Here is a 576,716-nt window from a genome sequence, read left to right on the forward strand (position 1 = left end):
CTTGGGCTGCAGTCCATTCAAGAAGGAAAAGCACTTTTCTTTTGAGTCTCTCCATATACTCACAAATATAAGCACGCGAATTTTAATCTATGATTTGTACCACTTTTGCAAGACGTTGACTGAGTTAAGTCAATACGTCTGGATTTGATTTGCCATGTAGGTTGTATTCCATGTAAGATGCAGGGCGGAAAACGCAAGATGGGTAGGTTTCAGACTTTGAGCCTCCTGGGGCTGGTACCCTTGTTGTCTCCACAGATGGAGAAAAGCTTACAAATAATGCTTGGTATTATCAGGACTCCTGCCTACCATGTGTGTGGGGGCTTCCCCCACCCTCTCTCTAATCGAGGAATTACTGTCTCATGGAATTACTCAGTAAAATAATTATTTAGAAATTGTTTAGGTTTATTACATTGGTGCCAACCAATAAATGCCAAAACACTGTTCTTATGTAGTCACCAAGTTCTTAAAGATGATGCCAAATGCAGTCTGTCAATTTAGTTAGAGCTGGGCTGCCAAATGTAATTTCTCATAAGTGTAAAGTAGTGTTAATATATACAGCTACCTGAAAAACAAACAAACAAGCAAACAAAGAATATGATAAAAGAACAAGGAGCATTAGATTTAAAACAGAACCCAAGAAATAAAAATACTAAGATAAAGAGGTCCATAGCTTCGTTCTTTGATCTGGTCTATCTCACCAAGTCTATTAACTGTATACAACTAGGAAAATTCCAAAATAGTTGACTATATCTAAGCTGTATCCAACATGTATATTCACATGTATTAAATCTGCTTTTCTGTATTATACACAGAAAATAAAAAAGAACAGGGAACAAATTTCCAAGGATGAAATCTCCACATTTATTTTTCTTCCATGTGCATAGAAAATGGCAGTGAAGTGTCCTATGAAAGAGGCAGGGAATGGCCATGGCGCTGCTATACCAGACTGGACTTTGTGCTTCAAAGGTACACGATTCATTTTGAAAACAAAAGATGTTGTAGTTTGTTTTTAATTGCTAACAATTCCTTGGGGTTCCCACTTGTTTTTTAAGCTGTCAGTTTCTTCAAATCTCCTTTCAAATGACACACTGCATTACAAATGATGGCACTTAACCAATGTGGCATTTCCATATTTACACCAACAAAAGAAATTTACAAGACATAATAGCATACGACCTTGACATTTAGTAATAGCAATAAAACATGAAGGGCATCCATTTTTTTTCTGTACAAACTATCAGAACATAACTTTATTCACATTAAAAAAATCATCTTTAATTTGATTTGACCTACACATTCCCCATCTCATTTCACCCATTTCTCAACTCTCTCATCACATCGCCCACACCTTCACCAGACTACGGAATCTACAAGTAATTAGACCTAACACCTAAATAGAGCTTTGAAAGTCCTCTCTCCTCAAGGTTTCCTCACGTCCCTGATAATTCCTCAAAAAAGAAAAAAATATGCTCTTCACTCGTTCCTTCCATTTCACTTTCACATTTCATCAGCATATCAGCACGGCAGACTTTTCATTTCAATCCAAACAAGGTTAGAAAGAAAGAGTTCCTTTACGGAGCATCTTGATGCTACACCCACGAGTCCGGGGACCCTGGGTACTGTTCTGCTCTATAAGAAGGTCGTTTAGTGGAATAAAAGTCTACATAATTTGTGGTCGATTTCAGTCCATACTGTGTTGAATAATCAGTAGAAGCTGGAAAGTGAACTCGATCATCAAAATAAGGATCTTCATAGCTATGAGGAGACTGCAAATACAATCTGTATGCATCAAAGTTCTTTCTGTTGGAGTCATCTTGACTATAATACAGCTGTTGATGCTGTTGATGAAAATGAAAAAGCAAATAAATCAAAGCAATTTTGGGAAATACATGTTTTAAGGAAAATTAAGGTGGGCTTCCTGTTTTATATTTTTAAAGCAGTACTCAGTATTTGTGAACTGATGGTTCAAAGTTGTTTCTGGTACACACTGTCTGTTTACTAGTGGACTTAAAAGATTTTTAAACTACATTTACAGGTGGGCTTGCAGAGTTTGCTCAAGTCCTCTCCTAAGGGCCTCTAGAAGTTAATGCCTCAGGAGAGCCCAAGAGAGCATCTGGCTACCTCCTCCCTCCTTACAAGAGGCCCAGTCTTGCGCTCTGCTGTGGGGGGGTCTCTTACCTGTGCAACGGAAGGATGAACTTGAATTTTGCTTTGGCACAAGGGAACCACTAGCACATGCTGAATTTAGTTGGAGGTTGGATTTTTGGGCTTTGGATAGTTATACAATTGTACAACCATCTTTTAAAACGTGTACCTCAGAGATGAAAACTGAGTCCATCCCTCAATTTTTAAAGTAAATATGTAGTGGGGTGAACAGGTACACTTTGGAAGCCCTGCGGTACTATTAAAAGAACAAGCAATCTCCAGGCAGAAGAGTAGTAAAATTAGAAGAGACACGCAAGCAAATACAATTCTAAAGGAAGAGACTTCCCCAAGCCAGGGCTAGTACATCCATCCTTAAGGAAGCAAGGTGAAACACAGGTGGGGATCCGCACACAGGTGGGCACCCTGCCCCCATTCCCTTTTGTGTTGTCCTATCTCTGATCTCACATGAATTTCTTCAAACATGTTTGTAGAAAAGCTGTCATGTCTGTCTTTCCTCTTGATCATGCCCAAATCGCCCCCACTTCGTAAGACGTAACAAATTTACCATAGATGTCAACATCGTATTCTGGAACTACATGCATTTTAACATTATAAGGATTTCAGAGCTAAATTCTCTTTTTAATTTAAGGAGTTATGATTCTGCGGCTATTTGTCCTGACCAAAAGAACTATAGCATAAATTATAAGTGATTTGGGAAGTTCCTTTTCTTTCATCTACTGCGAAAAGATGAAAAAACGGAGAGAGGTCTTAGAGAAAGAATCCTTATCTGAAAGACAGGATGTAGGCTTGTTTGGGAAACCCCAGTTGCTCATGTGGGTACTGGAAGGTAAGAGGTGAGATCAGATGACCCAGGTGGACATGGCATCAAAGGATCGAAATGAATTTTAGGCCACCCATGAAAACAGAGACTGAATGTTACAACCACAAGACCCCACCCTGATGGAGAGCGGGGTTCACTAAGCAGGGCTGAGTCCACTTTCACCTCTGAAGCAGACAGACACCTGCTGTGGAGGCTTGAATGGGAGGAAGTCATGAAGATGGAGATGAGGTGCACAGAAGAGAGAACAATGAGATGGGACAATGAGATGGGACAGTGCTTACCAACCTTTCCTCACCCCACCCAGAGGATGGAAGAGATTTGAGAGATTAACAGGAAAAACTAAAAAGTGGGGAAAAGGAAATTGTTGGGTAAAGAATATGAGTCAGACTTCTCAGCAGGTTCCCATGAGAGGCATGGTGGTCTCAGCAGCACCGACTCGGACGTTCAAGGACATGAGGCTACTGTGAAGTGATTTGCTTAAACCACGGATGAGCTTCTGAGGAGTGGAGATCCCCAGAGAAAGCCCCTCGGCCCCTGCCACACTGGCCCAGCTCTGGTAAGTCAACCGGCGCGGACGCCTTACTGTGTTGTTCCCTGCTAATCGGCCTTCTGTAAAAATGATATTGCACATTCACCTGTAGCCGTCTATTTTGTTCTCTTGCTGGTGAGGAATAGGAACTGATGTAAATTGGTGAAGGTTTGCTGGAGCCTGTAAGAAAATATTTTATGAAATTAAAACTAGTGCTCATTATCCTGGTCCATTAGGCTGTGTGGTCTCCCTGCAAGGGGCTGGTGCTGTCCCTCACATGGCCTGCCTTCCCCAGGGCAAGCACAGACAGGGACAGCCTGGGCTCCCTGGATCTAGCCGGGCTGCTGCTTACCCCAGGGCTGTCAGGAGCTAATGAATATGGCAAAATAGGCTGTGTGTGTGTCACCAAAAAGCAACGCCAATGCATAGCTCATCCAAAAAAGGTTCCTTCTCACCCCCTGGTCACTGCAGGGCACTGTTCACACCTGTGAAGATTTTCCTGGTTGGCTCTGAATAGCAGCCTTGCTCCCCGGGCCAAGAAACACCACTTTTTCAGGGTTCTGAGCTACAGCACTGGGTCAGGTAGAGGAAGTATCAGAACAAGCTCCACGCCTTCAGAACCGTTTTGACTCAAAAACCCAGGTCCTGAAGAGCAGGCACAGGCATGTTCTAAGCAGTTTGGGCACACGGAGGCATATGCTTGTGCCTGCCATATTTAAGTACGTTTTAAAACAATAAGAGCCTGGTAATCAGACAGCCGTCTTCAAGAGTCCACTAGACTCCCGATGATGCCAACCATGGCAGAGGTTACCCTTCTATTATTGTTAAGGCTAGCACAGGTTTGCATTTTTTAATGAGGAAAATGAAACATACTTGAGGCAAATTAGTTTATTGAAGCAAGCACAGAGATACAGTAGGAGGCATGCTAAGGACGCAATCTTTAAAATAAAGCAGGCTGCTGCAAATCTGAAGTAACAATGCATGCACTTCAGTTTGTATGTGCATTTCCTTCTCAAAGAGCTTGATGTTGGAAATGTAGCATCTGCAATTTTCTGAGCTATTAATTGCCATAGTAACAACAGTCGATTAGTAAACAGTCCTGTGAAATCACAATTTCAAAGACAACAGCACAACTGAGACTGCTCCCCCAGCAGTTAAGTTGCCACCAGCTTTTATTTCTTTTTAATAAATAGGTCTTTTGAGAAAAGAGTGCTTTTTTTTTTTTGATAGCTCACACTATTTGAAACCTCAAGAGTAGTTATGATATGCAAGATAGTTGAGAATGGAGAGAATAGGAAATCTTGACAACCCTTTGGGTTGCCATCCTTTCAATATATTATATGCACAGCTTTCAGAATAGGACATAAAATATCAATACTATATAACATTATATTTGTTATTCTTAAAAAATAATCACTCTGAGGGGAATCACACTGTACATTTTGTTTTTCATTCAAACTCTTTTCCACGGAAGTGTGAATGAAATTGACCTCCATTCTCAGGCCAGTCTGGGAGATGTGACCCTGCTAGGCAGCAGAGCTCAGGGCTCTGACACACTGGGACACTCGGGAAGACTGCTGGAGCAGGGAGGGAGCGGGCCAGAGGAAATGCGCTGCAGGGAGGCCAGAAATCACTTGTCATCGGGATGCAGTGCTCTTTTTACTTGAAGTCACCAGACCACTACCTCAGCTTACTGAACTTAAACCAAGCAGAAAAGGCAGCAGCCCCCGAAGCAGGAAATGGAGAGACTGGAACATGGTTTGCTGCTGGGGGACAGTCTCAATGCAGGCATGGGGTACTCCCCAGGCCACCGGCCGCGTGCCTGGAAACACGCGGCTTTTCGAGGTACTCTATCACACACCCAACTGGCATCTTACCAGGGTACAGGCCTTTATGTGTGGCATCCCCTTGGCTATTGTAATACTGCATAGGTGGCTGGGTCCTATCGTATTCAGAGCGAGGGTCTCTGATTCCTAACAGTGCTGGTGAGGAAGAGGTGCTGCCGACTGAAGGAAGAGGCAAAAGGAGGAGAGAGAGAGAGAGAGAGAAAGAGGAGAAGAGAAAATCAGATTGTCAGTGTCTCTGGAAAAACACAGGTCAGTAATTAGAAGCGCTGCGCAGCTGGGGCTGAGAATCAGCTTGTAGCGGTGCCGTGAGTTGCAGAGCAGCCAGCCCCCAGGACCTGGCAGGCGACCTGCAGGCCCACCACCGTGACGTGCTGTCCACCCCTGAGCTTACTGAAGAGCTGTAGTGCCGGCTGCCTAGTTAGAGGTGCAGCGCAGAGATCATGCAGGTTCCCCAGCAGCGGGCCTCAGTGACTTGATCGGGCCTTTGAAACTGAGAAGAACTGACGAGCCATGCAAGAGTTACGTTTGCTCCTTTGTAAGTTCAGTTCAGCTGCTTGTAAAGCACCCATCTATTACCCTTTACATGCAGCTCTTCAGTAAATAAATAGATGTTTTACAAGATATTTTGATTTCTAATTATTTCAAAAATGTCTGCATTTCTAAATGTGTTTGAATAAAAGTGCCCAGACCATAACACTTACAATTCTTTTTAAGGTGATCAGCTGTCAGGGAAATTACGTAAACTCAGTAAGCTTGGCTCTTCAAGAAGCTCATGGTGCAGAGAAGCCTGACTTACAAAGGCCCAGGTTTTTTAATCTCAGCTTGAACCAAACATTTGACAATAACATATCTATCCATGGCTCTCCTTTTGGACATTTTTGCACAGGAGGAAAACACTGCATACCTTTTTTCTTCTTCTCATTAAAAACTATCTTGCTTGCACTAAAGTTAATTATAAATGAGTGATCACTTATTCACTCGATCCACTTGAAAACATCAGTGCCCAGACCGTGCCACCAGTGGTTTCACACGCACTGATGCTTTCAGAGAAAAACCGGCACTGAAATATTTTCCTTAAAAAGTCACCTCTCTGATATAGGATTGCTTGGTGTTAAACAAAGGTGAGTGTTCACGGGCAGTGTCCATGTGCCACTCATGTTGCTTACTTTCTAGAGATGCTAGGATAGAACATACCCACCTGCCTCCCACAATTATATTAGGAAGGCATCAGATGTGCCCATAAGGCCACACTAGTGATGACGGATGGATGACCAGCCTTTAGAATAAATGGAACCAAGCATGAATTATATCCTACCTCTGAATGGAGTCCAAAAGGTTATGTCGGCGTTCGGAGGGGGCTCACCAACATTGCCCAGGGTGTGTATTTAAGAGGTCCTCAAAACAAGGCCATTGCTTAGTAACTATGTCTTCATCTGTCTGAAATTATTCTTTTGCCTGTACATATGACTTTGGTTATGCAGCGAAATCTCTTGCTTTCCCTGGCACCCCTATTTCTGAACCCCTAAAGAATTCTCAACATTCTTTTAAAAGAAGATAGCCTCAGGCTACCTTGGGAGCTCAGTAAGGATGTCAAAAAACAAGCATAGCTCTCTTTGAAGAAGACACCTCATAACTTAAAAACTAAGATAAATACACACTGTATGCAAATTCCTAGGGCAAGTAGAGACATCCAATTATGTGGCAAGAACCATTGGTCATATATTAGTCTTCTTGGACACGTATGTCCACATGAGAAATAAGACTGCCAGCAGTAGCACAGCTGAATACAACTGATAATATTTATATGTCAGAATGGGAGATATACAGCCAAATTAAAAAAAAAGATACTACTTTTCCTGTTTCATTTAGTTAAGAATTAATTTTACAGGACTGACTTAGCTTGGTAGTAATAGTCTGTCCTTACGTGTAAAAAAAAAAAAATTAGTCAAAACATTCCTTCTACCAAACTAAACACCACCAATAAGTAGGTAACATGGTTGCCAAGAGCCCCAATTTCCAAATCAAAGGGAATTTTTGTAAAGCCAGCTGCAGGGCCAGTTCCCATTATCCGTGAACTCTGGGGGGCTAGAATGCAGCGAGGGCATGGAGGTCTAAGTGGTGAGGAGGGTGTAGGAGCAGAGCACAGCTCTCCCAGGCTATGGGTGCCAAGAGACTCTCTAAAGGACACCGTTAGTGAGTTTTCATCAAGAAACTCAAAATCACTTCAGAAGAGATTCCAAACTTGTGGCCAGCAGGCAGGCAGGGCAGCCATTTTCAGCTACAACCTAGGGGTCCTCAAACTATGCCCCTCTACTCTCCTACCCGCATCCCTGGGCCAGCCTGTCAAACGCACGTTCCTGGGCCCCTTCACAAACCCAGTGAAGCAGAATCTTAGGGGAGGGGATGGGATGGACGGCCCTGGGATACTTGTATGCATTGTAGTTGGTGTAAACTTGTATAAAACTTTTAAAATGAACAGAGAAAAATGGGTTTGTTGTTTACAGTCGCATGTAATTCCCAAAGAAGGCTTTTGGTTGGAAGAGCAGAGTATTTGAATATGACAAGTTCAATAGCTTATGTTCAATCTTTTCTGGTTGGGAAACAATGTTCTGTCACACAAATGTCCTCACCAAGGAGTGGAGTTTACCCACTAACCTGACTGAATGATGGGTGACATCTGTTGGTTGGTGGTAGACAAGGAAGGATGTGACTTGAATCGGTCTCGCTCTAACGTTGACACAGGTGTAATAAAATGGTTCTGATTCCACCCATCCTGCGGAGTTAAAGGAGAAAAAGAAACCTCTCAAAATGAATAATGACATTTCATTACAATAAATGATTACGAATGTGTGTTCTGATGAATGCTAATTATCCCAGAGCTATTCTTGTAAGTTACCTTTTTGTAAATGCTCCGGAGGTCCCGATATTGCCATAATGTATTCAAGACCTGGGCTGCTGCCTTCACCACTTTCAGAGATGATCTAGGGAGAGAGCGAGGATGTTAATAAATAGAGGCGGCACAGCCCCAGGCTACACTGGAGATATTCAGGCTGCGAATCAGTGTCCAAGAGGCCATCTTTCCAAGGACCAGAGGGCATGGAAGCCGCTGCTAGAAAACACTACCAAGGAATCAGGCGCACCTGGGAGTCAGTCAAGTTCAAGGCTGGCCAGGCGCTGCAAAGACCAAAGCACAGCTCCCAGGCAGTCAGCTCTGCAGGGAGAAGCTGTGGTCGGGATGAGCCTATGACCTTCAAGGTGAGGGCCTCTTTCAGCCTCCCCATGTCCCCCAGGGAGCTGACCTTGCTGGAGCTGTGGGGTCAATGTGACCATGACCACACATCCTGGGAGCGAGGACCCTCCCAAGTGAATTTAAATGTTCCCTCCCACCCCATTAGGCTTTGATGAAAACACTTCCATTGCCTTATCGTTTATATCTCTATGTAAACAAATGTACATACGTGCTCTCATGCTCGATTTGGAAAATGTGGTTAGTTATTAATTCCCTGTCTGAACACATTCTGCTGAAATGGGCACTCTGTAAGCACTGCTGACCCTGAGTCACTGCATGTCACCTTGGGAGCTGCTCCTCTCACCAGTAAGTGAAGAGGGACGTGCAGCTTCCTGCTGAGGCAGAATCAGATGCCCATGTCCGGGTGGAGCTGGGCTCCGGGAGTCAGCCCTGAGGATGACAGAATACCTCTCTCTTCAGAATTCATTTTTACATTGAAAATTGACTTTAAGTGTGTATCATGGATCTAAAATCTGATTTCTTCTTTTACTCCTTATCTTTCCTATGAAACTTGCATGAAGTGGAAGAAGAAGAGAGGTGAGCAGGCTGTAAGCACTGTCTCCACGCCTGGTAACAGACTATGGGCTGCTAATGACACTGAGGGATTCAGGGTGGGCAGAGTATAGGCAAATTCAGGGGCTTCAACCTCTCTGTTCCTGGGAGTAGGAGATTTCTTCATCCTAGCTCCCACCCAAGACTCACTCCTCTTAGTGTTCCTGATGAGTCAAGGACAGAACCAGGCAAACCAACCCACTCAAAACCTTTCTAAATTTTATATTTTCAAAATGGACAACAGAACAAGGAGATACCTCAAAGAAATGACCAGAGATGAAATTTCAGGCACCCACAATGACCGTGAAGGTCATGGCCGTCCCGTTCTTAGCGGGTTTTGACAGTCCTACTGTTGTCCATCTCCCTGTCTTTAAGCGCTAGGCAGCTGGGACTGATGCAGAAAGGCAGACCCCATGTCTGACTCCAAGGACTACCTGCAACACTCGACAAAGCAGGAGTGTGCCAGGTACACACCTTGATACAAACAGCTAGGCTAGGTAGGTGTTTTTAGAGACAAATTCTATGAGCAGAAACCTACTTGACTCCTGAGAAATGTAAAGGAAGTTTCTCTGCTCCTTTGCAGCATACCTCCTCGAAAAGTTATGTATTCTCATCTCTAATTTCTCTCAGCCCATCTTTTCTTAAACCTATGACATCAAAAATACCGTTCAATTGGACAAGTCCCGGTCCTCACCCTACCTGATCAAGCAGGAGCATGTGACACATGCTCCCCTTTAAAACACTTCCTTCACTTGGCTTCTGGGCCACCATGTGTGCCTGGTTTTCTTCTGAGCGCTCTGGCTCCTCATTCTCTTTGACCTCTGACTATGAGGGACATCAGGCCTCACGCCTCTTTTCTTCTACATTTACTTCTTTATTGATCTCAGCCCACCTCACTTCTCTTGAAGTGCCATTTATACACGGATGACTCTGAAGTTTGTATTTCTAGCCTGGACCTCTGCCCTGAACTCAAGCATATTCTCCTGTTGACCAGACACTCAAGTGGATGTCTCATCTACATCTCAAATGTGACATGTTCAAAACAAACTCCCGCTTCTCCCTAAAACCTGCTCCTCCGGGGGCGTCCCCATGTTGGTAAATGGAACTCCGTGCTGTGGCCTTGAAGGCACCCTTGACCTTTACTTCCTCTCATCCTGCTCATCTGATCCTCCAGCAAATTCTGTTGACTCTACCTTTTAACCATGTCAGAACCGACCACTTCTTTACCACCGACTGCTGCCACCAGGGCTCGGGGGTCGGGTTTGTCTAGTCATTATGATCCCTTCAAGGGATGTCGATCACATCCCTCCTCTGCTGAACACTCTCCCATGGCTTCTGGTTTTACTCAGAGTAAAAGTCAGTTCTCATGCTGACCCACAGGGTCCTATACTGCTAGTTACTTTCCCTCCTCCTCCTTTCCCCTTGACTGGTTCTGTTTCAGTCCCACTGGCTTCCTGCTATTGCATCAAACACACGAGGCACTCTTCTGTCTCAGGGACCTCTCTTGTTGTTCCGTCTGTCCGAGATGCTCTCCCTCAGAGAGTTCACTCCTTGCTCTCTCCCTCCCCACCTCCAGGTCTGTTCTCAAAAGGCACTATCTTTGTGAGGCCTTCCCTGACCACCCTGTCTAAAAATATAATTCCCTCCCCTTACTGTGGCATGCCCTACCATCTTCCCTGATTTTATTTATTTGCCCCCATTCAGCACCATCTGATAGGCTAAGCATGTTTCTTAGTTAGGACCTCATCTAGCTTGCCCATGGAATGTAAGCTACCTGAGGGCAGAGGTGGTTGTGTGATCTGGTCACTGCTGTAGCACAGAGCAGGTAGGCGATACATACTTGGTGAATCAAAAGGAAAGGTAAATATATGTTCAGAAGACAACTTGATTTGATATAGGACTTTCTCAAACTCTTATTTTGAAAACCAGATTAGACCGGGTGATAACTTTTTTTAATATACAAAGTTTTGACACTGGTTTTCTCCACCTTCTTTGTACGCTTTTCACAAATGAAGACTAACAAAACTTTAAGAGCACAAAAAGCGATTACATTACCTCAGGGGAGAGGGTAGGGGACCAGGCGGGGGAGTTAGTAGGACGGATCTTAGCTTTATCTGTAACGTTTTAATTTCCTTTGAAATAAAAACGAGTGTGTGCATTTTTATGAATGAAATAAAAAAAGATACATAAGAAGTGAGAGATTGAAAGGAAATACAGTTAATGTTGATAGCTATAGTTTCTGTGAAATGAGAATATGCTTTGTTACGTTATTGTTATATTTTGGAAATTCCTTCAAAAGTATAAAGACATAATGAGTTCTAGCAGTGTCACTCAGCCAATTAATAAGTATTTCCTGAGCACCTATTATGGGTCAGGTTTCGTTCTAGATGTACAGGATACAGCAATGAACAAAAAGACAAAGTCCCTGCTACTGGGGGAGTTCAGATGCCACAGAAAGCAATAAATATCAGGGGGACATCAGTGCTGTGAAGAACAATCGGACAAGGGAACGAGGTGGGAAGTGGGGAGAGGGGCCATTTCACCATGGATGGGTGGCTGCTGTCCTGTTGTGTTGTGAAAGCACCAAGCAGTCCTACTTCTCACTTCCTTGAAGGAGTCTGTGATCCAATACTAAATCAAATTCAGACATACTATAGCTCCATGACAAAACCTACTTTGCCACCGATTCTCTAATCCCCACTTTTTCTACTTCGTTAATTAGCTGTTACCCAGGAGCAAAGGGAAATGTAGGATGCAAACCCAGGGCACATCCTGAAGCCACACAGCAGGCCTTGCTGTAGAGTGTTGATTTTAATACTTTCTGGGCACCTGCAGAGAAATCAATCCCCTAGCTGAGGATTCAAGAAGATGTTCCTGCAGAATAAGCCCCAGAGCCTGGAGCAGAGCCCAAGGTGCAAGGGAAATGGCGCCCCCAGATTTTCCTCATCATGGCATTTCTGATTTTTCCAGGGTCGGCGTGACCAAATGCGGCTTTAGAGACAGAAAGGAATGCAGGGACATTACAATAAAAACCAGAAAAGGGGCCACGTGACCTAAATGCCTGTCTCAGCAAAACAGGTTGTACCTGCTGGAAACTGCTTAGCTTATTGGCATGTAAGAAATGCAACAATAAATCCTTTCCAATAGGAAGCATATCCTTACAAAGGCCCTTATCAATCCCAGGATGATACCAGGAACAAAGCCTCATGAGCGCATCTCCGTGCAGCAGACTTGCCTGTCTCCTCGGCCCTTGGTTATGTTCACCAGCTTTTCTATCCCCCCAGAGTCAGCTAGGGCTTTGGCGTTCTCCATGTTTTTGCTGGTGACCTCGTGCAGAGCACAGCAGATGGCTGCCATAGTCTCATCAGACAGCACGCTGGGGCCAGTGCCGCCGGGAAGCCGGTTGACCAGGTCTCTCATGGCGTATTTACCTGCCAAATGAAAAAGACTTCATTCGACTTTCAGACAGTGCAAGGTTTTTTGTGATTGTTTTTAAGACTGTGACTATGCCGTCTTAACAACAAAACCTCAAAAGAGACGATAATAGGGCAAAAAAAAAACCCACAACAAAGAATAAAATGACAAATATGATAATTGTAAGGGGGAAAGTTAACATTTATTGCAACGTCACTTAAATAAATGATTGGTTTATAAAACATTACTATAAACTGGTGAAAGAAAATGTGAAGAAGTGTATAAAATTGGGTATTTATACCAATCAAGTTGTTTTAGTTTAACTATTTTCATTAACAGCAAGAAATACAGGAATCATGATAGTAAATTTTATTCTCGATTCAATTCATATGCATCAAAAAGACCTCAGCTTCCTCTTAAAGCTTTAAAAAAACTTATCTTTAAATTTTAAAACGAGACAAAGTAAGACTGCCAAACAATGCTTTTCATTAAATCTATCTGGATCTTAAAATTTGAACTGGATACAGTCACACATTTGTACCACGTTGAGGGTGTCTATCAGATGGTCTGACATCAGTAGTGATAATGACATGTTAGTTTCTTTTAAAGAAGACACAAGTGAAATTTTGGTATTAGAATTATGGGTATATTATCTCCCAGGAGTAATTTAATAATAAAGTTCTTGATAGGACAGGCTGGGGAGTCCCCTAGATTTTGAAGTATTTCTTTACAGATCCCCAATTTTTCTTACCTCCCTCCAAAAGGAGATTATCTCTAGCTTTTTCAATTTCAATTACCAACGGACAAACTGGAGTAACTGTACTACACACAAAAGAAATTAACTACAGCTCAAGCAACTATTTTCTTATTTTTTTTCCTATGCTAATAATGGAGTGTATATTAAATGGGTTTTTATTAAAGACCTGTTTACATACACTGGTAAGCAGACAGGCCCTGACTACATGCTGCATAATTTACAGCATGTCAAAGGGAAGACTCTGGCTAACTCACAACCAAGAGCGGGAGAACAGTGATGACACTGTAAGCCAGAAGATAAATGTGGTTTTTGAGAACAGATGATACGTTAGCACTGGTGATTTTAAATACTCACGAATGACCAAAAGGTCCATGATGTGTAATTTGTCATTCTGCTAAGACACAACTCTAAATTGTACTCCTGAGGCTTGGGGTAAGGCAGCTCACTCTGCCTGTGAGTGAGCCTGGTGGTTCCCTCAGAGCCTGCAGCTGGGCCGACTCAGGTGAGCATGCAGGAACTTGGACAAAGTGATGAAACTTGGGTTTCCTTGTGAAAAATGGCTCTGAAGAGAAAGTCCATTGCTAGGGCTGGTGATGGACGTAAGGAGAGAGGGAAGGAGTGAGAGAAGGGGATGGTTCTTAGGGGCAGAAGTGCTGGGGAAATTAGAGTGAAATACTGAATACGGAGGGCTTCAGAATTCATAGGAGGAAAAGGGATCTTTACAGGGCAAAAAGAAAAAGTGACTCAGGAAATAGTTCAAGAGTGCTCCAGGTGGGTAAAAAAACTGCTCATCAGTGGAGCGAGAAAATGCTTGTGGAGCTTTAAAAGGGCGTTGGGACATTCACAGGAAACAGGGTGCAGGGAGAGAAGGCCAGGATTCTGAACACACACTGCTCCTCCCAAAGGGCTGTGCTCAGTGGTGCTGGCCCTGCACCTGCCCTCCCGCGTCTCCTCCCAGTTGGGGAATGACAGGCCAGAAGACTTCTGTTGTCAGCCCTTTATGTTTTAGCATTAAGAACTCCTACACTATATGTGCATTTTATAAGAAATTCAAACAACACAGATGTAACAAAAAGAAGTTTAAAAGTGTCTCCTGAGGGACCTAGAGGATTTGTCTCAGGGCCGTGTGGGAACTAGGAGTTATAATGCCTCTACTGGGATCGGACATGAATTGGACTGTATGAACAAGAAAAGCAGCTCCTTTCCTCTTTGTGGGGGATGACTTGGCTCAAAACAGCGGTATGTCACAGAGCACGGTAATCTAGGCAGTAATTTCAAATAGCAATTCTGCCCCCACTCTGTGATGGGCTTTGGTGCAACTTACCAGAGTGAAACCTCACAGCAACTCTTAAGGTAAACGTGGTTGCCCCTGTTCTTTCTCTAGCTCCCTTTCTCCAGCTTTGTCTCCCCCTCCCTCTTTCTTATGGTAGGTGTATTTTAGTGAGTTCAATATATATTCACTAATCCACATAAGATCTTGTCGAATTTCCCCTCCCTCTCCCCTGACCTATCATTAGCTGGGGGACTGGTGTGCAACTTGGTGATTTCTAAGTAGCTGCCTCACCCTCTTCTTTCATTTCCACAGCAGACTTGTGGTGAAGACAGCAGGCACCGTCCACGCCCTTTCAGAGGGAGATGAGGAAGTTTTCAGTTGAGATGCATGAACTGAGCCCAGGTCAGCTCAACATGGGACGACCGCCCCCCCACCCCCCACGGCAGGTCCATAGCCAGTGAACAGCAGATCCAGGGTTTATCCTGAGGTCTTCTGGAGGGTCTCTGAGCTTCTGCTTACCCCACACCCTGCTTGAGATGGGGCAATGCCCTGGAGGCAGGCAAGCAGAGATACCTAGGGTGCAAATCTCCAAGAGATGCCCATTCTCAGGTTCATACAGGTGCCGATCCTACATCTGGATGGAGCCGAGGGTGACTGCCTCCTAAAAATGTGTGCCTCACTTGCCTCACCCTAGTCCAGACCCGCCCTGGGTGGAAACGGCCTTGGGAGTGTGGCTCTGCCTAGGGGTGGGCGTTTACACAGATCTGAGGGGGAAAAGCCACAAACCTTTACAGAGGTTTCATTATTTTTTAAATTTTTTTATTTATAACTTGGTAGTGTTGATGAACTAACTAGCAGATATCAGCCTTAAAAATCAGAAAGGGAGAATTGAACTTTTTTTGTTGCTCAAGAAATGAACCTCTCTTAGGGAATATAGACACCAAATCTATCAAGCAGTGTTGTAAAGTGTAACTCAAATTGCTATCTTTCCTGAAAATGTACATTTCCTGATCAAGGTTTAATTAATGAAGATATCTCTTGCTGAAAAGAAATGGTCACAAAGGATGGACAGCAGAGATGCTCAAATATGGCAAGAAACCAAGGATTAGGACTCAGTTGCTAATCACTTTAAACGTCATGTTTTTATAAATCAAAAGAGTTTTATACATGCTATAGTGGCTCTCTCTTTGTAGCTCACCTGGTCACCAGAACATACCTATAAGCTCCTTGTTGCGAACATCTAGTGCCATATTCCTCAAGGCAGTTGCCACAGAAGACACCACTCTATCATTATCCATTCTCAGAAGTTCTACAAGGATGGGGAGCCCCTTTTCTTTGCGGACGGCCGCCCGGATGTACGCTGCAAACTAGTGAGCAAAACAAGGCATTAAGTAATACGGAACAGAGTTCAACTCTCAGATGTTACTGTTGCCTAAAAAAGATGTTTCCAAAAGATGAACTAATAGATTAAATGTTTTCTTTCCAATTGGAGATTAAATCTGTGGTGTCAGTAAAGAGAAAACCATAGTTTGGGATAAAGATAGGCTAGGATGACTGATTTGAAAAGAAATCCCAAAGCCTGAAAATCTCAAACTGCCATCTGCCAGATATTTTTGTGCAGAAAAGAGAAGGCAGTGATTACTTTCTACCTCAGATACATAAACATGATTAAGGAAGGATCTTGCATCTTCTTTGCAGCTGGCCCCATGCCAGGTCCAGAGGCTGTAAATAGGATGGCAGGGCCCAGAACCCATCGGCCCGTGTCCATCAGGTCATTTTTTCCTATCTTTTCTGCAACAATATTTAGAGTTTAGAGTTTAAAACCTTTTAAAGAGGTTCCTTGGAAAATTTCCTTGCCTCAGAAGAAAGGAATTCTCCAGAAACATTGAGCAACATAATTCGTACACACTGGTGAAAAAGTAAGTATATTTATATGTAAAATGCTTTCTCATTCAAGGTTAGATGCTGCTTCTTTTTTAAATGTGCAGTCAAGACATTCTTTTGTGATTATGAGGCAAGTCTGTACCGTGAGTCAGTCTGTGCACCCTACGAATTGTAATGCTAAGTCAGCTAAGTCATCAGGGAAACACCACAAAAAGAAAAAAGGTAACATTTTGAAAATGGGTCTTTAATCTTACTTTTAACTTTCATTAACATTTTTACCAAGGCAAACTGTCTTTTGAAATTTAGAATAATTGAAAAACATTGCTCATAAAACATCTAATACTTTCCTGTGGTGGTCAAGACATGAGGACAAAGGTCTGCCAGCCCTTTGTATTATTTTGAACATTAAAATATGTGACTGGCCACTCAGTTTCTTGAGTACCAACAGAAGAGATTATTTTAATAATACACCTAAGAGGAAAAGATGCATTTCAAAGATCCTATTAACATTCTTCATATGAAACAAATACAGGGTAAAGCACTCAGGCAGCTGTATCCACTTCTCACGCTGACGCCTGCAGCAGAACCAACGCCCGTCTCACGTGGAGAGCGGCGGCTTGGCCCAGTCCTGAGCGGGTCCTTTCCGGAGCCCTGCAATCATCCCTGCTGCCCCCCCCAAGGAGCTTGTGGTAACATCTGTGGTCACGATTTTCTTGTTTTCTTAACGAGGGCCCAGCATTTTGATTTACTATTTTAGATACTGTTCATATTTTAAATGAGGTTACCATCTAGCTTCCATTCACTAAATGATCCCAGAAATGAAATACTACACAACTCAAATCACATCTCTTTTCTAATTACTGTCTTTTTTATTATCATCAAATGATCCTATGTCACAAGAAGCTGGAGACGAACGATGGGTCACCAACAAAAGTATTATGCATACTTATGTGCTGGGTACGGTCCTAGGCCCTTCACATTCACTGTTTCCACTACTCCTCACAACTACCTCGTGCTGTAGGGAGTATCTCTATTTTCCAGATGAAGAAACTGAGAACAGACAGATCCGAAGCACCAGCTAGTAAGTGGAAGGGCCAGGGTTCAAAGCCAAGGGTTCTGATTCCAGAGCCAGCACTTGGATTCCAAGCTATTAGCACTTTAATTAAGAACAACAATAAGACAACAACCCCATTGGCTTAGCACGAGGCCATAGTTACGTGTATAGATTCATTGTAGCAGCTGGCTGCATGGAATAAAGCATACCTAGGCCTAGCAATGCTTTTCACTGTCACGGATAATCCAGTGGCCAAAAGATTCTATTTTGGGAGGTAGTGGTGGAGGAAGTAGCCAAAAACAATCATTATAACAACTCCACGAAGATATACCTGTCAGGAAATTTCTAGAGGCTGAAAACATCTCACACAAGGATTGTCTGGGAAGTTGCTAGATGACGTATAGAAGTTTTGAGAACATGCTTATAGTGGTAAGAGTAGGAAACCACCTTCCATTTTCTTAAAGAAGTCACACACCTGCGAGGAATGCAGAAACTTTTGCCATACACATTTTCTGTAAGCATCTGAGAGAGGAATAGCGGGCCCCTCTCCTTGCCTGCATCACTGCCCAACCTCAGCTCTAATTCAGGCCCTGGGCATCTCTCACCTGGCTCCCCAGTGAAATCTCAGCCTCTACCTTCCTCTTCTTAGAATTCACCTTCTGCACTGCCACATTCAACAATATCCACATCGGCCTGTGTTGCTTGTCTGCTGCAACCCTTTCAGTGGTGCCTCTGGTCTGGAGGTGAGGTCCCAGTTCCTGAAGCTTGGCCATCAGGCCTGTTCACAACGCCTGGCTCCAATGTCGGCCACTCCTTGCTTGCCTTCAATGCCCCAGCAACCAGCCTGTAGTGTCCACCCACACCATCTTCATCTTAAGGCCTTTCTTCTCTTGTCCCTTTATCTGGGTCACTTCCTCTATACCCCCAACAATTAAGACTTTGCCGGCTTAATTCTGCTCATTCTTCCAGATTCTATTTGGGTAGCACCACCCCAGGAAACCTTGCCTACCTCTTGGTTCTCTCCTTTCCCTCCCCTGCCAGGCTGGGTGAGATGTCCTCTGTCAAGACGTCCACAGCAGTATACCCATCCCTTGGAGTCTACACTGTACTGAATGGATGTGTCCGTTTTTCTCACTAGCCTCCAGTTTCTCTCAGGAAGGGCATGTCATATCCATCTTTGGCTCCCCTCAGACAGCTGTTATCTACCCCCACCCTTTTTCCTCCCACCCTTTCCAAACTCTAACCAACCATGTCCTTTCACCATTATTGCTTTTGTGGCTGCACAGATGGAAAGAAGTGTGGACATGCAGAAGACCTCCTACCTTCCAGTTTCCAGCAGAGAGGTTTTGGAGAGATCCAGCAGAGCCTTCCAAGGTGGCGGGGTTGGAACTTTCCGCCAGAAGAGTGAGATATGGTTTTACCACTGACGGATGCCACAGCATCTCAACCCCTTTGGGGGACTTCGACAGTCCTGGGATAGGACCAACTCCATCCCACTGAAAGACAAAGAGCACACGTTGAGTGAAAGCAAAAGGAACACAGTCTCTAACACTTGAAAACATCCCTCTCTGCTGGACTCAGCTACAGCTATGCAGAAAAACTGTATCAGGAGAAAAGCTTTTCTTGCCAAATATGTGATTTCTTACTCCCGGAAAAATGAAATGTTAGAGTTTCATGTCAAATAAAATACTAACTTGATCCTCCTGTGGTGTTTTCTTTTTCTTTTTCTTTTTCTTCCCCCAGCAGCTTGGCTCTGAGTCTTTGCTGGGAGACTCTTTTCCTAGTAAGTCATCCAATTCGTTCAGCCCCAGCAGCCGGGCCTGAGGGACCTCCAGTTCCAGCCGATAGGACAGGTTCCTGAGGGTGCACACGCAGTTCTCTACGGTCTGCAATCCAACACACCGTGTAATTAAAACCATCGTAGCACATTAGTGCAAAATGCTTCTGTACCAAATGCCAGTAATATTAAATAAGTGTAGAATACGAAACAAGTGCTTTTTCTTATGGGAACCCGAAACAATCTAAAGAAAGAATTGTGATTCTTTTTTGTGGCATAGTCAAATGACAGAGTGCAGAGCCATCTCAGTACATCTGAGGATCTGATTTCATGCTAAGATGTGCAAGGCTCCGGAACAGAAAATGCCCATTGTTTCTGCTTCAGGGCTGCTGCACTGGCAGAAATGCTGCCAACCTGCCAGAACCTCACTCCTTCTCACCACTAGAAATCCTCACCAGGACAACAGGTGGGACCAGCCCCCTCTCTGGGGACTGCCCGTCCCATCTGTCTTCTCCTTCCATCTCCCGACTCTCCCTTCTCTCTGTGGAAAATTCCGTAATTTCTTTTTCTGTTGACATTTTGCCTTCTCTATGTGGTCTTTTGCTCCTTCCATCCAGTCTTTATCACACCCCTAATTGGGAGGCCAACTGTCACTTCATTGAGCACGTCTGAAACCAGGTTCAGAGTTTGCCCAGAAAGCTCTCCTTGCAACTTGTGTACTCTTCTCAACTTCATCTGCAGAGCTTTTGGTTCAAAACGGCTCAAATAAAAATGGGGCCATCACCCTGAATTCCTCCCTATCTTCTTATCATTCTTTTCTCTCTCAGACCTGTATTGATGACCTGTGGACTTCTTACAGCATGTCTTCGTCCATTCCATGCTGAACACAAAGTACCCAGACCGTCTTGGACTCTTGACACTTTCAGTTAGTGCCCCCTTCCTGCTTCTCCCCACCTTCCTCAGCCCCTGCTCCTGGGGCAGAGCCTGGTGAGCAGAATAATGAGTAGAATGCCCTGTGCTAGGGCAGGGATGGAGAGACCGGGAGGGGAGCATAAGGAGTGACCAGCACAACAACAGGAGAAGGGGAAAGGCCAAGACTGGGAGAGAGGCACCCAAAGTCGGTGCTGGGGTTGGGGCTGTGGACTGCACTGGGGGGCGGGTGGGTCTTACAGTGCCTGGACCAGGAACTTTTATCCAGCAGATACTCAAAAACACATGCTCTGCTTCTAGAAGTGAGGGATACAGAACTGGAAGGAACAGCAGCACGGCCAGTCACCTTGACCATAGGCCCAGCGGAGCCACCAAGAAAGTCAGGACGCTGCCACCCGCTAGGTCGTTTACCACATGGAGTCACTCAGTTTGCACTGGTTCTAAGGCTATTTCCTTAGGTGGTCATGTCCCTGGTAACTTGCAGTTTTTAGAGAGACTCTCCCTTTAATCTGGAGTGTAGCCTACAGAGGAGGAGAGGCTCAAGAATTCCAGAAACAATCAATGGCATGCAAATAGCGGCATTAGGCAGCTGCTGCCATCCGTCCCCGTGCCCCTCCCACGGCCAGGCAGGCACTGACCTTGCTGTCGTAATCGGATGTGTTCACACACGTGTGGATCACATACAGCAGCGAGTCCACCAGCCCCTCGCAGGATCGCATCTGCTTCCGGGCTTCCTCCCCTGCGGAGCTGAGGTTCCTAAATGGGCGGAAACATGGGAGCCACTGAGGTCAACGCCTTACCGTTAGTCACAGAGCCTCACCTTAATGATCCGAGAGACTGACAGACAGTAGCCAGCACATCTGGTTCGAGGAGGCAGTTTGGGGCTTACATTTTAACATCCCGAGAGCTCACAGTAACAGTAGGAGCTCACAATAACTTATCCACAAATAGACGGGAGCAGGAGCATTGGAGCTTTGTATCTCTCTCTTGACATGCCACTTTCTAATCTCCTAAAATAGTGATTTTGGGGGCCTATCTCAGTGTCCTCATATCTAAAAGGGGGAGAAAAAGTTATTTCCTCACAGTTGTGAGGAAGAGATGAATTGCTACATATGAAGCAATTAGAAAAGTGCCTGCCAGTTTATGTGCCATGTTTGTTAGCCATGATTGTTATTGTTAGACACAGTTTACCTCCCTTGTTAGTCCTTTCAGTCCCGTGAGCCTATTATAATGTTTTGCATGTAGGAGGTGCTCATAAATGCTTCTTAAACGAACACAGAACACATCATTTCTTGTATAAACATTCAAGTTAAATATGGACACCTGCTTATGCTATAGTTTTTTTTTTTTTATCATCTTTTAAATTAAAAAAAAAAGAACACCCTGAAAATTCTTTTAGGTCTCTCGATACTGAAATCTTTGGTATCAGTTTGACTTCATGAATTGATACCAAATTATAAGGATCTATTTTATGTCCCATTAACGAGATTCTAGCCTAACTCTGAGATTTTACAAATCTTAAGATTTTTCTTTTCATCTTCCTTTTTCTGGGGCCAGAGAGACACTGTTACCTCCTCTGTTCTTATCTTATGTCGCCTCTTAGTAGCACTCAACAGCCACCTTCTTCCATTCCTCTAGGAGCTCCTGGGACCCCTCACTCCTCAGGTTTTCCTCCCACCTTGCCACCTTTGCTTCTTAGCCTCTTCTGCCTGTGGGTCCTTGTGGAGTGCCAGGGGCTACTTTGGTCCCTTCTTGTCTTTATCTTTGCACTTTCCTAGGTGGCCCTTCCTTCTGATCGTTGGCTTTATTATAAATTATGGACCAATGAATCCCAATCGTCTATCTTCAGCCTGACTCCTCTCTGGAACTCCTTATCCAACTGCTTCCCTGACATTACCATGTGGATAGCCAACTAGACATCTCAGAATGGACATAGGCAAACTCAACTGCTCACCTCTCCACCCTTTCTTCTCCCTGAATCCATCTATAGCACTTCCGTGCTCCCAGTTGCTCCAGCCAAAGATCTAGGTGCTCTCTCTCTTTATTCCCTTTCCCTCACCCCTTATATTCAATCCATCAGCAAATGCTGTCAGCTCCCCCTCCACGAAATACCCCCATCTGCCCATCTCTCTCCAGCACCTGGTCCAGGCCACGGGCATCTTACCTGGATCACTGAGCAGCTTCATCTTCCTATCCCTATTGTTGCCCACACACAGCCTTCTACATTGCAGCCAGAAACCAGTCCCATCACTCCCATGGCACTTGGAATCAAGTGACAACTCCCTCCTTGATTTAAAAAATCCTACCAAATCTAGTTCCTGTACCCTGAGCATTAAGCTCCAGCTGTGAGCTAATTCCTGCCCCAGAGCCTTGACACGACCTGGTCCCATTGCCTAGAACTCATGTCCTCCTGATCCCTCACCCTCAAATGATAGCTCCTTATGGTATTGCAGATCTATGGTTTAAATATCACCTCCTATGAGAGACCATCTGATCATCAAAGTAATCACCTAATAACTCTTATGTCACCCTATTTTATTTTTATGGCACCTCTTGTTATTTTCTTGTTTGTGTGTCTGTCTGTCTTCCCCAAAAGAACATGGTTCTACCAGAGCAGGGACCTAGTCTGTCTTGTTCATCACTGATTTCACACAGAAGGCTTTTACCAAATGTTTACAGCCCTGACCACCGGGGGGCTGAGCATGTGTGTCCTGCCTCTGGGCTTTCCTGGAAGCCCGGCAGGCTGGCTGAGAAGCGATCCCAGCTTCCTTCAATCCAGGTGTGGGGTGAGGATGAGACGCTGCTGCCACAAATCATCGGTAGGCGATACAGGCTGCCTTTGATGCCGACATCTGAGGTAGGGGGCTGGCTGGTTTTCCAGCGTCCTGATTCTTGTCACCCTGCCACCCCCAACCAAGGGGGCCGACAGTCACTTGTTAACAATAGTGAAAGGCTTCAGAGCAGCGGGAGATGTTACATAGCATTAACGGTGTGTCAGACACGACACTAAGCATCTTACACTAGTGGGGGTATTATTAACCCTATCTAAAGGTGAGGAAACTGAGGCTCAGAGTGGGAAGGGAGGCAGGGCTGTCTGAGGCCAGAGCCCACGAGCGTCACCACCATGCCACTCTGCCCAGGCTTCTGCTTCCAGCTCCCAGGACACTGTGCGCCTGGAAAACTGGGTAGAAATTGAACTGAGGAGCATTAATGGCAAGTAAGGAGTGATACTGTGTACACTTAGGAGAGGCTTTATGGACTCTACACACTGAAGAGAATGACTGAAAATACTACTTGGGCTGATTTTCATTTACTTATAAAACTCCAACCCAATGGTTGTTTAAACCACACACCTCTTTTCGTTCTTTAAAAAATATCAAAAATGTTTCAATCATCACATTTTGAACTTAAACAAAAACCAGACTGCAAACACATGAGCTATCAGAAGGTGATTACCCGGAATAATGTTGTTAAAGTGGAAAAGACTGGAATTTTGGCCGAGTTTCAGACTGAAAGGCCCTTTTGACTAAATCACAGAAGAGTCATTTGTAAGATAATATCTTTCAGGCCACTAGTCTCTGCCCATGATGTCTTCCCCACAGGATAACTAAGTCCAGTGGCCTAAATTTGAAACAAACTTGGAAATTTAGGTAGGTATTAGTAAAATGAAGTAAATCCTCCTAAAATCAATTTACCTATGACCTAGCATTTAATCACAGAATTAACTGGAAAGAATAAACTGACCTCAGGCAGCCTGTTGTATTACGCAGAACGAGTGAAGTCTGAAATTTAATTTTATGATCATCATCAAAAGAAGAGTTATTCCATCCAGAATGTGGAACGATCACAGTGTTTGTTAAGGTTGAGAGAGCATCTCGAATGATTGTCATCTTTACGGCATCACATGATGATAAATTCCAAAGAACTCCTAAAAAATGAGATTTTTAAACATCAAAAATCATAAATTAGAGATCCTGCAGTTTCAGTAATGAAATAAACATATTAGCCCTAACTGATGTGAACTCAATCTGTTGCAAACTTAATCTATGGCCTGAATTTGCAAGAAGGCTGGGGCTGGACCTCTAATAAATGTTGAATGAACATATGTGAGCTTCTGGCAGTATTACAAAGTTGTACTAGTCTTTTCTGTTAAGTTATAAAGTCTATGTATCTATCAGGCATGATGACTGTGCTTTTGCAAAGTAAATTTGTTACTCTGTGAGGGTGAGTGGAGCAATCCAGTCATAGGTCATAAATATATGCATCTGTGATTGCTGTGAAACAGGCATTCATTGCATTATCCCTCATAATCAATGTTTTGTGTAACAAACCATTTTTAAAATTTAGAAATTGGAAAAAGTTTCTCTTTTGCAAAACACTGACATGTCTGTCTTCATCATGCTTTCCCTTCTTACTTTTGCTACTGGGAAGCTCAAGCTTAAACGTAATGTTTGCAACAACTTAACTGGCACAGAGGGTGGTGACATTTGCTTCATCTTCTTTATTTAGGTAAAGTTTAGACATTTCTATTTCTACTTGAAGAGTTTTATTACTATGTGCTTATTTTAGCAGTGCAACTTCCTGCTACTCCTTTTGGATATAGGCAAGACACAATAAATTAAGTCACCCATACTATAATTCATATCAAGATTGTTAGGACAAAGGAGTGGAAATGTAGCTTATGAGGGTGTTATTTAAATTGTAAACATATTATTTCTGTGTCAACTATGAGGTGGGTTTCCTTATTGTCATAGCACATATTTTCGAATAGTTACTCTTTTAGAAATTAGAGCAAATTCAAGGTTATACCCACTCTAATGTCATTTTATCATCAATGCATTTTCCTAAGTGAGAGGGAAGGAGGTGAAGAAGGGATGTGGCAGTTTCTGTGCAGCTAAGGTCCCTCAGAGCCCTGCAAGCCCCATGTATCCTTGGCAAGCTGCTCAAAAGTCTGTACGGTACTGTTAGAACTATCAACACACACAAACACTTGTGGCTCGTGGAGGAGGAGGAGTTAGCAAAACCTGCCCACATCCATCGGAGCAAGTCAGGCTTGTGAACATGACTGAACCAGAGTGCTGAGCCAGAGACAAGGCAAACAACTGCTGCTGGAGGGGACGGTGACCAAGGAGCCTGCCTGGAAACGGACTGCTCAGCCTTCTGGGGCGGGGCCTGGAGAAAGCACACGCCCCTTTATAAAGGAGAGTGGTAAGAGAGGTGGCAGCATTTTTTTTTTTTCTTTTTGGAGGAAGGAGAGGTAAAAGCAAAGGGCTGGAACGGAAGGGAGTGAAACAATACTCTGACTACACACAGAGAGAGGACCATCCTTTCCCTGCAGTCTGCCTGACCAGTCCACATGCTGTGGAGGGAATGGTCGAGGATGGTGGCTGATGCTTTGGCTCCGTCCTGGGAAAACGTCTGGCTCCTGTGTTCTGCGCTGCACTGTGCTGCTCTCCTCTGTCACTTGGTTTTGACTTCTGCACCATGATGATTGGGTTTCCCTTGCTCCCCAAGGACTTTCACTTTTCTCTGCTCCTAGTCTTTGGGGTCAATAACCCACCGTACCTACAGCCGCTCAGGACCTCTGTCTCAGCAGCAGCCCATCTAGTCAGGCCTGGACTGGGAGGGGACTTGAGACAATTCAGAATCAGGAAAGGGAGAGACCTTGCCTCGGCTCTGAAAGCTTGTTCCGTCCACCAGGACAGACCCCGGCTTACACCATTCCCTTGTGGCACACACGAGCACACACTGTAAGTGCTTATCAAATGAACTTTAATTCCATAGGCAGCACTATTTCTCCATGGATTCTGATAAAAATGGCTATGTTTCTACATAAAATAGTTTTAGACTGTGCTCCCTGGATTCCGGGGGTTTTGCTGGACTTTTAGGGGCAGCCATGGGAGGGGTGTGTGTGTGTGAAACTGGCAGCAGGACTCCAAATCTCCACCCAATTCACCCAGAGCAGCTCCATACTTATCTGTCCTCAGTACTGGGTCTCATTCTGTGTTTGTCTGAAAAAGGGTTTCATGTCCCCGACACTTCTGAAAAGCACTGTCTTCATGGAACAGTACTAGAGGACTGATGGCGATGTAGGAACGTAGGAGCTAAGGATGAGAAATGAGTCTCTGGAGGTCTGTCCTGACTCAAGTAACAAGAGATAGGAGGGAAGAGAGAAGAAAGAAAGGATTGAGGCCTACAAGGTCGCCACAAAGAGCTTCACCATCTCCAGCTAACGAGGCCAAGCCTACTCAACCCAGGGCCCCAGGAGCCCATCGGCAGGGAGGGTCATTTCCTAACCTCCACTGCCGACGATTTTATAATACGTGAGTCCTGATGCCACCAGAGCGAAGGATCTTTCTGTCAAAGTCTTTCAAATTTCTCACTTCGTAAATTTCAACGCATGGGGGAGAGCTGCGTTTTCCAATACTTCACAAGAATGCATTCCAGCGAAGTTAACAGTAAGGCAAGGTTTATGGAAAGTCAAGCCTATTATGATATAGGCTACAGGTGTAAAATTAGATATCTGTCTATAAAAAAATTAAACAGTGTGAGTCACAAACGTTAGGTGAAAACATGACTAAGAAGGGGGTGGTTCTTTAATATGTTGGAGCTTGGAGTTGACGCTGGGAAGCTCTCTTTGATCACTGGCAGAAAAGCTTGTTTTTCATGATTCCTGTCTCCACTCCTGGCTACTTCTAACTAAGACCTACTTCGGGTAAGAGGCTATGTTGTAGATTTGCAGGTTCCCCTGATTTTCTGTGCAGGTACCAGAATGTTGTCCTGCTCTTTTTCTCACCAGACAGTTAGAATGACCAGTGGAGTTGTACATCACCTTGCAGTTTACTATTAGCCTTTACATCTCCATGGGACTGAACAGCCTAAATGTTCATCAGTCAATATAAACAACAGTAACATGACCGTTTACTGTGGTTTGAATCTATGCCAGGAATTGTGTTTTACATATAATACCTTAAAGAGTCAAAATGCACAAAATGAATTAACTTCACATTTAATTATTTTGTAGGCTTGAAGTTCTACATGTTGATTCGATGAGCACTAGTATTTCTAAATTTAATTTAAAATTTTATTAGACAAGTATATTGAGGAACAAATACTCTACCATCATCCACACTTTTATATAGCTCGTTATACATACGCAGGACGAGTTAATATGGGCTCAAAAACATCTGTTGATGGATCCAACTTAATAGTCTGTTTTCGCCTGACAGACTTAGCTCAAAGTATTACCCCCTTCCATGCCTTTTCTTAAAACTCAGTATTCAGGGGTATCTGTAAGGTCTATAACTAAGGGGAGAAATTGGAATAATATTCTGGATGTCTAAGGGGATTTGCCAGCATAGCTCTGTCGGTCTTTCACCTGAAGACCAGAGCAGATGGCTGGTGACACCACTCTCCTAGCGATGGGGATAGGAAAGTCCCATTGCTGCTCCATCGCCCAGAACCAACACGCCAGAATCCCCATTCCTCAAACTGCAAAACACAAAGGACCAGTGTTGCCCAATCATAAAATGTTAAATTGTTAAAACTACATAACCCTTCAGTAGATAATCTGACTATGCGAACTTTTGGTCCACTGAGACGACTTATTGATCATAAAACCAGTCTTACAGTATACACATTCAGGCTTTCATTTCTGCAACTTCAAAAAATGTTCAAAGTTATTCTTGACCAGAAAAAAAAAGGAGAGATTCTATTCTTGCTAAGGCTGTGGCATTCAAGGGACCCACACAAAAGCAGCTTTATCATCTGCACTACAAGTTGTATTATCCCACTAATCCCGCACTTTACCATCTAACACAAAGAGCGACAGCATTTGGTGTGGATTTAACTGGTCGTTTCAAACATCAAAGCAAGTTAAGATACTGGCTTTTCTCTCCCACTTTCTATTTCAAAAATAACACTGAAAGCCAAAACAACCTGTTCTGATCAACCAACATTGAATGAAGAAGGTTCAATTATACTTAAAAGCCTTAGCTATGGAATGATTAATTTGGCTTTTCTACCCTAAGTAAAAAGCATCACTCTTAAGACCAACTAATAATACCCGTGTGCACTCTTCCTCACTAAGGTAGTAATAAAACAATGTTCTCTGTACTCAGTCTGTCCAAGGCTTCATTTAATAGGTCAGGAAGAACGTTGCTAGAGCAGTAAGTAATGAATAGAAAAGACACCAACTCCCAGATGTAGCAAGACTGATGAGAAAATACAGAGCTGTAGGATTAGCATTTTCCATCAACATGATAAACCCCCAGCTCCAACACCCTAATGCAAAATTTGCTTCAAAAATATTTAGCAGTATACTCTATTATCTCCTGGTTTCCAAAGAGAAAGATAAAAATAAACTGTAACTTGGTTTAGGAAGCTTGAGGGTTTTATTTAATTTAAAGCAATTAGCTATTTGTTGTGAGGACTAAGAATATACATATACAAACTAATTTAGAAAATACTAGGGAATTTCATGCATATTATCGTAGAAAATAATATTCACTGTGATTATTGGTTACTCATAATTATGTGTACTTTTTCCTGTGGTAGAGAATATGAAATACTACTACAAGAGACGAAAGTTCATTTTCCCTACAAAGAATGAATAAAGTAATTAAAATACCATTTCACATAAATCCTTGCTGCAGAATTTTCAAAGAGCTCACGTTTAAACCTAGCTTTATAGCTTATTCAATGGCTAAGTGATAATTTTATAGTCCAATTCAAAACTGATTTTACTGATTAATTAAAATAATAGCACCATTTGAAAAGTGTATTTCTTAAAGGACATTAAAAACCAAACAAGGAACATTAGAAAAACACCGGTTCTCTGGGAGCATGCATATCTAACAGCCTATACAATTGTTTTTTTCCTGGTATGAAAGAAATCTAAAACCACTCATTTTTATATAGCATTCAATTTATTCCTTGTTTCCTGATCAAAAAACCCACCAGTGTTCATGGGCATTGCAAAAAAAAAAAGCCAAATGTATTGGTGTACTTCAGATACTGCCAACGGACATGGCTCTCCATTTTCTTCTACAAGTTAGACTCATTTTCAGTGTCTGTTCTTGACATTCTCGTTTCAGTCATGCTCTTTCACGTGATGTCCACGAGGTAAGTAAAACTACCCATGCCTTAGGGGGTGTGGAGACTATTACTTCAGAGGACAATGGGCCTCTGGCACAGAGCGAGCGTCATGACAAGTCGCTATCATGAGTGCGCTGCCGCTTTCTGGGGTTAGAAATTGCGTGGTAGATGCACTTAGCCCCTCCTGGCAATTGTGCATCTATGGACGCTTTGGAACAGACCAGTGTCGTGTATACCCACGCTGCAAGCATTTCTGGTAAGTAGGGGTACAAACAGTAGACTAATAGTAAAAATATAAAACATTAAGGCTGCAGAGTGCATCCAAGGGCCAGAGTGTGTGCATCTCGCAAACTCAGTCTGTGGGTAACAAAGCAGGAATGCTGCCTCCTGATCTAGAGCCCCGCCTCTCCTAGCACATACATGCCTCCCGTGTTATTCCCTATTGGTCTCTGGCTGAAACACTCAGGAGCTAGTCAAAACTTCTCCATTTCTTCTCTCTGAAGTTTTCCTGTAACTCAGGTAGAGTTTTTATAAACTTCGGTGACATTTTTTGGGGGAAGAGAGTAATTAATGTCAAGATGCTATGGTGACTACATCCTGTCACAATACAGCCACCTGCATCCCTGTCCATGAAAGCTGTGCACCTCGTGTCTTTTAGTTACATGTTACTTACACTGCAATATAGTACAGACCTGCACTGTCCAATAAAGTAGCTGTCGGCCACGTGCGGCCACTGAATACTTGAAATGTGACTAGTCCAAATTGAGATGTGCCGTGAGTATAAAAAACACACAGTGGACTATGAAGACCTGGTATGAAAAAAAATGACTGTAGAACATCTCATTAATAATTTGATTGCTTATAAGTTGAATTATTGGAACTATTGGGTTAAAGAAACTATATTATTAAAATCAATACCACCTTTTTAATGTGGCTACTAGGAAGTTCAAAGTTATGTGTCCTGCATTATAATTGTACTGTGAAGTGCTGGTAGAGACACTGTTCATTTTATACCAGACTCTGAGACACGTAGGCGGGTCCTCTGCCCTCGGGAGACCGTGTCACAGTTACAGCACAAGGCAGCTGGGACAAAACACCCAAGCGTAGGAAGAGCAAGAAGCACAGCTCATACGTCATTCTAGCCAGGCACTCCACATCCATCCTCACAACAACACCAAGCAGCGGAACTGTGTTTCTCACTGGGAGGCTGGTACTGGGCGAGGTGATGTGCCTGGGGCCACAGAGATGGAAGGAAATGAGGAGACCTGACTGCACAACGCACTCACTCCCTGACACCATGCTGCTTCTCCCAGGATGTGTTGAGAAGCTGGGGAAGCTGTGTGGTGGGACTGGACACCACTGCATCTGAACTGGAGTGTGAAGGGCAGAGGCCAGGGAGAAGCAGACTGGGGCTGGGGAGCCCTTTCAGGTGGACCAGTGCTGGGACAGAAGCAGGAGTGGGGGAGCCTCAAGGTGGGGCTTGGCCTAGAAGATGAGGGCAGGGAATGCAGATTTGACTGGCGGGTGGGAAAGTGTGGAATACAGGGACAGGCCTCATCCCAGGGGCAACAGTGAGGCTGATGGAGCAGGAGGGGCAGCACTGATATCCCACAACAGCAGTTTAGGGGATGCGACGAGGACCTGAAGGAGTGAGGAAGGGACGGGAAGGCAAAAAGGAAGGGGGAGCACTTGGGACGAGAACTGGAGCCTGATGTAAATGGAGGGTGGCGTCAAAGATGAACCAAGAGTCCGGCATATGTGTGAGAATCTGGTGCTGTACAGAAATGAGGAAACCAAGGGGGGAGTGGGAAGACAGTAGTGCAATAAAAAAAAAAAAAAAAAAAATGTCTGTCATTTGTGGCCTCGGGCAAATCACTCAAGCTTTCCACCAGAGCTTGGAATGCTGTGAACACATTATGAAACAAATGGAATTGAAATAATGGGAAAGTAATTATCCTCAGAGTGGGACAAAAGTATTGTCTTCAGTGATAGAAAAGCCTTGCTTTGGATAAATTCCGAGGACAGCATGTATGGTATGTAATCATTCCCCGAGTTTCTAAGATGCCACCATCTCAGCAGAGGTTCCTGAGACTTGTGTAGTGCCCCCCAGAGAAGTTGACCATGTGGTCGTGGTCCTGGCTTACAGGCATGGCTCATGGCTTTCTTCTTCCTGCCCATCAGGCTTGCTGCAGTCTCTCCTGACCGGAACGGCTGGCCCTCTGAGTGGTGGGCAGTCTAGCCGCCCCAAGGGCTGGGTCCCACAGAGGCCGGTGGGCCTTGCCCTGTTCCCCTGCTGCCCCCTGAGATTTCCTGCACACAGCTAATGCACACTCCATGTGAGACATGGGAAAGCTAACGCAGGCCCAGCTGCGTCCCAGTGATCCCCGTCTCCGGTGTCAGCAGGAGCGCTGAGTGACTGCCTACGTGACCTGTGAGAAAGAAGCTTCCCAGGAGGGGCCGTGTGGAACTGAAGACCTGCGCTAGCTACAGACGCTGTACTTGGTGAGGCCCCTGCCTACGTATCCAATTTGAAGGGGATTACTCCTATTTAAATTATTCTCCAGCTAGAGGGCATGAATGATAGATCTTTAGTCTTTAAAGAACATATGGATTAGTCGGCATTTCTGTGATTTTTCAAGTACAAAGGTGAATCACAGCATCTTTAAAAAGATCAATTTCTAGAGATCCTTTTAAAGACTCACATTTGCATTTCAACATATTCTTTTTTATTCTAGGTAATTTTCCAACTTCATGAGTAGGTCAAGAGGATTAATAAAGTAGTGTAGTCCTGCATACCCTGGAAAGGCATTTCCACTGAAAATAAATCAGCTTACAACTCAGAAATGCTGACCAAGATTGCCCGTAAGGGAGTAAGAGATGTAAAGGACAGTTCTGTTAGGGGGTGTTTGTAAAAGCTAATGGGTCATAAGATGGGAAATCCTCCTGAGAGCATTGTTCTGATGCAGAGGTGGCAGCGAGGGCAGTGACCAGGCCACCAGGTTGTTCTTCAGGCTACTTCAGTCTCTGACACAGAAGTAGGTCATTTACACTATTATAGACATTTCCCAAGACAAAGTCACTGAAGTTATATGTTCCACAGCGGAGTTCCATGAATGTGCTTATTCATTTGTAACTGCACTAAATCTTCAGCCTACTTGTCTGATACCAGCAGAAGCAGTTTAGAGACCATACTGCCTCCAGCCCTAAGCTGTGGGAAATCAGACAGATTTTGCAAATCACTTGAGGGACCTCAACTGGGGTCCTTGGGGCGTCTACTTTTTTAGATTTCCGTCCTACACCCTCATATTTCTCGCATATACTGGCTGGCTGTTCTGTTGAGGGAGGGTGTCCTTATGGAACTGCTCTTATGCTGAGAAATTCTCCTCTGATGGATGGCTGACCACCTGAGTTCTATAGGGAAGCTCTGGGTCTTGCCACCTGCCTGCCTCCTTTTGCTCAGTATTCAGAAGCCATCACACAAAACACAAGGTCATCTTCCACTTGACAAAGCTGCATCTTTTCATACTCAGACTATAAATCTTGAAATAGTCACAAGACTCTAAAATTGTATTGCACGTGTTTTCTAAGCAACCTGAAGCTTTGTGATTATAACTGATCACTGGTTTGATGTGACTACACTAGTGGCCAAGCTGAAAAATACTTCTCTGTATTCCTGGATAAAATTCAGAGAGTAAAGAAGATGTTGTGGGATTTTTTTTTTTTTCTTTCACCTTTCTGGTGGGAATTTCAAAAATAAGAAAGAGATGTCACCTCATATCTATCAGAATGGCTATCATCAATATATCAACAAGTATTGGTGGAGAGAAGGGAACCCTCGTGCACTATTGGTGGGATTGCAGATCGGTGCAGCCACTATGGAAAACGATCCTCAAAAAATTAAAAATAGAACTACCTTATGACCCAGCAATTACATTTCTGGGTATTTATCTGAATAAATACAAAATACTAATTAGAAAAGATACATGTACCCCTATGTTCACTGCAGAACTATTTACAATAGCCAAGGTGTGGATGCAACCTAAGTGCGTATCAATAGACAACTGGATAAAGAAGAAGTGGTACATATATACACTGGAATATTACTCAGCTATACAAAGAATGAAATCTTACCATTTGCAACAACATGGATGGACCTAGAAGGTATTATGCTAAGTGAAATAAGTCAGACTGAGAAAGACAAATACCATATGATCTCACTTATATGTGGACTATAAAGAACAAAATAAACGAACAAACAAAACAGAAATAGACTCATAGATACAGAGAACAAACCGATGGTTGCAGAGGGGAAGAGGATTGAGGAGCTGGGTGAAAAAGATGAAGGGATTAAAAAGTACAAATTGTAGGTACAAAATAGTCATGGAGATATAAAGTACAGTACAGGGAATATAGTCAATAATATCATAATAGCTATGTATAGTGCCAGGTTGGCACTAGACTTTATCAGGGAGCTCAGTTAAATTATATAAATATCTAACCACTACGCTGTACACCTGAAACTAATATAAAATAATACTGAATGTCTAACTGTAACTACAAAAAAAAAATTTAGAAAAATAAAGAACAAGGGAAATGACACTTGAAAATGGGCAGTTGCACCCCCAGATTTTGTGCCTGCTCAGCACTTTTTGGTGGCCTGGGGATGGGCCTGGGCAGGCAGAGAGGGGTAAGGAAGAGCGCCAGGAACCCAATCTCAGGACTCCATCTCTGTGGACCCGTTTCTCATCTCTAGTATGGGTGTGTGTGCAGAACAGAGGATTTCTTTAGGGCCCTTTCCAGTTCAAAATTAAGTGACTGTGAATTAAGAGTTGTCCCATTTATAATAAACTGGTTTTGTCTTGTTACCAATTAAACATTTTTTGGTCATTAGATTTATTACCAATTTTTATGCTTTGAAATGTTCAGTAAGAGAGCGCATATTTCTGTTGCTGTTATTTTAAAAAGAGGGCCAAGTGGTAAGGATCTTGCTGAGTTGGGCTGGGAATTGGGAGGGGATGTTGCTAGATTTCTGAAAACCACCCATGCAGCTCCTGACAGCTCTAGTGACCCACAAAAGGTGGGGTAGAAAGGAACAGGCCAGCTCCTCTTTGGATCAGAGAATACACGGCTGTTTTGAAGACATATTAATTAAGCCAAGGGGACATGTTGGGTCAATTATTTCATCCTATAATGGCATGTAACAGTTCCAAAGGCTAAATGCATGTCCACTAAGCTCTGGCTCTTTCCAGAACATCCTGCTGTCTGATGATCTTTGGTCTGGCCCGTCTACATTTCTTTAGACCATGACTATCATTTCCTTATTGATTTACTGTCTAATTAGAAATATGGAGTTAATGATCAAAAAGGGAGTATGCCCAATTTCATGTTCTACACAGTATCTGGAATCCACTGCTAGCACCTAAAAATGTTTAAATAAACGTGTGAAATATTTTACTTAGCCATATGGATGAATAAACACTTGCTAAATTGGAAGAAATGTGAATAGAACTGTCATTTAAACAAAGTCTATTATTATTCAAAAACAAAGGCTACTCTTTGGTATGTGACACCAGTATTAACGGAGGAAACAAAAGGGTGACAGTTTGGGGACATTTGGGGCATAAAATGGCAGGTGGACTTCCACGTTCTGGGCAGTATCTCCCATTTCTATAGTTCTAAAAAATGATGCTTGTAGGATGCTCAAAAACTTGAAAATCATATTTCCTAGCTTAGAAACACTAATTATCTTGGACAAATGAGTTCAATAAGAACAAATAAGTTCTTTTCTAGTGATAAGATGTTCCTACTTTCCATCCAGTTTGTGGCCTAGCTGACATTCATTTTATAACCCAACTGGGGAAAACAATACTTCACCCAGCTTTCAAGCTGAAGCACAGTAAAGGTACAAAGTACCTTTGTAATGATAATGAAAAACAAAACAAAACAAAACAAAAAACCCTAAGCACCCATATATATCAGCGATTAAAAAAAAAAATCATTAGGTTTCAACCTGAAAAATGCTCAACACAATGAAGAAAACACAAGAATCGTGTTACATATTAGAGAACTTTTAATTAACAATGACAGCCAACCTGTCTTGGGAAAATACACTTCATGGAAAACATTTTGCCTTGAATAAAGATGTGACCAAAAATTGCAGGCTCAGGGTAGTTATTAAATTTAAAGCCAAGGTAGAGGCATCTTTTTAGTAGGTAAAATTTCTTCATTTAAGTATGTTAAAAATGCCAAACTGAAACAAAGGGGACTGGAAAAAACAAAGCTTTGGATTAATAACTAGGTAGAATTACTTAATCTTAAGACTAATAAAACACCTAGTTTCAATGGGATACTATTTTCTTTAAATCATACAATAGTTTGAAGACATCAATTCATTGTGCTTTATCCCTTCATGATCCCAAGTTGCTTATAATTTCCACTGCAGAACTCTCAGGCCATACCTACAAAGGACGAGCATTGTGCAAGGTTGGCCAGCGCCGCAGTAAGCTGGGGATGACACTGACAAAACACTGACATTTGGAAGGCTAATGTTCTGTTTTCAAAGGGGATTATACAGAGATGGGCAGCTGATAGGGAATGCTGGGTGACGTGTCACATGGCACCCTGCTGCCCATGTTTGGAGCAGACTTACTTTAATGAGAATGGTTCAAACAGGGACAGGCTTTCCTGTTCAGGAGAGGGCCGGGAGGCTGGGGTTAGGGCTCATAGTTCTCTTACAGAACTATTCCTCAGCAAATCGAGTTCCTGAGGGCTCGTCCTCCTCGCCTTCTCAAGTCATTCTTATGTCTTTTTGTTGCTTTCGGAATAACCCTGCTGCTCAGCCTTAGTTCCATGAAGTTATCAGTTCCCTGTACCTGTGGGTTCAAGCACACGATGGGTGGTGACTTTGTGTGGAAGCTGTATGGGGGATCCATGCATTGGATGGCTGACTGGGCAAAATGAGTTTTGAGGTCTTCTCCAACACTGTAATTCTGTGATTTAAAGACAGGTTCTGATGATTTGACTTGAAGAGTTAATGGAAGAGCTCAAGGATCTTCTGATGTCATGAGTTAAAGTATATCAGGGGTTAATCACACTCAAAATATCACTGAATGTCAGTTAAGGTTGGTACCACTAAATTTGAAACTGAGAAATGTAATTTTTCTTATCGCCATGAATCTTGGCAATTATGTGTATACATATGATACATACAGGTACAACTTGGCTAGGTTTATATTATGACTTTGTAGTTTCATATTAGCTAAACAATATTCATATACAAGTCAAATTTGGCTGACATTTAGCCTTTTGGAACTGGAAACTCACTTCTAAAGTCCTTGGTCCATGTCCTTTACACGTGGCACCTGAGCGAAGTGTTTATACACTGACCATGCCCATTTCAAAGACTACTTTGAAAGAACATTTCCTAAGTAATCAGTCCACTTATCAGAATAAATTATTAGGAGTAAAAGTATACAGTTACAAAGCAACTCTTAATTTCTGCTACCCTGCAAGTAACTATGGCCAAAAAATACTTCTTAAAGCCTAAAAGCTCCTGGCAGCTGTTTTCCAATAAATAAATAAATAAATAGAGTAATTAATTAATTAATTTTTAAAAATGAGGCTGATTCTAGTTTTACATTGGAAATGATACGATGTATTGGGGAGATATCTCTTTTGGAATTAGGAAACGCTAACATCCTCCTTTTTTTTTTTCAGTTTTAGTTGTACAAAACAATGTAATAGACATTTATCACTTATACCCCTCACAAAGTGATAACTCCCTAACCCCCATCTATTACCCCTCTGACATCACATACAGCCATTACATTTCCACTGTCTCTATTCCTAATGCTGCACTCCATTTCTTGTGACTATCTATCTACCTACCTATTAAATTATAATTGATATTCATTATTGGTCAGCTTCAGGTGTACAGTGCAGTGATCAGGCATCTACACCATCCCTGAGGTGGTCTCCCTAATGAGACAAGTGTCCATCGGATACCCTACAAAATCTTTACAACATTATTGATTACATTCCCCTAACTGACTTTCGTATCCCTGTGGCAATCTTGTGGTTACTGATTGTGCTTTCTAATCCCCTCACCTTCTTCCTCATCCCCACCCCCCTCCCATCTATCAACCCTGTTTTTCCTCTATGTCTCTGAGACTGTTTCTGATTAGTTCATTCGTTTATTCTTTTCTTTAGATTCCACACATAAGTGAGATCATATGGTATTTGTCTTTCTGTGTCTATTTCACTTAGCATAATGTTCTCTAGATTAATCCATATCATTGCAAATGGTAAAATTTCATTCTTCTTTATAGCTGCATAATACTCCATTGTATAAATGTACCACAGTTTCTTAATCCAGTTGTCTACTGATGGGTATTTCTGTTGTTTCCATGTCTTGGCTATTGTGTATAGTGCTAACGTCCTCCTTTCAAGGCCAGGGTCCATGTCTTAAAACATCTTGTATTGGCAGAGAGGGGAGTTGACTCCAGCCAAAGAGGAGGATGCAGAATGAGTGCCCTCTGAGTCTCCCAGGCACTGATTCACTCCTTCAGCTCAACTGCGCAGAACCGCTTTGAGAACCGAGTGGCTCAGAAACAGAAACTCTTCCCGGCAGACAATGACCTCCCAGTGCAGTTGAAGGGCGGGGGAAACGACAACATCCTATGTCGTGGTCTGACCATGATGCTGTGTCTTGGGGGCACTGTGCACAGCCTGTATTGCCTTGGCTGGGCTTCATTCCCCTACAAAAAATGAGACCAAGAAGCCTGCAGGACCTAAGGGACTTGAACAAACATCAAAAAATGTGCTGGCTTCTTGGGGAATCCCCCCAGAACAAACAACCCCTCCCCCAAAGACATCTTGTGTTCTCAGCAACTAGTACTGCAGCCACAGAGAAATGATAAAATATGGAGGAAAGCATCTACACTAGCACTCATCTATCCAGAGCACATACCAGGTAAATTAGTACATGAAACCCCTTAACAGTGAAGCCTGGCTCTACTTCAAATAAATTTGATTTAGTCTCAAATAAAAAAGACCTCACCAGAGTTTCATGTACTTTTCTTCCTGCTTATCACTAAATCTTACAGATTTCTTGAGCTCAGCTCAGAAAAGGCACTACAACAGTTTCTCTCAAGGAAAAAACCTCAGAAACAAAACTCTAGCAAAGGCTATTCCTCCTGTGAGAAATTATGACAGAAGAAGAGAAAAAAAGCTGAACATCAAGAATGGAAGAACCAAGGTCAGGACTAACCTGTTTAGTAACTCCAAAGAGAACCAATCTGAGTATGAAGTTACGCTTCTAGTATCACATGGTCCCTGGATCACCTAATCTCTCAGGGAGCTTACATGCATCAGTCTGCAGCCTTGTTGGCTGCACAGCTGTGTGACTGGGAGAAGATGCTGGGACATTACACAGTAAGTTCAAAGTGATGAGAAAGAAACATCAAACAAGAAAGAAAGCACTTACTGACTGCAATGAAACTGCCTCCTCTATGCCTCCCTAACAGGGAGTGTAGGGTAACTTTTTGGGCATCGTCATAATGATTCTGTTGATTTCTAGGATGGCTACGTCTACATTCTTAATTCGGTTTAGCTTGTTCTAATTTTCATTTTACACACGCATACATCCATATGTATGCGTGTGTAAATAATTTGTATTTTGGTATGAGAGGGTTAGATGCCTCAAAAGTATTTTAGAGAGAGAGGGTATATATACTAATAAATCAATATGAAATTTAGGTGTGTCAAAGCATTCACATTCAAACTACATTAAAGTAGGCAGCCCAGTTCAGAGTTTAAAATTATAGATAAAGTATACTCTACTTTGAGTATATGAGTTTCATACCATATTTGGAATGCAAGGTACTGTATTTTGAACATTAATATTTTATGAGAAAGTTGATTCCCCTTAAATATTAGATGCATGATGGTTTGCTACATTCCTAAGTGTGACTGAATTATATCTGACAGAACCTACAGCTCTGATTTCACAGGGGAAGCCAGTGGGGAATGGGATTAATTTTGAAAAAAAAAAAGTTGTTAAAAGTTTTTAAATGAAATATTTCAAGCATGAAAAGCATAGCAATTATAAAACAAACACCCATGTAGCCACTATCCAGCTTTGTTAAATATTAATATTTTGTCTTATTTGGTTCAGATTAATTTCTTTCTAAAGAAACAGAGTTGGGTTATACCCCCCACCCAATGCCATTTTCTGTACCTCAGCCCCCAGGCCTGGGGTAACCACTATCCTGAATCTATAACATTCTAATAAAAAATTTAACTGTATGCCATGTGCACATATCAAAACCATAATTTATAGCCGCAACCTGCATACTTAAAAATCTTTATATAATAGCATCGTGCTGCACTTGCTCTGCAAATGTTTCTAGAGATTGACCTGTGTTGCTGTAGATAGTCTAATGCACTTATTTTAACCCGTACATATGCTTTCATTGTGTGAAGGTACTGTCACTTATTTAATTATTGTCTCATCAATGAACATTCAGTATTTCCCCCCAATTCTCTGTTATAAACAATGCTGTCATTTGTTTGCCCTTTGGCAGAATCATTCTTTCATGTTGACCTCAAGCACTCTTGAACCCACCCTATGGTGTTGCAATATCCAGTCTCCGAAGACAAAGCATCGCTCTGTTCTTACTGGTCTCTCATTCTCCACACGGGACCATCATGCCTTGACCATGAAATATTCCTCTAATTGTTCCCTCTTCTCTACCGCCCACCCCTTCTTTCTATTATTGGTACAGTTTGAGCTGTTATCTTTAGACTACTGATGTCCTCATAGGCCTCTCATATGCCAGGCTTGTCTCCCTTCAATCAATCCTCCACCCTGCTGCCTGTTGGGAGAATGCATTTAAAAGCCCAAACTGGACGTGCCAGGCTCCCACTGCGTGTGGGACACAAGTTTCTCATAAAAGGCCGCCAAACGAGGCCTGCATTTCTATCTGGCCTGATCTCCCTTCCTCCTCCTCCTGGTCCCTCTGACCCTATATCCATCTGATGCTGGCTCTGAGCTTCGCCCTATGACTGGAATTATTTCCCCTGTTTACCCAGTCTATGCCTCCTCACCCTTTAGGACAACTTTGGTTTCACATCAACCAGGGAGCTTCCCTATCTATTGTCTATGCTTCCAGTGCAACTTGAATGAGTCCTGCCACTTGCCACGTTTCACTGTCATTTGCAGAACCACTTGTGTTCCTCCCGAGTCTGAGTGCTAACTGAGGGCTGGGACTGAGTTTCATTCACCTTTACAACCCCGGGACCTAGGAAAGCGTCTGAGATACTGAAAGGCGTTCAGACACCGGCTGAGCTGAAGTGGAAGGTAACCAATCCATGAAGCACATTTTATTTTCTCAATAAAGGAGAGCCAGTCTGTTTAAAACAAGTAGATTCACTATGGAATACGCAATAAAAAACAACATATTCAGCCCTCTATGAATAAGACGTCTGTTAGCTGACGCTTATGCATCAATAAGTATAGTAACTGCTACTAGTAGCACTCCAAGTGCCTTCTGAATCATTAGATTAAATTATACTCAGGCTTCGTCACAGCTGTGCATGAGCACTGTATCATTGTTGCCTACCTAGAACGTCCGACTCCTTCACCCTGCACCAATACAAGGGCACCGTCAAAACGGTTTTCAACATTTCCTCCAGGTCAAGATCACATTCTTTACCCACCTGTAACAAGCTCCCTTACTTCTGCATCAACAGATTTCCTCAACAGTCGCAACAATGCAGGAATCCCACCAATATTCTTCATTGCTATTTTATTTTCATCTGTAGACTTGCCAAAAACAAGGTTTCGGAGGGCACCACAAGCATTCTTCTGAACTTCCAAAACTCTGTGGTCCAAAAGGTCAACCAGATGCTTGATTCCCCCTAACCTACATACCTAGAATGAAAAATATTAGGTACCAGGCCTAAGTGACATGTGATTCACCAGTGATCAAACAAACGTCTGTTACGGAAAGACCACGGATAACAGAAAACTCCAGATTATTGCAAAAGGTTACTTTTTGCTCTAAATAACGCATCTTTTATAATAAGGACACTCTCCAAGATCAAACTCTTTGTCTGGGTTCATGGCTTAGAAAAGGGAAGGGGGGCCGAGGTGGATTAATGACACGTAGCCCAGTCCTATGCGAACCCTCTGAACACACAGGGACGTGTGTTCACTCCCACATGTAATGAACAAGTACACCAACACGATGAAGCTACATGCAGGGTCAGAGACAACACAGGAAAGGACTTTTGACTGAAGTAATCTGGTTTCTAGAACTGTCTCCCTAGGCTACTCCCCCTAAATTTTCTTCCATTTATCGATTCCTTAGTACATCACATGAATGTTTCTGGACTTTATCTATTGCGTCCACCTTTAGATATGTAACTGCTGTGCTGTTTTACACAGCAAACTGATGAGAGCCACGTAAGTTCTGTATGACATCGCAGGGGTAAAAAAAGGCCTAAACACGTTAAAAGAATCTGTAAGTCATAGGGCACTAAGGCAAAGAGCCAAGGACTTACTGGGTTTCTATAAATGTCAAAAAACTTTAAAACGTGAAATAAAACATTCATACCTGTTCAGTATTATTAACGGTTATAAATCCTCTGCAACTTGACTTAATTGTATGTTGACACCAATCTTGACCAGAATCTCACAGAATACATGAGCTTACTAGTTTCATATATATACTCTAATTTTCATCTAATAGATTTTTGTAAAATACTTCAAGAAGGCAGGTTGAATTGATTTTTGTTTCATGTTTTATAAACAACCTAATGATTGGACATGTGATTTGAAAATGCAAAAAGTACTCCAAGAAATATATTCATTCTAGGTTTTCCTGAGAAATACTGAAATGCATAGTTAAGAAGCAAAAGAGTATCTGGTATCCAAATGTCCCCCCAAAAGGGCATCTGGTAGATTCTTAAGCACACAAGCATGCAACGGCTGAACAGAAAGCGCGTCCCAGGCACTGAGTCCCGTACCTCCATCTTCACTTTGTTGTCGCCGAAGCACAGGTGCTGCAGGTAGGCCGCAGCGTTCGCCTGAACTGAGGGGAATTGGTGCTGCAGCATGTGAATGACTTCAGGCAACTCGGGATCACGCCAGGCAAACTCCCTACATGAGAAAAACACAGTTTCAAAAAGAAAGGCCCATGTTTTAACGATACACTGAAGCAAACATTTGGCATAAGAAAAAAGCTCAGCTGAGACCAAAATTGGAAGTCATAAAAATCCTAAAATACATATATATGTAAATAAACTTTTTCTCCCTGATGAATATAATGCAGAGGCGCAGATGCTTATGATCTTAAAGAAATCATGATGCACAGAAAGAGATTCAGTGGAACAAAGGAAGTTCTTAGTATGAGTAACTTTTTCATTCTTGTTTTCCTCCTCTTGATTCTAATTTTATGCCTTCTTACCTACGTAAGAAATGTGTAGGCGCAAGGCTCAGGTAAACAAGTGCACTTTAGCTAGGTGAGATGCCATACTTAGGAGAAGAGAGGAAGAAGGGCTAGTGGGAATAAACAAATCTGGTGTCAGTCTAGAAATCGCAAATATTGTGGGCCCAATGATTTTTAAGAAACTTAATATTTATGGTTGCTCTTGATTATAAGACAGAAACATAGAAATTTATAAAAAGGAAAAAATGTTTGATCAGTAATCCTATATGCAGAAAAAAATCCATTGCTGACATTTCTTGCTGGTCTTTTTTGTCTACATGTATGCAAATATTCATGCGTGCGCACAGAATTTTTTTTTTCAAAGAAGTGGATATTTATTATTAAATAGCACTGACTAGTTCATGAGGACCTATACTGTGGCAAGCACGATCCAAGGCATTTTGTGTATGGTAATTCACTTATCTTACATCAACCTTATAGATTTGCAGGGGGAGACAGAAAGGCTAAGTCCTTTGCCTAAAGTCACACAGCTAGCCCACAGCAGAGCAAGATTTCAACTCGGCGGTCTGCTTTCAGAATCTGGCCCCCTGTGCTATCTCATTACTTGTACAATGAGTATACGTAAGCATGTATGCTTTTTATAGTTTGCTTTTTCAGGTAACATCACATTATCAGGATTTTCTAATGTCAACTGATTGGTCCACTGTTTGGAATCCTTGTTAAATGTGAATTTATGCTTCTATTATATGAAGACCAGCTTCTTACAAATGATTCAGAAAGCAACAAAGTTGCAGACTTTGGTTACTGGATGAAGTGCACTGCTATTCCAAACATGAATAAATACTGAATAAACATTTTTTAAAAAATCCTTTAAATTAACGACCTAGTGATGATGTTTTCTATGGCCCAGGTTTTAAAGATCCAGAGTCTTTCTTGGTCTGGGAAGGCTCCATGCATTAACTTGCTCATCCACTACAAAGCGGCAGGTCATTCCATCCCTGCACACATACAGACACACCATCAATTCAAACAAATATTTAGTGAATCCTTACTATGCTGCAGGTACCCACCGTAGCAGGTGCTGGAGATACAAACATCGAATAAGACATGGTTTTATGTACAGGGTCTTTATGCCAAATTAAAAAGTTAAGTCTAATACTAACAACAAGAGTTATTATTTATTGAGTTTACCTGCATCAGGTATAGTGTCAAGAGCTTTACATGCATCATACCATTTACCTTGTTGCACAGCGAGGTAGGAACTATTAAATAACATTAGATATGGACAAGGAACCTGGAATTAATAATTAACTGGTGAAAGTTAGTGAAACCCAGGGGGTCTATATGTTGCCCCCCACATAAGGAACAGAAAATTAATGCAGGTTTTGAAGCAGAAGAGTGAGAGAATGAGACACAGTCACATTTATAAGAAAGATAACTCTGGTAGTCAAGCAAAGAATGTACTAGAATCATAAAAACTGATGGCAAGAAGACTATCCACTATCCACACATTTGCTCAAGGCAAAATGGAGCCATCCTTGATTTTTCTCTTTCCCTTATCTTTCTGATCCAATCCATCAGCAAGCTCTGTTGACTATCTTGAAAATATTTAATACAAACCAAACCCATCCATCCATTCTATCTTGACAGGACTACTCTAAGAGCCTTCTACATGCTCTCTCTGCTTCAAATACGACCCCCTCCCCTGATCCACTCTTGGCACAGCAGTGAGATGATCTTCCAAAAACTGAAGTTAATGGAGATTTCTGGCTTGGGGGGACAAGATTGGATGATCATGTCATTAACAGACATTAAGAATACCTCAACTGCTGAGAGGCAGGATGACACAGCAGAAAAGCACAGAATTTAGAGTTAGATTTCCTATGCTGAAGTCCCAGGTCCTTCATTTACTATGTGATTTTGAAAACCAGTTAATTATTTGAAGCTTCAGTTTCCCCATCTGTACAACAGGAACAATAAACCTATCATTCTACCTTCTTCTTAGGTTTGGCTGTGATGATTAAATTGTGATGATGCATATTAAATATTTTATATACTTCAAATTATCATACAGATGTTTTATTAATGTTCATCATCCATGAAAAATGAACTATTATAAATAGGGTCATCCTCTGCAATAATAGATATCCTTTTATGCACTGAAACTATGTTAACTCTTTCTGATGAAAATCTTCTAAAGCCCATTATGTAAATCTATGCTGTAATTAACAGATTGCAACGAGTGTGATTTAATCATTCATTGATGACTCACAATCATTACAAATACAAATTTTTGTCCTCTTTAAATGGCACAGGGGTGGTCAAGATTTTCTGGCATACTTAGGTGCCAGGAGGGCCAGACAACACAAAAGGTAAGCTCCAGATGGAGATGGGCACTTAGGCTTGGTTGGCATCAACCCCAACCTTGATTTTCTGCAGAAATTTACCTTAGAAAGACTGCTATAAATCCACGGGTTGGCTGGATGGCATCAATACCTGCCAGGATTTGCTTCATTAAAACCTATGCCCAGATGCTGTTTCCAGCCACGATGGAGTAACCGGTACTGGATTTTGCCCTTTCACCATAAACAACTATAAGACCAGACTAAATATGTGAAGAAACTGTTTTCAGGCCCTGAACAATAAGTAACACAAGAATGTAATCCTTGAGAGAAGGGAATTACTTTAGGAGCTCCATATTCACCTGGCTTTCTCTTGGACGGCATTTTTTGGATGATGGCAAAGGAAGTGAGCCCATGAAGTAGATCAATAATGGGCTTAGTGGGCTGATGGGGAGAGACTGGAATATGGAGATGTCAAAGTGCTTAGAATTTTTGGGGCAGGATACAGGAGATGCAAGAGCTCTGCAGAGGAGATTCTAAGAGTCTGTGGGAGGATTATTCACAAGTTTTTTGCTGAATGCTGGGCTGTGCATCATGTATAGGGCACATGTACAGGTCTGGTGGGGAGTGGCTGCTGCAGGACTGAAAGCTGAGCACGTGATTGCTTTGGTAGCACATATACTACAGTTGAGAACTGAGCACATGCCAGGTAATGTTGGATTTCCATCCCAGTCGGAGTATAGCCCTTACTGAAAACCTCAGCATTTAGCTTACCAAAAAGCCATGTTTAAGAGTAATAACCTCACCACAGAGTAAGGGCCACATGCTAGGAGTAAAACAAATCTGAAATAGACAAGTCCTAACAAAGAACAAAGCCAATCTCCAAAGAATCAAATATCTATTGGTAATTTAGTTAGCTGTCACAACAAAACTCAGAACCCTAAAAAGGAGACAACAAATCCGGAGTCCCTACAATGTGTCATCCACAATGGTTCGTGTATAATTTAAAATTGCTAGGAATAAAATGTAACAGAAAAATATGACTTACAAAGATGTAAAACACACACACACACACACACACACACACACACACACGAAGACCTAGACAAAACCCAGATGTTTGAATTATCATAGGAGGACTTTAAAATGGTTGTTATAAATGTGCTCAAAGACTTAAAGGAAAAGATGTATATAAGGAGTGAATAGATGGGGAATATTATTAGACATGGAAACTGTATTTAAAAAAAGAACCAAATTCAAGTATCTAAAACAGAAAAAAAATTAACTGGATGAGCTTAACAACAGATTGGAGAATACAGAGGAAAGAACAGTAAATTTAAAGATAGATCAATAAAAAATATCCAATCTGAAGAACACAGGGAAAGAAGATTAATAAACATGAACAGTGCTTCAGTAATCTGTGAGAAAATGTCAAGTTTTCCTAGAAGGAGAGGAGAGTGAATTTGGGGCAGAAAAGAATTTAAAGAAATAACCACTGAAAATGTCCCAATTTTGGTAGAAATCATCAACCAAAATCTAAAGAATCTCAGTGAACCCCCACCCAGATTAAATGTAAAGAAAACTATATCTAGGTCAGAGTAAAAGTACCTTCATCTAAAAGGTAGCCAGAGAGAAGATAGATTACATAATGAGAAGAATGATACATAATGAAAAGAATGATACAAATGATGTCTGATTTCTCATCAGAAACTATGGAGGTCTAAAGACAATAAGTGGTATCTTTTAGAGTACTGAAAGAAAAAAATCCGTACCTTTCCATTCTGAATTTATATCTAGCAAAATTATCCTTTAAAAATGAGTGAAGTCAAAACATTTTTCAGATAAATTAAAGCTGAGAGAAACTGTTGCCAGCAGATAGGCAACATAAAAAGGCTAAAGGAAGTTTTTAGATTGAAGGGAAATGAGTTTAGATGAAAACTTGAATTTATAGGAAGACAGTAAGAGAACTATGAATAGTAAATATATAGCTGAATATAAAGACCATTTTTTAAACCTCTCTTTCTTTAAAAGACTACTGAGTGCAGTAAAAATAGTAACACTATAGTATGGGCTTTATAACATATGTGGAAGTAAAATATTTGACAATAATATAAAGGTGAAGGAGATGGTAAATTGAATTACTCTACAGGACATCACAGATTAAGCCCTGCTCAAAGGGAACACCATGAATGCTGTCATTCTTTAAGTCGCTATCTCTTTCCATAGGACGTACTTTTGTTTCTTCTTTTAGATGCATCATTTGTACTATTAATACATTTTGCTTCCAGACTAGACAACTATAAAAAAAAAAAAAAAAACCTCCTACTTTTCCTTGTATATAGAAAACATGAATAATTTCTCCATTGTTACAGGGAATTTTTCAGGCTAATTATAATGCAGCATATAATGGAAAGTAATAATAAGCATTAACAAAGAAAGTAGGTTTGAAATGAATGAAAATATTAAAGTTGCTACTTTCAAAACTAAAAATTAAATAGTCATCATGAGCTCTCTATTTTGGTTCAAATATTCAAACTTCATATTCACCTGGATTCCAGTTTGAGCTAGAATAAACACACGTACTATTGTAAGATAGGCATTTATTTAGCTTACAAAATGCATTATAAGTTTCACATAATCAAAGTTAGGCATAAGTTTTATGCATTAGACTATGAATAGCTAAAGTATATTATCATATATGAAATCTTTGTTTATAGCGAATCGACTCATATCAGAGGTCAAAACTGAAGTCTGCAGGAGCACATATTAAACTCAAAGTTCTAATCACACTTCACTACCTTCTTGGCTAGCTTTCCTTTTCTCTGCAGGTTCAGCCGAGGTATGGTCTAAATTACCTACAATTCAAAACCCTTTTGGGAATTTCTGTACGCATTTTGATGCCCTAAGCTTTTGTCATTTTGAGGATTTAAAAACAAAATCATGTAAAAGTATTTCTGACTTAATTATCTTGGAAGTGCTATTAGACAAATTATTTTACAAAATCTTTAAAATGACAAAAAAGGTGGCAAGCAGGAATAGAACCGAATGTATGTATAAACCATAAAGAAATTTAGGCAAAAGAATGAATATGTGGAATAGTTTTAGTGAAGCAGTGGGCTTCCCATTCAACTCAAAAGTACCTTTAGTTATTTTGTTTTAATGAAGAAAACCTCACTCATACTTTTAATTCACATTCATTAGAATAAGTTGGTAGGCTGCTAAAAGTGAATTGAAAATTATAATAATTCTCCAGTGAAACAGCTATTTGTGGGCAAAGACTGAATGAAATCTCGCTAATATATGCCTTAAAATAAAACTCAAGCTGCTTAAAATTTAGAAATAGTTTCACTCTCTAAAGTTTCACAAACTAAAATTCTCTTTTAGTTTTTAAATATCTTTATTTCCTGAATATTTTAAGGGGCTTTCATTAAAGATGAGGCTAGTTTTTCAAAATCAATCAAGTATTAAATGACTCATCTTAACAAAACATGTTTTATACATGGCCAGATAAAATTAAAAGGAGGAAACATCTATTATTTGCCAATATTTTCTGCTTATGAGATATGAGAATTTCTTGTGAACGATTTTCTCCTAAATAGCAGAAAGCTTTTTGAAGAACCTAGGTAATAAAAGCATGAGATAGGATTGACCAATATGATTCAAAATGTACACAACACTGGTCTTTCCCAGTTTAAAGCAACCACAAGTATTTTTTGAAGTTTTCATTTAAGAAATCAGTGAGGATAAAGGAAAAGGGGTAAAATGATCCTGTAAGACCTTTTCTGTACTTCAGACTAAGAGCCTATCCCCAGGTAGTCACCTTGGTGAAGCAGTTCAATGATGAATACTGCAGATATTCACACAGACCTGTGCACCCTCTCCCTCTAATTTATTATTAAAGCACTGAAAGAAGGAATCTATCTTCCTTCTTCAAATTAATTCTTTAAAATGAAATTAAACTCAATGACCTACAGTTCTGGAATGCAAATGAAAAATATTAGAGATAAGGAGCTATTGATATCATAATAGATCTGGCAACTTGAAAAAAAGTTGGAAGGAAGGAACTGGTTGACTTCTGTGATGCTGTAGCATTCTGGATACCCATCACCAGTACTTGCCTGGGGTCTTTCTGAATGCTGTCTATTGACGGCGATCTCGTGGTGCCATCATCAGCTGGTGCTGCATGCTGAAGCCTGTTATAATTGCACTCTTGCACTCGATATTGTATTGGCCTATAGGGCTCCGCGTAGGTAGCTGTTGTGTTCAGAGCATAATTATTTCTTTGGTATGTAAGGGTACTTCGTTGGCTGGATGTCCGTTGCAGATTTCCAACACCTACTGGAAAGTCACATTTCAAAAAGGTTAGTATGTTCTCCATGAGGTGATACTTCCCAAAGTCAAAGTATTTTATATAACTTGCTTACATTTAGATTTTACCAATCTAGCTCATTAGTGCTACAAAAAATACTTAAGTTTTTAATATACACTAACAATATTTGTATCATTTTGTGAGACAAAAGAGCAAAAATCAAACTATAAATCTGCTGACACAATAGGTCTTAATATGTTTATTAAGATTCAGTAACAAAACTGCAAGAGAAACACAAGAAAAGAATTAAACTAATCTTAGAAATAAATGACAAAACTTCATAATTTAATTTTAGCAATAAAAGCAAGATATTTAGTCACATTTGCAGAAAATTGAAACTATCAAACTTTGAAAACTTAATGCATACAGGTGACTTATTTTGACATTTTATTTATAAACCTGTGGATTTTGTAACATTAGAAAATTTACTTCACAAGAAAGAAGACTGATACATCAAATTCTTTCATAGCTACTCCCTTAAATTATTGCATGATGCTATGTATAAAGATACTGTACACTATAAGATTTCATTCCTAATTATTGCAGTGGGGCATCTCTCCAATGATTGTATACATATTCTTCTTGCAATTAGAATGCTCGAACAGCATTATTTCTTAATCCTATTAACAAAATTCCTCAATACACCGAACATAACAAATGAAATACTTCTGCACTAACAGCTATTAAAAATTAGGGCATTCTACTAGAAGAAAAATCCCACAGTGGACCAATTTGTGAGTTTTAGCAAAGAACTAATTCAAGTACAGTCTTCTCCTTCCTGGTGTTCTGGGAGGTAGGAGGTCTGACAATTAAGTTTGCACACGTGGTGCAATGATGTTACTAACCTTTTTTGATATCAGAGGGATTATTCATTAGGAATTTGTACCAAATGGACAAACAGTTAACCAAGTTTATTATTTGGAAGTGCTGAACAGGCTGCGTGAAAAAGTTAGACGACCTGAACTTTTTGCCAACAATTCACGGCTCTTGCATCACAACAATGCACCAGCTCACACGGCACTGTCTGTGAGGGAGTTTTTAGCCAGTAAACCAACAACTGTATTGAAACACCCTTCCTACTCACCTGATCTGGCCCCCAGTGACTTCTTTCTTTACACAAAGATAAAGGAAATATTGAAAGGAAGACATTTTGATGACATTCAGGACATTAAGGGTAATACGACAGCTCTGATGGCCATTCCAGAAAAGAGTTCCAAAATTACTTTGAAGAGTGGACTTAGGTGCTGGCATCGGTGCATAGTTTCCCAAGGAAAGTACTTCGAAGGTGACCGTAGTGATATTCAGCAATGAGGTATGTAGCACTTTTCTAGGATAAGTTCGCGAACGTAATTGTCTGACCTCGTATGTCCCCAGAGCCATACCTTTAGGGGGCTATCATTGCTACCTGGAGTTTATTTGTGGGATGTTAATAAAACTGTACTACTTTTTTTTTTAAAGTCTCTTTGAGCCAAAGTTTTTTTTGAGTCTCTATGAGCCAGACTTGCAGCACAATCTGGCAGCTTACATGGACCTGGGCAGCTTCCGTAGTGGCTGTTCTATCAGCCACTACAATGTGGCATGGATGTGAGGGTGGGGGTATAAGGGTATGATACACTAGTTCCCAATTTTTATAAGTGCCTATTGCATTCTGTCCCAGACTGAGTCCATCATAAAGAATATTTATTTCAAATTCTACACTTAAGAATTCAGGGGAAATCCAGTATCTAAAAAAGAGTCACACCAAATACACTTGGGCTACTTACATACTAAGTCAAAAACTGCCAAGTAACTCATATGTGAATTTTCTCTAAACACATGTTCCAGGCAACAAAAACGACAAAGAAATATTGCAACACAGGCTTTCCTTTCTATGTCTGATATCCCTCTACCCCAAGGGCAGTCAGATTTATAGCTCTATAAACTTATTTGTGAGTTTACAGTATAATCACGATATTCATTGATTAGATTGAACGGAGGTAAAAATATATCACCTATAAATAGGTCCAAAATGAACTTCTGTTTTACTGTTTATCGATCTGTTGTCATAGCTGCTTTACTGACAACCAAAGGGACAACGTGATTTCATTCTAACCAGAATCCAAATCCAATGACATCCTCTTGGGCCCATGAAATCGGGAATCCAGCCAAGCATTGCTGGTACTCACCTGAGCCTGTGCGATATAATGCTGTCTGTGACCCTTGGAGCTCCACAGTCCCGTGGTTTGGGCTGCGGTACACAGGGCTGTAATAGGTCCTCCCCTCATATATAGGAGTGATGTGCAAGTCGGGTGACACAGCTGAACGAAGGTCTTGCCCGAGCTGGCTGTGTTGACTAGCATAGGAACTCCGTAAGCCTAGAGGCAGAAAAATTACGAATCATTAAGAAATCAAGAAAATTGTAGTGAGGGTAAAAGCCCTAATGAAACTCCTAACCAATAGAACCAAGTGTGACATCGAAACACCAAACCTAGTGAGTTGTACAAAGGAAAAATGTCAGAGATGAAAAGGACGCCATATACATTTTTAGTACAAAACTTTCTCTTGGCCAAGATAAAAGTAAATTTTCTAAGAAAAAAGATAATAAGACATTTTTAAATGGTTTGAAATTCATTCTCCCAACTCTCAGCTATTTTATCATGGTGACCCCAAAGAGAATGTCCACTTTTACTTTACTATTTTCCTTCTTAAAAATACATACAAACAATGGTTCATGCCAGTCTCTCTTCCTGCCCTGCAGAACTGCCCCGTCCTACCAAGTGGATGGCCAGCTCTTTGGGACCAGGACTCACCATGTCCCACAACTCTTTAAATCCCCACGTCTAAGGCAATACCTACATAATCGTGCTTAGTAAAGGCTCATGTTCAAGAACTGCTTTGAAATATCTCTCTCAATTCATCCATGATTTTTACAGGAAAACATGAAATTGTATGTTACAAAATTTGAAATGTTATGAGTCAAGTAATAACATTTATTAAGTATTATGAACTATTATGCATATTTTACTATTATCACTGTATTTTTCCTTTTTTCTTAAAAAACAAACAACAAGGCAGTTGTGTTTATACTGTGTTTCCCGAAAATATGACTGGATCTTATATTAATTTTTTGCTCCAAAAGACACATTAGGGCTTATGTTCAGGGGATGTCATCCTGAAAACTCATGCTAGGGCTTATTTTCTAGTTAGGTCTTATTTTGGGGGAAACACTGTAGGAACACAGCAGATTCTAGTTTACTTGCTTTTTGATGTGAAGGAAAAGTACAAAGTTAGTAGATGAATATTAAATCATTTGAAATATTCTTCCATTCAAATTGCTAATAACTAATGTTTACGCTTGGGACTTGTGATGGAAAAGTAGATTTCAAACCCAAACATTTTATTTTCTTAATAAAAGTTAATTAGTATATTTTATATTATGACACACAGAAGTTAGTGATTTGTCATCATTAGTAAGTAAATTCTGTCGCTTGGTATGAAGACCAACTACGGTTACATTCCAAATATGAGTAAGAGAAAGCACATATATTTGCTGCAAAAGACTGCAAATAATTAACACAGTAACTAATTACAAAAAGATAGCATCATTCACATCCTATTAGCTCAGTTAATCAAATCACAACTGAAAGCAAATGGGCCTGAAGGTGAGTGATAACATGTTGCTTAGTGAGGTATAGCAAGAAAGTTAATACATAAAGCTTTGAAAACGAATGAGTATTATCTATCTGGATAGCAATGTGACATGGAAAGAAACTAAATGCACCAATGTGGGTTTTAGCTACTGGCTCCCCACTTGCTAAAATGAAGATCACACACAGGTTTAAACAATCTTATAATTGGGAGATTATCGAGCCAAGCCTTCTCATCTGAAAACCAAGGAAACAAAGAGCCCAAAAGGAAATGTGATTCATCCCCATCAGAGGTACTTTCTGGTAGGACTGAGAGGCAACCCCAGGTCAGTGTTCTGTCACTGCACACTCAGCACTGAACATCCGGAGTCCTCAAGGGTCAATGATAAGTGGTGTGGTGTGAGAACCTTGAATCCACAGCTCCCTCCTCAATAGAAAATTAAAGAGCAAGGTTAGTCCACCAGGGGATCACGGAAGCCATGTAATTCTAAAGATCATATTATCATTGATTGTCAAGTTCTCGTTTGAGGATTTCAGCTTTTTATTCACTGGCAGATTTCTCATTCTTCCTAGCAGAGTATAAGCTCCATTTCTTTATGGAGCCCGTGAGTATACTAAACAAAAGTGGAGGCGTTGTTTTTATAAGGGTGACATAAAGCAGGCAGGTAAACGTAGCTAGTCCTTGGTAATCCTATCAATACAAGGTGCTTTGTTACCACTCAGTAGAGCCACAAACACTCTTGATTCACTCTGAGACTCTGATTATCACTCACACTTAGGCAGAGGCGAGCGGAGCACTGGTGGTGGCCCCACCACCGATGGTGTTGTGAAATGGGAACAAAGCATTGTGCACCATTATCAGAATGCTATATTCTCACGGTGCAAGGGCCTGCTGGTTTCTTCACTGGAATCCATGCGCTATGACAGCTTTCGTAAACATTTACTGTAATTGCATGGCAAAGGTAACAAAATGAGCTTACTTAGACCTATTAAACGTATCCAGTAAATATTCACTTGTTATAGGACTACTAGTGACATGAATTACCGTATGTGACAGGCTATCCTGGGAAATAAAAGACAGAATCATGGTGTGTGTAACACTTTCTTGATATTAGAAATCTTGTAAATAACATAAGTGACTGTCACTATTTTGTTTACCTGCTTATGCATGAAAAAAAAAGTCCTATAGATTAACATTTAAAAAAATTACAAAAGTATTTAGCCTCTAGAGACTAAGTTAAATGACTGTCTGTAGAGAGCCCTGCTATATCTTACTATCTTTTAGACTGGAAGACAGACAAGTAATTATGTTCTGTAATTGATATTAGAAATAATTTTTCCAGAAGTATTACCACAGATTAATATTTAATTACTTTATCTTCGCCTCCAAATAAAACACTGATCATCCACAATAATATTTATCTAACCAATAGTTTCTATTTACAATTCCACAAATACTTATTGTTTTACCTATTACAATCATATACTCCCTGTGATTTAAAACATATATATTTAAGACATTGAAAATAAACATAAATTTATCTTCCAAATATGGATTCTTTGTATTCTCCAAACTTTACTGACATGCTATGATTATACTGAAGTGAATGTTTTAGGACAGATATATTTTTTGTTGTAGGAAGTAATTTATACACATATTTTATCATTATTTAAACTGGGATTACCAAATATCCGAGTGTCTGAGTCTATTACCAAATATTGCTTCAGACTTATTAATTAGCAGGTTATTAATCTTTTGAAATCAAGAACCATAGCAAATATGACATCGCTTTCTTACGAAAAAAAGGGAATTCACAAAACAGAATCCATATTCAGAACAAGGAGGCAGGTAGGTGATGGGAAACATTTTTATGGAAACTCTTCTTCTTCTGAAGATTATAGCACTCTAGGAAGAAAAAAATCTGCGAAAGACTAGGTATAATTATTTTCTCCCTGAGACATAAAGTCTAATTTCATTTGCATTGTCGGAGAAGCAGGCTTTTTAAACCAAAGGAACTCATCCCTCTTGGGGTTAACATGGGGACAGTGTTTATGTGCTCACTTCCCTTTCTGGGTTTCTCCTTCAGATTACTGCATAGCTATACATACACAGGGAAGAATACAGAAATCCTCAGAACTCTTTATCTTTTAAGGCTCCTTGGGAGATGGTATTTCATAAATGATTCCTACTGCACTTTGCTGCATACTTCTCAGAGGCATGCCAGAAAATATCTAAGCCAAGTACATTCCTCTAAGGGTTGAATGAAAAAGAGGTGGTTTCTCCAGTAGGAATTTCTTTGAGCTCAAAACTCTAGTTCAATAATAATTTTTCAGGCAAAATTATTAAATTAGAAAATCTCAAAAAGGCTTTACCTTTCCCAGAGGCCACAAAGAACAGATATTAATTTCACTACACAAAAATATTAAAAACCTCTGTAAATAAGAAATACCAAAAATAACGTCAAAAGACAATTTACAAAATGGGGAAAGTACTTGAGAAGTATATTACAAGGGGCTAATTTATTTCAAGTATAAAAAGCTTTTACAAATTATAAAAATACACAAAAGACCTGAACTTGTTTGCAGAAAAAAAAAAAGGCTGATAAACATATGAAATCTTCAACTTCCCTCGTAGCTCAGTAAAGGCCATTTAAAACAACGAGGTACAGCTTTTTACCTACCGCTCTGGCAAAGATGAAACACTTTGACAATATGCAGTGCTAGTGAAGGTATAGTGGTAACAGGTACACTCAAACTATCGCTAAAAATAAAAATCTGTGCCACTTTCCAGGAAGGCAACTTGACAATATTTCTTTAAGAAACAAATACACACATATTTTGATCCAGCAATTCTACTTCAAGACGTGGATCCCACAATTATCTTAGTATCTATGCGCAAATATGCAGAACAATATATATGACATCGTTGTCTCTAACAGCTAAAAATGGAAAACAACCTAAATGTCCATTAAAAGGGAAGTGATTAAATAAATGATCATACATCTATAAAAATGGGGTCCTAGGGTTGTATTGAGAATGAAGCGAAATTCTCAGGCTTATTGAAAAAACCAAGGTATGTATTATAGGATCCCATCCATATAAAAGACAACACAATGTGTGCACATATGTATATAATGTATATACTTATATATGTAAACAAACATTCTGCATGATACAGAAACCAGTGAGTGGAAATGGGTAAGGGTAAAGAGAAGCCTGAGACTCACTTCTCATTTCAAATTGTCTTATCGAGTTTTAACTTGTTTACCATTGGGTATGTTATTTAAAATTACGATTTAAAACACTGGTTAAACATCAATTTAATTGTAATGAAAAGAACAATGTTTACACATTATGTGGAAAAGTCTCCATGAAAATAGTCTGAAGGAAATGGCTGTAATATCAGGGACCTGGCTGTTGAGTTTCCGATTTAATCTGAGTGGCATTTGAAGGTAATTCATTAGAGCTTTGTGCATTTCCCACTGGGATGTTAAAATAAGGCAGCTGGTGAGAAAAATCTATATTCTAGCCTATACTATTAGAGCATTTAAAAAAAATAAACATTCAAACAGGTACTCTGATACCACTATAACATAACTTGTAGGTTTGAGTAGGCCTCGCTGGTAAACAATCTTTCATTAAGAAAAACCACCACCAACAAACAGCTTAGAATTCCAACCACTTCTTCTAAAATGCTTCCTAATTTACTTCCTAATATTGTGAAAGGAAAAAATGTTTTCATTACAAGAGTTCTGGTAATATAAATGTATATAATTTCACGCACTAAGAATTATAAAGCATGAAAGACAAGTCAGCCTTAACTCTGCAGTGTAAGCTTTGAGATGAACACATGAGCTTCTCCCATCTCATCATGCTGTTTGAGCGATGGTTGCATAGCTTTCCTCACTGGGCTTTACGGAGTGCTGTCACCCTGTACTCACCTGTCAGGCTGTCTGGCCGAGGTGGTACCATCCTCTCATAAATGTCATACGGCTGCTGTCCGAATGGTTCCATGTCATGAACAGTTCTTTGCAGTGAAGGACCCAGATGCTGTGGTACGGCGGTCATCCCTGAGCGTTTGGGGGACGACGACCCCACCTGGCCTTGGGATGGGGAAGCTACTCGAGTCTGTACATCCGTCAGGGTCAGCGGGGACCCCACTCTGGCGGTGGTTTGGTACTGAGGGGTTGGTCCGTTGGGATTGGAGGTCTGCCGGGAAGGGACTGACCCAATCCGACGTACAGCTGCTGGGGAGGCGGGTCTCTGTGCAGAGTATGGCGATGCTGCCCGCTGAGCAGGTAATGTGGTGGAGGAATATGCACTGGGGTTCAGTGGTCGGGAGTCGGTCACTGATGGAGAGCCAAATCCACTACCCAGAGAAGTTCTCAGTGGCCCCCTGGAAGGAGACACGCCTGTGCTGATAACATAAGAAGGAGACTGTGCTCTAGATGGAACTGAACTAACTCTTCTCATGGCCCGATTGGCTACTGATGGCTGATGAAAGGGGGAAAAAAAAGAATGGGTTTATCCAGGGTTTTGTGTCCATTGTCATTACAGAAAAAAATGCACATAGCTCACTACAATGTGATTATTTTAGGCATCTAAGTTTCTTTTTCTTGTTATGCTTTAGAGTTGGATCTTAATATTTCCTTATTGTCTTTTACTTGTTCTACTTTTTTTTTGGTGGCTTAATCTCCACCTTTCCCCCTTCAAATACTAAGATCAACCAGTAAAGAGAACTCTAAAGACATTTAATATTCCTTTTCTTTTATCTTTACATATTTTTTATCCTCTTGCCTATGCATTTTTCACAACATATAAAATTTTGTATTGCAAGTGTGAAGTGTCACTGGAGCAATGTACTTATTTTGTTCCCTGTGAGTCAAAGTTTGGTCAAAGTAATGCATTTCTGTAAAACAAAAACAACTTTTTTTAAATATATCAAATCCAATGTAGCTACAGGAGTATCTATAATTGTTTAGTCTTTGTGGATTGGCCCCCTTAACGAAAGGAATGTGTTCTTTCAATGTGGAATAAATGACTATTTGGATAGAGCTTGGGGTCCAACGCTCTCCTCTGTGAATTTACTCTTAAGGGACAGCTTGTTTGCACAGGTGCTATTAGCCAAATTTGTCTCTTCTTTTAGCTCAAGTGTGGCTTCTAGTGAGTTCAGCTATTTCTTTCTACCTTCTTTGATCTATGAGCTCTTATCTTTAGCTGGTGGATTTAAAGAGATTCAAATAAAGGTACCCCCAAATCTGTTAACAAAAGGAGGGATGAGGAATACCAAAGTCCCTGCTGGGTTCATGGCCTAGTCAGCTGGAAAAGATGAGAATGGGGAATGAAGAATATTTCTGCCATGGCTGGTCCTTCTATGAAATCTCTCCTTCTATGACTCCTGCAAACACTGGGTCTCAGATCCCTTTCCTGATGAAGTATAACAATGAAGTACAATAGTGGCTGGACTGGGGTACTGGCCTGCGGGGAACAGGCATGGACAACAGACGCTGGGCAGCCCAGGACCAGGCTGCTCTGTATCTCCTTAGTGATTGCTGGAATACAGGTGCCATCAACCCCCTTTTATTTTTACTTGGGGCAGTAAGAAAAGAAACAGGGAAAAGATGAGTGCTTTGTAGATATACTATTACATGTCATAAGAGGAAGCGTGCTTAGTCTCCAGGTGTCATGAGCTACTGGGTGGGCTGAAACACCTGCTCTGAGACCTCATGTGTGCTCCATCTCAACAAGTTAGGAAAGTCAATAGCGGTGAAGAGGAGAAGATATGAGGAGGAAAGGGAATTGTAAATAAACAAAAAGGCAAAAAAGGGGGTTGTAAAATTAGTAGACAGTTGGAAAATTAAAGTCTGGCTTGGGGTTTACTAATAGTGCTAAAAATATGGAAATCCCACAATGAGCTGTTACCAAAATGGGATGATACTTGGCCCAAATAGCTAGAAAACGTGTTTCCCAAAATACATGCAAATTAAGTTTTAGAGATGACCATTCCCCTCCCCAACTTAATTCTTCAGCTCTAGAAACAAAAATCAACTTACCGTAAAAAACAACAACCAAAAAAAGAGGTAACATGACCACTTTCAGGGGGAATAACAGAAACAATTTCTGTTGCTGAGATAATTATTATTCAAAAGTGTGACTTCAGACCTGCTGACACAGAAATTCACCTAAGCTGATGAATTCCTGTAAGCATTTAGTCCAAAGCTTCTCAAAATGTTCCATCAAAGCATTCCTAGTAACAGCAAACAGGTAACTGTACAATATGAGGACTGGGGGTGCAGCTCAAAGTAGCTCTGCTACAGCACAAGATTTCCTGTTTTAGCTTAAAAACCGATGCACTATATTTGTGTGTGCTTGCATACAGAAGTATTTCTCATTACTTAACAATTTGCCCTAAATAGGTGAGCCAAAGTGCCGAAGGCATATTGTGTTTCTCCTTTGGCAATGGGAACCCTGGCCCGCTGCTGTGGTAGCTCTGGACTTCCTGTATTGCATTAAGGGAAGGTTAGTGTTCGCCTAAGTTCTTTGATCATCTTGCCATTTTTAAGGTACGGAGAAATCACTGGGGTACTTGGACAGATAGTTATCCTCACTTGTTATTGCCACTTAGGACTCCTACTGTTTCTATGAATTCTGGAATATGCTGAATGGACTAATATGAATAAAGATGCAATGAGTTAGGAGCTCAGTTTTATAAATTGATAATGCAAGTATTATTATTTTGTGACTATCAAATTAGAAAATGCTAACTTAACAGAACTGTTATGCTTCTATACAATGTCTTTCTATAGGCAGGAATATCTATATTCTAGCAAAAGAAAGAAATGTGTTTTCAGGGAATAAGTCCAAAGATGAAAGCAAAAACTTTGGTTAGAATAGACCAGTCCCATTTTTTGCAGGTGTTGGAATGGTGCTCTGCCCTCTAGGACTCTTTACAGCATATTTCAGCTCTAGTATTTTTAGGAACTCATAACCCCTCGGGGAGTACAACATTCCACCCAGTTCTCCCACACTCCCTCTGGACTCCTCCTCACATGCCAAATTTGCTCCTTTCAAACAAATTAATCTCCTGCGTCTGGAATTTATCAGAACTCATTAATAGGAGCTAATTAACAGAAATTAATGTATTTTTCAGTTTCCTGCCTAAACATTCCTTAACATCATAGACTCGCATAGTGTAACATGATTTCACTACTTTACTCATTCCATAAATTCAAAATCCTACGTGTTGGTTTTATTTTTTTAAAAGTACTTGTAAGAGATATTCAATTAGGACAGCATTTTTTTTTTTCTTTTACAAGGATCTTGATGTGTTTGGTTTACCTGAACCAATGTTTGTCCTTCAGCTCTGGAATTCCTCACCAAATGGTTATTAGTTGATCCTATGAATGAATGCTGTGGTCTATTATCTGCCTTACTCAAGTTTAGGCTGTTGTGGAAACTTCCTGCTTCCTGGTATCCACTGTCGGAGTAAGAATTCATTTGTGTTGAACTTCTTGAGTTACCCAATGATCCTGTAGGAATAAAACCAGCAGGAAATATCTTTATTTTACAGTTCTGATGCTCATTTCAAAAAGAAATATTAAAGGCAAATCTAATACTTAAAAGATAATACAACGGACCCTCACTTTCATGGAGAGATGTTTGCTCTGGTGAGTAGAGGGCCCCTTGCTCTGGTTCTGTCCTGATGAGATAGTTGTTGGGATGGACAGCGTCAGAAACTCTAGGTTTGTTTACACTGGAATTTGGCACATCTGTAAGAAGAGAAGCTTAATTAGCTGAATATAAGGGCAATATCGCAAAACAAAACTGCTTTAAAAGCTTCAGATATTCATCAGTAACATTATAATCTGTCCCCATGCAGCAACCTAACCGTCTGTTTCTTGTACTTGCCCCCAAAGAAAGGAGAGTCTGCCAGACGGATCCTTTCAGGGACTTTGCTTAACCTTTGTGTTTGCATCTTAAGCCTCCCTGTTTGGTCCCAAAAAGATGGCTTGGTCAGCCAATGACGGGTACGACTTTCCACGTGGAAAGCACCTAAGACAGGCGCAGTCGAGTGGGGACCAACAGGAGAACCATGGGGTTCATAGAGGTGGGCACATCCCCTACCTTCCCCAGGCTAGGGAAAGCTCTGCCTCTGTGGCTGCAGTCCTTCCCAAAACCTGCTAGGGAAGAGATTCAGTGATGTGCTCCCCATCTATTCATATGCATAAAGGTTTTGTCTCTTGGGGAAGTACATACATCTTGAGACTTATGGTTCAGCTCAAGGGTGATTGGCTTGAATCAGTTTCCTATTATGTGTATGGAATTCACAGATCTTGAGATTGACAAGCTTATCTCCTTTACTTCCCCACCTAACTAATAAAAGCTGATGCTAGGCCCGATTCTGGGCATCCAGTCCTGAGACTGGGGTCCCTTGGTCTGCTTAAACTCTATTTATGGCTACTGTCTTTCTTAACCCTGCGCTGCCCTCCTCACTCCCCACAACCCTTGTCGCGTGGGACACGACAATAATCTATACGGTAAGACTGTTTTCACCTTAAACTGCACTACCATTTGACTCTTTTTCTATAAGAAGGTGCTCCATGTACTCAGCTTATTAATATATTTTGCTAGATTTCATGATTTTGTTCATCCTGATTACCAGCCCCAAATTAACATATATTAAATTAAAATCTGAAAACTGACCTTGTTCCTCCTTGGAAAACTCACCCCTTAGGTGACTTTTTCAAAGAGGATTAACAGACTCTGGGTGAGAATGGTGGCCAAATATTTAAAAAAAAATATATGCCATACTTCAAACTTTTGAAATGAGAACTTGCATATTATTGAGCTTGGTGATGAAACCTCTGAAGGTAAGGTTAGCTTTTTTTGTCATATTTCATTTTGTCTAAAATCAGTGAAACTCTGTACAGAGCTTTCAGAGTTGAATGGAAACTTTAATTTCTTATCCATTTGTTAATTCTTTTAGTCTTTTCTCCAAATGAATACAGCCAATCTAACCTGTCCATTGTTTCCTTCAGCCAAATCTTCTACCCCATTATCTTGTTTCACTGTCAACTACTCATGTATCATTTTGCCATCTTGAACTCAAAAACAAAACAATTTATCTCTTCTTCCCTATTCCACTTCTGTATTTTAAGCTGCCAATTTAGGTGATAGATTATACTGCCTTTCCCCAATTTCATTCAAATATGTGAATGAATAGAGGATTATACTGTCCTCTTTTCTCTAGTATTTTCAAAATATATTTGCCCGTGTTCTGATTTTTTCAAAAGGCTTTCTTTTCTCAGATATAACTGTTACTAACAAACATTTTTAAAGAAATGCTGCTTCTCTTTCAGTTCAAATATTTAAACTATCTGTATAATATTTAAACATTCTGAGTTCAACACACAAGCCTAAGGATTTCAATGTCTTCATTTGTCTTTCCTTTCTGACTTTCTTAACTATTCATTAAGGCCCTAGGAATACAGCTATGATACAGCTAAAATACAGGGTGTGTGTGTGTGTGAGAGAGAGAAGGAGAGAGAGGGAGAGAGAGGGAGAATGAATGAGTGACAATATCTGAGGGAAAGAAGCTTAAGAACATTTCCTAAAGGCAGTCAGATTTCAGCAGCACGCTCTTACCATCGAAGGGCGGCTTGTTCCTTCTCTATAGCACTTATAACTCTCCCTTCACTAGACTATAAGCTCAGTGCAGGCAGGACTGTGGGGTTTGTTCACTGTTGCTTCCTCAGTGCCCAGAATAGGTGTATAGCACTCAGTAGGTGCCCAGTAAATCTTTGTTAAATAAACAAATTCCCAGTGAAAAGAGCAGCTTCTCTTTATTGAGTGCTGATTCATGCCTGGCATTGTGCTTGGCTTTCGTTTATTGTACTCAATAAAGTTTTTCTACATGAAGTGAAGTAAAACTTTTAGGCGGTGCTGCTCAAACTCCTTTGGAAAGTGAACGCAGGTTTACGAGAGAGCTGGGAAACCCCCCTACATTCTAAGCCTTTAACTTGATGCCAAATTCAGTCTAAGGATTTGTTTTGGAGCCTCCAGAAGGACTCACCCACGTTCGTAATATAGGTTTTAACGACCTTTCTCTTGACTTATCATTTGACAACATATTTCTAGATGGTCGAGTTCTGTGACAGTTCTGAATTCCTAAGTTTGAAATTTCAATAAAAATCATACATTGTATATGGGTTTCCTGGTACATGCTGAAACATGATCTAAGTCTCCATCCAGCTGATAATACTGAGGGATGTGCTTCATTTGTAAATCTTTTGTCATGAATTTCCAGAGTTCTAAACATTCTTATACAGCAATTCTTGAAGGAGTTTTAGTAAAGATTAAACACATAGTTTGCTATGCTGGAAGACTTTCACAGGGAATTGGAGTGCCGGGGAGTAGCTATACGAGAGATGGCCTATAACCGGAGCCGTGTAGTTCATCTTTGTTTCATCCAGAAATGGAATACTGGAAAATCAAATAGAAAACGGCAACCAACTATAGGTGAAGGAAGTACCACTGTGGTAGCTTTAAGACTTGTCATACATGGAAAAATGTACTTTTTTAATTTTTTTTTTTAAAGAAAAAAGATGTTTAATTAGCTCTTAGCTTTGGCTTTTGTACAAGATAAAACCTGAGACACCAATACATCAAAGCGTTTGGCTTGGAAACACTAGGTGGCATGCAGTGTCAAGATCTGAAAAATTATCACCATGGAAACCAAAAACCATTAGAGTTGTGCGTATGCCTCCATATTTTTCTTCTTTTAAACTATTAGGAGCTATTAATTGAATAGAAAAAAGAGAAAGAGACACCCTAACAATCTGTACCTCATCAACTGTGTCTCTTCATCTAATGGAACATTTCTCACAAATCATGTGATAAGCAATTGTGCTCAGTTAAACTCTTCTTTAAGAGAAGCTATCTAAAATAACTGTAAACAGAGTAAGCACAAATTGTGACATGATTCTATCTACACTGGTCACCCTGGTAATAAAACTTAACAGAATTAGTATCACAAAAAATACAAAATTACCCCCAAAGTAATATAACCAAGTACCCTCTAAATGTTAGTACCTCCTTCTTATAATTTTAAATGCAATACCTCAGAAAGCAGAATATAGAAAAAGACACTGAGATAGTTAATGAGGACACAAAAATATTTATTTCCTATGTACCCCAAATCCCATTTGAAGATCTAAATAGCTGGGTTTAGAGAACAGGCTGTAGATTTTGTGCTTCATCTATGAGTAAATATAAAAGTTACAGTTTTAAAAAGATATAAGAGATTTATTTAATATGAACTATAAAACAACCAAAGTCTGTACTATGAATAAGGTCTTCAGTCATTTTACTACTTTGATAGTGGAACCCAATGATAACGCATACCAGTAAAGACAAAAAGATACTGAAGTCTCTTCTGCATCATTAAAAAGTTAAACTGTTTTCAAAACAGGTTTACTATTATTTGTTTTTTTAAAACTTGTAATTCAGAAATTCTATACACACACATAAATGTATGTACACAGTCACGATACTTCAGATAAACAGAAGATCCATTTCCTAATTACTGAATAGTGTTTCTTGTTGTAGTATGGTAAGATTCACAATTATTAATGATGCGTTATTTATGCACTCTTACTTTAAATTGAATGTCTTTTAAAAAACATCTGCTATATGGAATGGAAGATAACACTAGTCAAATTTACCAGCGAGACCACAGAGAGGAAGGGGTTAATCACTTCACCATCAATGCTGTACACTATACTTAAATAGTTTGCATCTTATAGCGCAACCAGAACATTAAATCAAGACACATTTTTGAGTAAAAATGACAAACAGAATATGAATGCTACTTCTTTAATCTGTGTACTGAAGAACATGTGTTACTTTTTTTAAAAAATCACAAACATGTTTTCTGGGACACCAGAATTATACTATGGGGCATTTTCAAACATCAAATTAGCATCTTCCAAGAAAATGCATGTCTAAAAATATAGAACTTGAACAAACTTCAAGGTAGAATGAAATAGTCTCCATCTGTGTTTAAGACTGGGAGATTATTGGAAGCATGGTCCTTCTTGCCTGCTACATTTCATCTGAGTGCCCCATATTATTAAAAAAAAAAAAAAAGGCAATTAATTAGAAAAAGTAGAAGTTTGCAGCTAAAAAAATATTAATGGGTGAGGGACAATAATAATGCTGTGGGGCTATAAAAGTTTGGTATATTATCTGCCCCATTATGCTCATAGCAAGATGAAATACAAAGTAAATTATTTTATCTTTTCTGTGATGTGCCTCCCAAATACATGTCAAGTGTGCATAAAAATATGTTCAGTAAAAAGTCTAAAGACCCTCTCTAAAGAACTTGAAATTATTAAAATGCCTCTGCTTTGTTAATCTATGTGTCTTACTGTTTATATGATATAAAATGATGGAGGTCTGTACTGAGGTTAGAATCACTGGAAACAGGAATCCAGGGATCACTAAGGAGATTTTTAGTATATACAACCCTGGAAATATTCTTTCAGTCTGGCACACTGTGAGACTCTCCTTGTTTCTGCCTATCCTGAGCTGCTATGGTGTTTCGGGGTTTGCCTTTACATAAGATAGTGTAGTGTGAGTTTTGGAAGGACTTTTGGGGTGGAAATAGCATGTAATTATTGAGGCAGACGATACTCTTCTTGATAGTTAAGGGAATTAAATATGTCATTTCTTCCAACTCTGGCCTATGAGTTCAATTTAGGCTATCATACTCAGAGGGAGAACACACTTTGGGAAAAATGTGAGCAAAAATTTTTGCCTTATGGGGACTCAACTAACTTCCTGTTTGGCCATGGAACTCTCACTTCCTATATGACCATAGGCTCAGGAAGAAGTGTGGTTTCCACAGAGCTGCAGACACATTTCAATGTCTTCTATGGTGAAGAAGTAAAGCTCTCGGCCAAATTCTAGAAGGGGACCTAGAAGATGGTCCTGAAAAAACTTCTGTTCATTAACTTCTCTGATGCACAAAACTCATTCCTACTGCAGGTAATCTTATTATTGCAGGGAATGAGATCAGTGGGAAATACTGTTTCAGAGTGAAAATGGAATTAGGATGATGGAAACAAAGCATAAGAACATTCTTTGGTTCATAAAAGATACAGATGGACATTGACTGATATTTTAAGAATATTATAAATACATGGAGTTTGTTGATTCAAATATAAACTACTATATACATAAGATATCCTTTAATAGCTGGGTTTTGATGGAAGTAAAGACTTACGAGACAGGCAGAAGACCATGTTTCCTGAAAGTATTCCTAGTCTGGTTCTCTTGAGTTTTCTAGGTTCCTAGGTTTTACACATGCATATACTATCTTTTAAATATTAAGACATTGGCTCTAAAAATTTTACTCATTGAGAAAATGTTGTGTGAAAAGTCTTGGAAAACAGAAATCCTTAATGAAATACCTTCTAGTTCACTTTAAACCTTGCTCTAAACATCAGCTAATCTGCCTTGAAATCCACTGTAAAAGCTCATCTATCTGGATTCATTTCATATTATAGTTTAAGCAAACTTTGTATCTGTAAAAACTGACATAAAGTGTTTTATAGATTCCTAACAATGAAAATCTGAAAAGTATTTTAGTTTTGCACGTCACCAGAAAGACTTCATGGTCACAAATATTTTTAAATTCCCGAATTCTGTTAAGAAATATAAAAAGATTAAAAATAAGTTTTAGAAAAAACAGGAACTTTCATCAATTGTTAAATTAAGATGAGTTTTTATTAAGTATTTTTAGTCTCGGTACTAATTAAAATACAGGTATCACACCTACGATAAAAAATTTATACTCTATCTCTGTGAGAGGAAAACTGAAAAAAATAAGGAGTTTAAAAATATAAAAATGAAAAGGAATGGATCACACATGTAAAGTGTCCAACACGGAGTATTAATAGGTAGGTATTCATAAAAGGCCATGGAGTTCTCGCTTCCGACAGAGACAGCTGAAAAAATAATGAGGGATTCACTGTGATGTAAAAAGTCGGTGGTCTATGGAAAGTAAGTGCTCAAAAATCACTCTAAAATTTTTTTCAAAGGCACCTTTTATTCCTTTTAGGAAAAATATGCTACCAAATATAGAAATGGGAATATCTGATAGTGGGAGATACAAGACAGAGTCCTTGTATTAAAGAGAAAAAAAAACTTAAAAAAAACCTCATACATATTCAGTGTCAAAAGAAATGAATGGGTCTTCTGAAACTAGGTTTCTCTATACTTTTCTACTGGATTATCTTCTTTGGTAAAGATTATCAAGATAAAGCTAAATGCAGACTCACTTTAGTATAAGAATGAAATGTCCAATTATAGATGGTAGCCTTTCTGATGTATCCCAAAGCAATACCTGTAAACTGAGGAAGTGTGGCTCTGTGTGTTGAGAAGGTGGTAATGGAAAAAGAGGAGATTCTTGACAATATCTATTTTAGTTTAGATAGTTAATTAGTTAATAGAATATTTCTTCACATATCACTAAAAGCATGAAAAATGTAAATATATAGATATTTATTTGACATGTTTGTATTCAACATAAAATGTTAACGGCTTAGACTGGATATTTGATTTTTATACAAAGTACTAACTTATTTAAGTGTTTTGGGGATTTGCTGGTATATATGTGTGTGTGTGTGTGTGTGTGTGTGTGTATGTATATATATATATATCATACGAGGTTGGACAATTATGTTCACAAACTCATCCTAGAAAAAGTGCTACATACCTCATTGCTGAATATCACTACGGTCACCTTTGAAGTACTCCCCTTGGGAAGCTATGCACTGACGCCAGTTCCTAGCCCACCCTTGAAAGCAATTTTGGAAATCTTTTTCTGGAATGGCCATCAGAGCTGTTGTCGTATTACCCATGATGTACTGAATGTCATCAAAATGTCTTCTTTTCAATATTTCCTTTAATCTTTAGGTAAAGAAAGAAGTCATTGGGGGGCCAGATCAGGTGAGTAGGGAGGGTGTTCCAATACAGTTATTTGTTTACTGGCTAAAAACTCCCTCACAGACAGTGCTATGTTAGCTGGTGCATTGCTGTGATGCAAGAGACATGAATTGTGGGCGAAAAGTTCAGGTCGTTTTCATTTTTTCATGCAGCCTTTTCAGCATTTCCAAATAGTAAACTTCATTAACTGTTTGTTCAGTTGGTACAAATTCATAATGAATAATCCCTTTGATATCAAAAAAAGGTTAGCAACGTTGAACGTTGTTGCAACAAGTTCACAAACTTAATTGTCAGACCTTGTATACATATTTGCTAAAGCAAAATGCTAATATTCTTATTTGATGGCTGCCTCCCATGCACATAGTGATAAATGTAGAGTTCTAAACTACCAGAAAGGCTGATGCCCCGCACATTATAGCTAATTTTGCCTTTTAAGGATTCATTCAACAAAATCCCAACTACGTGGAAACACAAATTAAATAACATCCACTAGCTGGGAAACTCATGTTATCCATCTCAGCATTGGTCTTATTTTATGTTAGAGTACAGCTAGCTGGCTTTAACACATGTCACTCTGATATACTATTTTAACCCCAATATTTTGAACCCTTTGTTTAAAGAATTTGTATTTAAACTTTTTAAAATTCAAGTTTTCAAACAAAAGTAGAGAGAAAAAGTTAACCCCCCGATTTAATTATTACAACATTATGCAACAATTTTTATTTTTAAAACAGATCCATTGCATCAAACCATTTCAAGTCTAAATACTTCCACATGTAGTTCTATAAAATAAGGACTTCACAAAACTACAGTTATTCCATAATGCTATATAATGAATTCATATTCAAATTTTCCTGATGTCTCAGAAATGTCTTCCTTCAGTTAGCTTGTAGAGTCAGGCTGAAATGAGGTTCAGCGATTGTGTTTGAATGTGATTATTACTTAAGTCCCTTAAATCTAAAAAGAAGCTCCCACTTCCTCATTTTCATTTTCTTGGCTCACAGAGGGAACCATAATAATAAACTCACAGGAAGTTCCACATTCTGAATTTTTGTGATGGGTTTCTCATGGTAGATTTATACATCCTCTAAACTTAATATGTCTTGTAAGCAGAAAGTTAGAGCTGAAAGCTTTCAGGCCACACTTTCGTGGTTAGAATACTTTATGGACGGTGCTGTGTACTTGACGTCACGTCATATCATAACTTTTACAGGTGCTAAAATCAAATAGCCAATTCAAGTGGTGGCAGTCTTATCTTTCTGTTTTTAAGTTCACCATCAACTTTTTCCCTAAAGCAATGGTTCTCAAACTTTGTTGCACATTGCAGTCACCTCCGGTGGGGGTTCAGTCCCGTGCCCAGAGATTCCAATTCAATCAACCTAAGTTGTAATCTGAATATTAGAATTTTAAAAACTCCCAAGATGATGCTAATGTGCAACTTGGAGTGAGAACACAGAAGTTTTTGCACACATTGACAATCTTTGACTGAATCAATTATTTCATTAGGGGATGCAAATTGGTGATTTTTCTTTTGGCATATTTTAGAAATCTTTAGATAACCAGTAATGGCTAGGGTTATTTGGTTATCCAGAAATATAATCTGTATTTTGGGCAGGATAAACATTTATTCTTCTCTTTAATTACCAGTAATTCAATTAATTTAATTATGAGTAAAGCAGTGGTGCTCAAAATGCAGAGTGGAATCACCTGGGGATCTTTAAAGACTATTGATGGCTGGTTCGGGTCCCAGACTTTGGGATTTAATTGTGTAGCGGGAGGACTGGGCATCAAGATTTTAATAGCTCCACACGCTATTCTAAATTGCAGCAAAGTTTGGGAACCTCTGGAGGGAGACATTTGTATCTGAATTACTTCCAATGGTGATATAAAGTTTATTTTTTCAGTTTTTGGAAGTGGTTGGTGCATATTTGTTGACAGAAAAATGTATCTGATCATTTTGAGCCAGATAAAAGGAGAAAAAGGCAAAACCGACAAGAAACATGACAATTTATTAAATTCCAAGATCAAGTTGATTTCCAACTTCTATAAGAACTAATCAAATAATAGATTGATTATTGGTAGTGCTGACATCTACATGCAATGTTCTGATTTAATGAATACCTAACAATTATTTTTTAAAATAACTTTACGTTTAACCTGTCTGTAAAGCTTATTAAAACTTAAAATATTCACGAAGATTTACACATCTATATTCTGGTAACGTATTAAGCATAGATAGGTATAGACAGGAATATATACTTGTGGGGACCCATTTCGACCCCGAGAGAGAGTTGTCATGAAGGTTATTTTCAACTAAAAACATCTGAGATTCAACAGATGCAGAAAGAAGCCTTACTGGCACTTCCCTTATTTCACTAAAAGTGAAACTTCTGGGATTGAGGCTGTCATGGATACCCTCAGGAGCAGTTTTATGGCATGAAAAAAATTACAACAAACTTTCTTGTCTCCTGTTTGTTCCCTAGGAACTCATTTGTTCCCCTCCCAGTCCCTTATAACATTAGCCCTTAACTTCAGCCATTTAGGGAGTTATTTCTTTTGTGAGCACCATATGCATATGAGTATCTTAGACCTGTTTTCTTCTATTAATCTGTCTATTGTCAGTTAAATTCACAGGCCCCTAGTCACCTAACCTAAGAGGGTGGAGGAAAAGTGCCCCACACTGTTAAGCATTTTTGGTGAGTAATTTGATACAATTTGACAAATGAAAATGTACACATTTCTTCCTTATCCAGGCAGTTCCACTTTATACTGACATATAAACTACATGCACAGTTTTACTATGTTAAGGAAAAAAAACTAAGTCATAAAACAATGCATAATATATCCTCATTGCATTAAAAAAACAAAAAACAAATCCATTCGTGTGTAGATATTTATACACCCACCCCCACACACCAGGTTGTTGTATTTTATTCCAGATTTTCATCTATACTGTGTGTGTGTGTGTGTGTGTGTGTGTGTGTGTAGGTGTGTGGGGCAATGGCCATGGTATGGGGAGATGTGGGAATGAAGGAAAATTTCACCTTTTACTCCAAATTCTTCTCAACTTATGTTTTTTTTAAATAAGAAGTATGCCTGACTTTGTAATGAAATGTTAAAAAGTTAAGAGCACTTTGTAGTGGTGAGTTATAGCCTGGAATTGCAGTGAGAAGACTCATGACCATGTGGCTAAAAAAGGCCTACCATGTAAGGGAGGGAAATGTGGCCCCTAAGGCTGGCTTTAACAGAAATCTATATTCCTCCTGGTATTTAGAAGAGAAACAGGAAGGAATATATGATAAAATTTTGTCATGTGTACAATTTGTAGCCATAATAAATCATAACATTCAAAACCCTCAATAAAAATAATAGTTCTTTATACATGATTGATAATTTAATAGTCTATTTACAAACATGTATAACTTCCTACTGTATCTCCTTTATAAATTCAGTACATTTCTACCGAGGCATAAATGTTCCCATTTAAGTTGGAGTCCTATGATATGCTGACGATTTTTTTGTATTGTAAATTTCTTGTTCCAGATGGAGGAAAAAAGAAAAATAAATTGATTTAGGGCTAGTCTCTCATTTATCATTTATCTTCGGTATTTATGTTTTTTTGTAAACCCATCCCAGTGGAAGAACCTTGTATCCACACATTTTAGAAACAAAATTTGAACATGTAAACAAAATGCAGAACCTAACCCTTTGAAGTCTTAAATATAGTACTAGTACATATTTACTACAGTATACACCACACAAACATGATTTAAATGGACAGTATATTAAAATTATGGCTCTTCAACACATATTCCACAATAAATGAATGTGACACTGTGAAGTTAAATAATCTTATCAGGTTAAAATTTCTATTTTACAATAATCTTTTTCCTTCCCTTCCATATTTATTGTCAAACATCAAATATCCTAACAGCATGGAATTTTTAATACTTTCTTTCCTACTCATGACTTATTGTAAAAGACCCAACCAAGTCTATGAATCCTTTAATACCTTCTGGGTCATCCAGAAATTTCCCCATTTATACGCACCTGTGTCCTTTGCTAACCTGCTGCTTTACTAGAGACTCCCATCTTTTGGTCTCCTTAATTTCTCATCCATCAGTAGTAATTCCCAATCACTTGCTTAGATACATTAATTTCTGCTCCTGCAACTATGTCTTGAACAATTTCTTCAAGTGAAAGTGAATCCGACTCTGGCCTGTTGGGAACAGACAGCGCTCCCACTCTGCAGGCCACTCCTCCTCTTGGTCTACCAGGAAGGGGAGGGGAGGAGAGGGATTTCCTTGGCTGGTGCTGCTCCCCTCCCCTCATTTTACACATAAGTACTAAAGCTGGCAACTGCCTAGACTTTAGTACTTCTTCCCCCACCCCCCACCCCCCCGGAACAGAAAAACTGTGAAGTTGTGATTTGTGGCAAAATTCACTTTGCAGGATGTGACTGGAGGATTTAAGCAATAACCAATGATGATTTTGACAAAAGGTCTCAATTTGTGGCTTCAAAAGCTTCTTTCTGGTTGGTAGCATACACAGTGTATGGTTATTTTTATGACTGAATTGGTGTGCTTTTTCTTAAAAGAGAGGTTTTAAAGATGTTTCTTTAAAAGATATTAAAAGAATATTAAAAGATATTCTGCATACTCTTTCCCATCATCAAGAAGTATAATTACATGTGCATATATTTGCATTCTCATTTTTCCTCAGAACCTATTATTCTAATATATATTTTCTTTGATCATGGTGTTTATTTTTCTATCATAAGTGTTCTTAAAAGCTACCTCAAACTTTGGTGGAACAAAAGAGATTTTACAAATACATAAATTGTTAAGAGAAATGAAGACATGAACATGGAAAAATGGCACACTAATAAAAGCAGAAAAAGAAAGGAACACTAAGACAACATTCCTTCTTCATCCCTATTTAGCAGAATATATATAAAAAAACACAAAAATGAAAGATTACATAAAAAATGCAAAGCTAAGGAAAAGACAAAGCCAAAATAGAAAAAAAAAGTCTCTCCTCTTCATAAAAGAAAAACAAATGTGCATTTATGTGTTTAGAGAGTACAGTATATGTAATGCTGATAAGCTAGAAAATACAGAAGAATAAAGAGAGGACCACAGCACAGAGCATACATGCATCATAAAACTTTATTACTTCCAGGGAAACTTCTCCTTAAGACTCTTTCCCAATGAATCTGGCAAAATAAAAATGTTTTGTAAAATGGATGGTTCTTCCCCATGCTTTGAAAAGTTATCTCTTTGAGCATCCAAACTTAGAAAGGTTTGGCTTTTTACTTTCAAACAGGTTACTATCCCTAGTACAGGTTAAAAACCAACCAACCAACCAGCCAACCAGCCAGCCAGCCAGCCAGCCAGCCAGCCAACCAACCAACCAACCAACCAACCAACCAACCAACCAGAAAAAAACAAGTAAGCTGATCCCTCCTGAACTGAATCAGAAAGAAATGAAAATCTTTTCTGCCTAGGGCATCTGATCTCTTCTACAGAAAATGACTCTGCAGGAAGTTAGCTATTTAAAAACAAAATTTAGCAGCTGGTCTCAGTTTCTGGCATTTCAACAGAATACAACACCCTGAAAACACCTGAGTAGGCAGGGAGCTTTCCTAGGCAGTGATCAAACCACCACCCTGCTAACAATTATTGCTGGAAACCTTTTAAAGTGCTACACTTTTAAAGTCAAATTTGTAATAAAAAAGGTAGAGAAATTGTTTGCAAGTAAATGTACAAAATATTAAAGAAAAAGAAGGAACAATAATAGACCTTCAATTCTAAATTCTTTTGTGTAATTCTTTCTTATCTAGGAAAACAAGAAAATTGAATAAAGATGTTTCTTTTGTCAAGACCCAGCCAAAGACAAAGTAGACTGAAGACCTTTTAAAAATAGATTTGTTGTGTTTTTTTTTTTTTTACATTTAAGTCACCCCGCCTCATTCTGGGTAGGACTGCCAAATTCTAAAAATGAGATGATTTTCATATTACATTCAGTACCTCTGCATGCAAAGTGGTAATGAGAAGACAACAGTTAAACTTTACAATAAAAGTGGCAGCAAAACTGTCACTTTATCCCATTATTTACTTACAAGCGAGCTTCTAAAGAACATCTATAACTACTTAGAAAAAGCAATATGAAACAAATCAGATTTCACTGTTTTATTCACACAAATTTCAATTTTCTACCCTTATCATTATAGCTTATTGACAGGGTTAAAACTTAAATGTCCTAAGTATGACTGAAAAGTAGTCCAATCTATAAAAACACACAAATAACAATAATAACAAGTAATAACAATAGTAACAAGTAACGAGTAATAGTTAAAAAATAGAAAGTGGAATAAGCATCAGTTATGATTGCAGTGTTTGAAGGTTAATACACTTCCCCCTCCCACAAAAGGAAATAGGGTAAGTAAATGTAATACCTCCTCTGTTTCAATACAAGTTTGGGCGAGAGTATACTCCGACAACAGGAAGGAGTGAAGCAGTTATTAGGTGTGAATTATGAATGTAGCTGCGGTGAGGACACATGAATTACTGGAGCTGTATTTTCCTACCACTAAAGTATTTGCAGAGCTATTTTTCATATGTTATATACATATATGTATATACACACATATTTTATTTATATACATATATATTTTATTTATATACATATATATTTTTTATTTATATACATATATATATATATATTTAATGCATTAGTAATTCATGAAGGTGGTGGTCAAATGAAGCTGGGTAAATGTATTAGAGAGGGGGAGACAGAAAGGATGCCAAGTGCCCAGATTATTTCATTCCCTATCATGTGTCTTTATAATCTAAGGCCATTCTCTCTATATGTAAATCAACACAATTATACACTCTGTCTCACTAGCTTTTGGTAGTTAAAAAATCTACAATTGCCTATTCCCGCTCAATTCAGCCAGGACACGATGGTGTCAGTTAGGAGAACTACACAGAGAAGCCAGGACGTTTCTCCAGCTCTACCTTAGGTGGCATTTCTGAAATGGCTGTATTGCCTTGGTGGTTCCAGCTAATGCTGGACAACTGCCCCTGCTCCACCTCTCACCACAGGCCCAGTTTGGTGACAAAAACACCTAGCCTTTTGTCCCTGCAATCCTAGAAATGGTAGTAGCTGCCCGTAGGATTAATCTCTTGGTGCTTCATCATGCTATTTCTCTTAAACCCCTCAAATCACACTTTCTTAACTCGAACTTCTTGTATCAAATCCCTATATTGAACTACCTGGCATGGGTTCAGTTTTCCCAACAAGATCCTTAAGGATACAGCTATTATCCTTGGGCTACAAAGAACCCTCACCTATCATACACTAACCCTTCAATAGAAAGGGGTGATATAGAAGATATTTTTATATTTTGTAGATAGTTAGAAATATAAATGATGACTCTAATGATGGAATAGGAGAGGATCAACCTCATATACTTTAAAGGAGGAGGGAAACTAACTCAATCTTTTCAGGAAAGCAAGCTGGTTGCACATTTCATGAGCTTTAAAAATGTTAATATATTTTAAATAATTTTCTTCTTAAAAATCTAGCTGGCTTATGGTAAATGAAAGGTGCACATACAATTTTAAACAGGGATATTTACCACAATGTTATGAGAATGAAAAATTAGAAATAACCTGAATGTCCAAAAATGGAGATATGGGTAAAATACGGTATACACTTAAAAGTTTTCCTTTACAGGATTTCCCTCCAAATGTTAAGTGTATTAGAATTATATACCTCTACTAGATGTGAAGCACTTAAGAGGGCAAGGAATTTGTTTTAAACACCGACAATCGTGTGCTGGACAACTGTTAAAGGCTCTCAAGAAATGTTTCTGGAATAAATTAAGATGCAGTATTAAAGATGAACTTATAGAGGAATATTATATTAAATGGTAAATTTTTGTCATAGCCAAGTACCAAACGCACTACTATGCGCTTAGTATTTTTCTTTAAAGTAAAAATTTCAAATCACTTTCTAACAGTTCATAGCCCTGTTATTTCCTCTGAGGAATGTTGAAATCAGGTGACTTTTTGCTCAAAAGATTTTCAGTGGCTCCCTAACGCGTGAAGGAAGAGTTCAAAGTCCCTGCTATTTGCAGATCTCTGTAATTTGACCCAATGTGGCTGTCTAGCCTTTGCACATCTCCTCATCTCCCCAAACCAGTTTTAAATGTTCCCCTGTGACATGTCAGTTGTCTGTTCTGCAGCCCAGTGACAACATTCTCTCCACAGCCTTGCTACCTGTCAAGCCCTAGGCTCCAGGTCTACCTTCCCTGCAAAGCTTTCTCAGAAGCAGGTTGTATATTTATAACAATTTCCCACCTAAGACTTATTTGGCAGTTAACCACATATTATTTAATGTCATGCCTTTCCTTGTATTAAACTGCAGTTTATACGAGTCACTGGTAAGGAGCTTTCCACAGGTCTCAGACTAATCTATGATTCAAGTAAACACCACAGTGCTTGGGAATAGCTTCTTTAGACAACAGCAGAGTGCCTTGTATGCACTATAAATAACACAAGACTCTGGTACCACATTCAGGTAAACTCAGATACTAGGCATTTGGTGATCTGAGTTTTACTCAATTCAAACCCCATGTAAAAACTGCCAACATATTTAGATATCAAGGCGTATTCTCGCATTTACACGTTGTTGGCATCGTCCTTTGCATTAAAAGCTCCATGGGAAGTGAGGAGGGCGTGTGTGTGTTTGACCAGCACCATTTACAGTACTGGACCCATGATGCGGCTGCTCCATAAACATTTGATGAGTGAAGTCTGAGTATGAAGACATCAGATACCTGGGAAAGTGGCAGATACTCTCCTTAATGCATTTTACCCTTTATATGAGGTGAATTTAGGATAGGAAGAAAAGATAAAGAAGTTTCCAGATTATATTAGAAGCTACCAGATATTCTATGTCTGGATACATAAAAACAGAGAACCTTTCAGGGAACTCTTCTGAGTATAGAAAACTGTGTGAAAGGAAAGACTTTGATTTACATAAATGATTATACAATAACCTCTGTGAGGGCATCCCCTGGGTTTCCTTATGAAAGAAAAGAAAGTTTTTAGATATTGAGTTGATATTAAAAATGTTGATGTCCAATGCTTTAATTTTCTTTACAGTTGATATATACAAATCTATTATACTATCTTAAAAAATTAAGCATATCAAGAACTACTACTTCAAAGCAAAATAGCTCAATATTGTCACGATTAAAGGCTTTGCTTGGCTCATTTCCCCAAGAGGTAGTAAATTCAGAAAGCAGGCTACGAAACCTGCTTTGTGTGTGTGTAAAACATAAGAAAGATTTCTTTATATAATAAAAACTCATACCTGTTGATCTCCAAGGAAATGACTTTTCAGTTGAGCTAGAGAAAAAGAAGGAAAAAAAATGGAATATTTACTTCCTTGTCATAAAATTTAACTGTGGACCTGTTTTGCATATATACATTTAATTTTCACATTTAATTATATAAAGTATAAAAACCTCAAAAAAATTTACAATTACTCTTCTAAGTTAATTATTTAACCTTCCACATTAATTTGGGACGAAACTATATTTCTACTTGGAAATTAAGACAAATTATAAAGTGACATAAGATTCTCCTAGAATAAGACAAATAAAACAGTACAACTATTTATGATATTCATGGTACTTATACGATGTACTATGCTGCTTTTAGTGATAATACGCAAATTGCATATACATTGAAACAACATATACATTAAAAAGAACTGAAGTCTGTTAAGAATTTCATTCATTTTACTAATTTTCAAAGGAGCCCTACCTACAATAGACACTAGTTAATGGGGGCAGTTTGATTGAGTGTTACCTTATACAATTTAAATCGTATCATAGAACTTTGTATCAAAACCATAAGGTTTTACAAGCCAGAAGAAAATTTTAGCTATACGTTTTTTTTTGGTTTATAGACACTACCAATTTAAAAACACATCTGTGTACATAAAAACATATCTGTGCCTTCCTGAAACCTCCCCCCCCCAAAAAAAAATCAACAGAAAAATATGGTGCAAAGGGGATAATGTGGTAGGAACAAGAGGCTGGATTATTAAGTATTTCCAAATGCTTGATTAAGTACTCCACATATGTTTTCTCCTTTACATTATGCTGCACAACCTTATAAATAGGTACAGTATTGTACAGAGAAAGGAATTGGCCAAAGTCTCATGTCAGTAACTAGAAGAGTTGGGATTCAAACCCAGGATGGTCTGATTCCAGTCAGGGCTTCTCATCACCGTGCTATATGGTAGAACAGGTTGTGATTCCATTTTTGCATTAAACACATACACACATACAATATGTCTACAAAGAAGTCTAGAAAAATAAAAACCAAAGTGCTAAGCAGTTATTTCTGTGGGGGTACAGTTAAAAAGATTTTTTTTTTTTAAACATTTGTGTGTTTGTGTTTTTTTTTGAAATCAGAACAAAACGTATATTGAAGTAATTTTGGAATGTTTATTAAATTTAAGGAAAAGTTGTGCGACATTAGGTTTAAGGAAACATTGCAAAATAAAGGACTTGGAACAGAACAAAGGGACAATCCTTTTGGTGCTATTGTTCTAAGATTTCAAGCTTTTGTTAACCCCTTGATGTTTCCCATCATTTAGTGGTTAATGAAACGCTTGCTGGTTAAAAACTCTAGATTCACTAAGAACTCCCTGAATTTCAATTTTGCGTGTGATTTGCCTTTTTCTTCATCAGAGACACAGCGGTTCACTTTGCAGGACCTTGAATTAGCTGCAGGCAGGAGGGCATACTTCCAAGAATGGAGTCAATCAGTTAATGCTAATCTTTAGCACTTCACTGAGGGCCCTTTATCTAATGCACTCCTGATTGATTTCACAAGGGGCTGATGGGATGGAAAAGTGATGGAAATTTGGTCAAATATCAGCAAGGGCACATTTGTCTTGCTCCTGAGGGTAGGTTATCACAGTCTGATGACTCTAAAAGTGGTTCCCCACACTGAATTTCAACTTCTCTTGCATCTGTTTTTTTTAATTCACTTCTATCATCTAAATTAGTTTCTGAAGCACTGAGGTTGATATTATTTATCCAACTGTGTTCCTATCAAAATATTTTTGTCAATATTAAAATAAATGATAAACCAAATTGCCATCCAGAAATGTTTAATACATCAAGTTTCTTGGGAATATCATGAAAGTTTACTATCTTCTTAGTTTGAAACTTACATAAACTTTAATGAAATACCTTTACACGATTCTTTATTCTTGAAATCATAGACCATGGACTGTAATTTATGTTAATTGCTCAAACGGGGCAAGGGTTGTGTGTGTTTTGCTCATCTCTTTATGTCAAGTGCCTAGCATTTTGCCTGACACATAGCAGGTGCTTAAAATATATTGTTATTGCAACACAAATTGTAAAAGGTAGTAACGAGTTCTTCATTGTCCTGAAAGATCAAGTATATATAAATTATCAGTTATTACTTTTCTCAAGTAGGTTAACTTATTCTCCTCCACTCCAGCTAGGAAATTCCAGTAGCCTCATCATGTAACAAACAGGCAAACTATTTCTCTGCTGAAAAGGCATCTTTAGTCATCAAAATACAATAAGGCATTCATTCCTAGGTGAAGGCAATGGAATGCTTCAGTTCATATTATTTTTCCTTACTCTATTTTAGGTAAAAGATACAAATCATTAGGAAAATAAGTTAATATTAGGATTAAAACTAAGCAAAAAGTTCCACGGTATATTTTGATGACTATGTATTCAGCCCAATTACCTTTACACTAACCCTAACAATTTTGCTGTAACTGGTTATTATGTTATTCAGAACAATCTATTTCCTTTTGAATCATTCACTTTAAGTGATTCTCAATTATTCACTACTCTGGAATTCAGGGATTGGACAATAAACCCGTGCTATTTTGAAATGTTAGGTCACTGAATGTAACCTGCTTTTATTGTAACAATTAGAGGCTGCTCCGTGTTAGAAACAGGCTCATTCCCTCCCTCCCTCTCTCCTAACCATCTATTCCTAGAAACGCTTTCCCAACTTTTACTGAATGTCTACAATGTGTCTACAGGCACTCTGCCCACAAATGACTCCATCCATTCCTTTCACTTCACAATTGAAGATGCCAAGTAGTTTGTGTTCTCAGAGCTTCCACTGGAATGTGAAACACATTTTAAAATACAAGAACTGAATCATCCATAACAACTTTGTTTCAGTGGGGAGATGCATTCACATTTTCCAATAACTTAATTATCAACAACCTTCTCGAATGAAATCCATTCATAAGTTTGGGACTCTCCGGTGAGTGAACAACAATTAAAAGCAAGTTTATTAGCAAATTAGTAGATCAAGGCAATTCATTTTAATGTGAACAATATTAATTTTGTTTTAAGAAACCATGCCTTCATCACCTTACATGCAAATATGTATTAATAGGAAAGCACAATAAAATTCTACACACTTATGAGATTAATGTTGTTTTTATTCAGACATAAATTGAAGGTAAAAACATTTTTGTTGGATATTGATGGCTGTGCAATGTCTTTGAAAGCCTCCTTATTTTGGTGTTTTCCCAGGAGTCAGAAAACTCACCTGCTCAGACTCCTCTGCAGCCAGAGGGCAGGCCAACAACCCCCAGGGGAATACGAGCAGACTCGTGAGGGGGTGGCGTCTGAGATGGACCCTGTAGTGGTGGTGGGCACTGTTCCTGGATATACCTATTCAGAACCTGGCTCTCTGGCCTTCCTAGAGATTCCATAAGTTGACACCCAAAAACTTTCAATAAGTTTCTTTTCTGCTTACACAAGCCAGAGAATTCTACTTGCAACTAAAATTCCTGAGCGATGTTATAAAACTAAGTATTATGACTGACAACAAATATAAACGGGCCCTCTGAAAAAAGCCAACACCTCACTACCTAACTCCAGACCTGTATTTCCAAGTGTATACTAGATATAACACAGTTCATATTCAACACACTGAAATTCTTTACCCCCCAAACTAACTCTTGTGTAATCATTACTGCCTCACCACTCAAATTGAGGAACATGGAGTCATTTTATTGTCCCCACCCCGACTAGTGTATAAGCTTCACGAGGGCAGGGAAGTCTGAATGGTTTGCAGATATACCTCGAGAACCTAAGACAGAATCTGGCACATGGCCATCACTCAAAATATTTATCTTTTGAAATCATCCCTACTACCACCGAGTTCAGGCCTTCATCCTCTCATCGTCTTTAGCTGGATACTCCTTTCAGTCTCTCTCCTAACTTGTCTTCCTGGCTTTGATTTCTCATCTTTTCAGGCTCTCTTCCATGCTGCTGCTACGGTGATGTTTTTCAAGCCCTCCAATATGACACGGTTCTCCTGATGCTAATGCACAACAGACACAGAGGATAAATTTCTAACATCTCAGTGCGGCACAGGAGGCTCTCCACCACCTGGTTCCTTCCAGCTTGTCCTTTCCCACACAAACCTGCATTCTAGGCACTTCTAATTACTTGCAGTTCTCTTACATACCATTCTGCTTCACGCTTCCCAGGCTATTTTTGGGACAGAATGTGCAGAAACAGAGTCTGGAAACTCTTTCAGAATTACCCAAATTCCAGAATGGCATATGCAGGTTACCACATAACAATGTATGTTATGTGGTAACAACATAACAACATACCTAACAATATATGTGTTAGATACCGTGATATTGAACACTCTTCCTTCACTTTGTATCACTTAATAACAGGAATATTTTTAAAAAATGGTCTACTTAATTAAGTCTGTACCCAATTTCTTCCTGATTCTACCTAGTGTGTTTGATATAAGTCAGCCTGCGTTAGTGGACACCAACAGGTAAACCACAGGGAAGCGGGCAGTGGAGAATTTGATGAAGAAGCCACAGGGTGACTTTACCATGTCATATTTCTTGCCTTCTCCTAGGTCTAGATGGGGCTCTTTCTATCACAACTCTGTGCAAGCTATGTAAATACTCTCCTACAAGACACACTAAATTGAGACAGAATTCAAGAATTCCCCTGCTGAAAAGAGAACCAGGTCTTACCCTGAGATTAGAACATGGTCCAACTGTAAAATTTACTGCTTTGTTTTATTTTTTAAAAATCAATGTTTTAAGAAATTTTATATACACACATACATATATAGGGCCTTCATTAATAGGTTAAACAAATTAAGCATAGCAAATAACAAATTAAATTTTACCTAGTATTAGTGGAGAGGAATCACTGGGATGAATTATTCTAGAAATTTTTATTCATGAATAGAGGACCGGCATGTCCCACTATCCAGACTACATTACCTCTACACATTCTCCCTGGTGACCGCCAGTCACCTTTCAAGAATTAGCTCAATGAAAGTTGATCACTTCCTCCTTTAGGTCAAGAATGTGCCTAATAACCCACCTCGATTTTTGGACTTTTCCTATGGTTCTAATCGCAGTATGTGTTTACATGTCTGTTTCCATTACCTAACTATGGCCTTCGCCCAAGATTGGGTCTTAATTCTATCTGCATCCACCCAGCACTGAACAGGATTATAAATAAATGACAGCTAATCTTAACTCCTTGGATTGTTCTTTTTTTAAGGCTAATCCTATGTAATTTTACAAATTGTTTTAATCATTCTACAAAGGAGTCATATTCTCACCCCTTTTTGGCTCTTTCTATATCTTAGAAGAGATGTTCGTTGTACATATTATATGTATTCATTCAACAAATATTTGTTGACCATGTACTGAGTGCCAGATATTATTAATGGCTAGGTAGAATAGTGAAAAGAGGCAAAGTCCTTGCCTTCTGGGAGTTTACAATTGTCTTGTAATTACTTATTACAGGACGGGTGTGACTTCTCCACTGGTTCACATGCCCCTCAAAGGCAAGAATGTGTCAAGAGACTTTTGAAAAGCTGACCTTAAAGCTGGAATCTTCTAAGAGAAGACTGATGGAACCAGCCATGTACTGACTGAATAAGCATTCATATGTCTATAACAACGAAAAATGTGAAATATTTTTAACACGAGAGCTAGCTCTCTTTTTACTCACCTATTAATAGAAGGCAAATTGGTAATGGTACTACCCAGGTAGGAATTTGAACGTGAAGACTCTAGCAAGAAAGATGTGTAGCTCAACTCCCACAGCTCAAAAATTGTAAAGGGCTGGGAAATCAGCCTGTTTGGGAAATTACCAACATAATATTCTACATGTGCAAGTAAACCTGACATTTCCCTCCTTTGTATTATGACAGACAATTGTGTCAAATGGTTGTTTAAACTACCCCAATTCTGTAGCATTATACGATCTACTTATTTCACTATTACATATTCTTTCACAATATTTTAAAAATGATTCTTAGGTGTTCTTCTCTTACTGAACACAGGTAGTTAATAAATGAATACTAACTGATCACATACTAGTTAATCTTACTATAAAATTTTTAGAAATGCATTTGTACACTGCTGGCCTGACCTTTTCCTTGAGTTTCTTATTAGTTTTACTATTTTGAGCTGACTATAAATTCTGAGTTCCACACAAAAGTTCTGTATTTCTTCTGCATGTGTTAACTCTCGAATTCAAGAACTATCATATGTTTATAGATGAAATCTTAGCAGCTCAAATAAATTTCAAGCTGCATTTCTCTCTCTCTCTACAAATTCATTTCTGTCTTATTTTCAACTTGTGGTTTGCTCATTTCAAAAATTACCTTTCAACCCTTTTGGCTCAATGAGCAGCACCATAGTGGTCAGTAAGAACAAGCGACTTACAAAAGGTGGCAAAAAGAGAGCCAAGAAGAAAGTTGTTGACCCATTTTCTAAGCAAGATTGGTATGATGTGCAAGCACCAGCTATGTGCAATATAAAAAATACTGGGAAAACACTAGTCATAAGAAATCAAGGAACCAAAATTGCAAATGATGGTCTCAAGGGTGGTGTTTGAAAGTGAGTCTAGCTGATTTCAGAATGATGAAGCTGCATTTAGAAAATTCAAGCTAGCTACTGAGGATGTGCAGAGCAAAAACTTCCTGGCTAATTTCCATGGCATGGACCTTACCCATGACAAAATGTGCTCCATGGTCAAAAAATGGCAGACCGTGATTGAAGCTCATGTTGATGTCAAAATTACTGCTGGTTATTTGCTTCGTCTAGTCTCTCTTGATTTTAGTGAAAACCTTAACAACCAGATTCGGAAGACCTCTTTCTTATACTCAGCATCAAGAGGTCCACTAAATCTGGAAGAAGAAGATGAAAATCATGACTAAAGAGCTGCAGACAAACAATGTGAAAGAAATGAATTCTTTCAATAAATTCCAGATAACATTGGAAAATATATAGAAAAGGCTTGCTAATCTATTTCTCTGCTCCATGATGTCTTTGTTAGAAAAGTCAAAATGCTGAAGAAGGCCACGTTTGAACTGGAAAAACTCATGGAGCTTCACAGTAAAGGTAGAAGTTCTGGAAAAGCTACTGGGGTTGAGACAGGTACTAAGGCTGAGCAAGTTGATGGATAGGAGCCCCCAGTCCAAGAATTTGTTAAAAATTCAGACTTTTCATGGTAACAAACCCTATTCGTTTTATATATATATATTTATATTTTAAATTACCTTTCAATTTTTTCATTTGTTACTGGGAGGCTTTAATTATTCTACAAATTGAAATTATTTCATTAGCAAATGTGTAGGTTTTCTGGATTCTAAATCCATTGTGAAAACTTCTGGCAATTCTCTATTGGTTTATTATAATTACCTTTGTAATCCATTGCTCTAATATCTATAACTCTGCTTTTTAATTGATTCCAAGGTCCATTTCTCAGTTTAAAAAGAAAAAGGGAAGGTTTGTTTGGTTTTCATTTTTCGGAAATGAATTCACACTGTAATTATTTAACACCTTGCTATTCTCTAGAAATTACAAAGTGCTTTGTGATGAACTACTTTAGGAAACTTTGATGTGGGTTGCAAAATTCCCAGGTCACTCCATATATCTTATTTTACACCTAGGATTTTCTCTCCCAGGAACCTGGCAAAAGAACTAATGATTCTCAAGTTTTAGTTTTTACTTGGGGTGTTACAGGATAAAATTTTAAACAGAACTCCCTCATGTGAGTAACCCATTCTACTGAACACTTACATTTCTATATCTTCATTAATTATAATTAAATCAAATCTTCAATCTCATGTGGAGATAACATAACATACTTTAAGTCTTATTTCTATTCTGTATTGTTTCATCTTCCCTTTTAATCAGAACATTTAGAACATCGCTCAGTTTCTCTTAATGCATTTATAAAATATTTCATTAGTTTCTTGTGATTCTTAGCTACGTAAAGCTCATTCTGTGCTCTTTCTTGGGTGTTCTTGAGTTTATGCTTGAGAATGCTACTTTTAAAAAATAATGCCCATGGAAGTCTGGTCTTAAAAAGCATTCATCATGTAAGCAGGTTAATTATCTCCGCACCTTGATCCTCAACAAGAACGTCCTTCAGCTTACTTTATACTCATAATCAGCACAGTGAGAAGTGGGGTCTAGAAGACTGAGATGGAATTCAGGGCTCTCTAATGCTTTAAACCATCTTCTGATGTTGCAAGAATCTATACCACCAACCAATAGGTAACTGTTAGGTTACAATCAGTTTTGTTTTCCCTATGTTTGGGAAAAAGGGACTTCATTTCTCACTTTTAATTAGATAAGGATTGACTAGAAATTAAGTCCTTTACATTAAAAAGAGACAATCTCTGAGCATCAGAACAACTAGAGAAGTTAGACAAAATTAAACAATATATCACGATTATTCTTTCCAAGACAGATGTGGATAGTTCTTCATTCTTCAACTAGCCTATTCAGGTAAGTCAAAGACAGGAAGGTCAATATGAGGAACAGATAATGAGGTTGAACGGTTTTGTCTGGCTGAAGCAGAGAAGGGGAGCTGGAAGGCAAACATCTGTCTCTTCCCGTATTATCATCCCTAAGGGGCTCTGATGACACTACTTTTAAAAATCACTACTCTACAGACAATAAGGATATTTTAGCAATACTCAGAAAGAAATCCATTTCGGTATTTAACTGCATTTTTGAGAGCGTCTTCCAAATTTACATATTTTCCATTCACAATCAATCTCAACAAAAACAAAAGCTCTTCCTTCTAATTCATGATTTTTCAGGACTGAGGATCCTCTCTGTATTCTCTTTATTATGGAATTAGATCCTGGACAATTCTCTATTGGATGGAAATTGATTTCCTTACTTCTAAGAGAGAACCACTTGATCTCAGCAGTCAGGAAAAGTGAAACCATGACAACATGCTCATAATGGGAGTTTATTATTTTTATGTGTTACGGTTTTAAATTGCTCTTGAAATTTGAACTCAGTAAAGCACAACAAAGGGACAGCGTAAAGGATTTCTTTTCATAACTGCTTATATGATCTGAGGGTGATAGTGAGCCTAGAGGAAAGAAAAGATACTTGAATTAAAAAAGATGTCCTTCATGTAGGATGCCGCTGCTCCTGACCTACCAGAAACAAAACATGAGGCTTCAGTTCCCTTCTACTAGTGGTAATGGATTTGTGCCACACTCTAAACCCAACCACTTGTGTGACCAAGAGGAGGAGGAAACAAGATGGCTGCAGGAAGGCAGGCCTAATACTGCATGGACACAGGAAACGTCAAAGGCTTACAGTTGGACCCATATATTCCCTCTCAATGACACTTAACTGAAAAAACTGGCCATGCCCTCAAAATGCGCTTTTATAATTTTAGTCTTTAAAAGATCATAAGCAAGAGGTACACCAAAGTGTGGTACAAAAGTGCAGTCTTGATTTCCATCAGCTGCAAGTGTAGAGTTCAATATATATCCAGCCACTGTGGTGAACATTTGTGGACTCGTAACCTGCTCTTTGTTCTCACCCTTGTTTTCTCTACTCATCACTTTTCCTTCATGCTACTCTACCATATTTTGGGACCCTTATAACAGCTGTCTAAAATGAATTCCAGGAAAAGGTAAGATACAAATAAATAACATCACAAGCAGTCTCCTAAAGAGAAAATTATATATTTGATGCACAGCAAAAACATTAAAGGAACAGGAAATACCACAACAACCCTTTCAAATAACTTTCATAGGTACTGGAGGTGAACACATTTTAGAAGATGTTCAATATTCTTTGACAAAAGCATTTTGTGTTAGTGCTTTGAATCTATGAATAAAAGATCCAGAAGACCATATGGGAAGGGGAAGATCAAAAAGGATGTAGTACTAGACAAAAATGAGACAAACAGTTCCCTCTGGAATCCCCATAAATTATACAGGAAGCACGCCTTCTGTTTAGAGAAGCCCATCCCACAACAGGTTTTCCAACCAGTAAAAGTAGAAATCAGAATAGAAGAGTTTTCTAACATCTCAGCTGACATTTGAAAGAGTGAAAGCAACTGAGATGAAAATAGTAAAATGGCAAAACACAACATCAGACTCTCTTTCCTAAATATTCTGCCATAACTCAGGATGCTATTTAGGCAAAAGGCCAGCCCGGAATAGATGGCCTACTGCGAACATTATTTGTGTCCATGGTCTAAAAAATGCTATTGTTTCCCTCATTTCTGTTCTTCCAAACCCTCCAAAGGTTATGAAACAGTAAGAACATATTCATTCAACTTAAAAAAGAAAGAGCAACACAAATATACTTTTAAAAATATCCGAAACAATTTAAATCTTGTATTTTAAAATAAAGCTGGCACTGGAACGGAGGAAGGCAAGGGTCCTGTTTTTCTACTTACTCTACAAGAGACTGAGCACAGAACTAAGCTGTAGAGATTTGTAGTAAGAGATGTACTGGCTGGCATCCAAAACCCTAAAAATTTGTCATTATAAATAGCTTTATGATGCACACAATTTCATTTTGTACATTACTTAGAATTTAAAATGTTTTGGAAAGCCTATGTAAGAATTTACTTAAAAGAAGTTTTAAGATATCATAAGTCTAAATTTTTAATTAAACATGAACTGATTTTTTATCCTATTTAGATATTCAAAAGCCAATGATTTATTCACATACAATTCTTTGATACTCAGGTAAAGGCACCGTCAAATCTGGTGTGTGTCTAAAAATGATATTCGCTTTCTGGCCAACGACTATTCTTAAAAATAAGAATTGATTTTTAATTTTTATAGTTTCTTTCATTTCTGAGAAGAAGTTTATTCTCATTATGAGTGTAAACAGAAAACATAATACATTTCTTTACTTTTTGAAGAAAATTATCTTTCTCACAGTGTAACAGCATTTTCAGCTCTTGATTCATGGACAAGCACCATAAGTGGCTGTTTTAGTGCTGAAGGAGGAGTGAATTCACATGTGGGAGAGCGTACAGACCTAGGGTCATCAGTAACTGTCCTGGAAAGAGCGGACACATAATTGGCATGGCATGTGCTGCTACACATCTATGTAGTAAGACGGAGGGAACCTAGGAAAGTGGTTCTAGAATGCTTCCAATCTCTCCTGAATCCTTAATATGCCCCACATCTCCTGACCTCCTTTGTTTCCTTCTTTTCTCCATTTAGTCCCAATGCATAAATGTGCAAGTTTTCCAAACTACTGAATAGGGGAATGAAACAGAAAAAAGCCTGTTACAATAAATGAGAAAGAATGACAATAATGATAGTGGAGGAACAGGGTAAAATGTCTTAAAACCGCATTCGTGACATACAGTGGGTGATCCACAAACACTGCTCAGTGGTTGAACCCTCCATGGCAAACAGACAAGGCAAGTGGTTGGACAGCAATGTCTTAAATTTCTAAATTTAATGGCCAGCAGTCTTCTTTTGAGAAATATGAATGAAAAGAGGAACAATGGTTTGCAGCATGACAAAAGAAGTGACTGACGAGCGTTTATCTTCCTTTCCTCCGTTTTCTCTCTCTCCCATTCGTTGCCATAATGAGCCAAAATTATCGATGTAGAAGGTATTATGGGAAATATGGAACATAATCTATTCAATTTAAATAAAGTTTTATTTAAACTATTGGAAACTACACACATCACTTAGACTTTAAGAAATATAACCGTCCAAATTTTATAAAAATGAAACAAATTTTAACCATAACTTCAGACAGAAAAGTAAGAGCCAAATCAGTTAACATTTAAAATACATTTTGTTATGCAACATTTAAAGGTGCAGACAGACACACGTGTGTCTGTGTGTGTGTGTGTATATATATATATATATATATATATATATAGATATAGATATATAGATATATAGACATGAAAATAGTATAACCAAATCCCTTTGTAGTCATTACCAGCTTCAACAAAAATAGTGAAAGCGTGGTCAAATATATCTCATCTATACCTCCACCCACTATTTTCTCTACATTACTAGATTATGATGAAGCAAATCTCAGACATCATATCACTTAATAATAATAATAATAATTTTAGATGTATATCTAAATAGATACTTTGAAAAGACCATTAGCACAATAACTTATCATACCTAAAAAACTTAACAGTAAAATTCTTAATATCAAAAATATCTAGTCAGTATTCAAATTCCCTAGTTCAGTTTTTAAAAACAGTTGGTTTCTTTGAATCAAGACCAAACAACATTCCACATATACTTGTTGCAATATCTCTAAAACTCTCTTTTAATATATAGTTTCATCTCCCTCTTTCTCACACTCTTTTTCCTGTTGGAAATTACTTCATTTGCCCTGCAGAATTCCGGACAGATGGATATAAGTAATGTATCAGCACAGTGTCATTTAACAGGTTCTTCCGTCTCCTATGAATTGTTATTTACACCTAGATGGTTAAGCACTTTGGGGGTGAGAGTGCATCGTAGAGAATGTTATGTACTTCCCATTGCATCACATCGGGAGGCCATCATTTCTAGCTATCTCCTGTTCTGTGATATTAACACAAGGCGGACCAGTGGGTTCAGGTGCTGTCAGCCTGATCTATTCACTGTAAAGTTTCCCAGCATCTATACAACGAATGATGTTAGCAGCTGTTGGTGAACATTGATCTACATACATTATTTTGTTAGTGGTTGTAAAATTCATCCAAGATTTTAACTTCTAGACTTACTACTCTAGTCAATAATATCATTTCAACCTTTGTATTTATGTTTATAAGGAATACAATAAAAAACTGTCCCACTTACTATTTACAAATAAGTCTTTACTGAAAAGTATTTTGCTAATGCTGCTCATAAAATAATATAGATCTGTATTTTGAACTTCCTAAGCACCAGTTCTTGTATTATGCTTGGTAATATTTGAATTTGCTCGGTGGCTCAAATAGCCCCATTATTGATAATGTAACTAAAGGGCGGGGGAGGTAGATCAGCCTTTAATTGGTTTGTTCTGATGCAGAGACTACACATCACAGGCTCCTCGAATAATTGGCTGTTAATTGTTCCTTTCCAATAAACAAAAGGCTCGGAAAAATAAACACACACATATTCTCTAAAGACATTTCTTCTTGGATTATAAGCAGTCCATTAATGCAAACCAAATGCTGTTATCTAAACTGCTTGACAGTGGTTAAAATGTGTAATTGTTTAATATAAGATTTTTTTTAGCTGTGAAAATCTGTAGCCTACAGGCTTTTCCCCCTCTTCAGTTTTAGAGCATTTTTTCCCACTACTTAATTGTGGAGTAACAAAACAGCAGAGTAGAAAAATCTATGCAAGAAACAGATTAGATTGATTTGTTATTAAATAGATTGTGAAGCCTCAGGGAGGATAGCTATAATAACAATTCAGTCACTACAAAGTCTGGCAAACTTGTCAGTTGTTTTTTTTCCCCCTTGGCAGACATGCCATGTTCATTTTTACAGCAAGCTGACTACTGAAAATGCACTAATAGATGGCTCTCATTTTTAGGAAGACAATCGCATTTCCAATTTCCTTTTCTATACATCACTGGCTTAGAACTGTACAAGGTAATAGTTCTCTGAAGGGTTAAGGAAACAGCTCATCACAATATATCAGTCTTTCCACTTTGTCCTTAACCTGCCAAATGGTGATGAGAATGTAAACTCAGCATCAACATTTCTTTATTTCACATGGTGATCACAGTGATTAGACGAAGGAATGGTAAACTTTGCCTCCTAAAATAATGAACTGGAGAAACTACATTAGTGAAAATATATTTTTCAAGATTGTTTTCCAGAATCTTTGAATTAATATCTAATGACTTATTGTAACATGTTTGTGATCACCTAGAACAGAAATGGTCGTCACTCCAGAGTTTCCATAAAGGAAAGACAAATAGTGGTAATGGATATGGGGCAAAGGGCTAGTGGTTTTACAATTTTCTTTGTATAGTGAGCACGGTTTTATACCAACTGTGTCTATTTGGGGTGGTGGAATGGAGTGAAGTGAGGTGCGGTGCTGAAGTTTTCTAAAACCATTTATTGATACTCCAGTGGAAAACCAATAGAATAACACTATCTTTAGGGAAAAATATCATCCTAATACTAAATTCAGGTCTGTAGCGATTAAAACCAAAGCAAACTTAAGACACAAAAACACCACCAAAACGAACACCTTTTTAAACAGAAGGGTACAAAACATCTACTAGCACAAGTGCTATTACGCAATAGGTGTTCAGTGGCTATGGTTCTCCCTACGATATACTTACAAAGAAGTATTTCACCAAAAGATATGAGAAACGAAGATATCAAGATAAGGCCTCCTGGGATTAGTCTGGACAGGCAATATAATCTGACCAACACAGCACTTTTGACAAATTAAAAATAATAAAATGTAGACATCTATTTAAGCAGCTACTAAGGTGCTTTGTCATTTTGCTAGTTATGCATAATGATACCTCCTGCAACACTAAAAATTTCAGGCTTTTGTATCATTGTATTACAACAATAAAGCAAAGTATAAATATTTATTGAGTGAATTTAGAGAAGACATTATAAACATTTGCAAGGGAAAAAAAGGGGGGGCACTAAAGGAAATGTGAAAATAGAAAGTAATGTTACTATCATCTGTTTGGGTTTTCACTTACCCTATGATGCAGATTTGGATAATTTAGTTTCTATTATGATAATATATAAAAGGCTGTTTCTTCTACATACTTGTCATAATACTAAAAGATTTGTATCCTAAAAATAGATTAATATGATGCACTTTGTGGTGTGATGTACTAAGATGTGCTGTACTATTTTAAGATATACATCTCAATGTTATTTCAGCTCAAAAAAACTAATGATAGAACCAAAAAGAATAAGCCATATTATTCACTAGAAAAATGGGCAAACAATACGAATAGAAGAGGAAACTCAAAGGGATCATAAGGATATGAAAAGCTACTAAACCCTGCTAGTTACCAAAAATGCGAAGTAAAATGAGATAACATCAGATTGGTAATATTTAAAGATCCTGTATAATATTAAATGTTGGCCAAAAAGAAAAAACCCAAAAACTGAGACACCTGGAAGTTTTTCACATACTGTTTGAGAGGGTACAATTATTGAGCTACTTCAGAAAGCACTTAAGCAAGTTCTAGAAAAAGTGGAAGTGTGCATTCATTATGACCCAAATATTCCACATCGAATGATATATTTTCCAGAATATTACATACGTAAACCAGAAGGTATGTTGAAAAATGTTCATTGTTGTATTATTTATAATATTAAAAAGTGAAGCCTAAATGTTTTTCAACAGAAATGGCAAAACAGTTTAATATTCTATGAAATATATAGCAGCAGTTAAAAAAATAAGCCAGATATACACATATCAATAAGGAAAGATCTCAAATGCTGAGTAGAAAAATCAAGGCACACAATCATACATAGACTATAACATTTGTGTAGGTTAAAAAAGCAACACAAAATATTGGCCAAGGATGTAAATGATGGATGTATCATACAAAACTCACAAAGTAAACTGGAAGACTATACACTAGTGGTTAGCTATTGGGAAGGGAGAATGGGACAAAGGGGGCTTGACTTTTATTTTAATATACATTTTTTTATAAAGAAGTCAGTGAGGAATTATCAATAACTTTCAATTCTGTGAATACTTAATTTTTGTTACATTATTCTCTGTACTTAATATTTTAACTATTTCTCAAAAGAAAGATTAAAAAATACAGATAAAACCCAAGACGACAGTAATAAGAAAATATATGATTAAAGTAATTATTAATTCCTACAAAGTAGTAAAAGTAAATTTTTTCAGGAAGCAACTTGAAATATACTATATGGCCTATTTAAATTACTTTATAATTTGTCTATATATATATATGATTAAAAAATCTAATGACTGAGTGGGGGCTAATATAATTCTTGTATTGATTCAATAATTCATCACTGTTACATATTTGAACAACAGTAATTATAGAACGTGAACTATGAAAAATTACAGAAAATGAAATAATGTTATTTTAATTAAAATGGCTCTTTAAAAGATAATTAAATAATGTCATGGTACATATATTTTAGATGCATGGGCCTCTGATTTTAACAAGTATTTTCCTCTTCATTAATTAGGAAAATTAATACAGCTGGGCTGCCTCCATATTTAAGCAATGTATTAAAATAGTCTTAAAATAATCTGAAAACTTTGATATTAACTATAAACTTGATCTCTTTTTGTGGTTCCTTCTAACCATATCACCCACTTTAACATTTTAAAATGCTCAGTCTAAGAAATAGGTAATTCATTTTTAAATATTTATTACGATTAAAAACATTTTGTTGTATAATGTTCTAGGTTCGTAAAAGATTCTGTTACTTATGAAAACTACTTGGCTTAAAATCCAAATTCTACATGGTCATATTCGTAGGTTAAAATAGGTTAGTTTTATAGAATACTAGTTGATTTACCTTGGGTTCACATGCCTTAAAGAAGATTTAGTTTACACAAGTTTAATTCAGATGGGTAGAGAGAGTTGCCACTTGGAATTGTGTGTCCCAGATGAAACTGGCTTGTGACAGGAATGGCAATGAGAAGTAATAATTAAAATGCCTTCTGGAAGAACTGTGCTGGAGCAAAGCGCTACAGAAAAATGACTTCTGTAGAACTGCAGGTCAGCCGCAGACTCATTTGGATCTTTCAGGTGTGGTACTCTTTACTGTATGATACAAAACTTTACAAACTTTACTGTATGATACAAAAATTTCCTGTTTACAACAGGAATTGCATCCTAAAAATTCGGTGTTACTAAGTTTGCTCACAAGAGCAACCATTTAATAAGTATTCACTGCAGAGAACCCCAAGAGGGTTTCCGATAATTACATTCAAATATCCAATAGTTTATTCTGCATTTAGTCTGAATTAGAAATGAAATCAGAGAGATTTTATTTGTTTGACCATTAAGAGAGTCACTAGTGACCAAATACAGCACTAAGAAAGGAAATTTGGTAAATCATATTCTGATGAATATTACAGGACTCCCAAATAATTAACTGAACGAGGACAACTAGCTCAGCAACATGCAAGGATTTACTGTCACAGAAAGCAAAGGAGAAAGAAGGCAAGCCCTTGTGAGTGAGTAGGAAGATGGCTGGTAAGCTAAGGGGATTCTCTCCCACTCCCTGACCCCAAACTAAGAATTCTCAGAACAAAACCCTTGGGATTTTCCCCGCTTAAAACCTGAGACATAGCAGCATTATTCACAATAGTCAAAAAGTGGAAACAACCCATATATCTATTATCTGATGAATAAATAAATAAAAAGTGATATATACATATAATGGAATATTATTGGAAATAAAAAGCGATGAAGTACTGATACATGCTGCAACATGCATGAACCTTGAAAACATCATACATGCTAAGGGAAAGAAGCCAGTCAGAAAAGGCCATACTACTGTATGACATCGTCTATAAGAAACGTCCAGAACAGGCAAATCCATAGATGCAGAAAGTAGAATAGTGGTTCCCAGGGGCTGTGGGTGGGAAGAATGGGGAAGGAGTACTAATGGGTAGATTTTCCTTTTTGGGGCGATGAAAATGTTCTAAAATTAAATAATGGTGATGGATGTACAACTCTGTGAATATACTAAAAATACTGAATTGTACACTTTCAAAGTCTGAATTTTATGGTATGTGACATCTATCTCAATAAAACCATTATTTAAAAACCTCAGGTTGGGGCTGGTGACAGCACTAACGGTCATAGCGACAGAACTTCATCAAGCATCTTCCTGAAGTACATTAAATGAGTAATAAACTGTCAAGGCACAAACAGTCAATCTTTTTAAAGACTCTTCATTTTTAAAGCATGTATTACTGAGAAGTTTTATTTCACAATGACTTAAAAATACTTGAAGAAAAGAGGTGAACCATGAAAAAGCCTTTTCTGCCACTGTCAGAGTTTAAGCATTTTTAGAATTTTTATTAGAATCAATGGAAAACTGATGGGCACCAGGAGATGACCCCATAAAAAATATCTGAATGGCAGTGGAAAATAAAACCTTTTTATTAAAAAATAAGAGTTTTTTTCTTAAGTGGCAATAAGAAGACTATTTGTCAAGATTGTATGACCTTTTCGAAATCATAAAGAATTTTATTTCAGCAGGGCTTTAACTACCTGAAAGCCAAGAGAGATAATCTTAGGAAGAGTGTGAAGTTATTTAATTTCAATATTGCCAACCATGTTCCCCCTCATTCAGTTGATATAAACAGCATTTTTCTCAGGGTCTACAGTAACTTTCTAATACCAGCAGCAGCCGGTTAAAGGCAGGACCATATGTAGGGAACACATGCTTCCAAATGGGGTAACATAATTTTAAATAATGTACCAAAAATGAAAAATAAAAACTTAAAACTGTGCTTTAATTCTAACAGCTACCATTAACATTTAATAATTTTTGTAATTATTAAAGGTCCACTTTTTAAGTATCTTTTTTTGACTTCAGATAAAAAGTTAGTGCTTCATTTTAATGAGCAGTCAAGCTATGATTTACAAGATAACATATGTGGAACCAATTTATGTGCCCCAAAGAAATAAACTTTCTTCTCACCACCCACAACTTATCTAGAAGTAATAGAAAGCAAAGTTTCTCAGTTGCTGGTCAATAGTAAGATTCCAAGTCTGCAATCACAAATAGTTTTGAAATTCTGTACAATAAAATCTGAGAGATAGTTCCTTGAATTTGAAGATGTCATATTTTCATTACTGACTCTTCAATTGGAATTAAATTTTATTCTCCTTTCGTAGTTTTGTTATCCAACAAGCTGAACCACTAATGCAATTTCTCTGCTTGCATGTAACATGCAACACACGCCATACTTTGTACACTTGAAGGTTAAATTCAACTTGTAGTCGTACTTCCCCTGGCCAAGTCTTCCACCCACAGAGTGAAGCATGCCACTGGATGGCTGTAGTGATCTCTAACCATTGCTAAATTAGCATCCATAGGCTGCTGGTCTAGCCCCACACTTTGTGTCCCCTTGGGAATTTGTCAGGCAGATGGGAGCCATTAAAAGTCAGGCCTGGGGTGGCCAGATGGCTCAGCTGGTTAGAGCACGAGCTCTGAACAACAGGGTTGCCGGTTCGATTCCCACATGGGCCAGTGAGCTGCGCCCTCCACAACTAGACTGAAGACAACCAGCTGCCGCTGATCTTCTGGAGGGTTGGCTGGATGGCTCAGTGGGTTAGAGTGAGAGCTCTCAACAACAAGGTTGCCAGTTCAATTCCTGCATGGGATGGTGGGCTGCACCCCCTGCAACTAAAGATTGAAAACGGCGACTGGACTTGGAGCTGAGCTGCGCCCTCCACAACTAGATTGAAGGACAATGACTTAGAGCTGATGGGCCCTGGAGAAACACACTGTTCCCCAATATTCCCCAATAAAATTAAAAAAAGAAAACAAAAAAAAATTAGGCCTGGCATAGCAAAGTGGGACTTCAGGAATAAGACAAAAAATTAGCCAGAAGTAATTCCCTCAACTTACATTTTTTTAGAAATGAAGAGAATGAAATGTAGCAAACTTTTTCAAGTGGTTGTGTCTTTTTTCAGGTTAATACAAATATTCTGTATGTTGACTGTGGCAGTAGTCATATAACTATAGGCCAAAGTTGTCAAAAATCACAAAACTGTACACTACAAAGAGTGAATTTTACAGTAAGTGACTTACACTTCAATAAACCTGATTTAAAAACAAAACAGTTCTATCTGAATGATAGAATTATGGATTTCTCTCTTTATATTCCCTTCAACTTTATAAATTTGTGTCTAAGATGAGCATTATTTAACTCCAAGTCAGTAAAAAACAGAGTAAGAACCCTGCTTTGGCCACCTCTGCCCCTTCCATGCCCTTGGGAGTGAAGGAGGGCAGGGGAAGTCCCCAGGGTGAGAAGGTGGGCCCTAACTGTGGGGTAATGGGCCCATTTACTGTCCCCCCATGCAGTGAAATGTGAGAACAATACCCTATTGATGGTAATGCAAGGTGAAAAAGAATAAATCCCATATTCATCAAAATTTGGATGTGAGGGTTGTTGCTTCGCCGATGGAGGAGGTTTAAAGTGTATTATTTCCTTCCGAGGTACCTGTGCTACGAGAGTCTCCTGAGATGAGCAGTACATACCCTGAAGGCCAGTTCCGTTGCTAAGGCCTGCACAGCACGCACTTGGACAGCGACCTGCACCACGGCATCTCACCTCTCGGCGCCCACTGCCACCCAGGACTCTGACAGGCTAGGAATAAATGTCATCAGGGCACACTGCCTGCTTGGAGTACCTGAAATTGAGCTATTCATCTACATACGCTAAATATCATCCTTTCGTCACACCGGAGTGTCAGAATTGGCCTCCTGGAGAATTACGTTTAGCTAAGGTGCTATTCCATCCATTTACATTCCATTCAGCAATGAAAGAAAGAGCGCTATGAGTCTGATTTTGTAATTTAGAGACAGAGTACTGCGGACACAGTCTGCCTCATCATACGAATAGAGTGGTCTCTCAATGATGACGCATGAGAGAAACCACTCAAGTCTCAGACCCTGGAATGGTAAATCCTCCTGAATAACCCAGTTTGTTTTTATTTTCTAGATACTTTGAATCATGTAATGCATTAGTGCTTCTCTCTTTAGCATGGCTACTGGGACACTCAGAACCGAAGTGGCTCCCTACTTTTAGCAAATGCATGAAATGCTAACAACTTACGTTTTGTACACTATTCTAACCTTGGCTTCAACTTCTTTTTCTAATCTTTATCTTCCCTTTGTCCTAATTTCTTCACTACATTTTTGGTGTTTGTGTTTTTTTAAAGATGTTTCAAGTACTTTTAGAATGAGGTGGAATATTAAATACATAAATAACTATAGTGTACCAGTACACATACAGAAAAGCTGTAACTCTTCAATAAACTGATTCTACAGTCTACCTTCAATGAAGTATTAAATACACAGATAACTATAGTGCACTCAAAACAAATGCAGAAAACTAGTATCCTCTCTATTAACTGATCCCATAACCCTCTTTAATTGAGGTGAAATATTAATACATCGATAATTATTAAATGTACAGGTAACTACAGTGGACTTGGTATCAAGGTAGAAAGTGTAACTTCTCTATTAACTAATGGCTCGACTTCAGGGCTTTTCAGTGTTGCAGTGGAAATTTTTGATATATCATCTTTGGATACAGGCTCCATCAATTCCAGATAAAGGATAATTACATACTGATATTGCTTGTATTATTAATGTTTTGCAGTAAATAAAACAAATGAAAACTCCTATCAGAAATGGGGTTTTTATAAGCTTATTTAGAAGATTATACTTCTAAAGAGTCATCAATAAAAAACCAAGCAATCATTTTAATCATTAAGATTTTTTTTTTAAAGTTCTCAACAACACATATTACAAGTGAACTGCCAGTGGTAACTGTGTGGTTCATTTTTCAGGACATTTCCTAAGTAACAACATGCAGAACTCAGTTTCTCTACCTAAAAAATGGGCACATCTCACGGCATGGGTTAAAAACTCATCTTTGGTACTGTAAATGTGAGGGAACTGAATTGCTCGGTTTTAGAGCCATTCATCTGAGAGAAGGATTCATAGTACATCATCTAGCACAACATGCGAGTTATGAGTCATTTATTAAATAGGACCTCATGCCACTGCCCGCCTTCTTATTCACAGGGTGAGGCCAATAATGGCAAGCTTTGCACAACTGAAAAAGTCAGTGAAAATGTAATTGTATTTCCCTTTGAGTTATTAATGTCATCTTTGGATTAGAAAAAGTAAGGAAATCTTACAGATCACCTTACCAACAGAATCTAAACCAAACAAAATGAAAGATAATTAGTTATTAAATGTCCACTTTGCTGGCTGAACTCACTTCATGTAAGAATGAACTAGGAAGCCACATGACTGTAAGCCATCAATGCGCCTTTTAATTTCCTCTGAGCAAATCAGAAATAGCTAACAAGAAAGAGGTCTTGAGTCTGAGAACTAATTTCTGTTTTTCTGTACCTTTAGATTCTGGTTCCGAGACTAATAATAGGTGGGGACTAGAAGGTATAAGGGAGATGTCTCAAGTGACACAATAAAAACCTAAGCTCTCTTTACTAACACTGCTTTCTAATGGGTTTCTTGCCAGTGTGTAAACCTGGTGGTCACAGAGCAGAGTAACTATGTCATAGTTTTCCTGAGGTCCACTGAAAAGCACACATAGGTTTGAAGAGAGCAGATGACAAAGGGTAGACAGAATCCCAAAGATGCCAGTAGATAGGTTACGCATGCCTACTTGGTAAGCTCCAAACACACTGGGCTTCATTAAGGTTCACTGTTCATTCAATGAACATTTGGCTGGATGCCTGCCTGCTGAGCACCAGGCACTGTGCCAGGGCTGTGAGGTGGGCTGGGCCTTATCACCTCATAAGAGAGCTAATACAGGTACAGAGGAACAGTTACAAGATGAAGAGAGATGATTTTCCTGAAGAAACTTGGGAAGAGCTGTAAGGAAGTGTTAGCATTTAATTGGGAGCATCGAGAACATATGAGAATCCAACATGAGATGCGAGTAGGGCAATGAAAGATAACTGATTCTAACCAGAGCTCACTGACTAAAGAAACCCACCTGACGCATAACCCTTAAGATTTCCTAATAGATTCCTTTCTTGCTGCCTGGCCTCTCTTCATTCTCATCTACACAGTGCACTATTAGGATAAATGCTACCAACCGCCACAACTTCCAATAGGTCTCCTTTACAGACATAAGTACAGTGAAGCTTATCATCACCCTGGTTCCCAGTGCCCCACAATCAAACGCCAACTTTACCTTTCCAACATCATAAGCCACTGGGTCCTTTCAGAACACATCCTAGACACCTGTGAGTCACTTGGTGCTCCAACACAACGGCAGTGTGGAAGCACCTTTGTGCATGCTTTTCCCCTTTCTCTGGGCAGCCCAGCTCCTATTTCTGCAGGACCCACTCATTCAGCCCACATGCACTGACTGAGCCCCAGAGACATGCCAAGCACATCTAGACACAAAGCACCAAACTCACTAAGTATCACTCACAATACGTGTTTTACTAACAGATTTTTCACAAACCTGTGGAATTAGCTAATTCAATCATATAACCTTAAAATTATTATACTTAGTATTTTAAAACTTAAAGTGCAGAAAATAATCTAGTAGCCACGCACATATCAATCACCGGTCATTAAACAGATGTTACTATTTTGTCATGTTTGCTCCAAATGGCAATCTTAATAAAGCCTAATTCCTGATAGTTTCCTCCTCCCTTTCTCCGTAGAGGCACCAGTGTCTTAAATTGGTGTCATTCCAAAATATTCTTACTTTTACTATACATGCATACATCCGTAAACGATAGCAAACGTTGTTTAAATATTATACAGTATTGTTATGTATATTTTAAAATGTTCATAATGATATCCTCCTATACCCATTCTTTTGTAACCTGTGGTTTTCACTCAGAATTCTATTTTGCACAGATGTCCATATTGATACATGTATATCTAGTTAGTTCATTTTAATTGCTCTCAAGTTTACTTATCCACAGTTTATTTCCCAGTTCCATCCCGATGGAAAATTACGTCCTTTCTAATATTTTATTAAGTTGGTGCAAAAGTAATTACGGTTTTGGCAATTATTTTTAATCTTTTCGACTGCACTTACTTTTGCACCAACCTAACACTTTTGCAAATAATGCTATAGTGAGCATCCTCATGCCTGTCTTCCCGTGCACACCTGTCAGACTTTCTCCAATGATACCAAATCTTGAAGTTTTAAATCTTACGCTTCTGCCTGATTCTCACTCACTGTTGAGGTTTTCTGACTTTAATTTTATAATAACTGATTGTGAACTCATCTTTAGTGATGTTAGTTTCTCATCTGGGGATTCCCGAACAATGTGGAGTTACATCTGGTTATAGACTCACAGGTGGTACACACCTGGGGTTTGCCAGGGGTGCAGCCCTATGAGAGTCATGGCTTCATGAGGCGACCTTAAGTTCAAACATACCAGCCTGAGCACACATGCGTACAAGGCCTCATTCTTTGGTCCCTGCATAGGGATTAAACCCAAGACTCTAGTGCTTTTTTTGGGGGGTTAACTGTCCCAGGCCTCCTGCAGAGGCAGCTCTGCCTTCTAGTTCTAGCACCTGAGGATTTTCCTTTCTCTTTTGCCATTTCCTCTATGTACTGACTTATATTATTGATATAGCAAGTATTTCTAAATTATCAAGAGAATTTCTATAGTTAGTTAAATTGCCAGAATAAAAGTCCTAACTGAATTCTTTAAATATTAATTTTTCTATTAGTGTAAAATTATATATTTTAAAATCTTTGTTGGCCTTTACTTTTTGGAAATATATAATACGATGGTATTGAACTTATAAATTGCTCTTTTTCATGCTAAAGATCCAGATAACTAAAAAAAAATAGTGAATAAATTAAAATCAGTTTTTGACAATTTTAACTTCCTTGACAAAGTATTTCACTGAGTATTACAGAGTTAGAAATTTTTGATTTACAATTTTACACCTTGTTTCTAATGTATCTTCCTATGAAAAACTGGCTGGACATTTTAAAAATGATCACATAATTTGATATTTGTATTTTAAAAATTTATTTATCTTATTTGTATCCTTCATGCCTTACTAAACAAACTAAATGCATAATGGTTAACGATCTGAGATGAAAAATTTCATGAGTACACAACTTACCAACCTAATATTTTTGAATTCATAGCAACAATTAGGTAGAAAATATAAGCTACATACTGCATTCTCTTCATTAAGAATTTTTTGAGAAGTAGAACAATGACAATGTTAGAAATAACTGAGAGACAAGTTACTATGGGCACATACCTACTTAGGAGGAAGCAAACCAAGCGTAAAAATGCAAGCAACCAAAGTATTTTACGGTAGGCTTTTGTGGAATATGTAATTATGAAGAAAGCAAGCCACAGAAAGGATAAGCAGGGATATCATCGTTTGGAGCTTAGGGAAGTCATTTTTATAGTAATGATGTTTTTAAATAATCTAAGAGGCTATTTAAATATAAAATAGTAATTATGATTAAAGATTTTTTTCAGTAATATATTGGTTTTGAATTTACTATATTTGAATACACTGAATTAGTTCACATAGTAATTACTTCACATAGTGGTTTTACAGAGTTCTAGAAGAACTCAAGGCAAATTGAAGGTATTTTCAAAAGCTAACTAAATGATTACATTCCTAGTAACTATTTCCTAGTAAAAAACAATCAATACCAGGTTTTCAAAACTAATTAGCTTTACCAAATAATTAACAATTAACTTTGGAAAAACATCCATTATCTGTGTCTACATATGATGAAACAAATTTCTAAAGACAGCATAGTAGCTGTTGGTACAGAAGCTTACCAATGCCACATAAAACACATCAAGCACAAGATTGAAGGATAATCAATACTGCAAGAGGCTTCTCAAAATTAGAAGAAATTGACATTTTTGGTGTCAAATTCAGGAAGTCAAGTTAACAGTGACAACACTAACAGAATCACTTGCTGCATCCGGGACAACTTAATAAGGCATGTAACTGGAAGGTGTGTAAAAAGCTAGAGCCGTCGGCCTGTACCTGGTGCTGGCGATGCTTGGTGACTCTGCTCCAAGCCTACATCTTTCTAGCTGACTGGCAACAATCTGCCTTTCCACTTCCAGTTCTCGGGTGAGTCGTTGAAACTGAAGCTCCTGTGATTCAAGGAAATAAAAGGCATATAAGGCGGCAAGGTTTGCTGCTCAGAAAGATATATGAATTACTGTATGTCACAGGAAACATAGGAACATACCCATAACATAACACTAGTGTGGCTTTGTGAAATCAGCGTTTTGGAAAGAACTGTGGGCCTAAACACCCTCCTGATTTGTAGACTTTTCAACCTTAAAGGTACTAGAATACTTGCTTTTGTTTGCAATTAGAAACATCTAGAGATTTATTTGCTTTTCTTTTTTCTTTTTCTGGTGCTAATTGAGGTCTTCAAATGGTACTTCTGCTACAGTGCTGTACAGAGCCTGTACTTGATGTGTCTACAATAGAGGCCCACAAAGCAATAAAAGGTCTTCGTCCTCATTAGCTAATTTTTATATCCCTCACACTGTTTGTAAGCACAGCATTAAAAAAATGTAAGTTCCCATGATGAGAATCATTTTACCATTTTTAACAGAAGCCTTTTAATTGTTAAGGAAAACAAAATCATTCTAGTCCCACAGAGAAAGTCTTGTTATATTTACCAACAATATAAACAGCAAAATTTTTCTATTGTCACAAATGTATTCATGTGCCACGGTCTGAAGGAGGGGGGGATTTAAAAAGTCTGAGCAATAATATAGAAGTTAAAATTGTATTAAAAACCTGGAAAGACTGAAGAAATTATATTTCCCATTCTATGTTGTATCATAAAGGCAAGGAAGTTGTATTGTAAGAGAAGATGCTTTTAACTTTTATACTTATCTCACTGTTATCTTGACAGGATTTTAATAAATAGGAAGCATGCTATGCTATAAAACACCTATAGATCAAATCAAGTGTACTCCAAAGGCTTTGAAGCCACAAATAACATCTTCAATAACACCTCAAGCTCCCCTGTGCCATATTATCTCCTTACAAGTCTACTCAAAGCAAATGCTGAACTTGTACGGTGTTTCATTGGACACTTGTATGGTGTTTCATTGGCTAGTTCAAAATACCAGGCACATGAACCCAAAACCTACAAACTAATCAGAAATAAAACTACCTGAGCTATCTGTGAGTAAGTACTTGTTTGCCATGAAAAAATAAAAATTAACTGAAAAAGTATTAACTCCCTGTGCAACCAGGCAAATGGGCAATTACTTGACAGCACTGATTTTGCCAATTCTACAAACTATTCTTAGAATAATTTTTAAGAAACAGTCCCTGAACTACTTACTGTTTTCTGATAATGAGAATCCTTTTCTAATGAGCCCAGTTGGTGTGGGCGTATAGAGCAGGGCCTGAATGAATGGCTGGCTACATGATGCTGTACAACACGACCATAATGGGTCAGTGGGACACTGCCAGTCTCTCTGCAGACAATTCCTAGACCACTGGTTCTTAATAAATGTTCAGCAACAAAAGACCACATAGATAATAACTGCACAACATTCAGCATCAGGTAGCTGATTTTAAGGACAAATTGTATTGTTTACCTCACACTTAGTCTTTCTTTGCCCTTAAACAGTATCATATTTTTTGTGATACACTTCCAGTCCTTCAATTATTTTAATCGGTTATTTATAATACGCCTCTTTTCCCAGAAGACTGGCTGCTTGTATCAATCTGGGACAGGAAAGGTCCATCGGTGAATCCCAAAATATTCTTGAGCTTTCACATTACCTTTGTTTTCTGATTTCGGTGGCTATACGGATCGAGGGCTGGAGTGTTTTCTAGAATTTGGGATGGCCAAAAGTTACCAAGGTAGGATTAAGATACATTTTGTCAAATGAGGACATAAAAAAAAAAAAACTCCATTCATAGAAAAAAATTCCATTTTAGTGGATTTTTATCAGGTTTGTGACTATGCTCTTTTGAGCATCCTTTGAAGAAAATGGTTGGGAAATTTCCTCCTTGAAGGCAGAAGTTGGAAGCCACTGTCCCGTAATTCCTTCCTTCAGAAGCAGAGACAAGTGGCTTTGGCTCTGCCAAGAATATGCCAGACTGACTCAGGTGCTGAAGCCAAGACTTTGACGTTAGGAAACACAAAGCTCATTTTCTTCCCTCCACTTCCTCACCGCACTTCCTGCTGTAGGTCTCAAGGTCATATTCTTAACATGGAAATGACCTCCATGTAAACTGCTACGTTTATGCTTCGTTGGCAGTGTTAGTGGTTTCTCTATCTGACCACGTTTGTGGCACAGATTTTGACACTTCCTGGAAGCTTAGTCTCAAGCAAGGCTTGTTCTCCATTCCTTACAACAAATGTGGGAATTCACTTAATACTCACTTAATAAATGCCTTTTTCTGCACAATTAGCCATGTCAGTCACTGTATCTTGCAACTAGAAACCTTGATTGACACACCTACAGAAACCATTTGCAGTTGTTGAGCTACTAGGAGAGCCCATGCACCCATGATGTCGCTACATTTTTTTCTTTAAAAGTTGGGTAATTCTGTTAACATCCGTATGAAATGAGTAAAGTCCACATTTTATTCCTGCTGGCCATGGAGTCCATAATACTGAACATCACTTGGTACTTGTATCAAAACCATTCTACCCATTATTTGCTCACACTTCTCACAAGCAGGATGTTATTAAAGCCCTGAAAGCACAGTATCGAGAAGCATGGGGTTTGTTAACATTACCCAATACCTGTGAATATTTATTTACAAGTAAAATATATGTATATTTTGTTACAAATTAATATTATCCTTACATAATGTAAATTGAATGCCGAGATGGATGAGTAGGGTGTAAATATTTGACAATTCTGTCTCTACTGGCTTCTTTGACTGATGACGAAAACAGTATTACAGTCATATAAAAACACATCTAATGATTTCTAAAATAACACTCATTAAGATGATTATGTAGAGATACCATCTACAAATATAAAATGTTTATATTTTATCCTCTAAACTTAGATTATAAAGGCTGATCCTTAAATCAGTATCCAAAACTGGGCATTTGGATTATAAGGGGATCTTATATTTGTTCTCCTTTGAGAGGAGCAAAGAAAAGAATGTTAAAAGCACGTGCCAATGATTTAGTATATCACAATTTCCTCTTAAATTCTGGCAAAAAAGACCATAAGCAAACTTTGAAAGTCAAGTCTACTAATATGCTATAAAAATGGAGTCAGTTCACATTTGTTTGAAAGCTTTATTTTTACCTTATGTCTCTCATGTAAAGATATTGACAAATATTCTGAGAGAATCATGGAACAAAAGAAACAAAGCTTCACTTTCATGACCTTGTATGGCTCTCGTATGGCGGACACAGCTGCACTGTCCAAGGAAGGACATGGTGCTCCAGCTGTCAGCTACTGCAAAGGTGCCCAGCTGCAAAGAACCACCTTGACCAAAGGTATACCCTTCTGGGTAGGCTGCATCTAGCCCCTGACTGAAGTGCGATAAAGGCCTGGCTCCGATTTGTTAGAGATCTCCCCGGGGGCTTGGCCATCCTGTGTAGTCTCTGGACTTCTCCCCTGCCCAATCCTGATTTTCCTTCCCCTCTCTCCTCCAGTGTTGATTTGTAATAAATACTCTGCATGCTAAACTCCATCTCAGGGAGACCCCAACCTGAGACACTGCCGTTTTTTGGCTTCTTTTTATAGAAAATTTCTTGACAGAAACTTTCTCTCCTAATTTTAATACTGTGATTTAAGTCAAATGTACAGAAAAGGCACAGACAATAACACAATGAGCTTTGGAGAACCTGACCCAGCTATAGCAAATCTTAATATTTTGCTACATTTGCTTCAGGGTTTTCTGAGAAATAAAACATTACAGATACAATGAAATTCCTTGTTTTCTCTCTTTCCAATACTATTCCTTTCTCTTCCTTCCTCCCCAGAAGGAACCATTATCCTGAATTTGGTGTTTAATAATCACATGAATATTTTATATTATTGCTACTCCGTATTTACAGATCCATAAGTGACATATGAGGTCTGACAAGTTCGTGAACTTGTTGCAATGATATTACTGACCTGTTTTTCTATATCAGAGGGATTATTCATTATGAATTTGTACCAACTGGACAAACAGTCAACCAAGTTTACTATTTGGAAGTGCTGAAAAGGCTGCGTGAAAAAAGTTAGATGACCTGAACTTTTCACCAACAATTCATTGTTCTTGCATCACTACAATGCACAAGCTCACAAGGCACTGTCTGTGAGGGAGTTTTTAACCAGTAAACAAATAAATGTATTGGAACACCCTTCCTACTCACCTGATCTGGCCCCCAATGACTTCTTTACCCAAAGACAAAGGAAATATTGAAAGAATTTTGATGACATGCAGGACATCAAGGGTAATATGACGACAGCCCTGATGGCCATTCCAGAAAGACAGTTCCAAAATTGCTTTGAAGGGTGGATTGGGTGCATAGCTTCCCAAGGGGAGTACTTCAAAGGTGACTGTAGTGATATTCAGCAACGAGGTATGTAGCACTTTTTCTAGGATGAGTTCGCGAATGTAATTGTCCGTCCTCGTACAGTATTGCTTTGCATGTTCATACAATTTATATCAATGGTATGCAGTTTTATGCAGACTGCTTTTATTATAATATGTTTTTGAGATTTATCAATATCAGTACACATAGATCTAGTTCATTTATTTTCATTACTCAATAGTATTCCATTGTACGACTATAGCACAATGTATTTATATGTTCTCATCATGATGACTCCTTGGGTTGTTTCCAATTTTGTGCAATAATAAGCATGCTGCAAAATAGCATCCTTGTATAAACCATTTTTGTGTACATGTGCCAGGCTTCTCCAGAGTAGAGACCTAGAAGCGGAATAGCTGGGTTCTTCCATTTCACTTGATAATGACTGCCAAATTACTTTCCAAAGTAGTTGTTCCCATTTATATTCCAGTCAGCAGTGTATGACAATTCCAGTTTCTCCACATTATCACTGAAATTGATTTGCATTTTGGGGTTTAAATTCCCCCCCTTTTGTTTTGGTAATCTGATAGGTATGGGATGCTATCTTGCATTTGTTTTGTTTTGTATTTTCTTGATAACCAACATCTTTTCATATGTTTACTGGCCATTTAGGTTTTTGAATCTCATGGGTGTAAACTCTCAGGGGAGCCTTTTCCCTACTACCAGCATCCAGGCTTGTCCTCTTCTGTGGGTCAGGTTTCTGATCACCCTGAAGCTTTCTAAAGTTTTGGCTTTGGGTAAGGGATCTTCCATGAGAATCCCCTCCTGGAGCAGCCTTCAGATGGCCTGTAGCATGTCACCATCAAATGGCATGCTCAGATCACCTAGGGTTGGCAGATACTTTCAGGGTAAAAGCCAGGTGTACGGCTTACTTAACTTTAGGAGTCTCACTTCCATGCTAGTTTTTTTTTTTTTTTTTTTTTTTTAATTGGGGAAGGGGTACAGGACTTTATTGAGGACTAGTGTGTACTTCCAGGCCTTTTTAAGTTGTTGTCCTTTCAATCTTAGTTGTGGAGGGTGCTGTTCAGCTTCAAGTTGTTGTCCTTTCAGTCTTAGTTGTGGAGGGCGCAGCTCAGCTCCAGGTCCAGTTGCCGTTGCTAGTTGCAGGGGGCACAGCCCACCATCCCTTGTGGGAGTCGAACCAGCAACCTTGTGGTTGAGAGGACACGCTCCAACCAACTGAGCCATCCAGGAGCTCAGCGGCAGCTCAGCTCAAGGTGCCGTGTTCAATTTTAGTTGCTGGGGGCAGAGCCCACCATCCCTTGCGGGACTCGAGGAATTGAACTGGCACCTTGTGGTTGAGAGCACACTGGCCCATGTGGGAATCGAACCGGCAGCCTTCGGAGTTAGGAGCATGGGGCTCAAACCGCCTGAGCCACCGGGCTGGCCCTCCATGTTAGTTTTGGTTTCTGTGAATTCCTTACTTTATTTCCAGCTTTGCCTTTACTTTTAAGAGGACAATTTAAATAGTTTTATTCAGCATATTTCATTTCTTTCAGGGAAAAGACTAATTAGAGTAATGGATAGACTCCCATTTCTGGCAGATGGCATCCAGCTACAGTTGCCCAGTCGCCATCACTTCCACCTATTCATTTCGTTACTCTAACTGATTCACTAACTCAGCAGTAGCTACAATAATTACTGCTGCTATGATGGTGACAAGAAAGAGCGGTAGGCACTCATACCAGGCCATTAGTAACGACACCCTCACTTCCTGTTCCCACATTCATACTAACCCTCAGTTTCTGTCCAGGCTTGGGGGAGGGAAGTGTCTTCTCCTTGTCTAAGGCTGGCCTCACCATGACCCCTGCCTTTTCCAGGGTCTGATTTCTCTTTTCTCAATCATGTGTGTAATCATTCCAGTTTAATGATCCTCAAGTTCTTCTCATCACATAACACATCTTTTTGATCCCGGGACTCCTCAATATCTGTTTCCTTCCCCTTTGACCTATACTACCTTTTAATAAATATTTTTCTTTAAATTGACTCCTTTTTAAGACAGTTTATCATCCCATGTATTAAAATCATTAAAATAATGGTTTCTAATGCTTTTATAACTTCCTAATATGAATTAAAATACATAATATTTTAAAATGTTCATCAATGTACTAAAAATCATCTCATATCAATCAGCATGCCTTCCCATGCCTATAAATCTCAGCAAGAAAGTACTGAGTTCTGGTTATATTGCAAGAAGAAAACTGACATAGTTATTATATGATGGATGCAATCAGTAGTTAAGAAACATTTTTATTTCAATAATTGTTGCTTAAAAATCTCCCCCCCAATGGGATTTATAGATGATGTAATACAGAATTGTACACCTGAAATCTATGTGATTTTACTAACAATTGTCACCCCAATAAATTAAAAAAAAAAATCTTCCCCCGAAATTTTACTTTTGTGTCTTAGTGTCACTGAGAGATCAATTATCATTGAATAATATATTAGATTTTTAAGGTATATAGCATCATTCAGGATATGTCCAGTTCTCAGGACATGCTAGAGCAATTTTTCCCCTTTCCCATGTTCAGAAGATGAAGAGATTATGATCATAATTATATCTGTGAGGCTCTTGAGCAAGGTCTACAGAACTACTTTAAATAGGAAAATTTAAGAGCTAATATATTCTCAAAAACATCCAAAATACCATTCTTTAATCTAGGCTGGTACTAAAATCAAAGCATCGATATTTTCCAGGCTCCTTGATCTCAGCCTTAAGATAACCAGCCAGTAATGTAGAGGTAGGTGATCAAACGCCCTATCAGTTTTTTTTTTTCAGTAATTGACAAATCTTTATTAGGTTTACTTGGTAGTCTCTAAGTCATACATAATTAATTATTAAAATGCTAGGCGTATGCTAGCTATACTTTGTACTGGTTAGTTTCCTTTGTTAAAAGGAAATTCAAATAAAAAAGACCTGAACAACTAACACTGCCTTTCTCAAACAAACTGTTTTCCAAGGACACCAGTGTCCCTCTGACCAACCCTCCACCCCCCAGCTATGCCCTTAAAGAATGAAGTTCCAGTTAGGTAGGTTTGGAAAATACTGCCCAGAAGATTCCAAATCTTGAACTTTCACTAGCATATAAAAAGCTCTGAAAAGTCTACCAGTAGAAAATTAGCTTAAGTTTAACTTAGCAATTCTTTTATTTGTTTAAACTAAGCACACATTTTGTTTTTCCAGAAACAACTATGAACATCTTAAGAAACAATATTGTCTTGCAGAACACAACTTAGGCAACACTGGAAAAATCTCATTTAATATATTTAGGTATCCATAGAGAACTAGAGGTGTTATACTGCATTCTACATTTAAAATGTTTTTGATATGTTGAAAAACAGAACTTTAAGCCCTTTTGTCCACACTGAATATTTACAAAGAGCACGGCACCCTAAAGGGCTAACCTGCAAATGGAAACTGCTGACCTCACACCACTCGATGTACATGAAGGATGCACATGAAACACCTGTGCTGCATTAGTTGCCCTGTGCTAGGTCTACTGCTTCTTACATTTAGATCTTGTCTAAGATGAAAGAAAAGTACAAGACACAACCATCAATCTGATTTTTTGTTACACTAGCTAACATTCTAATAGGAGATGAACAATTTTAAGATCTTTATTGTTGTATCCTACTGCCAAACCATACAGGATTATACCAGGTTCTAGCTTTGATTGTCTATCCTTCAGTTTTAATGAAGCAGAGAAAAAAGAGCAAAGCTTACCAGATGCTCTAAATTTGTATTCTAAAGCTCAGGCTCTTATCTGTAATGCTGTCACCAAAGCTCCTTAATTAGGAAATCAAAAATAAATTAAGAGGCTTACATTAAAACACAAGGAACGCTTTCTGCTAGAGCCATGTGTAGGTGAAAACGTCAAGATAAACAGGTAAAAGCCTAAGCTTTTCCTACAGCACTACAGATGGTTTTTTAAAATACTGTCTACTCAACAGTAACTCAATGCCATTGGCTCTTCAGTGTCTCACCTGGCAATCTGACTATCACGTGGGTTCATATGCACTAGCGATGTTCAAATTCACTCTCTCTATTATCAGATTCAAACCCTGTGTTTTCAATGATCCGTCAGCTGAAGCAGTCATGGGCTCCCCTGAACCACACTCTCTTGTGTTTTCTGTTTCTCCACTGCAGTGGTTCTCAAGGTGTGGGCCCTGAACCAATAGTATCAGCATCGGCTGGAAACTTCTTTGAATCACAAGGGATGGGGTCCAGCCACCTGTGTATGTACAAGTCCCCCAAGAGATTCTCAGGCACACAGAAGTTCCTAAACCACTATTTTATATGAAACCAGCATGCCTTTTTGACTCAGGCTCCTACTGCAAATGTTTTCATCTTTTCATCATTTCCTTCCTTTCCCTTATCCCCCACTCCTCACACATTAAACAGTTTCCCAGATTTTGTCACTCCACCTCGCTATTACTGGTCGAATCCATTCCCTTCCTCGCTATTCCCTGCCATTACTACTCTCATTCAGGCTCACGTTAGCTTCCGACTACTGCAATAAACCCTCCCTAAGTCTTCTCCTCATGATGGTGGGGAGGGGTCTTGCCTCTGCTTTTCACATTTCTTCCAGATATATCGAAGGGGCAACACTACTCATCAATAAGTAATCTCTATCCGTTAATTGAGGTTTACTGGGCTCCAGGGTCTCTGCTAAGTACTTTATGTGCATTACTTCATTAGCTCTGTGGTCACTCTGCGAGGTGGTCAGGGACACCCTCATTCCATAAAGGGCTGACTAGTGTGAAGTCATTCAAAACCAGGATTTGAAATCACATCAGTCTGACTCCTCACTCTACGGTGTTAAACACTGTGCACCAGGCTCTTCTCACTCTATAAAAGAACTTATAAAAACCTAACTCAGCCGTATTTTAAGACCCATGGCAGTCTAGCCCCTGCCCCCCCACCAAATACCTTTCTTTGGTCTCCTGTCATTCCTCTTCACATACCTGGACTGCATTACTCGTGGTTTCCTATATACAGTACTCAAAACTTTTTCTTACGTTGTTTTGTCCCCCTGAAATATTACCCTCCCGTGAGTGCCCACAGTCCCCTATCCAAGCCCTGGGTGAAGTGCTCCGCCCGTTACACGCGCTCCATTTACTAAACTGGAGTCTCATCACAGAAGAGTGAAATCTGTATTTCATTCATCTCAGTATCTTTCTAACTCCCTGTAAAACCAGAACAAGAAAACCCTGCTAATCCATTCACGGTAAATTTATTCAATACGTTTTATTTAGTATGTTACAGTTGATTGTATTGATTTTTAAATTTACTGATTTATTGAGTATTTTTATACAAAAACGGGCATAATATTTTACCGTTGATCCTTTCTGAGGCCCTTAAAGCCTTTCAAATGTAATAATAATGATGTCCTTACAATGTTAGTAAGGAAAATTAGAAAAATAAATGGTCCAAAAGAATGTTCCACTTTTAGTTAAAGTCACAGAGAGATGTGGAGGCAAAGAAAGGACTAGACCCCAGGGTTCCCAAAATTTTGACGACTGCTCTTTTAACAATTTAGCTCTATCAGGAATTTCATATTATTCACGGTGACATGGGCAAAAAAGATTTTTAAAAACAATAAATAACATTTGCACAATTTCAGCAGCATATTGCTTATTGCTGTTAATAGGACTTACCCCACGAAACTGTTCCGTGTAACAGGCTAGTGTTACAGGCATACACCTGTCCCCATCTGCCACACTCCTTGATCTCTCAGGCATCATATCCTGCCTATCAGAAGATTACAAGTTTCCCAGCCTTGGTGTGGCATTTTTGAAAACCTGTCCACCACTCCACTAACATTTTACATTGCTGAACTATCAATGCCTTCTTTTATTTTCATCTACCTTCTCTCCTAAAAAGTAGGATGTATGTGTGTATTCATATAGGCTGCATATATGTACGAATGCATGTATGTAAATATAAATAATTCTAGTTATGTTTTCTATTTGTTGAAGTTTTGCTTACTTATGTTTAAAATTCCTCGTATTTAAAGAAGTCCTAATAGTCAATTAAATATTGAGGAAAAGACCTACAACATGAAAAATGGACGCTTGGAGACAGTGTCAGTTGCAATTCGCAATGACAACTATTGCTGTCATTTTCCAAAAAGGTGGTTACTTGATAGAATTAAAAACACAAGAAGACTTTCTTTAAAATGTAGTGTCTTGATTATCTTCTTAGCCATTATTTTAAACTTTATTGAGAAACTATAAAAAATATGATGACTTAACATTAACAATTTATCTAGTTTTCTAGTACATAAATATTTCAAAATTAGTAAGGCCAATGATGCATATCATTGAATGTTAGATGCTTATTTGGGAGTTAATTGACTGCACAGTAGATGATAATAACGCATATAAATCATTATTCCCTTAAATGGAAAACTGAGAAGGATAAATGACCAATCACCCACTTTCTTTTATTGCAAACAATATAAAAATTTTTAAAAGAAACAAAAAATATAAATATAAAAATGATAAGAAAATATAAAAATAAGAGAAACGAAAACAAAGGCTAAATTTAATCTTTTATTCAATAGATAAATAGCACTAGGTAATAAGAGAATAATTTTAAAAATGATTAATTTAAGGTTTGGTTTGTAACTTAATGAAACGTAAAGGGGAAAGAAAACAAATACCACCTGGCACAGGTAGATATTTTTTATGAGCATAATTTTTAAATTACTATGATTACTTCTGTAGTTGTTCTTTCTGCTTTGCAGATATTTTATGGCTAGAGTGCATGTGGGGTAGAGAGGGTGCTAATACCGGAATTAGAATGTACATCTATAAGTTGTGCCTTGTCCACTTAAAAATGGCTCCTTGTGGCTTGTTACCTGGCTGAAGAGGTATAAGAGGTTTTCAACTGTTTTATCTTCTTAACTTTTTACTTTTACATTTGATCTGCATGCCTTCATTAATATTATCATTCCTTTCTAAACCTCCAGAAACTGTCCTGGGATTCTTGAGAAATAAGGGTAAGAAATATCAATGTATTATTGATAACCATAGGACGTATCTAACCTACAAGGAACATTAAAGCCGTTGGACAGAACTGGGGCATATCTAGCCACAGGCTGAGTCCAACCTCCGTGGGTCTGCACCCAGACCTGCACCCATCCTGTTCTCAGGTCCACAAGTGTTTCTATGTTTAATGACTCTGTTTTTCTTAGACTCTCCTGCTTTCTCCTCTAACCTCCACCTTCTCCTTCCACTGGTTAACCACATATAAAAGAATTTAAATTTATTCTGGTACCATTATTTAATAGCTGTATTTTCCCTATTTACCTAAAATAAAGCAGACAAGTTAAATAATGTTGCTTTTACTTGTGTTAGGCCTATGTAGCTCTCAGTAGAAAAAAAGAAAAAGTAAAAAAAAAGAGTTCTTAGAAAAAAGAGATGACAGATTTGAATATATGTTATTTTTATAGTTCAGACTAATTTATTTGAAATACTTTTTAAATTACCACATTTGGAATTCTCTTCCTCTTGCATACAATACACGTATATAGTCATGAAGAAATCTACCTGCTTATGTTTGAAACAGGTATAATTTGGTATCTAATGTCTCAGTTCATATTTTTTGTTAAGTTATAACACTACTACTACTACTAGGTACGACTGAGTGAATGCCATCTGTGGGTCAGGTACTCTACATATTTTTTCTCTAATTCTTACAAAAGCACAGGTCACTATTGAGTTGAGCTATCACAGGGTGGAAGGGGCAAAATAAATGACCTCCTCAAGGTCACATAATTAGGAACTGAAGAGCAGGGAATGGAATTCTAAATTCTTGCTCCTTCCATTATAGGAAGCTGATAAAATTAAGGTGGTCTTATTTTCTATTTCTGAAGGTTATATTTAGAATTGTTGTGGACTTTAACTGCTTCCAAATTCTCTTCCCAAATCAAATAAGGCCCTGGAATGTAATAAGAATTAAAGAGCCAGATGCTAGTATACATGGAAACTTACTAATTATGACAAAGGTAGAATTTCATTTAGTGGGAAAAGAACTGATGACATAGAGAAAACAAAGCTAGATTACTACCTCAAACAACACACACACACACACACACATTTCTAATAAATGTAGAGGAAATCCCCAAATACATTAAAAGATGACCTAGGATAATATTTTTTAAACTTAGGATGATAAGATTCCTTCTGAAATAAAACAAGAAACCCCAAATCATAAGGGATAAGATAGGCATACCTAACCACATAAAAATAAAATTTCATATGCCAAAGATCATGCAAACAAAGTTAAATGACAAAAAAAAGAGAGAAAATTACATATTTATAACACATAACAGACATTTTAAATCCCATATAAACATATTTTATAAAAACATAGTAAAAATAGACCAAGGATATAACTAGCCAACTCATCTAAGATGAAGTGTAAATGTTAATCAAAATATCAAGAAAAAACTGCTCAATTTTATTTGTATGGAAAAATAAAATCAAATAACAACGAGTTGCCACTTTTTATCATATCACAAACATTTTAAAAACAGTAACATCCATTCAGTATTACTGAAAATCAACTGCAATTGAAAATTTTTAAAAAGGGGAGGGGAAGGTGATGGGGAATAAGAGGTCCAAATTTCCAGGTATAAAATAAATAAGTCACGGGGATGTAATGTACAGCATGGGGAATATACTTAATAATTGTGATAGCGTGGCACGGTGTCACATGGTTGCTGGACTTACCATGGCGATCTCTTCTGTAGGTACATAAATGTTGAATAACTATGGTATATACCTGAAACTAGTATCATATTGCAAGTTACCTATATTTTCATGAAAAATTTTTAAAAGAAAAAAAGTGGTAACATCCAGGTCTGGGGAAGAAGCAGGTAAAAGGCCACGTGTTGTTTATCTGAGTATAATTTGCCATAACCATTTGGGAAAACAATCTGGTAACATCTACTAAATGAAACATACATATTCCTCATGACTTTGTAATTCTACTTCTGGATATCTACTCTACAGAAATGAAAGCAATCATATATATAACATATTAAAAGCATTACAAACAATTTGAATGTTTACCTACATGGCAATATTTTAACAAACTGGAATCTCCATACTACATGGGATAACTACTACATATTTATTAAAAAGAATGAACTGGACTTTGCCTCAGAAGAATCATTATATACAATTAAATGAGAAAGTCAGTTTAAGAACTCAGTAAAACACAACAAATAATAAAATTTAAAAAAACCAAACACCTCTATATGGGTTTGAGCATGGAGAAACTGATAGGAATACAGCAGATCAGTGAGATTGGTTACCTCAGGAGGCTGGGATCAAGAAAGGGATCAAGATAGTATGTAAATTTTTGTATTATCTCTATATTGTTTCACTTACTACAAGTATATGATTTTAAATTAAAATCTAATTCAGAAAATTAAAACGGAAAGAATAAAAGGGCTAAAGAAATAAAATACTGTTTAAATACTACCAGGCTACATCTTGTTTAGGAAATAGTCCCATTCATGGAAAATGGTATTCTGATTGAGAGAATTGGCATTTTTGCTTTTTTTTGAAGCTATTCAAGTACTCTAGGGTGCGTCCTCCTATTTGCTAGATGGGGAGCTGCGCGATTCATGAATCACCTAATAAAGCCAATTAGATCTTCCATGAAGTAAATAAATAAATTACTCTGAAGGGATTCAATAACATTCTAATGACCTGTAAAGGCCCATTCTAATAATACTTAATCAGATTTAGAAGTACACAGCATTCGTAAGGGTGTGGAGAAAGGTACTGTGGGGATATAACTTGGTGTAAATTATTGGGAGAGCAATTTAACAATATCTAAAAAAATTAAATATGTACCTATACATGAGCCCATGAGTTCTAATGCTGAGACTTGATTATACTTGGAAAAGTACACAAAATCAACTAATCAAATACAATTGGGAATAACCTGATATCCATCTATGGGGAACTGGTTAAATATACTACATATGAGGTCTGAAAATTAAGTTCGAGAACGCATCCTAGAAAAAGTGCTACATACCTCATTGCTGAATATCACTACGGTCACCCTCGAAGGACTCTCCTTGGGAAGCTATGCACTGATGCCAGTACCTAGTCCACCCTTCAAAGGAATTTTGGAACTCTTTTTCTGGAATGGCCATCAGAGCTATCATTGTATTACTGTTGATGTCCTGAATGTCATCAAAATGTCTTTCAATATTTCCTTTATCTTTAGGTAAAGAATGAAGTCATTGGGGGCCAGATCAGGTGAGTAGGGAGGGTGTTTCAATACAGTTATTTGTTTACTGGCTAAAAGCTCCCTCACTGACAGTGACGTGTAAGCTGATGCATTGTCGTGATGGAAGAGGTCAAAAAGTTCAGGTCGTCTAACTTTTTCATGCAGGCTTTTCAGCACTTCCAAATAGTAAACTTGGTTAACTGTTTGTCCAGTTGGTACAAATTCATAATGAAAAATCTCTCTGATATCAAAAAAGGTTAGCAACATCGTTGCAGCAAGTTTGTGAACTTAATTGTCCAACCTCAGTACATCTATATAGTAGGAGTCCATGCAATTGCTAAAGGATTGAAAGTAAATCCATACGTGCTAATGTGGAATAATCTCCAAGAAAGATTTTTCAGGAAAATAAAACTAGGTAGCTGTTTTTCAAAAGACATATATGCTGGAATATGCAGAAAACTGCCGTCTTGATATATACTCAAGAGACATAATTTCAGAGAAAGTTTTAACAGTTGGGAAAAGGGACTAGGCGTTTGTAGGGTGGATTACTTTTTATACTTTTTAAGGTAAACATTTAATTTCTTTTACCTTGAGTATTTATTTGCTATTAATTTTTGTAAATAAAATAGAACAGTTGTTTATTCATGCAAAACCACACTAAGACCCCAATTTTTACTGTTAGCTAAATGCTCCAATTCTGACCTATTAAAGAAGAGAATGTTTCAATAATTCGTTTTCGTGAAGGGAGTAAAATATATGATAACAGTAATAAATATTGTATTTGAAAATATATGCTGTATAATGAACTGACTGATTTAACGGATTTCACTACATTTCAATATTTCTTGAAACTTTGCAGGACTTTTAATAAAAAATTGGTATCTTTAGAATGATGCTTCTCAGCTTGCTCTATGGTTTTAATTAATTTTCTTCTATCAACTAATCGAGGAAGGAAGGAAAGAGCAACTTATGCTCAATGTAGCCATAAAATCAAATATACATAATCTTTCTTACAAATCCTACATACCAACATACTTTTTGGAAATAAAGCATGGAAGAGGACCCTACACTTAACTTTAAATTTTAAATCATGTCAGGGCCAAATCACTTAGATACTATCAAATGGTAAAATTTCATTTGATAAAATAATAATAGTAGTAGTTTGAAAGGGTAGTCACTTATTGTATTTGATTGGGTATTCAAAGTAGAAATGATTTTTATGTTGCAAAATATATAAAATTTACCATTTTAACAATTTTTAAGTGTGCAGTTCAGTGGCATTAAGTACACTCACACTGTTGTGCAACCACCATCCATTTCTGGAGCCTTTTCATCTTCCTAAATCGAAATACTAAGCACATTAAACAAAAATTCCCAATATCTCCCTCCACTCAGGTCCTGGCAACCACTACTTAATTTTCTGTCTCTATGAATTTTCCTCTTCTAGGTATCTCATATAAATGGAATTATATAATATTTGTCTTTTTGTGACTGGCTTTTTTTCACTTAGTATAATGCCTTCAAGGTTCAACTATGTTATAGCATGTGTCAGAATTTCCTTCCTTTTTAAGGCTGAATAATATTCCATTACACACACACACACACACACACACACACACACACACTCACACACACGTATATATACCACATTTTGTGTATACACCCATCCATCAATGGATACTTGGGTCGCTTCTATATATTTTTTAAAAATCCAAAATTATTTATCAAATTTAAGCCAAATTCTCTAACAAAACATATCGTGACATACACATTTCTAGTTCCTTCTCTACTAGCTTCTTCTCCTGTCAAAATACAACTAACTTTCACAAAATTCAGTAGTTAAAGGTCTTATCTACAAGGATGAAACTAGTTTTACGGCTTTCTGTAATTTACAAGACAGACTTGATTATACATTCATTTGTTTAAACACTGAGTGTCTACTACGTCCCAGGCACTGTGATAGGCAGAGATGGAGAGAGAGGGAGAGAGAGGGAGGGAGAGAGGGAAAGAGAGAGACAGAGACAGAAACAGAGAGAGCACGAATGCATACGCTCCACAATCAGACCCAGAAAGTCTGTGTGAGAGCCAGGAGAGGTGAGTGGGCTAAATCTTACATGAAGTTTTTCCTCAAGACAGTGAAGAATTGAATTAAAACATTCATGCCGAAATATCAAAATAAATTAATATAGCAAATAAAATTAGGTACCTAGAAAGTTGATGAACACGAAAAGCTGACTAGTGCTGATGAGACCATGTCATTTGGCATCCATTTCCTGGCTGCCTGGTACAACCAGGCAAACACCATCTGGCACACTAGCTCTTGGGTCTCTAAGGTGTGTGAGAGCTTTAATAAACTTTCAAGATCGATAAAAACTTCTAATCACAGATTTTTGTTCTAATATCCCAGAGCAGGTGTTGGCAAACTTTTTCTATAAAGGGATGGATAGTAAATACTTTAGGCTTTGTGGATGGTAAGATAGGTCCGTCACAACCATCCACCATTACCTTGGTAAGAAAGCAGCCACAGACATAAATGAAAGTGCGTGGCTGCGTTCCAATCAATTTTATTTATGAACACTGACATCTGAATTTCACCTTTCAGGGACCATGAAATAGTCTTCTGATTATTTGTAAACTATTAAAAATGTAAAGAATATTCTTAGCTTGCAGGCTGTAAAAAGACAGGTAGAGAGTAAGATTTGGCCTGTGTGCTCTTAATGGCATGTGATTTGAGATAGAACAGAACAAACATGGAAGGTTTACAGGATTGGGGTCCAACCTGGATTTGAATCCAGGCTCTGTATAATACTGGATGAGTCACTTCAATATCTATAAACCCCAGTTTAATCTGTAAAATGGGGATAACACCCACAGCATAGAGGAGTTGGTGGGAATATATGAACAAGAGGCTAAATGTTGTGTAAACTGTCAAGCTATTCTTAAAGATTTAGGCATTATAAATTAAAAGACACACACACACACACATTAAAAAATGCACCATGTTCTCCCCTATGAGGTTCACTCACCAAAAATTTGGGGATATATTTTCAATTCCTAAGTACGGGGGGGGGAGAAAGTAATTTGCACTATAGGTACTAGATGTCTTGGATTCCATTTTTACTAAGCTCTTATCATTGTACAATATTATACCATTCAGTTAATAATTTACTTCTTTCACCTTCTGATTATATTCTGTTCTCAATAGCTCATTTTCCTGTTGTCTCCTCTGAATTCTCACATAAAGAGGAAACAATTTTATATATAAAATCACAAGAAGAGTCGTGGCTGCCACACAGCTCAGGACAAATGACAGAAAAGAGTGTTTCCGTCTTACTACCACTATATGCCCATTTTCTATTTATTAAATTTCAAAACAAGTAATCTCAGCAAATTTAGGGACCCTCACAAAATTAAAGGCATGATTTCCTTATATAGCGAGCTTGAAGATATCAAAATGTCAGTGCTGATGGACAGTACAGGGATTGCGGGTAAATACGTCAAGGGGTTCTTTAGGATTCAGATACTGAGTTAAGGCAACTTAACTCAGAAATTCAGTATTTCTCATCATGGATTCTATCAAGAAATCCCTTAACTGGACCCATTATGGCCATTTCACAATATATGCATATATTGAATCATTATGTTGTACATCTGAAACTAAAAAACGTTGTACGTCAAGCATATCTCAATTTTTTTTTTTAAAAAAAGGAAATTTCTTCCCCGTGTCTATTTTACAAAAAACTGAAAAACAACTTTTTCCTCTGGTGTTTTGATATTCCAGCCAGTAATTTTCATGCCAATGACTCATGCTTCCAGTTGACAGACATGAAAAGATCAAGCTGAATTCTGGCACTGTCTTCTCTCCTTCTAAAAGCAGCAAGTCGATATAACTAGAGGATGCCACCACTGAGTTGAACGCTTGGTGCAAATTGTCAGCAGAATACCAAGTTCAGTTAGCGTTCCTGGCTAGGCCTGAGGCTGGGATGCCGGACTGTCCCCACCTCAGAGCTGCCACTAGCCTTGGGTCTGGGGTCATGTATGCCTGCCTGCATGTATGTGTGGACAAGGGGGAAAAGACTGGGTCCTCTTGGAAAGAAAGGATGACGGAGTTTGCCACAGGAGATCCTCTGAATCCATCAGCAGAGTGAATGAAATGCTACAGATCACCACGTGACAGGCTACGGTGACCAACCTCACTGTCCTTGAAACTAAACCAACATTATCACTTTAAATATATATCTGTGACACTTAGCTTTTAAACAAATTAACGTGTTTATAATGAAAACAAAGCATTTTAATAGTGCCGTGTAATGAATGTCAAGAATATCAAATGGTAGGTAAAAATACATGATTTGTCAAATCATTTTCTCAGCAGCACACACTAAGTTGGTTGGAACAACACTGTGGTTTAGAAAGGCACATGCTTAGTGGGATGTAAGAACAATGACATTTTCACTGCAAAGGTTGGGCTGACGACCAGTCCTAGCAGCCTTGCGTTCTAGGGCAGTCCATAGAACGGGTCGGATGTTTTTGGGCTCACTGCCCCATATCATTCATGGGACTAAATTTTGTTTTATGGTAGAATATATCAATTTGTAACCATTCCCTTATGTTTCCTCCTCTGTTTTCAATACGATTGTATTTAGCATAGATTCATTTAAGGAATTACGCTACTAGTATTAATAGCTATTATTTATTAGGTGTTTACTATAAGCCAGACACTGTATTAACACTTTCCACGCATATCATCAAAGAGGAGCACGACCAATACCAAATGAATGACTTCTATGTGCTCAGCACCTCCTATTTGATTTCTACCACCACCCCATGGGGGACATACTATTCTTCTAAGTTTTGAGACATTGATCTTGAGTGTCTATGGTCCCGCAGGGGTATGAAGTTAAGAGGCACCAGTCCAGAGTTGGTGCTCTTTGTCAGTGTCTTTCAGCCTCACATATGACCCATAGACGGTGGAAATGCAATTGATTTCGAGGTGGCAAGAGGAAGATAATAATCTCTGAAAAACAATATAAGCCTAAGTAATCCATCAAAGGTCACACACGCTGCCTGGCTTGTTATTTTACTCCGATGGGAGCATCTCCTTCAATTTAATAACTGTGATTCAAAAGCCCTTTTTTTTTATCAGCATTATCTAAATAAGATGGCACTACTAAATCGTACCCTGATGGTCTCAAACAACTAACACAGTTTCTGAAGTTCCAGGGAAGCAGCTGTAAATGGAGAGAATCTAGTTTGCAGTTCTTTGCAGAGTATCTTCTCCAAGGCGTCCCATCTGATACATGGTGCCCTCTATGACGTCCAGCTCACTTTACAGTTGAGACAGTAATGCATTCAGTGGATCGTAACACTCTTGGGATCACAAGTAAGAGCCCATAAGTGAAAGAAGAAAAAGAAGGAAGAGCTGCATTGCTTCACTTCTCTATCTGAATTCCTCCATTCTGAATTTTCTATGAGGATTCCTGTTTTTAAACTCCTTATTGTCAATATATCTGATTGAGAAAGCAGCTAAACAACTCCCAGGTGAGGTGGCACCATAGCAACAGGCTTGCCATCAATTCTTTGGGGAGCAGAATTTCACAGGCGTATTTGATTGCCTATTCACACTCTTGATTACAACATAGCGAGCTGTTTAAATAGTATGCCATTAGTGTGCTGAAGGAACTTTAAAAAATAAACTACCCTGTGTGCAGAAATTTTTCACACACATGTTCACATTGAGATGTGTTTAACTGTACGTAACCCATTTCCCTTTTATTTAGAAAACAAGAGAGACATCTTTAAACTATTTCAGAGCTCGCCAATGTGATAAATAAGGCATTACGCTTTATCACAAATAAATACTGAATCTTTATTCTGGTTCATAAATATTTGTTCAATCCTCCATTGTGATTATGACAAGATAAATGTACAGTCCTTAGAATCTGATCAGGGGCATTCAAGTACCTTGAGTTAGATAAAGAGTGGCCAAAATAAGTATAGAAAAAAACAACCTGAGGTTGAAACCACCTCAGTCTCATAGTAGATTATACTTGAACGTGACCTACTGCTCAGTTGGGATAACATATTGATAACAAAAAACAGTACACAGAGAAAAAAAGTAGTTTATGTCTGTAGATTATGACAAAAAGTCAGCTACCCTACAAATTATGTCATAACCAAATGTAAGACTAGGTAAGGATGCCAATTTTATGGGCAAAATCTCCCACAACCATCGGAACATGAACTCAAAGCAAATCCAGATAAGTATGAATGACTGCCACCCATCTTTATGTCCAAATAGACCACATTTAATCAGTTTTCCCCATATTTGGCTGTAAATGGTGCTGGAGACAAGAGTAAAATATTTCACAAATATTCAAATAAAAGGTTAGAGGAGCATTCGTGAGGAGTTATTTTTATACAATCAATTCTGATATTTATGCTATTAGAGACACCCAATGGTGTATATCTAATCCAAATTATTTACTTTTGGTTTTGTAATGCATGATATGATGTGTGCAGTAGATTTGTCTTTCTAATTACGTTTTGCTCTATTATTAAATCAGCTTACATATTCTTAATGTACACCTGTTACATTAGAAAAAGTGGTGTCCCAGAAGCCTGCTGGGTAGGAGGACAGCTGGCTCAATTACAAATATACCAGACAGGCTCCAGTGAAGAAAGAACTCACTGAACAATCTCAAGCCTTAATTACTTTATAAGCACTTAAAGTTTACATAAGATTGGTGTAAGTCACTTGTTTCCTTTCTTCCCTTTTGCTGATGTTGTATTTGGCCTTCTTAGAAGACTGGGAAGCTCCTTGAACTACCTAGAGCACAATTAGAAACGATCATTTCACTAAATAAGCATGTGCTTGTATTTCATTGATTAGACAAGGTTTTTAAGAGATAATTTCCTTAGAATGTATTCATACAATTAATATTCAGGACTATTTATTTCAAGTAAGCAAATAGAAAATAATCATAATACAATGGAAACATGCAATGTTGCAAATATTATGCAGTGGACACTGGTTGCTTTTGCCTCCTAGCATCTTCTCACCTTTCTTCTAGATAGGACATTCAGAATTCACTGTGGGGAGACCCACCTTCCCTATTCTTGAATCGTGTGAGTTTGGTGTATCAAGAATAGGGTTGGTCAAGGTATAGAGAAAGTGACAAGGCCAATGGAGAGGCATTTTAAATAAAGATGAAGAATTATTTCTGTATCAGTACCAAGGGAATGAGCTAAAGGACAAGGAGTTTGGGTCTAAGAATACAAGGTCTAAAGCACGAGGTCACTCGAGATGAGGATACCAAGGCTGCTGTGTCAGAGATTGGATGGGCTGTGGGGTGGACACTGAGGTCAGTCAGACGCTCATGGAAGAAGTGATCTGGAGAATTGGCCATGAATGGGAGTTGAGTCTTCAGTGAGTAAGACGAAGTGACCAGAGGCTGATGAATAACAGCAGTGAGCAGAAGGAGAGGGTGCTGCAGCCTCTTCTGTGGGGCATGGAAGTCCCACAGAAGCAGGGACATGTGCAGGGTGCACAGGTATGAATGGCTGGGGAGCAAGGAGAATAATAACCTTATTTCCTAAGATCGAGAAACCAAGAAGTTAAGAGAATAGCCACATGCCCCTAGAGTGAGCCTCAGGGGATGTGAGTCCCCCAGGGGACAGCCAGGCTGCTATTAAGAAGTGGAAAGGAAAGAGACGAGGAGGGTAAGAATGTGGGGTTGGTGGTTGACCACAGGGCAAGAATTCCAGAGGACATGGGGGAAGGGTTTGGGAGGGAGCGTGAGGAGGATGGGGATGGGAGATTGGCAGCCAACAGGATAACGAGACAAACGTAAGCACGGGCTTCTGGTGATGAATTAAGGACAATGTGAGGCACGAGAGACTGAATCCTTAGTGTCTCTAAAAGTAGAGCAAAAACTTGTGGATTGTCAGTGGGAGGGGATGAAGACAGCTGAGCATAGCCATTCTGTTAGGCTTCAGGTACAGGCATGGGAGGTACTCCAGGTTTTGGAGGGTCATAGGCCTCCGGGGGTGAGTTGGTGGTCATGTGTCCCTTGGTGCGGCAGATCGTACACCCAGCAGGTGAGTAGTCAGCTTGGCACAGTTAGGGGAGCCCTGGGCCACAGTGTGATCGGGTAATATCTGCAGATTACTGGACTTTGGGGCCAAAAGAAAGCCTTACTCTTAATAGTCCTACACGACACCTCCAGTCAGCAACTCCTTTCTGTGTCCCAATTTCACTTACTAAACCCAGATAATATCCTGCAGAGATTACCAAATGCATCACAACTAGAAGTGAGGGAGAAATCAAGGCAGGCAGACCGGAAGGAAGAGTTCCAGGCAGAGGGAAGGGCAAGTGCAAAGGCCATGAAATGCACCTCGCTGAGGTGACCCGTGTAGTGGAAGGAGTGAGTGAAGAAGGGAGGGGACAGACGAGGACAGACAGAAATCAGGGTCCAATCGTGGAGGTCTTGGGAAGCCCTCAGCAAGGACACTGCTTCTACCCTGAGAATGAGAAACAATTAGAAGGTGTGGGCAGAAGGGTGCCTAAATTTGATTCCCTGTTAACAGCGTCCCTCTTGAGACTAGAATATAGACAGGAAAGGGCAGAAACGGGAAGAAGTTCGGAGGCTTCTGTGAGTCCAGGCTGCATACAGGTGGATGAGGGCTGTGTATGGACCATGGAGTGTTTGGCCAGCAGATAGCAGTCAGATTCTGGACATATTTTGATAGAAGCCCACAGACCTCCTTTTAGTTCAAAGAACTTTCCTACCTCAGTATTAAGGCCGTAATGGGAAAAATGAGGAAAAGAATATTCTTTCTTCATCTTTTACCTTCAATGTCACCTCTTTAAAAAGGCCTTACCTGAACATCTATTTAAAATACCCCCCTTATAGTCTCCTATAATATCCACACTTTGCCTTTAACAGAATTCTCAGAATCAATTCATATATAGTATAATACACTTTTTTTTTCAGTTTACTTGTTTAACGTGTGCCTTCCCCCATCAGATTATAAGTTCAATATGGTCAAAAACTATGAAAAAAGAGGGAGAAAGGGAACCATCATTAAATCAGATAATAAGCTGCATTCTAATGATTAGAATGGCTGAACATGAGTTGCAAGTACTTGTAAGCTCCATGCATTTAAATTTTTTCTTCATCACTGCGTTCTTTCTAGTATTTTACTAAGCATATGTTTGAAAGAATGAATAGAATTACTTATCAATGTTTTTAAACTTAAAACCACTGCCTAATACTGCTATTTACAATCATTTTAAATCTTAATAATTGAAGTCTACATCTGATTACAACAGCCAAGATAATTCCAATGTCTTTTAAAGTTCTTTTCAAATATGTACATATATATTTGAAGAAAAAAAATATATATACATACACACACACACCCACATATATATAAAATATCTGAAGTCCTCATATGGTAAATATAACTCAAAATAATATTGTTGAAAATTATTTCTACCCAAAAGAGGAAGAATAGGCAGTGAATTCCTTGAAAAATGAATAAAGATCATCAGGCAACATATGTATCAAAAGCAGGCATCACATTTTTTAAATCAATACATCAGAGAAATTACTAAATTCTCTTGACAAAAGGGAAAAATTTTCTAAAAGTAGAATCAAGTATTTTCTCAAAATGTTTGATGATTCCTAGTGATAACCTGAGATAAATCAAACTGAAAAAGAAAATAAAGCAAACATTTAATTAGGGCTACATGTAAAGGGGTCACTGTATTAGTTTATGTCTGCTGTAACAAATTATCATAACCTTGATAGCTTGAAATAAAGAAACTTCATTACCTCACAGTTAAAGATCAGAATTGCAAAATACATTTCACTGGGCCACACTCCCTCTGGAGTCTCTAAGGAGAACCCATTCCTTGCCTCTTACAGCTTCTGGCTGCTGCTAGCACTCATTGGTCTGTGGCCTCATCAGTCCAATCGCTGCTTCCCGCTTCATTTTGCCTTCTCTCTGTGCATGTCAAATCTCCCTCTGCCTCTCTCTCATAAGGACAATTGTGATGGCATTTAGACTTCACCTGGATGGTCCAGGATAATTTCCCCATCACAAGATCCTTAATCACATCTGCAAAGACCCTTTTTCCAAATAAAGTAACATTTAGTTGCCAGAGAGAAGAACCTGATGGCGAACAGCCACCACTATGCCTACCCTATGCAGTCCATCCCGTGGCTTCCCAAGATTCACATCTGTCCCAGGTGCAAAACAGATGCACCCCATCCCAACATCCCCGATAGTCTCAACCCATTCCAGCATCAACCAGAAAACCAAATCTCACCATCTAAACATCTAAATCAGGTATGGATGTGACTCTGGGTATGATCCATCCTGGGGCAAAATTCCTCTCCATCTGTTGATCTGTGAACCTAGAAGGCGCATTGTCTGCTTCCAAAATAAAGATAGTGAGACAGGCATAGGCTACCTGTTATGACATTCCCATTCCAAAAGAGAAAACGAAAGGCCAATCAGTCACCCAGCCCAAGTCATTTCAAACTCCAGTAGGGCAAGGTTTCAAGCCCAGGGGATAATAGTCTGTGGCTTGAGGCTGTACCCTTGGAGTCACTTTTCCTTTTTCTTGAAGGGTAGCACATATTTGCACGTGAGTAGTATAATAAGCCTGTTTTCTGCCCATAGAATTTTGGAAGTCCAACAGATTTCTGACATTTCATCCTGCCTCTGTCCCTTTCAGTCAAGCTGGCATTGTTTCTGCTGACATAGTATTTTGAGAAACCTTGTGGGTCTCCTGTGTATTCATGCTATTAAACAAGAAGTCCCTCCATAGATTTCAAAGATAATCCCATCTTCATTCGTTTTCTGCTGAGATGGTTAAGGGGATCCATGAGTCACACACCTAATCAATCCCTCCAGCACTAAAGCTTGTCCAGTTACACCTTTGGGCTTCCATCCAGAGCACACTTGCCTAACCACGAATTTCCTAATTTTACTGTCTATGCCAATCTGGATAGGCTGAAGATTTTCCAAATCATCAAGTTATGGTTCAATTTAACTTCAAGAGTTCGTTCCTCAATTTATGTGTTTCCTCTTGCATTTTAATACAAGCATCAAGAAACCAGGTGACACTTTCAGCACTTTGTTTGGAAATCTCTTCAGCTAAATATCCAAGTTCATTACTTGACATGCTTTCCACACACCTGTAGGAGACAATTTGGCTAAGTTTTCTTCCACTACATAACAAGGATCACTTTTCCTCTAGTATCTAATTACACATTCATTTCTTTCTAAGCTCTCATGAGAGAGCAGCGTTAACGTCCCTATTTCTACCATCAGTCTGTTTAAGTTAATCCAGGCCTTTTTCTATCATGTGCCTCAAAATTCTTCTAGCCTCTACCCATTGTCCATTTCCAAAGCCACGTCCACATTTTCAGGTATGTATTATATCAGCATTCCCACTTCCTAGTATCAACCTGTATTAGTGTCTTACGCCTGCTGTAACAAATCACCACAAACCTGGAAGATTAGACCAACAGAAATTCATACTATCACAGTTCGGGAGGGCAGAAATTTGAAGTCAGTTTCACTTGGCTGAGATCAAGGTTGTAATCTGGGATATACTCATTCTAGAGGTTGAAGGCAAGAATCTATTTTTTGCCTCTTACTGCTTACCAGTGATTGCTGGCATACCTTGGCTTGTGGCTACATCTCTGCAATTTCTGTCTCCATCTTCACGTTGCCTCTTCTTTTGTACATGTGGCAAATCCCCTTCTGCCTGTCTCTTACATGGACATCTGTGAAGGCCATTTAGAGCTGACCTGGAAAATCCAGGCCAATCTCCCCCCTCTCTTTTTCAAATAAAGTTAATATTTGCAGCCTCCAGGTATTAGGACCTCATATTCTTGGAGACGGGGGCATTATTTTGGCTACCACAGTCATAGTATAGAGGTGCGGCTTATTAATTTACTACAAGTCTATCATGTCTATAAAAGTGTTAAAATAGAATTTTACTCTTTCAAAGTGACCATTTGTTACCTAATATTGCAATAAAAAGCTGCAAAATAATTTTTCTAAAGTTATTATGTTAATGGGAAACATTCTGGTTTTTCCATTTACAGATAAGTGTAATTAGCTTTGAAAACATAATTTTAAAATAAGGTTTACAATAAGGTATCGCTAAGTAGAGTAAGCACTGGCAAATTAGCAAATAATTGCAAAGAATTTTTTAAAAAAAAATTCTGCAGAAAGTCAAAAGATTTTAGGAACAAATATGCCTATTTTAGAAAACTACTCTTTGGGAAAATACTTGTTTCCCTTAGGAACTAGGGTGAATAAGTGGCTGACCTCTCTTTTAAAACTTACTTATATTCAGTTTACACTTTCACTTTTTCGGATACAGAAGGGCCAAGGGCGATCAAATACCAAATGGGAGAATACTGGCTGAGATGGTTTCAGTAGAGCAGTAGGCAGCTAAGTCCCCGCCAGCTTGATCAATTACCCTGGGAGTGGCTTGACAGCCAAGAAATTGGCTCCCCCACTTTCATTTGCTGCTACAAAGCAGGGAACATTTAGAGAAGCACTGGTTAGTGCTAAACAAAACAAGGCCTTTTCTCTAACCCTAGGAGCAAAGAGTATGGAGTACTCTGTCTAGAGCTGTAATGGCCAAATAAAAACTGTCCTTGTTAATAGGTTTAATTGCTTTGGTCAAGTTAACCCAAAGACCACAAGCCTGGTGGGAATTTTAACACTAAGAAAGGAAATTGTCCTTTTCCATTTAGGCCTACCAGGCAAACCAGAGTTACATTAGAGAATGATCATTAATACTTAATAGTGAAAAGAATAATGGCAACTGAGTCATTGTATTTGTAAAATGGTATTCTAAGAAACAATGATTCATGCAAGTCACTTTGAATATATAGCTGTACTTTTGATAAACAAGCAGCAAAGCAACCTAATCTTTTTTTCTCTTTTAACATTTAAAAATGTTATTCACATTTTTAAAAGGCCAGGTGGCCTAGACTGAATTCCCTACAAGGGCGTCCATTTGTTTTCCAGAAGTTTACAGGCTTTCTCTTAAAAGTACTGATTTTGCAAACCCAAACTAAAAAGTAACAATAAATGTTGAATACTTAAAACATAAATGCCCAGTCCTGCATAAACTTTAAAATCCCCAGCTAGAGAACTTCAGTGATTAGAGCAGTTTCGAACACTATTTTTCACTGGAACCGAGTGCCAGAAATTCTCCGCTGGGTCTGAGAAGCAGACATACTTCATGAGCCTGTGAAATTAGAAAGGCCTCATTATGGAAAAGATCCCAAGCTGCCACCTTGGGCAACAGTGCAGCCAAAGAGGAGGACTGGGGATCATCACCCCACCAGCGAGTCACAGCCACAGTGGGAAAATGCTTGTCGTGCCACACTGCGTTTGTCCAAAGACTCACAACCCCCTTTTGAAAAATCTTTTACAGAAAATTGCCTGGGGTGATGGAAATGTTCTGTATCTTGGTGGTGGTTACATAACTGTATGCATTTGTCAAAACTCATAGAACTCACAGAAAGCGTACATTTTATTGTATGTAAATTATAGGGCAATAAATCTGCCTTAAAAACATTAACACACATCTCCATATTTTCTTTCTATTAAGTTGTGACATTTTAACCTACAGGTGCTTTTCTTATAATTCTGGCAATACTGCTACATAGTCACTCACTAATCTACCTGGATGCACATTATAGACTTCTATGTTGCAGGCAACATTTCTCCACATTAATATATAGTCCAATTTAACTTCTCCTTGGCAGTAGAATTTTTTTTTTTCCCTGAGAGATCTATATATGTAACTTTGGAGCAGAGCCACAGAAGGGGCCTCAGAAGAGTAAGGTTTTGATCTTTCACGCGTGCCAGGTCCTTCTTGTATTTCCTCCTCTAAGATGTGAGGACAGTACAATGACCGTTAGCTACACAGCTCAGAGGTAAAATGCCATTTATGTTAGGTTGAATCACTGTAGAACCCTTTTAAAAACCACAACCATATACATTAGGCATAATCGTAAATATTTTTCATAACTTAGATGTTTGTTTCTATAAATTCATACAATTTTTAAAGCAATGATGGAAAGCAGTTTTATCAAAGTAAGCTACTATATCGTCAATAAAAAAAATGACCAGTATACTCCAGGAGAGGTGGAGGGCTTACAGCAATACCCGTGTGGTTGCCAATTAGCCCTAACAAATCCTATGTAGGTCTGTGTGGATGTCTTAGAAGTGTCTGGCCTCCTTCTAAGAGCTCCATCTGGGAACCAAGACAAGTCATACTGTCCAAAACTTTAAAACAGGTATTTGTACAGAGAGGTTAAAAGCTAAGCAGATGAGCTAGCTAGATAAGATTAAAGTCATCTGTATGTTGTCAAGGTACAGAAATATACCAGTCCAAAAATGTTCACATATTATGGCATACAGCACAGTCTGAAACGCAACCAAAGTTATGTTCCATCTTGGAAATTGTGGTCCAGAGATACTAGTTTAGACATTTTATGCACATAAAGGAGGGAAGGAAATTATATTTAAATTTGAGCTTATTCAAATTAATTTATGTATGTGACACTGAGTGGGAGAAGAAGACACATAATACTGCTTTGTCCCACTACTGCTAGTTTTAGCTCAGATCACTAGATTTATTTTAAGTAGTAAGTGCCAGGTTTTTCTACTAAAAGCTACTCTTTTTTCCCTTTGTAATTAGTAATATCTTGTGAGGAGATATTTTGATACTATGTAAATAGATTATGAAAATATCCTGTTTCTCATACTCTCCTTTTAGTTTTTGCAGCCATTGGTGATTGTTGCCTGAAACAATTATGACTGTGGCAATTATCACGAGTGGGATTTTTTCCCTCCTAATTCCATCATTTTAGGATTAATTTTTCACAAGCAGACACACTGGGTAATCCTGAGGAAGGCAGTCTACCAATCACACCCCAAGAAATCTTTACCTGGTTTTTAATCCCCACGAGGAAGGCGGCACCAACACCACTAAGAAGGAAGCAAGTCCTATCTGCCAAAATATCAGTTTGATTGCCAACATTCCAAGGGAAAACTGCTGGTAAATGAAAGGGGTGGGGTGGGGTCCATTTTCTTCTCTCTTCATGGACACATCTCTGTCCAGTTACAAGAGGTGTTAAGAGTAAGAACACAGTGATGCATACGCTGGTTTAACCACACCTGCTGATCTAAAAAGGCCCACATAATCAAATGTATGAAATCTTTACAATAAGGCAGAGTTGAGCCAATGAGTTATTAGGATTATAATTAAAAAAAAAAGAATCACGGGTGACTTTAGAGGGGCGACTGCACCTAAATACTTGTAGGCCCAGCAGTCCCCCAGTGCCAAACAGCAAAGGGTGGGGGAAGAGTCTCAATCCTGATTGGGGTGTAGGGGGCGGTTTGTGTGTGTGTGTATGGGGGGAAGGGAAATTCAACTAATGCGTTCATCCCTTACAGGGATGTGGGTACAGGCCACTGAGAATTTCCCCCCATACTCTGAAGAACAGTGCAATGAAATTTTAAAGGATTAAAAAGCAGAATACAAGGACTCAAGTTTCTTTTTCTGACATGAAATAAAACATGATCCTCCCCTATAAAAGTACCCTTTCTGGTATTACTGGAAACTTAACATTTATGGAATTGTGTAACCTAAGGCAATTTCTTCAGCATTAACATAGAGAAGCCAAATACAAATATTAAGTTTTTCCACAGGGTTAAAGTTTTACTTATCCACCAATTCTGTTTCTTCATAAGTAAATATGAATATAACTGTTTCGATCTTAAAATACTCCTGAAGCATAAGATGTTATGTCCATAATCCTGGTCCTCAAATAGATGAGTAAGGCTTGATTTTATTAAAACTACCAACACAGGCTTCCTTAGGTTATTTCAAAAAAATCGTTTTCTATATAAAGTACTCTACAGTTAATCGTCTGAATCCCTGTCTGCCATCCAAAAGACTTTATCTGTAATTCCAGCCATGGCGGATCACATTGCACACATTCCTCAACAGAAAAATAAATGTTAGGATGAACTAGAAATCTAAAACAAAAGTTTTATATCCAACATTTTTGTCCAGCCTCAGCTACACACTGGCCCTTGAGCCTCCCTGGCTAAACTCCAGGAAGCTTCCTTCTTGTACTCAGAGTCTATTATGTTACCTTGTTGCTATTGTTCACTCAGACATTTGCTCAAAACTATTTCTTGGGTGCCTATTACTGAGCTGTATGATGAAAGTATATATAAAAAAAATCTACTAAGGAATCTGTGCTTTGCTTGCAACTCACAGTTTAGTTTAAGCCAAGTAATACTGGGATTTTCAAAAGTCAACGTGGTTGAGATATAACTTACATGCAATAAACGATACTCATTTTAAAGGTGTGGAGTTTCATGGGTTTCACCAAACATACACCATAATGAACCACAACTCCAATCAGATTTAGATTGTTACCCTCCAAAAATGGCTTTAACTCCTCTGCTGTACTGCCCCTTCCTCTACTCCTTGGCAACCATGGATTTGCTTTCTGTTGTTATCGATGAATTATTCCTGTTATAGTCTCATGTAAATGGAATAATGCAGTATGCACTTTATATGTCTAACTTATCAAACTCAGCAAACCTTTGAGATTCATCCATGTTGTGTGTTTCAGTGATTTCTTTTTTGTTGAGCAGTACGGACATAATATGTTTGTTTATTCATTCACCTACTAACAGAAAAAACTAAATTGTTTTTAATTTGGGGGTATTGTAAATAATGGTGCTATAAACATTCATATACAAGTGTTTGTGTGGTAACTCATTCCTGGGTTATCCCTCGGAGAACTGCTGGGTCACACAGTGAGCATACGGGTAACTTTATAAGAAACTGCCAAGCTGTTTTCCAGCATGGTTGTATTCTACTTACATTTGCACCAGCAAAAAAAAAAAAAAAAAAAAAACAAACAAACAAAAAAAAAAACTACAAAAACCACCTTGGCACAGGTTACACAAACATAGTGATGGACTAAATTTGGCTATAGTTTGCTGACTCCTACTCTCCAGTTTCCTACATGTAAAATCATGTCTCCTGTGAAAAGGGCAGTTTTGCTATTCATTTCCCATCTGTGTACCCTTTATTTCTTTTTCTTGCCTTACTGCACTGGCTAAAATCTGAGAGGGAAAGTATTCAGTCTTTCATCATTAATTTAATTAATATTTATAATAATTTAACTTAATCTTTTATCATTGTATTAGCTTTAGGTTTTCCATAGATACCCTTTATCTTTGTTGAGAGACTTCATCATGAATAGGTGTTGAATTTGTCTAATGCTTTTTATCTACTAGGATAACATGGGTTTCCTCAGTTATTCTATTTATATGGTGAATTACGTCGCTTAATTTTCGAATCCTAAACCAAGCTTGCCTTCTTTGGATAAATCACACTTGGTTACAATGAATTAAATTTTTACATACTGTTGGATGGGTCTTGGTGATATTTTGTAAAAAATTTTCTGCATTTATATTTATGAGACATATTGGTTGGTAGTTTTCTTGTAATATCTCTGCTGGTCTTGGTATAAGAGTAATGTCACATGTACTATTTAAAGTTAAGGTTTCTTTTAGGTTCTTTTCTGCATTAGTCTGTTTTTTCTCTTTAAAATATGCAAAGAAATATAAACTTGCATTTCACAACTAGTTCTCTTGATAAAATTTTTGAAACATACTTGCTATATATTCCTGTGAGTTACTACCCTGATTTAATATCTACCATTTAAAAATGAGTTCAAAATCCAAGCCAATTCAAAGTTCAAGGTCCAAAGGCCATTCTCTGAATGACATTCCGCAACTGCCCGTGGCTACCCTGTCAGTAGGGAAGTTGGAAAGCTAAGTGCCTTTTCTAAAAATCACTCAGTGACCAGTGATAGAATTAACATTAAAAAACAAAAACAAAAACCCGTTGACTTACTCTAGCCTTGTGCTTTGTGATTCCAACTCATCTTTTACCTTTTACACCTGAACTTTGACATTTCAGCCATTTCTGCATATGTTCCAGACCTATGTTTATGCTCTCTCTTTATCTGTAAATCGTACCCCACTGTGTTTATTCATAATCTATGCCAACCTCAGTGCTCAACATGCTGTTTCTCTATGCCTATCTCCTATCCATCCACCTGCACCTCCTGAGAGGGAATCGTTTCCTCCAAAGTGAAATGAGGTTGAATTGGACACCTTACGTCGGCTGCCTACTGATACATTTTTGGTTTATGCTCTATGCTGCTATTTGTCCCAACAAAATTTTCACTTTTCTTTCCTGTATACTGACATCAAACAAACTCCCAAGTATCTTGTTGAGTACTTTCAAAAGGAAGATTCCAAAAGCGTCAGGTTTAAACATGCAGTGCCTATAGTTTTTGCCATTTAACCATTTTTTCTTAAGCATTTCCTGTTTGCAGGTTCTCTCAATGAAGTAATAAAAGATAGTTTTCATAACCTCTCAAGAGTAAGGCAAAAATTTGATGGAAAATGCTGTTTGAATAAAAGAAAACAAGACTATGAAAGATAAATTAGGAAAATAACTTTATATGGCAATCTAAAAAGATTGATATTTGATTGATTTTTGTTATGCATTTTATTTAATACCATTTAGAGATACCACATAGAATTCTCTATTTAAACAAAATTCATTTCAAATAAATCCCAGAATAGTGACACAAATTCAGTATACATTTTAAAAATAATCTGACAGTCAAATGCAGAGAGTTTGACAGGTAGTATCCAAATGTGAAAGATAATCCAGGTATAAATGATTGAAGAGATATCAATTTAATCTGAATTTACAGTTCATTTTTTTAAAGATTAAAACCAGCAAGAATAATTCAGCATCTGCTTCAAACAAAAATATGCTTCTAAGTTTGAAATACTTTCAAAGATATTGCATATAAACCTTTCTTGATTGATCATGAAAGAAACTATATGCAGGAGAAACTGAATCCTGGGTATTACATGAAGACAGCAATCACAATTCTTGGAAATATGTAGAGAATTTACCTTCAAAAAATTTCTATAAACATTAAACTAATGATATCATGCAATGCACTTGTGAAAATTTATCAACAGTTTACAAATAGAAAAAAACTATAGTACGAGTTTTGAATCAAGCATGACCCTAGGTGGTAAATATGCAGATATATGTATTAATGAATAGCTGTCATTGTTCAGGAATATGATGAAAAACTATTGGAAGCAGGTTTAAATGAGCGTAGTATGAACTGAATACACGTATTATTAGGAAAATCCTAACTTCTGCATCTGCTTAGATGCCATAATAGCTCTGCTCTTACTGTAAGTGGCATTAAGCTCACAAGAATGTATTAATGCTCTGCAATAGCTAACAAGGGCACTTGCCCTCCAGCAGTTTATAACTTAAAAGAACAGACTTATCCATACCTCGAAATTTTAACACTTCTCTCCACCTCCCTTTCTTTGAACAAGTAAAAGACACTGATGCTGGTGGGCTGTAGGAAGAGCAAAAAGAACAAAGCTGAGGAAGCAGGAAAAGGAAACAGCTGTTAAAGGGAATAGAGAGGGAGAGAGGGAGGAGGCTCACTCAGGCTCAGGGTGAGGAAGCCACGCCCCCAAAGGCAGAAGCTACTAATGGCTTCCTCCTGAGAGAACAAAGCTGATCAGAAGAAATTCTCAACTGGCTTGTGCTCAGTGGCTCCCAACTGAAAAAGGAGTTTCCTGTTCTCTTTTATGCTTTGGACTCCAGACTGCAAGTGCTGGATCTCTGGGTGCCCCATGGCATTGTGCACTCAGGTACAGAGGACAGATGAGAGGTCTCAGAGGGGAGAAGGCTCTTTGGGGGACAGTGGCGTTCCATCCTTTAAGCTTCGGCTGCCTGAAGCCTTCACTTTACCACTCCCTATTTCCACCTGCAGGTAAAGGGGGCTCTCTCTTGACAGTTTCTGCTCTCCTGGTGTCCCAACAGATGATGAAAGTGAACCTGTCCAAAAGTTAGTTATACATGAATAACAGCTGTGTACGAGGTCTGACAATTATGTTCAGGAACTTGTTGCAATGATGTTGCTAAACTCTTGATATCAGAGAGACTATTCATTATGACTTTGTACCAACTGGACAAACAGTTAACCAAGTTTACTGTTTGGAAGTGCTGAAAAGGCTGAGTGAAAAACTTAGACTACTTGAACTTTTTCGCCAACAATTCATGGCTCTTGCATCACGACAATGCAGGACAATGCAGCTCAGACCGCACTGTGTGTGAGGGAGTTTTTAGCCAGTAAACAAATAACTGTATTGGAACCCTCTCCCTACTCACCTGACCTGGCCCCCAATAACTTCTGTCTTTACCCAAAGATAAAGGAAATAATGAAAGTGTGGGGACAGAGCCAGGAGTGCAGTTTCCAGGCTCTCGGCCTCACGTGGAAAGGTGCTGGTTCAGGTAGTAAATGGCCATCAACTGTGACTGGATGGCCATCAGCTGTGGCTAGTTGACCGTCAGCTGTAACCAGTGAGCCATTGGCCACTAATATAATTGCTGTGGCTACGCTAGCAGAAATATGGAGGCTGGCAAGCGCAGATTGCAGTTAGGACGGCGGGTTGCGGACAGTGTGGCTCCTGCTTCCTGTGTCTCCAACCCATCTGCCAGCGAGACTATAGTGGTATGACTCCCCTATCTATGGCTCTGTGTTCCTTTTTGGCCTCACCATATCCTGCATTCTTACAAGGCGAGCGGGACTAGAAACCCCGCCTGACACCCTGCGTGACACATGGCGCAGTGAGCAGGGCACGGTGCTGGCCAGAACTTTCCGAAGGGCGGTGAAGCTGTTTGTGCGTATGAACACCCAGTCTCAGGAAGACCAGGATGCGCAGCTGCCGGAGATCTCAACACCTGCGGAGGACTGGGAAGAAATGACTGGTTCTCCAACCAGCACAGGCCAGAGAAAGCGAAGGTTGTTGCGGCCCTGTGGGCTGGGAAGTGCTTGCTGAGGCCCTCATCCCCAGGTTGGGGAGGACTTAGAGCCCTCGCCCTGCGGAGAGGGCACACATTGTGAGGCTAGTACACAGCCCCGGTGAATGACTGTGGACTATGGGGAATTGCCTTCCGTCCCTAATTTAATGGACCTGTGACTATTTGCTTGGGAACGTACCACCATGTAGTGGAACCAGTGGATGTTTGCTTCCTGTGTCTTAACTGGCTGCCATCGAGAATGTGTGTCCTGTGGGGCGGCCTGCGGGGTCTCAGCTCCCGCTCCCCACATAAGAACGCAGGGTATGGTGAGGCCACAAAGGAACACCCACGGAGCCATAGATACTGGAGTAATACAACTATAGTCTCGCTGGTGGCTGGGTTGGAGACACAGGAAGCAGGACCCACACGATCTGCAACCTGCTGCCCGCTTCTCTGCCAACCAACCTCACTTGCTAACTGCAGTCCACCATGCAAACTGCAATCCGCTCTTGCTAGCTCAGCCACCATCTTCTTGCTAGCCCCCCATTTGTAGCCACAGCAGTTATATTAGTGGCCAATGGCTCACTGGTTACAGCTGACGGCCAACTAGCCACAGCTGATGGCCGTCCAATCACAATTGATGGCCATTTACTACCTGAGCTAGCACCCTTCAGCGTCACGCCGAGAGCCTGGAAACTGCACTCCTGGCTCTGTCCCTACAATATGTAAGCACCTTGACTGTGAGCCGCTGTTCTAGCACGGTACCGAGAGGCCCAGACAGAGTGGCAGTGCCGAGAACCCTGGCTGAGTCCAGGAAGTCGGGCTGTACCCAGAGAGAGTGGCAGTGCCCTGAGAAGCCCTGGCTGTGCCCGGGGAGACTGGTGGTACCCTAAGAAGCCCAGGAAGTCTAGATGTGCCCAGAAGGGCTGGTGGTGCCCTGAGAAACCCTGGCTGTGTCCAGGATATTGCATTCACCTCCAGGCTCCTAGCACAGGGCCCCTCACAGCAGACGCTTGTTGCGTAGACTGTGAGGCGAGACCCTGTAGTGGTGGAGTGTGGGGACAGAGCCAGGAGTGCAGTTTCCAGGCTCTCGGCCTCACGTGGAAAGGTGCTGGCTCAGGTAATAAATGGCCATCAACTGTGATTACATAGTCATCAGCTGTCACCAGTGAGCCATTGGTCCCTAATATAACTGCTGTGGCTACACTAGCAGAAAAGGGGGGCTAGCAAGAAGATGGTGGTTGAGCTAGCAAGAGTGGATTGCAGTTAGCATGGCAGATTGCAGCTAGCAAGTGAGGTTGGTTGGCAGAGAGAAGTGGATAGCAGGTTGCGGATCATGTGGCTCCTGCTTCCTGTGTCTAAAACCCAGCCGCCAGTGAGAATATAGTGGTATGATTCCCCTATCTATGGCTCCATGGGTGTTCCTTTGTGGCCTCACCATATCCTGCGTTCTTATGTAGGGAATGGGATCAGAAACCCCGCATGACACCCTGCATGACAGAAAGGAAGACATTTTGATGACATTCAGGACATCAAGGGTAATACGACGACAGCTCTGAAGGTCGTTCCGAAATTGCTCTGAAGGGTGGACTAGGCACTGGCATTGGTGCATAGCTTCCCAAAGCGAGTAATTTGAAGGTGACCATAGTGATATTCAGCAATGAGGTGTGCAGCAATGATGTGTGTGAGTTTTTCTAGGATGAGTTCACGAACTTAATTGTCTGACCTCATATATACCAAATATGATGGATGTGGATGAGAATACCGGACCTTCTAGCTTCTGGTGACATGTTCAACTCAAAACACTCATTAATCAGTGCAAAAGAAACCACCAAAATAAATTCCTCATTGTTGCCATTATTTCCTTTATGCAGCTTACATATGAATGGAATGAAAAGAACACAATTCAACCAGGACTTTTCCTGTTAAACTAGGGGTGGGGCAGTAGGAATGGGGGTGGAATAAGAGAATATTTATGGCAGGGGGAAACAAATTTAGATTTCTAACTTGAAATATTTGAGGCCTAAATTACTCTACTCCTTATTTCTTAGAGTACAATGCTACATAATACTTCCTGATTAGAAATAATTTTATCCTCATTTAGCTGACTATAAGGATATCAACAACGCTTTATAAAAATAATCTGTACACTTAGTGAGTGTCTGAGCACTTTCAATCTCATGAATCGCACAGTGCCCTTACACAACAGGTAGTCAGCATCTCCTCGTATCCCCATCTGTCCGACAGACGGACTGAGGCTTGGAAACGCCATGTGGCTGGCCTAGAGTCACACCACTAGGAAGTGGTTTTGCTTCAACTCATGTGGCTCTCCTGAACCCTGGGCAAGAACACAAGCTCTGCAACTGGTGGCAGAACAAGGAAGAGGGGAAAATTCCTGCTAATTGCCTATGAATTGTGTGACCATGAGTTCCTTGTGTGACTTCAGTTCCTTCATATTTGAGATAATCCCCGTAATTCCTAAATTACAGGACAGTGAGGAATTAAATGAGGTACACACATGCCATTGCTTGCATGGTGCCCGGCCCACTGTAAGTAAGTAAACATAAACACTTTTATTCTATCAACAAAATTCTTTCCCTGGTAAGGATAACTAGATGGGTAGAAGCAGTCCAATTCCTCAGGGATGTTCTCCCTAGTTATGGCCTTTCAATGTATTCCTTTTTAAAACTGACGACATGGTCCTTTGTACTATCTAATCATTTACCATTTCTCTATCATCTTTGAGTAAAGAACTGTTCCACAGGATTAAAATTTCTGGACATCCAAAGCCATCCTTCAAATGCCAATTTATTTTCTAATTTTAAATACTCCTAAGGTATACTTTTTCCTGACTTGTTAAACAGAATATACAGAACATACACTCTTTTCTTGAGAATTTAAAGCATCACTATGAACATTCACAACCACATGGAGACATCCTTCATCCCTGGGCCTGTCTTGCAGTTGTTCTGTGTCCTTCCCTGACTGAGGAATGTCAGCTGGTGCTCTCCCAGTTTCCCTTCGAACTGTGATCTCCCTTCTTTCTCTTTCCTACCCTCTAGTCTCTCTCAACTCGTCCACCACCCTACACATTAGCTAAATTTGCACATCTAAAACATATTCTACAGAAATACAAAGATAACAAAATTATATATTTTAAACAAGAATGAATAAAGTTGAGGGTGAGTGCCTGGAGAGCAAAATATAGGATCTTTCTAGTTACTCACATGCATTTTCATTGTAATTGTTAGTGTGTTTCAAAGGGCTGAAGTTCCAAGTAGCTTGACCTCCAAACAAATGTACACCTACCTGTGCATGTCTGCAGGCACAAGTGGGTGTATGTGTGCTGTATGTGAACGTATTGTGTATTTGAGGGGTAACTTCTATCGTTGAAGTATTTTATTTTACAGTTTTGAGCATACATATTAAAAATGGTAAATTTTTTAAATATAGAAAGTTGAATATAACTTAGTTAACAAATATTTGAGTACTTACGACCTGCCAGACACTATTTCAGATACTGGGAATAAAAAGCTGAACAAGACAGATAACTTTCCTACTCTTATGGATCAAAATGTTTGAATTAGTAAACTACTTTTGTTTTCCTCAAAGAAAGATGTTTTAGTTGAGATTATACTCTGAAATTTATTCATTTCCAATTATAGATTGAAAAGGAAAAAGTTTTCAGGTAGTGGTGGAAAATCTGTGTTCAACATGCTTACAAATGTAACTTGAGATTCTGAGTTCTCTGGAGAGAAACCTGATGATATTATAAAAAATACATTTAAACTTAAGAGCCTGCGGTAGTACAATTTTTCCGAACGCAAGAACTAAGAAGTAAAGAAATAGAAACGAAACATTTAGGATCTCATAGCAACATCAATTACTCACACTGGGCATATTCAGTAATTTCCATTACTATTTTTCAAGATGGCAATAGCATGAAAAGTTCAATATGAGGATTTTTTTAAAAAACTGATGTCCATTACTCTATTTTATGAGATAGCAATAACATAAAAAGTTGACTATGAGGATTTAAAAAAAAGTTAACCTATATTTGTAGGATTTCAAAAAATGGCAAATTAAGCCTTAAAGGGGAGACAAATGTAAAGCATTTTAAAATAGAAACTTACTGCTAAGCCAAGGACATCAAATTCTATTCTATTTTTCCATAGCACTTATTACAAACGTTAAATAGAGAAGCAAAACCATTTCCCAAGAAATGTAAATGTCAGTGTAATAATTCTGATTCTGCTTCTTTCTGGATCACCAAGGAGCATCGAGTACATCTCAGCTCAGCTTCACACTCATCAAAAGGACGGCAGGCAGGTAGAGAAGAGAGCAACAGGGCCCAGGTACCAGGTACTCCCACTCTTCCCAAGTAGATGGTGGCAGAAACTGCTGGTTGTTAGTCGGTTAGCTGATTTCATGGTTGCTCAGCTAGAGGCCTTAATCCCAGCTTCTGGCGCAGCCAGCTGTGGCCATGTGTACCAAGTTCTGTGCCTGTGAGAAGTCTCTTCTAGACCACTCTCTCCAAAAGGATGCATATGATTCCCTGGTTCTTTATCCCAACCTGCTGGCTGGGACCTAATGAGAAGTTGGCAGCTGCATGAGACCCTGAGATGGCAACCACACAACAAAGCTGCCTTGATTAGCTAGCTCTGGACTACTACTCTCTGGAATGTTGAGAGATAAATACATTCCCTTTTTATGTAAGCTACAATATTTTAAATGTATTATTTTACAGCAGCTAAACCTGAAGCCCAATTAACACATATTTATGACATAACTGCTTTAGAGTCTAGCTGCCTCTGCTCCTATTATGAAGTTTAGCAAGTATATTCTGAACACCTTTATTGGGTTGAAAGCATCTTTGTTGAATTCTGCAAGTGAAGGGTCAAGATTATGTCCTCTATTTCCCTGAAACTAATACGGGGCTGACTGAGGAAGGGGAGATGAAGGAAAATGAAGTTCAAGTTGTAGGCATTAGGGTCAGACAGCCCTAGAATTGAATCCTTTGTCAATCCCTGGATTCTAACTAGATGTGCGAGCTTGAGCAAATTCAGTCTCCATACAGTAGCCTAAATGGGGGGCCTGCTGCATTACCCTATCCTAGGTTTCTGTATGGATGGCACTGTTTACATGCTGTAGACTTTAGTTTCACAAACTCTCTAAGCCTCAGCTTTGTCATCTATAAAATGGGGAAAACAATAGTGATAGACTTAAAGGACTGTTGTGAGGATTACATCAGTGTCATTCACATTGGATTCAATAATTAACCATGTCAGTAATTTGTGCTTAGTGCATAGACTCACTAAATGCCACAGTATCACAGCACTATTCCTCAGCATCCAGTAAGAAAAGCAAGTCAGGAATTGCTATATCCCATCAGCTTGGTATTCGTTTATTTGTAATGTCTTATCTTTTCTCATGTCTGCCATATGTTTGACAGGAACTCTAGACATGTCTTACAAACAACTAAGGGTTTATTGTAGCACACCATGTATTACAGAGCACTTGGGGCCTAATATTAACATAGCATACACTTTCAAGAAATAATTCTTCACTGAAAACCGATTTAAGTAAATGAATGGGTTCTTTTCAATATGATGGTTTGGGAATTTACTTTAAGGTCCAAAACAGAACATCACCGCTCTCTCTGACGGTACGGTACCTGGAGCATACCAGATTGCTTTAGCATATCCCCTTGCACTGTGAATCAGAACCTACCACTTCTACCCAGACAGACACTGCTCATATTCTCAAAACAATGGTTGGCTTCTCAGGTCCAGCAGAGAGTTCTTTCAGAATCATCATAGTACGTTATTTTGGACTGCAGAATGTTCAAATGCATTTCAGGAAACGAAGAGTCCAAAGGCAGGTTCTAACAGGAAAAGGGTAGTGGGGGGGTGGGAGGGGGCAGGATTTTCTCAACTAAACTCACCAAACAAAATTAAAAGACTGGGAATTAAAGATTTCAGGTAGACGAAGATGAAAAATAACTTTAATGCTCTGCAGGAAATAACGAGCAACAGAGTCAATAATACTCCACACTGGGTGGGTGGCTTCATTTTGCTGTAACAATTTCAGGGACAATTAGATTTAAATGTCAGCTTTATCTCTAAAAATCCCAAAGAAAGAGAAAACTTCAATATTCATAAAACTGAGATAGCTCTGCTTATATACAGGAAGTTGGCCATCTATCAAGTACCAAGCGATTAATTAGCATTATAAATATGACCTACAACTTACAAATTGGGCGTTATTACTGTAATTTCACAGAGGAAACAAGCTATGAGAAGGGGCTTGCCCAATATCATGAAGTTATTTGTGGGAGTCTGGTTATGAACCCAGGTCAGCTTGACACTAATGCCTCTATTCTTACAACCACAGCAAGATGAATTTAAAAACTACTGACTTCTTTAGAAGAGTACAGTACAACTCTAAGAATTCACTGATGAGTCAGGATTATCAGATTATTACTATAAATAATGATGGGGCTAACATTTAAGTCTTCACTATGGTGCAGTGATGTTCTCAGGACAAACTGAAGCCCCCAAGGCTCCAGGTGCCTCTTCTAGAGGGTCCCAAGGGCCTGGCCGGCTGCTCGCAGATGGCCACCTGACATTTTTCTCAGTTGTCAAGGTGCTTGCCATTCCAACTTGCCAATGCTAATCTCCTATGGAAATTAAAACTTGTATTGGCCAAGAGGGTTACCTCAAGGGGCTTAAAATCCTATTTAGAGCAGGCCAAGTGATAGCTAAACAGCCACAGAATAGCAAACCGGATTTTGTGCTTTGCAATATTTTGGGGCTAATCTATTCTATTGTGCATTTCTAGTCTGCCTGCGATAAAGGAACTTGAAGCTGGGACATTATTTTTCAGATCCAAGAATTGTATTGGAAATGGCTCCATATTTTTTGCATAGTTCTAGTCATAAAATAAGACAGTCCTAATTACTACATTTACCTTCTTCTGTGTAGAAATATATTATAAGGGACCATTTAGAAAGCATACTGATGTGAGCTCTGCCAGTTCAGATAAATCCGTCAGCATGAATTACACTTGGCTTTGGATTGTATCCAGGTTATGAAGGCAAGAACAGATTAGGGGTATATGCCACCATAGCAGTGACAGATTCTAAACTTCTTTGTAAAAGCACCAGTATTTCTTCAGGATTAGACATGAGTCACTAAGGCTACATTTTTAATGAAATACTGCTGGCATCATTTAAAAGCTAGAACGTGTAAGCATGTCAGCACAGACTCCCTCCCTCCCCCTCCTCCAAAAAAATTAAAAAAAGACGTGCGATACCATTTCAGAATGTAGTCAAGTCTACTGTCACTAGGCTGTTGGTTTTGAGGAGCTGATGTCTGCACAAGTGGAAGAAGCCAAAGTGTGGTGTGGTCCTGGTCAAGATGCAAGGGCCATCATTTTCTTTAGAAACAAATACTCGTTTTCAAACAAATCTCTTTTGATTACTAATTTTGTGCAGAATTGATTTTTCTAATACAAGGAAAAAAATATCAGGTATAAGCTATCATATACATGCCATGAGAAAACTTTAAATTTTTATCTTGGATATCCCCCTCCTACTTTGTTTTGCAGGGAGAGGGCTTCCTCTCTCTCTCCTATATAATACCCTCTCCTCTCCTATATAATTCATGTGAGTTGGATGTACACTAGAATACTTGTGTTTTGTTTCCTGCTTATTTTCCACACATGCAAACATTTTCAACAAATATGTACGTATTCAACAAGTACTGAGAGCTGATTAGTACCAGACATTATTCTAAGCTCTGGAATATAGTGGAAAGCATCCCTGGAGTTTATATCCTGGAGTCTACAAAATGAGTATCTTATACACTTCTCTGCATCTTCCTTCTCTTAATGATATATTGTAGAATTCCTGGTAAGATATATTTGAGGAATCTCTTAGATTTCTGAATATACTCTGTAAAGACATCCGCAAAGAGGTGGATTTGCAGAATTTAAGATGACACAACCCATGTTTTTATGGGTCCAGACAGACATTGACCCCTCTCATAAGCTTCATCTGCTTCATCAGCATGATGGCATGTAACCTCTGCCTGGTCCTTCAGCTGCAACCCCATTCCATGGGCCTCTGCTTTTCAGTATTCCTCAATTTTGATCCAGGTTCCTCCTAAGTGGGTTAGAACATGATGCTTCCACAACCTTTCTACATAATGTCTCAAGGATAACAACTGTAGTGAATGTATACTCAGTAATTAACTATTTTAGTAAGATTGGAACAATTCATTTTACACGTGAAGACACCCAAAGTTACTGGCTCAAGGTCACATAGCATATTAGGGGTGTAAGTGGAAGCTTCTGCTCTTAACTACTGTGCTCTGATACCTTTCTGGATCTGAAGATTGCTATCATACTGATTCTAAATTTTCCATTTCAACCATGATTCATCTAACAAGTTTTCCACATCTTGCAACCTATATAAACTTCTTTTTTCTCTTCCTCTGTTAACCTTTGTTTATGGTTACTATTTTTGTGGCTTTAGAATTTTTATTAAGCATTGACATGCTTTTTGTAACAAATTTGGAAAATACAAGGGGAAAAGCATCTGAGCATACCTACTCATCATTCAGAAGTGTCTCCTGTTTCATTAATGAGTATGTGTACACAGACATAAATATGTATTTCTATAGCAAAATTCTATACATATGGGTTAGATGCCTTATCATTTGTATTGTGAAGTTTTCCCTATGGCAGTGTAAAGCCTATCACTTACATGTACTATTTTATAATCATTCTACTTTTGTTAAATAATCAGATTGTTGCCAATTTTTAGGTACTATAAACATCACTATAATTGATATCTTTGTGCTAACATTTAGTATTTCCTTAAGACTGGATACCTACAATTAGAATTACTGGACCAAAGATTTAATCATTTTAAGGCATTTACTACAGATCACTGAAGTGCTTTCAAAATGATTGTGCCAATATACTCTCACCAATACTGCATGAAATTGCCAACATTGCTACATTCACACTGTCTTTTCTTTGATTTAACCGTTGCCAATTTGATAGAGAGATATTCCCATCATTTTAATCTATATTTCTGTGATTATTAGTGAGGTAAGAGCAGTATTTCATACACATACTTGCCATTTATATTCTTTTTTTTGGTCAACTGTTAATGTCAAATACCCCCCTTTAACTAGGAAGCTACTGTTTTTCCTTATTTGTAATTACTATCCATAGACTGCACTCATTTTATTCACTCATTAGATAGGTACGTACCTGCTAAAGTTTTGTTGCTTACCTTGTCCTGTGCTAAGACAATTCTTAACCTTCGTAGTCCAGAACACCTTTGGGAATTTCCTAACAAGAATTTTTCTAAATGAGTATATCTTAACAAAACTAAGATCATATTACCAATACTGATATTTTAAGTGCAATTAAAATAATAATCATAGGTCCAAGAAAGATAACATGTAGACGAATAACATATATAACATGTTATTAATTAAATCTCAAACTGCACATTTCTTTTTCTTTCTTTTGTCTTTGCAAATTCATTAAGCCATGATTTATGTCATTCAAAATACGTTTACAAGTTGCAAGACATCTTAAGTGCTGGGACAATGAAAAATGCCACTAAATTCCTATATGAAATTCTGCATTGACTGGGCATTCTCGGTGTAAAATGTCCAAAATATCTAAGCAGTTTAGCTACTATTATCAAAAGTGAATCAGAATATTACCAATGGCCAATACTGACAGTCACCAAATAAAGTAACATTCATGTGAACTACTTGAAGGAGTATGTAGCTTGCAGACCAAAAGAAACAGGAGAGCACAGGAGAAGAACTGCAAAATCTAATAGATAACACGGAATATCTGTTGATTCCTGATTTAGAATACTAATAGAGTAAGAAAAGATGCACTAGTTATTTTATATCATGAATTTCTCATTCTTGAGTCTTAAATTTCATTTTTTGTTTTAAAGGAAACAAATCTTTAATTATCAAAAAGGATACTACAGTACAAAGGGGACATATTTCATGAGCTCCTGAATATTTGAGAGTATCTTTTTAATCCTTTGCACATTAAAGACAATTTACATGGGTATAAAACTCTTGGATTATAAGCCTTTTTCCTTCTACATTCTAAATACATTGCTCTATGCTCTTCTGGTATTTACTGTTTCACTAAAGCTAGATGTCAGTCTGATTTTATCTTATGCAGATTACCATTACTTTTATTTAAATTCTTGTAATTTTTTTTCCCCTTTAGCCTTGTAAATTTAAAATTTTGTCAAGGTTATTTCTAGACAGAATTATTTTTGTCTTTTCCTTAGGTGATGCCTGGAATGTGATAACCCCTTTAAATCTGTACAATCAGGGCTTTATTTTCCACTTTTGAATTATATGTAAGTATTGCTGCTCTTCCAGCTACTCTAAACTCTTTCTCAAGACCATCTACAATGTTTGTTAGATTTATTTTCTATAGCCTTTATATCTGCTAACATTCATCATATCCCTTCTGTTCTTTTCCTCCATATTCCAAGATAATTTCTCAAATAATCTTCTCACCACCAATGATTCAATTTTCCTCTGTATCCTTTCTCTTTATTGAGATTCAATTTTCCTCTGTATCCTTTCTCTTTATTGAGATTCAATTTTCCTCTGTATCCTTTCTCTTTATTGACTCCATTGAAGATTTTAATTGTTTAGTAAGCATGTCTTATAACTGCTTATATGTGACTCCCAGATTTCCTAATATTAACTATGTAAGCTTAGGCAAGTTATTCAACTTTCCTGAGCTTTAGTTTCCCCATCTGTAAACATGGGTAATAATAACTATCTCTATAATTCAAGATTTTTTGTTACAAGCAACAGAAAACACATGGATAATTTAAGGATTAACAATTTACTTGTATAATTGCAGACTATAGTCTTCCAACCTATTCAGGTGGGAAAAAGCATGGGAACAAAGAAATTTAGATTAGATGTTCAGTGACCAAAAAACTGACACATTTTCACAGCATTAACCTATAAAGTTATGCTAAGAAATATAGGAAATGCTCTATGTAAAACACTGCAGCACGATACCTAGCACACAGTAAAGAATAATAAACATTAGGTATTAGTTTCATTCCATAGAGTTCATTGATTCTTATATGTTACTGGCAGCAAAATATTTCTAAATGTTTCATCTGCTTCCTGTTGTGGTGGTACTGGTGGTGGCTGGGTAGGTAGGCAGGTAGTAGTGAGGAAAGAGATAACAATCTGGTTGTATCAAAAAGCGTCAGGCCAGTGAAGCTATATAATACAGGGTCTTTGTCTTCACAACAGCAGACAGGGCATAGATGGTCCACTGACCATTCTTCTCAATCCTGTTCTCCTGGCCTTATAGTAGGAGAAATCTACACTTCTGACAATAGGGTGAGTTCTCTTCATGGTTTTTAATGGGAAATCAAAACAAGTTTTATTAAAGGATAAGAAATTTTTAAAAATCAACCAAATAAATTAGTTTCACATCAATAAAACACATTTTGCCTATCGCATAGTGCGGATCACATAACCTAAATGTTAACAGCATTCTGCTTAGTACCCATAGCTATACAAATATAAGTTTCATATTCTTACCTACAGACCATCAAATCTTCTAATCAATCAGTTTAAAATAATGCCAACAGCAACAATTACTAAGGCATATTTTTCTAGAAAATAATTTAACAAAAATTCACTTTTCCACTATATATATACTTTGCTAAATGAAATAAAAGAAATATCAAGATCTTTTTATTACCAGCTTATAGAAAAAAACAATATTCATCTTAAGAAATAAGGAGAAAATGGTGCAATGGGAAAACTCCAGCAAACTCTCCCTATTACAACAGTTACAGGTTTAAAGCAAAAAATTTATGAGATAGCTAAGGTCATCAATAAAAATGCAGGTACCAATTTACTCCACACTTGGGCAAAAGAGGCTTACTTTTTTTTTTTCTTTTACTTTTATTTGTTTTAAGTGTATTTTTCCAGGACCCATCAACTCCAAGTCAAGTACCGCATTTCCCCAAAAATAAGACCTAACTGGAAAATAAGCCCTAGCATGATTTTTCAGGATGACATCCCCTGAACATAAGCCTTAACGTGACTTTTGGAGAAATCTTAATATAAGACCGGTCTTATTTTCGGAGAAACACACTAGTTCTTTCAATCTAGTTGTGGAGGGTGCAGCTCACAGAGGCCCATGTGGGGATCGAACCAGCAACCTTGTTGCTAAGAGGACCCCGCTCTAACCAACTGAGCTAACCGGCTGCCCCAGCTTACTTTTTTTTTTTAATAAAACAATTTATGCAAGTATTTTGCAAAGGGAAGGAGTAATAGTTTCCATGAACTGTACGATGGAAACAAATTTCTAAAGGAAAAAGAGAATACAGAAAAGGCTAATATTGAGGAAATAGTAAGAATTCCCATAGAATACTTTATAAGAAGGCTACACATAGCTAAAGAACTCTATCTTGATTTAAGCGTTAGGAATGATTTTATGAAAACTTGTAAATCAGATATTAGGGTAGATGATACCATATGATGATACCATATGATGAATACCCTTTGGATGTCATGCTGCTTTATAGGAACTTTCATATGTAAAACTCTACAAATAGTTTATATACTGAAATATGTCAAATTCCAATTTTTTAAAGGAAAATTAAAGAGCCAAAAGTTTTCAATTCTAAAAAAAACTTCCTTCCAATTTATGATAGCCATTTTCATTTGTGAAATATGATTAATATAGAATATAGCTGTGGAATATGCATTTGTCTTCAAGTTTCAATAAGGTGCTCTTTCAACTTGCTTGCAGACTGTTCCTATTATTTGCAATGTCTATATTATTAAGGATTGAGTGCACAGAAACTTACGATTTTAGAAGCTAAGATCTAGATCTGTCTTTGAACTACCTGAAAAAGACTATACATGTTAAATGATTTTTCTTAGGAATGCCTAAAACAAAATAATTGTAACCTAAATTACTTTGCAGCTCTGATCACTTTGGAAACAATACATTCATAAAATATAAACAGATGCAGTAAGACCATATGGACCCATTTCTGCAAAAGAAACAAAAACGGCAATTTAGAAATTGAGAACACTTAAACATGAACACAGACTTTTGTGATAGCTATAGAGTAACTTTAGGGTTATACCCAAGAGGAAAATATGTTTCTGAAGTATTTTTTTCTCCAGAAGTGATTCTAAAAAGAAAAACGATCATGCAGTGCAAAGAATTCAATGCTGAATGATCCTGTCATGCATTTAATCTCACCAACTCAGCAGTCACTCATTTCAAATTTAATAGCATAAAGTTTGCATGTACAGGGGGAAATTATTCTATATATTCATAATTTAACCTTGAATAGGAATTGTGAACTGAGTTATTCAACTGAAAGTGAAATTATCATTTTAAACATGCAAAGTCAGGGTTGGCTTTAAGTATTAATAAAAAAAATTCTATTACTTTCAAATGTAAATGAAAGGTAATGCTAATTCAATGGTAAAAATTAAAGTTAAAAGTGCCTAAGTTAACATATTTACATAAAACTGACATAATACAATATATATAGACTGCTTAAATAAAAAAAAGGGGGTAAAAGTACACATTTTTTGGATTTTGTGGTTCCAATTAATGAATATGCCAATTACTGCACAGAAAAGCATACAATACAGTTTGTGCCTCTGCATTGTCTGAGGGTAGAAACTATGAAACAGATCATCTTTATGTCTCCTTACCGCCCTCCCCTCCCTTTCCTGGACAGAGTGCTTAGCTCACAGTAGGTTTTCAATCAATATTTTTTATTTAGTTAAAAGCAAGCATGCGCTAACTATAGGGGGATAGTTAGTATTTTTACATTTATAGTTCATTAACCCAATAAATAGTTTACGGCACCTACCATGTTATTCCTCTTCTGCCTATGTAACCTAGCTATGTGTGAAAAGCCACATGGAGCTTGTTCAAATTCCTGGAATTTGTCAATATACCTAAAAAGATGTTTCCAATTTAATCAAATAGAACAAATACTCAGTTATTCCGAATGTACTCCTGGGATATATAAGATTGGGGAACTTTGCTAACAAGTCCAGCTGATCATGCATCAGTCTCTCAGAAACATAAGCAGATGTCAAAATATTCTAGCTATAATTGTTCACTAACTTGGCAATTTAGCTTTTTATGTTGCTGAGGGGTTTCTGTGTGTGTGTGTTTGCACACTCAAATACTGAATAAACCTCTTGACCATACTCCATTGTATTCTTTAATCACAGATACCTAAAGTGGGGGATATTCTACATCATTAACACGTGCAAGAAAAATGTTACACTGTGACCACTGCATATGCAATTAAGAGAATGATCTCCTGAGAACCAAGTATCAGGGTTCAGAATTCTTGAATCCAGGCCAAACAGTGTCACAAGATCTCTACTTCTTGACCTCACTTTGAACCTCATTTCCATAATATCAAGGAGGTAAAACTGTAAAATTTGATGCTCCCACAGAAATTACTAAGAAAAGATACAATCTTACCTCGTGTTTGACCATGCAGTTCAGAAGACTTCACTATACATTACACAATAGTAACAATTGCCAGGATAATTCAGTTAGCAATAAGAAAAATTACTAAGTTACTAATAGGAAAAATATCAAGTTTTAGGCATTGAACTTACAGTACAGGGATTTTAGCTAAACTACAAACTATGCTTGTTTATAGCTGAAATAAAAATTCTGTCTTCTGCATGTGGTTGAGGTGTGTCACAGAGAAGTATTTCATTGTAAATAAACTTAGGAGCGAAATAAAAGGAAGTTGCAAAGACAGGTGCACAACAGTTAAGCTGTTTTCAGTTTCAGAGAAATAAAGTAAATAATTGTTCTGGAATTTGTTCAGTTCTGGGCATTCTGCCATACAGGAAGGGTGTGTAATTACTGAGGCTAACATATTCATGTAAAAATGAAGTAATAGCAATAGGGCACAGTTGGGCTCCAAATTTCCTTGTTTTACCTTCAAAAATTAAGGATCTCTAATGACACTCATTTCTCTCTCTGAAATCTAAAGATCACTTAAGGTAAATATGACTGAAGGTAGAAATGTGATTTTCACTAAAGTCAGAAAATATTATCTTGAAAGGTGGTGGTGTTCTTTGAGAGCCTCCCGAGTGAAGAACATTGTAATTTTCAGTCATCAAAGATAACAAAAATACACACAGTATCTAATTTAGGACTTCATCAGAGTAAGAGGAGAGAGTACACATAAAATGAGCATGTTTCACCAATTCTATTCTTTGCTTACCACCTCACACTGTCTGGATTGGCCTCAACCTGAAATCTGGATTCCAAAGTTCTTAAACCATAAACCAAAAATAAGAGAGTGTGGTTTGTGGAAACAATGGAAGTTAGAACGCCTGAGTATGGCCAAGTTCAAACAAAAATCTCTTTATGACGGAAGATGAGTGTTAAGAAATAGTGCATGTGTGATTTTACAGAACGTAAATCAACTTATATCCCATACAGAATCTGAAATATACTTGTTAACCCTACCCATGATGGGCCATATGGTCTTTTAAAGAGGGTTTCTACAGGATCATATCCTATCAATTACAAAACTAAAGTTTACTTTCCCAAGTGCAAATAGCCTGCACGTGGCCTGTGGCTCACTGCTTGCTTTGTGCCTGTGAGGTCAGCACAGTGACACATCTAAGCTGGAGGGGTAACAGCACAGTTCTGTAGGAGCAGCCAGTGTCTTACCAAATTCCAATTCCTCTTCATCCAAAGCCATGCTGTCCATTTCAAGAATGAATCAATCATTTTAGTCGAAAGTTTCCATCTGAGGAGGCAGGACCCTTTGAAGGCACCACATTTGGCCACGTTTTCTATATCTTACTGTGTATGATATTAAACTAGGCACAAGGCCATTCTGAAATTTGCCAGATATTTGAAACCTATCAGGATACAAAGAAAAAAAAAAAAGCCTCCTTGTTTCCAACATCTGTATTCATGTTGGACACTTGGATTCTCATTAGGAGTCGAGCTAAACAGCAGAGCCTGCCAAATGATGATCCTGATTATAGCCAACTGGTAGCTTCAAGTTCAACGGACACTTCCTGTAATTTCAGATTCAAGTCCAAAGACCACATTACTTTGTGTTCCCATGGATTGACTTTTTATTTCTCTTAAAGTATGATCCTTAGCCGAGAGACATTTCTTTAGCAGTTATCTATATCACCTGGTATAGATGATGCAGATATTTTGTGACATCACCAAGATAACCACGTCCTATTATCCCTACACTTAATTTTCATCTATGTTAGACAGATGGGAAATGAAATTTATATCACCTGTCATTATTTGATCGTCAATATGAAATAAAATTTTAGTTTGCTCCTTGCAGAGATTGGGTTTAATTCTAATCAGTATTTAATTTAATCAGTGTGGATACATGCAATTCAAATTGTCTTGAGGACAAGAATATACAGCTGGGGAACCAGTTTTCTAGGCACTATGAGATTCTCCTGCTTAGTAATGTTTCTATTAATGTGACTACAGATCCTATTATCACAAAACGCGCAGTTGGAGACAAAGTAATCTGATAGCTATTATTCATCCACTACCTTCTGAACAATCATTTACTGCAGGTCTAATATATTTAAGGGGGTGGAGGAGAGCAGCCTATACCATGTGTGTAAAACAATGTATAAAAAACACAGCTCTGTCCTTAGGTAGCTGATTCTATAATCCAAAGAAGCATGCTAAGAGTTAGCATAGTGGTATAAAGTGCTAAAAGCAGCTTGGGAGAGAGATTTGACTCAGGACAGGTGAGCATGGCTTCAGGCAAGAGGTGGCACTTGAACAGAAGTGGGCTCTTTCTATTAAAGAACAAGGAATTTTTTTTTTAAATAACTGCACAGGTGCATACCTATGTGACTAACATAAACATGAAAGGCTATCACTTTACAAAGGAAAGGGAATGTGATTATCAGCATTTTATCAAAGAGCAAGGAAAACCTGGCTTCTAGATCCTAGGAAAGTATGACCCTGTAGAAGAAGATTCAGCTGTTTTTATGACACCCTAAATCCAATTTCAGACAGTAACACACTAATGATTTGTTAACAAGACTCCTCTGGTCGCTTGCCATTTCCTTGCCTACTACTTTCCATAAATTGCCCAGGGGAGTATGTATGAGCTATTTTAGTGGCTTAAATGTGTTTTATTCAAGAAGAACCCAGACTTTTCCTCTCAAAATTCAGGTGTGTGTTAAAAGATATTACTTTCCAATTCTTTAACCAAGTGTCTTGACATTATGTTAGATGTTGCACTAAGTCAGCGTGTTAATAAAATTTATTTTCACGTGCACTATGTTTTATAATATATACCTAAAGCTGTTCTAATCTATGAGACCAATATGGTGAAGCTTTGAAAGTTGAATGCCCTTGCAGAAGGGAAATACTGTCACAGCATAAACATGGCTCAATCTTCATTCAGAATGCTTTTTTGTCTTCCTACCAATGTCAAAGTTCAATGAATCCCTATATATATTTAAAAATAGAACTGTCAGCTCCTCCTAAGAAAAGCTTTTATCTTCTTATGTAAAAGTGACAATGACAACAGTAGTATTAGTCCTTGCTATGAGCACTAAGTGCTGGACACTGCTATAAGCATTTTTCATAGGTTAATTTAATGTCCTCAATAACTATTATTATCCTTGTTTTACAGATGAGAAACTGGGACACAGAGAGTTAAGAAATCTTCCCAAGATCATACAGTAGTCAGCAGAGGAGCCAAGATGGGAACCAAGGGCAACTGCCCAGTAGCACTGAAGGGGTCTCTTCCTTCTATACCTTAATAAAACATCCTTCCTGAGATACAGCTGCCACTGAACAAGGTATATTTTTTGAGACAAGTGGAGCCGCTTTCATCAGACCATGGCTATGAACTTGCATAATAATGCGGCACTTTTTCAATGTAATTATGAATCCCATCCAAGGATATGGCTGTTTGATATCAAACATGATCAAGGACATAAACTAATATTAACTATTGCATTTGAGTCTAACACGACTATGAATGTCACGTTCTGACTAGTATTTTAAAATCAAATATATAACATGAATTGTAATTGGCTTTCTTATTCCTATCTAAGTTTTCTGTGCTCTGTCTCATTGGGCAGATGATTCCTAAGAAATGTTTACTCTGACTATAGAGATATTAGAGTATCTCGCCTGGTGCCACAAACAGCCTATGGGCAATGGAGTTAGCTATTTAGTCAGGTGAGTATCTTGGAAAAAGAGATAGGTATGATGTCTGGGATTGAATGATTGAAATGCTGACTACTGAGCACTGACAAGCAATTTTAAGAGAAATTAACAATGAAAACTGCAAATGTATATAAATAATGGACTCAAATTCTTAGAACAGTAATAGAAGCAAACAGTAGACTGGATCTTCCCACTAACTAAATAATCTGGGAGATAAAAGATAATTCTTCTAATAAATAACAAATATTTGTGTTATTTTTTTTTGGCTTCCTTAAGAAACTGGAATCCTTCTTGTTATCACCTAGAAAGTAACCACTCAGAACACTATTTTTTGCCAAAAGATGAAATTTTGAAATCATCTAAAGCCATCAAGGAATTCCAGTGCAAAAATACAATGACAGGTTTCCATTTTCCCCCCCCCCAACATGCAGGGTATCTGGTCTCAGGGTACAAACACAAAATTCCTGTTGCTATGTTTACTGAACATATTATCTAGTTTTCAGTCAGTTCTGGGCCTTTTGATAAATTTACTGTCATGTTTCACAAAACACAGTATACAATAAAAGCCCTAAATAAATCAGACCCTTTTCATTTTACAACTCCTTGGGTCAAATCTTGACAACCATGAAGTGCTATCAAAAAAAAAAAAAAAAAAAGTCTGTTTTTTTCCTCCCTGAAAGTGAGAGTATCTTAGATAATCTATAGTTTTGTGGAAAATAAAAACATACTGACTATAATTTTCTTAGGGTCTTCTCAAATTTCTACTTTGCGGAATGTTTAAAAATTAATTTCAGTGAGAAATGGAAATATTTTGACATCTTAATATTAGAATAAGTGGTAAAATCATTTTTCTTCAAAACACAGTTCTAATGTCAGATATATGTCATAGTTCTGGAGTATTCTTTCATACCGCACACTTAGTTTTAAGTTAAAGCAAACAGTGAAATAATGAGGTATTAAGTGTTTGTCATCATTAGTCATTTGAACTGCAGATATTGATCTCTAAAAGACTATTCCAGCAAATACATATCTAAGTTTATATCTCTTGAGGAAAAAAGACCCAGTGGTTGAACCATATGATAATCCAATTTTTTAATTAGATTCTCTCCCACAGAATAAACCTCACAGAGGACATATATTTTTTGTTTGTTTTTGAGGGAAGGGCAGAGAAGCATCCCTGGAGCTTTAAAATTACATTCACCTTATTAAAATTTTAAGTCTTAAGAAATTTAGGAATTCCAATTCTCTAAGACAACAAATAAGATTTAATTGAGAAGGCTACTTGCATCTGAAGGATAAATAGTATTAAGGGCCTTAAGAAAATCAACATAAACATAACATTGAAGCAAACTGGCACACTTTGACACAAGTATTAGAACACTAGCTCACAAAATGAATATACTTCGATTCACACAAATACAACGAATATAGTCTTTATCCAAAAATCACAGAGACAGCTCTATATAATACCTATGTTAAAATGTTCAACACGTCTAAGGGTATTACAGGCCTCGAGTTGCCAGAGTCCTGACAGAAGTCAGCAATGTGAACTACGCTTTACAAAACTCTGCGTGCATGCACACACTCTGCAATGGGGGCGAGACAGAGACACCGATCACCATCGATATTGTCCTTACTTGCAGACGCACAAGTATCCTGCATGTTCCGATTCTGACTGGCACCTGGAGCGGCTCTACCTGCCAGTCATCCCAATGTACTCAGGGATGTAAACACCTTATAATTAGAAAACGTGAAGGCGTCAAGGACGTTAGACATATTCAAAACACATCCAAAGATTAATTTTTAAATGTACTGAAGAAATAATTAACTGCAAATTCCAATAAGAAGATGTACCTGCTCCTTCACAGAAGCTAGAATAGTGGTGGCCGTGGTCTCGGGTTCCATGCCTGGGCCAGTGGAGGCAGCTTCCTGGCAGATCTGTGGTTGCCCTTCCTCCACCAATGAGGCCTGCTCAGGAGCTGGCATTCCTCCTGCAATCAAGCAGGCAAAGGGTTAACACTTTCTCAAGGGCACCTCTGTGGGAACAGGCAGGGGCTGAGGATTTGCAGATAGCTCCTAAGAAGTACTACAGATTTCTGCACACAACTCCTTACAGCCATTTGATTTTTAGAAGGCAACATCTAGAGGCAAAAGTATAGCTAGTACTACCAAATACGAATGAATGAATGAATGAATGAATGAATGAATATTAAAGAAAAATACTAAGAAAATATTTTAAAAAACATCTCTGTCAAAAAATGACATGGAAGGGTTAGGGGAGGAGGGCTCTTAAAGTAAAAAACATGTGAAGCACAATAAAGTTTTTAGAAGCTTGTTAAATTGCTGAATTTTATAATCAGATAACCACTAAGTAAATATTATCCATCTTATCATGAAACAAATAGTAACAAACATTCTGTATTGTTGTAAGGGCCAGTTTTCGAAAGAGTATACATGTGAGAAGACATCTATAAATGTGCAAATGCTTTACCGATTACAGAAGAGGATTACGCAGTTTTAAAAAAGGTTATAAAACTTAAAGAAGGCTTGAAAATAAACAAAAGTCTGCTGTATTTAAAAGAAATGCAGGGCATTAATAACTAGTAACACTGTCTTAGGTGGAGTCTTTATAGCTAGTGTGGTTTCCTTAGAGGGATCTGATTATCCAACGATGACAATGGTTATGGAGACGGTGTTGAAAAGAGAATCTATTTTTCAGGCCCGTAGTTTGTGACAGAAGAACGGGTTCTTGGCAGGAGATGGAACACCTCTCCACATCCTGAGAGTGGTGTGCTTGTCAGAAGACTTACTGATCTGATATGAACTTTTTACAAGTTTAAAAAAGATTAAGATGCCCAGCTAAAATGTTGTAAATATTTTAATAAACTGTTTACATGTCATTCTGTCTACTAGAGACCACAGTCTATCTTCATATCATGAAACTAGACTGGCATATATAATAGGTGCTCAATTAATGTTTGCTGAATAAATGTATACATGAATGAAGGATGACCATCTTTTCCTTGTCTCATTCCAGTCATTAGGCAAATCTAACCACGTGCTGTGATGCTCATGAGACCTTATTTGTTCAGTGTGTTCTTCTGTGTCCTCATATACAGATATCTGAGACCATAAATACTGTTGTTGACAGTCTTCATAGTTTCCTCCGAAAAAATTACTCTACTGTTGTATTTCAGTTTCTTATCAACTTCTGCAATGTTCAATTCTGTAGTATGATCTGGTGATTCTTCCCCCATTCCCTCAAATTTCAATATCAGCCTGTTTATTTCCAAAATCACAATCTATAAGAAAAGGGAAAATGTGTACACCACCAGAGCCTCCATCTTATTTCTCTCTCTCCTGACTTCCACATCAGTGGAGATGGTTCCAGGTTTCTGCCAGTACTTGCTTTATTCTTGCCATATTAATAGGCAGAAACAGACAATGGGTCTGATGAGTTCCTGCATTTTCCCCTTCATGAAAATGCCTCATGCCTGCTCTGGTAGGTGAATTCCACACCTCCCATTTCCATGGTGCTCAGCCTGGGGTGGACACTCAGTTGCAACGATGAGTTTCCTCAAGTATGAGTAGGAAGAGGAAGGTTTCACTTGAAGTAAGTGGGACTAGGATCAAAACTTAAGTGACCTTGGACAAGTGACCACCTCAGTGAGCCCCACTTTCCTCACTTATAAAACTGAGCTGACTAATTCTTTATATAGCACAACGGAATGATTTTATGGCAATCTTTAGTGTATCTGGTGTGCTTACTGAGATTTAAAATAACATCAACTGGATAAAATAACCCATTTCTGTATTTGCCAGGTGCTCATTAAAGACCAGGTATGAGGTCTACGAAGAAAAAAATATGTTACATGTAAAGATCCCAGATTAACATTTAAGGCATTTAAAGATATCAAAGTATTCCATGCCACTGAAAAAAATCACACACCTTAAAATAAGCAGATGGTTGCAAAGAACAAAAAATGTTACTATGCAACAGTGAAACAAATAATGCCAAGAATCAAAATTTTAAATGTCAAGAGTATAATATCATGAAATGTGTATAATAACCAATGTGCTAGAAAAAGAGAAGCAAAAATTCAGTGAACAAAGAGAATTTGAAAAAGGAGAAATAGAAATGTCACTGGGGAAGTAATTATTTACTAATTCTTTACTATAAGTAGGAGGAGCTTTACTGTTTAAAGAAAGATATAGAATTATATGACTGTAATTCAGTTCCATCACTGTAAGTGTACCACATTTAATTTCATAATATTTACTTTGATGACTTTGTCCAGAATAAATGAAACTAGGAGAGCATTTTCTGAGTACCGCTCTCACCATATGCTGGGCGGGGTGATAAGGGGATACAGACACAAGGCAGGGTCACTGACCATTAGTGGCTCATCTTCTAGCTGAGGTGGCAAAATATGAATCAGATCAAGGCCAAGTATAGCAAGATGCAAGTGATGGAATAACAACACTAAAATTTATAGAAAGAGTTTGCGAAGAACTTACACATTGGTAAAAGAAAATACTATTTAACAGGAGAAATTTACATAGGCAAGGACGATGTTTTCATTCTCTGATTCCTCAAAGACTGGGAAACATTGTAAGCTATCACTAACTCCCATGTGATGAAGACTGGTGACCATATCTGAGGGTGAGTCACTTCCCTATCCCTCATCTCCTGTACAATCCCAAAATACCACAACCAACATAGGGCAGAGCAGGGATGCCACAATACTGACAAGTTATAAACCAATTAAGGTTTTCTGTCATTTTCTTGTAGTTCTTGTAACAATTTAAGGCAGGGGTGTCCAAACTTTTTTCAACGGTTTTCACCAAGGGCCATATGCGGTAAACTACACAAACAGCCGGGCCACTCACTCGAGGTGAAGTACGTATTGCCTCACCTGGTTTATTTAAGTGAACTAAATATATTTTTGGAATTTGCTGCGGGCCAATTAACAATGGATCGCGGGCCGCAGTTTGGACACGCCTGATTTAAGGAGTTGTAGGACTCAGGCTCCAACTAGAACCACAGGATGATATTATAACTTCTTCCCATTAGCAAAGAAAAAAAGCAACGGATACTTAGGTAGCAAAGAGACTGTGAGAAATTAGACCTCGTGCTTCCCTCAATGGCCTCAATGTGCCTAATTTGCATGATCACATTCCAGGAACCTAAGAAAACTTACAGATAGGTTGCTGGACCATTTGGGGGGCTCTTTGGAGAATACCAGAGGATGGAAGCGTTGCCAGGGAATGAAGCAGGAAAATGTCATTTCTGTTTTTGGAAAGAAGAAAGTAGACTCTGTTCGTGTTATAAACTAGAGAGCTAGACATAGATCTTAGGTGAGATTCTTCAAAGGATTTTATCCAAGAGATGATTTGTGAGAACTAAGCAGGGGTACACCAAGGAAAAGTCATGTTACGCTGGTCTAATTTCTGTCTTTGGCAGCATAACCACGGAAATGCAGAATGTCTAGACTCTGGTGAGACATGTATGATGTTAGAAGTCCTCATGATATTATAAGCAGCCCAGAAATGGGGCCGGCACAAGGGCAACTGCTGACTCTAACAATGTGTAACAAGCTGAACCAAACATATCCTATAGAGATTTGTAATGTAATGCCAAGGAGCTCGGATACTGACACAATCCTAACCAAAATTTTAGCCATAATGTACATAATAACACATAAGGCATGCTCAGATTCTTCAATGATTAACAATACTGACGTTACCAGATGATTAAATTATGAATAACATTGCTAAACTGCAATAATGAGCTGCCTCTATGAGATAAAGCAATAGGAATAAATGTAGGGTCTTGTATTTAGGTTAGCTCAGCAAGACATTGGGGAGGGAAAAGATTTAGATACTGTAGGTTCAAGAGAGAATGAAGGGACCATGAATAAGGCAAGGCTGCCCAAAAGGCAAGGTGATCTTATGCTATGTTGTTATCAGTATTTAAGGTGATAAGAGGGCAGCATGGTGGCTCAGTTGGTTAGAGCATGATCTCTTAATGACAGGGTTGCCGGTTCGATTCCCACATAGGCCAGTGAGCTGCACCTTCCACAACTAGATTGAAGACAACGAGCTGCCGCTGAGCTTCCGGAGGGGCGGCCAGATGGCTCAGCTGGTTAGAGCGCGAGCTCTTAACAACAAGGTTATCGGTTCAAGATGGTGGGCTGCACCCCCTGCAACTAAAGATTAAAAACGGCGACTGGACTTGGAGCTGAGCGGTGCCCTCCACAACTAGATTGAAGGACAACTTGACTTGGAGCTGATGGGCCCTGGAGAAACACACTGTTCCCCAATAAAATTAAAATGCCTTTATTTAAAAAAAAAATGATAGGGAGAGGGGGATAAATGAGCGTACACCTTTCCTTCAGGTTCCTTGGGTCACACCCACTTCCAGTTATAGGTGACACATTAACAGGAATGGACACAAATACACCCATTTAAGAGAAGACAAGTAGGATGGTGAAAGATTCGGTCATTATTTCCAGGCACAGGAATGGAGATGAAATGAATGACAGCTCCTGTTCCTTATGAGCTCAAACCTTGGCAGACGACACAGAAAGAACAGTTAACAGACCAGAAAGAGAAAGTCTGACCTAAAGAAAGGACTATGCAGACAGGCAAACAGCTGTAAACCTTTGAAGGACTGCCATGAACAAGCAAAGTTAGACTTCTTAGGTTACAAGACTCAGAACTAGACCAAAAAAAACAAAAAAAACTAATGGTTCTGTAACAAACTTGTATGAGCCTACATTATTATTGCCTTTACACACTGAATCAAATTTGGCTTACGTTTATATTACTTTTAATCAATATGAAAGGCTAAAGCCATGAGGGCAAGCTCAGGAAGGTCTTTCCTTTAGGAGCCAACACTCAAACGTCCAACATTTCAAGAACTGATTGCCTGTAAAGGTGACACGTTCCCCATCAAGGCAGGTTTTTAATCACAACTCAGATGATCAAGTAGCAGGAATGATACAGCAGGGATCCTGCCCTGGGAATGCATTAGGAAAGGGAACCTAAAAGTCCCCTGCATCTTGAGGCTGACACCAAGGTAAGACAACTTCTACCTTTTGAATTGATGTTGGATGTTATAAAAAGGCCACTGAAGGTTAGGAAGCTGTGCTTTTCTGGGGGCATGATGAATACTGGGAATCTTAGTGCTTGCTGACTGTTTCTCTCTCTCTGACTGCACAAAGCTCAGAGAGAATTTTGTGACCAACTCTAAAAAGTGTGTTTTCATTTTATCCCAGCAATTACTTATAAAATTGCCCCTCTGCCCATGTTTACCAGTAGAACTGCATTCTTTGGAGCCTTGTAAAAACACTTTTTAAAAGGCTGACTGTGTGTTTTCACATAAATAATTTTTACTGAAGACAAAGAAGCTTTTATGTGAAACTGTTAGTATAATTGTGTGTGTGTGTATTTCAGTCTGAAGTATAATTGAAAATTTTTCTGCTAACAGCTGCAGGCCACATACACTCTAGTCGAATCCTGAATCTGAAAGCTGTGGATGTAATATATGCAGGCTATGGATTAAATATATGGCTATGGATATAATAAATGGGGAAAAAAACTATAATCTCTTTAACCGCAAATGATACTAATCCACAAAATTATCTCTGGGTTAAATATCTCTTGAAGAGAAGGCCAACTAGATACTGGATTTTCTTCTATTTACTCATTTCTACTCTCCTTATGTTAATTTTTGGTCATAGTATACTAAGTATAATATATTTCATCTTATTCAGTGAAACAAATTGGACTCCACATATTTCTTCTCTCCTCTTTTGCATTAGTAATCTGGAGTATAACACACATCTCATCATTTTATTTTGAACACTCAGAAAATATGATTGATGACTATTTCAAAACTGATAAAATAATGATGCCTAAGTACAAATTAAGAAAAGTAATAAAGGACAGAAAATAAGCATGAATATTTTAATTTGATTCAAAGGTATGTGTAATACAGAATAATAAAACTTTGTTAAGGGTGAGGAATAAAAATGTAGTGCTTTTAGAATGCATTCAAATTTAAGCGACCATCAACTTACAATAGACTGCTATATACACAGGTTATTATATATGAATCTCAACATAACCACAAACCAAAAGTCTATGATAAATACACAAAGAATAAAGAAAAAGGAATCCAAACATAACACTAAACAAAGTCATCAAATTACAAAAAAGAGAGGGAAGAACAGAGAAGCACTATAAAAACAGTCAGAAAACAACAAAATGGCAATAAGTACATGCCTATCAATGATTACTTTAAATATAAATGGACTAAATGCTCCAATCAAAAGACACAGGGATGCTGAATGGATTTTAAAAACATGATCTATACATACACTGCATATAAGAGACTCACTTCAGATCTAAAGATACAGACTGAAAGTGAAGAAATGGAAAAATATATTTTATGCAAATGGAATGGAAAAAAAATGCTGGGTTAGCAATACCTGTATCAGACAAAATAGGCTTTAAAACAAAGGCTGTAACAAGAGACAAAGAAAGGCATTTCATAAAGATAAAGGGATAAATAGAACAAAAAGATGTAACACTTGTATACACTCAACATATGAGCATTTATATACATAAAGCAAATATTAACAGACACAAAAGGAGAGACTGACAGTATCACAGTAATAGCAGGGAACTTTAATACCCCACTAAGAACAATGGATATTTCATCCAGACAGAAAAATCAACAAGGAAACTCTGGACGTAAATGACACATTAGACCAGATAGATTTAATAGATATATAAAGAACATTCCATCCATAAACAGCAGAATACATTTGTTTCATGTACAGATGAAACATTTTCCAAGACAGATCACATGTTAGGCCACAAAACAAGTCTCAAGAAATTTAAGACTGAAATAATGTCAAGCATCTTTTCCAACCACAATACGAAAACTGAAATCAATCACAAGCAGAAAACAGAAAAAAGCATGGATATGTTGAGGCTAAACAACCAATGGGTCAAAGAGGAAATTAAAAAATACTTTGGGACAAATGAAAATGAAAACACAATGTTCCGAGATCTATAGGACACAGCAAAAGCAGTTTTAAGAGGTAAATTTATATTGATACAGGCCTACCTCAAGAATCAAGAAAAATCTCAAAAAAACCATTTAACCTGATACCTAAAGGAACAAGAAAAATAAACAAAGCCCAAAGTTAATAAAAGGAAAGAATAAAGATCAGAGTGAAAATGAAAGAAATAGAGAATAAAAACAAACAACAGACGAGGTCAATGAAACTAAGAGCATGTTCTTTGAAAAGATAAATAAAATTGATAAACCTTTAGACTGACTTATCAAGAAAAAAAGAGAGGACCCAAATAAAATCAGAAATGAGAGAGAAATTAAACACTACACCACAGAATACAAAAGATCAGAAGAGAATAGTACAAGCAATCATACACCAACACACAGGACAACCTAGAAGAATGGACAAATTCCTAGAAAAATACAATCTTCCAAGACTGACTCAGGAAGAAACAAATTCTGAACAGACTGATTACCAATAACAAAACTGAATTATTCATCAAAAACCTCCCACCAAACAAAGTCCAGGAGGAAGGAATGCTTCCAAATTGATTCTGAAGCTAGAAATATCTCAATACCAAAACCAGACAAAAATACTACAGAAAAAAGAAAATTATAGGCTAATTTCCATGATAAACATATGTAAAAATTCTCAACAAAATATTAGTAAACCAAGTTCAACAATATATTACAAGGATCACACATCATAATCAAGTGGGATTTATACCAGGGATGCAAGGATACTTCAATTATCTGCAAATCAATCAACATACTACTCCACATTGACAAAATGAAGGATAAAATTCATGTAATTATTTCAATAGATGTAGAAAAACCATTAGACAAAATTCAACATCCATGTATGATAAACAAAAAACTCAAGAAAGTGGTGATAGAGGGAACATACCATAACATAATAAAGACCATATATGACAAACCCACAGCAAACACCATTCTCAGTAGTGAAAAGCTGAAAACTTTCCTCTAAGATCAGGAAAAAGACAAGGATGCCCACTCTCACCACTTTTATTCAACATAGTATTGGAAGTCCTAGCAACAGCAGTAAGACAAGAAAAAAAATGCATCTAGATTAGAAAAAATAAAATAAAACTGCACTGCTGGCAGATGACATGACTACGTATAGAAAACCTTAAAGATTCCACCAAAAAAACTATTAGAACTAATAAATTAAGTTGCAGAATACAAAATTAATATACAGAAAATCTGTTGTGTTTCTATACTCTAATTAACAAACTATCAGAAAGAGAAATTAAAAAAACCAGCCCATTTACAACTGCATCAAAAAGACTAAAATACCTAGGAATAAATTTAACCAAGGTGGTAAACGACCTGTACTCGAAAAACTCTGAAGACAGCACAAATAAATGGAAGGATATACCATGTTCATGGATGGGAAGACTTAATATTGCTAAAATGTCTATACTACTCAAAGATATCAACAGATTCAATGCAATTCCTATGAAAATTCCAAGGGCATTTTTCACAGAAGTAGAACAAATACTCTTAAACTTTGTATGGAACTACAAAAGACCTGGAACAGCCAAAGCAATCTTAAGAATGAAGAACAAAATTGGAGGTATCATGATCTCTGATTTCAAACTATACTACAAAGCTATAGTCATCAAAAAAAGTATGATACTGGAACAAAAACAGACATAGCTGGAACAGAATAGAGAGCTCAGAAATAAACCGATGCTTATATAGTCAATCTCCAATAAAAGAGGCAAGAATATATAATGGGGATAAGACAGCCTCTTCAATAAATATTGGGGAAACTGGACAGCTACATGAAAAAAAATGAAAGAAAATGGACCACTTGCTTACATCATATACAAAAATAAACTCAAAATGGATTAAAGACTTAAATGTAAGGACAGAAACCATAAAATTCCCAGAAGAAAACACAGGCAGCAAACTCTTTGACACTGGTCTTAGCAATGTTTTTAAATATGTCTCCTCAGGCAAGGGAAACATAAACAAAAATAAACACATGGGACTACATCAAACTAAAAACTTTTGTAGAGCAAAGAAAACTGTCAACAAAATAAAACGGCAACCTCTGAATAGGAGAAAATATTTGTCTATGCTGTATATCAGATAATGGATTAATATTCTATATATATATGTGTGTGTATATATATATATATATACATATGTACATATATACACACATATATGTATGTATGTGTGTGTGTGTATATATGTATCATAGAGCTCAACTATCAAAAAACAAAACAAAAAGCAATCCAATTAAAAATTGGGTAGAGGACCGGAATAGACATTTCTCTCTAGATGAATACAAATGGTCAACAGACATGATAAGACGCTCAACATCACTAAACATCGGGGAAATGCAAATGAAAACTACAAGGAGATATCACGTCGTATCTGTCAGAATGGCTATCATAAAAAAAACAAAAAGAAGTGCTGGGGAGGATGAAAAGAAAAAGGAACCCTCTTGCACTTGGTGGGATTATAAATTGGTGTAGCTAGTATGGAAAACAGCATAGAGGTTCCTCAAAAAATTAAAAATAGAACTACCATACAGCCCACCAATTCTACTTCTGGGTATTTATCCAAAGAAAACAGAGACACTAAATTTGAAAGGATATATGCACCCCGATGTTAACTGCACCATTATTTACTATAGCCAAGATCTGGAAACAACCTAAGTGTCTAGCAATAAATAAACAGATAAAGAAGAATGGAATATTACTCAGCCATAAAGAATAATGAAATCTTGCCATTTACAACAATGGATAGACTTAGAGGGTATTATGTGAAGTGAATAGAAAGACAAAGAAAGACAATGCCATATGATTTTACATATATGTGTAATCTAAAAAATAAAACAAAACAGAAACAGTCACAGACACAGAGAAATTGATGGGGGGAAAAGTGAAAAGGTGAAGGGGATTAAGCAGTAGGAACTTCCAGTTATAAAATAAATAAGTCGGTACAGCACAGGGAATATAGTCGATAATATCGTTCTAAGTTTGAATGGTGACAGATGGTTACCGGAATTATTACGGTGATCACTTGGTAAGGTATATAAACGTTGAATTACTACGATGTTGTACACCTGAACCTAATATTATACTGTATTTCAACTATACTTTTAACAAAAGTTTGTTAAATAAGCATTAGATGTACAAAATATTACAACAGTAAAAGTAGAAAAAATTAGAGTATCCTATGTAGCAAAGATAAGTTTGTTTGCTTTACCTAAAATGAAACTGGAAGAAGAAAAAGAGGAGGCGGAGGCGGAGGCGGAGAATAATAATAATAATAATAATAATAATGATAATGATAATAATGATAATAAAGTACTGGGAAATGAGGAGTATGCCTCAACAGGTGAACACCTTCAGGACCATACGGAATCTATTCTAAACTCTAAAAGGAACTCATACGGAACTCTAAAAGGAGTACTAGATAAAACTGTCCACAGTTAGTTTTCAAATATCCTGGCAATAAGAAGCATTATCCAAATCTGCAACTGTTTAGGAAGCCTAGAGATAGTTGGTTACATATCAATCTTCTAATTACAGAATTCATGCAAAAAATTAAAATTTCTTGGCAAGAGTTTTTTCAGAAGGGAGCTATATGCCAAACAGCATATTGATTCTACAGAATAAACTATGCACAGCATTTTGACTTATGGATTTATTTTTACAATCGAAAGACCAATGTAAGATACCTGATATAAAAATAAGCAAAAAGTGTGAATAAGCCTCTCAGAAAAGAGGAAATCTAGATGGCCAATAATGAGGTGTCCAACCTCATTAGTAATTAGAAAATTCCAAATTCATACTCCATGAGATATCAGTACAAAAACAGTGAAATGGCAAAACACTTATCAATTGAACTACTTCTGGTTATAAAACTACACTAGATATTATGACTCATAAATGTTTTGATGGAATTCGCCCTCAACCCCATATACCATTCAATAAAAATTTCTGAAAATGAAACTCATGGTTAACATATAACATCAGGGTCGGCACTGCTCATTGTATTCTATGTGAATGGTGCTCCCTGGAGTTATATATGGTCTCTGTAACAACAGGCAAACACTGAAAAACTGTTAGTAAAAAGTAAAAATTCTATGTTGGATAAATACAGATTCCACTTTGATATATTCAACCTTTCCAAAAAGTATCTTCTTTCTTATGGACAGCAAAGAAGGGAAAATGAAAGTCTCTTTTTGGAAAGTACCACAGGTTCACTTTTTTTGGGGGGGAGGCGGAGGGGTTGGGGACTCTTTAGAGCATATAAATGAGGGAAAAGGAGAAATCTGAAATGTTGAAGGGTGCAGAAAAGACAGGGTGGAGATAATCAATATGGTAAGTATGTAGTTACAACTCTGAGGAGGGATGCTGCATCAAGAGGCAAGATGAACATACATTTCTACTCTTTTCCAACTCACAACGCCATGAAATACAGAAAAGGAATTTTGTCTCTTTTAAAGTAATAAAATTAGTCTAGAAAATTTTTAAATACCTTCTGTGTGCCATAAAGTCAGAAAAACAATAGCTGTAGACCTATGGCAACATAACCAGAGGAAACCATAACACAAAAGAGAGAAGAGCCTGCTTTAGAGGCTGCAGCAGTTGGGAGGAGGGCTGCTTGGAGTTGGTGGATACAGGCTCCAAGATTTTAGGCTCTCAGGTCTCGGTCAAGATCAGATGATCAAGAGTAGACTAGAAACAGTGCAGCAGGGTGGTCTGCCCCTCCTACACATGCTCTAGCAGTTGTCATAGGCAAAGAAGGGCTGATCCAGACATAACAGGGCCACAGCCAGCTACTGATGCCCAGAAGGGACCAAATTCCCTCAACAGAAAAAATAAAGTGGAATAGATAGAACTAATATCCTTTGTGTTTAAATTGAAAACTGTGTACATGAAAGAGAAACAGCCAAAGACCTTGAAAAAAATTAAAAAGTTACAAGATAAAAACAAAAATCTCATCAATGAAATGCATGAATAATGTTTTCAAAAGAGTATTTCATAGCAGTGATCTAAGTAATTCTCTCAGAGACCGAAAAAGAGAAAAAGGGATGAAAAAGATAAAAGAACCATTTGAAGACTACAGACTAGATACAGGAGTTATGCTTATTTACTAAGAGTCTTAGGAAGAGAGAAAAAAGGGAGAATAAATATTAAAAGAAATAATAAAAATTTCTGAGAGCTGAAAGCTAATCATTTAAAATGAGCCAATAAGTGAAGAAAATGAACAAAACAGATAAACTACACGTAGACCCAATCCACTGAAATTTCTTGGTTCCAAAGATAAAGATTGTAAATGTTACCATGGAGGAAAAATAAACTGCCTACAAAGGAATGGAAATCAGTTTGGCATCAGACCTTTTATCAACTACAGTGGATATAGCAATAGCTTCTGGTACTGACCAAAAATTATAATCTAAAAAGAAAGCAAAATAAAGGCATTTTAGGACATACCACGACTCAAAAAGTGTGGCTACAACAATCTTTAATGGAAATTCTGCAAACAAACGGCAAATGATAGAGGAAGCATGAGGACACAAGAAAACAATGCTGAGCAAATAATTCAGGAAACTGAAGATGAAGTCTAAACATGTACACTCCCCATGATAGCAACATGAGAGGGGTGAGAAGCTGAAGAAAGTAAGATTGCACTAAAGTTCTCACTTAATTTAGTGGGAAGAAATACAGATAACACCAGGTCACCTTGCGTCTGCTGCTCCTCTCAGGAAGAGGCAGAACCCACCACCCACCACTCGAATGCGGGGCTGGCCTCTTGAGACACAGAATGTGGCAATGATCTGAGGCTAAATCTTAAAAGGCCTTGCCGTTCTGTCTTCTGGAACCTTGAGATCACTATGCTGTGAAAAAGCTCTAACTTAAAAGATGCCATGGAGGCAGAGGCCCAGTGATTTCAGCCACTCCAGCCAAGACCTCACAACCTGTAAGAAAGGCCATCTTAGAAAGTCCTCCCTGACCAAATCACCAGCTGGCTGCAGCCATCTGAGCGAGGCCAGCAGAAGAACCTCCCCGCTCACCTAGAATTGTGAGAAATTAAAAACCACGGTTTGAGCCCCTGAGATTTAGGATAACTTGTTACACAATGAATAAGTAATACTAACTGATGCAAAAGTCAAGAGAGGAAATGAGAATAAAGAAAAAAAATGAACTTACATTATTTTTAAGTACCATAAGATTAAAAAATTACATTTTACATGCTGAATAATCTTATGAAGATATCATTTATTTCATGCATTATTTATCTTCCACTTATGTACCACACTATAAACTAGGTATTATTGAAAGTACAAAGATGAATAAGAATCTGACCTGTAATCCAATTTACAATCTAAAAGGGAAGACAAGACTTAAATGAACAGACTACAATAAAATGCAGCTTGAAGGAAACAAGATATGAGAGCTCAAATGCAGAAGGCAGGTGCTCAAGGAAGGGTTTCCACAGGCATGTATAAATGGGGATACTATTCCAGGTGCAGCAGAAGGACCCAGGTGGGGGAAAGCCCACCTATAATGCATTAATTTTATTAAGCTGTATATTTAAAAATTTGCTTTAGCTCAATAGATTTCTCTAAAACCTCCCTAGATTGTTGTTTTATTTCATTTGCAATTAAGGATGTGATAAGCCACATCAAATCTCAAGCTGTTTAAAGATTTGTTTTTATCATTAGTCTTTCATATCAAATGCTAGTATAAACAAAAATTAAAGACTAATGAAATCACTAGCTCAGCACACATGGGGATTTAGGAATATGGTCATTTATAAGTGAATTACTAGAGGCAATAGAAATATTTTGTTTAATTAAAGACCTGGGCATTTAAAAATATTAATAAGGTCTATTAAAAATAAAAAGTATACAATCTAGTAATAACCTGCTATCTTATGCAGTGGTCGTCTTTTTAGTTCATGATACTGATTTTTCTTTTTACATGAACTAGCTAAATGATTTTCCACTGTCTTCGGATTTATACTAGGCTGTCCAGCTTATATTAACCTAGACGTTCCGTGTGAAACTTTTTAGAAGTTCTGCATTAGACTTCTACTGAAATTAAAAATTCGTTTGTCATTTGAAAACTTCAATTTAAAATTTAAAGTTCTCACAGTATGCTCCATGAACTATCTGTAATATGTCAAAAATAAGGTTCCTATGGTAAATAAGTCTGCGAAATACTGCAGAGCATGCTTCCTCTTCAAGATTCCTAAAAACCTTGTTATTTATAGTGTGATCTGTAAACTGGCAGCACTTCAGAGCTTGTAAGAAATGCAGAATTTCAGGCACCACTCCAGACCTACCGTGTTACCCTGAAAAATAAGACCTAACCGGAAAATAAACCCTAGCATGATTTTTCAGGATGACATCCCCTGAACATAAGCCCTAATATGCCTTTTGGATCAAAAAAGACCCGGTCTTATTTTCAGGGAAACGCGGTCCCGAATCAGAATCTTCCTGGGAATCAGACCCGCAGTGTCTCGTATACACCTTCCAGTTTGAGAAGCAGTGGTTTGGAGCATTTGAAAGACTCTGAGAAATCTTAAAAGAGCCGGCTTAATCTCGTCTATCTCAGTAGCTTACAATTATCTGACCCCCACTCTTTTTGAGGGCCGGCCACCTATTAACGTTCTGAAGAACATCCTTTGGGAAATCCCACAATACAATAATCATTATCATTAATGAGTAAAAGCTAGAAAGAGGTATTGTTCCATCTTTCAAAATTAAAACCTGGCTTTCCCCAGCTTTTCCAATGATGTCAGTCTATTAAAAGAAAAACATTAATTAAGTACTTTTAAGAAAATGGTACAGAATAATTTAAGCTTTTTTTCAATAATGACTCCTGGCCAAGAAAATTAAGCATGAAATTGTGTTTTGGCTGTAAGCTGGGTACCAATTTCTTGGAAAACTTAGTTCTAAATGAGAGAATAAATGATTTTCCAGAAAAAGAGCCCAGCCTGCTCCAGGCCAGGTGCAAGTTTTAATTATATTTTTCATGCTTGTCTCATGAACATTTATTGGAAATAAGCTAGGTGTATGGTACATACTGGTATTTTGGTTGGGGAAATCAACTCCTCATCTGGGATGTATAAGAATTTGCCTAAAACATGTCCAGATGTTAGGACAGATGTTAATCTTTAAGATGCTTTAATGAAAGCACAGGTAAAAAAGTCACTTTTAACAACACTGATTTATGCAATGATGCATCTACTGATTTCCAATTTTGTACATAGCTCTTTAGAGTAAAATAGAAAATTCTAGACTTAAAAAGGCATAAAAAAATTAAGTAGGTAGATTAATGAATGTAGTAACAATCCTTTCTGTCCCTGTGTTCTGCAACTTAAAGTTAGACAAATGATGGTTCTCTTTCAGTGTCTTTTATTCAGTTTAGATTCTGTATGCTTAATATGACATTTTGTTTTCAAGAAGACAGACACATTTTCACACTTAACATCTCCAAACAGTTCTTTGAGGAAAGCACAAGAAAAAATATCAGCCATTACTAAGCTTTGTGATCACAGATGGAGCATGCAGTGGACTGTATTTTCGTTTGCTATTCACTGTTCTGTATCCCCCCAACCATACGGTCTCGGTTCAGTGAGAGCAGGGACGATTCCCCCCTGGGTCACCACTATTTTCAGCACCAATAAAAGTGTCTGAAACATAGTAGGTGTTCAACAGAATTTGTTCAGTGAACAAATGAAACAAACTGAGGGAAGAATGACAACAAATCTGTGTTGCCATTGAAATAACATTTATATGCCAGGTAGTCTGAGGTTTCAGAACCATCGAGATGCTGAAAGAACAGTCTAGTAAGCAAGGAATAAAAAAAGCATGATAAATGCAACAGTAAAAATGCATAAAACATACCAGAGTCGGAGGCATTGGAGAAGAAGGGAGTTACTACAAGGACAGAGAAGTACGAAACATCACAACGTGCTGTGTTCAGAGAATGCCAACAGTATAAATAAACTGGGGGTGGTGGGGTAGGAGTAGGAGGAGAAAAAGAGAAAGACCTCTCTGGAGATGAGAAGATGAAGGAACCATGAGGGCAGGGAAAGAGATGGATCGCCCAACGTGATGGTGCAAGTTGAGGTGCAGGATTCAAACGAGTGAGGTACCCCTGCCCCAGTGAAGGTGGCAGTGATGAGAGCTAGATAATATCGGCTAGGAGGAGGAGAGAGAGTAAAAGCCGAAGGTGTCAGTCCACTTAGAATAGCGGTAAAACACACGAAAGGCCTAGAAAGCCACTGTGGGGAAAAGAGCAACTTCATTTCAGAAGACTTCAAAAAGAACACATCAGGCAAGACCTGTAAGAGAAAGCAATTATTCTTCTATTCTTCACGTGCCACGTCCCTGGGGTTACAACGATGACTACAGTCCTAGGAAACCTTGCCGTTCTCTGTCCAGGTGGTCTGTTTAAGGAAACTCCAAAGAAGTCCTGGAGTATCACAACCCATTTCGCTTCAGTATCCTCACGGGGCTCCAGATACAACAGGGAGCTGCTCCTCCAAACCCTGAGAGAGAGGAAAAAACCGGTCTGCCCCCAGGAGAAAAAATTCAGAAAAATCAGTAAAATAAGGGTAACATTGGATACAGGTGGAAATAAACTAAGAATCAGTAAATCTATTTTATAAAATAATCAAGAAAAAGACTATAACATCCAGAGGAGAATCAGAATGTGCTTATGATCCATTATGTGTAATTCCCATCACAATTGTATGGAGCACAGCAAAGGAAAACCTAGATGCTGGCCCTGTCTGAGAAAGTCAAAACAGTGAGATCTTCTCTGTTAGATCTTTTGTTATAAGGGACAGAAATGGTCCTGAAATGAAATCACTCTTGAAATGATCTCTTTACCTTTGACAGGATTCTAGGTTCAACAGTTACCCCGATGCCGGAAGAGAGAAGCCAGTTTGGAAAACACGGACATTTTGGGAATTATGAATGAATAAATTAGAGCTCTCATATATACGAGGCCTAGTTCTTAGAACTGTAAAGCAGAGGACAAGGTCAGGACGGCGGTGACTCCAAAGCTCTGGGATATGAGTTTGGAGAGGCCTTGTCTGTACCACGAGTTGTTCTCCCCAGGCAACAATCTAGCTGAGGGTCATTCATTCCAATTCAGAAATTTAACAGGTTAACACAAAACTCACACAAATGCAAAGCTTAATCACCACGAGTAACAGACATCTATTAATCAATCTAGAACAGGATGAAAATAACTACATACTTACAGAGGTGCCCAGGAAGATTTTACATGCCAACCGGTCCACAAACCACTATCACTGCTGTGGTCGGACATGGCTCTGCCATCACACGCATGTTAATTAAGTTCAATTTTTTTTCAATATTCACTAGTTTAAATCAACTTTTACGGAACCATGCCTTAATTCATAATTCATAATGTCTAATAATGTTTAAAATTTTTGCTTTCAAAAAATAGTGCATTTAAATACCTAAAGTGCAATTTCAAAACCTCTTCAGGATAACATGGTCCAGCGGTCCACACAACATCCAGAAGGCATCTAGACAATCGTCTCTATTTTGTACATTTGAAGATGAAGTCGGTCCTCATTAAAATTCAGTGCTCTGTGTGTTTCTAGTCTGATCACCCCAAGGTACAGATACTTACAAATGCATATATGATGATACAGAATTGTCTTCAAGTTTGCAGTAAGCAACCAGAAAAACTTCTCTTCAGAAAGGTATTATTATAACATTTTTAAAAATTAAGATATAATTCATACCGTACAATTTCTATTGGCTTTAATACTAGCCATTTTTATGACTAAATATGCTTTAACTCAGGATTTTTAAATACCCAATGGGTCTGAGTCAGAATGGGTATGTATTATGACGAGCCTGCGTTTACATATGCTCCTACTTCACTGGTAAAATTGAAGTGACATATCATAGTCAGAGGAAAGGTAAATAAATGTTTTCTGTATGAACGCTTGAACAAAATTAAATCGCAGAACAGAAGTGTTTCACTTTGAAAACGTCTCCCTAACTGGTCTCAGGGTGCTTCTGTCTCTCTCTCTCTCTCTTTCATAAATACAGTTAGTCATTGCTTTCCAGAAGAAAATTCAGGTGACACAGTTAACTGAGCAAATGTTATTCATCAGATAAATAGTACATTAAATTTTTCAAAGTTAGAGCAAATTCTCCAATTTATTCATTTCTTCCAAAGGGTAAATAAAACATTTGTTTTGAAGTACTGGTTAAGTTTTAGCATTCAAATAAAATTGTGTATCTCAAAGAGCCAAAAAGCACACTTTTGGTCAACATAATATAATATGTATGGAAAATAAAGACAGCCAACTTACAGGATTTGAGGAAAGATTCTGTGACAACTGAGAGCTCAGTAGAAGACTAACATAGGTTTTACAGACCAGACTTCAGCTTACTCCCTCCCCCCTATCTTTCTCTCAGGGCTCCTCTCCCAACTCACTCTGGTCTTCCCTGACCAACATATGGCCTTTTGGAACAAGAGGAATCAATCCCTGGACTTGGAAGGATGGAGAAAGGTAGGGGAACAATGGAGTTAGATACAGTAGTCTAGATCATTCAAGAAATCAGATGCAAAAGTTAGCTGGAAATTCGGCAGGTGCCCCCTGCATCGGCCTGTCCCCAAACTGTGGCGCTCCTTGCTAGCAGTCATTCCCTCTCAACATATCCCCCCTGTACGGTGCTATTTCCATGCCTTGAATCAGACGTTTGAAGCTGGGGAAGTGGAATAGCCCCTTCACCTGCTCCCTCCCAAGGCTCCAGCCCCCCACTTTCTGCTGCTTCCAGAGCACAGCCACCTACCTCCTGTCATTTCAAACTCCACAAGCAAAGCAAGTGTAAAACAAAGCTCACTGTCTCAGGCTTCACCAAATTATTTCTTCCTTCTACACACACATACTTTACAGGTGCCTCATTCTTAAGAAGGTACTCTTTCCTCAAAGTGTTCTGAAATTGCCTTTTTTTTTGATGACTCACTCCTCCAGTCCTAACTCATCTAGTTAGTCTTAACAACACACAGTGCTCATTTTCACCCACTTGTACCTGCTCTTTAAAATGTTGCCTCACCTATTTAGATTTCAGTTTATTGAAACCAGAATTCCTGTCTTATACGCCTGTATTTTCATTGGTGTCCAACACATATGCTAGGGCATTTCATACAATGCCTGCTAACAGAACTGGTTCTACCATGTGAGGAGTGGAAAGCAGAAACTGGCACTATACTGATGCACTTACTGAAAAAATGTTTAATATATTAGATGGCTTATATTCAAAGAACCACTGAACAAACTGCTCCCCTAAAGGAGGCTTTTGTTCAGTAGTTGGCACTAAAAATGTCAGAAAGAATCAGATTTCATTTTCAATCTTCCTAGTTAGGTAACTTGTTTCTTTTCAGGTGAGGGTTTTGACTTTCTTAAAAAGAACTCAAAAAAATAACCGCGAGTCAAGGAAGCCACATTCCATTAGCAGGAGACACCACCACTTACGATGTGGTCGCACTGGACTTTCTAAATTCGCAGCTGCAGATCTAGTGTACTGATAAAGTGTATTTTTAATGAGACCCAACAAATCAGAGCTATGATTCCCACAATAGAAAGCTGTCATTAAAGTCTTGATTATGTCTCAATATATTGCAAAAATGGTCAGATTAAATGGGCAGGAAAATAAAAGGACTGGATTATTCTACATTTTAACAACATGTTTTTAATTTTTGCTAATAAAAATATAGATAGTTGTGTCTTAATTTAATGAATAGATCAAAAGCAGCATTTAGTGATTCTAAAACAGTGTGATAAAATATCTCAAAGATTAACTGAATTTACATCTCTTAAAATTTTGTTACTTTTTTTGCTTAATACTTCCTTTATTTAGAGCACAAAAATAACTTCAGTCTGTCAAAGTGAATTGATTACAAATTGAAAATCTACCAGAATCTAGATTAATGTGATATAACCAAATCTCAAAAAATAAGTATTTTGAGTTTAAAATATTGTGCCCTAGGTGCATTTTTGTGTCATTTTAATTTTTATTTTTTGGGGGTGGCATGAAGGGGAGACTTGCCTTTATTAATCTGAAGATCATAAACTGTGATTTGAAGTTCACTGATAGGTTGATAGGGACATGCTCATATTTCTCTTAGATACTGCAGAGAAGCTGCCTCATGCCCTCAGAAGGGTGGAACATTCACCAATAAAGTATGGCATTACAGAGTATAAATAAGTAATGGCTGATAAATATTTAGAACCCTGGCAGCGCAAAGAAAGAGAACACATGTTGGACGACTTTCCACTGCCACTCCAGAATCTCTTTACAATTAAGGTAATAGCGCAAATATAAAATCTTGATGCCCAATCAGCCTACTAGGATTATGAAGGCTGTGTCAAAAATACCATATGTTCACCTGAAGTGTGTACCCCCACAACTCATAAGAATTATAACAACATATACAATTTTGATCATCAGAGGTACCGTGATAAATAAGACATTTAATTTAACGTTTGGTGAAGATGGAGCAAGGTGGCACTTTGATGGGGTAGAAAAAGACCCTGAAAAGGCAATCCACTTGTTTTACAGCCAGCCCAACAATTCTCTGGTCTTTCTGAGAGACTACTCTTAGAGCTGCTGGATCTCTTAGTATCTACCTATATGTCAATTATAAACTATCACAAAACACATGCAAGAACTGTCAGTGGGAATTAGGAACTGCCTGGGATATGCAGTGGTTTCTAACATTCTCTCACTGGCACCTTCATTTCTATTTTCGATGTCTCGTATGGAATGTCTACGAAATAAAATGCTCTTTGGGTGGGGAAAATCGGATGTGCCTAACCAAAGAAAAGAAGGTGCGGCAAGCCTGTGGCAAAGCACCCTAAGCAGAGGTGGAGGACGTCTATGGATCCAGGAAGTTTCCAATAGAGGACGAAGCTCACCAAGGAGAGCACTGGATTCACACTACCCTGCAGCTTTCAACTGGCAACAAAGATGTGCAAAGCTTTTCCTAGTAGTCCACATTCGAGAAAGTCTGTGGGCCCCAAAGCCCCAAACATCCTTTCTTAGGGATCGCTTAATACAATGTATGTCCTGTTTTTTTTGATAAACGTGAGAGAAACCGAAACAGCTTGAGGAAGACGTCAATGTTAACTTCAAAAATCTGATGGTCACGAAAGAACTGAAAAATACTAAACTAACCAAGAAGCCAAAAGTCTGCTCCTCAGTCAGGACATACAATTCATTCCCCCAAGAAAGGGGAGTTTTTCAAATGAAGCAATTTAAGCAAGGGATCGAGCTGGGAAAGTGTCAGATGAAACACACCTTCGTCGGGATGGTCTCACGTTGCCATGACTGGGCCCCAGTGTCACAGTGCTCTGCTGATCTTCACCACTGTGACATCTAAACCAGCTGGCTTTCAATATACTTTCGACTCACAGCTGCCATGAGCAGCTACTGAAATTACATCACAACACAGCCAGTCCGTGAACAGCATAAAGTCATCTTCATACCTTCACAATTGTCAGTAACATACAAAGAAACACTGAGAAGCACACAGGTCTCTCTCTGAACTTGAACCCATGTATTCTGACTCATATGTGATACCAATCATTTATGGTATCCACTGGCATTTATGAGACCAGTCGACATACCTACAGCACTGCAAAACATATGGATCATGATAATGTAGAGAATATGAAAACACCCAATTGCTGGACATGTCACCTCAACCTTCAAAGAAAAAAAGAATACAGTCTATGGCTGGATGGAACAGGTTTTACGTTGCCCAGGGTAATCGTCTGGCAGTTTCCCACCCCTGACTTACTATGATTCCAGACTGTTACCGATCAGAGACAAAACAGTGAAAGCACTTCACAAGACTATCCTCAAAGGTGAGTGCAACCATGAAGAATGGTCATAAATTAAATCTGGTACTTGTAGAAAACTCTTAGCTGTGTTTCATTAACCACTTTTGATTTATCGTCCCTAGTTAAAAACATTTTAACCATCAGTTGGCTGGCCCATCCATCCTAAAAGGATCCAACGTGAAATTTGTTTCACCCCCTGCTGCCCATCTCCAATGTGAGCTACATGAGTTCCATGGTAAGACCTTGGTCACTAGTTTATCAAGAGCAGCAGCTGTCGGCAGGCAGCAGAGCGCAGGAGAAAACTGACTACGTTCAATTTTCTGACTCCTGACACCTCCGACGCTCCCGGAGTTCCTAAGCTTTTGTCTTTGGTTTTCCAGGTAGATCTACTTTTGGGGGTGGAATCTTAAGGCTCTGATGACCACTTCTAGGCTAACCACTAGAAATCTGATTCTGGAGCCTAGGGCTCAGTTCCAATTTTCATGCTTCCTGGCCATCAACAGGGATCTTTCCAGCTGCTCAAACTCAGTATGCCCACAACTGAATTCTTAAATCTGTGTGGCTTATGGAGTACCTTTCTTTTCAGTATATTAAGCCATTCAAAATAGTTATCTAATCCACTCGTACAATATCCTCAGGAAGTAAACGCGAGTAGTATAGAAATGTTTTGTAAGCCAGAGTCCATTAAATCATGGCATCAGAGTAGGACAGGTATGGACCTTTCTCTGAATTTCCACCCGAAAACACTATTAAGCTGTCTGTCCATTTTCTCATGTAGAAAAAGCCTCTGTGTGAACATCGATACGAAGAGGTGGGCAATCTACAATGTCATTAACCTGTTATAATAAACAGAACAGCCATCCAAAATGAAGCTAAAACATCACCGAAATTGCACTGAAATAAATGGAAAATGTAACATTACATAAAAATTCAATGTATTCATTATTTTGGAGACTATCATAATAAACTTGGTTAGAATCCAATAAAAAAGAATTGGCAATTCCTGTGAATTTGTAAAAAGTATATCTAACTTGCTATATACACTTATATTCCAGATTAGCTAATAATTTTTTTTTAATATATTTGAGAAGATGGTAATACCAGCTTGAATAATGAACCCAAATCATCCCCAAAAGAACTTTAAAAAGTTAATGCTTCTTATTCCCGTAAATAAGTATTACTAACAAGTAAAAGTGAAGGCTTAATTTTGTTTAACTTGTCTCCCACTCTTGCTAATAGGAGGGCTAAATTATCAGTGAGATAACCATCCCTCAGGAAGACAAGCACGAGAAGCAAAGAAATGGTAAAAATCATTAACCAGGTAACTCTCAGATATTCAAAGTTAGAGCAGCCTAGTTGTGCAGGGTGGCCTGCAGGGTCTCAGCTCCCGCTCCACACATAAGAACGCAGGATATGGTGAGGCCAAAAAGGAACACCCACGGAGCCATAGGTAGGGAGTCATATCACTATAGTCTCACTGGCGGCTGGGTTGAAGACACAGGAGGCAGGAGCCACAGAATCTGCAATCCGCCATCCACTTGTCCCTGCCAAACAATCTCACTTGCTAGCAATCCGCTTCTCTGCAATCCGCCGTGCTAACTGCAATCCCCTCTTGCAGCTCAGCCACCATCTTCTTGCTAGCCCCCATTTGCTGCTAGCGTAGCCACAGCAGTTATATTAGTGGTCCATGGCTCACTGGTTACAGCTGACGGCCAACTAGCCACAGCTGATGTCCATCTAATCACAGTTAATGGCCATTTACTACCTGAGCCAGCACCTTTCCACGTGAGGCCGAGAGCCTGGAAACTGCACCCCTGGCTCTGTCCCCACACTAGTTTTCAAGGAGTAACTCCATTACGTTGGGGGAAAACAGGCTACTGTACATTCATTTGCTCATTCTGACATTTACTGAGTGTCCACTATGCATCAGACACTGGGCCATGTGCTTAATAGAAACGTATTTATATTGAGTTTCTAATAATGGATGCAAAACTAATAGCACAAAGGTCATTGCAATGCTCCATTCACCACCTCTCAAACTATTAAAGAAAACGAGTAAACGCACATTGGGTCATTTACCAAGTAATCCCTGTCACACTGTCAGCACAATATACATTTAAATCAATATAAGTAAAATGCAGTATCCTGAGAATAGCAAGAAAGGGAATATGGCTAAAAAGCATTTAAATATAACTTTGTGAACCACAAAAACTATGGTAAACCTTTCTTACCTTTTCTATGTTCTCTTGTATCTCAAACTCATTATATTTGAAAATCATAAAAGGTCACCATTTACTAGAATCCTAACCAGGAATCCTGAAAGTTTAATCCAGCAGGATCAACAGCACCACAGACCCAGGGACTCAGAGATGCCGGGAGCATGCGCAGTGATCTGTTTTCTGTATTTCACAATCCCCCCAGGTGATCTCCATACACACTAATGGTTGAGAACCACGGTCCCAAAGTAACAAATCAGAGGTAACATTAAAACAAAGCGCTTCGTGATTGTATACATAAAGATGAGAATACAGTTTGGGGTTATATTTATAGAAAAGTTAGTAATAAAAACGTTAAAGATTATAATTTCCTAACTATAGAAATAATGAAATGCTGTACTTTTAGAGTACTGATAATTCACTAAAAATATTTCATTTATTGAGCTTGGGATTAAATAGTTCTGACGCAATGACTGGTATTAACTTTGCCCAGCTGCTAAAACTTCCAATTAAAAAATAGGGAGTGTTTAAAATACTTGGAATGTTCAAAATTTTAAGAAAATGAGAAATGTAAGATCTGAATTTGCAAAAGTACAATTTATAAAATTACAAGTATATCCCCACTAAGAAAATATGATTTGATAAAAATATTACTTTATGAGAATATAATGTCATTTTACAAAAATTGACTTTATAAAATTACTCGTGCGATTTACTTTCAGTAGCAAGCTCCCTTTGTCAGCCATTGAAATATTTGTTTATAAGTTATCACAACATTTTTGAATCCTAGGAGGAGGAAATTAGAGGTAAAAGGAGAACCAAAGGAATCTGCAGCTGAAGTTCTAGAGTCAACTATCCATTAAATTAAATATGAAACAAATCAAAGATAAGACATCACTGAAATTCCTCTGGACATATTTTCTACATGAGTTGACATGTGTCTATGAAATATCAGAAGCATAGCAAGTACAGTTAACAACTTGGATATTGCTTATATCATCTGACAAATGTTACTTTCAGGAGCTTTTCCAATTCCTCCACATGTGTTATAGCTCAAAGTTTTAATTAGGCTGAAGAATTCCTATGAGGAGAGCTTCAAACTGAATTTATGCAAAACAAATGTGGAGAGCAAAACTACAAGAGGTATAAGAGAGGCCTCGAGTCTTTAACACTTCCTCCCAAGAATTCCCACAGCATTCTTAAATACATAAATAGAAGACCACAGAGCAGAATGTCTCAAGGATTCGTGCCAAAAGTTCATTTTAAAACAAGGCGAGCTTACTACCCTTTGCTTTTACTAATGTGTACTTTCATTCTTACAAAGACCACCTCTAATATACTGCAGAGGCTGTACCAAATGTGAACAAGCCTTCTGTATCACCAACAGCACCTATTAGCACGTGAGGTAACACAACGTTGAGACTCACCTTTTGTGTCCAACTGTATGTACCAAGTGCATTTGGGCATTTCTCTCAAGGGTAGCAGTGCTTTGAAAACGTTTTATGTTTGACATGAGACTGCTGCGTTAAGGGTCTCGAGAGAAGTCCAGTGGTGGCAGTTCCGATAGAAAGACCTGCAGTGATCCATCTGGAAGGTGAGTGGGGAGAATGGAGAGTGCTGCAAGCGACGGGTCCTGAGAAGATACTTCAACTGCAGACCGGAGGGGACTTGGGGACAGGAAAGATGTCAGGGAAAGAGCAGAGGCAGGAACTAAACGTGAGGCATTCTGTCATGGAACTTGAAAGCTCAGAGGGATTTGAAACTGAAAACTGAGGCTTTGAGCACAGGGGACTAGCTTGAGAACGAGGGCTCTAGCTTCCTTGAAAGCTTACTGGGGAGCCCCCACACCAGGAACAGGAAGGTATCAATTTCAGCAGAGACTAGAGCCAAAGTTCTTACGGACCCTAAGCTACAAAGGCAGCAATCTGGGTTTTACTGGACCTGGAGGTCGCTAATATGTCCAGTCCAGTACCTTATTTCCAGAAACCACCATGGAGATATCTGCTAAGTTTACGTCATCAGCCAACCTGGATTATCCCAGTTCCTAAAATATGATTGCTCTTATGTACTCCCGAAGATCCTGAGGTTTCATTGTCATGGTCTTTTAAATCCACGTGGATAGTGAACTCTTCAGCATGAATGCAGTTAAGCAAAGTCAAATAAATGGCTTCCATTTTGCTCTAGTTAGCTTCACTTGTTGCTCTCAGGCCTCTGAAAACCTCAATGTGACTGTAAGCATGATCCAACGTTTTACAATATTGTCCAGAACCTGCTCAATGCCAGAACCATGCTCCCGAAATACGTATCTGGGAAAGCCCCAGTGATTCCAATTGTCCTGTAGTCACAAAGACATTGAGGACTGTACAGTCAGTGGGAAGATCAAGGTCTCAACATGCTTCAGGCAAGAAAACCTCACCTCGCCGAACATCTGCATGGTGATGCTGTCCATGTGCTAAGGAGACAGTATGGAAATGAATCAACGCCAACACACTTTGGAGAGTGCACGAGTAATCGCGCACCTTTCACAGAGCTACTGAAACTTGGTTCTACCCTCAATGAAGTGTTTAAATCTGCCTCTTCAACAAAACACTTCACATCAGATGGCAAGACAGGAGTGGCAAAGTCCTGGAGCACAGCCAGTTCACCGGCACTGAAGGCACATTCACTCCAACTTAGCTCAGCTGGCTGGACATGTGCTGGGGATGGATGTGAGCAGGGTATGCGAGCAGCTGCTACAGAAGAGCCACAAGCAGGCAGACTGCAAGGCAGGGAGGGAGAAATCTGTGATGATGCACTAAAGCTCAGCTTTGAGTAAGGCGGCATCTGTGGAATCCTGAGAAACAGAAGCCCATAAACCAGCCTGGCATGTAGCAATTAGACATAAAATCCTTCATTTTAAGCAACATCAGTGGATACCCAGAAAGGCTAAAAAGGCAGAGATGCACAGCAACAATAAATGTTGGGTTTTTTTGTTGTTGTTGTTTTATTAAGTGAGAGGTTATAACATTGGTAATGTCAGCCTTTTTGGTAACACATCTCAGAAGTCAAATTGCCCACTTGGGGGCCACAGCCCTGGAGGCCATGCTGCTCTGGAGCAGCAGAGCAGAGAAGCCTGCCACGAGGAATACAATGCTCGCAGCGCCCTTCCTTGTGGAGTTTTGAGGAAGCTTGTTGTCCCTGCTAAGTTCAAGCTAAAACCCATCTGTGTCCAGGTCTAGCAGCCACAATAAATTTTCCTCGCTTCCGAGGTCTCAAACAGAGCAACAGCTCTACAAAATGGCTCCTAGTTAGAGGCAGCCACAAGCAGCAGAGTAAAAGCAAGGACGCTGGGCAATGAGATTTTGGGTCTGTCATAACCCTCTGGTGGCCACTCTGTAGAGAGAAAAAAACACAGATAACTGAGAATCTTAAAAATCAAGATCTCTGGATCCATTTATGTGTGAGGCACCAGTCCTGGTACCATGGAGAACGGAACCGTGAATCAGAAGCTAATTCTCACCTCGAAAAAATTAAGTTCATAAGTAAATAATAAGACATATGGCCATAAACACATTGATAAACAGTGTCTCAGGTAATCAGAAGAGGAACAAATAAAGTGGGAAATGGTGTGGACACGCGTATGCATGCAGGAGGAAGAGGGCGCTGGAGGTCAGGAACACCTTTCTGGGAGAAATTCTTCATCAGGGCCTTGACGAGTGCAAAGCCCTTGGCCAGTGAGCTAAAAATGGGAAGAAGATTCAAGGCAGAGTGAAGAGCATGGTCAGAAAGAACAGGACAACGTAAGTGTAGGATGTACATAGCGCTGATGCTCATTCTGGTTTCACTGAACGACAGGGTGTCTGAAGCTGGATAACGGTAAACCCAGGGATATCTGGTCTTGCAGGTGAGGCCAACAAGTTTGCCCTGCATGATGGGCAGCTGGGCTCCCATGGAAATATCTGAGCAGGAAAGTGATGTCACCACCTTCACGTTTTAGGAAGACTTTAGTTAGATGTTAGGCTGACTGGAAAGAAGAAGAGACAGGAGGCCACGTTGGGAGCTTATCCCAACAGTTCAGGTAGGAGGAAAAATGGGAAATGGGAATTGAGCTGAGACTGTAGATTTGAGAAATATTAAAAAAATATGTCGATCAGACAACTAAGTCAATAAGACTTGGTAACTGGGCATGAGGGTAGGAGAAGGAAACAAATAAAAAATGAACTATGATTTTCTGTCTAGTATTAACAAAACTAAGGAAAACAAGAGGAAGAGCCAAAGCTAGGAGCTCAGTTTGGACACACCAGGTTTGCAGATCTAGCAGGTCACTGATGGAGAAGGCCAGCAGAAAAACAGAAAGGACCTCAACTTCACCAGCTACGGGCTGCTTTGGTTGGGCTCAGGTTCCAGCCCCCAAAGTGGCATGAGCAGTTGCACAGCCCAGGGGATCCATGGGTCAACAAGCAAACAGGGGACTGTCACTCTCATGCACTGTCATGGACTCCACGAGTAAGCTATAGGCTTTGACTTGGAGGTAAGTACCTCTGTGGAAAAAATGCAGGCAGTTGCCATCTGCAGGCTCATGTTTTTCCAGGGCATTGCTGCTAAGTGAAACAGGAACTGTATTTTCTATTGCTCAGGGACACAAAATATCTATAAACAGGGAAGGTTTTTGTGCCTTTTCTTTATAGAACTTGGGTCTTAATGAGGATGGGTTATCTTTATTTTTTGCTATTATGCATGTTTACCGAAGAACAAAACCATATTTGTAAGACAAAAATAAACATTGCCGCATGATTAATAACGGCCCTTGCCTGCTATGCTCAAAAAGGTTGTCATTACTGGCAGTTAGGGTGATTGCTTTCTCTACAGAAGCAACTGACCGGGGCCTTCACATTTGCCACTGTGTTATGGGCGCATTCTCTGCACTGCAGCTAGGACGTTCGAGCTTCCTGCAGTAGAGAGAAAAATGATGGGTGTGCTAAAAATAGAGTAATTAGGATACAAATATGCAAGATTAGCCTGCCCTGATTATTCATGAATGTAAAATATACTAAATTACCTTATATACTGTCCACAGAAGTGTCAAAAACTTACTACTGACGATGACTTTCATGACTCCTTTCTCTGGAGTTAGGACAATAATTAGAACTTTCTACCATTTCTGCGAGAAAACCATCTCACTTTCTGATACATGTGATATTATTGTGCACAATAATAGAATCAGAAATTGCAAATTCAAGTCTAGAGAAGTGATATTTTGTTCAATTCATGCATCTTATGTTCTCTCCGTCTCTATAGCCTTTGTGCTTCAATATTCTTCATTTTATTCAAGAAGTCTGAGAACAAGACTACGGGTAGGGGCAGTTTTTCACGTGGTCCAAGTGTTACCAATTTTTTTTAATTTTCAGAAATAACTGACCTTGTTACTAACCAAGCAAATGAAGAATAAGTACGACGACAATGGCTTGATTTGTCAGGAAGTCAGACCATGGAGCTTTCAAACTGGGGCGGGGGGGGGGGTCAGGGGTGCACTACTGTGCCACCCACATGAACAGGAATTCCCCTCCAGGCCAGTGGACACATGCGCATCATCCTTTAGGATTATCCGAACACCAGCTTCTGCTGACTTAAATGCAGACACCTTTAAATGTTATCCGGCCAAAACTCAGTGGTGTTACAGATTCTAGAGCTAGAAACACAACTGGGTCACAGGAAGTAACTTCTCCTAAGAACACGCTACGACACTGAACAAGGTGGGTCAATGGATGCCTCACTGACAGACGCACAGGACGGGGCAGGTTGTTCAGCAGGAAGGCCACTGCGTCAGCTCTGGGTTTAGGGTGGGGGCCCAGTTGGAACACTGCCCACTTGGGTTGGTGGTTGTGCTCCCTCAGGCAATGTACACAGGTACAGTGTTGATATAAAAGGGGTCCATTTTTAATTTAAAAAAAGTCCAATGGATCGTTTAATCTTATGCACTTAAAATTAAGCTTCACAAGCCTTCGCTGTTAGCCAGCACAATGAGTTGCTCAAACATTTAGGAATCTAAAGTAATTACCATTTTGGATCCCAACGGCAGCCTTTTTCCTGTGGAGTGTTTTGTTGTTCTTATTGTGTATCTCCACACTCATTTTGGATTCAGGAGCACAGAACCAAGGCACCAGCCCTGGGGTCTCCCTCCCTGGTGAGGCAGGGAGCTCTGCTTTCTCCTGTGACCACAGGCGGTATCATACCACCATGTCCCGCTGTGCTGCAGAAAAGCCAGGCCTGGTCCACAGCAACCGGACCCCCCAAGCCTCCCACCTCTGGAGAAAACAACAAAACACAAAACACAACCCTCGCACTGCTGCCACAGAGGCAAGAGCATTATCGGAACAAGAGGAGCAGGTTGGGTCTAAGAGCAAAGCAGAGCGCCGTGAGTCCTGGACCAGCCTAGGACCGCCCCCCCCCCCCCCCACCGTATCTCCATGACTTAGCACTGCGGGGTCAGCAGACGTTAGAACAAACATCCTGGGGAAGATGGCTACATGACCAACCTCAGCACAATAAATCAGATTCCCACGGATTACAACCATTAAAGAAATGCTGAAAGAATAAATGAAGTCTAAGAAACAAAATTACTGTTCACAACATAGTTAACATTTTTGTAACACTATGTAAAACTACTAACATGGTCAAATGTTAACACTTTAACAGTATTTCACAACAAAAATTTTGAAACAAAGTACCAAAATACAGAGCCCACCATGAGAACGTAGTGAACACTGTAAAAATTCCTTTTATATCTGGATAGGTTTTTTTGCCCATTTCAAATCACCTTGCAATTCCTAACTTCATATTCACATTCACTTAAAAATGCGTGAAAAGCTGTACAATTCAGGATCGACACCCCCCTCCCCGACCATCCTCACACTCGCTCAAGGTAATCATCCATTCACCATTTATTATTTATTATTTAGTCGGGAACTAAGACTTGGGTTTTTCCCCTTCCCTATGAGAAAGGATTTTCCTCATTCTCTTTCTGCCACATTCCATATCTAAGTTTATACTGCTTATAAAACATCAGACAAACCCTTGAGTGCTACCCCACACTATCTTGTTGACTTGTTTGGGGTTTTTTTTTTTTGGGGGGGGTGACTATACACTGAGTAGGCAATGTCTCCTTGCCTACTTTTAGATTTTAAAACCTGAAACAGTATTTGAAAACTGTCTGGCCTGCAGCTCCTCCTTTGTAAGTTAATGCGGTAACAGCAACCTCAGTGATCATCTACTGAACACTTCCTGCGAGGCAGTGCTGAGCACTTCACAAATATTATGTCATTTAATCCTCGAGGCAAAACTCAGTTACACATTATCCCTGTCTCACCGTTGAGAACACAGAAGCCAGAGAAGTTAAATAACCTGCTTAAAGGTCACACACCTAGTGACACAGTCTGGATTCAAGCCCAGGTCTACCCGACTCCTAAGCTCTTAATTATCGCACTATAAGTTTCCAGAAAAACTGGGAGACCATTTTCTAAAGCCATTCTTTAAAGAGGTAGTTTTTTGTTTTTCTTTTAAGACATTCAGTATTTATTTTCACCATGTGATTTATATCTAGCACTGGACATGCAAAACCATAGAACGAAAAAGAAATAGGAAAAGCAAACAAGAGGGAAGTGATCTTGAAGCTATAAACTAGGCAAAGAGCTAAGGGATTAAAAAGAAAGGGCACTCAAAATGTTTAAAAGCAAATTTAGCTCAACTCAGAGTAGAAAAAGTTAGCATGCCACGATAGTCATTTAAAAAAAAATGTTTAAACATATCAATTTACCATAATGAAAGGTTAAAATATATACATACACCTGTCCTTATTTTTTTTAACATACAACTATCTTTAATGGCTACATAGAAGTCTACTGTACGATGAGTTAACTTAATATTTACATGTATTGGTTTTAATACTCTAAACAACTCAGCTGAAAATAATCTCCAACCACTTGAGTGATTATTGTCTTATAAGACATTAGAACGCGTGGAACAAATGTACTCTGGGCTTTTTTAAGGCTGCTGATGCCAATGCCAACTTCTTCCACTGAAGAGCTGTGGCAACACGAGCTCGACTATCTGACCCTCATCAGTAGGGGGTGGTATCATTCCTTCCAGTCTTTTGTCAGTCTGAAAAAAATGATGCAATACTGTTTCAATAGTTTTATTACCAAAAAGGCAGAAGTTTAAAAAAAAAAAATAATGGCTCTCATTGAGCTTAAAAAAAACAAACAAAAAAACCCCCACAAAACCCCAGAAGTAGGAATTACCTTTACTTCATTGATAAAGAAACACATTCAAAGTAGTTAAAATATTTCCAAATTTACAAATAACAAAACTGAAATTTCTACTTGTTTTTAAAAACTCACAACTATTTGCTTAAAAATTAAAATATTAAATGCATTTTATTTATAATGAGAATATTTAGTACCTCGAAAAAGTCTGCATTTTTTAATATGAAAATATCCTATTAAAATTTCTAAATAAAAAAATTGAATAAAAGTAGTCTACTGTCATATTTTAAAGTATTTTTGCTATCTGCGATTGCCTAGTTCAAATATTTTATCCCAAAACAAATCCTTAAATGTTATTAATTATCACTTCAGACATATCAGGTTCATAATATGTTCATCTACTTTCAAATAACTAAGGTATATTTTTAAATTACTTATTCATACTATTGCAAATAACTTTCTAGTTCACAGTATATTTTTGGCACAGTTGATATTTCAAATGAACTTCAAGTAAGACTGTAAAAGGTCACTTTTTTTTCACTACTAAGTAGTCTTTTTTGTTTTAAACAAAACTCATCCCCGCCCTCCATGATTTAAAAGAAAACAATTTTAATGCTGAGGTGAAATGATTTTCAAAATACACATAATGAAAATATATAACTTCCTGTTCTAAGTGCTGAAAATAGAGCAAAATGCCTAAAGTGGTATAATAGATGAGTATCCTGAGTTGAAGGATAATGAGAAATATGCTAAATGCAAACAGCTTTTCCCTCTTCATCAGTGAATCATTTAAAGTTCCTAAATTTTAAAAAGAAAATGATCTGGGCAGCCGGATGGCTCAGTTGGTTAGAGCGAGACTCCCAACAAGGTTGCCGGTTCAATTCCCGCATCGGATGGTGGGCTGTGCCCCCTGCAACTAAACGTTGAAAACGGCAACTGGACTTGGAGCTGAGCTGCGCCCTCCACAACTAGAGTGATGGACAATGACTTGGAGCTGATGGGTCCTGGAGAAACACACTGTCCCCCAATATTCCCCAATAAAAAAAAAGTTTTTTAAATAAATAAAAGCAACAAAAAATAAATAAAAAGAAAAATGATCCAAGTTTTATAATGGCAAGAGTCTACCTATTTTGTGAAGTCTGAAAATGTCAGCCTCATTTTAAATCAATTTTGCACCCCTGGATTCCATTCCCTTCTTCCCCAAAGATGTTAGCAATGTAATCAATAATCACACAGGAGAATGAAAGAAAACTGAGAGAAAGGATCCACATGGAGCAGGGAAAGTAGGAAAGTAGGAGTGGGAAGAAGAAACCAGTGGTCAGACCTAGACTAGCATTCCTGAAACATCAAGGCAAAGTGTGCTGACAAATGAGCAGGCGCGCACAAATCAGAAAGCTGGGGGCACCAGGCTCATTGTCAGCATCACGCGCCTGACACCTTCGGGGACTAGAGACTTTCTGAGAACTTCTCAAATTCCCAAATTTGCTAACATCATTGTATCACCGAATTTATCTCTGTACATGCAGGAGTGTTGGGGATCCCTCACTCCCTTCACGAGTGTCACTCAGGAGCAATGACATTGTGAAGCGGGCCTAGAGAGCAGCGAGCTCAGTATGGAGAAGGGAGACAGCAGGGTTGGAACCAAGAGGGTGGGTTCAAAAGAAAACAATGACCTTACTTATCATCTGCTGGATTGACCGCCACATGGAAAATGGGTCTCAGAAGCTGAAGGAGGGTATGAGAAGAGTCAACCATAGAGCAAAACAAAATAAATGGAAAAATGAGGCAAATATTTCCACTGGGGGAAAAAAAATACTTGTACAAAAAAATGGCAAGAGACTACTTGGTTCATTAATGAATAATATTTACATAGTCAAAATAATGTAAACAATGAATAGTGATTTTTTAAAATTATATCAGTATTAGGAAAATGGAAAGAGAAGAAAGTGATGTAAGGTACACATTTTCACTTATATAATAAGTAAATAAATGTCTAATATTGATGATTCAAGAAATCGTATAACCATGTTATTTAGAAATAAAGAGATGAATATCAGAAAATAATAGCTGAAATAATTGAAAGTGTATGCTTCTGGAAAAAAGAATGAGGCAAGGGGCCAAAGGACTATTTATTACATACATTTCAGTATTACTTAACTTTAATTACATGCACATTAATTTAAAAGAATTTTTAAAAGTTGAAACAGTTACAACATTAAAAATAGCTTGGCAAATATATATTATTAGGTAGGGAGAAACTAAATAGTTATGTACAAAGACTGCATATGCAGCACAATCCAATTTTAACAAAGAATCAGACAAAATTCTATTTCTAAGAGGTGAAACTTTGGATAGTCTATCCTTTTTATTACTCCATATTTTCTACAGTAAATATGTATAACACTTTTATAAGGACATAAAAGGTAACTTAAAAAATAAGCAGGAGGAAAGTGGTCAGCTGGAAATGGAACTTAACAGGAGTCAGAAAGGACACACACACACACACACACACACATACACACACACACACACACACACACTATCCTAACAGACAAAGAAGAAAACAAATTTCACCAAGGAGCGAGCAGTCAATGGAGCCCAGTGCTGCTGGGCAAGACGAGGCGTGAAACACCTCTGCTAGGAAATCAAGAGTTTCTTCCAGAGCAAAACCTGAGCAGGGAAGTGGGAGGAAAAGCAGGGCTGTGGGGAGCTGAGCAGAGAACAGAGGCTGAGGAAGAGATGGCATCACATACTTGACTGTGAAATACTATCCTAACTGTGAAAGGGAACAGGGAGCCCTGGCCAGTTCTCAGGAGGCGAAGACAGGTTTCTGGCTGTTGTTAAAATTAAAATCTGGAGAGAGAGGTGTTTAAGAAGAAGCCGGCACGGAGAAGTGACTGAGGATAAGAGAAAGGATGATTTCCCACTAAAAGACAACTTAACTTTGAGGACATTGATTTCTTTTTCTTTGGCTTGTAAATTTTATAAACCTTAGTCTGTACTAAGCACTTGACTGTATGTCGCCATTTGGCACAATGAAAACAAAGAACCCTCGAGGAGGACAACCCACTGGCCATTCATTACTGATTTTGATAAACTATGAATCCTAATGCAAAAAGCGAAGAATGTTTACTACTATTACTATGTAAGTCAAAAGTTACCATTATTCACAAGAATACTTAATCATTGTAAAACAGTTACTCTATAATGCTAATCAAGTTGATTAACAGGGCTGGCATACTTGATAACATTTTCAAAATAAATGGAATTTTTCATTGTAGTTAAATTTTAAACCAAAGCTAGCGTTTTAAATCTCACTTAGCAAGTACTTAGGGGAGGAGAGAAAAGCAAGATGCTGAACAATATGTTTAGTATGACTCATTTTTCTTCTTTGAAGTGGTGGAAGAGTTAAGTAATATTTCTGCCATTGGCTGCATATTAGAATCACCTAGAGAACTATTAAGAATACCAGTGCCTGGGGCCCACCCCCAGTAATTCTGGTTTATTTGTTCTGGAACATGGCCTGGGCACTGAGAACCCCTCTCTGGCCTGCTACCCAAATGATTCTTTGTACAGTAAAGGGGCGGGAGGAGGTATGAGAGCGTTGGGTCTCAGAATTTTTCATTTCCTACTTTGCTCATTTCTGTATTATATGACTTCCTAAACAATTCTCATTGTACTACCGCTATAATTTAAATAGAAGTATTTCTCTTTCAAAATTAACAAAAGAAACATCTCTTTCTAGACTTCATAATGATTTAAGTAGGGAAAAACCTTTTAAATTGTTACAATGCTCACTTTTCTATTACAGGGTGTTTTTAGAAAACATCCAATTCTGTGTACTTGGAGTATGAAGATGAGTAAGAGGCAGCGTGGGCACATCTGAAAGGGGGGAAAGATATGCTACAGATCTTGAGGGGCTTCATATGCCCTATAAGTGTTCTGGCTTCCCTCTGTAGGCAATAGGACACTTGAAGACTTAATCAGGGTAATGACATGATTTGGAGTCTAGATGGAGGAAATTCAAATTGTGAAAGGATAAACTATAAAAAAAAAAAATGTTAGAGAACATCTTTGAAACCTAGGGATAGGGAAAGACTTCAAACCTATAAACCATAATGTCAAAAAAAGGAAAAGGTTTCGATAGCACAGTTAAGGGTTTCAGTTGATAAAGTTTACAGGCAGATGAGAGATTAGAAGATTTTTGCAATGCTTTGATCAAGGACTAACATCCAGAATATGAGAATGTCCCTCAAATCAACACAGGAAGATGAGAACCCAAAAGCTATAAACAAGACATTTTGCAGAAGAGGATACCCAAAACAAGATAACAAGCAGATTGATGAAGTTCCCAAGTAGCCAGGGAAATACAGACTAAAAATGAGATATTTTATACCTGATAGACTGGTGAAAATTAGAAAGCTGGACCACACCAAGTGTTGTTGGGGCGTGAGGATGCAGCCATTCTAGAGACCGTGAGGCATGGCTTCTGCAAATGAAATGCACTCTTAGTCTATGATCCAGCCATTCTAGTCCTGGGTATAATTCCCAAAGAAACTGTCATACATGTCCCAAGAAAGACGCAGTCCACTTTGTGATGGTGGGGAGATGGAAACAATCTAGATCCTCAACACAGAAGGAGTGGAGAGAATACTCAACGGCCGTCAGAATCAATAAGCTCAATATTCACACAGGACCAGGGAAAGAGCGTTATCATAAATTGCTGGGTGAAAATATTAACTGAATGAGAACAATACTATTTATGTAACAATTTACATAAAAAATATTCATCATACAAGAGTACATATGAACACAAAGAATCAAACTACACACATTAGAATAAGGGCTATTGTAGTGGTGGGCGGTGTAGGGAATGCTGATAACAAGAGTGATTACACAAAGCACAGGTCTGGCCCAAACCAGTGATGACAAAGTGCTACCAACTGAGATGTATGAACAACTCAACCCTCATTAAAGTGCAACTAAAAAACTAAAAAATAAAGATTAACAATGTCAACGAAGTGGGGAGAACCGAAGTGAGGAAAACAAATAGAAAGAACTTTCATCAATCTTCTAGGGAGTTCACTACTAAAAATCTAGAGACTCGTGCCCCGCTCAGTACAGATTAGATGTGTAAAACCGTGCCCTGCATGGAACTGAGGCACGCTGCTATTCGCACTTCTTCCTCCAGAAAAATGCCTGTTTATTCCGACTTGCTATTTTTCATTTCCAAACGTCAACCATCTATGACAAATCAGCTATTCTCACCATTTAAAGCCGAACAGTATTTTTAAAAACAGCCATTAAAAGTGGGAACTTGTTATAGGTTTTTTGAAAGTCTATAAAAAATACAACTACTTTAGTTATGTACTTTTTAACCCCCTTAAAAATTCTAGTGAATATGTTTGCTTTGCAGATATCACTTTTATCTTCCCTCTGAAGAGTGTTTTAAATTTGTTTTGGTAACCATGTCTGGTACGGAGGTACCAGAATCCTAGCGGGAGAGAAAGGCAGACAACGCATGCCCTAAGCTAAGTCCTCTCGCATCGGTATGTTCACAGTGGCACCAACCGACCTGCTGGCACAAGAACTGTTCATAAGCTAAATTCACACATTTTGGCTGTTCGTGTCCCAATTTCACCCTTCAATAATCCTAGGTAGACACCATCTGTTATTAATGATTTGCAGACCCTTAAATTGACTGAAAATAGTTTAAATTCAATTGTTTGATCCAGTATCTCTAATGTGCCTATTTAAAAATGCAATTTGAGAACAAGATTTCCCCTAATTGTTTCCTTAATAATGACGAACAGCTAAAGAAAAATGGTTCAATCTGCCAGTTATTTTCCCAAGGGGAGTGAGTAGGGAGCGCTGCGGCCAGGGTTTTAGAGCCATCGGCACATGAGCCAGACCTGAGGAATCCAGATCTCACCTTAGAGTTCTTCTACTATTCTTGTTAAATTTTTGCTGAACATAGTTATGTTTGTAACATGCATATTTTTGTTTTATTTGATAAACATAACTTTGGAAGTTATTTCCACTGATTCCAAATGGCAAGAAAATTTTGAAAGCTACGTGAATGGCATAGGGCTTAAAAGCAGGTGAGTAGAATTTAGTTTCTGATTCTCTAATACTAAAAAAACAAACAAACAAAAAAATAAAAAACAAAAAACAGTGGGACTAATCCTTGGACCTGAGAAGGAAGGAGCTCTCAGCAAAAAACCATCTGCCTGCGTCCAGCTAACGCAGGAGGCCAGAGTCAGGGGAACCTCATAGCAGCATTTGAGCACCATTACTAATACCAGGGACATTTCAGAAGATGGTTTCAGACATGCCATAGCGACTTCACAGTAGGAACAGAATACATGCAGTGCAGAGAAAAGGACACATACTTTCTCCTAACAGGAAATATTTAGCTTCAGAAACCTCAGAGACACAAACTCAGAAAGATTAAGATGGTCTAACCACATTAAAACTGCTTTCATAACTACACATAACAAGTATAAATCTAGGAAGTTACTATAAATAATAACTCCAAAGAGAAGCCCAGATATGCTAAAATCCAATAAAATAATATCAGAAGATTTAAGATGGTACGTAAATTTCTTACCTACAACATACAGTTTCTGAGAAAAAAAAATCACTGTTTCTGGACGGGATTTTTTTGGTTTTGTTTTAAATGAAACTTTATCAAAAAGCAAAACATTACGTTTCTGGATGTAAAGGATGTGAATTGAAGATATTTATCAAAATCCTCAACTTCAACACCATCCATTGTAAATATGAAAAAATACTGACTCAGTGAGATGTAAAGCATTCTCCAGGACCACTACGGTAGTCAGTGAAAATGAAGACAAGCCTTCTTTGAATGCACAGTGCCTCTCTCCCCTGTTATCTGTTTCCCAATACCCTTTGGACAGCTCCTTTTAAACAGCCCCAGGGCTTGCCTTTCCCTGAGTGAGGAGCAGGTTCTAAGTTCTTTTACCACTGAGCTATCAAGAATCACAATATTGATAACAGTGCTATTCTTGGAGTAACATTACATCATCCTAAGGAATATTCTATTCATTAGAAGTGAGTAATAAATTCAGGCCATGCTCAAGGGGAAGGGATTACACAAAGGTATGAATTCCAGGAGATGGGGATCCCTGGGGGCTATGGTAAAAGCCATCTACCACGTACTACCATACACTTGATACCTGGATATAACTGAGACAGTGAGTGTCAAACGATCAAGACAGAGTCGGGGAAGATCCCTTCTTTATGTATGCTGCCTCACATTATTTAGAAGTAGAACAATGTAAGTGGTACAGAAAGAAAAATAAGGAACGAGCACATGGTCTATATATGAATTCAGCAGAGCACCCTCTCTGGAAAAGTCTCAGTAGTCAAAGTAAATCCAAATGAAGAGTCATCCCTGAAGGAAACAAAGAAAGTACTGAGGAGGAGAAGGTGAAGGAATTCTAGTAGGATAACGTGTGCTAGTGAGTGCTGAAAAAGAGGATGCCCCAGCACAACAAATACTTGTTAAATTATGCACTCATCCATTTTTAAAGTTTCTACCCTACCTGCATCGCACAGCGGTCCCTTGAAAATACTTTTATGGGGCAGTTGGTTAGCTTAGTGGGTTAGAGCGCAGTACTCTTAACAAGGTTGCTGGTTCGATCCCCACATGGGCCACGGTGAGCTCCACCCTCCACAACTAGATTGAAACAATTACTTGACTTAGAGCTGATGAGTCCTGGAAAAACACACTTAAAATAAAAGTTTTTAAAAAAAAAAACTGCAGATGAAAATATTTTTATAATTCGGTTTCATGAGAAAGTGTAATTTGATTTGTAGTACACATGCACAGAAATCTACTGTAGGATCATATAGACAACATTTAGAAACAATTTAGTAAGTGGCAATGATAAAATGTGTGGGTATAGAGGGGAGAAACTGAAAAAACTGAAAGGTCTATCCAGACAATGGTCTGATTCTATGGAACGAATCCATAAGCGAATGATTCTATAACTGAAGAAACAAATCAACATTTCAATTATGATTTAGGCACATCTAAGGAGTTTTCTACTTAATTTAGTTTACGTGTTATATTTCATAACCATATTTGTTCCCAAAAGAGCTTCTCTAACAAGACACAACACCTGCAAAATTTATTTTCCCTTTCTTGCCTTTCCCTTTTCATTCATTCATTCATTCATTCATTCAACACCACTGAGTCACTATGAGCCAGAACTGTATCTGGCAGTGGATTACAATGTCTTTACTCAGCAATCAAAATGGTATAAAGAAAAAAACTGTGTAATAGTATCTGCAGAAACTAGTCTAACATTCAAGTTCATTCAGCACCAGTCTATCTAAATTTAACTTGAACAATTACATAAACATTATACCCAAACAAACCAAAACTCTAAACTAATGAGTGCTTTATATACATACGACATCTCGCACATTAACTCAGAGCAACAGCATGGTCAAACAGAAGCCTTTCCTTTTTACGTCAGAAAACTAAAGTTCTGATTCTACTACTCACCAGTTGTGAGTTCGTAGGCAAGTCACAGACTTTTCTTAGTTTGCTTCCTGCTGTGTAAAGTGTGTATTGATAATATTACATTCTTCCAAAGATTATGTGAAGACAACTAGTAAATGAGAAAATATACAGAACCACTGCATGGTTTATACAAATGCACTTTTACCAAGGCTTTGCGCCAGCTACACACATTCTATTTAAGGCTTTATGTCACTTGCAATTATTTTTAACTTTCACACAAAGCTGAGAGGCTAGTGCTGAGATCACTACTACAGGTTGAATTATCATGTGATAAACCCCATGTTCTGGCTATTTGCTTCTCTGGCCCCACCCCTTGTTTATAGTTGTACCTTATGTAAGAATATTGTTGTAACATTTCATAAGGAATATATCAAAGGACTAGAAACAGATACATACATGACTGTGTTATATAAAAGTTACATGGAATATACTTCTGACCATAACCATTTTTGTAGATAGAGCTATGACTAAAATGATCATTGCTCAAATAGTCTTATTCAGCCTACAAAAACTGTTATTGAACTCATGTGTTTTATTGTCTATGATCCAGCTTCAAACTGTTCAAGTTCAAGAGGAACCAACCCAAGCAAAGTAGAATGATTTTCAGCCACCATTTTCTATACTTCATGAAAATGGCCTGCTGCTGGTGAAACACAAAGGTACATCTTTGAAGTATCCTTCTAGACTGCTTCCACAATCAGTTTGCCATGCATTATGTTTTATTTAATCGATTATCTTCCTTACAGGTTAGTCAAGAAGAGCTAGATTTGGAATACAGGCCACTTTGTTCTAAACCCCATAATTTAGTTGATATTCTACAGCTCTTAGTTAAGCAGAAACACTAATCCATGATAAAATGAAATACATTCAGTCATACTGTTTAAATTTCTTGACTTCACCATGATTTATTACTTTAATAATAACCTCAAAGGAAAAAATTCCTACCTTTTAGGACACAATTAACATTGTCTCCACACTTCACACAATTTAATAAAATTTTCTTCTTATAGCTACATATATTCAAATAGGAAGAAACTAGTTTAATTTTAGGCCATCACAAGATAATTTAGAAATTAAGCTGCCAAGTATCTCCAAAATAATTTTAGTATAATTACAAGTTAAATGTTATAAAATCCAATTCTCCTTATCAAATTCCATGTTTTTTTAGTTCTTAGTTTGAACTCCACTATTAATGATTACTTAGATTTAATTAGAAATGAAAAATTCAGTGGCAAAATCAGAATGTGCATGTTATTTTTGTAACAAAATATGAATGCTGTTTTAAAGTTTTAAATATAAAGTTAAAAAAAGAAAAAGAAAAGTTTTAAATAAATTTACTATAAACTTTAATCAGATTACATAGGTCAATATATTTTAATTATTCACATTACAGATGAGTTACTGAACATAAGCTAATTAATACCTATTCTCATACCCATAATCAAAACAAAAGTAAAATAACAAATCTTTGGCCATTATGAAATTACAGCTTTTTTGTATTAGAATCCAATATACTTTATAGAAATTTCAGTATCTTCCCTCACTTTCCAGATGATAATAAACTAAAAGATTAAATTTTTTACTTATAAAAGGGCCTGGTCTCATGTTCAAGCAACGTGATGAGTCACATCAAATCACTTTCATTTATTCACTGAACGTACACTGACTACCTACTACATGTCAGATGGTTTCACGGACTCTAAAAACACAATGGTAATGGGGGGAAAGACACAGTTCCTCCTTCATGGAGCTTACAGTCTTTTCAGGGAGAGAGACTTCAATCAAAAAATCCTATAAGTAAACGTGAAATTATGAACAATGGTGTTACAGGTTACACTCACAGCTTATCTCAGGCTGAGAGTGGTCGACAGCATACGTTCTAGACTTAAGTGGTCTGGACTGAAAAGCAGCGCTGTTAATTCTTAGCTGTGTATCTCTCGATGGCATGCTTCACTGGTATGTGTTTCTATGTTCACTTCTATAAAACAGAGCTAGTAATTCCTGGCTTATGGGGTTGTGAAGATTAAATTAATGAATTCACATAAAATGCTTCGAATAGTGCCTGCCATATAATAAGCACTCAACAAACCATGACTATTATTCTAAAAGAAGCTGGAAATCTGGATTTGTGTACAGGCCAGGCTGCCAATTTAGCAGCTCTGCTGATAGAGGAAGGAAGGTCACACAAGGCCTTGTAGATCATGGTCAGGCTTTCAGTCTTTATCACAGAGCAATGATAAGTCATGTTAAGTACAGAAGTGACCTTACCAAATCGCACTTTTTGTTTCCTTTTTAAAGATCTGGAGTGTAAGGACAATTAAGTGAGGTACACTGAGATATGAGTATACCAGACTGGACGGTTTACAGTAACAGTATCTTAGTGTCTTTTATTCTGATTGCCACTAGAACTTCTATTGTAAGCACTCCCTTCTAACAAGTCCATATGGGGCTATGCTAGCAACCCACTTATTAGCAGTTTTCAAGTGTTTACAGAAGCAGGCAATCTTCTGTTTACCACACTTCTGGAACTACACTTCAAAGAATAACGTCATGGCTAACAACCACTTATAGAGGAAAGTCCATTTATTACAACACTGTAAAATGTCATTTGATATAAAGGTCAATTGTCACCATATTTATCACAGGAAATACACTAGAGGCCTCATTAGGTGAGCTCCTCTTTGAAAAAGGAATATATGTGCATATCCAACATGGACCAGGCAGTTTAGACATTAGAAGTTCACAATGTGCAAACGAAGGGGGGAAAGAAATCCTCCTAAGAACAGACAACATGCATATTAAAAAGACATTAAGAAGAAATGCTAACTTTGAAACATAAACGTCTCTAACACATTTGCCAAATCAAGACAGCAGTGGGTATTTGGAATAGCGGAACGTCAATGCTTCAGTTCTGAAAGGCAAGTAAAATTGATACTGGGTTAGCTCAGTCTCAAAAGGCTTTGAAAAATGTGCAACTATTCACGTTCTTATTATGCTTATTTTTTAACATCTACACATATGACAGATTCATCAGTAGAGCTGATAATAGATGAGGAAATAAAACTCAAATAATAATAATAATAAAATTTTATTAATAATTATAAATTTTACTGGCAGTTTGAAAATATTTTGCAGAACTCTTATGAAAACCAATACCTTTCAGATTATCTGTTAATTTCTCTGTCTCCTAATTTTAATTATATAAATTCTTAGAGTAGAACATAATTCCAAATTCAACTGGTTGTAATAAATGTTTATAAATTCAAGAGTTAAAAACAATAATTAACTTTACATAGTATTTTTTTAATATTAGGAGTTTTTACAAGATTCAGAATACCACAAACAAAAACCGAAAAACAAACAACAAAAAAAGCACTCTTCCAGATAGTAAGTTCCCCAAACACTAATACATACATACATACATACATACATACATACATATATTCCACTGACAGTTTCCTTAGAGTAAGAAATTTCAGAATAAAATAAATCTGGGCCTGCACTACCCAACAGAACTTTCTATGATGATGGAAATGTTGTATATTTGTGCTGTCCTATATGGTGGGCACTAGCTATGTGTGGCTACTAAGCACTTGAAATGTGGCTATTGTAACTGAGGAACTCAGTGTTTTTATTTTAAATCATTTAAATTTAAATTTACATAGCCAAATGTGGCTAGTTGATACATATTAGCACAGATGAGTAAGGCATGGCAGACCAGTTAACGGATCTATAAACGATATGATCTTACTCTAAGTAGAACATAATACCTCTAACATTAACAACAATGTTTGAATGCCTGACACTAAGTCTATAAACTAATTCGGCACCATTTCCGTAACACAATGGGTAGATGATGTTCATTTGTATAATCAGTTTTGCTGTTTTTTATGTTCTATGTGGCAGTTCATACTTCACGTGTATCTTACTCATACATTGTCATTCATTCCTAGAAAATTTTCTTTCCCTAAAAGTAATCACAATACTTAAAAACATAATAAAAATACTTGAAATAAACCAATTAAAAAATGGGTAAAGAATTTGAATAGACATTTTTCCAAAGAAGATATCGAAATGGCCAAAAGAACATGAAAATATGCTCAAATGTCTTTAGTTATTAGGGAAATGTAAATCAAAACTGTAATGAGTTACCACTGTACACCCGCTCGGAAAGCTGTAGCTAAAGACCAAGAATACCAAGCGGGTGAGAATGCAGAGGATTGGAACCCTCCTACATTGCTGCTCGGGAAAGTACAACAGTGCAGCTGCTCTGGAAACAGTGGCAGCTCCGCAACAAGTTAAACTTATCATCTGACCCAACAATTCCACTCCTAGGTGTGGACCGGAAGAACCGAAAACACATGTCTACAAAAAAACACACACAAATGTTCATAGTAACGTTTCCTTAATAGCCAAAAAATGAAAACAACCCAAACGTCCCCAGCTCATGAATGGATAAGCAAAATGTGGTATAGCCAAACAACAGAATATTATTCAGTCATAGAAAGGAAATACTGATTCATGCCAAAACATGCGGCGAATCTTGAAAACATTATGTTAAGTAAAAGACGCCTGACACAAAAGTACACATATTTTATGACTCTGTTTATATGCAATGTCCAGAATAGGAAAATTCATAAAATAAATTAGTGGTTCCCGGTGACTGGGGGTAAGAGAATGGGGAATGACTGCTAATCAGGCACATGGTTTATTTTGGGGGTGATGAAAATGTTTTGGAAATAGATAGTGATGATTGTACAACTATATAAATGTACTAAAAACTACTGAAATGTACACTTTAAAGGGTGAATTTTATGGTATGTGAATTATACCTCAATTTTTAAAAGCACTTCAATTTTTACTTTTAAAATTTTGTGAATTTTCTATTTACATAAACTTTCTTTACCTATGTTTGGGAATATTTTCTCTTTAAAAGAAATACTGGCCATTTTAATAAATGGTTTTTAAGAAGAGACGTCTGTAAACAAAGCTTCTAAATAGGAGGCACATTTTAAAGTTGCTAGTTACTTAAAATTAAGAAAACAATCAACAGAAATCAGGAAAACCTCTGAGCTGAAACTGACTTGTGAATAGAAAAGGACAGGTACGTCTTCCTGACCTAGAGATAAAGGGTAAGTCTGTAATTTGGCTCTCCTGTGAAGCAGTAGCAGTTCTGAGCTAAAGTTTGATCACAAAGACTGAGTCCCTTTTTGTTTCTGACCTCCTCCTCAGCTAACAAAGGAAGGATCTGAGAGAGGAAGATTTAAGCCACAAGGCAGCCCTGGCTGATGTGAGAGCTGAGGCAAAACTGTGGAGCCAAGTTATGGGAAAATCCTGAATTTCAACATGAAGTCAAGTAAGTAATCATGACAAATGGGCTGAAACTTCTCTCCTCAAAGATACAAAGAGAAATTGGGGTAAAGAACAGGGAAGTACAAACTTTGCATAAATCTGAGAGAACTCATAGATGTTTTAGAAATGCAGTTCATGGCTTGAAAAAAAAAAGCATCACATACCATGTTTCCCAAAAAATTAGACTGGGTGTTATATTAAGTTTTGCTCCAAAAGACACATTAGGGCTTGTCTTCAGGGGATGTCCTCCTGAAAAATCATGCTAGGGCTTATTTTCTGGTTAGGTCTTATTTTCGGGGAAACACAGTAGTAAGTCGGAGACTACATAATAAATCAAAGAGTAATTAATACTTATAAACTCTTATTCAGCTGTCATCAATAACCTGTTGTAGGTTAATGAAGACTTTTTTCCCCCTTAAAATGATTGCTATTAGTTGAACTGTGTTCCAAATTGATAAATATGTCAAGTCTTATTTTAAGTATAAAAATGCCAAACTGCCTGTGGAAGCTTATATAGGAACATAGCAAGGAAAAATAAAATTTAAAAACTATGCTGCATTTAAAAGTTAGCTAATTAATGTCTAAATTGTTGGAGAGTGTAAAGGGTTGAAGAAAATGATGCTGCGTAAGTAACTCCTACTAACAAAAATAATAGAAACCTCCTGGAGAATGCAATGCTGGCTTGGAAGCCCAGCCTAGAAAAGAAATTGGAGTAAGTCCCTTCCAGCGAAGTACTTAGTGGGTGGAATTTACTAACTCTAATATCAGGGGAAAAGTGACAGGAAATCATAACCATAACAAGTTTTCAGCATCTAAAAGCTCATAGTTATAAAAATATATAAATGTAGTACAAATAAAACATAATGGAAAGGATAAACACAAACTTCAGAAACCTTATGCAAATTTGGTAAATTTGGTAAAACAAGATTACTTAAATTTGAAGTATTCGTTGGTATTCATCACATTCTTCTCCGTACTTTTCTATATCTGAAATATTACCTACAGAAAAAGTCTTATGACCATTAGTGATCACCCTTTTCACACCAGAAGTTCAAATTATGGTTTTGAACAACTACCAAAATATAATGTAGATAATTCCATATTTTTGTGCTTCACCATATCGATATCGATTAAGGTTTAAATCATTACTAATAACTCAGGTGATCCAATCAAAATATTTACAAAGCTACTTAACAGAAAAAGATAAAATATTGCCAAGGTAGAGCAGCAGACGGCAGGCAGATGTCAAGCGCTAATGGTTCCATTTATCTTGATTAGTGCAGCACCTCTAAAAAGTGTGAATAGCTTTTAGTACAAGAAATTTAATGACCACATATATTGTTGGCATAGTCCAAAGTGTTTACTAAACTTTGAAAGGCAAAGTTATAGCATGTCATCTGCTTGTGAGCATCTCATCTTACAATTCTAATTTACTGAATAAGAGAAACAAAACATACAACATACTGTGATTACTTTTAAGGTACAGCGGTAATTCTTTTGCATCCTTCCCTAATTTGAAAAAAAATTTCAAAATAACCTAAATAATCATTATGTCTTTATAACCTGGGATAAAGCTATAATTCCTCTTCATCCAATAGCCTCACATCTTGTAGCTAACATGAAGTTAAACTTCAAACCACACCCTTTCAAAAACAAAACTGCAAATTTAAGATCTCAAACCTTTGCCAGTCTATTTTAGGACACTAAAAATGTTTCTGCCTGAACCAGAAATTTCTCTCTAGAACACAAGAGCTGAGAGAACCAACTCTGCCCCTGGGTTATCTGGTAACATACATGAAGCAGTATTATAGTTATCAACTTATTTATTCACATACCTCAGAAGCCGGTCCTTACAGCTTAGCTGGCATGGGGCTTTCGGCATTTTTTAAATCAGGAAATTGTCACCAGGAAAGTGAACCTCAGCCTTATCCTAGTGTATCAACATGACAGCATAATTTCAGGAAACCCTGCGGTTATGACTGATACTTCACTTTTCTTTATAGGGTCTTTCCCTTGTTGCCTGGCTTCCAGAAAAATCAGGCCATAATTAATATTTCAATGGCACAGAGCTGATACTTCTGCTGCAGTGAAGTAGTTCACTCACTCTGGCATGGTTTTCTTCCAACTCTTATTTGTAAAAAGCACATCTCCAGCTGAGTTAGCCTAGATGATTTCCTGTTTTTAAATTGGGGGGTAAGGATTAAAGTCCTGAATGCTCATCTAAATCGGCTAATGGGAAACACGGTAAGTTGTCCAGGATGCTGCTATGCAATCATATGGGACCTGCAGTTTTGAGAAAGTTTCCTGTGGCCTTGAAACAGTTGTGCCCACCATGAGCTGCTCTGCTGGCAATGAGTTTGCTTCCTCTCTGTGGTGCACACAGTGGGGCAGATTGTAGACTGAAAGCTTCTGGAATGCACTGATCTCCCATGTGTGTCTTCCCTAGCAGGCATAGCACTGTGCATACAGAAATCTAAGGTTAGAAGAAAGTTTGGTTCAAACCAAGAGGTCAGGTTCAGACTCCAGACCTCAAGATTTGGCCGTGGCCAGTGTTGCTAAATCGGTGATACCTAACCAGCACTTATTTTCTGTAATTTCTGATAATAGTTTTACTGCTTTATTTTGATATAATGACTAACGGATTCCAACTGGTTCATATCCTAAATTTGTTTCTGGCCACCAACAAATTCAGGATAGGAACAAGTCTTATTTATACCTATGAAGAAAAGACTTTATGTAATGAAAAATTACAACAAAATATTGTGATACAGTGCCTCACAACTACACAAATTTGGATAATGTGAATCATAGATTAAAAGGGTTTATACATAGCTAAATTGGTACCCAAATACCTGGAAATTTGTGGCTGGCTAGCTCTGTAGGCAGACTTACTTTAGTGACTTTATTAAGCTTGTAATGCAATACAATTCCACATATCACAGAACTAATTTTTTTTTTTTTTTTGTATTCAACAAATATCATGGCAGGGTTTACCTGTGTCACTTAAATTATTAAATTGGCTAGCGAGGAAGCATGGACAAGCCTTTCCCTCTTAAAGTTTAATACTTAGATTTAAATATTATAAAATGACCATAAGACATGATACTTGAAAGAACAAAACAACTTAATTCCCACAATAGAAGACAAATCCTGATGAAAATTTCTGTAGCACATTATTCACTGTCATCTCACCAATTTCTTGTATGCAATTTCTAGGGCCCAGGATTTTGGTCAATATATCTTTAGTTTAGCTTCTCAAATTTACTTGTCAACATCACAATGCACCACTACACCAGAGTTTCAAATACTAAGGCCAGCTACTTAAGGTAAAGCAGAAAGATTTTCCTGTTCGGCCTTTTCAAGACGATAAATCCAAAGGCAGCCGGATGGCTCAGTTGGTTAGAGAGCGAGCTCTAAACAGCAGGGTTGCCGGTTCGATTCCCACATGGGCCAGTGAGCTGTGCCCTCCACAACTAAACTGAAGACAACGAGCTGCTGCAGAGTTTCTGGAGGGACAGCCAGATGGCTCAGTTGGTTAGAGCACAGGCTCTTAAGAACAAGGTTGCTGGTTCAATTCCCACATGGGATGGTGGGCCGTGCCCCCTGCAACTAAAGATTGAAACGGCAATTGGACTTGGAGCTGAGTTGCGCCCTCCATAACTAAATTGAAGTCCAATGACTTTGAGCTGATTGACCCTGGAGAAACACACTGTTGCCCGATATTCCCCAGTAAAATTAAAAAAAAAAAAATGTTTAACTACAATCATAGCTGTAGGTGATTTAAAAACAAACAAACAAAAAACAATGCAATGTTAACCTGAAACCAATAATAAAATTAAATTAAATATATATACACATAATAAATCCAAGAACAGAGACAGAGGGCCATCTGAATGTTTTGGTGACAGAGTCAGAATAAATGATTTAGGGATCAACTACTTGATTCATTTCACACTGAACATTTGAGTCATTCAGGAAAACTGTGTATCTTCTATTCTACTTTCTAGAAAAAGGTACATTTTGAACATGCAAAATAGTCTGATTCCATTTTTTTGAAGACATTTGAATGTCAAATCTGGGGCTACATCTGGATTCCTAACACTTGTGTGTGTATTTTAGTACTCCCTAAAATTTAAAAGCATAAAGGAACAACTACTATACAAAGATAAAAAGTAACTCATACAACCTAAAACCTAAAATCAAACACAAAATTAATCCATGAAATGACAGAGATGTTAACTCTCAGTAAGATCAATATACCTTTATGACCTAATAATGTTGGGATATTAACATAGTATCTGGTTTAGGCTTCAGGCCAAGGCCTAGGTCTTACTATTTTTCAGCTCTAAGACTCAGACATGCCTTGGAGACTCGATGACAAAAATGATACCAGTAACACGGATTACAGACTGTACACTCGCCAGGGTTTCCTGCCTCTCAACTTGAAGCCAAGTTTCCCTAACAACTCCTCGACAGAAACCTAAAGCAAGACGGCCGCTGAAGCAGCACACTGATTACCTTAAGAAGTAAAGCAGAGATGTGGCCTGCAGAGAACAATCTGGTAGTTATCAAGGGAAGAACGCATCCTCAGGGAGGCTGGAGGCCAAGCCTGCAAAGACAGTTCCCACAAAGGACAACCAGGCTGCAGATACAGACACAACCACTGAGGAAAACACCGTCGCCTCCTGACCCAGGCATAGGGACCGGAATCAGCCTCTCTCCAGATCTCAGGTTCTTCAGCCACAAAGGAACAGGACCACATACGGTGATTTCTAACATCCTTCCTTGGTCTGAAAGTCTTTTCTTTCAGCATTAAGCTCCTGGGCAGCATCCTCACAGTTGCCCTCACATAAGTGTGATCATGGTATGTGTGGCTTAGCTTTAACGTAGTCATGAATTTAAAAAGGAATTGATTATTTACAACAAAATGCCAACAGTGCTCACCTCTGAATACAGGTAAATATAGATGGGTTTTATTTTCTTCTCTTGTGCTTCTCTGCACTAAACTACTTTACAAATCCATTTTCCTATATTTAAAATAGCAGCTCTCAAATCCAAGACTAACACTATTCTATTTCAATTAAAACTGCAGAGGATGAGCCCCCAATCCAAAAGTGCAGGAAAGGAATCATAAAATGCGACACCACACCAAATTTTCACTGTGTATATGGGCGATGAAAACCAGTAATGTAAATGTAAACCTGAAAGCATGTCTTTAAAACCTAGTTACTGAGATATGATCACATGTGTACCTGCAGTGCCCCAATGATTTCCTGATTACATCTAAAAAGATTTAGTGTGCCAGTCTTCTAAAAGTAAAATAACAGCTTTAATGTCTAAAGTTAAAAAGGGGAAAAAAGGACATTTCTTTTCCTTTTGGGGCAGGGGAAAAGCAAAGAATCATATGAAATCTGTTGAAAACAATAACACCTCTAAAAAAAGAGATTTCATATCCTCAAGTCCCCTCGATTTTATAAACTGTCCATAATATATAATACTTCAAATGTCTAAATATTTATGTGACTTATAACTGTACTGAGTTGGAATTGCCCAGAATCAGACCCCAATACAAGGATCTGAGTGCAAGTAACCGACTTGGGAGGCAGACAAATGAGACAGGCCAGGGAAGGCAGTCAGTACAGGGTGCGTTAATGAGCAGGCTACTGCTTACGCAAGGCGTCTCCTGCCCCGAGGACTCCTGGGAGCCTGCAGAGGGCAGGCCTCAGACATCTCTCAACTAAGGGGTGAAGTAGTGAACATACTGGTCCAGCTCCCATTAGGTAATCGTTGAGGGCTGCTCCTTGGGGTGGTAACTTCCTGGCACATCTAACCTGACCCAATACTCATGGCAGAGAAAGCCTTCAGGCCCAAAGTCCCAGTGACCTGCACTTAGGAAGCTGCTGCGTCAGAAGATAATGAACTGGTGGTGAGTGCCATGGGATGTGGGCAGGGCACAGACAGAACAGGTTGCCACAATTAAGTACAATAAAAAAAAAAATGCCCTTAGATTAAAACGCAAACCACAAACAATTACAGAGGATCCATTCTGTGCCAAGAACTCTGTTTGGCAGTGATGATTTAAAAAAAAAGGAATAAAGTCAGTTTCATGACTTTCAGTCCACAATATAGTAGTGGGAAGAACGCACATAGGTAATCGAAAAATACAAAAGCTCAAAGCTCCAATAAAAGTATTTAAAATGGGGCCAGGAGTTTTGGCATTCCAAGTGGAAAAATTATCCTCTCCGAAGCACTATAATAGTCCGTAACATTTCTTCCAGGAGAAAGGAACGAAGAGCAAAGATCTCACCCGAATGACAACGAAAACACCACACAATCTGCCAAGTCACAATTTTCTTCAACCCATCAGAGAGCTGAAACCTCAATAAAACCAACTAACCTGAAATTAACGGAAAAGAGGCACCTGAAAGGATGACTTGCTTACCTGGGGCAGATGCTGCTAAATACTGTTAAAGAGAAATGAGCTAGATATTTTACCATGTTGGTAAAGGCTGAATGTAGGCAAGCAAGAGAATATAGAACCCTTAGGGCCACAGAAAGGAGGTGAATTCACCGTCAGATTCTTCTCTGCAGACCTCCCCAGCTACCAACATAAAAGAACTGGTCAGAGTCCTGAGACAGCCTCCCACTAGGTGCAGGCCTGCGGGACTGGAACAGCAGCTACTGTGAGAGGCACAAAATCCCACCTAGATCCTTCTCTCCTATCTCTGCTATGGCACAAAAGCCTTAAACTGCTGAGGGAAGGGCAAACAACAACAAAATACCCTGTCTCCATTAGGACACTGGTGAAAGCCCATTGCAGCTGGGAATTTCCATCCCTATAGCTAAGTCATCCCATTTGATGAACAGTCTAACTTAAAATCAGCTTGCTTGTTACAAACACTGTTTCAAGACCGTGGTCCCATCCTTCAGTCAGCACCAGCCTACACCCCTCAACAGACACTATGGAGCCACCCAGGGTGCAGGAATTTCTCAGGGCCTGGCAAGTGAAGGAGAGAAAAATCATGGCGCTAGAGGAAGGGGACTTCGGGGGGAAAAAGTTTTAAGATGAAGACTTGAGCATGGTTATGGATACAGCAAGGAAAGTCAAAGAACAGGACTTATAATAATCAGGGAGTTAGGAGAACGGGTTATAAATCACTTAGCATGAGTTTTCTTCTGAATGTTACATCAAAGTAGTTGCTTAGACAGGCAAGTTTAATTTTTATTTAAAATAAGGGGGAAATCCTACATGAAGAGATTCCTCGATTAAATTTAGTATCAGATTTAATTTTTACAGTCAAGAACAATTAAATTGTCTCCTCGTATTCTCTGGATCATGAGAGCTATTCACACTGAAATGTCTAACATTTTGCTCATTGTCAAAAAAAAGGCATCAAGTGCTGACATGAAGAACTGTGCTTTATTTCAAATGGTGCACATCAGTGCAGTAACAGAAGCTCATCACACATACGAGAGAAGACATACTGGAAGCAAGATTCATCCCTTCTTCTAGTTGATGTGACAGAAGTAGTAGCATCCAACCTAACTCAACGAATGCCTGTTTCAATATTTCTTCAATCTTATTCATAGTTACAAAATTAGGATAATTTCTTTCTTGTATTAACTGCCGTTTATTGAAACATTATTTCAAAGAAAAGATGCACTAGTCATTGAAAAATCATTCCATTTTAGATACCACATTAAATTTAACAAAGCCCTTTAAATACTTCTGATTACTGAAATATGAAACATGCTTAGTCAGTCTTATTCTACAGATCGCCAAAACTTAATATATCTTATCAAATGGTTTCTAAAAAATATAGAGTGAAATTGTACTCTTCTCAAGTCTTTCACAATTCCAAAAAGCTTTAAGAAGTTCAGTACAAAACTGACAATTAAAGTGAATTCAAAAAGGGTGAACGAAAAACTATCTTCAGACTGACTCTATCAGTTCTAATGTCTATACAACTAAGTAGAGTCAGACCTGTACACTAGTTATATCCTATACTTTCCCTCTGAGGAGGGACAATCACCTAATTTCTTAAAAGCAGTGAAAAATAAGCCTCTGGGTTATAGCATAGATTTCTGTTACATGTTAAATGATTAAAATATAAAATGCTAAGATACATCCATTTAAAGCAACTCAAATTGTACCTCAGCATATTTTTTCTGCTGTGAAGCTAGTTTATGAAAAATTTTAAATCAGATGAAATGTGTCTTTATAAGACTGCATTAAAAAAATAATAATAAGGGAAGGAGGAAACCATGCTTTGATTTTCATGGAGTTAGTAAGTAATACTCTATACCAGGGGTGTCCAAACTGCGGCCGGCAGGCCAACTGCGGCCCGCGATCCCTTGTTAATTGGCCCGCAGCAAATTCCAAAAATATATTTAGTTTACTTAAATAAACCAGGTGAGGCAATACGTACTTCACCTCGAGTGAGTGGCCCGGCTGTTTGTGTATTTTACCGCATATGGCCCTTGGTGAAAAACGTTGAAAAAAGTTTGGACACCCCTGCTCTATACACTAAATGAATTCTATTTCACATATGGATTAATTTACCCTGTATACCCCAACTTCTAGTATTCCAGGCTGGTTTTCATTTTAATTTCTAAAGCAAAACTACACATTAAAGATGTTCAGCACAACTTTTTCCTTCTTTGACGCCCAGAATCATGGAAAAGTTTTAATTATAAGCTTCTTGAGGACAAGCCTTTTGTTCCATGCTGTCCCTACAGGTCTCAGCACTCAGACTGAATGAAGGAGAGGAAAAGGCTCTGGCAGACTTAAAGTTACTACCGCGTTTCCCGGAGAACAAGACCTAACCGGAAAATAAGCCCTAGCATGATTTTTCAAGATGGCATCCCCTGAACCTAAGCCTTAATGCACCTTTTGGAGCAAAACTTAATATAAGACCCAGTCTTATTTTCGGGGAATCAAGGTACATAGATGAAGACATTTAAGCCTTTCTGCAATCAGTAATGACATTTCTGGGCTTGCTGAGGCACAGCTGCTACTATGCCATCACTTCTAAGATTAAAGTCGTCAATACAGGATGTACACAAAGGGACAAGGCCACATTCACTTCCATAACCCTTCCCACACCTAGTACTGGGCCTCAGAAGTATAAACGATCACTGACTAAACTTCACTGCATTCCACTGAAAATTTCAAAAGATAAGCCCAGTAGAGAGTTTGTTTTAAAAACCTTGATGAGATTTTAAGTGAAGACAAAAATATCACACATTCTTATACATCAAATGTTTTCCATAATTCATTAATCAACTATTTACTACTAAATAACAACTATTTTGTTTCGGTATGAAGTGAACCACAAACTGAACTTATAGTATATTTTAATACCCTTTATGAGTTACTCTTTTCATTCCTCTGTGATTCTCTTTACTTATAATTTCCTTTTTTTTATGAAATGAAGGTAATATATTACCTATTTTATAGAGTTTTTGGAAGGATTAAAGGAATATTAATATAATGCTTTGGAAACTGGAAAGCCATGTTATTTTGCTTTGTTACTCTAAAAGCATCTACGATTTTATGATTTTATTTATAACTGGTCTCGGCTATTTTCTATACCAGTTCTAATAAAATTTTCTGTGACAAAAATGTTCTGTATGTGCCTATTACTATAACCACTTGCCATATGTAGTTATTCTGCACTTAAAACGTGGCTAGTGTAGATAAAAAACTGAAGTTTTAATTTAAAAATGTTAATAGCTTCTGTGGGCAATGGCTACCATATTGGACATCACAACTCTGTATGTTCGGGAACAGATAATCTTTTTATTGTTAAAAATTTCAAGAGATAAAATTTTGTTTTCTTAACCAGTTTTCCCTCTTTACAATGTGGGACAGTACTATATATAGACATAAAAGACAACAACCTAGAGAAGAAAAAACCTACTTAATACAGCTTATTTGGCAAAGGAGGTCTTCAAAAATTTAGGTGACATACACCTAAAAGACTGGCACATACTAGGTGCTTAGAAAATAACGACTAATGAAAGGACAAATGGGACACTGCTTTTCTGTGTACATCTCAGCGTGCCCGAATTAGAGGTTGACCTTGCCTCCAACATCCTCTATGACCTCTACTTGAAATGGTTCAATGTGATCAATTATTTTACATAGAAAATATACAAGGCAAGGATTCTTCCCTCAAAAAACTAAAGTCTACTTGGAGGAAAGAGACAAGAGGAACATTAACCAGTAGAAATTAACAGTACAACAGAAAAACCACCATGGGTAGTTTATCATTAAAAGCTAGAGAACAAGTAAAGACATTTGGAAAAGGAGAGATGACAGTCAGCTAGGTCACACACACTAGGAAGGATTAAACTAGGTCTAGGACTGCGGAGATTTAAATGTAGAATGCAGGGAGGCAGGGAACAGTGAGTAGAAACTACTTTTGCTGAAGTGGAACGTTCAGGAAGGAAAGTAATGAGGGTTTGATTGCGAAGGGCCTTAAATGGTAGGCAGGCTAAGGAATCTGAAGCCATCCTACAGGGTAAACAATGGGGAGTCACTGAAAGAGAGAGGAACAACTAAGGTAATAAACAAAAGTATTTAATTATTCATTTGCCCAAAGCAGGCATCTGGTGCTTCATATACGTCAGTACATTGCTAGGGGAGAGAATTACAACGATGGCTGTGACAGTTCTAACCTGGGCAGGGCTCACAACACAATCAGGAAACAACTGGAACACAACGTGACACACGTCCATAGCTGAGTTATGTGCAAAATGTTAAGAAGCACAAATGGGAAGATTTAAATCCGGAGTGAATGGCCTAGAAGACTTCACTAAGGAGAGGACACTGAGTTGGACGTCGAAGAAGAAAACCACGGGCTCACCAGGCAGAGAAGAGCAGACTAGTTACCTCCAGAAAAGCCTGCAGGAAAAACACGACTTGTTGGGAAGATCCTCCTTCTACAAAATTAAACGGCTCTAAGGCTATCTTACTGAAATATAGAGAAAGGATCGAATCCTTCAGAGCAGTGTTGTTAAAGAAGAATGCTACAGCTCTATTTTAGGACTGATCATAGCCGTCAGTTATCTTCTCAGCTATGATTTCCGAAGACTATGAATGCTAAAAGCATTGAGGAAAATATTAGAATAATCATAAGCAATACAGAACACGATATAAACTTTTATATATTAGTTAATTAAATGATCTGGTGGCATTTCAAACTACGAAGAGAAACATATTTGACACTGAAGGTAGAAAGGTCATTAATAAAACCAAATCAAATTATCAATCATGAAGACTTTAGGCCAAACAACATTTCAACATTTTTCTCTGGCAGAAATTGTATACAATCATCATGCAAAAAACAAGGGGAAACTGACTCTGGGTGGTGAACACACAATGTAATTTATAGATGATGTGATACAGAACTGCACACCTGAAATCTATGTAATTTTACTAACAGTTTTCTCCCCAATAAATTTAAAAAAAAAAAAAAGGGGGGGAAATTGGGGGTAAAATGAGAGACTTGTGCTTTAGAAAAATGCCTTCTCTTTTAGGAAAGAAAAAGAGTCCCTGCCTCTAAAGTGTCAGGTGTACTTGTTGGCTTCCACCTGACAACCAAGTCGATTCCAATCACATGCAAGGATACTGTCTTCATTTCACATCCCCACTTTGCCTGTTAGCATGGTACACAATAAACTTTCTTTTTCAAGACTATTACCTATGATGTTTACATCATACACACCATAGATGATATTCTGAAAGAGCCAACATTAACATTACATTTTAAAATACAGTATTGTTATTGGAAATTAAATATACCTGCTGTCTAAAACAAAACAAAGCATCACAGAAAAAACAAATGAACCCTTAGTCAAACTACAAAGCAACTTCAAGAATTCCACTTAAAATCAATGATGGAGTTTTGCTAAAAATAAGGTAAACTCATAGGAGGTAGCACTTGTAAAACACTCAGTAACGAAAGATAAAATACTTAAATTTTACAGGTAAATTTTGTAATTAACCAAAGCTATAAATCTAGCTTTTAAATTGCCAAGGTCTCATGTAATTCAGAATATAAGTATAGAAAGAAAGCTTTAAAAATTATAATTTAACCCAGCAATTGCATTCCTGGGCATTTTCCCCAAAGAAATGTAAACTTATGATAACTCAAAAACCTGTTACACAGATATGTATAGCAGCTGTATTTGTATATTGAAAATAAGCCACAAACCACACAGATATCCTTCAACAGATGAATAGTTACACAAACTGTGGTACATCCCTATTATGGAATACTACTCAGTAATAAAACAGAAGTGAATATCGATACATGTAACGACCTGGATGAATCTGTAAGAATTATGCTAAGTGTTGGGGGGGGGGAACCCTCCCAAGGTATATACTGTATGACTCCAATCCTTCTTAAAATAACAAAAAGTATAGAAAGGAAGGATAATTGGTGGTTGCTAGGGATTAAGGAGGAGGTGAAGGCGGAACAGAAGTGGGGCTGTGGCTACAAAAGGGCAACCGGATCCCTGTACCCCTGTAGTTAAGGAAATGTTCTGTATCTTCACTGTATCAACATCAATATCCTGGTGTGATACTGTGTATAGTTCTGCAAGATGTTACCATGGAGGAAACTGGGTAGAGAGTACCCAGGATCTCGATTATTTCTTATAAATGCATGTGAATTCATAATCATCTCACAATTGAACGTTTAATTTTTAAAAATTATAATTTATTCAAATTTTGTCATAGTGATTACTTGATTATTTGAGGAAGGGACTACCAAATGTTTAAAAGTGTCTCTAGCTACACTATAAAAACCAAAGGAAGATCTGCTGCACCTATTCGGTCAAAAGAATCTATGAAATTTCCTGCTTTATTACTTTTAATGTTTATATAATTCGATAGTATTAATTTATATTCACGTCATTTTAGTAACATTTTTCCTTTGAAAAACTTCATGGGCTTAAAATTACATCTAATTTTGAGCTCAATTCATACAAAAGGTATTTATTACTACTTCAATAAAGGCAAGGACCCAGAAAGTTTGCTGAATGTCATACTGCCCAAGTCTGGCCACGCAAGACGATCTTGGTGCTTGATGGCTGCGTATCAACAGTCTGAGAAAGAGCGCTGTGTCAACTTATTTCACCATAATTATAATCCAAGCAATTAAGGTTAAAATGAATATGAGTCTGTTTAAAATCACCTAGATAATGTTTTTAGTATGGAATTTGATATAATAAATTATCTAGCAAGTTGTATTACAAAGGTAATTTTTCATAAGACAATGCAGCTTTTCCGTTGAAACATGTATGATAAACAGTTTTGAGAGTCTAAGACCAAAGACTTTATGAAAACAATTTACAAAAGGAAAGAGGGTTCATATTAAGCAGAGAGAAGTTTATCAAAGAGTAAGTAGGTGAAGGTATGCAAAGACTGGAATTCAAAACTCATTCATTCATTTAAGGTATCTAGAAACACTAGAGAACAAGACTAAGCCCTGCTAAAAGACAAAGTCTGCTACCAAGTAGCTCAGGGAAGGAGGCCATGGGAACATGGAACCAATACACTGGTCACATTTTAGGATGGTGGATTTATAGATTATGTCGCTTCTATGAAAAATGTATTCAGGATTTCAAACAAGCAACTCACAAACAATATTTTGAAAGATTGACACCTGCCAATATATTGTCCAAAGATTTCAGACTGACATGTATTTTTCATCTGCTGACAGTCTGAGTTAGACTTTTAACAACTGAGTTGTTTATCACAGGTCTCAAAACAACAGCAGTTCTTGAGAAAGTCCAGTTGGGTTATTTTATTCCTTTTTCAGTGCTTTTAAAAAAATGACGTTGTTGCTTATTTAGTCATTGACAAATTGACAATAAGTGGAAAATTCCCATCAGTGCACCAGTCTGAGATTCAAAGTAAGATTCAATGAGACCATTTATTCTAGCAGATGTCACAAGAGATTTTCAAAACATTCTTCTGCTTGTTCATAACAATGGAAGGGAATATTTGCAATAACAAATAATAAGTTTGGACTTATAAGGCACGTAAATTCCATGAAGAATAAAGAAAAGCACAAAACACAATCCACCAAAGTGCTACTGCGTGAAAACGAAAATAAGCACTTTCTTAAAATGGCAAGTCTTGAGGCATAAATTAAAGTTCTTCATAAATGTGGCACTTTCATTGTGATAAATTATTTTACATCATTATGTGTTCAAGTTTTTCAAGAAATATAACCAAAATAATCAAGCTCATGATTAAAATCTTTTCTTACCGTTAGTAGGGAGCACTTTTTAAGATGCAGGCTTCTCCCAAAGAAAGCCACCAATAGTTCATGCAGCTGTCTATCTAGATTCTGGTAACATATCAGGTAACACACACCTAAAACGTAGGTTTAGCTAAAACCTACTTAATACAAAATCATTTTACAGTTTATCCTTAACACTTACAGAACACTTTTGCATATTTATTTATATACTAAAATTTTCTAGGACAATTTTTTCCATTTCATGTGTCTTATTTTTCCCAACTAGACTGCAAAATTAATCACAGATTCCTCAAAGGTGGAGACTCAATACTGAATCCAAAACAGACTGTCAAATTCCTTGGGAAAACCATTTTTCGGTCATGAGGTCTAGCAGAGAGTCTGATACACAGCTGAGGACTAATGAATGTTGGCTGAACTCAAATGAATGACGCATCTTTGAAAATAAGAGGTATCCAAAACAGAACACAATACTTCACACATAGTAGGACTCCAGCAAATATACGAAGCACTAATTGAGGTCAGTCAGTCCCCGCACTTGGACCTCCAGTGGTACTCAGGAATAAGACATCACTTCTAACTAAATCAGTCCTTGTTTCCCATTCAATCCAGGGTACACATGTCAGAAAACATGATGCATTTCACTGCAAAGTGGTTATTACTGGTTTCCGTTTTATAGAAGTGTTTACCGTTCTCAGGAAGGTATGGAAACTGAAGAACCTATTTAGGTATTCATTGTGATCATGACACTGAGGATTCATTTAGTGCTGCATACATTAGTAGTACAATTGATTCCCCTTTTTAAAAGTAATATACTTATTGCATAAGCAAAGGGAAATAGCCAATCTCAGTATTTTTAAACTACTGTTTATGAATGTATACATATGTAAGTTCTATACGTATTTTGAAGGGTCTATATGATCTAAGAGAAACTCTATTCACTGGATTTTTTAATTGCTTTAAAAAAAAAAACAACAACACACAAATCTAAGCACACTAATCCAAGTAAAATGTCGTCTTGTAGAAATCCACCACAATAACACTGGTAGTTTATCTACATGCAAAAATTAGAGTTAAATGAAAAGTACCTATATTCTATCATGAGGTATGGATCAGTGAGTTCCTATGGACATAAAATGTTCATGGAAATGCAACGTTTTCAGAGGAACAACTCTGTCTCAGTAATTTAAAACCTTTGAGAACAAATCAAACCAAAACAAATTATAAGTGAGTCTTTCTCATTTTAACAAGACTAGTCCTCTCTAACCACCACCTAAACACCCCTTCTGTTTCTACCCAACTTTTTGGAAAATTTAGTCTCAATCAGGTGCACAGCAGACTGACTGCTAACAAATGAATCCCAGAGAGCAGCCACTGACTCAGTCTGGACGGAGTCAAATGATTGTCCGGCAGCAACACTTAGATTGTTAGGACCTGAGAATTTCAGGTACACAACTTCATTTTTCCTCCTTATTCTGGAGGGGAAATTGTAATAAACTCTTGAGAAGACCATACATTCTTACTGATAAAAAAATTTAACCAAATGAAAGCAGTGAAATACTCTCATCTGAAGGACTCTAGAGAGAATCTAGTCTAACTCCTTCATTTTATAGATGAGAAAACTATAGCTCAGAGGAGTTAAATGACTTGCTCAAGGGATGCACAGCCAGGAGGAGAACTAGAGCCTCTTGATATCTGTTAAACCACTGTCCATTCATTTACATCAAGTATCCTCCAAATTTCTCTTCTAGTCTTCCTTGTTTTGGAAATTTCCTGCCAATTTCCAGTGTGATTAATTGTGGACAAAAAAAGGAAGCTTAAAGAGTTAACTTACAAGCTGCATTTTACTCCATAAATGATTAACACTTTCTAACACTTCCTTCATAGATTGACTGGCAAAAACATTGTATAAAATGACTACTACTTAGAATTACAAATGCAATGGTTGTATACATATTTAAAAAGGTATGTTTTACATTTTGCAAGAGTTTCCACTTCTGGCTCAGGCAATATGATACTATCAGTCTTCACCTTTTAAACCTTACAGTTTGTTAAGGTGTGTTTACCCAAACTTCCCACACAGGATAGTTGTGGTTACATGCCTCTAAGGATTGCCTACAAAAAGAAGCTATAACTTCCCTATTTTTAAAAAGGCTCTTTTTTATTTATTTATTTTGCTGGGTTCTCTTACTTACATGCACTCTCTTACAAGCTATCAAGCTTTTTACTAATAGTTTATTTCTTTCCTGAAATATTCTGTTTAGATGGATAATCATATCGATTAAGATCACAGAAAGCAAGACAATAATTTGCCTGGCATAGAGTAGATACTACAGAAAGCATCAAAAGTAGAACAATGTAAAAATAAAAATAATGACTTACATATAATTAGTGCTGCCCTGAACCAAGCCCTATTATAAGTGCTTTACATGTATTAACTTATTTAGTCTCCACAACAACCATATAAGGTGGATACATTTATCATTCTGTTTTATGGATGAGCAAAATGAGATCCAGAGAGTTACATAACTTACCAAGTTATACATCTAGCCAATGGAAGGTGCAGAATTGAACTATGACAGTCTGGCTGCTAATCACTACTCCTCACCCCCTTAATGGCACTTGTCATGGGTTTCACTCAGTGTGACGGTGAAATACTAAGGACTTTCGCTGGCCTAAGCTACCACAGTTAATCTTGGACTGGGGTGGGGGAGACAGCAAAACCTTGAAGACACTATGTTTTTATCCCTTCCCCTCACTTCCCAAATGATAGTTTAAAAAAAGAAAGAAAAAAAAAACCTATTTAAAATGAACATGAAGGAGATTCAGAAGTCTCAAAAGAGAATCCCAACTTCATTTGTTGCTATGATTTAGGGTAGGGGGGCACAGGACTGATTATTACATGAATGCTTAAGAAACTTTTTTTTTCTTAAAAAAATAAAAGACACTGAGGATCTGGGAACTTGAGCTGAAACATATCTTAGATCAATGCAATCCAAACTCTGCATTTTTAAAAGGAGGAAGCTATAACACAAATGTTAAATGGTTTGTCGAAGTCAAAAAGTTTAGTGACAGATCTCCTAATTTCACCTCCCTCTCATGTCTGCAATTTAAGAGAGCTTACAGTGGACCAGAATTTCAGACACCACCTACCCAGTCTCTTAAAAGTCTATTTGTAAATGGGTTGTGGGTGTCTATGAAAAACTGTATTCCAGGTTCCAGGCCAGGCTCCCAAAGCCTGAATAGTACTCTGATAGTCCCAATTCAACTACACATTTTACCTAACAACTTTTACAATATGGTTTTATGACAAAAACCCAAATCCAGTTTAAATCCAACCTGGAACACTAGGCACCAACTTTTCTATATTCTATGTAAGTGGCCCCTGAAAACAGGCTTTCTCTGCCTGTCCAAGCGGAGGGATGCATTAGTGGTGTGTGTGTGTGTGTGTGTGTGTGTGTGTGTGCGCGCGCGCGCGCGCGCGCGCGCGCGCATGCGGATACAGATGACGAGGGAATCCAGATTAGGGAAGAGCAGGATAAACACTCTTGGGTATTTGCAAATCATTAAATTTATATTTAATACACACAATAACTATAGAAGTCAAACTTGCCTGGCTGTTGAAAAAAGAGGGTTACTGGTTCCCCCAGCCCCTCCATTCCCACCCTTCATTTGTGAGTTCTGGACTCGGTGAGGGCTATGATATATCTGCCTAAAGGGACTGGCATCTCCGCAATCGGCGGGCATTATTTGATTCAGGAAAAATGCTTCATAATGATATGACTTAAAATGATTCAGACACTTCCACATTTTAATTTATATATTTTATAGTATTAAAAATTTACAATCCAATCTCTAAAGACATTTTATCACCTGCTATCAATCATTATATACGAGCCATAGTAAACTGTAATATTATCAAGACTACGAGCAATAAAATGATCAGCAAGGTAGCCAACATTTATTGGTGTATCAAATAAAAGTAAATCTAAATTATAAAATGGAAAAAAACAATGACAAATGGAATATCTGCGGCATTCTAAGCTTAACTGAAGCGTACCATCATGTAATATCCCCAATTTAGTTATGGTAACATTGCCCCCCCAAAATGAACATAATTCCACTGAATTATTAAAGTGGCAACGTGAGCAACACTTGAATATTGTACAACTTCTCAACTGAAGCCAGCCAGCACATAAATTACTGCTCTTTGTGACTGAAGATGTGATCTCTTTACTCTTAAAGAAGCCTGTCATTTCTTACTACTGGACATCAAACTGACCAGCTGACTGGTATCGCTTACTGGCAGTATTTGAAGCATTACATTCAGATAGGCTTAAAGTTTTGTTTCCTTTCTCTGTTTGCAGCTATTTGTAGTCCCAGTTTGGGAGTGAAACAGTTACTTAATTTCCCAAACATATCCAGTCCACTGGTGTTATATTTCAGATTCTTCTTCCCCCTTCAGTGCAGGAAAGGCACTACAAAACCACCTAACACACTGAATTATCTCCTAGGACACGGAAGGCGTAAAGGCAACTTCCCAAAGTGACATACAGTTCCATGGATGTTTATGCCCAAGAATAACACTAGAATAACCTTTACTTTATCTTCCAGTTAAGAATGATGTCCATTTTAGAATTAAGCAATTTAGGGATTTGCTTCTTGATTGATAGAAAAAACATTACAGTGAAGAGAATTCTCAAAATATCTTAATATTTCAAAGCAATAAGATGAGGACTAGACTTACCAAATGAGCTGGCATCAGCTAGGGTATGAAAATTCTCTATTTAAATCAATCTCTGATCAGCAGCATGGAAATCATTCAGTTTTAAAATTGGCAATAACTGGATTTTTAAAAATTAAATGGATTTAAAATTTTTAATTTATGTTCTTAATTTATATAGCTCAGAAAAGAAAGAAAATTGCATTTCTGACTTTATATATAAACTTAATTCAAATACTCAAGGTCATTCAATTGTTAAACTTTTCATTAAACTGAGTTTGGTAGTGGTTTCTTTAAATTCAAATTATGATATTAGAATTATTCACAGAATGAGATTTTGGTTTATTCAGCTTGCAAATACAACAATAACACACATATTTTTCTGGATGAATGCCAGCTGCCCCTATTTCTGCTTGCCTTCTCTTTTGCTTTCATCACTATCCTGCTCCCTTATCTCTATCCAAAAACAGTATATAAACTGGACATTTAGTTTCCCAAATCAGAATCTTCAGTATAACATGTAAAACATGAAATGCAGCACCTTCTCCTTATATAATAGTGGGGGGTGGGGAAGGAATGTACTTAGTCAAAACACAGTACATGTTGTTTTCAATTGTGGATTATCACCTGTTTAAAAACTTCCTCTCTTCAAATATCTATAACAATAGAATACATTTCTAACTGAAAGCCTACCTTTACTTGAATGGGTAAAACTTTACTTGTACAGCCAATCCTGCATATGCATTATCTATATATTGAATGGGCTACTTCAATTTCTAGTGTAACAGAAACTAAATGTGCTTTTACTTCTAATCTTCCCATCAAATCAAATAAGCACGTGTTAAACTCTGCTGTAATATGATATTGTTACATAACAAGTTTCCTGTTGGCATCTACAAACACCTTCCAATATCCTACAGTGTTGCTAACTCTAATTAAGAGTTCAACCTCTAAATTAGAAGGTCTACATATTATGGACATACCTGAAAAACAATGTAGTAGCCAAAACACACAACCTTTCCCAGTGCAGTTTTTTTTCCTTTTCTATTTCTCCTTTCCATTAGGTCCTTAACTAAAAGGTGCTCATCTTATACTTTTGAATGCCCTTGATCCACCCAAAGTGAGTGCTGGAAGACAGCTAGACAACCAATTTATATTCCTGAATCTGATACAAAATAACCAAGTTTGGAGAGGCTTATAGTAAACTCAACCTCCAAAGCAAACTGTGTCAAATAAAAGCACACATTGTATGCTTTTCAACATCAGAAACACTTGTTTTAAACACCGGTTGTTCTCATTTCAGGTTGCCATTTTCCATAACTGTTACACAGGCATCAAAAAGATACTTCTATAGCAACATATTGCATTGAAAAAGAGAAGCAGTCTTCTACCTTCCCTTTTAAAATAAAAGAATCTAAGATCAATTCTAGAAAATTATCTTCTGTCAAAAATTTGCTTTTCTTCATTAAGGAAAATAAAATTTGACCAAAAATGTATACTGATCATTATTGATTTTACACAATAATAATTACCATTCTTTAAAAGTTGTAGGGCTGTGTTAATTTTTTTTCAAACTCAGAAAAAAAAAAACAAAAAGCTGCGACCTCCACTAATAAATTACATCTTTAAATATACATGATTGTGTTGTCCCCGTGTTACTTTCAATGGTAACTGACACGCCCCGAATTTAACTGTACCAGACAGTTCTATCTGTCCCATCGCTGACCAAACACTGCTTCTCTGTTTCTACTCATTATATATTATAAGAGGTCTAAACACAGCCCAGTATGACAAGAAAAATTCCAATTCTTATGACAGCAAAGCGATGCATTCAAGATCTCTTTTGCAGTACATCGCAGTCCATGAGCATTAACAGACATTTTTTGATAGAGCTAAAAAACGTTGGCTGCAAGCTCATTACTCTAAGAACCTTCTGCACCCTTTCCTGCAGGTTTTCATAAAACCCCCGGAAAAACCAGGCACAATTAAAACCTTGCAAACCAAACTTGCCAAGAACCGTGTGCAGTGATCAATAACCTTAGCTACACTGCCACTGGCCCCAAATTCACGGTCCTGGAGACCAATGCAGCAAAAACCCAAACGAAAGGCTAGATGAAGCCCAACAGAACTGCCGCGCTTCCCCTCCGCCGCCCTCTCTGCCGCATGAAGAGGCAAGGGGAGGAGAGGAGTGAAGCGAGCCTCACCAGCTCCAAAGATGCTCCGGTGACCTCTGACTGCGCGGCCGGAGCTGGGCCAGGAAGGCTCTAGTGCAGCCGCGGCGGGCCCTCTGGACTATGCCCCTGGTGCATTCCTCGCATTCCTGCACAATCTGTCGCCAGCCGACGAGCCCGCGGCGTGCGTCCCCCCCGGACACAGACACCTGCCTATTGCTGCTCCCCAAGCGGCCACGGCCGCCGCGGCGCTTCCAGTGCCCGCGCTCGCTGTTTGTCGCACTCAGCCAACATGCAGCCAAACCCCGGCCCCGCGGCTCACCCCCTCGCTTCCCCGGTAGGGGGTAAAAAGGAGAGGGCCGGGCAGCCCCAGCGCCGGGCAGGGACACCCGATCCGCCAGGGAGGTGCCGCAGCTCCACTTCAACTACTGGCAGGGAAAGGAGGAAGCGGCGGCGCAGGAGGATAGCCAGGGAAGCTCGGAGCTGGGGAACCGGGAGGGGTGGAGCGTGAGCAAACGCCGCGAGCAAAGAAGGGCGCACTGGACAGAGCCGGGTGGGCAGGACCCGCTGGAGTGCGGGGCTCCGGGGGCAAACGCGAGACCGCGCGGCAGCAGGGGCGTGGGAGGGAGGGGAGAGAGCCAGGATGCAAGATCTGGGGCGGGAGGGATGGACAGACGGCTCCGAAAGCTGGGGAAGGCGGGCGCCTCGGGGTGTTGGGGGCGCGGGGCGGCGTGCCAGGCGGGCAGGAGCTGGGGAACCTCCCGGCAGACGTCCAGGAGGGCTCGGCGTGGCGCTCCAGTTCAGGGCTGGGCGCTCTGGATGAGAAAAGGCCAAGGTGGGGAGGGGTCACGCGCGGTATGTAGGGGAGACCCGAGGAGAGGAATCACCGGGAAAAGCAAATGGAGGGTGAAACTTGTGCGCCTGCCGGGGGGAGGGGAGCAGGCAGGCGAGTGCGGGCAGGAACACGAGGCGGGGCAGGAAAGCCAAGGCGGCCGCGAGGCGGTGGGGACGGAGTAACGGGAGGGAGGCGCCCGTCCCCCCACCGTGCCCCTCGCAGGCAGGTCCCGGCTGGGGCGCGAGGGGCCGAGGGCCGGGGGTCTCGTGGGCAGGAGTCTCCGCGCTCTCCAGAGAGCCCGCACACTTACTTTCCAGGTCAGGCAGCGGCCGTCGTCGCTCCGGGGATCAGGGACAGCAATGCCGAGGGGTCGCCCCTACGGCACCCGAAAAATTAAAAAAGTGCCGTGGCGGAGCGGCTGCCCGCCCCTCCCTCCCCCACCCGCCCCCTCCCCCGAAGCGGCTCTCCCACCACCCCCGGCGGCGGCGGTGGCCAACTTGCCCCTCTACCCGGTGCCCATGGTGCCGCCTCTGCGGCCGGCAACGACACAGACTCAGCCCCGGAGCCCCCTCTGCTGCCCAGAGGCCGCCGCCGCCCGCCCAGCCGCTAGCCCGCCTGCCCAGCCAGCCCTGGGCTCCCGGGAACGTCAGCACGCCGCCGTCCCCAGACCGGCTCCCCGCCAACCCCATTGGTCGGAAGGAAAAGGCTGGCCCTCCCTATTGGCCCGGCCCTCATATTGAACGGGCCAATGGGAACTGCGGTTTCAGGTTGCCATAGAGACCGATGCTGTTAAGAGCGTGAGGGCCTGGAGAAGGTGGAGAGTGAGAGGGAAGGTGTCGGTGGCTTTGGGCGCCGGAGGGGGGTGGGGGAAAGAAGTACAGGGGGATTCCCGGGAGCTGGCTTTAACATTTGGCGTAGCTTTTGCTTTGCCTTTCTGTCAGCTCCAGCAGTGAAAGGTAGGGTTTGTTCCTGGCGTCAAAGGCAGGAACAGCTGAGCCCCAATCCTTGAAGGTGAGAGCCTTGGAGGTCGTTCTCTTTTCCCGCGTCTGGGGAGCCCCTGAGGCTATGCCCATTGACCCTAGAGATATGAGTGCAGCTTCTGCTTCTCCAGGTGAGTTTGCTCCCCACCCCTTAAATCGCTGCTTCCTCCTGACGTCACTGAAACTCCTGAATTCTACTTGTTCTTCCCAACCACTCCTTGCCTAGGGCGGATCTTGCCTCTAATTTTTGGGTCTTCAAACTTACAGCCCTACATAAAGGAGATTCAAAAAGGATTTCCTTTGGATGATAGTTCGATAAGGAAACTGACATATTGTATGTCATAAGCTCAACACAGAAGATAATGTGTTCCCTGCTTCCCGAAGCAATCCTCTAATCTCTGTGTTGAAGGATATTTATTAAACACCTATCTGTGTGTGCTTTCTGCACTATGAGCTGACAGATGTTTGCTCTTTCCCTTAAGAGGTTACAGGGTGGGGAAGACAGGTGACAGAGTCAATCCGTGTTTCTAATGATTTCACAAGAGAGTGAAGGAAATAGATTACAGTTGATGGATTTTGTTTTCAGGGTATTTTCCAGATGATGTCTAAATTTGATGGAAGAAAACAACAACAACACTGAGCCATGGAATCGGTACACACAAAAATCTTGATCTTTTAACAAATCTCATCTTTTATTTAAAGTTACGTTGTGCTTGTTTGTCAATACCAACTGTTTTTGGTAAATAATTTTCATATTTAGATACTGGCTCCTAAAATGAGACTTCATGAATATATTAGGCTTTTAAGCATTATATTGCTCTATCATATAGCCACTAATATTCTTAGGTTCCTTCTTTTGGTGGTTTTGCTATTTTTTTATACCAATCTCTTTAGTAAGAAGACTGTGTATGTTACTGCCCCTCCAGTTGGGGCTGACCATATTGTTAAAGAAAGCTAATAGGATTTTGGAAATTACGAGTATTTTGTTGAGAGAAACGGATTAATGCTTCAGCAAACTATATGTCTACCTACTGTCCAGAACTTTAAGTTGGTAATATGCTTTGCTGTTGTTTTTTATCTTACTGTAGTTGAAGATTACAAACATAGATAGAAATTATTAATGTGGTGCTTTGATTGGAAAAATATCTCTCACAATTTGTAGTAATATTTCAACTTAGTTGACAATCCTATGCAGGGTTGGACTGCAGAACAAAACAACTGAACATGTGAGTGTTCCCCCTAGTTTCAGAATTGGGAAGGAATCACCAGGGGCTATGGAATGCTATCTCATGCTTTGCCATCATGGAAATTAGATCATCATGCTTTTTATTTCTGGCTTTCTTTTGTGTTTGTTTATAGGAGAATAGAAAAGGTAAAATGCAATTTTTATATAAATAAGACTTATTTTTAATGCACTAACACGATACCAATGATTTAGTGTTTTTAAAAAAAATACTATTAGATGAAAGGGAGATGAGTCTAATGAAAAGAAAAAAAATTGATATATGTATCCCTTTTTCTTGCCTTAGGCTAGCATGGAAAAAATAAAACAAGAACCAATTCATTTTTTTACTCCAATAATTTTCTTGTATTTTTCCCAGGTCACATGTTTGAAGAGTGTTTTGGTATTATGTATTTCAAGTTTGTAATGATTAAAACGTTACTAAAATCCACCATGATTATTGTCACCTAAAATGTTTTCATTCAACATTATTCTTTTCATAATTGTTGAAAAGTTTCTTTTGAACTTGCTGTTGAACTACTAGATAAGGTTAAGAAATTTTATTCCACTATAAGTTTATGCTATCCATACTTGGCTGGGTCTTCACTGTTTCTCTAAATTCCTTTCCTCATCAGTAGGGTGATCAATTATCAAGGATGCTTATCTAGGGACATTATCCAAGGCACTTCTCCCAAACCTGTCCTATTTCTGCTGTCCTTAAGCTCCCACTGTACTTGGTCTTCTAGTTCTGCAAATGATTTTGCCTTTTCTTTGACTGAGGCATCCACCACGAGCTTCCTCAATTTAACTTTCCTAGACCTCAGTTTCAATTTTTAAACTTCATCACTTCCTTCAGTCCTGGCTGAGAAGGGGTGTCTATACTTCTCTTCTAAGCTCATGCTCCACTTGTGCTCCTAAACATGGGTCATTCTTCTTCTTCCTCCTCCAGGATGTTGCTCTGCTGATTATAATTTCTGTCTTTGGTCATGTGTTCCATCCTTTAATATTTTTTTCACTGTGCCTTAAGTATCTGACTTTTTATAAAACCACCTTCCTTCTGTCCTACCTCCATCTCTATCTGTTGGCCATTCCTTTCACCAAGAAACAGTCTGAAGGGAATTTCTCAGGGCTTCTATTTTTATCACCCTCAATATTCTGGCCCTTGAATATAACCAAAATGATTCTGAAGATTCAAAATCCTAACTCATTTTGCATAAAGGTTTCTCCTACAAAAGTGTTGTTTACTTGCAAATTGCAGTGCCTGAATTCAAGATTTCCAGTGAAGGTGAGAAACCATTGTCTCCCACCCTGAGGGTCCATAGAAATGCAAATGTACCTGAGAAGGTGAGCTTTACTTGTTAGCTGCACTACCTGTGTGGGACTAACTCCTAGTAATTAAGAGTGGGAAGAGGGGCCTAGGGCAAATCAGATTAGAAAAAAGAAAGAGGAGTCTCTGCTCAGGCTGACTGGGGCCTAGGGCAAGTTAGAAATGTTGGAAAGAAGGAAGGAGTTTGGTGAGCTCCACCCTTAAGAACAAATGTAAACAGCAAATCCAAGGGAACATTTTAGTGACCATCCCAGAAAGAAGTCAACCTGAACGTTTCATGATTATGAAAACTTTGTAACTTTCCAATGTTTGTTGTTTTCATATTAACAGAGGCCGCAAGGAAAAGGGGGGAGCAGGAACACCTTATCTTCTCAGTTTGGATGTATATAGAGAAGGTGAAGGCATTGAAGATAATAACTTCAAAATGTACACTGATAGCTGCTACTGGGTTTTTTGTTTTTTTTTATTTTTAAAAGAAATGTTAAAACATACAGGGTGCAAATTAAGGAAAGAAAGCAATGAAATAAACTGGTCCTAAAAAGAGATCCTAGAGTTTAGAATTTCTGCTCTAGATTTCAGAATTGGCCATGCCTCACCTCCAGCCCGTTCTCTGAATATGTAAATCCTCCCCTGCCCTTTGAGCCCAGCCCAATAGTTACCTGTAAAGATTTTTCTGAAAATTTCCTGACCTCACCCCTCGGTGGAGAGGATGATTTCTGCTTTAACATATTACGGTGGCACTTAACACTCTGTATCCAATGTTATACTTATCTCTGTGAGCTTTCTCTCCTAGAATAGGGTACATATCATGGTCATGACTATATCACAGTGCCTTAGACTACGGAAGTGTTTCTCACACTAAGAAAAGCCAACATTCATTAAACCTTTTATTTAGTCCTTAGCAGAATTGACCTTCCAATAATGAAAAATTAGAATCGGTAATATTGGGAGGTAATTAGAAAAAGATGGGACCAGAGTTCCAAAGTGGAAAAGTGAGGTAATGTGTGGCAGAGTGGAGTAGAGGTTTTTGCCATGTAGCCTCCAAAGAGAGAAAGGCCTCAGATCTTACCTCAACCGGGACTTACTTGGACCCCTCTATGAGGGAGGGGACCTATGTGAAAAGGACTGACGTGCTTTGGCATCAAGTTATATTCAGAGCTAAGGCTATAAAATTCTGTGCATGGGGGGAAAACAGTTGAAACTCAGCTTTGTCAAACAGGTTAAATAAGGGTTACCTACATTTTTTCCATTTGAAACATTCAAGATGTTCTGTCTTTTTTGAACACAGTACAATCCTGAGAATTTAACAACTTCATAAAATCAGAGAGGCATCAACATCTGGTAGATATAACAGACGTGTTTCCAGGTATTTATCTCCACAACCCTTGCAGTAGGTAGCCCTGCATGGGCTCATGATCTTCCATCTGGCCCATGGTACCAGCCTTGATGGGGACCTGATTTAAATGTAGCCAATTCATAGGCTGACAATTGACCCACAACCTGTAACAGTGCCGATCAGATTTTTCTCCTGGGAATTTGGAATTGAGAACAAGACAGCCAGAGAGAGCAACTGCCTTGGTCTTGATGTTTTCTGGGTTACTATTCTACCCATGAAAGCAGAGTAAACTTCATTTTTTATTCCATAAGATTTCTGTTTCTTTCTTTTTTTAAAATTAAAATGTAATGGGGTGACACACAATGTGATATATAGATGATGTATTACAGAATTGTACACCTGAAAGATTTCTACTGCTTATGTTTACCCCTAAGCCATTCTTTTCATGGTTTGCCTTTAGTGAGTCTCTCACTAAAATATTATGCAAGTATTTCACAACAACACAAAACATATTTTATGACCATCTTGTTGGACTATGATGAGCAACAGTCTAAAAATTTCTAACAAGCAAAGAATAGAAAATGAATGATCTGTCTAGTTGCAAACATTGTCAACCTAAGTTGAGTAAAAGAACTTTATTTATTGTGGTGTCTATTCCTCCCGACTCCGCAATCTCAAAGCCTTATATTCTTCACCTCTCAGTTCTTCTTCTTTGAAGTTGAGGACAAGAGAAGAACTTTGAGAAGATGAGCAATATGATTGCTTTTTCAAGGAAGAATCATTTTGCCACACCATTGGTATCGAAAGAATGTATTGGAATTTATATTTGTTTTATAAATTTATACTAATTTTTTAGGAACCAGGCTTTAAAATAAAAATAAAATCAGAAGATTTACCAGAGACGTTTGTGTCCCCCATTGCAGGGGAAATAGATTATGAAGTTTAAGATCCAGCAATTAAAAAAATAGAAGAAAAAAAGCCTCTCAAGAGAAAACCAAACTTTATCCAAAATTGCTATAATTTTTTTTTCTAAACTATCCAGTTTTCAACAAATAAACATGAGACATGCAAAAAAAAAAAAAAATCAGGAAAGTATAACCCATATTCAGGAAAATGTGTCACCAATAAATATGCAGAGTGGGCCAGCTTATTAGATTTAGTTGACAACAAATCCAATACAGCTATTATAAATATGTTGAAAAACTTGAAAGAAAAATGACTAAACAAGTAACATCTCTCAACAGAGAAATAGAAGCTGTGGAAAAAACCAAATGGAAACTCTAGACCAACAGAAACTATCCAATCTGAAGAACAGAAAGGAAAAAAAAGCTGAAGAAAAATTAACAGAGACCCTGAAAGTTGTGGGATAGTTTGGAGATCAAAAAGGGAAGGAGGGTTGGAAGGGTATATAAAAAACTATTTAAAGAAGCAATGGCCTAAAAGTTCCCAAATTTTATAAAAATTTTAATATACAAATCCATGAAACTCAATAATCCAAAATAGAATAAACATAAAGAGAACCACAACTAAGTACATCATAGACTGCTGAAAGACAAAGATGAAAAATTTTGAAGCAACAGAGAAGAACAACTCATCATGTACAGGGGAACAACAACAACATTAATAGCTGCCTTATAAGAAACAAAAGAAACCAGAAGGCAGTGAAGGACATATTCAAAATGTTAAAAGAAGAAAAAATCTCAATCAAGAATTCTATATCTATTAGGTTGGTGCAAAAGTAATTGTGGTTTTTGCAATTATTTTTAATCTTTTAAACCACAATTACTTTTGTACCACCCTAATAACAAAACTGTCAAAAATGAAGGTGACAGTCCTCATAAATGGACCCATGTTGAAAGTATGCTAATTGCTGTGTATAACCCATACAACTGTCAGCTTTGAGTGAAGCCCAAAGCTAAAAAAGGCAGACGCGAGGCACCTGACAAGTCAACAATTAATTTCCTTTTATAAAGCAGCTCTTGACTCAGTGCCAACCCTCGATATCAAATGATCACCACACTAAAATGCTATTTAAAATACTAAATTTAAAGTTCTTTCCCCAAAATAAATTATTGGAAAATATGACCTCATTATTTTCTTAACTCCAAAGCTTTCTGTGTGCTTCATAAAGGTGGCAATAAGCTGACCAAAGCAGTAGCAAAGAGAAAATAAATCACATGCAAGAGTTCTCCCCACATTCTATCATCCAAGTATGGTACTTGGCTCTTTCCATTCCTGGGGCCCTGTTTCCTTTATACACCAGTTCAGCTCGCTGTTGTCACAGGATTTGCAAACAACTGGTTACAGCTTTGGGTTGGACTAGGGGAACAAGTCAACAGCATCTGCTAGTACATTACCATGTCAGGAACCAGAAGTCAGGAATTGTTCTACTTTGCTGTAATTTAATAGATTTTTAAAATAAAAACAAAATCAAGAAAATAAATGCAGAAAAGCAGTTAACAAGATCCAACATCCATTCATATAAAAATGTTCAACAAATTAGCAATAGAAAAGCATGTCCTCAATCTGATAAAGTACATTTATAAGAAAGTTACATCTGACCTCACATTTTGGTAAAAGACAATGCTTTCTTCCTAAGGTTAAAAATAAAATGGTGTCCACTCTCATGCTTTTATGTAAGACTGTACGGGAAGTTTTAGCCATGTAATCAGGGAAAAACTAAATTAAAGGCATGTAGATTGGAAAAAAATAAAGCTGTCTTTATTCATAAATGAGATAAACCTATACATAGAAAATCCTAAAGAATTACCAAAAAATAGTAGTAATACTTGAAGTAATAAATGAATTTAGCAAAGTTATAAGATACAAGACCAATATAAAAAACAAACAAAAAAATTAGTTGTATTTTTGTATCCTAGGAACTAGCAATTTGGAAATGAACTTTAGAAGACAATTCCATTCATAATAACATGACAAAAAGGAAAAATTTTAGAAAAAAAGTATATGATCTCTGATAAATAGATTCAGTGTGATCCCTGTCAAAATCCCAGCAAGCATATTTTGCAGAAACTGACAAGCCAGTCTTAAAATGAACATACATAAGAACAATATCCCCCAAACAACAAAACAGGAGGAATTACAATATTTAATTTCAAAACTTACTATAAAGTTATAATAATAGAATATAGTATTGGCATAATGATAGGCATTTAGATCAATGACATAGGATAGAAAATATAGAAATAAATCCTTACATTTATGTCAATTGGTTCTCTATAAAGATGCCATGGTAGTTCAATGGGGAAATGCATGTCTTTTTAAGAAATGCTACTGGGTCCAGAAGGTATTGGCATGAAATATTCAAAGTGGATATTCCAAATCTTGGAAAACCAAGATTACTCTAGCAAAGCTATCGCTATCACTTAGAATCAAAGGACTGGGAAAGAGCTTTCCAGACAAGGAAAAACTGATGGAGTTTATCACCACCAAGCCAGTATTACAAGAAATGTTAGACACTTTTTCAAGAATAAGAAAAAAGATAAAACAATATGAATAATAATATGGCAATAACTGCTTAGCTATTAAGAAATGCTTTAAATGTAAATGGATTAAATGCTCCAATCAAAAGACATAGGGTGGCTGAATGGATAAGAAAACAAGACCCTTACGTATGTTGTCCACTAGAAACTCACTTCACATTAAAAGACACACACACAGGCTGAAAGTAGAGAGGTGGAAAAAAGACATTTCATGAAAATGGAAACGAACAAACAAAAAAAGCTTGGCTTGGAATACTTAATACCAGACAAAATAGACTTTAAAACCAAGGCTATAATGAGACAATGAAGGACCCAGTAATCTCATTTCTGGGTATTTATTCAAAGAAACTCAAAAGACTACTTCAAAGGGACATGTGCATCCATATGTTCATTGCAGCATTATTTACAATGTCCAAGATGTGGAGGCAACCTGTGTGTCCATCAATGGAGGAATTGTTAAAAAGAAGAGAGACAGAGAGAAAGAGAGCAAGAGAACATATGTACAGTAGAATATTACTCAGCCATATGAAATCTTGCCATCTGCAGCAATATGGATGGACCTAGAGGGTATTGTGCTGAATGGAGTAAGTCAGACAGAGAAAAACAAAAATGACATGATTTCACTTATATATGGAATCTAGAGAACAGAATAAATGAACAAACAGAACAGAAAAAAGCACATAAATACAGAGAGCATTTTGATAGTTGCCAGATTTGGGAGTGGAGGGTGGCAAGATATGTGAAGTAGGGGAGGGGATTCAGAGGTACAAATTGGTAGTTATAAGATAGTCATGAGAATGTAGAGTATAGCATGTGGAATATTGTCAGTAGTATTGTAATAACTACATATGGTATCAGATGGGTACTGGATTTATTAGGGTGATCACTTTGTAAGTTATATAAATGTCTAATCACTGTGTTGTACACCTGAAACATAATATTGCATGTCAACTGTTAATAAAAATATTTAAAAAAATAAATGCTGCTAGGATCATTAGACAACTATATGCTAAGTAATGAACTTATACTCGTACACCATACAGAAAAATTAACTCAATGTACTTCATAGACCTAAGGACTAAAATTAGAAGACTTCTGGAAGGAAACATAATACAAAATCTATTACTTTGCTTTAGGCAACGATTTCCTAGAAATCTGCATTATGATCCATTAAAGAATAAATTGATAAATTGGACTTAATAAAAAAATAAAAGTTTTGTCCTTCAAAAGACAGTAAGAAAATGAAAAGACAAGCTATGGACTAGGAAAGAATTATTTGCTAATCATAATATGATAAGTGACATATCTAGAATATGTAAAGAAATTCTAAATTTCAGAAGGAGGAAAGCAACTCAATTAAAACTGTGCAAAATATTTGAATAGACATTTCACCAAAAAGTTATACAAAAGATTAGTAAATACATGAAAATATGTGCAACATGATTAATCATTAGGGAAATGCACACTAAAAGCACAATACAATACCACTACACAACCACTAGAATGAGGATAAGCATAAGATTTGATAATGCCAAGGATGTGGAAAACGGGAAGTCTCATAAATTCTGGAAAACCATGTGAGAGTTTCTTAAAAATATAAACCAATTATAAACCAGCAATTCTAGTTTTAGAAATCTACTCAAACAAATAAAGACATATGTCCACATGAAGACTTTTACATGAATAATAGCAGTACTATTCATAATAGAAAAAAAAAACTAGAAATAATCCAAATGTCCATCAACTAATGATTAGATAATTTATGGCACAATGGATTAATATTCAGCAATAAAAATAATGAACTACTGATACATGCTGCAACATGGATAAACCTCCAATATATTATGCCAAGAGGAAAACAGCCAGCCACAAACTGGTATCATGTTGCACTTCCAAAAAAAAAAAGAAATAGAGAGAGACAGAAAACAGACCAGCTATTATCTTGGGCTGGGTTAGGAATATGGAATGCAAGTGGTTACGACAGAAATTTTTCAGGTGATGGAAATGTTCTAGAAGTGAATGGTGCTGATGATTGCACAATTTATTTTTATGAATTTTATAAATTTATACATTTATTTGAAATAATTACATTGTACTCTTAATAATGGATGTATTTTTGTAGAATGTAAATTAGATCTCAATAAAGCTATTACAGATAAAAATTTTTTAAATGACATAAGCACATCATCTTAAAACTTTCATATATGCGCACTTAGTAAATTTGGAAACAATTTTCTAACATGATGGAAAATCTTCCAAATGGCATTTCAGTGGATTTAGACCCCACTTGTTAAACATTAAAGAAAAAAAAAAAACTTTGCAAGGAAAACTGATTGACATCAGGGAAGTCAGAAATTTACTAAAGAAAAAGACTAAACTATAACTTTGTGTAATTAATGAATGGAATTGAAATTTGAGTATCATAATTGTGTACATGAAGCCAATGTCGCACTACTTCCATCTCTGTTTTTGCAGTATCTGTATTAGTTATTACAGCCTTTATAACTAAGTATGGGAATGATCTGAACTTAGACTTTGAATTCTTCTATGATCATGAACTAAACCAAGATTTTCAAGGTAATGCAACATTTTCCATCGCATAACTCTCACTAAAATGTATTTAAATTATCAACATTGTATATGGCAATATTTTTTTTTGTACTTATGGATTTTTCTATATTTGTGTTTTTTCATTTACATAATGCTAGCACAATATTACACTTAAAGAATTTATACTAAATAATTTTAGAAGTGTGTGCTCAAAGACGTTCATTAATAGAGGTATGTGTTTGAGAATGTTTGGAGACCTCAGCTTTGCAATATCTTTAGATAAAATAAATGTACGTTCTTTCCTTCATATTTTGGTTTGTTTGTTTTTGTTCATTGTTAAGTTTTTCTCTTCTGTGTTCCCCAGGTAGTAGGAATAAATCTTTGAAGACTACATTTTCATCTTTTTTTTCTCTTTTCTTTGTCTTGAAGATCACTTAGATGATTTACCTCAAATAAGACACATTTCTTTTTTTTTTTAACATTTTTTTTTTAGACACATTTTGATCTATAACATCATCACAGGCGCTGGTCATTAGCATGATCTAACCTGAGTGAAGTCAGTGAAATCTCAAGTGGTATTGAGAAGAGTATTCTTTTGGCACATCCAAATGATGTAAAAGTGAGGCATAAGTAAAAAACGTACAATAAAATGAAGACTCAAGAAGTTGCTATAAAGTAGAAAATTTGAGAAAAGAAAAAAACTCTACCCACACAGAATTAATGGATTTTTATGGTCAATAGAAAACCTGATTTCAAAATCCTAGGCTTTCAATGATTTACTATTTGACCTTGCAAAAGTCACTTATTTTTCCACTGCCTCTGCCCCACATATGAAAGTGAGGCTTAATATACTTCTCCATTCTCACAAACAGTAATGGTTAACTTTTAAACTTAAAAAAATGTAAAATGCGTAAACTTACGAACTTTTAGTATGAGCATGCTACTGTACCTACATCTGATCATAAACAAAAGGGTGTTTGGTATCTAAGAATTTATCTCAGAAAAGGACTCCTCATTTCCACTTTGCGTTAACTTTTCTTTTTGCTTTGTTCCTTCTATTTGTCACTATTAGGTAAAAAATGTCTTTATCAACTAACATAGTCTGAACTACCATAGGTAACATAATCTTCAGCATTTTATTAACTTCTTGTATATCTCCCTTTTTTGAAGCCTCTATGTACAGTTTTCTCATAGGCTTATGTGACGTGGTACATCATAATCTCATTGGTCAAATATACTTAAATATAATGTTTTAATCCAATGTTTTTTAAACGATCAGTTTTCTAAAATCATTGAATTATAGAGCTGGAAAAAAAACCTTAGAGATTACAAACCAGCATGGATACTGACCATATAACTACTAGCCTAAGACTCTTTCCATTCAACCTTATCAATCTCTCTAATAAAGAAGAATTAATATCACTTAGACATTTCACTGTGTTTGATATATGTGTGTGTGTGTGTGTGTGTGTGTGACTAAATTTTCCAAAACTAAGATAATGTCAATTTAAAAGTTTTATAAGGATAAAACAATAGAGGAAAAAATATGCAGTTATACCAATAATTCTCTTCCTTGCATTTATAAATGACTACTTTATCTACATTGCTCTCCTACAATATTATTTGTCTACTGAGAAGATGATACCTTCAGGTATTTTTGTGTTTAATCTTTAGTATGTATACAGTGCAGTTATTTTTCTGTTCTTGGAATTGAGTCAAAACCCTAATGACTCCCACTTCTGTGTTTTAAACGCTGACAAACTGTGTTTGACACAGTTGGTGGAAGAGCACTGAGCTCAGTCAGGAAATCTGGTTGGGTTCTAGCCTTCCCTTGCTACTTGCTCCTTCAAAGCATTAATCTCTCCAGCCCTGTGTTTACTGAGCTGTGAAACGCATCAGACTAAAATCTTCCCTGGGTTTAGATTAATTCATTTAGAAAATGAAATACCGAATGATCTCATTCTAAATCTTGGCTTTGTTTTCTTTTGAAAGAAAATGTTTATCACTTTGCTATAGCCCTAAAGTCTATTTCCATCACCTTCTTTGTTTTCGTTTCTCCATAAACTCTCTTTCAAAAGACTTCCTTTTTCTTTGTTCAAAATTTGACTCTTCTCTTAATTCCCACACATATCTTGCCTTTCTTTCCCTCCCCAGGACCTTATTTTTACCTTAACAGGGGAACAGCTGTTTGAAAAAACAAAAAGAAAGAAAGAAAAAAAAAAAAGCATGAGAGAGGTCCACTTCTATGTATGTTGAGAAGCACCACCTGTGAGTTGTCTCCCTTCCTGGAGAGGGAGTAGAACAGAGAAATTATGCGCATAGGCGGTGGAGCCAGACTGCCTGGGTGTGCATCTGGTCTCTGCCCCTCAGCAACTGCATGATCTTGGACCTCTGTTTCCTATTCTGCAAAATAGGAATAGCAGTGTTACCCAAATATTAGTGTGAGAATTAAATGAATCAAAATAGATGAAGGTTTTAGGATAGTCCCCGGCTCATAGTAATTGCTCAATTAATGTTGGAGATTACTGCACCCCTCTCTGTTGACCCTCATAAAATGTAATCACTTCAGCACAGGCTGAAAGAGGACACAGTACTGCTGAGGCACAGGAATAGCTCTGGGTGAGTCGAATGCTCTGTTCTTACAGTTCAGGAGCCTTTTGTGACTCTATTCCCAACTCCCTGCCCTTTCCCTTCCAAACTTCTGGGATGTAAATGTTGGGCAAAAAGTATGATGAAGAGGAAGACTGGTATGATTTGCAGGTAATGTGCCTTTCATTTAATTTACAGAAACGACGATATATGGTAACTTTTTCTCTAAGTAAATTGTCTGTTTGAAATGTAACTTTTTGCTTTCTGTCACAATTCTGAACTGGCACGCCATAATTATTATACTTTAAGATGGTAAAGAAAATAATCTCAAAATTTGTCCCTTGGGCAGGCCTATTTATATAACACTCCATTTGAGAAAAAGTACTGGAAAAAACGATTCTTAGCAAAGAATATTAATTGAGGAAAACGTTTCTTTACTAACAATGTAAGGGAAGCAATCTGTTCTTAGCTCTTTCAAACTATAAAATAGAATTGGCCATTCATGAACAAAAGCCAATTACATTCATTTTCAATATATAGCTACCTTTTACAAATTTTTGTTTTTGACAATGGGGCTCTTTTAAATTTATCAAACAGATTTTTTAAATAAACAGCTCTTTTAGTAAGGAAAAGGCAGACAAATCTAATAGCAAGATTTAAATTTGGGTGCAAAGTGTAGTTTCCAACTCAAAATTTAACTATATGAGTTATTATTAAAGAAGGGGTACTTACCCATTCTGATTAAGGAGTCCCATTCACCTAATGTTCTATAGAGCGAGCATGACAAGTACGTCACATAAAAAATAAAAGCACAAGAAAAGATTTTTGACTGGTAAAAAGTCAAAATTCTGTAGCATTTAGAAAACTCGTATTGCGCCTAGCTGATGAACATGGAAGGTATTGAATCTAGAAAAATCAATGAATATTTCACATTTCTTCACACTCTTCTAGGATGGACAGAAAACAATATTAAACAATATCTTTTAAAAAGTACATGTACTTTTTCCAGTATTTATTGAATACTACTCAATAAAGTACTTGTGTTTGAAGCTCACAAAGAAATATATCAACAAAAGTAGGAATTTAAATTCCTAAGACATAGGATGTCACATAGCAAAGAGTTTATCTTTTAATAATCTTCAGCATATTTTATTTCAAATACTAACATAAGAGGAAAAGTCACATATTACATGATCATGTAAGAAATTGCTATACAACTCAATAAAAAAATCCACTTAAAAAATGGGCAGAGGAATTGATAGACCATTTTCCAAAGAAGACATACAAATGGCTAACAGGTACATGAAAAGGTTCTTGACATCACTAATCATTGGGGAAATGTCTATGTATATTTTTGGATTCAGTATGCTATTTATTAAGGAGTTTTCTGTTTGTTCCTGAGAGACATTGGTCTGCAGATTTCCTGTAATTTCTTTTATGGTTCTGGTATCAGGGTAATGCCAACCTTATAAAAAGGTTTGGGATATGTTCCCTTCTCTTTTAATGTCTGAAGGTGTTTGTTTATGATTGGCATTATTTATTCCTTAAAAGATTGGTAGAATTTACCCTAAAATGTTCTGGGCCTGGAATTTTGTCTTTCAGAAGATTTTTAATAATCCATGTAATAAATTTAATAGATGTACGGCTATTCAGATTTCTGTTCTTCAGTAATTTTCGATAATTTGTTGTATTCAGGAATTTGTACATTCCACGTGAGTTGTTCTTGGCATAAAGTTGTTTATAATATATTCCCTTGTTATTCTTTCAATATGTCTCTGGTCTGTAGTGATGGTCCTTTTTTCATTTCTGATAGTGGTAATTTATATCTTCTTCCTGTTTTTTTAATCAGTCTAAAAGTTTATGAGTTTTACCAATTTTTTCAAAATTCTACATTTCTTTAAATTCTACATTTATTTTCTTTAGTTGTCTAGGTTCTACTTTAGGTGTTGACAAACTATAGCTCAGTGGCCAAAATCCAGGCCACTACCTAATTTTTCAGATAAAGTTTAGCGTTATACTTATTCATTTACCCAGTGTCTGTGGCGGCCTTCACATTTACAACAGGGCTGAGTAACTGCAACAGCGACCCTATGGTCTGCAAACTTTGAAATAATTGTTAACTGGCCTTTTATGGAATAAGTTTGCTACTTCTATCCTATTTAATTGTTTTTTTTCTCTTAATTCTTTTTTTTCTATGCTTACTTTGGGTTTAATTTGCTCTTTTTCCCACTAATATTAGTAGTTCAAGCTATTGCCTTTCCTTTGAGCCCTGCTTTAAGTGTAATCCACAAATTTCACTTCATTGTAGTTTCATTTTTATTCAATTCAAAATATTTTCTAATTTCCTTTGTCGTTTCTACTTTGACCCATGGGTTATGTAAAAGTGTCTTGTTTATGTTAACAACCCAAATATTCATCAACAGATGAATATATAAACAAATTGTGGTATACACATGCAATGGAACACTACTCAATAAAGCAAGGAAGGAATTGTTGATACACATAACATAGATGAAAGTCAACATAATTATCCTGAATGAAAAAGTAAGTACAAATAGTACATATTTTGTGATGGTATTTACATAAATCTCTAGAAAAATGCTAACTAACCTATAGTGACAGAATGCAGATCAGTAGTTTCTTAGGGGTAGTAGTGTAGAGAGGGACAGAGGAACTAATGACAAAGGGCATAAGAAAAGTTTTGTGGGGTCATACATATGTTCAGTATCTTGATTGTGTGTGGTAATGGTTTCATGGGTATTTACATATGTCAAAATTAAGGTGTATAATTTATGTGGAATGTATTGCGTGTCAATTATACTTCAATAAATCTGTTTGTAAAAGCATGTTAATTTTGAAATATGCAGGGATTTTCCAATTGTTTATCTGTTATTGATTTCTAATTTAATTCTGTTTAGACTTTGATTCTGGTCAGAGAACATATTCTATATGATTTAACACCCATTTTCTTACTGTTTTAAACCCGAGAATATGGTCTCCCTTGCTTAATTTTCCATTTGCACTTAACAGTAAACATCTATTCTGCTACTGTTAGTTGGAGTGTTCTAAGAATGTCAATTAGATCAAGTTGGTTGTAGTGTTCAAACCTTACAACTGATTATCTATTTTGTATCAACTACTTGGAAAAGGAGTTTTGAGTTCTCCAGCATTAATTGTGGATTTATTTATTGTGTCAAGTATTCCTGCTTTTGTTTCATGTACTATGAAATTCTATTACAGGGTTCAAACATTTTTAGAGTTATTATCTATTCCTCAAGAATCAACCCCTTTATCATTAAGAAAACTCCTCCTAATCCCTGGTAATACATCATGTTCCAATATCTTATCTGATATTAATATAGTGACTCCAGATTTCTTATATTTATTTTTACAAGGTATATCTTTTGCTACTCTTATACTTTTAAAATATATTTATCTATATATTTAAGGTGTATTTTTTGGACAGCATATAGTTGTGTGTTTTTTTAATCAATGTGACAGTATCTGCCACTTAATTATAGTGTTTAGATCATTTACTCTTACTATACTTATCAATATAGTTGGTTTTAAACCTACCATTTTGCTCTTTGTTTTTCATTTGTACCATCTAGTCTTTGTTCATTTTCTTTGCATTTTTCTGCTCCTTTGGATTAATTGAGTAGCTTTTAGTATTCTATTTTTATTACTACTATGAGATTATTAGTTATGATTTTATAGTTATTCCTCTAGGATTTAACTCACTGCAGTCTATATTCAATAATATTTTCTCAGTTTATCCATTATATATGATCCTTATCTCACAGTATTTTCATTTCCCTCCTATTATGTGCTGTTGTTATAATTCCTTTTTTAACCACATACAATGTAAACAGCACTATATATATTTTTCATCTGGTATCATTCTTTTTTTTTCCTGTAAAACTTCATGTAACATTTCTTGTGGTGCAGTTCTCCTGGAAACAAACTCTTTTGGCTTTTGTTTGTCCGAAAAATTCTTTGTTTTGCCTTCGTTCTTGAAAGATATATTCACTGTGTGTAGAATTTTAGGTTGACAGGTTTTTGTTTTTCTTTGTTTTAATCTAGCACTTTATAGGTCTTGTGTCATTGTCTTCTGATTTATATCGTTTCTAACAAATCTGTGACCATTCTTATCTGTGTTCCTCTGTATACTATGTGTGTTTTTATCCCTCTGGCTGCTTTTAAGACTTTCGTTTCAAGACTGGTTTTCAGCAATTTGATTATTATGCCCCGGTGTGGTTTTATTAAAGCTTGTCATACTAGGGGTTCATTGGAATTCTCAAATCTGTGGTTTTATCATTTTCTTCAAATTTGGAAACATTTTGACCCTTATTTCTGAAAACATTTCTGTTTCTCACTTTCTTCGGGAACTCCACTTACATGTATATTAGTCTTGAGCTTCCACAGACCATTGAGGCTCTGTTGATTTTTTCTTTTCCTTTTTGGTCTTTTCCCCCCACTGTGCTTCATTTTAGATAGCTTCTATTTTAATATTTTTAGCTCTAGAAATTAAATTTGATTCTTTATCTTGCTCTCTTTTGTTTGTTTTCTTTTAAACTCTTGAGCATGTTTATAGCATTTATTAGAGCTTTTTTCAAGTCCATTAATACTAATCCTATCATCTGTCATTTCTGTATCTGTTACTGTTTACTAATTTTTATCTTGTTTATCGGTCAACTTTTTTCTGCTTCTTGGTATTTCTAATGCTTTTTGAGTGGCTACTAGACATTGTGAATGTTATATTGTCTTGATTTTGCTGTCTTACTTTAAATTAGTGTTGGGCTTTGTTTAGCAAGCAATGAAGATTTGTGGATCAGGTCATGGCTTGTTTTTAAGGTTTGGTAGAATGAATGCTGAGTAGACTTTATGCTAAACAAAAATTTAGCCTTATTCCTAAGACATAACTTCCTGGAGTCTCTACTGAATACCCAGGGTGATTAACAAGGGCTTTCCACTCTGGCAGGTCAAAAGTAAAACATCACCCATCCCTGTGTGAACTCTAGTAGGTGCTCAATTTACATATTCTCATTTAACATTTACTTGGACTTGGGACTATTTCCCCTCTTAGTATTCAGCAAAGACTGGAGAACCATATGCAGACTCACAGAGCTGATTTTTCTGCATAACACCCTCCTTTTTGGAGCTCTGCTTCACAACTTAGCTTCCCTGACTGCCAATCTCTGACTCATCAAGCCTACTGATGCTTGAGAAAAACCCCCTTCTTGTTGCATGGTCTAGAATATAACTCCAGGCTGAGAGCCAGGGAAATCGTGGGCCCCACTCAGCTTGTTTCTCTTTTCTCAGTGATCACAAACATGTTCTTCCTGTCCCCCAATGTGTGAAAATATGGGTTTCATATATTTTGTCCAGTTTTCTAGTTGTTTACTGTGGAAGGGTAAGCCTAGTTCTTGATACTCCCCTATGGTCAGAAGCAGAAGTCTGATTTGTTATTCTTATTGTTGTTATTACTATCTTAATTCTTTAGAAAAGCTTTTCAACAGTTTGCCTTTTTGTGTGTGTGTATATGCTTATGCATTGGATATTGTTAGCTCCTTCCTTCTTAAAAGATTGCCTTCCACTGGCTTCTAGAACGCATACTTACCTTATTTTCCTCCTTCCTCTCTTGCCATTTGTAAGATTCCTTTTCATTCTCATCCTCTACCTGGGCATTATATCTTAGAATTTGTTAAAGTTTAGTTATAGATCCCTTTTTCTTTTTATCTCATGTTCTCTCCCTGGGACATCTCGGCTCTAACAACATTAAAGGTCACCAAGGACGCTCAGCCTTCTATCTCAAGCCAAGACTGCTCTTACATACTCAAGACCCTCCTACCTGCTTGGATGTTTCTAAGGCAACTCAAAATCAAGTTGATAAAATTGTGATCTTCTCACCTTCCCTAACGCTCACCCCCAAACCTGGTCCTCTTCCAGTGAATTATACCTCCATCTTATCTAGTTGTACTTGGCAGAAGCCAGGGAGAGACCTGGAACTCTTTCCTTTCCCTTATTCCTCTGCCATCCCCGAATATGCCTTGTTATGTGTTGTCCCAGCAGCAAGTCCTGTCAGTTTTGCCTTTAAATTTTTTTTTATTCCATCCATTTTTCACCATAGCCGCTGAATTAGCCCAAGATAAGTATCATTTCTCATCTGACATACTGTAGCAGTCTCTTAACTCTGTATAGTCCCCTCTAATCATCCACCCAAATCTGTTCTCAATACTTCAGGCTAAAGTGATTTTCCAAAATGGAGACCTAAGCATGTCATCTTCTTCAATGGATATTCATTGATTTTAAGATAAAGACCCTAATCCTAAACAAGACATAAAAGGCTCTACATATTTTGGCATTTGCCTACCTCTCTGCTTTCTCTTACCACAGTACTCCTCAATTTATTCCCGAGTCATACTGCCTTTTAGTTTTTGGAAGATGTCACCTTTCTTCTTGCCATAGGATCTCAGCGTATGCAATTACCTTTGTTTGGAATGTTCTTTCCCGCCTTCAAATCACACCCATTTCCACGTCAATTAATATTATTTATCTATAAATTTCAGCTCATGCCATCTCTTCAAGAAAGCCTTCCTTTCCCTTTAAACATGCATTTTGTGTATAATTGTATAAAACTAATGATGTTACTGCCACTCTACCCCTCGTTAAAATAAGCTTCATGTCTTCAGCAACAGGCACTATATAAATATTTGTTGAATGAATGAATGAGTCAATGATTGTCTTTTTATTTTTATGGAATCGTGAGCATGATAGATCCTAAATGGACTATGTTGACTACTTTATTTAGTATTATCTAATGTACATCATTTCATATATTCTAAATGACAGTTTATTTATAGCCTTAAAAAATGAGAATAATAACATTGAAGGTAATAGCATAGAAGAATTTAATTTCAAGTAAACTTTCCTTTTGAGAACCAATTTTTATTTTTTTTAAATATGACTAAAAGATTCACCTCCTACTTGCTGTTTGCCACTTGTCTTTCTAGGGGGTAAAAAGTCCTACTTTCAAAGTATTTCAGTCAGTTGTCAACTGAATAGGTTGTGTATTTTCACAAAGCGGACAATAGTATTCAGTTTTTAGTGAGGGAAACGGGCTTGTGGAGGTAGTTCTGACATCTCTCCCCTCCCGTGCACATACTCCAGACCACACTGGCAGTATGTTTTTATTGTGCAGCTTAGTTGCCATTTATTATCTCATATGTGCCTAGTCTCGTGTTTGGTGCTTTACAGTATCATGAATCTCCAAAACTAGTATTACTAATAATGTAAAACATGCATTACTAATCCTGTCTTACAAATTAAAAATGGAGGCCTAGATAAATTAAGTGAATTGCTCAGTTAGTGCCAGAGACAGGATTTATGAAGCTCCAAAACCTTTACCCTTTCTGCTACTTCTTCGTGAGCCATGATTTTATCATGAAAAATTTAGAGTTGTCTTTAAATGTGTCTGTTCCTTGGACTTTATGACATCAAATTCAGTTAAAGAACTACCGTGTAAAAAGAATGATTTCTTTAAACCTGTATGACTCATTCTTAATATAACCTTCCTATATTAATTAAATTTTCATACAGCTATTTCATGAGTTTATTATTAAGCATTGTGATTTTCAATTCTTTGGAAATCATGTGATTATTTTTATAGTTTCTTATTTCCAAATATTAAAGGCTAAGTAAATTAAGCCTTTTTTCTCAATTAGTTAGAACACGATCTTGATATTGATCAGCATATAATTCTATTGACCTCCCACAGAAAAACCCAGCCCAAAGCTACTACTGATGCTACTTCTGGTTTACATTTGAGTTACTGTCTTCTCTAGTTGTGAAAAACAACACACAGAGCCAAGTTTAATATTTTTCAGAAAAAAAATTAAATGGGTTATGATTTTTAGAACTCCTTTTTCTTTTCTAAATGTTAAAATGTATGTTTCCTTTAGCATGCATATATTCATTTGCTCATTCATTTGTTCATGTAACAAACATTTACTTAATAGTTCCTACATTCCATGCATCATTCTAGGGGATATAGATCAACAAGACAGACAAAATGTTTGCCCCATACAGATTCTATACTAATGGGGAGAAATGGATAATCACACAATGAAATTGTGGTGACTGCTGATAAGAAAATATACAGGGTATTTTGATAAAGATGGTTGGGGATGGGACTGGGGTTATTTTGGACAGCTTAATCACATAAGGTCTTTTGGTGGTGGCATTTGAACCAAGACCTGAACTACACGAGAAGGAGCAAGCCATTTGAAAAGCTGTCAGAACTACTTTCCACCCAGATGCAACTGCCCTAGAGGAGTTGTTGACCTTTGGAGGAACCAGGAACAGAAAGAAGGTGCTGCTAGAGTATAATTTATAAGGCTGTAAAAGAAGTCAGGGACCAGATCTTGAGGATTTAAAATAAAATTAAAACGTAATCATCAGTTTCTTCTGAAATAACATTATTGATATTATTATATTTGCCTTAGAATTCACTTTATTTCACTGGCACTATTTATTAATTATACCACAGACAGAAACATATGTTGTGATCGAATTTTAAGAAATGAAAAGTTCTTAGAAATTATCTATTAATAGTTCAACCCCTTCGTTTTAGAAACAAGGCAATTTTAGCCCAGAAATGTTAAGTGACTTCTAGGAGATATCTCAGCAAGCCCAGAAAGGCTAGGATTTGAGCTCAGGCTTTAGTATGACAGGGTCCAGTGCTTTGTCCAAAAACCCAATTTTTAAGAAAACATTTAAAAAAAAATTCATTTATGATATTTCTGTGGCTCCCCTGTTTTCCATTAAATTGTTTAAAAATAATACATTTCCATAATTTGACCAGTATTTAAGTATAGTTAATTGTTTTAGATTTGGATTAGATATGGTTTTTTAAATCATTGACTAAATCCTTATAACTATAAGAGCAGAATGATGCGGATATTGACTTAGTATTTATTGCTCATTTGACTTTCATTGTACCATCTGCAGAGATTCCTAACCTGGTTCTTACACTCCAAGGGATCCCAAGTGAATCTAAAGCTCTAACCCTCTGAAAAGGTGTACAATGTTTAACATCCTTGTATCGTTTCAGGTCCTCAAAGAAACAGACATCAAGACAGGAGTAGACAAGCTCAATTTATGGGGAAATGCCTGTTATGGAGGATAAAGGAGAGGGAGCAGGAGTAAGCAGCAGTGAGATCACAAAGCAGGCCTGACACGTATCTGTGAAGGGAGAAAGGGAAGGAAGGATTGCGTAGAATGTCTCAGACTGCAGTGTAGTTCCAAGAAAGTCTCAGCCAGGCTGGTGGGGAGTCATCAATAGGAAGTTGCTCCTTGAAGGCGTCCTTTGCTCGGCAGAAAGGCACTGGCACCAGTACCCCTGCCATGCTCTGTTATTGGCTCCAAGCAGCACAGGGGAAGTGTGGTGTGGTTGTGAACACTGTCATGGATCCAAGGGGACAGCAGCTGGGGCTGTCCGTCACTTCCTCTCCTGGCAGCAGCTCGCTGCAAGATCTGAGTGGTGCACTTACAGGGCCATCACACTGTGCTTCGGTGAATTCCTTTGGGGAAAGTATCTATCGTGTTTCCCCGAAAATAAGACCTAGCTGGAAAATCAGCTCTAGTGCATCTTTTGGAGCAAAAATTAATATAAGACCTGGTATTATATTATGTTATATTATACCCAGTCTTATAGTAAAATAAGACCGGGTCTTATATTAATTTTTGATCCAAAAGACGCGTTATTGCTGATTGCCCAGCTGGGTCTCATTTTCAGGGAAACATGGTATGACTTGTTATATTCGCAATGTGTTTAGGTCCCTCCAAAAGTTCAGAACCACCGACTGTCCTGACACCCAAATGGTTAAAATGTGGTCCTCAGAAACCAAAGTATGGACACAAATTTATTACCAAAAGTCAATAAATAGGAGTTATTCACCAAACCATTGAAAATTGTAGCGTGATGATGGAGACCAAGTTCCTGGGTTCACACTGTGATTCTGCCAATGCTGAGTTGCTTGACCACCGGCAATTACTTCACCTTTCTGTACCTCCGACTCTTCATTTCTAACAAAGACATGGTAATAGTGCCTGCGGCTTCGGATTGTGGGGAGGAATCAGTGGGTTGATGTCCAGAAAGCTCCTCACACAGTACCTGGCACGCACTATTCCTAAGGTGATGGGCTCTTGGGCGCTGAGCACTGTAGTGTGCCCCACTAGAGCAAATTCCGCGATCAAATGGGAACTAAGGGAGTGAATGAATGCATGAAGCTCAGATCCTTTAGCTGCAGAAGGATCTTTTGAAGAGTGAGCTCTTTTAATACGGTTAAAAATTATTCAATGAAAAAGTATTGTCTCTGGGTTGGTAGTTTTTGAGGGGATGTTAATTTTTTTTATTGTGCTTATTTGTATTTTTAATTTAAAAAATTATTATGGATTACAATTTTATTTTATGCCCAATTCTTTAACACATGTGATTTTTAAAGCAATTTTTTTCTGTAAGTTAGAGCTACAAAGGTGATTTTGCATAGAAGTGGATTATTTTACGTATAATATTATTAGTGCTGTTACGTATTGTACAAATGTTTTAAAAGTTTCAATCTTGTTCTACAGAGCTTGACTTTTTTCTGTTTTTACATTTTATTGAGTTTATTGGGGTGATTTTGGTTAATAAAATCATGTAGGTGTCAAGTATACAATTCTCTAATACATTGTCTGCATATTGCATTGTGTCCAAAATCAGATCTTCTGTCATCAAGTGTTTAACCACCTTTGCCCTTTTTTATCTCCCCACTTTCCTCTGGTAACCACCATACTATTGTCTGTGTCTGTGAGTTTTTGTTTTGGTTATTTCTCTGTTTGTTTGTTGCTTTCAGTTTTATATCCCACAGATGAGATAAATCATATGGTTATTTTAGTATGGCGGTATCCTCTGACTTTTCCCCATTTCCTCTTTTTTTATGTTATGGTCTCAGTTATAGATTTTTTTGTGTGCGTAGTTACCATTAGGTTGATGCAAAATAAAGTTTCATCTGTACAGTAGTCCTTTTTCTTCAGCATGCTTCTTATCTCTCCATTCCCCTTTGCAAATTCAGACCTTTACCCCCTCACCTTTTATGTTTTGGTTGTCACAAATTATCCCTATTTATGCTGTGAGTTTATTTTGAAATTGCAGTAACTATGTTCTTCTTTTTCTCCCCTTCTTCTTCTTCTTCCTCTCTCTCTCTCTCTGTCTCTCTGTCTCTCTGTCTCTGTTTTTACCTCCTTTAAACTTTATGTTTTATTTAAGTGTATAAGAATCTATTCTGAAGAAGGGTTGCAATTTCCTGCTTCTATCTGTCTGTTAGTCATTTTACTCATAGTTTTGTATCCTTTTGCCCTTTTGTTTCAGGTAGAATAACCCCGTTCAGTATTTCCTGTAATACATGTCTTGTGGTAAATTCCCTCGGTTTCTGTATGTCTGGAAAAGTCTTTATATCTCCTTCACATCTAAAGGATAACTTTGCTGAATATATTATTCTTTGTTGATAATTTCTGTCTTCCAACAGTTTGAATATCTCAGTCCACACTCCCGTGGCTTGTAGAGCTTGACCTTTGTTGATAAATCACTTTCTGTTTGGGTGACACTGCCTTTCCTCCTTTAACAACTTCCTTGATTTCTCTCAAACTGGTTTTTCTATAATATTTTAATTCCCATGCTTCTTGGTATACCCTCTTTTCACTATTCCTGGTCTAAACATTTTTGTAAGGCAGATATGATAAAAGGTTAAATAAGCATTTGAAAGGTGAAATTCACAAATTGTTTAGTCCAGTGGTTGGCAAACTACAGCCCAAATGCCAAATCTGTCCAGCAGCCTACTTGAGTAAATAGGTTACATATTGTATATGGCTACTTCCATGCTGCACAACAGAACTAGATAGTTACAGCAGAGAGTGTATGTTCTACAAAGCATAAAATATTTACTGTGTCAGCTCTTACAGAAAAAAATTGCCAATCCCTGATTTCATTTACCCAACATTTTTAAAAGTAGGAAAAACAATTTTTTTTAAAATGTCTGCAACAGGATAGTTTCTTGAGGGTAGGAATTGTGCCTTACTCATTGCTTTATCCTTAGTAACTAGCCCAGAGCCAGGCTTGTAGTAGATACTAAACAAATTAATCAAATTGAATTGATTGCATTAATTTTAAAAATTAAATACTTAAAATTAAAAAGGAATTTTCTCCCAGTATGTTTTTATTAAAGTTGGCACTGTAGAGTAAACTCGCTGGGCTAGCGCATTAGAGTGGCCATTACAAATAATCTCCATGGGTGGTTTTAGTACATCGAAAAAACATCCTTTTTGTGAACAAACTATTAGTTTAATGGAATAATATGTTTGAGAGAGAATACTTGACCCCCTGCTGCTTCTTTTAACATTTTGCTTTTTATGCTAAGATTCCTTTAATAATTTCGTAATATTTTAGGCATTATAATTCATCAAATTCCTAGACTCACATGCATGATGAAGTTCTTCACATATTTTCAGTAAGTGGATTCCAGCACCTAGTTTGGAAAAATTGTTTGGGTAGAAAAACCTTTGTATCTGGTTACATATAAATTATGAAATTAACTCTAATACTTGTTTAGTGCTATAAAGTTCAAATATTTTTAACTATTATAATTTATTAATCAGTTATACTCAAAATTTTACAAAGAAAACAATTTAACTTTAAACAGATGACATTTTTTTTTTTAAATTAGGGCATGGGTTTCTGGTTTTCCTTTTGCTAGTCCGTTAATTTTTCTGTGATGAGCAGGGACATCAATTGATAACAACTTTGAACATTTTCCATGAAATGCTTCCTATTGATAAAAATCACCTGAGACACCTCTTTAAAAACAATCCAGGGAGAAGGGATGAAAAGGTGGAACACAGAGAGTTTGGGGGGCAATGAAGCTACTCTGTTTGATACTGTAATGTTGGATACATGTCATTATACATCTGTCTAAACACTTCGAATGTACACACCAAGAGCAAACTGTAACGTAAACTATGGCCTTTCAGTAACAATGATGTGCTAATGTAGGTTTATCAATTATAAAAAATGTACCACTCTGGTGGGAAATGTTGATTGGGGGAGGCTTGTTTCTTTGCATATGGGGAGGTCAGAAGGTACAAGAATGGGAAATCTCTGTACCTGCCTCTTAATTTTTCTCTGAACCTAAAACTGCTCTAAAAAATATAAATCTTAAAAAAAAAAAAAAAAGAAGTAATAAGAAATTCCTAGGCCTCTCCCTCTTAGTTTTGATTCAGTATTTATGGGTTGAGGTCGAGGATTCTTTCTTTTTCAAGTATAAGCACAGTAAATGACTGACATCATCAGAGAAGTTTAGGAAATACTACTTTAAATAGTATTTTCACATTTTCTCAATCGTGTATGAAATGATTTGAATGGGGCTTGAAAAATTTACCTGGACCCATCATGTACGCTCACTAATGATGAAACCATTTGAATATTTACACATAAAATGTAATATCTGCACTTAAAATAGGCTAAATAGTAAATAATTTTATTAATTACTTAAAGTGAGGTTTTTTGTTTGTTTGTTTGTTTTTGATATTTCAGTCACTGAGTGTCCTTCAATATTTTAAGCTTATTTGGGTCATAAATTCCCTCTGAGAAGTTGATGAAATATGTGTAATTTCTCCCCAGGAAAATTAACACAAAAATTTTGCATATAATTGCATACAGTTTCTACTAACCCTTACATATCATAATGGACTCCAACCATGGCCAGTTTACGAGCTGGTCTTCATTTTGGGCCCACTTTGTTTTTCATTTTGCTCTATACCTAGATATTTTTTACTCCTGTTTTTTTCTATCAGATGTCATACAGCCAAAAATGTAATAACTGTCAGTATCCTGACTGTATGTATCTCTCTCTATCCAGTTAAATAGAACATGTATTGTTCTTGTATTTCTTTTGATTAATATGTCATTTTTTAAAAAAAAAATCTCATTTTGATACAACTGTGGATTTTGGGGATGCTATTTATGAAAAGAGTAAGACATTGTCAGTTTGTTGACAGAATGAATAGAGGGACAGATACCTTGAGACTGGGTGACTCCTGATAGAAATGTGATAAAAGAAAGACGATACTGGAGGAAGGAGCTGAGGTGACTAGAAGCCAGCAATGAAAAGCCTAGGGCAGACTGGAGTCAAAGGGGCGAATTCAGAGGAAGCTGGCAGCCTAGGCCCTTGATTCCTCCCTCGTTTTAGAAATGGGAATTCAGTGAGGGATGCAAACAGCTTGGGTGGCAGATGGCTTCGGAAAGACTGCTTCAACCCAAATTTGAGCATTGTATCAAAAACTCGGAAAGAAACAATTTTGTTTTCTTCAAAGTCTTAGGGATGAAGTTGGGGGCAGGGGCAGAGCAAGAGAGAAATGTTGAGTGGGGAAAAGAGTGGAGTGGTAGAGAGAGTAAGAGAAGTAAGAGAGAGGGAGAGAGAGAGAGAGAAAAAGTGAGAGACAGCCAGAGAGAGAGAGAGAGAGAGAGAGAGAGAAAGAGAGAGAGAGAGAGAGGTTCAGGAAAGAAGCCATACTTATATTAATCTAGACAAAACAGGGCTCATTGATTACATTGGAAATGTAATCTATCTACCCAACTGTAATCTCAAGAGTGGTACTTTGAAATGATTTCCTGAAAGTGTATATTGTATTGTTTTATGCCTCACTGTGAGAGGAAGAGTATGGGAGAATACAAAAGGGCCAGTCTCTCACCTGGCTGTCAGTTTATGACTCAGGTCTCACAGCAGCGGTGTAGGACAATTTGGTGTGAATTAGGAACAGCAGATGCAGACCCATACCAGGCGTGTAGCTTAGCATGCAGAGCACAGCGGAGATTTTAGCCCCCATTTGTCTGCATTGCCATACCAGTTTGTGTAGTGAACTCCCCGCCCAACCCCATGTGTCAGCCCTGTTACAAAGAATTGAATTGCTCTTAGGCTCCAGGCAGCAGAGAGGGTAAGGAGAGCCTTCAGATCTCTGTGAAGATTTTCAGGTCTCGTACAAGCTAGAACTTCTACGATATTTTGATTTGTTTCTAGAATTCAAACTATCCAAGTAAATGTGAATCACAGTGGCAATGTCACAGAGTTGGCTAGTTTGAGGGAGGTGTACATGGAGAGATCAAGGAGGAAAGAGGTGCTGCCAGCCAGACACATCACATAGGCCCATCCTGGCAATCAATCAAGAGGCAGGTGTTTCAGTCAGATTGCTCTCACAGCCGTAAACTAGTTATAATTTTTATGTTTTCACAAATAACTACAGAAATAGTTTCAGAATTTGCTATATATACATATATATATTCACACACATACAAGATTCATATACATGTTTCATATATACCTCTATGAATCCTAGCCATTCTTCCATATGACTTACTTTAAACTATTATAATAAACAACAAACTATCTGATAAGTGCAATTATTATAAATATTACCTATTGTGTCTACTATAACAAAACATGAACTACGTAAATAAGGAAGTCATTAACTTACCTGGGGAAAGTTAATGACTTCCTTATTTACATAGTTTAAAATCATGACTCAATCTTACTGACTATTCTTTATTGGTAATTAACTAAACTTCTAACATATTTTGTTCATATAAATGATTAAGTTGAAAATATTTTGCACATATTTCCAGTATTTTTTTCAGCTTTGTTCTCTGTTCCTATCTCCCTTTGCAAATTCAGTGAAAATCTGGGTAATAAGATATTACTGATCAAATATGAATTCTGTTTGTGTCTTTATTTGCATCAGTTTGGATTGTCCTTAATTAAGTCTGGCCCACTTTTTTTCATTTAGAGTTATTAAATATTGTGTGTCCTGACTAATAAAGTTTATAGTTGTAAGAGATGTAGAGGTACTTTATCTTCCCTATGTTTAAGTTTCTTTTGTTTGTATGTTCAAGACAGCCTCTTTAGAACTTTTTACTTTATTAAAACAGGCAATTTTAAAATTCTTTTAATTTTTTAATATCTAATGCTTGATATGATTCAAAAATTAAAATGATTTATAATATATGCAAGAAGAAATCTTACCACTACTTCATCCCTGTTCTTCCTCTTACTTCCAGCCATTTTTAGTCAAGTCTTGTTAATCTTTTCTATGTATTTTAATGAAAATGAAAGGAAAACCAAATATACATTCTTATTTTTCTCTCATTCTTTCAAAAACAGGCAAAATTTAAAATTTCTCCCCATAATGCCCTTTTAATCTTGCTACTGACTCATCAGTCAGTTGGAAACTCTTCTTTGCAAAGAGGATTAATGAAATCATTTAATATACACTCACAAGATCTCCATACAGTTATCAAAATTAACAAGCGGATTTTAAATAAACATTTATTGATTGCACTCTTACAAGTTTCAGAATCAATTGGCTAGTTTGCTGGAAGGTCAGTGCTTGAGTTAAGGCTATCAGAGAGGAAGCCTGGTCCTCTTTAGTGCCTGGAACATTCTGGTTCACTGTCCAGGCTTCTCCCTTCCTGGTTTGATGATTTGGATAAGTACTGTGCTATTTCTTCATAATTTGAAATTTTTAAATTTCTAACATAAAAGCTATGCTAAAGATGCCACATGGGAAAGTTGTGTACAAATCTAAGAATCGGTTAAGGATGTTTTATGAAAAATGTAATTAAAAAAAATCTCTTAATTTCAAAATCCTGTATAAAGTGATGTTGCAAAAGAGTTTGACCTGTTTACATTTACAATGTTGAAAAAATTTTGATGCTAACAGTTGTCTCTAGTGTGATCAGATCATCGACTGATTATAAAACTGGAAGTTTTCAATTAACTTGAACCCTTCCTTCTCCTTATGGCTAATATTTTCATTCAGGGGTGGCTAAGCATTCTTATTTACTAATGTGGATTTCATTAGTTGCATTAGTTGCTTATTAGTAAAACCTTGCTCTTAGTCCCCAGCATTCCATGCTACAGACCATGCTGCACAGACAGTGATTAGTGTGACCTGCCATCCTCACCACCATATTGCTAATGGATATCCCTTTCAACCTCAGAAGTGTCCTGGATTGGATAAGAAATTATGTGGTCACTCTAAAAGAAGATTTCCCAATGGTAGTAATGGCTGACCTTTATTGGGCATTTGCTCTATGCCAGGCACTGTGCTAAAGTATTTACATATATGATTTCATTTATAAGTGCATATAGCATAACTTCCATTACGCAACTGGTATTATGATATTTATACCACAAAAGACAATGGAAGCTAAAAGGTTAAGTAATTTATCCAAGGTCATACAACTAGTAACTGAGGAAAGAGGACTTGAATTCAGGCTTGTTGGAGCCACACAATAAGTATTTGTTACTAAGACTTTGTTACTAAGACCAGGAGGTGGCCACCAGTGCCCAAGTTTGTTTGGCAGCAGCTTGAGGAGCTTGGGACCACGAAGTTTCTTTTGATTGCATGAAATTTATGCAGTCTGTTCATCTGCTAAATAAATAAACTAGTTCTTTTTTTTTTTTTTAATAAATGCCTAGGCAAAACAATTTTTTTATTTTTTTTTTGAGACAGGACCAGTAATCTTGGCAGTGTTATGTTACAATGGCTTTTTAAATTTGTACTCGATACCATTTTAATTGTTCAGTTCAATGGGTGCATTAGGGACAGTGGTTCACTGTTTCACTTTGGAAAAGCTGCTCTCTGTCAGGTTTGTGAACAGCTTTATTGTTTAGTTCACGTAAAGGTCAGCAGCTCTAAAAATATATACTTTAATGGATGATGTAATAGATATTTTATATGTGTCGCAGGTGCTTTCCCTCAGTGGTTAAAATGGGTACCTTTGTGCCTTCTGCAGACAAGGTATATGTCTGTGTGGTCTGTGAGTGAGTGTGTGTGTGTGTGTGTGTGTGTGTGTGTGTGTGTGTGTTTGCACATCTTGTTTGAAAGCCCAGTCATACAAACATAGACACTGGGTACTTCAATCTCTATCTCATGAGATGTCAACATTTCCTATGAATCTGTTGTATGTCATTGGATTTGATAGGCTTTTTGCCTGTGTAACTTCAAAACACAGACTTTTGTTCAGAAAAAAAAGATTTGTTGTGTGTTTTGTTTGATTAAAATAATGGGATCAACTGATTCAGTTTAGCTTAGCAGCCTTACAGGTAACTTCAAACCTATCTCAGCTTTTTCCTGGCCTAAGAGATCATTCCTTTCCTTTTGTTTCTTTTCTTAGCTTGATGAAGTGTTAAGATTTGTTCATTTCAAAGCAGACCATTTAAAAATGAAGAAGCCATATTGTTTAGTTCACTGGACTGGGAACCTTAGAGACATGTTCTATTCTCAGCTATGGAAAACTTTCTTAAAGCAAAATCACATGACCTGTGACAAAAAGATATTCCTCTAGTTTGAGAGAGTACATTTTACTTTCTAATCTGTGTTGAAAGCGTAGTATTAACTGGAAAGTTCTTGGCAAAGTTATGCTTTCTAAACAGGCAAGTTCCAAATCCTGGCAGTGAATATTCCTTTGAGTTATGTTTTTTTTTGTGTGTGTTTTTTTTAACAACTTTTTAGTCTCTTCTCAACTGTTATCCTTCCCACTAGAATAATACAAGATTAATATATCCAGTGGGGGTATGAAGATATATTTGATGAAGTTACTATAAATCCCTTATGAAAGTGTTACTACATATAATCCCCAAACTCTAGCTGTCTGGGGGCTGGGGTGGTGGTGGGGAAATTGGGGTACTCTGCTCTGTAGCTGGGACTGTTGGGACTCAGTGCCTGACACCACAGGGAAATTGATCTCTTTAGTTATGCTGGTCCAGGCTTTGACATTCTTCTCCTTGACCTTTTCCTTCTGTATTCAACCAAGAGATACGTGCATTAAAAACAAAAAAATAAAATAAAACAAAACTTCCTTAAGGAAATAAGGAAAATTATTAAGGAATAAACAAACCTGGAAACCACATAGTGAACAAAATGCAGTTTCTGAAGATGGTGCAGTGAGCAATGCGTAGTACCGTGTTTCCCCGAAAATAAGACCGGATCTTATATTAATTTTTGCTCCGAAAGGCGCATTTAGGGCTTATGTTCAGGGAATGTCATCCTGAAAAATCATGGTAGGGCTTATTTTCCAGTAAGGTCTTATTTTCAGGGTAACGCAGTACGTAATTGTTTTCAGAAGAATTAAGCTCTAGTGGTTTTGTGCCTTTAAGCAACTGACTTAATCTCTTCTTTGCTCTTCATCTGTAACATAGCTTTTTCCTGGCCCAAGAATATGCTTCATACAGCTAGTCTGGGATCAAATGGTAAACATGAAAGGTAGATGTAAAAGGTAGATGTTCAGTTGTGTTGACATAAGGCCGCCTTGGGGCTGTTAGGTACATACCATGCACAGCCCAGTTGTTTTTCTCTACTTTGTGGAAGCCCTCAGGAGAAGTAATTTCACATTGTGTGCATAACACACGGTGGAATTCTCTCCATCTGCATGATCTCCCCTCTCTTCTAGTTTTGTCTTGTGGCTCCCTAACCGAGGTCCAGGCTTGTCTGCTCTGGCCATAGTTTGTACTGTTTTCTCTTTGCAGCCACTCTTCAGCATTCTTACCCTCTCCTCTCTTGTTCTACCCCAATCCCTTCATCACAGAGAGAAAGGCTTGTTTTCCCTGAGTCTGAACTAACTCGTGACTACCTCCCATGCCCCTCTGAAGTTGCCTAGCTTTAAGTCTTCAGAGTTCTGTCTTCTCCCAGCTCTGGTTCTTGGCTGGGTTGGCTTATCCGAAGCATTTTTTTTTTTTTTTTTTTTTTTTTTTAATTTTGAGACAGACTCCTGGCCTTCTTCACCTGGGCTTGAGTGTGAGTCTGGCTTGCTAGTCTCACTGCCTTTGGGATTAGAAGCTCTTTCTACTTCATTCTGCAGCCATCTCATTGTGTTCCTGCACAGCAGCGGATAGACACGGCTCTTGCCTAGTCTTGAAAGACTCCATCTCCCCTAAGATTCTTTAAATGAATTTCCATTTCTCGCTTGAGAAAGCAAAAATGAGAATGAAGAAACCCCTTAAGTGTTTCTGTCCTGCTCAACTAACTACTGACTGTGGTGGCACTACTAGTAGGGCTGTGATAACCGCAGCAGCAGCTGCGGCAGCAGCGGCCGTCATCATCTTCATTGCTGTCATTGTAGCAGTTAGCATTTATTGCTCCTTTTTACAGCCAGGTATGATGAAAACTTCTTTATATGCATTGCATTGTTTAAACCCCACAGCAACGCTGTGAAATGAGTCAGTTACTATTTCCCTTGTACAGTTGAAGAAATTGAGACCTCTGAGGGGTGAAGTAACTTGCCTGAGGTCACAAAACTAATAGTCTGGAGAATCACTATGCAAACCCAGGTTATCTGATTTCAGAACCTGAACGCAGTGCGATCTGTATAGTATTGTGCAATATATTCATTAGCTCTGTCGCTGACTCAAATGCCCATAGGAGCCAGGCCAGAAATGAAAATTTGTAGAGAGAGCCCAGGGTTAGCAAGGCGACAGTGCCAGCTGGATATTAAATGGCAGCTGACATCATTCCTCAGTGTTGGGGTGTCTTGAGCACTGTTGGGGTGTCATGAGGACTGTCACTTACTGGGGAACATATATCCAGGGTGAAAAAAGCTAGCTGCTTCTTACTCCATCGGTTGTTATCTTAAGGGAATAAGCTTCTGAAACATGGAAATATAGATTTTATATCATATTTCCTGATTATTAAGTGCTGACAATGAACTCAAATAACAAAACTAAACTAAACACTGTGAAGGTTAAAGTAATTACATTTGGGGACCAAATTTGGCCTGGTTTGTAACCTCTCTCAGGCCAAAAATTTTGCAACATTGTAACCATTTCAGTGAGTGATGACAGTGTACGAGAAGAGATGTATTGTTCCCCATTGGCCAATAGCTGGGCCATCCTTCGCCATTCCATCTACTATTGCTTAACAGACGACTGGAAAATCCCCTGCTTATTAAATGTTGTGTAAAGACTTTATAAAACACATAAAGTAAATAACAGTCTATCCTATTCTTGAGTACCTACTGTGTGCCAAGCACTTTAAATATGCTATTTTATTCATTTTAATTCCATAGATTAACCAGGTGAGGAAAGAGGTCTCAGAAGTTAGATAACAACAACAGCAACAACATCTCACCAAAGGCATTCCTCTAGAAAGGGGCAGCATGGGTTTGAATCTGCATGTGCATTATTCCACTGCTGCCCAGCTCTCCTGCCGTTACTGTGAAATACTGCAGGGAGACTAGCCTTATGCTAGAATTTAAGTAAGCAGAGACAGGCTAACCCTGTTGTTGTGATTTTCAGTTTCTGGGGGGGATAGTTCCTTAAATCAAAATGATCTCTGAATGCCACTGGAAATGCTTCCATTTCCCCTTATTATCCAGCCTGAAATTCTAGCCTTCAGAGATCCTTTTGCGTTAACAAGCACATTCCTGGGAAGGCCCCTGCTTAAGCAATCTTTCCTTCATTCACATGTGAACATGAAGTTAATCAGATTACATGGTTCAAACAACTACCTGAGATCTTGGGAATTTTCCTGAAACAGCAGGGAAGGGGAAGGGGCCATTCTGAAGCAGGGGTCATTGTTCAGGTGGAGTGATTGGGTTGGGGAACTTGGAATAGGCCCTTTGTGTCACAGGCGGGCTTCTGGCTGCGTCAGAAGCAGGAGAGTGGGCACGCAAGTTTGTTGGCTACTTTGTTTTTCGCCTGGAGCTGTCCTCTCAAGTAGACGAGGCCATGTTATCGCTTGGTGCTTTATATCCTGTTATATTTATATTACAAGAATGCAACATTTTTGCTTTGAAAAGATTTTGAACATATTTTATACTTCTAAAATAAAAATATAATCTTAAAAAAATAAATGTTTTGATCCAATGAGTAATAATAATAATAATAATAATAAAACAAAGCTGAAGAAATAATCACAAAATGGCTCTCTAAGGGATAGGATTATGATGGACTTTTTAAGTATTTTCTGAATTCTTTATAATATGATAACATATTTTAAAAGGAGGACAAAAAAGAGTTTTGTTATTGAAGCAGAATGAGTGGAAAAAAAACTCTTAGTTATCAACGTGTGATAAGAACAGGGTGGGGAAGTTTTACTTGCTTATGCACTCAAATCTGAAATTACCTCAAGGAGAGAGGTCCTACTGAGAGTACAGGGCAATGAAAGGCAGCAGTGGAGGGACTTGCTCTCCTTCTCCCTACTCCTGAAGCCCCCAGGAGTGTGCGTTTCCCCCCGATTTTTTTCCTTCTTCAGGCGACAGAGAGAAGACTTGGAAGAATTGAGGGTGATTCAGTGCTGAGTTCCCTGACATCTGCTAAGCCTTAGTCCTGTTATTTATTAGACAGCTTTGCCCAAAACAGCCCCTTTAATGTGCCAACCCTTGTACAATTTGCTCATGTTTCCTTGCAACATGAATTCGCTCTCTCCAAACTGTTTGGTAATTCCAGAATAGTTCTACTTTCTTCCCTGTTCCTTTCATTTTGGACTCTTATGAAAAAATTGTATTCCTTTATTACGTTTCAGGTGCAACTTGAGATCCTCGACTCAATTCCCTAATTATTGGTCAGTGGTAATTGTTGCTTTTCCTTAACTATAATATATGGTCTTTCTGCAAAAGTTTGAAGTTTCCAGGAATAGAAGAGGAGTACTTTTTCAACTTTACTGAAGCATAACTGACAAATAAAATTGTAAGATATTTAAGGTGTACAATGTGATGATTTGATATAAGAAGAACAGTATGAATGTGTCCATATATTAACATAGAATAGCTAAGTTTTACTTTTTATAAATAAACTCAAGACTGATGGACAGTGACTGTAAGTGGAACAAAGTTCAATGATACAGATTCAGCTCTTTGTTCGTACCCATTTCTCACTGGTCAGTCTCCAGAGTCTTTTAGAGGTATAGAAGAATAAGAAGGCTCCAAAGAAAAATATCAGAGGGTAGGAATTCAGAAAGCTCTTTGACCATTAAAGGCAAAATGGTCATCATATCTTTTAAAATCAAATGTGTTATATAATTATTTCATTTGTCTAATTCACAGAGATCTGGTACTAGGAAAGGCTTTTATGGGCAACTGCTCTATTCTCTGTGGTATTCTTCTAGATAAAAACCATTTGTTCCGTTCCCCAAAAATCTGCTCCACAGCAGTGTCTTTTAATATGACACGTTCCTCAATGATTTCTCTTTAAAAATCTATCCACCTCTGTGATCTGTTCTCTTGTCAGCTCATCTATTTAATTTTGGCTGCCCTTTTCTAAATTGAAGCCATCAGTGTTCTTGGCACCAGCAGATTTCTGTCAATCCCCTTTTCATCCATTGTTTCTCTGTCTACAGCTAAGCCTGCCCACTTGGCCCCCTAACCTGTAGCCATCCAGAATTGCTTGCTCCAACTCTCACAAACACGTACTGCTCTTGTGCCCCTCCCCCACGCCTAACTTAAATAGCTGTGTCTTCTAAGGCCTCTCTCCCTATGCATGATGAAACCACCCTACTACCATGTTTCCCCGAAAATAAGACCTCGCTGAACAATAAGCTCTAATGCATCTTTTGGAGCAAAAATTAATATAAGACCTGGTATTATATTATATTATATTATGTTATATTGTATTACATTATACCTGGTCTTATATTATGTAAGACCTGGTCTTATTGTAAGACCCGGTCTTATTTTAGAGCCGGGTCTTATATTAATTTTTGCTCCAAAAGACACATTAGAGCTGATTGTCCGGCTAGGTCTTATTTTCGGGGAAACATGGTATTCTTTAGACTCACTTTGCATATAACATGCCCCTGCCTTTCTGCACTTTGGCCTTCTGCCTCCAGCAAAATGGAGTTGTGTGCCCTTTGTGTTCCAGTAACTCACACGGCAGGATTTTTGTCTCACTCTGCAGACCAGTGTTCTTCCAGGGAGAGTGCATGCAGTTCAGTCCTATGCAGGAAGGTGCAGGAAGGCGGTGCTAGATCTTCTATTTATATTTATTTCAAATCCAAGGCAATCAAGTAAGCTTTTCTAATCTTTAATGCATGGATCCATCCTGGTACCTTCATCGAGTCCCTCATTATACCAAGTTTGATTTCACTCATTTGCTCATATTCAGCATGTTGAGAAATATTGTAATTTCACCTGCTTTTAAGAGGATTTACAGATTATGTTAACTTCTTTTTAACTAAAACTAACCTTCACAAAATGGACAAGTGCCTTAAACCTATTCTTATAAAGGTCCCTGGCTTCCAGATGATACTTGTAATGTAGGCACAACAAATGACAAGGCAGAGCTTACTCGTCTATGAGGACACCCTCAGCGGTGGTCTGGCACGTGATTGTGGGCAATAATATACAACGGCCCTGCCATCAGACCCATTATAGGTAAAAACAATCATAATAGCAATCTGACTGCGATTAAGAACATTTAAAATATAAATTTACATCAACTATTGCTATCTAATAGGAACAATATCCTAAGGGTTTATTCTGTCCTGGATTATTAGATGAAAGGAATATAATAGTAGTCATAATATGTAAAAATTATAATAATTTACAAATAGGAAATATCCATTATTGACAAAATATAGTAAAAGTATTGACTAGGAGTATGTAATAAAAACATTTAGAGACCACTACCATGAGTTTAGACACTATCTGCTTAGAGTTCTGTGGATAGAGGCTTTGTAGCTCCAGCACCTAGCACAGGTCTGACAATTACGTTCGTGAACTCATCCTAGAAAAAGTGCCACATACCTCATTGCTGAATATCATTATGGTCACCTTCGAAGTACTCCACTTGGGACGGTATGCACCGATGCCAGTGCCTAGTCCACCCTTCAAAGCAATTTTGGAACTTTTTCTGAATGGCCATCAGAGCCATGGTCGTATTAATATTACCCTTGATGTCATCAAATGTCTTAAAAATGTTTTCCTTTCAATATTTCCTTTATCTTCAGGTGAAGAAAGAAGTCACTGGGGGCCAGATCAAGTGAGTAGGGAAGGTGTTCCAATACAGTTATTTGTTTACTGGCTAAAAACTCCCTCACAGACAGTGCTGGGTGAGTTAGTGCATTGTTGTGATGCAAGAGCCATGAATTGTTGGTGAAAAGTTCAGATCATCTAACTTTTTCACGCAACCTTTTCAGCACTTGCAAATAGTAACCTTGGTTAACTGTTTGTCCAGTTGGTACAAATTCATAATGAATAATCCCTCTGATATCAAAAAAGGTTAGTAATATCATTGCAGCAAGTTTGCGAACTTAATTGTCAGATCTCATATGCTCAGTAAATACTGAGTGAATAAATCAATGAAAGAACCAATACAGAAAGGTGATTGCTCTGCAGAGAAACCTAAGTCACTTTTTCTATTTTAAGCTCGTACCCAGAGCAATCTAAAACTAGGGGTGGGGAACGAAGATGAAACAATCAGATGACTCAGATGCAGGAAGTGGATTTATGTCTGAGTCCATGTGGTAAAATGATGACCCTGCAACGTGAATACGTCTGGTGAGGTCATCACTTCCTGTCTCATAGGGAAAGAGAGACTGCCAGTTAAATGGAAGAATTTGAGATTATTCTCCTTGTGATTTCATGCTAAAACTGCACGTCAGTGCTCAGATCCCCACCCAGGTCTTGGCTTCTCACACCTTCCACTTGTGCCTGTTACTGTGGAAACTTTGTGGAACCTTGAAAGGCTCACCTGAATTCCTGAATGATTTTATCTCTAGTGTGATTACAGTCCCAAAGGTATTTTCTGATAAATGATTACAACTTTACTTATATAACCCTGCAATTGTTATTAAAATTACATAAGCAAAAGTGTTTTAAGTTCATGTCTTGCTACTGCACCAAAAATCTCACATTGGGACTCACCTGTTTTACTGTTTAAGGATTTTCTTTGGAAGTTCTGGGTTCCTGACAGAGGGATCCTTTCATCATTTCTAATCATAAATAACATTAACTGCTAATGAAAGCAATATGGGCTAGCAGGTTGTGTTTTCAAAAGTAAAGAACAATATCATTCTCCTAATATTTTAAAGAAGCAAAACAATTTCAATAACTAGTCGTATAAAGTAAAGCCTCATTACTTTGCTAGCATATGTTCAATTCATCTATGTCATCTTAATTAAGTGTTCTCTAACATTGTATGGTAGTCGTAACCTAACCTAGTATGTCTTAGGACTAGTAATGTAGGCATTTCAGAAATAATATTGATCTTTTAATTACTTTCTGCCAAACATTTACAATGCCTGAGTGTATTCTTCAGGACTCTTAGTCATAATGCAATCTATTAGTTTAAGCAAAAGAAAAAATAATGGCCCAGGAATACCAACAGAGGTGGAACAAATGAAACCAAGGAAAGGGTAGGATTCAGTGTAGGCCTCAGAAAAATTCACCACTTCCCTTAGCACGTCAGCTTCATACATGCTTTCTGTAGGCCTGTTTCTTTTAATAGAAAACATGGTTTATGACAGCTGTTAAGCTTTATATCTTAGAACTTTAGTCACTGGATAACGGCTGACTTGAAGCTTTCTTTGGCTTTAAGTTTACAATCTTGGAGAAGGAATTTTGTTTACAAAAGACTTTGGCTATTAAAAAGGGTTTGAAACATTTTTGCTCTAAGCCATTAATTTGCAATCCCACCACTCTTTTCTTACCCCCTGTTATATCCCCACCTGCTTTTCCAGGCATCGTTTCCCTCATTCTGAACTTGGATCTCCCTGCCTACTCCTCCCTGCATCTTGATCTCCTCCTGGCATATTTGGCCCTTAGATTTTCTGTTCCTTGTGCTTGATATGTCTTTTATTCTTTCTGTCCTCTCATGTTGAGTGAAGACTCTCCACCCAGGGAGTCCCCTTCCAGATTTCTGTCTGGGAAGAATTGAACCATATAATGTGCAACTTTCAAGATTACATAAACCATAGCTGTGTTAAAATTTCCTGATGCTTTCAAAGGTTTTCACTTAAGGACAAAAGGCAATTATTTTATATCTACTGGAGTCCCAAGCAGCATGTAAATAGGGTAGACGTTCTTAAAATAACTTCATTTGAAAAATGGGACACCTTCATCAGACAACTAGAATTTTTCTCTGAAACAAGTGCTAAGAAATGAGCTTGATTTGTAAAAAAGTACAAAGAGATTGTAGCATGGGAATGAATGATCGATACAGTCTTTCTGTTTCTGGACAATCAATTAAGGCTCCTTCTGCACCAGCCACAGCAGCGCCTAACCTGAGTCCGGTTTGACAATGACATTATTTCACTATGACCAAAGGAGGTGCCAGCCCATTTTTAGAGCAGGACATTTCATCTTCACTATTCCTCTTAAATTTTTGTGCTGAATTTAGAAAATGTGAGAAACTTGTCCTGGAAATACATTTTAAGTATTGAGAAAAGCATTATTAATTAAGTCAGAGGGCAGGATGAATCTAAGTAGGTAAGACAGTGGTCATACAGAGCATTCTTTGCTTACCTCTATAGTAAAAATATCTTTAAATGAAGAAAAATTAAATTTAGCTCTAATTAGTTTATGAAGTCATGGATAAGTACTTTCGAAACAGTAATGATCTAGCCCTTAAGGGAATGTGGGTTGAAAATTGGAGTTGATCTAGGATTAGCTCAGTCAAGTTTATCATAATCTTCTCAGGTTGTGCAATTGATTAGCATTGAGTTCTACCAAACATAAACTATCTTTGTTTTTTGCTCTAGGTTATTCTTATATAGAATATTTGAAAGAGGTCCTGCCTATTTAAACTGAAATCAAATTTATTGAAGAACTATTTAGCATCTGTTTGTATTACCTTCAACTTGTAGAGAGAATGAAAATATATTATTACGTTATAAGGAGTTATTCTCACACTGAAGATCACACATATTCTAGGAGATTTGTATGTTCTCTTGGAGAATTTAAATATTTCATGTTTCTATTTCCAACGCAATTTTTAGAAATAATATAAATATATGGTCTTAAATTCATTGATACACTTTTGGTCCCTATTTTTGTGCTCATGGATTAATGATGACATTAGTGCCACATGATCACCCAAGTGACAGTCTATATTTTAATGTATTGTTTCTCAAATTAGACTCTAAGAGTCACAGAGACTATGGACACATTTTCATGCATCTGTGAGTACCTTGTAATAACATTAATAACTAACTTTTTCTTTTGCTGATATTTTTGATACCAGATGCTCATCTTAGAAATGTTTATATATTACCTGCCATAATTCTCATGACTCTAGGAACTACCACTATTATCTTCACTTTAAAGATGGGAAAACTGAGGCACAAAGAAATTAAGGAACTTGCCAAAGTCCTCAGAGCTGGGTTTTGAACCTAACATTTTAGCTCCAGAGATCACACTCTTGAGTAGTGTGATATTTTCCCTTCCGGGTAGGCATGATGGGTACTGTTCCTTTCCTTTGTCATGGTTACCCATATTTATGATCATTAAAAAGTAGTTGCTTTAATTAATTGAATGAATATAGATTTCAATTTTGTGGAATAAGAAAGCTTGACTCATGTCCTTTTTAAATCTCTTTCTCCTTGCCTTTCATAGCTTCTAAATAACCATTGATTTACTTTCCCTTAATATGCATACTGTTGCATTTTTTAGAGTTTATATGATTGGAATCATTAAATGTTTACTCTTTTCCTTTTTTTTTTCTGGTTTCCTTTATGTTGCATAATTACTTTGAGATTCATCAGTGACATAAGTAGCTCAGCTTTATTTTTTTTGCTCTCTTTGAATATACCAGTATTAGTTTATACATTCATCTCTTTATGGACATTTGGGTAATTTCCAGTTTTTTGACTACTGTAAATAAGTCTGTATAAAAAAACATTTACTGGTCCCTATTTTAAGAGTATGACTACTTATAGAAGAAATTAATCTATTTATCAAATACTTTTAGAGTTGTCAATAGACAACTTAAATCGTAATGCAACAAAGAAGAGAATTTCTACTGAGGTATATTATCTTCTTAGGAAGAAGACAATGTTTCCTCTACCCAGTTTCCTCTTCTTTCTCTTTCCTTTCAGAACAATCAGTCCTAACGCCTTTAGATGAGGCAGAACAAGGCTGGTTTCTACACTGGAAGGAGGAGGGAACTGTAATGGCCCAGAGCATGGTATTGGAGTCCAAAAAGGGGAAGAAAGGGATTTATTTGGGGGTGCTGATCTGCGCTGATGTCAAAGACCAACCAGGAGAAAGACTGCATCTCTGTGGAGGAGCAGCCTGATGTGCATGTCAGAACTCAAGGGAAGTGGTGGGAGGGGGAGCACCTATGAGTGGGGGTGACTCAGAGGCCAAGCAAGGTGAGGAGAGTGTGAATACATAGTGGGGGCTGCCTGACATGAGGTTTTGAAATTCAACTGGAAAGGAAGACGTCTCTATGCAGTAGGGAAGGGGGCAGTGTGGGGAGTCAGAGCTTGGAAGGAGTCTATTTGGAATGGTATAGTCTGCCATCGTGTGTTGGAGCTTATGTGGTGATGGCGAGGCATCTGCTGTAGGTTGTGGGAACGCAAATCGGGTTAAGAGGGTATTTGTGTGGAGTAGTGGTGGCATAAAAATCAGAGATTGGTTATGGATAGGGAGTTGATCTAATAAGATACATAAAGAGTAATGAGGATTGGGTTTCTTACTGTTGGAATAAGAAACGGGGAAAACTAGAATGAACTTTATACTGTTGTATTGCAGTTGGAGATATCCGTGTGCATGGTGTTCTACCTATCTATGTATTTTTTAAAGACTTTTATTAAAATGCACCTAACATATATTACTTTAAGGTGTACACAATAGTTATTCAACATTTATGTACCTAAGGAAGTGATCACCATAAGTCCAGCAGCCATCTGACACTGTACAACATTATCACAACATTATTGACTATATTCCCTATGCTGTACTTTACATCCCCATGACTTCTTTGTTTTACACCTGGAAATTTGAACCTCTCGTTCTCCTACACCTTCCCCACCCCCTTTTTAATTTTTCAATTGTAGTTGACTTTCAATACTATTTTATATTAATTTCAGGTGTACAGGATAGTGGTTAGACATGTATTTAATTTAAGAAATGATCCCCCTGACTAGTCTAGTACCCACCTGGCACTATACATAGTTATTACTGTATCATTGACTATATTTCCGATGCTATACTTTATATCACCATAACTATTTTTTAACTACCAACTTGTGCTTCTTAATCTCTTCACCTTTTTCACCCTGCCCCCCAACCCACCTCCCATCTATCACCCTGATAAATCTAGTACCCATCTGACACCATACATAATTATTACAATATTATTGACTGTATTCCTTATGCTACACCCTACATCCCCATGACTACTGTGTAACAAGCATTTGCATGTCTTAATCCTTTCCCCTTTTTTACCCATTCCCAACCCTCCTCCCATCTGACAGCCATGAAAATATTCTCTGTATCTATGAGTTTGTTTCTGTTTTGTTTGTTTGTTTGATTCCACATGTAATTTTGTTTGTTAGATTCCACATGTAAGCAAAATCGCATTGCATCTTTTTTTTGTTGTCTGACCTACTTCACTCAGCACTGTATCCTCCAGGTCCATCCAGGCCACTACAGATGGCAAGAACACGTTCCCATTCATGGCTGAGCAATGTTCCATTGTATCTATGTACCACCTTCTTTTTATCCATTCATCCATCCACGGACACCCAGGCAGCCTCTACATCTGGGTCATTAAACAATGCTTTAATGAACATACGGGTGCACATGTTCCTTGGAAGTAGTATTTCAGATAGTTACCCAGAAGTGGGATTACTGGGTCCTTCTTTGTCATGTGTTACAGCCTTTGTTTTAAAGTCTATTTTGTGTGGTTTAAGTATTACTACCACAAACTTTTTTGTGAGTTTGTTTTAATTTTCTGAAATATCTTTTCCCCATCCCTTTACTTTCAGTCTGTGTGTGTCTTTTGATCTGGTTAGTCTCTCCTAGGCAGCAATGTAAGGGGTTTTTTGTTGGTTTTTTTTTTTACTCTTTTAGCCACCCTATCTTTTGATTGGAGCACTTAATCCATTTATATTTAAAGTAATTGTTGATAGATATATAGTTATTGCCATTTATTATTCTTATTTTTTTCTTTCTTTCCTTCTTTCTTCCTTCCTTTCTCTCTCTCTCCCTTTTTTTCTTTCTTCCTTTCTTTCTTTCTTTTTTTTTTTGTCTTAAAGAAGTCCCTCTAAGATCCTTATAATACTGATTTGGTGGTGAGGAACTCCTTTAGCTTTTTCTTGTCTGGGAAGCTCTTTATCTGCCCTTTGATACTAAATGATAGCTTTGCTGGGTAAAGTAGTCTTAGTTGTAGGTCCTTGCTTTTCATTACTTTGAATATTTCCTGCCAATCCCTTCCAGGCTGCAAAGTTTCTGTTGCAAAATCAGCTGATAGTCTTATGGGAGCTCCCCTATAGGTAACTAACTGCTTTTCTCTTGCTGCTTTTAACATTTTCTCTTTGTCGTTAACTCTTGGCATTGTAATTATGATGTGTCTTGGTGTGGGCCTCTTTGAGTTCATCTTGTTTGGGACTTTCTGTGCTTCCTGGACTTGAATATCCACTTCCTTCACCAGGTTAGGAAAGTTTTCAGTCATTGTTTTTTCAAATATGTTTTCAATTCCTTGCTCTCTTCTCCTTTTGGTACCTGTATGATGTGAATGTTGGTGTGCTTAATTTTGTCCCAGAGCCCCTTAAACTCCTCATTTCTTTCTTTCTTTTTTTTTTTTTTTCCTTTTCTGATTGGGTATTTTCTGTTACCTTATCTTCTAAGTTGTGGATTTGATCCTCTGCTTCATTTAATCTACTGTTGATTCCCTTTAATGTATTCTTCATTTCAGTGCTTGTATTCTTTATTTCTGACTGATTCTTTTTTATGTTTTCTATCCCAATTTTTACATTTCCTAAATCTTCGCTGAAGTTCTCCCTCAAATCACTGAGCATCCTTATTATCGGTGTTTGGAACTCTGCATCTGGTAGATTGCTTGTCTCTATTTTATTTAGTTCTTTTTTTCTGGAGCTTTGTTCTGTTCTTTCATTTGGGAAATGTTTCTCTGTCTCCTCATTTTGGCTGCCTCCCTGTATTTGTTTCTCTGTATTTGTTTCTCTTTGGGAAATGTTTCTCTGTCTCCCCATTTTGGCTGCCTCCCTGTATTTGGTCTTAGTAGAGTGGCCTTTCGTAGTAGGTGTGCTGTGGGACCCAGTGGTGCAGTCTCCCTGATCACCAGAGCCAGTGCTCTAGGTGTGTCCCTTGTGTGGATTTTGTCTGGCCTTCTATTATAGTTGAGACTTGATTGCTGTTTTCATGTCAGTGGGAGGGATTGGCCCTCAGGCTGATTGATTGTGAGGACTAGCTATGACTACAGTGGAGGAGCTGCTGTTCAGGGGCTGACCCTCCAGAGCAGGGTTTGCTTTAGTGGGTCTCTGTTGCTTGCCCAGTCTGCCTTTGGTTGTGTCATCCTTGGAGGTGGCCAGGTGATGCTGTGGCCCAGTCTGAAGCTAGCCACTGAGACTGCCAGCCCCAGGGCCTCGTGGGAGGGGACCCACTGCAGGCGAAGTTCAGCCACAGCCTGTGTCCTGCTCCAGGCTACCTGGTATGAGCCACAAAGAAATCCAGAAATGACTGCTGCTTAAATTGTGCTTGGGAGGCCAAACCATGAACCAAGGCCAACTGTTGCTAGTGCCAGGGTTAGGGCTGCTCAGCTAGAGGTGCACAACATGCCAAAGCCAGATGCTCCTTGTTTGGGTTTTGTGAAACTTTGAACGATTTTAGGAATATCCACAGCATGAACCAAGGCAGGAAAAGCCACTGGAAGTGGCTTTGGGTGTGCCCAATATTTAGGTGGGGTGTGGTCTCAGGGTATCAGTAGGGTGGAACAGATGAAAGGTGATAGCCAGTTTGATGGAGACTCAGATTGGGGTCTGTCTGTGTCTGCATGCAGGAAGGGAGAACTCAACAAAGAAGCAATGGCTTCTGCCAGCTCCTCCATTCCAGAGAAAGCTGCCCTCCAGCCCTAGCCCTGAAGCTAGACAGTTCAGTTCGTCCCCGTGTGTACCTGGCATCTTTCGAGATGCTGTCCCAGCACTGGAGCTCAGAGTGAATGAGTCCATCAGCAAGTAAGTCCATGCACGGGCCCTTTAAGGGGAACACCTAGGAGTATAGCTGCCCTCTGTCTCACTCACATCTCTGCCGGTGTCACAACCAGAAATTATAGGGACTTCTCTCCCCAGCACTGAAACTCCGGGATGAGGAAGGGCTAGGATGCCTGGCTCCTTAGGGGGGAACTTGGCAACTGAGATATCCCTCCTGATTTTTTTTATGTTTTTTTTTTTTTTAATTTTATTGGGGGAGGGGGATAGGACTTTATTGGGGAACTGTGTTTACTTCCAGGACTTTTTTTAAAAGTCAAATTGTTATCCTTTCAACCTTAGTTGTAGAGGGTGCTGTTCAGCTTCAAGTTGTTGTCCTTTCAGTCTTAGTTGTGGAGGGCGCAGCTCAGCTCCAGGTCCAGTTGCCTTGCTAGTTGCAGGGAGCACAGCCCACCATCCATTGCGGGACTCGAAGAGTTGAACCAGCAACCTTGTGCTTGATAGGACACACTCCAACCAACTGAGCCATCCAGGAGCTCAGTGGCAGCTCAGCTCAAGGTGCCATGTTCAATCTTAGTTGCAGGGGCCAGAGCCCACAATGCCTTGTGGGACTCGAGGAGTTGAACTGGCAACCTTGTGTTGAGAGCCCACTGGCCCATGTGGGAATCGAACCGGCAGCCTTCGGAGTTAGGAGCATGGAGCTCCAACCGCCAGAGCCACCGGGCTGGCTCCATCCCTCCTGATTTTTAATGGTCACCCACGGAGCTTCTACATCTCTGCCCCTCCTATCAGTCTCCTATCAGCCTAGCTGGCTTCTTCCGTATGTCCATAGTTGTAGGGCTTCGGTTCAGCTAGACTTCAGGTGATTCTCAATAATGGTTGTTCGGTGGTTTAGTTGTAATTGATGTGGTCCTGAGAGGTTGTGAGCATAGTGTTTACCAACTCTATTGCTATCTTGACCTATCTATCTATTTTTTAAAGAGAAATAGAAATAGAAATAAATATAGCTGTGTGTGTGCACGTGTGTTTGTGTATTTCCTAGCCTTGCCCGTAGGGAGGGTCAAGGAGCAGTAACATCTCAATAGCTGTGAGCACATCTGGTGTCCAGATCTTAACTCCTAAATACCATCCTCCAAGGAACCAGAGCTCTTTGGAATAAAATAGTAAATTCTAGGACAGTGAAAAGCAAACCATGAGATGAAACTTGAAAAATATGTTATCCCAGAGGAGAAGCAAGTACTCAAAGAATGATTTCAAAAGGATATAGAACTCCTCAACCATATATGTATTTTTATATTCCTTTTGGTTCCCTGCAAGGACACTTGTTACATAGTTTGGATATAACAATGAGTTTTAAATTGATTTACCAAAGATAGATTGGCAAAAACTAGAACTAGAATGGGGCAGATTGTTAGAGCTAGGGATGGATATAGATTAAAAGTAAATGAAGATTAAAATAGACTGAATAGCCCTGACAACATAAGGGAAAATGGACTATGTGGGAAGGAATCTGGAAAGGATGAGGAGAAAGTCCCTAAAGAAGAAATGGACAGTTGGTGATTGCAGGGGCCTGGGCATTACCTTATTAAGAATTGTGTGAGAGAATAGCAAGAGATAGAAGAAGCTATCTTATGGAAAAAATGCTAATTCCAAAGATTATGGAGTTTGGACTATCTCTCTTCAGGTTGAGAGAACAATGGGAAAGATAGTTTCAAGCTGAGCTTGTGGTGATATCTGGATCCCCCAGTTACAAAGGCATCTGTTTATTTGAAAGTTAAAGTTGGAGAGGTTGGAGCTGTAAAAAGCTTATGAGAAAAAAGTAATCTGCACTGTAATCACATTGCATATGGCTAATTTGCCTTCACATATAGGGAAGCACTGATGTGTACTGCAATAACTCTTAAAATAGGCTAATCATTAACATTACTTGAGGAACTTTTAAATATACATACAGTCTCAGAAATCACCAGGAATCACTGCTATGGTGAAAAGGGTGAAACCAGTTGCTTCAAAACCTATTTTTGCCATTTCCTAAATGTGCATTCTTGAAAGTTATTTAACTCCTCTGAGCTACAGTTTTCTCACTTGTCAAGTGAGACTAATAGCTATTTTATAGTGTTATAAAGTACAGTAGAGATGTACTCTCAATAAATGTTAATTTCTGTTATCCCCTTGAACCCCCAATTAATACATATTTTTTTTTACTCTGTGATGCCTCTCATTATAACTAAAACCAAACAAAAAGTATACTCTAAAATCTTAGCTGAGAGTAATTTAACCAATTTCATGTAAAGGAGGGCTATACATTAGGAATGAGAGGCCAGGCCACACTCTTTGCACTTGAAGGCCTTGGGTAAGGCAGCAGTGCAGAAAACCAGGGGAGACGATGCAAAGCCTTTTGTTTCAGGAAGCCCTTGATGTTTTGGCAAATGGGCATGACCAAACAGATGGTGTCAGGGAATGTTCTCTCCCTTTTTCAAGTGACCCTGTCTTGCCAAAAGGCCATCTCACACTCTAGGAAGGATGCTGGGCTTCCTAAGAAGTTGCCAGAAACCTTGTTTGACCTACAGCAATGTGAGGAGGCTAAAACCTATCTTGCCAGGCCATGGAAGCTTAACTATAACACAGCTCAAAAGAGATAAGAAAAAGCAGGAATTCATTTGGTGTTTGTACTAAAATTGGATAAGTCTACAGAGGCAAATTTGTAACCTATAATTCCTTTACTTGTAAGATGTGTGTGTTCCCTTCTCATTCAATATTTTTCATACCATGTATTTTTATTTGTGTTTTATTTTTGTTTTTAAGGCTACACAGTATTCCATTAAATAGCTATGCCATCTTATTTAACTAAGCCCCTGAAAGGATATTTTTAGTTTCTTTTTAAGTATTTATTATAAACATACTATAATTAATATCTTCTTTCATAGATCTTGTGTATGCCTCTGATTATGTCTTTAGGATGAATTCCTAGAAGGGAAAATACTAGGCTTTCAATACACATTGCCAAATTAGTCACCAGAAGCCTCTAGCAATTTATATTTCTTTGATGGCATGTTGAAGAGTCATTTCACTACATACTTGTCATTACTGTGTCATTGCTATTTTTTAAATGTCTGTGAGTTTGTCAGATAACCAATAATAATAGCTAACATATAAATAGTGCTTATTACGTAGCAGGCACTGTTTTAGCACTTTGTATATGTAGCAGACAGAATTCTAAGATGGTACCTGAGACTCCCTGCCCCCTAGAGTATACACCTTGTATAATCCCCAGCAATGTAAATACGAGGAGTCATTACTCCTGTGATTATGTTATTTTATATTGCAAAAGGTATTTTGCAGAGGTAATTAATGTCTCAGATCAGCTAACCTTGTGATAGGGAGATTATCTGATGGGCTTTGTTTTATCAAATGAGCCCTTTCATCGGCGTTTAGAGGTCAGAGACAGAGGAAATCAAAGAAATTCAAAGTCTGAGAGGGGTTTAACATGAGAATGATTATCTCTGGTGGTCTTGAAGTTGGAAGGAGATACATGTCAAGGGATGCAAGCAACCTTTAGTTGCTGAGAGTGGCCTGTGGCCTACGACAATGAAATGGGAACCTCAGTCCTATAGCTGCAAGTAACTGAATTCAGCCAACAGTATGAATGAGACTTGCAAGTGGATTTTCCCCAGAGCATCTGTAGAAAAATTCCTCCTACTTGGTACCTTTATTTCAGCCTTGTCATTACCTGAGCAAAGAACCTAGCCATGCTAGACTTCTGACCTACAGAATTGTGAGCTAATAAATGGGTGTTGTTGGTTTTTGTTTTTTTTTTTAAATGGGGGACACAGAAGTCAGCTCAAAGTGGTTTTCACAGGCCAAATTGGGCATAATTGGAGCATCAAAATAAATAATTATAGTAACAGAGTGCTACCCATTGAATAAAATGAATCTATACAGATATAGACAAATAAAAACATACATAAATTAAGTGTTTAATAAGGAATGGGGTATATACAGCATTTCACAGTAACTCTCTAAAAACTACTTATTAATTATAAGTAGAAAAAAGAGTAACTCTATAGAGGAGAAACTTGGCAGATGCTGCCTTAATTAAGTGTTCAAAGTGAATATTATCAGTAATGGACAAAGGAAAATCAGGTTAGGATGCAATGAGGACACAAATCACTTTTGTGACATTTCTGCCAAATATGCGTAACCTGAGTCTAATTATGAAGAAACGTCAGATAAAACCAAATTGAGGGCCTGTAATTTTCAGAAGTATCAAGATTATGGTTTTGTACACCTGAAACTAATAAAAAAATGTATCAAGATTATGAAAGTCAAAGACTGAATAGCAATTTCAGACTGAAGGAGACTAAAAAGATATGACAACTGAACGCAGTGCTTGATTCTGAGCTGGAGCTTTTTCCTACAAAGGACATTATTGGATCCTTTGGCCAAACTCTGTGTGGGGTCTGAGGATTAGATGATAGTAATGTTAACGTAATCTTGTTGACAGTTGTCTTGTGGTTGTGTAAGAGAATGTCCTTGTTTATAGGAAAGACACCGGAAGTATTCACCAACAATGAGGAATCAGGGTAACAGCTTCCTCTGAAATGGAACCTTCCTTCAGAAAAATAAATTTCTGCTGTGCTTTTAACTTTTCTGTAAGTCTGTTATTGTTTCAAATTAAAAATATATATATTTAAAATATTTTTAAAAGGAAACATTTTTTCCTTCAAGTCCTTTGTAAATTTATAAAATACAGAGCAAAAAAGAAGAAAATAAAAATCACTCTATTCATTTTACTGTGGTTACACTGTGATGGATAGCTTCATAACCATTTATTAAATATTCATGTACACACATATATATGTACATACTTAAAGAATTGGAATTCTGTGTCTTTTGTATCTTTATGATTTTTTATTCATATATAATCTAACACCATTAAACAGTATTCTACACTATTAATTTTTATGGTAACTTTTTTGTATGTAAAATACATTGTGTTATCATTTGCAATGTTCAGATTTGGTTTTAAAATTAGTTGAGTGCCGCTCAGCAAGTTTGTCAACTTTGTCACCATGTCAAATAAATCTCAGCTAGTAATTATAGAAGGTATCTTGGAACAATTAAGTTAATCCATACTTCAAAGAAGATCGATGCCTGATGTTTATGTCCCCTTTCCCTTATAAATACTTCCCTTTGGACAGATCCCAAAGTACCATTTTCTTGACCTAAGAATGCACTAACATTGATGAATATTTCACTAATCTCTCCACCTCATAGCCCCATCCCCAACAATGAAAGTCAAAGAATAAATTTGTGAATGTATCACAATTTATTTATTCAACCACCGTTAGACATTTGGGTAGTTTCTAATCTGAGGCTACTAGGAATAGTGGTGCTGTGGACATACGTATACGTACCTTCTGGTGAATACATGTGCACATTTATGTTGGGTATATGTAGGAGTAGATTGGCTAGGTTGTAGTGGCTGAACTGCCAATGAGTTTTCTAAAGCAAATGTACCAATTTATACTCCCACCAGCAGTGTATGAATGTTCTGCTTGCTCCAGCCTCTTACCAACATGTGGGATTTTCTTTTCATTTTTAGAGCCACCTTGGTGTGTTTAAGAGGTATTGCATTTGGGTTTTAAATTGGATTTTCCTATTGAATTAAGATGAGTCCTTTTAATGTGTTTATTGGCCATTTAGGTATCCTTTTTTTGTGGAATGTCAATTCAGGTCTTCTGCCCCATTTTCTATTGTGTTGTCGGCATTTTCCTTATTAAATTGTAGGTATTTAAAAATACCAATATTCTGGAATCAAGTCTTTTGTTGAATATACGTATTGTGATTGTCTTTTTCCACTCCTTGATTGCCTTTTCATTCCCTTAATGAATGGATGAGAAGAAGTTCTTAATTTTAGCATTTCCCAACTTGGTACCTTTTCCATTTATGCTTAGCATTTTTTTGTGTATAAACTGTTTAAGAAAGTTTGTCAACTCTAAGGTTGTGAGGTACTCTTATGTTTCCTTCTAAAAAATAAGGTTCTATTATGTTTCTTTCTAAAAGCCTTATTTTTTTAATCTTTCACATTTAGATCTTGACTACATCTGGAATTGATTTTTGTAAATGGTGGGAGGTAGGGGGTGAAGATTCATTTTTTCCATATGGACATCCAACTGACCCAGGACCATTTATTGAAAACTGTTCTTTGCACACTTCACAGCAGTGTGCCTCACCTCCATCATAAATCAGGTGACCATATATGTTTGGATCTGTTTCTCGAATCTATACTGTTGGTTGGCCTATTTGTCCATCCTTGCACCAATAATACACTATGTAATTACTACACCTTCATAATGGATTTTGATATATGGTACTGTAAATCCTCCAGCTCTGTTCTCTTTTAAAGATTCCCTTGGCTGTTCTTTGTCCTTTACATTTCTATACACCTTTTTAAATATCAGCTTGCCAATTTTCACACACACACACACACACACACACACACACACAATCTTCTAGGAGTTCAACTGAGATTGTATAAATCAATTTGGAAGAGTTGACATCTTTACAACTTTTTGTCTCATCTACCATGTAAGTAATTTGCTGAGAGTCCCAGTTTGTGTGGCACAGTTGGACTTCAGTCTTCAGTAGCATTATGCTAAAGCCCAACACTATTCTAGAGTTAAAATATCTTAGTTTAGAGGATATGCTCTTTTGATTTCAATTATATTTTAAAGGAACCTATTTTGTTGGTCTAATCTATTGTTTTCTACAGGAATATCTTTTTAAAACCTCCCATTGCATGGATACCTCTTATGTCTCATGTCTTTGATTACTACTGACAAGTAGTACAATAGTCATATGTTAGTGACTATTTCATATACCAGGGATGCCCCAAAAATGTATACACATACTTGTATTCCTCTTTTGTTATAAGTATATATTGTTACAATTTTAATACAGTTTTTTCATTTCTTAAAATGTGTATACATTTTTTTTGGCTCCCTCTGTTTTATTGACCATTATATTTTGAACCAAAGTATTTTGATGGTACTTTTAAAGCCAAGTGGAACATCCTATGCAGCCAAACTCTTACTGTTTGTCCTTGTGTTATACAATAATTTGCCCCTCACCGCACCCCCTAGCTCCCACTCCCCACACCATTCCCGGAAAGAAAGGAGAACTTTTTCTTCCCTCTTTCTCTAAGGAGAGAAATTTTTTTTCTTCTACCTCCCCCAGCTTTCATAGGATATTATTGAGACTTTTCCATGTAAGGACTTTCAAATCGTTGTTCAGAGAATATGGATCCATGTGGAAGGAGAATATGAACTAAAGTATAGTGGAAAATTTCCCTTTCCTTTCCTGTGTGAAAGAGTAAGTAGAAACAAATATTTAAACAGAAAAAGATTGTTAGACTTCTTTCATTCACTACACCTTCAGCTCCGCTTCTCACGTCACATGTCTCTCCCTCTTCTCCAGAGTGAAGTCGTTCATCCTGAGTTAGTTGCCTCCTATCACTGGAAATTCCACTCAGACTTTCCCTTGGGTCCACTTTTGATGCTCTCTCTCCTCTGCAGTAAACTTCTAACAACTTCAGTGCAGCCGATTTAAACTGTGAGTTTGCCTCTCTAGGGAGGGAGGATGCCTTTGTGATGGAACTGGAAAGAGGAAATAGGAAGTGGACACAATTTTCTTTTCTCTCATTTGTTCCCTCTAATTTTTGTTCTTCAGTCTTTTCCTCCCTCTAAGTTTTATCTTGATTCCTTTAATCTTTTCCTTTGTTTCTTCATGTCTTAGCCTAGAGAACTTTTCCTTAACTAGCAATAATACAAAAATGAATTAATTTTTTTTACCTATTATGATTATTTCATTTATTCAAAATGTATTTAGTGCTACCGTGTTTCAGGCACTGCCATTTAACAGAGTTTTATCATCTTTGCTCTTAAAGACTGGTGGATTACAATGAAAAATGAAAAAAAAAACTTTTTGTAGCATTTTAAAAGAAAATTCCTTCTTACATAATTGATTCTCTGTGGAAACACTGTATATTCTGGAATAATGAAAACCCTCAAATATATTCTTCTATGTTACTTTTTGATAGTGGAATTAAGTTTCTGAGGATATTTTCTTTCCCCTTCCAGAACCACCTACACGTCTTTTTACCTACTCTCTTCTATGTTGAAAATGCAAATGAAACTCCATTGGAGTTTTAAAATAAGAAATTTTGCTAGATGTAATTTTCTCATGCTACTACTGAGGAGCAATGACAGTAATATTTTCTATTATTCTATCCTGTGCCTTTATTAATGGGGACTTTTATAGAAGAATTTTTGTACTGCTTTATATGGAGAGGCATTATAATCTCCTGGGTGCTTCATGTAAATCCAGTCTGTATCAGTTGGGAATTTTGTTTGGCTGCAAGTTACAGAACCTGATTGCAGAAGCTCGGGGATTTATTTTTTTCATAACAACAAGTCCAGAGAGAAGTGGTCTGCGACTGGTACAGCAGATTCTTGATATCCTCAGTGTCCCAGGCTCCCTTTGGCTTTCTTTTCTGCAATAGCTAGTATACATCTTTCATCCTAATACTCAACTACGTGATCATAACAGCCTCCTGTGTCTAGTTTCACAGCCACATTCCAGGCACAAAGAAAGGACCGGGAAGAAGAAGCAGTGCCTGTATGAAAAAGCAAATCTTCCCCAATTCCCGGTAGGCCTCTGCTTATATCTCATTGGCTGGAACTGTGTCACATGTCACCTAGAGCCTCAGAGGTATCAACAAAGGCCAATATTTTAACCCTGAACAAGATTGTATTCTGTTAGGAGGAAAATAAGGGAGAATGGATATTGGCACCAAGCTGTGTCTGCCACAATTTTAAACTTCAGATGATACAATTTTCTCAGCAATCAAAAGCACATCAAAATTGCATTTAATTGTTGAACTCTATAACCTTGCTTGTGGCCTGACGTTAACAGTTTTCTTTTAATGGACAAGCTTGTAATTAAAAGAAAGCAGTGCATTTGTGATCATTAATTAGGAGAAAAAGTACTCTGTTTTGAATCATTTTGTTAAAGATGTCAGAAGAAATTTCTCATTAAAGGCACAACAAATTTGTATAAAAATTATTTAATTATATTCACAATTAAAGGTAAAGTTGACTGGATATTTCAGGCTGGGCTTCACAGAATTGTTGCAGCTTGGTTGGGTCAAGCTGTTCCAGTAGTAATCCAAGCTTGGCAGGTTCAGAAATAGGTGTGACGGGGTGACCAGGCTTTGGGACTCTCACTAACAGAACCCACTGGATAATCAGTAATACTCTCAAATATAATTGCGTTAATCCCACAATAGATGATATAATTATTTCAAGAAAAGGCCTTTTGGACTAATGTTTGTTACTCTTAAAGAAATATATATACATAAATGTATATACACATATATACATTCTCTCTGTAAAAATTCAAAAATTTCTTTATAGATAAAGCTAAAGTCCCATTTGAAACTAACCTCCAGTTTCAGTATCCTCTCCAGTTTGGTCTATTTGTATGTCCTTTAGAGTTTTTCTTTGTAGAGTATGTGTGAATGTGTGTATATGCATATATTATTTTGTGTCTGTGAATATTTATGTAATGGTATCACATAGTAGATACCATGGTGCAACTTGCTTTTTTTCACTCAATAATATATATTGGAGATAAGATCAGATAATCTGTGTCTACTATGCAAAGAATGCCTTCTTTAACCTCAAGCCCTTGGAGAAGTAAGATGGCATAGATATCCTTAATTACTAATAAATAGAGCCATTGTCCAGGTTTCTGCGTGGGGTGTGGGAGCGGGGTTGTGTGCTGTGACTGACAGATGAATAGTGAGCTGGTCCAGGGGCATCTTCAACTGCAGTTAACATGCACTTACAGTCAGTGCTGAAACTCACCAGGAGAAAGTGGGATTGTTACTCCTTTTCTACTTCTTGACATACACATTAATCCATTGCCCATTTTGGTTTGGAGTTTGTTCTTCATAATAATTTTCATCTAATACAGGTGAACCTGGATTTTAAAAGTTGGTGAAGAACAGGTGAAAAGTATGTGTTTGCCTCTAATACTACCATGCCTTAGGGACAAGGCTGATCTGTAACGTAATCATTGTTGCTTTTTCAGCAAATATATACTGAGTGTCCAATGTGTGGCAGGCACTATTTTAGGCACTCTGGAGAAATAAAGATGGTATCGAAGGCCTTGCTTTCATGGAGCATACAACTTAGTTGTAGAAGGGAACAATAAGCGAATAAACTAATCAATACCTAGTATAATGTCACGTAGTGAGAAGTGCTATGAAGGAAAAGAATTAGATTGAACACGTAGAGAGTGATTGAGGGTGGAGGGGGCTACATCAGATGAGATGGCCAGGGCAAGCCTCTCTGTAGAGCCTGAATAAATCTATATCCCTTTCTCTAGTATGTAATAGATGTTCAATAACCATTGAAATAAATGAATAACTCCATCAATAGCCATATACACAAAGTAGAATAGTAGCACAAGAGGGAAGAATAATCATCCCTACCTGGATGAGGAGAGGCTCAGTAGGATGCTTACATTGAGAATGAAAAACAAGTAAGCCTTGGCCAGAGAGGCAAGAGTCAGGAAAGACATTGCCAGCTTAGGTCACAGCACGTGCCAAGGCAGGGAGGTGTGAAAGAGCAATGTCAGTTTCCTAGTGCTAAGTAACAAATTACCACAGACTTAGTGACTTAAACAACACTAATATCTTACCTCATAATTCTGGAGGTCAGACATCAGAAATTGGCCTCATTGGGTTAAAATTAAGGTTTCAGCCAGGCTTGCACTCCCCTGGAGACCGTAAGGGAAAATTCATTTCCTTGCCTTTTCCAGCCGCTAAAGCTTGCCTGAATTTCTTGGGTCATGGTCCCATTTCTCCAACTTCAAAACCAGCAGGATAGCACCTTCAAATCTTTCTTTTCTCTGACTTCAGCTTCTGTCATCCCATCTCCTTCTCTCACTCTGACCCTTCTGCCTTCCTCTTACGAGGACTCCTGTGATTACATTGGGCCTCTCTGGGTAATCCCGGCTAATCTCCATAGATAAAATAATCTGATTAGTTACGACTTTAATTCCCCTTTGCCAAGTAACATAACATATTCACATGTTCTGAGGACGAGGGTGTAGATATCTTGGGGAGACCTTGTTCTGCCGACCATAAGCACTGTGTATTCAGGGATCTGCAAATGGTTTTAAAATGCTGGAGTATAGCATGCATAGGAGGTAATAGGTAAGGACGAAGCTAAATAGGCAAGAGCTAGATTTAAAAGATCCCTGTCATTTATGCAGAGTTTCAACCTGTCCTGGAAACCATTGGGTGGATTAGATATATTTGAGTTTTTGAGGCACTTGAGAGTAATGTTTATTCTTGTAATTACATAAATACGCATATATGCATGCTCTTTGTAAAAATGCAAAGGTTTCATTACAGGTAAAGCTAAAGTCCCCTTTGAACCTAACCTCCAGTTACAGTATCCTCTCCAGTTAGTCTACTCGTATTTGTCTATCCTTTGAGACTTTTTTCTTTTGTAGAGTGTGTGTGAACGTGTGTCTTTCTTACTTGACTTGCCATTTTGGACATGCTTAAACTGAAGACATTGTCAACCTTCTTCTGACATGATTTGGGAATCCGTTTTGTCATCCTCCCTGCCTGGACTTGAAGAAAGAGGCTTGCCTGCTTCCTCCTGACCCCTTTTACTCCTCACTTTCCCTCAGTTGAGAGGTATCAGATAATCCATACTTTCCAAATCTTTTGTGTAGATTCCTAAACCATTTGTAGATCCCTGAATATACAGCGCTTGTGGTAGGCAGAAAAGGGGCTCTCCAAAGATGTTCACATCTTAATCCTCAGAATTTGTGAATGTTATGTGGCATAATCATACCAGGAACTTGTGTGATGGTAGCTCGGGCCAGAAAAACGGATAAAAGGATATTGCAAATATCCCCCACCCCCGCCCCACACACACACATACCACTGTGTGGAAATTTCCTGACCCCCCCACCTTTTTTTTTCCTGTTTTTTTTTCCTTTTTCCCCCCCCCCTTTCTCCCGCCTCCCCCCCACCCCCACCCCGACACACACTCTGGTTCAAGCTATTGTTTCTCAGTCTAGTTGTATAGGACACCTCAGCATTAGGAGCACGGCGCTCCAACCGCCTGAGCCACCGGGCCGGCCCCTTTCCTGTGTATTTCTTTAAACGGCGTATATATACATTTTCTCTTGGGCTTTTGAAATGATTAAAATAGCTTTAAGGACATAGCAGGAGTAAGGGCATGAGAGGCTCCACTCTTTATGGAACTCTGAAGTTCCTCAGAAACTTCTAGGTTCCTTGCCTTAGAAATAAGATAATCAAGTTATTAAATGAAAAGCAACTTGTAGAACTGTACATATATCATGATTCCATTTATATGAAAATTGGATATGAACATGTACTTGTAGGTGCATATAAAATTTTTTTAAAAAAATAGAAAATAAAACATTGAAAATTACTACCAGGGCTAAATACAACTGGAGTATTAGGGCTATGTGGGGCAGGAAATTTTAAATTTTTACCTTACAGTTTGCTATACAGTTTGGTTCCATTAGTTTTTCCAGGACAATCATTTTACCTTATGCTAACTACAATACATAATGTTTTATGTTGGAAGTAATATGTGCCATTCTGCTTTGAATTTAAAAGAGAATTCTGCATGTTTGAAAAATACTCCTTAAGCTAGACTTTGGCTATAGGGTTTGAACTAACACTTAAAATGTCATAATTTGATGCTAAATCCAAGATATTTTTTCAGAGTGGTGTTGTTCTCACACTGTTTGGCCTGGCAGAATCCCCACCATCTTTGAAAACTTACCTAGAGGGTGATTGGCTAATCCACATATCTACACAGTTTGGCAATTTAGAGTTAACCAACTATCCTTATGTCATATAATGCTAAGCCTAAGTACAACTGACATTTCCTTCCTCAATATATTAAAAGGGATTTTCTTAGGAAAGAGAAGAATGCAAATTTTAACACTGTTAAAAAAACACTTGTTATATAAATGATCTCTTTGCTATTTTTTCTCATCTGTAATGAAGTCCTGATTGTTTACCTACCCCAAAGAGACTAGTTAAGGTCATATTTTTTTTAAAGTTTAGATTCTCTAGTAAATCTGTAAAAAATTAACTTCATATTAAAGTGTTTTTTCAACCCTCTAGCTACTGCAAAGCTATTATTACATTATACATCAAATGTTCTTCCTACACTATAAGAAATTTCTCATAAAAATATATTATTTAAAAAGTTTTTCAGTAATTGAGTAGATCTAAAAGGTTTAACATTTTGATAACACTCATAAGCAACTTCTAAAATGTCACACAATGTGAACATGGAATGATTTCTAAAACTAAATGCTCTTAAATTATTTAACATGGAAAATTCTATTCAAGTAGTCATTACTCAACCAAAAGCATTCTAGCTACAGGCTAAAGTAGCCACTGTGAATTTCTCACTAGTAAGCATAAAATTGAAATAGCCTAGATGACATATACTTGTTTGGGAATCAGACGATGTTTGTTTTAATACAGTTTTATAATCCCTTACCTGTAATCTGCAGGGCCAGATGTATTTTGAATGTTTCAGATGGTTAGACATGTGATATAGAGCTTATTACTTAAACTGGTGGCGTCTGGTCAGAATTAAACCTGTTAATACTTTTGCACTAATGTATGAGAGTTCACATCAAATAGGATACACTTCAGTTTGGGTCAAGTTTGCCACCAAATGATTTCAGTTCAGATTGGATTAGGCTACCATATTGATTATGAAATAAACCTTCCTTTTCAGAGATTTTTGTATTATGAATGTAAGATTTTGGACTTGAAGTTCTGTGTGATCTTGGTCACTTTTTTAGGCCTCAGTCATCTCAAATGCTAAAATGAGAAGTTAGACTAAGTAAATTATTTATTTATTTTTTGTGGAAAGGAAATATTTTTTGTTGTTGTTAAATTATTTTTCAATTAGGTTGACATCCAGTATTATATTAATTTCAGGAATGCAACATAGTGATTAGACATTCATATACCTTACAAACTGATCAGCCCAATAACTCTAGTACCTGTCTGGCACTATACATAGTTATTACAATATTATTGACTAAATTCCCTATACCATACTTTATATCCCTGTGACTATTTTTATAACTGACAATTTATTAGAGTAAGTAAATGGTATGTGAACTTTTCAGAGTCTAAGTCAGAATATCTGTTTAATTCCCTGATATAAGAAACGATACAATTATTAATAAATCAGTTTCATAATATCTTAGTTTAATAATTGTTTAGCTCAGAGACTCTCAGTATTCTTAAAAGGTAAGTAGTATTTTTTTATGATTTATATATAAACATTAAAGTATATAGATCAAGAAGTATTTCCACTTGGTTTTCTATATAGTTGGAACCAAACTAGGTTTCAATTTCATGAAGACAGATTAGTTTTTGTTTGCAATTTTGATTTCCAGAATGTGTTCTAGTGCAAAGTTCTCATGGTCATAATTAAAATTCGAACTATGTAGAAATGGTCAGAAACATTTTGTGGGCTTCATGAAGACCAGGAGGAACAAATTAAACAGAGTCAGAGCAAGGTAACCAAAAGGAAATCTGCAAAACCCACTTTGTTTCAGAGCCTCAGTCTTATAATCTAAACCCCAAGAAAAATGAGTCCTAAATATAAAGGGGCTTGACTCCCCATTGAGGAAGGACTAAAGCTAATCAGAAAACTGTGAGGTCTCTCCCGGATGGAGATGGCAAACTTGGGTAGTTAAGTTATGGGTGGGAGAATGAAATGAAAACTAGAGGTGAGATGCAGCAGGCCAGAGCTCATGAACTGGCTGCTGAGCACAGTATAAATTTGTTTTAGAGACCTGTTTTATTTGTCTAGTACCTGTATTAAAAAAACAAAAGAAAATGTATTTGATTATCTAGGTATGGAATGCTCTTTCCTTTCCCATGTTTTCTGCCACTCCCTATGGATGTGTACCTTGTCACTCCCCTCATTTAACTTTCTTGATGGCCCCTGAGGGCATTGAAATTTGCCATTCCTCTCTGTAGGCTATGCTATCACAGCAAATGTTTAAAAATTGAAAATGGTTGTTGGAAGAGGGAGGCTATAGTATGGACTTCGGAATTGTTATTGCAGTTCTTCTGAGGAAATACAAGATGTCCAGCTACCACCAGTTACCTTTCTCTCAAATAATATTATTGAGCATTTAGTATTCTTAGTAGGCCCTGGGGATGCAATCAGAAATAAGACAAATGTGGGCCACATGTCTATGGAGGGAGACAGACATCAAATTGTTGCAGAAAAACAACAAGAACCGAGAAACTCAAGCGGCACGCAGAGATCAGGGAGAACACAATTTTATTATGCCAGCGGGCTCAGCGGGATCCTTCCCAAAGACTGAGCCCCTAGCAAAGTCTTGAGCAGGTTTTTATGGGTTGGGGACTTCCTTGAGTCAGGGAAGGGGTAGGTGTCATCTGGTGATTGGCTCAATGTGTAGCTTGGAGGGGGTTATGCGGAAGTGGGCTGGGGCTTAGGCTGGGGACTTCTCTCTCCGCTGGGGCCACCATTTTAGCTCAGTCCCACGTGGCAGGGAACCATTTTAAGGACAGTTTCCCCATCAAAATTAGTAAACATGCAAATGTGAAGATTGATACAAATGATCATGGAAAGTAACGAGTAGAATGAGAGAGAAACAAGGGGTCCTCCCTTATTTAGATGAAGAAGTCTGGTTAGGTTTCTCTGAGGAGGTGACATGGTCATGCTAAGGCTGAGTAGGAACCAATGAGGTAAAAAGAGGAAGGAAATTTCTTTAAGGCAAAGGGAACAGCATGTGGGAAGGCCTTGAGGCAGAACAAACTTGGTATATTTGAGAAATATAGAGACCAATGTGGTCAGAATGTGTGAACGAGATAAGGATATAGAAATGACCAAGTTTGGACACCATTCTAAAGGGTCACGGGAAACTATGGAAGGGATTCAAGCAAAGTCAGCTGAGAGCTTTAAGAGGTTATTTGCGCTGCTATGTGGAGAATGGACTGTAACGTACAAAGTGGAACTGCTGCTGTTGTCCCGGAAGGACGTGATGGTGGCTTGAGGCAGTGCAGATGAACAGGTTGGATGTGCGATACCTTCCAAAAGGAAGAAAAAATCTTAGTGGATAGGATGTGGGTGTGAATAGAAACTAGACTATAGGCAGAATTGTCAATGTAACTAAAGGCTTGAACAAAAGAATCCCTGGACCAGAGACCCTATAGGAATGACCCACTGGAGTTTATCCCTACATTCCTAAAGTTGGTGGGCAGTCACCATGATTCCTGATAACATGCAGAGTTTCCAAAAGTCATGGGCTTGAGCTACTTTCTCTTCCATTTTAGAAGATTTAGGTTACTACAAAGGCCACTAGACATGGGCAGTTCAACCTAGTGGATATGGAACAAAAATGTATGAAAAATGGTTACTGAAGGAACCACTTGACTAATCTGTTTCCCTGGAGGTGCTTAGTTCAGTTTGGGTACTCAGAAAGGAGATGCTAATGCAGAGTTTGGGGTGCTAGATATTTATCAGGGATCCATACCTGTGAAAGAAGAAGGAAGAAGCAGGATTGGAGAGATGAAAAAATCAGTTTCAATGCAGATTCAACAAACCCTGCAGGGAGCCCTGGAGCACATCTTGCCCATCAGAGTGGCCCACATTGGGTCCAAACTGATGGGCCTTTATATCCCCATCTAGCTCAGTCATTTGGTGCAGGCTGCCCCAGCAGTGGTACATATAACTTTGAACAAGACTGTTCTCTGCAGCTGAGTCCAACCCTAAAGGAGGTAACAGCTGGGCATCAAGTGCATTCTAGAAGTGGATCACATATCCCCAAGTCTACCATAAGTGCAATAGTGCCTAATAGAAATAGTGAGAAAAATTGGCTAGCTGATTTATTCTTTATGTAGTTCTTTTTCTATCCAGGAACTCAAGAGAAAATATACATAATTTTTTAATTACAAAATACTTATGAGACACTGAGACAATCCAAGAGAGAGGAATTAAGAGGTTAGAGATTGGAAGAAGAGACCAAGAACAGGAAAGGCACAGAGGGGTAAAAACTAATAGAGGAAATCTTCTAGGAGCAAAGAGAAGCAAATTTTAATAAAGTATAGAGTTATGGCACCCAGTCCTAGGCCTTATTTTTTAAAAAAATACTACAATAAACACTTTTTAAAAAACGTTTTTTAAATCACATTGTAAAATTTTAGTTGTCTCTTGTTTCCTTGACAGATATGGAAAACATGAATAAAAGAGACCGACCATTCATGACAATTCAGAAAAGCAATAGCTCAGGTATATTTTTTTCTACATCCAAGTCTGTTTTGTGATTTATGGTGGATTATGCATGATATACAACTGGAATGTTGATTTTCAAAATTTTAATATGGAAAGCTCATTTCTGGTTCACATTGAAAGTTTCTCTAGTCCTCTTGCAATGGGCGTTTTAATCATCTTCAACAGTGATCAGGACATCTGTGGTTTCCTTCAGTGTACTGATTCTTAAATCGTTTGGACCCTTCTTATAGTCATGTGATCCATGATATATTTAATAAATCTTAATTACTTTACATGGCACCAATTAATTATTCATATAATTGGGGCAAAGTACAATTTTCAACTTGAATTACTCAGTTTATTATACTTTATGCTATTTGGCCTTAGAATACCCTCTACTTATATTTCAATTTATCAAAATAGTTAATATACTAAACTATTTGGATAGAGAATGCCTGCCCAAACATTTTATCATTTTAATATTAGATTTTTTCTTTGAGTTTCAACCTTTATTCAAATTTAATTGAAATTATTTTCAATTTTTCTAAGTTAGAAGTATAGCTATGACTTAAAAAATATATATTTACTTAATTTGCTTCACAATGATGTGATTCTTAAACACCCAGTTGATGCCTAACACATTTTAAATTAAAAAAAAAGTGGCTACACTTTGTAGCTTGACATTATAACTTTCTAAAATTCTCAACATACTAACTGAAATGGAGGTATTCCTTTTATGCCCCTTTAGAAGTAATTTTATATAAGGAATATAGTGGTAATATTGTTAAAGTTTATAGATAGAGGTTCAAATATACTATGAATGTTGTGATATATTATTTCTTGTATTTATTTTAAATTACTTAAAAATAAGAATTGTAGTCAGCATGTTGCCATAACTATATTTTGACTTCCAATAATATGATACTATTTCTTTTGTCATTTTCTATTTTTGATGAAAAACAGAGAATCTGGTATGCCGTATGAAAAATGGAATGAGAAGCATCAAGTATAAACCAGTAGACTATCAACAATTGCATGCATTAACTGAAGCAAAAAAATTAGCTTCTGCCTCTATAGAACTAAAGGTTAGAAGGTGTGTGTGTGTGTGTGTGTGTGTGTGTGTGTCTGTGTGTTTTCCAGTTTTGGAAAATTGAATTGCTAGGAAGTAAGATGATATTTAAATGGGACTTTGAAAATAAATAACATTATAAATAGATTTTAGAATCTTCCAACTATTAATAATAATGAATAGCAATTAACATTTATTGAATGCTCTCAGACACTGTGCTATATAGTTTATATTCATTACTCACTGAACGTTCATAACAACCTGTAAGGTCTGAATTCAAATTTATTTTTAGAAAGATTGCTATTTCATTAATTTTCAACAATTTCTAATTTAATCTGAAAAATAAAAATTGCTAGTAAAAGTGCCAGCCATGGATGATCATCTGATTTAGACTCCTTCTGCAACACCATTCAAATATACCCTTAGGTGCCTATTTTAGAATTCTCTTTTTTGCTCTGACCTAAGAAAAGATGTGAACCTGGACTAGATTGAAAGGGGTTTATATGCAAGTGATTGTGCACAGTATTTTAGGACCACATATGGTTTACAATTACTCATGTAATGTGTTTCCCTGTTGTGTAAATAATAGAGTATATTATAAACAGCATTTTCATTGCTTGGTTGCATTCAAAATCTGGTTTGGCAAAGTAACATATTAATTTGTTTACAAGTTTTCATTTGTATTTAATATTTTTGTGTAACGTTAATTTTGCAGGTCTTTTTATTGTTAATATCTTTTTAAAAATGCAACTGTTATCAATTGAAAGCACATTTGATACCCTATTCTAGAGAAATTACCACATATCCATGAGCTATATTCCCTCAAACTAAGAAGACTACTTAAAAAGTAGGGCATTATTTGTTTGGTTCAGATATAACTTTAAGATAATTTAATATTATCAGGAAATTCAAAGAAATTTTATGGGAAAATCACTCATATAACTATCATCCTGATAAAACTGTTTTCATTTTTCTGACTTCTATTCTGACCCATTGTATATGCTCCACATATACACATATATAAACATAAGCATATATATGCATATTTGATTTTCTTCCATGATAAACATAGACATGAAATCCTGTATACTTTTTCCCCTAACATTTTGCCACATAATCTTCATAATATTCAATTATTACATGATATGGAATGTACTTTTTGCAGGAATGGGGGCAGAGGTAAGTCAGTGTTTCTCAAATAAGCCCTGAAATAAAGTTACATTACATATGAACGCCAATAAAAAACATGCAGTCTGGTGTATAATAACAGGACTTGATCTCAATGCAGTAGGAAGACTTTTCTCAGGAAGTGACATTGGAATTCAAGTGACATTGGATCTCAAGGCCAATAAAAATGAACTGAGCAAAAACAGGAGTGATGCGTACTCCACATAGAAAAAGATGCATGCCTTATCACATCCTGATTTTTGGATATTTGGATTATATCCCATTTTATGATATTGGAAGTTATGCTTCAGTAAATATCTTCATACATAGACACCATTTATGTTTTAGGATCCTCCACCCCCGTAGGCTAAATTCCCATGTTTGGGCTATTTGGGCAAAAATATATGAATGCTTTTTAGCTTTTTCCCAAAGTATTGTTCTAATAAGGGTGCCACCACAAATGTTTCCTCCATATCCCTGTCAGTATTGGAATATGTACGTATATATTCCTAATATTGTCCATATATTTATTTTGTTCATCTGTTTATCTGTCCATCCATCCATCCATCCATCATACGCCACAAAAAAAAAAAATTTGGCTGAATGTGTAATGGTTGAGTGTTCAAATCAGTATTTGGTCAAAGTGACTTTTTTTTTTCCTTAGTTTTTTTTTTTTTTTATTTACTGGGGAATACTGGGGAACAGTGTTTTTTTCCAGGACCCATCAGCTCTAAGTCAAGTCGTTGTTTTCAATCCAGTTGTGGGAGGTGCAGCTCACTGGCCCATGTGGGGATCGAACCAGCAACATTGGTGTTAAGAGCACTGCGCTCTAACCAACTGAGCCAATCAGCCGCCCTGTGAATTTCTTTTTGATAAAATCACTATCAAAGAATAAATGTATTTAAAAGTTTTAATAATTAATGTGGCTTTTAAGGTTTGACATTAAAGTGTAGGGACAATAATTTCTCAGCATAGTCAGCTGCTAGATAGCTTCTCTGGTCAATGTGTTATACATTTGTGAGGTTAAGCAGATGATCATTTTCAACTGACATTTTAAATAGCATCAATAACCCTTTTGCTCATGGAATATAATTCAGGAAGAAGCTTTTTAGTTACATATTTTCTAGAAACAACTTTGTACCTGGAACTCATAGTTTGGCAAATTTCAAAAAATCCCCTGTCTTCAACTACTAGACATGGTTCACAGTCTGTAGCAATCATTTTGACCAGCTATTTACTTCCGTTTTTAATCTCCATATATTCATAATGATAAGGAATTGCCCTTTTAAAGCATTTTTGTAATATCTGTTGTTTCGAATTTTGGTTAGTCACAACAAAATGTGTCCTGGATACCTCTTTCTTAATTATACAGTATTCGTTTTTCATTGTATCTGTATTATGGAAACTGTTTTGGGTATGTTGTTCTACATGATTTTTGGAGTCTTCCCTTTTCACTTAATTAGTGAAAGTTGACTAATTTTTACTTAGCACGTTGACATTTCACTTCTAATTTATTCATGCAAAATGTGAACAATTCCCAACTACGACTTTTCTTGAAAGACTCATGGCTTAAGTGGCATTAGATGTCTAGAAGTGAATTACAATTTTTTTTTTAAATGAAGTTTATTGAGGTGACAATTGTTAGTAAAGTTACATAGATTTCAGGTGTACAATTCTGTAATACTTAAAATTTATTTTGTTTAATGTTATGAACGCTAATATACCAAATAATCTACACCAGCTAGAATTATGAATATAAAATTTCTGTTATTTTTTCTTGTTATTATTTAAATTTGTATAAAATATGTGTTGGCTCAAGAAGAATTCTTCCCAATTTCACATAGTTAACGCATTCTCGCTTAATATTGTGTTCATTCGCAGTCTACTTCCCCATTCTGCTGATTAAATGTGCTCATTTTTTGCACATAAAATTAACAGCTTTATCAATCATAATTAATTATTACAGCACTTTACTCTGGCATTAACTGTATTAAATGTAAACATACTTAAAACTGAATTATAGAATCTTTTTTTTTTTTCTTTCTTTTTTTTTCTTTCTTTTTAATTTATTGGGGTGACAATTGTTAGTAGAATTACATAGATTTCAGGTGTGCAATTCTGTATCACATCATCCATAAATCACACTGTGTGTTCACCACCCAGAGTCAGCATTTAAAGCACATAAGGAGATTTTTCTTCAAGTTACATCTAGAATACTTTATTAGAAAAATAACAAAATTATTGTTAATTAGCAATAAATTAAAAGAAATCTTACCTGATTTGTATTCCTGGTATTATTATACTGATTAGACATGATGGTCACCTATATAATCACTGTGTCAGTCATTGATCTTGCACAAGTCCTGGGATGCCAGATAAGACACTAAAGTGGACATCGAGTGATCCAGTCTTTCAAAGGCTAAGATTGAACTTGAAGCCAAACAGTAGATTTGGGCTGAAAACTGAGACCATTCTTGGTACATTATATGTTAACTGTTCGTTCCCGATTCAAGTATAAAAGAGATCTTTACAATTATTTTTATTTGATTTTCTTTCCTTAGCAAGGATGAATGTTTTTTCTTGTCCAACTCAAGTACCCATCTACTAATTCTTTTTCTTAAAAGGTTATATTATGGAAAATCGTAAGCATATGCAAAATTACAGTGAATGGTATCGTTAATCTCCATGTAACATTATTCAGCTTCAACTATGATCAGTTCTTGGCCGTTGTTTATTCTATATCCCCACCCACAACTTCTCCCTATGCCAGGTCATTCTGAAGCAAATCTCAGACATCATATTTCACCATAAATATTTTAGCATATATCTCTAAAAGATTAGGGGGAAAAACCAATCCCTACAATACCACTACCATTAAAAATGTTAAAAATTTCTTAATTTCAAATACCAAGTCAGTGTTGAATATCCCTGATTTTCTCCATTTTCTGTCTTAAAGGTTATTCAAATCGGTGTCTAAATAAGATCCATAAATAGCGGTTGATTTTAATTTTTAGATTTCTTCCCAAATCTCCTTATATTCTTGTAATTTACTTCTTGAGGAATTTGTATTGTCTCTTATAGTTTCTAATAGTCTGGATTTTGCTGATTCCATCCTGGTGGTGCCATTTAACATGTTTTTCTGTCCCTTTCATTTCCAGTAAATTGGTAGTTATGTCTAGAGACTTGATCAGATTCAGGTTCAATTTATTTTGGCAAGAACACTTATTGATGGAATTTTTGTGCTCGTCTTTTTCTATTACAAATAGTGCTGCAGTGAATGGCTTTGTTCATATATCTTTTAATGCTTTTGCCAGCGTAGAGTTCAGAAGGATTTCTAAGTAAGGGTAAACCCATATGAAATTCACTATACATCTTCAATTTCCCTCTTTTTTGGTGAGATGCATCATTTTGTATTCCCACTAGCAACTAAAGAAAAAGCATGTTTTCCCATAGCTTTACAGAGTGGTTTGTTAAATATTTGTGTTTTTGCCAACCTGATAGATGATAAATTGCAACTTAGTGTAATTGTTTTTTTTTCTTTTTATTTGTTTTATTTCTTTGTTGAGGTATAGCTCACTTATAATAAAATGCACAAATCTTAACTGTACATCTCAGTGGATTTTGACAAATAGATACACACATGTAACCAACACTAAATTGTTCACTGATTACTGTTGTTTATATCTAAGGATGGATTATCTGGCCCAAAGGGCTTTTATGGTATTTCAGGGTGCCTATTTAGAGTTTTATATTGGATCATCACAATAAATCACATAGTTTCTGATTCTTTTATAAATTTATTATTTTTGTTATTTTAATACATCAGCATTCTGCATATATCATCATCCACCTTAGATATAGATTTCATTTGGCTTATTGCCCAGCAAAATGAACTGGAATCACCTAGAAATCTGTATATTGATAAAGATACTATTTTAAGTCTTTTTGTTCTTTTACAACTTTATTTTTCTTCATTGTTGGCCTGAGGATAGAAGTGGAGTCAATGAGTGAATTTATAAAAAAAAAAAAAAATTAGGACGTTCTGCAAAATATTGGAAGTGTCTAATGAAAAATGGTAGCTTTATTTTTACTTTTATAGTCTATTTAATTGGTCTTTCCCTAGGCCCAAAGGCAGCAGCATTGATTTTTTGTTTTTTAAGCTATAAAAATGTGTCTACATCTTTCACCCATGTGTTTTAATTTTTTTTGTACGACATGGACCAAATATGTCAAAGAAATCTAATTCTAAAAGTTGTGTCTGCTGCAACAAACTTTAGAGATTGTAGATGACAAATACTTGGAATTAGTTTAGGTAGTCTTTAAGCAAACACTAGAGTGTCAGATTTTAAAATACTATGTACCTTTATTTTTTGGTGGATAAAATAGAGATTCTGAATGTATTCCTGCAGTGTTTAGTTCTTATTTAAATGTACTTTTCTTCTAAATTTTATAATTGTAGCACTTTAACACTTCCTGAAGAAAAGATTTGACTTTGACTTTGTGTCTTTTAAAGTAATGTTTGGGTTATTTTTTCCCCCCTTATAGTCCTAATTTTGAATCAGTAACCAGAACAGCACAAAGATAAACTCAAGGTTAAAGTAATCAGGGAATGACAGCTAGAAATAGCATGCATTATAAAGACTCTTTGTAGGACTTGTCTTCTGAAGGTTTTGTATCTTCAGTATTGATCTGTTAAAGCATTCAGGCTGCTAAGTATTCTAGTAGCCAAAAATATATAAAATATGTATCTTTCTTCAAGTTTCTGACTTGAGTAGCATTTTTGTATATGTTTAAAAGTATTGATGTGGAATACATGAGTTCTACGTACACATGAGTAGCAGTCAGAATCTGCCCTGGAAACAGATACCTCTTGAGGAGGTCTTTACTGAGTAGAGGGGCCTTTAATTCAGGAAATGGCTACACAGGTGATAAAGCTGAGAAGCCAAACAGGACTGTGAAGCAATACAGGGATTAACAACAGCAGGAAGTCACTGCCATGCCTAAATCAGAGGGACATTTAGTAAAAGCAAAGCTGTGCCATATCCCATGAGCTAAGGTTACCCAGAGGTACTTGCAACTGTAGTAGAACTGTCAAGAAAAGATGGAGCAAATGGAGAAAATGCTTCGGCTTTTCCTTTCCTGCCTTCCTTCAATCTCGCACTGTTAGTGTCTCCCTTTGGCTGAACCCAGCTGGAAACCAGCTGATAGGGGTGTGTCTGAGAAACACAGACTGGTCTTTGATATGGAGCAGATCAGGGAGATGAACCCCCCAAACTTGTCAACAGACACCCCCAAATACTAATTATTTGCTACATTTTTTTTAAAAAAGTCATAAAATTTGGGAAAAATTTAAATTTAGCTGAAATTTTGGTTTCAATGCTACATGATTTTTTACTATGTCTTTAAGTATCTTTAAATAAATATTCACCTAATATTTTAAACAAAAATTTATCTATGAAGTCATGGAGTTGAAAGATTAAAATTGCATATTCAAGGTCGTATTCTAGTAGGTACTGAAGTTGGAACTATAGCTAGGCCTCCTAACAATTTGTCCAATGACTTTTTCCCATCCTACGCGGAAGGATTGGATGAAAACCAATTCATACACCAAAGTTCCATGTGATTCTGATGTTTATGAGCTTTACGATCTTGATCAAGTTTTTAACATCTCTGAGCTTCCGTGTCTTCATCTGTAAAATGGGAATAATGATGCTCATGAAGGCTGGCAGCGAAGACATGTCAAAAAGGTTAAAAAGTATGGAAAGCTCTTAAAAATTTTCTGGGACTGTATGAATTAATGGGTTATTTGAATTACTTCACCTTTTTCCCCCCATAAATGCTTTAAAAACAGTTCTTAAATTGGTCAGTATTCCAAACCATTTTCTCTTTCGCCACCTCCCAGCTTTTTGTTTAACTAAGTGCTTATTTTAAGGAGGATTTTGTGTTAGAAGATGAACTGATAGGATGAAAAAGTATTAAGTATTTAACTTAGAAAATAATTTCTAAGTTTCTAAGAAAAAATTTATATTAGAAAATATAGATTGAACATTTGCATTGTGGAAGACACATTTTAAAAACATTAAATGGGCCCCTCTTTTGTTCTAAATCTAGATCAGAAAAGCAGTACAGACCTCCAAGATATCTAAGGAACAAACACTAAAAAACAACACAAGCAGGTGTGGTGGCAGGAACATCAAAGGCTAAATGAAATCAGGTAAGAACTGAGGGAAATTGCAATAGGAACACCTAGGAATCACTAAGACTTGCACTTCTATAATTAGATGTTTTATAACTTTCCATGTCAATTAAACCATGGTATTCAAAATTTAAAGTTATAGTTTCAATGTGAGTCAGATTAAAATCCTTTCATTTCTCCAGTTTAATTTGGAATTCAGTGAATATATTAATATGCTTTTACTTTCCTTAGGGAAAAAAAGATAGTCTCTATCTGTTAATTACTCTTCTGCGCTCTCACTCATACTTGTAACTACTTACGTATCTAGCACTTTGGATTATAAGTATTGTTTACATATTTGTCTTTCCCATAGAGTGGTAAGCTAGGGCAAACATCCCATCATATTCATCTTTTTCATTGTAGGATACACAGCAGAAGACACATAAATGCTTTCAACCAATGAACGAATGAATGATCTAAAGGGTTCAAGTTGCTCAGTGACTTCTAGATGTAGCTGTATCATGCATGACTAGCTTATTCAATTTGGGTTTTTGACTTTTGTTATTATTTCCAACAATTACTTCAAGACAAATTAAAAACTAAATGATGATTCTATACTTGATTTTAAATTGTAATCTTTGAAAAATAAACTTTCCAAAGGCAAGGCAAAAAGAGAAGGCAGATGCGTTTTCCCTCCATTTGAGGCATATATATACCAGTTTTAATGATGGTTGTATTTATGAAATATGCTTTTTAAAATATATTTTAAGTGTATATTTTGTATCAAAATACGTAACTTTTATGATTTTATATTAAGTTAAATTTCCAAATACCATTTACCTTTGATTTAGGTGTTTTTTTATAGTATAAGAGTTTCTTATTCTGTCAAAAGATTCCTACATGTGAAGTAAAAGGCTCATGATTGGAAATGTTTCTACATCACTGTATAACTTAAAACAGAAAAACAAAATTATATAGACTTTGTCACCATACTGCTGCTATAAAAAGAAATTAGATTCATCTTATCCCTCAAAAGTTACCTTTTGTGGAGAGGAAGTTTGGGCCCATTAGACAAATTTTTCTTGAAAATTTGCATAACTTGAAACATGATAAAAAAGAAGGCCCTTAGGAGGTTTTAATTATGGTGCTCACTGATGCGAGCTCAAATGTAATGGGTGAAAGTTTTTGATCTTGGCTATGTCATACTCTTATTAATGTGTATATTAAGTTGTTAATGAGCTTGATAGAAGAGGTGCATATATATTTTTGTGGAAAATAATTCTTTTTGTTGACCTGGGATGACATAAAGATGATGGAAGTGAGGAACATTCAAGTAATATAATAACCTTAATGTCTTGCAACTTGTAGCGCTAAAAATTGTACAAAAAGATGAATTCCAAGAAAATGTTCTGTGTTATTCTAGAAAGCAGGTTAATTTCAACACATGTTCAGTAAAATTTTTTAAAAAATTAATGGTAAAAGGAGGACAGTTAGACTGTGGCTCAATTTGTGGAGAATTTAGGGACCACCAGAAAATAAAGAGTTTAAGCTCTGTCAGTTTTTCTCAACTTTTAAAAATCTACAATTCCCTTTTATTAAAATAATTTAAAGTACAATATTCTTATGTATCACCATGACAGACTCCATTTGAGAATCTCGGGCCTGCAGAAGGTAAGGGCCTACAATGATCCCTAAGTTTTGTTGGGTAATTTAGCATGTGCTGGGTGATATGTTAAGTACTTTACATGCTTTATTTCATTTACTCCTTTACAGTGTTGCTGCAGAGTAGGAATCAATGCTATCCCCATTTTACAGATGAGAATCTTGAGGTTCAGAGGATTAAAGTTATTTGTCGAAGGCAAATTACTAGTTTATTTGAAGGTGGTATTGGAGCACTCGTTTTTAACTCCTGTGCTCCATGACCTTGGAGTTGAGCAGTTTTTTCTTTTTCCCACAGGGTTCCATTCACACCACCTGAAATCTAATTGGTTTAGCATTGCTACCATGCTTCCCTGAAAATAAGACCTAGCCGGACCATCAGCTCTAATGCGTTTTTTGGAGCAAAAATTAATATAAGATCGGGTCTTATATTATATTAAAAGAAGTCTTGGTCTTATAGTAGGATTTGCTCCAAAAGACGCATTAGAGCTGACGGTCTGGCTAGGTCTTATTTTTAGGAAAACCTGGTAAAAAAAAAAAAGATTTTGCCAAATTTTAATTCTTTGACATCTGTACTGAGGAAACTACTCACACAGAATTTACAAATATAAAGTTATATTTTATATTTAAATTTATAAAATTATATTTAATAATTAATATGTTTTCTCAAACTACACCCCTTGAAAACCTTGATACACTTCCCCAGGGTCCCTTGCTCCTTGTTTCAGAATGACTGGTTTACAGTTTAAGAGGAAGTTATTTATATTGGCCATGTGATTATGAATTACAATTTTTATTTTAATTAACAGTTTTTGATAATAAAGTTTGAGGGGTTTATTTGTCCAGCTTACTACTTTTACTACAATTCCTACAAGGGATGTTTTTAATCAAATTTCTGTTAGAAATACATGTAGCCTCTTGCTCACAATTTTAGTTTTAAAGCATTATTTTAATAGTATCACCTTTATATTAATACAAAGGATATCATGGGGTCTTACCCACAACAATTAAATGTTGTCTGGAAATGTGTCTTTAAAGATGAAATTGAGACCAGTGTTTTTACTGTGGTACCTAGAACTCTCTCTGAGCCCAGCTCCTGAGCTCGTTCCTTAGTCAATAGTTAGTTGTCAGACTTCCTTCTCCAGCCTCTGTGTACACTTGACACACTTCAGGAGTGAGAAGTGGATCAAATAGCTGAGCCTAAGGTGTCAGTGCCGCTGAGTTCCTTCCTTGTTGGAGGGGCTAAAGCTTTGGCGTTCAGCCTACTCTGGGCCCTAATTTTCCACAGATCTCCAGGCTGTTAGTTCCATTTATGGAACTTGAATGTACTCTCTCGCTCTGTTTTTCACAATCCATGTTTGTTTGCTTATTGTTTGGTTAAATGACTTCTGACTCTACTATTCTCTTGCACTCCATGTTTCTCTTGTTCTGCCAAAATGGGTAACTAAGCAGTTGCCCTAGAAATCTCAGGAAGCTCTGGGTAATTTCTGATGTTCTGAGGAGACTGATTCTACATCTAGATCTTTGGCACCCTCTTGGCAGGACGAGGACCTGTACAGAGAGTAGATTCCTGAGAACTCAAAAATGTCCTTCATCAGGCTGGTTTATCTTGCAGGTGGTTGCACTGCAACTGTGCATATCTAGGAAATAGGTTAATATATCATCAGGCAAACGGTCACTCAAGAGGTTTTTTGCAGTACCATCATATACAACGGTACAAAGGAAAGGCCAAATAACATTAGGAGACACTTAAATTGGCATATTTGGACAGGGAAAGTTGCCTTGCATTCATTGCCTCTTCAGATGTGGAGGAGGTTATGTACCGCAGAGTGCTAACTTGGTCTAGCCTGTCAATGAGGAACAGGGCAGGGTTCTCTTCTCCACAGTTACCACTTGTACTATTCTTATGTCCATCACATTTCTTACCTATATTTCCTAAATTATATTCTACAAAACAGAAATATTGTTCAAGATACTCGATGGAGAACAATCGATTTCATTGGTCTTACAAATTAAGAAAATACTTTATATGTCTTCCCCTTTTTGGAGAACGTTAATGCACCTTAACGTAAGCAAGTTTCTGTGAAATCCTGCACCGTAGAGGCTTGTCGAATTTTGTTTAGTTCACCATTTCCCACTTCCCCCCAGCATCTCATTGACATTACTTTTTTATAGAACACTACTTGGAAAATGTTAGCCTGCATTCAGAAGCTAGCCCCAGGTTCTTGAGGTTCTTGAGGGCATAACAAATGTTTCTGGATTTGTGGGGCACTCAGGATAATCAGAGAAATGGGCTGTTCTTATCTGATGGGTCAAGGTTGTTGATTTCCAAAGTTGGGATGGAGCTTACTAGAATTATTACATGCAAAGTAGCAGGTTCATGTCCTATATGCACAAAGCCACTTCTGTTGGTTTGTATGTTCTAATATGGCTCTCTGGTGCTGAAAATGTAAGGGAACTGAGCTAGATGGTTTTTTAAGTGCTATATTTTTGTTTAAGCAAATCCATTATGAAATAACTTCCGGTTTTGCTTCACTCTCATGCACCCATCCTCCATTTGACAGTTTCAAATGTAATTGTAAAAATACTTCTGTCAAAAAGTACATACTGGGAAAACACACAGTGAAGTGTCATCTATAATATCACCTCTCCTTTATACATACAAACAAAACCCCTGTCCCATGTAAGTGAATTGACTTCAAAGAAGATTGCACATATATAAAATAAATGATAATTATGAAAATTATTTAGAAATATTTTAAAGTATTATTTTTTGAAAACCCAATATAAAATGGTACATATGCCATAATTACAGTGACTTGAAATATACATTCATGTAGACAAGGGCTAGACACTTATAGAAAAATGAAAATAAACATTGTATTAAAGTATTGTAATTGTTGCAATTACAACAATAAAAATTGTAACTTTTAATTTTATGCCAACTTAATTTTGTATTTTAATAAAGATGAAACAAAACTCTTTTCTATGATTTTATTAAATCTGCCATAAGCAAGGGATCAACTACAATATTTTGGAATGTCCATTTAGAGCTGATTATGGTTTTACTCTAAAAATGACTGCATAATATTTAAATAATATAGTGAAAGGTCATTAAGATTTATTTCTTATATTAGTGTATAAAAATCAAATATACTTGTTCTCCCATTCCCCTAGGACCTCAATCATCTCTTAACGTTTAAAATAATCTCTTCGTTAGTCCTTATTTACCTGATCCCCTCCTTTATTTTCCGTTTTTATTGATCACCCCTCTTACCAGCCCATCCTCCATCTTGCTGCCTTTGGAATCTTTCTGAAACACAGATCTACTGAGCAGGTCGGGTCAGCTTAGTACCCCTCAGCCTGTCCGTATGAAATAGTGCTCGGGCATGTTTCGTGCTTGCCTATGCTCATGCTGTTACTTCTGCCTCGGAGTGGTCACTTTCTGTCTCAGTGGCGGCCCTTGCAGGACATTTGTCCTTGTTCAAAACATCCATAGAGCCATTTGGTCCACGCCAAAATATCCTTGATATTTGGTCCTGTTCAAAATGTGCATAGTTAATATAAACCCTGCTTTTCTGCAAGATTCTAACCTAGACCCCTCTACCTAACCCCATTTGCCATTACCAGGTAGGCTGCCAAGGTAAGAAGGGTTGTTATTGGCAATACAGCCACAGCACAATTAGCAGAGCAATAAAACATATTTTTTATGTAAGAATCCTGTAAAGCAAACATAGAAATAAATGTTGTAGGCTCTCTGAACCCAGGGACATTTTCTAGGTGTGGACATTTTTTTTTTTTAATCAGTTTCAGGTATACAAAACAATGTGAAAGTCAGACATTTACACCTCTCACAAAGTGATAAACCCTCTCCCCCAGTCTATTCAATAAATGGTGCTGGGAAATCTGGACAGACATGCAAAAAAATGAAGTTGGACCACTTCTGTATGCCATATACAAGAATAAATTTAAAATGGATTGAAGACTTAAATGTAAGATTCGAAACCATAAAACTCCTAGAAGAAAATATGGGAAGTAAATTTGCAGACATTACCCTTAGCAATATTTTTACTGATAGATATATCCCCTCGGGCAAGGGAAGTAAGAAAAAAAATAAACATATGGGATTACATCAAACTGAAAAGTTTTTTCACAGCAAAGGAAACCATCAATAAAACAAAAAGGCATCCTACTGAATGGGACAAGATATTTGTCAATGATACATCTGGTAAGGGGTTAATGTCCAAAATTTATTAAAAAACTCATTTAACTCAACACCAGTAAAACCGACAACCAAAAAAAAAAGAGGACACGAGGAGACAGAGAAGGACATTAGAGGCCCAATTAAAAAATGGACAGAGGACACGAGGAGACATTTTTCTGAAGCGTGGACATTATTGACAGGACCAAATATCAAGGACCATTTGGCATGGACCAAATATGCTCATAAATGTTTTGGACAGGACCAAATTTCAAAGACATTTTGGTGTGGACCAAATGTCTCAGTGGACATTTTGGACAGCACCAACTGTCTGTTAATCGTGTCTGGCAAATACCTAATCCATGTTAGGGATTTAGTATATGGTCTGAATGAATAAACAGGTGACTAAAACCACATGAAATTAAATTTCTACTACTAGTTATTTTTTCAACTTATATAGGTTTATGATTGTAAAAAATGATTGAGATAATATCTATTTCAGATGTAAAATGGAATCTGAGATAAAATCCTTTCTCAGTGAAAAGAACATTGGAAATGAATGTCTTTCGGACCTTACAAATTTTGGTGAGATTTTTTTTTTTAATCCTATATTTAAAGGGGAGTTTTGTTTTGAAGATGAAAGTGGGCCACTCACTTCATGTTCTTTTAATATTAACTGGTTTGTTTTTTTTCTAAAGGAATCCAAAAATAAGTCTACACTCTAAAAACCTGTTTTGAAGAAACTTAAAATAATGTGTCACCTTGATTTGATTTTGTTTCCCCACAGAACAAGAGTTATCAGAACAATATTTCACATATCTTAAAAATGTGATAAATCCTATTCAGCAATTGAGAGCAGACCTAAAATACAGACAGCATCACATTTCACAGCATTCACATTCACATACGGAGTTTAACTCAACGGAAGTACTGGAAGAGGTCAGTATGTTACCTTTACTTTTAATAATGTGATAGTTCACTTTTGTCCCAACTAAAACATTTTGAGATAAGAAACAAACATGTGTGTCTTGTGTATTTTAATACAAGCTATAGCCAATTTTGTCTACTCAACATCTTAAAAATATCCCTAAAGCTGTCCAAGCATGATCATTTCTCACCTGGAATGTTACAATGGCCTAATAACCAGTCTCCCTGTTTTGATCCTTGCCCCTCCTCCCAATACATTCTGGAATCTACCTTCAGTGCAGGAGGGTCAAGTCACACGCCCTAATAAATTCCCTCCGGGCTCCTGCTGGCCCATCATTTCTCCCTGTACATCAGGCCCCTCTCTGCTTCTTCAGTCTCCTCTACCTGACACATCCTCCCCTCCTAGACCTTGTCACACGATGCTGGCCTTCTTTCTGTTCTCACACATGGCTTGATCTTTTCTGTTTCAAGGCCTTTGCATGGGCTGTTTCCTCCATCCCACTGATGGCACTTTTTGTCCTTTAGGTCTTCGTTTAAATATTCTCTCCTCTGAAAGGCCTGTCATCACCCACCTGAGAGAAGCCACAGTCATTCCCTAGGACCTCACCCTGCTTTTACATTACTTACCTTCTGATAATTTCGTAGCTATTTTTCATTAGTTTATTGTCTACCTTCCCTGATTGGAGCATAAACTCCATGATCATAGTTACAGTAGATGTAGGCTTTTAGGTGATTTTTCTTACTCTATTTTTTAGTTATTCTGTAGAGTTGTTATATTGCTTTAATAAATAATAATTTTAAAAATATTAAAAAATCCCTTGCCTAGCTGGGGATTTTAGGCAAGGATTCAAGAGAAGGAAGGGTGATTGACACAAACAATCTGGTAAGCTCTCTGCCTTACCACAAACAAACCCAAAATGTGGGTACAAGGGGCTAGGACCCCACTGTACTTCCTAGGCCCATTTTTGGGCTATGTGTCTAGATGCTCCCTCTGATAAGCACTGCCTGGCTGTGGCATCTCTTAACTTCTTCCACAGGTCCTCGAGGTACTTTCTCTTATCTAAGTTTTTATCAGTTATTTGCTTTTGAGGATAATTCCTGTACCTTTAAATGTAAATATTGGATGAATCACAATTATTTGCATATTGCTTGTTTTAAATGTCCCATAGGTTGACTTTGTGAAAAAACAATTGAAAGCTGTGTTTGAAAGACTTAGCCTGGAGCAACAGAAATTAGAAAGTAGTCTTTCAGACTGGAGTATGAAAGTAAGTGTCATACAGATAATAATTTGTTTATCAATTTGTCGTTTGTGTTAAATAAAGTAATCACGTAATTTTTTTTCAGATACTAGATCATTCTTCAAAAGAAAGGAATAACATGCTTAGTAAACTGCCTACGGAATTAGAAACTTTGGAATGCCCATATTCTGATTTGAAATCTTCAATTTTTAATGAGTTCTATAACTTAACAGAGAAATATCAAAAGAAACTTCAAGAGTTTGATCTGCAGTTAGAAGACATATACAGGTAATAAGATAAAACTACTTGAATTATTGGGGGTGGCCAGTTAGCTCAGTTGGTTAGAGCACTATGCTCTTAACAACAAAGTTGCCAGTTCGATCCCCACATGGGCCACTGTGAACTGCGTCCTCCACAACCAGATTGAAACAACTACTTGACTTGGAGCTGATGGGTCCTGGAAAAACACACTTAAAATAAATAAAAGTTAAAAAAAAAAAAAAGAAAGAAAGAAACTACTTGAATTATATAGATTTTTGCCACTAAATTTATAGTTTTGTGGGAGGTTACTATATTTCTGATTTACTGCTTTCATAGTTACTATGTGATTGGAATACAGTCAATCGATAAATATTCAGATTGACCATTGAATAGTCAAGATAATTTCTTCAAGATAATTTCCCTGAAATAATGGTTTTAAAGATTTATGTAAGGTTGAAACATGATGAAAATAGTCCTCTCACTGGGCTCTTTACTAGCCAAGTAAGAAATCCTAGGTGCAGTGTGAGGCTTTCCTGACCTAAGCTTCTTTTTTACATCTCTGTGGCGATGGTCACATCTTCCTCCGTAACAGACACATTTTGGTCTCCTAGGAGCCCCCTCCCTCCCTGCCTCCCTGCCTTCCTGTTTTCCTTCCATCTTGCAATAAAGTTGAGGAAAAAAATTGAATAATATATCGTTCATATGTGTTGATTGATTAATTAATTAATTACACTTTAATTGAAACTCAGTCACACTAAAGTGTTAACTCACCATGCACTTAGTTTAAGTCTCCAATTATAAAACAAATATCCTCTCTCCCCTCCCCATCCTGACCTTATTAAAGAGATTTTTCCTAATTTATTAGGAAGAGTAAGTTGTAAAATCAGCCAAAGTTTCAAAATAAAGAATAACTGGGGGTCGGCTGTGGGGGTGAAACTTGCACAGCCAAATATAGATATATAATATCAAAATAAATTAGAAAGTTTTAAATGTCTGGGAATATGCAGCAGATAAGTAGAACAAAAAGACATACAGAAAACAGAAAATATCTCTAATAATTTAAATTATTATAAAGGAAAAATTTCAAACCTAAGGGAAAGATTGATTGGGACAACTACCAAAGGCATAACATACATATGCTGGGAATACCAAGAGAAGAGAAAAGAATACTAGAAATATTTGAAGCAACAGAGACTGAGAATTTCCCCCAGTTAATGTCAGACACCAAACCATAGATCCAGGAAGCTCAGATAACACCAGACATGCCAAATACCCCCAAAAAACTATACCTACACAAATCATATTCAGACTTCTGTAGACTATCTCCTTAATATTTAGCCAAAGTGGTTGAAAATTTATGTCCATACAAAAACCTGAGCATGGATGTTTATAGCAGGTTTATTAATTATTGCCAAAACTTGGAAGCAACCAAGATATCCTTCAGTAGGTGAATGGATAAATAAACTGCTACATCCAGATAAGGGATTATTATTCAATACTAAAAGGAAATGAGCTATCAAGCTGTGAAAATACATAGAAGAAACTTAAATGCATTTTACTAAGCGAAGGAAGCTAATCTGAAAAGGCTGCATACTGTATGATTCCAACTCTATGACATTCTGAAAAGGACATAACTATGGAGGCAGTAAAAAGATCAGTGGTTGCCAAGGGTTAGGGTGAGGAAGGTATAAATAGGCAGAGCACAGATTTTTAGGGCAGTGAAATTATCTGTATGATGCTACAGTGGTGGACACGTGCCATTAGGCATTTATCAAAACTCATAGAACGCACACCTAATGTAAACGACGACTTTTGATCATAATGATGCGTCAGTGTAGGTTTATTGATTGTAATCAATGCACCACTGTGGTGCAGGATGTTGAGAGTAGGGACGTTGTACATATGTGAGGACTGAAGAAATATGGGATTTTTTTGTACTTTTGCTCATATTTATCGTACTCCTCAAACTACTCTAAACAATAAAGTTTACTAATTTAAAATACGAAGAAAAAAGTACATTTCATTGCTATTTAACTGTTACAGGGCATAAAAAAGAAAAAAGCTTTTAAGTTATGTTTATGAAGCAGCATTACATTGATAGAAAATTTGAAAAGTATTGCACAAAAAAGAAAATGACAGCCTAGTCTCACATCTATTGATACAAAAATCCTAAATAAAATACTTGCAATGAGGATCCACCAACACATTACAATAATGAATCTAAATAGATCTTCTGTAGCTTACCTTCATGGACTCTAAAATACCATTAAAAATTTGAGCATCTGTCCTTAAAAAAATGTTAAACTGTTACAATTATGATGAATACACTTAACCATTATAAAATATATAAACCCTTCAAAACCTAAAGGGAAACAATAGAAGCATTTTCATAACTGACAAGCATCTGCCATCACCACCATTATTTAATGTTATTCTGCATATTCTAGGCAATAAAATTAGACAAGAGAAAGAGTTATAAAACACTGAAAGAAATAGCTAGAGTTATCTTATTTGCAGATAATGAGTTTTTATTTGGAAAATCCAAGGCATTCACAAGAAAAAAATCTAAACAAGTAATAAGATAATTTAGTGATATAAAATTAACATAATAGAACCAAACTTGGTTTTATAGACAAGCAATGGCCAGCTAAAAGATATAATGAAAAGAACGTACTTTGCAGTAGCAACTATAAATATAGTATATGTAGGAACTTGTTTAACAAGAAATGATCTATACTACTGGAAGAAGACTTTAAAACGTTACTGAAGAACATAAGACTTGAATAAGCCATACCTTATTTTTAGAACAGAAGATTCAACAATTACAGATATTTTCCCCCTAAGCCTACAAATTTAATGTGATTCTAATAAAATTATTCACAAGGTTTTAAAAATTAATCTGAATTTTAGTTTTCCATTAAAAAAGAAATAAGCAAAAACAGTTAGAAAAATTCTGGGGGTGGGAGGAAGCAATAATGAGGACCTTTGCTATTACACGAGGTCTGACAATTAAGTTCACAAACTTTGTTGCAACAATGTTCCTAACCTTTTTTGATATCAGAGGGATTATTCATTATGAATTTGTACCAACTGGACAAATAGTTAACCAAGTTAACTATTTGGAAGTGCTGTAAAGGCTGTGTCAAAAAGTTAGACAGAATGACCTGAACTTTTTGCCAATTCATGGTTCTTGCATCACGACAATGTACCAGCTCACATGGCACTGTCTGTGAGGGGGGTTTTAGCCAGTAAACAAATAACTGTATCGGAACACCCTCCCTACTCAACTGATCTGGCCCCCAATGACTTCTTTCTTTACGTGAAGATAAAGGAAATATTGAAAGGAAGACATTTTGATGACATTCAGGACATCAAGGGTAATACGACGACAGCTCTGATCGCCATTCCAGAAAAAGAGTTCCAAAATTGCTTTGAAGGGTGGACTAGGTGCTGGCGTTGGTGCATAGCTGCCCAAGGGGAGTACTTCGAAGGTGACCATAGTGATATTCAGCATGAGGTATATAGCACTTTTTCTAGGATATGTTCGTGAACGTAATTGCCTGACCTCGTGTATTAAATTAAACATTTTATAAATGATATCATGTTGTCATGAATACATAGGTCAATGGATGTGATTTAGATTTTGACAATCATAAATACTTGCATAAGATTTGGATTCAAAATTAAGTTAAAGGGAAAAAAAGGCTGGGAGTGACGCATTCATTTTGTTGGTGTGGATCAGTCTCAGCAGTTGTAGCTTCCTGAAGCGCTGTGGACATTCCTAATCACAACAGAGGCATTGTGACTTCCTAGGAGCTGGAAATTGCTCCTCTAGCCCTTCCAATTATATTGCAAGTCATATAATATCTGGTCATCCATTCCTTTATACTTAAAGAACTTGAGTGGTGTCTTTCATCAGCAGCTAAACCTTACATGTGTGAGGGTGTGGGAAAGCAGGTATTTCATATTCTGCCAAAGGCGATCTAAATTGGTGTAACTTTTCTACAGACAGCAGTTTGGTAGGACTTATCATATCACAAAGCATATACCCTTTGTCCCAATGGTTTTCACATCTCAATAATACATCATATAAATATACTTGTATATAGTGATTTAGTTTTAGTTATTTACTGCAGTAGCTAAAGATTGAGGAAAGAATCTTAATATCAATAAGGACTAGTTTTACAGATAATTGTACAACCATACAATGTATATTACTCTCTGGACTGAAAAGAAAGAAAATAAAAAAAAAAAGAATGTGAATACTTACATTTACTAACATGGAATAATCTCCAACGGTTAGAGTTAAGGTGTGGTATTGGGTTAAGCAAACAAAATAATGTGCAGTGCACAATGTATAAAACAGGGAAAATTAAATGTACGCTCACACACAGAACCACACGCACAGACATATAAAAACAAATATATATATGTGTGTGTGTGTGTGTATATATACATATATACATTTTTTAACGTATATATTTGTTTTTATATGTCTGAAAAAATATGCAGAAATTGGTAACATTCATCAGCTCTAGGGCGGGGAGCTAAATGCCTGGGGGGGTAAGTGTGAGAGAGAATTTTTATTGTATGCCCCTTTTTTATTATTCCTTTTGGATTTTGAAGCATGTGAACATATTATCTATTCTAAAAACATAATTTTTTAAAAGGAAAATAACAAGGGTAAAAATTGAATGACAAATGGGAAAACATTGGAAACATATCAGTCACAAAAAATTAAAGTATTTAATATATGAAGACACTTTGCAAATTGATTGATAAACAGCCAAAAGGGACAAAAGAGACAAAGAAACAGTTTATCATTTATATTTTCAACAAGTATTTACTGAGCAACTACTGGCATAAAATAGATAAAAAGTCCTCTACTCATGAAGCAAGTTGGAGACAACAAACAATAAACATGACACTTAAATTATGCACCGTAGTGTATTAGAAGGCGAGATGTGCTATGAAATCATAGAGTTAGAGTAAAAGTCAAGTTGCTGAGGCTGTGGGGGAGTGGGGCAGATTGCAGTTTTGAATGGAAGTTTCAGGATAGGCCTGGTTGAAAAAGTGACATTGAAGCAAAGCCATGATGGGGCTTAGAGAGCTAACCATGCAGAAATTTGGGGTAATGGTGTTTTAGCCAGTGTTTACTGAGATGGGCATGTGGCTGGCAAAAGGCTAACATGGCAGCAACACAGTGATACATGGACAGAGTAGTAGAAGCTGCAGTCAAAGAAGTAGGGTGAAGAGGGGGACACTGAGAGCATTGTGGCCATTGTAAAAACTTTCAGATACAGGAAGCTGTTGGAAGCAGAAGTGTGAGAGAAGCATGCAAAGTAACAAGACCTAACTCATGGTTTAGCAGGATCACTTTGACAGTTGTGTTTAAGGTGGAGGTAGGGAAGAAAAAAAAAATTGAACACTTTATTAAAGTAATCCAGATGGGAGATAATGGTGGCCTAGATCAGGAAGTAGAAGTGGTGTGAAATAGCTTTTGGACGTATTGTAAAATTAAAGCCATCTGCTGACAGATTTCATAAGGTATGTGAGAAAAAAGAGAGCAACGAGAATAGGCCAACATTTCTGGGTTGAGCAACTGGAAGGATAGAATTACTATCAACTGAGATGGGAAAGACTAAGTGAAGCAAGATTTGACTGCGGGGAAGTCTGGCTTTCAGGTCCGGACATGTTGCCTCTGAGGTGCTGTCAGATACCTAAGTACCAATTTTGAGAAGGCAGTCAGTTCTGTGAGTCTGCAGGTTAGGGAGAGATCTGAGCTGGAGATACATGTGTGTGAGTCATCAGCATGCAGTTGGATGTGATCATCAAAATGAGTGAAGAGACAACATCAAAGATCAAAAACTGATCTCTTGGGTCTGCCGGCATTCAGGTGTCAGTGAGAAGAGGGGTAACCAACCAAGGACATTGAGAAAGGATCTGGGAGATATGAAGAAAACCAAGAGTGTGCTGCCCTGGAAGGCAAGTGAGAGGGAGTGGGCAGCGGTGTGAGCTGAGGAGGGGTCGTGCACCGAGTGAACGTGGCTAAGTCAAACAGAAGAGGACTGATCACTGACTGTGGCTTTAGATGGAGGTTTTCGTGACTATAGAAGAAGTGGGAAGGAATGCCTGATGGGGTTGGATTTGAGTGAATGGATGGAGAACACTGAAGACAATGAGACTAGACAACGCTTTTGAGAATATCTTTTGAAAAGGAGAGCAAGAAAGGAGGGCGAGACTTTATTGTTGTTGTTTTCTCTTTTGTTTTACTCAAAATGGGAGAAATATCATATGCTTGATGCTAAGGAGAAGAATCCAGCAATGGGATACAATACACAAAGGGAGGACTAAGCACTGATGATTTATTTACCACAGTAACAGGTGGGGATACAGAGTATATGGTGCAGACACTGGGAGGTGAACAGATGTCATGCTGGCAATCCATGGAACTCTAGGTGGTAATTCTAAATACAATGACAAAGAAATTTATGAAAACCTCTGTACTCATCAAAGCAATGAAAAATTTAAAAGTAATCAGATTTTTACCTACAAAATGGTGACACATAAAATAAATTTATCTATGGTTAAAATATGGGACAAATGGGCATTTTTATACAGGATTGGTGTGCAAACTCTTTTGGAAAGCAATCTGGCAATATTGCATCCAAAATCTTCATAAATGTTAATAATATTTTTTCTTTAGAAATAATTTTCAAGGAAATAATCATAGAAGTAAAACAAATAGTTGACTTCAAGGATGTTCAATATTGTTTTTTCCCTCTTTAGTGAGAGCAAAATCTTCAAAATGACTAGATAGCCAACAAACATGGGATTAGCTTCATCAATTATGATATCCACATATTTAAATAACACACTATCATTCATAATTATATTAAATCTTTTTAATGTCACAGATAGTTGCAATAAGTTGCTAGGCAATTAAAAATAAGGTTACAAAACAGTTTGTATAACATGGCTTATGTTTTTCTTTCCCTCTGAAAGTGTTACATCTATATCTATATAACTATAGAAAAAAGACTGCGAGCTTATCCACCCAAACAAACAATAACAATAGTTATCTCCAGGTAGTAAAAATTACAAATAATTTTGGCATACATGCTCTTTCTGTTTTGTAAAGCAAAAATACAGATTTTTAAATATCTAAGTTAAAGAATGAAGAGGAAACCATTGGTATTTAATGGGTACCTGTTATATGACATGCCAAGTATAGGTCATTTAAATCCTCAATACACCCCATTAAAAAGCTCTGTTTTACAGATGAAGAAACTGCAGTTCAGCAGGTGAGCAGTTTCCCCAAAGTTTCTGAGGTAATGCATAGTTGAGCAGGAATGAGTTTCTTCTGGTCATCTGAATAGAAAGCTTTTCACTCACATCAAACTACTTCAAGCATTTACATGTATGTTACCAGGATTTTGGTAAATTGGGTTGATTACTAGATCAATGCTATTTAATGGATTATGTGGGCCATAGATTTGAGCCACATATATATCATTTAACATTTAAGTAGCCGTATTAAAATAGTTTTAAAGGTTAAATTTATTTTAATTGTATATTTTAACTCAGTAGTTCCAAAATATTATAATTGCAACAGATAATCAATATTTTGCAGTTATACGTGAGATCTATCACATTCTTTTTTCCATACAAAGTCTGTGAAATCTGGTCTACATTTTATACCTACCACGCATATCAGTTGGGACCAACCATATTTCAGGCGCTAAACTGGTGGCTAGTGGCTGCTACATTGGACATCATAGCTGTGAAAGATGTTGACTTTTACTAAAATATATTATTAAAATTATTTACTACAATTGAGGCTATTTCTTTATTCAGTACATTTGTGAAGCTAGATTTTATTAGGGTTGCATTTCATTAGTAACATGAAGACAAGTTTAATTGCTTGTTTTAGACTCAGATGAGATTGTGGCTTTAATTTTCTAGCATTCGGATAAATTAATCATATAGATGAGACATAACTGAATGATGCTCCATGTAGCTATGGTGGATCTGAGGCCAATATGTGGCAAAAGCTATAGAGTGATAACAAGTAATTTCTACTTTATTGTTTGATAGGCATATTAAATTTTATAGTGTTGATTCATCATTATTATTCTATTTTATGGGATCTGAAAATGAATGCTATTTAAAGTCCACATAATTTTAACAGTTTTGTCCCTCTGAGTGTGTATTGCCAAGGCCCATAGTTTCATATTTTTTTAGCTAAATTGTTTCAATTTACCCTACTTGTTAGTAGCTTTCAACATAACTATTTAGTGGCCTATGGATGTGTGTGTGTGTGTGTGTGTGTGTGTGTACAGAGGGTGCCAAAAAAATGTATACACATTTTAAGAAAGGAAAAAAAAACTGTATTAAAATTGTAACACTCAATATATACTAAAAGCAAAAGATGAATACAAGTCAAGTTTGACTTCTGCAATTATAAGAGGTGCTCAAAGTGGTTACCATCAGTGTAATTTTAATATAGTTTTTTCCTTTCTTAAAATGTGTGTACATTTTTTTGGCACCCTCTGTGTATTTACATTCTCATAACAGAAATAATTATGTTTATTAGAGAAAAAATTTAACAATCAAGGCAAGCAAAGAGAAGAATCTATAGTTAATCTAGTTCCCAATACTCTCTGGTAACATTTTGTATAATTCAGATTTATGTATGTTGTTTATAAAAATGAAAAAGTACTCTACACATGTCTATTGTTTTACCTGTTAATGAATCAGATCCAATATTATTCATTTTTCAATAAATGTTTACTAACCTTCTATGTTTTAGGTAACCATATTAAATATTCTTTTACAACATGTTTTTTATTACATGCATGGTATTATAATAATGGTTGTACCATAAAAAAAATCAATGCATTTCCTGCTTTTGCACAATTATTTATAACATACTTTGATATTTCTATAAAAACCTGGAACAAACAACTTTGTTACTATATTTTGATTAATCCCATGATTATTCCCTGAAGAAGAATTCCTAGAAATGGAATTGATGAGTCAAAGGATATGAAAAATTCTAAGGCTTTTTAGAATATTGCCATATTGCTTTCTAGGAAAATAGAAACAAATTATACTTTCACCAAGAACTTTCTATCATTCGGCTCATCTTTTAGACTTGTTGATCAGGACATTGGACTTTGCTATAATGTGTGAATAGCACCAGTGTCTTGTTCATATTGCTTCTCTTTTTCAGTATTTATCTACATAGCATAACTGTGTAATATCACTGTCCTTATGTGAAAGGTCTGCCAACAGAATTGGCAAAATATGAAAAAGATAAAAGATGACGTAGATAAAAGCCAGCATCAGAAGCTAGTACCAAAGAAACAGTAAGTGGCTTCACATAATTTTATTTAAAAGACATTTGAAAAAACAAATACATGTTTGTTGCTTGATGAATACAAGATAGAAGAAAGTGAGGGAAAGGAGCATAATAAATAACTGACATTTGCTTATTTGATGAACTCATAGCAAGTTAAAACATTGGAGCCTTAATTACCAGGTGGCATTTTTCTCTGAGAATGTAGTCTCAGAATTTTGGTAAGGTTCAGTGCCCGGGCATGTCCCAGTCTCAGGTTTTACATTTCTGGTCTGGGCTGGTTGTATGTCAAAAGTGGTTAATAAGGGAGAAATGCTTGAAAACAGGAGCATAATTATTTGAACACCAATGTGTTCACTTAGTCACATTGGTTACATGACCCACTCAGCAACATTCTGGGTCACTGCAATTCCCTTTTTCTCTTGGCATATTCCATCCGGGATTGTCCAACCTGACCTTGGAATTTATATTTGTTAGCGGGGAGGAACAGTTGTAGATTACGATCTTATTTTTTGTCATGGGTGTTTAGTCTGTTTCTCTTAAAATAAATACATCATTGAAAATACTTAATTACTTTATGACTCTTGAACCAAAAGCCACATTTGGTGATTGCTTAACCTAGTTTGGGTTTGTTGTGGGAATAAAGTGTAGTTTAAATTCTCTTGGCTGTGGTGGAATGCATTTTATCAATGGAAAAAAATAGGTCCAATTTCTACAGGATACCCCAAAAACTAGTCTTAGAGTTTGTCTTTGTTTGATTAATAACTCATTCTGTATATTACCTGTATGCTATGTTTGTTTAAATGTATTTGTGAAAAGTATATCTAAGAAAGGTGGCTATAAATTTCTAGGTCAATGGTCTTTATTGTAAGCATCACTGCGGCCCCCAGCACCTTCCTGATATAATTGTTTCAGCCAGGAACTACACAGTTAATGGGGCATGAGGCTACATTTTTAATACTTCAGGAGACTGAAAAATCTGGGTTTTACAGGATGAAGGAGTGAGAGTCATTTAGAGAGGATCCTGTTCTTTGCTGGATGTGAAATCAAATCAATCTTGAGTAAATCAGATTGGAGACAATAGAATCATAGCAGCTTGACAGATTTTTTTTCCAAGACAGTTGACATGTATAATTTTTAACCTGGATAATACAAATAGAATTTGTTGTTAAAATAATAAAATATGTGTAGGTATAAGCAAAAACAAGATTAAAATTTCTATTGATACGATTGCCAAATTTTTGACCTGAGAGGAATTATAACACCTATTTTATATTTCAAATCAATTGTTCATAACAAATTTTTCCTACTCCTTATATGATGAAGTCCAACTGTGGGTAAATATAGTCCTTTGAAGGAACCTGTCACTAGAACTAAAACTATGGAGAACTGATAATATAAGAAATTATAATCACCATACTTACAGGTTTATGTTTATTTTCCATATTAATGCCTATAAAAGAACATAAAGTTGAACATTGTTGATGTCTAAAAAAAACAAACTGTGAAAGAGAATCATCATCCCTCTAATCGATTCTTAATTTCTTTTTTTTTTTTTTAAAGATGTTATTGGGAAGGGGAAATAGGACTTTATTGAGGAACAGTGTGTACTTCCAGGACATTTTTCCAAATCAAGTTGTTGTCCTTTCAATCTTAGTTGTGGAGGATGCCGTTCAGCTTCAAGTTGTCCTTTCAGTCTTAGTTGTAGAGGGCGCAGCTCAACTCCAGGTCCAGTTGCTGTTGCTAGTTGCAGGGGGTGCAGTCCACCATCCCTTGTGGGAGTTGAGGAGTTGAACAGGCAAGGCAACCTTGTGTTTGAGAGCCCATTGGCCCATGTGGGAATCGAACCGGCAGCCTTCGGGATTAGGAGCACGGAGCCCCAACTTCCTGAGCCACTAGGCCAGCCCCTTATAATTTCTTTATGATTACTGGTAGTTGATTTGAGGTGATATTACAGCATTTTTATGAAGCAATTAAAATTTCAGAAGCCTCATGATGGTTAATTTTTTTCCTCATGCCATCCCAAAGAAGTAGACCAGTTTTTTATTCTTGCTTCTTAACCTGGACAATTGGATCATAATGTCTATATAAAGGAACTTTATTCACTTCAACTTTATTGCACTTAAAAATGTACTTGTTCCCCAAAAGTGATGAATAAAATGGTAACATGGAGGTAGATTTTAGCTCAATAGAAGATTTTTAAAAAAATTAGTGTAAATACTGTGTTTGTAGATGATCATGTCTTTATTGATTCTGTTTATTTGAGTTTGATCTGATTTTGTTTAGTTTGTTTTTTGTCTTAAACATGGCCTTTGGTGTTAGACACTTGTCTGTTCCCAATCAGCTGTGGAGAGTTGCTGTAGGTGCTAGTCTCTGGCCACATGGGGCTGCATCTCTTTAACCTCTACATCCTTCACAGTGCTTTCCATCCAAAGCAATAGAAGGATGCTACATTTTTTAAGAAGTCATTTTTCTTCCCTTCAGTTAGCTATAAAATAGGTTATCTTTGTCTGTAAGTAAAAGAATAGCCAACCCAAGTCAAGTAACAAATAATTGGTGATTTCTTATCTTATTTCACAGGAAGTGCAGAGGTAGAGAAATCCAGGTACAGTGAGGTCTGGTTTTCTGCATTCTCTTGCTCTGTCTTCTTGCAGGTTAGATGATTTCCTGCCTCACAATTGCAGTAGTTCCGAACCACAACACTCAGAAGCAGAAAGGTCCCTTTTCTTCCTGTGGCTTGTCTTAAGAGCTAGGAAATCATGTCCCAGAAGACTTCTTACATTCATTGGCCAGATTTGGGTCTTTTGTCCATGCTTATACCAAACACTGGCCAGAGGAATGGGAAGCTTATGAGTGGATGTTTGTGAATGGCTTAAGATCGATCAAGATTCACTTCCAGAGCTGGCGATGGGGCTCATCTTCCCTCAAGTGGGGGGCCTCTGGAGGAAGGTAGATCATGCATAAAATCAGGATTCTGGTGGACAGAGCAGGAGTAGAGGCAGGGTCTGCTATAAGTACCTTCTCCTTACACTTCTTACGATGAACATAATTATTTAAAACCAGCATATGCGGTGGTTGAGCCATTTGCATTTTACTTTTAACAGGCTTTTATATTGATCATATATCGCAAAACTTCCACTCTGAATTATATGGCCTCTTAAATTAGTGGTAGGTGAACAATTGTCACCCCGGTAAACTTTAATTTAAAAAAAATTAGTGGTAGGTAAGTGCTGGGACAAAAGATGGTTGAAGAGTCTCGCCATCATCACGAAAATAAACATTTTACCTCCAAACAATACACATTCTAAGCAAAAGAATTGAGCTTTCTACACAAACTGCTCTTTAAAATATATAAATAAAATCAGTGTGCTAGCTATTCAATAGCAATTATAGCTTCCCGAATTAGTCACTTAGCCTTCTCTTCTGACCAGCTTCCCATCCATTAACTTTCCTTTAAGAAATTCTGGAACCATCACTTTTAGAAGGCTGCCTTATTTTCACTTTCCTGTCATCCCTCAGCACAAGTGGCTTTGGATGTTGGTACAAGTTCTGGTTTAACTCTATGGGCCACTTTTTGTCATCGTTGATTTTTCAATTCAGTAAATTTTGAACGTATTCCTGAAAGCCCACTTTATTCTGGCTGTCAGCTCCCACCTATGTAGCTAGACTGGGCAGAGCCTGGGGACCTGGAGGTAAAAACTGCTAAGTGGGAATACATCCTATGGGAAGACCACATATGTATCCAAACAAAACCCAAAGAACAGATTCTGTTGATTAAAAATGAGTCTGAGGCCAGGGAGCTTCCAATAAACCAGGATGAAAATTAAAGATAGATTTGTATTAGGACACTGGGCCTTGGGTGTGATGGTGGGTAGTGGGAAGAGTTTTAGGAAACAGGCTGATTAGATTTGGTGTTTGGATGGGTCTGATTTGGAAAGACAATGTTGAAAGTGAAGTCAAGTTATATTTTCTGCAGGGTCAGATCTAGTGCTGCCAAACAAGCAGATGGTGTCAGAGATATCTTTTATCCATGTTAATCCACCAGTGGCTCACTGCAATTATACTTCTCAGTGGAGAAGTACTAGGTGTCCCCTGATAATGTTACACTTGAAGAGATAAAGTATTTCTTTAGGCTACATTCACTATGGCCATTTTCAAATCTCAAGGCAGTCGCCAGATGCTGATAACTGCACCGGCTAGTTGCAGGGAGCAGAATTTACCATTTTGCTGGAAAGTTCCTTTCACTCTGAGAAAATGTAAAACAACTTTCAGCCAGTTTGTAAACACAATGCTTAGTTTCATAGAATTATTTTTATTGTTAAAGTACCTGTTCCCCATGTGTATCTCGTTTGCCATCATAGGCTGCCCATTCCCCCAAATGTATTTTGATGTCATGGAACCAGACCCCAAGGAAGTAGTTTAAGCATGACTACAAAGAAAACTGGTAGCTAAGTTAATTGTGAGTCAGTTTCGGATTTTTGGAATGACTCAAATAATAAAGAGACAATAAGCCTAAGTCTGGTTGAATTCTCACAGCCCTGTCATCCTCTTTTATTGGATTACCTGTTTTGTCTCATATCCTTGGAAATCATGATAAAATGTTATCAGTGGACTTCAATATCTGGGGGTAGGGTGAGTGGGGATGGAGAGGTAAATATCTCATAATTCTGCAGACTAAAATTCCCTGAAGTTTTAGAAGTGCTCAGTAGACCTGGAAACTATAAAATCTTCACATGCTATTTTAAAGATGAAAATTACAAAATAATTTAAATTAAAAAATTTGGATGGACAATAAGAATAGAAATTGCAGAGACCTGCCAAAGATCTTTTGTCTAAAGATATTATAAAAATTGCTAAAATTTAGGGTAATTTTAAAGTATTATTTAAATTTTTCTACAATAATCTGCATAGAAGAAAACATAGGTACCAAACTTATGGACCTTGGGTTCAAAGAGGATTTTATGAATTTGACCTCAAAAGCAAGGGAAGTAAAAGCTAAAATAAATGAATGGGACTATATCAAACTAAAAATCTTCTGCAGAGCAAAGAGACCATCAACAAAATAAAGATACAGCCAACTGAATGGGAGAAGATATTTGCAAACAGTGCCTCAGGTAAGGGGCTAAAATATATAAGGAACTCATACAACTCAACAGCAAAAAGACAAACAATCCAATTAAAAAATGGTCAGAGGACATGAACAGAAATTTTTCCCAAGAAGACAACAGATATATTTAAAAAATGCTCAACTTCACTAGCTGTTAGGGAAATGCAGATCAAAACCACAAGGAGATATCACCTCACACCTATTATAATGGCTATCATCATCAAGACAAATAATAACAAGTGTGGCAGAGGCTGTGGAGAAAAAGGAACCCTCATACATTCTTGGTGAGAATGTAGATTGGTGCAACCACTCTGGAAGTCAGTGTGGAGGTTCCTCTAAAAATTAAGAATAGAATTACTGTATGACCCAGCAATCCCTCTCCTGGGTATCTACCCAAAAAATCAGAAAACAATTATCTGTAAAGATATGTATATACCCCTATGTTCATTGCAACATTATTTATGGTGGCCAAGACATGGAAACAACCAGTGTCCTTCGGTAGTTGAAGGAAGGATAGGATAGCTAAAGAAGATGTGGCATATATATACACAATAGAATACTGCTCTGCCAGAAGAAAAGATGAAATACTGCCATTTGCAACAACATGGATCTTGAGATTATTATGCTAAGCAAAAAAAGTCAGAAAAAGTTGAGAACCATATGACTTCACTCATATGTGACATAAAACTGAAAACAACAAAGGAATAAGACAAATAAAGGAATAAAAACTCATAGACACAGATAACCGTTTAATGGTTACCAGAGGGTAAGAGGGGAGGGGGGATGGTAGAAGAGGGTAAAGGGGGTCAAATATATGGTCACGGAAGGAGAATTGACTGGGTGGTGAGCACACAATGTGACACATAGATGATATAGAACTGTACAGTTAAAACCTATGTAATTTTACTAACTACTGTCACCCCAATAAATTTAATTTTTTAATTTAAAAATAGTCATTTTCTTCAAATTCAGAAAGTAGATAAGTGAGCAGATTATTTTTCAATATCTGTGTAATTTAGTTCATTCTGTTATAATCACTAGCAAAGCAGTTAAATTAAACAAGAACTTCAGAAAGTAAAAGCCAACCCAGTTGTTTTACATAGCTAAGCTATTTTATATAGATTTTTCTGTACAATTGAAAGATGGAGGGATTTTCCATCAAAATGTCAGAGTAAATTCTGTGCTCGCCTCTTGTCACGATTGCATCAAACTTACAACTAAACTACAGAACAACTGTCATTGAGAATTGCCTAAAATCTAGCTGAACTGAAGTCCTACAACTAAGGACAAACAAAAGAAGCCACCTCGAGACTGGTAGGAAGGGAAGAGATGCAGAACGGCCTGGTCCCACACCTGTGTTTGACCATTAAAAATCAGGAGGGTTACCTTGGCTGTGAAGGTCTCCCCTGGAGGAGTGAGGGGTCTCAGACCCACACTAGACTCCCCAGCCCAGGGTTCCGATGACAGAGAGAAAAGTCCCCAAAATTTCAGTCTGTGAAAACCAGCAGAGATGGTGGCTGAGTGACAAGAGGATAGTTGGAGTCTCAAGCCCTCCTCTTAAAGGGACCATGCACGGACTTACTGACTCACTTGCTCTGAGCTCCAGCCCTGGGGCAGCAGCTCAAAATGATCCAGGGACATACAGGGAGGAACTGAATTATCTAACTTCAGGGTGAGGGCTGGAAGTGCCGTTTTCTCCTGGGTGAAGGAGCTGGCAAAAGCCATTGTTTCTTTGTTGAGCTTTCCCCAATCCCCTCATGCCAACTCAGATAGCTGCCATATGTGAGTTTCCATTAATCTAGCTAACAACATTCATTCACTCTGCGCTGGTGATTGCCTGAGACCCCACCCCACCCAACTTGCAGACCCACCCAAACTTCTTCCAGTGGCTTACCCATACAAAGGACCTGTTTTGGCTTATGCTGCAGACTTTTCTAAAACTTCCCAAAGGTTCACAAAACCCAAATAAGCACCATCTGGCTTTGGCATGACCATACCTCTGATTGAGCATCCCAAAGCCTGGCTCTAGTGATAGTTGGCCTTGGTTTATGGCTTGACCTCTCTCAGGCATCTCCAAGTCCAGTGCTAGCAGCGGCCATCTGCGGATTGCTTTGTAGCTCATGCCAGGGTATAGGCTGTGGCTGAACGTGGCCTGCAATGGGGCCCCTCCCAGGAAGCCTCAGTGGACAGCGTCAGAACAAGCCAAAGCATCACCTGGACACCTTCAAGGGTGACATACCCAAAAGTCAAATTGAGCATGCACCAGAGCCCTGATCAAGTAAATTCTGTTCTGTAGGGTCAGCCCCTGCAGCACAGCTCCTCCACTGTAGTCATGACCAGTCCTCACAACCCATCATCCCAAGGCTCAATGGATAAAGAAAACAAGACTCTTACATGTGCTACCTATAAGAGACTCACTTCAGATACAAAGACACATACTGACTGAAAGTAAAGGGATGGAAAAGGATATTTTATGAAAATGGATACAACAACAAAAATCAGGAGTAGCAATACTTATACTAAACAAAATAGACTTTAAACAAAGACTGTAACAAGAGACAAAGAAGGACCCAGTAATCCTACTTCTGGATATTTATCCAAAGAAACCCAAAACACTACTTAAAGGGGATGTGTGCATCCACATGTTCATTGCAGCATTGTTTACAATAGACAAGATGTGGAGGCAGACTGGGTGTCTGTCGATGGATGAATGGATAAAGAGGAGGTGGTACATATGTACAATGGAATATTGCTCGGCCATGGAAGGGAATGTGTTCTTGCCATCTGCAGTGGTATGGGTGGACCTGGAGGGCATTGTGCTGAGTGGAGTATGTCAGAGAAAGACAAATGCAATATAATTTTGCTCATATGTGGAATTTAAACAACAAAAATGAACAAAACAGAAAAGAAAATGCATATATACAGAGAACATTTTGATGGTTGCCAGATTGGATGTGGGTGAAAAAAATGAAGAGATTAAGAAGTGCAAATTGGTTGTTACACAGTAGTCATGAGGATGTAGGGTAGAGCATAAGGAATATAGTGAATAGTATTGTAATAACTATGTATGGTGTCAGATGGGTACTAGATTTATCAGGGTGATAGATGAGAGAGGGTTGTGGGACAGGGTGAAAAAGGTTAAGGGATTAAGACGTACCAATTGGTAGTTATAAAAGTCATGAGGATATAAAATAAAGTATAGGGAATATAGTCAATGATATAGTAATAAGTGTATAGTGCTAGGTGGGTACTAGACTAGTTAGGAGGATCACTTCTTAAGTTTTGTAAATGTCTAACCACTATGCAGTACACCTGAAATTAATATAAAATAATATTGAATGTCAACTGTAATTGACAAATTTTTAAAGGGGAGAAAGAAGGTAGAGCGGAATAAGAGGTTCAAATTTCCAGGTATAAAACAAATAAGTCATGGGGATGTAACGCATAGCATGGGGAATGTAGTCAATAACATTTTCATAGCATGGTGCAATGTCAGATGGTTGCTGGACTTATCACAGTGATCACTTCTTTAGGTATATAAATGTGGAATAACTATGGCTTACACCTGAAACTAATATACTATTGTATGTGAACTAGATTTTAATAAAAATCTTTTTTAAAAAAAAGAAAGACAACATTTGATGAGGAAAATAAATGTCCAGATTTGAAGTTAGAAATGCAAATACATTAAATTTGATTTTATTTTAGAAGCTAAGTAGGAAATGACTACTTTTTTATTGTGAAGATGGTTTTATGTTTGAATATTCCTCTTATAGGTTTACCATCTAGGAGACTCAATATGTATATATTTATATGTCATGGTGGGAGTTTTCTGCCTCACAGACAGCATCCTAATGGAGATGTATGACTGTGGCATCATTATTGCTGATGTGAATATTTGCCTCAAGATTTAAGCCTGAGGCTGTGGGAAGTGTTTGCTATAAATACTCTAAAAATAATAATATTGTGAGTATTTATATATGATTTCTTTTAAGATGTTTATTATTTTTATTCTACATATACTAGAAAAACGACTTACAATTTGTGTAATTGTGGTAATTGGAACAAGCTGTTGAGATGTGAGTTTTCTAAAATCAATAAGAAGAGCAAGCTGGATATGATCATTGTTCATGACATACTTGGTTTGAAATATTTGGGTTTAATGTTACATTACCATTTCATATATTTAAGTGGTTTTAATGTTGTCACTAAAATGGCATCTAATTAATACATTCATGCAATGTATAAAAACAGTCTCACAAATTCTCCCGCTGCTATGTTTATTTATAGTAATGTACACTTGCTTAATGTGTGCTTTTATTTGAAAAGCATTTTTGTAAATGTTTGCTATTTGCACTTTCTCTTTGAGAATAATCGTATACCACCATTCAATATAAGAAATCATCAAAGCAATTAACTTCGAAGGTCTTCTCCATTTACTAAAGGATTTAAACTATTTTTGAAAATTATGGGTAAGATTGCCTGTAGATTATTTTAGGTCTGGTTTGGTAGAAGCAAAGCTGAGACAAGGACTGTAAGAACAAGTGATTTGTTGGGCAATGCTCTCAGGAGAAGTGTGGTAATGGAATCAGGATAGAGGAGGGGAACAAGTCTATGCAAGGAGGACATCTCAGTGACACTCTGGAGCATGAATGGTATCACAAAGTTGGTCCCATCTTGAGGCGATTGGGCTGGCCTTCTGTACCCCCACATCAGCCAACCAGTGGTTGTGATTGGCCCCCTGAAGCTGGTGATAGAGTAGCCTCCTGCCAGAGGCAGTTCCCAACTGGCGCAGGTCAATTTTCCAGACAAGGGAGATACATCTCTGAATTATCAGCATGTTGGTGATGGGAATTCTAGCTAATAAAGGTGATCTGTCATGGCCTCAACAGCATCCATTACATAATTAAACGTCAATTTAAAAGAACATAAAACTTATCGGACCTAGATTCTGTCACTTGCTCCTCTCCAGCACATATTCCTCCCCCCACACACACACATTTGTAATCAAATAAATGTGGAAATTCAAACTATGTTCAAATCCCTTTGATTATTGAAACAGTTTAAGAGCATTAATGGGGACATGGATTTTCGGTCTATTCTTTTTTTATTGTTGCTTGTGGTGTAGTAATAGAGAATTTATGTGGACAACTGCTATTGAAATGTTTTATGTCATCCTGAATGAGAATGAGTTCTTTGAGAGAGGACCTGAGATATTGTTCGTGAAGACTTGAGGGTATTTTAAATGCCAAGTGCATTCAGTCAAGCCTTTCTCCAGGCTTAATACCCCTATTTGAAATGCTTTATTTGCAAAAGCCTCTGACTGTCTATACATGCCTAACTGATTCAGTTGGAACAAAGCACTCAAGGTGTTTTTAGTGAATGAAGTCATCTCAAATTCTTTCTCTGCAATAGTCATACTGAAGAACTGTAGAGTATGCTTTCTCCTGGTTGAACACCTCCATCCCCCTTTTTCTTCTCATTATAGAGCTGTTAAAGAGGATTACCATCTTTGAAAAAGAAGTTTTATCTTGCTACTGACCAAAATAATGAAATATTTTACAGAAACTAGGTAAACTTGCGTAAAGACAGTGGAATTCCCATTACGATCACTTGATTTACATAGTTTCTTATTTAAGTTGTCAAATATTTTTCAAGGGCACAGAGGACTTATAAAAATGCTTTGAATTATACAGTTAACTTTAAAGTAGAAGGCCAATGATATAATGGAATCAACAATAGCAAATCTTCATCTTGATGAAGAAAATATCTGTTGCTAATAATGTTCCCTCTGATTGCATCTGTATTTGATTATTCCAATTTATTAAACAGGAATAATAATATGCAAATAAACTTAGATTAATAAAGATACATTAATTCAGTTTAGAGTTCAAGCTGATATTGCAACATTTTCACTCTGCATAGGGCTTTGCTAATATAGTTGACCCTTGAAACAACACGGGCTTGAACTACCTGGGTCCAATAATATGAGGATTTTTTTCAATAAATACAGTCAGTCCTTCGAATCCGTGGATTTTGCATCTGTGGATTCAATTCACCGCATACTAAAAACAGGATTTTCCCATTCCCAACTGCAGTTTCCTAACCGCAGATTCCCAACTGCCTGATTGACAGTACTGTTTTGGATCCCAGGTTGGTTGAATCTGCCAAAGCGAAAGGCTGACTGTAGAAGCAAAAGTTGTACCCAGATTTTCAATTGTTCCAGGGTTGCAGCCCCTAGCCCTCTGTGTTATTCAAGGGTCAGTTGTACTTTACGTAGAACACAAACCACATCAGTGCCTAAGAGTTTTCTGAAGTGAAAAAGGCATTTTGGAACACGATTGAGATGTTATTGGTTAAGGTGACTTGAAGGGATCCTATTTACAAATAATTTTGTTAGTGAGCTGAAATTTAATGCCATTAAATTTGTCTTTTCATTACCTATATCTAGTCTTCCCCCCCACCAGCAAGAAGTTGAGAAGGTGAAATAAAAGATAATTTTAGACTTTCTATTAAAGTCAAACTTTAAATGCAGTACCTCCCGTAGGCCTTAGTTTCCTTTGTGTAATTGTTCATTTAACTTGTCTACATTAGTATTTTCCTCCAGTCTAGAAATAGGAACTTTCTTGAACAAATAAAATTCCTTTTAATCTGTATGTTTAATAATTTATTCCCAATGTTTTTTATATATCATTTATTGCTCATGATTTTAAAATATTACAGGCAAGATAGAATAAATATTTTAAAAATATTATATCTCATTGTCAAACTTCTTCAAATTATGCCTGTAACTCATAACAAGACCAAATAAAGAATTGAAAGAACCGATTGTATTAGAACTTAAAACCTTTTCTGTAGCAGACATTTAATTTGGCTAATGTATTTTTTTAAAAAATGAACAGATTTCATTTTATGTAATCATTATCATTTGCTAATAGCTTGAACAGTTTGAGGTGCCTCAAACTCTGGAATTGCTTAACAATACATTGTGACATTTTTGTTGCTTCCAGAAACTTCCAATTGAGTGATAAAGACCACTGGATTTACCAGGCTGTTTTGGATCAGTATCCTAGAGATCTCTGCGGCAGAAGGACTCTGTATCTGGACATGTTACAAAGATGTTTTCCTCACAAATCTAGGCATGATTTGGTGAGTGCTAGACCTTTTTACTGGCAAGTTAAATTGTTTTAGTGGTTAATAATTATTCAGATATATATATATATAGAGAGAGAGAGAGAGAGAGAGAGTTCTAAAAAATATTATTTCGTATACTCTAGAAAATAATAGGGTTATAGTTTGAAAGTCTGTCATTTTTAAATTCTGTACGGTCCATAAAAGGGTGGAGGACCCCTCTGGCAACATTTACTCCCAATGTGTTTACTTGCCCTTGAGATCTTCACTGTGGCTCCCTGGGTTGCTCTGCTAGTGTTTCACCTCCAGGTGTCTATACATTTACCCTCCCCCCCCCCACCCTGGGTATTGCCTGAAGGTGGAGTGCCTGCTCCTCCATCCACACAGCTGCCACACCTCAGTCCTTCTGGTCAAGCCAACACTTGCTTTGGGGCTGGGGCCTATCTATCCCATCCCCACCACGACAACTCCACTTGATCCCTCTAGATGGATCTGAAACTCAAGGGCCTCAAAGTCAGAACTCAGTCAATAATTACTTGTTTTAATTCTGACCTTTATAGCAGATACCTGTTATGCCAAAAACATGTTATATAATAAATAATTCACTCTAGAATTTTTAAAAGTCTTAATGTATTACATTAAATCCTTCTTTTTATTCCGTGTTGAATCTATTTGCTTCTGTGACCAGCTGTCATTTTTAACTTTGTAGACTTTTGTATTTGCCTATTATTTACATAGTAAAGATTTTTACATTTACTTCTTACTTTGAGCTGATTAGTATGCATTTCTGCATGGTGTATGCTTCTTTTCTTAATGTTTGACAGGTTTTAAGTATGTTTTTGGCTTTTGGGAACAAAGCTAAAAAGTTTACAGAACAGATTTTAGTAGCTGATGTTTGGTTTAAATGAAGCATGTTTCATCACGTACCTAATTAACTAGACCTAAATTATTATTTGGAGTAGGACCAACGTTATACCCCTTGATAGCTTGTTTTCTCACATGCCTAAAAGGCTAAATAAGGTATCAAATTTGGAGACGTGGTATATACTGGCAAAATAAAGAATTATTTAGGTCAGTGACTCTCAATTTCAAAAGACACTCTTCATCTAATGAGCATTTCAGAATCACCTACAGAGAGTTTTCCCGCTACTCAGGTTATCTCCTTTTCTGTTCTTCCCCTTAACACTGAGCTCTCCCCTAGCTGGGATTTACCGCCAACAGGAACCACGGGTACCGACGTGAGACTGTCATGTTCCTCAGGAGTGTGGGATGGGAATGGCGAACATCATTGCTATAACTACTTCAAGTCTAGACATCCTACTGTCTGAATGTTTCCGCCATCAAGAGCAAACTGAGTTTTCAGGATTATTGTAACAATTTTTACTATTTATTTGCATGTGTCTAACTGAAGAACTTGAACTAATTGTTAAAATACCAGAACTAATTTAAAGATGGAATATATTTGAAATTAGATATAAGGGAAATAGTGCTTTCTGCCCATAGATTCATTGCCATGTAGAAGTGGAAGTAGTCTGCGGGCCAGCTGGTCTGATTCTATCGTACATGAGGAAACTAGGGACTTAGAAACATTACATGACTGATCCTCAGTCACCACTTAGCCACCAGCTCAGAACTCTGGGACTGGTACCTGGTCCTGGTTGCTGTATTTACTATTAAGGTATTTGTCCCATTTTTCAAAATCATTAGTTATATTTCATTTTATTCACTTTTGGAACTGTGACGTAGAGCACAGGATCACTTTCAAAATAAGTGTAAGAAGTGCTGTAATAACCATCTGTTCTCTTTTTAGGTCGAACATGAGAAGTATTGTGAGCAATATCGCTTCACTAAGGAGCAGCAAAGGATCCTGATATCAAATTGGAATAAGAATAGGAGAGATTTTATACAGAAGGCTGTGCTGACATTCGCCGAAGCCTGTGCAGCTCATGAAATGGAGAGCACATTGGCTAAGGACAGGAAAAAGCAACAGGAATTGTGTGCTGATCTGAAAGCCAAGGTGAGATGCTTTGCAGAAGATGTGTCTGTATTTGACTGGGTATTCATTTAAGAATTCACTTTTCCCTTTTGTTCACCCTCAACCTAAAGTTCAGTTTCTCTAAAAAGCCTATTTTGAATAAAATTTGTTAGTTTGAACCATAAGAAATTACAATTCCTTTAGTCAAAATAATCAACAATTTCCTATGGTTCAACCTGAAGTTCCTATAACCGAAGGTTAATACTGAAATCTTGATTGAGAGATATCCAACCCCAACCCTAAATGTTACACAACAGAGTGAGGTGCTAGATGAAAATGCAGAGTGTGATCATAAAGTAAATGTCTGGTGTTGGTTCAAAGGCTCTTGGACTTGTCCTTCCCATGAAAGAAGTAAAAATAAAAAAGGTCAAGTTATGAAGAGGAGAGAGGATCTGCGAAGAGATATGTGGGGAGAGTTTAATAGGTGGGGGTGAGTCCTCAATAAAGTCAAAGAGGGAGGAGAGGGGTTTTTCCTCCTGTTCAGAGCTAGTGAGGAGCCTCCAGGATTGCTTGGAGAATTCAGTGGGTAACCCCTGTAGTCGGAGGCTTGAGGACTGGTGTCTAACACTCACAGGGAAATGCACAGGGGCTGCCTGGGGTAGAACTAAAAAAATGGTGGCTGTGTTGGGAGTAACTACATTCCCCAGACTGGTCACGGCTGCATGAGTCCTGGAGGCCCCAGGGGATGGGACCTCCCTGGGAGTGTTGGCAGGGCCATTAAAAACAAATTGTCTTGAGGTATAGCATGTATACAGTAAAATGCACAAATCTTGATTTTTTTTGATAAATGACATGGTAGAAAGATGATGGAACAACAAGAATTTTATTCTCTTGGTAGAAAAAAATCACCCAGTAAGCATTACACTATAGCAATTAATAGCACATAAAAACAAAGGTTTCTGTTTTAACACATTAGAGGAAATATGCCTGCTCTGAATATTTTTTAAACAAAAAGATATTTCTTTTGACATTGCATAACTTTGGGACTTGAAAGAAAAAAGCTGCATGAAGTCTGACCGACTATGGGCTAGAGAGCTAATGTGTGTGTTTCTTCTCCATCTGCAGCTGATAAGAAACACACAGGAGTCAGGGCCATGACAAGTCCTTACATACTCCTGCTGTGTTTATATTCATTTTGCACACATTGTCATTAGCCCTTGAGCTCTGCTGTAGGTGATATTCTCTTCCTGTTTAATGCATTGAGGTAAACATACGTGCAGTGAAGTACATAGAACATAAGTGTGCTATTGACTGAAGTTTTACAAATATATATTATCCTCTTTTGTGAAATGTCCGCTCAAGTCTTTTGCCCGTTTTTCTATTGGGTTGTCTATTTTATTTTCTTTTTATTCATTTGTATGTTCTTCATATGTTCTATACACAAGTTCTATTTCTTTTTATTTTCTCTCAATCTGTGAGTTGTCTCTTTACTCTCTTAATGGTATCTTCTGATGAACAAAACAGCTTAATTTTAATGAAATTCTGTTTGTTTTTTTTTTAATTTTCAAATGTCTTTGAGATGTGTTATATACAGTAAAGTCACTCTTTTAAATGAATAGTTCTGTGAGTTGTGACAAATGCACAACATGTCACCACCACCACAGTCAAGATGTAGAACCGTCCATCCTCCTTCAGAAGTCTTTCATGATGCTTCTTTGTCAGCCCTTCATCTACCTCCAGCCTTTGGCAGCTGCTGATCTTTGTCCCTAGAGTTTTGCCTATCCTAGAGTGTCATATAAATGTAGCCATACACTATGTGGCCTTTTGAGTCTGGCTTTTTTCACTTAGCATAATGCATTTGAGATCTAGCCGTGTTATTGTATGTGTTAATGGTTGGTTCTTTTTGAATTTTAAGTAGTATTCCACGATATGGTTTATCACCGTTTATGCATGCACCAGTTGTTTTCAGCTTTGGGTGGTGAGTGTTACTTTATGATGGGAGTTGACTTTAGCCTGTGCCTCAGATAGAGATGTGCTGGTCTGTTTCTTCCCCTGCAGCAGATTTTCAATAGACACTTGCCAGTCTGGTAGGGAAGGAGGCATTCTGGTTTCCTGGTTCAGCCTCAGTCTCAGGCAGCACCTACGTCCCGGGATCTTGGGACTAGAACATACTCAGTGATCCTCCCCTCCTCCCCATGGCAGACAAACTGCCTCCTGTCTTGGTGGTTCCGTATGGAAGAGAGCTTCCTGTCCCTCCCATCCCCCGCGGGAGGAGGGTTTCTTTGTTCCCTTTCACCAGCTAAGCTATAATAGGGCTCCACTTGAACCCTGCTGGGTTTGCTGCTCTTTATCTCTTCTCTTCACCAGTGGCTTTTGTTCCTCCCTCACAGACCTGTACCACCCTAGGAGGCTTCCTCTGCTCCCCTACTCTGACCCTGACCTTTGTGTGAGCATTCTGTGTAGTGTGTGGAGAAAAGCCTGGAAGGGGGTGTCTGTAGCCTCCATGGGTTCTATACACTCATGCTCAGCCACAGCAGAAAATTGTTAAAATTTAACTATCAGTTCATTGCACAGTTTTCGCTGCAATCTTCTTACTCACTTCTATGGTGGCTTGTCTTTCCCAGGCGCTCTGCCTTAGGTGAGCCGGTTCTCACATTGCCTCTCTAGTTTGGAGCCATCTGGTTTTCTTTAAATCCCATGGTTCCTTTATTGCCCTGTGACCTCTGCTCTCTGATGGGTTCAAGAAAAGTTTTGATGTTGTGGGCTACGCAGTTTTTCTTGTGGTTAATATGGGAGCGACATTCTCTTCAGCTTTCGATATCCTAAATAGAAGCCAGAAGGGCCTAATGAAATATTATCTATCCATCTTTTATGTGTCCTATTTAAGAAATCATTGACTAGTGGCATGGGGTCATTTTCAAAGGCATCCTGCCTGAGATTTTTCTGTCCAACAGGGCTCCTGCCAGAGCTGAGGGAACCCCCAAAACAGTGGGGTGGAACAACAATAAACGGGAACCTGATAGGTGGAAGAGAACTAGTCAGAGGAAAATGTGTATGGGCCACATCAAGGGAATTTCTCCACAAACAGCTCAGCTAACAATGACGGCAACAAAACTGGTAGGAGGGCAGGTTAGCGTCAACAACCTGCCAGGTTTACTTGGGACAGCATCCATCAGTCACCAGTGTAATGAGAACTCTGCTGTCCTCTCCTTTACCTCTCCTCCCCTCTTCCCTCCCACCTGGGGACTCTGATGGTCTAAGCATCTAAGGGATGAAAGGGGATGTCATCGTAGTGAATAAAGAGGGAAGAGTCGGTTAATCTTGGACTGGACAATTTAATTTTGAATCAAGACTATTTTTTTACTTCAAGTGACTGTGGGACGTCCTGTAACCCAAGAGTGAGAGCCAGGAGCCCTGCTTAATTTTCCCCTAGTGACAGGAGAAACATCTGAGTGGCGGACAAAAATAATGCTGTGTTTTGGTTATTTCCCACATACCATGCTGCTCAGTGTATCAGGCGTAATACATGAGTGCCCCTTCCATCTCAGGCCTTCTACTAGATGCTTTCGAGGCATTTTCTTATATGACCGCAGTGATAAATCTAAGTTAAGACGTGCAGGCGTTGCTGCAGAGTGCACACCCACTGAAATTAGGGGCTTCGTTCTTCGAGGCAATACCACCCAGAGTATTCTCAGAGACTCATGGTCACAGGACGGTGAATAAACATCTCTGAACTTCCCAAGAGGTAAATGTGGGCAGAGAATGCAGAAATTGGAACGTAAAGTAAATCTGGTAAAACGGATTCTATTTCGCATAGAGATGGTGTTATCATTGGACTTTGTGTTCCTGATCAAGGACTGAGGCTCAAGAAATTACAGCCTGGATCAAAAATATATCATAGCAGAAAAGGGGTAACCCTATCAATTCCATAGTAATTTAAAATAATAAATTATGCTTCTGATTTTTTTATTTTTAAGCTGGAAGGAAACTTAGGGATTTATCCCTCTCCTTCACGTACAAGACTGAAAGCTGGAGTCCTGAAAGATAAAGTGATGTGCCTAAGGTTCAGGCCAGCTCATTTGACTTGAAATTCAATATTGTCTCGGCCTTACACAGCTTTGCATACAAGAATCTTACAGAATAATAGAAGATATTTATTATACTGTGGGTTGCAATGTGCTATAAAACAGACCCACAGAATGTGAAAAATACAACTTCATTGCATCACAAAATTGACCTTTCTAAAACTAAGATGCTAGCAGTAATAAACATTAATTAAACATTTACCCATAATTTTGTTCTCCGTCTTAGAATTTCAAAGGGCTTTTTGGGAAATGATTTAGATGGTTCGTGTCTTTTAATAATAGTGTTAAAGGAATTTTGAAATAATGAGTTTTCTCTTTTTTTCTCTCTCTCTGTTTTATTTTGGTTTTCTATCAGTTACAGTTGCTGTAACAAGTAGAGGCTTTTAGACCTCTCATCAGAGGCGTGAAAGTGGGAAAGTAGAACACTCATTCTTTTGCTCCCACAAAACCTCTCTTTAATCCTCTTAGTTTTCCTGGACTGCTAGCCCCTCCCCAGCACCCAGCCTAGAGCATTCTGTTAGCTATGCACTTGATTCCTTAGCACCGCTGTTTGTCTACGACGTGGCCGGGGAAACTCATTCCCAGATCAGTGTCACATCTCTGCGTCCATGCTGGAAAGTGCTGCTAAGAAAAAGTCACCTTCACCTGGACCATCAGTGCCACATGTGAGGCCTCAGTCCTGTCCTTTGTCTGCCAAATCTCCCCCTTCCACTTTTGACTGTTCCAAAGGGTCACCAGTCCTTACGAGACCCTTACCTAACGCCACACACCCCCCACCAAACTCCCAGGAGACAGCCCACAACTACTTTATCTGTAAAATGAAGTCATGGAGGTGTGAAATCGACTCCTAATTCCTGTCTTCCTCACCCGATGTCTCTCCGTCTCCTGCTATGTGCCCCCGCCCCCACCATGCAGGATGTGATGCCTTTCGCGTGTTCATGTCCCGTCCTTTCCCCTAATGTTTGGAACTTTGACCCATATGACCACTATAGAAACTTGGTTCTGTGTATTATCCCCTTTCCTTGTTTGTTTGTTTGGGTTTTTGTTTTTTTTTTTGCCTCTCTTACTCTGTAGGGTATTTCTCTCAGCCTATAAATATGGTTAAGTCTTTCTTATCCAAATTAATTCTTCTCTTGACTCTAAGCCATCCGCTAGCTCCTGGGCAGTCCCTAATCTCTACCCTTTTGCTTGAAATCAACCCTTTGAAAGAATAATCTATATTATTTCCTCCAGGAATTCTGACCCCTTCAACTCTACCAAAATCCTCTCCTCTTCTAAGGTCACCATATTTCTTAACTCAGTCTTCCATCCTGACCTGAGTCAGGATTGACCTCTCTGCTTCATTTCTAACTTTTGACTACTCACTCTTTAACATTCTTCACTAATTCAGCTTCTAAAGAATTATTCACTTTACCATATCTTAAAGGGATTCTTAATCTGCCTGTGTATTTGTCATTTCCCACTGCTAAAATTCTGGTATCCTCCAGGTTTTGTGTCCTTGCACTTCGCTCTTCTTTCTCTACTTCATTGGCTCCCAAACCCCACTTATGATTTTACCTACCTTTATATGCTGATTGCTCTCAACTCTTTTCCCATCTCTGAACAACTCTCTCTCGAACCTCATTTATCCAGCTACATACTGGTTTTATCAACTTAGAAATCTACAAATGCCTCAAACTCAGTGTCCAAAATAGAAACCTTTGTTTTCCCCTAGTAGACTTGCACTTCTTTCTTGAAACTTAGCTGCTTCTTCATCCTTACTGTCACAGCCAACTTCAGAAAATTAAGCAACTTTGGAAAATTTTATCTCGTAACTTCTTCTTTTCTATCACTCGGCCCTGACCATTGTTCCTGAACTTTTGTAGCAGCCCTCTAATGCTTCATATTTTGACCTTCTGAAATCTTTCTCTTAAACTGCAGTCAGTATATGCTTATCTATAATGCAATTCAGGTTATGCCATCATTTGATAACAACACCTCGGTGGCACCCTTTGCTTATAATAATGGCCACACTTCCTGGCATGGCTTTTCAGGTGCCCAGTAGCATGGACTCTAGCTCCCTTCCCAGCCTCCTTTCTTGACATACTCCACCTCATACTCTACAATTTAGAAATACCAAACTCCTTACCATCTATTCTCCCTTTCCTTCTGCCACTGCACTGTACGACATCTTGTTTCCTGACTCCGGGCCTTTGCTCCTGCTACTGTTGGCTTTGTCTGGAATGCCTCTCCTCCCTCCTTGGTCTGGCTAAAGCTCACTCATCATCAAGATTCAGCTCAAATGTCTGCGACAGGAAGCCTTCCTTGAGTTCTTGGCTATATTCTATCCACTCTTGGTTCTCCCTAGCCCCTTATACATAACCCTGACTGGCCGCACTGAAGTATCTATGTCCCTTGCACAACTGCAAACAGGAACCTTATCTTATTCATCTTGGAATAACATACACCCCCTCCAACTCTATGCCTTCACCCTCTCCCCGATGTAACACATTTTTTAGTGTTTGGAACACAGTCGGTGCTCAACTTTTGTTGTGAACTTTCTAAAATCCTATACGTCTTAGGCATTCCCTCCTTTTCCACAATACCTCCTGCTATTATACTATTTTCACTACTTTTTTCTACCTTATTTATGAGGAAGCTTGCTGTAGAAACAAGTATGTAAATGTGCAAAGTCATTAAGAAGTAAAGTACAAGTCTTAATTGTCAACATTGAATATGCTGAGATGTCAATTGTCGTTTTAAAAATAAAACCTGGTAACCTATAAAACTGAGGTATATTTTAGTCATGAACAAAGTTAGCAGGCACTTACTTTTCTTCTCCAGTTGATTTTGCTTTTGTGTTCCTTATTCCCATCTGTAGCTAATTGTGGGTCCTAATCAAGAAGCCACAGCAGTTAGGGAAATCAGATAATGATGGGGTAGAAGGTACTTTTCTGAATAAATATCATTTGAACACCCTTTCCACATTTTAACATAATAGTTTCTCATGGCATCAACTCCTTCCATACTCTCCATTCTCCACAGATTTCAGTCTCCTTGGCTGTTGGAGAACAGATTTAGATTTAGGTTTCTCAGATCAGATGGTGAATTGTACTTTAAATCAAAATAGAGAGCTTTTTGAGTTCCGATCTGAGTGATAATGAATAACTGATATCACAATGGGCAACTATAAAAACTGAACAAATTATTAAAAAGAAAACTGTTTGTAGGCATTGGACAACCAGTGCATGGATAATATCCTTGAAATAAGAAAAGCTTTGAAGGTTTGCGATAGGGCATAGAGATCCATTTTGCTGGTGTGGTCATGAGCAAAACAGCATATTCTGGGATCAGGGGTGATGGCAGTGATTTTCTAATTGCGCCAGAGGCTTTATGCCTTTTACCAGACCACCTCTGTGATATGTGGTTCTGGATGTCATTCCCGGAAGCTGGGGCTAGAACTTACTTCTCTGACCCTTCCAAAGACTTTGTGAACTTTCTAAAATCCTATCATTAATACTTTTCTTCTTAAACAAATGAGGATGGATTCTGTTGTATGCCACTAATCACTCTGACAAAGATGACATCGGGGGCCTGCTATGCTATTCTAATGCGCCTGAATGCTGACTTCGGATTCGGTGAGTAGGAGTCAGAAGCAGGAAAAACCCATCACTTACCTGGTTTAAGCTGGAATCGATCCTAAGGGCACACAGGACCCTCTGTCGGAGCACCTTCAAGGGAGAAGTGACCACAAAACGTACCCATCCATCACACGGTCTGAGTGACTAGATGCAGGGGAAAGGACACTTTTACCACATGGTAACAATCTATTCATGTCTGTAGCTGTAATTTACTTCTGTTTATATTTCTGGCATCATCTCAGGGTTTTTTTCCTTGTTAATGGGAGATATGGCAAGTTTCTTCTTCAGCATTAACGATCCTCACATTCCATGCCTCCTTGATCAAAAAAGTAAAAAACAACATAACTGAAAAATCTTGCATGTCTAATTTACCACAGGAATTGGCAAAGATTCAGTAGTTTCTGACAACTTAGGGCATTTGTTCATGAACATCTTGCTGTAGTCGACTATGGCATACATCACCACAGTGATCAGTGTTATCGATGAATCCCAGGCATTACTGGCTTCCCTAAGGGCTCTGCAGTTGGGGACATTCACAGAGAAGTTGTCTGTGGTTAACCATGGATATAATTTTGGCAGAATCAAGAGAGCTCTGAGGAACCATAGTCATTGATAATAGAGTGATTTTTGGTCACAGAGGCAGATGGTATTTTCTCTATATGGATATATTATGTTGTCTGTGGCTCTTGGCAAGTAGTTAATTGAAATTCCACAGGGTGTGGGGACTTGACGAATCTATGTATTAGTTCCAAGTAAAATACTGAAAGTAGCCCTACTCTTAAAATGCTTTTGTTTTAAAAACAAATATTTGTCTACATTGGGGTCTATTTTATAAAGTCTAAAAGAGACTGTACTTTTTAATGTTCTCTGTAATGAGAACCTTGTATTTTAGTGGCAAGTCATACTATCATCTCACAAGATGTTTTGCAAATGAGGATATGTGGTAACATGTATTGTATGTTTGTATTTTATAGTGACTTTATGCAGTATAACTTCTGGCGATCGTAATCTCAAGGACTGGGTAATTTAAGAGTGGAAGCCACAACTTGGAAAGCCAGTGTTTTTTTAAGTGTGTTTCGTTTAACAGAATATAGCATCCAGAAATAGACCCATACATCTATGGTTAGTTGATTTTCAGTAAAGATACAAAGTAAATTCAATTCAATGGAGAAAGGGTAATTGTATAAATAAATGGTGTGGGAACCATTGAATATCCAGATGCAAAAATAAATGAACTTCGATATCTACCTTGTGCCCCATACAAAAAGTAACTCGAAATGGATCATAGACCTAAATGTAAAACTGAAAACTATAATATACAGAGAAAGACATCTTAGGAGAAAAATCTATATAACCTTGGGTTGGACACACATCTTTAAACACAACACCAAATGCGCTATTCCTAAAAGAGAGAGAAAAAAAAGATAAATTGGACTTTCTCAAAATTAAGACCTGCATTGAAAGACACTGAGACAATAAGACAGGCCTCCCACTAGGAAAAAATAGCTGCAGATCACGTATCTGACAAAGGACTTGAATCAGAATTTATAAAGAATTCTCAAAACTTAATAATAAGTAAACAAACAACCCAATTAAAAAAGAACAAAACATTGAATAGTCACTTCACAAAAGAAGATGGGTGGCAAATAAGACATGAAAATATGCTCAATATCATTAGTCATTAGAAAAATGCAAATTAAAACCTCAATGGGCTATCAGTATATACCTATTAGAAAGCCTAAAATAGAAAATCTGGTCATGCAAAATTTGACAAAGATGTAGAACAACTGGAATTTTCGTTCTTTGCTGGTGGGAGTGCAAATGATACATACAGTCACTTTGCGAAACACTCGCAATTCCTTATGCTATTAAACATACACTCGTCACGTAACCCAGCAATTTTACTCCTAGATGCTTGCTTATTTAAAATGACAACCTATGTTCACACAAAAACCTTTAAGGGAACATGTATAGCACCTTTATTTGTAATTGCTAAAACTGGAAGCAATCCAAATTCCCTCCACTGAGGAAGGGATAAACAAATTATGATACTTCTATACAATAGAATAATACATAACAATGAAAGTAATGAACTACTGATACGTGCAACAACATAGACAAATGTTAAAGGTATTATGCTCAGTGAAAAATGCCAGACACAAAAGGCTGCATACTATATGATGATCTTCGTGCAAAGACAAAACTATAGGAACTGGGAAGGAGGGACTTGCCCAGTCAGCAGCAAGAAGGGAAGGAGACAGCCACACCACAGCTCTTCAAGTTTATTTTCCAGAAATTGCACACTCTGGTCCCAACCTCTCAGGAGCCAGCACTTACTCACACCTTTCATACCTGGCTACAAGTTGAAATGTGTGGTCTATTTTAGGTGGTTGATTTCCAGCCAAAATCAAGAGGACATTACTATGAATACATAACAGGGACAACTAGTAGACTCTACGGCTGTGAGTTACCAGCAAGGGATTTGGGGGTACCTGCCTCCCTAAGACTCTACATCTAATTCAGGCATTTTCACAAAAGGTCTCTATGGGCTATTATCTCTAAGGACAAACATAGGGCTCTTTGAGTTCTCTTGGAGGGCTGAGTCTATGGTATTTTTAAGACAACCTCAAGGTAAAAAAAAAAAAAAAAAGATTTGGTTGAGTGGTCACTATATTCCCTAGCTTCTCTCAGTCCCATTGGTACCATCTACTTTTCTTCCTCTTCACTTCTGTTCCACCTGTACTTGCTTTGTGATGACCCAATATTTGTGGAATAAATAAATGAAACTTTGCTTTGAAACTTGTAGGCTAAAACAAATCAAATTGCTATTTTGTAGGTCTGAAATGGCTGAATATTGGCACTTTCATATGGCATAACCTAGTGTGTAGATAAGTATAAAGAGCGTTGGCTCCTTTTACATTATATATAATGGTATATTAACAGGGCAGCGTTCTCTAGAGATCCAATTTGACACGTAATGCAATAGGTGGATGTGCTCTTTTTCCCACTGCCCATTGTTCTCCCTGTGCTCACCTGTCACATTTATTACATCTGATATAAATGTTTGTAGGTCTGTTGATGGACTCTAAACACGTGAAGGGAAGGGAACACTTTTTTATTCATCTTTGTATCACTAATGCCTAACACCAATTTTATATATATATATATGTATGTGTGTGTATATATATATATATATATATATATATATATATATATATAATGTATGTATTTTTAGATTTTATTGGGGAAGGGGAACAGGACTTTACTGGGGAGCAGTGTGTGTTTCCAGGACTTTTTCCAAGTCAAGTTGTTGTCCTTTCAGTCTTAGTTGTGGAGGGCACAGCTCAGCTCCAGGTCCAGTTGCCATTGCTAGTTGCAGGGGCGCAGCCCACCATCCCTTGCGAAAGTCGAACTGGCAACCTTGTGGTTGAGAGGATGCGCTCCAACCAACTGAGCCATCCGAGAGCTCAGCTGCAGCTCAGCTCAAGGTGCTGTGTTCAATCTTAGTTGCAGGGGGTGGAGCCCACCATCCCTTGCAGGAGTCGAGGAATCGAACTGGCAACCTTGTGGTTGAGAGCCCACTGGCCCATGTGGGAATCGAACCAGCAGCCTTCGGAGTTAGGAGCGTGGAGCTCTAACTGCCTGAGCCACCGGGCCGGCCCCCTAACACTAATTATAACCATAATAAGTACTCAACAAGCCCCAGTTTTAATTTCATATACCCTTGAATAAGTCATATTTGTGTGAAATTGACTTTAAATTTTAAAAAAGTGCTATAGGAAGAATGCTGTATACCCATTTATGTCCTCTGATAATCTACTTGTTTCAAATTGTTCATATCTGACTTTGATGTTCTTCTTTTTCTTTATTTTTTCTTTATCTTTAAATTTTTTAATTAAAGTTTATTGGGTGACAATGGTTAGTAAAGTTACATAGGTTTCAAGTGTACAATTCTGTAATACATCATTTATATACCACATTATGTGTTCCATGAAAAACGGATGGAAAAACCACCCGTTTTTCATGGTTTAAAAAAATTGTATTTTAAAATCAGTTCATGGCGTTATCTTCCCTAATTCTGCTCAAACCAGTCTCCATAGTTTTCACAACACCACCAATTCATTCTGGTATCTATATCTATACTTTTTTCCATCTAGAAACTCAGAGGGCAGGTCTATTTGCTTTTTGTAGTTTGCCATTTGACCCTGGCATTGTTTGATTGAGGAAACTGTAGGCAGTGGAGAGAAAAATTGGATAGAAAGACTCGAGTCCTGATTTCTTGCTCTTAGCTCCAGATGGCACAGGAAGTCTTTTATCAAAATAATTTCAAGTTTGGGATTGACAGATTATAAGTGGACAGATGAGGTCATCTTTTTAATGTGTTGTGTATTTTCATAGAACTCTGGATGATAATGAAGATATTAAATATATTAGTTATTGAAAGAAACCTCTGTTTTGGTATCTTTGGTGTTTAAGTACATTTCTACTTAGTGGAGCATTTAGTACACTGAAGACAGTGTTTGTCTGCACCCGTTACCAGGCCGAGTCTAACCCAATGAATTCCCGTTAGAGCATTTTCACTGCAGACTACTTGAGAAAATCCTCATTTTGTAAATGTCTCAAATAATATATCTCGAGCTTCTCCTACATTGTCTCATTATAACAAATGTTACATTTGGTTGTGATTGCTTGCTGGAAGTTCTTTTTTGTGGGTAAGAGAGGCAGACTAGCAAAGGGATAAAGTTGAACAGAAAAATGAGAAAAATAATCTGTTAGTGCCTGAGGCATTTCTAATAAAGAAAATCAAATTTCTGGTCATGAAAGGACCATAAGAGACAATGCTAAAAGTGATTCTTCTGGGCTCTGTGCCTATTTCTTTACTTTCACAAAAAATGAAATTTGTAAAAAGACATATATTGAATGGCTGAGTGTTGAAAAGTGACACAAGTTATTTGTTACTAATTTACTTAGTGATTATTGCAAATATTATTTTTCTCTGTATATAGCATAACTCATTCATTTACTGGTCACCAAATATTTTTTGAGCTCCTGCACTGTGTTAGGCAGTAGGCATTCAGAGCTGCCCTCTGGGATCCGGATTCCAGTAGGAGACACAGCCATATAAACATCCAGTATTATGGAGGGTGGTAAGTGCCGCGGGAGAGAGATGTATGCAAATTATGGGAGCACCGAGGAGGTTGCATAGCCTACAGGAGGAGACAGCAGTAAGAAGCACCGACAGAGGCAACCATCTGAACTAAATCCTAAAGGATGGTATTTGTTAACTTGGTAGAACGAGAAGTGGGAGGATGTGTTCCAGACATGGGGACAGATGAGCCACGCTCTCATAGGTCAGAAACAACATATCACAGTACAAAAGCAGTTTGGTGTTTCCTCTTCAGAAATTGTGGGCCAGAGAGTAATGAGAGGAGGGCTAGGGGGCTTGGTGCATGTTAGATCTTGCAGGAGCCCTGTGTGCCATGTTGAGGAGCTGGAGTTTTAGTGCATGTGTGCAATGAGGAACCATCAAAGGGGTTTAGTTGGAGTCTGCTATGTTTTAAGATCAGTCTGCTAGCTCAGGGGAGGGTGAATTTTATGGGGACAGGGCTAGATGAGGGGAGCAAAGACAGCCATCCACAGTCTGGGTGAAAGATGATAGTGGTCTGAGAGAGAATAACAGAGATGGAGAGGAAGAGATAGAGGGGTATATAAAAAGCTAAATGGGCACAACTAGGTGAAGGAGAAGAAAGTGCCAATGATGGCCAGATTTATAGCTTTCATTATTGAATGGATGAGTTCATTCATTTGTTCTTTTGCTCACTCATTTAGTCATTCATTCAATAAATATTCAGTGAGTGCCGAATATATGCTGGCATTCTTGGAAGTACTAGGGAGTCAGCCATGAAACAGACCCCTAAATCCCAACCCTTATGGTACCTATATTCTAATAGAAATTAAGATGACTAACTAGATAAATGAGTAAAATATATGTTGCAAGAGAGTGATAAGTGAGAAAAATATTAAGCAAAGAAAAAGATACAAAGTGTGGGGGTGCTATTGAAAATTGAGATCGACTAACTATGGAAGGCCTTAAGGAGATGATGGCAATTGAGCAAAAACCTACCAGAGAGGAAAAGAGCATGTTTTGAATCTAGAGAAAATGTAACAGGCAAGTCTCGGCAAAGGGAACAGCAAGTGCAAAGGCCCTGCGGCTTGTGCTTGAGGAACAGAAATCAGAACTGGGTGGTTAGAGTAAGCAGAGTGACCTAAACCATTTCACAGGCTCTCTCTGATAGTTGGTTTGAGAATAGACTACAAGGGCAGGGAAGAAGCTGGCCAACCCATTCAGAGGCTTGCAGTTAGCCAGGTGAGAGGCAATAGTATGAAATGCTAACATAAAATGGCAACATGCACTGCCTGGCTGAACCTGCCCTGTGCCCAGATCTTCCCAGATGCCCGTGCCTTTGTCCCCCAACTTGTTACCCCCTCACCCCCTCCTCAGCGGGCCGCCATGTCCCAGCTCCCTCTCCTCTGGGACTCACCTCAACCCCCATGTCTGCCCCGACAGGTTCCCCCAGGTCAGCCCCCCACCCTGTGATGCTGCTTTGCTCCTTCTCCCTGAGACTTCTGCCTCACCCCAGGCCCCAGCCGTGTGCTTCCTTCCCTCCGCTCCTTTCTTTAAGCACCTACCCATAGTCTTCCTTAAGCTCTACCCTTTTTGCAGTCTTCAAAATAGTACAACCAAATATTTGTCAAAATAATTTCCGAGATTTTACAATTGGATATACATTCCTGAACAATACAAGTTGGTTTTGCCTGTGTTTGAATTTTTGTGAATGGAATCAACGAATATGTTATTGTATTGTGGGGCGTCTTTTCTTCAATACTTTGTTGTTGTGTGTGTCTGCAGTATGCCACAATCCATTTCGCTGTTGATGGACATTTGGGTTATTTGCACATTGGAGTTTTTAGGAACATGTTGCTATGAACATCATGTTGCTATGAACGTGTTCCCTGGTGCCACATTTCTATGGCGTTGATACTTACAAGTGGATGGCTGGGTCATAGGGCACGTGTATTTACAACTTTGCAAGGTGCTACCATACTTTTTGCCAAAGGGGTTGTACAAGTTTACAGTTACACCAGCTATGCATACAAGTTCCATTGTTCCACATCCTTGCTAATGCTGGTGTTTGCAAATGTCTTCATTGTAACTAACTGATAGATGTAAACTGGTATTTTGTAGTGGTTTTCATTTGCAGTTCTCTGATTTCTGATGATGTGGAGGGCCTTTTAGCATGTTTAATGGCTGTTTGGATTTCTTCTTTGTAAAATTGCCTATTCAAATCTTTTGTCTATATTTTTCCTATTGGGTTGTCTGTCTTCTTTTTATCAATTTATACTTACTTGTTCTTTAAATATTTTGAGTACGAGCTCTTGTGGATTTTATGTGTTTCAGATATGTTTCCCCACACTACATCTCTCATTTTCACTCTCTTAGTCGTACCTTTCAGTTAGGAAAAGTTTTTAATTTTTCAGTTATGAATTTATCAATTTTTCTATTTTATAGTTAATGCTTTTGTATTTTATATAAGAAGTCTTTCCCTACCCCCAAAGTCATAAATGTATTTTTTCTTTTAAGCTTCTAAAGGCTTTGTTATTTTACCTCTGATACTCAGCTCTATGATCTACTACCTGGAATTTTTTTTTTTTTTTTTTTTTTTTTTTTAGTGCTTTGAAGTAAAGGGCCATTAGTTATTTATTTATTTATTTATTTATTTATTTATTTATTTATTTTTTAAATCATAAGGACACTCAGTTGTTCCCATACCTTTTATTGTAAGGTGGATCCTTTCCCACTGCTTTGCAGTTCCACCTGTGTCACAAACCAAGTGTCTGTAAATGCGTGGATCTATTTCTGGATACTGTATTCTGTTTCATTTGTCTATATGTAATGAATGGCTAATACTATCCTGCTTTAGTTTCTATTGCTTTATAAATAAGTATTGATTTAGGATAGAATAACTGCTCCTTCCTTGTTCTTCTTCATAAGTCCTGTAGTAATTGTTAGACTTTTGCATTGCCATATACATTTTAAAAAGTTTGCCACATTCTAAAAAAACATCCTTTTGAATGTTTTAAGATTTTCATAAATATATAGGGAAATTTGACAAGAATGGAGAGATTTACAAAATAAGGAACATAGTGTATGTTTTAATTTACTTAAGCCTTTTTTATTTTAATTTTGCTCATAAAGTTTTATCATTTCTTTGCTGCTATACATAGATTCCATACATCTTTTGCTAGATTTATTTCAAAGTAGTGTTTTTGATGCTGCAGAAAATGATACCTTAAAAAAAATCATATCTAATATTTATTGCCTGAACATAAAAATATAATTTATACTGATTATAAATAACTATGATATACTGATATTAATATGTTAAGTGTTATTAAGTGTAATACTTTACCTCCATATTATGTTAACTTGACTATTACTTTCTGTGAATAAAAATTTTGCTTCTTACTTTCCAATGCTTATCCCCTTTATTTATTTTTTATGCCTTACTGCTCTGGCTAGGACTTTCAATATGCTATTGAATAGAAGTGTTGATGGGGCATCTTTGTCTTGTTTCTGATCTCAAAGAGAACACTTTCATATTAAGGAAGTTCTCTGTATTCCTAGTTTGCTAGAAGTGTATGTATGTGTGTATATGTAAATATATTATTATTAAATGCTTTTTTTTTGTTTCTATGCTTAACTTTTCTATATAGCCCCTCTATTTTATATTCTATACTTCTTTCTGGATAATTTCTTCTGACCTATCTGTGCCGTATCAGTTCTCTTTTCAGCTATTTCTAATCTGCCATTAAACCCACCACTGAATTCTTTTTCTTTAATTTATTTTAAAATTTTCAATTACAGTTAACAGTCAATATTATTGTATATTAGCTTCAGGTGCACAACATAGTGGTTAGACATTTATATAACTTATGAAGCGATTCCCCAGTTAGTCTAGTGCCCACCTGGCACTATATATAGTTATTACAATATTATTGACTGTATTCCCTGTACTGTACTTTACATCCCCTTGACTGTTTTGTAACTACCAATTTGTGCTTCTTAATTCCTTTACCTTTCTCATCTTCCCAACCCCTACTTCCATCCGGCAACTATCAGCTTGTTCTCTGTATCTATGAGTCTGTTTCTGTTTTATTTGTTCATTTATTTTGTACTTTAGATTCCATATATAAGTGAGATCACTGAATTCTTAATTCCCATTATTGTAGTTTTCAGTTCTAGAATTTGAATTTGCTTCTTTTTCAAAATTTGAAATGTCAACGTTCATAGTTTTCAATTCCTTGCCTAAATTTTTAAGCTCAGCTTTTATCTCTATGCACACAGTAAGCACAGGATTTTACAATCTGTTTCTGATGATTCTTGTAGAATACCTTCTTCTTCTTCTTCTCCTTCTCCTTCTTCTTCATCATCATCTTTTTTCTGGTTCTGGCTTAAGCATGCTCCCCCTGGTGCAGCCCTTCAAAACCCATGTTTCCTCCATGATCTTTTCAAAGCACTGCTCTTCTCCCCTAGTTGGTGAATGCCCCAATGGTCACATCTCAGTTTTTCAGAAAAGAATTGGTATTTTTGAGCAGCTATCCAAATTCCCAAAAGGAAATCCTCATTTGGTCATTTAATTTCTTACTACCTTGCTAGCTGTTTAAAAAGTTATCATTATTATTTCTAAAAAAATTTTTGGCTAGTTATTTTTTTAGTTCAGAAGAAACATTTGGTATGATATAACTAGTCTGTCATAATTGGTTTTATTTTCCAATAAAAGTATCTATGCTTTTTAAAGAATGAGTCAATTTAAAGAAAAATATTAATATCCACAGATGATCTGTGGATCTTGTTTATGAGGGGACATTCTAGTGACTGAAGCTTGTCAAACCCTGGCGTAGTAGATAAGGCCGGAAGTGCTGGTCACATCCACTTGATTCATGTCTTGTCTAGATCACTTATGAGCTCGCTAACCTTGAGCAAGTTCCTTAACCCCTCTAAGACTCTGTTTCCTCATTTAGAAAATAGAATAAAAGACCTAAGTCACTGTATTGTAGTATGGATTAAATGAAGCCATATGTGTAAATCACATGGCGTAGTCCATGGAATTTAGCAAACATTTCATAAGTGTTACTTATTGTTTTCCTTATTTGTGAGTCAGAGAAAAAAATGCTAATGGCATTTTTAGGTCAATCATTATTTCCCTTAGTTATGACAAAACATTAGCCTAATTTGGAACATTTCTGGGTAGATGTGAACTGTTAAGTATCAAGAATGGTCATCGTTACTTCAAAGGAGTGTAGGATGCTTCATAGTAGTTACGCAAATCCTCAAAAGAATTTTTGCATGAAATGGTCAGTCCTGCTGAGAATAGCCAGCCTTTCAGGGTGTGTACTGCCCAGCTGGAATTTCTGCAAATGGCACTGCCCCCTTGAGTTGTGCTCTGCAATCATTCTCCACAGCTACTTGCAGTAGTCCTGGGAATAGTCCTCAATAATGATATGTTCTTAGCACATTTGCAATATTAACTTGCAAACCATAATTGGACTTAAGGTATCTGTTGTAATTAGTCCTAACAATTATTGCTTCTTAACAGATTTCTTGAATCCTACCTAGTTCATGTCCTGGCACTTTCTGTATGGACATGGACAAATCACTTAATATTCCCAGGCCTCAATTTCTTTGTCTGTGAAAGATAAGAAAGATAAGAGTCGAACTAAATTATCTCCAGCTTTAAAATTCTATGATTCACACGTAAAATGCAATTTCAGTATCCCTGTAGTGGATTTGCATCTTTGAGTGAATTTCTAATATTAGTGTGACAGTTTGGAATTTTTACATAGGCTGATAATTAGTGTGAAGAATCATTCTTTTTCCATTTGTCATGTTAATAAAACATACATATTGTAGAACAAATGTGTGACATTTAAAATAATGGGGCTTAGTCTGACCTAAGAGCCTGTCTTAAAGTCTGTTCCAGCACCACGATTATCTGTGTATAAATGACCGTATCGGATACCTACTTAGTTCACAGTATTTCACATGGCTGAAAAAAGTCCTCAGCAGTGATCATGGAAATGCCATTTTGTGTGTCTGAATGGAGTTTCAGCTCACCTAATGTAATGCTTCATACTTAATCTTAAAGTTGGCTCAATGGTACAATTAGGCAGTTTTGAATTCAAACTCAATAAACTTCTAGTGCTTTATCCTGGCCTGATAAGACTCTTGAAAAACATCAAGTCATGTAAATAATGTACAACTAAATATTATTTTACATGTTAATCTTTCTATTTAACTAAATCAATTTACTTTTCTTTTTGAGATGTTAGGCATTCTTTTCTGAAAGAAAGAAAGAGAGAGAGAGAAAGCCTGTCGGGAATCTATAGGTATAATGGTTATTGTTTGATTTTAAAGTGAATAGATGCTCAGGCCATAAAGTTCTTTGAACACTGACAAATACTGCTGATGATGTACAGCGGCCATTCTGTCTGGAACTTACTCTGCTGGAAAAACGCTCACAATAATCGTACCTTTTCAGTCATCATGACTACTTACAATTTGCTAAAGTAATAATAATTTCTCCAGAGATTTTTTCAATGCAAAATTTCCCCATTAAGAATCTTTTACAAAATACTTTGACTAAACATAACCAAATGCAAATCGAACTTCCAGCTGTCACCAAAGGTCTCCAAAGAATGTACTTTGATTATAAAACTAGATTGACAGGGACTTGAGAAAAGGACTCCAAAAAGCCACAGAACTGTTAGGTGCCTTTGTTCACATCAATTCCCTAGTATGAAGCCATAGAGAAGTGTTAATATCAAAAAGTTCTTTCTTTCTTTTTTGAGAAAGGAGAAACCTAATTACTACGTAGAAGTGAGTGGTATGGCTCCCACTTGTGCATACAGAAGCTCTGAAAGGAAATCTATTATAGTGCTGCAATCTAAGCAATATAACAATTACAATTTAGTTATCTTCTTTAAGTTTACAAAATACTTGCCGTATATTTTTCTGTCATCAAAGCTATCTTATGAGAGAGGAAAAATTATCATCCCTTAGCTGCAGGTAAGGGCATTGAGTCACAGAAAACTGGCCTGCCAGAAGTGATGGATACGGCATTTGATTTGGGACTAGAAATCATTCTGTCGATTCTTAGCAATGCCATTTCCTAAAGAGTGTCGGATCACTTACAGGTTCTTAGGAATAGAAGGGAAAATGCTGCTCAGAGCATTCTTCATTCTCCTTTTCCATGATCCTTTCCCTCCGCACTGATGCCAGGGCAAAGTGAGTTGGCCTTGTTGTTCCCAAACATACAAGTGTTTGGTGGCTACCTCGATACTAATTTAATAATTCAGATAAATTCATTTGACTCTGTTGATTTGCCCCCTTTCTTCTTGAAATTCTTTTATCCTTGCTTCTGAGATTCTTCTCTGTCCAGTTTTTCTTCTAGTCTAGGCTACTCCTCAGACACTCTTGGATTGCAGTAATAGTCTCTGCATGAATTGCTCCAACACTGGTCTTGAAACCTGAAATCTATCTTCCAAACAGCTACCAGAAAAATCTACCTGAAACTAAACATCCTGCCATGTTAATTCCTTGCTTAAAACTTGTGAATGGCTTCCCAGGGGCCTTGGCAGCGATTGTCAATGCTCTCAGGCACAGCGCCCCCTCTTGGCAACAAATAGTCTATAACATCTCGTTTACTTTCTCCAATGAAATCCACAGAAAATACAATCAACTTATACACATGACTTGAAAATGAAATCAATATAATACCCTAACAATAATGTAAAAGGGAAGTAAAATATAATAATTTAATATAAAATAACATGTATTTCAATGCGTAAATGTTTGGGTGTGACATCATCAGAAGATATAATGGTCAGATGCTTTCACCTATATGTAGAATCACAGCGAGTGTGAGGGCTGCAGATGCAGATGGATACAGATGTGTGTATTCACGACTCAAATCTATAAATCTATGAGTAGTGTTGCCATCAGTGACGTAATTTTCTAAAATGGCAAAATTCAGCCACAGAGTTTATAACACTATCTTTTTATACTTTAATGTAAACAGAAATCACCTGGAGATCTCCTTAATGCTCATTCTGGGGTGGTGTTTGAGATTATGCTTTTCTAACAAGCTCCCAGGTGATGCCTATATTGCTGATCCATAGGACACATGTTGAATAGCCAGAACCTGGACTAGGGTGCCTTCATTTCTAACCAGAGACAAATAACATCTAGGGGATAGTTCAGTAAAATCTTGAAGTCCCATACAAGGCTGGAGTAACATACAGATGCTATCTGTATGTCATATATTGCTGTCCTGGAACATAGCCATGGAGGCTGGCAACCTTAGGCTCTTAGCACAGAGCAAGAACCAGTGAGCTACAGAGAAACACTGTCCCCTTCTCTGAGAAAGAGTCCGTGGCTAAAGTTGAAATTCCTGCCAAGGGATGTGTAATATTTAATGGGGGTACACTGGAGCAAGATAGATCCTGCCAAACCTAAATTCATTTTATAATCTCATACCATGTATTATTTCAGGTATTCAGGTGCCTGAGACAAATGCATGAGAGGTAATGATGGAAGGATGGCATGGCATTTAAATCCTTTGAAACAGGGAGTAGTGAGCATGACTCATTTCTGTAAGGAACCCAGAAACACTGTGGCACAGGAATCTAAAGAACAGAATAAATGAGCAAACTAAACAGAAATAGTCTCAGAGATATAGTGAAAAAATTGATGGTTGCTAGATGGGAGAGGTGTGGAGATGGGAGAGAGGGTAAAGGGATTAGAAAGTACAAATTAGTAGCCACAGGGATATGAAAGACACAGGGATATTGTCAGGGGGATATGAAAGACAGTGTGGGGAATATAACCAATATTGCTGTAAAGATTTTGTAGGGTGTCCGATGGGCACTTGTCTTATTAGAGAGACCACTTCACAGACGATGTAGAAGCCTGACCGGTGCGCTGTACACCTGAAGCTGAGGCTGAATAATATCGAATGTCAATTATACTTTAATATATACTTGTATATATAGTCACAGGATATGGAGTACAGCATAGGGAATATAATCAATGGAACTGTAACAGCTATATACGATGACAGAGGGGTAAGTAGATTGGGGGAGGGAAGTTATCACTTTGTGAGGGGGTGCAAATGTCTAACTAGTACATTGTTTTGTACACCTGAAACTAATAAAAAAAAAAGTAGCTGGAAAAACTTTGCTAGTTGTCATAAATATTGAGGGAGAAACAAAAGAAACAAATTAAACAATCAATTGATTAATTGCATTGTTTAGTGGTTAGCATCTCTAGGGTTGGGAGGCTTTGCAAGCTCCCGGTGATATCTTTCAAGAAGAGCCCCTGTAAGAGCTGCAGCTTAGTGGATGCACCATGGAGATGGCAGATCCTCCCCTGAGGTTTAGGAAAGAGGCAAATCGCCATCAGACATGAGCTTGTTAGTGTTTCCTCTGTTAATCCCTAGAAACACTTTGGGGACACTTTGTAGTGGTCTGAATTCCCATAGGAGGAGGAAGCCATAAAAATTATACACAGACGTTAATGTGACTTCATTTATAGTCTGGGGACATTGGGATATCAATAGTAAATAACAAATATTTATGTTGTTTACTATTGACAATCATCAGATACCTCCTTCACTGTTCTCTATATATCAAACCTATTGTCACCGTAATATACAGTTTTCACCTATCTTCATCTCCTTTTAGTATGACATCTATTGGTCTCAGGTCCGTATGACTTCCACAAAAATTTTCTTCCTGGTCTTCATTAGATGCTAATGTAAGAGTTTGCCGATCTAGAATCACAATTTGTGGTACAGAAAGCAAATCTTTCCTTGACCCTTTGTTCAGAGACAGCTTTTTACTTCTCACAGTCTCCGTCCTTCTCCAAAGTCATGGTCTCTAATTAGAAGAAAAAAATTAATCCACCTCTTGAGTCTCCAAGGTTTCAATTTCTGAGACAAGTTTTTAAGGTCCAAGAGATACAGTCTGGATTTTATTGTTTCATTCTTTACCGTGAGCGGAAATGTGGGGTTAGTGTGCTTGATTCTGGGCAAGCTCTCCTTGAACCTTGACTGGATACTCTGAGAAGATAGATTCCCCACATCAGACTTGCATCCAACTGCCCCGTCTTCTGCAGGAAGCACCACACATTCATTCCAGCACAGCATGGCAGTCTTGTCCTCTGGGGCGGGGCTTCTGCAGCTTCATCTTCCCACCCTGACTGTGAAGAGTTTCATACCTGACATATGGTTAAGGCATTATGGAGTTTCCTGTTTTTCTTATCTACGTCAAAGGCAAGAAATGCCAAAGAATTGGCAGTAGTTGTGCTTTTCCTTTTTGACTTCAGTTCAAGGATACTTTATTCTATTTATCCACGAACTGTACTTCACCCTCCGTAAATAAGAGGTGTAGAAAGTCCTATGTTTCCCAAAAAATAAGACCTAACCGGAAAATAAACCCTAGCATGATTTTTCAGGATGACATCCCCTGAACATAAGCCGTAATGTGTCTCTTGGAGCAAAAATTAATATAAGACCCAGTCTTATTTTCGGGGAAACACAGTAAGTACCAAATCCTTGTCCGCCATCAAGGAGACCAACTTATATTTAGTACCCATTCGTTTGTCTCTACCTCTGGCACATGCTCTGCTTTTCCCTGAGATTATTCCGTGATCGTTCATAAGTCTAAAGTTGAGCTACAGATTTTTGTGTTTTCCCCAGAAATTCCCACTACAAATCTTCTTTGAAAATCTCTTGGAATGCTGTATTTGAGCTTGGTAGTTAATATGCATATCTTCTCAGAGCTCATTTATAATTGGTCCTGATATTAATCAGCTGAGCATCAGCCTAGCCTTTTGGGCTTAGATAGGAAGAGAGGGAATGGAAAAGAGGAATTGAATAAAACAAAGGATGAATTAATGTAACTCAGTTTACTACAGGGAGGCAAAGAGGATGTAAGATGCCTGAAATTTCCGACCTGAAGCATATAGAGGAATAGAGAAAAGAGGAGAGCAATATACTTTTGTGACAAAAATCACTCAGTTTGGTTTTAAGGCACATTGTTTCAATGATAGTTATAACCCTAAATAAAAATAGTAGTCAACAATTTTATCTGATTTCAGTATAATAAAATAGATGTACTGGAAGCTACTCATATACTGGTGAATTACTATCTGAGAGATTTAGAAAAGTACATGTAAAATCCTTAACATAGTTTATTAACTTAAAAAATCTGCATCTTTAATTCCATTACTTAATGAAAATGAAGGTGATGGTGATTATGCTGAAACAGAAAAAATCAGTTTCACGAATGCAATATGTTGTAAAGGTTTACAATGCTCGGTTATTATAAGTGCTAAACAATTATTTCTATAATTTTCTTTTACACATTTTTATCTGGAATCACATCCAACTTAAATTGCTCATTTTCCCCAGGAGCTTTTTCTCCATCATTCATCTATGAAGCCTATAAACTGTGAATAAAATTCAGGAGCTGTCCTCTAATAAAGTGCACATTTGTAGCTTCTATCTACCGATATGTCAGCTTTTACCTTTTATGAAAATTTAAGAATGCTTTCTACAATAGGAAAAGGGCCCCTACACAAAGAGTGCGCGTCGATATAGTCAGCACATATATAATGTATATGTGCCAGAAATATCTGTGCCAAAAGAATTGAGTTACATTTGTATTGTCATCAAGAAAATTGAGAAATCTATCTTTCTGAATAGACTAGCTTCCTCCTGTTTGCTAACAAATGCTACTTTTGTATGGACAACCAGAAAGTGGGATCCGTTTTCAAAAGTGATGATGATAATAATAATAATAATAATAATAATAATATAAACCTTTACAAGATTCTAAGTTTACCTATGAATCGTTCTCTATATGGACATTTCTTCGGGGGTAATCTTTATCTGAGCCATTTGAATGTAGTTGTAGTGGCTAGAGTTATCAGGATCAAAGACTTTGTTCCTCTTGTAAAATAAAGTCACCCTTTCTTTTGCTATCTGCTTCTGTCCTAAATGACACAAGGGTCACCATCACTCATGTCTTTTCTGCAGACCTGGTGTGAACCCTTGTACAGAGGAACAACCCCCTTCCATAAGAGACCACACATAGGCAAACCACCTCAGTTGGTTTTCGTCTTAGTCCCATGAGGCTCTGTTACAAAATGTGAAGTGAAATAAAATAATGCAAATTAGCAGATTACTACCAGTGAAGAAGAAAAGTTAAATCTTAACGTTTAGCAAGTTGACATTAATATTTTGCTTTCAATAAATCTAAAATACTATCTTCACATATGTCCTTTAAATCCTAATGGAAGAGACTTATTTAAGCATTAAAAATCCAAGTTGAGTCGTATAACTTCGCAACCTCATGCGTGAAAACATGCCAAACAGTAGTACTCATTAAAGAGAAAAAAAAGTGCATCCTTGTGTGTCTCACAGGGAATATCAGCACAGATTCTGCTCTGTTGTATTATTTACTTCCGCGTTGAACTGAAGGACTTTCCAAAGGTAACTTAGCCTGGATATCACCTAAAACAGAGCCCAAGACAAAGGCTTGTGTGCAGGTAATTTATTTTGGAACATGACCTCAAGGAAGAAAAGTAGGGCCGTCGAAAGAGTCATAAAGTAAGGAAGGAAAGCCATTGCCAGGACATCTTATTTTGCTGATCTCCACTGTATGCAATACAACGTTCAGTCTGTGTTTGTTCCGCTTGGGATATTGTGAGGAGCCATAAAGACAATGCCTTAGAAGAGTATATATTCAACAGCTTCCATCCAGCATTGATTGGTCAAGAGTATAAACTCTTGCCCACTATGGTATAAACTTTCTTTTGTTTCTAGGCTTACACCTGCATCAGAATCAGATGTTTGCAAATATTTCACGTGTAGGTGGAGAGAGAGACACTGTGAGGCAGAACGTGAGATACATGGGGCCAGTGATTCCTTGAGTTGCTTTGAGGACCTACCTGTGAGCAGCTAGTTGCCACAACAGCTGCAGGTAATAGGTTGGCCAAGAGGATGGCAGGTGGGACAGAGAGACGTCTGATACCTCAGCTACTAAAGAAGAGTGAAGAGAAAATGACTTTGAAGAGGTCAGGCAAATTGAAACCACAGTGAGATACCACTACATTTCGGTTAGAATGGCTTCAATCACTCCTCCCCACCAAACAAATACTAACTGTCCAAAAATCTGACAATGTCCAGTCCTGGTGAGGATATGAAGCAATGGGAACTCTCAGACATTGCTGATGGAAATGCAGAATGGTACAGCCATTTTGGAAAACAGTTTGGCAGCTTCTTGGAAAGCTAAACATACTCACCATGCGACTCACCGATTTTACTGGGTATTTATCCAAATGAAATGAAAATTTATGTTTGCACAAAAAAACTGCCACAAATGTTTATAGCAACTTAATTGTCATCCCCAAAACACTGGAAACAACCCAAACATCCTGCAACTATTGAGCAGATAAACAAACTGTGGTGCATCTATACAATGGAATACTTCTCAGCCATACAAAGGAATCGACTTCTGATACACGCATCAACGTGGATGCTCCTCAAGCACATTACGAAGTGAAAGAAGCCGAACCCATGCTGTATACTACATGCTGTATAATTCCTTTTATATAAAATTCAGGGAAAACCAAAACTATATGTAGGGTCAGAAAATAGAAAACAGGGCTGAAGTCACTGCATAATGAGTGAAGGGCTGACCAGCCTGGGAAAAGAGGTAGATTATAAGCATTTTTCAGTTAAAACTGACATTGTTATATTTATATGAAAGCAAAGTCAAATTCTTTCAGACACCAATGAAGGTCTCTAACTGTGTTTTCCTATTGTTAATATTTTGTTATAAACTGGGGGAAACGGCACAGTTCCTTATCTCCTCCTGTTTAGTTCTAATATTATTATGTGTCCACTAATAGCCTATGGGCTGAGAATGGATGTAAAAACCTGAATAAGTTCTTGCCCTTAAAGAGCTCCATTGTCTGATAGGGGAGGCAACTTTAAAATAAATAAATTCCATTTACTGCAATTAATTCTGTGAAAAGTGTATGTCCTAGTTATGGTGGTGACACCAAACACAAAATAATTGTCTTGTGGCTGGCTCCAGGAAGGCTTTACAGAGGAAGAGATACTTGAGCTAATTCTGGAAAACTGAATAACAATTTGCTATTAAAACAAGGGGTGGGTAAAGTATTCCAGAAGTAGAAAAAGCTATTCAAAGCCATGGCGGGTGGGGGCTGCTAAAACAGCATGGTGTGTTTGAAGAATTGCATGTATTTTGTTATGGGTGGAACGTGGTTTGGGTGCAGGGAGGGTGAAGAAAGGAATAATCTTTGACATAATGGGGGACCTGGTATGGGATGCTAAGAGTTGGAATTTTATCTAGTAGATGAGATGTTGAAAACTATTGCAGCCTAAATGATAAATTAGGGCTTCATATGTTTGTTTTTAAGAATGTGGGTGTATTTTCAACCATAAAATTTTGGAAAATGTGCATACAAATCCAGGCTTTCTGCTTCTCTAGATAAATTGAAACATCTGGTGACCTGGGGCCTACATTTCAGTGTTAACAACTGGCTGGAGTCAAAAGCAACTGCCTCTCTTAGGTGTCTTTAGGTGGAACATGTGCCTACTCACCTGGGTACAGTCCCAACCACTACCTGTTGTCTTACACCCAGCCCCATTTACTCATTTTTGATAAGCGCTTGGCCCCAATAGATATTTGAATTTGTGCCTCTGCCAGAAACAGTGGGGAGCCACTGAAAGCCTTGAGGCAGTGGAGTAATATGATCAGACTTTTCATTATAAAAGGATTAGTCAGGCATGATGTGGAGAATGGAGTGACGTGAGATAAATCTGAAAGTGGGGAGCCCAGCTAGAAAATAATTCTCAGTCTAGGAAAGAGATGATGAAAATTTAACTGAACTTAGTAGCTTGGGGGGCCGGAGGAGAGATAAAGGAGTCTAGACATATTAAGGAGGACTTAGTGACAGGATGTGAAGGTTAATAGAGAGAAAGGAGTCTAGAGTGGCTCCCATCTTGGGGAACTGGGTGATCTCTGATGCCATCAACCTAGATAGGGAATCGAGCTTTGAGGGAAGGATAGTGATTCTGTTTCTGAATGTGTTGCTTTTAGAGGTCTGTGGGTTACCCACCAGGCAGTTGGATATGTGGATCAGGAACCCTGGATTTGGGGGTTGTGAGCACATTCATAGTACGGGAAGCCCAGTGGGTTCAGCGGAAAGGAAAGAACCAGAAAGGAAACCCTGGGAACACCAGAGAGTACATACACGAGGTGGATCCAGCCAGCTGATGAAGATGTGATATCAGTGTTATTAATTCTGACATGCTACTGACTCTTTAAAATATGCTTTTATTGAATTACAAATTAGAGACATTTTCTTACTAATTTCAGAGACTATGTCGTAATTAAAATGCCAGTGACAATATTATTCAAGGATTAGAGCCTCTCCCTTTGTGATCCATGGAACATGCATGACGTGAAGGAATCACACATGGAAAAATCTGGAATACCAGAAAGCCTCTGACTCCTATGAAAAGACAAAGCTGTTTTAAATGTAAAAAAATCCCCAAGACATTTGCACATAATGATGTATAGAACTATTGGTCAGTTACATTATCTCTGTCATGACAGGTAGGATATTTTTTTCTAGTTGGGAGTAATTATCTGTAAGCAGCAACTTGCAATAGAGCATAGACTTGAAAGACCTAATTCAAATTTCTGAATCTCCTAGCATAAGTGGCAATTAGATTCAGACCATCATGCTTTATATGTCCTATTTAATATGTTTTTGTGGATTAGGACAGAGGTGTCTCCTTGGCTGAATTGTATAGAATTTTATAGAAGAGGGTCATAGCTGTTCCTTCGAGAAACATGCAGAATAAGTAATTAGAAGACAGGGGAAGTCAGAGGAATGTATAAATGAGCTTCAATGGAGTTGTCATTTAGAAGTAAAACTGGTTAAATCTTGAACATAAAACAAATGACTTCAAAAGAATGCATGTTGTTCCAGTGTTTATCTGCTCAGAACGTTCATTTCAGAGGTTTACTATGACTTAATGGAAAAGAATAAGATTTCCCATTTTTGTAAACGTATTGTACTATCAGTAGAGCATTCTGCCTATTTCTTAGTATCTGTTCAGAAAACGTTTAAGACGATGTGATTTATCATCTTGTGAATGCTTAGGGAATTGATGTGTGTAACTTCCATTCGCATTTTTGGGGGATAATCTGAGTAAGGCCTCTGTCCATGGATACAATGGCCCCTTAATTTTTCATTTTACCTTTTGTCTTCCCTTCCCCCCTTTATTCTATTGCTGTTTTTTTTTTTCCCTAAGAAGATATTGCTTCTTTTTTATTATATGTTCTGACTGTCCTATCTGCAGGAAAGCATTCCGGCAATATGCACATATCAACGTGCGCTATATCTAGTTAGAAATATTTATTGCTCATAAAGATCCCAAGTGAAGGGGGTTCTGCTGATGATAATGGAAGTCACTTTGTTTTACAACTTTTCCCATTTAATCTTCTTGTGATCTCTGCTTGACTCCTCTTTTTTGCCTCCTATGTAAGTAAAATGTAATGAGTTTGTATGAAGAGATTAAAAGTACTGCCAAATTATTTAAATTAACTGTTATTGATTCTGTGCTATACCTAGAAATGACTGAGATGATGGGGGAGAAGTATTCTCATTGAAGTTTTCCTGTTTGGGTGCTATGAGTTAGGACATCCATAATCTGTAATCACTTTTATCACACTCTGTAATCACTTTCATTAATTTTTGTTCTCAGCAGTGGTCTCCATTCCATAGCTCCAAAAGTGTTTTATTCTCATTAAACAACAACAACAACAAACTTTTCAGTCGTTACTGATCTATGAGCATTTCTCTTGAGGTTCTGTTCATTAAAATCATAACTCGAAGGGAAACAGCAGAGCTGTGAGGTGTGTGGCTGTGCTAGTATGAACTTGTGAATTTAAGAATAGCTTACTAATGCTTATTTAATACACTTCCCCCATTTTCTCCCTCTACACATCATACCACCCTAATTACAGGAAAGGATTCTAGATAACTCTTCTCTGTAATCCATTTCACTTGCATTAATTAGGGAAATGCCTTGTTAGGCAAATGTGCTAGATATTTTATTTTTAACCATAGCCCAAGATAAGAAAGTTCAGAATTGCAGAATCAAAAGTGGAGCCATTTGTAGGGTGAGTGACTTTATGGAAAATCCCTGATACTGAAATTAAACTTAGGGCTTAACAGAAAGTTGTCTCAACTTTCTTACAGGATATTTGTAAGATCACAGATTTCTTTAATAATGAGTGTTATAGAATACCTTCTATGAGTTTAGCATTGTAGTGGATTTTATAAGTTATAAAAATTGTATAAATGACCTCAGAAGGCAAGAAGCATATAATCGAATTGGAAAGTGGAATGTGCATGACAAATGGTTAATAAAAAAAACTTTTTAAAAAATTAAGATATAATTGACATACAACATTATGTTAGTTTTAGGTGGACCATATAATGATTTGAAATATTATGCAAAATGATTACCACAAGAAATTTAGTTAACGTCCATCACCACAAATAATAATTATTGTTATTTTTGTGGTGAGAACTTTTAAGATTTACTCTCTTAGCAACTTATTAAATATACAATACAATATTGTTAACTATAGTCACCATGCTGCATATTACATCCCCATGACTTATTTATTTTGTAACTGAAAGTTTGTACCTTTTGACCCCCTTTATTTTGCCCACCCTCATCCCTCCACTTCTAGCAACCACCAATCTGTTCTCTGTATTTATGAGTTCTTTTTTTTTTAGACTAACATATTAGTGAAATCATACAGTATTTGGTATTTGTCATTCTCTGTCTAACTTATTTCACTTAGCATAATGCCATCAATGTCTGTCCATGTTGTCACAAATGGCAGGATTTCCTTCCTTTTTGTGGCTGAATAATATTCCACTGTATGGATATGACACATCTTCTTGATCCATTCATCTCTATCAATGAACACTTAGACTGCTTCCATATCTTGGTTATTGTAAATATGCTGTAGTGAACAAACATAGGGATGCATAAATCTTTTCGAATTAGTGTTTTGGATTTCTTCACATAAATACCCAGAAGTGCAATTGCTGGATCATATAGTAGTTATATTTGCAATTTTTTGAGAAACATTCATACTGTTTTTCCGTGGTAGATGCCCAATTTACATTCCCACCAACAGTGCACCAGTGTTCCCTTTTCTTGCCAACACTTGTTATCTCTTCTCTTTTTGGTGATAGCCATTCTGATAGGTGTGAGGTGGTAGCTCATTGTGGTTTTCATTTACATTTCTCTGGTGATTAGTCATGTTGAGCACATTTTCATGTGCTTGTTAGCCATTTGGATGTCTTCTTTCGAAAATATCTTTTTAGGTTCTACGCCCATTTTAAAATTGGATTGTTTGCTTTATGTCTACTTAGTTGCATGAGTTCTTTATATATTTTGTATATTAACCCCTTATCAGATATGTGACTGGCAAATTTTTTTTCCCCATTTGGTGAGTTAGCTTTTCATTTTGTTGACGGTTTCCTTTGCTGTGCAGAAGCTTTTTAGTTTGATATAGTCCTACTTGTTTATCTTTGCTTTTGTTTCCTTTGATTTTGTGCCAATCAAAAAAAAAAAAATCATCACCAAGACTGATGCCAAGGACCTTACCCTTTATGCTTTCTTCTAGAAGTTTTATGATTTTATCAACCGAAACTTTTTATATAAGATAAAATGCTAAAGGTACTTTTAACATATACTTAATAAATATTCACTGTGTGCCACGCACTGAGATAATTTCTGTGGGAGATAAAAAGGAGAATACATCAGTACCCTCTACCCACTGGGAGATGATAGCTATACACATATATAAGCCTAACCTTTCTCAAGACCTTAATTCATAGACTATATTCCTAAGTCAGAGTCTGGTATTCTGAACTATTAAGTCCTATTGCAGTCTAAATCCTCCTTATTTCCTGTGAATAGTTCAATGCTGAGTTTAGGTCCTACCATCTGTGTGAAACCATAATGATTTCAGTGTATCATGTTGATAAAATTGTCAGAGAAACAGAGAGGAGAGGTATGTGTAGGGAATTGTTGAGCCTAAAGTTTCCTATTGAAATTATAGAACCCCAGAAGTAACATGCAAGGTGGCAGTAATCTGGATTCAGGGTTTAGACACTAAACGTGTATATGGTTGCTAATCTGAGTTTTAGACATTTATTCATCTACCCAAGAAATATTCATTGAGCACTTTGGGTGAGGCACTGTTCCAGGAGTGGGGTTAGGACAGTGAACCAGACCATGTCCCTGCTATCATGGAACCTATGTCTAGTGAGAAACACAGACAAGAAAATAAGTCAATTGATCAATGTATTTTTCCAGCTTTATTGAGAAATAGACATACATCCCTCTATGTTTAAGGTGTACAGCATGATGGTTTGATTTGCATATATTGTGAAATGATTACCACAATACATTTAGTTAACATTCATCATCTCATATACATTCAATGAAAAGAAAAGAGAAAATTCTTGTGATAAGAACTCTTAGCATAATAATATAATTTTATATAGTGAGATGAAAATAAAGCAAGATGGGTTAAAAAGTGACTGGTTGGTGTCTATTTCAGACACTATGGATACAGGTCAGAGATGAGATAGACAAGTGTTGGGTCAAATCATTAAGAAGGGGCCCTGAATAATCTTGAAGGACAGATGAGCAGGAGTAAAGGCTTTCATGCAAAGGCCTGGGATGGGCATAAACATAGGTTTTCAGAGTAGGGAGGAGAGAAAGAGGCAGAGAAGGAAGAGGAAGAGCTAGCCTGTTTGCTCTGGTGAATAATAGGAAATAAGGTCAAATATATAGGGTTAAGTATGCCAAATATACATAAAAAATTGAGTCCTCCTTTAGAATACTTGGTTTCCAAATAAATAAATAGCCATAAAAGCCACTTGAAATGGTAGCCAATGCAATGCTACTACTATTAGAATCTTGAGCACGGAAACAAAAATATGTGAAAATAATCTATTAGGCAAATGTGTATAAAATGGATTCAATCAAAGAGACACTGAAGTCATCAGGAAAGTCAGCTAGAAAGCAATTGCAGCAATCCAGGAATATAGTTAGATTTGTGTAGCATTTATCCTTTCTTATCTCATTTATTTATCCAACCCAATATATTTATTGAGCACCTATTGTGTGTCAGGTGGTGTGTAAGGCACTGAAGACAAAATGGTGAGCCAATTAGATATGTTCCATGTCTTCATGGATATCACAGTCTAGTGAAGAAACAGACATTGGCCATATAATCACAAGCCTGAATGTTTAATTTCAAACTATGATAAGTACCTTGAAAGAAAAGTAAGCAATATTATGGAAACATGCAACTGGGGGACTTTACCTCATGTGGGGTGGGTGGGTAAGTCTTCCCTGACAGACACTGGAGCTAAAATTTGGAACATAGTAAATATTGATTAGGAAAAGGTATGAGGGAAGCAAGGATAAGGGGAAGAACATTTCAAGCAAAGAAAAAAGCATGTACTATGTTTCCCCAAAAAGAAGACCTAGCCGGACAATCAGCTGTAATGCGTCTTTTGGAGCAAAAATTAATATAAGACCTGGTCTCATTTTACTATAATATAAGACCAGGTATAATATAATATAATAAAATATAATATAATATAATATCGGGTCATATTAATTTTTGCTCCAAAAGACGCATTAGAGCTGTTTGTCCAGCTAGGTCTTATTTTGGAGGAAACACGGTATGATATCAGGATTTGGGGGAGTAGGTAAAGCTTTGCTCAACTCCTATGCTTACATCAGAATTATAACTAAACTACAGAACAACCATCATTGAAAATCACCTGAACTCTAGCTGAATCAAAGTCCAACTAAGGACATACAGAAGTAGCCACCTTGAGACTGGTAGGAGGGGCAGAGGCAAGGAAGAGGCTTCCCCACCCATGAGTGATCATTAAAAATCAGGGATATCTCAGTTGTGGATGTCCCCCCTAGGAGGAGTGAGGGGTCCCAGCTACACACAGGGCCCACCAGCCCAGGGTTTCAGTGCTGAGAAGTCCCCATAGCTTCTGGCTGTGAAAACAAGTGGAGACTGTGGCTGAGTGAGATGAAGGTGGCTGCAATCACAGGTGCTCCTCTTAAAGAGCCCATGCACAGATTCCTCACTGTTGGACTCACTCACTTTGAGCTCTAGCATTAGGGCAGCAACTCAAAAGGCTCCAGGGATATACGGGGAGAAACTGAATTGTCTGGCTTCAAGGCAAGGGCTGGAGGGGCAGCTTTCTCCCAGGAAAAAAAAAAAAACTTGCTGAGAAAATGCATTGTTTCCCACTCCCAGCATGCAGACAAAGGCAGCCACCTTATGTGAATTCCCGTCAACCTGATTACCGCCAGTCGTTTGCCCTGCTCTGGTGATTTCTTAAGACCCCACACCACTCAACTTTCAGGCACACCCAGGCCACTTCTAGGGGCCTCTCAGACAACAAGAAGCATACCCACAGTCACATCATAGGTATACCTGAAGGAGAAGACAGAGAGCAAGGAAGTGAAAACGTATTTGAAGAAATATGACAGAAAACTTTCCTAATCTGGTGAAGGAAATAGACATATAAGCCCAGGAAATGTGGAGAATCCCAAACAAGATGAAACCAACAAGGCCCACACCAAGACACATCATAATAAAAATGACAGAGTTTAAAGACAAAGAAAGACTCTTAAGAGCAACAAGATAAAAGCAGGTAATTACCTACAAGGGAACTCCCATAAGACTGTCAGCTGATTTCTCATCAGAAACTTTGCAGGCCGGAAGGGGTTGGCAGGAAATATTCAAAGTGATGAAAAGAAAGGACCTACAACCAAGATTACTCTACCCAGTAAAGCCATCATTTAGAATTGAAGGATAGATAAAGAACATCCCAGACCAAAAAAAAAAAAAGGCTGAAATTCATCACCACCAAACTCAGTATTACAAGGAATCTTAGAGGGACTTCCTAAAGATAGATAGATAGATAGATAGATAGATAGATAGATAGATAGATAGACAGATAGATAGATAGACAGATAGATAGATAATAAATAAATAAATAAATATGAATAATGAAATTGTAATAACTATATTTTTATGAACAATTACTTTAAATGTAAAGGATTAAATATTCCAATCAAAAGATAGGGTGGTGGAATGGATAAGAAAACAAGACATATGCTGCCTACAAAAGACTGACTTCAGATCCCAAAACACACATAGACTGAAAGTAAAGGGATGGAAAAAGATATTTCATGCAAATGGAAACAAACAAACAAACAAAAAAACAAAAAAAGTTTGGGTAGCAATACTTATACCAGGCAAAACAGACATTAAAACAAAGACTATAACAAGAGACAAGGACCCAGGAATCCCACTTCTGGATATTTTTTTCAAAGAAACACAAAATGCTATTTCAAGGGGGTGTGTGTCTCCCTATGTTTATTGCAGTATTGCTTACAATGGACAAGATGTGGAGGCAGCCTGGGTGTCTGTCGATGGATGAATGGATAAAGAGTAGGTGGTACCTACTTATACAATGGAATATTGTCCAGACATGGAAGGGGATGTGTTCTTGCCATCTGCAGCAGCATGGATGGACCTGGAGTGTATTGTGCTGAGTGGACTATGTCAGACAGAGAAAGACCGATGCAATGTGATTTCATTTATATGTGGTATTTAAAGAGCAAAATAAACAAACAAACAAAACAGAAACAAACTCATAGATACAGAGAACATTTTGATCCTTGCCAGATGGGAGGGGATTGGGTGAAAATGAGGAAGGGGTTAAGAAGTACAAATCGGTTATTACACAGTAGTCATAGGGATGTAAAGTAAAGCATAGGGAGTATAGTCAATGATATTATGACAATGTGGTACAGTGTCCGATAGTTTCTGGACTTACGGTGATCACTTCTTTAGGTATATAAATATAGAATAATTATGGTGTACACCTGAAGCTAATATAATATTGTATGTTAGCTATATTTTAATAAAAGTCTTAAGAAAAAAGAAAATAGCATGTACAACATCTATGTAACTGGAGAAAACGTGGCCTGTTCAAGGATCTCTGAGATGGCCACTGCTCTTGGAGCACAGGTGGTGAGTCTGTGATTGGTTGGCGTTTTGAGTTGTGGCTGTAGACATAGGCAGGGCCAAACCTTGGAGGTCCCCAGTTGGGAGTTTAGACTTCACCTCAAGAGGAGTGCAAACCATTGAAATTGTAGGCAGTGCGATGCAGATGCGGACAGGGAATGAAACAAAAGTGGACGCATCCTTTTAGCATTAGGATGGGGGTATGAAGTTGGAGAGAAGTGAGTGGGTCCAAGAGATAGTCAGAGGCACAGTCAACAGGTAATGGATTCTATATGCAGTGTCAGGCAGAAGGCAGTGTTAGGAGGGTTCCTGAGTTTCTGGCTTGTGCAAATTGATGGTGTTTGTACAGCAACCCTGTAAGATATATACATATATGTCATTGTTGTCCCATTTTAAATTAATCTAGGCAGTTAAACAGTGTACTTCGGGGACTACCATGAGTAAGTCACTGAGGTAGGACTCCAGATCTGGTTTATGACTTCAAAACCTGGTTCTCTCTTCTATACATTCTCTGGGTTGACTGAAGAAGGAATGCCTATGGCTTAATGATGGAAACACAATAGCTTTGGTCTTTACATCCCAGAGCCATAGAATCTTACCATTGGAAGGGATTATAGAGAACTTCCTGCTGCATTTTTAAAGCTTCTTTGACTGTGACCTACAGTGAGGTAACTATTTTGCATCATGAACACACACCCACACACACACACACACACACACACGCCACAACACACAATTTCTTGAAAAAACTTTTGTAAACAGCATTAGTATAATGATGAGAGGCACTCTGATATTTTCTGGTCTGTTCCCTTCCATAAAAAAAATGCTTGTTCCCATTCACAATGTCGATTTCATTATCCACTAATGAATTGTGACTCCGTTTGAAAGATTGATCTAATCCTACTCATTTTTTGAAAAGGATTTGAGGCCCAGAAATGGGAAGTGATTTTCCTAGATCTCATAGTCAGCGGGCTAGTGATTTCCTGTTAGCCCCGTTTTCTGACTCTATCATACAATTTGGTTTTACCAGTTCCTTAAATAAAATTGATATGTTTTTAAATTTTGTCCCTGAAGAAAAAAATATCTATTAATAGTTTTCTGCTTATTGTCATTTAGTTTGTTTCTTCCTCTACAAGTCTTAACCTTTATGCTAGGATGAAGACTCTCTAGGAACCAAGTAAATGAAACTGCAAGATTTTATTTGAAAAGAAAGGACATGAAACAGTCAAGATAATAGTGCCTAATCTTTAAGATTCTGAGAAAGACTAATAAAAAAGCCACTGAAAATAGAAAGCAGTTATCAAAGATAGGTGATAAAAAAAATGGACTTATGAAGTCATCCAAGAAACCAAGGGACATTTGTGAAACCAAGAGGAAAAAACCAAATCTTTCTGCTAAGCAAAAATGCCAAGGGGAGAATAGAAAGTTTTAATAACCTGTGTGAAATCACAGGTACTGCGTTACAGGAGTGAAGTTTAAACATAAATGCAACACAAAAGATAAAAAAAACTTAGTTAGGTAATATTGAAAAATGGTGGGACATTTGGAAAGAATTTAATGGAACTACCAGACTGTGAAAGATTTAACAAAATGAAAATTTGAAGTTTACTCAGCTGAACTGAATTTAGAAGCTTATAGGAACATTTATGGAGAAGACAGAGAAAGGATTTGCTTGCCACATTTTTGCACATGTCCTTTACCATTGCTAGAAATATGAGCTAGTTGTTGAAAGTCCTGGAAAGGTTTTCTGGATATTTTCCCCATCAGACAAGCAGAGGTAGAGCTTAGGAAGCACAGAAACAGCTAGAACTGGGGATTGAGAGCAAGGATCGAGAGTCCTATGGTGGTGGAGTCAGAAAACAGTAGCATGTCTGGTGGCGGTACCTTTTCTTCCTAAAGACCAATCCAACGGGGAGAACGGGAAACATTGTCAATGTAACTTCCAAGTCTTAGCCCCAGAACTGTATCCATGCATATACCAAGTATTTCTTGAATTCTTACTAAGTGCCAGGTGCAATGTTAGACTCTGAAGAGAGACTATGAATAAGACAAGTTTGGTACCTGCCCTTAAGAAGTTTGTAGCCAAGTGGAAGGTACAGGCAAAACCAAATGCTTTGATGCATGCTATGATAGAAGAGATGGACAAGGTGCCGGGGAATTAGAGAAGAGGTACCTGACCTGGAAATGGTGCATTAGGGAAGGCTTCTGGAGCAAATGATATCTAAGTACCAGTTGGCCAGATGAAGTGTGAAGAAGATAGTTTGCTTGTTTCAAGAATTACATCACACTATGTATTTAATGCCTTCATAAAGCCTAGGCCTGGCACAGTATAAGCCTTTATAAATGGCATTTTTAAATACTATTGTAGGTTATAAGACACTGGCCAGATGGTACTTTTTCTATACGAAACAACACACATGACATCATGTTTCCATAAATACGGCTGATAGAACTCAGTATTAATATTTAATTGCCTATTATTATTTAACAGGCTTATAAAGTACTGACATTCCTCATTGCAGTTCATTTTGCTTGCAGAAGAAAACTGCAGAGCATGTCATATATCGTGTATGATTTCTCTACATAAGAAAAATATAAAATGGGATCAGAATAATAGATTTTAAACTATAGAAAAAAGGTGAAGGGGCATGTGGTAAATAATACTGTGATAAGTTTGCACAGTGACAGAGGATTACTAGGCTTAGTGCAATGATCACGTTTAGGGTATATAAACGTTGAATCGCTATATTGTACGCCTGAAACTAATATATTGTTGTATACTGGCTATACTTAAATAAAAATTATTTTAAAAGAAACTGTAGAAGTTACCTGATCCAGTCCATCCCTTTAATACATGAGAAAGTGGGTTGGCCATTTGCTCAGAGTCACAGTGTTGTTGGTTAGTGGCAGAAATAAGACAAGAAAAGCAGGTGTTCTGGCCAACAGTTTAATACCGTAATCCTCCCTTATTCTCAGTCTTGCTTTCGCGGTTTCAGTTACCCACAGTCAACTATGGTCTGAAAATATTAAATGGAAAATTCCAGAAATAAAACAATTGATAAATTGTATGCCATTCTTAGTAGTGTGATAAAATATTTTTCTGTCCTGCTGTATTCCATCTAGGACTTGAATCATTTCTTTGTCCAGCGTCTCCATGCTGTATACACAGTACAATAAGATATTTTGAGAGAGACCACATCCACATAACTTTTATCATAGTATGTTGTTATCATTGTTCTATTTTATTATTAGTTATTATTGTTAATCTCTTCCTGTGCCTAATGGATAAATTAAAGTTTATCATAGGTATGTATGTACAGGAAAAAATTATAGGATATATAGGTTTCAGTACTATCCGTGGTTACAGGCATCGACTGGGGGTGTTGGAGCATATCCCTGCAGAAATGTACTCATCTCCTTTGTATCACGTTGCCACTTGTAATAGAATTTTTTTCAAAGCTCTCATCTTTGATATAAAATTTTGTTAATATTGTTACCTTGATGTTAATTTTCATTATTACCTTTGAAGTTCTCATGGGCTTCATCTTTTTGTTTTTCTAATACTTTATTCACTCTGAGAATTTGTGTGTTTTTAATTTCACTTGACCCATTTTACTTTTACATTAAGAGCAAGGAATATATGTAATGCTACTAAGCATTTTTATTTTAAACCCTTAATTTATTATTTGCAATAGATGAACATATTTTAAACTTTGTTCTCTGTTAGGTTAAGGTTTCATTCAAAGACTGTATCTCAGGCAGGCATAATGTTAACTAAAGACCTGGAAAAATGTCATGTAGTTAATAATCCAAATAATGCTTTCCTTATAACACGCTTCTGACTGCTACTATGGTAATGTTCTTTCATGGTTATTGTTGTTACACAGTTATGTTCACTTGCTCTGTTTAAAGCTATATAATTAGCAAACACTGTAAAATAAAACCACTCAAATGTTCTTCTAGGATATTCTTCCTTTTACTCACTGTTTGCTCTGATGTCTTCTGTACTTTAGCCTATTGTGCTAACATTGATTCCTTCGCCGACCTGCTGGCTTTCTTACTCTTGGGCATCTCAAAAAGACCATAATCGGTTGTCATTCTCTCCACATGGGAGCTGTCCAGATCCCTTGGCTGCCTCTGTGGGGATCTGTTGGATAAGAATTTTTCAATAGCACCCTTTTCTCACCAGATTCTTCACCGCATTCACTGTGCCTTCTGAAAAACCACATTCAGCTTACTGCCTGGACACTGATCACGGCAGAGCTGTTTTTCATTGTCAAGATCTCACAACTCGAGCTCCTTAGGATATAATAAGGCTAGCTTCAACAACCGTCTCTCCTTTTTGCTTCATGTGTTTTGGAGGTATGGTTGGAATTACTGATGATGTTGTGAGTTATTGATTTCAGGTGAACCTCTAAGGGTCCCTGACCATTCTCATGATTTCAAACTTAAGTGGAAGCAATTTTGTTTCTAAAGGCTGATGCTGACTTGCCTGAGAGTTTTGCTTTTCTTTTTTTCCCAGCATTTCATATGTTGTTTGATTTCTACAACCCATTAGCTTCTGAACTTGCATTTGTTTTATGATTCTATGGTGTGTGTACCCACTGAAAAAACTACCATAATCTTATCTTTTCTGGAGAACGGAAGAAACATCATTTAGATTGCAAATGACAAGGAAGGGTACATTGTTGGATAAAGTGGGTTACCCCAGTTTTATTGGTCTGGTTATTTTCTTGTTATCCTTGCCTTTGGAAACAGAAATCTTCTCCAGTTATAGATATTTACTTATGCTTTGGCTTCTTTAAATTATGTGACATCACTTATACAAATGTCATTCAATGATAATTCCCATAAGTTAGTCTTAAATCAAAAGGTGAGAAGAGTAGTTCCAAAGTTCAAACTTCTTTCTATTGTAGAAGTAATCTCAGTACTCAGAAAGGCTGAATGTGTGGCATTTTTCTTTCCATTAGTTCAGTGCATCTCAAATCTTCCTTCCTACTCTGAAACCCTTGAGAATACAGTATTTTATTATACAAATATCTTTGGACATGCATTATATTTTATGATTTATTTTGGGTTTTTTTTTTTTAACAAACTTTTTAGTGTGGAAAAATTTAAATATATACAAAAGTCTGTCATCACTCAACTTCAACAGTTATCGACTCAAATGTCAAATGTGTTTCATCTATAACCTTCCCTCTTCTCCCATGGCCCATTGGGTAATGGTGAGCAAATCCCAGACGTCATATCACTTTACCTGTTAGTATTGCTTTAGATATCTCTAAAATTAGAAAAGACTCTTTTAAAAAGCATAGCCATACAATAATCAAACCTAAAAACTTTAACAATTTTTCCTTAATAGCATTAACTAAGTAAATATTGAAATCTTTCTGTTTTATAATTTCTTCTTACATTTGGTTTATTCAAATAAGAAACCAAATATAATCCACATATTGCATTTGGTTGGTATGCTTCTTAAATCTCTTTTAATCCATAGTTATCCTTCTTTTTCTCCTTATAATTTGTTAAAGTCCTTTAAAGTTTTCAAATATCAATTTTGCTGACTGCATTCCCATAATGTTGTTTAATATGTTTCTCCTTTGGCTGAATTTCCTGAAACCCGATCAATCGATCTAGGGATTTGATCATATTCATTTGTATTTTTTGATAAGAATAGTTCATAGGAATGTTGTATACTTCCATCAGGATGCCAAAATGTCTGCTTGTTTCTCTGTAATGTTCCGATTGTTCAGTGGGTTCAATTGTTGCCAGCCTGATCCATCCATTATAAAGTTTCTCATCAGTTATTAATGTGAAATTTTTAGTAGCCACTGATGATAATGAATGAGGACTCATTGTTTCATTAGGTGTTTCAAAATGGTATATTCTAATACTGTCATTTCTTCTCCATTCATATGGTTTCATTTAAAAGTGTTTAGTTTGGTAAATTAAATAGGAGGTAATTATTGAGCATGTATGATGTGCTAATAGTCTGCTAGAGAGTATAAGGGGAAGACAAAACACATATATATCATCGGCTCTGCTATAAATAAAAATAGAAATATTATGCTCAAAACAATTAGAGAGCAATTATGGTATGTCAGTGAATTAAGAAAAGAGAGATGAGCATGGGTTAGAGAATGTTTCATGGAAGACATGGGACGTGTGCATTTTATGAAATAGGGGGAAACTGAGGGCATTCCCAGTAGGGGAATAGTTTAGACCATGCCATGGGGCTAAGAACAAGAATGGCTGTATAAGAAAGGCACAGGAAAAAAACCTACATATAGATTACACATTAGCTAAGCGTTGGTGGGGAGTGAGAAAGCTAAATTGTTCAGGTCCCATTTGGAGGAATTGATGTCGCCTGTGAACTGTCTGGTATTGTTCTAAATACATTTGGCAGATAGACTTTGGGTGGACTAGGGAATTACAGTGAAGTAACCTATGGGAAGTCCAATAATTTAGAAATCAATTTGTCATAAGTAAACGCTCATCTCATCTTAAGAAATAATACGGCCCAAGTCACATGTAAAATGTAAAGAATTAGTCATGTTGATAGGTATACATCGTAATCAAAAAAATACAAACTATACACATACTTGTGGTTCCACAGAACAAACCAGGTTGTTTGAAAGAATAGGCAGGTGCACAGGACTTGGTGTGAAGCTGTGACAAAGTTAAAGATGTTGAGTTTAATTTTGGAAATGTTATGTTTTGGGTGCACATACAAATAGTAAAGGCTTTCTATTAATGAGATTATACTGTAAATGTGTTTTCACACCTAATAATATGTTGTGGATATTTTCGATGTCGATGAGTATAGATATGTGACATCCTTTTTCAATGGCAGTCATTGTATGTAGGTACATAATTAATTTGGTGCCATAATTAATGTCTATTGCCAATCTTTAGACTTTCAATTTTTTCTGTTGAAGCAGCACTGCAGTGAACATTCCTGCGGATACATTTTTGTGCATTTGTCCAGTTGATTGTCAAATAACTTCCTGAAAGTGGGGGCATGGGCCAAAAGTTATGCTTATTTTATATTGTGATACATATTTACATATTGCTCAATGTCCTCCACAAGTGCTGTACCAATTACGCACCTACCAATACCATTTCTCAGTACCTGGGAGGTTCTTTTAAATGTCTTGAAAAAATTTTTTCATCTTCATTTGGGCTGACTTTCCTCACTTATAAAATAAGGAAGATGAAATATATCAGGTATTTAGGATCTTAGGACCATTTGAAAATTTTAAAATCTGTTGAACAGAAAAGAATTGTTGTTTCAGAAAAACACACCTGTGCAAAAACACAGACATTTTCACATGCTATTTATGAGAATTCACAGACCATTTAAGTCAATTCACAGAGTCCTTAGGATTTCACTCCAGGAATCCAAGTGAAGAATCTCTGAATGAGGTTGCTTTCTCCTTTTAACACTAAAGCAAACGCATATCTTGCTCACATAACACACACATATTCACACAGTGACATGCACACAAAGTTCTAATGTGTATTTGGAAAAACTTTGACATCTGCTTGATACAGAACCTAGTCTCGTTGTGATCTGTAAAATCACTTGAGTGTGTATAGTTATTGGAATGAATTTCTACTTATTTCAGGTTCTTCAGTGGCGAGCCCACCAGGAAGAAGTAGCAAGACTGGAAATGGAAATTTCTGCCATCAGAAGAGAAAAGGAAGAGGAGAAAGAGAAACTGTGGAAGAAGAAGGAATTGTTACAAAGAGAAGAGAAGAAAAAAAAAGTATATAATCTGCTGTTGCATTGAATGTGTGAATGAATGTTTAATTGCCTGATTGAGCTTTGTTTGATATTGGTGTTTGGCACAGAATTCTCATAAGCAGTTCTTAGAAAGTTTTGTAATGTTCTAGTGCTGTCTTGCTCCAGTTCATAGGAGCTTGAAAGATTTGTGGACGTGAAGGAGAACCCACTTTGACCTGCAGAAGCACAGGTACGTGTGAATAGAAGAGATGCTGTTGGTGAAGGAAAGACAGCGTTTGTGATTGTCATTAAGTCTTGTACCCAGTAGGAACATGGCAAGGACAAGGCTTACAGGGCTAATTTTGGTTGACTGCAGTGCAACAAAATGACTGTCAAAAGATATCTGAGAAAAAAAGGCATTTTGAAAGATGGGAGAGAGACCATTGTGAGCTAGTAGATGTGCTCTTGCTCTTTGGTCTGACACCAAAACAACAACAACACAAAAGGTACTGGAAGGAATAATGAAACCAAATAATGAAACCAAATTAAGCCAAATTCATGGTCAACCTCTTGGCAATTGTACAGGACCAAGGCATATGTTTTATTTTATTTTATTTTTAAAAATACTTCTTAAATTTAGACAGTATATTTTAAAAGTACAGAGAATGATGTGATAAACTCATTAGTACTCATCACCTAGCATTTTAACTGCTAATATTTTTCATTCTGTTTCAGATGTTTATTCTACAGATAAAGTTGAAATCCTCTTTTGAGGCTATACTCGGTACCATTTCCCTTCTTACCTCTCCAAAGGAAACCTTGATCATGAATTTTATTTTTATCTTTCTAGGCCATCTTTTGCTTTTAATATTTTAACATGTAGTTTGTGACTTTTAATGTTTTGCATGAAGACTATCATACTGTACCATTCTGCAGCATGTACTTCATTCAGCCTTACATTTTTGAGATATACCCATGTTAACACACAGAGACCTAGTTTACTCCTTTTCACTGCTACGTAGTGTTCCATTATAGAACGAGGCCACCACTTATCCCTTCTCCTAGTGGTTGACATTTAAGTTTCTAAAGTTTTGTTCTTACAACTGTGCTGTATCAGCCATCTTATACGTGTCAACTGGGGCATGTGTGCAGAGCTTCTCTAGGGTACACCTAAGAGGGGAAGTACTATATTGGAGGATTTGTAAGCTTTCAACTTCATAAGATTTTTTTTTATAAGATATCACAACTTTTCTTTTTGCCTTTTGCCAATCTGATAAATGTGAACAGTATCTCATTGTTTTAAATCGGATTCCCCTGATCGCTTGTGAGATTGAAAATCTCCTCATGTTTATTGGACAATTTCCTTCCTCTGTGAATTGCTTATTTTTTGTCCATTGTCCATGTTTTCTTTATTCATTTGTAGAAGTTCTTATATTTTCTGGATACTGTTTCTTTTTATCAGTTATACGGGTGGCAGATGTTTTCTTCCATTGGTCATTTGCCTTTAAATTTTGCCTGTGGTGTCTGTAGTTTCATGGAAGTTAAAAATGATCAAGTAATCAAAGTTCTTAAACTTTTCCTTTGTGAATTGTGCTTTCCTTTATGAACTGTGACCTGGTGGTGAGAGCATCTCTACAGAGAGGTCTTACATTTGCTTCTGCTAAGGGCCCTATGCATTGTGCTGGCCTGGAGCCAGTTTGTATATTAACTTTGAGAAGTGGGACGTACGCTGACAGCTCGGGTGGGCACTTACTTAGCACTGACACACAGCTCCAGCCTGCGTTCTGTACTTGACACCGTTCTTCCTCCGATCGCAAGCAGAAAGTGAGCCCCTTTGTCACTTCCCTGGGGAGTGTTCATGGTGTATCTAGTTCCCATTTTGTGTATGGAGAAGCCCTACCTGACTTCTTGCTCTTTGTAAGTACGTAGCTTGGTTCCAGTTCCCATGTGCACACGTCCCACAACCAATATGAAAGGCCCAGCCGCCAGCTTCTCAGACCCAGCTCAGGTCCAGGTCTCCCCAAGAGACCCTTGACTTCGGCTCCCTCTCACTGCTCCGACTTTGAGTTCCATCTTTTTTTTCAGTCCTGGGACATTTGTGTGCGTGTGTGTGTGTGTGTGTGTGTGTGTATTATAGTTTGTTCAAAATTTCTATGTGTTTAAAGTGGGAAAGGAGGTTTCTATGTTAACTCAGACATACTGACCAAAATTCTGGCTACTCTTATATATACTAACTACAAATCTAGATTCTCTGTGTTAACTATTTTATATGTTGGATACAAATTTCAGTTCTTCAGTGCTTGACAGAAAACCCCTAGAGGAAACTCCCCCTTACTTGAGACTGGTGCTCTGCTTTTCCCCATCTGTCCTTTCCCCTGCCCGGTTTTCTCTCCTCATAAAAGAGCAGCAATAGAGATAGAGAAACTATGCCATGCGTAAAACCCCACCTTAGGATTTCTGAACAAGAGATCGTCTTTGTCCTAATTCTTCTTCCCAGCAATTTATCTTGTAGGGGATATCTTTTAATACTGTCTTTTTGCTGGAATAACATTTTGATTTGTATCCAGTGCCAAAGTTTATCCTGATAGGTGCCCAGATCCTTTCAAATATACCTTTAAGTTATTGAAGCACTCTTTCTTCTGTGCTTTAAAACTCTAGTTGAACATAATATTCACAGTTCTGATGCTTCTATCTCAAGACTCAAGGAAAGTTTTGATTCATAAGCTGTTAGGTGTGATAATGGTAATATTTCAGAAATATCTCTCCATTGTTGAAATTGTTATCAAGATAAAGTCAAAAGATGATGCCTTTCCATAAACTATCTCCAGGAGCTATTGTAAGAAACAAAATCACTATACTAGATGAACCTTAAAATGCTCGATGTGTAATATTGGTCCCAGCACCACCCTTTTGCTAGATGTGGCCCTTTGAGTGTCTTGAGTGCCATCAAATTTGTTCTGCATCACAGCATTTTAGGAGGTTTTGTTACTGCCTGATTCCTGCAGTTCTGGGGGCTCCAAGGCAAAGGTGATTTCAGCCTTGCTCCCAAAATGGAGATTTCAAGCAAGACTCACAAAAAAACATATCCCTTCCTTGGTCTCGCATGTCACAGTTCTCTCCCAAGTTTAACCAACTCCTACTTCAGCATTGAAATCACCTACATGGCATGACTGAGGGGTGGGGCGCATTCTCAGAAAAGTCAGCATAACTCCACTGGCCATGAGACCTTCAGCCTTACCTTAGAGATGTTTTGGGGAGGAATCTGTCATTTTGTGACCTCTTAGCCTCAAGTGACATTGCACCAGTAAATGCCAATAGCAACGCTTTGGCAGAACTCCCTCTCGTCCTTATGTGACCTGGCAAATACCCAGAATTATATTCATCCTGCAGATACCTGGGGAAGAGGGGAAACAATGTGAAACAAAAGAGGGTAGCCTATCATCCACAGAAGGCAGCCCAGAAGCTGCCTGGAGCTGTGCTGCTTCTCAGAAGCTTCAAGAAGCCCAGTGCTTAAGAGGGAATCCACAGTACCTTCCCAATTCAGATCAAAGCCATTCTCTCTGTGGGAATCTTTGGGTTCTCATGAGAGCAGTTCATCATGAAATCATACAATCTCCTCTCCAGTGTTTTTTAATCTAATAATATACTGATCTAAAGGAGTAGGAGTGGGGAAAAGGTTAACACAGAAGAATGATATAAAACAAATTCCCAGACTTTAAACTCTGCATCCTCAGGATTATTTGGACTTAAAAGGGCCAATGGAAAACACCTGTGATAGGCAGGCTTCTAAGATGGGCCTTAAGATTTCCGCCCCCCTGCGAGATACATGTGCTATATAATTGCCGGGACAGTAAATACCATGGATTCGGTTATGGTGTATGGTACACACAACCTTGAGAAAGGGAGATTCCCGGGTGGGCTTCACATAATCACAGGCTCTTTAAAAGCCGAGAGTTTTCTCTCGCTGCTTATAGAAAGGATAATCAGAGATTTGAAGCACAAAAAGGACACGACCCACCATTCTTGGCTTGAAGATTGAAGAGGTCACATGCCAAGGAATGTGGGTGGCCTCTAGAAGCTAAGAGTGACCCTAGCTGACAGCCAGAAAGGAAATGGGAACCTGTAACGTACAGTCCTGTAACTATAAGGAACTGAATTCTGTACAAAACAAGAATAAGCTTGGAAGCAGATTTTTTTCTAAAGCTTCCAGATGAGAATTCGGTTTTGTCAACGCGTTGATTTCAGCCTTGTGATATCATGAGCAGAGAGCCCAGCCACACCATGCTGGACTGCTGCCCGATAGGATTCAGAGCTAATAAATAAGTATGGTTTTAAGTTGCTAGGTTTTCGGTAATGTGTTACACAACGATTTAAAAAACCAATAGAGATTTTGGTATCCGGAAATGAAATGCTGCCAAAACATATATCTAAAAATGTGGAAGTAGCTTTGGAATTGGGGAGTAGGGAAAACCTGGAAGAACTTTGAGGGGCATAGTTGAGAAAAGACTAGAATGCCTTGAACAGATAGTAGAAATATGAATGTTAGAGACGTGGCTGGTGTGGGCTGAGAAGGAAGCAATGAACATGTAATTGGAAACTGGAGTAAGGGGGCATCACTGTTATGTGGTGGCAGAAAGCCTAGGGAGAACACTCCTAAGTAATGAACTTCATATGTGATGGGCTAAAAAGATTTCTAAAATGTGTAAACTTTCTAGGTGATTTCAATCAATCCAGTATAATTTATGCTGTTGATATGCTGACTAACACCAATTGAGTATCTGATTTGGACTTCTCTCTTAAACTGCAAATTCACACATCCTACTGCCTCAGATCTGATATGCCCAAATGTATTCTTGTTTTACCCTACAAACCTACTCTGGAGATAAGAGATTATTGCCAACAGCATGGCATAAAGAAAAGGTTGGGTGCAATAATACAAACCCTTTGTTTGATTCTCGAAAAGATAAAAAGATCAGAATACTCAGGGCCTTTGGGAAGTTTCAGGGCAATTTTTTTTTCTCAGCTACCTCACAGAAAGCCAAAAGAGAAAGGGGATTATAAGGGATTATCTCAAAAAGACCTGTGGGTGTGGCATTTGTCTAAAGGAGTGAATCCCTATAAAATCTACAATGGCTCACTTGATTCTTGAGAAAGCTTTATCAGAAATACTTATTGCTCATAAAACAAAAATTTATCACAAACACTGGCAGCTTGGACTGAAAGGGACTGAAAAAGTATGAAATGAAAGCAGACTCATGGACCCCTGCCCCCCAAAACAAACAATTCTAATGTCAAGAGGTAAGATGATGAAAGTGCTCAGGCATCTGGCATTCCTAGGACTTCCAGCATGGAATGAAACCCACCCCTCTGGGCTCAGGAGGAGCTTCCCTTCAATCCCCACCACCCTGCACATAGCATTGTGTCAGCTCCTAGTAAGACATATTGACTGTAAGACTGTGTATAATCCCTGGGGTCACTAAAGATCCAAACAGGAGGATCATTCTTTCACTTATTCAGTAAGTATGCACCAGTGCCTGTAATGTGATCCATATGACACTCAGTCCTTCATGCAAGTGCATGAGGTCACCCCACGCCAACAGAAATTGCCCCTTTTCTGGTGTGTTTTTAAAAGGATGTGTTTACCTCCTCTGCCACAAAGGTAATAAGCAATTCTTGGTTAGGTCAGTAGAAGCTCTTACTACTAATAAAGAAGGATTACTTTCAGCTTCAAGCTGTATGAATAAAACAAAAGGGTTAAGAAAGAAAAAGTAAAAATTCAAAATGGAGTGAACACATAGAGATTGCAATTAGTGCAATTAAGCATAACTACATACATTAAATTAAATACATATGTACATATACACAGTATATACAAATGTGTATGTTTGTGTTATGTACATGTAGACACATAAGTACAGCGTGGCTTTCCTGCCCCTCTCAGTGGGGCCTGATGAAGGCCTTAGCTTGCGGGGGTTAGGATGTCTTTGCCCTCACTGATGCAGAGACCTCCTCTTCCTGGTCTTACATCATCAAACATACTTTGGGCATCTGTCCTCACATTGGCTCGCGCTGCTCTGATTGCTTCCCAGTGTGAATGCTCTTATGCCAGTAAAGGTTATTAGTTTTGCCACATTTGATCAAAGTTTAGACCTAGAGTGTACGCTTTTTGCCCTGACTCCAATTGGGTTCCTCAACTCTCGTTTTATTAACTTTTTTTCTTTTTGTTTGTGGTGTTAATTGCTATTGTGTGCGTTTGTGCATCACAGGAACTGCAGGATATGAAACTGTCCTCTGCAATTTCCTTCAAATACCTGGGGCTAATTGCCTTTCATTTCCAGTAAATGTCCTGCTGCTGCAGAGAGAGGGTGATATAGATCTTTGGGATTTAGGTAGTGGGGAAAAGGACCTTTAAAATCAGAGCACTGCCTGGAAAACATCCCTGGCAGAAAGATCCCTGAGAAATGGCACCTCCTGGTCCAGATCTTGGTCTGTTTCTTCCAAATCCTTTTACCTCATGCTGCTCCTTTTCAACCTTGCTTAAAGTAAAGGGGTGTGTGTTTGTGTGTGTGTGTGTGTGTGTGTGTGTGTGTGTGTGTGTGTGTGTGAGAGAGAGAGAGAGAGAGAGAGAGAGAAAACTGGATCTCACTTAGACTAAAATGACCTAAGATATAAATATTATCAGCTTACGTAATATATCACTGAGGACTAACTGAATCGTGGACACAAATAAAAACAATGTGGCAGTATTCAATGAGGCATTGGCATTCAGATAATCTAAAATTGGCTTACAACACTTTTTTACGTTTTCATTAAATGGAGTCTATGGGATATTAGAACTCTCATAGACTCCATGGACCCTGAAAACATGTCTTTGACCCTCTCTGAAGAGTTTGATCTCTGCTCTGACATCCACTCACCCAAATCGCTCATCGCAAACACACTCTTTGCTACTAGAGCTAAAGTATCCCCATCTGGCTGAGGACCAATCAGCCAGATTGATTGAACTACTTCCCACCCCTCGGTCTTGTGGTTCCTTCAATTACTAACTCCTAGAAATGCAATTTTGCAGTCCAAGTTTGAGAGGATATTTTCCTTTTAATTATTGGTCCTTTTACTTGGGAACTGATGAAATACCCCAAACATGAGAGCTATAAAACCTAATGCATAAATCAACTATCAGGAAATTACAGTGGTCCAAAGCAGAAGAGAGTTGATGTATAATTTATGTAGAAATAATTCCAAAATAAACTCAGTGTTCAGACTTTATTTTCTGAGCATCCAATATCAGTCCTCTGAATAATATTGTATGTCTACAGAAATTAGTGTAGTGTGGGAGATTAAATTATCCAAAAATCATATAACTTTCAAATATCCATAATGTTCCTTGTTTTGTCATTAAAACTTGGAAATGAACATTAACACAAGCTTCTTAATTAACTAATTCTAACCTTCTGATATGAGACTGAACATAGAGTCAACCCTCAGCGTATGAGACAATAGGTCCCAGAGAGGCAGATGGTAGTCCAAGAACCTCACTTTTCTGGTTTCAACTGTCTTTTAAAACTGAAATTTCCTTTGGAACTTCTTTTTAAAAAGTAGAAAAACTGATGATGGAATCTTCCTACTCTTATCAAGACACAGTTTTTGTTTTTTTTTTTAGAAAATTCAGATGGAAGGAAAAAATAAAAAGCCTGGATGATCAAGAGCCAGATATATTTATTTTTCTGTGAAATATTTCCCAATAGGCACTTTTAGAAGAAAAGTCTTAAAAATGAACTCCAGGTGTCAATTTTGGGCTATATTTTCTGGGCAGGTCTCGATGATTCATGGGGATTTAATTTAACAGACACCTATACAGTGCCTGCTAAGGGCAAGTCACTGTTCTCTGTTCATTTCATCTTAACTACCCTCAGGGGTTCGTACAAATATGATATTCATGTTCTAAATGAAGAAACTGAAATACATAGAGCATACATAATTTCCCCAAAGTCATATAGCCATTAGGTGGTATAGTTAGGATTTGAACTCAAGCGGGCTAACTCCATAGTTCACGATTTGAAACACTGTGCTAAGCTGCCCATCACTGTGATTGCTGTTAATTTTATGATTAATCAATTTTGAGAAACCTCAGTTTCAAACTAGTTGCTTGAGGGTCAGTTTCGTGGTTTTGGTCCTGCCCTACTTTACTTACAACTGTTGAATCGATAAGTAATTCATCATTTTAACCCTCTTTAGTAGTATGCCTATAGAAGTATTTTATGTTCTACAGGTACACACAGTTTCACTGTGTCTGTCTCTTTACTCTTCTTAATATTCTCTCAGGATTTCTTTCCTTGGATTAATGAACCACTATGACTAAACACTTTACAAGAAACCAGACCATTATAGTTGGATCACACTTGAAGTGTTAAGTATGACGTGTGTTACAAATGGATTTAAAAAACCTCCTTGGTGCTGTTCTTTTGTTAAATAGACTGAAGAAACTATTAATGATTTTGATGTGATTTTCTTTTAACGTATCCACATCTTACTTCACAAGAGGAGAGCTTCCAATATCACATCTGCTAACCTATCAGAATCTACCCATTGCCCACCTGCCTTCCTTTTACAACGCATGGGGTATCTGTGCCCCTGGCTAAAGCCAGCCCCTTCTTTATGCACTGCATCCTATTCCTTCTCTCTTATTCAAGTTCATCCCAATCTCTCTCCCACCACCATTTCCCTCTTTCCATCTAGATCTTTCCTATTAACCTACAAATAAACCAGTATGCCTTCTATTTAAAAAAATACTCTCCCTTCACCCCACATCCCCTCCCTTAGGTAAATCACACCATTCTATAGCATATACACACTGTCTCTAACTGCTTTCTGGCTATTCTCGCTTTAGCCATTTTGTCCCTCCACTTAGCAAAGTGGTGCTCACCACGGTCATCATTGACCTCCGTGTTGCTAATTCCAGGGGTCAGTTCTCAGTCCTTATATAGCAATTACAGTACCATTAACTATATTCCCTATGCTGTATTTTACATTCCATGACTGTATGTATAGAGAGATGGTGCAAAAAAAAAATGTGTACACATTTTAAGAAAGAAAAAAACTGTATTAAAATTATACTGATGGTAACTACTTTGAGCACCTCTTGTAATTGCAGAAGTCAAAACGTGACTTGTATTCAACTTTTGTTATCAGTATATATTGCGTATTATAATTTTAATAGTTTTTTCCTTTCTTAAAATGTGTATACATATTTTGGCACATTGTGTGTGTGTGTGTGTGTGTGTGTGTGTGTATGGTTATAGTTGTTATTCAATATTATTGAACTTCAGCTTCAGGTGTACAGTGCAGTGGTCATACATCTACACAGTCTATGAAGCGATCCTCCTGATAAGTCCAGTGCCCATCTGGCACCCTACATAATCTTTACAACATTATAGACCTATATATTTATTGCAGGGTTATTCACAATAGCCAAGATATGGAAACAACTGAATTGCCCATCAATAGATGACTGGATAAGGAAATTGTGGTACATTTACACAATGTAGTATTACTCTGCTATAAAAAAGAATGAAATCTTACCATTTGCAACAACATGGATGGACCTAGAAAGCCATTCTTTTTATTCTTTTGTCTCGCTGGTTTCGCCTCAAAAAACTTGGATGGCTTCTCCTCATCATTCTAAGTCTTGGAGTGCCCTGGGGGCTCAGTCCTCTATGTATACTTTTCAGGTGATCTTAATCAATCCAGTGTAATTCATGTGCCATTTATACCAATTAACGTATCTGATCTAGACTTTTCTCTTGAACTCCAAACTTACACATCCCACTGCCTTAAATTCAATATGCCCAAAATGTATTCTTTTTTTCCCCTCCAAACCTACTCCTTCCCCCATATTCCTTTTTCTTAGCACAAGGAAACCTGTTCTCCCAGTACTCAGGCCAAACCCCTGGCTTGGTATTATTTTTGATTCTTATTTCCCCCCTGCAAATCCCATACACATACCTATTGTCGTGAATAGAAGGCTCTACTGTTCAAATCAGAACAATTATAATAACTACTTAATCTCCTAATTAATTTCTCTGCCTCCTCCTTTTCCATTCCCACTCTCTCCCTCCAACCTATTTGCTACATAGCAGTCAGAGTAGGTTTTTAAAAGTCACATCAGATTATGTCACTCCCTGAACTACGCTCGATATCTCTTGGATCTCATATCCTACCACTTTTCCCCTCACTCATCCTGCTTCCGCCATACCAGCCTACTTCCTCCTCCTTGAACACCCAAGCATATGTCCCCTTGGCCTTTTGCACTGGCTGTCCCCTCTGTCTGGAATTCTTCTCTCCCAGATGTCTGCACCACTCACTTTCTTACCTCATCCAGGATCCCAATCAAATGTCTTCAGAGAGAATATTCAACCTTGATTACCAAACGTAAAATAACATCCTCCTTCCCTATCATTGTGTCTACTTACGCTATTTTTTTCTTAGCATTTATGATCCTCCCGACATGTATTTATCTATTGACTGATTTTCCTTCCTCTTCTAGAATGTAAGCCCCCAAAAAAGGGGGATACGTCTGCTTCCTTTATTGATTTCTCTCCAGTGCCTGGCAGAAGGCCCTTAATAAATATTGGTTAAATGAATGAATTTAATGAACAAGCAGTACACAGCTATAGTTCGATGTTGAGGTATAAAGGAAAATGTGCCAAACTAGGGGGCCCTAACAGGGTGGCGGTCCTCGGGGAGGTTATGCAGGCTTTGTGAGATTCTGCCTCCTCAATTGTAAATGAAGTGTTTGGATTGAATGATTGCTAAAATCACCTCAGCTCTAAGAAATCATGATTGAATGACTCTGAGGCTTGATTACTTTTCACTTTTCACTCTCCCTGACACTTCAGGCTGTGAAATACAACATCCTCAGTCTATATACTTCCTTCTTAATGAATAGTGAAAAGAGAGAAATTAAACAAGATTACAGACAAATTCATTTTAGCAATATCAACATATGCCATGATCATTATGTAATATTTCAATGCTCACGCTGAAAATAGACCTTACTTCTGAAGAAGACATCAGAGTTATTTTTTAATCCACCTGGCATTTCAGTTAAGAGGGAGATAACTAAGGTGTTTACCCCATTTCTTGGCTCATCATGTTCTACAGACAGAAGACTACCTCACAGCTGAAAATAGCAGTTACCAATTGAAGAAGGCAGCTCTGTTACGGAAAAATGCTCACATAAGTAACCAAATTAGAAAGCACATGAAAGAGATTCATGTTATTTACTGATACCTATCGACGTCACTTACCTCCAAACAAGTTATTATAAAAGGTGTTAATACTGTTGTGTTGGATACCTTCCCCTTGGGTCCTATCTACTCTCCATTCTGCTCTGGGACCCAGGGAGTTGTCCTGTATGGCGCCCTGGCCCTCTCGCTTCTGATTGGTTTCAGTCAAAGTGGAACACTAGAGATAAGGACGAGGGAGGAGAGTGAGGTTGGGAGAGTTGTTCTCCCCAGCTCTTTGCCCTGCAGAGATGTGTTAACTGGCTGTGTCCTCCCGCAAAGGTGTCAACCCTGGTCAGGTGGCCCTCCCCACCCCACTTCTCTGACTCTGGTCTATGGGCAGTAAAGCAGTCAGTATACTGAATGGCCTCTTGAGATTGCCCTGCATTCCAACCCTCCTTTGTCAGTTGTCCCCTTATATTCTTCTGGATTTATCCTAATTTTGAGTGTGCCATCTGTTTCCTATTAGGAATCATTAAAATAGAAAATCAGTAAGAGAATGAGAGACAAAAAATTAAGAGGATGGGAATATAGTTATGTCAGCAAAGCAAGACTAAAAAGGGGTGCTGTAATTGAACATGGTTAAAGTTAAAAGGAAGCATTTAGCTCTTATTTGCTAATAATAGACAACATCTCAGCACATCAGGAGCTGGCAGCATGTATTAGGAAGGGAGACAAACCACCCAGTGGATAGCATTTTCAGTAGAAGTTTTACAGAGGAGTTTAAATCAATCCTCATTTGATATTGCATCAACCTTTATGAGGCCTATGGCATAAAATTAAATCATAGTTCTGTGAAACTTTTCTATAGAAAGTGAAAGTGTTGCCCCATACAAGGTGATAAAAAGTGAAAATGTTATATACAGGGATATAGAGTATTCTTGTCATTTGCCTTGATACAGGAATAGAGTTTGGAAATTTCAGGACTGAATAAGAGTCATGTCCCTTAGCTGTTCCTTCTAAATACTGATTTTTCTTGGCCAGACTTTTAAAAAATATACTTTTGTAATTATAAAATATTTTATGTCCATCGTAGATAGTTTGGAAAATACAAACAAGCATTCAAATTACAATAAAAGTTACCCCAAATCCTAAAACATCACCAAAAGGAAATTATTAGCAATGACCTCATGTTCCTTTTTCTATACACAGGGACTTGAGCATAACGAGAACCATACCGCATACATTTTTTTTAACCTGAGTTTTTTCAACTTATCAATATATCTTATATATTTCTCCCTGTTTTACTACCACATAATTTTTAGTGTTTGCATAGGGTTTCATTGTGTAAAATATTGCATTTAACCAATTTCTTATTTTCCGGTGTTATATTATTTCCAGTTGTTTACCATTTTAAGGCTGTAATGAACATACCTATATATAAATTTTTGCATATGTCCCTGGTTATTAATTCTTAATTTTTACTTCTTAATTCTTAAGACTTCCGCTAGTTATTTTCTCATTTATTCTTCAGAAAGAATATGACAATTTAGCCTCTTACCAGTGGTGGATGTGCTTGTTTATCAGGTTGGATACAGGTGGGGCGGCAAAAAAGTGTTCAAGTTTAGGACACTGATACGCAGCTGAAATACAAATAGTCTGAATTGTGGACTGAAAGGAGAGACATTCAATTCCAATAACCAGGCAGGATGGTGGCAAAATTGAATCTTTATTTTAAAAACCAAAAACCTAGGTTTGATTTCTTACCTATGTAGAGAGTTTTCTCATCTTTGCCCTTTATTATTTGCAAGTTATTTCTTGCAAAGTAACTCTTCTGGAGGTAAATTTTTATTCAGAAGCTTCAGCAAGACCTGGGTTGAAGCCCATAGATATGTCTACGCCACAAAGTATAGAAGAGATAACGTTGGTTGAAAGTTTTTCAGGGTGGCAGTGACCATGTCCATCTTTAGCACAAAAAACCTTTAATCAGCCTCCATGGATCATTTGACTTAGAGAAGTACCATGTCCCAGTGCTCTGTTGGGATTAAATGCACCTCCACACCCCACATGACTAAATGATCTGGCCCACTGATGGTCTGTGGTCTATCATGGTTATATATCTGAATGTTTTATTAATAGTTTTGGATTTATATGAGTTGATATAAGAAAAGTATTGTGTGCAATGTTGTTTTTCCATATTGTTTTTCACTAGATTCGTTTAGCAAATGTGTATCTTGCACTTCTCACCTGCAAGGTACGATATTAGATACAAACAAATACTACAGTATGAGGCATATTCCTTACCTTCCAGAAGTTCACACAAATGTGTGCAAAATTATGTGGAAAAATATACATGATTGTCAAACTGATTGTATAGAAAGAAGAGTCATACTTCAATTGGTGGTGATTTTATGTGATCTAAATGAAACAAATGGAGAAATTTCGAGTAAAAAAATACTTTTTTTGTTAAGAAGTCCTGTTATGTTTCCATATGTAACAACATCACTTTTTTTGTGGGAGGGTATTTATTCCAGGCCAAAAGTAGAAAAGAGATCTATAAGATGCAAAAAATTTAGCTAAGAAGCTAGAAAATATAGTAAAAATTACTTTATCTCAGTGGTTTTTGAGGAAAGGAACTGGATATTTTGAACTTCGTATTTCATACATTTGGTGTATCTGTTTAAGAATTATGACCTCTTCCTGAATAAGCCATTACAGACTTCGCAGTAGCGACCTGGGGGCAAGCCACAGAAGTCTATTTGTTCAAAGATTCAACATCTCACAGATTACTTGAAATCAGAGACCAAACTATCTTCCTACTATAATGGTTTAGTACTAACTTCCTGTTTTCTATGTGTAAATAAGAAATTCTTATTTCATGCTGAATTTTATATTTCTTGGACTGAAGGAGTAAAAAACTATAATGTAATGGTTGTATAATATGAGTCAAGGTTTTTAAAAATTTAATTCTGGGATATAAGAGTGATCTTAAACCCTCTGAAAAGATAACATAGCATTCTTTTAGAACTCTCTCTATAAATCTATATAAAGAATAGTTTCTTCTGTTTATTTACACTTTTACTGTCTTAACTTTACCAAAATGAGTAAAATGTGGAACTATGAAAAAAGAACATTCAATACGAATCAGAGATAATAAGCGATGTGGAATAATGAGGGCCTGTCTCAGTTTTCAGAAAAGCAAGCTTTTTCTAGAAAACTCATCTGGAAGTCAAGAGACATGCTTTAAATTTAACTCTTCTCATTTGCACTAACTTCCTGATTCCCCTATCCAGGATCACTCAAAAATTTTACAAAGCAGTGTATTTAAAATCTGTCTCAACAAATGCCCCAAAGAGCTAGTTAAATACGTTAATACTTAACTTTAGTTTGAGGCTTGCAAAGCCAATAATTCTTGACACACACTTCCTGTTTCTATTAATTGATGAAAAGTGAGTGGAACTGTCCTTAGGGAAGTGCTTGGTTCATACTTTATCACCCTGCAAATAAAACTGCTGGCCTGGTTCCCATCCACAACTTTGTTATTCTCAGACTAGAGACCAGAAGAAGCTTCCACTCAACTAATGATGATCAATTAATCCCTATTATGTGTCAGACACGATACAAGGTACGAGAGATACAAGATGAATAATGCAGATCAATATGGAAAGTGCTATGCTAAGGATACATAAATAGTGCCTTAAAAAGTATACCTAGCTTTGTTTGGAGGAGAGGGAGAGGAAGGAAGGCTGAGAAAGCAATGCTAAAATTGAATCTTAAAAGAGGGCCAGGAGGGATTTAGCAGGCAACAAGGGAGAACATGCCAGGCATGTAGTAAATACTCAGATATATCAGTAACAATCCAGTGGCAGAGCCTCGTGAAAAAGAATTACGGAATACAAGACACGACAAAGAATGGAGGGAATAAACCTTAATCAAAGGTCAGAGGTGGGCCAAGGATGGAGCTAACGTTTTTCCTGGAGGGTTCAGAGGAAGATTCAAAGAGAAAAATGGTATTTGTACTGGCAAGTAGAGGGTGGAAATCAAGTAATTCTAGTTGAGAAAACTGTGCAAAGGCAGGTAAGCATGCAAGTGCATGGCCCCCTTCTCTATTTATGTTCTCACCCTAGAGATCTCATGTAGTCCTGTGGCATCAAATACCATTTTAAGTGGATGCAGCCTTTATTTAGGTTTGAATCTAGTTCTAAATTCTCCCTTGAGCCACTCATCTGTACCTCCAGATGTTTATGTAGAATCTCCACTTACAGGTCTTACAGTTATGTCAACGGCTTAATGATCAATATTCAGCACCTCATTGTCTTTCTTTTCCAAAACTGTTATTCTTCCAACCTTCCACCTCAGTTATTGGTGCCATCATCCAATCTGCTGCTCTAGCAAAAACCTAGGATTCATCCTTAATTGCCTTTTCCTTCAGCTTCCATATGCAATCCGTCAATGAGCACTCTGACTCCACTTAAAATCACAGCTCACATCGAGCACTTCAGTCCCTGAGTCCAAATGATCATTTTTGTGTTAGTCTTCCATCTGGTCTCCTTGTTTCTCCTTTGCTCAACTACTATTCATTCTTCACCCAATAGCCAGAGCTATCTTTTTTAAAATGTAAGCCAGATCATGTTACTCCTTGCTTTAAACACTTCAATAGCTTTTCCTTGTTTCTAGAACTAAATCCTTGCCTAATCCTCTGGCCCGCATCTAGCTTGTCAATCTCCCCTCCAGTTCTAACTCACACCACCTGCTCCAGCTGTGCTGGCTTCTACCCAGTTCTGACCATGTGCAAGGTCTTTCTCACTCAATGCTATTGCACCTAAAACTCCCACTTCCTGCAGTGGGAAGATCTCCCTTCTTCTCTTCCCATTGTTGTCTCATTTTGTCTTTCAAGTTTTGATCCAAATGTCATTTTGAAAATATGTCTTCAAATAGTTCTACCCACATTTTTCTAAATAATCATCATACTTATTTCCTTCTTCGAACTTAACTTGTAATATTCTATTCATTCATTCGTTATTATCACTCTCTCTTTCTAGAAAGTCCCACCTCAATGGGGCAGCAGCCTCTTTTCTCTTTAAGTATCCTATGCCAACTACATTGTACAGTATCTGGTTTAAGGCCTGTGCTCAATAAATATTTGTTGAAGAAATGAATGCCAAAGTCAATGATGTCTTAAGACTTTAGATAAGGATTGATAGAATCAAATACACAGAGACATTATGTAAAATAAGGATTAGAAAGGGTCACTTGGTTTGATCATTTGGTGAAAGTAGTAGATTTGGAGTGGAAGGCAGAGGTATGAGTGCCATGAGTGAGGAATAAGATAGGAGATGTCAAATGGGAGAACAGCAAGTATTTTAAGATGCCTGACTGAAAAGGGAACAATGAAGGGTGTGGTGCTACTCTCTTGGGTATAAAGAAAGCTCTTTTTAGATTTTTGTTAATGGGTGAGATTTGTGTATATTTCCCTGTGAGGAAAAGGAAGGAACAAAGACCAAGAAACTGAAGATACAGGCAGGAGAGGAGTAGATGATGGAGTGAGGTTATGGAGAAGATGAAATTGAATTGGGGAATAGGATTTGGAACCCAGGTGAGGGATAAATCTTGGATAGAAGGAAGGAACCTCTTCCTCTGAGGGGCAGGACATCTTTTAGAGTCTTCATTTTGGCTGATAAAAGTGAAGAAGTAGAGGTTGGCATGGAGTTTAACATAGTGAACAAGTTTTGGAATACCACCCAGAGGCTCTGACCAGGAATTCATAAAAGGAATGCTGATTGTCAATGAAGGATCAGTGAAAATCATAAATTTAGTACCAGTTTCTACAGTTGTGTAATTTATTTGTCAATCAAATGTTTATTAGGTGTATGCTACGTTCTAGATACTTTCCTTGCTATCGGTAGTGCCAAGGTAAATAAAACACAGCTTTTGCTATATAGTGGGGGAGAGAAACAAGTATACTAACTAACAAAGCCTTGTGATGTGCTGTACTAGAGGAATAAAATTATATGACCAGAACAAGGAGGAGGAGGAGGAAGAAGAGGGATAGTTTCTAGTCATAAAATTGATGCATATAATTGAAGATTTCAGGATTGGAACTGCTCTTGTTGATAACAAAATCTTGGAGGAGGAGGTAGCTTCCTGGAATGGAGGAAGTCATGGAACTGTGAGATTTGCAGGTTGGAGGGACATTCAGACAGATGCTGAAGTTGCCGAGGAAGGCGGGAGGAGTTGTTTTGGACAGCTCCTCTGTGACTCACGTATCTGAGCTCTTGATGAATATTTGAGAGTGACCTGGAAACTCACACATGCCAGTGATAAGGATAAGTAGGGGGTGACATAACCAGATAGTAGAAACATCCAAGGAAGAAGTAAGTCATTGTACATGACAGGGATGTCATCCTGATCTGAAAGGAGCAGTTCACAGAGGAAAATGCCCAATCCATGTCCCAGCCTCTTGGTATGTGACGCATCAGAAGATAAGCATCCTTCATCGCTCAAGAGAATTTTGGTCAAAACCATGGAATAGTGTTCTGAAGGTTGAAGGCGTAGAGGATTTCATGTATGATGAAACAGAGGTTTCAGAGACTCCAGTAGAAAGTACCGGGAAGGAGTAAATCATGGAAGAGCGAGAGCGAGAGCCAGATTGAGACTGACTCACAGTGTAGCAGTGGCTGAGGATACCAGAGACTCAAGAATAGAATTAATCGGTCCTGAGATGCCAAAAAGTCTCAGGTGTGACATAATTCTAGGGCCTGCACAGGACAGCATACCAAGTGGTGTCAGCAATCTGAGGGGTTGGTCCTCTTGTAGTCAAGGGATTGTCCACAAAACGACCACTGGTTTCACCCCAAGACTGATGCTGGGAGCAAGCAAACATTAATGGTCTGTTGGAACCCAGAGAAAACTGCTGTTTAATCTAATATCTGTTCTTTTTCAAAACTTAATTTTGAAGTAGTTTTATTTTCTCTGATTATGAAAGAAGTAAATATTCATTGCAAACAAAAAGGTAACACAGACAAGTATATAGAATAAAAGAAAGATTACTTATAAATCCCAGAGGGAGATGATGGGATCACTGTTAACATTTCCGTGTGGCACTAATACAACTGTGAAATGCACCGTACTAGTCAGAGTTTCCTTTCTCTCCCTCTCCGATCCTCTCTTTCACCCGCCATCTTTGGTGCTGCTACCTTTCTGGCTTCATCTCTGTTCTCTAGATGCAGATCTCAGTCATGTCTAGAGAGGAATCACCTTACCTTGAGCTGTTCCAGGTATTAATTGAGCATTGAACAAATGTCACCATTGTGGTTGCTGGGTTACCCGCCCTGCTGCAGACTTGCTGTGGCTGTGGCCCTGGCGCTCTGGATACTTCTTTTCATCCCCCCAGAGGTCAGAGACTGTGTTTCTAGGGCAAGTCTGGAAACCACTTAGCTTTTCATATTCACTTCTGAATAGAGAAAATGCTACATTGGAAATGAGGCAAACCCATCCTCTACACCTGTTCTTACACTCTGGGGGTAGTCACTCAATATTGTTCACCTTTGAGGTACTCTGTTTTTTACCAACGAGAGCCAGTCCCTTGACCCAGACACAACATGGCAGACCAGAGTGCTGAATGGGCCTCTGTCCAATAAACATTAACTTCAGTTGCTCCAGTACAAGGAGAACCCTGAATAATGGTTTCAGCCCCCTGAAAATAACATGTGTGTACTTCCGGTTTTCTCATTTTGCCTCCAGAGAAGGAAAGTAAAACTGGCCTAGGAGGAAAAATGCTTTCATCGTTTGAGCTTAATAAATTTGTCCTTTATTTTACCACATAAGTCAGAACTACTATATATCACAACCCTGCTAATTTTTTTTCTTTTCTTCCTTCCTCCCACCTATCTCCTGCCACTTCCCCAGAAGCATAAAACTTTCAACATCTGCTGTCCATTAGCATAAATAAACTCATGCTTTTAAAGTAAAAATAGGTTTAATGCTATATTTGTTAAAGACTGCATTACCATAAGAGGATAAAAATATTATTGAATAATGATAGATCATTTACTTTAGAGACAATAACATGCTTCCATTGTGATTCCCTGAAAGTTGATTATTTTAGCCATAGATTAAAACCTTAGGTCTCAGCACAAGTTACATTTCCACTTCAGAAATTGTCAAACCATGCAGTTTCTCAGGATGTGCACCTTTGTGTTTTAATTTATTTTTTCTGTTGCCAATACACTGTAGGCAGATCTAAAAAATGAAAGAGGTGAAGTGCCATTTAAATTCAATCTTTGCTATATAAACCAATGGGTAATAACCTTTCCCTTTGTTTTTATATATCTGGTGTTAATTTGAGTTTTATGTTACATTTATACAATAGATAAGAAAGCACTGGGCCAAAAAAGAACAGAAGTGGCAAGAAATGGAAATGAGGGATCTTCGGCGTTTAGAAGAACTGAAAAAATTAATGGCTGAACAGTCAGTGAAAGACAGAGAAAGGTAAAAGACAACTTTTAAATTGCGCGGTGATGGCGGTGTGAACGGAGTCTTCCATAATGTGCTGTGATAAACAGTGTCAGAGGGAAATTTTCATACTTAATATCTCCTTATAGTACATATATCCACAAATGGATAAAATGATACTTATAATGTATTTTAAACTCTCATATTCATACATGAATCTCTAGGTTTTCATTTTGTTCCTTACTTAGCTTCCTAGATAAAACTCTCACAGAGGATTTCACAGTATTTGATTGCTCACTGTGTGCATGAAATGATACTGTCTACTGCTATGACTCAATATTTTGACCTAGAAAGAGGAAACCATTATTCAGATGAGAAGGGAGCCCCATTTACTAGGAGTGAGGCCGGGGGAGACGAGGCACAGTTACACTGTGCCATATGGTATTCATTCTAGCATACTTAAGATATAACCTATATAGGGAAAAAAACCCTGAATTTCCTAGAATAATGTAATTTGAGAGCTGCAAAGAACATTTAAGATCAACTAACCCAGTCTCCTCATTTTATGAATGAGTACACTGAAAAATTAAAATATTTTTCCCAGGTTCCTGTCTCAGTCAGGGTCTGTGAGGGGACAGAGACAACATAGTGATTTGAATATGAAAAGCTTAAGATAAGAATAATCTCTGTTACATAAAGGGTTAAAGAGAACTTGGAAAAACACCCCAGGGATGACCGAGGGTTCCCCTGGATAAAACAGATTTAGAAGTGGGGCTCCCTCTCCGTGGTGGGGATTCAGACCCTGTTGTAGAAGGTGTGGTTTTGGCCCACTGCATGGGGGAGAAATTTTCGGACACACTCAACCAGAACTCGTTCACAGTCACCGGGCAAGCAGGAAATACCCTACTTGGGTGCAGGAGGCCGAAACTGGAAGCCAACCATTGGTATGTTGGAAAGACTCAGTGGGATTCTGACCATGGAAGTGCGTCTGACATTTGATGAGAAACTGATTATGGGGTGGCATTGGGACTCCAAGGGCGTGAGCACCACTGGGTGTCTCCCACACGTGCTGCTAGCAGCCACACTGCAGGAACAAGAAGGGGTAAAAGCTGGAACCAGGAAGAAAAGCTGCTTCCTCCTTTCGTGTCCCTCTACCTCTCTTTTCTGACATAGATTAACACAGTGCCAGCTGCAAGGGAGAAATAATTACAGGGTCCAGCTCTGTTTCCATAGAGCAAACAATGAAGGGCGGATTTGGAGCTGAGAGACTATAAATCGGTAACTGACATAGTTATCTAGTTTAGCTAGCTCGTGAGTGGATTTTCACAAAAGATACATTAAGGATCTCTTCATTTCATAACAGAAATCACAGTAAGTTTTCTTTACAGTTAGTCAATGTAAAAAAAATTGCCCCAAATTCTGTACTTCCTGTTCGATTTTGCTGTGAACGTAAAACTGTTCTAAAAAGTAAAGTCTATTTTAAAAATTGCCCCTTGGACTTACAAATAACTTTGGAGGACATAACCATTTTATACAACAAGGTTCACTTGTATCTAGGAAGCTTTGTGGCCTGTGGAACAGCTATCTCAAACTCCAGCCACAAGCTTGCAGAGAGCATCTGGAGTTCCACATAGATGCCAGACAATTCCTAAAGATCTGCTGGGCGAAATCCACATTATTTTCCAGTTGTCTCAAGATTTTAGAGTTGACTTTAATCTACTGTGGAGAACACTGAGAATATATCAAAGCAGAGGTCAAGACTAAGAGGTGAAACAGCCAGTGAGCAAGCAGTTAAGGCAAGCACAAAGCACGATATAAGAGGAAACCAGAAGACAGGCCATGCCATGGGTTAGAGGCAAAAGCCTACAGACAGCTAAATACTAAAGGGCAAGGCAAAGGTGAGTGTCAAAAGGCTGGCTGAATAAATCTGAAACTATGCTGGGGAAACGAAAGCAAGCCACAGGAATTAGAGGGGGCGGAAAAACAGAACAGATGTGAGGTCCGGAGACATGCTTCTAATAGAATCTCTCCTCATAGCCAGGGAGTTTCTTTGATTACAGAGCCATTTCAGTCTTTTGCTTCCTGTCCCAATAATTATCAAGATTAGCTGACTCAGAACTCCAGTTGAAAAGAAGAAAAGAAAAATCAGATTAATCTGCATTACATAACAGGATAAAAATAGGCAATAGCACAGTGAAAAAGATTACTAGGCACTAGGAATGGGGAGACCAGGATTTTAGTCTTAAATCTTCCTTGAATAGTGTATGACTTGGGGAAAGTCATTCATTTAACCTTTACAAGTATCTGTTTCGTCCTTTGTAAAATTGAAGTGGATGACTTCTGTGGGCTAAGTAAACGATGAACTTTTAAGGGTCTATGATCTGTATGATTAACTCATGGGAAATGTTGTAGATTCGGGAATTGTGAATCCAATGCTTGCATGCCAATGCGAAATCAGTGAGAAAGGCAGTTAAAAGATCAAGATAATACATCAGGAAATAGTTCTCAGAAATTTTTGGATAATGTACATAAAGGCATAGTCCTCATTCGATGATTTAGGAACATAAAGTTCAACATGTAAAAATTGCTGGTAGCTTTTGCTTCTGAGAAGAAGCAAAAGTTGTGTTATTTTGTAACTATTTTGACACTAAGAAATAGATTGATTGATTAAAATGTTTTTTTCTCTACTACTGAAATACAATTCACAAATCTCCTGTTTGATATAATTGTGGGCACATTTTCCTCATATCAGAATAAGAAGGTTTGAAACAGTTTCTAGATCTGTTAAAAACAAACACACACACACACAGCCTTGAGGGTTTGGAAACTTCTGTTGTTTATTTCCTTTTTCCTTTCCCGGTTTTTTGGGTTTTTTTTTTTTTTTCCAATTGTAAGATAAAATTTCTTGAAAAACAATATTCATACATTAGCATAAATATTAGATTGAACAATAAGAAAATTACACTTTTGTGGGTCAAAAATGGTTAAGTGTTGGCAATTTCATGTGGTTCAACATAATTTTAAAAATAGCAATTCGTTTTCTTTATTAATGATATTTCTCGTCTCAATCTATTACAATATGTCTTTTGCCCTTATCATTTTATTGAAATTGTTTTTGCCAAAGTGTCCACTACCTGATACCCTATTTTGATTTCTCAACATGCCATAGAGGTTAAGGGTGAAGGCTCTAGATCAGGTTGTCGACATTAGAATCCTGGTTCTATCCTTTATAGCTGTGTAAACTTGAGTAAGTTATTTAATTTGTCTGAACTTCAGTTTCTTCATCTATACAATGAGGACATAAATAGTATCTACTCCATAGAATTGTTGCACAGAATGAGTGAAATATTGAATTAACATACTGACTGCCTGAAGCATAGTAAATTTTCATTAAATATAAGTAATTACTATCAACTGACTTTTTAAAACATGAGATACCTTCTAGCATAATTTTTTTCTCAAAATATTTCAGCATTTTATATATTTTAGATAAACCATGTAACATGAGGACAGTCATAAAAAAATAAAACATTAAGGTTAAAGCAAAGTGATCCTTGATCACTGCCTTCATACAATCTCTTCTCTAGAAATTATTGGTGTTATTGGTGGTTTAATACATATACATACATACTACTATGTTTCCCCCAAAATAAGACCGGGTCTTATATTAAGGTTTGCTCTGAAAGACGCATTAGGGCTCATGTTCAGGGGATGTCCTCCTGAAAAATCATGCTAGGGCTTATTTTCCAGGTAGGTCTTGTTTTCAGGGAAACACAATACCTACATATACCTACATACAAAATGAGTTTAAGAATAACAACAAAAAAACCAATACATTTTATAACAACATGTCATTGATTAGCTCTAGCTACGGTAGTAGCTGACTTAAACGACAGAAATTTATTTTCTCACAGTTCTGGGGGCTACAAGTCCAAGATCCAGTTGACAGCACGATTGGCTTCTGGTGAGAAGCTTATATTCCTGGCTTATAGACAGCTGCCTTCTCGCTTTGTGCTCAGAGAGTGAGGAGAGAGACACAGCTAGCTCTTTGGTGCCTCTTCTTATAAGGGCACTCATCCCATCCTGCGGACCCCGTCGTCATGACCTCACCTAAACCTAAGTATTTCCCAAAGACCTCATCTGCAAATACCATCACGTTGGGGGTTAGGACTTTATCATATGAATTTTGAAGGGACACATTCAGTTTTTAGCAACCATTGGTGAAAAAAAAGAAAGGGAAGCACTTATATACATACAAATTAGCTATTAACTACTATTTATTTATTAACTATTATTAACTATTATTAACTATTATTTATTGGTTGCTGGTTATTGGTATATAAAGTTTTTGTACTGATTAGAAAATGTGCCTCCTTCTGGTGGCAAAGTGCACAGTGCCCCTACTAGAAGTAGATAGATTAGACAAAGAAAAAATCCCCCTTCTGAACCACGCTGCCCACCTTGACAAGTGAGGCAAAGTAGACGTCATTCCCCATTTATACTCATGGCTGGGCATCACTTTAGCAAAGTAAAAACTTCAAAATAATACATGGTATCCCTGCAAACAGACCTACCTAATTCTTTTAAAATACTACATGTTATCCATGTTTCTTCTAAAATTTAGCCACCTGGGATTTGTTTTCATGAATGATAGGAGCTAAATGTCTCATCTTCATTTTTTTTTTTAATTTATTGGGGTGACAATTGTTAGTAAAATTACATAGATTTCAGGTGTACAATTCTGTATCACATCATCTATAAATTACGTTATGTGTTCACCACCCAGAGTCAGTTCTCCTTCCATCACTATATATATGATCTTCATTTTTTTATCTCAATTGATAGTCAGCTGTCTCAACACCGATTATTTGCTGATTCATTCTTACTTACTGATTTGAAATGCCACTTTTATTATATATTACACTTCTAAGTATGCTTCTCTATCCGTATGGACTCTTCATTAGATTAAATAAAAACTGATCTTTATTTATGTTTCTGCATGGATAACATGCTGTTTTAATTATTCTGTTTGCTATCTCATTGAACAAGTATTCACTCATTGTTCTTTTCAAAAATATCTTAGTTATTATTATGCCAAATATCATTTTAAAAATCCTGTTGATTTTTTGCACTGAAATTTTGTTAAAGAGAGCTGATGATATAACAAATTTAATCTCCAATCTAGGATTATGCTTCCAGAATAGCTCTACAGTTCAAGTCTTCTCGTAGGTTCTTTAGAAAATTTCACAGTGGGTGTGTGTGTGTGTGTGTGTGTGTGTGTGTGTGTGTGTGTGTGTTTCTGGTGAGGGCTTGGAAATTATTTTGGAATAAGTAAAAGCTGGTGAGCAAGAAGCTGATTATAAATTTTCTATAGTAGCTATGTGAGAAAACTGAACTAGGAAGTAGCAGTGGGGATGCAGCCACCACAGAAGTTTAGGAAGTATTTAGATTAGGTAAAATATGGTGTCTCATTTCATTAGGGATGGCGTTTGAGGGAAGACAGAGAAAGAAGCATGATCCTGAACATTACTGAGCTCTTTCTGTTCTCTTGGGTTGAAATCTTTAGTTATTTGCTTTCAATCTCTTTTATTTTTGAATAAATTCATTTGGCTAGAGCTTTTGTGGGTTTTTTGGTTGTTTTTGTTGTTGTTGTTTTTTCCCTGCATATCTTTGACCACATTCTATAAAGTTTGAAATGTGTTTTTATTTAATTTCCAAATATTTACACTTCATTTTTGATGTCCTAACAATAAATTGGCAGATATTGGAGTGCTTGCCAAAGGCAAGGTTTCTGATAGTTTTACATTTCTCTTATTTCTCTACTTCCTGTGTCATTTCATAAAAATGTGCAAAAATTTAGCATGCTTATAGGAACCTACTAACACCGCTACTTTTAATAGTAAAAAAACCCTCTCTATTGAAGAATAACTCATATATCATTAATTCCCATTTTAAGTGTACAATTAAATAATTTTTGATAAACATATCATTATACACCCATTGCTATAGTCCAGCTTTAGATCATTTATATCTCCCCAAAAAGCTCTCTTATGCTCATTTGCACTAATTCCCAATCCCGCTCCCAGCTCCAATGACCACTGATCTATTTCTGTTTCAATTGATTTGCCTTTTCTGGACATTTTATATAAATGAGATACATCTGGATTCTTTCTCTTAGCATAAAGCATTTGAGGCTCATCCATGTTGTGGCATATATCATTAGTTTTTTCCTTTTTATTACTGAATAGTATTCCACTTCAGCATTACTTTAAAATTTTATTTTGCAAGGCAATAGAGTTTTGCCCCTGCTGGTGAGGGATTAATATTAATGTGGACAAGGTGGTAAAAAAAAAAAAGAGGTTAAAAATGTATATGAAGTATGATATCAATTCCACAAAAGGCTTTCATTTTACCAGGGTCAAATATTCACTCACACCACTCCCAAATATGTAAAGAATAGCAACTGATATCAATTATTTTATGGGCCCCCTTCCTGCAGGGTAGTGAAGAAAGATGGAAACATTTCAACTAAAAGTATCTCAAGCTCCTTTACTTCAGAACGGTTTCATTTTTGATTTTCCCTTTCTCTTTAGGGGTCAAGTATAAATTTTAATCTCTGCTGGAGGTCAGGCAACCTCCTCCAGGGGGATGGCTGGTCAGCCTGCAGGTTCTGACGTCCCTCAGTCCTCATTACCCTCTGCAATTTCACCTCATTCCTCCGCCTCCCTAGGGCATACGGCAGTGCTAGCCAATAGAAATATGTGAATCACACACGTAATTTAAAACTTTCTAGTAGCCACATCAAAAGACGTAAAAGGTAGCGGGTGGAATTGACTTTAATAATACATTTTATTTAACCCAATATATCCAGAAACATTATCATTTCAATATGTATCAATATAAAATTATAAATGATATATTTTGCATTCTTTTTTTTTGATGAAGTCCTTGAGATCTGTACATTTCACACATTCAGCACATTGCAATTTAGAGTAGACCCACTTCAAATATCATCCTGTGGTTAGTAGATACCATATTGGCCAGTGGAGGTGTACAGAGAAGCTCAGCCGACTCTCGGCAACAAAGGGTTGAGTGGCTGCTCTACCTGCAGATCCTGACTCCCTTATAGAATTAATATCATAATTTCTATGAATTTTGAGCCTTGTACTTCCCCTCATCTTGCATCTTTCAGAGTCTTCACTATCCTTGCCAGGAAGTCCTTAGTATCTCTTGTCTCTAGGAATGGCCTTGGTCCTTATGCAATCCACGGGTAACGTAACTGGGCTCACTGAGCCTTAGGGTGCAGGCCAGTATAGGCTGCTGCTGACCACACACCCTGCCATTGCTTCTGGCACTGTGGTGCCCTCCTCCAGGTCTTGCCAGTTCTGGTTTTCCAGCACATGGCTCATGCTTCCAGTAAGACCTTGTGCAAGCCATGAGAAACAAATATTTTCTCTTGTAGTGTCTAAACATCCCGCTCTGCTCCTGTGTTATTCTGGGCAGGATGCCATGTGGAATGCAGGGCCTTCGTGGGGGGCATTTTGTACCAGGAAAGTGGGGAGCCAGGCCCATGTGCTTGGGTTCTCCCATAGCTATCTCAGTATTTCTGCTAAACATCACAGTTTGATCCACTAAGCAGCAGAAAGTGACGGAGCTGGTATCTGAGATCTTCATCTACTTCTTTCCATACCAGTGACAAGGCCAACGGGAAATCTGATTCCTAGGAGAAATCAAATAGATGAAGTTAGTATTTTCAAAATGTTGTTTCTGTAATATCTATATAAAGAAAAAGTCTACAAAGAAACATAACGCTATGATAACAGCTTTTGTCTCCAAGTAATGAAATGAAGGATAGCTTTGATTTTCTTTATATTTCTGTATTTTCCAAAATTTCCACAATAAGCATACATTTTGATAGTAGGAAAAATCCCACAGTAGTTTTAGAAATAATAAATAGAACATACTTTCCCATTTTCGTTGGTTGTTTGGCTGTGGGTTTCAAGTTGGTGGGCAAAGTGGAAAGTAATGTGCAATGTATAGAAGTGAATATACTAATTCAAGTATGAGAGTATTAAATAGACAATACCCTTTTCTGGTAACAGAAATAGCAGTCTTCAAACAGACATAGAACATACGCTTGTCTTTTATTTTTTACCATAATGTTTATACCCTGTATTACCTACTTTGTCTAATTCTACCTTCCAGGTTCTTTTCTAGCTATCCTACCTTCTTGTCATTTGACCTCCAGTTGGCTTTCTTCAAAGCCTTCATTTCCCACCCACGCTGGAAGCTAAACTCTCTCTTCTTTTGCATACAGTGGTTCTTTCTTTCTTATTAGCTGGGCTCTAAATGCACTTGTTCCCTAGAGCCTTCTTGTGTTGGGGCCAATGCCATAGTCCCCCTTCGCTGCAGGGTGTAGCCCTGTAAGCAGCAATGGTTCTATGATGTTTATGTTTCCTTTGTTTTCGGGTAACTTAAACATATTGTCTCCAAAAACTTTCTTTACTGCGTAGTCTTTATTTTAGATACACACAGGGAGGAGTAGAAAGCACGGACCTGTAATGGTCACATCTCATTTTTGGGGTCTTTTCTGAGCGTCATCACTTCCATTACCATTGAAAGTTGCAGAGTAAAAAGGCAGAAATTAGATCATCGTTCCATGCACAGAGGTCTCTCTCCTCTTGTTATTATGACATTTTATAAATGCTTATTAAAATGTTCAATCTCCAACTTTTCAGAAGATCAGGTCTTTTGCAGCTAACATGGGCACTCCTCTCTGTATACTTGCCAGTGAGTGTGTCTATAAGGATGGATATCGTTATGGCATTTCAGTCGTAATCATGGCTGTTCCTTGTAATTCAATAAATAGCGTGCCTCTTCCCTTTATCTCCTTTGTAATAATGTTGATGGATTTCAAAATGTTTAACTATATACTCTAGAAGATAATTTTAAAGATGTCTAAAAGCAGATTTACCTAGCCAAACAGTTCCTCTGGCTATCATTTCATAACCTGAAAAGTGAATAAAGTTGGGTACACCAACAAACGGAAGGTATGGGTTGTAAGAACCTTATTGGTCGATGCTAATGGAATGCCAGCACAGTGGCTCCATTCTTTGCTACAATAGAATCACTTGGGGAGGTTTTGAAAGTCCTGCTATCCAGGCCAGGCCCCCCGTCCCCCAACCAGTTCAATCAGAATCTCTGGCAACAGGATTTCGGCCCCAGCAGTTGTTGAAAATCTTCAGGGGATTCTGAAGTGCAGCGAAGTTTGAGAACTAGTGTAACTAGAGTTTCTTTCCATATTTTCTGAAGTATGGGCCTCAAATCACCTATAGGGTTCCTGAGAATATCCTACTTTTTGTAGAAGTGTCCCTAATTTCTCTTTTCCCAATGCTACTGTCACTGAAATAGCTGGGGAAGTCATGTAGGTGAAACTTGACATTCATGGGAGAGTTTAACAATTCTAGAAATCCTCTGCAAGCACAAACTTTGGATGTTTCTCTCCAAGCAGCTGTGTGTGTGTGTGTGTGTGTGTGTGTGTGTACATTTAATGGAGAAAGCATTGCTTTCTATAGTAACAAACACTAGTTTTTAGTTATTGTTTCCAAAAGAAGAGAGTTTCCTATGTTGTAAGACGTGTAAAGGTTAAGATGCCGATGACCATTTGGGAAGGAAGAAACTAGAGCCAGCTGCCTTCCTAACACTAAATGGTTTTTGTTAATCTAGTGTGTGTGTTGGGGTGTTTGCCAACCACAGGAAATTGACAGTTATTGCATTTTCTAAGCAGTAAAAAGCAGATGTTTCTATCTCTTCTCCGCATCTTTTCTTAACAATATACAAAACTCAGCGTGTCATATTAGGAGACACTCAGGGCATTTAAAGTGAGATCTCAGTCCAATCTGAGATTTGAAGAGTATGCTTAGTAAAGTGACTTCAACAGAGACTTTACAAACATTTGTTCAGTTTTTGCTTCTGCATGAAATTCCCCAAATTAGTGGGGATACTTTTGTTCATTAAATCTCTGTCAACCGAACCTCCACTCTAAACTGTCCACTGAACCTCAAATGTCAGCCAAGGATTATGAGGGGGTGTTAAACAAACATAATTCTTAGTAAGACTGTCTGTTTTGCCTTTTAAATGATGTCAGAAATGCTCCACAATTTAGTATTAATTTAAAAGATTGGAAGAGACCCCACTGATAGCCAACATGTCATCTTCCGACCCGTGGAGGTAATGTCATCAAGTAATAATAGCACTGAGAGCCGGCTCATCGGTGTGACTATGGCGTGTGTGTGTGTGTGTGTGTGTGTGTGTGTGTGTTTTCACATGTTGGCGCATGGATACACAGATTATTTGGACGTAATTGTAGTGGTCCTTGATTGGATCATAGCTGCAAGCATGATGGACAGAGGGAGGCTAAGACGTTTATGGACAAAGCAGTGTACAGTTATCTTAATGTGAACATGATTAAGGAGGCTTGTGCCAGTGGGCAGATGGAGCTCCAGCTGGGCAGAGATGGCCCAGCTGAGGGTCATTCTAGCGTCTTGGATGGTGGCTTATCTCCTGAGGTACGAGCGTCTCGCTTCAGATCTGGGGTCTTTCCCAAACCCAGGCAGTGGGAGAGGGCCCATTGTTTAGTAGTTTGGGCAGCTTTTACTTTATTGTTTACAGCTGTGATGTTTGATTTTAGAAATCTTTGCTCATTAAAAAAGTTACTGGATTTCTGCTATATGCCAAGCTGATCTGTCCGTTGCAGTTAGTTACATATTTGGGATATAAAAAGGAATGTCATCAGGTATGTGTGTGGTAGAGGGCAGGCAACATGCAGAAACCCTTTATAATACATGGTGATACAAACCGAGCATTGTTGAAGCCTTTTAATGACCATAATTATTTTCCTTTCATTTGTATGTGTCAATGAAGTGACCATCGATATTGTAATTACAAATAGAACAGCTAGCTTGCTCTGGTCTTTTCAAAAGCAATTATCTCATATTTTCTTCTCCAGGATCCCAGACTTTTATCTTGGCCCATAATTAGTGCTACAGATATTTGAAAGTTTCTTTTGGGGCATTGGGGTGTTTGAAACTGCATTACCTTTCTTCAGTTTAACATTTACACCCATATGTAGTGCTGAATGATTTGCTGTTACCCTCAGCTGCAAAGGGAGGCTGTGCTCTCCAAGGCCACACACAGTGTTTGTGAATGAAATGGAAGCAGCCTCTGTACACGTTATTGATGTCTTCATTACTAGCCCCTTAACAATGGGCTAGTAGCCCCTTAGTAAGCACTTTCAAGTAATGAAATACTGACCTTTTAGACATAAACTTTAGGAAGATTTAATAAAGCTGCAGGGCTAGGTAGGCATAAATTTAGCAGCCATGGTTAAATGAAGGAAGTATAAAGCCATGGATTAGGAGAAATAGAATGGCAACTTTCATAAAGTGTCACCATTGTGCTGGATACAATATAGCTTCAAGCACTTGATGTTTACCTTTTGTTAGGAGCTACTCCTACAAAACATACATACACATGCACTCGCATGCAAGCACACATGCACGTGCACAAACAGCTAACGGGTGATACTAAATAAGAATTATTTAGTTAGCGAAGGAAGCATGTTTGCGCTAGATTATTTTCTTACTTTATATACTTTAGTATGAGTTTTATAGTCACATTATTATTAGACCTGGGAGGAATCTTGGAAAGCATTTAGGCCAGCCTCCTTGTATTAACTAGGGTTCTGGTTTGTAAACAATACATTTCTAGGGGACTTTTGTAGTAAAAACCTTTTATTGGAAGATATTTGGGTAGCTTACAGAATCATCTACAGAACCAAGCTTTGCAAATGGTTGGACTAACAGAGGCCGGGAAGACAGGAAAGAGTCAGGACTGTACTCTAACTCCCTCCTCATCCATGCGCAGCCGCTGACCATTGCATGCCGCAGTTTGCCTCCTCTGCTGTCTCGGGACTCTGGACATCACTGTTGGCAACGCTGTCTTTGTTCATATTCCTGCCACACTATCACTGCCCATGGCCTTCTCAGCATCTCTACAGGCCCGGCTTCTCTGCATCACTGGCTTCCAAGTGAAGTATCCAATGGGCTGCACTCAGGTCAAATGCTCAGGACTAGCTGCAAAAGAGGCTAGGAAAGCAAGTATCTGGCATCAGCTTACAGTGGGGATTTTTTCAAAAGAGGAAGGGGGTTGAGAAGCTAGGGGAAGAAAAAGAAAATTAAGAAGGAGTGTCTCCTATAGTCCACTTGGCAAAATTAACAAATATCCTCCTTTCTATACTAAAACTACCCCAAAATTTTCTTCTACCTAATGCTGTATGATTTTACCTTTTACAACCCCAAACATGCTCACCCCATTTCTAAAGGGAATCAACCCAAAGTGTCATTTGTTACAGCATCTAGCTCTACATTAAAAATCTCTAGGTAATATCATTTGTCCTATTATCCTCTAGTCCTGTCATAATCCATCTCAATATTCCATGGCCTATGAAATATATTTTAAAGTTTACAACCAATAAACACACCTCATGTAAAATAGCAAGAAAAAGAAAAGTGAAAGCAGTTGGCAGAAAATTGAGAGAGAGAGAGAGAGAGAGAGAGAGAGAGAGAGAGAGAGAGAGAGAGAGAGAGAGAGACAGGCATATCAAGGATAGATACTTTCCTTTGGTAAATGGTTAAGATGACAATACAACTTATAACTTCTTTTCCCTACGATGCATTGCACATGCCTTTTGCTTTCAGCCAGCATCTTGGTTGGGTGAGGTTCTTTATTCAATGAGTTAACTTCCACCTTAGTTTCTGAGGGACTGGCTTACATAGGGTGACTGATACCACTGGGTATGCAAGTACCAGAAGGTATCCTAGCAGTTCTTTGGAATCCATCTACTTTTCCTTTCCTCTATTAAATAACAGCAGTCCTATTTCACTTTGATGGGTCATTTGTTCCAGCCCGCACTGTAACCTTCTTTTCTACCTGTTTGCTTAGTGGTTTGATAAATCCCAAAAGGCAAGTATGTGCATCAGCTCCTAATGCATTGTAACCATTGTTGTCTTCCTAGTGAAAGTATTAGATGTTTAAAATCAGCAGAGCCTAAAATCTGAGGAATGGGAAGCAAATTCTACAAAGGGATCTTCAGAGTTAGTTACGAAAAGCACCATTCTCTCTTGTACTTATTGGTCCAACTATGTACATATCCTGTCAGTGTTGGGACACAGCACCATATAATAGTCATCTCTACTTCAGAGCAAAACCATTACCTGTAAAATAGCATCCAACGTCACAAAATATTATCTCCTAGCTCATGATGTGTCTGAGTCTTCAGTAGGCCAGTCCTCCATTTTATAAGGACAGCAGCATGCAGGTGGTGTAGTGAAGCCCTGGGCATCAGCAATTGCCCTACTTCTTCTTCCTAAGGAAGAAGCAATGTCTATGGGATACCACGAGTGCCCAGATAGTACAAACATGGTGTATAGGGAAAGAAAATCCAAATTCTTTTAATGTTTCCCGTGATAGAACAGGTGTGATATAATGTAACCACCTAACCCTGGCAAATTTCCCCAGTGTATAATCTACCCTGTTAAGGGCTCAGAGTGACAGTAGCCAGATCAGGGCAAATCCAAGTAGTTGAGCAATGCATAGCTTCTGTTCTTACTGCTGGGAGCATTTTATCATGAGCCCACTGAGCGAGTACCAGGCTGCTGGGGAAGGAGACTCATACATGCATAGCAGATCATCTCTCCCACCTAATTCTCTGAAATCACCTCCAGACAATATTCCTAACCCTGGACCAATTCCAACAGGTCCATCCACATAGTCTCTCTGAGTCTTCCCGTCACAAATCCTCTAATCATATTCCTTCAATGTTCCTAACCAGTTGGCCAAACCATTAACTACTGCCCATAAAATATGATTAATCTATCATTTATTCATTTACACAAAAATATTTGTTGAGTACCTAACATGTGGGATTTACTAATCTGATATTCCTCTTGAAGCTATACCCACATGGAAAATTTGCCTTCTTGACTTCTTTTCAGGGATACCTCAGAGCAGAGCTGTCCGCCATAGCAGTATACTTCTGTCTGGGGCCATGTATGTGTAGACTCAACTGTAAAACTGGCTCATTTCTTTTCCTGGTCCATTCAGCCAGTCATTGAGAATGCCCCCAGGGCCATAGGTCTGAGTCCAGGAAGGGATGTCAACGTGGAAGGAGTGTGAAACACCTGTTCACCTGAATTACCTATGTCTTCAGGTCATGCTCAAGCCCAGTCCACTGTCATTTCATTAGTCTGCACTGCTAGCCACCCCCAGCTTTCCGAGTAGCTAGAGTCTCACTGTCACCTGGGATCTCAGAGGCAAAAATCCAGTTGATACCGACCCTTATCTATAAAATGGAGGTAAAAAGAATAAGACCTACCTCATATAGTGGTTGTGAGGAATAAATAACTTAACACATGGGAGCACTTACTCCAACGCCTATCATGTTGTCACCTGGTTGACAGATAATAGCTGTCATAATTACCAGGGTCCAATAGCAAGCCAAGAACTATTTCTTAAAAGAAAAATCAGAACTTGCAAAGGAGGCATGAGTGTGCTGCTAAACCCTCAGGGTCTCTATACCTTTTTTTGACAGGCTCGTAGCATGTTCTTGTCATCCAGAATACACAATGTACCAGTGAATCCACTTCATCGTGAAGCCAAGTGGCATTGCTGTCTATGCAGGGCCTTGGACCAGCTGGATAGCTTTCTCTTGCTCTGGCCCCTCTTCAAAACTCTTAGCTTCTCAGGTCACCTGTTAAAGTAACCGGAGAGGCATTCCCAAATGCTGCCTTTGCTATCTTCAAAACCCAAAGATTGTCATCCAGCATTGTGATTTTTTTTTTTTTAAGTGGAGAAGACTACTACCACATGTCTCTCACTTTGAACATAGAAGATCTATGTTAAAACCCCTACTCTACCACATCCTGTCTCGGACCTTAGGCAAGTTACTCACCTTTTTGAGTACTCCCACATAGTTGTTATCAGAATTAAGGGAAATAATATCTATAAAGTACCTGGATTAAAATACACACTCAGTTATATGAGTTCCTCTCCATACTGTGCTCCTTGTCAGTAATGTTTAGCCAGCTGTCTCCTGGCTTTGCCATATGGCTGTCTCTCTGGCACGTCAAGCTCTCCATGATTCAGATGGAGCTGTTCATCACTCACTCCAATCTGTCCTTCCTCTAGTGTTTCCAGTAAATGACACTGCCACGCACCACAGTGCCCAGTCAGAAGCCCAGGTGACGCTTCCCTCTCTCCCTACTCCCACAGCCAAGGGCTTAGTAATTCCCTTGAATTTACCTTTTAAATATTGACCCCCTTTCCTACCTGATCATTCCACTATTATCTCTCACCTACAACTTCTTCAGCTTGCCTGTAATACAAGCACATCCAATCACGTCATTCTGATACTGAAAACCCTTCAGTGGTTTACCTTCAGTCTTCTAAAGATGTTCAGATGCCTCAACATTGCTTATGAGATGAGCCCTGTTCATTGGGCTTCATCTTCTTTTGATCTCCCACCTGACTCTTACACATTCCATTTCTCACCAGATGACTACACTCTAGCAGTTCCCAAAGGGCTCCAGGATTTCTCTTGCCTCCACTGGCTCTTCAGAAGGCCTGTTTCTTCTACCGAGTACACTCCTGTGGTTAACTCCTAAAATGTAACTTCCTCAGAAAGGCTTTTCTGGCCCCTAGATGAGGTTAGGTCTTCTTGATATGTGTATTCGTGGTGCCTATTATGATGAGCCATTGCTGCGTTACAAACCACCCATAGCTTACTGGCATAAGATAACAACGGTGCTGTTCTTATGCTTATGGGATTCATTGCGTTAGGAATTTGAAATGGGCACAGACAGGATGGCTTGTCTCTGCTCAATGATGTCTGGAGTATCAGCCAGGAAAACTCGAATGGCTGAGCGTGAATGGTTGAAATAATCGGATAAGTTCTTTCATTTGGACTGGGATGACTAGAAAGCTAGGTGTATCTGGAAACTGTCACCTGGAGCTCTGCATGGTCTCTACATGAATCTTGACTTCTTCAGAGCATGGTGGGCTCAGAGTAGCTGGACTTCCTATAGGGCTCCAGGAGCTTGTCTTACATCAAACAAGGCAAAAGCCTAATGATCTTTCATGACCTAACCTTGGAAATCACAGTGTTACTTCTATTTTATCTACTGGTCAAAATAGTTATAAGCCCATCCAGATTCAAGTGAAGGGCATTTAGACGCAAACTTCCAATAGTAGGAGTATCAAAGAATTTGTAATTGTGTTCAGAAATCATCATGGGGCCCTGTATCTATGCAATCTCAACTACCATTTTATAAATTGTAATTACTTGTCGACTTTTTATCTTTTCCACTAAATTGTAAATTCTGTGAGAGTGGAACCCGTATCTGTCTTCATCACAATATCCTCATATTTGGTCCATTAGAGGTAACTCAATCTCAATAAATATTCATTAAGTGGAGGAATGGAAATAACTAGAGTAAAATGATACCAGGCAAATGGTAGGGCCTTACTCAGTTGTAGGTTAGTGAGCCGCACTCGTCTTTGTTTTGGTTAAACTAGAAGAAAAAGGAATTGCCTCACCCTTTTGGTTATTTATGTTAGCTTTTTTTTATTTTTTCTTAACAAAGAAAAGAAAGCCATCCCAAAATTGTCAAGCTTCAGCCTTAAATGTCATAAATCTTTAAAGTTATCTAGTTCGATGGTTTTCATTTTTAAGTCTCTTCTACCGCCTTTCCACTAAATGGTCATACATCCTAGGTGTATATATATCTCCTGATGCTAAACTTGCTATCTTCCAGGGCAGTTCATTTCATCTCTGGACAGCTATGGATTTTTTCTTTCCCTCCTTTTCTTTATTTTTTGGTAGTAAGCCCAGATCTGTCCCACTAGCTTCCACACATTAATCTTCCTTCTATTGCTTGAGACCATGTGGAACAAGTCTGAACCTTCTTTCCTTTGACAACTAGTTAAATATTGAGGATACTTATGTATTTCTCTTTCCCCCTATCCATCTCCATCCCTATAAATCCTTCCTTTAATAAGCTGTTTTTGGAAGGTTATGTTTTCAACTCATTTGTCATTTATATTGGAGGAGGTCTTCGGGGAAAATTCTCACTGGCCAAAGGAGCCCACCATCATTAGTCACCACACATCATGTTCAGGGTCACTATGGAAATATTATTAAAGGATATAAAGGTTGTTACTTAGGGAGTTAATGTGTATCACTTTCTAATATGCATTCATTTAAATAAGACAGTTCTTAACTAGAAGCAAAATACTTTGATTGCTTGGAGGTATTCACATGTATCGACCTGTCAATACAAAGGCCCCAAAGTACAAAGATGGATTGGTGAGGTGGCTTCACTTGAAGAAGGGAGACAATGAGACACCTCTTTCTAGTTCCAGGCGGATCCTGGGCTGATAGACCAAGGCTCTAGTGATGATTACCTACCTGGTGTCTCCTCCCAATTACACTGATTATGAGCTTGGAATGAGCCTTCCGATTTAGAGCACATCATAGATGTCTTTAATCTGAGCGGTCTAGGAGGAGATTCTTACTGTCTGCTCAATGGCTTAAGAGCATAGAGCAGCTTAGACCTGTCATGCCATCCAACGGAACCCCTTTCCTTTATCAAAGCCAAGTGAGACAGCTAAATGGCAGCTAACACCAAGGCAAAACGGTAAGTTGTCCCTTTTGTTCTCTGAGTTGAGCCATATCTACCCCTCTGCCTGTTTTTTCTGTCACTTGCAAGCCAACAATGTTTCCTACATTTTTAAATGGTTGAAAAAAAAAAAAAAGAAGAAGAAATCATGTTGTGTGAACCTATGTGAAATTAAAATTTTACGTCTGTAAGCAAAGTTTTATTGGAAACCAAGTGTGTCCATTTATTCGTCTCTGGCTGCTTTAGTGTGCCACAGTAACTTATACAGTGTGTCATACACAGGAACTGTATGGCTCACAGGCCTGAAATATGTATTATCTGGCCCTTTACAAATGTACTTTGCTGTCCTTAGGTCTCGTGGGGTGGTAGAAGGGAGGGGCAAAATATTCTTATGTACTACCCTTAACGAGCTTCTAGATAAACCGAACTGAAATGAAGGAAAGTTAGGAAAACTTGAAATTCTGCACAAACTAATACATCATTCTCTCCTCTGATTGCATTTCTTTCCAACTATTCCCTTTCACAGAAAAGCACGCCGTGCTCAAGGTATTATCTGACCAGGTTAAAGCTTCTTCCTCTAGATACACACGTTAATTAATGTTGTTCAAGGTGGCGCAGCATTTGTACAGGTGTATACGGATCACTTTTTAAAATCCATATTGAACTAATGCTCTTCTTTCTCTTTCTTCTCCATTTTTTCTTTAATTTAAACTTTGATAAAATTTCAAATTTAAAGAAGAATTGCAAGAATGGTACAAAGAATTGCTGCCCAGATTTATTAATTTTCAGTATTTTGCCCTATTTGTTTTATTGTTTGTACTCTCGCTCACTCACTCTCTCTCTTTCTACACACACACACACACACACACGCACACACACACACACACACGCACACATACACATATGCACACACACTGTTTTACCATACTATTTAAAATTGCAGGTAATCATGACACCTCACCATTAAATACTTTGGCACGAATTAGCTAAGAATAAGGACAATCGCCTACTTAACTGCAATACCATTCATTCAGTCCATATTCAAATTTCCCTAATTGTCATACTGATGTTTTTATAGACTCCCTAACTAAGACAATCTTACTACATAAAGAAAAAAATTATTTCAAGCAACTTTTGAAAACAGTGGTCTGTACATCATCATTTGGATGTATTCTACAAGCAAAAGTAATGCAAAGAAATTCTAAACTTTACTCACTAGACTTTTGATTAGTGGTAACATTGGTATTATGAACTTGAATTGTGTTACATTAGGGGTAGGATAAATATATAAAGGAACATTTTAATGTTAACAGGACTAGAACTCAGTGTACAAGAAAAGATACTAATAGTAAATAAACAATTTTAAACTATAATAGTAAATATAAAATGAAAAGAACAATAAGAACTTTTGTATTTTGTATTTCTTTTTTTTAATAAATTTTTCTCCCTCTGAAAGAGGGTCACTTGAAAGGGCCTAGAAGCAATGGCACTTCAGTAGTGATGAGCGTACCTCGTGCCACTTACGTAATGCCCCTCCCTTCTGCCTTCCCACTAGACCTGGAGTCATTAAACATTTTCTGTAAAGAGCCAAATAATGATAATAAATATTTCAGGCCTATGAGCCAGGACTCAGACTCAGTATACAAGAGAGGACTCTCTAAGTACTAAATCACACAGTCTAGTATCTAAATCAATTTAAATATTGATGTCTCCATGCATTTTTCACCTAAAGAAACCAGGGCTAATTGAAAAAAGAAAAAAAAGGCTGATTCCGGTTCTGGAGCAGGGCACTTGTAAGGTGAGCTTAGGCTATTGCATTGTGTCAGCTCATAAATTTGGGGGAATGATAGATTTAGAAAATGACATTTTTCAATCCTAAATGTAATAATTAATTCAGACAAGATCATGGTAAAACCTTTAGATGAAAGTTTTTGAGAAATGGGATATTTAAACAGAGCCAAAGTATCACTCTATGAATTACTTACTAAATAAAAACAGAAGAAACCCATGTACCTTTACAAGGCAGAGATGTGGCGATTTAGCATCACTCATAGTGGGGCAGCATGGCATTGTGCCTCATGAGGTGACGCAATACGAAGTATATCACCTTTGTGCCAAAAATATTTTACCTCAATCTAACTAGTCTAGGAATTGGCAAACATTTTTTTTTTTTTTTTTTTTTTAGAAAGATACAGATTATTTTAGGCTGTGTGGGCCATATGGTCTCTGTCACAACTGCTCAACTCTACCATTATAGCAGGAAAGCAGCCATTGACAGTATGTGAACAAATGGGTGTGGCTGTTCCAATAAAACTTTATTTACAAAGATGAGAAATGGATTGGATCTGGCCTGCTGGTTGTAGTTTATCAACCCCCATTTGAGACATAATTTACTGTTTGCAGAAAATTCAGGCGAAAGACGAACCAAAGAAAATAAATAGTAAGAGAATATAATCAGATAAATCTGAAATGAGGAACATTCTACAATACAGCTTCTTTAAATGCTTCAAAAAAGTCCATGTCACGGAGAAAAAAGTGATAAGACTGTTTTAGTCTAAAATAAACTAGTGAGACGTAAAAACCAGTTTCAGTGTGTTAACCCAAATAAACGCTATCTTTTTCATACATGACGCCATAAACCCTGTCTCCCACCCCTGTCTTGTGCAGATGGTATTTTGGACCAAGGTGCAGAATCTTTTAGTTATTTCCTTCCATCCATCAGAATGATTTGCAAGCATAGTAGGATGACTAGTTTGAGAGAGTCTTAACCCTCTTGAGCTGGTTTTCAAAGCTTCATGACATTCATGACATAAATTTAATACTATTTTTCTCTGAACTTTCTATTAAAAACATTAAGAAAGCAAGTTTATAAAGGGAGAGAGGCAGAGAAAAACATGGCTATACTTTAATCACGAATCTTTAATTATCGTCAGTCACAAACAAGAGGTTTGTATTATTAGGAACTTCAGTGCCCAAAAGAAAAATTTGCTTCTTCCTAATAACTATCTAAGTAGATAATTATTTTTACTAAAAATTGTAATAAAGTAATCTTCTTCATTCACCTGCAGTTTTCCTACAAGATAGGACTTGAAGTTAAAAATCTCAATTTATTTTTAAAAATGTCATTAGAAGCACCTAAGATCTGTTATAGAAAACAAAATAACTTACAAGCTGAAAACTGTTTTTAAATTAATATCAACATATCTTTTTATTGCAACTATTTGCAAGAAAGTTATTTTCCAAGCTTACAGTATATATTTTAGAGCAAACTAATAAAGCCGAGTAAGATCCCTCATAGACCAAGACATTTTTTATAAAAATTCACATCTTACTTTCGTGACAGGCTCCTACTCTCCGTAAAGCCCACACGCAACTATAGAGCAAACTTCTTTATGCTCAACTTATCTTTACTAGTCTGCTTGTCCCTGCTTCTGTTTTTCCACTCTTGTTTTGGTTTCCTCCCTTAAGAGGTGATCTTTGTGAGGACAAAGCTGTTTCAAAATCAAGGTTTCTTGGATTTCCCTAATCATGATGAAAGCTTCTCCTGCTTTTGTTCCTTAGGGGAGAGGTTCTTGAACTTTACAGTGGTTTTTTGGTTCTGTTTAACAAAGGGCTGAAGTTTGTGCTGCCAGGAACATACAAAATCCAACAAGATAAATTTAAACTCAGTTCCCTGTTTCTGCCTTTTTTTTTTTTAATTAACGTTTATTGGGGTGACAATGGTTAGTAAAGTTACATATATTTCAGGTGTACAATTCTGTATTACATCATCTATAAATCCCATTGTGTGTTCACCACCCAGAGTCAGTTCTCCTTCCATCACCATATATTTGATCCCCCTTACCCTCATCTCCCACCCGCCACCCCCCTTACCCTCTGGTAACCACTAAACTATTGTCTGTGTCTATGAGGTTTTGTTTCTCATTTGGTTGTCTTGTTCTTTTGTTGTTTTTGGTTTATATACCACATATCAGTGAAATCATATGGTTCTCTTCTTTTTCTGTCTGACTTATTTCGCTTAGCATTATATTCTCAAGATCCATCCATGTTGTCACAAATGGTCCTATTTCATCTTTTCTTACCGCCAAATAGTATTCCATTGTGTATATATACCACAACTTGTTTATCCATTCATCTATCGAAGGACATTTTGGTTGTTTCCATGTCTTGGCCACCATAAATAAAGCTGCAATGAACCTTGGAGCACACGTGTTTTTATGGATAAATGTTTTCAGATTTTTTTGGGTAGATACCCAGGAGTGGGATTGCTGGGTCATACGGTAATTCTATTTTTAATTTTTTGAGGAACCTCACTGCCTTCCATAGCAGCTGCACCAGTCTGCATTCCCACCAACAGTTTATGAGGGTTCCTTTTTCTCCACAGCCTCTCCAACACTTGTTACTATTTGTCTTGTTGATGATAGCCATTCTGACTGGGGTGAGGTGATATCTCGTTGTGGTTTTTATTTGCATTTCTCTGATGATAAGTGATGTTGAGCATTTTTTTATATGTCTATTTGCCATTTGTGTGTCCTCTTTGGAGAAATGTCTCTTCAGGTCCTCTGCCCATTTTTCAATTGTTTTTTTTTTGTTTTTTTGTTGTTGAGTTGTATGAGTTCCTTGTATATTTTGGATATTAACCCCTTATCGGAGGCACTGTTTGCAAAAATCTTCTCCCATTCAGTTGGTTGCCTCTTTATTTTGTCGATGGTTACTTTTGCTGTGCAGAAGCTTTTAAGTTTGATATAGTTCCATTCATTTATTTTAGCTTTTACTTCCCTTGCCTTTGGAGTCAAATTCATAAAATGCTCTTTGAACCCAAGGTCAATAAATTTAGTACCTATGTTTTCTTCTATGCAGTTTATTGTGTCAGGTCTTATGCTTAAGTCTTTCATCCTTTTTGAATTAATTTTGATACATGGTGACAGATAGCAGTCAAGTTTCGTTTTGCACGTGGCTTTCCAATTCTCCCAGCACCATTCATTGAAGAGGCTGTCTTTTCTCCATTGTATGTTTTTTGCTTCTTTATCAAAAATTATCTGTCCATATTTATGTGGTTTTATTTCTGAGTTCTCAATTCTATTCCATTGGTCTATGTGTCTGTTTTTCTGCCAATACCTTGCTGTTTTGATTATTGTTGCCCTGTAGTGCAAGCTAAAGTCAGGGAATGTCATACCTTCAGTATTGTTCTTTTTTCTTAAGGTTGCTTTGGCTATTCGGGGTCTTTTGTGGTTCCAAACAAATCTGATGATTTTTTTGTTCTATTTCTTTAAAAAATGCCATTGGGATTTTGATGGGGATTGCATTTAAATTGTATATTGCTTTGGGTAATATGGCCATTTTAACTATGTTGATTCTTCCAATCCATGAGAATGGAATGTTTTTCCATTTCTTTGTGTCTTCTTCAATTTCTTTTAAAAATGTCTTGTAGTTTTCAGCATATAGGTCTTTCACATCTTTCGTTAAGTTTATTCCTAGGTATTTTATTCTTTTTGCTGCAGTTGCAAAAGGAGTTGTTTTTTTTATTTCTTTTTCTGAGATTTCATTGTTAATATATAGGAATGCAATGGAATTTTGTACATTGATTTTGTAGCCGGCCACATTACTGTATTTGTTGATTGTTTCTATTAGCTTTTTGGTGGAGTCTTTAGGGTTTTCTATACACAGCATCATGTCATCTACAAAGGGTGACAATTTAACTTCTTCATTCCCAATTTGGATGCTATTTATTTCTTTCTCTTGTCTGATTGCTCTGGTGAGGACTTCCAACACTATGTTGAAAAGCAGAGGTGATAGGGGACAGCCCTGTCATGTTCCTGAATGTAGAGCAAGGGGCTTCAGTTTTTCACCGTCAATTATGAGATTAGCTGAGGGTTTGTCATATATGGCCTTTATTATGTTAAGGTATTTTCCTTCTATACCTATTTTATTAAGTGTTTTAATCATAAATGGATGTTGTATCTTGTCAAATGCTTTTTCTGCATCAATTGATATAATTATATGATTTTTGTCCTTTATTTTGTTTATGTGATGTATCACATTGATGGATTTGCGTATGTTGAACCATCCTTGTGCCCCTGGGATGAACCCCACTTGGTCGTGATGAATAATCGTTTTAATGCATTGTTGCATTCGATTTGCTTGAATTTTGTTCAGGATTTTTGCATCTGTATTCATGAGAGATATTGGTCTGTAGTTCTCTTTTTTTGTGTTGTCCTTGCCAGGTTTTGGTATCAGGGTAATGTTGGCATCATAAAATGAGTTAGGGAGTACTGTCTCTTCTTCAATTTTTTGGAAGAGTTTGAGCAGGATTGGTATTAGATCCTCTTTGAAGGTTTGGTAGAATTCACTAGTGAAGCCATCTGGTCCCAGACTTTTGCTTTTGGGAAGGTTTTGGATGACTGATTCAATTTCATTACTGGTGATCGGTCTGTTTAGATTTTCCAGTTCTTCATGGTTCAGCCTAGGAAGGCTATATGTTTCTAAGAACTTGTCCTTTTCCTCTAGGTTATTGAATTTGGTACATGCAGTCCTTCATAGTATTCTTGGATGATCCTTTGTATTTCTGTGGCATCTGTGATAACTTCCCCTTTTTCATTCTGATTTTGTTTATTAGTGTCTTCTCTCTTTTCTTCTTAGTGAGCCTAGCCAAGGGTTTGTCAATTTTGTTAATCTTTTCAAAGAACCAGCTCTTCATCACATTACTTTTTTCTATTGTCTTTTTGTTCTCTATTTCATTTAGTTCTGCTCTGATTTTTATTATTTCCTTTCTTCTGCTGACCTTAGGTTTCATTTGTTCTTCTTTTTCTAGTTCTTTAAGATGTAATGTGAGGTTATTTATTTGGGCTTTTTCTTGTTTCTTGAGATAGGCCTGTAATGATATAAATTTCCCTCTTAAAACTGGTTTGGCTGCATCCCCAAAATTTTGATAGGATGTATTTTCATTGTCATTTGTTTCTATGTATCTTTTGATCTCTCCTCTAATTTCTTCTTTGACCTGGTCGTTCTTTAAAAGTATGTTGTTTAATCTGCATGTATTTGTGTTTTTTCCTGCTTTCTTTTTGCAGTTGATATCCAATTTCAAAGCCTTGTGATCAGAGAATATGCTTGGTATGATTTCAATCTTCTTAAATTTGCTGAGGTTAGTTTTATGTCCCAATATATGGTCTATCCTTGAGAATGTTCCATGTACACTAGAAAAAAATGTATAGTCTGATGTTTTAGGATGGAGTGCTCTATAAATGTCAATTATGTCCATTTCATCTAATGTGTCATTTAGGGCTGCTATTTCATTATTTATTTTCTGTTTGGATGAACTATCCATAGCTGTCAATGATGTATTTAGGTCCCCTAGTATATTTGTGTTTTGGTCAATTTCTCCCTTTAGTTCTGTTAGTAGTTGCTTGGTATATTTCGGTGCTCCCTGATTGGGGGCATAAATATTGATGACTGTTATGTCTTCTTGTTGTATAGTCCCTTTTACCATTATGAAATGTCCATCTTTGTCTCTTGTTATCTTTTTCACCCTGAAGTCTGTTTCATCTGATATCATTATGGCTACACCTGATTTTCTCTGAGTACCATTTGTGTGGAGTGTCAATTTCCACCCTTTCACTTTGAGTCTATGCTTGTCCTTGTACTTGAGATGTGTCTCTTGGAGACAGCATATGGTTGGGTTTAGTTTTTTGATCCAATCTGCTACTCTGTGCCTTTTTATTGGTGAGTTCAGTCCATTTACATTTAGGGTAATTATTGATATGTGAGGATTTCCTATCATTCTATTTTTATTTTTCTGGTAAGATTGTGTCTCTGTGGTTTCTTTGCCTTTTTGTTGTTGTCTATTATTTCTATGTGGTGGTATTCTATGATGTTTCCCTCTGTTTCTTCTTTTATTACAGTATATATTTCAGTTCTGGATTTTTTTTTGAGTGGTTACCATTAAGTTTATGTAAAAGAAAGTTTGATATTTAGAGTATTCCATTTTCTTCAGCATGCTTACTTTCTCCATTCCCATGTTCTGGTTCAGGCCTTTACTCTCCCCCTTTTTATGTTTTGGTTGCCACAAGTTGTCCCTGTTGATGGTGGTCGAATAGCCTCCTTTAGTATTTATTGTAGTGCAGGTCGTGTATTAGAAAATTCTCTCAGCTTCTGTATGTCTGGAAAGGTCTTTATTCCTCCTTCATACTAAAGGGTATCTTTGCTGGGTATATTATTCTTGGCTCATAACTTCTCTCTTTCAATAGTTTGAATATTTGGTTCCACTCCCTCTTGGCTTGTAGAGTTTCTGCTGAAAAATCTGATGATAATCCAATGGGCTTTCCTTTGTAGGTTACCGTCTTCTTTTCTCTGGCTGCCTTGAGGATTCTTTCTTTGTCATTGATTTTAGACAGCTTCAACGCAATGTGCCTTGGAGAAGGTCTGTTGGGGTTGAGGTAATTAGGTGTTCTATTTGCTTCTTGGATTCGAGGATCCAGTTCTGTCCACACGTTTGGGAAGTTCTCATCAACAATTTGTTTGAATATATTCTCTGTTCCCTTCTCTCTTTCTTCTCCTTGTGGTATGCCCATTATTCTTATATTGCTCTTTCTGATGGAGTCAGAAAGTTCTTGTAGAGTTCTTTCATTTCTTTTAAGTCTCACGTCTCTTTCTTTTTCCATCCGTGTCATTTCCAGGTTTCTATCTTTGATGTCACTGATTCTTTCCTCCATCTGGTCAATTCTACTTCCTAAGCTGGCTATTTTATTCTTAACTTCTTCTATTGAATTCTCAATCTCCAGAAATTCTATTTGGTTCTTTTTTAAAATTTCAATCTCTTTGGTAAAATGCTCATGTTGCTCTTTGGTTGTGTTTCTGAGTTCATTAAACTGCCTTTCTGTATTTTCTTGCATCTCATTGAGTTTTTTCAGAACTGCAATCTTGTATTCTCTGTCATGTAAGTCACATATTTCCATATGTTTAACTTCATTTTCTGGAGACTTTTCATTTTATTTCTGAGAGGTCTTGCTGCCTTGGTTATTCATGGCAATTACTGATTTATTATTTCTCTTCCTAGACATCTACAGGAGTGGGTTCTGCAACAGGTTGATAGGAAGAAGTCTTTTTTTGTTTTCCAGTGTTGGTAGAATGTTTTATTTTCTCTCTGACTGCAGCCCTTTTTTCTCTCTCACACTGTAGTGTTATGTTTTCTCTGCACTATTCCAGCTTCTCACACAATGGGGGGATTCCCTGGAAGGTGGGTTTCTCCTCTGTTAACAGTTCACCTGTGTCATAGGGCACCACGTCCCTGTGGGGTGCAGAGAGCTTTTGAAGTTCCAAAGCTCTTCCTGCACCAGATTCAGAGCCTGTGTGTTTCAGCAGTTCTGTTTACCCCTGCAGGGATCTGCCCAGATAGGTGGGGCAGGGGCTGGGTGAGTTGTGAGAATTGGCCCAGAGCAATGGCGGCGACCACCACCACAGCCGGTCCTGCTTCCACAGCTCCCTCCCCTTTGCTGGAACTCGTTGGGCTGAGCATCTGTGTCTGCGGACCACAGTTCACAGAACGCAAATATTCTGTTCTTTTGATCTGACACTGCTACTGTTCTGTTTCTAGCACTGGGCAGGTGAGGGTGGGGCGAGCTCTGGGAGGGTAGGGAGTGGGCGGCTAGTCTCAGTGCCTAAGGCTTCCGTTCTCTGCTCTGCAGTGAGGGCTTAAACCACCGTTTTCAGCCTTCTTCCCTCAGTCTTTGCTCCGAGGTCTCTGCCATGAGCATTGGGTTCAGCCGTGTTATATGCTGCCCACTCAGCCCTGTCGGCCATAAGCGGAGCCCTAGCAGCCCGAGTTCTTCCCTCTCCCACAGCTGCAGTAGTTCTGGGATGCAGCGAGCTCGGAGCACTGAGCTAGGTCTGCGTTCTGCGCCCTGGCGGCTCCGTCTCCGCACTTCTCCCTTCCCTCCTCCCCCGCTCGTGCAATTTGCCCACCTTTAGGTGTATTCAATAGCAAGCCTCTTCGTCTTGCCTGTCTGCTGTGCAGAGAGTCCTTTGTGGAGTTATAGTTGTTTAATTTGTTGTAAGTTCCAGGGGAGATTTCCAGAGGCTCACCTCACACCGCCATTTTGATGAAATCTGTTTCTGCTTTTTCTATCCTTACAAACTATGCTTACAGGATGATAATTCTAAATGATCCTTTCAAACCTGAAAAGGAGATCCTGAGGCCACTACTATCATTGCCCCGAAGACCACCAAAAAGTCCAATGAAATCCCCGGTACCACTATGAAAGCAAGAAAAAGCATAAACGGGCATGTGTACAGAATCATCATAATTTTGCATTTGGGGGACTGCATGATTTCTAGTGTGATTCATTAAATGATGAATATAATGGCCATGAAATTGGGCCATTCTTTGCAGAGACACAGAGCCCCTACTATGGGACCCCAGTGTTGATATTATTTGAAATCCATTAACCAATTTCCTTTATAAATTAAATAATTATTATTATAAATTAATGCCTAGTATCTTCACATAGAACAGTAAAAAAAACAAAAACAAAAAAATAACCCTCAGTCCTGGGCGGCCGGATGGCTCAGTTGGTTAGAGCACGAGCTCTCAACAACAAGGTTGCCGGTTCAATTCCTGCATGGGATGGTGTGCCCCCTGCAACTAAGATTGAAAACGGTGACTGGACTTGGAGCTGAGCTGCACCCTCCACAACTAGATTGAAGGACAACAACTTGGAGCTGATGTTGCCGGGAAAAACACATGGTTCCCCAATAATCCCCAATAAAAAAATTAAACAAAACAATCCATAGTTCTTGTTTTCAAGGATCTGACAGTCGAATGGGAAATTCAGATACTCTTCATGAGGTCAAGCGCAAAACACTATGGGAACATAGGGGAGCAGCACCTACAGCAGTCAGGGTTGGCAGGGGTGAGTCAAGAAGTCTCCATATGGAGGAAAGAAAACATCTTCCAGAAATGGGAAATGTTTTCCTATCAATTATCCATGGCAGCCTTAAGGAACTGAAAATAATTTAGTATAGTTGAAGCATCAAATTTGGAGTGGGGTGGGGAAAGGTTATGTTGAGAGAAGAGATTGAATAGATAATTAGAGGCGAAATTTTGGAAGTCCTTGGAAGCCTTCAGTGTGGTAGGGTTTGAGTTGGGCAATATCTGACGGTTTTAATTGATTAATTATAGTTAATCACATTAAACGACTATTGAATAGTGGTTTATACCCTTTCTATTTTCAAAAGGATTTTTATGCATATATAGAGATTTATCAAATTCCAAGATACTACAAGAACCTTGTACAGAAATATATCTACCATTAGAGTGGTAGTAAAAACTAGGGAAGGAATTACCCTAGAAGGTTACACATATTAATACATAAATGAGTTCAAAAATGGGATTAGACACACAAATGGACCTAGTGGATTGTTAGGGGAAATTCTTTATTTGAGGCCCAGACAAGCCCTCTCACAAAAGGACCTCAATTGACATGATCAGAAACTGAGTTTCAAACAGAATGTTTTTTCAGTCTGATTCCGTATTATGTGTCTGAGGTAGTCATATCCTTATCCCTTAATTATACAGACCCATTTATTTGGGGTAGCCTTAGTAAATATGATCTTCAATTAAGCTTAGATCTTTGGAGAATATTTAGAAAGCTAACGTCCATATCTACGTGTGGGGAAAATCCAGACATCCATTTTCCATTGACTGCATTTTTGTGTGTGACTTTTTAGTAATAAGACTCTGTACCTTCAAACTAAGCTTCTATGGGATCATTGATTAAAATGGCTGATTAAAAACAACTTTAGGGGGGAAAACCTTAAGATAATTTTCTCTTACTGAATTCTTTTAAAGTTCTTTCCATAAAGTGCTGTAAGTTGAATCCCTCTTGACTTATCCTGAGTGGAAACGGAGAACAATGATGCCTCTGTATTAAATTCCCAGTCATTCTCCAAGATCACTTTCAGTCACCCATTAGCCTTATCATTGCCATATAAGGAGTCTCACTTTCTTTAGATTTTCCTGAGTCAGTTTCCTGATCTTTTAATAACATTTGCTGACCTCTTCCTGAATTCCCTCTTAAGAATTCAAGTATTGATCCTAAGACACTTAATGATCTCCCTTTCTAGTATTTTAGTAGCTACTGAACCGGGCTTAAATTGTAGTTATTTTAAGTTAAAGTTAGCCAATCAGAAGTAACTGTACAACTACTATATAGTGCACACAGATATGTACACACAAACACAAACAAGATGTAAACACTTGTGTTACAGAGTTGGGTCTAGGAGACAATGTAGGTAAAAAAGCAAGGATTTTGAGCGGAGAAAAATTAGAGATAAAATTTATGTAAAGGAACTAACTGCTGACTTCGTCTTAGAGAGGACAACTGGTAAATAATGACTGAATATGAACATATTGTTTGATATAGGTTATGCTTCTACAGGCCGTGACTTGGGAGCTGTTAGACCACATTGAAAGGAAAGCAAGTTGGAGGGAATGTGAATGTTTTAAGTAAAGTTGGGAAATTTCACTTATATACTGTACTTTTGTGGGGTTTTTTTCACCTTAATACTTAGTGGGTTCACAGCAATAATATATTGGTAAGCATTTAACAACTGTCTGGAGGTGGGAGCAGGGACGGGGTCAGCCCTGATTTGGAGCGTTTGCTGATTTCTGTGGTGTCACTACTCCCACTCGGCTTATTTCAGACTACCAACTTGATGTCATTAAACACAAAGCTGGGATGAAGTGTGCAGTAGCATGCCACTGTATGTACATCATGTCTACCAGACAGATGTAATGGATGTAAACAACCTCCAGGGAACAGATAAGAGTAAAGTAATGAGCAAGTGATGAGTTGAGTATTTGTTACCTTTGTTTTTAAATACAATCTATTTCAATTTAAGTCTATATAATTTAATGTTTAATAATGGCTGTGTTTAACAACTAGATTGCAAAGCTCTCTCCAGCTGGTATGAGGCAGCACCGGCACTCGGGTCCCCAGGCCCCCCAGCTGATAAAAGAAATCACATGACTAAATCTCATGAAGAGATCATTGTGATTCCCTTCAGACTGCTATGCAGTTGCCTGTGTGCAGACCTGCTGTGTCCCGTTAGCTGGGTTGCCTCCTCTGTGAACTCTCCCCAAATTCAGAAGTGAGGTCTAAACCTCATGCACCCACCAGACACTCTGCAATTGTTCTGGCTTGTTTTCTTCAGTTTGAAGAAAAGTGGAAGGTTTTCTGGGAACTTCAAGGTCTTGTGTCGAAGGCGGAAGGAGCTAGGTGTGGAGGTGGTGTTTCCATCTGGTCTTCTTGTTAATACTGGTAGCTTTGGAAGCAAAGTCAAACATTGAAAACGCTCAGGATGTGCTGTACATGACCTTTGAAAAGTGGTTTTCTGGGTGGTCTAGGACCAGAAAGAGAGGCTCTGAGCTGGGGACAAAGGATAGTTCTCGAAGATAGAGAAAATAATTTTGACAAAAGTCTTATGATCCTAAATTTTAAGAGAAAGGCAAACATTCCCAGAAAATTAAGAGAAAAATTTGGGGGGGGGTGTGTAGTTAATGAGCATTAAATGATGATAAAGTCCCAAATGTAGGACGGGAGGGCTGATAATTACAGTGTGGACATTAAGACCATAAACAATAAACTTTAAAGTCAGGATGTTAGATGTGCCTTCGTGTGAATTTGACAAATATATGAGGCACATCTGCAGACAGGAGTGTAAGCCAATGACTGTATTGAGGAAAGTGGACAATACTAACAGGGGCAGTGACTGTGTCTAAGAGGAGGAAAAGCATAAGCTGTGTACCCTCAATTATAGAGAATATCCAAAGAAGCCCATGACCTGGAAACAACACTAAAGAGCAGAGAACAGATCATTCCTCCTACCTCTGGAGGAATGCCACATCTGGGCATCGAGGGCATCGCGTGTCTCACATGTTCCCATGAACAGCAGTGAAGTAAACTGATCCCAAGAGACACAAGTAGATATTGTCCCATGTGCAGAGCTATCAAAATGAGCTCAGAAGTAACCAGCAGGTGATGGACCATACACAAATATGAGGAGTCTGTGGCAGGAATAAAAAATAATGATGAGCATGTAGGGGGTGTGAGGCCAGAAGGAGAATAACATTAGTACAATCAGAAGAGGCCAAGCACACGGGGCCACTCAAAGTAAAACATCAAGTGGACAATGGACCAGGCGTTGGAAAGTATTAGAGCCCTCCGCAGAAATAGGAAAGCATGAAGCAGTATTCAGGAGACTGATCACTGGGACAATTTTCTCCCTTCTTGTTGCTGGGTTTTCTATTGTTCCCGTGTAACAGGTACCAAACCCAGAAAAGCAGTGGTTTCCAAACTTTAGAGAGCAAAAATATCACCTGGTAGGTATGTGAAAGTCTAAATCACAGAATCCTACCACCACCGATTTTAGGTCGGGCTGAGGAATCTGCATTTTAAAAATAAGCACACCATTGAAAAATTCCAAGGCAGTTGGTTTACCAACCACTTTCTGAGAAATGCAACAGTATAATTAATCCAGGGGCCCTGCTGGGGAGACATGTCTGGAAACATACTGTGAAACAGTCCCAGGGGTTCAGCATTCCCACCTGGTGAGCAAATGCCTGTGAAAGACAAGTTCATGGCCAGCTGTCCCAACTTGCTGGAGTTGTTAGAAACCTCTACTACTTGTACTTCTTTTTTTAAATCTTCTTTGATTTTTTTAATATTACTGTTTTACCTTGGGTTTAATGTTACATATCATTTCAAATCTTGTTTGGAAACAGGTGGGGTATAAATTAAAGAAAAAAATTAATCGGTGACGCCCTCTCTCATGTAATCAGGAGACATAGACAAAATGATGCTGCTTAGATATTTGTTGAATAGTAAGTCATTTTTATACTGAATCTGTCTTGATAATGTGTGTGAGAGTACATTGAAAATTGTAAAGTTTTATACAAATAGGTGATTTTTAAAATATTAGTACTTTATATATACCAAATAAGCATGTGTATTTATTTATTATATTCCTATGAAGTCTTCATGTACTCAGATGTTCTTGTATTTATGACATTGGTGGGGGGAATCCAAACATTTCCACTAAATATACCTAAAGACAAGAATATATCACTTTGTCAAAATAGTGTGGCTCTTTATTCTTTGTAGCTCTTCCAAATCCCACAAACAGAGCATTATCACTACTATCTGAGTGCGTGTGGGCTTGAAAGCTCTGGATGTTTCTAAAAGAGCAAGGCTTTTTGATTCTTTTTTTTTTTTTTAATACTTGTAGCTTTTGGTGCAAGTTAATCCTTATGATCTATCAGACCATTGCAAACATATGATACCTTCCTAGGGCTTCCATGTAATGGACATAACTGATTTCATGTTAGACCAGGCTCAGATAGGGTGTTGCTGTGGCCCATGTGTGGCAATTGGCCAATTTGCAGAAAAGTCTCTATCCATCTGCAATTATGCCCAGTTCTGCATATGAACATTTTAATGCATAGAAATGGAGCAGTCTAAGCAAGACTTTCTACTTAAACTGAGCAAAATATTTAAGAGAGAAATGTTGGCTGTGCCAGGCTAAGGTGATAAAATTATTCTCAGAACCAAGGATCCAGATTTATGGATGTGACAATCTTCAGAGAAACCAGAGACATGATCTCAGAAAGATGTATATTCAAAAGGAAGCCTTAGGGAATATTCTTGTCTTTTGAAATAATGGGGAATCTGGCATAGAGAAGTTGTGACATCTGGGAAAGGACAATAAAGATTAAAATTTAGAGTCACTTGGAGAGAAAATGTGAGTTGCTTTTCATATATGTGACAAGGTTGGCTGTATCTCTAAGATATTGGAATTGTGTGGACATTCAGCTTGTAGCTTTTAGAAAAAATGAAATAGCCTTCATTTTGCTACCCAGGCCATTGGGTTGCTCAGTAGCTTGGGTTTTATGTCCCTTTTGTCAGCTTGAGGTAAACAGAGTGGATTTTCCCGTGGGCTCACTGGGGGGCATGAATAGGCCCCACGGGAGAGTCAAGTCTATTTGTTTTCTGAGCTCTATTGCTGTGAAGTCCTTGTGACAGGAGAGAACTGTTCTTCCTAAGGAGCCTCTCAGGCCATTGCTTTACTCTCTGTGCAAAATGGGAATGAGACACACCGACCTCTTGGTGTCCTCTGTTAGCTGTGTCTAGATAGGCCAACACTTGGCCATTGTAACTTTCATTAAAGTAAAATTTCATAAAAGTTAATTATCTATTTTGTACACCATGAACTGACTTCAGAATCTCTGCCCTAATTCTCTTCCAGCCTGTCCACCCTTTCCCCAGCTATTCCCCAAGTTTGGGGTTCCATTATAATTCTGATATACTGTTAAATTGTACACATAGTTTTCTTATACTTCTCTGGCCCATGATCCTCCTCTAGAAATTTATCAATTTCCTTTGAAAGTCATCAAAATAGAAGTCCCATGGAATATGGGTGTGGGCATCTTTAACTTAATGTAGGGAAGGAAAATACAGGGCTTTTGGAAGCTTATTTCTGCCCATACCTAAATAGTGCTGTTGAGAAACTATATGTCTTCTTGAAAAACGGAGCTGAGGGTCAATGACCTAGGTATTATTTGTAAATTTATCTGGCTTTCTGTCCACTTTTTTTGTTTTATCTTTTCCAGTAAAGGTGGTTCCCTATCAGGTTAGTCAATAATACTATTTTCAGCTTTGTTTATCTGCATGGGCTCTGGAGAAAGCCACACATTTCTCTCTTATCCTCAAGTGATAGCCTTTCTAGAACATCAGCGTTAGCATCTCACCCGACAAAACTGCCATTAGGTAAAAGAACTCATCAAACCTGCACTGGGCATAGGCCCTCTCCCCTGAGATCCAAACAGCAATGCTCACTTGGCAAAATTTCAGCGTTCCTGCTTTGTGGAGCTGTCTCTAAAGAAAAAAGGAACAATGATTCCAGAGCTCAATCCTGAAGGCAGAATTGAGACAGAAAGGAGATTGCTAAGAGAGACACGGCTTGGCAGGAAATCACTGGAGAAGCGAGTTGAAACTTGCAGCGGAAACTCCGAGTGCGAGCAACAGTAAAGCAGCATTTGAGAGAGCCAAGGGAAAAAGCACTAGGAAAGTAAGTCCCAAAACTAAACATATTTTATCATTTGTTTTTTAAAAAGTGTATTTAAAATGCCTACCCAAAAAGTTTTGGTTAAAAAAACCAAAACATTTTTATGTTTGTAGACACAGGGATTAGAAGAAGGGTGACTTTTTTAAAAAGAAAGAAAGAACACATAACTCCCCTAAGTGTTTATAACAGTAACCTTTCTACAATGCTGATTTTTTTTTTTTTTTTTTACCTGAAATGTTAAAGAGGCTGTGAAGTCTCTTTGCTGATCATTTCCTAGACTGAAAGAAAATCAGGGTTTACTTCATTGTCCTAGGTAGCTGAATCACTAAAAAAATCTTTGGTCCTTTTGATGTTTGCTGTCTACAGAAGTTCTGAGAGACCTGGGAAGGAAGAAACAGAATGTAAAGGGGATTTTTCAAACAGTATTAGAGAAGGCTTGTATTATTAATCCTATTTACTTAAATCATTTGTTTGAGGGAGAGGACTATGGGTTTTTTTGTTGTTTCAATACCATCCCATCATGTCTCCTGAAGAGAAACTGGTTCCATCATAATGATACAGTTGTCTGACTCTGGAAAAATGAGGACCAATTGAAATCAGAAGTGAAAAATAAATAAAATCAGATCGAAATAGTGTCATCTGATAACACAGTGGTATATTTTATTAACGGGCCTTTTAAAAGTTCCATACTAAAGCAATGTTTCTTTCAGCATTTGTGATTCTGAAAACAGTCTTATTGAAATAAGGGGTATCAAAAATTATATGTATCCTATAAGAATTTTTCAGAAAAAAAACTCCAATAAAATGAATCCATTTTCTTACCTTTAAATCATTTCTTTTTCTTTACAAACCAAAATGGGGAAGGAATTTAAAGAAAGCTTCTAATATTGTGAGGTAAACCCTCAACATGAGTTTCCTTTTTATATTTGATAAAATAATTATATAGCATCTTAAAGATTTTTAAAATGCAATGCATATTAATTATGAAGCTAAACTTAATCTACCATAAACTATTTATGATTTCGAAGGTCACTGTGCAAATTACCCAATTAGTGTCAACTGACAGATACCTTTTCTTAGTGAAGCCATATGACGGCAAGTGGTGAGCTCCTGTATATATTCAAAAATCCAGATGTAGGCTCTGCTCTTTTCTACTTAGGTGTTTCCAGTTGCTCTGGGCTTCTCTTATGTTTTGCATATTATGATTTTTACACATTCGTATATATGGCACTTAGTATAAATATGTTGAAAAGATGAATCTATGGAGGCAATTAGGCAAATAAGTGGTGGCCTGTCGGCCTCGGTGGCCTTATGAATTTCAGTTCATAATAAGTAATTCCCTCAAGGCAACATGTCATTCCTGCCTGTGCTTCCCCTCCGAAATCACAGCAAGTCTGTGTCCTGAATGTCACGTGTGATTAGCCTTGTAGCATCCATGGTTCTTACTTGTCCAAAGGAACTAGACACCTTATTTGTTCTTCAGTGATTCAACTTCTCTTTCAACTCCTCAAATGACAAAATATCTTACAGAGGAATACCTACCGACTAATTAATAAAAGAATATATATTTGAATTTATTCTTCAATTTTTATTTTGTCAACTCCTGTGTCCTGTTATTTATGTACAACTTAGGAAATTCAATAGAATTTTTTTCATAACTTTTAAAATTTATTCATCATTTATTCTCGCTTTCATTTCTTGGTACATGCCTCTGTTTTAAGCACTAAGATAGCTGTTGGGGATACAAAGGCAATTAAGACATAGCCAACATACTCAAGAAATGTAGTCTAACAGAAATAACACATGAAAACAAACAGCTATAAAACAAATCTATACATGTGTATGTGTTTGTGCCCATTAATTTGTTTATCCGTGCTTGTTCATGGAAAGGCAACTAACAGTTCCCAAACTGGGTTCTATTGAAAAAGGTTTCTATTATCAGATAATTTGGGAAATTAAGTACACTAAGTCCTCCTTTTGGAGATTCAAAATACAATCTACCATATTATAATAAATATTCTGAGATCTCCTACTCTAAAGGAACCTATTTTACTTTGTTTATCTTAGTTTTTCCCAGAATTGCTTGAACATCTCATAGATTTCTCATGGCACACGTGTTAACATCCTGGGAGATATTAACATCCCACTTGGGCCATCAGTTTGGGAAACAAACTGATTAACATTTGGAACAGCTTAGTACGTGCCCTCCTGTTATAGAATATAAAAAAAATAGGTATTCTCTTATACATAGAAGATAATGTTTAGTAGTCAGGACTCCCCAGAAATGACTGAAAGAAAACTACCTCAAACTTGCTTAGGTAGAATAGGAAGTGCATTGATTTACATGAATGGGAATCCAGGAATGGGTCTTGTGTCAGGGACTCGAATGGCATCTTCAGGTTCTTCTCTCTTTCTACTTTTTATCTCTGTTCCTGTTTGTGCACTGATATGGACTTCCTCATGTGTTTGAGCTGGAGGTGTAGGGGAAAGAGAAGGCATGGCTACAAGCAGCTCCAGACTTTGTTATATCTTAACAAAGCTTAGCAAACTCAGAGAGAAGAGAGAGCTTTCCTTCTTCAATATCTATACATAAATCCCCAAGGAAGATTCTGATTGGCTCAGATGAAGTCATATGTTCACTGAGGGCCAATCAATGTGGTCATATTTGTAATGAACTATTATTAACTATGTCTGGTGACATGTGAACCCCTAATGCCAGGAAAGGGTGGGGCGGAAGAGGATTCTCTGATTAAAGGCTTCAACAGAACTACACAAAATGAGGAGAGACAGTTCAAAGAGAGTTGATGTTATTAGGTCGATGCTAGAGGATAAAAAAAAAAAACCCACAGATGTCTACCATAATGTGGCTTAATTATTAAAATCTAAATTTGGCCATAATAGGCAGTTGGCCCCGGTATCCAATTACTGCCAGGGAGTGGGGATAAAAAAAATCAACTATTCTCATATTAAAGTCCTTATTTTTATAAGACATTTCCTAATTTATAAAATGGCTTATAGCTAATGATCCCAAATGTCATGACTTCACTCAGTTTTTTTAAGAGTATAGAAGATTTTCTTGGCTCCAAGAAGTTGTATTGCTCAAAGTTATAATTCTATAAATGGTTACCCTAGATTTGTAAGTAGCTGAAGTGACTAATTATACTATAAATATTTCAGGCTAAAATTGTTGCAGCCATGTTATAAGGTATTAGACATCAGGAACTTAAATGTCTTTGGACTGGAGCAAACCCAAAATAATTGACTAGGTAGAATCTTTGCTCTGTCCATGGTACCTATGGTACTGTGGTGGCTTATCTCTAAGAGGCTGTGAGGAGGTCTTCCAGCCTTCTGTTTAGGCCTGTGTCATTCCGTTTGTTCCTAAGTTTTCACAGAAGGATGTTAACTCTGTACCAAGCTTAGATGCCCATTAAAGCAGAGCTTTGCTTTTAACTATCAATGCAATATAACTATACTTGAGGGATTTGTCTGAGGCCAATCCTGAAATTACATAAAGAAAATACAGAATAAAAGATCAAAGGAGGCGGAGACTATAGATATTCATGCCTTGATTGTCCTCAGAGTCAAATTTCCAGAAGATGCTTTTCAATTGAGAAAAGAAGAGGATTCATGTTGGAACCTTAGGTGGACAGATGAGGAGGAGCCAATAAAAGACAAAGAGAAAAAGCAGTCAGAGATAGCAGTTGCATTTCAAGAAGGAGGTGGCCATCTGTACCAGGCATTGCAGACAGGGCAAGTCAGAGGCTCTGAGTTTGCAATTTGGAGTCACTGGTGACATTTTGGAGAGCAATTTCCATAGAGTGGAGGGGGCAGAGGGAAGACTGCAAGGGGCTTTGGACTAAATGAGAGGTGAAAAACTGGAGCCAGAAAGTATTTCTGCACTTAAGAAATTGGGTGAAGGGGAAAAGAGAAAGAGGATAGTAGCTGAAAAGGGACTCCTAAGTGAGAGATAATTTTTTTTCACATTTGAAGAAGTTTATATGCAGAGGATAAAGAATTAGGAGAGAGAGGGAGGGAAGGAGAGAGGGAAGGGGGTGAAAGAGAGGGACAGAGAAGAAGAAGAAGGAGGAGGAGGAGGAAGAAAAGGAGGAGGAGGAGGAGAAGAAGAAGGAGAAATAGGAAAGGAAGATATTCATTTCTGGAGCAAGACCCTAGAGACAACAGGTTTATAGGGTTAAAAGTCCAGCTGTAAAGAGCAAAGGATGAATAAAGATGTCTCTTGACAAGATTGGAAGTGTGCAAATGATGTTGGGGAAATGGACATTTAGAGGTATTTTCTTTTTGGTTAAGTAGGAGGTGAGATTCTCTGCTAATAGGGAAAATTAAGCATGAGGTAGAAACTTATGGAGAATGTCAAGCAAGTATCTGGGGGTAAATAAAATGATATTGGAGGAGTGTTGAATGTCTAATTAAGGTTCAGCCTCATAACTGTGTAATAAATTCAACAAAGAATTAGGGCTGGGAATTGGCAGGGCAGGTGTGGAAAGAAGACAAGATAATTAAAGGATACTTGTGACAATGTCTTTGAAGAGACAGAGAGGCATCTAAACCTGGGAGAGAATGAAGTAAAGTCTGAATGTGTCTTATAACAGAGTGAATAAACATTGGTGAAGAATGGAGTTTTGTAAGCTAATGTAGCAGGCTGAGTCAGGTTAAGTGAGCGCAAACATAGGAAGATAGGAGCTTGGTAGGCAATCCAGTCCTAGAATGGTGCAGCGCACAAACTTTATCCATACATTGATGACCTTAGAGATTGGCGTCAGAGTGGAATCCCTCGGTTTAAGATTTTGGCAGGGGAACAACAGTTCTAGGTGATGCTGAGCTCCAAGCCTGGTCTAAGGGGTGCGTTGTTAAAGCAGGGGAGAAGTGACTGCTGTTGGGGATCAAGGGACTGTAAGGGAATAGTTTTGAGTAACCCTCAGGAAATCGTGGGCAATTGCCTGCGCAGCCAGCAGTTGATTCCAAGAACCCCATTAGAAAGAAGATGGCTTTCTCGCAATGGGTTTGTCACCAGAACATGTGTTGTGAAAACCACCACTAAATCTAAGCCAAAATGGGAAAGGAAAAGACATGTATCAATATCATCGGCATTGGACTCGCAGATTCTGGTAAGTCTAGCACTGCTGGTCATCTGGTCAACAAGTGTGGTGGGATCGACAAAAGAACCATCGAAAAATTAGAGAGGCAGGTTGCTGAGATGGGAAAGGCCTCCTTCGAGTATGCCTGGGTCTTGGATAAACTGAAATCTGAACTTGAGCGTGGTATCGAGTCAATACTACCGACATCAGTATCTCCCTGTGGAAACTGGAGATCAGCAAGTATTATGTGACCATCTGCCCCAGGACAGAGACTTTATCAAAAACACGATTACAGGCACCTCTCAGGCCGACTGTGCGGTCCTGATTGTTGCTGCTGGTGCTGGTGAACGTGAAGCAGGTCTCTCTAAGAATGGGCAGACCCGTGAGCGTGCCCTTCTGGCGTACACACTGGGTGTGAAACAACTAATTGTTGGTATTAAGAAAATGGATCTCATTGAGTCCCCCTACAGCTGGACGAGATATGAGGAAATTGTTTGGAAGTCAGCACCTACATTAAGGAAACTGGCTACAACCCGGACACAGTCGCATTAGTGCCAATTTCTGGTTGGAATGGTGACATGCTGGAGCCAACTGCTAACACGCTTTGGTTCAAGAGATGGAAAGTCACCTATAAAGATGGCAATGCCAGTGGAACCACACTACTTGAAGCTCTGGATTGCATCTTGCCACCAACTTGTCCAACTAATAAGCCTTTGCGTCTGTCCCTCCAGGATGTCTACAAAATTGGTGGTGTTGGTCCTGTCCATGCAGGCCGAGTGGAGACTGGTGTTCTCCAACCCGGTGTGGTGGTCACCTTTGCTCCAGTCAGTGTTACAACTGAATTGCACCATGAAGCTTTGAGTGAAGCTCTTCCTGGGGACAATGTGGGCTTCAATGTCAAGACTGTCTGTCAAAGATATTCATTGGTGCATTGTGGCTGGTGGCAGCAAAAATGACCCGCAAATGGGGGCAACCGGTTAGCTCAGTTGATTACAGCGCGGTGCTCTTACTAACAACTAGGTTGCCGATTTGATCCCCACATGGGCCACTGTGAGCTGCACCCTCCACAACTAGATTGAAACAGCTATTTGACTTGGAGCTGATGGGTCCTAGTAAAACACACTTAAAATAAATAACAGTTTTTTAAAAAATGACCCACAAATAGAAGCAACTGGCTTTATGGCTCAGGTCATTTTCTTGAACCATCCAGGCCAAAGCAGTGCCAAATACGCACTGTGCTGGACTGTCACACAGCTCACACTACTTACAGATTTGCTGAGCTGAAGGAGAAGATTGATTATTGTTCTGGGAAAAAGCTGGAAGATGACCTGAAAGTTTTGAAATCTGGTGATGCTGTCATCATTGATGTGGTTCCTGGCAAGGCCACGTGTGTTGAGAGCTTCTCTGACTCTCCTCCTCTGGGCTGATTTCCTGTTCACGACATGAGACAGACAGTTGCTGTGGGTGTCATCAAAGCAGTGGACAAGAAGGTTCTGGAACTGGCAAGATCACCATGTCCGCCCAGAAAGCTCAGAAGGCTAAATGAATATCATCCCCATACCTGCCACCCCAGTCTTAATCAGTGGTGGAAGAATGGTCTCAGCACTATTTGTCTCATTTGGCCATTTAAGTTTAATCACAAAAGGCTGTCTAATGATTATCATGCATTGTAAAACCTTCAGAAGGAAAGGAGAATGTTTTGTGGACCATTTGGTGTTTGTATTGTTTCTGTTTTTTGTATTTTGTGGGGTTTTTTGGTATGGAAGTTTTTAAGTTGTTAGTTTTTAACATCAGTACTTTTTAATGGAAAAACTGGACCAAAAATCTGTCACATAATTTTGAGAGTCATTAAAACAAAGTTTAATGAGAAAAAGAAAAAAAAGAAAGAGGATGGTCTAATGCCAAAGTCAATGGGTAAAACTTTTCTGGAATTGTCACTGGGGAGGCAGGAAAATGCCAGCCCTCCTCCCCAACTCTTTTAAAGGGTAGCATAGAAGTAGTGTCACCTGGGAAACCACTGGTTTTCAGTTAAGGAAAACCTTTGAAAAGAACAACGAAGAGTGGAGTGAGAGAAGGTTGCATATTCCAGTGAAGGGAGTATTTATCACTAACTTTGTTTAGGCTTGCTGGTGCATGATAATTAAAAAAAAAGAGACAGGCCTCTATTATTGTTTTTAATTCTCTATAGACAATGTACCTCTGATTGTACCTCACTTTTGCAATACTATTGGAAAGAACTATTTTAAGAAAAATTTGAGGATATCTGAGGATGTAAAAAGATTACTGAAAACTAGATGGAAAGCGTTAGGAATAGCTCTAAAAGAGGATATGTAAATTGTGGCAGAAATGTCTTTCTGTACTAATGTGGCAAAAGAGCTAATATGGTATTTGCAACGTTCTTCCAATAACCACCTCTCACACCTTATCCTGTGTTCAACTCTGAATTCCCAGGTTTAAGTCCTTACTCCACAATTGTTTATATCTCTGCACTTCCAACTCAAGCGACTCAGAGTTAGGTTGAGGCTGATTATAAAGAACAAGAAAATGTACTTCACTCTCATTTATGGTTTTTCACTTTCAATATGATAAAATATCCACCTCCTTGGAGCCTCAAAAACTATTCCCGAAGGCAGTGGCTCACTCCTCCTTTTTTAAGGCTGAACTTCTTTCAAGTTATTTCTTCTTTCTTTGATTTTACTGAATAGACCTGGTATTTTACTTAAATATTGCAAGTAGCCTGAGGTTTTCAGCTGTCATTAGGATACCAGTGTTTTATCCATTAGGGGGAAAGAAAGAGGTCCAGTAACAGCCATTATTATACCTGACCAGTGCTAACATTGACCCAAGCCTGAAAGGGCCACTGTCACTGAGGGAGCCTGTCATTCATGTGTGTTGAGGCCTTGGAGGGTGGCATGGGGTTGGAAAATTCTGCTCTTGAATGTCAGTAGCACCAAAGCAGGAATTTCTAGTTTGGATCAACCCTGAGGCATATAATTGTGATGTATGTATCACGCTCAATCAGAAATAAACCCTATCTAGGTGGTAATTTGTTCCTGGCTTTATCTTAATAACAGTAGTTAGGTAGAGTCCCTCTAATCTGAATTATTTATCGATGCTGTAGTTCCCCAAGTGTGGTCCCTAGTCAGCAGAATCAGCATCACCTGGAAACTTATTAGAAATGCAAATTTGTAGACCCTGCCTTACTACTGTACTACTGAATCAGAAACTCGGGAGGTGGTGTAGCAATCTACCCTTGAACAAGCCCTCCTGTGATTCTGATGTTAGCTCACGTTAGGGGCCCACTGGGCCAGGTGCTATTGGTTCTCAGCCCAGGTGCACATTAGAAGCATCTGAAGGAACTTTGAAAATACCACCGGATTCTGATCTAATTAGATTGGCGTTGTGCCTTGGCAGCAGATTTTATAAATTCCTGCAACAGCAGTAACCGTCGTCATTGAGAACCATCACTGTGTAGCAGCATAAAAAGGGGCTCTCTAAATTTAGGGTTTTTTGATATATTTAAAAACAATTTATTGAAAACAACTTGATACATTTTAGCAGAGTGCTAACTTAGGCATGCTTCTGTAGAAAAAAAAAGAAAAAAAAAGTAATGTAAGACTTAAGAGGGTGGGGATCTTTTCCTGTCTGGCTTTTATTTTTCACTGTTGTATCCTAAGCACCTAAAACAGTGCTTCTTCGCACATAGTAGGTGCTCAAATAACTGTATGCTGACTGAATTACTCCATTAAAGAATGGAGTTCCAATAGAAACTTGCTCTTAAAACTCACCAAGGAACTAGTAAGCTCTCTGACCTGGAAGAATGGTCTCTGTTTGGGGCTGGTGTGGGTTCATCTGCTTCTGGTTCTCTTCATTCTGTGTGAATCCTCTTTGTTCTTGTCTGTACTAATTTGGCAAAAGAGCTAATATATTTGCAAAATGAATCCTCTTTGTTCTTTCTGTACTAATTTGTACGCTGATCTGTACTAGGATGTCACTGCCTTGTATCACGATTCACATTATATTGGCAGAAATTGGTCTCTGTTTATCCCCTGAGCCAGAATCCCCGTTGGGTAGGGCCTCCTTGCCTGTATCATTAGAGGGGTTATGCCCTCCGACGTGAGCACCAGTTACATAGTTTTCCGTTTCTTCTCGCCTCCTTCCCCACCTTTGGCAGTGCTGCCACCTGGCCTGCCTGTCTTTTGATCTAATATTTTTCTGTTGAAGGACCTTATAGCTAGTGGAAGGATTCTCTCTGCTTAGTAAGAACAACTTTCTGAGTGGGTTTGAGCTGAAGATGGATTTCCCAGCAGGCTGAAACACCTCTGGCAGTAGTACCATAGGATGTGTCTGTTTAAAGATTTTGTGTTCAATATCAAATAAGCCATATGACCTAAACATCAAGTAGCAAGTTTGTTTGCAAAACTGCTTTGAATTCGGTAGGGCAAATTACTTCCCTGAAGCATTTTGGGGGGGATCTCAATACTGGTTAGAATACTCTAATTAAAACGTGTCTTTGCACTGCTTTCCTTACTGCTTCAAGCTTTCTTTGAAAAATGGGGAACCCGCCACTATCAGCTATTTTTCAGAAGGCTTGTTCCCCTCTTGGTTACTATAGTTTCTTTTTAGTCTGAAGTTACCTGTACCTCCAGATAAAGAGAGGTCAAGATTTTGTGCTTAATATTTTGCCAAGTTCTTACTGAAGTTTCCACTTGAAGCAGAGGGAAGCTGTCACTAAAATTCAAGGTGTTTCCAAACCATTTGCATTTGTAAACTCATCTCTTAGGGTGCAGTACACACATAAAAAGTCTTCTAAATGATACGTAAATTCTCCATTTCTACATGAAAGCTTCTTGTCCCTTAACTACATTCAGGCCTGGAGGCTTAAACAAAATCCTTTTCAGATTATTGCTAATGCTGCACCTGATTCTGCAGCAGCTGTTGCTTTTGAACAATATGATGCTTCTCCTCCCCCAAGAGAAGCTGAAAATGCCTCTTCTCCAGCACTTTCCACCTTTGTAGACTCAGGGAGCATAAAAACAGACGGAGAGATGCACCTAGGATACCTGTTGGGGAATTCAGTGCACAACTTAAAGACTTGAGTTTAGCCACATTCTGACATTAACTTTCATAGCATTAATTTAATTTGGAGAAAATCTGCTACTTCAAATGGCTAAAGGTATTTATGTGGAAAATTTTCCAAATGATCAACTCTACTGTGTTGCTATTTTCTTTCCCCATGCCTATGTGATTATTTGGCTATATTCCAGAAGTTTTTCTACATGCCTTCTCTTTAGGCAAATAATTTTTTTTCTATCCAGAGGGAGAAGAAAGAGGCACCAAGTTTCCTGCTTTAAAATGAATTACCTTTTGAGTTTAAACCATAGAATCTATAAAAATGAAGAACTTGAGTGTGTCTCCTGTTCCCTTAAGTTTTCCTGTGTCAAATCTTTGATCTCGGTCACTTGGGAGCCAATGCACCTGTGATCAGCTGTGCACCTCCTCCAGCACCTATTTCTCTCCTCGCCACTTGCACGTCTCCTCGTCACTCTTCCTTCCTCACCTCCCAGTGATTCTTCAGCCTCCTCTCTACTGGCTGCCCTTGCCAAGATCACCAATGGCTCCCTGTTATTTAATCCACCGATTATTTAGGATTATAATTGATCCATAGCATTTAGCATCATTGATCCTGTTTTTTCCTTAGCTTCTTTGGCCATTTCTCCTCATTCTCCTAGAGAGTTTCCTCTTCTGTTTCTTAAATGTTGTTTCCTTGGGAACCCATCCTAGGCCGACTTTTCTGCTCTGTACAAGAAAACCTCGGAGATATTGCGGGTTCAGTTCCAGACCCACCGCAAAAAAGTGAGCCTCACAATAAAGTGAGTTGTAAACTTTTTTGTTGGTGGGGGTTCGACTTGAATTTGTAAAATAGGCAATATCTGCGTAGCACAATTAAACAGAAGTGCGCCTCTTTTCCTGATTAATAACATCTGCCCCCATGGCCTCAATTCCTTGCTACTGATAAGATTCCCCACCTGTTTCTCCAGCCCAGATCTTATGAAGGCAGTTTGATCTATGGCCAAACTGAAGCTAATTCCTTTTCTTCCCTGTTTCTCTAAGTTCCCAGTTTTAGTGAGACTCGATCATTCACTGCGCAAGACGGAAACCTTCATTTCTTCCTCTTTTATCTTCCCCCCTCTCCCATAAAATAAACGAACAATTCCTAATTGTTTGATTTTCTTTACATAAATTTTAAATTCATGTCTTCTCCCTACCTCCTACCTGTCCCCCTCCCCCTACTTCATGAAATCATTAACTTGCATCTGGATAACTCTGGTCTTGCCTCCTTGCAATTTATCCTCAGTATCACTGGAGAGGTTTTTCTGATCACCGCATGTCTCTAATCAAAAGCCCTCATGCTTGCAAAGCCCCCACAGGCTGGCCCTCTTGCCGCACCTGCCTCAGTTCTTGGCACTCCCCACCTTGTATTGTTCATTTTGGGTCATACTGAATTTCTTTCAGTTCTTCAAACATACCATGTACTCTCTTCTGGACCTTCTCATATGCGATTTTTTTTTCCTGCCTGGAATATTTCCTGTTCTCACTCCCTCTGGCGAATTCCTGCTTCTTTTTTGGTTCTAACACTAAGAACACTTCCTTTTGGATGCTCTCCTGAATGTTCCAAGCAAAGGTGCCTCTCTCAGGCCTCAGTGTGCCATCAGAGCAAGAGCCATCCTCTATCTCAATCACCTGGGTCTTTGCATCCCCATTAGATTGTCACTTCTGTGAGGACTGGAGCATGTCTTCGTTCAAACGTTATCTCCAGTGTCTTGCAGTGATTGACGTATAGCAGGTGCTCAGTATATATTTGTTGAATGAATGAGTGAGCCTCAACATAAACCATGAACCAGCCTTCTTTATGACACAGGTTCAAATACCTTACTCTCATTTGCAATTTCTTCCTTGCTAGTCCAGTTTCCCTAACTGGAACACCTATTCCTTTTCCACAAAGCAAGCAAAACTTTATTGCTGACAAAGCAACCTATATATCCCAAAGGAAGAAAAACTTTCCAAAGGGTCTGAGAATTAGCATATAGTAATTGTCAAATCCCAGGGTATCTCTTAATTGAACCTTCACAGTGGTTCACTTAGCTTGTACTCAGTGCTTAAATTGAGTAGAACCTCATTAGGGAGGTTGTGTCATGCCTTAGTGAAAATGGGGAGAATGACAAATACAGTTTTCCATGACATAGAGGCGTAGGAGAAAGGGAGCAATCTGGTCTGTGGGTTCTTTAATCTGTGTGTCTGACTACTGACTCCTGATATGGAGATGACGGGGAGGGTAGCCACAGCCATCAAAGGTGCTTGGGATTTTCCTTTTAAATCCCACTCTGGGTTTTCTACTCTGCAAGGATCGAATACATGCTCCCCTCCTTTCCTTGGTCTGTGTTTCTTCCTCATTGCCAACCTCAAGAGCAACCTGACTTTAAAGAACTTCCTGAGAAGTTCTTTAGAATTTAGAAGTTCCTGAGAATTTCCTAGAAGCAAATCTTCCTGAGGGGAAGAAATGGCTCAGCCTACCAGTACTTTTCTGGGTTTCTCTTTATCTCTCATTGCTCATTCTCTCAGTCTGTCTTAGCCACCTTGAACTATTCTCAAAGCTGTGACTAGATGAGGTTCCCAGGGGCAAAATTGAAGAAGTCACCCACTTTCAGATGCCAATCCTGCACCTACACAAGCCTGAGTGCGAGTGCCTCCCGTGGCTCACACTTGTCCTGGCTTTCTGGGCCAGGAAGGCCAGCCTCCCCTCAGCTGTCATGCCTCCTTGTCTCTTCAGATCCTGATTCTTGAGACCCAGCTAGGGGCTGCGTCCTCTGTAAAGATCTTGCTAAATGCAGCAGTCTTTCCCACAGCCCAGAAGGTAGTCATCTCATCTCTCTCCAAATTCTCAGTGGGCCTTCTTTATACGTCTCTGAAGGCACTGCATGAGTATACCTTGTTTAGTTAGTAGGCTTGTCTTTTTGTCTATGTTAAACTATAGACTTCTTAAGAGCAGTCTTTCAGTGTGCTCACACTAGCACGGGGTTTGGCACACAGGTATTGATAAGTCAGTGAGATGAATGGAACCATCAAGGGGAGAAGAGAGAAGAGCATTAGTGGTTAATTACATGGGAATGGGAGGGCGAGAGGTGCACCTGGGCTCTGGGGCTGGTCTGCCTGGCTGCCGCTTCCTGGGTGTGAGAACGTGGACAGGTTGCATCACCTGTCTATGCCTTCATTCCTTTATCTTTAACATGGGATCAACAATGGTACCCCAACATAGGGCTGTTGTGAAGTTTAAATGAGCTGAAACATGGAAAGCTCTTAGCACAAAACCTAATGCACAGTGAACACCTCAGTATTCAGGATCCAGAATAAAAAGGGTCTAGTGAAGGTATAATCCATGGGAAATGCAGGTGTGCACACTAAGGGTAAAGCATATTTGTGACTGATGTCACAAATAGTTATATCAAAATCATCAATGGGGGAACAGAGGCAATGGCCTCATACTCCCTGGAGAACCCAAGTGACTACTGTTTTGAAAAGACGTCTCATACCTAATTGAGTAGAAGAGTAACTTGGGCAAGAAGGTGATAAGGGAGGCTGCCCGACAAGGCAGTAGAGGAGGCCCAAAGGAGTCTACAGGTATTAAAACAGATATTTAAAGGTGCTCTGGTATAATATCTGCTGATTTTAATGAGGATGGAAACATAATGTATGGGAAAGTCATGTTTCTGCTGCCATCTACAGTCAAAGTGCAATTTTTAAAGTTTCTTCTCACACACAGACACACACACACACACACACACGGCATTCTTTCAAAATGAGTGACAATATAGTTTGGTTTAAGTGGGTTAAGTAATTGAGGTAATTTGGGCATTTTTATTATAGTATTTTATTTGTTCTTTTTTTTTAAATATGTATATTTAAGCAGTAACGTAGCCTCTTTACCATCTCGAATTATGTTAAAACTTATCAGAAGACTGCTATAATAACTCACTTCAGAGTTTCATCTGTCAGATGGAATTAGCTGCCAGTGTGGCAGCCAACAGAAATTTTGAGAGTTCATACAATGATTTCAATGAAGAAAGAGATGGATTGGATTTTACCTCATGTTTTCCTGCCCCATGACCTGCAGTTTCTCTGGTTGTTATTAGAATTATTGTAAATTGCGTTTTATTGTTTGAATATGAGAAATCAACCAAAAGCAAATAAAACAATGTGACTGTGATGTCACCTCTGAAATGCCTTCTGCCACTATGCTTTTATCCATGTCAACTCCAAGACATTGATGATCTTTTTCCAACTTCCCTGTGCATTATCTTTAAAGGGTTAAATATAGACAAGAATTATTGGAAAAGCGTTTGATGGAGAAAAGAGAAGTGGCTCTTCAAGAAGCACATGAAGAAGAAGAGAGAGAGAGGCGGCTAGAAGCCCTTAGGAAACAGGTGTTTTTAATTTGGAAATTTTCATGGGTGGTTTAAAGAATGTTTCTAAGTGCTCTTAATAACATTATTACTAGGGCTTAGTTCATGAGATCTGCTCTATAAAATGTAACTTTTCCAAATTGGGACACTGATCTTCATTCCTGGGAGCAATTAGATTTGTGTTGAACCGTTTCCAGGTTCTTGGTATATTAAAAAGAACTTTATCAGCCCCCTTTTTAAAAAGTTCTCCCAAGATTTAAATGCAGCCGCATTACCTCTAGTTTAACAGCTGAATACCAATATCCATTTATAACAGTGAAACTCTGCATCTAGCCCAAAGACTTTATTCTCCTCAAAAAACCTGTTAAAGCTTGAGCAACCTAATCTTCTTTGGGGTAGGAAATATCCTATAGGCAACAAACATGTTAAAAACCACTTTTTAAAAATACGATTTTTGTGGAAAAATAAATATCTCCCATTGCTTTATCTAGTCAAATTAGGCAAAAATTTAGAAAGAAGACAGTAAGTGGCAAGATTAGGAATTTAAGAACTTGGGAAAGGTGATAAAATAGTTTTACCTGGTAATTTTTCAGAGTTTTTAACCTGGAAGTGATTAGTTCAACTCATAAGCTCTGATGTCTTCATTGACACTATTTCCCAACTCATAGGAAATGACTGTCTGGTTTCCCTTCAAAGCCAGTGGAGGCAACATAGGACCTTGGATAAGAACTTGGCCTCTAGTGTCCTTCAAACCTGCTACAACCTGGTGCACTACTCATTGGCAGGAGAAACTTAGATCTTTTACTAAAACCACCCTAAGCTTCATTTCCCCCTTGGAAAAATGGGAATAATATTAGTACCTGCCTGATAGGTTTGTAGTAATGTTCGTTCACATTTTCTGAATATTTACTAAGTATAAAGCTCTCTTCTAAATGCTCTTAGGTTTTACCTCATTTAATCTCTACAAAAGCCTCATGGTGTAGGAATGATTAATATTCCTATTTTATAGAAGAGGAAACTGAAGAGGCACAGAGGTTCCCCAGAGTCACACAGCTATAATAATAAATGTCAGACTGGATGCAAACCAAGAAAGTCTAGGTAAATAGGAGAGTGCAGAGGAATCGTAAATGCACCCAACTGTTATATCGTCTTCTTTGAAAAAATAGATTAGAGAAATAAATTCAAAGCATAGGAATGTTAAGTCCTGGTCATCCTAGATTTAACAACATTTAAATTAGTCAATCAATTGCAAATTATATCCCATGGCCTTCTGGGGACAAAACAATGTCACTATTACTAAAAACATTCTTGTTCAAAATATAACTTTGATAACTACAGAGTCTATATGATTAGAGTTCTTTCCATTTGTGAACCCTTTGAAAGAGGAAATATCTGTTCTGGTTACCTGTAATCAGAACTATAGTACCAGTAAGATTTTGGCTAGGAAACCGCTGATAATTCAAGTGTGTTCAACTCCCCAGTGTGTTTGACACCCCCAGTTAGGTCATTATAGTTTCTACATGGCATTAAAAATGCCATTTCCTTAATGCTAATTCTTGACTTCAGGAATTAAGAGGCAGGTGTTACTAATAGTGCATGTAATTTATAAAATTAGTGGCTTCCTTTCATTAGGACACAGATTTGAATGATTTCAATTATCAGACAGAGTAAGGGCATTCTGGGTTAAAGTAACTGCAGTTGTTCAGCATAAAGGGGAACAATGGTTTACAACAGTCCATGGAAATCGAGTTGTCGGGTACAATGGAAATTCACCCACCTGGCCCTATAATGACAACAAACTCTACTTTACCCATGAATAACACGCTCTCGATTCAGCTTAATCAGGTGAAACTTTTTTAAAAGTTTTATGAGGTTGTCAAGATGTCCATAGATTGCTAGTGGTTAAAAATGTTTTTTTTTTAATTTTGGTTACTTTCAAGCTGTTTGAATATGTGGGTTTCCTATATTAGATTTCTTATGACATTGTACCAGACAGACAAATTTTTATCTAAATTTAATCATAACTAATTATTCAGTCATTAGCAAACAATTACATATCACAACCTTTTAATATTATATTTTGTTTCTAAACTATTAACTCCTTTGTGGATCTCGAGGCCTGGCCTGTTTTCATATTCTTTCTACCTTTCCCTCATAGGTTTTATCTTTAATAAAATTTGTTAACTTCAATGGACATTAAACATTAATAATATTGCCCAGAAGTGTTCAGCCTGGATCTTGTTCCAAGTAGCCATGCTTTCTCTTTTTAGGTTGCTATTGTTGCTCAATTTGATCCTGTTAGAATGATGTCAGATACAATGGCATCGAAGGCAAGGATTGGTATTGGAATTGAAGAAGAATTTATTCTTCAAAAGCCACTCTTCACATTGAATACATACAATGAACAGCAGGTAATTATGGGAATTCACATGATTGATGCAAAAGCCATGATGATGATAAGAAGAACTGCAGACGTGTGTGTTTTGGGTTACAAGTCATTTTCAATATTTACATTTGAATACCACACATATCAGCATAATTTTTTACTTCTAAGTGGTAGCATATAATTACTGCACAATTCTTTATAAAATAGATGATAGGTTACCATAGAAAAAAGTTTATCTGAAAATGTTATGACTCTATCATTGAAAATTATTTTTTAAATTTAAAAATTTTACAAGATTTTACTTTAAAGTTGTGTTAATATTGTATATTGGTGGTGAATATTTCTCTATCAGATTCAGAATTTGTTTAAATTTATAACATAAATCCTTTTAAAGAAACAACTGATGATGCTGAGGGAAGGTTTCAGAAATTAAAATGAACAGAAGACAATACATCAGAGCTAATGATAAAATAAAGCATGTTCTGTGGAAACAGTATTAAGGGATTATTTAACCATTTCTAGAAAATTTGATTCATTTTACTGCTGCTGTAACTGAGAATGGATTTTAAAAAGATTTTTTAGTTGAATGGATGGAAGGGAGAGAGGACAGATGAATCCCTGAATGCTCTATCCCTGAACTTAAGGGAGAAAGCAGTTATTAATTTCGCCCATTTGAGGAGAGCTGCTAAATGCTTATTTAATTATTTAAAAAGCAGGAAACTTCATTCATCCATTGACAAGTAAATCGAGTGTGCCTCAACTATATGTTGCATACTTTCCTAGGGCATACAAAGATGGACAATTCATTTATTAATTGGACAAATATTGATAGAGCATAACTATGTCAGGCACTGTGTGGGTGCCACCCTGAACAAGGTAGACCTGTACTATGTGGAGGAAGTGAGCAGGGTAGCTGGGTTGGGAGGGCAAGTAACAAGTATGGGGATAATGCCTCGGGGTTCAGATCACCTCCGTAATGGAGGTAAGGGCTACAGCAGCCAGTTGAAGGGAATGAAAGGTTAGCCCTGACTGGAGGAGTCAGAGAAAGTGTCAAAGAGGAAACTTAAGTACATCCTACTCGAAGATTTCTGGCAGTGGAAACAATATGCATTCCAGATGATTAAGCTGAAAACAAAAAAATAGATTGGAGGTGGGGTGGGAGTAGGGAGAGAGATAAATTAGAAGGGTGCTTCCAGAATCCAAAGCGGAGGGCAGCTGGGGCTTGTGAAGAATTGAAGTCAGAAGCTAGAAAGCTCTCAGGTACCTGGGCTAAGGAAATAAGGGTTTCACCAGGCAGAAGAGGATGGAAAGAGGTCCTTACCGGTTTGTCTTCAGTGTAAGGTACATGGCAGGCTGGATGCCGGGAGCTGAGACGACACAGCGATTAGGGTCAGACTGTGAAGAATATAGGTCTTGCTTGCCAGAGACATTTGACCTTTATCCTGTGGAGAGAGGTGAGACTTGGAAGCAGGTGAATTACCTAATCAGATTGGTTTTAGCAATATGTCCTGAATGGAAAATCGGGGGGTGGGGCATGCAGTCATAACCTGTAAGATGGTAGTCCTCACAGTAGTGGGGAGAGGGGCGAGAATGGCTCTAGCTGAGGGAGAGGGATGGTAATGAAAGTGAGGATAAGTCTAAACTAGGCAGTTTGTTCCACTATTTACTGGCTGTGTGAACTTGTATAAGGTATTTTCCATCTTTCTGTCTTGTGTTTTTCATCTGTAAAATAATAATTCGAGAGGTTCTTGTGAGGATTAAGAAAATAAATGTCAGTTGCCTGGAATATTGCCTGGCACCTAGTAGTAATTCAGTAAATTATCATCATTAGGTGTTGCTGCCATTTCCATATAAGCAGATATAAGGAAAAACAGAAGTAGGGAGAGAGAGAATTTTTGTTCATGTCGTGTGTAGGGTGAAAATGTCCAGTGCACATTTACAAGAAACTGATCGGCTGCCTCTGGGGAGGAATTGGGAAGAGGGAGGTCGGCATGCAAGGGAGATTTCTATTTCACTTTGTTTATTCAAAAAATAGAATAACAGAAACACTTTAAACCTCACGACCCCAGAGCTGAGAAGAGAGTTGAATCCTGGAGATAACGAGGGGGTCAACAGCACACAGGTGGAGCATGAATCCCCGGAAGTGGATGAAAGTGAACAGGGAGACTATATTGGAGCCGAAGAGGAGAAACCTAAGGCTCAGGCACAAATATGTTAGTTGTTAGACATAAATCTCCATATTATTCTTGACTTACATGCATCATTGCCCCTAGTCTCTGTATCTGATCAGTTGCCAAGATCTATTCTTCCCTTCACAGTGCTTCTGACAGTTATCTCTTCTCTGCTACCAGCCACGCTTAGGCATTTATTACCACATGTCTGGACAATTGTAGTAGACCCCTAACCATTCTCCCTGTCTCCATTTCTTCTTTCCTTGCCACCTTAATTTATCCTGATCTTACAATCAGATCCATCTTTTTATGCAGTGACAATGATTCTATTACTTCCGTGCTAAAAACAGAAACAAACACACCTTCAGTAGCTCCCCAGACTCCGTGGCATAGCCTTCAAGCCTTTAAAATTCAAATCCCAGTCTTAGAAGTGTCTTTCTGCAGTGTTCCCCCGTGGGACTTTACCCAAGCTGCCCTGATCCCACACTGAACTATTTCACCTCTAAGTTTGCACGTGTCTTCCTTACTTGCTCAATCTCTCTTCCTCTCTCCTTTGCTTTATAGAAGAATAAGTTGGACTTTACAGTTAACTCAAGTGCTCCCCTTTACCTGAGACCAGGAGATGTACCTACTCTTGGGATAGCAGTCACACGTTACCGAAAAAAAGTATATATCTGTGTACGATCTTATTACCCCTCTCAAACAGCTCCTTGAATGAGGGGCTGCTTTCAATCTTCTAAGGGGACTTCAAGTCCATGTAAAATGCTTCGTTAGCTGAAATCCATACGTGGCTACCTTCTTATCATTGCAAACAGCACTGTTGACATTTAATAGTCATAGAAGAAGGGATAAGGTCCAATCAGCTATAAATGAAAACAAAAATTGAACTACTCATATGTCTAGTCCCACTTAGAAGCAGATTGATGGAAGCATTTTCTAGTTCTGCTTGAAATAGAAATCCGGCCTTGGAAGAAAAGTCGTATTGATTTTGTTTTTCAAGTAATGGCCATGTGTTCAAACTTAATTTACATATTGCCAAGTGATGGAGAAATTAAAATGTTTATTTAAAGACATGCACAAGGTTGCAATTTAGATTTATTTTATTTTAATCAATGGTTGTCTGTGTTATCTAATTCCAACTATCAGTAAATAATGAATCAATGATAGTAATGAAAGTAAGCTTCTTCTCATCTGTTAGTCATTTTAAAGTGTTTTATTTTGACTAGTATGCAATATTCCATACATCTTATATTGGAAACTACTGATACACTGGAAAGTGATAATGTCAAAAAGGTTTTGGACATTTTCAGTAAAAATAACCAGAATATAGTCACTGTATATGCAAAATTTATTGTCATGTAGTCATCTATCCAGAAATAGCAATTATGCACCTTGGGGAAATATGGAACTAAATGATAAAATTTACTTTAGTTCAATGAATTGCTATTTATTTAAATTGTATTTTATTTCTACAGATAATTTCTGACCCTAGACTTCGTTTTGAGTTAGCACTTCGAGAAGCTGGACTTCATAAAACCTTTTATGCCAAAGAGATACTACCAAAAATTAGTCCTCCAAAACCTCCAAGAAAGGATATGGAGTCTACTGTATTTAAAACCTAGAGTTCATCTTCAAATCCTATTAGACATAAATAATATCTTTTCTGAATACATTTATATGTATAATAATTTCTAGTTTTTAAATTTTTAAAAAATACCAGACATAGAAATCATGGCATCTTTAAAACAACTTTGCTTTTGTTTCATGATTCTTAGAATTTTATGTATTTCGAATATCTTTGTTATGTTTAATAATACTAAATTCTCCAAGACTATGAAAATTAATTATGACACATATGGTACATATATTATTATTTAGTAAATTGTGTTTTGGATGTTACATTACCCCATGAAAAGAGCTCAAAACACCATTTGTGAGAATTATAATTTATGTTGCTGTCACCAGCCAGCATTCATTTCTGCCTGTTATTTCAGAATTTGACTTTTTAATTATACAATCTTCATTATCATTAATATTTCAATTATTTCTTAATTATTATAAGAGGAGACTCAACCTTTTTCTAAATTTAGAAACCAATTTGGTACACCATGTTTACTGCAAACCAATCATCCAAACAATTTCATTTTGCAAATTAGCCCATAAGAATAAATTAGAAATTAGAAATAGCATTTTAAGCATGGGAATATGTTTTGGCTTGGAAAACAATGTGTATGTTTGTTTAGAAAGAATATTTTAAAATTTATAATTAGAGTGCTATCAAAATGTCTACATTACCTATCAAATATCTAGATTTTATAGGAAGGGGATGTTTCTAATAAAACTCAAGCATAGTTTTTCTTTCTTTCTAATGAACCACACAAAGCCACGTAGCTGGTGACGCACAGGAGGACGTCGTGATATCATTTTGAGAACCACAGAGAGTTGTACTTATGGTTCTGATGGAAACATTTAGTTGGGATTGGCCAGCAGTGCAGCTGTTACCTGTGCCCTTATTCATTTTCTTTCTTTTTAAAAATGGTATTAATAATAGATATCATTCACTGAGCACAGACTGTGTGCTCAGCACCAAGTATACGTACTTTACATATATTGTCTTATTTGACCATCATAACAACCTTATGAGATTTTCATTTCACATAATAGGAACTAAGTTGAAAAAGATAAATATAATTTGGCCTAAATCAGTTGTTTTTCAAACTGTGAGTCATTAAATCAATCTAGTGAGTCCTGATCAGCATTTTTAATGAAACAAACTAAAATAAATCTGAAATACAAATGGCTGATGAACATATAAAAAGATGGACATACCAGTTAAAACCCCCAATGAAAGAAATTGGACACCACTGCCTTTAATCCAATGATTAATAAATGGTACAGCCTGATTCAATTCCACATCTTTGCTGATGATGGTCTTGTCTCAAACTGAATGGAAACAATATAATCAATCTACCTGGTAGGAAGTCCCTGAGGTTCCCACCAACATATCCTCCAACACACCCAAACACTTGCTCTGGCAGTGTCTAGCAGTTGGAGCAACTCTTTCTATCAAACACCAACCTTTGATGTCTGTTTTGTGTTTCATCCCCTTCGACCCCATCAGAATTTCTCTTTTTCGATTATGCTCTTTCTGTCCTATATCTTCAAGTTCTCCCTTAACCTAACATTCTCCTCTAGTTACCAGGCTATTTCTCTGCTCCTCTTCTTAGGTAAACCATCAATAAAACAAAAAGGGATCCTACTGAATGGGAAAAGATATTTGCCAATGATATATCTGATAAGGGATGAATATCACAAATCTATAAAAAACTCACTCAACTCAACTCCAAAAAAACAAACGACCCAATTAAAAAATGGGCAGATTAGTTCATTCACTTATTCTTTTCTTTAGAATCCTGAGGGTTGCTAGATGGGCGGGAGGGATGGGGGGTGGGGAGGAGGGTGAGGGGATTGGAAGGCAATCGGTGACCATAGGATGGCCACGGGCTTGAAAATTAATCTGGGGAACGTAATTTGGTGGTTACCAGAAGGTAAAGGGGTTGGGGGGTGGGGGATGAGGGTGAGGGGGATCAAATGTATGGTGATGGAAGGGGAGCTGACTCTGGGTGGTGAACACACAATGTGATTTATGGATGATGTGATACAGAATTGCACACCTGAAATCTATGTAATTTTACTAACAATTGTCACCCCAATAAATTAAAAATAAATAAAAAAAAAAAGGGCAGAGGACTTAAAGAGACATTTTTCTAAAAAGAACTTCTTTAAAAAAAAAAAAAGATTTTATTGGGGAAGGGGAACAGGACTTTATTGGGGAAGAGTGTGTACTTCCAGGACTTTTTTTCCAAGTCAAGTTGTTGTCCTTTCAATCTTAGTTGTGGAGGGCGCAGCTCAGCTCCAGGTCCAGTTGCCGTTGCTAGTTGCAGGGGCATAGCCCACCTTCCCTTGCGGGACTCGAGGAGTTGAACTGGCAACCTTGTGGTTGAGAGCCCACTGGTCCATGTGGGAGTTGAACCGGCAGTCTTCGGAGTTAGGAGCACAGAGCTCCAACCGCCTGAGCCACCGGGCCAGCTCTAGGTAAACTTCTTGAAAGAGTTGCCTGTAGATATGTGGTGTCTTCTCACTTTCCAGTTACTGTCACTCATTCTCATTTAGCTTTGCCTTCAACCTCCACTGACACTGCTCTTAGCAAGGTCACCAATGAACTCCATATTGACAATCTCGGTGACCATTTTCAGTCTTCATCTTACTGACTTCAAAGCAACATTTGACTCAGTTAACAATGACCCCGTCTTAGAACATGTTCTTCTGTTGGCTTCTATGACACCCATCTACTTTACCTCCTACTTTACCTCTCTCCTCGGTCTCCTTTGCTGACTCCCCCATCTCTGTTGATCTCTAAGTATTAGAGAGCTCCGGGATTGGACCTTTCAGCTTTAACCTTCTTTATTTTTGAGTCGCCCAAGGGAAGATTCTTAAAGACTGTACTTTAGTTTTAGCTTTTAAATTATATCTTTTGAGTGTCTTTTAATTTACAGGTCTCCCCCTTCCCCTTTTTTTTCTCTTGAAATATATTTGTTGAAGAAATTTACATGTAGAATTTCCTAATTTGGATTTTCTGACTGTGTCCTGTTGGTATAATTTAATATGTTCCTCTGAGTTTGCTATAAATTGATAGTTAAATTTAGAAGCTTTATCAGATATCAGATTTGGGTGTTTTTATTAAGACTACTTAATTATGGTGTTATGTTCACCCATCAGGATTCATTATCTGTTTGGGCCTTGTTTTGAAATTTTAGCTAATACTAATTCTCAGAGCCTAGATCCATTAATTAATCACAGATTGCATGATAGAAGTATTATAATTCAATCACTCCTTGATAAGCTGGAAACATTACATAAAGAAAAATTTCCCTCTTCTGGTATTTAGCAGAATAAGAAAGGTATGCTAAGTGTTTAAGTCTTTTTATTTTCTTCAATTACAAGTTTTCTAAATAATTAGTTGGTTTTCTAATATCCTCCAAAGGTAATCAGTTGTGTTCTATTTTTATGAAGTCATGGATTTAAAGGTATTTGATGTTTCAGTCTATTAAAGTATTATCCTTATTGCTGTTCAAATGATTCCTTCCTTTCCCAGAGGAAGCCTTTTTAGTTTGGTTCATGGATTCTAAGCCAACCTAATAGATTTATTTGATAACTTCCTTGCTATTCCAGTTATTTATTGCTTTTTAACAAAACTTAATCGTTCAAAGCTACAATTTTCTACCATCTCTTATAGTTTTGTGGGTTGACTAGTCTCTACCATAGGGTTCTTGCTTGAAATTTGTGTTTTATATCACTGCGGTAACAAATCACCACAAGCTTAGTGGCTTAATTAAGTTTTAATTAATTAAGACAATGCAAACTCATTGTCTGATTGTTCTGAAGTTCAGAAGTCTGAATTGTGTCTCACTGGGCTGAAATCTAGCTGTTGATGGGCCTGCATTCCCATCTGGAGACTCTAGTGGGAAACATGCCTGTTCTGCATCAATTGTGATGATCGTGTAGTTTTTCTTCCTTAATTTTGTTCATGTGATGTATTGCATAAATTGATTTTCATGTTGAACCGCCCTTGCATTCCAGGAATAAATCCCACATGTTCGAGGTGTATAATCCTTTTAGTGTGCTGCCAAATTCAAGTTTGCTAGTATTTTGTTGAGGATGACATCAACATTTTTGAATATAATTTCATTTCCTTAAAAAATGGAAAATTCTTCATTGTGGATCTTTGTTTTTCATTCAAAAAAATTTTATTTTATTTTTTTGTATTTCTTAGCTTCTATTTACCTTAAGCCTTATTTGTTATATTTTTATTCATTTCATTTTTTTGTTTACTTTCAATTCTGAAATGTTTTTCTTTTATTTATAATTTTTTCCTGAGACTATATCACCTAATTTCTGAGTTTTCCTAATTCTGATTAATGTTTTTTCATATCTTGTATCATTTTCATATTTTTTAACTTTTAGATTATAATTTTAATCTATGTTGTGGTAATGTCTCTCTGGCATTCATTCCTTATCTATAGGGATGTTATTATGCTTCTTAATCTGTTTTTTCATGTTAACATAAAGATCTGATTTTTTTCTTTGCTCATTTATCCTTGAAATTAATTTGCCTTAACTTTTAGGGGCATTTGTTGATCGAGATAGTTCCTACAACTTTATAGCTCATGAGTTCTCTCTTTTGTTATATTTGTGCAGGGTTCAAACAATTTGGCAGCTTATTTTCTGCAGATATGTCCTCCACTACTTTTACCTGGGCCTGCCATTTCCCTTAACTCTGTTGTTCCTGTGCTGCTCAATTGGATTCTCTTTGCAGCAATTTCTGATCATTGTGGGGCTTTGTCCTAGAAGTAAGTTTTGACTACTTAGGCTGGGAATTTGGGAACCAGACTTCTCTGGCCCCTTCAGACTTTACTGCAAACTCTTTGTACTTGTTCACAGTTAGTGTAAAATTCTCAGTTCCAGCTGAAACAGCTTCCAGCGAGGACTTCTTGACTCTTTTTAGGTTTCTCAGATCCATCTGATGCCCTTCATTTGCCAATGTCCTACAAAGATGTTGGTATAGTCAGGTCGTATAGTAGTCAGTGGTTACTCTTTACCCATTTATATTTGTTAGTGTATGGGGATACCTTGTCACCAACTATGGAAGATTATTCCCATGAGTTTTTGGTGGTGTTGTCTTGTCTTTTTTCTTTTAGAGACCAGTCTGAAGAGATTCAAATATTATGTCACTTCTGCTGTCATTTCCCCAGAACCTGTTCAAACTTAATTCTTGATCCTAACTGCCTTTTTTGCACTGGACATGCTCCTCCCTCATCTCAGTAATGGAACCACCATCCACCACATTATGCAAACCTGAAATCTTCAAGTCACTTATTATGTCCCACCCCTTCCTTGTAACATCTGATCTATCTAGACCTATCAGCTTTCTATCTTCTCCACTGGAACCATGCTGCCAATGGAAAATATTTGCTGTGCTTTGTGGCTTCCCAGCCACACCGTTCTCATATATGGAGACTATCCCACGTTGTGCATCCATCTCCCACATCAGAAACTAGACACTCAATTTCTCCAGTCTTTCATTGTATATTCTCTGCCAATCAAATGCACCGATTTGAGATTATATTCATAAGAGAGCGAGTATATGAGAAGGCAAGAATCCATTTTTCTGGTAAGGGTGGCAATGGAGGATAAAAGCTTCGGGGGATAAAAGTTTCATAGCTTTAGTATCTAGCACTCAGGGTTGGTGATACAAGCAAAGGTGCATGGGACTAGCAGAGCAGCAGTGGGAACTCAGGGAGGCAGTCTCCTAGCGATGGCTGACCATCTTCCCTAGTTGGTAGCCTCAAACACAGACTCTCTGGCCCTCCCAAAAATTCTAGGAACTACGTAATGCCCTTTAATAAATTGCTTTCCTATTTAAACTAGCTTAGGTGGGTTTCATTGTTTGCTACTGTCTTCAGAAAGTAGGAAGAAGAGAACATTTCCATTTTTAAAACAGCATCTTAATTGCTAAATGCCATTTTTTTATAGCTATAATATCCACTCTATGGAAGAACCAACTAAAAATTACTTTCTCCTCAAAAACTTCAGCCTACTTGTACATATGCTAAGTCCTATATAACATCTTTTTTTAAATCATGAAAAGGGTGTGGCTTTCTACCTGGCATATATTTGGTTATTTTTTATGGGGCCCCCATTTTCTTGGGTTTTATGTTGCCCTCATTAAAACAGCTCCATTATCTCTTCGGCCATGCTAGATTTTAAACCTAGGACACAGAGGTAAAATATGAAATCATTTTGAAGGTAAAAGGTATTTTTAAGGGAACTTGGGAAAATTAAAGACTTTTTAAAACCAACACTTTGCCTGGAAAATTTATGAGGAGAATCTAAAATACAAACTTTTTAAGAACTCCATCAAACCCCAGAAATGGTGAAGTTTGACTGAAAAAGAAAAAAGGGTCTGACTGTTCTACTGTTTCTGACATTTGTTTTGGAAAATGGTTGTATGCTTGCTGATGCATTTGAGGATGAACACTTGATACATTACTGCCAGGGTGCCCAGCGGGAAAGTGTTCAGGAATGGAGGCATCGAGCATTTAGGAACAGTGACTATTTCACTTTGAGACTCAATGCAGCACTGGATTATCATCATATTAATTAATAGAATTCACAAGCTGCATGACCTCTTCTGAAATAAAGTCTTAGTCATTAGGGAGGAATGGGGCATCAAAACTGTCCTGTTCTCATCATATTTTTTAAAACTCTAGAAAAATGTTTTCCAACCTCGACAAGTAATTTTCCTTTTTACACTAAGTGCCTGTGTTCTTTTTCCTACTTTCAGAGTCTAACTTTTTGCACTGCTTAAACTGATTCAGGTTTATATTTAAATACACATTTCTAATGTCTCTGTAGGCCTTAGTAATTTTACCAAATACCTTTTTTCTTCAGAGAATTTATTATTTCATATGTGAGAATGTAAGTGTGGGGAAGAGTGGTTGCATTATTTTCCTTCTGTTTTGCACATTTTCCCAGACATGTCAATATTACTTAGCACCACATATGTTTAAAACTCATAATATTTATAAACAATTTCAAAAACAATTTGCTTATATTTATAAACAATTTCAAAAACAATTTGCTTACATTTCTTTAGACATTTTATAAATATTGTATTAATTTAAAATGCTTACCTTCACAGTATATTTAAAACAAATGCTGCACAAAATGTCCTGTTACTATTGAAATGTTATAAACTAAATTGGGATGATTATTAAAAGTAATATTTATTTTTAAACCTACTAAAATGAAATAAAACCTTACTTGGAAGTGAAAATACTTGACTTGCTAAGGGAAATCCAGCACACTGCAACGTGAATTTATGTCAGTTTGGATTAGGACCCTGCTATCTGGAAAGTAAAGATTCAGGTAATGTGAAGAGAATATTTTCTCATCCATATATATATATCGTTGTTATATCGATATAGTTAAACTGACTTAAAAGTGAAAGCCTCGGAGCTTCTTTATTTTAATGTTTCTAGATAATTTGCTTCCCCCCCCCCACTTTCTCAGTCCAAATTTATGGTTTAATTCAATTCAACAAATATTTACTGAAATTATGACATAAGATAGTCTCTGCAACCATTGAAAAGAATGAGGATTGTGGTAATGGTTGCACAACTCTCTGAATATTCTAAAAACCATTGAATTATATACTTGGAGTAAATTGTGCGGTGTGTGAATTATGTCTCATTAAAGGTGTTACCAAAAAAGAAAAGAAAAAGGATAGTTACGTGGGCTACTATGAAAAGAAAACCAAGATGCATTGTATAGGCGAGGGTCGAGAGCAACAACAGAAGAATACTTACAGAATAATCCTGTTTATGGAATAAATAATGCAAATTTCTGGAAGGATATCTAAGAAACTGTCAGCAACTGTTACTTTTGGGTAATCAGAATGGGAAGTTTTGGTGGAGGGGTGAACAGGCAAGTGCTACTTTTCCCTTTATACCCTTCTATACTGTTTTGATGTTTCCCACAAGCCAGTATTAGTTTTATAATAATGACTTTAAAAGCCAAATATTTTATAAGGTGCTGTATGTCAGATGTTGGGGAATCTAAGAGTTCCAGAACCTGCATAAAATACGCTCTGTGATGGGCAACACCTCACAGAGGTATGAGGTGGATATGGGTCAGCCAATAAAGGCTTTGTGACCCACTGAATGGATGGATAGGTGAACTATATGAATTTGCCTGTATATAGGATACTCAACCAACCACTGTTTTGAATAGCTACTTTGAATAAGGAGAAATATACAAGGTAGAAAGACATAGTGTAAAATAAATTCTTTCTCTTCATAAAACATGTTCAGAATTTGGCTGAAGAGATAAAACATTTCACATACATATTTAAGAAAACATACAAGTAAATGGCAGTAGATATGAGAGAACTACAGAGCAAGACACCTCTTGTCCTACTTGCTTCCCTGAAGGGTTGTGATCCATCTCCTCAGCTTCTTGGGACATTGGAACAGCTCGTGTGTTCTTCCTTCCTGCCTTCCCTCCTGTCCCTGTCCACCTTATGTGTAGAGATAAGAAAGAATTAGGAAGTGAGGGGGACAGAAAAGGTAGACCAGTTTGAATGGGTCCAAAGGTTGGTGTCAAAGAGTGGAGGGAGTTTTGTGCTAGACTTAGTGTGTGGCATATAAATATGTCTGAAGTTAAAACATGAAACCGGGACACCATTGCAGAGGACTTCTGTGGTTGGCCATGATCAAGACTGCCCTCAGAAAGCCTCTCTGTGGAGAAATGAAAAATCTCCTAGTCCTCTACACGGGTTGATGTAAAGGAAATTGCATAACCTGTTGTGCAGGCAAAGAAATGAAAGGTTGTAGAATATTATGCAGCAAGAATATTGGGACTCAGAACTCAAACATTAGGCAGGGATGATTGTTCTAAGTGACGCGCCTTGTTGAGAGGCTCACAGGGTTGCGGCATTTTTTTCCTGGGTGATGACGGGACGCTTCCCGTAGGGAAGATACACTTCTGGGAGCCCTTTCGTTCAGACCTGGCAGATTTTTCACCCCTGCAGGCTGCTGACCATTGTCACACTTCCTTGGTCTGTCACCATGAGGGAAGAAATGCTACACTATTCAGATGATTCTTTGGTGCTTGTTAAACCTAGAAAGCAGTGCCTATTTGTATCTGGGGGTTTCACTTTTATCGTCCTCCATCCTTACCCCCTTCTCAGACACAGGCCTGTGGACCCTTGAAGAGCAGCCTAAGATGTTTGGACTTTATCGTTTATGCAGCACAAAATAGTTCAAGCTTCTCTGGGCATAGAAACAAAGACAGTGATTTCGGAAGGCTAGCATGAGAGCAGGGTACAAGATGGATGGTGTTGGGAAAATAGGAAATCGGGGAAACCATGTATGATTACTTAGAATAAATCAGGTGTGAGGTGATGTGAAAGTGGGTGTAGTGGAGCCTCTGATCCTTATCACTGCAAGGGAAAAACTGAACTCTGAAGTCATTCATTCCTTACCCTCTTGCAAAGTTCCTTTAGAGGTGTTGAGGAGCAGGTCTGTCTACCCAGGAAGCCTTGGGCAAATGAAAAGATGAATACCTCTCCTGAGCATGAAGGTGTGATGACTGGCCTGGCTCTAGCTTCTCCTTTCCTACTGTCCAAATGGGGTATTTCTGAATCCCAAACAGGACACTCAGTGCTCTTCCGAAATCTGTGACCAATCCTGCTCCCATGCATGGAGTGATAAGAATGGCCCCCATCACTCTGCATCAAGCCCTAGACACTGCTATTCCTTTGGTCAGCACGTCACCCTGTGCCCCGGGCCTGGCCTGCTGCACCATATCCTGTCTATGGTTACTTCTTTCTTGTTCCTTGGTGATGGTTTTGCTGCCTGTGGTATTCCAGGACCCAGAGGTTGCGTTCCCTCACCGAAACCTCCAGCTCCTGTGATACCTACCTTCACGTGTCTCCTACTCCCAGTCACCTATGAGATGGGCACTATTGTTAGCCTTATTATACGGTTAGGGAAACTACGGAACAGGAAGGGGACTTACCTTGCCCAGTATTACACAGCTCCTAAGAACCTAGATTTAAAGCCGTGTAACATGGCCTCTGATCCCTGAAGTCTGCTGCCTGCTAGTCTCAGGGTTTGCCTGCCTGTCCATCCTCCTCATCAAGAGTGTATAGAACTATGTTGGGCATCTAGAGAAAGTGATGGGGCATAGCAACAAGCCAGATATCGTGACTCCTCTTCAGGTTTTTACCTGATTATGGACTCCAATGTATTATAATGGTGTAATTTAAGAAATGCTGAGAAAGTTCCCTAGCAATCCTCCTACCCCTCCACTATCTCCTATTATCTGGAATAGATGCTGAATTTCTTTCAATCATGAAGCACATAGGAAAATGTGAGTCCTACAGAAGGGCTATTATTGTAAGCCATTGTTTCCAAGGTCTATTCTACTGAATATTCTTTTCCAAGATTGAGTCATGCACCAAATACCGTCCCAGTAATGACTCTAAAATAAAGTCTCACTTCCTTTTTATACATAATTGGTTTTGCCATAACCACCATTCAGTATTTTTACCTGTTTCTCTTCTGTACATTTCTGGAAATGCCTACACATTACAAAAACATGTCCTGCTTGAAACTTGTCGTCTTAGACATCCCTGTGGCTCCTCAGATACATTTTTGCCATCTCATATTTGGCCTCACTTAAGCAGTTGCTGTTTTCCTTCCCAGCTTTGCTTTAAGCATGAAAACAGGGCATTTCCTTAATTCCACACAATAATAGCTATGATCAGCCTGTAGTGATTGACAAGACTTATTGAAAGCTTAGAGAATAGAAGTGGATTATGATCAGAAAAATAAAGAACTAATATACTAGATGTGCCCACAGGCCAACTCTTCCACAGAGGTCTCCTACCAGCCACCATTCTCCTTGGCAGCACCTGCCATTGTGTGTGGTAGTGGTCAGCCAGACTGCATCCAGGAGAGAATCCATGTGCCTCCTCCAGCTAGAGGCCAGGCTCCAGCTCTCTCAGGCTCCACTGAAACTATTCCCCTCTTTTAGAGTCCCCCCAGGACTATTGACTGGGGCTGGGGAGGAGGATTGCAGGGAGGTGGTCCAGGGGAAAATGAAAAGTGCATCCCTTCTTGATGGCGTTGACTTGTCTTAAATACCACCAAAGTAACCATCCGCAGCTGGCAATTATTACCTTCTGAGAACTATTCATTATTGAACAATACTGTGGTAGGCACATGAAGAATTCACTGCACTAAACCTAATGTGTCATTTTTCCATCTCTTCTCCAGCGTGACCTGAACAGTGGTCCCACCACATACCCTCCAGTCATTACTCAGTCAGGTTCCCAAATTTCCTATATGCAGATGCTTAGGCTAAAGCAGAGCTCTTAGGAACGAGGACAATTTTCAGGCGCAGAGCCATTTAAATAAAGATTTGGGAGAAAAAAAAAGTTTTTAGTGTGATTGTGCTAAAAAAACAAACTCAAATACATTACTAAATGAAATACATTATTTCAATCTGAAGTATCTGAATTTGCATGTTTTTTCTACCGTCATTCAGGTCATTCAGTTTCTTCTACCGTCATTCAGGTCTTCTTTTGGAAGAACAATGGTGTATGGATATATAAAAAAACCTGCACACAGTAACATTGTGCATTAAAAATAACAAAAAAACAAGCAAGCTGGGGTTAGAGACACATTACTTCAAACATATGCAACTTTGTAACCACATCACTAACATCAACAATAATAGTTACCTGGGGAGTTAACTTGGACCACACAGGAATCTACCACAGTGAGTGAACAAATGCACAGAAATAACAGAGAGGACATGCTGGTAACACCTCATTTAGAGCACAGCTGGAAAGCGCTGAGCAAAGTCCTGTAGAACTGGACTCCTGAGCCAGCAGGCTGCTTTTATGGTGGGCAGTATGCGTCCAGGGAAGGACTGCCAAACTCCAAGTAACCCCATCTACAGAAGGGTCACAGGCCTACAGGTTTCCCCATCCCTACCCTTTGTGAAGAGTCAGATTTTTCCCTCAACCCATTCTTTTACAGAGAGTAAAGTCATTTCAAGTGCCTTATTTGGGGAAGTCTCCATTTCATTTTCCTCACTGTGCACAGAACTAAAGGCCTGGCCTTCCGTTTCTATGCCTCCCCCTATGCTACCCTAGCAGCCATTTAACCCCCATATCTCTGGGCCCTGGAGCAGGGATCAGAAACCTTTTTCTATGAAGAGCTAGATAGTATTTTCACCTTTGTGGGTCATATGATGTCTGTTGTGACTACTCAACTCTGCTGTTGTAGCCAAACAGAAACCAGAGACAAGATGTAAACCCTGAGCCTGACTGGTTCTAATAAAACTTGAAACAAACAGGAAGCCAGGTCTGGGTTTGGCTGCCAGGCTATGTACATAGGTTGCTGACCCTGATCTAGAACAGCACTCGTTTCTGTGGTCATCTACCTCTCTGGTGTGGGTTTCCTCTTTGCTTTTTCTGTCTCTTAAGGGTTTCCCCTAATTTCTAGGGAATTTAACAAGACCTTTTGAAGTATCTTTATGTGATTTATCCAGATATGGGTGTTTTGGGGTGGCAGAGGGATCTTTATAATACCTAGTTCTCCATCCTTTCGGAAATATAAGTCTGCTCTATTTCTTTTCTCTCTCTTTAATGTCTCTGTCTTTTAATTGATGAGTTAAGTCAATTTACATTTACTATGATTATTGATACATTTACATTTATTTACATCACCTTACAGTCTATTCCTTGTTTACTATGCTACTTTTAATCTTGTTTTTCCTCTTTCTCCTTTCTACTACATTAATGAAGCTTTTCTTTATTTTATTTTTCCCCTCTAATTATTTGAACATTCAACATTAAATTTCAATTCTTTTGAAGGTAGCCCTTAATATTTTAATACAATCTCCATAAAACTGGGGGAAAGGGAAGTTGTAAAAAGAAAAAATAATTAATACACAAATAACTTAAAGTCTAACATCATTCCAAACCTCTACTTTCTTCCCCAGTGATAATGGGTCCTTAGGACCCTTCAACTGACCACACTCCATTGTTCCATTTTTAATATTATCTAGTATTGAGTTTTAATCCCTCCAAATTTATTTTTCAGTCAGTGTTTACCAATTTTTTGCTCACCTTTCTTCTTACATTCTACACATCCTTCTGAGTTCAATTCTTTCCCCCCTGAAGTGTGTTCTTCAATCAGTTGTTCTTTTAGCCAGAATAGCAAGGGCACTCTCTTTACCTGTGTTTTAAGAAACGTTTTTATGTTGTCTTCATTCCTGAATGATAGTCCACCTGGGATAAAATTCTAGGTTGACAATATTTTTTCCTCAGGATTCTGAAGATACTATCTTTTAGATAATCTGGAATCTTCTAGATTCTATGGCTGCTATTGAGATATGTGCTTTTGATCTATCTGTTTGTAGGGAATCCCTCTTTCTCTTTTTATGCTTGCTTTTCTTTTGCTTTTCTTTGATAGTTTCACTATAATATTTCCATATGTGATTTAACTTAATTTATACCGTGCTTCTTGAATACTCATATCTTGCACCAGTTCTGGAAATTTCTTAGTCATTACGTTTTTGACTATTGCTCTTTATTGTTGTCTCTATTCTCTCCTTCTGGAACTTTTTCTAGAAGTATGTTGGGTTTTTCATTTTATTTTTTACATTTCTTACTCTTGCTTTTATATTTTCGATCTCTTTTTCTTCCTGTGCTGTACTCTCATATTTTTATTCAGTTCTATTTTATAGTCACTAATTCTTTAGTTGTGCTTAATCTGCTGTTTAACTCATCTACCAAGTGTTCTTTACAGTTACCAATTTTTTCATTTTAATTTCAAATATTGAAAATATTTGAAATGTCATTTGGAAATAAAGTTTGACTCATGGTTGAGTGTAGTGGTTAAGAACCCAGTACTCTGGTGCTATAGACTGAAAGTTTGTGCCCCCAAAATTCATGTGTTGAAATCCTAACTCCCCAGTGTGATGATATTATGAGGTGGAGCTTCTAGGAGGTGATTAGATCATAAAGGTAGAGCTCAAATGAATGGGATTAGAGCCCTTGTAAAAAAAAAAAAAAAAAAGCGTCCCCAGAGAGCAACCTTGTGCCTTCTGCCATGTGAGGTAACAGTGAGAAGACAGCTGTCTGTGAGTCAGGAAACAGGTTCTCACCGGACACTGAATCTGTCAGCACCTTCATCTTGGTCTTCCCAGCCTGCAAAACTGTGAGAAACAAAGGTTTGTTGTCTAAGCCACACAGTCGATGGAGTTTTGCTATAGCAGCCCAAGTGGACTAAGACATTTGAGAAAGACTGTCTTTGTGCAAATCTCAGCTCTGTCACTTATTAGATCTGTGACCTGGACCAAGTTAGTTAACCTCTCTGTGGCCCAGTTTTCTCATTAATAACATGGATCAGTAATAATACCTCATCATACCACAATAATAGGGTTGTTGTGAGGATTAAATGAGTTACTAGTTGCAAAGCATTTACAGAAACATTTAGCAAGTGGCCAGTGCTGTACTAGTACTGGCATCAACATCATTCAAAGTAGCCTTGTCTTTTTGCATTTCTCATCCTTGTGTTTTAATTACTTCTGTTATAGCTTTACTCATTTGAAAGATATTTTCTTTGACAGTGACTTTCCAAGTCCCATTCTAGTAATGCAAGTTCTTGTATCTGATCCTCTCATACCTTGTATCTACTGACTGTGCCTCACACAAAAATTGTTACTTGCTTATTCTGTGATGTTTTTTCATGAGCTCCTCTTCAGTGAGGCTGATTATTTTGTAAGAATCCCCTGTCACCTAGATGTGCCTGTGTTCCCCCAGGTGATTTTGCATTCACTTATGCCAGGAATGCCACGAGCAGCTCTGTTTCCTAATCACATTTTCTGTTTATAGTTTTAAATTGGGTTTCCTGGAATATAATAAAAATGTGAACTGTAAACCTAAATAAAGATCAAGCATGGAATTTGGCTTTCTCGGGGAATTCTGTTTATCTTTCCTACTGGTTGCCTAGACAGAGACAGACCACCAGATTCACTGGTGGTATCTTTAAATGCCACTTTAAGCAAATAAACCTTTGCTTCATAATTCATGAAGCACATACACACACCCCTCCATTTTTTAATAGCCATAGTGACCTCTTCCCCAGTTCCAAAGAGGAATCATGAAGACCAGGTGGGCAGATTTTTTTCTGTTGAATCTTAGTCCCAACACCTCCCTTCACCAAATTAAAGCCTCACGTCTCCATGAGCTTTAAATGAGAGCATCCAGGTTATCCAGTACCTGCTCAGGTTTCTACTCTGGCTTTGTTTCCTCTTTTTCATTAGCATGTTTTAATTCTCTTCCAGAAATATTTCATGCAGCTTTGGTAGATGGTTCCAGTGCTTTGGGGTATGTCAACTCTCCATTTTGCACAACCCCCAATGGACTTCTTCCTTCTCATAACATTATTTCCCAACTGTCTTCCTTCCTTACTAGTCTCCCTTCCCTTTCAATAGTTCCTTTCTTTTTTTGTTTCTTATTATCCTCTTCCACTTTGTACCAGTTACTTTCCTTCTCTGGTAGCATATTTCAGTCTTAGAGAGTTCCATATGTGTCATGTCAACCTGAGAAGACAAATAGCCCTATTAATTTGCCTTCTACTATCGTTGAGACACCCATGCATTTATACCAAGGGCAATGCATATTGGATTGATGCAGGAAAATTTCATTTTAAAATCACAGACTTCGATGCTGTAGAAATATTCCCTGGTGTCACAATTCTTCTCTTTTCTCTAGTGAATATTTGAGATTTAATCATTCTTTTTGATAGCTATTGATGTGTTAATCATATTTTCTCACTGCATTCCTGACTCTAATGAACTGTGCTTTGAAAAATAACCTTGGTTGACTACACTGTCTTGAGGAATAGTGTCTGGACTGGCTGATGCAAAGATTCCTTGTCAAATATATTCCTATATTGAGGATGAGAACATTAGGCAAAACAGTTTCTCTACTGGTAGCCATTACCATACCCAACGCCTTGGCTCTGAGTCCTCACTCATGAAGCAAGCTTCTCGGATCATTTCACTCCTTCTGTAGAACAGAGAAGCCCATGTAGAAATGCCAACCAGCAGGCATGTTTCTATCAGGCTGCACAGTGTGAACTCTCCAAAAATTAGTAAATTAGAATTGGGTATGATAAAAATGACTATACAGACCTCATTGAGCCTTTACTCTTCTTTGTTGTAGTAAAATATACATGCAATAACATTTAGTATTTTAACCTTTTTTGAGTGTACAATTCAGTGGCATTGGGTCCAATCATATTTTGGTGCAACTATCACCACTATCCATCTCTAGAACTTTTTGATCATCCCAGCTGAAATTCTGTACCCATGGAACGCTCTCTTCCTTTTTTCCTTCAGCCCCTGGAAACCTCTATCCTACTTTCTTTCTCGAAGAATTTCACTCTTCTAGGGGCCTCATATAAGTAGAATCATACAGTATTTGTCCTTTTGTGTCTGCCTTATTTCACTTGCCATAACGTCCTCAAGGGTCATCCATGATGTAGCAGGTGTCAGGATGTCATTAAGCCTTTACTTTTTAATTAAATTTTATACATATACCCTTTTTGGGGGAAAGCTGACTTTTTATTAGTCGCAAAGCCATAAAGCATTTTATCTGCATAGAACTGTGAACATCACTGACAACTTTCACTCATCAGCCCTTTAAATGCCATTCTCTTCCACCACTACGGCTCAGGCTCTGTCACGTTTGAACTTTCCTTAGCCTTTGAACAAAGGAAAGACTGTGGAAACACATCATCTTCACATGAAAAGGAAATTTTTATTCTGAAATATGTAAGCTGCTTAACATATTAGGTGAAAAATTGAAGGCACTGACCTTCACAAGTCAGAGAGCTGACAGTTCTAACAAGAAAATCATGTCTTTGGTGGCCTCAGCTTCTCTGGAAGCCATTTCTGCCCTCCCCGTAACCTGGAGCACTGTGAAAGGCAGCCAGTCAAATCTCAGTCGGCACACCCAGGAGCAGTGTCTTGTTACTGGGAGTCATCTCCTTACTTCCCCTCCTCCCACTGACTCCCAGCAAACTTCTGATCAGTGTTGCTCTGTGCCTTTTAACCACTTCCCATTGTGGAGGCATAAGGTCCAATCTCCTTAACCTGACTTTCAGGGCCCCACATAATAGAATGCCAAATTACCTTTCCAGATCCAGCCAAATAGGATTCCTCACTATTTTAGTAACAGGTCCTGTATTTTCCACCTTTATCTTCCTTCATGTTTTTTCCCTTTGATGGCAACATCCTCCCCAGAGTCTCTTTCAAAATTATGGCCCGTAAATAAAGCTCATTTCAAACACCCACCTTGTTCAAGAAACCCTTTCAACTCCTTCCACCTTCCTATGATAATTCCCTCTGTTGACTCTTTTTTTTTTTAATTTATTTTTAATTTATTGGGGTGACAACTGCCAGCAAAATTACACAGACTTCAGGTGCGCAACTCTGCACCACATCATCCATAAATTGACTCTTCAAAACACTTTTATTTCTACCTCTTCTTTGGACTCTATCATGTTATCCTTTGAACTATAGTTATCCACACATTTGTCTTAGTGCTTAAAACTTAGTAGGCTATGAATTGTTCAAAACAACACCTAGCATTGTGACTTGCACAAAGCAGGTCCTTTAAAAATATATTTGTTGTATCATTTGCTTGTTTACAGAGTAGTCCATGGCATTGCAACCATCAATTAATCATGGAACCAGCTCTGTAACAGGTGAGACCTCTTGAGTCCCAGTGGAAGGAAGCAGAAGGTAGGACCATGAAGTGTAGGAAACAGATCTGAGTAATGAACTAATGTCTATTGCTGATTATTCACGCAGAGTAGGTGGACGTAGGTGACATTTTGTTTGCTTCATCATTTTGTTTGTTTTTGGTTTTTGATTGTAGTGTGCAGAGGAATTGCAAATGCAAAGGACCTTAAGCTCAGATAAAAATACAAGGTGATGTGAAAATGAAAAGAATCCATATTTTAAAAGATCTATTCTTCCTTTTCTAAAAAGGGATGGGACAAAATCAGACTATTCAGATGATTTCTCTAACTCTGGAATGTACACAGTACTTCACTGTGCTAGTGATTAAGCTACCGTAGAGAATAACAGATTTTCCCCTAAAAACTTTTAGAAAAAATAGACACTATCCTAAACTACTACCTTTAGGTAGAATAATTTTTGACTGTCCTCTACAGAATATATAATAATGATTTCTTGGTTGTTTGCTGATTTCTTAAACTATGTTATACTTATAAAATGTAACATTTAAATCATGTTTAAGGTTTCATGGGGGGAAAAACTGGTTTAACGGTGGGCTTTTTGTTCTCAAGCGAAATGTGCTATGCTCAGTTTAGAAAAATAAATGTTAAATTGATTCTAGATTGAGTGCCAATCTATTTAAAAGGCGTGAAAAAGAAAATCAGAAATGGAAAACTGATGAGGAGTGAAAGATGAAGCAGGTTGAAATTATAAGTATTTCCAGTTACTAATCTTAGGAGGCGTTGGATTATAGTGCCACTGGCAGTTATTTTGGATTCTTAGAAGATAAAGTCCTGGTGGACTGAGGAAAGAAATATTTATATAGTTCACTTATTTTTTTTAAAGAGTCAAAGAGATATCCTAATAACTAAGATTAGTTTACTTAGCTTTAATCTTGAGATGAAAATTGTAGATGAAATCCTTGAGAAATCTATTTGTGGTACAGACATCTAGAGGCACACAGGATCCTATAAAGGAATGGGGTGACTTTCTGAAACTCAGTATGTGTCAGACGATTTTAATTTCCTTCCATGTCAGAATGATGGGACACGTAGCTTGGAGGCAAGCAATAGAGGCCATTTATGTCTTTTACTTAAGCTTTCAATTTTATCATACATGTGATGCCCAGCAGCCAGCTAGGAAAATACATCAAATACCATGTTTCTCAAGCTCCTAGCCCTGGAGAGTTCCATGAGAATTTTTAAATACAAGAATACAATTTTTTTCAAAGTATTCTACCAGTTAAAAAGAAAAATACTAACTTCTGCTTGCACTGAAAAAAAAAAAAAAGTAATTGAAATATCTGCCTATAGAATGGCTTCCGTTTCTTAAGTCAGTGTTTTTTTAAATGGTTTTAGTACCTCCAGTGTATTTTGGGGGCTGTATTACTGGTTCCCAGCAGGAACCAGATGGCACAATTAACTTGGGGGGCTGAGAGGACTTACTGCAGGGACTGTTTACAAAGGGGTAAGCAGGACTTAGGCAACGACAAAGGATAGTTCACCTGGCAACAGCTGCTACTAACCCTGATCTGAGGGGACTGGCGGGTGGGCAACAAAAACTCAGAGAAGACAGGGGAATGGCAGGGGCCACCAACAAAAACTGTTGTCTTTGATAGGGGGACACAGGTATCCTACTATGACAGCCTGAGGAAGGTGTGTGAACTCGTGAAATTATTTTAAAAGTCAGGGGTTAATGTGAATGTGACTTTTCCCACTCAGACGTCCATAGATTTTGGCAATAGTCTGCAAAATGATTCCCATATATTTCTGACAAGATACTAAATGGGAGAAGATATTTGCCAATGAAACATCCAACAAGGTGTTAATATCCAAAATACATGAAAAATTCATACAACTTAACACCAAAAAAAAAACCAAAAAAAAACACAAAAAATAATCTAATTAAAAAATGGGCAGAGGACCTGAATAGACATTTCTCCAAAGAGGACATACAGATGTCCAATAGACATGTGAAAAGATGTTCAATGTCACTAATCAGATAAATGCAAACCACAATGAGATATCACCTCACACCTGTCAGAATGGCTATCATCAGTAAATCAACAAACAACAAGTGTTGGCGAGGATGTGGAGAAAAGGGAATCCTCATGTACTGTTGATGGGGTTGCAAATTGATGCCGCCACTATGGAAAACAGTATGGAAGTTCCTCAAATAATAAAAGTAGAACTACCTTATGACCCAGCAATTATACTTCTGGGTATTTATCTGAAGGAATCACAAATTTGAAAAGATATATGCATCCCTATGTTCATTACAACATTATTTAGAATAGCTAAGATATGGAAGCAACCTAAGTGTCCATCAATAGATGATTGGATAAAGAAGATGTGGTACATATGTACAATGGAATATTACTCAGCCATAAAAAATAATGAACTCTCACCACTTGCGACAAAATGGGTGGACCGAGAGTGTATTGTGCTAAATACACTCATAGAAATAGAAAACAAAGGATGGTTACCAGATCGGAGGGGGCTTGGGGGATGGTTGAAAAAGGTGAAGGAGTACAAATTAAGAAGTACAGATTAAAGGTGAAGGAGTACAGATTAAGAAGTACAAATCGGCAGTTTCAAAATGGTCATGTAAAATGCAGCATAGGGAATATAGTTGGTAACGTTGTAATAACTATGTGTGGTGTCAGGTGGGTACTAGACTTATCAGGCAGATTACTTTGTAGTTGTATAAATGTCTAAACCCTATGCTGTATACCTGAAACTAATATAATACTGAATGTCAACTATAATTGAAAAATAAAAAAAAAATTAAAAAGCTATATTTTTGAAAGGAGGAAATAAAATTCAAACTGACTTTTTTGTATTGTTGAAATTGATTTATAGCCCTTATCAAGCACCTACAGGATATTAAGTACTACATGACATCCTATAACTACATAAAAATAAGCCAGGAAAACATTGAGCTTTACTAAGCAATAATTAAACTTCAACTGTCTAGTTGGTTGGTATTTGGGAGTGAAACATGAATAGAAGAGCTGGTCATAGCTGTTAATGAGCTCACATAGCAAATTATATTGAATAATATACATATATTGCTGTGAATGGTTGGTCAAGTGATCACATTTGGATAAAATTAATCTGAACGGCACTCAGCACTGTATTTGTTATTCATTTATTTCTTGGTGGTTTTGTTTGTTTTTTGCTTATTTTTGTACATACATCATTTTATTTTATTTGGGGAGTTTTATTTGTTTATTTTTAGTGGTTAGACATTTATATAATTTAAGAAAAGTGTTCCTCTGATTAGTCTAGAACCTACCTGGCACTATACATAGTTATCATCATATTATTGACTATATTATTTATGCTATACTCTACATCCCCATGACCACAATGTAACAACAAATTTGTACTTCTTAACACTTTTCCCCTTTTTCACTTATCCCCCAACCCTCCACCCATCTGGCAACCATCAAAATGTTCTCTGCGTCTGTGACTCTGTTTCTGTTTGTTTATTTTGTTCTTTAGATTCCACATATAAGCAAAATCACATTGCATCTGTCTTTTTGTGTCTGACATACTCCACTCAGCACAATACCCTCCAAGTCCATCCATGCCACTGCAGATGGCAAGAACACATTTCCTTCCCTGTCCAAGCAATATTCCACTGTATATATATGTACCATCTCCTCTTTGTTCATTCGTCCATCGATGGACACCCAAGCTGCCTCCACATCTTGGCCATTGTAAACAATGCTTCACTGAACATATGGATGCACATGTCCCCTCAATGTAGCATTTTGGGTTTCTTCAGACAATTACCCAGAAGTGGGATTACTGAGTCTTTCTTTCTCCCTTGTTATACACTTTTAAAGTCTATTTTCTCTGGTATAAGTATTGCTACCCCAGGGTTTTTTTGGTTTTTTTATTTTCCATTTTCATTAAAATTCTTTTTCACATCCATTTGCTTTCAGTCTGTGTGTGTCTTTTGATCTGTGGTGAGTCTCATGTAGACAGCATATGTAAGGGTCTTGTTTATCCATTCAGGCACACTTTTTTTGGATTAGCGCATTTAATCCATTTACATTTAAAGTAATTGTTGATAGCTATGTAGTTATTGCCATTTTATTCATACTTTTTATTTTTATATGTTTTATTTTTGTCTTAAAGAAGTCCCTCTAAGATTCCTTGTTATACTGGTTTGGTCACGATGAAATCCTTTAGTTTTTTTCCTTGTCTGGGATGCTCTTAATCTGTCCCTTCAATTTTAAATGATTTCTTTGCTGGGTACAGTAATCTTGGTCCTTGCTTTTCATCACTTTGAATATTTCCTGCCAATCCCTTCTGGCCTGCAAAGTTTCTGTTGAGAAATCAGCTGAGTCTTTTGGGAGCTCCCTTGTAGGTGACTACTGCTTTTCTCTTGCTGCTTTTAAGATTCTTTCTTTGTCTTTAAACTTTGACATTTTAATTATGATGTGTCTTTGTGGACCTCTTTGGGTTTATCCTGTTTATCTCTGTGCTTCCTGCACTTGCATGTCTATTTCCTTTGCCAGGTTAGGGGACTTTTCTTCATTATTTCTTCAAATAGGTTTTCAATTCCTTGCTATCTCTTCGCCTTCTGGTACGCTTATGATGCAAACATTGGCATACTCTAATACTCCAATGGCAAATTTGATGTCCCAGAGGCCCCTTAAACTATTCTCATTTTTTTGGATTCTTTTTACTGTTCTGATTGGGTGTTTTGTACTACCTTATCTTTTAAATCCCTGATTCAGTCCTCTGCTTCATCTAATCTGTTGATTCTCTCTAATGTATTCTTCATTTCTGTTATTGTAGTCTTTATTTCTGACAGGTTCTTTTGTGTTTACTGTCTCCATTTTTATTTCCTGTCTCTTTTTTGAAGTTCTCTCTGAGATCATTGAGCATGCTTATAGCTAGTGTTTTGAACTCTGCACCTCATAGATTGCTTGTTTTCATGTTGTTTGGTAGTTTTTGTGGAACTTTGTTCTGTTCTTTTATGTGGGACATATTTCTTTGTCTCCCAATTTTGGCTGCTTCCCTATATATTAGGTATGGCTGCTATGTCTACCAGTCTTAATAGTGGCTTTATGTAGTAGGTGTGCTATGGGGCCGAGTGATACAGTCTCCCTGCTCACTTGAGCCAGGTGCTCCAGGTGTGTCCCTTGTTTGGGTTGTTTGTGCCCTCCTGTTGTAGTTGGGCCTTGGTTGTGGTTTGCACTTCAATAGGAGGGTTTAATCCTTGAGCTGATTGGTTGTGAGGACTGGCTGTGACTACAGTGGATGAGCAGTTGTACAGGGGCTGACCCTAAAGAGTAAGACTCGCTTTAGTAGGGCTCTGGTGCCTGCTCAGTCTGCCCTTTGGGTGTGTTGTCCCCTGAGGTGGCTAGGTGATGCTCTGGCTATGTCCAAAGCTGGACACTGATTGTTCAGCCCTGGAGCCTCCTGGGAGGGGACCCACTACAGATCAAGTTCAGCTGCAGCCTGTGTCCTGTCTGGGGCCATCTGGCAGGAGCCACAAAGCAATCCACAGATGGCCACCACCTGTGCTGAGCTTGGAGGTGCATCAAGAGGCCAAACGTGGAAGTGAGGCCAGCAGTTGCTAGTGCCAGGCTTAGGGATACTCAGCCAGAGGTATGGGACATGATGAGGCCAGATGCGGCTTGTTTGGGTTTGTGAACCTTTGAAAGATTTTAGGAAAGTCTGCAGCATGAGCCAAGACATGATATTTGTATGGAAAAGTCCCTGAAAGCTGCTTGGGTATGCCTGAAAGTTGGGTGGGGTGCCATCTGAGGGGATCACCAGGGCTGGGCAAATGAACAGTGTTAGCCAGGTTGATGGAGACTCAGATATGGCAGCTGCCTGTATCTGCACCAGGAAGTGGGAGGCTGAAGGACTCAACAAAGAAACAGTGGATTGTGTCAGCACTTTTGTCTGGGAGAAAGCTGACCCTCCACCTTTCACCTTAAGCCTTCCACTTCAGTTTCTCCTCGTATTTCCCTGGTGCCTTTTGAGCTGCTGCCCCAACACTGGAGCTCAGAGCAAGTGAGTCTGTCAGTGAATGAGTCTGTTCACGGGCCCTTTAAGAGGAATGCCTGGGACTACAGCCGCCCTCCATCTCACTCAGCCACAATCTATGCTGGTTTTCACAACCAGAAGTTATGGGGATTTCTCTCCCTGGTACTAGAACCCTGGGCTGGGGAGCCTGGTGTGGGGCTTGGACCGCTCATTCCTCCAGGGTAGCTTCCACAGCCAAGATATCCATCCCAATTTTTAACCACCGAGCCAGTGGGAACAGCTCATTCCGTGTCTCTGCCCCTCCTACCAGTCTCAGAGTGGCTTATTCTGTATGTCCTTAGAGGTAGGACTTTGGTTCAGCTAGACTTCAGGTTGTTTGGTTGTTCTATAGTTTAGCTGTAATTTCAATGTGGTCATGAGAGGAGGCAAGCACAGCGTTTACCTACTCTACCATCTTGACTGGAATCTCTGTATATATATATCATTTCATACACTTAGATTATTTCCATATTTTGGCTATTGAGAAAAAGGTAACCATGTCAGGTGATGGATGAGTCAATTAACTTTGTTGTGGTACTATAATAATTTCACATTGTGTATGTATATCAAGACATCAAATTGTATACTTTGAATATATATAATTTTTTGCCATTTATACCTCAAACATATATATTTGTATATACTATTCCTGAGGTCCAGGAGTAAGATTCATGTAAAAGGGTATTCATGATATTTATAGAACTATTCCAGTGGAAACACCGTCTAAAGACTTAGAAGTTCAGCTAGAGGAGCATCTGCCAGATTCACAAACTCTCCATTCTTTTAAATCAATGGCTCTCGACCCAGACTGCAAATCATCAGGGGAAATTTAAAGCAGGGCTACCCAGGCCCACTCCCAGAGATTCTTATTGAGTTAGCCTGAGGTGTGGCCCCAAATATTTTTCTAAAGGCTTCCTTGATGACCCTAATAGGCACTAACTATTGTGGAGAGCCACAGGTCAGTGTCCTGGAGGAAAGGCATTAACAGGCACACCCTTCTCCCAACCCTCACCACACCCAGGCAGTTGGCTCCAGGACCCACGCTCATCTCTACACTACTGTGTTGCCTCTTAGAATCAACACTAGTTGTTCTTCTCCTACTCATTAGTTCACATTTTGTTTTAAAGACACTGTAATTTTTTTTTTTATCTTTATGTAACAATGGCTAGCTAGCCCAGAGCCATTTCAGAGTCTGTCTTCTGTCAGTGCATAGACTATCTGAGATACATCTGGGTATTTGCTTCAGGCTTTGTGCCAATGGCACTCTTCCCTTTGTTTTCCCTTTTCTCCCCCACTTATTCTAATTTATACTATCCTGATGTGCTTTTATTTATTCTTGTAAACTGTCTCCAACTCTTTTGGGGAAGAAGGTGGAATATGTTTTGATAATGAATAAAGAGAGAAAAAAACTATATACAAACCCAAAATAGAAAAATGTTTTTGCAACACTGACTGTTTTCTGAAGGGTGTTCAAGGAGTACAAGACTGGACCAGTGGAGAAGGTGGGGTGAGAGGCGAGGTGGAATAACGGTACCCAGACTTAGGGTAGACATAGGTGAGTAGTCAGTGGATGCCTAAAAAGGACAAACTCCATGGCAGTCTGAGGGTAGAGAGGAAACTTCGACCTCCCAAATGCCGACAAACTGGACAGTCATAACCCAAGTTCACTGAAAGGACAAATGTTGTCAATACAACATATGAATGAGAAGAAATTGATATCTTCCTAGTGCAACCCTAGTTCTAAAGAAATGAGAAGGGAAGTTATAAGGGGCTGAGGGGAAAATAAACTTGGAAACCTTCCTGAAATAGGTGAAATTAGGGCTTGATTTTGACCGAGGGGAAAGCCATATGCTAGATGAGAAAACAAGAGATTCTAGAAATTGCCGCAACTCTACAGTGATGGTACAGAGGACTTCCTCCCCAGAAAATGAAATGTGTTGGAAGGGACAGCCAGGGACAGCTGTGCTGACAAGGAACTGAATAAGGGAAGGATGGGTCTTGCAAAGACTAGGGGCATTTTAGTAAGAATTTAGAAGGGAAATGCTTTGAAGAGGATTCAGTCTTCATTTAACAAATATTTATTGAACATCTTGTATGTGACAGACACTGTTAGGATGCTTGGGGTACAGCAGCAAACAAAACAGGTACAGTCTTTGTCTTTATTAACCTTACAGTCTAGAGACTAGACATTAATTAAGTGACCCTAACCACAACCTAATTGCAAGCTGTGATGAATACTTCAAAGGGCGAGAGTGAGTCCTGCGGGAGACTGGGAGGAATCTGGCTTGAGGACCAGGCAGTCTTTTCATTGGTGGACAAATGGAGAAATATTTAAGAGAATCAGTTAGTAGGAGTTGGTGATTGATTGCAGTGGGAATGCAGGAGAAATGTCAGAGAAGTTTCCCAGGTTTCTGGCTTATACAGCTGATACCATTTACTGTGATAGGAAATATTAGTGGGGAAAACACACATACACAAACATGCAGGTGCACACATGCACAGGCATACTCACACCCCCAGTCAAGAGTTGAGAGGACCGTTAACTGCAGTTATTCCATTATCCTGTCTCTCTCATCGCATCTTCTTCTCTCAATAAAAAAGAAAATAAAGAAGATTTTCCAGGAGCAAACAGACTAAAGTTCAAACTTCAGGAGTTTGAAGGCTTATGGAGAGCATTCTGAAGTACTTTCTCCCTGGTCTAAAAAAATATCAAACAAAGTGAAAACCTCATTAATGACTGCAATGTTATTCTAAGTTACTTTAGCTCTGATCTGTATTTGTATTTAATGGTCAGTTATTAGGGTACCTAAAAAATTGCACTCCAAGAATATCTATTGCCAAAAGACGTTTCCCAACTGATGCACCTCTCAGGATTGTTCATTGTCATTGATTGAAAGGATGGAAATAATCTTTATCATGGTTTAAATTAAACTTTACTTGAGCCACAACCATATAAATATACATACACAACATGACATACTGTACAAATGCTACTTCTCAACTCCTACGTGTGTCAGCTTCAGGAACACCCCCCCCACACACACACACACCCAGGCAGCATTAACTGATAACTGCTAAGAGGTGTAATCAGGGTACAGGCAACACCTGCTTCAAAGTCACACAAAATGTTGACTTTAACATCTTCAACTCAATTCCAAATTCAGTTGTTATTAATTCCTCAACCTATTAGGTTAATATTGAAATGAAATTTTTAAAAAATACAATCTCCTTAAAATGAGTTTCCTTAAAAGAAAAGAAATTGCCAGAGGCGATTTAATCACTTGTGATTTCTGAAGAAATCTGGAAACCTTTCTTTGCATTACTGAGGGTTTTCATTCGAAAAATAAGTGTATGATTATATTCTGTGATAAAATCACAAACATAGGCAAACAGAAGCCTCTAATCCTATTCTGTAATGCACGGAAATCATGCAGGGGGAAAAAGTATGGTCATGTTTCCCAAAGGGTAGCTTTTTTCATACAGACCTACATTGCACTGACACTTTTTTCTGTAAATATTTTGAATGTGCATGATCAATTTCTGTCACTTGTCCAACACCTAGAAGCGCCTGACACTGTTCTAACATGAATTTCTGGATTGGTTTCAGAAACAGAGTGACTGGTAACCTGATCTATTTTGATGTGAGCTTAATTAATGCTGTATGTTAAACTCCAAATGTCACCATCCAGGATTTTTAAATGTTTAGTTATGAGACTGACTTTGTTAATGGATAATGGATTCAAAAATGAAATTTGAATTTAATTTAATATGCGTATTAAATTCTTTTATGATAAATTCATTTTTCTAAGAGAAGGGGGTTTTACAAGATCACTCTTATAAATTTTAGCATGTGGATTTTAGCATGTGGAAGAGAACTATATGAAAATGCCACAAATAATACACGACATCAACATTACGCCTTGAAATACAAACTTGCAGGGAAGGACTGGGGAGCCCCGTTATGATCTTTGGTCATGAAGTCCAAGCCTCTTTTTGATGAATCTGGAGATTAAGAGCTGAGGCCGTTGCTGGAACTCTTCCAGAACATCACGGGGCAAGTTGATCTGGTCACATTCAAGTCTGTCCAGAAGTGTCACACAGACCACAGCAGCTAGAAGAGCAAATAACACCATTACTGAACAAATGGGTTAATCTTTTGTGTGGAAACATTAGCCAAACATCCCAATGTCCCCAGCACACGTTCTTTGTGTTATTTTCCCTGTCATTTAGATACAACCCAGCAAACACACTAGCCTTCTATATAATTCATATTGCTATAGACTCCTACCAAACACTCCACGTCAGTAAGTTAACTGAAATAATTTTAAGCACTTTCCCTTCTTCTTTCCCCTAGAAACAGCTAGATTAAGGGAAAACGCTGTATTCAGGAAAAGAACAAAGAAAGATATTTGCCATCCAAGACACCCAAACCTCCAGCTTTCTATCCTATTTCCAATTAGGATAGAATAGAAACTTCTATCCTATCCTCTAACTTGAGAGAAGAGTTAGCCATTATTCCTGAGATGACATTTTACTCCTTGGTGCAGTGTTTGAGTATGCCTGCTGCAGCTCTTGCTGAAGAGTAAAGTAAATAGAGAAGAAATATGAAGGCTGACCTCAGGAAATATCAGTAAAGGTGAATAGCGACCCTCATGAAATTTGAGAAGAAACATGTTAAATAAAATGCTTAAACATAAGAATCAGCTCCATGAAGGAGCACATTTATTAGCATTTAGTTTCTAAAGAATGGGAATAAAATTTTATGATAGATACCAAACTAAAGGGAAAGAACAAACATCCTTTTCTAAAAAACAAACAAAAAATGCAACTCTCATTTTGAAAAGTCACCATGATGGCAGCATCTTTGGTTTGTTCCATCAGGAGGAACCAGAGAGAAAAACTGGGTCTCCTACAAATGCCTTATGGTCAGTGAAATCTTTGATTTCAAGGAATGTGGTTACACACATCAAAATCAGTGTCAACCAGGGGGCCGGCCCGGTGGCTCGGGCGTTTGGAGCTCCATGCTCCTAACTCCGAAGGCTGCTGGTTCGATTCCCACATGGGCCAGTGGGAATCCACAAGGTTGCCAGTTCAATTCCTCGAGTCCCCCAAGGGATGGTGGGCAGCACCCCTTGTGCAACTAAGATTGAACATGGCACCTTGAGCTGAGGTGCTGCTGAGCTCCCTGATGGCTCAGTTGGTTGGAGCGCATCCTCTCAACCACAAGGTTGCCGGTTCGATTTCTCAACTCCCGCAAGGGATGGTGGGTTGCACCCCCTGCAACTAGCAACGGCAACTGGACCTGGAGCTGAGCTGCGCCCTCCACAACTAAGACTGAAAGAACAACAACTTCATTTAGAAAAAAAAAAAGAAAAAAGTCCTGGAAGTACACACTGTTCCCCAATAAAGTCCTGTTAAAAAAAAAAAATCAGTGTCAATCAGTTTGAACTGACAACAGTGCAATAATCTCTATCGTCATGTGCATCATTTGAAAAGGATTTCAGTGTGTATGGGATTAGTGGTAGCTACATTAACAAGCTTTGAAGGCATGGAGATACAGTTGGGCCTGAGGGTCATATTTATTTCTTTGACCTCTCCACTATTTCAGACTTCTCCTAAGATCTGGATTTGGGAAGGAGAAATGGACTATAATTATAATAGATGTTATCTTTCCTGTTTAGTGCAGTTCTTGCTATCTCCTGGGTATTTATGATATCATTTAGTCCTTACAGTTTTGCCATGAGCTAGCAATTATTTTTATCCCCTTTTGACAGGTGATGAAATGAGGGCTTAAAAGGTTAAACAAATGGCCCAATATGCACAGCTAGTAAATAGCCACTCAATTCCCAGCTTCCAAACTGCTAAGAGTTCTCTACCTTCCATCCACTCATCCCCTGAGCTGTCACATGGTGAACAATTAGGCAGACCTGCCTTGACCTATTGGTCAAATTGACCCTCCTATTCAGTGAAGTGAAAAGGAATGAAAATACTCGACTTGAGCTCAGTCAAAAATTTCATCAACTAGGACCCCATTTATTCAAAACTCACTTGGTTGTAAAACAACTTGGATACTTGGATGAACAGATAAAAAAGCAAAGGGAAGGGCTAGAAACTTGCCCAGCTCTTCAACTTAATGATCAGCAAGTCTGTGAAGGCTGGCATAGGCTGGTGGTAGCAGGGAAATGTTGAAAGTCTTTCTCTAATCCTTTACTTGGAAGAAGGATAAAAGGAAACCCGTGCTCTGTACTTTTCACAGAGTGGGAGCTGACTTAACTAAATATCTTATCTGGAGATTTCAAAGGGAATGCCAAAGATGGAAAAGAGCAGGTCATCGTGATCTCAGTGCTGTTTTCTTGACCCTGGAGGTCAACAAGCAGCATATAATAATCTCATCACCTAAAATTACTGTTTCCATGAGCAATCAAAAGAGACGAATTACCCAAAACAATTTGTCAAAATCAAGCCTGACAGCTTTGCTATCATAATCCTCAGATTGGGAAGGGAGGGTGGCTCTGACGGAGGGACACTTAGTGACCTACCTGTCACCAAGGAGATTGTCAGCTACCTGATGTCAGGCTGCAATGTGGTGGGAACACTCACCAGTATGAAGGTGGAGCCCTTTGCCACAGCTACACCAGGAATTCCCAGTGATTCTCGGTTCTTTGGGATCATTTATGGTCCCTTGGAGAATCTGATGACAGTTATAATTGGAACTCTTTTCACAAAAATATAGCCATGCATATACACAAAATAGTTGTGTATAATTTCAGTGCCTCTGAAGCCAACCCATGAATCCTTAGGATCTACGGACCCCGGCTTTATCCGGAGTCCGTAGAAGTCCATTTCCTGGAATGGACTTCCAGGAAAGTTTCCCTGTGAACTGTAGGCAGAGACAGCAAGGCAGGGCACAGACTCCACTGTGGACAGCGGAACACAAACAGAGCGGGGCCTCAGAAAATGTTATAGCAACAAAGGTTAGCTTGGAAGTTCCCAGCCCGGCTCTTAGGACAGCGCCTCCTCTACCTTTCCCTGACCCTTTTCATGGCTCCCTTCACTCCTCAAGGCATGTGTTTATGAAGCAGACCCCATCTGTACTCCCTGTATGCCTGGTGTAGAAAGCATAGGAATCTCAACGACCAGAGCCTTTGCAGTGCCTTTCTCTCCCCAAAGACATCAATCTCAAGCTGTTGGTTGCAAATCAAAAACCAAGTGGAGAAAATTTATATTCAAAGGGGCAGATTAAAACTAAAGAGTATAGGGACAATTTGTTCTTCTAGATTGGTGTTTCTTAAAAATGTGCTAGACTGGCCACCTCCATGAGAACCAGAACTTGTTCATAATACAGATATTTCAGCTCTATCCCTAACCTGTGGAGTAATGGGTGAGGGGTGAGAGAGGGCAGTGAATCTGCATTAAAAAAAAAAAAAAAAAAAAAAAAAAAAAAAAAAACTTCCTAGTTATTTACACATTAATGTTTTAGAACTATTGCTTTAAAGATTTTAAACTCTATCCTGAACCAAATCAAGCTACAACAAAGGTACACACCTGAACCCTAATACTTTAGATTTTCAAAGAAATTCAGAATTAGACAGAACCAAGATTTAGCATTAACTCTATCAAGACTTGTCCCGTATCTTTTACAAAAGTACTTTTTTTTTTAGTAGTCAGTACACAAGAAAAGAGAAATAAGTAAGAATTTTCACATAGTGATAAAGAAATAAACTGAAAGGTTACCCAGGGAGTCTCTACCTTATCTATCTACAATAATGTGGTCAGTGAAGATACTCTACAGAGTTAACATTTGAACTGAGACCAGAAGGATGAGAAGGAGAGCACTAAGGGAAAACCTGGGGCAGTGTTCCATAATCGGGGGTGTGCTATAAAGTCTGAATTACTGAGTCATAAAATAGAGTAGCCTGAAACAGAATGGAAAATATGAAAATGCATTGCATTTAATGATAAATTTAAATTACAAATTTATAATGATAAAGCATTAGGTTATAATGCAAAAGGTATTTCTTATTGTGCATGGAAGTTTTTTAAAAATTGAATATTTATCTAGAGGAAGAGGTTTTCAGGTGGAAGGAACTCCAAGAGCAAAGGTTGCATGGTAAGAAAGAGATTTGGAGTGTTGGAGGACAGCAAGGAGCCCCAAGTGGCTGGAGCACAGTGAGAGTGGGTTGGGGTGGGCAGAGGTGAGGTAGGACCGGTGAGCAGGTCACACCAGGTCATGTAGACCACAGTGGATTCCAGGCAAAGGCTGTGAAGCGGCTGCGAGAACATCTGATTTAGATTTTAGGAAAGGTGTTCTGGCTGCTGGCTGGAGATTAAATTGGAAAGAGAGGGGTAAAGAATGAAAACAGGAAGACCAGTTAGGAGAAGAATGTAACCGCCCAGAGGTGACGGGGTTGGCTTAGGGTAGCAGCAGGGATTGAAGCCCCTCTGCTCTGATGTCCCTGGTGATAATAAAAACCAATGTGCACAGAACACTTCCTGGTTTTCAAAGTGTTTGCGTCCTTTACCTCATTTTCTCTCTGAAACAGCTCTACTCAGAGCAGAGGCAGATATTATCGTCTTCATCCTCCAGGTATGGGAAAGAGACCAAAAGAGGGGAAGTGACTTGAGCCGGTCTCCCCAGCTAGAAAATGATAGAACTGCAACTCCCGCCCAGGCATTTGCTCTGCCTGCTCTCTGAGGCTGGGCTCTGCTGTTCTTTTCGCTCCTTCCTTCTGCCTGACTGCAGCAGGCACTGCGCAGATTTGCAGAATGACTTTTTCTTCAGTTTCTGTCTCAGCAAGCCCAACTAGGAGGATGTGTGAGGGCGGTGGGGGTGGTAGGGATGTCGATGCTTCCCTCCATGTAAGTGAGCTAGGTTTGCACTACGCTGTAAAAGTGGTATTGAAGCCACTGTCTCTCCCACGTCCCCACCCTTAGCTTATGTGCCTCACACCGTCTTGTTGTTGTGACAACTGTGCTGTCACCTCCAGGAAGTTCAGCTGCAACCTTGTGGATTTCAGCATCTGCTGGATGCTGGACCCCTAACCAGAGATGTGTCAGGATGGGCAGAGGATGGAACCTGGTGTGCTGGGCAGTGAGGGGCTCCAGTGGGGGAACCAGGAGGCCTCACTGGGGGAAGAGCAAGGGAGAGATGGATCACCGGCAATGCCAACCACACAAAGCATTGAGTCAGTGGCCCTAAAATGTTCTCTGATGGGTGATGTGATGACATGAGGCAGGAAGGAGTGGGACAGAGGGTAGGAGAGTAGAATGAAAATGAATCAAATGAAACTATAGAAGCTGACCTTGATTAAAAATACATGACATCTAACAAAGTAAGAAGAAATCATTTTTGAAAATCTTGTCTTTGTAAAAGTAACAAATGAATTATATACCATTTTTGCCTGATGTCCCAGATACACTGATTTTCTTGGCAAAAAAATGGCTATGCGTGCTGCTGAACGAGTATCAATTTAAGACTTTATTTGATTCCAACACTAACCGTCTTGGTTTATGCTTAGCCCTTAGGGTTTGCTTGTGGAAGTAGCACAACTCTGCTCACAATTTTTAAAATAGAAAAATCTGCCTTTGGTTTTTACTGTTGTCGATCTTCTTCTTCTGGACACAGACTAGGAAACTTGTGTATCTTGGGAGCCTGCTAGGAACGGACAGCATGCATGGTGCAAAAGGGCTTCGAATCAGACAGAGCTGGGTTCAAATTCCAGCTCAGCTACTGATTAACTGAGAATTTAAGAGTTATTTAACCTCTCTGAGCCACAGTTTCGTTTCCTCTTGTGAGGGTGAAGAAAGCTGCAATGGGTTGCTTTGCACCCTTGTGGAAGAAGACTTCAAAATTCTGATCTTTCTCTACTTTAGAGTTCAGAAATGCTCCAGCTCCAGACTAAATATAATCTTTAATTGTTGTTATAATATCTCTTTTACTTTATCAGTGATCACTGTGCAGTTCCCAAAGCGCAATATCCTTCATTGCTGGGACCACCAGAAATATAAAAAATGGAATTAAAGTCAAGATTCTGCTCCTTTTCATTGAACTGTAATAAAGTAATACTACAAGGATTGAATATATCCCCCAAGTTACCACCAGTATCTGTCAAACGAAATAACAGTGAATTCTTTGTTTACCTTAAAGAAAAACCACTGTGAGTGCTGCAAACTCCAAAGACAAAGAGGATTTAAGCAGAACCTAATCTTAGATAAAAATTAGGTTTCATATACTGCCATGCAAGCAAGTGTGTGTCAAAAGGCAGCATTTTCTTTTTAAAAATGAATACAAATTGAACGTATTTATCCCAAGTTAACAGTTCAAAAGGATTATCATTTTTAATCCGAATGTTAGGGGTTCAATTAAAGTGGATTTTGCTTTAAGAGGGACAGGTTATACATATTATAAAATCATAGATGAATGCATTGTACAGTGAGTTTACAGTATTCTGAAGGTTCAGCCTTTCTATGAAGAATAATTTTGTGAATGCCACTATTTTCCTTCACCTGTGTCTTTATTAAAGCAACATTGGATTCCCACTATTCTTTTTCAGGATAATGAGATCAGGATAACAACCGTGACTAAGAGTGTCGTCCATAGCCCCACTTCAAGCAATTTGTCCATGTATGAAATATCAAGCCATTCAGGGTCTAAGATAAAGCAGAAGTCTCGTATGACCCTTAAGGGAGGCTTAACCTGAAGGCATTGTCTCTTCCTATTTGGACAGTTAGGAGGCACTGCAAAATCTTTTAGACAACGCCAGGCCACTCATGAAGCTGGGGAATGAAGAAACCAGTTGAACTTGCTATAGCCATTTTCCATGGTAAATGAGAATTAAGTAGTCACTTTTTTCATTCATTTGTTCCTTCATTTAGCAAATATTTACTGAATGCCCATATGGCAGACGGTATTCTAAGAGCTAGAGATACAGCAAGAAAATGTCAAACAAGGTCTCTGTTCTTATGATGCTTATACTGTAATGGAGAGAAATGCTAACTACATACCTTGATGCATTAATATATATAAAATAATATGGAAGTTAATATATAAAGGAAGCAGAAATGTAGTCTCTAGGTCTATAGTGGCCAATATGATGCAGAGAAATGAAGTAGAATGAGAGTGAGTGGAGTGAATGTGAGCGGGCTTAGTTCAGGTAGTCAGTTAAGGTTCTCTGATGAAGGTGAGATCTGATATTAATTATAGAGGTAAGAAGGGGTGGTCCATGGGGACCCAAGACCCCTTTGTCTCAGGTAGATGCAGAAAGATTTGTTTCTGCCCTGGTTCAAACCCAGTGAGTGACTCCTCTGACTTAGGACAATGGGTCGCTAAAAGACCTTTATTTAAATAAAACGTTGTTACTTACAAGCTGAAATCATTCATTCGCCATCACCTAATATGAGGTCAGATTGGGCCCAGTCATCTGACAGTTTTAAAGGGACAGAAAAAACTATTAGAGAAGCTTTCCTGGAGAAACAGGCCGGGATGGGCCATTTTTAACAGTGGGAGTGGGGTGGAGGGGGCTGGGGAACAGGCCTGGGACGCCAACTGAGCCTGTGAGGCCTGAGCTTGATGCCAGGTAAGACATATTTTCCCACGTTGCTGACCATTGGAATATTCTCCCTAACTTCCTCTATGTTGAAACAGCGGCTTGGGAAGGTTCTCTCAGCCCTACCCCAAAGCAGCTTTTGCAGCTCACAGAGAGCTTTTCCAAGCTTCTCTGCTGTGGACGAAGGATGTTATGAATGATGAAGGATGGGAACACGGTAGCATCCTATGCATGGGGGTTTTGTCTGTGCTCTTGGTGTTTGATCTTCCAAGGGGCACTGTAGCAGGAGTTCAGCTTTCAAAACAGTGGTGTCTGAGGGAGATAAGAGTCCCTGTCACCGTGAATAAATTCACAGAGAAATTCTCTGAAGAACTACAGAATTACAGAGGTACACGTGCAACCGTTAGTGCGAATGATGTAATATAGAGCTGGGTTGCTTTTTCTTCTCCTACAGAGTGAATGTAACTTCATAAAGGAGAGTCTTTAACCTTAGGCATTCGTGAACAGCTTACCTTTTAGACCACAAAGTCTACACATGGCCGCAAATACTGTAGATTCCATTTCAATGTTCCTGATGCCAGCTTTATATGCCCTCTTCAAGTAATCCACCTTTTTTTCTCTGGAAAAGGAGCACAGTGCTCCATCTAGTCGACCCTGGCCTAAAAGAGAATGGAGAACATTCAGCGACTTCCTGTCTCACCACAATGGCAGTGCCTTCACTAAGAGGCTTGCTCTCAGCTGGAGTACTCTGCAGCTGACTCTAACTCTTGGGCCTACACCCCAGGTAGGATAAACCTTGCCACCTGAATCTTCCTATCAGATGACCAGGAGCAAGGCTTTGCCTCACTCAAGAGTCTCATATGTAGAGAGGAGTCTCCACGGTGCCGAGTGCCCCAGCTCTGGGACAAGTAACCATTGAATGGCTGCAGCAGCCGGCACTGTGCTCGGGGACAGCATGAGCCAGAGCGTTGCTGAGAGATGCGCCCTTTGAGGAAAATCTCAGGTTGCCCCTGTGGCTGGGGGATGGCCCAGGGCCAGGTGCTGGGGGAGAAGAAGAGGCTTCAAGCCTCAGTGATGCTCTGAGCTCCTTGAGGATCAGGTTGGTGGTTTGGCCATTGCAGCTCTCCGTCTGGCCGTCATGACAGTGGTAGCCGTACGGATTTGTCCGCCTTCTTCCCTGCCATACAGCTCTCAGGCTGCATGCCACCCTGTTGTGATCACCTTTTTCCTTTTAGGCTGCTCTTGGTGTTCATTTATCACTTAATTTCACCTGTGGCAACTAGTGGGGCCAGAAGGAGGTGGAGAAATCTGAGGCTGTTACTCCTCCTTCACCTTGCATGCACTAGGAACAGACTTCTCCATGCCCCACTCCCAAGGATGGCCCGGGTTGAAGCAAGGAGGGCAAGAGCACTCTGTCATCATCTATTATTTGCAGTCCTCTTTTTGGCTCCCTTCCTTCTCTTTTTCTCCCTTTCTTCTACCTTTCATGCTATTTCCACTCTGGCCGGCTGCTTCTCCTTCTTCCTTCCTCCTTAGGGCTGTCTGCCAGTACCTCTAATTCAGTGTTATTTAAGCCGATTCAAACTCAGATGTCCAGAAGCCAAACAGGTAACGACAATGAGTTCTTTGTGGTCTGAAGGGAGCAGCCTCACTTCGCCTTTATGGAATTGGCTTGCCAGGGCCACCATGTATTATTTTACATTTTTTAATGTTAGATTATTTAAGAAGCCAAAACTATGGATTTTCACATGGAATCTCCAGAAAATATAAATGTTGGCAAAATAATTCACGTTTTAAAAATGCTGTGCAGGCCAAAGAAAATACAAGTCACTTCTCTAGTTTTTTTGTTTGAGGATTTCTGAGGTCCCTCCTTACTCCAAAAAATATGCAGTTCTAAGACCAAAATCTCAGCCCTTTTTATAATTTTCATTCAGTCCTGTCACTCTGCCAACCAAGCCCTTCCAGTTACAAAATAAAAAAGGTTTCTTTTCCATTTGTAAAAACAAACAAAAAACAAAAACAAAATGCAAAAAAGTGTTTACAAATAGAAAAACAGGCTTCCATTTGCAAGCTTTGGCTTCAACCCATTAGTGACCCTTCCAATGAAGGGGCCAGTGGCTTATAAGAGTCTTAACTTTATCAGACCTAACATGCCGTCTATTTTATAACACATATGTTGTGGCTTACTAACCTGAAGTAACATTTATAGATAGTCTTGCCTATCGCCATATATAATTTTTAAAAATTTAACATAATTCCCTAAGTTTGATTCAAGGGAAAAAGAAAAGAAAAATAATTTAAAATGAAATAATCTGTAGTTTGATGAACATACTCAAACACAACCACATTACAAGATTTCTAGAATGCCCTCCAAGGAATGGTACCAACCGTGGTTAGATTTTTTTTCTTCTAGAATGATCAGGGTCTGTTCTTGATGCTTTTTTCTCCTAGTCCATCATCCCTTGTAGCGAGAGCTACTTGGCAGTCACCTTCAATTTGTCCCTAAACTTGATTTGGGGACCTTTAACTCATTGCTGAGAGAAAAAGAACCACGCTGAGACCAACCCATCCCTTTGGAATTTTCTCCCCTAAATATTTCTCCCCATTTCTGGGTTTGTGCTCTTTCCTGAGTACCAGATCCTCTTTGAGGTAGTTTTTGTACCTCAAAATGGCAGAAACAGAATCAGCATATTCCCCTCCTCCCAGAGTCACCAATTTAAATTAAAAGCATAAACAGAGATAAGATTTTGCTAACATCACTAATTGCATTTTAGTATTCAATTTGTTCTTGGAGGATTAAATCCACTCTCAGTATGTATTCATTATGGGTGTTTCTCAGTGGCTTATTATGTCGTTACATTTCTATGCTTTAGGAAGTTAAAAAGGCTGTTTCAGTTCCTTTTTTAATCCCCAACTATTAATTTTCTAAAGTGGAGTTTTTAATATAAATTATGGATTTGAATAACAAAGAGTTGCTGGCCATTTTCTGTTGCTTTCACAGTTTATAAATTCTTCTCACCTTCATAAAAATCATAGGTACACATTGTATGTCCAATAAGGGATGGGAAGTTGGGGATTTCTTTGCTATAGTTGAATAGTTCTTCAGCCAGTGCCTTGTCAAGTTCAGTGCTTCGGGTGACGATGTTGTCCAAGATTATCTGTTCAAACCGCGGCTTAAAGAAGGAGTCTACAGCTGTATCTGTTATTACAACAGACCCCGGTGTGATCCCTATAATGTGGGAATAAGTAAGTGGTTACAGAAGAATGTCACTTACAGTTCACTTCTGACACGTAGTATGTAATTGTTTCTGCCAACATTAATTAATGCTAGTTGCTAATGATTCTCCCTATCTTCATCTTTTAAATTATTTTCTTTTCCAAATGCAATTAAATAATAACACTCAGAACAGGCATTTACATTTGCTGTCTCTCCTGATTCACATTTACAATGTGATGGGGTTTAAATTTCGAGAGAAACATGACTCTTGGACATGCAAATTAGTATCGGCCTTCGGGCTCAAATTTGAATAAATTAGGTCAGGAATGAACTAAATGAGCCTGCCAGCAAGTAACTTTCATAAAATGATGTGACTACTTGATGTTTAATCTTCTCTGTAACTCCTTGATTACTGTAATTTTTGGCATCTCTATCCTCTCTTCCTTCTGAGTCTCCGCACGTCCACTCCCCTCCCCTCTCCGACCCCATGTAAATTAGGCCTGCTGGCTGACCTTCCAGTGCTGCAAAGTCTAGCTTGCTCTAGGGACTTAGTAACTCAAGTCACAGAGACCTGAGAAACCATTTTCTGCCAACTGTTATTCTCCTGCCTGGAACGCTCTCTTGTCCTCCCCTGTACCTTTTCATCAGACTAACACCACCGGTTCTGCAGGTGTCAGCTTCAGTCACTTCCTTCAAAAGGTCTGGATCCATGGAGGGGGGGAGAAATTAAAAGGCAACAGAGATAGATTTCCCCAGGCCCAGCTTTTGACCTAGTGTTTAACCCATTTTGATTTCTGTTTAATAGAGCGAAAAAGGGGATATATAACGATAGTGCCCTAGATGCTCTCTGTTCTAATATTCATCACGCTTGTCGTAATTGTCCATTTGTTTCTTTATTGCCCTGATGAAATATAAGCTCCATGAAGGTGAGAGCATTGTTGCCTCCCAAGGTCTAGCCTTATGTCTATTACATTATAGGTGCTCAGTAAATGTGTGTTGAATGAGTGAATGCTTTCACAGAGATGCCGTAGAGCAGAGATCTGCAAACTATAATCCATGGGCCAAATCCAGCCTGCCTTTGTAAGTGACGTTTTATTGGAACACAGCCACATTCATTCATTTACATATTGTCTATGGTTGCTTCCATACTCCCATGGCAGAGTTGAGAAATTGCAATAGAAATCACACGGCCTGCAAAGCCTAAAATATTTACTATCTGGCCCTTCACAGAAAAGGTTTACCAACCGCTGCCAACGAGCACAGCCATATCCTTCTGGGTTTCTGTAAGTTCCAATATTGATCAACAGGGGTTCATTTAGAAGACCCCGCTAGAGACCCAAGGTGGGGTTTTATGGTAGAGCCTTGGTGGGTCAGATATTTTTTAAATAAGTCAAACAAGTGGCTCCTTGAATTATTCACAATGTTCTAAGAATAGGAAAATGAGAAGGAAGTTGAAAATGTGGGCATCACCAATGATGTTATTCACGTGCCATCCTAATATTTAAATGTGTTAGAATATTTATATCTTGGTTAAAGTCTTTTAAAGGCCAAAATAAGGGCATCCACAAGGATGCCTGATCTAACAATGATGGCTAACATTCTCCTTCTCTTGCTGGATGAACATTCACACATGTCTTTTTTTTTCCTTCTTTAATCTCATCTGTGAGAGCCGTGGCTTGACTTTATTCCTATACCACAGGTGGAGCCTAATCTTTTTGAATATGCCTGTTTCTAGTGAAGCATGGCCCAGCTACTTGTCGCTCTGTGATATTGGACAAGTCACTTCTTCAGTTTTTTGTCTAGTTCAGTTTTTCTGAGGGCCCGTCTTGCTCCAAAAAATGTGTAGCTCTAAGACCAAACTCTCAGCCCTTTTTCTAATTCCCATTCTGTCCTATCATTCTGTCAAGCAAGCCCTTCCAGTTACAATGCTCTGTCTGTATTTGCATTTGGTGACATAACAAAATCACCACCTCCTAAGGTCTGCTCCTGAAGAAAAGGTTGAAAAAAGAAGGAGGTTTCCTCAGAACTTTATTTCAGCTCTGTGTGGAAGCATAAACAAGGCCCCTGGTCAGCTCCCTGACCATCCAAGAAAGAAGAAGGGAGGAGGGGAAGCTCTGGAAAAAACCTTAGGAAGCATTACCTGGCCGTGAAAGGCTCAGCCTGGTCTCTTCTGGTGTGTTGATGAGGAAAAAAGTCCAGCCAAGAAAAGGGATGTAGTCACTGACATGAGCTAAAAGCAACATTTTCCTAAGATCTATGAAGTCTGCTTACTTTGATAACGAACAAGGCAAATATTAGTGATGACTTTTTTACTTGAAAGCACTTATTTCTGTCACTTATAAAATTCCTATTCCTCAAAATTACTGTAACCCTCAAAGCTTCCTCTTATCCTCAGGACACATTTCCTAGAAATTCTTCCACTCGTCCCCTGAGGAACAACCTGAGTCCATCTGGGCAATAGGCAGTGGGATCTCTCACGCCAGGTTTTCATGGAGAAAAAAGAGGAAGCTAAAAAGGAAATATTTCTTTAATTATTTATTTTTAAATTCCTTCCAATTTCTTTCAATGTCCTCAAACCCAGCGTCCTGATACTTCTTAACCCATCTGGTTTTCTGCTGGGCTGTGAGTATGTTGGTGTATTTTGGCAATTTATTATCACACTCCGTATGAGAAAATCACTTGGATTTAATAGTAGAAATCAAATCGTCTCACCTATTCCCCCTGATGTACCAATTCGGATAATGGTCACGTCACAGCACTGGGCATGGTGCAGTAATTTGATGAGTTCATGAAGCATGATAGAAATGGAAGGGATGCCCATGCCATGCTGTTGAGAGAGGAGATTCTGTCATTATACAGCTTGCAAACTGATACATGCACAGGACATATTTTCTGTCTTCATTACAAGTTAACAGCCCTCAGATAAATTTACATAATCATTATGAGTTTGCCAAAGCTGAGGAAAACATAAGTCAGCTCTAACTGACGTCGACATGACATGCTGATAGATGTATCCATCTGTGAGGATCAGAGACAGGCCTCTCCCTGCCAGTTAAACAGAGTTCAGCCTTCATCGTCAAGAGCAAAAGGTGGCACAGTGTGGTGTAGCGGTGTGTCAGGACAGTGACATCGTGCATCTCCTCATGGGGCTCTTTACAGTGAGCTTTGGAAATAGAGCTGTTTTCAAGATTGACTTGATTTCTTGGAAATACAAATTTGGCTGCCACATAATCAGTCCCTTTCCACCACACTAAATGAAACAGTACACGCATGCCATTGCTCTCGTGTGGCCTCGTTCATTGGCTGCTAATTCCGCATGAGGTCTGAAAGGTATGAGCGTAGAAATGTGGGTGACATCCACACCTAACAATTGGGGGCATATACTGAATTTGCAGGTTAGGTTAAGTTGGTACAGATCATGACCATAACCCTGGTTTTCCTCAGCATTTGGAAACAATAGAATCAGTGTCACTAGCATTGGGTCAACATGGGTTAGAGAATTTAGCAACTCCTAGTAGTTACAATATGTTCTAATAACTCTCCAGAAAGATCCCCCATGCTGGAATTTGTCGGACCTGGAGTTAAGTTTAGAATCAGTGCTTATTTAATTCCTGACATAACATTAGAAAGTCAAATGTGTTCTTCCTTTACTCCTGGACACAAAGACTTTGTGTGCAAAAAAGCACCAGGGACATCTGGGCAGTTAGGAGACGCCAGCCACCAATTGTCTCGTTAGCAAATCTGGGAAACCATTGCAGCTATGACCATCACGTTCTCGCCTGAGCTTCCTCTCTCTCACCGTTAAGAATATTAAACCAAGAAAATTTTGAACCTCTGGGCTCCCCATTTTTGGTTCCCATTGAACATGTCCTGACTTCCAAATGCATTGTAGTTCTCTTGGAGACATGAATCAAACCTGTATTAATTTATATGTCCAAAATTAACAAGTTTGGGCTTTGGCACTGACTCTGCCGTTTAATGAGTAAATTCTCTAAATCTCATTTTCCTCAACTATAAATTAAGAGAATGAACCATTATTTCATCTATTAGGTTCCTTCTAAATCAGATATTTGAAAGGTTTATAATTATCACTTATTATGTGACATGGTAATAAAATGACAAGTGGGCTTGTCTGTTTCTGCTAAAGTCTCTCTCTTTCACACACACACACACACACACACACACCCCTCAGTTGCTGGAGAGGAAGAATTTTCAAAGAAGGGGCCCAGATTGGAAATCCTCTGTCTGCTTAGTGAGGCCCATTTCTAATTGTCTGACCTCTGGGCATGATACATATGTCAGCTCTGTTTTTCCCTGATACGACAGCAGGATCTGTTGACTCCTGTTTTTATATCTTCCTCTTAAGTTTAACTGCTTGTTTATGATAGTTTCACATTTTTATAAACCTTACTTTTTTGTCCTTACCTATTTATTTTGCAAAAAGAAATGACAAGCAGTTGTAGTCTAAAAGTCAAGCAAAAGTTAGTAAGATAAAATTTGCCAAGATCAAATGATATTCTGTTTCCTTCTAATGTAGATATTATATAATTGTTGAATAAACAAATGAATAAAAGAATGGAGTTTCCCATTTGAGCCCAAAGCAAGTTTCAGGCATTCTTGATCCAGAGGGAAGATCAATTTAGCTGCCCCATTGGAATCACATAATTTTCCCTTCTTTACTACAGGTTCCAGCCATGATCATCCATCCTTCCTTCATCAGCTGCTGTAGAGTAATCAATGATTGGTGACTCTTCCCTGATATAGGAGTCACGTGTAATTCAGCTCCTTAGAATTGTCACACCTCTGCAGAGGACTCTTCTCTAGTCCCTGGTATGCTTGGTTGTGACCCTTACAAGGGCTGCAGTGTCCAGATATGTAACAGACTAGAGCTATTGTTTCAGAATACAGCCCTGTGGCAGATACAAACTTAAAAAGGCAAGCTCGGGGCACACACATATACATTCTCGTATGTGTATGCTACCTTGAGTCCAGGAGAGAAATGGTCTATGTGTTCCCTAATATCGCAAATTATCCCACTTTTATTTTGTTCTAGGACACTGTGTGTGTCCAGAACTGTTAACATATTCTAAATACAGGAGAGCAATTCACAAGAGCTCTGTGGAAATGCATGAGCAGGTTTTCAGAGAGCGTATTATAGTGTTAAACGGCACCATTTGGCAATCCTAAAAATTGGCCCCTGTGTACTTAAAACTCAACATTCCCAAAGCTGGAAAAGGGACAAAGAAGAGAAAATTACTGGTGGCTTAATCAGTTACAAACTAAAGAGAGGAAGTGTGCTTTGAGGGGTTTTTCCACTAACTTGAGTAGCTAAGTGATAACTAATAAACTAAATTTAAGGGACACTGAATGCTATGTTCTGCCCCTAGGACTTTTTCCAACAATGAATGTTACACCTGGAATCTTAATTTAATTGTCTGAGAAGGGAAAGCAAAGGGGGAAAATAACTCCTGTATTCAGAAGTTCCCTCTTTTTCTGCCAGCTTTTGATGACTACCTGAAGTGCAGCCATTGGGTACTTACACTGATGGAGAGCACAGGGCCGATTTTGTACATACAGTATCTGTCTGTCCCAGCACAGATGTCCTTTATGTCCTCTCTACTTTCCTCCAATCTGAGCTCCTTTTGCATAAACAGCGCAAACGCTTTCATTCTCTTGGGGCTCCCGCCAACGCAGACAAACTGTTAATAAAAAGAAATACCTTCTTCAATCACTTGGATAAGAACGGAAGATCAGCTTTCAACTGGAATGTTTTTATTTTATTTTTCAGTAAATTATTTAAGAGTATTATACATGTTACGGGTTATGTTCATGAGTTAACTCATTTGTACCGTAAACATGTAAATAAGGCAACCAGACACAAAGTTCCATGTACATAATTATAAAGAAAAAGAGCATCACAAAATCAAAGTAAGTGTTGCTTTTGTTCATGTCAGTGTTTCCTGGTGTTTTGCTTTGCAGTGAACATCAACCAGCCTCTTAAGTTGATGTCAGCAGCCCAGTGTTTGGCGACAGCAGGCCCTATTTTGAGCATGTAGGTACCGAGGACGTGGAATGTAAGGAACATGAGAACAAAAGGAGAACTGTGAGGCTGAGCTACTTTTCTCATTCCAATCATACCTTTTTATTGTAAAATGTACTATGTTAACTTAGAGCTTTTTAAAAAATTACATCAAGACTTTCCCTCCCACATGGGCCACTGAGAACTGCACCCTCCTTAAAAAAAAAAAGAAGAATAAAGGACTGGAGTTGACATGCCACAAAACTGGGGTGGCCGGTTAGCTCAGTTGGTTAGAGCGTGAGAGCGTGGTGCTCTTAACAACAAGGTTGCTGGTTCGATCCCCTCATGGGCCAGTGTGAGCTGCACCCTCCACAGCTATATTGAAACAACTACTTGACATGGAGCTGATGGATCCTGGAAAAACACACTTAAAATCAAATTTAAATTAAAATAGAAAGACTTTCCTAACTTCTCATTTAGAATAAATTCTCATGGAACAAGCCTTACTGTTGATAGGAAATCTCCCTACAGTATTTCATCAACTCCAATTATTTGGTTTTGTTTTATTCACATTTTAACATCTCTGAAACGGCAATAGGTGTCACAGTCAAGAGTGTTACCTCTAATGAAATATGGTAATAACATTGTCTGGGAGTTGCTTGTGCAATAGCCTGTTAGGGATGGGAGAGGTGGATGGCAGACAGGATGGAGGGGCCAAATACCAGCGTGGAAGAGCGGACAGCCTGGTAAGAACCAGGGGTCAGCAGTGGGGAGGCTGAAGAGCAGCAGATGTCAGAGACCTGAGGAAGCCCACAGAAGGGTGTGAGACACAAAGCTGTTAGGGAATCTGAGCCAAGCGGTGAGGAGCACAGAGTCTGGAGAAGCTCTGAATCAGAGAGACAAGGCAACATCTATGGGCAAGGGCCTGCCCTTTAGGTTAGAGAAACCTGGCTTTGCACCCCGTCCTCATCATTAAGTAACTTCCTAAGTATTACACATGTAATCTCTATGTGCCACAGTCATCATCCCCACAACAGAAAAACAGAGACCCGGAGGGTTCTGTAAGAGTAAAATGGGATTGATTATGGCAGGGAACATTGTACAAAGCCAGGCACCTTCTGAATGTTCAACAAATGGTAACTACTATTTTTCATATCGTGTAGCAATTTCCTGGCCCTGCTTTCGAGCTTGCTCATTGTTTCTGTTTTTGCAGAATTTAGTACAAATGAAGCTTGTTCAAATCCAGTAAGGGAAAGACAGTTGGTGGTGTCCTTCTGATGTGGGCAGCATTAGGCAGAGGATCAGAAAGATTGCTGGCGAGATGCCTCACAGGGATGAAGAATATTTGTCTAAGAAAATACCTAACTGAGGTTGTAGAGTAGGTGCCCCCATTCACAAATGATTTACTATGACTATTGGGTGGTCTGATTACATGATGCGTTTTGTTTCCATTTAGCAATAATTCCTATGCCACACTCATTTTCAATTTGGGGATGTAATTATCCTTTTATCCAGCCCCACTGCTTCTCTTCTACCCTCATTATTGTCTTTCTGTGGCTTCTGATGAGTGTCTCTGATGGGGTTTAAAGTTGGTAATAAACTGCAATGGTAGTTAGCCATAAAGGCTGGGTAGCAAAGAAAGTAAGACCGTGGTCTAAGGCGAGTTTTTAAATTGTTATTGATTATTCATGAAATTTCCCCCTCTGTTGGTATGGACAATTAAGACTTAGCTCAAGATCTAAGTACAAAGAGGTTTTTTAGTTTTGTTTTGCTTTTACAAAATACCGTGGTTTGAAAATAACCTCGTTGTGTGGTGACACTGAATGTGAATTGCAACTATTCAGATTGACCATAAAACCAAAACAGATGTTCGAATAGCTTGCAGTTTGAATTCTTCTTTGAACTCTGGATATTGCTGTAATCAACAGGAATTTCTGAATGTTTCTGGTGACATAAAGAGGCTAGGTAGAGACAGAAGCATTTTCATTCTTGAAGCATTACTCCTAAATCAGACTTACTAAATATCACCTCTAGACAAAATTTGCAGTCTGGCTGCTTTAATGAGAAGTAAATTATGGCTAAAGACCACCAACCAACACTGACCTTAAGTGACACTTACTGTGATTTATGTCCCAGACAAAATTATAATTTGTCCTGGTTTTATCAAAGAAGATAAAAGTACATGGGGAAGGAGTCTGAAGCATTACAAAAATATGTTAACGATTTGCCATAGACAGCTAGAATTGTCACTTTCAAATATGCCTACTGTCTTAAAAGACTTAAGTCTGCCATGTTGTATTAACCTGATTCTATGACAGCTTATGTATTTTGTATGTTTTTAAATTATTTTTTCAGTTACAGTTGACATTCAATATTATTTTATATTAGTTTCAGGTGTACAGCATAGTGGTTACACATTCATATACTTTATGCAGTGATCCCCCAATTAGTCTAGTACCCACCTGGCACTACACATAATTGTTGCAACATTATGACTATATTCTCTATGCTGTATTTTAATCCCCATGACCATTTTGTAAGTACAAATTTGTACTTAATCCCTTCATCCTTTTCCCCAGCCCCCAACCCCCTCTCATCTGGTACCCATCAGTTTGTTCTCTGCTTCCTTCCTTCCTTCCTTCCTTCCTTCCTTCCTTCCTTCCTTCCTTCCTTCCTTCCTTCCATCTCCTCTTCCTTCCTTTCTTTTTCTTCTCCCCCTTCGTATCCACTTCCTCCTCACCATCATTCTTCTTCTCCTCCTCCTCCTCTTCTCCCTCCCCTTTCTTCAATCCCCCCTCCCAATTAATGGACTATTCTCAGTTGCTATGACTTAGAGTCCACCTAGTGCAGTGGGTAAGAACCCTGGAAACTGGACTTGAAGGAATACGACCAGTCCCTAGCTTTGCCACTGTCTATTGTAACTTGTTAACTTCCTTTGACTTCTCTGAACTCAATTTCTTTGTTTTATTGAGGAAATGAATATCTGCTAAACCCACCTAAAAGGGCAAATATAAATAAAGATTGAGATAGTAGATGTGAGAGTTTTCTATTTGTTCTTATAATTGCTAAAGAAGTGAATGAAAATCAGATGAAAACTGCACAATTCTTTATTGGTGGGACTACGAATAGGTTTTGGAAAACAAAAATTCTTTAAAAAGTCTATTCCCTTTGATCATTTCTGTGAATCATCCTAAGCAAATGGACTTAAATGTGAAAAATCTTTAGGTCTAAAAATATCCATTTCAGTGGTGTTTATAATAGAAAATACTTCAACCATAAGTCAAAAGTGGACTATACAATGTATGGCACAGCCACTTGATATCCACAAACAATGTGTTTCAAAGAAAAATGATATGGGGAAATGTTAATAACATAAAGTTAAGTGAAAAATGCTGGGTGCAAAGTTATATAATTCCAACTATTTTTTAATCTATTTATTAAAAAGGATTGGATGAAAAGAAAATATGTTGATATGTATGTTTAGATGGCAGGGTATTTTAGGTGTATTTTTAAAAATCATTGTTCTTTTTAAATTTTCCCAATTTTAAATAATGAATATAAGCTGCTTTTATAATCAATATATTATATATTTAAGATAAAATAAATAACAGAGAAGTACAATTTTCCTAGCACAATTTTCTCATAAGAAACAACAAAAATCTTAACAATATGAAATACTGCATAATGGTTATTTTCAAGAAGTGGAATAAGATAGCACTGTTAATTTTTTGAGTTATATTATGATTTAATAAAATGTGAATTAGTGAGATTTAGTTATAAATGTAGATGTTAAACAGTAAATTGAATCATAATGATTTCTCAACACCAAGCAGTATTGTCAATAAAATTGTGTTTATCGCTAGGGACCAGAGCAGCCAAATAATCATGTTTGTATTAGATTCAGTTTGGGAATCTTTGTCTTGTTGGGATGGAAATGATTGTTCATGATGTACACATTCTAAATTGTTTCAGAGAATGAGCATTTGTTTTTGGTTCCTATCAGGACCTCTGACATTTTACTAGTTGAACAGGTAAAGTTTATATTGGTAAAATAAGAAATGTCAGCAGAAAAAAATACAATTATTTTTCCGAAAGTTAGAAATACTTTTACCTTTACATCCCCAAACATTGCTGGTAGGTCGTGTGTTTTTGTTCCTAAATCCAAATGATAGAGAATGTCTTCATCCATAGAATCCAGGTAAGGATTTTTAACATGAACAAACCTTTTTCTGGAAAGAATAATTTGAAAAATAATGTAAAGGAATTTAGAGAGAAAGCACACAAAAGAGAAAAGATATCAGTCTCCACTTATGAAAACAACTAGTCCAAACAGAAGGTGGACACACACCTTCATTTAAGATTAAGTGATTTATTGCAAGTAATGTGGAATAATAATAATAATAATGATAATAATGGCTAATATTTTCTGTTCATATAGGTAGAGCCTTAAGAATGAAAAGTGCACAATGCCATAAAACTGTATTTAATAAATACATTACCTCATTTAATCCCATAACCATTCTATTAGGTAAGCAACACTAAATAATCCAATTTACAAATGAAGAAGCCAAGGCATACAGAAGTTTAGAAACTTGTGCAAGATTTTATAACCAGTAGATTATAAAACAGTCATTTCTATCTAATTCTAGCTGACCCTCACGGTCATTTTTTTTTCTTTGCATGGGAGCCTGTGTAACATAAGCCATTGAGCTCTGTGGTCAGATTGCCTGGGTTCCACTACCATTTTAACCATATATATATTAATTCTGCAATCTTGGATAAGTTCTTTTATCTTTGTTCATTAATTTCCCTGTCTGTAAAATGAGTGTAGTGAAAATAATAAACACTGGTGCTGGGCACTGATGAATTTAGCTTCTGAAAGTAATTTTTATATCTTCCCAGATGATCTGATGGGCAGCCAAAGTTGAAAACCCCTCTTTAGGCCTTTGTTCCTGAAACATCCTTCCCCTTTCCCTCCATTTGTCATGTATCAGAACACTACTCATTCTTCAAGATCAAATTCAAATATCACCTCCTCCATGAAGGCTTTTCCAAGCATCTTCCTTCCCCAGTCTTATGAATTCCTACTCACTGGGCTCTGAAAGCATTTATTTCATTCAGAGGCTGATAGATAGCATTTTACATGTTAATTTTCTGTCTTCCCAGAAAAATTGTGAATTCTCTCATGCAAGCTGTCTCATACATCTTTTTTTAATCCCCAAGTCTTAACAAATTCTATTTGTTGAATTAAATTTAACTGTTCAGGAAGTGGAACCGAATACTATTAATTTTCTCCTCAAAAACATTTAGGGCAACAGATTCTTAATTAGTTAGTGAATCATAGCTGGTTTCAAAAACAAAGTGTCCTATAATGTTATCAGTACACTTTACTACTCAGAGCAAGCATCAAAACCTCAAAGCAAAAGGGTCCTTCCTTTCTTCTCCTGGTGAGAGGCAAAAGGACAGTTAGTTGCCGGACTCTCTTGTTAGAAGAAGTGGGGTGGATGAGCAGCATCACCAGGGAAGCGTATTAGAAACGCAAAATCTCAGGCCCCACTGAAGACCTCCTGAATCAAAATCTGCCTTTTTATCAACTCTTACGTGATTACTGTGCACGTTAAAGTCTGAAAAACACTGCCATCCACTTTCTCTTTCAGCTTCTCTTTTCAGCTTTCCTTTTTTGACTTTGTTCAAACTGTTTTTACTTTCTGGAGATTTTCCTTTGGGTTCCCAAGTGAATCTGTAAATCCTTACTCTAGAAAAGAGTGGCATTCATTGACTCCCGTGATTCTAAACTCTATATATCAGAATCACCTGGGGTGCTTTTAAAAGTACTGATACCTGGGTCCCACACCTAGAATTTCTGATTCAATTGCTCAAAGAGATGTGGGCCTTAGTATTTTAGAAATCACTGATGTACTCCACGTTTCCTATCTTCAGGAAGAAATTCTCAAACCGTTAATTATATTCTCTTGTATTATTTATAATACTCCTCTTAATTCATTAGGAGATACTCTTTAGTTTTCCTTGACAGTCTATCCCAATAGGTAATGATCTTTTGATCAGAAAATTGGGGGGCATGTCTGTAGAAGATCTGTAGCCCTTTGGGCTCATCAAGAAGCACTTCTAAGACAATCACTCTATCAGTTACCAAAGGAAAGACTAGTTTGGTCTATTATGCCAAATTCAACCCAGAATGAATCTGGCCATTGCAATACTTCAATCTTTCCAAAATAGGCCATTTTTACTAAACAGACTGGCATGCACTGCTTCCTCTTCAACCTTATTTTGCATTTTCTTTCCTTTTCCTAAAAATGAGACAAAGGTGGGACTGGGAATAAAATCTTTTAGCAAACCATGACGAGTTACATAGCGTGATCAGTATTAAATACTGGTAACCAAAGAAAAGTGCTGGCAGAGAGAAAGCCTTTCCATTTTACCATTATTACCTTCATCTTCATAATACTTCCTTTCTCTCTCCTTGGCTTCCCTGAAGAAATGAACATGGTAGGAGGCTACCTCTATTTGGGATGAGGAAATGAACATTTTCTGAAATGCTGACATGATGGAGACTCTAAGCAAGGCACTTCATACAACTCAGCGAATCAGAGGGAACGCGCAAAAATTCCTTAAGCTTCCTGAAGATTAATGCTCTATTATGTTCTGTGAACCTGGGGCAAGAATTGGAGCTAAATTTGCAGACAGCTTTGGAAGATTTATGTCTACCCCTGAGATGAATAACATACATGGCATTTTAGAAGTGAAATTCTATGTAAAGTCTATCACAAAGCATATGAAATCACTTCATAATATGCTGCAACACAGTTAAATCTCCCTTAGGCACTGGGAGGCCCCTTTAATTATTTCTCAGATATGTCAGCCCATAGTCCTGGAATTAAAAGCTGAACATCAGGCTGAACTTTGAATTTGTTCATTCATGCAGGTTGGTTAAACTTTTGCATCTTTTAAAAAAAAAATTTTGCTTCACTTTTTAAAAATTGAGATATAATGGACATATTGCCCTACTTTCTTAGATGAGCCAAATTCCCCTAAGAACCAAGGAATGAAAATGTCATTGGGTAGAAAATTTAGGTGTTTTAAATTTTGTTTTGTATTATGAGCTGTGTTCCAACTATATCATCTCTAAACTTAGGAAATTTACACAGCCGTAAACATCTACGTTCTAAACGTTTAATACAAAATGCAAAGAATATCCATCTGATCAAAACAAATAAAAAATCAAAATTACTTACCCAACATATGTATTCCCGTCAGATCTCATGGATTTATTGGAAGCAGATAAAATCGAAGCCATACTTTGTGGATAGTAACTCTTAAGCTGACATCAGGAATGAAATATATATTGATTTACTATTAAATTATAGATCAATCATAATAGTTCAACTCGAAGTTAAAATAACACCCTCCTTTAAAACGTTTGTATTTTTATGAAATCATTAATGGAACTTTACTCTTAGCATTCTAAACTCCCTTACCAATTCAAAAACTATCCTCCTTGTTATGGCCTTTTATACTACAGCCCAACTTTCAGAGCAACATTACCCCAAGAAGGTAGGCTCCCTTTGCAGGTGTGGCATCCTATCTCTCTGAGCAGGTTGGTTAGTTTGTTGAGCAGTGCACCTTTCCCTTACTTTGTGCGTTGGTCCCAGCACGGGTCTGGCATAGCACACAAACTCATTTACTTCAGGGCAATTGTATATGGATCCAAGTCTTCCACTGGTTTCTACAATAACTCCAAAAATGTGTCCAGTACACGTGAGAACTTTGTTCCCAAACATTTCATTTTCTTGCCCCATCTACTCCTCACCAACTTGTTTTCATTGTTTGTGTTCACAGTGGAAAAAAAACACACAAAGTCACGACCTCAGAATGTCTCTTCATCTGAACTTTACCCATTCAAATTCACACAGAAGGACTGCTAATTAAACAAAATCTGTTTCCCGGGGCTTCATTAAGCTAAACCCTAGGCTGCCTGTAAAACCCGTAAAGCAGCTGTTGGAGGTCAATCCAAGTAGAATAACAAAATAAGGCCTAACAGTTTCAGAAAACAGAGTGTGTCTTAAGAAATCCATGAATTCACAACTTTACACTGTTGGGATGGAAAAATCTAGTAGACGTTAAAGAAACTTCATCCTGTTTTTTTTTTTCCTCAGCTCCCACGGCAATCAGTTGCAGCTGTATGCTGGGGAGAGCTTTCAGAACATTAGTCTCATGGCTTGCAAGCAAACCAGAGCTTAAAATGTTCATAAATGCTCAGACAGCAGATACAAGACATTTCATAATGTGCATAGATTTCTCTGCAAGAATGTGAATCACAGTGAAGAATCAAATGCCCGTATTATACCTGGCATCTCCGTGTAGAAGATGCTCTTCTTCCTGGTGAGAGACACTTTGGACAAACGCCTCTCATTCCATGCGTGCCTCCTTCAGTCCATCTTGGATAGCTAGCAAAGTTTACAGAATGAAAAGGAAAGAGAATAGGGAACAAATGGAACACTGTAAATCTTGCTGCTGATCCCACCAAGGAGACATTTGTACCTTTGCCCAAAGTTATCCAAAAATCCCCAAGGAAACCGATCTTGGAAAAGGTAATGACAACTTTGAAGCAAAATAAGCTGTGTGTTGCTTGTGTAACTTGGGAGAGACATTCCTGTTTGTAGTTTACAATAACACGTGTGATGTGTATCACTCATGACTCACCTCAAAGTGATCTACCTGCTGTCCTTCCTCTACACGGACTGGCAATTTGCAGACTCAGCATGCCCACCACCCACCACAGGGCGCTTCATACTTTTGTTTGGTATTCCAGGCTGTAGCTCTCAATTTATTTTTAGGGTATAATGCGAAGAACTATCGAATTCCAGTCTGGCATTTACCTCTGGCTCTGACAGATGAAAGTGTTAGCTAATTAGATGTGTTAAATAATTAATTACTCCAGTGAATTAATTAGACTAATTAACATGTCTGTTTCCAGTGCAAGTTCTGTCAGACAATGATCTTGATTGCCAACGGTGCCAGGTAACACCAGCAAAGATTTATGGACTCTATATAACAACTCCCCAGGACATGAAGGCAAGTGGTCATCATTTGGGTGAGGTGAAGAATAGTCTTGTCGAATCTAGGAAAGTAGCATACTAATTAATGTCTTCTGCGTAGTCTGAAATTATTTTCCCTAGTTTTCAATCTTTCTAAGACTCAATTCTAATAATCGTTGTGGCTCAACGATTTTTTTTTCTATTGACTTTGACTGTATTGCAAAAGGTCAGTCACCTGAATGGGAATGGAAATAGATCTTGTTTTTAGAAAACATGCAACACAGGAGTCATGAGACAAACTCAGGCCCAGCCACTGGGTGTTTGGGGAATGAAGGCCACGTGCCGGACAAAGCCCCCTGACTCAGCACAGCCTTGAGATCAGTACAGCCTGTATCAGCTCCACTATATCCATGGCCTAAGACAAAACACATCACTCTCTTCACAGTGCCAGCATTTTCATATTCTCACCCCTGTGACAATTTTTTATCTAGATAATTTTGCTCCTGAACCTCTAATGTGAAGGAAAGGTAATCAGAGTCCTGGCATGCAACTGATGACATTCGGGTCTTTCCCCAGTTGGCACATTTTCTGTTGAATCTGTGAGATTTACCCATGTAACTTAGAACCATACCCACTCCCCTGAAACAGTGCTCCTGTCATTCTGGGGAGGGCCATAGCTATGAAATTGGGGTTCCTAGAACTTTGCTGTAAGGGCCTGGGTTTCTACCTTGTGCCAGGCTACTGTGCTAAATTCTGAGAACACAAAGAAGATGACACAGATGGCTTATGCCCTGATGGAATTCACACTCTAGTGGGGAAGAGAGATGAGGGGTGAGGAATATGACAGGCACTATGAAACCCAGAGGGGAGGCCCCAAACCCAGGCTGGGAGGTACAGGGGGCTCCTGGAAAGATGGGATGCCTGGGTTGAGTCTTGAAGAAAGATGTAGTCCTGAAAAATATTTCTGAGAATAGGGGTGGGTGAATATGAGAGGCCTGTGCTCCTGGCCTAGGAAACAGTGTCTAAATGCATAGAGGTGACAGAAATCGTGTCACCTTAGTGTCACTATTATAGCTCTATGTGGTTTTACTTCCAATAGTTGCACCAGAACTTCTCAGTCAGGGCCTCAGTGGCTTTCAGTTTCTGAGATTTCTGCTATATTGAAAAATAAAGAAAAACCAACACAGGGTTACACTAGTTATAATATATACATTTAGTCCCTAATAGTCTGTTTTGAGGTAAACCGAGACTCCACGTAGGAGATGTCATACTTATCATACAGTAAGTGATTATGAAGTACCTACTATGTACTAAGTTTGTTTACGCTCAAAGTTGCATAACTCTGTAAGAGAATGGTTCTTGTTCTCAGGGTCATTTTTCTGGCCACCTCCAAACGAAAAGGACTTAACTTTACAAGTACCCTGGCTGTTTTGGTGACCTTTCTTACTGGGATTACGACTCCCATAATGTGAACAAAGCTTAAATTTTCTGTTCTGCAATGGCTGACCTTTACTCACTCCCATGCCCCCGTGAGTCAACAGACCCTTCGGAGAAGCCAGTGAGATCAGGAGAGCCTCAAGTGCTTTGGTCAACAGGGGCGCTTCAGACTGAACACACCTGGCTTCTGAATGTGCTTGACTCCCATTTTTAGAATGCTTCTGTTCTTAAAGATGTTTGAGGAAAAGAAATATGAGGCACAGAATATCAAACAAAAATACAAGAAAAGCAATTTTATTGGGAATGAAGCATGATATTTTGAATCAATAGCACTAAGAAATAAAATTAGAAGAGTTCTCTCTAAGTTCAAAATAATTACTTTCAACTTGGAATGGAAAGCCAATCCTGAGGATGAGGAAAAAAAATAATTGAAAGAACAAGAAGAATGTCAGTAACAACAGTGATTAACGCAGCGTTACACCAGGCCAGGCTCTGGACTCCCTCATTCAATCTTCACTACACTTTGCGATGGGTATTATTATTTCCCCAGTTTTCAGATGAGGAAATTAGAACCCAAAGAGGTTAAATGAGGTGCCTGACATCTTACAATGAATAAACCAAAACAGAACTCAGACCTAGGTTTGCCCAGCTATAAATCCATCAGAACTCTTTCTATTTTACCACTGTTTTTTAAATGATGGGGTCCTTTAAAGAAGACAATAGTCCATAAAAAAATGGTGTCAACAAAAGAAGGGAATTTGATCTGGGCCTTAAAGGTGAAGTAGGGTTGGGATGTGTGAGGAGCATCTCCACAATACCTTACCCTGCTGGCCTTAAGGGTTGTTGATTTCACTCATTTAAGGCAAAGGGGAGCATAGCTAAGCCGTAGTGGGTATGTGTTAGGTGGATGCTGCTGAAGAAAACAGCCCCACTAAAATGATAGTCTAGTCCTAATGCTGATTTTAAAATCATCTCATTGCCAACATTTAAACTGCTCTTTAAAATGTGCCTCAAACACACTTTAATTTGCAGTTTAACTCATCTCAAGCTTACCAGTTTTTCCTGTGATTTTCCCCCAAAAGCTGGGTCCAGTTCAACACCCTGCATGCAGCCAGTGCTTTCTGCTTCTGAGTGGTCCCTGAAAAGGGAATTAAAAGTCACAAGCCTGAGAGTCTCCTGACTGCCTGTGGCTCACCCATTCTGGTAACTTCAGGCCTTGGAGATCAAAGCCCGTATTTGTTCTTCAGCGACAGATGAAAGTGCCCCAACTGGAACGTGAAATATACTGGGAAATCATTTGGAACAAGCTCTGGGGGTTTGACACCCCTCACACTGAAATGAGAAGTGGGGGCTATTTTCCTTGGAACTCATGGAAGGTTCAATCCTAACCTCTAACCCCAAACATGAGGTTTTGACTGCTGCTGCCCAAGAGGGCTCAGACGGGAAAATAATGCTAATACATTGTGGAGGTGGTGAATTTCAGGCCCAGAAAGTCATGAAATTTCAAAGCTGACTGATTCTAATTTAGCTGAGTGACAGAGACAGCGTGTTTTATGGTACTCTCCTAACACTACTGAGGGTAATACATTTGAGTTAAACATTAATTTTTTTCTAAAAGAAGTAGAAAAGCTTGAGTACATAATCATGCTCACATTTCAGTTAATGCCTCACCCATGACTTTTCAAAAGTGGGATTCCTTGGAACAGTTCACCTTGGCTTTGCATTTCATTTTCTGCTGTGATGATTGTTGGTATTTCTCTGAGTATTACACGTTAGTTGGTATTCTATAAAATTTTAATTGTGAAATATTTCAAACATATAGAAATGTGAGGCTGTAATAGATACCTGTATAGTTGCTCACAAGTTTAACAATTGCTAACATTTTGCCGTGTTTAACACAGACTTTTTTTATTTTTAATTCCATTTATCCTCATTGTACACTCACAATGTTGACAGTCATCATCCACATGAAGCTATAGACGTAGGGAAGAAATCAGTCTTTTACTTCCCATCCCTTCAGGACTGCAGCCACTGCGGACAGAGCCTGTTGCTTTAGAGGTTTTGTCAATTGGACCTAAAGTCAATTCAAAATTTTTGTTCAGTGGGACTGCTGCTTCCAGAGCAGTACTGATTACTGCATTTATTTTTCCTCTGTTCAAGGTCACATTTCCTGATTTAATGAATTATTTCAGTACATCTTGGCACTTTGGTTCAAATCTTTCCTTTTTTTCTAAATTCTTAAAATTTTTCACTTACAGTTGACATACAGCATTATATTAGTTCAAATGTACAGTATAGTGGTTAGACATTTATACAACTTATGAAGTGATTTCCCCCATAAGTCCAGTACCCATCTGATACCATGCATAATTATTACAATATTATTGACTAAATTTCCTATGCTGTATTGTACATCCCCGTGATTCTTTTGTTATATAACATAGACTTTTTTGTTAAAGAAGAAAATAGAATCCATTAAATCCCTCTCTACCTTCCTTACCTTTAGATGACTTCTGCTTTCTTCCCAGAGGTAACCACTACCCTGCAGTTGGTGGATATCCTTCTGGGGCACATTTAAAAATGTTTACGTATAATTATGTACTTAGCATAAACTTATAACTCCATGAGCAGGTTCCAAGGTCCCAGCTTAACGCATGGGTTTCAGGTCCAACTTCTACCTCCCATGGGCCAGGACCATGAGTTGCATCCTACCAAACCCCTGCCGCCTTGGCATGAGGATCGATTCCAAGGTTGATCCTTGCTGAGCCACATGACATCAGCTAGTGAGCTGACATTCTTCATTTCTGAAACTTAGGGTTATCTCTTTCATTCCTTAAAGCTCACCCATGCTAACTTTTACACAATAGTCCCTTTGGAAGAAATGTCCATGGGATTCAGTATTCCATGTGGCTTACAAAAGCTTTGTTTAATAAGGAAAGATAATACTGTAAAAATTCGAGAAGGAGTTTTTTAATTGACTTGGTCCTCAGGCGAAGGAAAAACATGGTTCAGTACAAAGAAGATGGTACAGGGCACAAGTTTTCCTTTAAATAGCCTTGATTTTTGTTAAGCACTGAAAATGGCCTCTATCTCTATTAAGCACTAAAAAAATGACCTAAGCAGTTTTTGGACTTATGATCCTATTTTTCCCATATTAACATTTCACACAATTCTGCTCTATTCTGTAATTTCCTTGGTGAGAATATATCTATGCCTTTCTTTTCCATGTCTCTAACTCATCTGATGTGCAACAATACTGCAAATTATCATTTAAAATAGGACACAGCATGGCACACTATATTTTTTCACATTAAATTTTACTTGAAAATGTCTGAAAATGAATGCATTGAAACGAATACTTTAAAAATTTTATAGCGTGTGATTTTCTAATAACCTAGGTTCTGGTCATCTGCCCTTTCTTCTCATCAGAACTTGGCTCTTTCTCCTTTCTTGGGAGGAGGGCAGGGTCAGGGGAACAAAAGCAAAGATGTTCCAACCCCAATTCTAATCCTCTACTCTTTGATTTAATCCTCTCTTCATTCCCACAGTAATGAGAGCATCGTCTGGTGAACAAAATGCAGAGGCTGGGATTTTGGTGTAAGTGTCACAATTCTGTTTCAAAGTAGGAAAACAATTTTTGCCAAGTTTGGCAAATTTGATTTGAGTCAAACTAGCAAGGACAGAGAACTATGGTTTTAATAAGCTTGAAGAGACTAGAGCATCAAGGCTTATAAAAATAGACCAACAATATACCAAATGATGCATTGTTTTTTAGTATAATCAGTGTGGATAAATGGAAAGTCTTTGTATTTAGACAAAAGCTATACTCTTGGCTCTGAAAACAGAAAGAAACAGTAAGCATAATTATCACAGAATATGGATGCTGTTTTGTTTCAAAATGGTAGACTGACAAATTATACCTACAAAGGCAATATGGTGTACTGAAAAGCTAATTCTTTTTAAGCCAAATAAACACATATATCACTGGGCAAGCTCATCATCTTTCCAAACTTTGCTTTCTTTTTTTCTAGTAAAGCAGAAATAATAGTAATTACCATGCAGGGGTTTTAGGAAGATAAAAATGAGAAAATATGTATTAAATACCTGGTTTATAAACACATAATAAAGGATGACAATTATTATCTTAATACCACTTATTATCTTACTATCTTAACATACTTTTTGAAAAAAACATTATGGAACATGCAAACAAAGAACTGTGAAATGGAATCCAAATCCCTTAGTCAAATAAGAAAGCGTTGAAAAGGAGATTCCAGGAGGGCTGTCAAGCTAAGGCCAGGCCTATTTATGTGGCTATATTGTATCTAAGCAAGGCTCTGCTCCGGAGAGTCAGACTTCAAACACAGAAGGTGATTACACTGAACAGCCTGGATGTCTCTGTGCAAATAGTGCCTGGCAGACAGGAAAGTGATTCCCGTGATACATTTCGCTGAGTGCACTTAGCTTTCCATTTATCCACACTGATTATGGGAAGCAACAATGAATCAGGCAGCATGTAGCTCACCCTTCTCTCAATGACTCTGACACATTCTAACTCACTTGGCCTTTTTCTGCTAGATGGCACACTCATCATTTGAGAGCACACACAGTGTCAGGGAGGGGAGAAACTATTGGAAATGCTTTTTTCCAATTCTTTTTCTTAAAATAGACATGGGCTTCTGGATATGTATTCAAAGGAAATAAAATCAGGATTTGGAAGAGATACCCTCTCTCCCATGTTCATTGCAGCATTATTCACAATCACCAAGATATGGAAACAACCTAAACGTCTGGTGACTGATGAATGAATAAAGGCATATACATACACTGGAATATTATTCAGCTTTAAAAAAGAAGGAAATCCTGCCACTTGCAACAGCATGGATGAAATGGAAGGAAATTATGCTAAGCGAGATAAGCCAGGCACAGAAAGACAGACACTACAGGATCTCATTTATATGTAGAATCTAAAATAGTTAAATTCATAGAAGCAGACAGTAGAATGGTGGTTACCAGGAAAGGGGGATAGAAAGGAGGAGATGTTGGTCAAGGAGTAGAAAGTTTCATTTATACAAGATGAAGATATTCTGGAGAGCAAATGTACAGCAATGTAACTATAGTTAACAATGCTGAAATTTGCTAAGAGGGTAAATCTTAAGTGTTATTCCCATACATATACACACAAAAAGAAAGAAAATAATTGCATGAGGTGATGGATACGTTAATTAGCTTGATTATGGTGATTTTTTTCACATGTATACATATATCAAAACATCAAGTTGTATACCTTAAATAGATACAATTTTTATTTGTCAATTGTACCTCAATAAAGCCTGGGGGGTGAGGGAGAGTATGAAGCCTTATAAAATGTACCTGTACCAAAAAGTGTCCTCTTTCTTGAAGACGTGTAGTATCTCTAACTTATTTTAGTGCAAAATCATGTAATTGTGTCAGTGTAAATAACATCATGCACTTTTATAATCTTAAACATAAACTAAAGAATGTGTGGGAGAAATGTGCAAGTGGGGAAAATGAGTGAAATGGAATGGATTCAGTGTGATTTAACTGCCTTTTTATTTGTCTGGTTCCCCTAAGTATATATGATGATACCAGGTACTTTGTGTATGTGATCTTGTTTCTTCTTCATAACAACCTGATAATGTAGCTATTTCTATTTGACAACAATGCTAGTCCATTTGCCCCAGGACACTCAGGTGGTGAATAGCCCATGTCTCTGGGATCCTAAATTCCACGTTCTTTTCCATCCCTTGCTCACTCTGCCTGAGAAGCATAGCTAGGATCAAATTTTTATAATTTGAATATCTTATAGGGTCATATGCAAATAGTTGCTTTTTAACGTTTTTGGTGACTAATGAGAGTGTGGCAGACAGAAAGAAGCATCGGATTGGGAGTCCAAGTCCATAGTTAACTGGCTGTGTGAGCATAAGGAGATCACGTAACTCTTCTTGTTCTCAGGTACCTCATCTATTAAATGGGTTGGATTCTTCACTCAAGTCAAGAGACTTGAGCATATATTGCAAGGCATGTCTGATTTCTAGGTAGGGACAGGTAGAGATGTGTTATCTGGAATGGGCAGGGATACCCTGTATGAATGACGCCAAAATTAATGGGAGAGCTGCTGAGAGCTGCAGGATAGTTCAATTTGGGTCCATTCGTGAGACAGAAATCACACAGTAATTCGACCAAGGGGCCGTTTAATATAAAGCATTGTTAACTATGGGAATAGATTAAAGTAACAAGGGATTAGCTAGTAAGAAGTGAAGAGAACTCTAAAGAACTCTGAAGAACATAAAAGAGCAGATAGGATGAGCTACCATCCTTAGGGCTGTGATAGAGGACCCAAGAGAGAGCCCTTCCACCCGAGGCTGAGATCCAGACCTTGCTGAAGGGCACGGATGTGGCTCACAGAATGCCAAAGAAGTCACTATAGTGCCTCACCGGTGGAACTTGCTGGAAAGAGCTGTTCACAGGGAGGTGTCTTTCCAGAGGTATTCTACTACAGGAGTGCCCGAAGGCTTCCAGGGGAAGCCGCCGGCCACAGTGCACTGCGGGAGCCAGACGCTAGAGGCGTTGTGTGCGCTGCTGTAGAGATGCTTGAGAAGTCAGCCACTTGCAGAACCTGGCACGGACGGAGTCACAGCACTGCAGTAGCTGGCACTAGAGAAACTGTACAGTGCAGGAGCCAAATGCTTCAGGGGTCACGGCCCTACAGAGCAGCGTGCTGCAGAAGATGCCCACACTGCCAAAGCCACCAGGAGAGGTCATTGGTATCAGGAAGCAAACCTCTTTCCCAGGCATTGTCTGTCCACCGCCACCTACTGACGCAGCTTAACGTTGTGCCAGCCGGCATAGGAAAACTCGCTGAAGGGCCCAGCTCCGTTTTCACAGAGCAAGCAGAAAGGGTACATTTGGAGCTGAGAGGCACTCACTTGCACAGATTGGCATCAAAAGCTCTTTCCCGAAAGAAAAGATATAGCTTCATAGAATATGACTTCTTGTATCTTCGCAATCATTCTTTGCAGAAGCAGAGAGCCAAAAGCCTCCTGATCAAACCCAGGCCCTCTGGACAGCAGAGAGTTTAAAACTTATGAGTGGGAATGTGTGAAGAAAGGCCACGCATGCACAGTCCTCAGTAACTCGCTGTTAGCTTCATCCCACAGCACAGGCTTCACACAAATAAATGCTGGGTCTCTGTGATCATCCGAGTTTGTGATCCTCGACCATCTATCTGCTTCATTTTACAGATGAGAAAACTGAGGCTTCGGGAAGTAAAATGACATCCTGAACCTAGCTGCTTCTACCATCTATGTCACATTCAAACAAAATACAGATGGGACGTCATAAATAAACCTGTCTTGAATATTGATTTGTCTCAGATATGTGAACTACATCTGAGCTGTTTGTATTGCATAGGCTTTGTTTATTTATATAAAATCAGGAGGTTGTTGGAAGAAATGTGTTCAGGTAATTCTCTGTGGCAAGAAAATAACCAGGAGCTTATCAAGCCTTGTTGCTCCCAGGGATATAACTACCTTGAGAGTAAGTATGCCCTCATGTAAAATCCCATCCCAAAGCTCTGAAAACCAAATCAGCACTTCACAGTCTCTAATTACTGCTACGAAAACAATTCCACTGATTCCCATTTTACCCCTCCTCTGGTATTTTCAAAGCCATTACTTTCCATCTGATGCGGTAATGAAGATTCCTGTCACTTTATCAGAATGGGAAATGGATGCCATTTTCATTGAATTTCTAAGTGTTAGATGATTTCCAAAGCTTAAATAATTTTACGCTCTTGGCAAGGTGAGAAGAAAACTTTATTTCAGAGTCTTCCCCGGATTGCTGATCACGATGATAGCAGCCGTGCCTTCCTAATGCACAGTACTTAGGGCATAGGATGTGCTTCCATATGCATGATTTCATTGGAAATACCTCTTCGGAAATTTTGTTTGCTAGTACCCATTTATTTTTTAAGAAAGAAGCCGAATCTGAAATACACTGCAGCTTAAATATGCTAAGGTGAAACACAATTTTTTTAAAATTCCAGTTAATTCCAAACAGAAACTTAAAGAATCTCAGCAACCTAATTGTTTTATTAAAAAAAAAAAAAAAAAAGACACCTCCGGAAGTCTATAAGTATTGAAACTTTAGGTAAATAAATGAGTTTCAGAAATTAATCTGGGTTGTAGTATTTATAACCAAATCAAGAATGGATATGATGAAAACTTGGTATTTGGGAAACAGGGCATGTGGGTTTATATATCTTCTCTTCCAGCAGTGGGCCATCATCTCACTTCTCAAAAGTTTTGGTTTCTTAATCAGGATGCAGGCGGGAGACCATATTCCCTTACATTTGTCCCTCCGTGTCCCCACCAAGGCAGCGAAGAGGAATGCTGTATAGCCTTTGTCTCCTTCAGATTTGTCTATCATCACCCTGGTAGGGAAGGATTTTGTTTTTATACATGAAAGTTATAGCATAACCTCAATGTTTTTATTCATTTGAAAATATTTGAGCATCTACCTTCTGTCAGGCCCTGTTCTGTGTACTAAGAATACAGCAGGGAACCAGAGTTCTTTCTCTCATCTGGCCTTTGTTCTAACTGAGAGACAGGAAGTTAGCTGATCAGGCAGTCATGGAGCTGGGTGAGTGATAAATGCTGTGGGGAAGAGTGAAAAAGGGGAAGAAGATAGGAGGTGCTGCCACAGGCCAGTGAGGGATGTGGTTCTAAGCGATGTGATCAGGAAAGGCCTTCCAGAAAAGACAATAGTTCAGAACAAATGTAAATTATTCGAGAAAAGACGATGCTTATATGGCAAATATTTCCTCTAAAACTGCTGAAGCATATTCAAAGGGATGATTGTGAAACTGTTTTTCAGCTAGAGGGTGGGGGAGAAGAAAACAGTCTGTGTTCTTTCCAGCAATGGATTGAGGGCTTGTGAAACATTAGGTACTCGATAAACAGGGGTTGAATCTGATCAAGGTCAAACTTCTCACCTTGTATAAGGCAAGTTAATGTGGCGGTCCTAGCAAGAGCAGTATTTTGGAATGTCGGTATGGTGACCCTCCCTTAGAGTTAAGCCAGTTTCTGTCTCTGCACCTTATCTATCTCATGGTTCTGGGAAGGGCAAAGAACAGATGTGACCTCAGGGAGGATGAGAATATAGCATCTTGTAAGAGAAGTCCCAGACACAAGAGAGAAGAGGGAAAATCTCCCCTCCCCTCCCAGTGGACTATGGAAGAAGAATGTTACAGTTTCCTCTTTGCAGCCTATCCCTGGGTCAAAACCTGGGGCACGGGTGGGTGGTGCTATGTAATACACCGCTGATAGTTATGGAAAAATCTGGAACATCAGAGGCTAATAACATGTTCTCTTCACTGCCTGAGGAAAGCTGCATACCCTTGGTGAAAATCTTTAATGTGAACATATGTCCCAGAAGCGATACTGCAGAAGCTGAGAAACTGGCCAGAAAAGATCCTGAGGGAGAAATGGTCCCTCCCCTAGGCCTTTTCAGGGTGTCCACAGCTGCACTGTCCAATATGGTAGCCACTAGACACATAAAGCTATTTAAATTAAAATTGGAAGTTATCAAAATTAAATCAAATGTAAAATTCATTCCTTGGTCACACTAACCACATTTCGAGTGCTCAATAAACTACATGTAGCTGATGGCTGTGATGTTGAAAAGTTGAGCTATAACACAGTTTTATCATTGCAGAAAGTTCTACTGGACAGCGCTGGTCTAGAGAAGTGGTCACCGACATTTTCTGTAAAGAGCCGGAGAGTAAACAGTTTTGTCATTGCAGACAGTCTCCATTACAACTACTCAGTGCTGTAGTTGTAGTCTAAAAGCAGCCATAGTTCATGTGTAAATGAACAGGCATAGCCATGTTTGAATAAAACTTTATTTTGCAAAAACAGGCTTTGGCCCGAGGGCCGCAGTGTGCCCCTCCCTGGTCTAGAGGATCAAAAGTTCCCACATGCTTCAGTGAAGAAACAGGCGCCACTGAAAGAACTGACGGACTAGAAGAGCCCTGGAATAGAACCAAATTACCTGATCTGTGCACCCAAAGGGATGCAATTCCAGGTGCAGCACAGCAGACACCCACCTAGGACCTCACTTAGCACACAGACTCAAGGCCATCTTGAGAAGTAGTGGGGCAGAGGGAAGAAACCTGAAAGACAAACCTCGAATACGCCAGATGATCTAAAAGAGACTGTTTAGGTGGAAGAGAGAGTGATGCTTTTGGTTGACAAATGTAGGCGTCACTCCGGGGACGGGGGATCTCAGGAGGAAGTTTAGCTTCATTGTAAAAAACAAATAAGCCACAGTTTCTTTGTATCTCTAAGTTAGAGTGCAAATAAAAGGTCAACGCTACTACACAATGTTTTCTCACACACCCATGAAGATAGCTTAAGAAAGGAAATCTTTGCAGGCTTCGTAGGAGCTCTGGTTTGAGTTAACTCATCTCTGCGGCCCCACCAGGGCCTGCCTGTGACCAGTAATAACCACGGAGGCATTGGATGAATATCACATTGGAGGTCAGGGCCTCAACATATTAATTTTGGGGGACACAATTAAGTCCATAGCACAAACGTTCAAATTAGCTTATGCTTAGATGCTGAGTTCTTGGAAATCTGCTCTCTGGTCATGGATAAAACAAAACAAAAAAAGATAAAGATGGTTTTCTCATCAGTAGAAAACTTTTGAGGAAGTAGTATCAAATTGTGCCCCACCTTTTCTGAGACTTAAAGCCAGGTGGGAGGGGGCAATGACTGCCTTGACTATCGATCATCATGATAGCTATCATTTACCGGGCAACTTGCCGCGCTCCAGGAACTCTTGGAAGTACTTTACATGAATCCCTCATTTCTCCCTACAATAACCGTATTAGACCTATTGTAGAGATGAAGACACTAATACTGTGTAAATTGCATAAGGTCACATACCTAATATGAGACGCAATTTGGATATGAAACACAATAGATGAATCCCAGAGCCTGCCCTCCCAGTCACCATGCTGCACGCACAGCCTCTCAGGGTGGATGTGAGTCTTGGGAAGCATTGCTGTGCATACATATGGGCGCGTACACACACATACCCCAGAGATGTGCTTGAACTAAATAACAAGCGCTAATGTATTAATAATGCCTATTAATTACTGAATTACTGCCTACAAGCTATTTATACTTTATGATGCACTTCTTTAACCAACTAAGCAAAATGGTTTCTCTTAACATCTGTCCGAGATACGAATTTCAGGAAATGGGAGTGTTGATGAGTGGTGAAGAGGGAGAAGCTATCGTGGACTGGGCCACTTGAGAGATGAGAGGCTTGCACAGAAGGCTGACTATAGGAGCCATGACCAGTAGGGTATGGTACAAAGGCTAAAGTGCTGAAGAGAAGAATAAGGGTGGAGACAGAGAGGAAGTCATATTGGGGAGAGGAGGACAGAAAGATATTAAGAGTTTGTGGGGAGGAGGGTGTGACATCATCATCAGATTTGTATTTTAAAAGCTCACTCTGGCTGCAGTGTGGAAAATGGATTGCCAGGGAAGGGGTGAATCTGCTATACTGATTTTACAGCTATTGCAGCGATCCAGGTGGAGTCTGATGGTCGAATGGACCAGGGTGGTGGTGGTGGAGAAGGAGATGGGGAGGTATAGATACATTTGAGAGATACAGAGGGCAAACTTAATGAGATTTTACTATTGATAGATCATGAAGCTATGGAAAAGAAAGAGAAGTCAAGGACGATGTCTCAATTTTTAGCTTTACCAACTGGATGGATGGAGATGCCATTCATTGAGACAGAGAAACATGAGAAACCTAAAATAAGACAAGCTATGCCAAAGTCCTTGCTATTTCTGAAATGCACCATGCTATTTCATGCCTCAATACCTGGCAATATTCTGTCCTCAGCACTTGGAAATCTGACTTCTCCCTTCTCGTGTTTTGAAGGAGCTGTGTTGTATTTAATAGCATACACTTAGTACCTAACACAATGCCTAGTTGTGAGGAGTTAGAGGATACAGTCCCCAGGACTGCCCTCACTTCTGACACCAACTGCAAGTTCAGGGGGTCCCAAAACCTTGATGGAAGGAAGCATAGAACTCACTGAAAGCTGTTATCCTTACAAGTTATTGCAGGGAAATGATACAGAGTGCAGTCAGCCAAGGGAAGAAGCACATAGGGCAGAGGCCAGGAGAAGTACCAAACACAGAGCTTCTGTTTTCTCCCAGTGCAGTCAGGATGCATTTCTGTCCTGGCACCATTGTGTGACAATAGGCATTGACTATTGCTAACCAGGGAAACTTGCCCAAGCCCTGGTATTCAGAGATTTTATTGGGGCTCCATTATATAGCCTTGATTGATTGACTGACTGTCCATATAGTTAATTTCAGTCTCTAGGTCAGCTGCTCTATCCTGACCCTAAGCCATATTGTTAATTTTTCTGGTTTGGTTGGGTTTCTCCTAAGACTTGGGTGCGTGTGGCCATCACCCACCCTAGGACTACATGAATGTGGCCAGCCCCCCCCCCCGCCCCATAAATCACATCGTTAGGCTATCCAGTACTTTCCAAGGTCCCAGAGATTACCCCCAGAAGCCAAAGGCAAAAGCCAGACCTATCTTTTTGGTCAAGGCCAAATTCTTTGCATAGTAGGACCTCAATAAGTGTCAAATAAATGAAAGAATTAGGTATTGGCTGTTACACTATATTTGCTAGCTATGTGTGATGTTACTTTAAAATAAAAACTCCTAGAGCGCTGCTTCTGTGTTTCCTCTGGACAGAGTTTAGCATAGTGTCATGTAAAATTCAGAGCCCAAACCACGTTCATAGCAGCGTTATTCACACTAGTCAAAAGATAGAAGCCACACAAATGTTCCTCGATGGACAGATGAATAAACAAAAACGTGGTATATACCTACCATGGCATGCTATTCAGCCTTAAAAAGAAACAAAATTCTGACATTATTCTACACCATGGATGAACCTTGAAAACATTAGGCTAACTGAAATAAGCCAGACACAAAGGGACAAATACCATATAATTCCATTTGTATGAGATCCGCAGAGTAGATAAACTCTTACAGGCAGAAGTAGCATGGTGGTGGCCAGGGTTTGAGGGGAGGTGGGAATGAGGAGCTGTTATTTAACGGGTGCAGTTTCAATTTTGCAAGATGAAAACGTTCTGGAGACGGATGGTGGTGATAGTTGAACAACATTGTGAATGTACTTGATGCCACTAAACAGTATACTTAAAATTTATTATAAAGGCATATTTCATGTTACATGTATTTGGACCCTAGACTCATTGTTGGGTTCCAATTTCTTACCTGCTTTTTCTTTCAAGGTTCTCCCTTTCACCAAATGCCCATAATCTCCCCACCTAGGGTTGCCAGATGAAATACAGGACATCAGTTACATGTGAATTTCAGATAAACAAATAAATTTTTTGGTATAAGTATGTCCCATACAATTTGGGACGTATGCAGGGTGTCCTGTATTTTTATTTGCTAAATCTGGTAACCTTAACCTATTCCCGATATTTTTGTAGCTAGAAGATGAATTATCCACTGCAGAGTGGGAGGGCATTTATCTGGAAGAGCTTGTGGTGGGAAGAGGAGCACATGATTTGTTGTTAGAGGTGCATGCCAGGACAGCTGGGCAACATACCTACATTTCAATTGTACCTATATTGCAATTGTACCTACCCGCACCCCCACCTCGTGTAAAGGGAATGAGAGTCCTCTAATCTCTGATTTTGTAAAGATTCAATGGGATGTTGTATGTAATTCGCACCGTGCTTGGTAAAGTGTAGTAACCGTCATCTTCTCTCCAAGTAAAGCTTTTAAATTCATTTTAGTTATTCTCTCCAATAGTTCAGATTCTGAAAAACAGATACATTCTTGGATATGTACTCAGCAGAGTGCAGTTGGATTCTGTCCCTCAAACCTCTTTCTTTCCCCAGCATCTGACTAAGAAATTTCAATGATCACTGAAGTTAATTTCATCATGAAGTATAAAAAATCCTCCCCAGGTTTCTAAATTCCATAGGAAAACATTTTAATTAAGCAAATTTGGTTGCTATAAAATGAATGATATCCCATATATATGTTTCTTTGTATGTCTCACAATGAACTTTAATAGTGTGCAATCCGTTATATTGTCTGCTTCTGAGTACCACCCTGCTTCAAATTCCATATTCACATTTAATAGCAGCAAATAAAAACTCATTTTGTAAAATTCCTTGAATAATAGAATTTTTGTCCTCTTTGTTCATTCAGTAAATGCCAGATGCTTCTTGTTCTAAGGTCTCTTTTAGAAACTGGAATTTTACAGTTGGAGTTAATGCAGTTTTACATCTCTTAACTTATTGGGGAACAAGGACAGGACTGAGTATTATATGGCAGAAAAAGGAAAGAAGGAAGGAAAGAAGGAACGAAGGGAGGGAGGGAGGGAGAGACGGAGGAAAGAAGGGAGGAAGGAAAGAAGGAACTAAGCCAAATAATCCATGTAAACAAGTTGGAGCCAAACTGTTTACTCCTCAGTCTTCACTTAGAGTCTTTGTCTCTATGCTTTTAGCGAAGAGTTGCTAACAGCTCTCACAGGTTCTTAAAAATGTATAATACAGAAAATAATATGTTACCTGTCGTCAGGAGATGCTCTGTGTCAGCATATGCCCATGGAAAGCCTCAATGCAGAAAGGTGTTTATTTATTTCTCATGAATCTCTTTAGCTAAATTTCTGTATTAGGAACAAAGCATAAAACCGTCCACTCTCCGTTGTTGACTATAACTCTTAGTATTTCCACTTCTCCACTCAGGAAAAAACAAAAGAAAAATAAAATTGAAATAATCAAGGAGACTGACTTTCAGAAATTAAAAAAATGAATCACCACTGTGAAAGAAGAACCCTAGAGCCAAGGGAGTTTTTATTTCAGGTTGCAACGGGGCGTTTTGTTCCCAATAAATCATATCTCATAGGAGCCAGTTTGCTCAAACCTCATCCAAGGAGTAAACTGTCCACAGGATTTAGGCCTTAAACAAATATATTTGAATTCTAACCATAATTCAATGGTTTCTATGGTTTGACCATAAGAAACTGATGGAAAACATTTATAGACTTCTTCTCCCCAGGTAATATTCCCCAGTTCACTTTAGATTCCCAAATGAAAGCTGACAGCTATCCTACTACAGAAGGAGGTCTTTGCAGTGTGGTCTTAGATCCCAAATGCATGAGCTGGTTAAACTGCCTGCATCCTACCTCCCATAGAGTATATGAAAATCTCATTGCTCTGGCCTGTTCTCCCCACCACTATGATTTCCAGGTACCTGTTGTTCAGAGTAGGGAAAAAGACTCACTAATGTGTCGCCTCCTAAAATAAAATTTTAAAACGCTGAAAAATCATTCCTTGCTGCTAAAACATGCTGCTAAATCAAACCGATGAGGAAATTTAAAAAGGAAAGTGAGGGAAGGAACACATAATGAGAACTGGAGTCCTCTGATTTGCATTGCACTGAAAACTACTTGGAACTTAACTGGTGAGGCTAAAAAAAGAGAGAAGGGTTGTGGCATGGATGGGGAAGTTTTTATCCCCTCGAGAGCTGTGGTTTCGAGGGTACCACTGTCAGATGCACAAGCCCCCAAGTCACTCTTCATCAGTCCCAGAGCCACCATCTGTAACAGATGCATGCCTTTGAAATAAACTCTCTCTCATGCTTTGCTCTTAATCTCTATGTCTTTCTATGTGGAAGAAATTAGACATGGATCCACAGTCAACCATTATCTTAAGATATAGTACTTTAGTAAAAGTCACCCAGTGAGGCTTGAGAAGATCGCACCCGTAACAATTAAATTGTGATGCGGTGTGGGCAAGCAGAATGTCTGGGGCCACACAGCGGAGACCTAAATTGTCAGGGCTTACCCCAATAGCACTGGTGCCGGGAAGAGGAGAAGGGCTGTAGTGAAGAAGATAGAGATGGCCCTGGACACTCATCGATATCACATGTTTAAAGAGGCTGCCCTGCTTAGCTGGGAGAGGGGCAGGGGTAGAAATTGGGTGGGGGTTGACTTCTATTTCCAAACATCCCTCAGGTCCTCACGTGGCTTTCTGACTTTCTCCTTTTCAAGCGACCCAAATGGTAGATCCTAAAGAGGCAAGAAGAATATGGTTAAACATGGAACCAGAAATCGTGGATAGACAACGATTTGCAACTCTTTAAACCAATATTCTTTAAATACTTGTTTGACTTAGAGAGACTAGGTGCTACATGGGGGAAAACTGAAAAGAAACATATCTGGGCAGCCCTCAGTTTCTTTTGTTTCCCTGAGCAACTCAGCTCTGGCTACCACCATGCGGAGGAGTAAGCAAAACAAAAATCCCCTTTAACATTCCCTGTTACCAAAGCCTGCCCCATGGGCGTTCTCACACTGCCCCGCCCCAGCCCACCCTCTTGCCCGAAGATTCCTTTCAACCACAGGGAGCACAATCCATAAGAAGAGTTCCTGCAAGATCTTCTGTTCTTTCTTATTCCATCTCCAATAATACTTAGTGCTCCTTCTCAATTAGGTGTTTACGGGGAGAGGCCTAGCAACCTCAGCCCTTAATTCACCTTTGGTTGCACAGTTGGTTATGGGTTCTCAGAGGTCCCACCCCTTCACCTCCCCTGGACTGAACTCTGCTCAAGATTTTTCACACTACATACCTCTTCTCTTTTTAGATTTTGAATTGTTCTGGGAGTAAAAATGCCACCAAACAAGCAAATATCCTAATAAACCAGGGCTGAAGTGGGAGACAAATTAGCTGAGAAAATTTTTACCACAGCAATTTACTAAGTCTGGCATATAGTAAATTCATTAAATACTAGTTTTAAAAAAACTAATTAATGGATGAGCCACAGGGAATCGGCTAAAGACGATCAGCTGCCCCCTACCTGTAAATATAATTAAAGGTACATACATGCATAATTTGGCTCTATTTTAATTTATTTTTCAACACTGCAGTTGATATTGAAGTGAATGTTATTTTCACATGTAACACTAAGGAGCAGCACTGAATTAGGAAAACGAGACCTTCTGTGCTTTCTCATGTCCATTGGTCTCTTGATTTGGACTTGGGTAAACCCACGTGATGCCTCTGAATAGAAAACACCCAGGTACAAAGATGATGGTGGCTACCAAATCCTTCTATCAGCATGAAAACTTGAGAAAGGATCAGGTTTAAACTTATGCTGTTGTTAGATGAATGAGTAAACCAGCAGCTACCCACATTTCAAACACCCTTTGGGTCCTCATGTGTTTTCCATGGGCTCACCAGGCCCACGCTCGTGCTAAATGTAGATCACCTGAAATGGGCTTTAGGCTTGGTTTCCCTTAAATGAACCTCCACACCACTGCTGGGTAAACATGCGGTGTTCCTGACAAAGATGTTTATGAGATAAGAAATGCTCCACAGGACACCTCAAAGTCGCTTTTGGATGGAATGAAACTTGGAATAAATGCAACATGAGCTAGAATTATAAACTGACTTAGACTATTAATAAAACTCTCAGATGCACACATAAAGAATAATGATAACTGATTTTCATAATTATAACCCAGAGAGACTACAAATACTGAACTATCTTCTGAATCTTCAAACAAAAATAGTATGCAGTGATTTTAGCTTAGCTGTTTCAATATATTTGAATTCATTGAAAAACATATTTCACTTATAATATATAATGTCAACATTTTATTAACTGTAATATTTGAGTAACTAGACTATACAAATAAAATTCTGCATAAGGAAGAATTGACTGACCCCTGGTTTCCCATGGGAAAAGAAGGGGAAATTTACAGAACTCCCTAGGCTTATTTCTGGTAGAGAAGAAACTGAATCACAATTATGTAAGTCTACTGGAGAGACGCAGAGGAAGGAACATGTTGTCGAGATAGAACATTTTTATACCTTTACAGGGCACTTTTCCCAGTTCTGTTTTGGTCCTGACTAAGCATAGGTGAAATTGTAAAGACTTAACTATAGTTTATTGATTTATCTACCTTAGAAGTTTTTCTGGAACTTCCCCTGAGTATGGCTCTTTCCTATTTCCTAACCCAAAGGTCAGAGCTCAATCCAGACAACCTGGCTCAAAAAGACAATCTGGGCCAAGCAGATTCTCTGACTGGGGAGTCACTGAACTAACAAATTGTGTGCAAATCAGAAACTTAACAGTGAGAACTGAAACAGTAGGTAATGATTTAGAGAGCAATTGAAAAGTTGTGATGGACCATTTTCAAGTGGGGTTTTGAGGGAGTGGAAATTATGAGTAAGCAGATTCTCTAGTGGTAAGGTTATAAATTTATTTAAACTACAGTTCCACTGTGAAGAGAAAATATAGCTTCCTCATTTGATTTATCAGACCTTTAATCTTCTTCATGAGTCCGAATCCACTGGGTAACAAAAGGAACAAAGCAAAATAAAACACATTAGTGCAGTTCTCAGTTTGAAGTAATAATCTTGACATTTCTTTAGGTATTATTCAATGCTTTCAAATTTTATCTCTTTTCCTTCTCTATTTCAGTATGGCATCTGGGTCTTTATGGTAAGTGGTGCTTCTGTAACCTTGTGGCTCTGAGGGAAAGGAGGCCCAGAAGCCATTAGATACCCTTTGTTTCCTTTAATCTCCAGTGCCATGACCCTTGAATACTTGGTAACAGCTGGCCCTGCTGGCTCTCACGGTTGCCATTGGCTGGTGGTATCACCTGTGATCTGGTCTCTTGCAGCTTGGGTGGTGACTGGAGGCCTTCCCTGGCTCACATGGCTTCATGCCACTCTTGCTGATGCTAAAAGGCTATGACTCCTGTTCATCTGCTGAAGCATCAAAACATTCTCACTAAGAAACAGAGCTCCCCAAACTCTCAGTTTCCTTTGTATTGAATACACATCACTGGAGCCCCTCAGGAAGTTCATCTCTTCTGCCACAGCCTGCCACCAGATTTACTTTGACAAAGCTGTCCCAGAGAGCCACAGAGGGCAACATAGAAAGTGTTTGCCTTCCAGAGTCTCAGGTGTGGAGTGGAACATAATCCTGATGCTATTTAAATACCCCACATGACCTCAATGTTCATTAAGCTACTCACTGCCCTTGAGGCTGGCTTTGAGGTGGTGGTAAGATATAAAAGGAAGAGAAAAAATGGGTGTATCTCCTCCATTTTTGCCTCTCTCCTTTCTCTCCCAGTGCTTCAGACTAGAAAAATGAGGTTTTCCATCACTTCACCGGGATTATATCATCCTGCCACGACTATGGTCGTAGGCATATTAAATGGAAAAGGGGTCGTCTCTATTCCCTGAGAGGAATACCATGATCTGACCCACCCAGGACAGTTCCTGAAATTCTAAAGGGATTTAGCATTCTCTCTCATCCAAGCCTGGTTTTCAAATCTGTTATTTTCTCACAGGACAAGGGACTTCATGGCTGAGCTTCAGAGAGGGAAAACTACAAAGAATATGAGTTGAGAGGGAAAATAAAACACTAGCTTAATATTTTGCAAACATTATCTTCATTACACTATCAATAATATAAAATATATATATATATATATATATATATATATATATATATATATATATATATATATATTAAGGGTGAGGGAGTTGGCCAGAAGTGAGAGAACTGAGACACAGATGTGTGGAACAAAATTAAATCTGTTGATGGTAGAGCATTAAAATAAAACCCACAATCCACTACAGCCTTTTGGGTTAACGAAAAGTTACTATCACCTTGAGGCCTCCTTTTGTTAGTTTATTTAGCTTTTCCTGAGTTTCCGTGCTTGTGTACAGTCTTTAATTACCTGTATTAACTTGAATGCCTGTCTGTTCCTTAAAGCCAAAATATCTGAACAAGCTTTTAGTGAAAGCGTGCATATTTTACAATGTGTGTGTGCATTGTGCACGTGAGTGTCCCCAACTCTCATTCCAGGCTTTCTGTGACCGTCTGTCCAATCCATCCCTCCACCTGACTCCAGATCCCACCTCTCACACCCCCAGATCACAGCCACATCGCCCTAACTGGCTGGCCTGCCTCCGGGCTCTCTACGCCTGTGATCCTGCAGTTCTTCCCCATCAGTCTTCCTGAAACTCCACCTTCACCATCCTCTCCTGTTCAGGGACTTACACGTTAGACTTCTCCTTCCTTCCTTCCTATCATATTGAGCTGAATTTGCTTCAGTGCAGTTCTCAGGCTCTGCCCTTGTAAACTAATCTGCGTTCCCTCTATGCTCACCCTGCCTCTGCTCTAAGCAAGCTGATATCCAAACTAGCCTGGGAGCACAAACCCTGCTGCCTGTGTCTTCTCTCACGTTGTTTGCATGTCCGAAATGATTTTTGTCCCTTTCTAGTGCTAATTTAATCCCAACCCATTTTCCCAAGCACAACTCAGATCCAATTTATTTTCTGTTTCTTTGAACTGTTAGTTTCTGTAGGCCGTACCACACTCCTTTAGAGCTTAACTGTATTCCATTTTTGAATAATGGGTAATATCCACAGCTAATATTTATTGAGCACCTTCGATGGGCTAAGTGCTTCACAGGAATAACTCATTTGACCTTCAGGCCACCCTTGTGGGGTGGGCACTATGATATGCACATTTGAAGATGAGGAAACTGAGCTTCCCTGCAGTTCGTAAGCTTTCCTGAGGTAACACAGCTGGTAAAGTGACGGAGGCAGGATGAGTGGAGAGAAATCAGATTCCAGAGGCTAACCTTGCAGTTAATATGAACTACTGCCCCCAGAGAATTGCTCCTTCGAACATCAAGTGTCTTCATCTTATCTCCCCAACTAAACTATCAGCTGGTATATGGGCAGGATCGTGACTTCTGTGCTTTCTGGAACCTCCTAAGCCAGCACACAGTAGACAAAGATGCTTTTCTCCCTCTGGCCGGCCTTTCCCTGAATCACCATTTTCAGACGTAGAGCAGCAGGGCCTGTACAGTGGAGGTTTCCTCAGTCTCCGCCGTCGTGTGCTGCATTTCTCCCCTTTCTTCCGATGTCCCCAGACCCTGGCCACCACCTGACGCCCTTTTGCGATGCCAGGGTTGCACAATGATTCCTAAATCCACTTTCCAAGCACACAAGTCCCAGAGGATTTTACACACAGAGTTGTAGCCTGCAAGAAGCGCTCTCAGCTAGTTTCTCTGAGGTTGGACTTTTTGAACAGTGTTTAAAGGAGACCCCAAAGACGTCTCATTGAAATGCTCAGCAGGCTGTGATTTGTTTAGAGAGACACCAGCTGCCCTAGTGAGAGCGGAGAAATACATGGTTTCCTAACAGATTTTAAACATTAGAGCTTAGACTTTCAAAGGGGGTATTCCCAAGGGGATTGCACTTCCTTCTCCTAAATGAGAAATTATAAGCATTTAGGACTATCGTCAGATGTGGTGAAATGAGACTTTGAGACTGTCAACATTTGGCGTGGGTCTTTGTGAACAGCATATGGGAGCTTCGCAGGTCTAGGATGACCAAGAGAAGGTTCAGCAGGGGCCACATCATTGTGAGAGGACTTCGGGGTGGAAACCACTCATTTCCTCAAAAGGCCTCCTCCCAACAAACAGTATGGTACCTCCCTTCCTCTTCAACCAACATAGTAGTCACCCCAGAGCACCCTCTCCCCTTTCTCTGCTTCCCCTTCCCACCCAGTGTCCTCTTTGGGAGGAAGGGAGACAAAGCACACACAAAAAGTCTCCCTTATTCCCGAGCGTGAGCTTCTTGTCATGTTAAGGTCTGACTGCAGAAACTGGAAGCACCACAGTCAATGATAACAAGGCATGATCGTTTAAGGATCTTCTGAAAAGGCCTGTTGTTTGTTGAAATTTCTGCCCACAGCTGCCTGTTTAGGAAATCTAACAAAAGCACCATGAAATCCTGTTTGATCGCAGCCGTATTCACTGGTAATCCCACAGGATAGGAACGTGGAGTTTATTTCAAGATGGGGAAAGGGTAGCTTTTGTGATCATGACAAACACCAGACATTTCCCCTTCCAGACATGTCAGGGGATGTTATGGGTTATGGGAGGTGCTCAGGAAAAGAAGGGTCGTTTTTTTTGGCCTGCTTATGTCTTTAATCATCAACTCTTCTTGCCTGCCGAGAACTGAGAAGAAAGAACTCCACAGGCCTGTTTGAGTCTGGCCCACAGGAAAGGAGAGAGGCGCTCCACACAGGAATTCATTCTCTCTCTCTGCAAGTTGGAAACTGATTTCTATGCCTGCCCCACCTGGGCCAACTTCAAAGCGGTCTTGAACCTTGCCACTTGCCTGCAGAGAGAAAAGAGAGACAATATCATTTGACCCCAACTCACCAAAGAAATGTGGATGTACCCTGCTCTAAGAAAATGTGATTCCTGGAAATCCAGATTTATGAAAGTAAGATGAAGTCAAGGATTAGGTAGGTTTTTTTTGTTTTACTTGAAAAACATCAAAGGGTGCCTTAAAATAGTATCTCCTATCCAAGAGTATTTGAGATACAATCTGATTCTTAAGAATTTGATCCCAAATCAAGTTCTTAGGAACTGGATCATCTACAGTTTTAATGAGAGCAGGGCACTCACTGACTACAGCTAGGCAGTTGTAGGATTGGATGGGGAAGCGAAAACTCTCAGGACAGAACAAGATTCACTAATTAACTGACCACTTTTATAATTTGTTCTCATTTCATCATAACTTCCCACTTATTCTAGTGTCTATCCAAACCCATGGCATCAAAATCTTTGTTGGACACTCCCAAGTGGTCAATAATACAATGCAAATCAAATGCAAATTGATTGCAACGAAGTGAAATTGCATATCCTGCAAAAGATGCAGGCTTTCATCCAACTTGGATGAAGATACAAACTGAGCTTCAAAAGGGAGTAATTTAAATATCAGAGAATTAAAAAAGGCCCATGAGAGAATGGGTAAAGTCCTTTAACAGTTTTACCAAAAAATGACCCTTTCAATAAGTGTGCAGCAAAAGTCAAATGTGAAGTGAAGGAGGTATGAAAATGTTATAAGTCAAGTTAAGCCAAAAAATCAACATTTGATTTTTTTTTCTGATTCTAAAAATTAGCAAATAATTAAAATTATTATATAAGATTCTGGTAAATGTAAGAGAACTACTAACTTATTTCTATACATCTCATATTTAATAATAAAATTCAATCAATACTTTTAACCATTTATTGTGAAATTTTGGTTCTTGTTTTAAGTGATTCTCTTAATTTTTTTCATATCAATTATCCTTGGGTAATGAGGACTACCTGTGGTTCTTTATCATTTCATGTATATTATTTTATTTAATACTCACAGCCACTCTATTTGTTAGACCAAATAGCTTTTAGCACCATCTTACAGGTAAGAAAATTGAGGTCCTGGGTGGGCAATTTGAACAGCACCATAAAGTTAATAAATACTAACTTCAATCATGCAGATAGTGCAACGATTCTTATTTTGTAAATTAAAAAAAAAGGATCTCTCTAAGAGGTTTAGTGGCTAACCCTTGGCCACATGGCTAATAATATTAGTCATATTCAAGCCCAGGCCTTCTGACCCCCAGATCAGGCCTTCTCCTACTGCACCACCAGACTTCTTTACAGATAAAAGTAGCAAATTATGATAGAACCAAGATTTTGAGCACTTAATGTCTACTAGTCACCATCTAAGTATTTTATGTATTCCTCTTGTTTATTCCTTATAGTGATCCCATAAGACAAGTGCTATGCTGTATCTCTATTTTACAAATGAAGAAACTGAGTTTCAGAGAGATTAAGTGAATGGTTCAACGTCACACTGCTGGTAAATGACACCAGCTAGAATTAGAAGCCATGTTTTCCTTTCTATGTGTTCTTAATAGACATACTACTGTGTCCTTTTTCAGAAAGAGATCTATTCCACAGACAGAAGGTCAGGGTCTTTGCCCTTAACCATTACAGTTATGCCCTCAATGTATAATACATTATATTTTCTGCAGAAAATTGCCCTGGAACTCTCTTTCTTCAGCTGGTTTATTGGAAAGGAGAAGCCTGAGAGCATGGGGTACCGGATAGTTCAATTTACAGAGTTGTTTGAGAGGAAGGTTGGCAAATAAGATTCTTCCATGTCAGATAGCAAACTCGCGTTATTGGTAGAGGCTTCTAAAATGTAACCTAAGGCCTAATCTGGGCTCTGTGGCAAAGAACGGCATGAGGTTTGAACAAAGCTGCCTCTAAAACGGAGATTGGCCCACACAAGGGCCATTTATTTACTATTTTACCCTCAGGTGTAAGGCCAAGATATGGGCACCTTAAGATTCAATGGACTCATAAAGATTACATTCCCTAATATTTCATACCAGGCTGAGTACACAGGCTGCTTGAGATAGCAGGTAGGAGCAGGAGTGAGCATAAAAAGTGTTGAACTCCAAATTCAAGAAAGGAAGACTGCACTTTAAACATAACAATGCCTAACTATCACGTCAGGTTTTAAACCCTTACCAATCAATTAATAACCATTTTGAAATGCTAACCATGTTTCTGAAAGCCAGCCAATCAGCAGCAGCTACCCTTCAGTAAAGCTTTCCATGGCAGCAGGTCAGCCAATCGCTGGCCACTTCTGCTTCTGAGGGGCCACCAATCTCTGAGCGCCATGCTTCCCCAAACCCCAAATAGGAGCAGTCATTCATTTGCTTTCTTCAGAGAGATTGCCTCTTACAAACGTGATTGGTCCGTGCTTAGTAAATAATGCTTTCTGCTCTTTGTTTCAGATATCAAGTGGTGGTTTCTTCCTTGTCCAAGGAAAGAGCAGGGAAGGAAAACAAAGGGAAAAGCCATTGTTATATGTCTGAAAAGATGAAAAATCTCTATCCAACTTATATAATGGAATCACAGAAATCCCTAGAAATACAGAGAGTGCCAATAAAAATATGCATACATTTTAAGAAAGAAAGAAAACTGTATTAAAATCGTAATACTCAACATATACTGATAACAAAAGATGAATACAAGTCACATTTGACTTCTGCAATTTACAAGAGGTGCTCAAAGTGGTTACCATCAGAGTAATTTTAACAGAGATTTTTTTCCTTTCTTAAAATGTGTATACATTTTTTTGGCACCCTCTGTACACGTGTATACACACACACACACACTCTGAACTTTTGCCCTAAAAATGTGAGAGGGGAACCTTTTGCGTTTTTGTTTTCACGCAGCAGGGTTCTGTAGCAGCCTCCATTTTGAGGGAGGGATAATCGCCATTAGATTAAAGTATATGTTTAATTCATTTTAGATCGAATTAAATTAGCACTTTAGTCGAATACAAAAGTCTATATTCTTCTTCTTCAGTGGCCCATTTGCCAAAAGTATCACAGGGATTAAACACTAAGCAAATGCACACATAGGTAAGCTAAAAATAGCATTCAGATAGAGAAAACCTAAACTTACCCAGCACATGTAAGCCTAGCACAGCAAGGCATATGTGATTCCTATTTTTATTAATGGATTTCTATTTCTGGCTTCTTTTTCCCTTCCTGCTTTGGTAGCACTAGATGTATATACAAAAATCTATATATTTATTCAGAATTCAGAAATTGGTACTTTACTTCTGATAAGTTGATACAAACAATATAATGTTAAGTGAGTTTTGAACAAATAGGGTTAGAAATCCAATTATCTTTCCATAGAACACTTTTGTGTAGAATCATTGTTAAATAAAGGAGGGAAGCCAGTGGGAGAGTTAGAATAGCAATTTCTCCTGCCTCCAATAGGACATTGGAGAATTTCATTCTGCACATACATTAATCCATTCATAATGCCCACCCAGGGTGGTCAGCTCACAAAGATCTCTTCCAGCTACTGGAAGCTTTACTTTGGAAATGGAGCAAAGAATCAGGAGCGTATGACTTGGGTAAGATTTTAAAAGATGAAACACAGAGCGTTGCACTGGGCAAATGGCTTAGAACTAACTTCAGCAAAGAAGGCACAGCCCCCCTCTCCTGGCACCTCCGTCTTGGGCCTTCAGAGCTCACCAGAGGTGACATAAAACAGAAGTACTTGGCCATGGTTCCAATTTGACTGGCCTTTCGTCAGCATTAGGTCAACACCTCTCAAACTTTAATAAGCACACGAATCACCTTGGTATGGTTAATGCAGGTTCTGATACATAAGTTTGGAATCTGAGATTCTGAATTGCCAAAACAAAATTGCCGGTGATGCCCCTGCTGTTAGTCCATGGACTTTGAGGAGCAAGAATCTAAATTAACCTAAGTCTTAGCTGAGACACAGTCTTCCAATTGACTCTCAGCAATGGCCATTAAAATTACAGTCAGGAGGGAGCTTAGAGAGCTGCTGGTCTTTGAAAATTACTAGCTGTGTGACCTTGGGCAAATTATTTATTCTCTCTGTGCCTTGTATTTCATAAAAGGTTGGTTATGAATGAAATAATGCTTACTATAGTGACTGATATTCAGCCTTTGCTTTTTAAATACTAACAGAAACCATCTGGCTTCACACTTTCTTCATTTTGCAGATCTAGAGAAAAGTCATTCTGAGATAAAGAATCTTACTTCATGTGACACAGCTTGCTAATGCCAGAGGTCGGGCAAAAACACTGTCTCCTGACTTCTAGGCAAAGGCCCTTTCTGCCTTTTCCTTAGAGCCCATTGCTAACTGAGAAAGCTGGCTCCACTGTGCACTCAGCCCCTTCCTTGCCCCAGCCTCAGACACCGGCAGAGCAACTGTGGCTTAATCCACATGCCCAAATATTTTTGCTATAGCCAGTCCTGATAGCTCAAGTCTTCTGCTGTTAGTTATGAAGAGTGCCCAGATAATTGATGTAATTGGGAACAGAGAGTAGCTCAGTGCAACCCGCCAAAATGGATTAGATCTCCTCAGTGCAGTATGCAAGTCTGTGGCTCTCAAAGGAAGGTATTTCCTCCCTGGGGAAAATCATGGATGCTCCAATGGAACCTACGGTATGGACTATGCATTGGTGACTTGGTCCCCAGAGATAAAGTTAAAGCTAGTCTAAGCATTGGGCACATACAGGTCTGTCTTCTTCCCTGCCATCTATAGAAACCGCAATAGAATGTTTAATGCCCACACTTGACAGTGATGTCTTTGGGGAGGTCAGAAAGCAGAGAGTAAAAAATTCTCTCCCAGAGTGGTTTTGCAGTTGGGCATTAGCCAAACGCTGTTACAGCTCAGCGGTGAATAGTAGCACAAACTCTTTCTTTTCTCTGTAGTAAAAGGAAGAAAATGAATTCTTTCTACAACAGTGCTGAGATATGAATAACTGAACTGGAAAAAATATTAGCTGTCTGTCTAGTGTTGCTGCATAATACAAAATATACCATTCCAGCATCTGCCCAGTGAAAAATTACAAGCACACTAGCAAATGCATGCTACAGAGTATCATGACTTTAGTTGTCCCCATTATTGGTGCAATCAAAATGGGGTGATAAATCTAGTTCTCTGAAATCAATTATTTTGGTATCCACTCTCCTAAAGACACAACCCTTTTAACGAATCAGCCTCACATCATTTTAACGTCTATGGAATACTTTTTTCTGTTTCTACATGTATTGAAGTCATGTTGAAAATCTGGTAGGTAGAATGCCCCAAAGAGATAAGCCACCTGAACAAGATAGAGAAATCTGATGTTATTGATACAAATACTGAAAGATGTGTTCCTGACATCTTCAAATTTGGGAAACTAAAAAGGTGGTTCTGGGAGTTGGTGATGGGATACACAGCCTTAATCTTTTTAGTGACTGCTGAAATTCTAATCAGAGCTGAGAGGGAAAAGTAACAAAACAGAAATACTTCGATCTTTTGTGAACACATTATTGAATGTTTCTTTCCAAGGCTCCATGAACTTGCCACCACCAATCAAACCTATCTAAGATGTTCCCTTACATGTTTTGGCAACATTCATTATTTGAATGGGTCAAATAATTTCTCATCCCCTATTATGGGTTGGATTGTGCCCCCTCCCACACACACACACACACAAAATATGTCAAATCCTAATCCCCATTGCCTCAGAATGTGACCTCATTTGGAAATAGGGTTGTTGCAGATGTAATTAAGTTAGGATGAGATCATACTGGACTAGTGTGGGCCCTAAGTCAATATTACTGGTGTACTTATGGAAAGACGGCCATGTGAACACAGGCACAGATACCGTGCTTCCCCGAAAATAAGACCGAGTCTTATATTAAGTTTTGCTCCAAAAGACGCATTAGGGCTTATGTTCAGGGGATGTCCTCCTGAAAAATCATGCTAGGGCTTATTTTCCAGGTAGGTCTTATTTTCGGGGAAACCGGTAGAGAACACCATCTGGAGACTGAGGCAGAGATTGGAGAGATGTATTTACAAGTCAAAGAACGTCAGGGATTGCCAGCCATTCATCCCTGAATGTCACTAGGAGCGAGGAGAGAGGCAGTGAACCGAACCCTCTGAAGGAACCAACCCTCCTCACACCTTTTTAGACTTGCAGTCTTCAGAACTATAAGATGATGTAGTACTGCTGTTTTAAGCCACCCAGTTTGTGGTACTCTATTATAATAGCTCTAAGAAATGAATATACCCCCCTTATTAGGATTGTTACATTTCTATCCTCTATGTCAAATTAGACCCTGGTTGGCCCTGCAATAAGAATGAGTCTGAGATTCCAGGAAATAAATGAGCTTGAAGATAGGAAATTTTCTCAGCCCAGTGCAGGCTTTGGACTGAACTAGAGTTTTGTTGGAGATGTCACCAATTTTGAAAGAACATACAGCTGACCTTGGGTCTCCTTGACTATCTGGGAGCTAACAGTGAAAAGCAAAAACACATTTGGAAATGTGTAATTTTGACTGTACCCCTTTCAACTCATCACCATTCTTTGATTCATTCAATGAATATTTATCTTTTGCCCACAGGGACAGGAAACTGACGTATTGAGTACTTGGAAGGAACTGGTCTTATCTTCATTCACCTTTCCATAAACATTTATATTCACAGCATCAGTGTCACAATCTATAGTTGATTGATTTTGAAGTTCTGCGTTTCTCTGAGCCTTACACCGGCTTATGAACAGATAAGAGCTAGCAGAATTTCTGTTCAGGGTCTTTACATAAACTTGCAGGACCGGTTATAGTTTATGCTGGAAAATAGCTTTCATCTTGCATGATACACAGTGAGCCAACACTAATGGATTGTTAAAGAAAGCCAAGGCCAAGAGCTTTGTATTGAGGCCACTTACAAGAAAACCTCCGGACTCAGCAGGAGCATGTGATGTCTCCACTTCCCACATGGGGTTAGAGCAGTGGAGACTGGGCTGAATATTTGCATCCCTGCTTTTCAGGCTCAAGTGGAAAGACTTTATTAGACCCCGAAAAAGAAAACTGCAAAAATATAACTTTAATAACAGAACGTGTGACACAACGAATCTTGGAGAATGGCTCAAGAAACTCAGCGAGTACTTTTCCTAGCCCTTCTCTAATGATAACATGTCTAATATCTCAGACTAAAGAAGTAAAGCTGGTATTTGGCTTTTTTTTTTTTTCAAGATCGCTTTTACTTTCCAAGCTTGTGAGCCTGGTTTCTTGCAGGATTTATGTTCAAGATCCGTCTTCTCCAGCCCAAGTGACTCACATTCAGAGCAACAACGACAACTTCCAGTGCTTGAAAACTGCTGGCCAACTATATGACACAGAACTTGTCCCTCAACTCATTAATCCAGGCTTAATGTGAAATTCAATGTCCTGGACCTTCCCTTTCCAAGTAACTCATAATACTAACAGCTGCTTATCCGAGGAAACCCAGTTTCAATGCCTGAGTATTTGAACAATCACATCCCACTTAAAATAAGAGCATCTCTGGATCAGTCAACCCCCTTCCCTGAGGAATTTCATGCTGGCTTTTAGATAGGGTTAAACAGTTGGGCAGTCAAACATCACCAATTTTTGGATTCGTTTCATCCTTTGCTTTATTTTTGTTTTTGTATTTGTTTTCTATCAGGGAAGGCTTCCCAGTGGAGGTGAGGTTTTTACTGAGATCTGAAGAAGGAGTACAGTTAGTCAGGCAAGGTGGAGGATGTAGTAGGAAGAGGGAACTGCAAGGGCAAAGAATAGAAGGCAGGTAGATGATGACCCATTAAAGAACTGAAAGAAATGGTATTTGCAAGAGATGAACACATTGAGTAAGCCCTTATGCTTTCTCAAGGGGGACTGCCTGTGTTCAAAGTCCAACGCTACCACTTACTGGCTGTGTGACCCCAGGCAAGTTGTTTTGTGTTTTGAAGCTCTATTTTCTTTTTTATTTCCCTTCACCTTTTTCACTCTTGCATCTCCCTCTCCCATCACTCCTTTGGCTGAAGAAACAAAACACCCGCAGTGATGCCAGCACACACTCTGAGTAGTCACGTAGGCCACAATGCCATCCATAGAGTAATAGGGGTGGTGCTCCATTGATAAACCTATCAGGATCCTATAAAATGGAGAAGGGGTTTATTTGATTGGAACCAGCACCATAGGAATGGGATGGCATGCTGATCAACAACTGTGAATACCAGAGTCCACTTTAAGATGCTGATCCCCCCAACTTAGGCACCCAGTATTATATCTCTGCGTGACCACTGTTGTTTCCAGCACTGCACTTGAAAATGGAAGTCTCTCAATACATGCTGCTCAAACAAAGAGGATATAGTGAGGTAAAAAGCTCTTCTCCACACCTCTGCCTCCCCTCTTCTAGAACCCGGTCTGATGCCAAGGCAGAAATGGGGCCCCAACCCAAGGCAGAAATGGGGCTTCCCGCTTGCACAACTTTGCATGGCGGAGGGTCACCTTCGTGTAGCATGGAGACTGCCAGGCTGGACTGACACTGCTTAGGCCCTTCACAGTCTCCTCAGCTCAGCCTTCATTCTGGCTGGATGAGAAGCCTAAGGCTTGAACAGGCTGCCTCCCGGTAAGGCCAGGACTGCATTGTGCCCTGTGGCAGTGAGACAGACAAAATGAACTGCGATCTGGTGCCTCACAATCTCTGCCTTGTCAATCACCATGCATTTCTCAGCCTGGGCTCTATAGCACAGACTTTTTAGACTCCTTAGACACATGACAAAGCTCGGTTCTCTGCAAAAAGTAGACTTCTATTTCCCCTCCCTGCTCTCCTCTTCAGGTCTTCCCGTCAGTCACATCCCCTCTGCGGGTCTTGAATGCTAAACTAGTTTAGAAAAGAGCATGATGGATTGTCACGGTGGCTCCATGCACATCTTAGAACTTACTGACACCTGCTGGATGGTTTCTCTCTCTCTGGAAAGCATCTGAGCAGAAGCCTTTGCTTTATGTCTGATGGTCCCAGGCGTTGGCTTCTGGACTGGAATAGATTTGGAGAACTTTCCACATCCTGCTGGGGGCTGTGTGAGTGCTCAGTGAAAACATGCCTCCTCCCCACAGAGAACAGACTTGAGAATCTCCAGCCAACTTCAAAGACAAAGGCCCTGATGGTAAAAAGGATGCAAGAACACCAGGCAAGGCAGGCCAAGGTTGGAAGGGTGGAACTGGTCATCATGATCACACTCTGGATTCCTAAGTTTTTTCCTCCCGAAGAGACTAAACATAAAGCTGGGCATGAAAAGCATCCATTTTATGACAGATAAATACTAGACTTATCAGGGTGATCACTTCATAAGGTATATACACATCTACTCACTGTATGGTACACTTGAAACTAATATAATATTGTATGTCAACTATAATTGAAAAATATATATATAAATATTTTTTTTTAAGCATCCGTTTTAGAGTATAGAGCCTTATCCTGGGCTCTACGTCCCCAGAGCCAGAAAACGCTGCTTGACTGGGTCTGGGTTTGCCCATGGCATATTCTGAAAGAAGTAAATGTGGCCTTTGGTGCTCTCTTAACTCTCAATTCAAAATTTTCAAGTGTCATGGGCTGCCTTCTCCAACTCCTAACGCAAACACTTTCAGGGCACTACATTCCTCTTCTCAGGGAGGAATGAGCCAATAGACTAATTTATTGCATTCTAGTAAAATTGCATTTTGAAAGAGATCCTCAGGGTGAGATTTATGCTAAAATCCAGTGAATCTATCCTAATGGTAGCATTTTAAACCTCAGAATAGGCTAATGTGGAAGCTATGGAGGGGCTTCCAGGACCCCTTAAATTAGAACACGTGGGGCAGCCGTCTGTAGGCAGCTCTTAGAGAGAACAGGGTGGTTACTGCTACTGTGTTGGCTGAGGAATCACCCTGCATGGAGACCAACAGCTGAATGGCCTACATCACGGCTTCTTCTTCTCTCAGGAAACACGCTGCTCACAGGCCCACTGGACGATCCCTTCTGGAAAAGCTCCCCTTCCGCACTCCCTGTGTGGACCACCCTTCCCATCTAGGGCAGCAGGTCACAGGAGCAGCCCGGAGTCTCATGTGAGCTTCCCTCCCAAATGCCCAGCTACATGCAGAAAGCAGGAGAGTAGGCGAGTACGTGCCTCTGAGGATGTGGAGAGGCCTTGGGCAGGCCTGTAGCCAGCGCTGAGGAGACCAGGCCTCCCTGGGAGGGAACTACACCCCTAACTCCAGGAACACAGCCTGCCCAGGCCAACCTCAGAAACCACAGACCTTCATTTCAGGCAGGAAATATCAACCTCAAAAGGGCCCCCACTTTTGGGACCCCCTCCCTTTTCCAAAATGCTTCAGGCCAGAATTTAGCGAGAGCTCTGAAATTTGAGTTCTAATAGCTGGGTGTTGCCTACACTTGCTGTTCTAAATGAACTCTGGCCTCCTGGGGGTAATTATACAGTGGGCTGTGCGGGTTTAGGGGTGGGGTAGGCTGATACTGGCAAATGCCAAAAGAATGTACTATTTCCCTTAAAAACCTGTTAGGGCTGGAACGTCCAGTGATGAAAGAAGTCAGGAAAACGCCATGACATTACTTGCTTTCTGCCCTAACTAACATTTGGCCTCTGTGAGCTCCCTGCACAAAGAATCCAGCGCTGACTGTCGAATCGGAAAGGTATTGCTATTTAGAAACTCAAGTACTAGTAGAGGATTGACTCCAACAACCCACCTTTCAAGGATTTTCAGAATCTGGCCTGTATGGGGGTCTCTTCTTTATGAGTCCTCTCCTCAGAAACCCTTCTCTCTATCCTAGGCATACTACTTGTTCTAGCACAATCCTTCCTTCACAGTGTTCCCTGTAGCACATTGGCAACCCCTGGAATTTCCCTCCCCATTTATCTGAGTCCTGGTTACCTTTCAGCTCCCATCGCACATCCCACCTTCTAAGGAAGCCTTCTGCATTTACCACTTCCCTCCCCACCTGCAGGTCTCAGTATCTCCCCTGGTCTCTGTCATGTACATCTCTACATTGCTAATTTATATTTTCACTGAGGCATCCTTTCTTCTGCAAGGGAGTACGTCTCATGAAAGTGGGCGCTTCGTCATCCATCTATTTGTATCCCCCGTTCAAACTCAGAGTCTTTCACCGCAAGTGACTTTAGGAAGGGTCCCCAATATGGCATCCTGAAAGATGCTCACCTCGTCTCTCCACGAACACTTCTGTGACAGGGCGCTCATGATTTCAATCCGGCTCATTCCAATACTGAATGGCTCTAAGTTTTAGTCAGTTCTTCTTTCCACACAACCCACATGAGCAATATCGGGTCCCAATTCTGCATTCTGGGCAGCTGTTAGCTTTCAGTTTTTAAGTTAGTGTTCTCTTCTCCAGACTGGAGAGCCTCAGTTCTTTCGCCTGTTTTTTTTTTTTTTTTTCTTTTTTCTCATCATTTCCACGTCCTGTACCATCCCGGCAACACTCTCCTGGGAGCTTTCTGTTTCTAATATCCCTCATGAAATGTGCTGCCCAGAAATGAATGCAATATTCAGCTGTTGAAGGTGTGCATTCTGCGTGAGGAGCACACAGCACAGGGAGGGGGCACTCAGGGCAGGCTTTTGGATAATAATTGTGATGGTGCTCATGACGGGATTCCAATGATCCTGGCTTAAAACAAGAGAGAAATGCTTTCTAGAGAAAGCAAGCGAGTATTTTACCCAACCCAAAGACTCCAGTTTTAAGGAAAAACCAAAATCTAGGAGCTAGAGCCACCTGGATGGAGACAGGCATGGCATCTGTTTTCTCAATGTTACCTCATAGCCTTCTGAGGGCATCATTATGGTTTGTGTGCGTGCTACGAAGAAGTTCACGTAACTGGTTATCCAGCTCTGTGTGTTACCAACCGAAAAGGTAACTAGAGCAATTTGGAGAATGAGTGTCAAAGCTGTAAGCCTCCCGAACAGACACTGGTGGACATGTCAGATCCTTGTTAGAAGATAGCTGAGTCCTGGAGACGCTCCAGCACCCCAGGCCCCAGCTCTGCATTCCTCACCCATCCTAAACTCACTCCTAGCACCTCCAAATCTCTGACGTTCCTCTTAAGGTCCAAATCAAGAGAATGGAGCCATCAAATTTAAGAAGAAGGCCACAGGAAACGTGTGATTTCCTTTTTTCCCAAGTTGTTCAATATAGCAATCTTACTTTAGGTTTGGGAGGCCAGATATTTTCTTTGGTTCTTAGAGCCCTTTATCTATCTTGTATGTATTGTAGGTTAAGTGAATTCTCCTGCCTGACCCTCAGTTTACTTCCTACTCCAAAATCTACGAAACTAAATGGATAAACTAAATTTAGAGAAGCACAATCTTCTTTCATCATTGAAACTTAAGAAACCGGAGGATTTCCCTAATCTCTCCAGCCACACTGATGTTTCATTTCTTTTTACTTCTGAGGTATTCACATTCTGGACCATTTAGGTGTACTTTTCACTGTCCTTTTACTCTCATAGATAAAAGGACTAGTCAGCTCCAGAAGGAAACTCATCTAAATCTCTCAGTGAATTTAAGGGACTTGCCTGAAGTTGCAGAGTTGGTTAGTACATGAGCACATCTTATCCACCCCCAACTAGACGCTAAGCTCCTGAGAGAGGGGAAGAGACCAGGCCGACACATCCTTCCTTCCAGATCCATCCAGTGGTTGGCTTTTGATAAATGTACCTGAGATCACCAAACTAGGTTAAGGCTTAGTTCTATGAGTGAGGCTTCTTAGAGACATGATGGAAAGTAACAACCCCAGGCCATCCCATGTAGCCCGGAGAGACTTTGGTTGCAGAAACCCTGATATTCTTCTGCTAACTTTTAGGATCTGCTGGTATTCATAATCTCTTACCCCACAAGTGGTGGTATTTTGAAAGACAGCAGCTGGACTTACGATAAAGAAAGCATACATCCCAGGCTCAATGTTTTGTTCTACCACGGAGAGTCCTGATGAATTTTTTGTCTAGACAAAAAGTCGTGGGGACCCCTCATTCTCCCAGCCTCAATCCCAGGAGCCTTGTATACAAACATACACAGAATAGAAACCCATATAGTGATGGCAACATATGCCAGGATATGAGCTGACACCAAATACAAGGTGATTCCCCATAAGGAAAGTGTTTCCTTTCCAAAGGAAAGTGTTTGGCCAATTTGAATATATAAACTTTTAGGGAGGGATATGAATGAAATATTCAAATGTTTATTCACAATATTTAATTTGTTAATTAAATTATATATTAATGTAAAAATCATGTATCATGTAAAATGATTCTTAATTTAGAATTTTTTCCACTCATATTTAGTCTCCACAGGTTTTCTATTTCCATTATGTCCTTCATCACAATTCTCCTTCAGCCAAATTTCTTAAATATTTTACTTAGTTGTCCTGAGCACACATCTTCATGTCTCAGTTGTTTGGCATTAGTACTTTTAGAAATCATGTATGATAATGTCATTGGAAATTTTCTTCCAAGCCACAGCTTTCATACTAATAGGAGTTTCCATTCATCCTGTAGGTTGACAGCACAACCACTTTTTGCTTTTTTAAGTGTTTGCAAAATCCAAACACTTATAAAAAACTGAAATTTTGTGAGACTACCCCCAGAAATAATTACTAAATCTGTGTCAAATTTCTAGGCCTTCTTTTTAAAACTCATTTCCATTTGTTAACCTTTATAAAAATGCAAAACTAGCAGTGATTGAATCACTTCAGGATGTCTTTCTTAAATAGTATTTTGTAGTTAAAAGAGAGAGAAACTTTAAATGCTGGCCCAGAATATGAGAAACTTCATGAGAACTTGAATAATATCTATATATCTGCATCTCCTTACTTTCTGTGAAATAACTTTGAAGAAAAAACTTTGCTGTATATCCCAGTTTATAACTGTTTTCCTGGAGTAGCTATGAATACTGCCTTATTTACTCTCAGAAGTGTCCCAGTTTAGACAATAAATTATATAGTTACTCTATATATAGCAAGGATTAGACCCTATATTGTAATTCTGTGGCCTTGCCAAAGCATTCAACATATCAGCCATTCAGCAAAGTCTTCTGTGAGACTAATATCTACATGGCTGCCAGACGGAGCTCAAAGTCACTATAGTTGGAAATTAAAGCAATAAAATTAATTATCTAAAGTGATATTAAAATGTCTAAGATTCTGGTAATTTGACTGTCAGTCAACACAGCATCAGCTTCCAAAGAAAACATTATTTTTTAAAAAATAATTATTTAAAAAAAAACTAATTACAAGAAACTCAATTAGTTAGGAAGGGCTGCTTTGATCTGAAAAGAGTGCATTTAGTTAATTATTAGTTTAAATTAAATACTTAATTTAATATTGCTAAATATTTTGGGGGGAAATTGTCTCTACTTCTTATTTTATGGTTTAGACATCCATGCTTATAAAGATGTCTCATTTAAGGCAAAATTCATTTCCAGTCGACTATCTTGCACATGAGTCTGTTGTGTGCAAGGAGGGAAGGAGGCCGGCAGAACAGCTGCTGAGCGCTCTGGTCTCCTGAGGCTCACGTCGCGACTCCAGCCCCCGTGCAAGCCAGCCTGCGAGCTGTCCTTACTTTCTTTGGGTTGGGCTGACCGCCTGTCAGTGCTGATGGTTGTGCAGAGACCCAAACGGAGAATCTGTGCAAATCCAGTCCCACTCATCAGAAAATCGCCAGCCTTTTCTCGTCGTGGATCAGAAACTTTATCTTCACGCATGAAATCTGCCCTGCAAGGTAAAATCCAACAAACAGAAACCCCAAAAGTTGCTTCTTAAAGCTGATCTCCTCTACATGTTTCCATTCTTGCCCCTAAGAGTTGACTGCCTGAGTGTAAGTAAATCAGCCCAGGTCAGTGAGACGTTGTACCTCAAAGACAAGGCGTTTATTACACTGGGTGTGGGATGTGGTTTACATGTGGAGGGTCACTAAATAAACTGCTTGCCCTTCTATCGCTTACTGTATTTTACGTTAAACACAGCCCAGCAGTGTCATGACCATCGGCAGGATTTGAGCTCTTTTTGTGTGTCTAGCTCTGGGCATCCCCTCTCCTCAGCCATAAAGTGGCTCCTTCAGCTGCCTAGCAGTACAGGGAAGGTTCTACGGGGACACAGTTCTGGAGACACACTTGTTCTATGTAGAAAACTGTCCTCTCTGCCAAAGCTCTCAGTGATTTTCCCTGAAATGAGTGGGCCTGAGCAGAGAATAACCAAAGGATGGCTGTCCCTCAAATAAACAGGACCTTGGGGCCTTTGCCCTGGCCCCACACTGTGAAGATAAAAAAGGAAGGAAAAGACACGTCGCAGGCATCTCTCCTGCACTCTTCAAATTTCTAAGAAAATGGCCCCTCAGCTCTTTCTTCTTGACAAGAGTTTTCCCGCTACCATGACTTCCTATCCTGACTAAGAGCATGAGGAGAGAAACAAGGAAAAGTGAGAGAGAGGAGGCCCAGCTGTGGATGCCTGTTCTCTCACCACGTTTTATGTCCTGGTTGCCCCTTGTATGTCCATCAGTGATGTCCTCTTATCTTCCAGGATTTCTTCTTCCAGATGAGAGGGTAGGATGGGAGGCCAACTTTCCCATGTGCCCTTGGAAAGTGAGGAAGTGGCTAGTATCCCTCCATACCCCCGTCCTTCGGACCTCCCTACACACAGTGTTCCTATGCTCAGATGGGACATCCTCAGTGTGAGGCTCTGAACAGGGCTGCTCCCTGCATTAAATGTGCCCGGCTATGTACACATGTGGCTCAAAGCCCACTAAGGGACCAGCCCTCTCTGCTGACCAGGGCCTTTGCTATCTGTTTTAGCCTATCCCTGTGGAATGATGCCTTGGTCTCACTTGAGGTCCCAGAAATGACAGGAGAGCTGCGGTGTGGCTGGTGTTGACCTGAGCCTTTCTCCCAACAATCCAGGAGGGGCAGCAGCCGGTGAGGACGCCAGGGGGCTGAGCAGAGATAGGAGGCCTTGGGGGCTCCCCACTGCATCACTTCAAGCCAAGCAGCGCAGCCTCGGACCACTGGAAAAGACCGGCAAGGTCACTACAGGCCTGTTGTTTTTGGTTCAGAACGGCACTGGTGTTATATGCTTATCCAGAGTCTCTCTCTTTTTTATTTTCTGATCCTGACTACAGACCAACAGAAAGGAAATTTTACCAGATGATGATTTTTAAAATTTTAATGACCAAATTGCACCTGCTAGTTCTCAAAAAAAAAAAAAAAAACCTACTCGGAAAGCTTTTAAGATACTTTTTTTGACTGACATTTTTCATTTTGCAAAGATTATAGCCCTTTCTCAAACAGGTATCTATCTTTTTTTCTGCGGTCTGATGTGGAAGTCTAAATTCCTCCATCTAGAGCATGTCGGTATTGGATTAAAATTAATGCACACTTTTTAAAATCAATGGTGTATTTGATACTGAAAATAAGTTAAACCTGATAACCCTCAGACCCCTTCAAATAGATGCAGAAGATCGCCACCTTGTGGCCACTGTGCAATCTGCCACTTAAACTCGCTGGTTTTCCCTGCGTTTGGGGCCCTACTGCTAGTTAAAGGACTTTCAGTGTGATCTTTTCCCATGCAGTTTACATTGCAATCCTGCTCCCTTGCAAGTCAACTTGTGGAGATTTGCTGGCAGTTTAGGGAAAAGAGGCTATTCTAAGTGGTCTCAGTGGGCTAGTTGAAGGAAGTCTTTTTGGTCCTTAACCTTTGTTTTAGTCAGGAGAGAAGACAATTTCCGGGCATCCCAGGTCTTTGTTTTACTCAAACCCTATATGCTCTTACTCTATAGTTTTTACAAATGTGCTCTAAGGGAATATATGTATCACTATCCTTAAGAAAAGTATTTAAAAGGCAGGTTTCTGGGTTCCTCCACCCTAAAAGCTAAGACTTGGAATGTCTGGGGATAGGTTCTGGGGTGGGCACTTTTAACAAGTTCTTAGGTGATTTTTATGCACATTAAATGTCTAACAGTGCCACGTTTTAGTCTACCAAAGGAAAAAACTAGTTAGAGGCCTACAAAATTAAATAGATTTGACCCCAAGAAGTCTTCCCCAGACACGAGGAGGGAATCCAGTGCTAAAAGGAGCTCAAGAGACCAATGTGGCAAGTTTCAGAAGCTCCTGCCAAGCCAAACATTTGCTGCTTGAACAAAAGAGATTCCATTAGAGACTGCAGCGACCTACTGACTTCAGCTCAACCCTCTAAGCAAGAAGCCACCATCTGCCGGAACAATGACCCACTTGTGTAGGGCACCTCCTTCTGGCCTGCCTGGGAAGTAGCAAAAGGCAATGAGACAAAAGAGAGGTTACCCAAGCTCGCCATGTCCACCCCTTCTAGAAGTTCCTGGTCATGTAATCACCAGGTGCCACCCAGGATGGTGCATGAGGCAGGAGACCAGCTGCCAGGCCCGACTTTCCCACTGAACAGCCATGTGGACTAGGGCAGGTCACCAACTTCTGTTGTCCTCATCTGTTAAATGGAAGCAATTGGAGGACCATTACTAACTACCTTCCATGATCTCATAATTTTGGACTTTCAGAGGGAGAAGAGGCTCTTCATAAGGAGTGATCTTAGGAGTCCTATACTCATTCCAAGCTCAAGGCTTAAGTTTTTGCTGTTTGCAGGAATTAATCCTCTGTCAACATGAAAATAACACACTTTTGCAAAGTCAGCTCTGTGTGGGAGAAAAACTGAGCACTGGGCCAGGAGCCCTTCAAATTTCCCTGCAATCTCATGGCCTCTCCTTACCCCTCACCACCACTATTCTCCAAAGACTTCAGCTCATCTTGTCATCACAGACTCCCTTCCCATGTCTGTCCCACTCCCAGGCCTCTGGTCTATGGACCCACTTCCTACCCGAGGGTTTATTTTGTAGGACACTGAGCATCTGCAAGAGATTGTATAGTCAGAGACTTCCCCTGGTCCATCCGTCATATCCTTTCAAGCTCACTGTCACCAGGTGCACTGCTCTGTGATTCTGTCACTACCTGGGTATACCTGGCTCAGTTCTTAACACATGACATTATAATCATCCATTCATGTGCCCATAGCTCTAGATGTACGACCTGTGTCGCCTAGATGGTGGATATTCAATAAATATTTCATTGAATGAATGAAACCAGCAATAAAAAAATGAATGAAAGAATAAATTAAAGAATTAAGAGGATGGAGGCTGATTATGGTACAGAACCTATTCTTTGCACAAGCCTAGAATAGGTTGATGAAGACAGAGGGCCCTGGTCTAGACTGGATGGGTCCTGGAGTTTTCTGGAGAGAACCTGGCAATGAGGAACTTTGCATAGGTTTGAAGAAACATGGTGACTTATCATAACATTACTTGTCAAAGTGCAAATCACAGCCCATTAGAGGGTTGTGAAGTCAATTTAGTGTGTTCATATTGACATTTTAAAACAGGACAATAGAATAAATTAGAAAACATGTCTCTCAGTAAAAGTACTATTTCACAGAATTTTTGTTTTTATAAATATATTTTTATACATGTAACATCATATATATCATGATACAATATACTTGTCTTCTACACACAGTGGTCAAAAAAATTTAGACGCCACTGACCTGGAAAAGGTCTCCCTATACAATTTACTGACTTCATTTGAACAAAAATAGCTTACTGGACTTATGGTGTGGCTTCCATTTATTGGAATGTGGGACCCATTTGTAAGTAAATATATATGGATGTCATGACTTTTAAGAGCTCAATATATTTTTTAATAATATAAAGTGATACTTATTTGATCTTACCTAATTTCAATTATGTTCAGGACAAGTAAAAATTCTTTCTAGAGACTATTATTGTAAGAAATTTTTATTGAAATAGGGACCGCCCCTCCGTTTTTCAGTTGATGTCTACCTATGTACTGATAGCATGACACTAGCTGTCCCTCTCTTTCCCATCAGGTGAAAAATCCATTTTCTAAGAGTTGGTAGAAAGAAGCAATGAAAGCAAATTAAAAACTTTAAATTCTAAAGCCAAACTTTTAAAAATCCATTTAATTATCTCAGTGGGAAATTACAATTGAAGGTAGAATACTAAAATTAAAATCACAAAGGAAGGACAATAATGACTGACCTTGTTATGAACTTGAATCTAAGCACAAAGGATGCACGCATCCTCTCCGCCATGTTTTGTCCTCTTCCATTGGACATGTGACCATGTGTTAGTCTTTCCCTGGTTTGGCCATGACACTGTCTCCAGTCTTGTCTGTTGACATCATATGGGATCATCACCCTTCCTTGTTTACAAAGAGTCTCCACAGTCTCCAATATGGATGTTTCAAAGTGGTGACCAGCAGCCAAACCCAACTCAGACATGTGCTTAGGTACATTGGCTCAGGGTTAAAAAAAAAAAAAAAATGATGTTGACACGTAAAAATCAAAAAGCTTCAATTAAAAATTTGGAACTTGGCTTCTCTAAGAAAATCAAGACCCATATTGCTGCACAGAGATAATTGCTCTTAACCTAGGTCTATGGGATCCCTTTGTTTTGACATAATTTCCATTGTAATCCTGTGTGTTTTATTTCATTTAAAACCATCATCCTGAGAAAAGATCCAGAGGCTCCACCAGGCTGCCAAAGGGGACCATGGCCCAATAAAGGTTAAGAACCCTTAGTTTATAGCCAAGTAGCAGCTGTCCCCTTTACCCATAATTGGTGACAGTTCTTATCATTCTTTACTTGCTCTGAGGCCATGCGACCGTTTCCATTTTCCACTGCACTGCCACTTTTCCTACAGCCGTAAAATATTTCCCTGTAACCAAGTCTCTTCAAAAGTTGGAAAAAGAGAAATGAACCAAGAGGGCCTTAGAATGTTTACACTAAGCCACCCCACTTATTTATGCTGCCTCAATGGTCTCTTCCTACAAGGGTTATGTTCAACATCATCGAACATCGGTGGAGCATGACCGCCAACCAATCAGAGTGGTTGTAAACAGACAATTTGGCCCACGCCATCTGAACTTCAGCCCTGTGCTTGGAGACATTTTCATTCCTGCTCCAACAGAGTTCTCTAACAATCGGGACATTATATTCCCAGCTGCATCCTCCCTTCTTCCTGGGGTACCAGGATGTATGAGTGGGGGCTGTTTAACGTGGTCTTAGGAATGTCAACACTTACAGTATCCTGGAGAACAAAGAGAAGACCAACTCCTTTTCTGTTTCTCCTCTTCAGCAAAGAAGCAGAGATGCCACCTCGATCCTGCTGTCCAGTCTTTGAACTTGAGGGTACACAGAGTTGGTCCCAACACTGCCCATACTTCTATCACCCTGTGCAGTTTACACAGCTCTCTCCCTGACCCTCACGGGACATCCTCATACCAGTGCTTCTGAGGACAGAAAAGGAATTAACCTCCCTTTGCAAAGGAGAACCACTGAAGTTCAAGGGGTAAAAGGAAGGAGAGCATAGACCTCCTGAACTTCAGTCCATTGGAACACACTGAGGGCAAAAACAAAACACCTGCTCCTTGAGGGAAGTGACTTTTTGTGAATTCCACAGCAAATCTTTAATAAGTGTTGTTCAGTTGGATGCATTGATGTTTTAATAGAGCAAGTCTGGACCTTTCAAGTAAATCTAGTCTCTTCTCAATAGTCACCTTAACCTTAATGCTAGAGAGAGAGAGAGAGAGAGAGAGATCTGAGATCTGGTAAGGAAGCTGGACTTTTTTTCTTGTGACAATAAAATGTATTTTACTGACTTTTTTTCTTTTGGCATATTGTTTTATGAATTTTAACACATGTATAAGTTTGTATAACCACCTTGAAGATACAGAGCCATCACTCCAAAAAGTTCCTTAATGTTAGCCTTTTAAAATAATTTTAAAAATAATCACACTGGTACACATATACACATAACTGAAAGCTACAAGAATATTATAAAATATGCATTATTGATATATTTTATCAATAAATAAAATATATCATGATATGATATGAAGACAATTTGTGTGTGTGTGTGTGTGTGTGTGTGTGTGTGTGTTTTATAGGATTTGATTTCCTTCCACTTTGAAAGATATAAAAATTGTTGAGAGATAACCCACACGGGACCTTGTTAAAAAGCCTTTTTAATATTTTTTTAAGTAATATGATGGTTTGGCTGTTTTTAGATTGTGACAAAGACCTTAATGAAGCAATGTGAACAGTGGGACAATGCCTACAGAAAGTGGCCCTGGGACAAAGGCCTCTGGGCATTCCCCTTCCTTACCAACCAGTGGGGTCCTCCGCCCGCCCCACCTTCTGGCCTGCCCAACTCCGACTCCCTCCCCAGAATGGATCCCTGCGGGCTCTCCAGCTTCTTCCTTTTTCTCATACCTCCCTCCTTGTATATCCCACCAGCTTGCCTCTCCCTTACTTTCTCTTTGCTGCTCTTCTCTGATGTTTCTATCTCCTACTCCTCTAGGGCGTATGCTAGGGCTGGGAAGGTCTATTGACAAAAGGGAATATTTTCCTTTTCCCTTCCACTAAACCTTTACCCAGTAGAGATTCTTACTCTTTGCCTAACATTCCCCGAAATAAAGGCATCTGTCCTCACTCTCCACCTGCTTTCCAGGCGGAGAGACTGCTCCCATTTCTTCCAAAGACACCTGAGAAACAATTCCCAAGCCTTCCAGCTTTGCAGCCTTGCCGGTTTCTCTTCTTTTTTAAATTATTTATTAAATTTACTGGGGTGACATTGATTAGGAAAATTATATAGCTTTCAAGTGTACATTTCTACTCAGTTGGCTGACTCTCGCCTTGGTTTCTAAGAAACCAAGGTGAGGAGTGAAAAGAAGAGAGAAGGGAGGAGCAAATGAGTACAGATAAAAAGGAAGCTAACGTTCATATAGCAAATTCCTACTGAGAAAAAAGACACAATGCCATGTTCCTTGCCTCCATAAATACTGAAACAAAGGATATTAGTGTAATCCAAATGATCGTACAGAGATCCCTGAGTTCTATAAACAATTGCATTCTTACTAAATATTTTTGGAAGTAGGTCTTTCATGGGACTTCACAGAAAGTAGAACTTTCATTCAGTGACTAAAACTAATGTCTTTTAGATAATACTTAATAGAGATTCACATAAAAGAAACTGTTTACTAAATGCTTTTTATTGGTTGTAAAGTTGTTCTTTGTGACTTCAGTGGCAAAGCGAAGAAAAAAATAGATGAATCTATGTTTTCTCAGTTTTTAAACACTATTGTCATTATATCCAAATGGAGCTACACATACTGTGTGAAACTGAAACCAAAAATGTGTGTGTGTGTGTGTGTGTGTGTATACATACATATACATATATATATACATCCACACATATATACATATATACATATGTACATATACATATACATACATATATATGTATATACATATATATTTAATAGACTATAACTATTTTCAAAGTATATATGCTTAAAAAGAAGAATCAAAGGAAGGTAGAAAATGAATGTGCATCACTGAGAAATGTACAAGAGCTTGATGTAATCGGAGAATTGCAACTTAGTGATGAAACTGGCAATAAATAAAAAGCACGTGAGTATCTTAATTAGTTTTTGGACTTAAAATTAGTTCTCCATATACGGGCATGAACTCATCCTACAGGCCTAAATCAGCTTTTGCATGTCCAAAAACAACAACTCTAAGCCAGGTGTTGAGGGTATAAACTTCTCACAATTTCAACACTCAGGTCTACAAATATTTGACTTTCTACAAGTGTCTATAATAATTGGCCTCAGCTTTTAAATCCTCATTTCAACTCAGTGGCAGAAATTTTAAGGTTTCCCATTTGAAGTACAACCTAGTCACTTCTAGAGTTAAAATCAGTATATTTTGGGTAAATGGTCAAGTCAAAATTCTTTCCTGCTCCCACTTCCATCCAGGGAACGTGTAGGTATCAGGAAGGCTTATGTATTGTCCAGAGAGGTGAATTTAACTGCTTGAATATGTTGTCCTATTACTCACAAGGTACTTCTGGGTCACCTTTACTATAAAAATGGAGAACACTTTAAAAATAAATATAGGGCACACTCCATAAAAGTTTTACAACTCACTTAAAATCACAGAAGAGCTGTATAGTTCAAGATGAAGATTTAAAATCATTATTTAGCAGGGTTTGGGGAGACAGGACTTGTTGTGTCAACTAATGTTGTGCTCTATATTTCATTACTGCCTTTATATTTTTTAAATACCTCAAGACTAAAGTTTATTTAAAATGTCACAACTTGCAACGGCACATTATACCCATAGAATCATTGCCGTTACTCTTATTTATTACAGTAGATTAGTTATGGACCCTCTGCCATGATATCTTAGCTTATTAACAGATTGCACGCTAAAAAGTATAATGAATGGCCCCATAATGAGCAGTTACAAAGTCTAGTCACTCATTTCTTTCTTGGCTCTCCTTTTCATGCAGAGGGGAAAATGAAAGCGAATTGGACTTATGCCTGAAATGTCAACCACCTGATTCAGCTTGTGAGGTGAGGAAAAAGGGGACCATCTCAACACTTAATTATTGAGCAATCCTTGGTCTCACTCCAGGAGAAGGCTTGCAATCATCAAGGTCGCCTGAGCTAATCTCAAGTTCAAATTCCACAGGAAGAGGGGCTGGGCTTGGGTAATCAAGACCCAGAATCCTCAGCATTTGTTTATTGAATTCAGTTAAAAAAAAAAAAAAAAAGAAAAAAAACGGCAGGAACACACCAACAGGGTAGAACTCCATAACACTATCTACTTCACAAGAATTTTTTTGGCTAACATAAATTGCCCATCAACTTCTGCACAAGGTGAATCCTTTAAGAGAAAACTTGATCCCCACAAGGTACTCAATAAATACCAAGGACACTAAAAGAGGGTCTTAATGGAGAGGAGGGGTAAAAATCTTTTCTCAATTGACATTTTTTAAAAAGGGATGTGTCATTTAAAAGATTTTGTTAGTTTGTTGTTTTTTTTAATGACCATAATCAAGATGAATTAAATGATGTTCAGAAAATTCCTTATGGGCTAGGATTTCAGGAATTTTACTATCCTGCCGTCCTACTGCTAGACCAAGTTTTCTGCCTCCTACAGTTCACCCAGCCTAAGCATTCTGAGATACTCCATTCCCATGGAACTCAAGGATTCTTTTGGAATACAAGCATTACTTTCAAAAAATGTGTGACCCAGTAGTTACTTAGACACAAAATTTCCCTAAGAAACTCAATAGTTTGTCTTGTGTTGAGGTGAGAGATGTGGTAGAATTTGGTGTGATTCTTTTTGGGAAACTGCTTTTGTGTTTTTGATCATAGTGAATAACTGTGCCCATCAGTAGTAAATTATACAAGGCACATGTTTTGTGTTTCATTACTTAGTTTTATGCTGTGCAGCAGCAATTTGTAATGACAGTCCTGATGAAATATAGCTGTGCAGCAAAGGGAGCATTAATTATCAGAAACACATTTCTTTGCTGACATTCTGGGGGGGGGTGGGAAGTACAGATTAACTGTACTTTTAGTAAGAGATGGAGTGCTATTGGAAAACTGTTAAGGAAACGATGGCTTTAGCTTGAATTCCAAGAAACCAATAACAAAATTTTGTTCACGACCTTCCAGCTTAATACTGCAGCAAGGCCCACTCTATAGCGCCCGACCACTTGAATAATTCCGGGGAGCATTGCTGGATGGGGTTTTCCTAGGAGGAGCACTCATCCACTGATTGGGCTTCCCTGCTTAACTTTCCTAATTGATTCCACCAGATTCTCCTAGTAGGCTAGCTGCTACCCCCACCCCATCCCAACTGTAGTCTGGCTCCAAATAATGACAAAGTCTTAGAAACCACTTGCCGGTACAAAGCTGGGCCTCAGCACTGCCGTTCAGGCTTGTCAAGCAGATGCATAGTAAAAGCTGCAGCCAAGTGCACAGCACATTTTCCTAAGTGGAAAGACTTGTGTTAGAGATAGAACATTACTTAACAGTAGGTGGGCACTTCATTTCCAAATAACTCAGTTCTTCCCCCTCAGGGACCCTGCAGTAGCACACTTCTGCTGTCTGTGGGGGTGAGAGGCAGCTCTTGGAACTGTTAGGAGCAGGCAGTGGCTACAGAAAACAGGCCCTCGGGAAGCCCCTCTCTGTGATTTTCCTACATAAACAACATAAAACAAAAACCCTGGTCTTGTCTTTTGCACAAACAAGTGGTACAAAACTTGCCTTCACGTGCATGTGTTGTAATAGTTTGCTGTTCTGTCTTTAGGTTTTACTGCAATATAAAGGTGTTTTTGTCCAGATATGTAAAGGTGCCTAGAAGGTAAACACCTGATAGGGAAGCGCCCTTCTCCTTCTAAGGAAAAATAACTAATATTATTGAGTGTCTGTTACCATCCAGGGACTCTGCACCCCTAATCTCATCTCTTTCTCGCCAAACACTATTCCAAGTGAGTTACCCAAAATCACACTGCTGGCTCCCCACCCGGAGGTTACGCTGCTGTTTTCATTCTACCACAAGGAGAGAGAGAAAGACACAAATGTCTCACTGTCTTCTCACCCTATTAATCCCCTCCACCCCAGGCCTTTCCATTTCTGGGACTGAATGCCTCTGATCCTGTCAGCCAGACCCACACCTAACATATGTGGGGTTCAGACAAGAGTGCAACTGGACGCCCACATCCTATATGTCTAAATATTTAAAAGTTGCAAGGTGCTTCTAAACACAGGCACCCCATGCCTGCAGCTATGTACACCAAGATTTATACATAATAATTAGTTAAATAGCATAAATTGGAAACAATCTAAATGATCAGTAATGGGGCATTTTGATTAATTATAGTATCCATCCATATAAAGAATAACTATGGGCCATTAAAAATTGTTAATAATATAGAAAAATGTGAATTACTGTTAAGTGAATAAAGATTATTAAAGTGTCTTTGTAATTAGTCTTTCGTTTAAAGTATACCTACACATGAAAATAAAAATATCCAACAAAATTGTAATTGTTACTATCTCTGTGTAGTGAGCTTATTAAGAATTATATTTATTTTCCTCTATGTATTTTTAGTATTTTTGAAAATTTTTATAATGAGGGAAAATGGAATAACTTTATAACAAAAACATTCATATGTTTTCATCTAATCCTATTTTCAGGACTCTCTTTTAAGGAAAATCAAAGATGTGGTTAAAGATCACAAGGGAATTCATCACAAAGTTATTTAAAATAATAAAATTGTGAAACACTAAGATTCCAAGAACAGGGTAATAGTTAGTTATAGAAAAAAATAAAGGTCATATTTTCAAAATCTAAGAAAACAATGCTTACAATGAAATATTACAGAAAAAAGCAAAAATGAACTTATTTTAGCAACCTAAGTTGCTTCAGTATTTAAATAAAATCAAAGTAATGTTATGGGGGAAATCTTCCTTTTGATTGTGTGCATCTTTCAAATATCTTCAAAGGAGAAATAATTCTATAAGATTATTTAACCTCAGAAACTTCCTCATGTTTGTTATTTTTTATTATTCTCTCTATGTGGCAAGGAATACAAGGGTGTTTGAGAAAGTGGGTGGACCACCAAAGCCAGAACTGAGGAGGAGAAAATCACCAAAGAATAAAGAAGGTATTTACTGAGTCAAGCAGACAAAAAAAAAAAAAAAAAAAAAAAAAAAAAACCAGAACTCTTTGTTTAAGCTCTAATGAAGAAAGAAAAACAGATATGGCCAGAGCCAGGGAAGGAAAATGCTCCAAGGATTAATAAGGGAAGGAAACTTGTAGTTTCTCCAGCTCCAGAAAATAGCCAACACACCCCTATTCCCAACTCAGCATCTCTTATACTTACCCTGGGATCTTCTACTCATCTAGAAAAATCTTTCATTTATCAAGCAAGTATTTATTGGGTGATGTGATAGACATAAAGAAGAGAGGGAAGGATGGAATCTATTTCAGGTAGGTCTGTGAGCTATTTGTCCCCTTCTTTAGAGAAACTATTCCTTCTCTCCCTCCTTCCAATAGCTGTTCTGTTTTTTTCACGTGACCTTACATCCTCCTTGTCCACCGTGATTGGCTGAGCAGTGGCCAACTTACCCAAGCCTAGTTGAAGTTTTTCATCCTCTTGGCCACTGCAATTGGTCAAAGGGTGTTCATGTGGTCCAAAACAGGTCAATCAGACTTCTCTGGCTTTTTTCAAAACCTAGCTGGGAAAAGAGAGCTTCCTCCCTCAGTTAGGGAGCTGTGAATATATAAGCTTGAAAGCTGTAAAGAGCCAGTTAAGAAGCAGAGGAGAAAATGAGGCAATAAGAAAGATACTCAGAGACACAGGATGGAAAATCCTGGCATTCGGAGTTCCTGAGTTGACTACTTCTTTTCCACTAGCTGTTTGGTTACATGAGCCATTACCTTCCAGTTCTTCTGAAGCCAGTTGTATTTCTGCTATATGAAACAAAAGAGTCCTCCCCAGTGCAGGGACCTAGCATGGAAAAGCTCTGTGTTAAGTGGTAAGGATACAGAGATGGATCAGAAAGCCTCCCGGGTCTAGTAAAGCAGGCAGATATAAGTTCAAATTCTTTAGCAAGACAATGAAGGAGCGTGGGTGCTCCAACTGGAGGGATCTGATTACACTCTCTCTTAGTGTTTAACACAACTCTCCCTGCACTCAACATGAATTCAACCAGTATTTACTGAACACCTACCATGTATTCCCTTTTCCAGTCTGTGGTCTTTCAAACTGAATTGATGCATACTCATTCTTCTTTCCTGTTTAATTTCTTGCAGCCTAAAGGCAAAATTAACAGAAAGGATCCCACTTATGTCCATAGTTGTGAAAATGCAACATATCTTTTGTGAAAAGTTTACAAATAACCACAAGATGGGGCTGTGAAGCAAAGGGAGTAAAATTTTATGGCCCGCAAGGAGAGTGTTCCCCAATATCCAAAACAGAGTATTTAAATATTTTCTCACTAAAATGTAAGAAAATAAAATATTTTATGAATAAATAAGCTTCTGAACATTTTTATGATATCAAAGCACTGCTTGTGATAAATTTAGAGAATGCTTCTTTTGAAAACCTAGTGGTTCTTTTTGGGGAAAAAATACACGATTATTGCGTTAGATATTTTCCCTTCAGAAATTCTGCCCACATCAAGGTTGCTTGCTTTTTTTTCTCACTGGTCCTTTCATCTTCATTCTTCTGTCTCTTTCAGTGAAAGGCCATAATATAAAACGGAAATGCATTGATTGATTGATGACTGATTGATTTGTTGTTACAGACTTCTATATCCTCTGTATTAAATTCCAAAACAAATGAATGGCATTGGACATTTTCCATCAATGTGCTCTTGTTTCCTGGTCTCTAACACCTCACTCTAAATTAGATCCCTTTGCCCTCACTACTTTTCCTTTCAAGTTTACAGTATGAAGATCCAGACAACTCTTGATTAATAATGATAATATAAGGTCTCCACTGTCTCAGAATATCAAAAAAAAAAAAAAAGAAAGAAAGAAAGAAAGAAAGAAAGAAAGAAAGAAAGAAAGAAAGAAAGAAAGAAAGAAAGAAAGAAAGAAAAAGAAAGAAAGACAACAAGCAGGAGAGCCTCAAGTGTGTCTTTGCCCTGTCAGAGACCACCCTGCTTAAAGGGGTAAGATGACCATGGACCGAGGGAGTGGCCAGCTGGAGAGTATCAACCACCCATGAGCTGCACAAAGCAGGGAATCTACGGACAGAAGCAGGGGATCCCATAGAGAAGAGTCATTTCTCCTCCTTTCACAGTACAAAGCAATCTGTGTTTCTCTAACTCAAAGCTGGGAGTGTCCTGTTGAGAAATGGATAACCTAAAAGTAGACCTGTAGAAAGTACTTTGACCTTGGCTTGAAAGTCAGTCCAGTGCTATGACAAGGAAGACCTTTTCCATGAAGATTATGTTCTTAAAAGCCATATTTCATCTGCATGCAGACTCTCACTAAAACCAGAAAATGTGCATCTTGGCTATCTTTCAACTGTAAAATTATTATATTTGGCTCTGGTTATTCTGGACATTAGATGTCTGTGTAAGGGTTTCTTTCCAAAATTCTTCGTACAAAATGTTAGAGGTTATAAACTGGATTAATAGTGACATTTAAGCAAATCTGCTATTACTGTATGTATGCAATACTTAATGATTGTTGAAAGGAATTCAAGGACAAGGCAGGAAAAATGTTGCATTCAAGTAACACAGAATGCACAAGCTTTAGAATTGACTACAATAAACTAATAACTTTTCTTGAAGAAGTCTAACCACAGTACCAAGAGATTTTTCTTTAAGTTTTAGTAATTAAATCTAAAATTAAAAGGTACTACCCTATAATTACTTGCCTATATTAGTGTTATAATATTTGAGAATTTCAGTATCAAAGAACTTCAGGGGACCTTCATATGTATTTCATATATATTTCAAGGATAACTCTTAAACTGTGGTTTTTTAAAAAAAGAAGCTATTAAACAGAAGGAAAAAAATCACTTTTATATACTTAGGTAACTTTCTAAGGAACAGCTGCCACCAATTAAACAACACATACTTTTTAAAGACCCTTGGGGGTTCAATGTTTCTTCTGTGGACTGAAAAATCTGGAAAAATGGACTTCATTAGTTACTACAAAAGTATTGAAAGGATATTTGAAATGGCATTTAATACCTGCAAAGACAGGAACAATCAGTGGTTTAAAGTTTCACTGTAAAGATTAGTAAATAACACTGATTACTGGTCGTATTCAAACAGAAAATAATGAATATGTGATGAAAGGAGAATAATGACCCAAATTGCTCTTAATCTTGGAATTGTGCCTATTGATTGGCCTGGAAATAATGGTGCTAATCGTATGGTAAGAAAGCCAAATGCTTGAGAAAGTCATTAACTTTGGGGAACAGAATACCCATTTCATTGTACTAGTGCAGTATTTTATTGCATAAAGCCTTCAAACAACTCTGTGTTTAGGAAAAATTCCAGTGTTAACCCAAGTCAAATAACATTCCTCTCCACTCCTCTGTAACTTGTAAAAGCTACTTAGGAGCTCTTTATAATTTATCAAACATTTACTGAATACCTACTGTATGCTTGGCACACAACAGAATCAAACAAGTAATTTAGCATTCCAAAAGATAATAACTAATCTCACATTGGTTTATTTCTAATACGCTGAAGAAACAATGACCTTCTCAAAATAGTAAATTTACACTTGAAACCAGCATTCCTGAAACATTCTTGCAAAGTTTCACGAACAAGCATATGTATAAGCAAGAAATCAGGCTAAAGAGACAAAAACTCTTTTTTAAAATCATAACTTCTCATCTCTAGAAAAAGCTTTAAGGGATTTTGAATTTGAAATGTTCTTGTTTCCCATTAACTTTTCTTAAAGACCCATGTCTTCAATTACAAGTTAAATGTGCATTCTTTTTATTTCATTTTTGAGACTTTAAATGCATTCTTGGATCCTGATCTTGACAATTGATCACTCTTATTTTAATTTAAATACTAATACATAAGCATCTGATTAATAGAAATACAAGTACGTAAAAAAGTCATTATTCTCAGCAAATGTGTTGACCAAGAAAGTAGCCAGTGTTCAGGCTTGCCAGGTGGGGGCGGCAGAGAGCACTTTGCAAAGTCCCTAGTTAGCTGAAGACCTCAGGACCCGTTCGTTAGTTGCCAGGGAACCCTCAGGGCACCCGGGAACTGGACAAGATCAATCTGTTCCGGAAATTAGCTGAATAGAAAGGCTAATAATAAGAGGCGTGAGCCAGAAGAAACAAGGAAAGGTAACAAAAAAGGGCTGAATGCAAAGAGAAAAGACTTTGGGCTTTGAAGTCACAAAATCCTGACTTCTGACACTTCCCAAAAAAGACTTAATCTCTCAGGCATGGTGAATTTTGTGTGTAAAATGAGTATAATGATATTGTACCACCACCTCACAGAATTATTACAAGGTTATAAGACTTTTAATGCAAAGTGTGTGGCACATTGTCCACCAGTATGCAGAAAGGGCTTAACAAATGTTGCAAGCTATTATTATTTTCTGCTGCTGCTGCCAGAGAGGCTGGCAAAAATGGAGCTGAGTACCATCTTCAGGGAAGGAAATGAACGAGTACCTCACAGATGTCCAAGTCAGGGCAGTGAAGGAGGCAAGGCCAAGGGAACCCAGATGGGGAGGATTCCCTCAACTATACCTTGAGGTGAACTGATAGCTTAGTTGGTCACTAAAATCTTGTACACTTAAGTCTTCCCTCTAAGGATGTCCACCTATCCCCACCCTGTCTTAAACATACCTTCTGAATCCAGTCATTTGTAGTAGCTGCTCTGAAATGCAAACCTGATGTCACTTCAAGACCCAGTTATCTCATAAGTGCTTTATTTAATAAGAATGGGAAAGAGAAGCTGGTTCCACAGAAAGCCTTCCTCAGGCAAACAGGTCAGGACATCCACTGGAGACTGTGTGTTAGCTTGTTTGCCCTAACATCTGATTCTTGGAAGTTGCTTTTAGTTTTTATTTATATGAATGGCCCCTTTATTTGCAAAAATGTGAAGCAGGTACCTCTTTCTTATTCTTGCAGAAGACTGTGAGGTTTCCATGCATCTGAGTATAGATGCCCCAGTACATGAGATGTGAAGTGTTCTGCTTTGTAATGAGAATTCTGGACAATTCTAACTGGACTTTGCTCTTGAAGAATTCAAAAAATCTTTTTCTGGCCATAAAATGTTTGTAAACTGGAGTATCGCACACTTACTTTACGTATTTGAAAACTGAAGAGCCCAGACCTTGGGAAATGTACTTTAGAGTGTTTTGTTCACTTTGGCTGGGCAGTGAAGGTGAGGCCATCCCCCGTGTGGAGGATGATTTTCCCCATCCTTAACCATCCTGAGGCGGAAGATGAGCTTACCTCAGAATAAAAGGGGAGAGAAACAGCTTTGCTCCGGGGGGACTGATATTTTAGACATGGGACTGCATCTTGCAGAGGACTGGGCCTTTTTGCAGGTGGGTTTGCACTGGGCCTGGACATGCAGACGCCTCCCAGGGCGTCTGAGGTTTGTTTAACGCCAGCTGTAGACCGCAACAGTACCCGTTGGTCTCTGCAGTGTCAAGCACTCTACTTAAGGGTCCCTTAGCATTTAGTAACAATTTTATTCAATGCCATGGATTTTTTTTTGTCCATTTTTAATAAATGGACAGCCATATAAATAAATTTACTCCAACGTTCAAACGGAAAACTTTCCTATTCCTTCCACTCCTGCATCGGATTCATCAGCTGTACTATCAATTCTGTCTCTATACAGACTAAATCTCAAACCCGCGCAATCCTGCTTTGCTCTCTACTGCCCTTTCCAGCTTCACTGTTTTCTCCCTGGGTTACAGCACAGCCCCAATCTCCCTGCTTCTTCTCTTGACTCTTCTACTCTATTCTTTGCAGAGTGACCAGGTTCTTTTACAAATGTAAGTGAAGTCATTCCTTTCTTAAACCTTTCTGTTTAAATTCAGCATATTCTGCAAGGCCAAGTTTAGACTTAGTGTGCTTTGGAGAGTTTAGCAAGAGCTGTGGCCTCGGAGAAAAGCCACTTGAAAAACCCAGCTATGGGAAGTGCAAAGTGACCGTTCAAAGTGTGGGCTGCTGGGTAGGTAACAAAAGACCGTGACAAATTTCCTGGGATTCTTCTGGAAGGCAAACCAATAGAAAAATGGAGTTCCTATTCCTACAGGTGAGAGGTATGATGGGACAGTAAAAGAAATGTGACCAATCAGGATGACACAGGTTAGTAAGGTCCAGGGACATCAGTGACACACCCAGCCTGGGTAAGAAAACAGCTTCATTGTAAATCCCAGCAATCCCCTTTATCTTAGTCACACAAAGGAGAACCCCCAAAAAAAAACTTACGTACAGTAATGGCTCTGTTTATCAAGTACCGGCTAAGGGGCTGGCTTTCTGACAGGCATTTAACATACTTGATTACAACAACCTTTTGGTCCATCTCCATTTTTGATATATGGAAACCAAGGCTCAAAAGGTTACTAAAAGTCACTTGATTAGTAAGGCACAAACTTTTAAAAATTCCCCAATTACCTTTCTTCATGAAGGAAAGAGACTGACGTTTAATTTATCACCACCCAATGTATCATGTAAGACTAGGTGTTTGTTTATTATCTGTCTGCCCAGCTGTAGAAGGGGGGAGCCCCAGGGGAGAGCCCCAGGAGGGCAGGGAGTCCGTTGTGGTCACTGTTGCCTTCCTAGCACATCAAACAGTACCTGGTCATAGCAGTCCTTACGGAGGGATTTGTCCCTGGACTGGAGAAATGAAGAAATGAATTCTGACAGCTACTTTAATTACCCATTCCTTTTGATTCAGAGCTTTCCAAAAATAGGAAAAATTAGTGTGGATATCCACGTGTCCATAAATTTGACGTTGTATGTTTTTTGGTATTACATGTTTTTCTCATTCTCTCCACTAAGGAACTGCTATTAAAATACTACTGTGACTTGTTCAACCAGAGGTTTCCATTAGCAACAGGAATTAATTAAATTATGAGTCATTGGCAGATGACATACAAAGGCAGATTATCCCCCCACGATTATTATTTTTGTTTTTCTAATTATACAAGTAATACAGTAAAGAACACAAACTAGATTTATTAATTTTACAAAAACAAAGTATGTACCGTTATGAAAAGATTTCCAAGATATATTTTCAGTGGAAAACAAACAAGATGCAGTATAATGTTCATGACATGCTTTTATCCCGGAGGATAATAATAATAACAGTTACTGAGAGCTTACTATGTGCCAGGCACTATATTATACCTGCTGCATGAATGATCTCATTTAATTCTTCTAACAACACATGTTGTCTGTACTATATCTCCATTGTAAGTAGTACAATCATCCTATGTTAACGATTTTTTTGTTTTTATTTTTAAATAATCCAAACATGAGAAAGGTTGCAGCATACAAAGTACACACAAACACATACATGTACATTTTACATCTTTATTTACTTCTATAGCTCCATATATTGGAAACCATGAGAGCTTACTAATATCTATAATTCAATTCATAGATCACAGAGTTTTAATTTTCTCCCTTTTTTATATGTGTATTTCTCTTCTCCAATAATGAGAAGCTTGACTCCAATTGTCCTTAATATATTTCTTATTGAATTGACCCTCCCCTCCCCCCGCAAATAACCAATCTCCTGTCACCTCCAACAGCCCCCCCCCCCCCCCCCGCAGGGATGTTTTTCTCATTCCACCAGTCCCCAAGGCTCCACACCAGCCCCTCCTGCATCCCCTCCCTCCATCATGGGACAACGTCCTCCCCCCACTCAGGTTCCAACACCTCCTGCCAGCACAGAGACCCTCCTTCCTCTGTGCCGGGCTTTCCCTACTCCACTTGAGATTTGAAACTCCATCCCCCAGCTGACCCCAACACCACAGGGACAGCTCCCTTGCCCATTCGGGGACAGCCATAAGAGACAGACTCCTGAGGGTCCAAAGTTTTGAAACTGGGTCAAGCTAACTAAGCATATTCGCATCTTTGGTAGCTCATTCTTGAAATACCAGAAGCATGGATGGCCATTTAGCCACTCATTTGCATGAAAATTAAACATGAAAGGTGAAAAAAGAAAAAGAAAAAGAAGAAAGGAGAAAGAAAAAATAATTGCACCAAGGAGGAAACTATTTCATGAGCTGAATCCCAAGCAGCCAAGTCACCACTGATGTCACAACAGTGTTGCCAGCTAATAATGGGCTGCTTCTTAGCTGTCGGAAAATGCAAACAACACAACATTAAAATGTTTCTATTTTTTTCCATTCTTACAATAGCAACACAGCAACAGAGTGCTGATCTCTGAAAGACAAAGGCTGTGAAAACAAGTGTGTACTTAAGACAGGGGGCACATGAATTGTGCGTTTCCTTTTGAAGTATTAGGTAATACAGTATATCCAAAATACTCCAACCACCACTGGGACATCTCTTGAGGTTCCAATCTGAAACCCCCTGTCAGTTTCAAATAGCTCAGCAAAACTCTTGCCGATTTCAGGCCTGCCAGACCGCCAGGCTTTCTCTTTTCCTCACTTGTCTTGGCTGAGTTGCTTCCAAGGTGTTTCAGAAAGCAGAATGCCGGACTCGAAATAAAGAGCAGACACGCAGGCCAGGCCTGCATTTTCCTCTAACTGCGTTAATCGGCATCTGCTTTGGCCCCTGGGCAACCTGCCACAGCCAAAGCTGGACTAAGGCCTGTTTTTTCTAATTGCAGGATTGCCTGTGGTGCTTGAGTTGAAAGTTTATCTTTAGTACTTCTCACTTTCCATTTTGTTATTTCACCCATTCCCTTGACTTCACTTTTATCTGTGTATTGTCCAGCAACCTGTTTTTACCTCGTTTCCCTCTCCTTTCTTGTTATTATTAATTTTTTATTCCCTTTGCCCTATACCCATGGCTTCCTCTCTAAAGACTGAAAAAAATAAGGTGAATCTCATGCCCTTGGAAGATGCTGAGAGACGGTCTTTAAAGCCAACGCCAGTCCTCCCACCTGAGTCCACCTAAGGTAACAGCTTTCCTTTCCCAGATGCAAATTTTCTCCAGTCAACCAAAAATGGCTTGATTTAGTTCACAACTAAAGAACAAAACCTCCTGTTACAAGGCTGCATTATTTCCAGGCACTTGCAACTGGCATTTTACTTTCTCAAACACCAGACTGTGGCTAGCAATATTTTCCCCGTTCCAGGTTATAGATAGAAGCTCCAAATTCCCCTGCCTCAGGACCAGAGAAATCCTAAACATATAAAGATTTTGTGAACATGACCAGCATTAGATTATTCTGAGAATAGGGACAAAACTGTGACTCCAAAGAGAGTGAGAGCTCAATCCATGGGATTAAGATAGGTGTGATATACCCAGGGGAAAGCGTCTAAACTAAGTCCAAGATCTAGGTAGGATATGCTGGATGTCTTCCATGTGTTTCTCTGTCTACTCTTTCCCTTTGCCACCCTTCTATGTGCCAGGCAAGAGGCTGGCCTCTTGGACTGTAACAACAGGCTCCTTTGCCCACTGGCTTCCTGTTGAATTCACCTCGTGGGGAACGCTACAGACCAAAAAGAGGTAGAAGTCAGGTGTTTATTCACTGGCTCCCTCTCCGTGGGGTCCTTACAGGCTGGCTAAATATCCCAGCTCTTTCAGGTGCCCTCTCTCTCCAGTTCTAGTCACATTCTGTCCTTTGTCCCTTTAGGCTTTGGAGAATAGCAGTACTTTTCTACTTGCCAAGCTCCAGCACTACCCCTCGTGATTTCCCTGTAACCTGCCAACACCTTTGTTAATAACCCCTTTATTAAAGTCTCTTTAAATTACCCAGTTTGAGTGGACCATCTGTTTCCTGCTGTTAATTTGACGCTTACACAAGATCTCTGCTTAGGCAAAGAAGAAACAGGTATATTTGAAAAATTGCAATGGGAAATGATCAGGAACCTAGCTACCTGGAAACCGAGGCCCACAGGTAGAGATTAAGTCACTCTTGACACAAAGCCAAAGGAGAAACTTCTTTACTGAGGATGAGAGATGCAGAGAAGTGAATAAATTTACTGACACCTGGAGGTACCAAGATCAAAGTATTGATAATCACATAAGATTTACTGTGCCTTTATTATAGGCCAGGCACCATGCTAAGACCTTAATGAGGAAACTAGGTGCGTTGATCACTGCTGGTTTGTCCATCCAACATCTCTCCCTCAACACCTTCCAGTAACAAAACTGATCTTTCCTGCAAGGAACTCCTTTTACATGTGTAAAGGAAGGCCTTGCCAGTCAGAGCAATCTACCTCTTATGTACTATATTTGGTTCAATGATGGACATGTAACCCAAACAGACCAAGAAGTCTTCCTTGAGAGTTGATATACGGATTTAGGGAAAGAGCTAGAAGAATGATTGTTAAGATGCCAGTGCTTGGGGCTACTTATCCTTCTGCTTGTAGGAAGCTATCTCCAATCATACAATACCACACAAAGTGAACCAGAGACAAGAGACACATAGAGAAAGAGCAATAGTGAAGATAAGAGAGATGACCTCATTTGCTTCTGAATCCACGTCCTCAGGTACATTCTATCCTTTGATTTTTCTAATGAGCCAACAAATACTCTTTTTATTTTTTACTTAATTTAAATTGGGTTTCTGTCATTGATTATAAAAAAGTACTCTGTAAGTATTTTGAGGCTTACTTAGGGATCCTTCAGCTGGTCAGTGATCAGCACATGTGGGTGAGGAGAGACACTCAAATAGAGCAGGGGAACCATTCTCTCAGCTCATGTAGATCCAGAAGTACTTGGCGATCACGCAAGCCAGAATGAAAAATCCTTGTCATACATGGGACACTAGGTAGCGTACTCAGAAATATATTGCCTGAATAGTAGGGGAAAATACCATCAGTCCTACACTTTATTAGCCCTGCATAACTTTAAAAGCAAGTCTTAAAAAGGATCAAACTCTTTCCAAATAAATGAACTATATCCTAGAACAAAGCTCAAGAACATGTATATAAATACAACAATGTGTAGCACCTAAAAATGTAAAGTTCACAGTTGTTTCCTGATCAAAAATTATCAGGCATGCAAAGAAATAGGAAAATATGACTCCTAATAATGAAGAAAAATCAATCAATTAAAACTGACCTAGAATGACACAGATAATAGAACTAAGTGGTCCAAACATTATAACTAATAATCCACATGTTGAAGACAGTAGAGAAAACCATAAGCATGTTAGGGAAAGAAATAAATGATGGTTTGAAGAAGATTTGAATCAAACTCCTAGAGTTGAAAACTACAATGTCTGAGGTGAAAACATATCGAGTGGGATTAAGAGCAGATTAGGTACTACAGAATAAAGCAGTAGTGAATTCAAACACATGTCTATAGAAATTTAACATCAAACACAAAGAGAGAAATGACTATTGATAAAAACAATCAACAGAGCACCAATTACCTGTGGGACAACATCAGTTGTAGTTATAGTCCCCAAAGGAAAAGAGAGACTAGGGGACAGAATAAATATTTAAAGAAACAATGGCTGAAATTTTTCCAAATTTGATGAAACACATAAACATCCAGATCCAAGAAACTCAATCAACCCTAATAAAAAGAAACATGAAGAAACCATACCAAAGCACATCATCATCAAATCAGGGAGCCCATCTCAATGGCAGCATTCCCGACAGTCATACATGGCCTTCTAATGAGAGCAACCACAGAGTGTTTCGAAGATGCAAATAGTCCCTTCACTAATGTATTTGTCAGTGGCTCAACGAAGGGAATGCATCCTGGGTCTACTAGTGGAACACAAATGTGGGGATGGATATGGAAGTTGCATATGATAAATCTAGTACAATGTTTCTTATCTCCCTAAGCCTGTGGATTCCATCCTCCACATCCTGCCAGGAAAGCTCTGGCATGTCATCTTATTAAATGTAGGCTATCACTGAGTCCAAGTTTCAGTCAATCATCAAATGTTAGAGCCACCTCCAGCTGCACAAACTGACACATTAAATACAGAATCTCTAGGAAGGGTACCCGTATCGATGAGTTCAACCCTTTTACTCTTCAATCTTTTTTGAACAAATGCCCTCAGAATGCACCCCTAGAGAGGTTCCCCTAGGTTTCTATCGATATATATTATTAGCATTATCTTGAAATTCTTTTGAGGTGTAAATTATTTTCTCCTGGAATTTGACGTAATCCACAGTCCAGTGGTAAGACGGGGTGGTTGTGGTAACTCTCATGGAGAATGGACATCCCTTTCAAGGCATCTGCCCCAGGGGAGCTTATCAGAGAGGTTTCCCAGCAAAGGAAGTACAACAATGGACTAAATGCTCATGTAATCACGTGGTCTGACCATAGACCCATTTCTCAGAGATGGATGGGCTATTTAAAAGCTGGAACAACTTACTGAAGACTCAGTTAACGGGGCAATTGAGAGACAACAACCTGAAAGGATGGAATGCTGTCTTATTAGTTGCAGTATATGCTTTGACTCAGACACCATTATATGGTGGCACCTCCCGCAGAGCCCGTATACATAGATCTAGAAATAAAGGATGCAAGTAAAGCAGCAATCTGCCCTGAAAACGGAATTCAAATTTTTAACTCTAAAGAAACCAGGATTTGCAAACAATTAAAAAGTAGCTATTTTCCGTCCCTAGTCCTGCCTTCTCCCCATTACTACTAAGCAACAGTGTTCTAAAAAATTATATTAAAATCCAATTTTAGCTACCTAAAAATGTGGGGGTCTTTAAGCATGTTCAGTAGTACATTATAAAATGATAACCTTACAATAAATAATAAAATGAGCAAAGATTCCCAAAATGAGCAATAGAATGCCTGGCAGCAAAAAAAAAAAAAAAAAAAAAAAACATAGGCAAGGCAGAAACAAAATATTATGTGGTGTCCCAAAATATGTTTTCCTGATTCCTTGCAAAGCTCTCTAGTTCATCCTCCTATTTGATCTAATAATCAAACAGAAGCAATTCCCTAAAGGTACAGGCAGACAAATTACCCTTAGACCTTAGGGCACTATTCCAAAGATGTGTTAGGAGAAAACGAAGGGAAGGATTTCTGCATGCAGCCCTTCCTTCAGCCCTCAGCACTCTGCTACTTCAGTCATGTGACGACACTTTCTTGAGGTTAAAATTTAAAGGTCAAGTGAATGTTATTATTCTCTTGGTCCTTTAGTTGACTAAAAAATATTAGTTGAGATGGAAGCAATTAATGAAATTATGGTTACTTTATTAGTATGACTGAATAAATATCTCCTCAGAATGCAGTTTATCACTCAAAGCGTGTCATATTGTCCTGAAATTACTTACACGATTTCTGACCAGAGATGGTTTATTTATTACAATTCCTTATTAAACTTCACATTGATATGGGCTCAACATGGCCTCCAGTAAAGCAAACCTAAGACATGGAAAAGTATCTGAACCCCTGTGACTAATATCTGAGCTTATCCAAAAGGTTGGTTTTCAGGCTGCTTCTACTCTGCTGAAGTCTAGAAAGCTTTAGAAGGATTTGATAACCATGCAAATCCTCAAAGAATATAGCTCAAAAAACAATGGCTATCAAAAGTTTACAATTAATTGGAAGAATTATTTTCTTTAGGATCTAATTCTTATTTACAAATCATTTTTAGGGGCTTGAAATTAGGCAACAATGTACAACATTATGAGTAACTCAGACTCCAGATGGAAACCATCCACTTATTTGATAAGGGGTAAACCAGTTCAGGGCAATACATGAGAGAATAAATTAACCATAAAATCATTTAGCAAGAAAAGAAGAGCTCAGAGAAAATTAGACAATAGCTTAAAAAAAAAAAAAAAGAGTATCTTTAGGGAATATTTATGTCTCCTAACCAGAATTATGGAAAATAAAGACACAACCAAAACCTCTTCTCTCCAAAGTAGAGAGAATTTGTCTCTACAATCATATGGGCCCAGTGGGTGTGGTGTAGTAACGAGGTAGCTTCACAGTGTGCACCTTGGTTTGACAAGCAACTAGGAGAAAACTAAATAGATTTAGATAAAAACCTTTAAAAAGTCATATGCAAAAAAGCATTCTCACTCTAAACTGGGACTACATATTATTAAAACCAATCTGTATAGGCAATTTAGCAAGCTATATCACCGGCCTTAAATAGGTACATGTCCTTTGAATAGGATCGTTAACTTTAGGTTAAGAAAATAATCAGATTTTTTTACAATGGACTTAAGAGGGGGAAAAAAAGAAAAGAAAGAAAAAAAAAGAATTAAAATGCCCAACAAAACTAAACTATTAAAGTATTTTTTCCTCAAAATTATTAATGCTCAGTACATTAAGTAGAGAGAAAAACACAGGTTACAAATTGTGCACCCATTATTTTCCATTTTGCAATTCTTTGTATGTGTGTATATATATATATATATATGGAAAACTATGGAAAGATTTAGAATAATTTTTCTGGGTTATTTTTTGTGTTTTCAAAATTTTCTCTAAAGATAAAGGTTTTTCTTAAAAACGATATTAGGAGTAGCTAACTACCTCAGCCAGTAACCATAATTTCAAGAGTAGCCAACTACCTCAAAGAGTATCAGGATTTAATGATTAAATAGTGATTATAAATAAAGCACCAGTGCAATGCTGCTCACATAGCATGTTCTTCTAAAATACCCTTCTTCATTTTCTATAATAGCTGCCTGACTTTCAGAAGAGCTATAGCCTCAAAAAAGTTGTGAAATTGTGCCAATATGTGTTTCACCATCCCTTAATTATTTGTGGCAACTGATGGGAGCTGAAATATGGAAAACATCAAAAAGATAGTTCTAAATTGATTTGGACTTGGACTTGGACTATGACCAGACACATGTGCTTAGACGTGAATGTATTTACCCCCCACTAATACTCAGAGTTTGTCCTCATCACTTCTTGGCCTGGCTCCCACTTGCTCCTCCTCCTGAGGAGGTCCCCAGGAAACAAAGAAAATCTGAGAAAGCATTGTTTGCTGATGGAGATTTGGCTCTGAACTGTGGATATTTATATGTATAAATGCAAAAACATCCATTTATAATCCTCTACACATTTATATTTCACCTATAGTATAATAGCTAACTTTCCATATTTCTTTAATTAAAAGGGGAATTCTATTTGTGTAGAATCCTCCAGATTTGGTGAAAGTGGTGACTGAGGTAATGGGTAGAAAAGATGTGTTGGTAGGACTGGCTATATAATGTAAGGGACCACCAAGTGCAAAATGAAAATGTGGGTCTTCTTATTCTAGAATTATGAAGAATTTCAAGATGGCAACAGCAAAGCTGTAAACCAAGAACAGGGCCCTTGTAAGCCTGTTGTGCATGCACAGGTCATGTGCTCAGGACACCAGTCCTGAGCCTTGGAGTTAGGTAGACATGAGATCGAATCCTAGGCTTTTCACGTATAAGCTGAGTATTTTGAGAAAGTTACTTAAAATTTTAAAGCTTCAGTTTTCTCATTTGTAAATTCAGAGTAGTGAGAGAGCACAGCATCATTGTCGAGATTGTTGCGACAGTTAAGAGAGAACATTATACGAAGTGCCTGGCTTCTGGGGACTGTCTTTGTCCTCTCCATCCTGCGTACTGCAGTTAGAGTTCACATTCTTAAATGTAAACTTGAGGGTCTCTCCCCCACTTAAAATTATTTTTGGTTACCCATTGTCTACAGAACAAAATGAAACGCATATTATGGAATATTAAGACCTTTATTGCTCAGGTTTTAGCCACTTCTCCAGACTTAACACCTATCACTCTCCTACATGTATCAACGTCCAAAATACAATTTGTGAGTATTTTCCCTTTTCCTCAACGGTCTGTAATTAGAATAGGCATAGTAATTAGAATAGGCATATGTTAAAAACAAGACAACAGGACCAAAATAAAGTCACATATGCTAAGTCCAATGCCACCGAATCAAAACCTAAACACAGTTTTGTTTCAGTTCTCCCAGAAATGGGATCTTAAACCAGTCAATTAGGCATCGCCTGATCAATATTAGTTAGGTAATCTGCCTGATAGATGCTTACCATTCCCTAAAGGAAAGTAATCTTGTCATAAACAGCCCTCGTTTTTGTCTAGTATAATCTCCTTGTTTCTGTTCCCTTTTGCCTATAAAAGTCTTTCATTTTGTACAGCTTCTTGGTGCTCCTTTGTATCTGAAAGATTGGATGCCGCCCAATTCGAATCAATTTTTGCTCAAATAAACTCTTAAAGTTTTTAATATGCTTCAGTTTATCCTTTAATACATGTAATTAATGTTTCTTTGTGCCAGGCACTGTGCTAAACATTCTATTGGAGGGAACACTTATTCTCCACTCCTGATGTTTCCTCCCATAAGAGGGAGCTCCAAGAGCTGTAATACCCCTGGACAACTTCCACCTCCCCCGGGGGGAGGAGGAGAGGAGTGATTTATCTCATTGGTGAGCTTGGAAGAAACTAGTTATCTATAACCCAGCCTCTTCCTCTCTCTGTCGCAAATCTCACAGGGAGAGTGTGTCCTTGATTGATCTGAGGCATGCTGTTAGCTTAGTAGCAAAGACTTTTGCCCAGTGGGAGACTTGGTAGGACTGCTTGTGACCAGGTAAGTCTATTTCTGGTGTTCAGCTTCGGGAAGCTCATGCTCTCCAACGTCAGTATTTTCAATGATAGTGTCTCCCGTCTGTCTTACTCGTGTCAATTTCTTAGTTGGTTCAGAACTTGGGTGAGGAGGATGGGCATTTTTCTATCAAAGCTATGCAAACACAGGCATACCTCATTTTCTTGTGCCTCGCTTTATTGCACGTCACAGATGTTGTGTGTTTCACAAATTGAAGGCAAGACTCTCCACCAGCAAAAAGATTATGACTCGCTTTAGCGTGAGACTCGCTTTATTGAGGTCGACTGGAACCAAACCCGCAGTATCTCTAAAGTACGCTTCTACTCTAATGCAATCTACATCCATTAGCTCCTTCAAACCTCATAACCACCATATGAGATAAGCATTTTTGTCACCCAATTTTTACACATGAGGGTTAGGGATCAAGTAAATGTCATAGTCAAGATCTCAACCAGGTCTATCTGATGCCAAAGACCATGCCCTGAAAATTTCCCATTTTGTTTTTGCATAAAAGTTTAATGAACAGTAAGAACATTCAAATTTGGGGTTGATGTTGAAAAGAAAAGCTAAAATACAGTAGTATATCCATATACTTATATTCTACTTGGCAGAAAAGTAAGCCAAGCTAAACTTAAATTCAGCAAATGCTGGATTTTATTTTAAGAAAAGCCAGAACTGTATTTACAGCTAACAGCAATACCCATGTTACTCTATAGGTCTTACACTATAATCTGAAACTAGTTTTATGATTTATAAGGTCTGAGATATAAACAGTAAAAGGTACGTTTTTGGAGATTTCTCATTAACAACCATAAAACTAGCAATTTTGTGGGGAATTGTTTTGTCTCTCCTTTCTCAAAACATGTGCAAGATGTCTCTTTGATGATGAACCCATTCTGATTTGAACATCTGACTATTTTCAACATTCTGGGAACTCCTACACACACACACACACACACACACCCTTCCAATCTCTGGGAAGGTTTGACTCCCTATCCACTCAGTAAAAAGAAGGCAATTTAGAACATTTGAGGTAGCCGACTGACTGCCAACTTTTGACCACAACTTTTGAGCTCTGCCTACCCCCATTCCTTCATGCAGGTACATGAATGAGTCATCAAAATTTCCCTAATGGGGTGGCCAGTTAGCCCAGTTGGTTAGAGTGTGGTGTCAATAACACCAAGGTTGCTGGTTCGATCCCTGTATGGGCCACTGTGAGCTGCTCCCTCCTTAGGGGAAAAAAAAAAAAGTATTTTTAAAAATTTCACTAATACTTTAAATATTTATGCTGATTGCAGTTGTGCTAATAAAAGAAACAACAAAAGGGTGCAGTACCCAAGTAGTTCTAGGTCTGGCAAATTTAAATGCATTAACTTATATCCGTAACTCAACCCCTTCTCTATATGGTTCTAGTTATTGTGTTTCCTAAGAATTCCTACTAAGACTCCGCCCCAGTGTACCCCTCTCATGGTCATAAGCGTGTCAGCACTTTGCAGTATTTTCTTCTTTCTTATGTCTGTGTTTTTCAATATTTTGCTCACCAAGATGCAGTTTTTTTCTCTGTCATTTATCTAATCCTACTGATTTAATGTATTATATTTCTACCAAGAAAGCAATATATACAAAATACTCCCAAGCATATCACTACTTTTTAAACATAGATCGTCCTACATTTCCCATATATATATTGCCTGACCTGACATTTCTCCCTTCTTAAATACAAGGCTTGCCACTCTAACAATCTAATTGTCTCTATGCCAATCTAACAATGTAATTGTCTCTAACAATCTATCCAAAATTGCATCTGAAAGGCAAAGAAAACAGAAGGTGAAAGAATGTAATTTGCACTCCTCGTAACCTTCATTATTTATCAAATATACTTTTTTTTTTATAACCACCTTTGCAGCACTTCAAGACATGCCTAATAGCCAGTGTTCACTCTTTTACAGGCCCAGTGAATAATGAAAAGCCTAGAGAATCCTGGCTTGGAAAAGGCAATCAATAAGGCTAGTGTGACACTTCTCTCTCTTTTCTTTGAGAGAGAAGGTTGACTGATGGCAACCCAGAAGAGGGTCTAGAGAACAGCTGTAAACGTAAAACGTGGATTTTACTATGCATGGATATAGCACCTTGTTTACCAAACGGCTTCACTTTTATTGCTTCACCGATATTCATATAACCTGGTGATATAGGGAATATTTTACCCATTTCTTTCAGTTTTTTATATGCAATTTATTGAGGTAAGATTGGTTAATAACATGTAAATTTCAGGTGTACAACATTATAATCCAATATCTGTGCACGCTACTGCATGCTCATCACCAAAAGCCTAGTTTCCTTTCATTACCATATATTTGACCACCCTTACCCAAATCATCCTCCCCTCAGCCCCTTTTCCATTTTTTAAATTGGTAACTGGAGGCACAGAGAGGTCAATGACTGGCTCAGGAACATACAAAGTGTGATTAAGTAGTTTCAAGTTATAAACTTTTAATCCAACTTCTCTCAGGAATCTCGATGGTGAAAGGGACTTCCACTTCCAAAACTTCCTAAGTGGCATGATGTAGAGAATTCAGGAATATGGCACCAGCTTACTTTGTCTTATTGCATAAAAGGATACCCAACTTGAGGTTGAGAATTTCACATCAGAATCTACAAGACTTTTATTCTGCCCAGTAATCTTTAGTTGCCTACCTTCAATCTTCTCCTGTCAACAGCAACCTTTACCTCTCTGGTTGAAGCAGGCAGTTCTAAATAGTTGCTGGTGGTTACGGTGGTAACAGACATTTAGGTTTCAGCTTGAAATACCCCTTTTAATGAGGCAATTTCAAGAATATTTGTGATAAATTACCAGACCACAGACTTAACTGTGGGAAGTTTTGCTTTGGGAAATCTAATAAAAAGAAAGCAGAAAGAATGAGCAGCAAATGCAATCGAGAAAATGGGGCCAGATTTGGAGGGGTAAATGGAAGGGATGCCAGGTCTGACTACCAAAAGCCAAATCAAAATCAATTCAAACCAGAGCTTTAAATTATAAATGGTCCCTGAAGGGATACCCGCCAGACTGAGCCAAGAATTCTCAGGAGGAAGAATGGTAAAGAGAAAGGTGGAGAAGGCAAGAATTGAGTATGTCCTATAGAAGGCTGTGTATTTTAAAGAACTTCCCTTTTCTATTTTATTGCTGACTGAGGGGGCTGAATATCACCCCCTCAATCTTTTTTTTCTTTCTCCATTTCTCCTTTTATAAAACCAAGAGACTGCAACCTGGAGAGGACACAATTAACTAATGTGAAATGTGGAATTTAACATAAGTGAATTTCATAGCAACCTAGGTTATTCACAAATCCCAAAGACATAGCAGTCCTGATAATGTTCCAGGATTCTCTTATGAATCTCTTACTTATTATACTCATTAAAAATTTTGCAGAAAGATAAAAGGACTTTAATACACTGCTACACTATTACATGAAAAGAACATATAATTACCCAAAGGAAGACATGTCAATAATCCTTATTATGTTTTAATATAAAAGCATGGCTCATCTATACAGTGTGTGTATATATATACATATATTTAAATTGGTATATATATGTGTGTGTTTGGAGACGTGTGTGTGTGTGTGTGTGTGTGTGTGTGTGTGTGTAAATTTATACTTGATTGAAAGCAAGAGGATAGCCTAAAAGAGCTTTCACTGACACTTTGAAGTTTCTGGCTGGGCTCCTTAGGTCCCTAGGGGAACATCTTCCTCTTGCTGTTCACGGAAAGCACCAGAGAACAGATGCATTACAGTTTGTGACAGGAGAACAGCCTGCATATCCCACCCACACCCTCCAGTCCATCTGGGAGGTGGGCGAGACAGGGAGCCCACAGAGAGGGGGCCTCTTCTGGGAATCCCTCAGGCTACCATAGCTATCGGTGCTTTATTTTCAGTAGATGGCACTGTGTCTATTGAGATAAGTAAAAGGAGAGTCTAGATGGGAAATCTAATTGTTTCTTGAGAAAGTCCACTGCACGTAAGAATGCATGGTATTTTTTTGACTTAGTAACATGATAACACAAATACTATTCAGTATTCATGTTAGCACCCTCTTTGGAGCTCAAGGAATTTTATGATTTATTATTCTGGCTCAGACACAGGGCTGTGGTGGAGCCTAAGGCCATTCTGTGAGGGATATAGTTAGGATAAGAATAAATCACTCTGAATGTTCACCCACTTTATCACTCAAACACATTTATCAGCACCTGTACTCCATCTGTGCCCTGGATTCCTGCCCTATGTACTGCCTCCTTTACCCCAGAGAGGGAATTCTGATATCTCAGTTCCTGTCCAGCACACAGAAATCCCCACACCCCCAGAGTCACAGCAACTAGAAGAGTTCCTTGCATGTTGAAGGCCCTCTGTAGCAAGACTTAGTTGCCATTCACCCTTTGTCCTTTCTAATAAACATCCCCTTATTTCTTCTCTCTTCTGAGTCCTTTCAGAAAAGTAGACCACAGTACCAGAAGACAAATCAAGTTTATTTTAAGCTGACTGTGGTCTTTTAAGTGGGAGAAGAGCCTTAAGTTTGCTTCTTAGGAAATAACCTCGGAACAGCGTGATAGATGAGCCAAGCACCGTGCTATGAACTTGCTAGGATACTCTTTTATTCCTTACAGTAATCTTGAGATAAGTACTATGCTACTCATTTTACAAATTGGAAAACTGAAGCTCAGAACATTGAAAAACCTACCTAAAATCACCCTTGCTATGGATTGGCCATATGATGAGATTCTCATCATTAGAGGAGAATTCTGCTGTGGGACTTTGGGAAGAGAGACGTGCACAGGGAAACCTCTCATTTCTGTCCCTCGACATTGCCTTCTGGATATGGTCCCTGGGACTGCAGCAGTCATCTGGAGACAATCACAGGAGCCAACCTAAGGCAACAAGGCAGAAGTCTCAGA

General features: G+C 38.3%; 3 protein-coding genes and 1 pseudogene across 19 annotated transcripts; 2 read left to right on the forward strand and 2 right to left on the reverse strand.

The window, feature by feature from the left end:
* Window positions 1-839: 839 nt before the first annotated feature.
* Window positions 840-228,312, reverse strand: PKP4 (plakophilin 4). Of its 15 annotated transcripts, none has more exons than XM_033111700.1 (22): window positions 228,052-228,312; window positions 159,240-159,376; window positions 103,284-103,396; window positions 77,570-77,604; window positions 60,820-60,945; window positions 60,515-60,705; window positions 57,118-57,670; window positions 51,716-51,904; window positions 49,300-49,516; window positions 42,418-42,550; window positions 41,107-41,320; window positions 24,037-24,220; window positions 20,931-21,048; window positions 19,280-19,471; window positions 18,908-19,081; window positions 15,864-16,014; window positions 12,439-12,634; window positions 8,259-8,343; window positions 8,018-8,135; window positions 5,393-5,521; window positions 3,622-3,695; window positions 842-1,838 (listed from the first exon to the last, which is right to left on the reverse strand). In XM_033111700.1, the coding sequence occupies exons 2-22, from the start codon at window positions 159,369-159,371 to the stop codon at window positions 1,590-1,592; spliced, it is 3,573 nt and encodes a 1,190-aa protein (XP_032967591.1). In that variant the 5' UTR covers window positions 159,372-159,376; window positions 228,052-228,312; the 3' UTR covers window positions 842-1,589. The 15 variants fall into 15 exon arrangements, with proteins under 15 accessions (XP_032967592.1, XP_032967591.1, XP_032967589.1 ...); XM_033111698.1 differs by having other exon boundaries at window positions 49,300-49,519; XM_033111709.1 differs by having other exon boundaries at window positions 57,118-57,593; window positions 60,814-60,945.
* On the forward strand, window positions 37,912-38,157 carry LOC117025680 (cytochrome c oxidase subunit 7A1, mitochondrial-like; annotated as a pseudogene).
* A 318-nt stretch (window positions 228,313-228,630) lies between the features above and the next one.
* CCDC148 (coiled-coil domain containing 148) lies at window positions 228,631-452,759 on the forward strand. The gene is given in 16 exon segments (XM_033112425.1): window positions 228,631-228,852; window positions 291,792-291,854; window positions 292,800-292,921; window positions 300,184-300,229; window positions 300,232-300,286; window positions 306,610-306,692; window positions 306,895-307,046; window positions 308,204-308,299; window positions 308,379-308,560; window positions 330,012-330,150; window positions 331,943-332,149; window positions 375,770-375,910; window positions 395,461-395,579; window positions 444,854-444,971; window positions 447,221-447,361; window positions 450,983-452,759. Coding segments are annotated over 16 exon segments (1,857 nt in total). The 5' UTR covers window positions 228,631-228,806; the 3' UTR covers window positions 451,130-452,759.
* A 24,312-nt stretch (window positions 452,760-477,071) lies between these two features.
* Window positions 477,072-503,551, reverse strand: UPP2 (uridine phosphorylase 2). Of its 3 annotated transcripts, none has more exons than XM_033112424.1 (8): window positions 503,444-503,551; window positions 503,045-503,130; window positions 499,903-500,020; window positions 495,313-495,471; window positions 492,485-492,599; window positions 489,575-489,784; window positions 487,068-487,214; window positions 477,072-479,120 (listed from the first exon to the last, which is right to left on the reverse strand). In XM_033112424.1, the coding sequence occupies exons 2-8, from the start codon at window positions 503,104-503,106 to the stop codon at window positions 478,969-478,971; spliced, it is 963 nt and encodes a 320-aa protein (XP_032968315.1). In that variant the 5' UTR covers window positions 503,107-503,130; window positions 503,444-503,551; the 3' UTR covers window positions 477,072-478,968. The 3 variants fall into 3 exon arrangements, with proteins under 3 accessions (XP_032968315.1, XP_032968314.1, XP_032968313.1); XM_033112423.1 differs by having other exon boundaries at window positions 503,288-503,550; XM_033112422.1 differs by having other exon boundaries at window positions 503,355-503,549.
* Window positions 503,552-576,716: the final 73,165 nt, after the last annotated feature.

Source organism: Rhinolophus ferrumequinum, chromosome 8 (assembly GCF_004115265.2).
Source record: "Rhinolophus ferrumequinum isolate MPI-CBG mRhiFer1 chromosome 8, mRhiFer1_v1.p, whole genome shotgun sequence".
NCBI classification, from domain to species: Eukaryota; Metazoa; Chordata; class Mammalia; order Chiroptera; family Rhinolophidae; genus Rhinolophus; species Rhinolophus ferrumequinum.

Coding starts and splice junctions, on each gene's coding strand:
- UPP2 (XM_033112424.1), bottom strand. CDS start 503,106: ATGGCTTCGATTTTATCTGCTTCCAATAAATCCATGAGATCTGACGGG. Junction 495,472..499,902: donor CAATGTTTGGGGATGTAAAG/GTAAAAGTATTT, acceptor TTTTATTAACAG/TTTGTCTGCGTTGGCGGGAG. Junction 492,600..495,312: donor GCCCTGTGCTCTCCATCAGT/GTAAGTACCCAA, acceptor CTCTCTCAACAG/CATGGCATGGGCATCCCTTC.
- PKP4 (XM_033111694.1), bottom strand. CDS start 159,371: ATGCCAGCTCCTGAGCAGGCCTCATTGGTGGAGGAAGGGCAACCACAG. Junction 49,520..51,715: donor ATTATATCGCACAGGCTCAG/GTGAGTACCAGC, acceptor GTGACTTTCCAG/TAGGTGTTGGAAATCTGCAA. Junction 3,696..5,392: donor ACATAAAGGCCTGTACCCTG/GTAAGATGCCAG, acceptor ATTTTCTTACAG/GCTCCAGCAAACCTTCACCA.